Here is a 462137-nt window from a genome sequence, read left to right as displayed (position 1 = left end):
CCGGTCTGTGAGGAAGATGCAGGCGGACATGTTAGGTTGCCTTGATCCAAAGGTGGTGCTATCGATGTCAGACAGCGCTCAACACCAGCTGGTGTTACCACCTCCAAAGAAAATGATGACCTGCCAATCACGCTGGCTGTTGCGGGTAAAGAGGTGGCAGGTCTGCGCCCCAAAACAGGTGTGACTGCTGTCCCCCCAGTCACAGAGGATGAAGAGGCCGCGGATGCACAAGATATGGCAGACGGTGGTTGGCCCGGCCGGCTAGGCCGCATTGTAGCACACTGAGCTTCCCACTGCAACTTATGCTTCATGTCCATGTGCCGGTTCATGCATGAAGTACTCAAACTATGTATTTTTTGGCCTCTACTTAGCTTTTGCTGACAAATGTTACAGATAACACGAGTTGGGTCATCTTTATCGATCTGAAAAAATGCCCAGGCTATGCAAGGCTTAGCACCCATGCGACCTGAAGAGCCACCACGACTTGTGGTGAGAGGCAGAGTTGTGTTTGAGGATGCAGTTGTTGACGTGCTTCCAGTACTACGTCTCTGTCCAGGAAGGCGCAACCTGACCTCGTCGTCACTAGCATCTTCCTCCACCTCCTCTGCTGACCTCATCTCTTGGCTGACTGTGGGTTGACAGTAAGTGGGATCTCCAACCTCATCATCATCACCCTGTGTGTTATCACACCCGTCGTCCTCAGAGCCAACCTGTTCCTGCCCTGACAAAAAACTAAAGTTGTCGCTCCAATCAGGTATTTGAGTCTTATCATCGTCTTCCTCATTGTCTCCACCAACAGGAGTTACAGTTTGGGAATGAGGGTCTACATTATGGTCAGAACCTTCTGCGTCTGGTCCTGGATCCGACTCATAAAGATTCTGGGCATCAGTGCAGATCATTTCCTCGTCTGGATTCACAGAAGCGCTGGAGTCGACCTCTGATTCCCATGCTATAGTATGAGTAAACAGCTCTGCAGACTCAACCATCTGTTCTACCTCATACTCAGACGGGCAGCTGGAGATTTGGGAGCTGTGAGGAAGCAAGTGCGATTTGGGTGACACCTTTGAGGACTGGAGTATTTGTGATGTTGAAGTTGATGTGGAGGAGAGCCCACTTGAAGGAGCACTTGATATCCGTTGAAGCACCTGCTGTTTTTGTGCCTCATCTGGAATTTGTAGCGATTGGCGTGGCCGTAAGAAAGGGATCTTATCACATTGTCCGCTAAAAGAAGTAGACATTTTAGTTTGGCTGGAAGATGGTCTTTCTTCTGCAGATGTTACTGTTGCTTTAACACCTACCCCACGGACACAACCTTTTTTCCCCTTCCCAACATGCCTATTCCCCTTTCCACCAGCAGCAGGCCTTTTTCCACTCATTTTGGTGGTTAACTAATTCACAACTCTGGAGTTGTTTGCACAAAAAAACAATGGATGGTAACCGAGCAGAGCTGAGTGGCCAAACTGTGGTATTAGGCCAAAACTATTGGCTGGGTTAGATGCAGAAAAAAATTATATTCAATTTGCAACCTGATGGAGGTCAGTATAGATGGACTAATACAACAAGACCCACACACAGCTAGAAGCCCAATATTTTTTCAGAGGTAGATGCAGAAAAAAATATATTCAGTTTGCAACCTGATGGAGGTCAGTATAGATGGACTAATACAACAAGTCCCACACACAGCTAGAAGCCCAAATATTTTTTCAGAGGTACTGTAGATGCAGATAAAAATTATTTTGAATTTGCAACCTGATGGAGGTCAGTATAGATGGACTAATAGAGAAAGTCCGACACACTACTAGAAGGCCAAATATTTTTTCAGAGCTAGATGCAGAAAAAAATTATATTCAGTTTGCAACCTGATGGAGGTCAGTATAGATGGACTAATACAACAAGTCCCACACACAGCTAGAAGCCCAATATTTTTTCAGAGGTAGATGCAGAAAAAAATATATTCAGTTTGCAACCTGATGGAGGTCAGTATAGATGGACTAATACAACAAGTCCCACACACAGCTAGAAGCCCAAATATTTTTTCAGAGGTAGATGCAGAAAAAAATATATTCAGTTTGCAACCTGATGGAGGTCAGTATAGATGGACTAATACAACAAGTCCCACACACAGCTAGAAGCCCAAATATTTTGTCAGAGGTACTGTAGATGCAGATAAAAATTATTTTGAATTTGCAACCTGATGGAGGTCAGTATAGATGGACTAATAGAGAAAGTCCGACACACTGCTAGAAGGCCAAATATTTTTTCAGAGCTAGATGCAGAAATAAATTATATTCAGTTTGCAACCTGATGGAGGTCTGTATAGATGGATTAATAGAACAAGACCCACACACATCTAGAAGCCCAATATTTTTTCAGAGGTAGATGCAGAAAAAAATATATTCAGTTTGCAACCTGATGGAGGTCAGTATAGATGGACTAATACAACAAGTCCCACACACAGCTAGAAGCCCAAATATTTTTTCAGAGGTAGATGCAGAAAAAAATATATTCAGTTTGCAACCTGATGGAGGTCAGTATAGATGGACTAATACAACAAGTCCCACACACAGCTAGAAGCCCAAATATTTTTTCAGAGGTACTGTAGATGCAGATAAAAATTATTTTGAATTTGCAACCTGATGGAGGTCAGTATAGATGGACTAATAGAGAAAGTCCGACACACTGCTAGAAGGCCAAATATTTTTTCAGAGGTACTGTAGATGCAGATAAAAATTATTTTTAATTTGCAACCTGATGGAGGTCAGTATAGATGGACTAATAGAGAAAGTCCGACACACTACTAGAAGGCCAAATATTTTTTCAGAGCTAGATGCAGAAAATAATTATATTCAGTTTGCAACCTGATGGAGGTCAGTATAGATGGACTAATACAACAAGTCCCACACACAGCTAGAAGCCCAATATTTTTTCAGAGGTAGATGCAGAAAAAAATATATTCAGTTTGCAACCTGATGGAGGTCAGTATAGATGGACTAATACAACAAGTCCCACACACAGCTAGAAGCCCAATATTTTTTCAGAGGTAGATGCAGAAAAAAATATATTCAGTTTGCAACCTGATGGAGGTCAGTATAGATGGACTAATAGACCAAGTCCCACACACTGCTAGAAGCCCAAATATTTTTTCAGAGGTACTGTAGATGCAGATAAAAATTATTTTGAATTTGCAACCTGATGGAGGTCAGTATAGATGGACTAATAGAGAAAGTCCGACACACTGCTAGAAGGCCAAATATTTTTTCAGAGCTAGATGCAGAAAAAAATTAGATTCAGTTTGCAACCTGATGGAGGTCAGTATAGATGGACTAATAGAATGATGCTATGCCCAAAAGATTTTACTTCACTAGGTGCAGTAAAAAAATTGGTATTCTATACACAGGTGGTATATCTTGCAACACAGATAGGCTACTCCACTGACTAACACACTCTGCAATAGGCCAAAAAGGGTTAGCTTTGCTAGATTCAGCCAAATGCTGTGAAAAAAACTTGCACAGCACTGGCACAGACCTGCCTGGCAAAAACTGATAGGAACTGATGTAACCTAGTCCTGAAAAGGACTCCAATTACAATTAGTCTTTACTCCCGCAACCTATCTATTTAAGAGCACAGACCTGCCTGATAAAAGTCGTAGGAAATGCTGTAACCTAGTCCTTAAAAGGACTGCAATCACAACTATTCCCTACTCCCAAGCTATCTGTATATTTGTGCGAAAATTGGCTTGAAATTAACAAGGTATAGCGCACACAGCAACAGCGGTGCCGTCTAACACGCAGCTGCAGCAGTGAGAAAATGGTGGCGACGGGGAAAATGGCTTGGTCTTATAGGGCAAGGACATGTGACATACACTGCCAATGACACATGCCCTTGCTTGTGTGAAAAAAAGCACTTCGCTCCGTGTGTGCGCTGCTGATAGGCTGACAGATTGCACCTCCCCACTGTAAATGCGGGAAAGAGAAAAAAAAATGGAGATCTTCATTGTTCCTGCAGAGATCCATCCCCTGCCCCTCCCCCCACCCCGCTGTACACTCAAACTGCGTATTAACATTAATTTTCATCATTACTGAGAAAAAATCCAGTTATGATTTTGGTGCACGAACAGTTATCGAACATAACCTCGAACAGCCGAATTTTTCTCAAATTGTTCGTGTTCGCCGAACGGCTCGAACACCGCCCAAAACAGCTCGAATTTGAGATTGGCGAACAGTTCGAGTAGAACAACGCTCATCTCTATCTGCAACCTACCCCAGCCAACATAGCGCTCCTTTCTCTTCCGAACCCTGCCGTACACCAAAGCAGTGGTTTTCCCCCACATATGGGGTATCGGCATACTCAGGAGACATTGCACAACAAATTTCATGGTGCAATTTATCCTGTTACCCTTATGATAATGCAAAATTAGGGGATGAAAAACATTTTTTGTGGGAAAAATGTGAAAATTTTATTTTTACGGCTCAATATTATAAACTTCTGTGAAGCACCTGGGGGTGCAAGGTGCTCACCACACATCTAGATAAGTTCCCTTAGGGGTCTAGTTTCCAAAATGGTGTCACTTGTGGGGGGTTTCCACTGTTTACGCACATTAGGGGCTGCCCAAATGCGACATGGCGTCCGCTAATTATTCAAACAAATTTTACATTCAAAAAGTCAAATGGCGCTCCTTCCCTTCCAAACCCTGCAGTGTACCAAAATAGTGGTTTTCCCCCACATATGGGGTATCGGCATACTCAGGAGAAATTGCACAGCAAATTTCATGGTGCAATTTATCCTGTTACCCTTATGATAATGCAAAATTAGGGGATGAATACATTTTTTGTGGGAAAAATGTGAAAATTTTATTTTTACGGCTCAATATTATAAACTTCTGTGAAGCACCTGGGGGTGCAAGGTGCTCACCACACATCTATATAAGTTCCCTAAGGGGTCTAATTTCCAAAATGGTGTCACTTGTGGGGGGTTTCCACTGTTTAGGCACATCAGGGGCTCCCCAAATGCAACATGGCGTCCGATAATTATTTAAGCAAATTTTACTTCAAAAAGTCAAATGGCGCTCCTTCCCTTCCAAACCCTGCCGTGCGCCCAAACAGTGGTTTGCCTCCACATATGGGATATCAACGTGTTCAGGAGAAATTGCACAACAAATTTCATGGTGCAATTTCTCCTATTACCCTTATGATAATGCAAAATTAAGGGTCTAGTTTCCAAAATGGTGTCACTTCTGGGGGGTTTCCACTGTTTAGGCACATCAGGAGCTCTCCAAACGCAACATGGCGTCCGATAGTTATTCAAACAAATTTTACATTCAAAAAGTCTAATGGCGCTCCTTCCCTTCCGAACCCTGCAGTGCGCCCAAACAGTGGTTTTCCCTCACATATGGGGTATCAACGCGCTCATGAGAAATTGCACTACAAATTGTATATTCCATTTTTTCCTGTTACCCTTGTGAAAATAAAAAAATTGGGTCTAAAGTAATATTTTTGTGAAAAAAAAGTTAAATGTTCATTGTTTTCTTCCACATTCCAAAAATTCCCGTGAAACACCTGAAGGGTTAATAAACTTCTTGAATGTGTTTTTGAGCACCTTGATGGGTGCAGTTTTTAGAATGGTTTCACTTTTGGGTATTTTCTGTCATAAAGGACCCTCAAAGTCACTTCAAATAAGATGTGGTCCCTAAAAAATGTTTTTGTAAATTTTGTTGGAAAAATGAGAAATCGCTGGTCAACTTTTAACCCTTATAGCTTCCTAACAAAAAAAAATTGGGATTCCAAAATTGTGCTGATGTAAAGTAGACATGTGGGAAATGTTATTTATTAACTATTTTGTGTGACATATCTCTCTGATTTAAGGGCATGAAAATTAAAATTTTGAAAACTGCAAAATTTTTTAAATTTTCATCAAATTTCCGATTTTTTCACAAATAAACGCAAGTGATATTGAAGAAATTTTACCACAATCACGAAGTACAATATGTCACGAAAAAACAATCTCAGAATCAGGGGAATCCGTTGAAGCATTCCAGAGTAATTACTTCATAAAGTGACAGTGGTCAGAATTGAAAAAATTGGCCCGATCACGAAGGCAAAAACAGGCTCTGGCGCGAAGTGGTTAAGACAATCACTAGAATGCGATGCTGAATTTCTGAAAAGTACCGGTCAGGGATATATAGCAGATCTCTTGTATGACAAGTTGTCAGTTAATTTGCCTGAAAATTTTCATTCTTCACACTTCATTAAGAAGAACTGGAAATTTCTTCATGTGCTTTTTTTTATATGGAAAGAACTATAATAACTAAGAAGACTATCAACTGAGAATAAGGCAGAACTAACCAGCAGTGATCACATCCAACAACACTAATAGCAAAACACTGTAAACTGTGTGCAATGCCTGTACAATGAATAATCTTTACTACTTTGACACTGTATATTCATTCAGCAGATATAAAACCATACGTGCCATAGCTGCATAGTGATCTCTAGTGACCATTTGTCTACTAATGGTACAATTTGACGATTGCCTCTGTCTTCCACTAATAATTATGGCTGCTCCGTTGTGAGTGCAGTTTACTGTTATAGTCGCAGTAATAAAACTCTCATCCATTATTTCTAAATGACTGAATGTCTCTATTAAAGCACCCCAGATATACACAGCCCCAATGTGCTAAATCATGACGGTTGCCACATTCTAATGTTTGGAGAAGATCTCTTCTTAAAATACTGCTTATTAAAAGCTGCAGAAATTGCAGATACCTTCAGATGACTGACAGCGGGCTGCATTACACATTCAGTAACATGCACAACAAATAACATGCGGCGAGGAGCAATTGTGCTGTGAGCGGATCGTCATACTCATTTGTAGAAATAATTATCCGTTCAATTAAAATGTAAATTTTTTCAATTTTTCCGAATTACCGCCATACCGAGAAGTTGATCTCATAGTTTTATGTCTTAAAACGAGGCTGAAAAGTTAAAGGAGTTCTCTTCTTTCAGCCATTTAAAGTCGTTACCTCAATAGAGGAAACCCAAATCCACCTTAAGAAAAATAGTATCATCATCTGTTATCACCGAGGCAAGCTCAATCTGGCCATAGGCAGGTGAGTAGAGAGAAGCAAAGGAAACCAGCACTATAAAGATCGCATACCTGAATGCAATTCATTGAACATCAGTCCACAGGTGGCCATGGATCGCAATCAGCAGGTGCTCAGCTCGAAACAGAGAAATTCTGTGAAGCCTTGTGGGTAGATGAAGGCAGCACTCCAGCAAGCGGTATTAGAAGAAAAACTTTTATTCTTTTTTGCACACTATTAAACATGGAGCCAGGGAAGTGGGGATCCTTTAGGACGACGGTCATGACCATGTACGGCCAACCCGCGTACCTCCCTTGTAAAATCCCGTTACCATCTTCCAGCACTCACCTTTTCCCACTAAATAAAAACACTGTACCTATATTTCTTTTGGATAAATTTGGCCATTTTATTGACAAACAACATTAACATTTTAAAACAGTGTTATAAAATAAATAACAGGGGAGGGTTCTTGGAGTTAAATAGATCTGGCATAAATTAAACTAAACTCGAACCGCCATGTTACCCTCAGCCATTCACCACCAGCTAAAAGGCACCAAAAGCTCCCAGGGTCAAACCCCATCCAGAGCCCAAAACCAAATGCCAGATCATCCCCACTCAAATTAACAAACTGCCTGTAATTTTTACCAAATTCTTTCCACCGACACTTCTGTACCAACTCAAAGAACCCCACCCCCCGCCAAACACAAACAGCCCTGAAAACCTCAGGTTCGTGAGTGCCCAACACCGCCAAAGCCCTCTCAATCCCCTCCTGTATAGCTAATGCCCACAAATCAATACCAATGGCGTTCAAGTGCACGCCATCCTCCAACCAAAAATTTCCAACCCCTGCCTCGAGTTCAAAATGTCTAAAGCTCGCTCCCCCGTTCCTGAACACAAAACTTGATATGGCTCTGTTCAACTTTACTCGTGCCCTATTAATCCCCTTCAACGATCTAGCCTCCCTCCATGAAATTCGGGCACCTTATGAAATTCGGGCAGCACCCTTCTGCACACCATTCCCCTAAAGCCCAGCCGCCGAATCACCACCTGCTCTCTACGAAATCCCAATTGCCTACCGTCTGGCCTCACGTCAGCATGCAGCACCCCCCAGTGGATGAAGGAGTGTCCAAGAATCCATGCTAACAGTGGAGAGCCACCTGCCACAAACAACCACATGATATTCAACACTTACCAAATAAAAACAAATCTCGCCCCCCTTACCTAATGCTGTACATAAGACAAATACCAATCAGAATTCCACCTCCCGATACATTTTATCACATCCTTGCCTAAACCCAAACTGTCAGTTTCTCACGCAGCGCAAATCCTGAAAGAATGTGAACCTTTTTTTAAATACCGCTACAAATTGAAAAGGTGACAAAACCTCGCCATTTTCATGACATAATAGAGGACCCGCTCTCCCAAACCATGCCTGCCAATATGTCACTAAACATTTTGGGCGCATCAAAGCCCCATTTACCTCACTCAATACCACCCACCTGTCTCTGCCCAATTGGTCTGTCTTCCCACGCCTGATCCAAAATTCAATGCCCTCAGCCCAACAGCTCACGTCCTCAACAACAAACCCCCAGCTCTATTCTTGCTCGGTGCCACCAACTCACCTAATCTCAGTGCCCCAAAAAAACGCTAATGAAAAAGCTAACCTAAACAGTGTAGCTTCAAAACCGGAACAGCATATCCGGTCTAACACTAAACCCAACCTTTCCAAAATACTAAAAGACACAGGTCTCCGTTTATCTAAAATCTTACCTCCTCTCTTAAAACCCCTTAGTGCTTGCTTCACCAAAAAATACTTTGTAACGTCCTTCACCCCCTGTAACTTAAAACTGAACGCAAGTCCTGCAATGAATTTGCCAACTTTTGACAAAGACCACCCAATCTCCGCTGCCCTACCGACAAGAAACAACAACACTAGCATTCTATCACCATCATTCTCCACCACGCCCCGCTGCAATATCCAACTGAGCCATACTCGCAACGATGCCTCATATGATGACCAGGTCTGCCTTGTAATGGACTCTCGTATTAACAGTCCCGCTCTTCCATAACCAGCTGTCACAGATGCGAAGGGCATTCCTGTCCCACGTCCTCTGCCTCTGGTGCCAATGTCCGGAAACGATCCCACGGGAAACAAGACAAGGCAGCCGCAATAGAATTTTGTACACCTGGAACGTGGACTGCTGTAATCCAAGCGTTCAATTCGAGACAACAGAGAACTAGTTCCCTCAGCAGCCTAATCACTGGAGGAGACGAGGCCGAAAAACTGTTAATTACAGACACCACACTCATATTATCGCAATGAAACCGTATTCTCCTGTTCGCAAAACATTTCCCCCAAATTGAAACTGCAACAACAATAGGAAATAGCTCCAAAAGTGCCAGATTCTTCGTAAAACCCCTTTCCTTCCACAAACTCGGCCATTCTCCAACACTCCAACGACCCTTCCAATAGGCCCCGTAACCAGCACCTCCTGCCGCATCTGTAAAAATCTCACAATCAAAACTGCTCAAAAACTCATGCTGAATTAACGACCTGCCGTTGTAATTTTTCAAAAACAACTTCCAAACCCTCAAATCCTCCTTGTGATCCTTATTTAAACAAATGAAATGAAGCGGCGCGCGCACTCCTGCTGTCGCCCCTGACAACCTGCGAAAAAAATCCTGCCCATCGGTATAATCCTGCATGCGAAATTCAATTGACCTAACAGTGATTGCAACTCCTTCAGCGTCACCTTATGCAATTTCCTAACTCTGTCCACCTCCTGCTTGAGAAGACTCAATTTATCCTCTTGCAGACAACACTTCATCCTCTCCGAGTCAATTAATATACCCTAAAAACTTAAAACACTGCAAGGTCCTTCTGTTTTCTCTTTCGCCAATGGTACACCAAAATGCTCCACTACCCACACCATGGTTCCTAACAAATTCCTACATACCAACGATTCAGGAGGACCTATAAACAAAAAATCATCCAAATAATGAATGACCGACTGCAATGATGCCAATTACCTCACCACCAATTCCAAAAAGGTACTAAACGTTTCAAACAAGGAGCACGAAATTGCACAACCCATTGTCAAACACCTATCCAAGTAATACTTGCCTTTCCAAAAACAATCTAACAACGGGATACTATCTAGGTGCACTGGCAGCAACCTAAATGCAGACTCAATATCAGTCTTAGCTAACAATGACCCAGGCCCGTATCTCTGCACCCATTGCACGGCCGCATCGAATGATGTATATTCAACCGAACACAATTCTTGCGAAATGCCATCATTCACAGAAAGCCCCTTTGGGTACGACAAATGCTGAATCAAAAGAAACTCATTCGGCTCCTTCTTAGGCACTACTCCCAACGGAGAAATAATCACATCCCTGCTCGGTAAACTCTGAAACGGCCCGGCCATCCTACCCAACTTTACCTCCTTCGCCAACTTTACACTAACCACGTCCGGATGAAGGGAAGCCGACCTTAAATTTTAACTGAAAAAGGAACGTCAAGACTAAGTGGAGGAATTCTGAAACCTTCCCAAAAAACATCTGAAATAACCTTAGCTTTCATCTAATCCGGATATCTACTTAGAAAGGAGGCCATCATGAGAGGTCTCACCGGAGTAACCCCCTTGACCGGTACCCACTGGAAGCTTTCCCTTTCACTTTTTAAAGCATTTTGATGCCCCGTGTGAACTTCCATTACAATGGGAGCACACATGTTTGAATTTACATGTGTTCCAGTACTTACACTGGCCATCGTTAAATTGCCAGCACGTTCCTGTTTCCTTCTTTGTGCTCCCTGGCTAACCCCCCCGTGTCCTGTTGATTGCTTCCCACTACTTCCCCTCCCGTGAAAGGACTGCCCATACCTCGCCGGGGCCATAAACTTTAGCCACAGCCCTATGTCCTTCTAATCCCATCTAATCTCCGGCCGCACCGCCTTCCTCTGCCGGAATGCTCATCGTATCTTAACCATGTCTAGTCCCCATAAGTACGATGTGCCTCCCCAATAGAATGTAGGTAACAAAATTACCCTGAGCAATTATCCGGAGCTTTCTCTCCAATGTCGCTGGTCATTATGGCAAACGCTTGCAACCAATTCACAAACATCTGGGGAATCAACCTCCACCTACACTTCTCTTCCTCCTCTTTTTTTACTGTCATCCTTTTTCCCCTTGTCCAAATTAAACTTTTCAAGGGGAAGAAGGGAGAAACTTTCCACATATTTGTCCCGCCAGATTTTTTCCGCCAGACGCCCCCAATGGCGTCTCAAAGCACACATATATCTCCCCTTTCGCCCTATCATCAAGCTTTATGGCGTCTGCTTTGTCCTTTTCTGTCTGCACCGACACAGATACGCCCGAATGTGCCCCCTCCACACACACCATCGACCTTGCCGATTCACTGCTAACCTGCGGCACTACAGGCTGACCAGGTAACCAAGCCCCCACCGGTGATAACCCTGTCCCACTGGCTCCACCACAGTCTAACCTTGACAAAAATTGTGACATGCTTGCTAAAATATCCCTGAGCCCCAGTACATCTGCCCCACTCCTCCCCCTAAAATTTTCCAAGCTGGGCCCTGCCAACTGCCTACCCCCCACCCCTTCTGCCAACAACCCATCGGGCGACAAACTGTACATAGACGCATACTCACTGAGCTGTGCAAGTGCTGTGTCCCCACCAGTCGCACGTCCCGAATCCTGCTGATTCCTTAAGTCATCCCGATCCTCCCCGTAGTCTGATCCTCCAGACTCTTGCAGCTGCTCAAGGCCCGCGCCGCTGGCCTCCTCATCACCAGGGGGTGATGCTCCCTCCGCTTCCGAGGATCGTCTGCTACCCTTTGCTGCGCCACTCCTCCCTGCAGCCATTGACCCTGCACGATCTCTAGACCCGGACTCTCCAGCCCGGTCCGTGCTGTCCCGTGTAGTACTGCCAGGCAGCTCTATGTTGCTGCCCGCTGCTCCGCTCCCTGGAGTTTGATGACTCAAGCCAGGCAGTAGGTCTTCAAACTGCTGCTGCCTGCCCGTAGCATCCCTGTGCAGTGCTAGTCTGCTGTTTTGTCTAACAAACAGCCTTACTGGATCACTGCCGGGTGTGCCTGCCGTGCTGCTGCTTCATCTGGCCCTGCTCCTCTGTGACACCCGCCGCCATGCCCCCCTGCCAGCTCCTCTCGAGGGGGACTGCATTGGTGATGTGCCGCCTGCTTCCGGTGCCGGCCCGTCCCCTGACCGATGACGCGCCCTTGACGTGGGCCTGACTTCTGGTGCGGCCCTGGCTCTCGTACTGCGCTGCACCCTTGATGTAGGCCGCACCTCTGGCGAGGCCCTCTCTTTGGTCGCGGACCGCGACCCGCTCGCTGCAACGCCCACAGGCCGGCTAGGCAAATTTCTGCCGTGGCGGGCGCGGCGGCGGGGGATTCCAATGCCACACTCACCTGACGCATGGTCCCCGGAGGTGCTCCGCAGGCTGCGCCTGCTGCACATGGACACCTCGGGCGAAAGTCTCTCAGGGGGGCGCGTTCTCCTGGCTCTCCTTCCTGACCCCGATGGCAAATTTTCGGTCCGGGCACTCCCCAGCAATTCGGATAACTGGGACTCCAACCACCTCCCACATCTGGATCGAGCTGCGTCCCGCAGTCTGCTGATCAAGGAGTACACTATCTCCATCAGGACTGGTCAGTGATCAATAATGATTGATTGGGCACTTCCTCTGTGACTGCACTGCAGGACTGGCGATTTTCCTGCACATTTTCCCTAATATACCCCACCTTTTCCAACGGCCGCCTTCTTAAAACCTACCCAATCCCGATCAACTAATTTTAAAAAATTGCACCCTCCTGGCCAATCCCGGTCATGTGAGGCTTTCTACTAGCTGTGCTTGCCTCCAGCCCCCTCCTTTTCGCACCGAGCTGGTGCTTTAACAGGTTCAGATACGTTCTGTGCCTCTTCCACCTACCCCGCCATGTCTACCTGCTCCTCAACCTCCACTTGGACCTCCACCTACTGGTTCAAGATTCTTCTTATTTTTTTTATTTTTTATTCTATGTTATTTTAAGTAATTTCCCTATCCAAATTTATTTGCAGGGCACTCATCCTGCTCTTACCCCCATTTTGCTTCCTTTTGCAGCTGCCTAGCCCTTACTATAACCATTTTACAACCATTTTAAAGCACCAAAGTTTGGATCGCCATTGACTTCTATTGGGTTTGAGTTCAGGGTCAAGTTTGGGTCCCAAACCAAACTTTTAACTCTAGTTCGACCGAACCCGACAAACCCGAATGGGTCCACTCATCCCTAATCCTGAGTAAAGAGAGAGAATAAAAGAGAAAAGTGACTGAAGTTCCCCGAAGAGCAGCTGCGGGGAGCTGGAGATGGACCCTGAGAGGGCAAGTAGCAACTGATTGCTACTTTTCTTAAGGGCTCATCTAAATCTCTTTGCATTCCAGTTTCTGTACTCAGCTTTGTCCTGTACTTCTCATTAATAAACTTTTGCAGTCAGAGCCACATCCATTGCAAATGTGTTTCCAATACTTTTTTAAGAAAATATTTTCCAGAGCTGTTAGTAAGATGAATTATAATAATCTTCTGTTTCCTCCAGAGGGTCCTCATGACTGAGTGCAGAAATGCCTTCCTATATTTATTCACTATGATGAAGCATCAAATCCACGAAGTAACACCTGAATAATGATTTATCACACTGGTTTTCCAACCAAAGATATTATTAATTTATCTACAAGATAGGTGATAAATGCATAATCGCTGGGAGACCCATCAATCACTAAAGTCGGTGGTGACACTTGCGCCAATCTCTATGGGAATGATAGATATATTCAAGCATCGTAGAGATGGGCATCCATGACCACTGTTTCAATCAAAATACTTATGAATTGCGGTCTTGGGTCCTAATTTTAATGATTTGTGGGGCCACCAGCGATTATACATTTATAACCTGCCCTTTGACTATGTGACAAGTGTTTTTGTGGCAAAGACTTTAGATTAGACTTTGCATTTTTCTGTAATTTTCAGTCTTTGCTTTTTCTAGCATCAATGCGAGTACTATGTTCAACCGGTCAGTGTCCTCTAACGCGCATTCAGCTAAAACGTATTGCAGAGCAGAGAGCACCTGGCTCCCTGCCCTGCTATATATACACAAGCCACTGGACTATCAGAGGCAAACAGTTGACAATGGCGTGCCCGTCGCAAGCTGTGCATGATGTCACTGTATGGCTGCTGACTATGGAAGAGGAAGATGAAGCTGCTCATCATGGGAGCAGGGACTAGTGATGAGCGAGCATGCTCTTTACTCGAGATTTACGAGCATGCTCGGGTGCTCACCGAGTATCTTCGGTGTGCACGGGTGTTATGTTTGATTCACTCCGTGCGAATGATTTGCGACTGTTTGACCGCTTTAATACATGTGAGGAAAGCCTGTTTCTTAGGCATTACTCACATGTACACAAACAGCAAAGCCACACTAACAAGAATTAAAATTCCCCCAAAAATTCAAGAAAAAACACAGCAAAAAAGGGCAGCAGATTTTCAAAACCATATGCACTACTAGGGTGCAGGAAACACACATAAAGATGGCGGCTACACAAGTGCAAAATACTGATGAGACAACCACTCACAACCTACCATTTCATGGAGGAGGTGACTGCTTAGGATTTGAATTGCACACAAAAAGGCTTGTATAGGGTGCTGTTCACTCCTGGGAAGTGCACAGTATCCGGCTTACAGCCTATTAGTTACGTCCATACTATTATTGGTTCAACTAAATGCAAACCGGATGGAATAGCATGCCGCTGCAAGATGCTGTGGTAGCCATGCTGGTTCAGTATGCCTTCAATTTTGAATAAATCCCCAACAGTGTCACCAGCAAAGCACCCCCACACCATCACACCTCCTCCTCCATGCTTCATGGTGGGAACCAGGCATGTAGAGTCCATCCGTTCACCTTTTCTGCGTCGCACAAAGACATGGTGGTTGGAACCAAAGATCTCAAATTTGGACTCATCAGACCAAAGCACAGATTTCCACTGGTCTAATGTCCATTCCTTGTGTTCTTTAGCCCAAACAAGACTCTTCTGCTTGTTGCCTGTCCTTAGCAGTGGTTTCCTAGCAGCTATTTTACCATGAAGGCCTGCTGCGCAAAGTCTCCCTTTAATAGTTTTTGAAGAGATGTGTCTGCTGCTAGAACTCTGTGTGGCATTGACCTGGTCTCTAATCTGAGCTGCTGTTAACCTGCGATTTCTGAGGCTGGTGACTCGGATAAACTTATCCTCTGAAGCAGAGGTGACTCTTGGTCTTGCTTTACTGGGGCGGTCCTCATGTGAGCCAGTTTCTTTGTAGCGATTGATGGTTTTTGCATCTGCACTTGGGGACACTTTCAAAGTTTTCCCAATTTTTCGGACTGACTGACCTTCATTTCTTAAAGTAATGATGGCAACTCGTTTTTCTTTACTTAGCTGCTTTTTTCTTGCCGTAATACAAATTTTAACAGCCTATTCAGTAGGACTATCAGCTGTGTATCCACCAGAGTTCTGCACAACACAACTAATGGTCCCAACCCCATTTATAAGGCAAGAAATCCCACTTATTAAACCTGACAGGGCACACCTGTGAAGTGAAAACCATTTCCGGTGACTACCTCTTGAAGCTCATCAAGAGAATGCCAAGAGTGTGCAAAGCAGTCATCAAACCAAAAGGTGACCACTTTGAAGAACCTAGAATATAAGACATATTTTCAGTTATTTCACACTTTTTTGTTAAGTATATAATTCCACATGTGTTAATTCATAGTTTTGATGCCTTCAGTGTGAATGTATAATTGTCACAGTCATGAAAATACAGAAAAATCTTTAAATGAGAAGGTGTGTCCAAACTTTTGGTCTGTATATATACAGTACAGACCAAAAGTTTGGACATACCTTATCATTTAAAGATTTTTCTGTATTTTCATGACTATGAAAATTGTACATTCAAGCTGAAGGCATCAAAACTATGAATTAACACATGTGGAACTATATACTTAACAAAAAAGTGTAAAACAACTGAAAATATGTCTTATATTCTAGGTTCTTCAAAGTAGCCACCTTTTGCTTTGATGACTGCGTTGCACACTCTTGGCATTCTCTTGATGAGCTTCAAGAGGTAGTCACCGGAAATGGTTTTCACTTCACACATGTGCCCTGTCAGGTTTAATAAGTGGGATTTCTTGCCTTATAAATGGGGTTGGGACCATCAGTTGTGTTGTGCAGAAGTCAGGTGGATACACAGCTGATAGTCCTACTGAATAGACTGTTAGAATTTGTATTACGGCAAGAAAAAAGCAGCTAAGTAAAGAAAAACGAGTGGCCATCATTACTTTAAGAAATGAAGGTCAGTCAGTGCGAAAAGTTAGGAAAACTTTGAAAGTGTCCCCAAGTGCAGTTGCAAAAACCATCAAGCGCTACAAAGAAACTGGCTCACATGAGGACCACCCCAGGAAAGGAAGACCAAGAGTCACCTCTGCTTCTGAGGATAAGTTTATCCGAGTCACCAGCCTCAGAAATCGCAGGTTAACAGCAGCTCAGATTAGAGACAAGGTCAATGCCACACAGAGTTCTAGCAGCAGACACATCTCTTCAAAAATTGTTAAGAGGAGACTTTGTGCAGCAGGCCTTCATGGTAAAATAGCTGCTAGGAAACCACTGCTAAGGACAGGCAACAATCAGAAGAGACTTATTTGGGCTAAAGAACACAAGGAATGGACATTAGACCAGTTTAAATCTGTGCTTTGGTCTGATGAGTCCAAATTTGAGATCTTTGGTTACAACCACCGTGTCTTTGTGTGACGCAAAAAAGGTGAACGGATGGACTCTACATGCCTGGTTCCCACCGTGAAGCATGGAGGAGGAGGTGTGATGGTGTGGGGGTGCTTTGCTGGTGACACTGTTGGGGATTTATTCAAAATTGAAGGCATACTGAATCAGCATGGCTACCACAGCATCTTGCAGCGGCATGCTATTCCATCCGGTTTGCGTTTAGTTGGACCATCATTTATTTTTCAACAGGACAATGACCCCAAACACACCTCCAGGCTGTGTAAGGGCTATTTGATCAAGAAGGAGAGTCATGGGGTGCTACGCCAGATGACCCGTCCTCCACAGTCACCAGACCTGAAGCCAATTGAGATGGTTTGGGTTGAGCTGGACGGCAGAGTGAAGGCAAAAGGGCCAACAAGTGCTAAGCATCTCTGGGAACTCCTTCAAGATTGTTGGAAGACCATTTCCGGTGACTACCTCTTGAAGCTCATCAAGAGAATGCCAAGAGTGTGCAAAGCAGTCATCAAAGCAAAAGGTGGCTACTTTGAAGAACCTAGAATATAAGACATATTTTCAGTTGTTTCACACTTTTTTGTTAAGTATATAATTCCACATGTGATAATTCATAGTTTTGATGCCTTCAGTGTGAATGTACAATTTTCATAGTCATGAAAATACAGAAAAATCTTTAAATGAGAAGGTGTGTCCAAACTTTTGGTCTGTACTGTATATATATATATATATATATATATATATATATATATATATATATATATATATACATTTAATATATGAGGTATTAGTTGATATTTTGTCCAAAATACGTAAGCTCGTAATCCACGACAAGGGTCCTCATGCTTACGAGTCCTACTCTAAACATTAACAGCTAAGCCACATTAAGAATTAAAATTCCCCCCAAAATTCAAGAAAAAAACACAGCAAAAAAGGGCAGCAGTATTTACCTGCCCAGATCTTCAAAACCAAATGCACTACCAGGGTGCAGCAAACCCACATAAAGATGGCCGCTACACAGGTGCAAAATACTGATAAACTGGTGTGTCTGTTCCCATGGGGTGCACTCGGATGGTACCGGGCAGCCCGCCTAGTCTAATAGTATGGGCGTAACTAATAGGCTGTAAGCTGGATACTGTGCACAACCCTAGTGTGAACAGCACCCTATACAAGCCTTTTTGCGTGCAATTAAAATGCTAAGCAGTCACCCCCTCCATGAAATGGTAGGTTGTGAGTGGTTGTCTCATCAGTATTTTGCACCTGTGTAGCCGCCATCTTTATATGGGTTTGCTGCACCCTGCTAGTGCAGTTGGATTTGATGATCTGGGCAGGTAAACACTGCTGCCCTTTTTTGCTGTGTTATTACTCACATGTATTAAAGCTGTCAAACAGTCGCAAATCATGCACAAACAGTGACTCAAACATAACACCCTAGCATGCTGAAGATACTCAGCGAGCACCCGAGCATGCTCGCCGAAAGGGTTAACAGAACATGCTTGCTCATCACTAGCAGGGACAAGTGAAAATAATTGTTTTCTTAAATGTTTATGGGAAGAGTGCCAGGATGGGGGACATTATTACAGTACTGGGGCCAGGACAGGAGACATCTCATTACCCTATTTAGGACAGTATGGGGATATTATTACAGTATTAAGTCCAGGACAGGGGACACTATTGTAGTATTGGGGCCATGACAGGGAACATTGTTAAGAGTACTGGGACAAAGAAAAAGGACATTATTACAGTACAAGATGGAGGCCCGATGCTATTGCATCGGGAGGGCAGTAATGTCACGATGGGGGCAGGCCTTGCAGCGTTGAGAATCTCTCCCCCCATGTGCTCACCCACCTATCCATTCTCTCTTTACCCCATGTGCTGACTTCTCCTGTCTGTGCTCTCTTCTTTGACCTGTCTACCACATGTGCTCTCCCCCTTGTCTGCTCTCTCTCTCCACCCCTGTGCCGTCTTCTTCCCTCATGTGTTCTCTCGTTTGAGCTGTCTCCCCGCTCAGTAAATCAGACCGCCGCCATCTTTGTGCAGGCAGATAGCGGCGGTCACATTAAAACTGTGCATGCGCTCCTCCTGTACAAAGATGGCGGCGGTCAGTGAATCATTCGGCTGATCCGGGCGGTGGCGTGTTTGTGACGGTGTTCCGCTGGTGGTACCGCTCAAGAGGCTGATACCACCAGCAGTTTCCATAATGAGACACCCATAACTTGGGTGTCCCAATATGGCGGTCGACGAACTTCCGCCGATGGAATTCTGGGATCCAAACACATCTGGACGGAACAGGATGTGAAGACATTACAAGGTAAGTATATTATAGATAAGGGCCAGATTGATGAACATTATTAGTGGATAGGGGTTATGTGGAGATATTATTACTGTGTAAGGCCAATTAAGGGGAATTTTACTATAGTGCAGGGGTCACAAAAGGGGACAGGCATTAACACTTTGAGAGTCACAGTGGCACACATTTCTACTATGAAGGTGGACATCACTACTGTAACACTATAATATATTTTTGTAGATACTGTTATTGTGGGGGGGGGAGGGAGATACTGTTATTGTGTATGGCACCAGGTCACTTTTCTTCTTCATCTGGTGCAATGTATATAAGTGAAGCTAGAAAGTGTGAAGGGTGCATTAGAAGTGATCAGCTATGGATGTCTGTGTGTTACTTTCTGCAGGGATGAGTCCTGGCTGAAAGAACTCACTGTGGTCTGTGCTGGATGAAGAAGAAAAGCAAAACTGAATGACTTCAGAGACATCACTGGTGGGTTTCTGGATTAACCTGCAAATTGCCCCTTCAGATTTACCTGTATATTTATATGCTATCTACAAATCTCCTCTGTGTAACTACACTGGTGAGTACTGTATTATGTGTAGCCTTGCACTATATACGGAGCTCTTGTGTATAATGTCACGGGTGATCACTGTATTACCTGTACATTTACACTATATACAGAGTACCTGTGTGTAATGTCTCTGGAGATCCCTATGTTACCTGTACACTTACACTATATAGAGAGCTCCTGTTTATAATGTCACTGGTGATCCCTGTATTACCTGTACACTATATACTATATACAGAGCGCCTGTGTATAATGTCACTGATGATCCCTGTATTACCTGTACACTGACACTATATACAGAGCTCCTGTTTATAATGTCAATGGTGATCCCTGTATTACCTGTACACTGACACTATATACAGAGCTCCTGTTTATAATGTCACTGGTGATCCCTGTATTACCTGTACACTGACACTATATATAGAGCTCCTGTTTATAATGTCACTGGTGATCCCTGTATTACCTGTACACTGACACTATATACAGAGCTCCTGTGTATAATGTCACTGGTGATCCCTGTATTACCTGTACACTGACACTATATACAGAGCTCCTGTGTATAATGTCACTGGTGATCACTGTATTACCTGTACACTATATATACAGAGCTCCTGTGTATAATGTCACTGGTGATCCCTATATTACCTGTACATTGACACTATATACAGAGCTCCTGTGTATAATGTCACTGGTGATCCCTGTATTACCAGTACACTGACACTATGTACAGAGCTCCTGTGTATAATGTCACTGGTAATCCCTGTATTACCTGTACACTGACACTATATACAGAGCTCCTGTTTATAATGTCACTGGTGATCCCTGTATTACCTGTACTCTATATATACAGAGCTCCTGTGTATAATGTCACTGGTGATCACTGTATTACCTGTACATTGACACTATATACAGAGCTCCTGTGTATAATGTCACTGGTGATCACTGTATTACCTGTACACTATACAATGCCTACAAGTAGTATTCAACCCCCTGCAGATTTAGCTGGTTTGATAAGATGCAAATAAGTTAGAGCCTTCAAACTGCAAACGAGAGTAGGTTTTATGAACAGAAGCATAAATCTTACAAACCAAAAAGTTATGTTGCTCAGTTAAATTTTATTAAATTTTAAACATAAAAGTGTGGGTCAATTATTATACAACCCCTATGTTTAATATTTTGTGGAATAACCCTTGTTTGCAATTACAGCTAATAATCGTCGTTTATAAGACCTGATCAGGCCGGCACAGGTCTGTGGAGTTATCTTGGCCCACTCCTCCATGCAGATCTTCTCCAAGTTATCTAGGTTCTTTGGGTGTCTCATGTGGACTTTATTCTTGAGCTCCTTCCACAAGTTTTCAATTGGGTTAAGGTCAGGAGACTGACTAGGCCACTCCAACACCTTGACTTTTTCCCTATTGAACCAGGCCTTGGTTTTCCTGGCTGTGTGCTTTGGGTCGTTGTCTTGTTGGAAGATGAAATTACGACCCATCTTAAGATCCTTGATGGAGGAGCGGAGGTTCTTGGCCAAAATCTCCAGGTAGGCCGTGCTATCCATCTTCCCATGGATGCGGACCAGATGGCCAGGCCCCTTGGCAGAGAAACAGCCCCACAGCATGATGCTGCCACCACCATGCTTGACTGTAGGGATGGTATTCTTGGGGTCGTATGCAGTGCCATCCAGTCTCCAAACGTCACGTGTGTGGTTGGCACCAAAGATCTCGATCTTGGTCTCATCAGACCATAGAACCTTGAACCAGTCTGTCTCAGAGTCCTCCAAGTGATCATGAGCAAACTGTAGATGAGCCTTGACATGACGCTTTGAAAGTAAAGGTACCTTACGGGCTCGTCTGGAACGGAGACCATTGCGGTGGAGTACGTTACTTATGGTATTGACTGAAACCAATGTCCCCACTGCCATGAGATCTTCCTGGAGCTCCTTCCTTGTTGTCCTTGGGTTAGCCTTGACTCTTCGGACAAGCCTGGCCTCGGCACGGGAGGACACTTTCAAAGGCTGTCCTGGCCGTGGAAGGCTAACAGTAGTTCCATAAGCCTTCCACTTACGGATGATGCTCCCAACAGTGGAGACAGGTAGGCCCAACTCCTTGGAAAGGGTTTTGTACCCCTTGCCAGCCATGTGACCCTCCACAATCTTGTCTCTGATGGCCTTGGAATGCTCCTTTGTCTTTCCCATGTTGACCATGTCTGAGTGCTGTTCACAAGTTTGGGGAGGGTCTTAAATAGTCAGAAAAGGCTGGCAAAAGAGATCTTTAATCCACACATGTGAAGCTCATTATTCTTGGTGCCTGAACTACTTCTTAATACTTTAGGGGGACCAAACAGAATTCTTGTGGTTTGAGGGGTTGAATAATAAATGACACTCTGAATTAACTTTTTACGTTTTAAAAAAAAAAAAAAAAAAAAAAAAAATTTGCTGCAGTGCATTCCCCACTTCCAGGCTGATCTACAGTACAAATGTCACAATGCCAAGTTAATTCCGCATGTGTCAACCAGCTAAATCTGCAGGGGGTTGAATACTACTTGTAGGCACTGTATATACAGAGCTCCTGTGTATAATGTCACTGGTGATCCCTGTATTACCAGTACACTGACACTATGTACAGAGCTCCTATGTATAATGTCACTGGTAATCCCTGTATTACCTGTACACTGACACTATATACAGAGCTCCTGTTTATAATGTCACTGGTGATCCCTGTATTACCTGTACACTGACACTATATACAGAGCTCCTGTGTATATTGTCACTGGTGATCCCTGTATTACCTGTACACTTACATTATATACATAGCTCCTGTGAATACTGTCACTGGTGATCACTGTATTACCTGTACACTGTACAATATATACAGACCTCCTGTGTATAGTGTCACTGGTGATCCCTGTATTACCTGTACACTTACACTGTATACTGTCTACAGAGCTCCTGTATATATTGTCACTGGTGATCCCTGTATTACCTGTACACTTACACTAAATACAGAGCTCCTATGAATACTGTCACCAGTGATCACTGTATTACCTGTACACTATACACTATATACAGAGCTCCTGTGTATACAGTCACTGATTATCACTGTATTATATGTATACTTACATTATACACTATATACTATCTACAGAGCTCATGTGTATAATATTACTGTTGATCACTGTATTACTTGTACACTATATACCGAGCTCTTGTGTATAATATTACTCGTGATCAATGTATTACAAGTACACTGACACTATATACAGAGCTCCTGTGTATAATGTCACTGGTGATCCCTGTATTACCTGTACACTGACACTATATACAGAGCACCTGTGTATAATGTCACTGGTGATCACTGTATTACCTGTACACTATATATACAGAGCTCCTGTGTATAATGTCACTGATGATCGCTGAATTACCTGTACACTGACACTATATACAGAGCACCTGTGTATAATGTCACTGAGGATCACTGCATTACCTTTACACTGACACTATATACAGAGCTCCTGTGTATAATGCCACTGGTGATCACTGTATTACTTGTACACTGATACTATATACAGAGCTCCTGTGTATAATGTCACCGGTGATCCCTGTATTACCTGTACACTATACACTATATGCAGAGCACCTGTGTATAATGTCACCGGTGATACCTGTATTACCAGTACACTGACACTATATGCAGAGCTCCTGTGTATGATGTCACTGGTGATCCCTGTATTACCTGTACACTTACATTATATACAGAGCACCTGTGTATAATGTCACTGGCGATCACTGAATTACCTATACAATGACACTATACACAGAGCTCCTGTGTATAATGTCACTGGTGATTCCTGTAATACCTGTACAATATACACAATATACAGAGCTCCAGTGTATAATCTTACCTGTGATCACTGTATTACCTGTACACTGACACTATATACTATCTGCAGAACTTTTGCATATTATATCACTTGTCACTGTACTATTTGTACATTTACACATGACAGAGCTCTTCTGTATATTTTCAATGGTGATCACTATATGACCTGTACACTTACACTATATACAGAGCTCCTGTGAACAGTATAATATCACCAGTGATTACTCTATTACTGGAGGTAATATTTGTGATTTTTGTTAATGATCAGAATGAATCAGAATACGCTCACTATGTGGTGGTAATATGGGGAGCCCAGGTCCAAATTTGGACTCAGTCTTTTAGAACTGTTTTATATAGTCCACATGTACTAAAAGACCACAAAGGGTCCTGAACTAAACTTGTGAATTTAATAAATGACTATTTATCCAATGCCATTGATGCGCCCCCTGGGCCAGTGCTGTAGTGCGGCGCGCGTGCGCGCGGGGAATACCCGGAGCCGGATCCGATGGGGGTAGTAGTCTTCGTGTGGCGGTGACCCGGTCCGTGCCCAGGGTGGTCAAACTAAGTGGTAGTTATTGGTATGATGGTATTAGTGTCCGACTACGCCACCCGTTGAATGCGGCTATGAAGCCGCCGCTGCAGGGCAGTCCGCTGAGGCCGGTGGTACGGATGTGCAGCGTGGATGGTATAACCCCCAACGGGAGGGGTATGGCCTCAGGGCAGAGGATGAGGTTGATGTTGGGAGTGATGGTGTGGATGTCCCAGCACTAATGGTGCGACAAGGAAGCACGGAGACGCGAGGGTACAGTTCAGGGTCTTTACTAATGGTACAAGGCAAATTCCCCCGGGAGTACTGGCTAGTAGTTGGGGCCTGGTTAGTCTGCGAGTAAGCCGGAGTTCCCCTGGCCAGGTGGAGTTGTAGGCCTTCCCGTTAGTCTGTACCCTTCCTGGCTACCCTGCTTTCGGCGGTTACAAGTAGCCCACGTCCCTGGGTATACCGTGTGGTGCTCACCCATATGGCTGGTGACCTGGGGCCTCCTGTTAGCCTCCGCTCCGGGATGGCGGTGCTGGTCCCTTCGTTGTGACTGAGCCTCCGGGCTTTTATGGCCAGAGGACCTGGAATCCCCTGCCGGATGGATTCTGCTGCTCGGTATATCTTAGTCCCCACAGCCTCGGACTCCTGTGTCCGGTTTTAGTACCTTCTCCCAGGGCGAGCTCTGCACAGCTCCAGCCCCTGGCGCTTCTCCTTGGCTCCTACAGAGCTCCTGATGTTTATCTGTCCCTGTTTCTGCGTGTCCAGACCAGACTCCGTCTCTGTCTGGAACTCCTCTCCTCTAACCCTGCCTCAGCCCCAGTTTATGTAGGGGAAGTCCTTCCCCTCCCAGGACTGGGCAGGAGGTGTGGCATGCTTAGGATTCCTGCCCAGGAGACCTCCCACCTGCTCACAGACGTAATATTGCTATTACTGTGGAAACCAGACCCCTGGGGTGCCACACCATTATCCTATATAAACTGGTATGCACTCAGTAGTCAGTATACTATACAAAAGACAGGTACAGGTTTGCTAGATGACAGGAATATGCTTTAATTTGTATACATGGATGTAGGAACTTCTTGGGATATTATATTCATTTACATAGTAAAGCCAAACAAGATTGGACCTTGTGTGAGTACATTTTCAGTATTTGCTACAAAGTTTTTAATCCCTGCGAGTTTGAGGTTTAATAAATAATTTTCATCTTTAGCTTGTTCTTACGTAAACAGCATTCCTTCCAGCTGTCACATATGTAGCACCCTGAGGATTCGGCTGCTACAGGGGTATTGCACCTCAACCCAGAGGTGTGATATTCCACTCCCGGGTAAGGATGGAGTGTGGAACTGAGCTCGGTAGGCTGCATGCACTACACACATCCCATTTCCGAGGAGCAGACCGACGGTACTCCCACTTAGAAATGTGCAGGTACGACCGAGTCTGTTCCTGGCTGGAGTGGGAGGGGGGTGGAACATCCCAAGTAGTGTAGGGGCAGATAGGGGGAGCAGCCTGGGTAAAGATAGGAGCTCATTGGGTGCTGGTCACCTGAGCTCACACATAGAGGGTGTATATAAGGTGGGCACCAACTAAGAACAGGGTCAGATGCAGAGAGAAAGTCAGGAGCAGAGGAGAAGAAAGACCCAGAGTGAGAGAGGAGAAGAGAGAGACCCAGAGAGGGAAACAGCAGAAAAGGACTCCAAGATCCCAACTTAAATCCCCGGGTGAAGAGTCGGCATCAGGGTACCGGAACCCAAGCTGGTGGGGGCAAAAACACTCCCCAGCCAGAGACCGGAGACCGTGGGCAGCGTTTGCCACGGTCACCCACCACATCCACCCCGAAGGCACACCACATGAAGGGTCAGGGAACCCAAGGCCAAGGGTGTCCCAACAGAAGGCCCGAGGGAGCTGGACCTAGGTGGATCACTGGTGGGGACGGCCAGAGAACGGGACAGAAGGAGAGCTCAGGGTCACGCTCCGGACTTATTTGGGAGTTGGCTGGATCCAGAACCTGGTGGACGCAGCACGGCTCGGGTGGTCACTCGAAGCTGGAGTGACCAGTACAACATCTGCAGTAAGTAAACACCCTTAACTGCACAACCCGACTCTGTCTTCACTGCCGTCTGCACTGCACCACCACAACCCCCATCCTCTGCACCTGTCCCCCCTGAGGCTATACCCCACCCGTTGGGGGTTATATCACCAAAGCTGCACCTACACCAACAGCCTCAGCGGACCCTGCTGCAGCGGCGGCCACAGTGACCGCAACACAACGGGTGGCGTAGTCGACAAATAAAGAACTTATAACATCAGTAGGACTGCCACATACAACTGAGTTTGACACCCTGGGCACGGACCGGGTCACAGCCACTCGGAAGACTACAACTCCCATCTGATCCGGCTCCGGATATTCCCCCTAAAGAATATGGCCCAGGGGGCGCGTCAACTTTGGCGTAGTCGGCAGGATTACGTGCCCGCAACACCCGGGTACTGCGTGCCTGAAGAAAAGTGCAAGTTTACCTCAGAAAGAAGTCTCCCGCCGGTTCCGGAGGGTCCACGCCATCGGACCCCATCACAGGTCGTTTCCCGCCGATTGTCCGCCATTTCCAGCTTGTTCCCGCCATCTGCAGAGTTTCCCGCCACTGGGCGACGCTTCCCGCCAAATCCGAAGATTTCCCGCCTTGGAAGAGCAGCGGACGCCATTATGGGCGTGCCAAAGGAGGGCAAGAGGCCGCCTCCCATCGTGGGCCGGGACAGAAAATGGCGCCAAAAGTGGAAACCGCCCCCACCAACAGAGACTGTGATGCTAGAGGTGTCTGTCAGCGTGAAAGAACTACCCCTGGAGCTGACAGTCACCGAGTTGCCCCGGGACCGCCCTCGAAGTGGGAGGAGACGAAAGAAAAGAACGAAGATGGGTGCCGCCTGGAGCAGTCTGGAGCGAGCGCACCCGGAGGCAAGAAGCCTGGAGAGGAGTAGCAGAGAAGCTCACCCGGAGATGTCCAGAGAGCAGAGCAGCACCGGCCCGCTGGCCAGGAGCCTGCTGGAAGAAGAGCAGAGCAGCACCGACCCGTTGGTCAGGAGCCTGCTGGAAACCACGACCCCACTAGGCTTAGTGGAGGTCCTCGCACAGCTCCCCCGAGACCGGGAGTGTGCACAGACTGCCCTGGAGGGCCTCGCAAGGAGGATGGCCCGGGTACAGCGAGAGACATTGGCGGAGTGGAGCCGAGAGATGGCCCAGCAAACCAAGACCCGGAGCACGCCAGCCAAGATGAGGAGACCGACCGCCTCTGAGGATGGCGCGGGAGGACCCAAGGCCGGAGACGGCGCCGAGAAGGGAGCCGGACGCAAGGAGGCAGGTAAAGGGGACGCCTATACCCCAAGCCGGGACACCGCTTACCTGCCCCAGCTCCCCGTCGCAGAGCCCGAAAGTCCCCCTGCTGTGCCCGAAAACGCCATGTCACCGACGCAGACTAGGCCCCAACCGGAAGCCGCCGCCGCGACCCCTGTGACGTCACGCGCCTCGACCCGGAGCGTGACAAAGCAGGAAATACCACCAGCCTGGTCGCAAGGCCTAGTACCCCCGGGCGCCGCATCACCAACAGCGCCCCCTACCTCCGCGGAGCCTCCGGCCTGGTCGCAAGGCCAGGTAGCCCAGGGTGCCGCCGTATTAACGGTGCCCTTCACCTTCCAGGTGCCCCAGGCCTGGCCGCAAGGCCTGGGCAATCCGGGCGCCACCACCACCGCGCCCGCGCCCGTAAAACCAAGGGTGCCACACCTGGGGGAGGACTTGTTCAGCCAGCTCACATGGCCGGACGGGCGGCCCTTCATCTGGCCCGAAGAATTCCATGAGCTGGAACGGCAGCGGAGACTAGGGCCCTTGTGTGAGCCCCTGATTCCGGCTCCGAAGCCCGTGGCACGGGTCTCGCCTCCTCTGGAAGAAGCCCAATTTGAGTGGGACCCCACCGGAGAAGACCTAATGGGGTTCACTCAGGAAACCAGGGCAGCTGCAGCGGAGTGTGCTGAGTGTTGCCGACAGCAGCTCGAAGAGTTTGCGAGGGAGCGGAGAGAGAGGCGGGTCCGGGAGCAACAGGCCCAAGTACGGAGCGCCGAGCAGAAGAGCCGGACCAGGAGAAACCCCCGTGCAGCGCACAGTCCCCGCACCACCGGGACTGTAATTAAGTTCAATATGCAGCATGGGTGGGGCTTCATCAGAGACCACAACACCCCCGGCGACGTCTTTGTCACGCGCAGAGATGTGGAGTCCCATCTGCCGGAGGGGCACAGAGGTCGTGACCTTTATATCGGGGACGAGGTCACCTTTACCCGGCACAAGTGTGCCAAAGGACCTTACGCCCTCCATGTGCATCGTCTGACAGAGGAGGAGCTGCGATGTGAGGAGGAAGAGCAAGAGGATCCGGACGGGTCTGAAGCTGAGATCCCCAAAGAAAGAGCAGGAGGAAGACGTTGTTGAGTACAGCGGAGTAGGTGCTGTAAATAGTTACCCGATCGGGGTATAAAGAAACTGTTACTACAAATATAGTCCCCGTTGGGACCAGCTGAGTGAACTGTTTACCCGTTAACCCCTTAATCCCACAGGCTGAGGACTGTGAGCAGCCATTCCCTTTCCCTCCTTACCTGGCCGAGGACTGAGAGCGGCCATATCCCTTGTAAATAGTTGCGCGTCCTAAAGCGCCCCCTACCGGTTTTATAGGAAAACCAGTTTTTCTAAGAGACTGTCGCACTTTTCCCGGACACACGTTGCACAGTGACCGGAGGAGGAGCCAGAGGCGACGAGAATGTTTTATATATATATAATGTTTTTATATGTTTTATATGTTTATGAAAAATTTTGTATGTTTTGGTGTTTTGTCTTACAGCCCGAGGACGTGCTGTGATTTACCAGGGGGGAATGTAGCACCCTGAGGATTCGGCTGCTACAGGGGTATTGCACCTCAACCCAGAGGTGTGATATTCCACTCCCGGGTAAGGATGGAGTGTGGAACTGAGCTCGGTAGGCTGCATGCACTACACACATCCCATTTCCGAGGAGCAGACCGACGGTACTCCCACTTAGAAATGTGCAGGTACGACCGAGTCTGTTCCTGGCTGGAGTGGGAGGGGGGTGGAACATCCCAAGTAGTGTAGGGGCAGATAGGGGGAGCAGCCTGGGTAAAGATAGGAGCTCATTGGGTGCTGGTCACCTGAGCTCACACATAGAGGGTGTATATAAGGTGGGCACCAACTAAGAACAGGGTCAGATGCAGAGAGAAAGTCAGGAGCAGAGGAGAAGAAAGACCCAGAGTGAGAGAGGAGAAGAGAGAGACCCAGAGAGGGAAACAGCAGAAAAGGACTCCAAGATCCCAACTTAAATCCCCGGGTGAAGAGTCGGCATCAGGGTACCGGAACCCAAGCTGGTGGGGGCAAAAACACTCCCCAGCCAGAGACCGGAGACCGTGGGCAGCGTTTGCCACGGTCACCCACCACATCCACCCCGAAGGCACACCACATGAAGGGTCAGGGAACCCAAGGCCAAGGGTGTCCCAACAGAAGGCCCGAGGGAGCTGGACCTAGGTGGATCACTGGTGGGGACGGCCAGAGAACGGGACAGAAGGAGAGCTCAGGGTCACGCTCCGGACTTATTTGGGAGTTGGCTGGATCCAGAACCTGGTGGACGCAGCACGGCTCGGGTGGTCACTCGAAGCTGGAGTGACCAGTACAACATCTGCAGTAAGTAAACACCCTTAACTGCACAACCCGACTCTGTCTTCACTGCCGTCTGCACTGCACCACCACAACCCCCATCCTCTGCACCTGTCCCCCCTGAGGCTATACCCCACCCGTTGGGGGTTATATCACCAAAGCTGCACCTACACCAACAGCCTCAGCGGACCCTGCTGCAGCGGCGGCCACAGTGACCGCAACACAACGGGTGGCGTAGTCGACAAATAAAGAACTTATAACATCAGTAGGACTGCCACATACAACTGAGTTTGACACCCTGGGCACGGACCGGGTCACAGCCACTCGGAAGACTACAACTCCCATCTGATCCGGCTCTGGATATTCCCCCTAAAGAATATGGCCCAGGGGGCGCGTCACATACATTGTAGTAAACTCCACAATGTTGTATGTCAAATCCTCATCCTAATTGAAACTGTCTATCAATCTGTCAAGCAACCAATACAATGGAAGAATTATGACTATGGATAATTCCAGGTCTGAGGTTTAGGCCACAATAATATGCAGGTAGCCAGTGATCTATCTTCCTCCTCTACTTTACTCAGTTTATCAGACATATGCAAAGTAAATCACCTACCTACCATTATTAATAATAAACCCGCAAGCACTAAGGAAAAGCTAGCACTATGAGATCATTGTAAAGCTGCAAAGGACAAGGTACCATTGAAGACTATAGCTGGAGCTTCATTCCTTACTGTATGTTTCTAAATGAAACACACGATCTGTCCGGGCATTGCTGTTTGTAAACGGACCATGAAATATGCTTGTGTGAACCCAGCTTTAGTTGCATAAATCCCTATAACCTGCTTTTCATCCAGCAAAGCAATTAAAGAGAACCTGTCACCAGGTTTTCCCAATATAAAGTATGGCCACCTCCATTAAGGCTTCTGTTACAGCCTTCTAGTAAGCTGTATGTAAGTCCTCAATCTCCTCTGCATAGAACAAAAAAGACCTTTTCTTATACCCCCATACAATGCTGTCCGGTCTGATGAGCGTCGCTGGTCTTGATCCGGAGTTTCCTCTCTCATTGCAATTGCTGTCCTGCTTCTCTTCTTCATGTGGATGATGCATCTTATGTCATCCACACATTGCGCTATTACACATACTTTTCGCTACTCTGCAGAGGTCAGAGCAAAGTACTGTAGTGCGCATGCGCCGGGAGTGGCCAAACTGCACCGATGACCAAGAAAAAAGCTGACGCATGCGCTTTACAGTGCTTTGCTATGCCCTCAGCAGACCAGAGCAAAGTGCGCCTGCGGGGGAGCGTGATTGGGGGTGCTGTGTGGATGACACATGAAACAAACAGAAGCATGGCGAGAAGAGAGTGGAGGCGCCGGATAAAGACCAGTGATGTCCATCGGACCAGACAGCACTGTATGGGGGGGATATAAAATGATATTTCTTGTGCTCTCCTGACGGGATTGGGAATTTACATACGGCTTACCAGAATACTGCAAAATAGGGCTTAAAGGTGGTGGCTGTAATTTATATTGTTATATTGGGAAAATCTGGTGACAGGTTCCCTCTGATGTCTGCTTGTAACAATCAATGTTCTTATATGAATTCTATATGCAGCCATGTTTTTCATATTTAACATGTATCTATCTTTTACATAAGGTTGAAATATTTGTCAAAGATTATAATCTTTACTGTTTCATTTAGCAATTGAATGAACAAATGTAACATGACTTCCCCTGTCACTTCACACTCCCTTTCCTGCGTAGAAAGAGGTCATGTGAAGACATTTATGTAGTTCTGTGAACAAGAAAGCAAAAAAAGTCTTCATTAGGAAACTATTACTTGTAAAAAGGCCTCTTTATATTGCAGCCACAAAAAGGCAACATATTATAATTAGTTGGTCGGAGCTGTTTTTTCTTGTCTCCTGTATTGATATTGACTTAAAGGGGTCGTCCAGTTTCATCAAAAATGCTTCTAATCTTTTAAAGGACAAATCAAATATTACTGAAATACTGAAGCCCCTGCCACCCCAGCATTGCCTACTCCTGCTGGTTTTCATTTGGCAGCAGTAACGTCTTGTCTGCAACATGTAACCACTGCAGCCAGTGATTGGCTGCAGTGGTCACGTGAAATTATAATGTCACCGTTGCAACCCTATCAAGAAAGACCATTGCGAAGGAGCACAGAGATGGTGCTAAAGAGGCAGTGTCTTTAGTAAGGCTTTGGTATTTTATAGCATACTTAAAGGGAACTTGTCAGGTCCGATAATGCTATTAACTTGTATATATAGGATAAATCTGCAGGTTAACCACTTCGCGCCAGAGCCTGTTTTTGCCTTCGTGACCGGGCCAATTTTTTCAATTCTGACCACTGTCACTTTATGAAGTAATTACTCTGGAACGCTTCAACGTATTCCCCTGATTCTGAGACTGTTTTTTCGTGACATATTGTACTTCATGATAGTGGTAAAATTTCTTCGATATAACTTGTGTTTATTTGTGAAAAAATCGGAAATTTGGCGAAAATTTTGAAAATTTTGCAATTTTCAAACTTTGAATTTTCATGCCCTTAAATCAGAGAGATATGTCACACAAAATAGTTAATAAATAACATTTCCCACATGTCTACTTTACATCAGCACAATTTTGGAACCAAAATTTTTTTTTGTTAGGGAGCTATAAGGGTTAAAAGTTGACCAGCGATTTCTCATTTTTCCAACAAAATTTACAAAAACATTTTTTTAGGGACCACATCATATTTGAAGTCACTTTGAGAGGTCTTTATGACAGAAAATACCCAAAAGTGACACCATTCTAAAAACTGCACCCCTCAAGGTGCTCAAAACCACATTCAAGAACATTATTAACCCTTCAGGTGCTTCACAGGAATTTTTGGAATGTGGAAGAAAAAAATTAACATTTAACTTTTTTCACAAAAATGTTACTTTAGACCCAATTTTTTTTATTTTCACAGGGGTGACATGAAAAAATGGACCCCAATTTTTTTTGTGCAATTTCTCTTGAGCATGCTGATACCCCATATGTGAGGGAAAACCACTGTTTGGGCGCACGGCAGGGTTCGGAAGGGAAGGAGCGCCATTAGACTTTTTGAATGTAAAATTTGTCTGAATAATTAGCAGACGCTATGTTGCGTTTGGAGAGCTCCTGATGTGCCTAAACAGTGGAAACCCCCCACAAGTGACACCATTTTGGAAACTAGACCCCTTAGGGAACTTACCTAGATGTGTGGTGAGCACCTTGAACCCCAAGGTGCTTCACAGAAGTTTATAATATTGAGCTGTAAAAATAAAATTTTCACATTTTTCCCACAAAACCGTTTTTCATCCCTTAATTTTCCATTATCATAAGGGTAATAGGATAAATTGCACCATGAAATTTGTTATGCAATTTCTCCTGAACACGCTGATACCCCATATGTGGAGGCAAATTACTGTTTGGGCACATGGCAGGGTTTGAAAGGGAAGGAGCGCCATTTGACTTTTTGAATGTAAAATTTGTTTGAATAATTAGCGGACGCCATGTCACATTTGGGGAGCCCCTAATGTGCCTAAACAGTGGAAACCCCCCACAAGTGCCACCATTTTGGAAACTATACCCCTTAGGGAACTTATCTAGATGTGTGGTGAGCACCTTGCACCCCCAGCTGCTTCACAGAAGTTTATAATATTGAGCCGTAAAAATAAAATTTTCACATTTTTCCCATAAAAAATTTTTTTCATTCCCTAATTTTGCATTATCATAAGGGTAACAGGATAAATTGCACCATGAAATTTGTTGTACAATTTCTCCTGAGTACGCCGATACCCCATATGTGGGGGAAAACCACTGCTTTGGTGTACGGCAGGGTTCGGAAGAGAAAGAAGCGCTATGTTGGCTGGGATAGGCAGCAGACACCATGTCACATTTGAAGAGTCGCTGACATGCCAAAACAGCAGAAACCCCCACAAGTGACCCCATTTTGTAAACTACACCTCTCAAGGAATTTATCTAGGGAAGTAGTGAGCATTTTTTAATTTTTAAATTTATACCATTGGGCAGTGAAAAAAGCATAATTATATTTTTACCACAAAAAAATGTTTTACCCTCAGATTTTACATTTTCACACAGGGCAATGGGTAAAAATGGTGCCGAAATGTGTCACACAATTTCTTCTAAAAGTGTTAATACCCCATATGTGGCTGTATCGTACCACTCAGCCATACGGCGAGATCTGGGGGGGACGGAGTGCTATTTGACAATTGGAGAACAAATTATTGTAGAATAGGCATTTGGATTTGGGAGCACAAAATTTTCTGAATTTCTTTTGGGGGGCAAGGACCATTTTGATTTTCCAGAGCCTTTCTGCTACCAGTAACTTGGAAGTCCCTTATATTTTTAACAGATGATGGACCTGAGTGGGGACTAGCTTTTTTTTGAGGACTGAGTTGAAGCTTTTATTGGGAACATTTTACGTAACATTTATCCGGCGCTCTAGGCTGAGCACTTACATCGGGGTTTCCATCTAAATTTCCAAGTGATGTAATTCAGATGAAACCCCTGCAGGATCCATTCACTATAATGAGGCAGCAGAGTTACTCTGGACTCCGTCTAGCCTCTGTTTAGCGGTGTCCTTTTTTTCAGAAGTGCACAAAACTGTGGCCAACCGCACTTTTATGCACGCCTAAAACAAATGACACCGTGGGATCCCAGGCTAGACGGCGTCCACAGTGGCCTATATCTGCCTCATTACAGGGAATCTTCCATCATGGGTTCTGGCTGAATCACGTATTTCAGAGATTTACACGGAAACTCTGGTGTAAGTGCTCAGCGCAGAGCACAGGATAAATGTGAGCAGAGCCTTACTGGGATCTTTGGGAGACATAATAAGCAAATCAGTAGCAGGTGAATAATATTTGTTTTATTTATTTTTTATGCCGTTCCTAGTGTGATATAACTGATTAGATTACTTTATTCTTCGGGTCGGTTTGATTACAGAGATACCAGATTTATATCGGGTTTTTATGACTGACAGCTGTCACACACTAAAATACGCTTTTTTTGCAAAATCTAGTTTTTGCATCACCATATTTTGAGAGCTATAATTTTTCCATATTTCGGCCGATAGAGTCATGTGACGGCTTGTTTTTTGCGGGACGAGTTGACATTTTTATTGGAACCATTTTTGGGTACGTGACATTTTTTGATCGCTTTCTATTCCGTTTTTTGGGAGGTAAAGTTAACAAAAACAAACACTTCAGGAATTGTTTTTTGAGTTTTTTTTTATGCCGTTCTGCGTGTGGTAAAAGTGATCAGGCAGCATTATTCTTCGGGTCAGTACGTTTACAGCGATACTACACTTACTGTATTTTTTTTATGTTTTGGCGCTTTTACACAATAAAACAATTTTATAGAAAAAAAAATATTTTTTTTGCATTGCTTTATTCTGAGCGCTATAAATTTTTTATTTTTCGGCTGATGGAGCTGTATGGCGGCTTTTTTTTGCGGAACAAGATGAAGTTTTCAGTGGTACCATTTTTATTTCTATTCTGCTTTTTGATCGCATTTTTTTCCACTTTTTGCTTGGCGATATGATGAAAAAGCATATTTTTTTGCTCCGTTTTTTATTTATTTTTATTACGGTGTGCACAGAAGGAGTTAATTAGTGTGACAGTTTTATAGCTCGGGTTGTTTCGGACGCGGTCATACCAAATATGTGTACTTTTTTTGGTTTTGTAATAATATACGGATTTATTGGTTTAATATTTTATTTATTTATTTTTATTTATTTTGTGATTTTTTTTTTAATAGTTTAAAAACTTTTTTTTTACTTTTTTTACATTTTTACTTAGTCCCTGTATGGGACATTAATTTTTATTTTTCTGATCACTGATCTCATGTAATGTAATAGACATATATTACATTACATGAGATCTTCACTGACTGTTTCAGTCAGTTTCCTGTCTGGCATCAGCTACATACAGGCTGAAGCCAGACAGGAAGGACACCATATATGGCAGAGCTGGAGGCGGTCATGTGACCTCCAGCTGCCATAGCAACCCCAGGTCCTCAAACGAAACGGAGGTCTTCGGAGGTAAGTAAGACGACCCCCTCTCTTCCTGCTGTCTCCTATATGCCGCGATCACTATAGATCACAGCATATAGAAGACAGCAAAGGGTTAACATCACTGGGACCTGATCTAATCAAGTCCCGATGATGTACCCTGTCAGAGCTAACGCTCTGCACCGGAATCGCAGTGCTTGCAGGACCCTGGGGGTCCTGAGCACTGCGAGACCACCCACCGTTTTTAAACGTCGGCGCTGCACAGAGCCCAGGCAGTGCGGACGTTTATCTACAGTGGGCGGTCGGGAACCGGTTAATAGCATTATGTGCCCAGCTGCTGTGCTGAAAGTGCGAAACCTGGGAGAAAATGAACTTAATTTCAACCTGGAGCCACCGGTATTGAGTCATACAGGTGTGCCCATGAGCAGTTACAGTCACCGCGCGCAGCACTGAGAGCGGAGGCAGTGAGCACACCTTGGTAGTGACTGAGAGCTCTATGTGCCAGGACCCCACAACCCAGAAGTTTGGACTCAACTTTTGCTAGAAAGTCGATTCTTTTAACCTGCCATTAGGTACTTGTCAACATTTTTGAAAGCCCACTGCTTTCTTGAATAAAAATGGCAGCAACGGCCTGGTGATAGGTATACCAGTTATAGTCACCAGCCCTTGATCAGCAGCCACCTTAGTCACGTTAATTATAATGAATTAGATGGGCATTCTTGATCACGACCCGTACCACCCCAGCTTTGCCCACTTTTCTAAGAGTTTGTCTGGAGTAACGTAAAGACGCCAAAAGCTGCAACATTTTTGCATAACTTTAAGGTAACAAAACTTTTGCAACATTCCAAGGTCTCAAAAACTCCTTGTTGAGTCAGGGGCCAGGGCCAATTACTTATTTTTTATTTATTTTTTTTTTAAAAGGGGGAAAAAACAATGAAAAAAAGGAATAAAGACATTTTTGAGATGTATTTACATTTAATTGCATCAAAACAGAGTTTAAAAAAAGTACAAATTGAGATAAAAAGAGCTTCTGAATATACAACCTTTCTAGTTATGTTTTAAATGCATTTTTGCACATAAATACATTTGAATTTGTCATCTCTTATTAGAACAATAAATGTAGGGTAGAATCTTTATAGTCTTATTAGTTACTTCTAGTAAGTAGTGTTGAGCCACCCCCGTAGTGTTCGGGTTCGGTTCGGTTCGTTGAACACCGGCATGTTCGTGGAACTGTTCGTCGAACACCATCGAACACCGTTAAAACCAATGGCAGGCAAACAAAAACACATAGAAACACATAGAAAACACCTTCAAAGGTGTCCAAAAGCTGACAAACTGGAAAGGTAAGGATGAGGTTGGTTTATTATTTTACTTTTATTGCAGAAGACATTGGCTTCAGCTGGAATGGGCGTGATGGTAAGTAGGGTTTAATTTTGAACATTAAAGAATTGTGTCTTTATTTCAATTAAAGGACTTTATTCTGGGTGTTGTGTTTTTTTTAAATAGTTTACTAGAAATTCATGGCGGTCATGTCTAATATTGGCGTGACCCCATGAATTTCGGGCTTAGGGCCAGCTGATAATACCAAGCTGGCCCTAACCCCTTTATTACCCAGTGAGCCACCGCACCAGGGCCCTGGATGAGTAGGGTACAGCGCCAGAAGATGGCGCTTCTATGAATGTGCCATTTTCTGGGGTGGCTGTGGACTGCAATTCGCAGCGGGGGAGGGGGGGCAGAAAGCTTGGGCCTCCCTGCGCTGCGGATTCCAGCCCCCAGCTGCCTAGTTGTACCTGGCTGGACACAAAAATAGGGTGAAGCCCCACGTCAATTTTTTTTTAATTATTTCATGAATTCATGAAATAATTAAAAAAAGGGCTTCCCTGTATTTTTGCTTCCAGCCAGGTACAAATAGGCATCTGGGGGTTGGGGGCAGCCCGTTCCTGCCTGCTGTACCTGGCTGGACACAAAAATATGGCAAAGGCCACGTCAAATTTTTGGTGAAAAATTCATTAAAAAATAAAAAAAAAAACACATTTAGGGACTGCATCTTTATTAACCCCTCCACAAGAGGGGTTAATAAAGATGCAGTCCCTAAATTATTATTATTTTTTAATTAATTTTTCCCTATTACCCCACTTCCACCGCTACAGGGCAGTGGGAAGAGCGAGGCTAAGTGTCAGAATTGGCGCATCCTATGGATGCGCCATTTCTGAGGTGGCTGACAGCTGGTGTTTCTAACCTGGGAGGGGGCCAATATTCATGGCACCCTTCCTGGGCTATTAATATCAGCCCCCAGCTGTCTGCCTAGCCTTTGCTAGCTATTAAAATAGGGGGGACCCCACGTCATTTTTTTTTTGGGTCCCCCATTTTAATAGCTAGTAAAGGCTAGATATTCAGCTGGGGGCTGATATTAGTAGCCTGGGAAGTTCCGTGGGTATTACCCCCTTCCCAGGCTTCAAACATCTGCCCCAGCCGTCTGTTTAACCTCCGCTAGAGACTAAAATTACGGGGAACCCCACGCCAATTTTTTTTTCAATAAATCCTTTTTTTTAACACTAAATGACAAGTACAGAAATCAACACTATCATTGTACTTATTATATATGTGACTGACATGTTTCTATCTAATCTATGTGTGATGCTCTATTCTTTCTGTTCTAAATTGTCGGGTACCGATGCTGAATTGCCCGCCGGCTTTTTTAAAGAGACAGGTGCATGAAAACACTATTATTTTTTTTAAATAAATCCTTTAACACTAAATGACAAGTACAGTAACCAACACTGTCACTGTACTTCTTATATATGTGACTGACATGTTTCTATCTATCTAATCTATGTGTGATGCTCTATTCTTTATGTTCTAAAATGTCGGGTATCGGTGTATGCCGCTGCTGAATTGCCGGCTTTTCATGTTTCACTGTGAGCACTGTTCCCATCGATTTGGGCAACTACCATGGCTGTGACATTACAGTGAGTGGCAGACAATCCCTGCATGATGTGAAAAAATCCAGTTATGCTTTTGTTGCACGAACAGTTATCGAACATAACCTCGAACAGCCGAATTTTTTGCAAATCGTTCGCGTTCGTCGAACGACTCGAACACCGCCCAAAACAGCTCGAATTTGAGATTGGCGATCAGTTCTAGTCGAACACCGCTCATCTCTACTAGTAAGTGATGTCTCTTAACCCTGTAGACTTGGTGGTGAAACTTTCTCAAGCTCTGACCATTAGACCTTCAACATGGTGTGATTATTCTTTCTGAGCATGTCAGCTTTCTAAACCTAATAATAATACAAGGATGAATATTAATAATACTGCTTTTGACAAATTCAAGGATTTTCAATTGGGATCATATAAGGAAACCAAAACCTTCAGCATTACACAATATTTATTGCCGAAGGTCAAAAAACATTGCTCCCCTTTTGACTTTTAAATGCACAAATGTAGCCTGTTGTACAAGTTTACAAATGACAATGTCAGAAATATGAGTCAGTTTATAAAAAATTAAATATGTGTGCTTTTAAGAAACATCACTAAGACGTTATAACATTATTAACACACCTTTAAAAACAAACATCACTCATGGATGTGTAGTGACTTTCCAAAATACACAACTGGTGTCTTAGATATATGACATCATATGCTTGTACAACAAGACACATCAACCATTGCATTGTGGCATTGTATATATTTACCACACATTGTCCTTTAAGGTGGCTTTTCAAATGTTTTTACTAGGTTACTGACATTGGGTGCATTACCCTTTCTGTGTCTGTAGCTGACAATGTTTCCCAACTTTGTTACATCATGTTTCCATCCAAGAAAGTTCATTTTGATTTTCTTTTTTTTTCATCACTTTGCGTTATTCACAACATAATCAAACTGTAGTTCTATATGTTCATGATTAGTTGTAAATATTTATATAAACTAGCAATTCTGCATAAAACTTCAAAATTAAACCTGAGGTCCTTAGTGCACAATATAATGAAATTGTGTGAGCCCATCTGCCTTGTTAACACTTTAATTGAAATAGAATCTGTAACTAGATTTTTGCTACCCCATCTGAGAGCTAAATGAACTGGACTATGAGTTGGTATTGTTATAGCAGAAGATGAGGTCCCCAAGTTCAAAGACCCCATCTATGCTATATAAGTCTGACGGTTACCTTAGGTCAAAAACAACAACTAAATGTTCCTTCTTTGTATCAATAGAAACTAACGTGTCCTTGCTAGTCATCAGAATGTGTCTGATTAAATGTTTCAACACAAGCATAGGCATCACAAGAACAGAAACCAGTTTTTGTTTGCACAGCTAAATTGTATGATCGGACCATATATGGTAAATCCGTTTCTGCCTTCAGGGTGTATATAAACCCTATGCTTTGTAATAAAGTTAGAGTCTGTTGACGCATGCTACCTGTCTTGTGTCTTATTCTCTCTGGGCCTGTATACTAAAGGATAGAAGAACCAGAAAAGCAATGACGACAAGCTGGCGCCCGAACAGGGACCTGAGTTAATCTGCCCAGGGGTGCTCGACCGGTCCGAGATGTGGGACGAGCGAAGCACTCTGTTGGTGATATATACAGCGCTGAGGTAAGAATAACTGTTATATTCTACCTAAATTATATCACTACATAGAAGAGACTCCCTCACCCCCGAGCGGTCGGCTCCCAGGTAATTCATAGATTGTTGTCTGGCTCAGGTCCCTTTGAACCAGTAGAATCCTTACAGATAAATTGTCAGTCCTGCCTTCTATCCTTAGGAAAAACTTAAGAATGACAGCATGGATCCGATGATTGTGTTGTGGGTGAGTCTCGGGATCGGTGTTTTTGGTCTGTTTTTCTGGTTGGCGTATAAGTCCTGGAGGGCAAGTAGTGGTGTGGTTCAGAAATCTTTGTGGCTCATTGTCTAAGTGATTGAGGAGTCTACTCTGAGTGAGGAGAACTGAAAGAATGGGGAACCAAAATGCCAAAGAAGGCGTTACAGCCAAAGACTTAGTAGTACGCAGAGAAGGGAAACAGGCACTGATTGGAATTGACAAAATATTGTGTAAGGCGGGAATGAATGAAAATGGAGAGATGAACGGAGAGAAATGGAAATCCTTCTTTAATTCCTATCATGGATGGCTGAAAGATAAGGGTCTGTTGGAGACAGTGGATGTATGGATGAATGCATGCGCTCATTTTAAAGGAAGAATTGAAGAATTAGGAAACGGATGTTACAGACTGACAAAAACCGGAATGACAGATTTTCCTCCCTATCTGCCCCCGACGTCACCCCCACCCCAGTACCAGAATGCCCAGGAACCCAATTGCTGGGTTTGCCCCAGATGTGGACAGCAGAATCCCTTGACTGTAGATATCTGTGTGGCATGCGGAGGACCAAGACCCCACCCAGCTAGACTATTCCCAATGAGGACGGTAGTTGTGCCAGGAGCACCGGGAGCAGCAGCAGCAGCAGTAGGGGACGCAGTTGTTCCAGGTCAAGAAGCCCGTACAATGTTAATGTATAGACCATGGAGTCCCTCAGAACAATTGGCGTTGATTTCCCTGTTGCCAGATCCATCCCAGTCCCCGATGGGTTTTGCCAGAATGATAAGAACCATACAGGATACGTACAATGCAACTAGGTTGGATTTACAAGGGGTAATTAAGGGAAAATTGGCAGATGAAGCCCACTATGATAGGTTGACAGACGAAACGTACAAGCAGTATAACAATAGGACCGGACCCGAAGACGCAGAACCCAATAATGCAGCGGCCGGAGTCCTGTTCACAACAGCATTGGTAAAAGCATGTAAAGACAGGCAGGGAGAAAGGCAGGTTACACTAGAAGACCGAGTTCAGGGTAAGGAAGAGGACCCCAAAGACTACTTTTGGGCTCTAAGGAAGACTTGGTCGGAAATGGGGTTCATTCCTGAAAATAAGACTAGTGAGAGGTTATTAGCAAGTGCTTTCATGAACGGACTAAAGAAAGAGATTGCAGAAAAGGTAAAAGCAAGTAGACCAGAGTGGAGATCAGTGAAGGCAGAGGATTTGGCCAGGATAGCTCAGGGGGCACAGCATGACATAATACAGGCAAAGAGAGCTGCCAGAATACATAGAGTAGAGACGACCCCCAGAAACAACAGAGGCAGAGGACGGACTGCAGGAGGGGGACAGAGACTATGTTACGGATGTAGAAAGCCAGGACATTTTAGAAAGGACTGTAGGACCAACCCGTATCCAGATGCTCAGAGTACGGGTCCTCCAGCCAACCAAACAACGCCCCCATAGGATGAGGGTAGCTTGCAGATGAACCTCCTCATCTCCTTACCCCCAACTCCCAGTTGTATAGTGCAGGTGAACCTACCAGGGGGACATTAAATCGATTTCCAAGTAGATACGGGGGCCGACAATTCAGTAATTACGCAAGGTGATTGGCCATACACTGACACTGATTTTTCACATCATGTCATTGCCACCCCTTTCAATTCCCCGTCTGTCCTGCTCCCTGTCACTGAAAAAATTCCCCTGCAAATTCAAGGAGCTACTGTACATAGCCAGCTCATGGTATCGCCCCGAGGCCAATGTAACCTTTTGGGAAACGATGTATTGTCTCAATTACAAGCACATATCGAATATCATCCTGATGGCACCGTCACCATGACCCCAGGTTTAAACCAAGCACCCTTTGCAAAATAATGTCACTAGATATTGCCAGCATAGAAGAGACAAACGATTTTCCCCTGATATTGGAGCAGGCTGTACCCTACGACTTTTGGGCCTCAGATAACACAGATGTTGGTAGGTTAAGAGTTCAACCAGTAATGGTGAATCTAAAACCAGGAGCCATCTTGCCTCAACAGAAGCAGTATCCCCTTAGCTTGGCTCAGGAGAATGCCATAGGCCAGCAAGTCCAAAAATTGCTACACAGGGGAGTCCTAGTCAAAACCCAGTCCCCTTGCAACACTCCCCTGTTCCCAGTAAAGAAAAAGAGCGTGCCAGGACAACCAGCCGCATATAGAATGGTCCATGACCTCCGGTTGGTTAACAAAGCCACAGAACTTCTAACACCAGTTGTGCCCAACCCGCATACTCTTCTGTCACAGATACCTTCTAACTCTCTTTGTTTTTCAGTGGTCAATTTGGCAAATGCATTTTTCAGTGTACCATTACATCCTGACTGCCAGTACCTGTTTGCTTTCACGTTCCAGGGCAGTCAATATACATGGACAGTGTTGCCACAGGGTGCCCAGAATTCACCCACAATGTACACTGCAAGTCTACAGGAAATACTGGAGGGATGGTCTGAACCACATATCGTTGTTCTGCAATATGTTGATGACCTGCTCATTTGTGCCCCCTCCAGGAAACAATGTCATAATGCAACTATATCACTTATGTTGTTTCTCTATCACGCTGGCTGCAAGGCGTCAAAAGATAAGCTTCAGTTTTGTAAATCTTCAGTCACCTTTTTGGGTCATTGCATTACACCAGGAGCCCGCCATTTGACAAATGCACGTAAACTAGCAGTACAGGCATTCACCGTCCCCATTAATGTTGCAGCCCTCAGAACTTTTCTTGGACTTGTTTCCTATTGCAGACAGTGGATTCATGCCGTCTCTGTTTTAATGGAGCCCCTCTATGACTGTCGTACCTCAACACCTTTTGTACTAACACCAGAGGCAATAGACTGTTTTTATTCTCTCAAAAACCATATTTTGGCCACTCCAGCTTTGGGTACACCTAATTATGAGCTCCCATTTACTCTGTACCTTCACGAGCAAGCAGGACATGCAGCAGGAGTTTTAACTCAATCACATGGTGACAATCAGAGACCTGTTGCCTATTTTAGTGGCAGATTGGATGCGGTAGCCAGAGGTGCACCATCCTGTGTACGTGCTCTGCATGCTGTTGGACTGCTACTCCACAAATCTGCAGACATTGTTCTAGATCATCCGCTCACCGTGCTAACACCTCATGATGTCTATACTATATTGAATCAAGTGCAACCCGCTCACCTCTCAGCAGCACGTCATCTCAGGTTACAATGTGCACTGTTAATGCCTCCCAATGTTTCTTTACAGAGGTGTACTACTTTGAACCCAGCAACTTTGTTACCTCTCTCGGATCTGAAGGAGGGGTCAGGTACTGTGCTTTTAAAGGAAGATCCAAGAGAGGATGTTCCTCATGACTGTTTACAAATGATGGCACAAGAAACGGCAGGTTTACCTACTGTATTTGAACATGAATTAGAAAATGCAGATTTTGAATTTTTTTTGTAGATGGATCCCGTCATCAGGACGATTCAGGTACTTTCCATACTGGATATGCAGTTGTCTCCCTCAATGCAGTAATCAAGGCAGAACCAATGCTCCCACACCAATCGGCTCAAGAGGTCGAACTTAGGGCCCTAACCGAGGCCTGTAAATTAGCAGAAGGTAGTGTTGTTAACATTTACACGGATTCTAGGTACGCATTCGGTATAGCGCATGATTTTGGTCCAATATCGAAATCAAGAGGTTTCTTGATGGCAGCAGGACACCCCATAAAGAATGCTGATGCGGTCCAGCAGTTAATTGATGCGCTACAATTACCCAAACAAGTAGCTGTCATAAAGGTAAGAGCACATACCAGACGCACCGACAAGGCAGCAGAGGTAATGCGATGGCAGATGCAGCAGGAAAAACAGCAGCCTGCAAGCCGCAACAAGGGTCAACATTACGTCAGATAAGTGCCCCTAAAAACCTCTTTGTGTCGGAGGACATCTTATCCCAAATGCAGGCTCAGGCTCTGAAGGAGGAGGTTGATAAGTGGTTGAAGGAAGGTGCATGCCTGAATGAAGCAAATGGGGTATGGGGGAAAGGGACACGACGATGCCTTCCAAGGGCACTGTACCCAGCGGCTGCCCAGATGCTACATGGGCCGGTACACCAATCTAAAACGGCTGTGATGAATGTGATGCAGAAACATTGGGTGGCACCAGGATTCTCCACCTGTATTGAGCGACTGATAAAAGGGTGCATGATATGTGCTACACATAATCAGGGTAGAGTAGTTAAAACACCACCCAAACACCCCCCCGGCCCCTCTATCCATTCCAGAGACTGCAAATTGATTATATTCAGCTGCCGAAGTCAGGATCATGGGAATATGTGTTGGTCTGTATTGGTTTGTTCTTAGGATGGCCAGAGGCTTTCCCGATTGCCAAAGCCACGGCTGCGGCAACCGCAAAGAAACTGCTTGCGGAGGTGGTCTGCAGGTATGGGGTACCAGAGGTAATTGAGAGTGACAGAGGTACACACTTCACGGGTGAAATAATGAATGAAGTCATGTCAGCTCTAGGAATTCAACAAGCATTCCATACCCCATATCACCCACAAAGTAGTGGTAAATTGGAAAGACTGAATGGGACATTGAAATTAAAAATTCAGAAAGCCATGGCTGAGACAGGAAAACCATGGCCGGATTGTTTACCGCTTGCTCTGTTTTCAGTAAGATACACGCCCAATAAAAAGACTGGACTCTTTCCATATGAGATATTGTTTGGCAACGTACCCAGCCTAGGGTGTTTCTATCCACAAGCATTAGAAATGAACAACCATGTGCTAAGTTCCTACGTAAGGGCTTTACACAAAAAGATCAAGCAAATACATGATAATGTTTTCAGTTCTCTTCCAGCTCCAGATCAAGACTCTAGCAGCCATACGCTGCAACCTGGAGACTGGGTGGTTATAAAAAGACACGTGAGGAAAAGCCTAGATCCACGGTTTGACGGACCCTTTCAAGTTCTGCTGACCACAAGCACAGCCGTTAAGCTAGTGGGAAAAGAGGCCTGGATCCATGCGTCCCATTGCAAAAAGATACTAGGAGACCCAGCGGACAAAGAATGAAGACATTGTTTATACTTACCTGCATCCTTGCGACCACAGGTGCATGGACTACGTTAGGCACTACAGATGGAGATGACAATAGATTCATTAAACACCATTGTAACGGGTGTGGGAGGTGGAACCACAGAACAACTATACAAAGGGACAGTCCTTGTAAGGAAGCGGGTGACACCCAGGGAAGGCAGGCAGGCAGTCACGGCTAGTGACGGGGACAGTCTCTGGGTAAGAGGGCAGGAGGTCACGGCAAGTGACGGGGACAGTCTCTGGGTAAGAGGGCAGGAGGTCACGGCAAGTGATGGCTAAGCCTCCAGGTAGGCTAACAGGCAGGTAACAGGTGGACGCTCCCAGGTGAGCGGGTAAGAGTCTCTGGACGGGCAGGTGGTCACAGCACATGACGGCAGAGCCTCCAGGTAGGCTAGCAGGCAGGTGGACGTTCCCAGGTGAGCGGGCAAGATTCTCTGGACGGGCAGGTGGTCACAGCACGTGACGGCAGAGCCTCCAGGTAGGCTAGCAGGCAGGTAGCAGGTGAGCGCTCCCAGGTGAGCGGGCAAGAGACACTGGACGGGCAGGTGGTCACAGCACGTGACGGCAGAGCCTCCAGGTAGGCTAGCAGGCAGGTAGCAGGTGAGCGCTCCCAGGTGAGCAGGCAGACGGATCCATAGACAGACTGGCAGGGCTGGTAGGCAGACTGTCGGACCGCAGGAATAACAGCAGATAGACACGAGTCAGGCAGGTATCAGACAGGAAACTGGCAGGTAGCTGGCAGGTAACTGGCAGGTAACTGCAAACGGGACCTGAGGGCTGAAGCAGAGTGATGAACTATGCTACAACATTGCTCGGGCACCTCCAATTTGGAGGAGGTGCCTTATATATGGAGAGGTCCTCCAGCCATTGGCCGGGGACTCCTTAGGACGGCGCGCGCGGCCCCTTTAAGAGAGGGGGAGCGCGCGCCCTAAGCACAGTGACTGGGGAGGAGCATGCGCTGCCAGCAGAGCGGAAGGAAGACGCCGGGCACGGAGCGGAGAGGTGAGGGGAACAGCGTCCCTGCCTAGCAGGGACGCCGACGCTACAACCATCTTGCTCTAATCGATGGACTAAAGGAGCAAAACCAGACTACTGCTAATTGTTGGATATGTACACATGGCCCTGTGATGTCCACTAGCATACCCTTTCTCGCTGTCCCAGTCTCATGGGAAGAGATAAACTTTTGGGTGAACTGCTCAGATACTTTGGCCAATAATTCCACACAGAGATTAAGCTTTATGATGAGGCCAACCTCAAGAACCAGGATTCCTGGTGGGCAAACACCTTTTCCTTTCTGAATCCCGCCAATTGGTTTAAAGGTATCGGTGGGTGGTTGGCTGGTATAGTGCAAGCTATTTTTCAGGTTTTGCTAATGTGTCTTGCGGTTTATTTGGTTTTTAAGCTTTTTCTAATGTGTATTCAGCGTTGTACTAAAAGAAAAAGAAAATATAGAGATTCATATTGATAAATGAAGGAACAAAAGGACGGAATGTTATAGCAGAAGATGAGGTCCCCCAAGTTCAAAGACCCCATCTATGCTATATAAGTCTGACGGTTACCTTAGGACAAAAACAACAACTAAATGTTCCTTCCTTGTATCAATAGAAACTAACGTGTCCTTGCTAGTCATCAGAATGTGTCTGATTAAATGTTTCAACACAAGCATAGGCATCACGAGAACAGAAACCAGTTTTTGTTTGCACAGCTAAATTGTATGATCGGACCATATATGGTAAATCCGTTTCTGCCTCCAGGGTGTATAAAAACCCTATGCTTTGTAATAAAGTTAGAGTCTGTTGACGCATACTACCTGTCTTGTGTCTTATTCTCTCCGGGCCTGTATACTAAAGGATAGAAGAACCAGAAATCAGTGACGACAGTATGCATGCAAATTACAGGAGGCTGATCACAATGGACATTAAACAGACAAAATCTAAGATAGAAACAAATGAACATATACCCTGCTGTAAGTAAGTAAAAACGATAGTAGTAAACATCGTTTTTGATTTTAAAAAAAGCATAAAAGCCATCCGACCAGCGACAAGGTGTACCCAAATCTGTATGGTTCTAACCTCTAGTATTAAAACTTTACCATGTGTCAAAGTGACGTCAATGTGAATAAGGGCCGAGCACACTGGCCATTAAACATGCTCCTATAATTTGCATGCATACCAGTTCATTTATTTTGGTTACGTTTCAGGTTTCTGTGTTTAGTGCAGGTAAGGGCATGGCCTCCCTTTCTTTGAGCTGGATATTACGTTTTATATAGCTTTCCATTGCTGGGTATCCATATTTGTGACCAAGTCCTGCCCTTATTCACATTGAAGTTAGTTTGACACATGGTAAGGTTTTAATACTAGAGATTAGGACTATCCCGATTTTGGGTACACCTTGACGCTGGTGGGATGGCTTTTTTTGATCAAAAATGGTGTTTACTAAGTGCCCTCTGTTATTTATATGCACTACTGCTATTACTTATTTATTTACCGTAGCGTATATCTTCATTTTGTTTCAATCTTAAGTCCCATCTGAGAGCAGCATGATGTAGTGGCAGAGATCCTGATACAAGTGATGTGTCACTTACTGGGCTGCTTGCTACAGTTTTCATAAAATCACTTTTCCCTGCTGCAGATCTACTAGCTCTCTGAATGCTGAGCTCTGGGTAACCCCACCCACACCACTGATTGGCAGCTATCTGTGTACACTGTGCATAATCAGTGGTGTGGGTGGGGCTATCCAGAGCTGGGCATTCAGAGAGCTGGTAGATCTGCAACAGCTCATGAATATGGAGGACTACATGGCAGCAGGTCTACCAGTCCTCTAGTGATAATCTCCTGCTGATAAAACAGTGATTTTTTCAAAACCACAGCAAGTAGCCCAGTAAGTGACACATTGCTGATATCAGGGTCTCTGTGTCACGGGTGTGTCAGAGGTGACAAACAGTCGCCCTGCAGTTGGTTGCAGGAGATCTCTACTTTCGGCATTACAGACATTTTCTTAGAGTCTATCTCTAGGACCCAGCGGCTATCTCCCTCTGGCTAATTAACTGGCTGGCCTGGGTATATAAATACCTGGTGTGTTCTAGAGGGAGGTGAAGGCGAAATTCATTATTCCTTGTGAAGTCTTAGCAAAAGCAGTACCTTTTCCTCTCTGGAGCTTGAGGAAGTGTTTGTGCATTTGTCTGGATTCGTCTAAAGCTAAGCACTTTTCCCCTGTTTGTCCTTCCTTGTTGTTTATAGTGTTTAGTGGGGATCGACTAGTGCTCATCTCCTCCCTTCCCTAGCTTGAGCCGAATGCCAGGGAAAGACAGCGCGAGGTATGCGTGCGGCGATTGGTTAAGAGCCAATACAGGGACGTTAGGGAGACAGGGTGACGCCAGTTCAACCTAGGAGGTCTCCACTTTCCCCCCTTTCCCTAGAGTCTGGGCTCCCTTTCCCACTTCCTTCTGTTTTGCACTAAGTCTTTCCCACACCTTGCGTGACACTCTGTCCCTACATCATGCTGCTCTCAGATTAGGTGGCAAACATCTTGTGTCAGATTTCCTTTAAGGATAACTGTATATTTTGCATATATGATACATTCAACTAGTACCAGCTATGCATTCATGCAATATAGATTTTATTGGGTCTGGGGTGAAAATATGCCCACAGAAGTTCCCCGTAAGACTTCTTGTTATAAAAGTGTTAGTTTAGGGACTCATCAGAATAAGGATGCCATACGTTTTAGCAGATGGGATCACACAATTTAACATAATGTGTAATGATGGGTAGAGGCTTTCATTAGTTTGGCAGGAGGGCCATTGAATGAATGAACAATCATTCATCTGACAGCCAGCTCTCTCTCGAGTCATTCAAATAAACATGTAATTTCTTTGGCAGTCTGACACCTCTAAAGGCTAAAAAGGTTTTTCATCCTATTAAAATTGATGGCCTGTCTTTAGCATGGTCATACTTGCCTGTCTGGGACTTTTCATAGCAGCAATGTAAGGTATTGCAGTATTATCTTATTCAAGTGAATGGGACAGAGCAGCAGTATTTTTCCATGGTAAGAAGAGTACAGCACAGGCAGCTACAAACTGGCCTGCCTGCAAGCCGATGTGAACATTGAAGAGGCTGCAGCTCTCTCACAGGTATTGTGGCCCCTTCAACCTTTTGCTGAGGTGCCAAGAGTCAACCACTCCGTCAATCTAATACTCATGTCCAATTATAAGGATAAGCTATTAATTTTAAAAGGCTGAATAAACACATTAATTTGGGTGACCACAGACATGACATTCATGGCCGTTCCTGCCAAAATCACAAGTTTCCACCAGGTTCCATGGCCAGATTTAGAGACATCAAAAGGTGTAAATATTATAATTAACAAAACATTGTTTCAATAGCTTTCTGGACTGTCCAGATGATCTTAGCAAGCAGCTGATGATCAGCAATGTTCTTTGTGGAGAGCAGTGGCTTTCTCCTTGCAATTCTGCTATGCAAAACATTGTTGTTCAGTGCTCTCCTGATGATGGACTCACAAACATTAGCTAATTTGAGAGAGACCTTTAGTTGTTTAGAAGCTACCTTTGGTTCCTTTGTAACTTTGTAGACTATTCTGTCATGCTCGTTGTTTGTCTACCACTGGATAGGGAGGATAATAATGGTCTTGAATAGTGAAGTACAGCTAATATTGGCAGACCACATAACTGCTATGGGTACCAACTCAAATTAAACAGTATCTGCATTCTCAGGTGGAACAAAGAGCCATTGGCTCCCTGATCAACCACTGAATCCGAGGCATCTGGGCCAAGGCAGCAGACATGATGATATGACTAGATCGTATCTGCTGTGGACAACCTCAGTACACACACAGCACATAGCAGGGCAGTGCATCAAAAGAAATTGGCTAGGTGATTTTTTTTACATTATTTTGTCAGTTACTACTTGTGGGGGGATTATAGAGGCAATCATTCTCTGTGGAAGGAAACTCTGGGAGACGCATACTGTGGGGGCATTGTGCTGTGTGTGAAGTGACTGTGGGGGTGTTGTTATGTTCTGCAACTAAGAACTAAGGAATAGGAGGGAAAAGCTGTCCCTGCACTGAGACTCTGCTTAAACCCTAGGCTGGGGTGGGTGCCCTATTCCTTGTGAATAGCCCTACCGACGATCCTGCACTAAACTCAAATGATGACTTGAAGGAAGGGGACAGGGTGTCCCTAAAAGATCTAAGGACTGGGAGCAAAATCAGGAGACCTCCTAAACGAAAAGTTAGTTGCAGAAATGAAGATTAAAGGAAACAAAACTGGTGGAACAAGAAGTCCCAGGATACCAATTGTACTAAGCACAAAGAACTAACAAGGCAACTTAGCCAGAGCACAAGCGTAACAACACTGATGTCCAGCAAGGAAATGGAGACAGGTGCTGAGTAATAAAGAGTGAGGAGATCACGTGACCAAGACACCCACCACCAGAGGAAAAGACTAGAAGCCAGCAAACCACAAAAAGATGGCCCAAATGTAAAACAACATAGATTCTAACAGTACCTCCCCTTTTACGAGGATCCTCTGGATCCTCTAGGCCGAGCCTTACCAGGAAATCTCCCTTGAAAAGCCTTAATTAGCCTTGAGGCCGCGACGTCCTCGGCCTTCACCCAGGAATTATCCTGGGGGCCGAAACCTCTCCAGGACACAAGATACTGTAATCTCCCTCTATGCCACCTGGAATCCAAAATGCGAGAAATCTCAAATTCACCGTCCTCATCAACAGGAGGAACAGTAGGCTTCGCCTGCTTATCAGGCGTGTCCGCCTTCTTAAGTAACGACACATGAAACACAGAATTAATACTCCATGACGAGGGAATGCCCAACCTCACCGCTGACGAGTTGACAATCTGAACCACTTTGAAAGGACACACAAATTTAGGCCCCAGTTTTTTAGAAGGAATTTTCAAACGAAGATTCCTAGAGGACAACCAAACCATGTCCCCAACAGCAAACAAGGACTCGTTTCTTTTTTTGTCAAAATACCTTTTTGATCTCCTGTTAGCCTCTTTAAGATTTAGGCATACACTGGTCCAAACCTTCTCCAAATCACTAGAAAAATTATCCTCCTCCAGTACAGCAGCCCCAACTTTGGAAAATGGACCAAAAGATGGATACCTGCCAGTACAACAAAGAAGGAAGAGGAAAAAGTATGATTATTAAGGGCAAACTCCGCAAGTGAAAGAAATTCCGACCACATTTCCTGATTGTCTGCCACAAAACATCTCAAAAACTGCTCGACATCCTGATTCTTCCTTTCAGTCTGTCCATTGGACTCTGGATGATAACCCGACGAGAATGACAAATGAATTTTCAATCTGTCACAAAAAGCATGCCAAAAGCGAGCCACAAACTGTGGTCCTCTATCTGAAAAAATGTCCGTGGGAACACCATGAAGCCTGACAATCTCCTTCACAAAAGCCTTAGCAAGAGTCTTGGCGCAAGGTAACTTGTTGAAAGGAACCAGATGACACATTTTACTAAACCGGTCCACAACAGCCCAGATGACAGAAAAACCCTCCAATACAGGCAGATCGGTGATAAAATCCATGGCAAGGTGCGTCCATGGCGAACTAGGAACTTCCAAGGGGCACAGGGATGCACCCCATCCTCTCCCTTCTGGGACAGAACTGCTCCTACGCCTATAGATGAGGCATCCACCTCAACCAAAAATGGCTTGGTCTCATCCGTCTGGATAAGAACAGGAGCAGAGCTGAACCTCTCCTTGAGATACTCAAAAGCTTCAATAGCCCCAGTGGACTATTGGACTGTATTAGCACCCTTCTTGGTGAGATCAGTAATGGGTTTAGCGATGACAGAGAAATTCTTTATGAATTTCCTGTAATAATTGACAAACCCCAAAAACCTCTGTACGGACTTCAAACCCTCAGGCCTCGGCCACTCCAGCACAGCCTGAACTTTCACAGAGTCCATCTCAAAACCATCACAAGAGACAAAGTAACCCAAAAAACTAATTTTCTGGACAGCAAACTGACACTTCTCCAATTTAGCAAAAAGTGTGTTATCTCTCAGTATCTGAAGAATTTTGCGGACTCTCTGCCAATGAGACTCAAGATCCCATGAATAAATCAAAATATCATCCAGATAAACAATAACACTCCTAGCGATCAAGGGTCTCAGAATGTCATTGATGAAATTTTTAAAAAATGCAGGAGCGTTAGTAAGCCCTAAAGGCAACACCAAACACTCAAAATGACCTTCCGGGGTCTTCAAAGCTGTCTTCCATTCATCTCTGTCCTTCACCCGCAGAAAATTATATGCCCCACGAAGGTCAATCTTATAAAACCATTTAGCTCCGGTCAATTGGTTAAACAAATCTGGAATAAGTGGTAACTGGTAAGGATTGCGCACCGTGATCTTATTAATCTCCCAAAATCCAGACATGGCCTAAGACCCCCATCCTTCTTTTTGACAAAAAAGAACCCAACCACCACAGGAGACTTAGAGGGTCTTATGTGACCTGCAGCTAAACTAGTCTGAAGGTATTCTTTCAAAACCTCCCTCTCGGGAATTGTCAAATTAAACAACCGACTCTTTGGGAGCTTAGCATCAGGGATGAACTCAATAGCGCAATCGTAATCTCTATGAGGTGGTAGAGGTTTCGACTACACCTCCGATAAAAACGTCCAAAAATCCTGAATGGGTTCAGGTAACTCCCCCTTCACAACAGCAGCAATGTGAACATTACAACACTTACCATAACACCCCTGACCCCAGGATCTTATGGAACCAGACGACCAGTCCAGCAAAGGATTATGCCCTTTTAACCAGGGCAACCCCAGGACGACCGGGGAAGGCAATTTAGCAAGTACAAATAAGTCAATCTGCTCCTGATGTTCCATATTCATAGTAAGTGGAAACCCAGTGACCTTTCAAAGAATGATCCCATGCTCCAGGGGAGTATTGTCAATCGCCACCACAGGAAAAGGAGGCGACAAAGGTTCAGAACCGAACTTATACTTTTCAAGAAATTGTTGATCAATCAAATTAAGTGCAGAACCACAATCCACCATTACCTGAAACTCAATCGAACGACCCTAACAGGTGGTATTACCAGGAAAAACACCCCAGCAAAACGTAAAAACTTAATGCGAACAGGAGTGTTATTTCTACTGACCATTTTTTTTTCCTTCCTTAAGCGAATCTCGCATTGCTTTAAAAAATGATTAGCCTTGCCGCAATACAAGCAAAGTCCCTCAGAGAACCTTCTGTCCCTCTTCTTGAGACGGGATGACATTGCCCCCACCTGCATAGGTTCCCCAGTGTTAGCAGGATTATCGTGAGAAACAGAATCCAGCAATATAGGAAACTTCTCATTCTGTCTGGACCTCAACCTTCTATCCACACGGTTAGCTAATTGCATGGCAACTTGCAAAGTATCAGGTGCCGGGAATGCAAGAGAAAATCTTTAACCCTTTCACTCAAGCCTGCCAGAAACTGAAACTTGACTGCAGGGTCGTTCCACCTGACCTCTGCAGACCATCATCTGAACAGGGTGCAACATAGATTCTAACAGGTGTCATACTGTTTGTGAGGGCAATCATACTGTGTGAAAAGCATCATGTGTGGGGGTACAATGGGGACATCATACTGAATTGGGGCACTGTGACAAACTCCTAATGCTTGGATGGCAATGTGGGGGCATAATACTGTTTTGGGGCAACTGTGGCAGCGTCATAATGTGTGGGAGGCATTGAGGGGACATCATACTGTGTTGAGTGGACTGTAGCAGCATCATCACTGTTTTTAAATGAAATACATCACCCTCTCACACTTGATTGCCATCCCATTAATTAAAAACTCCAGACTCTAATTTCACCTCCAAATTATCTGCTAATCCTAAGAGTTCATATACTTTTGCCAAGCACAGACATGTGATATAGGATCACTTTTCTAATTTAAAATATAATAAATTATATGATTTTTGATTAATTTCTTTTATTTGGTTCGTTTTCTCTACTTTTATGACTTGTGTGAAGATCTGAAGTAGTTTTAGGTCACATTTATGCAGAAATATGGAAAATTCGAAAGGCTTCACAAACTTTCAAGAACATATATACCATACAATATATGACATATTGCATGGTGGGTGCTTTTCTCAGGCAACCCATGGCTGCAGAATATGCCTTTTTGTCCTTAAGTTTTTATATCCTTTATTTGATACAGGTTGGAAACTCTATGCAGAAGTTGAACTCCAATAGTGCTTATCTGTCCTTTGGTGGACAACTAATGGGCTGTTGTGTCCTAATCATTGATCAATTTTTAAGGCACCTTCTTTGTCCTGTGGATAACCGCAGTGAGCATCTCTCTTCTTGTTGATCTACAGAATGCTCTGCTGTCTTATCACCAAACTCTGCTGAGCTTTGAATTGACTTTTTAGTTCTCTGACCAACTCTGGTCACTATGCCCTATATTTTTCCCTCAGCAGGTTTTCCGGTGGTGAAGCTATGGTGAGACTCTTCTACTTGAAATGTTGCAAAATTTGTAAGCAACTCGGAATTGCACAAATATTTTGTGACTTTTGGTATTTACGCCAGTCCCGGCCATCTTCATCAATTTCTTGAAAAGTGGGCAGAGCTTATCCAAGAGGAGGCATTGTGGAGCGGGTCTGACAAATTCATCAAGTTATTCCAGTCCACTCTTCATCAAGATTTAAGTGCAAAATGCCAGTCCTGGTGAACTGGGCCAAAATTTGTTAACACTGCCTTAAGAGGGTTGTCCAATATGGACAACCCCTTCCTTAAATGTGGACTCACTGAAAATCAGCAGCTAAAACCATCAGGAATCAGCTGTTTTTGCTGGGGACATATGCAGTAATACATAGCCCTCTATAATAGAATGGGTGACTATGTAATACATGGTTGTTCTCAGTCTTCCTGAAACTTGAGATGCTCTTTTTGTTGGCTCACCACTGTGGCTAATAGATGGAGGTCTTCGTTGGAGCTCTCCCTCTGTTAAATCCATATGCTCTAATACAGACAGGGATGGTCCAGTTGGGAGTCCATGAGTCTCTTTTGTTAGGTAGTTTTGCCATTAACATCAGCCAAACCCATCAATTTTTACAGGAACAAATGACTAACTAATGGGTATCCGACTTGGCTGCCAAGATATAGGGCTAAAAAGCATGGAGAGAAGTTGCTACCTGGGGGTCTGGCAGCCCCTTATTCCCATTGGCCCATTGAAAACACATGCACACTGGCCAAGCTTGCACGTGTCTGGAGGAAAAGCTGTCGGCTGAAGGAGTGCTCCGCTGACAGCCATTTGGACATTGTTCACGTTACAGAAGTCTATGTGTGAGGTGCATGTCTATAGCATGCATATCTCAGATGTAAGGTGGCAACAGGATCATCTATGCAGTCATACAGTGAGTTACGCTTCTAATTGAGTAAAAGAAAAAAAAAAACATATACGCCCGTTAACCGTTTTTTATTATATATTTTATGGAATAGTGTAGTCTACTGCTCCATTTCATACTGCAAGGTACATTACTGTATACCTGTCCGATAGAGGCCGAAAGGACACTGATTTTGCCATCATTGGGTGAACAGAACCATAGGGATATGATTGGGGTATAAGCCACATGACGGCTCTTCTTGTGATGAGAGCAGTGTATGGACGGCCTCAGCAGTAGAATATCTGCTGTACGTTACATTGTACATCTGGCCACATTAGATTGCTGTCAGCTAAACCTCCACTCGGCCGACAGCTGTCTCTCCTGACTCCTCAGCTTGGTTGACCGCTCATGTGTTCTCTATGAGAGTTGCTACCAGACTCCTCTGACTACTCTATCTCTGCACCAAAACAAAGGTTCAGCCATTTAATTATAACATGCCGGATTCTTCTCTCTCCCGACATTATCTGTTGGGGGAAAGATGAGAGGCCTCCATAAACATTAGGTGGTCCCACCAGAATCAGTGTGTTCAGCCGACTTTTATCTAATACATATGGGGGCCTTAAGTTTGCAGGGTGTATATTAGTCTGTAAACTCGAAAGAGCAGAGGATCCATTGTGCTAGATTGTAATCTCTTAGGAGCAGCTCACTTGTCTTTTTCTTTCCAGGGTTGGCGCTTCTGAGCTTATAATGTTATACAGATATACAGCAATATGCAGCAGGACAGAAGTGATCCAGGGAGATGTCCTATTGCCACAACTGGGGTCAGGAAGGAATTTTTTCCCCTCCTGAGGCAGAACTCCCCGGGGATTTTATTCTCCTTCTTTTGGATCTTGGCGTTCAGTGGTTCTGTCCGCAGCAAGTTCTGTGGTCTCCATCGGGTCTGAGCTGAGGGTCACTTTGACCATTCTTCAATTTATTAAAGGACTGGTAATATTTTCATTACAATGTTACTTATTGCTATTGCAATAACAAATATAGATTGTGTTGTGTTTTATATGTCTGCATTGATGAGAGTGATCGCTGATGCTCGTTATTCCAGAACTAGAACCAGACTTGGCAGCTAATCCTGCATATAATAAAGTGTCTCATCTGCTATATACAGTACAGACCAAAAGTTTGGACACACCTTCTCATTTAAAGATTTTTCTGTATTTTCATGACTATGAAAATTGTATATTCACACTGAAGGCATCAAAACTTTGAATTAACACATGTGGAATTATATACTTAACAAAAAAGTGTGAAACAACTGAAAATATGTCTTATATTCTAGGTTCTTCAAAGTAGCCACATTTTGCTTTGATGACTGCTTTGCACACTCTTGGCATTCTCTTCATGAGTTTCAAGAGGTAGTCACCGGAAATGGTCTTCCAACAATGTTGAAGGAGATGCTTAGCACTTGTTGCCCGTTTTGCCTTCACGCTGCGGTCCAGCTCACCCCAAACCATCTTGATTGGGTTCAGGTCTGGTGACTGTGGAGGCCAGGTCATCTGGCGTAGCACCCCATCACTCTCCCTCTTGGTCAAATAGCCCTTACACAGCCTGGAGGTGTGTTTGGGGTCATTGTCCTGTTGAAAAATAAATGATGGTCCAACTAAACGCAAACCGGATGGAATAGCATGCCGCTGCAAGATGCTGTGGTAGCCATGCTGGTTCAGTATGCCTTCAATTTTGAATAAATCCCCAACAGTGTCACCAGCAAAGCACCCCTACACCATCACACCTCCTCCTCCATGCTTCACGGTGGGAACCAGGCATGTAGAGTCCATCCGTTCACCTTTTCTGCGTCGCACAAAGACACGGTGGTTGGAACCAAAGATCTCAAATTTGGACTCATCAGACCAAAGCACAGATTTCCACTGGTCTAATGTCCATTTCTTGTGTTCTTTAGCCCAAACTTGTCTCTTCTGCTTGTTGCCTGTACTTGGCAGTGGTTTCCTAGCAGCTATTTTACCATGAAGACCTGCTGCACAAAGTCTCCTCTTAACAGTTGTTGAAGAGATGTGTCTGCTGCTAGAACTCTGTGTGACATTGACCTGGTCTCTAATCTGAGCTGCTGTTAACCTGCGATTTCTGAGGCTGGTGACTCGGATAACTTATCCTCAGAAGCAGAGGTGACTCTTGGTCTTCCTTTCCTGGGGCGGTCCTCATGTCAGCCAGTTTCTTTGTAGCGCTTGATGGTTTTTTCAACTGCACTTGGGGACACTTTCAAAGTTTGCCCAATTTTTCGGACTGACTTACCTTCATTTCTTAAAGTAATGATGGCCACTCATTTTTCTTTACTTAGCTGCTTTTTTCTTGCCATAATACAAATTCTAACAGTCTATTCAGTAGGACTATGAGCCGTGTATCCACCAGACTTCTGCACAATAAAACTTATGGTCCCAACCCCATTTATAAGGCAAGAAATCCCACTAATTAAACCTGACAGGGCACACCTGTGAAGTGAAAACCATTTCCGGTGACTACCTCTTGAAGCTCATCAGGAGAATGCCAAGAGTGTGCAAAGCAGTCATCAAAGCAAAAGGTGGCTACTTTGAAGAACCTAGAATATAAGACATATTTTCAGTTGTTTCACACTTTTTTTGTTAGTATATAATTCCACATGTGTTAGTTCATAGTTTTGATGCCTTCAGTGTGAATGTACAATTTTCAAAGTCATGAAAATACAGAAAAATCTTTAAATGAGAAGGTGTGTCCAAACTTTTGGTCTTTACTGTACATGCTGGCAGCTGCTGCAGGACCTATAGGGGGCGCCGTATAAGGAGAACAGGTCACATAACTCCAGGTATGATAATGTCATCTCCTGACTCAAGTTATATCACAAGTTATGGGGTCAGTCTCTGATGGCGGCACTCACATTGTACTGGTCAAATGTAACATACTACCTGAAAGAAGACTGATGACCGGATCACAGGGACGCAGAATACAGGAGACGCAGAAAAAGTAGGAAGATGGAGAAAAAGGTGTCACAGGGTGCAGCACGTAGCCATGGAGTCCAGGAACAAAACTTTGGTCTCACTCAGAAATGGACACAATGGTACTAGTGATGAGCGAGCATGCTCATTACTTGAGATTTACAAGCATGCTCGGGTGTTTTCCGAGTATTTTCAGCGTGCTCGGGAGTTATGTTTTAGTCACTTCTGCTCATGATTTGCGGCTGTTTGACAGCTTTAATACATGTGAGGAATGCCTGTTTCTTAGGCATTCTCACATATATTAAAGCTGTCAAACAGTCGCAAATCATAAGCACGAAGTGACTAAAACATAACACCCGAGCACTCTGAAGATACTCGGCGAGCACCCAAGCATGCTCGCCGAAAGGGTTAACAGAACATACTCGCTCATCACTAAATGGCACATTTACTACAACTGCTTGTAGGAATTAAAGAAGGTACTTAGAGGTATTCATGCCGCATTTTCTACGTATTTATTAGAATAGGATAGATACACGATAGCTGTAGATCAGGCTTGTGTCCTGGCCAGTATTTCCTAGAGCAATGTCACCAGGGTTGCTCACTACCCAATCGGGAAGTGAGCGGCGCTGGACAACCCGTTTATGTCTAACAATTCCATGCATAGCCGACCTCAATCAGAGAAGATGTACACGCATGTATCCCACAGGTTGGGGTTGGAGGAGATGGAAATGAGCTGATATATCCCTGATAATCTCAGCCCACTTGGCTAGAAAGACTGAATTTACATAGAAGGAAGAGGGGCCATATCTCAGGAATGGAGAGGAGCAGAAACAAGAGAGAAACAGCACCAGATTCAGGAGAACAGTGACATTTACACCAGGTAAGAAAAATTCCAGAATTATGGCAGTAGTAGGTCCTCTTTGAAGGGATTTATGACCACTGACAACATATCTCCCGAGTGGGTTTTCCCCAGGAAATGCTCACCGACCGGGGGACCCAGTTCATGTCACAGCTGATGGAGTCCCTCTGTAAGCAAATACAGGTGCAACATCTGGTGACCAGCCCGTATCACCCACAGACCAACAGCCTGTGTGAACGGTTCAATGGCACCCTGAAGCAGATGCTTAAGATGTTGATCGACTCCCATGGGCGTGACTGGGAGCGGTACCTCCCACACCTACCGGTTGGTTCCACAGGCCTCAAAGGGGTTCTCCCCCTTTGAGCTCCTGTACGGCCAGCGTGCATGGGGCCCTCTGGCACTGGTGAAGGAGGTCTGGGAAGGGGACTTAGCCACCTCTGGAGTGTTGGTCATCGAAGGCCTTGGCGCAGCTGGTGCACAACAATATGACACGAGACCAGGGCGACCATGAAGCGATGGTATAACCAGAATGTTTGTAATAGGAACTACCAGGTGGATCAAAAGGTACTGGTCCCCATACCCCAGGACAAGCTTCAGGCAGCCTGGGATGGCCCATACCTCATGCACCAGCAGCTCAATTCCGTGACGTACCTGATCACCGTGGACCACGCCCGGGGAAGGCGGAAGGCCTTCCATGTGAACATGATGAAGTCACATCATGAACGGGAGACCTGCGCCCTTCCCTTGTGCAACCTGCCAGAGGAAGGAGAGGCGGAGACCCTCCCGGACATGCTCGCCCAGGCTAGGGTGGGTGGAACCATTGAGAACGTGGAGGTTTTGCCACCAGCTGTTGTCGGACCAACGGTCCCAGCTGTGGGCAACCATACACCCCTTCCGGTATTTGTTCAGCAGCAAGCCCGGTAGGACAGAGTCGGCTGTCCATCACGTGGACACGGGGGATCCCTCCCCAATCCGGCGTTCAGCATATCGGGTCTTGCTGGAAGTACAGCAGGACATTGACAAGATGTTGAACTGGGGGTCATCCAACCCTCCAGCAGTGCTTGGGCCTCGCCTGTGGTCCTCGTCCCAAAGAAGGACCAAACAACCCAATTCTGCGTGGACTACAGGGGGCTCAATGCTGTCGCCGTCACCGATGAATACCCAATGCCGCTCATCGATGACCTGCTCAATCAGTTGGCCGGGGCTAATTACCTGACCATCATGGATCTGAGCCGGGGATATTGGCAGATTCCCCTGACACCCGAGGCACGGGAACGCTCTGCATTTATCACCCCATTCAGACTGTATGAGTCCACGGTGATGCCATTAGGTATGAAGAATGCCCCTGCCACTTTTCAGCGGATGGTTAACACACTGCTCAAGGGACTCGAAGGGTACACGGACCCATACCTGGAGGACATTGCCATCTTCAGTCCCACCTGGGAGGATCACCTAGAGCATCTGGTGCAGGTGCTCAGGCGGATCCAACGGGTAGGCATGACCATTAAGCTGGAAAAGTGCCTGCTGGGTCCACTACCTGGGACACCAGGTAGGTGGGGGAGCTCTAAAGCCAGAGCCCGGGAAGGTGGATGCCATCGCATCCTGGCCCACTCACAGGACCAAGAAGCTGCCCCCCACATTCGATTGGACAAACAACTGTGAGACGGCCATCCAGGCTCTGAAGACCGCCCTTTCTAGCTCCCCGGTACTACAGGCAGCCTACTTCACGCGCCATTTGTAGTGCAGACCGACGCCAGTGACTTTGGCCTCGGTGCTGTGCTCAGCCAGGTCGACACTACAGGCCAGGAACACCCCGTTTTGTACCTGATCCGGAAGTCCCTGCCGAGGGAGGTGGCCTATTCCACGATGGAGAAGGAATGTCTGGCAATTGTGTGCGCCCTGCAGCCATACTTGAATGGACGCCAATTCACCGTGGAAACAGACCACAACACCCTCAGCTGGTTACCCACCATATCCAGGACGAATAGGAGGCTGCTACGTTGGAGCCTCGCGCTCCAACAGTACCACTTCGCCATTCGCCACAAAAAGGGCCTCGAGCATGGCAATGCCGACGGCTTATCTCGACAAGGGGAAATTGAGGATGGGCGCGTGGGGAACATCGAGTGGTGCTGCCCACTAGCACCCTCTAAAGGGGAAGGTGTGAAGAATATTGAAGACCAACCCATGTCAATCACTGTGACCAGTTTGGCAGGTTCTAGAGAAATCTTCAGTGTAATCCGACTCTTTTGAATACACTGCAGCTTGCAAAGGAGGGGGCTGAGAAGCGAAGAGTGAGATCTCTCACAGCAGCTGCACAGGATTTGTCCCTCCCTCCCCCGACGCCATGTGCTTCTTTGTTCAAGAAACATAATTCAACCATGAGTTATGGGAAAACGATTCATCTCAGTGACACACAAAATAGATTGTGGGAAACCTGAGGGCATGGGAATGTAACCCTAGTTTTAAACAAAGTCCAGCACGTAAGGAAAAGGAGATACCCAGCACAGCCTTGCAGGGGCCCCTAGGATCCCGGTGTTTAGTATCCACGTGTAGCAGGGGCCCGGCTGGATCCGATGACACCAGAAACTGCTTCCTACGACCATCTAGTAAGGCGCAATGGCCCATTTTGGTTTTGGGAGCTCTAAGCTAGGAAAAACAGGGGTGGAGACTTGGGCACGACCAGGGGGGCAGTAGGGGGAATGACCCAGATAGTTGGAAGGTCTCTGTAGCTAGAGCCTATTGTCTTTCTGGTGGCAGCTCTACCAGGCCGACTAGGCTCTGCTTCACTGGAGCTAGTGAACGGAGCCTCTCAGTAAGTCAGGGTTGTGGGCGAGTGTGGTGCCACGTCAGTGACTGAGTGGGCCTACTCTACTTACCCCCTGGTGCTTTCCTGTACCTGTGTGGACAGGGACTGTCTGTGCATATGACTCGCCCCCTGGGCCATGGGGCACTCGGAACCGGGCAATAGGAAGACGATGGGGGTAGTAGTGGCGACCCGGTCCCGTGGCTCAGGGTGGTCAGACCAGTGGCAGTCTTTTAGATGTTTGAGATAATGTCCGACTACGCCACCCGTGGATTGCGGTTATTAGGAACCGCCGCTGCAGGGCAGACCGCTGGGGCCGATTATGTGTGCAGCTGGGATGGTATGACTCCCCACGGGAGGAGTACGACCCCAGGGCAGTGTAGTGGATGGTGGGAGTGATGGTGGTGAGAGTCCCAGTACCGGTAATACCGGAGGAGCGAAAAAGCACACAGACAACGTACTGCAGTCCAGGGTCTTTACTCACGGTTAATATCCAAGTCACTTCTGCAGGGAATGACTGCCCGAGCCGTGCTGCGTCCACCAGGTGAGGGGTTCGGTCAACTCCCAGACAGCTCAGGAGTATGGCTCAAGACCCCCTTTTGTCCTTTCTCTGGCCTGCCTCACCAGTGACCCACTTTTGTCCAGCTGCCGTGGACTTGTGCGGTTAAACGTGGGCCCCGTCCTCCGCTGTCCTATATGGTGCCTTCCTAGCAGGTTTGATGAAGTGCTGCACCAATAAATAGTCACAGCCTTCGGTCTTTGGCTGAGGGTTGTTTCTCCTCCACCAACTTGGGATCCGATACCCTTAATCTGCTTGACCCTTCACCCTGGATTCTCGTGGGTTCTTAGGGTCCCTTCCACCTTCTTGTTCCTGAGCCCTTCTGTTTCTTCCTCTCTTTCTTTGCTGTTCCTTTCTGTTTCTGTTCCTTTCTGTTCTTGTTCCTTTCTGTTCCTGGCCCTCTCCTCAGGCCTGCCTCATGGAGCTGGGCCCAGACTGAGCCACAGCTCCCTGTCAGCCCTCTCTGGCCGAACTCCTCTCTCTTCTCCTCCTGCTTGAACTGACCCAGAACTAAGATGGTGCCCACCTTTTATACCTCCCTCTAGAAACATGAGCCCAGGTGACCAGCAACCAATGGGCTCCTACCTATGCTCAGGAACCAACCCCTATCTGCCCCTACAGCACTGGGTGTTCCACCCCCCCTCCCCACTCCAGACAGGGACATAGTCGGTCGTGCCTGCACTTCTGTCTAGTGGGAGCACCGTTGAGCTGTCCCTCGGAAATGGAGTGTGTGTGCTGTATGCAGCTAACTGAGCCCTGGTCCATACTCCATCCTTACCCGGGAGTGGAATACCACACCTCTGGCAGAGGTGCAATACCCCTGTAGCGGCCGAACCCTCGGGGCGCTACATTCCCCCCTGGTAAACCACAGCACGTCCTCGGGCTGGAAAAGAGCAAAAACAGTTAATTACAGGACATGCAAAAACTTTTTCAATAACTTTTTACATTTAGAAGCGGATGACACAGATGAATTCCCTTTATGGGACACACTTTTCTTTCACTAGGCATTATAAAATATTTTCAATACTTCCGGAACTCTTTTGTATAAAACACCTTATAAAACTCTTGCATTATTACCTAGCAGCATATAAAACTTTCTTATGTCAAACATTTTTAAGTAAAGCACATTCGTAGATTCTTGGGTCATGGCCGCGGTGCAACTTGCGACCAGGTGTTCTTTCTTCTTAAAGGTGCAACAGTCCAGTAATCTTGTCTTGAGGTAGACGTTGTGGTTTTTATATAAAACCAGTAGGGGGCGCTTTAGGAAGCGCAACTATATACAAGGGGTTGGCCGTTCCCTGTCCTCGGCCGGTTGAAAAGGGGGAATGGCTGCTCACAGTCCTCAGCCTGTTAAAGGGAAGAGGGATGGCTGCTCTCAGTCCTCAGCCAGGTTATCTAGGGGATAGGGCAACAGTCAAACAGTCCTATATCAGTCCCAACGGGGACCACACTTTATTTGAAACAGTCCCAAACAGTTCCTTTGTACCCTGACGGGTAACTATTTACACTGGTATGCTACTGTTTACTGGTAGCGATACCCTCCAGCAACTCCTTGCTCCTCATAATCAACTTCGGGCCCATCCGGGTCCTCTTGGTACTCAGAGTCCGAGTAGTGCTGTTCCTCCTCCTCTACTACTCTGTGGACGTGGAGGGCGTACCATCACTTCACGCCTTGGTGCCGGGTGTAAGACACCACATCCCTTGGAAATAGGTCCCGCCCTCGATGACCTTCCGGCAGGTGGCTCTCCACATCCCTCCTCGTCACGAACACGTCGCTGATGGTCTCAGGGTCTCAGATGAAACCCCAGCCGCGCTCCATCTGGAACTTCACAACAGTTCCGGTGACTCGGGGACTGCGGGCAGTTCGGGGATCTCGCCGGGCCTTCATTTTCTGCTCCGCGCTCCGGACCTGCAGCTTCTCTTGTTTCACGCGCCGCTCTCGCTGCTCCCTCTCAAACATCTCCAGCTGTTGGCGGCAGGCCTCCCGCCGTTCGGCTGCGTCCGCCCGTGTTTCCTTTGTGAACCCCATTAGGTCCTCCCCAGTGGGGTCCCATTCAAACTGGGCGTCTTCCAACGGTAGCCGGGGGGTTTCCTGAGGCGCCGGAGCGGGTATGAGGGGCTCAGATGGTACTCCAACCTCCGCGGGCGGGCTCCTCCGAAGGAGGGGGTTGACATACTCGGGGGGCCAGATGAAAGGAAGCCCATCCGGACAGGTATGTTGGGCGAAGAGATCTGCGCCCACTGGTAGTACTGCAGAGTCAGGGGGCGCGAGCGGGTTGGCGGCGCCTGGGGGCACGTGGCCTTGCGACCAGGCCCGCGCTGGTCGTTTCCTAGTTGCTCCCAGGGGTGGTACAGCAGGTGCAGGGGGTTCCGTCGGGGCAGTGGCGCCCAGGGGGCGCTGGGCCTTGCGGCCGGCCTGCGGTGGTGGTTTGCTGAGCACACCCGGGGTCAGAGGGCACGGCGTGGGGCAGGGCTCACAGGCAGCGTCGACGGCCTGGGGGTCGGTTGATGGCGGTGGAGGCACGGTGTCGACGGCGGGTCCAGGTGCGTTGGGCTCCGCAACAGGGTGCAGGGGCAGGTCGGCGGCCCCATGGTTCGGGGTAGGGGGCGTCTCCGTTACCTGCCTCTGCTGTCGCTCGCGGCCTCCTCTGCGGCATCGTCTTCAGCCTCCGCTCTGTCTTCACTGCCCTCGGTGGCTGGTGTGCTGCTGGACGTCGACGGCGCCTCCTGCTGCAGGGTCACAGCCCGCCGAGCCACTTCTTCTTTCCACCCGGCGATCACGTCCTGCTGCGCCCGGACCATCCTCCGGTCCAGCTCCTCCAGCGCCGCCCACGCATACTCGGGGTCCTCCTTGGGGAGATGGGCTAGCAACTCTGTGAGGCTGCATGGTGGTGTGGCTTGCAGCAGGCCCCTTGCTAAAGTGCTGGAGCTGGTTCCTTTCTTCATCTCCGGGTGCGGCCTGGCCAGACTGATCCAGACCACCCCCTGCCCCGCAGTTTTCTTCTCTTTCCGCCCCCATGGGGGGTGGTCCTGGGGCATTCTGCTGACAATCACTCTCAGGGGCAGCCCCCCCACGTTGACGGACATTTCTACAGCCGTGCTCATGATTGTTGGGGGCGGGCTTCCTCTTTGGCGCCATTCTGGGACCCGGCCCACGATGGGAGGCGGCCTCCTGTGGTCTTTTGGCGCGCACATTATGGCGCTCGTTCTTCTGGGGCGGGCGCCATCTTTAGTACAATGAAACAGTCTCTTTTCAGGTGCGCAGTACCCGTTGTTAGCGGGCACGAAATCCTGCAGACTACGCCAAAGCTGACTCGCCCCCTGGGCCGTGGGGCACTCGGAACCGGGCAATAGGGAGACGATTGGGGTAGTAGTGGCGACCCGGTCCCGTGGCTCAGGGTGGTCAGACCAGTGGCAGTCTTTTAGATGTTTGAGATAATGTCCGACTACGCCACCCGTGGATTGCGGTTATTAGGAACCGCCGCTGCAGGGCAGACCGCTGGGGCCGATGATGTGTGCAGCTGGGATGGTATGACTCCCCACGGGAGGAGTACGGCCCCAGGGCAGTGTAGTGGATGGTGGGAGTGATGGTGGTGAGAGTCCCAGTACCGGTAATGCCGGAGGAGCGAAAAAGCACACAGACAACGTACTGCAGTCCAGGGTCTTTACTCACGGTTAATATCCAAGTCACTTCTGCAGGGAATGACTGCCCGAGCCGTGCTGCGTCCACCAGGTGAGGGGTTCGGTCAACTCCCAGACGGCTCAGGAGTATGGCTCAAGACCCCCTTTTGTCCTTTCTCTGGCCTGCCTCACCAGTGACCCACTTTTGTCCAGCTGCCGCGGACTTGTGCGGTTAAACGTGGGCCCCGTCCTCCGCTGTCCTATATGGTGCCTTCCTAGCAGGTTTGATGAAGTGCTGCACCAATAAATAGTCACAGCCTCCGGTCTTTGGCTGAGGGTTGTTTCTCCTCCACCAACTTGGGATCCGGTACCCTTAATCTGCCTGACCCTTCACCCTGGATTCTCGTGGGTACTTAGGGTCCCTTCCACCTTATTGTTCCTGAGCCCTTCTGTTTCTTGCTCTCTTTCTTTGCTGTTCCTTTCTGTTTCTGTTCCTTTCTGTTCTTGTTCCTTTCTGTTCCTGGCCCTCTCCTCAGGCCTGCCTCATGGAGCTGGGCCCAGACTGAGCCACAGCTCCCTGTCAGCCCTCTCTGGCCAAACTCCTCTCTCTTCTCCTCCTGCTTGAACTGACCCAGAACTAAGATGGTGCCCACCTTTTATACCTCCCTCTAGAAACATGAGCCCAGGTGACCAGCAACCAATGGGCTCCTACCTATGCTCAGGAACCAACCCCTATCTGCCCCTACAGCACTGGGTGTTCCACCCCCCCTTCCCCACTCCAGACAGGGACATAGTCGGTCGTGCCTGCATTTCTGTCTAGTGGGAGCACCGTTGAGCTGTCTCTCGGAAATGGGGTGTGTGTGATGTATGCAGCTAACTGAGCCCTGGTCCATACTCCATCCTTACCCGGGAGGGGAATACCACACCTCTGGCAGAGGTGCAATACCCCTGTAGCGGCCGAACCCTCGGGGCGCAACACATACTGTACCAATCTGACCTTATGCGTCCTTGAGGTGGTGCGGAACGTCACTTTGGTGCAAAGGATGGATCCATATCACATTCTCCATCTGGAATAGTGTGATGCCAGGTGGGTGGCGGGGTGTGGATCCATCACAAGCAGTGGCAACAGAGAGGTTCTGTGGGGTCCCCCTGTTGCCGTTTCTCCACAATATCTAACACCTGAACTGGATCAGCCACATCTCTGGTTTCCTCTATTAGGACTGTAAGTTAATACAAAAAGTATGGAGATGTGACCTGTCATATGCATAGTCTCCACATACAAAAGATGCAAACAGCTGAGAGGATTGCTATCTACTATAGATTTTCATGTTCTGTCATAGACTGTAAGCTTGCGAGCAGGGCCCTCACTCCTTTCGATATGAGATATGCTTATTCCGTATTGTCTGTACAAGTCCCCCCTAAAATTGTAAAGTGCTGCGGAATATGTTGGCGCTATAAAAATAAAAAATATTATTATCATTATTATTATTATGGGGCTGCACAACAACCAATCCATAAACCTCCTACAATCAGCAGCAGACCAAAAACAAGTAAGAAGCATTGTTGTCCGTGTGCATTACCTACAACCTCATTAGTTATTCATTTGTGGTGATAGTTTGGGATATGAGAGGAACTGCCGATTCTAGTGCCTTTTAGACACAAAAGGGCTAAAGGTAACCCTGAATAGTTTAGAAATGGGCATGCACTATCTTTACTGGACACATGAAGTATTCCACAGCCTTAGTCAGCACAAGAGACATACCGTATCTCTTTCTTAAAATACCCATAGACAGTACCCAACATTGAAAAGTGGAAAGCACTTGACTTGAGGCCACGACCTCTTAATTTCCCTTTTTTTTTCTTCTCTAGGGTTCTTACCAGATATTCATTACACCAGAGCCTGAGAATACCATTGCTCGCATGAATAACAGATCCCCTGTGATGGTGGTGATAACTGTGGCAGTCCAGGAAAGATCACTACATTCGTGTCTTTATGGAAGGCTCCAACTGGGTCTCTGAAAAACTGGATCGATCCATCTGAAATTATGGACACCACTGAAAAGGAGGGCAAATGGATCCCAAAGATTCATACTTTGAATTCCGTTTGCCTTGTTCAATTCAACGACTTTAGACAGAACGGGGACATGAATGCACTGCAAAAGGCAGTGTGAACAGGCCCTTACATCTGGAGTTTTGATATTGACAAGTCTTGAATATTACTAGTTTTTAACTTTTTTTTATATAAAAAAAATAATTAAGGGTTCCTCAGGATAAGAGTTTTTCTTCAAGGGGTTAAAAAATGCTGAAAATTTTGGAAATGTCTGCCACGGACTGCCTATGGTCAATAATAATGCAATTTCTGGAGGAAAGTAGCCATAGTTTTCTACTGTCCTCCCTTATGAACTATAACTTGCACGCTGTCCTTTTCTTATGAACTATGGAGCTATAAAGAGAAGAAAAAGGCCGGGTGCTCCATAGTGTTACAAACTCTCAATGTAAGTCTATGAGAGCCTTGTTCAGGCCTGGTTCTGGCTCTCATAGACTTACAATGAGTTGTGACTTCCGTCTTGCTCAGCAAACGGTGGAGCGATCCAGCAGGTCACAACCTGCAGAAGACAGACTGGAGCAGAGCCGATAACAGATGAAGACAGCAACTGGTAATTATGATACTAGATGCAGGGAACTTAGGTTTGTGGCACCATTCCAATGGTAAAATAAAAAATAAAACACTGAAGTGGTGCTTTGATTGAAATTTTGCTTTTCTAAAGTCCAAATTACAACATGTATTTGCATTCCATACTGAGTCTATTTTATTACACAAGGAGTATTATACTGGTGTCCTTATTTATCTCAGGTTTTGATATGATTGGTTAATCTGTTCTTCATATTTGCTAGGTGGGCGGTCCTAGGGCAATGACTATGGGTTATGTGCACACTTTGAGTATTTGCAGCAAAAATTTTTGCACCAAAAACGCTGGCCATAAATAGACTAATTTTTTAAGCGTTTTTTTATTTCATTTATCGCCCATTCATAAAGCTATGTGCACACATGGAGTATTTGCTGCAGAATTTTCTGCAGAAAAAACGAGAGTGTTTGCAGGAAAAACACTGCGTTAGATACATGTGTTTTTACTTGCTTTAGATTCCCATATAGTGTGTATATACAGTATATATACAGTACAGACCAAAAGTTTGGACACACCTTCTCATTTAAAGATTTTTCTGTATTTTCATGACTATGAAAATTGTACATTCACACTGAAGGCATCAAAACTATGAATTAACACATGTGGAATTATAATCTTTAGCAAGATCTGACCTGCAGTACCTGGCAGCAGCCACTGAACAGTGTATGGAGCTGTGCTGTTCTGCTCTGCACATTGTATACCTCCTGCCGCCACCGGAGTTGTTAATAACTGATTGCTGGGGGGCTAAGTGTCAGACCATCAACTTAAGTGTCCTAAGAATAGGTCAAATATGCAAAACTATTGGAAAATCTCTTAAAGGAAACTCTGTCCACACAGAATGGCTGTTCAAACAAAGTTCAGGCACTCGGTGCATCAAAACATTTACCTGCACCTTCCATCTGCTTGTTTTCCCTCAATCTCCACCCTTCTCTGGCTGTATGAAGCCAAAGCTGTCAATGAAAGAAGAGGAGGGTGTGGAGATGGAGGGAAAACAAGCAGGTGGGAAGGTGCAATTACATTTTTTGTTTTGCCATGATGCACCATACTTAGATTGAACAATCAATTTGTGTTGACAAAGACTCTTTAAGAAAAGGGTCAGGGACTGTATGGGTTAGAGGTTAGGGTAGGGCCCAGGGGAACTACTTTGCCCAGAGAGAGGTTTATTTTGGGATGTGACGCTAAGTGTTGGTACACATACAGGTGCATCTCACTAAATTAGAATATCATCCAAAAGTTAATTTATTTCACTTCTTCAATACAAAAAGTGAAACTCCTATATTATATAGAGTCATTACAAACAGAGTGATCTATTTCAAGTGTTTATTTCTGTTAATGTTGATGATTATGGCTTACAGCCAATGAAAACACAAGTCATTATCTCAGTAACTTAGAATACTTTATAACAGCTTGAAAAATGTTTTTAAAATCCAAAATGTTGACCTACTGAAATGTATGTTCAGTAAATGCAGTCAATACTTGGTCGGGGATCCTTTTGCATCAATTACTGCATCAATGTGGCGTGGCATGGAGGCGATCAGCCTGTGGCACTGCTGAGGTGTTATGGAAGCCCAGGTTGCTTTGATAGCATTGTTGGGTCTGGTGTCTCTCATCTTCCTCTTGACAATACCCCATAGATTCTCTATGGGGTTAAGGTCAGGCGAGTTTGCTGGCCAATCAAGCACAGTGATATTGTTGTTTTTAAACCAGGTATTGGTACTTTTGGCAGTGTGGACAGGTGCCAAGTCCTGCTGGAGAATGACATTTCCATCTCCAAAAAGCTTGTCGGCAGAGGGAAGCATGAAGTGCTCTAAAATCTCCTGGTAGTCTATTGGTCATGAGTGGCTTGACACAAGGAATGCGACACTTGTAGTCCATGTCCTGGATACATCTGTGTGTGGTGGCTCTTGAAGCAATGACTCCAGCAGCAGTCCACTCCTTGTGAATCTCCCCCAAATGTTTGAATGGCCTTTTCTTAACAATCCTTTCAAGGCTGCGGTTATCCCGGTTGCTTGTGCACCTTTTTCTACCACACTTTTTCCTTCCACTCAACTTTCCATTAATATGCTTGGATACAGCACTCTGTGAACAGCCAGCTTCTTTAGCAATGACCTTTTGTGGCTTACCCTCCTTGTGGAGTGTGTCAATGACTGCCTTCTGGATATCTGTCAAGTCCGCAGTCTTCCCCATGATTGTGGAGCCTATTGAGACAGACTAAGGGACCTTTTTAAATGCATCAGAAGCCTTTGCAGGTGTTTTTGTTAATAATTCTAATTTACTGAGATAATGACTTTTGTGTTTTCATTGGCTGTAAGCCATAATCATCAACATTAACAGAAATAAACACTTGCAATAGATCACTCTGTTTGTAATGACTCTATAGAGTATATGAGTTTCACTTTTTGTATTGAAGAACTGAAATAAATTAACTTTTTGATGATATTCTAATTTAGTGAGAAGCACTTGTATTTTCTTAATTTGAACACCGCATGACAGTGGTTTTTCCTTGCCATATAAGACGGCTTGATGCAGTATGGTGCAAACATGACTTCTACCTTGAAGCAGAAGGGATATCAGGTACTTAGATATTATGGGAAAGTTTAGTCTGTCTAAATGGATTAAATGTTTCAATACCCTTATAAATACTGTATGTGGCTGATCTTTTCCACCCAATTTCAAGTCTTTGTATTGTGTACTTCGGTGGCGGGTAGTTCGGAATATGTAGCTACAGTATGTTTGGAAAGTATTTAATCAGAATTCGACAGCCAAAGCCAGGACTGGCACCGAACACTCATGATTTTGGCTTTCAAATACTGATGTATAATACTGACCAAATACTGAACGTATGAATAAGGCCAAGTTCACATTGCATCGGGGCCACACATCAGTGGCCTCATCAGAGCTTCTATATCTGAAACCTTAAAAAAGGGATTCAGGCAGAATTCCTTATGGGGCCATTGACTTTGTGGAGGCGGAAGGAGTCATTTTGTGCTGTCTCGTCTCTGTTTTGGTAATGTGCACCTATAAGCATGGTTCACCACGAGTGACCTCAAGAAGAGGAAAGCTGACAAAACAGAGGCCGGGAATAGAGATGAGCGTTGTTCTACTCGAACTGTTCGCCAATCTCAAATTCGAGCTGTTTTGGGCGGTGTTCGAGCCGTTCGGCGAACACGAACAATTTGAGAAAAATTCGGCTGTTCGAGGTTATGTTCGATAACTGTTCGTGCACCAAAATCATAACTGGATTTTTTCTCAGTAATGATGAAAATTAATGTTAATACGCAGTTTGAGTGTACAGCGGGGTGGGGGGAGGGGCAGGGGATTGATCTCTGCAGGAACAATGAAGATCTCCATTTTTTTTTCTCTTTCCCGCATTTACAGTGGGGAGGTGCAATCTGTCAGCCTATCAGCAGCGCACACACGGAGCGAAGTGCTTTTTTTCACACAAGCAAGGGCATGTGTCATTGGCAGTGTATGTCACATGTCCTTGCCCTATAAGACCAAGCCATTTTCCCCGTCGCCACCATTTTCTCACTGCTGCAGCTGCGTGTTAGACGGCACCGCTGTTGCTGTGTGCGCTATACCTTGTTAATTTCAAGCCAATTTTCGCACAAATATACAGATAGCTTGGGAGTAGGGAGTAGTTGTGATTGCAGTCCTTTTAAGGACTAGGTTACAGCATTTCCTACGACTTTTATCAGGCAGGTCTGTGCTCTTAAATAGATAGGTTGTGGGAGTAAAGACTAATTGTAATTGGAGTCCTTTTCAGGACTAGGTTACATCAGTTCCTATCAGTTTTTGCCAGGCAGGTCTGTGCCAGTGCTGTGCAAGTTTTTTTCACAGCATTTGGCTGAATCTAGCAAAGCTAATCCTTTTTGGCCTATTGCAGAGTGTGTTAGTCAGTGGAGTAGGCTATCTGTGTTGCAAGATATACCACCTATGTATAGAATACCAATTTTTTTACTGCACCTAGTGAAGTAAAATCTTTTGGGCATAGCATCATTCTATTAGTCCATCTATACTGACCTCCATCAGGTTGCAAACTGAATCTAATTTTTTTCTGCATCTAGCTCTGAAAGAATATTGGGCTTCTAGCTGTGTGTGGGTCTTGTTCTATTAATCCATCTATACTGACCTCCATCAGGTTGCAAACTGAATCTAATTTTTTTCTGCATCTAGCTCTGAAAAAATATTGGGCTTCTAGCTGTGTGTGGGTCTTGTTCCATTAATCCATCTATACTGACCTCCATCAGGTTGCAAACTGAATATAATTTTTTTCTGCATCTAGCTCTGAAAAAATATTTGGCCTTCTAGCAGTGTGTGGGACTTGTTCTATTAGTCCACCTATACTGACCTCCATCAGGTTGCAAACTGAATATATTTTTTTCTGCATCTACCTCTGAAAAAATATTGGGCTTCTAGCTGTGTGTGGGACTTGTTGTATTAGTCCATCTATACTGACCTCCATCAGGTTGCAAACTGAATATATTTTTTTCTGCATCTACCTCTGAAAAAATATTTGGGCTTCTAGCAGTGTGTGGGACTTGTTGTATTAGTCCATCTATACTGACCTCCATCAGGTTGCAAATTGAATATAATTTTTTTCTGCATCTAACCCAGCCAATAGTTTTGGCCTAATACCACAGTTTGGCCACTCAGCTCTGCTCGGTTACCATCCATTGTTTTTTTGTGCAAACAACTCCAGAGTTGTGAATTAGTTAACCACCAAAATGAGTGGAAAAAGGCCTGCTGCTGGTGGAAAGGGGAATAGGCGTGTTGGGAAGGGGAAAAAAGGTTGTGTCCGTGGGGTAGGTGTTAAAGCAACAGTAACATCTGCAGAAGAAAGACCATCTTCCAGCCAAACTAAAATGTCTACTTCTTTTAGCGGACAATGTGATAAGATCCCTTTCTTACGGCCACGCCAATCGCTACAAATTCCAGATGAGGCACAAAAACAGCAGGTGCTTCAACGGATATCAAGTGCTCCTTTAAGTGGGCTCTCCTCCACATCAACTTCAACATCACAAATACTCCAGTCCTCAAAGGTGTCACCCAAATCGCACTTGCTTCCTCACAGCTCCCAAATCTCCAGCTGCCCGTCTGAGTATGAGGTAGAACAGATGGTTGAGTCTGCAGAGCTGTTTACTCATACTATAGCCTGGGAATCAGAGGTCGACTCCAGCGCTTCTGTGAATCCAGACGAGGAAATGATCTGCACTGATGCCCAGAATCTTTATGAGTCGGATCCAGGACCAGATGCAGAAGGTTCTGACCATAATGTAGACCCTCATTCCCAAACTGTAACTCCTGTTGGTGGAGACAATGAGGAAGACGATGATAAGACTCAAATACCTGATTGGAGCAACAACTTTAGTTTTTTGTCAGGGCAGGAACAGGTTGGCTCTGAGGACGACGGGTGTGATAACACACAGGGTGATGATGATGAGGTTGGAGATCCCACTTACTGTCAACCCACAGTCAGCCAAGAGATGAGGTCAGCAGAGGAGGTGGAGGAAGATGCTAGTGACGACGAGGTCAGGTTGCGCCTTCCTGGACAGAGACGTAGTACTGGAAGCACGTCAACAACTGCATCCTCAAACACAACTCTGCCTCTCACCACAAGTCGTGGTGGCTCTTCAGGTCGCATGGGTGCTAAGCCTTGCATAGCCTGGGCATTTTTTCAGATCGATAAAGATGACCCAACTCGTGTTATCTGTAACATTTGTCAGCAAAAGCTAAGTAGAGGCCAAAAAATACATAGTTTGAGTACTTCATGCATGAACCGGCACATGGACATGAAGCATAAGTTGCAGTGGGAAGCTCAGTGTGCTACAATGCGGCCTAGCCGGCCGGGCCAACCACCGTCTGCCATATCTTGTGCATCCGCGGCCTCTTCATCCTCTGTGACTGGGGGGACAGCAGTCACACCTGTTTTGGGGCGCAGACCTGCCACCTCTTTACCCGCAACAGCCAGCGTGATTGGCAGGTCATCATTTTCTTTGGAGGTGGGAACACCAGCTGGTGTTGAGCGCTGTCCGACATCGATAGCACCACCTTTGGATCAAGGCAACCTAACATGTCCGCCTGCATCTTCCTCACAGACCGGCAGTTTGCCGGGGACACCCTTATCAACCCCGTCTAAGCACAATAGCCAGCCCTCGGTCCCTCAGATGTGGACAAGTAAAAGACCATTTCCTCCTAGCCATGAGAAAGCTAAGAGGTTGAATTTCACCATCTGCAAGCTCTTGGCTACAGAAATGCTGCCTTTCCGCCTGGTGGACACAGAGGATTTTCGAGACCTTATGTCCGTCGCAGTGCCCCAGTACCAGATGCCCAGTCGGCACTACTTCTCAAAGAAAGGTGTGCCTGCGCTCCACCAGCATGTCGCACACAACATCACCGCTTCTTTGAGAAACTCTGTGTGTGACAGGGTGCATTTCACCACAGACACTTGGACGAGTAGGCATGGACAGGGGCGTTACATGTCGCTGACTGGGCACTGGGTAACTATGGTGACAGCAGGACAAGGGGCTGCTGTCCAAGTCTTGCCGTCCCCACGAGTTGTGCGTCAATCCTCTTTATGTCAAAGTTCCTCCACTGCTTCTGCCTCCTCAACCTCCTCTCGGTCTTCCACCTGCACCCAAAGCCTGTCTGGTCATGCCACAAGCTTTCTAACTGTGCAGAAGGGATCCTGCACACCTCCTTACTATGCTGGCAGTAGGGCTCAACGTCATCAGGCGGTTTTTAAATTGAAATGTCTGGGAAATGTGAGTCACACAGCTGAGGAGTTGTGGTCAGCTCTGGAGAACCAATTTCATGAATGGTTGTCTCCACTGGACCTGAAACCAGGGAAGGCCGTGTGCGACAATGCTGCAAACCTGGGTGCGGCCCTTCGCCGGGGCAATGTCACACACGTGCCTTGTATGGCTCACGTGTTGAACCTGGTTGTCCAGCAATTTTTAGCCCACTATCCCAGACTAGATGGCCTTCTGCAGAGGGCACGGTCGCTGTGTGCTCACTTCCGCCGTTCGCATCCCGCAGCTCAGCGACTTACATCTCTACAGAAGTCGTTGGGCCTGCCACTTCACCGGCTAAAATGCGATGTGCCTACCCGGTGGAATTCAACTCTGCACATGTTGCAGCGACTGTGGCAGCACCGACAAGCCCTGGTGCAATACGTTCTGACGTATAGCCTGGGCCAACGAGATTCAGAGGTGGGGCAAATCACGCTGGAGGAGTGGTCTCAGATCAGGGACCTATGCACCCTTCTGCACAGTTTTGAAATGGCGACGAAGATGTTTAGTGCTGACGATGCCATTATCAGCATGACTATTCCGGTGATTTACATGCTGGAGCACATGTTAAACAGAATTCGGAGTCAGGTGGTGGCACAAGAGGAGGTGGAGGAAGTAGAGGAGGAGGAGTTGTATGCGGAAGGGCTAACATCTGCAAGGTCCAGACGGTCGGCAGCACCAAGGCGGCAGGCATGTGAGGGTGGGGGAGATGGTTTTACCAGGGCGCATGGTAGCAGCCAAACTAGTGAGGAAGGTGCAGGAGCCCAGGAAGAAGTGGAGGACGAACTGATGGAAGACTCATCAGATGAGGGAGACCTTGATCACATTTCTGTTGTGCGAGGTTGGGGGGAGAGGAAAGAGGAAGGAAGCATGATTGTTACTGACGCGCCCCCTGGGCCATGTTCAAGGGATACCCGGAGCCGGATCTGTATTGGGGTAGTAGTCCTTGTGGCGGTGACCCGGTCCGTGCCCAGGGTGTCAAACTAAGTGTGTGGCAGTCTTTGTAGATGTTGTTTAAGTGTCGACTACGCCACCCGTTGAGTGCAGCTTTGAAGCCGCCGCTGCAGAGCAGTCCGCTGAGGCCGGTGGTATATGTGCAGCAGTGATGGTATAACCCCCAACGGGAGGGGTATGGCCTCAGATCAGCAGGTGTGGATGATGGGGGTTGTGATGATGCAGGAAGGAGAGGCAGAGTCAGGAGATGCAGTTTCAGGGTTTTTTACTCACTGATGTTGCTTTAGTCACTCTGGCCTTGAGTGACCACCCGAGCCGTGCTGCGTCCACCAGGTGCGGGACTCGGCTAACCCCCAGGCAGTTCCGGAGCGTGGTCCTGAGCTTCCCTCTCACTCTCTTTCTCCTGGCCGTCCCCACCAGGGATCCACCTCTGTCCAGCTCCCTCGGGCCTCTTAGTGGTTGAACCTTCTCTGGCTTCCCTGGCCCTACTCGTGGTGTGCCTTCCTGGTGGATATGGTGAGGGTCGTGGCAAAACTTGCCCACGACCTCCGGTTCCTGGTTAAGGGTTACTTCTGCCTCCGCCAGCTTGGGATCCGGTGCCCTCTTCTGCCAACCCTTCACCCTTTCTGGTCTGATTCTGGGATCTTAGGGTTCCCTCTGTCTCTGCTTCTCTGGGCCTTTCTTCCTCCTCTCTCTCTTCACTGCAGGCTTTGCTCTGGAGCTGGGCCCAGCCGGAGCCACAGCTCCCTGTCAGCCCTCCTGGCTGAGCTCCTCTGCTCTGCTCCTCCTCTCTCTGACTAAAGACCCTATTCTAAGATGGTGCCCACCTTATATACTCCCTCTATGTGTGAACCCAGGTGACCAGCACCCAATGGGCTCCTAGCTTTACCCAGACTACTCCCCCTATCTGCCCCTACACTACTGGGATGTTCCACCCCCCTCCCACTCCAGCCAGGGACAGACGCTGTCGTACCTGCACATATACTGGTGGGAGTACCGTTGTTCTGTCCCCCGGAAATGGGATGTATGTAGTGCATGCAGCCTACTAAGCTCAGTTCCACACTCCATCCTTACCCGGGAGTGGAATACCACACCTCTGGGTCGAGGTGCAATACCCCTGTAGCAGCCGAATCCTCAGGGTGCTACATTCCCCCCTGGTAAATCACAGCACGTCCTCGGGCTGTAAAAGAATAAACATTCCAAAAACATACAATTTTTTTCAAAACATCATAAACATATAAAACACTATATATATTATCAGCAGCATAAAACTCTTCATATAAAACTTTTCATTATTAACATTCTTGTTCCTCCGGCCACGGTGCAACTTGTGACCGGGTAAAGTGCAACAGTCTCTTCTGGGAAAAACACAGTTCCTTATAAAACCAGTAGGGGGCGCTTTAAGAAGCGCAACTATTTACAAGGTATATGGCCGCTCTCAGTCCTCGGCCAGTGGGGAAAAGGGATGGCTGCTCACAGTCCTCAGCCTGTGGGGAGATGGGACACAATGGAACAGTTCACTGGTCCCAACGGGGACTATATCTTACTGGCAACAGTTATTGTACCTTCACGGGTAACTATTTACAGTGCTCCTACTGTACATCAGTGGCGACGTCCTCCTGCTCCTGCCTGAGGGTAATCTTCAGACCCGTCCGGGTCCTCTTGTTCCTCCTCACACCGCAGCTCCTCCTCAGTCAGGCGATGTACATGAAGGGCATAGGGTCCTTTGGCACACTGGTGCCGGGTGAAGGTGACCTCATCACCCAGGTAAAGGTCACGGCCTCTGTGTCCCTCCGGCAGATGGCTTTCTACGTCTCTGCGGGTGACAAAGACGTCGCCGGGGGTTCTGTGGTCCCGTATAAAACCCCACCCGTGCTCCATTTGGAATTTTATTACAGTCCCGCTGGCACGGGGACCGTGGGCAGTACGGGGGTTTCTGCGGGCCCGGCGCTTTTGCTCGGCGCTCTGGACTTGGAGCCGCTCCTCGCGGACCCGCCTCTCTCGTCGCTCCTTAGCAAAAACCTCCAATTGTTGCCGGCAGCGCTCCGTACGCTGGGCTGCGGCTGCCCGGGTCTCCTCGGTGAATCCCATCAGGTCCTCACCGGTAGGGTCCCACTCAAATTGGGCGTCCTCCAACGGAAGCGGATCGAGTTTGGCGGGCGCAGGAGCCGGAATTAGAGGCTCATCCAGAGGCCGTTCCCTCTGGAATCGAGGGTGAATATATTCAGGTGGCCACACGAAGAGCAGCCCGTCCTGGGTGGTGTTTTGTGCGGAGCGGTCTTCGCCCAGATGGGGTGCTGTGGAGGCAGAGGGCGCTGTGGTGTTTGCGGCGCCCAGGGGCTCCTGGCCTTGCGTCCAGGCCGAAGGTAGCTTGAACACAAAGGGCGCTTTAAAGGCTGCGGCGCCCGGGTCTACCAGGCCTTGCGACCAGGCCGGTGGCATGATGGAGGTAGAGGGCGCTGTGAAGACGGCGGCGCCCGGGGGTACTTGGCCTTGCGACCAGGCCGGGGGCGCTTCTTGCTTGGCCGCGCTCTGCGTCGAGGCGCATGACGTAGCAGGGGGCGTGGCCGCGGCTCCTGCCGCTTGAGGCCTAGCTCGGAGCGGTGACGATGCAGCAACGTGAGTGGTGAGTGGGGTCTCGGGCTCTGCGACGGGGAGCTGGGGCAGGCTTGCGACCATCGGGCACGGGGTGTTGTCGTCCCCATTACCTGCTCCCTTTTCTTCAACTCCCTCCGCGGCGTCGTCTCCGGCCGTCGTCCCTCCTGCACCTTCCTCAGAGGCGGACATGCTCCTTGTCGTGGGTGGCGGGCCTCGCTGGCGGGTTCCAGCCTGCTGGGCCATCTCCTTGCTCCACTCCGCCAGCGCTTCCTGCTGTACCCGGGCCATCTTCCGTGCGAGGCCCTCCAGCGCGGTCTGTGCACGCTCCCGATCTCCGGGGAGCTGCGCCAGGATCTCCAGCAGGCCTTCTGGAGTGGCGGCCTGCAACAGGCTCCTGACCACAGGGTCGGTGCTGCCTGACTCTCCCTCCATCTCCGGGTGTGTTCTCTCTAGACTCCTCCAAGCTGCTCCCATCTTCTCTGTTTTGTTCTGTATACGCCCATACTGAGGGCGGTCCTGGGGTAACTTGGTGATTGTCAGTTCCAGGGGCAGACCCCCCACGCTGACGGACATCTCAATCATTGCAGTCTCTGCTGGTGGGGGCGGTCTTCGTTTTTGGCGCCATTCTTGGTCCTGGCCCACGATGGGAGGTGGCCTCTTGTCACCCTCTGGCACGCCCATAATGGCGTCCGCTCTGCCAGGGCGGGAAATCTTCTTAGATGGCGGGAATCGCTTCCCAGTGGCGGGAAACACTGCAGATGGCGGGAAAAGACAGCCTATGACGGGCAAATGGCGGGAACCGATCCGAGATGGCGTCCGATGGCGGGGACCCTCCGGAACCGGCGGGAGACTTCTTTTTGAGGTAAATGCAAACTTTTCTTCAGGCACGCAGTACCCGGTGGTTGCGGGCACGTAATCCTGCCGACTACGCCAAAGTTGACGCGCCCCCTGGGCCATGTTCAAGGGATACCCGGAGCCGGATCTGTATGGGGGTAGTAGTCCTTGTGGCGGTGACCCGGTCCGTGCCCAGGGTGTCAAACTAAGTGTGTGGCAGTCTTTGTAGATGTTGTTTAAGTGTCGACTACGCCACCCGTTGAGTGCGGCTTTGAAGCCGCCGCTGCAGAGCAGTCCGCTGAGGCCGGTGGTATATGTGCAGCAGTGATGGTATAACCCCCAACGGGAGGGGTATGGCCTCAGGGCAGCAGGTGTGGATGATGGGGGTTGTGATGATGCAGGAAGGAGAGGCAGAGTCAGGAGATGCAGTTTCAGGGTTTTTTTTACTCACTGATGTTGCTTTAGTCACTCTGGCCTTGAGTGACCACCCGAGCAGTGCTGCGTCCACCAGGTGCGGGACTCGGCTAACCCCCAGGCAGTTCCGGAGCGTGGTCCTGAGCTTCCCTCTCACTCTCTTTCTCCTGGCCGTCCCCACCAGGGATCCACCTCTGTCCAGCTCCCTCGGGCCTCTTAGTGGTTGAACCTTCTCTGGCTTCCCTGGCCCTACTCGTGGTGTGCCTTCCTGGTGGATATGGTGAGGGTCGTGGCATAACTTGCCCACGACCTCCGGTTCCTGGTTAATGGTTACTTCTGCCTCCGCCAGCTTGGGATCCGGTGCCCTCTTCTGCCAACCCTTCACCCTTTCTGGTCTGATTCTGGGATCTTAGGGTTCCCTCTGTCTCTGCTTCTCTGGGCCTTTCTTCCTCCTCTCTCTCTTCACTGCAGGCTTTGCTCTGGAGCTGGGCCCAGCCGGAGCCACAGCTCCCTGTCAGCCCTCCTGGCTGAGCTCCTCTGCTCTGCTCCTCCTCTCTCTGACTAAAGACTCTATTCTAAGATGGTGCCCACCTTATATACTCCCTCTATGTGTGAACCCAGGTGACCAGCACCCAATGGGCTCCTAGCTTTACCCACACTACTCCCCCTATCTGCCCCTACACTACTGGGATGTTCCACCGCCCTCCCACTCCAGCCAGGGACAGACGCTGTCGTTCCTGCACATATACTGGTGGGAGTACCGTTGTTCTGTCCCCCGGAAATGGGATGTATGTAGTGCATGCAGCCTACTAAGCTCAGTTCCACACTCCATCCTTACCCGGGAGTGGAATACCACACCTCTGGGTCGAGGTGCAATACCCCTGTAGCAGCCGAATCCTCAGGGTGCTACATTACCTCGCCACCAACACAACAGGGACTTGGTGCTCCTGGATGCGCAACACACATGAGTGCCTTCTTGCTGCACTACCTGCAACATGACCCTCGAATTGTGAGAATTAGAAATAATCCTGACTACTGGGTTGCCACACTGTTAGATCCCCGGTACAAAAGTAAATTTGCAGAAATTATTCCTGCCATAGAAAGGGATGCACGCATGCAGGAGTATCAGCAGAGTCTGTTGCAGAATCTTACATGTGCTTTTCCACAAAATACCAGTGGTGCACGTAGTGAATCTCACAGTTCCAACTTGCCAACCGTGGGACCGTCAAGTGTTCAGCACTCAAACCGTAACAGAACCACAGTATCTGCTGGTAACATCAATTTTGCGGAATCATTTCACCACTTTTTTAGCCCATCCTTTGCAAGGCCACAGGAGACAAGAAGTCTGACACATAGTCAACGCCTAGAGACGATGGTACAGGAGTATCTCCAAGTAAACATTGAAGCCACGACTGTGTCACTGGACCCTTGCTCTTTTTGGACTTCCAATCTGGATAAATGGCCGGAGCTAGCCACTTACGCCTTGGAGATCTTGTCATGCCCCGCAGCCAGCGTTCTGTCTGAACGTGTGTTCAGCGCTGCTGGTGGTGTGCTGACAGATAAGCGCACGCGGCTCTCCAATGATAATGTAGACAGACTCACGTTCATAAAGATGAACAAATCATGGATCCGAAACGACTTTTCTACCCCTGTGTCATCCTGGGGAGAGTAAAAGCTTGATGATTGGTTAAAATCACCCTACCAACCGTTTTAAGCTTTCAAATTACTAATCATGTTTATCTGTATCTTGACTGGAAAATAATTTGGGCTTTGTAGCAGTGTGCAGCACTGATCCTATTAGGCCATCTATACTAAAGCTTCACCAGATTTAAAATTAAAAATAATTTTTAGCTGCATCTAGCCCGGAAAATAATTTTGGGGCTCCGAGATGCGCAAGACACATAAGTGCCTTCTTGCTGCACTACCTGCAGCATGACCCTCATATTGTCAGAATTCGAAGTAATCATGACTACTGGGTTGCCACACTCTTAGATCCCCCAAACTTTTCGATCAACCTTTTCATTTTAATAAAGACCAAAAAAATGGTCATTTTTGAAATTATAAGCATTAGCAGGTTGTTAGAAACTGAAATCAAACAGTTTTCAACTCAAAACTTTATTCTAGGTGATGTTACATTTTCACATAGGACCCCTTGTTCGAAAGGAGCTTCTGAACTCTCTCGTCCATTGAATTTGTCAGGTTTTGGATGGTTTCTGCTTCAATTGTTTTGCATGAGGACAGAATACCCTCCCAGAGCTGTTGCTTAGATGTGAACTGCCTCCCGCCATCATAGACACTGCTTTTAATGATGCTCCAAAGGTTCTGAATGGGGTAGAGGTCAGGGGAGCATGGGGGTCACACCATAAGTTTGTCCCCTTTTATGCCCATATCAGCCAGAGATGCAGATGTTTTATGTGCAGCATGAGATGGTGCATTATCATGCAGAAAAATGATCTTGCTGTGAAATACACGGTTCTTCTTCTTGAACCATGGCAGGAAGTGCTGTTTGAGAAAATCCACATACATTATGGAGTTCATCTTTAGCGCCTTCAGGGATCCTAAAGGGGCCGACAATCTCTCTCCCCATGATTCCAGCCCAAAACATTACTCCACCTCCTCCTTGTTGGCGCTGTAGCCGTGTTTGCGTGGGGTGTCCATCAACCAGCCATCCTCCACTCCATCCATCTGGACCCTCGAGCGCTGCACGGCACTCATCCGTGAACAAAACTGTTTTGAAATCAGTCTTCATGTAATGTTTGGCCCACTGGAGCCGTTTCTGCTTGTGTGAAGTGGATAGAGGAGGTCGACAGGATGGCGTATGCACAGCTGCAAACCTCTGAAGGACCCTGCATCTTGTTGTTCGGGGGACGTTGGAGGCACAAGCAGCTTCAAAAACTTGTCTGCTGCTATGACAAGGCTTTTTTGCCGCTGCTCTTTCAACCTGACGTAATTGCCTGTAGGAAAGAGTCCTCAATTTGCCCTTATCAGCACGCACACGTGTGTACTGTGAATCAGCTACATACTTCTTGATTGCCAAGACACTTCATCCTGATCATCGCACAATGTTGATTGTAGTCATGCCTTGACCTAAACACTCCACAATTTGTTGCTTCTCAGCAGCCGACACATCCTTTTTCTTTCCCATTTTGGCAGAAAATGTAGGCTGCTTAATAATGTGAGACAGCCTTCTTAAGTAGTCTTGCCTTTCATTGGACACACCTGCCAAACTAATTAGCACAGGTGTCTGCAATTGCTTACAGTGATATAAAGAGCCCTGACACACATCACCATCAATGAGTTTAACTGACAAACAAACAAATTCTTCCCTTATCACTCCTAAACACTTTTTGCATAATAATTTGGAACGCAGTGTACATGTGCTTTTCCACAAAACACCAGCGGTTCACGTAGTAAATCTTACAGTTCTAACTTGCCAACCGTGGTCTGTATGGAGTTGTTCAATAAAGGGCCCAAAATTAAGATAACATAGATGGGAGAGGTCTCTATGAATAGGAATTCCTAAGTATTTGATACCCTGTGAGGGCCAGGCAAAGGGAAAGTTGGACTGGATGGAATCCTATATGGATTTGGGGAGGGAGACATCGAGGGCCTCAGACTTCGCTGCATTGATTTTAAAATTTGACCATGTAACAAAGTGATCTATTTCAGCCATAACAGCAGGGATGGATATATGTGATTGAGTGATATATACTAGGACATCATCAGCAAATAGAGAGCACTTGTACTTGGTGCCTCCCACCTCAATCCACCTAATATTGGGGTTATGGCGAATTGATGAGAGCAGGTGCTCCGTCACTAGGTGTGATGAAAGCCGGCCGGTGGGTGCAGCTCTCTGGCGCCCCCTTTCCTCTCAGGTCAGTCAAGGTACTGCACCTAGAGAAAGTAGTGCCAGGAAGCTGCAACCAGCGCAGGGAACACGGTAGTGTGTTATCCCTTCAACGTCACTAAACCGTAACGTCACTATACAGCACAACTCGCTAGCGCCCTCTTAGCCTCAGGTCAGTCAAGGAACTGCACCTAGGATAAGCGGTCGCCAGGGAGACTGTCCTGTAACCTACTGGGTATCGGGGCCCTCTGTAGTGAGGGCGGTATATATATCTTCCTTGGCCGCGCCAGGAATATATATATCTGAACCTCCGACCGTCACTACCAGCCTTCCCCAATCCCCAGTTGGTATGCTGCCACCAGTCCCTATTTTAGATATACGCCCAGTCCGTGAATGGGCCTATATCGGGTCAGGAACCAACCCTGGGTAGCGTTTTTGGCTTGAGCCGAGCTCACACGGACGTGCGTTCGTTATGCAGAATAAAAGGCAGGCCCACAATTACTTGAGGTAATTGATTATAATAATACACTAGATACACGATATACAACTAAATATACACAGGTATAAGGTCAGGCTAAACTATACAACAATGGAATACAACACACAGAATCACCACAGCATATCAGTTACCGGTTTCTTGATTTTCTTGTGACGCAGGGAGAGGATTCTGCGGTCGCAGGCACGGTTCTTTGTTACAGGCTGAGGCCTACCACCGCATGGTCAAACTGCTCCTCCCCTTGGTGGCCTCAGCTGGTGCTCAGATGTTCAGCACACCACTCTTGGGTCAAGACTGACTTGTCTCTTGTCTGTCCTGCTATCTTACCTGCCCTGTCCCGCCCACTGCTGGTGAGGTCAGCTGACTCAGTCTCCACCCTCAGGTCTAACTTCGATCAGAAGCCCAAATTCTAAGGAACCCAATAACTTCTTCTGGGATGGTCTCATGATACCCCCAGGGGTTCCCATGGATTCGGGCCGCCGTAACCGACCTTTTGATATCAATTATGATACCATACGGTCCTCAGGAATGGCTCCGCGCTATATCTTGGCTTCCAGAGCACGTACAAACGTCTACCGCGGAGGCTTGTGTGCGCAATGGCTCCGGGACGCCGTGATATTTTTTTATTGGCCCATCCCATGCAACATGCGTGTACTTTTCATGTTTCTATATCTTATGCCTCCATGCTTGTGACAGACAAAGAAACTAGTCCTATGGGACAAATGGTCAGTTACAGATGGACGAAGCACCCCCCCCTGCTGGCTGTGTTTCCTCTCGAAGTCTTTGAAGCTCCTAGCATTCAAGTGTTAAGTAGGCTTCTTATCTTACAGGAGCCTGGATGGGGGGAAACTATCTAGTTGACGTTTTAACAGAAGGTCCCAAGGGTGGGGGCTGCTGAAGTGTGGCCATCCCTGGATATGATTTATCATTACCAAGATGGCGGCTACAGGTTCATCACACCTCCCCCTATACGAGGGCGCGAGGGGGTAGCACATTCCTGTGTTCCCCCGTGCGTCCTTCTGCACCCTCCCCTTGCCGGGATAACCCGTCAGCGTTACCGTGGTCACGGCCTCTTCTGTGGCGAATGGAGAAGTGGTACTGCTGGAGAGCGAGGCTCCAGCGTAGCAACCTGCCATTCGACCCAGAGACCGTGTGTAACCAGCTGAGGGGGTTGTGGTCCGTCTCCACGGTGAAATGGCTCCCGTACAAGTAGGGCTGCAGACGCTGCAGGGCCCATACAATTGCCAGGCATTCTTTTTCCACCGTGGAGTAAGCCACCTCCCGGGGCAGTAGCTTCCTGCTCAGGTACAAGACAGGATGTTCCTGGCCTGTCGTGTTGACCTGACTTAGCACAGCACCGAGGCCAAAGTCACTGGCGTCGGTCTGTACCACAAACGGCCGGTCGAAGTCGGCAGCTTGCAGTACAGGGGAGCTACTTAGGGCGGCCTTGAGTGCCCCGAAAGCTGTCTCGCAGGCGACTGTCCAGTCGACTGCGACGGGCAGCTTCTTCTTGGTGAGGTCCGTCAGGGGCTTGGCCAGGGTGCTATAGTGTGGGACGAACCTCCTATAGTACCCTGCGGTCCCCAAGAAGGACATCACCTGCTTTTTGGTCCTAGGAGTGGGCCAGGATGCGATGGCATCCACTTTCCCCGGTTCTGGCTTCAGAACCCCCCCGCCTACCCGGTGACCCAGGTAGAGGACCTCACTCATGCCCAGCTGGCACTTTTCCGGCTTGATGGTCAAGCCTGCCCGGTGGATCCGACCGAGCACCTGCCGCAGGTGCTCTAGGTGATCCTCCCAAGTGGGACTGAAGACTGCAATATCGTCCAAGTACGCAGCCGCGTACCCTTCAAGTCCCTCAAGCAGCGTATTGACCATCCGCTGAAAAGTGGCAGGGGCATTCTTCATGCCGAATGGCATCACTGTGGACTCGTACAGTCCAAAAGGGGTGATAAAGGCAGAGCGTTCCCTTGCCGCGGGGGTCAGAGGAATCTGCCAGTACCCCCGGCTCAGATCCATGATGGTCAGGTACTTAGCCCCGGCCATCCGATCGAGCAGGTCATCGATGCGTGGTATGGGGAACGCATCGGTGGCCGTTACAGCGTTGAGCCCCCGGTAGTCCACGCAGAACCGTGTAGTTCGGTCCTTCTTTGGTACGAGGACTACAGGCGAGGCCCACGCGCTGCTGGATGCCTGGATCACCCCCAGCTTCAGCATCTCGTCTATCTCTTGGCGCATGTTTCCCTGCACCTCGAAAGAGACCCGATATGCTGAACGCCGAATCGGCGGGTGATCGCCAGTGTCCACGTCGTGGACAGCCATCTCAGTCCTTCCGGGCAGGCTGCTGAACAGCCCCCGGAAGGGGTGCAGGGTGGTCCCCAGCTGGGACCGTTGGTCCTCCGTGAGCTGGTGGCCAACCCCCACATCCTCGATGGACCCACCCGCCTTGGCTTGGGTGAGCAGATCCAGGAGGGTTTCTACCTCTCCTTCCTCGGGAAGGTTGCACACTGGGTGGGCAGTCGCTTCCCGCTCATGATGAGCCTTCATCATGTTCACGTGGAAGGCCTTCCTCCTTCCACGGGCGTGATCCAGGGTGACCAGATAGGTGACGGCATTGAGTTTCTGGTGCACGAAGTAGGGACCTTCCCAGGCTGCCTGAAGCTTGTTCTGTGGTACGGGGACCAGTACCCACACCTTTTGACCCACCTGGTAGGTCCTCTCACAAGCATTCTGGTCGTACCACCGCTTCTGGTCGGCCTGGGCCTGGGCCATATTGTCCTGCACCAGCTTTGCCAAGGCCATCATCCTGTCCCGGTGGCGCACGACATACTCGATGACCGACACCTCGGGGGTGGCCAAATCCCCTTCCCATGCTTCCTTCACCAGAGCCAGGGGGCCCCGTACCCGTCGCCCGTACAGGAGCTCAAAGGGGGAGAACCCCGTTGAGGCCTGCGGAACCTCCCGGTAAGCAAATAGGAGGTGTGGGAGGTAACGCTCCCAGTCTCTCCCGTGGGAGTCGACCAACATCTTAAGCATCTGCTTTAAGGTGCCATTGAACCGCTCACACAGGCCATTAGTCTGTGGGTGATACGGGCTGGCCACCAGATGTTGCACCTGCATTTGCTTACAGAGGGACTCCATCAGCCGCGACATGAACTGGGTCCCTCGGTCGGTGAGCATTTCTTGGGGGAAACCCACTCTGGAGAAGATCTCCAGTAAGGCGGTAGCCACCTTGTCGGCCCGAATGGACGACAAAGCTACCGCTTCCGGGTACCGGGTGGCATAGTCCACTACCGTGAGTATGAAGCATTTCCCGGAGTGGCTGGGAGTGGACAGAGGTCCAATAAGATCCACAGCGACCCTCGAGAAAGGCTCTTCGATGATTGGCAGAGTTACCAGTGGGGCTTTGGGGCGCGGCCCCGCCTTCCCCACCCTCTGACAGGTGTCACACGAACGGCAGTAGGCACCCACCGCGGCTCCCATCCCAGGCCAGTAGAAATGCTGAGCTATCCTGGCCTTGGTTTTAGCGATCCCTAGGTGTCCGGCCATCGGAATCTCGTGTGCGATCCGCAACAATTCCGCCCTGAACGGATAGGGTACCACTAACTGTCGGTCCCTGGGCCACGCCTCCGGTGAACCCTGCTGGACCGTTACCCGGTACAGCCGTCCCTGGTCCCAGACCACACGCTCGCAGTCTGACTCCATGGGAGGCTGTGCCGCCTGTTCCTTGAGAGCTTTCAGGCTGTCGTCTGCTTCCAACGCAGCCTGAAATTCCTGACTTGATGTGGCCAGAATCGACGAAACTGCCACATCCTCCGTCAGCCCCTCCGGGCATGTCACCTGGCCGCTGTCTGACCCGGCAGACACTTGGTCAGAAGTGGGGAAGCCGTCGGACCTCTGCAAGGCTCCTTGGGCTCCGACGCTCCCACTCCTGGTGACAGCGGCTATGACCGCTGTGACCGTGGGTAGTGCCTGCTTCCCCTCTGTTTCTGACCAAGCCGCCCGATCAGGCAGGCTTCCTAGGCCTTTGGACATCTCGGATGTGGGGAACTCCTGCCCTGGGGTCTTACCTGGCGGCTCCTCTCTTGGGACACCCCCACCTCCCATGGCCTGTTCCTCCCCCTGCAGTGGGCCTATACTCAGCAGCCTGGATACCCCTGGGAGCCCTACACTGCCGGTAGCTGCCCCCCTCTCCATCCCTGAGCTTCCCTCTACAGAATCCTGCCCGCCCCCTCCCTCACCGGAGGACAAGAGGTCACGGCACGCCGGCTGAGCACCTCTGCGGGCATCCCCACACTCCCCACCTGCTTTCACTAACCCTGTTTGTGTTGTGTCTGTGCAGGTGTTACCCTCAGGTTTCACTCCCTCCTCCTCAGCAGGACACACACTACATACAACATGGTTGGCATTAGCAGCAGACAAATCAATACACTCTTGGGGGGCCGAACTTGGGGGTTCAGAGGGTACATACTGCGATACTAGACGCCCCAAGTCGGTCCCTAATAAAACATTTGCGGGAATATTTGGCGTTACTCCCACCTCCCGCATCCCCCTTCCGGCACCCCAGTCCAAATACACCATGGCAACGGGAAGTGCCGGCTCCACGCCTCCAACCCCGGAGACGGAAAGAGTCTTTCCTGGTACCAAGTCCTGGGGGGACACCACCTCAGGCCGTACCAGTGTTCGTTCAGCGCCCGTGTCCCGCAGTCCCATGACCGCAGAACGGCCTATGGTGACGGGTTGGATGTTGTCCAGGGACCTACCACCACCCCCTCCCACACACAAAACATTGGGCGCTCTCTGGGACTGGGATGGGGTCTTTTGGCGCTGGGGACACTCAGCCCTAAAGTGTCCTGGTTTGTTGCATAGATGACAACGTCTTACGTCTGGTCCTTGCCTGGAGAGGGCAACAGGGGGATACACCCCTTGTGTTCTAGGGGCCGGGGAAACAGGGGCATGACTGGGCTTACCCCCTCTCCAGGTGCTGCTGGCAGACTTCTTCAGCTCAGGCGCCCTGTTATTGGCATACTCGTCTGCCAGGGCGGCTGTAGCAGAAGCCCCTGTTGGTTTTCGGTCACGGAGGAACTGTCGGAGGTCCTCTGGGCAGTTCCACAAGAACTGCTCCGTGACGAACAGTTCCTGGACCTCCTGGCGGGTAGTAAGCGCTAGACCCGAGGTCCAGTGCTCTGCGGCTCTCAACAGCGCCCGCATATGATCGGTCCAGGTGTCCTTGGGGCCACGCAGCAGGCTCCGGAACTTCTGGCGGTACGACTCGGGAGTGAGGTTGTACTGCCGGATCAGGGCCCGCTTGATGCAGTCGTAGTTCTGTACCTCCCCGGCAGGTAAGTCCCCCAAGGCATCCAGGGACTTACCCCTCAAACGGGGGGTCAGGTATCTGGCCCACTGATCCCGGGCCAGATGGTGCTGAAGACAGGTCCGTTCAAATGCCACCAGAAAGGAGTCCAGGTCCCCATCCTTCTCCAGTAGAGGGAAGTCCTCAGCTCGGACTTTGGACGACTTGGTCTCCTGATGGGTTGGTTGCTCTAGCGGAAGCCCCCGCTGGGCCAGGTCCAGTTGGTGCTGGCGCTCCGCAGCTCGCTCTGCACGCTCCGCAACCTCCCGGCGCTCTGCAGCTTCACGCTCCGCAGCCCGCTCCGCAGCCCGCTCCGCAGCCCGCTCTGCACGCTCCTCCTCCGCTGCCTTCTCTGATGCTGCCAGGAGGGTTTTGTAGACGGCATCGCCATGAGACTGGAGACTTGCCATAGCCGCTTGTAAAAGGGCTTGTGATCTGGACAGGCTGGGCTGGGTAGGTGGTGGGCAGCCCACTGCGGGACCGTATACTGGGGACTGGCTCCCTGAGGTGCCCGGGCTGGACTCCTCCTCGCCATGAGTAACAATGTCCTCCCCTCCTGCCACACGGACCGTAGCATTAGCCTCTTGCAGGGTCTTGCTCCTGGTGCCGTCTGCCATCTTGGTAACCGACACCGCTGCAACCCTGAGTTTGCACACACCTTGTTATACTTTTAGCCTGACCGTCTAACGTTGGGCTGACCTTAAGACTCCAGCAGTGGAAGTTACCACTGGCAGTCTTTAGTGCCTGGGAGTAGGGGTCCCACAACACTATTATTCTGCAATCCCACCGCTCTGCCACCAATGTGATGAAAGCCGGCCGGTGGGTGCAGCTCTCTGGCGCCCCCTTTCCTCTCAGGTCAGTCAAGGTACTGCACCTAGAGAAAGTAGTGCCAGGAAGCTGCAACCAGCGCAGGGAACACGGTAGTGTGTTATCCCTTCAACGTCACTAAACCGTAACGTCACTATACCGCACAACTCGCTAGCGCCCTCTTAGCCTCAGGTCAGTCAAGGAACTGCACCTAGGATAAGCGGTCGCCAGGGAGACTGTCCTGTAACCTACTGGGTATCGGGGCCCTCTGTAGTGAGGGCGGTATATATATCTTCCTTGGCCGCGCCAGGAATATATATATCTGAACCTCCGACCGTCACTACCAGCCTTCCCCAATCCCCAGTTGGTATGCTGCCACCAGTCCCTATTTTAGATATACGCCCAGTCCGTGAATGGGCCTATATCGGGTCAGGAACCAACCCTGGGTAGCGTTTTTGGCTTGAGCCGAGCTCACACGGACGTGCGTTCGTTATGCAGAATAAAAGGCAGGCCCACAATTACTTGAGGTAATTGATTATAATAATACACTAGATACACGATATACAACTAAATATACACAGGTATAAGGTCAGGCTAAACTATACAACAATGGAATACAACACACAGAATCACCACAGCATATCAGTTACCGGTTTCTTGATTTTCTTGTGACGCAGGGAGAGGATTCTGCGGTCGCAGGCACGGTTCTTTGTTACAGGCTGAGGCCTACCACCGCATGGTCAAACTGCTCCTCCCCTTGGTGGCCTCAGCTGGTGCTCAGATGTTCAGCACACCACTCTTGGGTCAAGACTGACTTGTCTCTTGTCTGTCCTGCTATCTTACCTGCCCTGTCCCGCCCACTGCTGGTGAGGTCAGCTGACTCAGTCTCCACCCTCAGGTCTAACTTCGATCAGAAGCCCAAATTCTAAGGAACCCAATAACTTCTTCTGGGATGGTCTCATGATACCCCCAGGGGTTCCCATGGATTCGGGCCGCCGTAACCGACCTTTTGATATCAATTATGATACCATACGGTCCTCAGGAATGGCTCCGCGCTATATCTTGGCTTCCAGAGCACGTACAAACGTCTACCGCGGAGGCTTGTGTGCGCAATGGCTCCGGGACGCCGTGATATTTTTTTATTGGCCCATCCCATGCAACATGCGTGTACTTTTCATGTTTCTATATCTTATGCCTCCATGCTTGTGACAGACAAAGAAACTAGTCCTATGGGACAAATGGTCAGTTACAGATGGACGAAGCACCCCCCCCTGCTGGCTGTGTTTCCTCTCGAAGTCTTTGAAGCTCCTAGCATTCAAGTGTTAAGTAGGCTTCTTATCTTACAGGAGCCTGGATGGGGGGAAACTATCTAGTTGACGTTTTAACAGAAGGTCCCAAGGGTGGGGGCTGCTGAAGTGTGGCCATCCCTGGATATGATTTATCATTACCAAGATGGCGGCTACAGGTTCATCACACTAGGATGTATAAGAGAGGGGACAGAGGACATCCCTGCCTTGTCCCATTGGTGATTGTGAAAGGTGATGAAAATGTTCTGACGCACCCCCTGGGCCTTGGGACACCCGGAGCCGGACCCTTTTTGGTGGATGCTGGTGGTTGTAGTCTTCGTGGCGGCGACCCGGTTCCGTGGCTCAGGGCGGTCAAACCAGTGGCGGAACTATTTATGTGGTTTTGATGTTTAAATGTCCGACTACGCCACCCGTGGATTGCGGTCAGAGTGAACCGCTGCTACAGGGCAGACCGCTGAGGCTGGTGTTGTGGGTGCAGCAGAGCGTAGCATAACTCCCCACGGGAGGAGTATAGCCTCAGGGCAGTGTATGCGGAGGATGGGGGTGATGGTGCAGGGCAGCAGCAGTAGCGACACGGAGTCAGTGATGCAGTCCAGGGCCTTTACTCACAGTTCTTATTATCCAGACCACGTCTGCAGGTAACGGCTGCCCACGTCGTACTGTGCTCACCAGGTGAGGGGCTCAGACAACTCCCAGATAACTTTGGAGCACTTCACAGGACCCCCTTTGTGTGTCCTTTGTCTGGCCTTTCTTACCAACACTTCTGTCCGGCTGCCTCGGGCCTCCTCTTGGTAAACTTGGCGCCAGTTTCCCTGACCCTATGTGGTGCCTTCCTAGCGGGTGTAGCGAGGGGCTGCGCCACATAAAATGTCAGAGCCTCCGGTTTCTAGCTGAGGGTCGTTTCCTGCCTCCACTAGTTCGGGGACCGGTCTCCCCCTTTGGCCTGACCCCTCCACGCAGGTGGATTCGGGCGTGCGGTGGCGACTCGCCCGTCCGCACCCCTGGGATCCCTTCATTCCTCGTTCCTGGAGCCTTCTCCGCTCCTCTTCCTTCCTTCTCCCTCTTCCAGGCCTGGGCCTCTGTTACTAGGCCCGCCTCCGGAGCAGAGCTCATGCAGAGCCCCTGCTCCCTGCCACTTCTGCTCAGACTTCTCTGCACTGAACTAAGATGGTGCCCACCTTTTATACTCCCTTATCAATGCACCCAGGAACTGCTTCCTCCCTGCTCCTGCACTACAGGGTTCCCCTTCCTCAGTGTTCCCTCCCCCCACTCCAGCCAGGGACAGGGACTGTCGTGCCCATCTCAGGGGCATATTGGTCGCCCTGCCCCACGGCAATGTGGTGTAATGCATGCAGGTGTCGGGTCCTGATCCACACTCCATCCTTACCTGAGAGTGAGATATCACACCTCTGGGTGAGGTGCAATACGTCTGTAGCAACCGAGCCCTCAGGGTGCTACAGTTCCATTTATCTTCAGCCTAGGTGACGTATTGCGATACAGGGCCGTGATTTTGGCTATAAAAGGGTCCCCTAGACCCCTACCCCAAGCTTTTTAAGAGAATCATATATGGCGTGCCAGGAGACTCTATGGAATGCTTTCTCAGCATCCAACGAGAGTATCTAATTACAAATTTTTAACTGCATCTAGCCCAGGAAATACTTTGTGCCTAGTAGCAGTGTCTGCTAGTCAGCGGATTATCCCGGCTGTTAAGCAAGCTATACCACCTGTAGTTTAGACACTTAATTTTTTCAAAGGAAATGATTCGGGACCATGGGATACTTAGTGAAGAGCATCAGGAGGCACCCCAAGGCATAGGGGCTGGGACTGGCAGTAGGATGCCTTGCGGTGGACAGCCGAGCTCGATCCTTATAAAAGCTTTTTAACTGCAGCAGCTTTAGTGGACGCTACTGGAGCTGGAATTACGCGGCTGCTGGCATGAGACTTGCCCTCCAATAGATCCTTGTAAATGGATTTAAAGTGTATTCATTCAAATTAGAGAGACAATTTAAATTAAAAAGCTTAGAGCTGCCTCCACCACAGGGGGGCTCGCTCGACCCACCAGCGGACAGGCACCAGTATTGGGAGAGGGGGGCTGGCCGTCAGGGTTCACCGCGGCTCTGGCACAAACCCGGCGACACGGAGGTGGCACGGGCAGGAGCGGACTGGCCGTGTCGTCTTCTCACTTTTTGGATTTTAGAAGGGCATGACATGCCTATATCTGTGTCTCCCCCTCCTTTTACTCCTCCACCTCTTTTATTTTCGCATGACTATATGTACTTGTCACTTTTCCATGTGTTAGTTATGTCTTCTGAGCAGTTTGTCAGCTTTTGGACACCTTTGAAGGTGTTTTCTATGTGTTTCTATGTGTTTTTGTTTGCCTGCCATTGGTTTTAACGGTGTTCGAAGGTGTTCGACGAACAGTTCGGCGAACACACGGGTGTTCGACGAACCGAACCGAACTCGAACACTACGGGGGTGGCTCAACACTAGCCGGGAAGCCTATAAATGACTCTGTCAGCCTTGTTAAAGTGACCATCGAGGGTTCTGCCCAAATTCTGTTTTTTAGGGCCTCAGATGGAAGCCCTGATAGAGCCATTGACATGTGGCTCAATCACAATATAAGCATAGCTTAGGCCTGATACACATAGTAAATCTGCAGCAAACTCTGCAACATCCATAAATTCTTAATTTTACATAATTTTTTCTTTCTATTCTATGTTTTTGGCAAATATCTATATATATTTTTATAGTATGAAGTTACGAAAGAAAGAACAATATAATCTACTAATTATATCCTAATTAACAACATTTCATTTATGCATATTAGTATTTTGTCATGAACACTGACACCTTTCCCTTTGTCACAGCAGTGAGAAGACTGCAGCGTCCCATCACTGCTAGTGTCAGCCGCTGTCTGGATGACATTGGTGGGGTGTCCTGAGGCGCCGCGTATTGATCGCGCTGTTCTCTAGCGGTACAGCAGTCACTTACAATAACACACAGCTAGTTCACTCCATTCTTTAGATGTCTTATACTTTTGTTAAAGTTCCAGGACAGTTAATCTTGGCAGGAAACATGAAGCAAAAATATGTGTAGATTTTTTTCTTGTTTTATAATTTTAATTCTTGTAATTCTGTCTGTTCACACTGATAAGCAGAACTTCTGCTCCTCTATCCGGTATGGGGCATACCTTTTCTTTGGATGATGCGTAGCTGTGATATACTGATTATTCGGAAATATCATACTGTATTACAGTAGGTTTCGTGCTAAAGGTTTACAATGTGTAATTTATACTGAAACTCTCCTCTCAAAGTTGACTAAAGGCAATTATGGCTACACATTTCTGTCCATTTTTACGACTGTGTAATTCTACATTCACACATTCTTGTGACAAGTCCAAGTGTTGCTCGATTTTTTTTTTTAGCAGACAGCACTCGGACCCATAGAGTAGAATGGATGTATTTACACATTCATTAAAATCATGGACTCTAGTGTGAGATCTGTGTGACTCAGAGCAGATCCTATTCTGATCCGAAATTGTGTAATAGATTTGGATATTAAAGTCTATGGGTATCCGCGAGACATGGATGCAAATCAGAAGCCTTCAATATCTCATGGATCACTTGCCCGGTGAAAATCTGTAACATAACTGGCCAAGCGTCCCTGTGTCTGAAGCCTCTATAGACTGCGCATGCGCGACTCGCAGTCTGGCTCCAGACAGAAGAGCGCATGGAGCCGTTACAGGTAAGAGGAGTGTATGGCACCGGAAATCGCGGTATGCATAGACACTGAACGCATACCGCAATCTCCGGCGCCATACTTACATAGTTACCTGACCAGGAGGAGCGTTGCCGCTTCGCCTCTCTTCTCGTCGGAGACCGGGGATGGAGTGAAGGCGTCAGATTGGCTCATGCGCATAGCGCTATCCGGCGCCATTTTACTGAAGACACATTTACAGTGTGTCTTCAACAAAATGACGCCAGACAGCGCAGTGCTCTGGCGCCGCACTCCTCCCCTGGCCTCCTGCAGAAGAGGACACAGCAGCGCTGGAGCACAGGGAAGAAAGGTGAGTATAAGTGTTTATTTTTTTTTATGTGTGCAGAGGATACCATGCATACCAGGATTAGGGGGATGAGGGGTACCATGCATACCAGGATTGGTGGGTGAGGGGACCATGCATACTAGGTTTGGGGGATGAGGGGTACCATGCATACCAAGATTGAGGGATGAGGGGGCCACGTATATCAGGATAGGGATGAGGGGTACCATACATTCCAGGATTGGGGGATGAGGGGGCTATACATACCAGGATTGGGGGATAAGGGGTACCATGCATACCAGGATTGGGGAATGAGGGGACCATACATACCAGAATTGGGGGTGAGGGGACCATGCATACCAGCATTGGGGGATGAGGGGTACCATGCATACCAGGATTGGGGGATGAGGGGTACCATGCATACCAGGATTGGGGGATGAGGGGTACCATGCATACCAGGATTGGAGGATTAGGGGTACCATGCATACCAGGATTGGGGGGTGAGGGGACCATGCATACCAGGATTGGTGGGTGAGGGGACCATGCATACCAGGATTGAGGGATGAAGGGGCTACGTATACCAGGATTGGGAAATGAGGGGTACCATACATATCAGGATTGGGGGAAGAGGGGGGGCATGCATACCAGGATTGGAAGTGAGGGGACCACACATACCAGGATTGGGGGATGACGGGTGCCATGCATAGCTGGATTGGGGATGAGGGGACCATGCATACCAGCATTGGGGGTGAGGGTACCATGCATACCAGGATTGGGGGATGAGGGGTACCATGCATACCAGGATTGGGGGATGAGGGGTACCCTGCATACCAGGATTGGGGGATGAAGGGGCCACACATACCAGGATTGGGGGATGAGGGGGCCACACATACCAGGATTGGGGGATGAGGGGGCCACACATACCAGGATTGGAGGATGAGAGGGCCACACATACCAGGATTGGGGGATGAGGGTATCATACATACCAGGATTGGGGGATAAGGGGTACCATGCATACCAGGATTGGGGAATGAGGGGTACCATGCATACCAGGATTGGGGGATGAGGAGTGCCATGCATACCAGGATTGGGGATGAGGGGTGCCATGCATACCAGGATTGGGGGAAGAGGGGTGCCATGCCTACCAGGATTGAGGGGTGAGGGGTACCATGCATACCAGGATTGGGGGATGAGGGGTACCATGCATACCAGGATTGGTGGATGAGTGGTACCATGCATACCAGGATAGGAATCTGGGGGGGCCATGCATTCCAGGATTCAGATGAGCCATGCATACCAGGATAGGGATGAGGGGTACCATGAATACTAGGTTGAGGGATGAGGGGTACCATGCATACGAGGATGAGGCATGAGGGAGCCATGCACACCAGGATGAGGGGCGCCATACATTCCAAGATTGGGGATGAGGGGTGCCATGCATACCAGGATAGGCATGAGGGCAGCACTTAACAGGATAGGGGAACAGGATTGGATAGCACAAATACCAGAATGGGAGACCATATACCAATAAAAATGCTCACCACCCGGGCATAGAATGGGCTCAATAGCTAGTTTTTAATATAATTTAAATAATGATAAAAAAGACAACATCTGGACATCTGGTGAGAATTTCATGTCAATAGCACCTTATAAAATTAGTGATATGTTCAGTACTTACTTCACCCACTGTACATCACATAGGAGACATTGGGGCTGGAGCATATACATCACAGGAGACATTGGGGCTGGAGCATATACATCATAGGAAACTCTGAGTTTGGAATATATACATCACAAGAGAAACTGGGGCTGGAGTATATAGAATAGGAGACACTGAGGCTGGAGTATATACATTGGGGCTGAAGTATATACAACACATAAGACATTGGAGATTGCGTATATACATCACATAAGAGACATTGGGGCTGTATTATATACATCACAGGAGAGGGCTGGAGTATATATTTCAAAGGAGACATTGGGGCTGGAGTATATACTTCACAGGAGACATTGAGGCTGGAGTATATACATCACAGGAGACATTGTGGCTGGAGTATATACTTCACAGGAGAGATTGGGGCTGGAGTATATACATCACAGGAGACATTTGGGTTAGAGTGTATACTTCACTGGAGACATTGGAGCTGGAGCAAATACATCACAGTAGACATTGGGGTTAGAGTATATACTTCACAGGAGACATTGGGGCTGGAGTGTATACTTCACAGGAGACATTGGGGCTGGAGTGTTTACTTCACAGGAGATATTGAGGCTGGAGTATATACATCACAGGAGATATTGAGGCTGGAGTATATACATCACAGGAGACATTGGGGCTGGAGTATATACTTCACAGGAGACATTGGGGCTGGAGTATATACTTCACAGGAGACATTGGGTCTGGAGTATAAAATTCAGAGGGGACATTGAGGCAGGAGCACATACATCACAGGAGACACTGGGTCTGGAGCATATACATGAGAGGAGAAGCTGGAGCCGCCATTAATGTCTTTATCTGTGGGATGGGAGCGCATCACACATTAGCCCCACCAACAGAGTTCGTCTAGATGCTGGGAGGTAATCCTTCACTGCATGCGCCACAGTGTTCAGTAGTGAATGCTGAGTGCGTGAGCTCACAGTGCAAGAAGAAATTAAAGGGCCGTCAGCTGGTAGAACAGGGCTCTGGGCAACCTACTATAGAAAAGGTCATCATGGGCCGTAAAGGACCTGTGGGCCAGACGTTCCCCACCCCTGCTCTAGGAGTTGTGCTGCCTGCACATGTATATACAGTACAGTTGATGTGTGTATAATCATACAATGAAAAATATAGTCTAATGGATCTCATTGTAAAAAAAAAATTATTTATGCACATTATACTTATTTTGTGTTGGGCCTCTGCTTTTTTGCACCTTTCTTTTAAAAATGCAATCTTAAATATATTGTACTTCCACCAAAAAGGTTAACTGATCATCATTTTTAAGAAATTCTTCCATTTTTGGCATGTGTACTAAGAAAGTGTACAATAAATACTGCGGTTTTGCAGCATTTTTTTCTCAAGTTTTCGTCAGTGAGTGTTTGGCACCAAAAATGTAAATGAATTGTAAAATATGAAATACACTACTGTACAACCAGTGTAGGCCTCATTTATCAAAACAGTATCTGTTACCCATAGCAACCAATCAGAGCTTAGCTTTCATTTTTTGAAACAGCTGTGGTAAAATGAAAGCTGCTCTGTGATTGGTCGCTGTTTTGCATATGTGAAAAACTGATGAAATACCCATGGTAAAAAACTGACATACTGACCAAACTCTGATCCAAAATAAAAATCGGTGCAATGCAAAAAACGGATCTGAATGAGGCCGAAATGAGTGTATTTTTTTGGGGACATTTTTTTTTGACAAATGCAACTTGCTCTAGGTTTGTCATTTTTAGAATGTGTGTCCTATAGGCTTAGCTATAAAAAAGAAAAATACAAGAAAAATAAACATATGTATACCAACATATACCAACAAGATAAACATATACCAATAAAAAATGACAAAAAAATTAATCTGTGACAATGGCATTTTGAGAGTGCGGACTGGGGGACGCACCACTCCATGCACCCATCAGCCCACCTGCAACAAGACTGTGGGTTGCCACTGGGCTTCTATGGCAGCCGGAGGCCTGCCGAAGACCCCCTTGCCTGCCAGTCTGTGGCTGGACACCAAATGAGACTCTAATTTTTCTTTTATACAACGATATGTTGGGGCAATCCCAGGTTCAAACCTCCTAAGGGGATTAACAAAGTAACAAATAAGTTTATAAAAATTGCAATCACTCCCCATTAAAAAAGGGATATTAAAAACATAAAAAATACACTTATGTGGTATTGCTGCCTCCATAAAAGTGTGACCCATTTAAAATGTAGAATTATCTGATTTGATCAGAAAACACCATAAACAGAAAAATCAAAAAGCCAAAATTACGTTGTTTGGTCACTGAAACACTGCAAGAAATTCAAAAAGTTGTATCTATCCCAAAATAGTATCATTAACACCTTAATAACCAGGCCATTTTCCGTTTTTGCGTTTTCGTTTTTTTGCTCCCCTTCTTCCCAGAGCCAAAACTTTTTAATTTTTTATTTTTCCGTCAATATGGCCATGTGAGGGCTTATTTTTTGCGGGACAAGTTGTACTTTTGAATGACACCATTGGTTTTACCATATCGTGTACTGGAAAACAGTAAAAAATATTCCAAAGACGGTGAAATTGCAAAAAAAGTGCAATTCCACAGTTGTTTTTTTTACCACGTTCACTGAATGCTAAAACTGACATATGATTATGATTCTCCAGGTCATTACAAGTTCGTAGATACCAAACATGTATAGGTTCTTTTATAATTAAGTGGTGAAAAAAAATCTAAAGTTTGTAAAAAAAAAAAAATGGCGCCATTTTCCGAGACACGTAGAGTCTCCATTTTTCAGGATCTGGGGCCGGGTGAGGGCTTATTTTTTGTGCACCGAGCTGATGTTTTTATTGCTACCATTTTGGGGTAGATCTGATGTTTTGATCGCCCGTTTTTGCATTTTATTGCAATGTAGCAGCGACCAAAAAACCGCAATTCTGTGTTTAGAATTATTTTATCATAGCGCCATTTACCAATCAGATTAATTCTTTTTTTTATATGGATAGATCGGGAGATTCTGAACTCGGCGATACCAAATATGTGATTTTTTTATTGTTTTATTTTGAATGGAGCAAAAGAGGGGTGATTTAAACTTTCATATATTTTTTTATTTCTTTAATATTTTTAAAAACTCTTTCTTTTTTACTTTTTGTATGCTTCAATAGTCTCCATGGGAGCCTAGAAGCAGCACTTGTCTGATTGCCTGTGCTACACATAGGCGATCTGATGAATCGCCTAGCAGAATTGTTTACTTGCTATGAGTGCCAACCACTTTCATTGCAATCTGGCAATGACAACCGCAGGGGTCTCCTGAAAACCCCGGGTTGTCATGCCAACGATTCGGTGACCTGCGATCATGTGACGGGGTCGCCGATGGGCAGAGTCAGTGACACATTTCCGGGAAGTGAGAGTTAAATGCCACGGTTTTTAGGGTTCTATGTCAGCTCTATATATCAGCTGTCATGCGCACGGAAAGGTGCGGGCTCAGTGCCGGAGCCTGCACCAAACAGTGGGATCCGACGCGTGTCGTACTATTATTGCACACATCATAAAGGGGTTAAAAACATCAGCTCACGGCGTAAATTACAAGCACTCACAGTGTGGAATCTACAGAGACATAAAAAAAAGTTGCAGGTCCCAAAAAAATAGCAATAAAAACATAATTTTTCTTTACAAAATTTTTTTTTTTTTTCACCAAATAAATAAAAACCTGGACAAGTTTGGTATTGTCGTAATCATACTGACATGGAGAATAATTTTACTACGCCGTAAAAGCGAAATCCATAAAACAAACAATGTGGGAATGCAGTTTTTTTTTTGCAATTTCACCGCACTTGGCAACTTTTTCTTTTTTTTCTAGTACGTTATATGATAAAAATGAACTGTGTTCATTCAAAAGTACAACTCGTCCTGCAAAAAACAAGCCCTGTGATGTGTGAATGGATGTATATGGTGATGGGCCGCATTTCTCTGTGGTCTCCACCACTGTGGTGAGGATCATGCAGCAGAAGTAAGATGAAACCACAGGTTCCTTCCCAGGCCTGACTTCCCTGGTTACCCTCATTGTTAGTGTGGTAACGTGATGCTGCCGGCTATAGGACACAGACTTTCACTGACGAGCGGCTTCCTGGAAACCGTCCGTCACCAACAACAATGAGCCTGTGTGAGAAATACTAAGCGGAGAACTACTGCTGCCAGCACTGAGGACATCACAAGCCCAGCGTTCTCCACAGCTCCCCGCACTATCTGCAGATACAGGTAGACGCTACTCACTTATACCCATGTCTGATACCAGTCCTGGGGGCGAGTAATCACTTATCATCCTACACTTTAAGTATTTGCAGTCGCTGCAAAGTTATCAGCATAACAATAATCCTAAAATAAGAGTAAAAGAAGCAGCAGTCACAATGCAGGTGTGCACTGTTACCAAAGAGGTCTGCAAAAATAGTGAGGGTCTGAGAACTGAATTCTTTTATTAAATTGAGTCGCTTTGTGTAATGATTGGTGCAGTGTCTGACTGGAGGGCCACGCACTGATAGAAGAATGCCCCTGTGCAAGAACATGGGCCCTTTGTGGTCCAATAATGTGTTTGTGCTTTGGAGTTACCTATTGGTCCCCTGTCCAAAAAAGCAATTTTTGGTATAGTTTTATGTATTCTTTTTCTTTGTTGTTCATTGTAGCAGTTTGCTGGGGTAAAAAAAAGTTCCAAATTATGTCGCACACCATTTTTGTGGGAAAAAAAAAGCAACTTTTTTGGCTATTTTAGGATTTGGACCTGGTTAGTCATGCAAATAAACTGCAACAATGGGTGATCTGGACACTAGTTTTTTAACTAGAAACTGTGTTGTTAATACTAAAATGGGGTCAGATTATATTTTCAATTTTTATTTATTTTTAATTATATTTTATTTATTCTAGTGTGTATCACAAATCAAAGTAATACAAAAGAAACATTGAATAATACGTGCAACTAGTGCGTTAATAAATGAAAGCACTTATTCTAAATGGTGGATATACTATAAACATTAAAGCTGATATATATATCCACTAAGTGCAGGCGGAAGGGACGGACATATCATTGGTGCAACCTGTGCAGCTGCACAGGGGCCCAAGAGTAGTTCGGGTTCTGGTACCCGACCTGAGTTGGGTCGGGTTCAGTTTAGGCACTAGAACTTTACCAGAACCCGAACCCCACTGAAAACAATGGAGACCTGAACTTTGGATCAGGAAAATCTCTCTCAATCTCACTCTCTCTTGACTTCCCCCAAAACTTCAAACATTAAATTGGACTTTCAGGAGAAGTCTGTGTTTAGCGTTTAGCACAGGACTCTGTGTCCGTACGAACACCAAAATTTTAAGTTCGCTCATCTCTACCCAAGAGGTTATGGGGCAAATTTCCACGTCCAAAGCGGATGGTTTGCAAAAGGCCCATATGCTGTTCTTGCCCTACTTTCTGTGTCCACCACTGGCAGGCGGAAACTACAGGAAATGGATGTGGATTGGATTTTCAGCATTAAAAACAAGTATACGTGATGTTTTTGTACCATTTTAGTTTAAAGAAACAGCTAGATTAATTGCATTCCTTATTTTTCTGTATTATTGTTAGAAATGCCTCATAGAAGATCTGCTTCCAGCATCCGGTCTGATAACAGCGACATGGACCTGGAAGGAATGGGTATTACTCTTCTTTCATGTTTTATTTTTGGATAGCATTGTGTGATAATATTTGTCACTTATTATACTGAATAAATTACATAATTATGAGATATCAAAAGGGCAGAACTGAGGGTAGCCCACACTTGGTCAGAAATAAGGCTCATTCAGACGTCTGTTTTTTCATGTACAAGAAAAACAGTTTAATCAGTGATTTTCATCAGAGTTTGGTCTTGTACCTGTTTTTCTCGGATCAGAAACCCCCCCCAAAAATTCTCTACCTTCTCTTTTCTAGTAGTAAAAAACAGACAAGCACATGTATGGCATCTGAGTGCTGTCCAATTGTTTTCACAGACCCATCACTGTGTTTTAGTGTGGACCATTCGGTGTCCAGAAATACATGGTCATGTAGACACTCCCAGGGCTTCTACCTGGAATTTCAGGGCCCCATACTGGCAACATTTTCAGGCCCCCTTGAGACTTCACCCAGGCTCCACCCCAGCTCCACCTTCACCCCTCGAACCTTCCACAGTCCCACCGCACACTCTTGGAAAAACTCCACTTCTGCACCACGTCCTCACCAATCACACATTAACAGTTCCCATCGAACACAATATCACATACATCGCCAACAGCTTTTGTTTTGGCCAAAAGATTTTTTAAGCCGCCACCACGACAAGGAAACTCTTTTGGCCGGACCCTACTCTACTCTAACCTATTAAACATTTCTCATAATTCCCAATACTCTTTTTAGATATATTTTTATTTATTTTTCTTTAAGGGAATGTGTCACATATATTTTTTAAAATGACCAATAATATCACATACAAGGGACAAATACTGTCACATCATGACCGGACGACACATTACCACCACATAGTGGCCGAATAATACCACATACAAGGAACAAATAGCACCACACAATGACCAGACCACATATTACCACCACATAGCAACTAAATAATATCACATACAAGGAACAAATACTGCCACACCATGACCTGACCAAATATTACCACCACATAGTGACTGAATACTACAATACTGATCTTTAATAAAAAATACACAATACTAATATTACCATAAGTGCCATTATACATAGGATCTCTGTACATAGTATACAGTGTATAGTGTCCGTGTAACGGTAATGCAGTGATCATCAGTGACATTATACACAGGAGCTCTGTATATAGTGTCATTGTACAGGTAATACAGGGATCAACTGTGACATTATACACAGGAGCTCTGTATATAGTGTATAGTGTTCAGGTAATACATGGATCACCAGTGACTTTATACAAAGGAGCTCTGTATATAGTGTACAGAGCGACGTGCGACACGCAACACACGTTCAGTAACTGAACTGACAGAATTATGTCTCTGGGGCCAGGGGAGCAGAAGAGGGGGACCCGGTCTTGGCCCCCCTGCTCACCGGGCCCCATATGCCAGTATGGGAAATAATGCCCTGATGGCGGCCCCAAACCCCCCTATAGACTATAATGGGTGTGAGTTGTATCCTTGGAAAAATATTGGTAGAACTTATACGTGAAAATCTCATGTCAAAACTCATCAAAAACTCATTGTGGGAATTCTTGTATTTGTACCTGTTTTTTGTCTACTTTTTGGTGTTTTTCAATGTTTTTGATTTTCGCCTATTTCTTATTTTAATTTGCACCTTTTCTTAAAGTCTGTTTGATGGGAGTTTAGAATTTTCAATTTTTTTGTGGTTTGTATTCATGATCAGTATTGTAGTATTTGGTCACTATGTGGTGGTAATATGTAATATGGTCATGGTGTGGTGGTATTTGTTCCTTGTATGTGGTATTATTCGGTCACTATGTGGTGGTAATATGTGGTCTGATGATGATGTGGGGGTATTTGTTTCTTGTATGTGGTATTATTCGGTCACTATGTGGTGGTAATATGTGGTCCAGCCATGGTGTGGGGGTATTTGTTTCTTGTATGTGGTATTGTTCAGTCACTGTGTGGTGATAATATATGATCTGGTCACGGTGTAGGGGTATTTGTCCCTTGTATGTTGTATTATTTGGTCACTATGTGGTGGTAATATGTGGTCTGGTCATGGTGTGGTGGTATTTCTCCCTTTTGTATGCGGTATTATTTGTCTTGGTATAGGTGATTGTGTTGTGTATGGCGGTCATTTGTTCTCTCTGATATTAGTTAGGAGAAGATTCTTTATTTCCATTAGAGATTAACTACTTGGAACAGAATGGCAGAGATGCACTTACAGGGGTTGGCTTTAGACTAGATCTCATGTGTGACTCGATCACTGATCCATTCATTCCATCAGTGGCTGTTCTTGTTTTTTTCTGGAAGCCCCCAAGAGAATGAATGAGGCTGCGGTCAGACTTCCCACCTGCCGCTCCATTTTAAAATGGGGATAAGTGTCATATCAGGGAAAAAACTTCCCCATTCTTCCAATCAGTGCAGTTTCCAAAGGTCGGACCCAAACGATCAATAAGTGATCACCTATATTGTGGAGCCCATTGATCGGTAATAACTTGTTTTAACCATGCAAACTACCGTAATTGTACATCCCAGTTATAGCATGTGCACATTACATGTGCAGGAGCCACCTGTGTCTTACAGTCGACGCTCAACTATAACGGGGATATCGGCTAACAGGTATTTGTATATAGCAGCAAGGTGGGCCCCTAGGGTCAATTCCCCTTGTGGGCTCCAGACACCTCAGTCCGACCCTGATTACAGGTATTTTATTTTTGCTCCTGAAGAGTCTTTTCTTGCTGGTGTTTTCGGTTGTTTGTTGAGCTCTTTTTTGTTGTTTTTTGTCTGTTGCTAGGATCGAACCCGTCCCATTGCCTTGTACTTTCAAGTATAAAGCGCCTTCAGAGCGGATGATGCCTGAAGAATGGTCAGCTCACTTCTTTTAACCATTTGGCGTCTTTGGAAACGTGAAGCAGTTATATGAACAGCAAGTCGTGTTTACGTAGAAATCCATGTGTTCATTCTTTTGAGTGCTTACTGGGTGCATGTCAGGCGGGCTTTCGGAGTGGACCCTTACAGTGCACATACCTTTACAGTGTACTGGATTATTCACTTCTGCTATGCCAAAAGATTCCATTACTAAGTTGGCATCGCTATGAAAATCCTATTTTTAATGCGAGCAGATAATTGAATTGGAAGACTTACAAATCTTGGAATTAGTAAAATTATAATGTGACAGGTTGTTTAGTTTTTACACTGGACATGCTCCTTCTAATATTCCCTAAAAGGAACCAAACATTCTATCAAAAATTATAAACAACACACGATGTAGGTTTTCCATCAGAAGACTTGGCTCCAGGCCCAGGTAAGTTGCTGTCCTCGCCTCCTAAAATAAATAAAACCTCTATAAAAATATTCCAGGAAAACCAGCTTGCAGTTTTAGATAATGGTACTATGCAAACAATTCACTGCTTCATTGTTCTGGGACCTTTAACCCAAAGATAAATATGGGAACGGATGTGCAGAAAACACTGATTTGTATATAATGCAATCACTATAGCTACGGAATGTATAGAATACGTATTACGGAGTATTTAGCAATAAATTCTCATACACATAATTTCTCCCACGTGGTACATGTAGTCATACAGCATTTAAATGGAGCAGCTACCCATGCCGCCACCTTGGTCCTCTTGTGAAGCTCGGCCACCTGCTAGGGTTCATAGTAGACAGTGATTAGCCCTATATACTATAGTACTGCGGTATCCCAGTATACAGAATAGGCAGAGAATCTCAGGTTCAAGTCCCCTAAGGGGACTAAAAAATAAAGTAAAAAATTAAAAATATAAAAAAATAACAATTCAAATCACACCCTGATTCTCCCCCATTAAAAATAAGGGAATTAAAATATATATACAGTATATAATTTCAATCGCCGCATCTGTAAAAGTCTGGTCTATCAAAATGATCAAAATCTAAAATTAATTAACTCTAACACCAAATGCCAGATTTGTACTTATTATTTTTCTTGGTCTCCCTAAAAAATACGGTATTGGTATTAATGAAAACATTAGTTCTCCTCCCAAAAAACAAGACCTTATTCAGCTCCATAGAGAGAGAAATAAAAACGTTACGGGTGTAAGAAAATATCTTCATAAACAAAAACAGTTTTTATTTGTTCATTTTTTTGGTCTACAAATTTCTGAATTTTTTTCACCACTAAAATAAAAAAAAAATCGATTTAAATCTGTTATCGTCATAATTGTGCTGACAAGGAGAATGATATTGACAGGTAACTATGCAGTGAATACCGTAAAAGCAACTCCCCAAAAACAATGACGTAAGGGGATAAAGATCCACACCCCTGAGGAAGCGACATTTACGTATGCGAAACGTATATTGGGGTACCATACTTCTGTAGCATTTTGTTAGTAATGTCCATATTTACGATTGGTAATAATGATCCTTAAAAAAATCCTTTTCATTGCAGTAGCCCAGGTATCTTTTAGGGCTAGCTAAACGAGGTAAGACTTAGTATTTAGTCCTAAAAATGATCCTTCCATCTGTATATCGGTCCATTGACCTTTGTACTGAATTTGGTCTATGATAGTCATAAGCATAATATAATATTATGTATATATACCATAGCAATATAGTGCTGCAGGGAGGTATTATTCACTAGTGTGATCACAGCAAGGAGAAAAGTACAGATTCACTTCTATCTTGTCTGTTTTTGTAGCGGACAGTGAGCTGGCCAAACTGCAACGTATGTTTCGCCTGAAGGAAGGACAGCGCCAGGCTACAACCATTGGGAAGCAGGAGCAAATCAGAAGGCAACTGTATGTATGCTTTACTTAAGACTTGTTCAGCTGATCTCCTGCAGAATGACATCTCCATAACTGGCAGATTACTGCCTCCGGGAGTCTTCTCTTAATGTCATGTCATTAGTGCAGCATGGTGGTAAGGCATGTGCTGTCTGCTAGCATGATCTGCTGCGAGACACCTGCCACTTCTGATATACTGTGCATCTTATTTAAAGTCAGCTTTCTGCAGTGAATAATGAATGTCATCTGAGGATTTACGTTTTAAAGGGAACCTGTTAGCAAGCTTTTAGATCCTAAACTAATGCCAGCTATGTAAAGCATCTGAAATGTTGATTATGCTTGTGACTCGCCCCCTGGGCCGTGGGGCACGCGGATCCTGGCGATAGGGAGACGTTGGGGGTAGTAGTGGTGGCGGCCCGGTCCCGCAGCTCAGGGTGGTCAGGCCAATGGTAGTCTGCTACGTGCTTTAGATAATGTCCGACTACGCCACCCGTGGATTGCGGTTATTAGGAACCGCCGCTGCAAGGCAGTCCGCTGGGGCTGATGATGGGTGCAGCTGAGGTGATGTGACTCCCCACGGGAAGAGTGCAGCCCCAGGGCAGTGTAGTGGATGCTGGGAGTGATGGTAGTGAGAGTCCCAGTGCCGGTAGTGCCGGAGGAGCGAAAAAGCACACAGACAACGTACTGCAGTCCAGCGTCTTTACTCACGGTTAATATCCAAGTCACTTCAGCTGGCAATGACTGCCCGAGCCGTGCTGCGTCCACCAGGTGTGGGGCTCGGTCAACTCCCAGGCAGTTCAGGAGCATGGCACAGGACCCCCTTTAATCCTTTCTCTGGCCTGCCTCACCAGTGACCCACTTTTGTCCAGCTGCCGCGGACCTGTGCGGTTAAACGTGGGCCCCGTCCTCCGCTGTCCTGTATGGTGCCTTCCTAGCAGGTTTGATGAGGTGTCGCACCAATATATGATCACGACGACCGGTCTTTGGCTGAGGGTTGTTTCTCCTCCACCAACTTGGGATCCGGTACCCTTAATCTGCCTGACCCTGCACCCTGGATTCTCGTGGGTTCTTAGGGTCCCTTCCACCTTCTTGTTCCTGAGCCCTTCTGTTTCTCTGTCTCTCCTTCTTTGCAGTTCCTTTCTGCTCCTGTTCCTTTCTCTTGGAGCTGAGATGAGCTAGAATCTCAGCTCCCCTTCACCTCCTCCTCAGCCTCTTCTCTAGGCCCACTTCTCCTTCTCCTCTCGGGCCCCGGCCTCTTCCCTAGGCCTGCCTCTGGAGCAGCACTCAGCCTGAGCTGCTGCTCCCTGTCAGCTCTCCTCTCCTCACAGACTGAACCTAGATCTAAGATGGTGCCCACCTTTTATACCTCCCTCTGACCATGAGCCCAGGTGACCAGCAACCAATGGGCTCCTACCTACGCTCAGGAACCGCCCCCTATCTGCCCCTACAGCACTGGGTGTTCCACCCCTCCCTCCCCACTCCAGCAGGGACATGGTCGGTCGTGCCTGCACTTCTGTCTAGTGGGAGCACCGTTGAGCTGTCCCTGGGAAATGGGGTGTGTGTGCTGCATGCAGCTAACTGAGCCCTGGTCCATACTCCATCCTTACCTGGGAGTGGAATATCACACCTCTGGTCTGAGGTGCAATATCCCTGTAGCGGCCGAGCCCTCGGGGCGCTACACTTGTACCTCCATCAGCGAAAGGAAATGCAGGGGCTTGTCATGCACTTAAACCTAAGATAGAAGCAAAAAGCATATACCCTGCTCTAAGTTAGTAAGTAAATAGTAATAGTGCATATAAGTGACATAGGGGACTTTGGAAATATTGTTTTTGATTAAATAAAAAATAGCATTGCGTGGATACCTACTTATGCTCTGGCTCATTTCTTTGGTTTTGCCGTATTTTCTTGTACTTTGTATTTTCTTTTACCCAAACAGGGCAAGTACACCTTTCTGAGCTAGGCATTTCATCTATATAGCTTCTCATGGTTGGGTGCCTGAATATTCATGTCTCTGTCCTGCTCTGCCCCATCTACATTGATGCCTTCTGACACAAGGTGAGGTACTAGAAGAGATGACTATCCCAATTAGGGTACACCTTGTCGTGGTGGGAAGGCTTTTATGCTTTTTTGATCAAAAACAGTGTTTATATGTTATTTATATGTACTATTACTATTTACTTATTTTCTACAGGGTATTTTCTCATTTTGTTTCTATCTAAGGTTTTGTCAGTTAAATGACCACAGTGTGAACATGCTTCTATATGTTGCATGTATACCAACTTATTTGGATTTTTACCAACTTATTTGGCTCATTTCTTTGGTTTTGCTTGGCATGCACTTATAGTTCTCCGGACTCTATTCCTCTTTATCCTCCTGCCACCGGCCTCCTGTTAGTGACTGACAGGTTACTCTTCTTTGTGACCTCCTCCCCTGCCCAATATCTTACGTAGGAGGTGTCATTCCAGGGGGTGGCGCATGCACTGTAAGGTTCTGACAACGTTGCGAGAACCATACTATCGATCTGCGCATGTGCCACCCATGGGAATGACAGCATTTGCATGAGATCTTGGGTAGGGGAACAGGTCACAGAGAAGAGTGATCTGTCAGTCACTGACAGGAGGTCGGCGGCAGAAGGAGAAAGAGGGGAGAAGCCAGAAACCTGTAAGTGCAGGCTAATCCTCCTGCTCTTGCGAGGTCATTTGCAGAACTATTTGGTGATGGATTTCTACAAAATGGAGAGATTGATTTATAGTACACATTTATAGACGTAATCAACATTTCAGATGCTTTACATAAATTACGTTAGTTTAGGCTCTAAAATCCTGCTGACAGGTTCCCTTTAATTCCTTAAATCTCACATTTAGTAATCAGCAAGGTTTGATAACCCCGCATCAATTTTAGCCATAAAATTGCAATGTGGTATGTCCACAGACTTGAGATGATAACCAACCTGAAATTCCCTCAATTAAATCATTCTAGCATCATTTTGGTGTTAACATTTTAATTGTACTTTCTTCCCTCTGATTCTCTATACTCCCAAGCAATTTTTATCCATAACCATCTGATAATCAGAAAAATTGATAATTGTGCACCTATCTGATCCTATTGATGTAGAATCAAACAAATCTTACTAACCACACAGCTATTCTATAATGTTATAAATATGTGCTAAAGAGAATCTGTTACCAAGATTTTGCTACCTAACCTGAGAGCAACATAATGTAGAGACGGAGACCCTGATTCCAGCACTGTGTCACTTACTGGTCTCCTCGCTGTAGTTTTGATACATTTACAGTTTTATCAGCAGGAGATTATCACTAGAAGACTAGTAAACATGCTGCCAGGTAGTCTTATATATTCATGAGCTCTGTAAAACCATGCCTACACCACTGATTGGAGACTTTCTGCTTATGCACAGAGTATACCGAAAGCAGCCAATCAGTGATGTGGGTGGGGTTATACAGAGCTCAGCATTCAGAGAACTTGATGTTCAGCAACAGATAAAACAGGAATTTTATCAAAACTGCAGCTAGCAGCTCAGTAAGTAATACATCGCTGGAATCAGGGTCTCTGCTCCTACATCATGCTGCTCTCAGATGGGGTATCAAAAACACATTTCTTTTAAAGGAGTTAAAACAAAGACTAGTCTCCAGAAATCTGCAGTGTGTGCAGAGCGAGCACAATCTGAGTGCCAGGAGTGGTTACAGATGCCGCTCACAGTATAGTTAGTGGTGACTGTAACCGCTCCGTGTACACCCCCATGACTGAAAGCATGCAGATCAAATAGTGTTACATGGCTGGAATCAGGGTCACTGTCTCTACATCATGCTGCTCTCAGATTAGCTGGCAAAAACCTGGTGACTTATTCCCTTTACAACACTCTCTTGTACCCCAAATGCAGAGCTTCAGGGAAACATGGATTCTTGCACACCCGTCAGCAGCATACAGGCCGTCTGCTGATGGGATAGCCGGGAAGACTCTGGGAATTCTGGAATAACCACAGCCCTGTGTTTATATTACAGGAATAATCTCATTGCTTTTTTTTAATATTTATTACTATATAATATACAGTATATATACCACATTAGCAATCTCCAAAAGCATTATGTAAATGGGTCGCCCTAGCAAAAGGAATATACATTGCCTTGAAAACGTATTCATACCCCATGAACTTTTCCACATTTTTTTCACGTTACACCCACAAACTTAAAGCATTTTATGTGATATACCAACACTAAGTAACTAGTAATTGTGAAGCATACAGGAAATGATACAGGGTTTTCTAATTTTTAAAAAAATATAAATCTGAAAATTGTGACGTGCATTTGTATTCAGCCCCCCTGAGTCAATACTTTCGCTGCAATTACTGCTGCAAGTCTTTTGAGGTTTGTCTCCACCTGCTTTGTACATCTAGAATCTGAAATTTTTGTTCATTCTTCTTTACAAACTACCTCAGTGAGATTGGATGGAGACGTCTGTGAACAGCAATTTTCAAGTCTTTTCACAGATTCTTAATGGGATTTAGGTCTGAACTGTGACTGGGCCGTTCACACACATGAATGTGCTTTGATCTATACCATCCATTTTAGCTCTGGCAGTATGTTTAGGGTCACTGTCCTGCTAGAACGTGAACCCACGCCCCAGTCTCAAGTCTTTTTCAGCCTCTAACAGATTTTCTTCCAGGATTGCTCTGTATTTAGCTCCATTCATCTTTCCATCATCTCTGACTGGCTTCCCTATCCCTGCTAAAGAAAAACCTCCCCACAGCATGATGCAGCCACCACCATTTTTGACAGTGTGGATGGTGTTTTCAGGGTGATGTGGCAGAAAAATAACACTGCACACATGATGTTTTGCATTTAGCCCCAAAAGTTCTACATTGGTCAGTTATGACCAGAGCACCTTCTTCCACATGCTAGTTGTGTTCTCTACATGGCATGTGGAAGAACGTGCTCTGGTCAGATGAGACCAAAGTAGAATTTTTTGGATTAAATGCCAAACATCATGCAAATCATGCAACAAAAGTATGCCTTTTTTTGCATTTTTTCCTTTACACTTCACAAATACTTGCTTCTTTTTGTCGGTATATCCCATAAAATGCAAAACATTTACTAACTCCCCTCTCCCGCTCTCGGACCACAACCTTCTTTCCTTCTCTGTCAAGAGCTGTCTCCTCACCCGGGAAGTTACTCAGCTCCTCACTTCTTCTCGGCCTACAACCTGCAACAGCGACCCCATTCCCTCACATCTCCTGCAGTCTCTCTCACCGGTGGTCACCACTCACCTGACTAAAATATTTAACCTCTCTCTTTCTTCAGGTATCTTTCCCTCCTTATTTAAACATGCCATCATAACCCCTTTACTTAAAAAGCCACCCCTGTACCAGAACTGCACTGATAACTACAGACCTGTCTCTAATCTGCCATTCATCTCTAAACTCCTGGAACACTTGGTCCAATCCCGTCTAATACGCTATCTCTCAGATAACTCTCTCCTCGACCCTCTACAATCTGGTTTCCGCTCCTTACACTCCACTGAAACTGCCCAAACTAAAGTCTCTAATGATCTACTAACAGCTAAATCGAAAGGTCATTGCTCCCTACTGATTCTCCTGGATCTCTCTGCAGCATTTGACACTGTGGATCACCAGCTCCTCCTCACTATGCTCTGCTCAATAGGCCTCAAGGAAACCGTTCTCTCCTTGTTCTCCCTATATCTCTCTGACCTCTCCTTCACTATCTTTTGCCAGCTCCCCTTCCTCTCCTTGTCCCCTTACTATCGGGGTTCTGCAGGGCTCAGTCCTAGGCCCCCTCTTCTTCTCTCTATACACTGCCCCTATTGGACAAACAATCAGCAGATTTGGGTTCCAGTATCATTTCTATGCTGATGACACCCAATTATTCACTTCTTCTCCTGACATCACCCCTACCCTAATATAAAATACCAAAGATTGTCTGTATGCTGTCTCTAACATCATGTCCTCCCTCTATTTTAAACTGAATCTCTCCAAAACTGAACTTCTTGTGTTTCTCCCCTCTACTAACCTAACTCTACCTAACATTGAAATTACCTTGGAGGGTTCAACCATAACTCCCAAGCAGCATGCCCGCTGCCTTGGGGTCATATTTGACACTAAACTTTCCTTTACTCCCTATATCCGATCACTCACCCGCTCTTGTCACCTGCATCTTAAAAATATCTCCAGAATCCGACCTTTTCTCACCTTTGAAACTGCTAAAACTCTTATTGTCGCTCTTATTCACTCTCAACTGGACTACTGCAACTCTCTTCTGATCGGTCTCCCTCCTGCCAAACTTTCTCCTCTCCAATCCGTCCTGAATGCGGCAGTCATGGTCGTATTTCTGTCTAGCCGCTTCACCGATGCCTCCATCTTGTGCCAGTCATTACACTGGTTGCCCATTCGCTACAGGGTCCAATATAAACTCATCGCTCATACCCACAAAGCTCTCCACAGTTCTGCACCGCCTTATATCTCCTCTCTTGTCTCTGCCTATCGCCCTACAAGTGCCCTCTGTTCTACAAATGACCTAACACTAATGTAGCACCCTGAGGATTTGGCTGCTACAGGGGTATTGCACCTCAACCCAGAGGTGTGATATTCCACTCCCGGGTAAGGATGGAGTGTGGACCTGAGCTCGGTAGGCTGCATGCACTACACACATCCCATTTCCGAGGAACAGACCAACGGTACTCCCACTTAGAAATGTGCAGGTACGACCGAGTCTGTTCCTGGCTGGAGTGGGAGGGGGGGTGGAACATCCCAAGTAGTGTAGGGGCAGATAGGGGGAGCAGCCTGGGTAAAGTTAGGAGCTCATTGGGTGCTGGTCACCTGAGCTCACACATAGAGGGAGTATATAAGGTGGGCACCATCTTAGATCAGGGTCAGTCTGTCAGAGTCAGTAAGGAGAGCAGAGGAGCAGAGCGGCCTGAGCCAGAGTGAGAGAGGAGAAGAAAGAGAGACCCAGAAGGGGTGAAAAGAAAGGACTCTGAGAACCCAAATTCAATCCCCGGGTGAAGAGTCGGCAATAGGGTACCGGATCCCAAACTGGTGGGGGCAAAAGCACACCCTAGCCAGAGACCGGAGGCCATGGGCAGCGTCTGCCACGGCCACCCACCACATCCACCCCGAAGGCAAACCACGTGGAGGGTCAGGGAACCCAAGGCCAAGGGTCTCCCAACAGAAGGCCCGAGGGAGCTGGACCTAGGTGGATCACTAGTGGGGACGGCCAGAGGAAAGGACAGAAGGAGAGCTCAGGGTCACGCTCCGGACTTGCTTGGGGGTTGGCTGAATCCAGGACCTGGTGGACGCAGCACGGCTCGGGTGGTCACTTGAAGCTGGAGTGACCGGAACATCAGCAGTGAGTAAATACCCTAAACTGCACAACCCGACTCTGTCTTCACTTAACATCTACGCTGCACCACCACAACCCCCATCCTCTGCACCTGACCCCCTGAGGCTATACCCCACCCGTTGGGGGTTATACTACCAAAAGCTGCACCAACACCATCAGCCTCAGCGGACCCTGCTGCAGCGGCGGCCGTAGTGACCGCAATACAACGGGTGGCGTAGTCGACATAAAGAACTTTATAACATCTGTAGGACTGCCACATACTCTGAGCTTGACACCCTGGGCACGGACCGGGTCACAGCCACTCGGAGACTACAACCCCCATCTGATCCGGCTCCGGGTATTCCCCTAAAGAATATGGCCCAGGGGGCGCGTCAACTTTGGCGTAGTCGGCAGGATACCGTGCCCGCAACACCCGGGTACTGCGTGCCTGAAGAAAAGAACGAGTTTACCTCAAAAAGAAGTCTCCTGCCGGTTCCGGAGGGTCCCCGCCATCGGACTCCATCACAGGTCGATTCCCGCCGGTTGTCCGCCATTAACAGCTTTTTCCCGCCATCCGCAGAGTTTCCCGCCACTGGGAAGCGATTCCCGCCATTTCCAAAGGTTTCCCGCCTTGGAAGAGCGGACGCCATTATGGGCGTGCCAGAGGGTGGCAAGAGGCCACCTCCCATCGTGGGCCAGGACCGAAAATGGCGCCAAAAGTGGAAACCGCCCCCACCAACAGAGACTGTGATGCTAGAGGTGTCTGTCAGCGTGAAAGAACTGCCCCTGGAGCTGACAATCACCAAGTTGCCCCGGGACCGCCCTCGAAGGGGGAGGAGACGAAAGAAGAGAGAAAAGATGGGTGTCGCTTGGAGCAGTCTGGAGCGAGCGCACCCGGAGGCAAGAAGCCTGGAGAAGAGTATCGGAGGAGCTTACCCGGAGATGGCGAGAAAGCAGAGCAGCACCGGCCCGTTGGCCAGGAGCCTGCTAGAAACAGAGGAGGGAGAGCAGAGCAGCACCGGCCCGCTGGCCAGGAGCCTGCTGGAGACAACAGAAGGAGAGCAGAGCAGCACCGACCCATTGGTCAGGAGCCTGCTGGAAGCAACGACCCCACTAGGCCTAGTGGAGGTCCTAGCACAGCTCCCCCGAGACCGGGAGTGTGCGCAGACCGCTCTGGGGGGCCTCGCAAGGAGGATGGCCCGGGTGCAGTGAGAGACGTTGGCGGAGTGGAGCCGTGAGATGGCCCAGCAGACCGAGACCTGTCAGCGGAGCACGCCACCCAAGACGAGGAGACAGACCGCCTCTGAGGATGGCGCAGGAGGACTGAAGGCCGGAGACGGCGCCGAGAAGGGAGCCGAACGAGTGGAGGCAGGTAAAGGGGACGTCTCTACCCCAAACCGGGAAACCGTGTACCTGCCCCAGCTCCCCGTCGCAGAGCCCGAAGTACCCCCTGCCGTGCCCGTAACCGCAACGTCACCGCCACAGACTAGGCCTCAACCGGAAGCCGCAGCCGCGACCCCTGTGACGTCACACGCCTCGACCCCGAGCGTGACCAAGCAGGAAGTACCACCAGCCTGGTCGCAAGGCCTAGTACCCCCGGGCGCCGCAATACCAACAGCGCCCCCTACCTCCGCGGAGCCCCCGGCCTGGTCGCAGGGCCAAGTAGCCCAGGGTGCCGCCGTCCTTACGGTGCCCTTCACTTTCCAGATACCCCAGGCCTGGCCGCAAGGCCCGGGCAACCCGGGCGCTAACACCACCGCGCCCATAAGACCAAGAGTGCCGCATCTGGGAGAGGACCTGTTTACCCAACACACGTGCCCGGATGGGCAGCCTTTCATCTGGCCCCAGGAATATCATGAACTGGAACGGCAGAGGAAGGCTGGGGCCATGTGTGCACCCCTGATCCCGGCTCCAAAGCCCGTAAAGAGGATCTCGCCCCCGCTAGAAGAGGCCCAATTTGAGTGGGACCCCACCGGAGAAGATCTCATGGGGTTCACTCAGGAGACTCGGGCAGCTGCAGCGGAGCGTGCTGAGTGCTGCTGCCAACAACTCGAGGTCTTTGAGAGGGAGCGGAGAGAGAGGCGGGTCCGGGAACAGCAAGCTCAAGTAAGGAGCGCGGAGCAGAAGAGCCGGGCCAGGAGAGACCCCCGTGCAGCGCATAGTCCCCGCACCACCGGGACTGTGATCAAGTTTAACATGCAGCATGGGTGGGGCTTCATCCGAGACCACCGCACCCCAGGCGACGTCTTCGTGACCAGGAGAGACGTTGAGTCCCACCTACCGGAGGGACACAGAGGTCGTGACCTTTACATCGGGGACGAGGTCACCTTTACCCGGCACAAGTGTGCCAAAGGACCCTACGCCCTCCATGTGCATCGCCTGACGGAGGAAGAGCTGCGGTGTGAGGAGGAAGAACAAGAGGACCCGGACGGGTCTGAATCAGAAGTTAAAGGAAACCGTAAAGAAAGAGCAGGAGGACGTCGTCGTTAAGTACAGCGAAGCAGAAGCTGTATATAGTTGCCCGTCGGGGCACAGTGAACTGTTACTGCTGCTATCATAGTCCCCGTTGGGACCAGCAAGTGTGAACTGTTTACCCGTTTAACCCTTAAATCCCACTGACCGAGGACTGAGAGCGGTCATCCCCTTCCTTATACCTGGCCGAGGACTGAGAGCGGCCATATCCCCTGTATATAGTTGCGCGTCCTAAAGCGCTCCCTACTGGTTTTACAGGAAAGCCACGAGTTCTAGAGACTGTCGCACTTTACCCGGTCACGCGTTGCACAGTGACCGGAGGAGGAGGATATGAAAAGTTTTATTGATATATATATATATAATGTTTTGTATGATGTTTTATATGTTTATGCAAAAATTTGTAAGTTTTGTGGTGTTTTGTTCTTACAGCCCGAGGACGTGCTGTGATTTACCAGGGGGGAATGTAGCACCCTGAGGATTCGGCTGCTACAGGGGTATTGCACCTCAACCCAGAGGTGTGATATTCCACTCCCGGGTAAGGATGGAGTGTGGACCTGAGCTCGGTAGGCTGCATGCACTACACACATCCCATTTCCGAGGAACAGACCAACGGTACTCCCACTTAGAAATGTGCAGGTACGACCGAGTCTGTTCCTGGCTGGAGTGGGAGGGGGGGTGGAACATCCCAAGTAGTGTAGGGGCAGATAGGGGGAGCAGCCTGGGTAAAGTTAGGAGCTCATTGGGTGCTGGTCACCTGAGCTCACACATAGAGGGAGTATATAAGGTGGGCACCATCTTAGATCAGGGTCAGTCTGTCAGAGTCAGTAAGGAGAGCAGAGGAGCAGAGCGGCCTGAGCCAGAGTGAGAGAGGAGAAGAAAGAGAGACCCAGAGGGGGTGAAAAGAAAGGACTCTGAGAACCCAAATTCAATCCCCGGGTGAAGAGTCGGCAATAGGGTACCGGATCCCAAACTGGTGGGGGCAAAAGCACACCCTAGCCAGAGACCGGAGGCCGTGGGCAGCGTCTGCCACGGCCACCCACCACATCCACCCCGAAGGCAAACCACGTGGAGGGTCAGGGAACCCAAGGCCAAGGGTCTCCCAACAGAAGGCCCGAGGGAGCTGGACCTAGGTGGATCACTAGTGGGGACGGCCAGAGGAAAGGACAGAAGGAGAGCTCAGGGTCACGCTCCGGACTTGCTTGGGGGTTGGCTGAATCCAGGACCTGGTGGACGCAGCACGGCTCGGGTGGTCACTTGAAGCTGGAGTGACCGGAACATCAGCAGTGAGTAAATACCCTAAACTGCACAACCCGACTCTGTCTTCACTTAACATCTACGCTGCACCACCACAACCCCCATCCTCTGCACCTGACCCCCTGAGGCTATACCCCACCCGTTGGGGGTTATACTACCAAAAGCTGCACCAACACCATCAGCCTCAGCGGACCCTGCTGCAGCGGCGGCCGTAGTGACCGCAATACAACGGGTGGCGTAGTCGACATAAAGAACTTTATAACATCTGTAGGACTGCCACATACTCTGAGCTTGACACCCTGGGCACGGACCGGGTCACAGCCACTCGGAGACTACAACCCCCATCTGATCCGGCTCCGGGTATTCCCCTAAAGAATATGGCCCAGGGGGCGCGTCACTAACATCCCCCATAATCCGAACCTCACACCTCCGTCTCCAAGACTTCTCTCGTGCTGCGCCAGTTATCTGGAATGCTCTACCCCTGCAGGGACCTCACTCCTAATGTAACTGTTTAAACTGTCTTACCTTGTGTTGAATTTATTGTATGTACATGTCCCCGCTTAATTGTAAAGTGCTGCGGAATATGTTGGTGCCATATAAATAAAAATTATTATTATTATTATTATTATTAAAAATACATTTAAGTTTGTGGTTGTAATGTGAAAAAATGGGGAAAAGTTCACAGGATATGAATACGTTTTCAATGCACTGTATATGTCCTTTGAAGTCACACACATTTACTTTATTGTTTAATTGTTCACTTTAAAGAAGTTGTCCACTACTTTATTTACCCCCCCCAATGTTTCCACCCCCCTAAGACTTCTTGTAAATACCTTGTGTTGCTCATAATGCCTGTGAGCGGCGCTATCCTTGGCCATTCACAGGCATCACATGACCCCGCGCTGATGTCAGGACAAGTGAGGCGTGACTCAGTGCTGGGGTCCCCGCGGTGGCTGCTGGGTTGTGGGCGGGATACCCCCTCATGTCACACCCGGCATCCACCGCGCTCTTTCCCAATAAATGGGGAGAGTCAGAGCGCGCGGTGGGTGCCGGGTGTGATGTGGGGGGTAACCCCGCCCACAGCCTGGCATCCACTGTGGAACTCGGAAGACAGAGACCCCCCGGCTGCTGCCAACACTTGTTGTGATGTCAGCGGATGTCAGAGTTGACTGCAGCCGGGGGTCACGTGATGCCTGAGAGCGGCCAGTGATAGTGCCACTCACAGACATTATCAGCAACAGAAGGTATTTACAAGAAGTCTTAGGGGCCCCGGGGGGATACATGGGGGTGGAATATAAAGTAGTGGACAACCCCTTTAAGATCTTGATGGGATTTTAATACATAAATGTATATTTTAGGGTATTATCCAATCACTTTGTGCAATATATATTCTAAATGCAGTTCATGTATGTACTGTATATTTTTATAACCAGTCCCCTGGAAACCTCTCACTCTTAATACTGTATCTGGAATGACATTGTTAGGGTTATTAATGTTTTTTTTTGTTCTTGTATGTTTTTTTTAAGGATCTCCCTTTTTGCCCACATTTCCCTCTGCGAGAGCACTTTTTGATTTTCTTCATTTTTAGCTACTTTTTAAGGGAAGAATCATATGTTTGTAGCTAGAAAGCAATTCTTCTATTTTACACCGCCAATGGCCCAGCTTTTCTATGCAATCCTTCCTTCTTCCTTTTCAGAGGATGACAGGATGCAGCAGACATCACAGTCAATACCAGCCATTAGCATCCATATATCAGGGTTATGTTTACAGCTCTGCAGTCTGAACATTGTTCTTTTTTCTTACAATGTTTTTTATAGCAGGAGTAGTGTGCGAAGACATCGCCTAAATTGCTACTTTCCGTGTAAAAGGATTCCTTAGACAGATCATAGACTGTGCAAACAATTTCACGTAATCTTTCATTTTGTTGCTGAATGTGTTTAGGAAAGTAGATGGTGGTACACAGTATTCAGTCTGACCTATAAAGTAAAGTAGACTGGTTATCTTCGTGAAAATAGTAAAAAGAACGTACTCCATAGTTTATGTATAAAATATTGAACCATATGAATGATGTTTCGATTAAGCCAGAATTTCCCCAGCATTACCTATTTTTTATGACCTTGAATTTCACCAGAGCCTAAATCCCGACAAGTTTAAGTGGTGGATAGCTAGTCACTTAACCAGAGCTCAACAGTTTGTACGGGATAACTGTAACATGGCACAGGGCGGTAGCCGGGGGCAAGGTACTCATCTGTGGCAACCTGGCACGTTACATAAAAATTAAGATCCTGGCAGGCTGCGTGGAATTGTGCTGTGAGGGCATTACGTCCGTGCAGACAGCATGTAACCAATGGTGCTGGTTTGCCAGGACCAGATGTTTCACAGTTCAATGAGAGAGACCACCATTCAAAAATTAACACTTTATTGAACAACAATTTGATGAGGGTAATATACAAGGGATAGCGGGTACAAAGTCTTATGAACGTTTTTTTGCAACTCTATGCATTTTTCCACACAATATCCTTCCTTAGTAGTCTACTTCAGGGCCTTCTATGTCCACTGCTTCTCCTTACTTCTCCACAACCCAGCTTTAATGCTACAGTCCTGATCAACAAGTTTCTTTTACTTGCTCTTTGGTTCCTTATCCTCTTTCCACTAATGGTGCCTTGGAACTCCTGCTCAGGACCCTTCAGTAGTCCCATGCACTCAGTTCTGTTAAGGCCCGTTACCTTCCAGCATTGCAAGCATGGAGTCTCATGTCTAGACATCCTCCCCTAGGACCCATCTCCGGAAGGCCACTCTGTCTCTCTGTCACTTATACTCAGGATCTCGCTATCCCTCCTCTTCGGTCTCCTCTCGTTTAGGATCACCCTCAAATGCGACATTGTTCACCTTGGACCACTAGGTCTGCTCACTCAGTACTAGTGTCCCTATATTTCTTACTAGCAGGAAGCAGTCACTTTCCCTTACATTACCCCTCCCAATGTGGGCTAGTCCCAACTCTTAACTCTAACTATTCCTACGGTCACCTACACACATTACCGACATTATTAACACATATTACATTGCACAGTATTTACAAAAGATGCAAGACACTATTCACATGATGTATAATAAGCCATTTGAACAATAAAACTTGTTTCTTCAAGAGGGAAATGTGGGGAGCATGTTATATCCTTACATAACGAACAAATTAATATCCATGAAAAAAGAGAAAGTGTTCCAGACAGCCAGAAAAGTTGTCAAATCTCCCTTGTACATCAGGAAGCTTCCTGCAGTGCAGCAACATCGGTATGATTTTTTTGTATGGCCCTAGGTTTAGACTCAGCCACGTGGGTTTATACATCAACCAAACACAGGGTTGGAAAGGGATTCCATTTTAAAAAAAAATTAGGACCACATATTTGCAATTCTCATGCAACAATGTTACAGAGATTTGGCAAGTATGATATACAGTGTTGCTCACCATTATTGACACCCATTCATTTTTTTCATAGATTGTACAATATCTTCAGAAATAAAGGGAAATGTACCAAAGTTATATCCTCAGGATTTTTTTAATCAGTGGTCCAAAGTAATACAGCAATAAAACATTGCTTTTCAACTTCCATGTTGCAATTTCAAAGAAAAAACTGAATAAACAGCATGTGCAGCAATAAAAGCACCCCTAATTAATACTTGGTTGCACACCCTTTGGCATTGCTGACAGCCTCCAAACGTTTCTTGTAGCCATCTATAAGCTTCTTGTGCTTCTCAGCTGGATTTTTCTCCCACTCTTCCATTGCAGTTTGTTCAAACTCTTGAATGTTTGCAGGGTTCTTTTTCCCAATGGCAGATTTCTGCTCACCCCAAAGATTTTCAATGGGATTGAGGTCAAGACTCATTGCTGGCCATTTTAAAACAGTCCATCTGGATCCTCTGGAGCTGACGATGATGCAGCAGAGTTGGGACAGCTTTTCACAGGCAAAGCTTAGCTCCAGGGCAGGAAATGGTGATGTTATAGATGTTGCTGTGTAGTGTAGTGCAGGGGATGGCGCAGATAATAACCAGTCCACAACTTAATGGCGGTTTCCTCTTATCTTTACTTGCGGTGGTTAGGCAGACTGGGGCACGGGTACTAGCTTGTAGTAGAGGTCCGGGCGGCCTGGAAGCAAGTTGGGAATCCACCTCACCAGGTGAAGTTGGAGGCCTTCCTTTTGCGCTAATCTCTTTGGCCCTACTGCTTATAGCTGTGCTGTGGCCCTCGTCCCTGAGTAAAACGTCTTTGTGCTCACCCATATGGCAGGCAGCTCGGGCCTTCCTGGAGTGTCGCTCCCACGTGGCGGTGCTGGGCCCTATGTGCTGCTGAGCCTCCGGGCGTCTGATGGGGCCAGGAGACCTGCAGTCTTCTGCCCTCCGGCTTGTGCTGCTGGGCCTTCAGTGCCCCACAACCTCGGACTCCGGTGACCGGTTCTTCTACGCTCCTCTCTGGGGTGAGCTCCACTCCCCAGGTCTTTCCTCTTCGCTGTCCTGTCTTCACAAACTCTAACTAACCCCGCCTCCAGATCCTAGATGCTAAAGGGAGGAGCTCCCCTTGCTGGTCTGGAGCCAGGAAAGTGTTGCATGCTAGTATACCTGACTAGGGGACCCCTGGTTGCTTCCAGGCATGGCATCACATCTTGTGAGGGAGGCAATGCCACTGTGGCAACCGGACCCCTGGGGTGCCACATTCCCCCGTAGTTAAATTCAGTTCTCCTGGACTGAGGATACCTTTTTGAATTAACAATCAACAATAATAACAATTCACATTACAAATAGTTTACAAAGTCAAAAATTACAAAAAACCCAACCAAAAATGTATAGCAGTTACTGCGGCGCTTAGTCTTTACGCCACAATCCGGGGATTGTCTTTTTCCAGATAATTGAAATTTGGCTGGTGGGAACCACATCGAAGTAGTTAAAATATAACGTTTAATAGATATATATTAAAATTTATTCGACAAGACCAAAAAGCCGTATACTGAACTCTGGGTCTTCTGAATACCATCACCAGCTAATAGTCGTGCATGCATGCATACCACACCTCAAAAATGCCAAGTCACAAGTATATAGGGCTCAAATAATCAGCCTCAGTAAGTCCAGAACACAGAGAATTATATAATTAGGTATTAACCCTTATTGACCCTGGTTGACATTTGTAGTAACAATTCTAAAGAGATACCGTAAATATGCTCAAAGGGGTATATAATATGTCATAATTATATTCAACAACCGAGCACATATAATTCATGCAGCTAATCTCACAGGAGTGTATATAATATGTTCAAAAACCTTAGGTATGTAAAGAAATCCCACATGCCCTTTATACAAAAAGGTACTGTGGACTACGTCAGGGAAAATTATCAACGCCTCATTGCGACATTCTTAGGTTAATTGCTGTTAAAGACATAATGAAACAGTCTCACCCAGTCCTATAGTGTATCATGGCTTGATTCATCCTGGTGTAACGTCATCCTTCTGTATTTCAACACCAAGGAATAATGGAGGTATCCTGCTCCCATTTCAACACCAAGGAATAATGGAGGTATCCTGCTCCCAACGCATTTCCTCCCAAATAGATTCATCAGGGTAGACTAAAAAGGGGCTGAGGGTCTACACCATTAGTATCAGCCCTTATCCTCCGGTTACATTCAGAAGACCCAGAGTTCCAACCCAGAGTTCCAACCAAGGCTACAGGCTACGTTCTTCAAGGGGCAACGTCTTCAACAGGTCTATTACCATCTGGTTCATTTTCTCGCACAACCCGTTGGTCTGGGGATGATATGGCGTCATCCTTATTTTCTTGCAGCCGTACAAGTTACAGAATTGTTGAAACACTTCTGCTTCAAAGGCTGGACCTTGGTCGGTCAGCACTCGTTCAGGGTGATCGTGCGGGCGACAAAAGTGTTGTTGAAACGCTTTGGCTGCCATCTGAGCCGTCTGATCTTTCACTGGCACTACCACCAGGAATCGGGAGTAGTGATCTACTATGGTGAGAGCGTAGACATAGCCTGACCGGCTTGGAGCTAGCTTCACGTGGTCCAAGGCTACCAGTTCAAGTGGTTGTTTGGTGATTATGGGCTGCAGGGGAGCCCTCTGGCTATCACAGTCTTTCCGTCTCAGGTTGCATGGACCACATTCTCGACACCATCTCTCAATTGCTTTCCTCGTGCCAGCCCAGAAGAATCGCTCGCGTAGCAGGGCTTCCAACTTCTTCCACCCGAAGTGACCTGCTCCATCGTGGTACGCTTCTAAGATGTAGCATCAGCGTCTCTGTCCCCTGACAGGCAGAGACACCGTCCCCCTTACCGCCGCGCTCCTGACCCGGCGTCTTCCGGCTCTCCTGCTGCTGCTGCCGGCGCGTGCAACTTCCCAGGCACTGTGCTTAGGGCGCGCGTGCGCTCCCTCACTCTTAAAGGGGCCACGCGCACCGTCCTGAGGAGTCTCCGGCCAATGGCCGGAGGACTTCTCATATAAAAGGCACCTCCTCCAAAATGGAGGTGCCCATGCAAGGTTGTAGCTCTGTGTACTTACTCTGCTTCAGCCCTCAGGTCCCACTGCCAGCCTGACTACCAGTCTAGCCCGCCAGCCTGACTACCTGTCCAGCCCGCCAGCCTGACTACCTGTCCAGTCCGCCAGCCTGACTACCAGTCCAGCCCGCCAGCCTGACTACCTGTCCAGTCTGCCAGCCTGACTATCAATCTAGTCCGCCAGCCTGACTACCAGTCCAGCCCGAAAGTCTGCTCACAGCCCAGCCCGCCAGTCTGTCTATGGGCTTGGCCAGTCCGCTTATCCGGAGCATTTACCTGCCGTGCCTACCAGCCATGCCTACCTGGAGGCTCCTGCTTGTTACCTGCCGTGCCTACCAGCCTGCCTATCAGGAGGCTCCTGCCAGTTACCCGTGGTGTCTGCCAGTCCATCTACTTGCCTGCTGTGCTCATCTGCTTTACCGGTTAGTCCCTGCCTTCTGACCCATGGAGTCACCTGCTCTCATACAAGGACTGGCCCAGAGTAGCACCTGGTCCCTCTGCTCGGTCCTTCCCTGGTTCACGATGTCGATTGAGCCGCCATGCCACCTTGGTCAGTCCGAGTTGATACTTAGTTACGCCCCTCTGGTCCCTCCTTGCACCGTAGCACAGAGGTTCCACCACCCAGCCTCCGTAACATAAGACCATTGGCGCATCCCGCCTCGGGACTACCACCTGCCAGACCAGTTCGTGTGTCCGGGAGTTGATACTTCTTCGACGCAGCTTTCCCTCGTAGATGAACAGTTTGCCCTTCTCCTTCCACAACTGTTGGACCTCCTGTGGAGCATCTGGATCGGGGTGCGAGTCAGCTTGTGTCAGCAACTCCTTTACCAGGCGGACAGCTGGGTCGCTATCCTGCGTCTCTGCCCATCCATGGTGGGGCATTGGGTTGAACGTGGCCTCTTTGTTGGTGGAGCTCTTGTCCCTCACACAGTGGGAGCACTGGGTCACCCCGTGATGATGGAAAGTGGGTAGCTCTATCTCCTCCAGATCTTCTGGGTCTTCTCCCCCATCTGGCAAGTTGGGCATCCTGGACAGCGCATCAGCATTGGTGTTTTTATGCCCCGCCCGATACTTGATGGTAAACTCGTAGTTAGACAGTTGAGCCATCCATCGTTGTTCCAGGGCACCAAGCTTCGCAGTCTCCAGGTGCGTCAGTGGGTTGTTTTCTGTGAAGACTGTAAATCTGGAGGAGGCGAGGTAGTGTTTGAAGCACTCTGTTACAGCCCAGACTATGGCTAAAAACTCCAACTTGAAGGAACTATAGTTGTCGGGGTTCCTTTCCGTAGGACAGAGCTTCCTGCTGGCGTAGGCAATCACTCTGTCTCTGCCCTACTGTACCTGGGACAGCACCCCTCCCAATCCCACGTTGCTGGCATCCATATGGAGTATAAAGGGTTGGCCATAGTCGGGGTAGGCCAGGACTTCGTCTCCAGTAAGAGCCATTTTCAGTCGAGCGAAAGATTCGTCGTCTGGTTTACCCCACTTGAACGGAGGTTTCGGGTTATTGGCTTTCTTGGACTGGCCCACTAAGAGGTCCTGCATGGGTGCCGCTATCTTGGTGAAACCCTTGATGAATCTCCTGTAGTAGCCTACCAGCCCGAGGAATTGCTGTGCTTCCTTGATAGTGGAGGGTCTTGACCAGTCCTTGATCACAGTGACTTTTTCAGGGTCTGGTGCTACACCTTTGGCGCTTACCACATGACCTAGATACTGCACCTTGGGCTTTAACAGGTGGCACTTGGATGGCTTTACTTTCAGGCCATAACCAGATAGGGCTTCGAACACCTCCGCCAGGTGCTCCAGGTGGTCTTCATATGTCTTTGAGTAGACGATTACGTCGTCTAGGTACAGCAGGACGGTTTCGAAGTTTTTGTGTCCTAGGCAACCTGGAAGGTTCCTGGGGCGTTGCAGAGCCCAAATGGCATGTAGTTGAACTTGCTGAGGCCCATTGGTGTTGTAAACGCAGTCTTTTCTCTGTCCGCCTCTGCCACAGGTACCTGCCAGTACCCACTGGTGAGGTCCAAAGTGGAGAAATAGTTAGCTGATCTCAATGCTGATAATGATTCCTCAATTCTGGGTAATGGGTAGGCGTTCTTATGTGTAATGTGGTTAATCTGCCAGTAATCAACACACATCCTCATTGTACCATGTACCATGGAGCTGTCCAGGGGCTACAACTATCTCTGATCACCCAAGCCTCCTTCATCTACCGTAACGTTCCTTTGGCGCAATGATAGTGAGCGGGGGGTACAGGCCGGTACCTCTCTTTAATAGGTGGATGATCTCCCATGGGGATATGATGTTGGACCCCTTTTACCTGCCCAAAATTTAGTGGGTGTTTGCTGAAGACTCGCTCATATTCTTGGACCACCCGGCATACTCCATGCTTTTGGTGCAAAGGGGTGGAGTCAGTGCCCACTTGTAGCTTCTGAGACCAATCTTCCATCTGCCCCTTGGAGCCATTATCCTCCGCCGGTTTGGATGGAGGCAAGGGTTCCACTGTATTTATTGTGTTGTTACTAACAGTGAATAGCTTAGCAAGGGTAGCATACCGGGGTAAATGGACCTCTTTCTCCCCACAATTCAGGATGCATATCGGTACTCTCCCCTTGCGGACATTGACTAATCCCCTGGCTGTCAAGATGGTGGGCCTACTATCAGAGTACACGGGTTCTACCAGGGCCTGATAATCTTGACCCCTGAGACCGATTGCTGTCCGACACCATATTAACATTTCACTACTAGGGGGCATTGCAATGGGGAATGGATCACTCATTGTGACACTGCCAACTTCTCCTCCAGACAGCTCTACCTGTTGTCTTTTCATCAGGTCTCTGATTTCCTTCTACAGAACTCTCTGCTGACTGGAACTGGCAGTCTCTGCCACCTGTTGCAACAAAAGAATAATTTCCCCAAGGCAATTCTCTATCACATTGGTGCCTATAGTTATCATAGGATGACTTTCTCGGCGATCAATATCAACAATAATCATTCCTTGTGATGGCAATTCTACTCGGCCAACTTTTATGGTCACCTCTTTATACCCCACCTGAGGCAAGGGCTGACCATTGCTGGCATAGATGCTAAGATGTTCATCTGGAAGGCGAGTAATGTCTGAATCAGTCCAGTATCGTTTATAAAGGATATATGGCATCGTTGTCACCTGGGACCCAGTGTCCAGCAGTGCGTTCATCAGAATGCCATCAAGCACGACAGGTAGGACCGGTCGTCCTCCCACGTACTTGTCTCGCCAGCTTTGTGGGCCTAGTCGTCTTACTCCTGGGTGTTGGCCCTCTGCCCCAGGGGTTGCTCGTTTAATTTACAGAATCTTGCGTAGTGCCCCGCCTTTTTACAGCGGCGGCAGATGGGTTGTCTGTCCTGGTCGTAGCGATTGCTGTTCCTTCCTCTGGTCGGTGGAATTCTTCTCTGTCGTCGCCACGGGACATCATCTGGACTAGAAGCCAGCTGAATCCTTTCCTTTGAAGACTCTTGCATGGCCTGCACGGTTTTGGTTAACGCAGCCACACTTTTGGTCAGCTCCTGGAACAGAAGGCGTAGGTCCACAGATGGATCATTATCTAGGGTCTGCGTGTCAGCCTCCCCAGGTGGTAGGTGATAGCTGGGCGCCGGAGGGATGCAGTGCCACCTGGGAATGGTTCTCATTGCACCCGGATGGCTCGGTCTTTAAATTTTGCAAAGTCCAGATCAGGGTTTTGCAGAGCCATAATGCGCAGCTGTGTCCGGTGAGCGTTAGACAGGAGCCCCTCAATAAACTGCTCAGTTAACAATCTGTCCTCGTCTCGCACACTGTCGGAGTCCACCTGTTTAATGGTCCGCAGCGCCTCCTGCAGGTTTAGAGCATAGTCCCGTACACTGTCCTGCACCCTTTGTTTGCACCCATAGAACTTCATTTTAATTTCTGCTGCGGTGCGGGTGTCAAAGGTTTCTTTCAACCGGGCCAGTATTTCCTTAACAGTGCCTTTCTCCCTGCCCGGCCAGGACTTCACCTCTCTCTGGGCTGCACCGATTAGCTGGCCTATGAGGATGCTGACTTTTTGCTCCTCAGACAGGGGGTACACTTAAAACAAACTGCGCAGTCTCTCCTCAAAGTCGCTCAGGGTGTGCGACTCCCCTGAGTACTGGGGCAACCACGCCGCCCCTGGTATATACTGCATTGATAACGGCATTACAGTGACAGCGGTCGCGCCTACGGCTGAATCCTCTCCCAGGTTGGGCATCTTCCTCCCCCCTAGTGAAACTCAGCCAGATCCTGGGTTTCTGCTGACGTACCAGTATGCTGCTCTACAGGCGGGAGGGATCACTTACCTGGCGGTTCCGGATCGGGGCCTCTTGCTTCCCCTCGGCGGACAGCAAATGACGTGATCACACCGTTCAGTGAAGTCTATGGCACACAGTACCAGGTTATACCGGGCTTCGTTAATCCTGTTCGTGACGTCAAGTTGACGTGCCCCCTGGGCTACTCGGTGCCGGGCCGGTCGGTGCAGGGGATGTCACAGTGGCAGTGACCGGGTCCGTGATCCAGGGTGTTGAATAAAAGGGGATTATAGTTTTTATAGTTTAATGTTTGTGACGCCACCTGTGGTATGTGGCTATATGGAGCTGCCGCTGTGGTGCAGATCCTCTGGAGCTGATGGTGAAGCAGCAGAGTTGGGACAGCTCTCCACAGGCAGAGCTTAGCTCCAGGGCAGGAAATGGTGATGTTATAGATATTGCTGTGCAGTGTAGTGCAGGGGATGGTGCAGATAATAACCAGTCCACAACTTAATGGCGGTTTCCTCTTATCTTTACTTGCGATGGTTAGGAAGACCGGGGCACGGGTACTAGCTTGTAGTAGAGGTCCGGGCGGCCTGGAAGCAAGTTGGGAATCCACCTCGCCAGGTGAAGTTGGAGGCCTTCCTTTTGCGCTAATCTCTTTGGCCCTACTGCTTATAGCTGTGCTGTGGCCCTCGTCCCTGAGTAAAACGTCTTTGTGCTCACCCGTATGGCAGGCAGCTTGGGCCTACCTGAAATGTCGCTCCCATGTGGCGGTGCTGGGCCCTATGTGCTGCTGAGCCTCCGGGCGTCTGATGGGGCCAGGAGACCTGCAGTCTTCTGCCCTCCGGTCTCTGCTGCTGGGCCTTCAGTGCCCCACAACCTCGGACTCCGGTGTCCGGTTCTTCTACTCTCCTCTCTGGGGTGAGCTGCTGTGCAGCTCCACTCCCCAGGTCTTTCCTCTTCACTGTCCTGTCTTCAACTCCTCTCACTAACTCTAACTAACCTCGCCTCCAGATCCCAGGAGCTCCCCTTGCTGGTCTGGAGCCAGGAAAGTGTTGCATGCTAGTATACCTGACTAGGGAACCCCTGCTTGCTTCCAGGCATGGCATCACCCCTTGTGAGGGAGGCAATGCCACTGTGGCAACCAGACTCCTGGGGTGCCACACTTGCAATAACCCTCGCTCCACCACACCCCTGCTTGACCAGCTGTACCCTCACCTACTGTATCCTCACCCATCCCTTGTAGATTGTGAGCCCTCGCGAGATGGGTCCTCACTCCTCCTGTACCAGTCACTGATTCGTTTTTGTTCAAATTATTGTACTTGTTGTTTGCTATGTATACCCCTTTTAAACATGTAAAGCGTCATGGAATTACTGGCGCTATAATAATAAATAATAATAATATAGAAGAGGTGATGAGAAACCTCCGTGCCTCATCCCATTTTTAATAGAATGTCAGATAGAAGGTCGTTTACCCTAACTCTTGCTTTAGGATCAGTGTATAAGGATAGAATTTTAGATAGCAAGAAATTTGCCCTAGGTGCTCTTCAATAAACTCCAATGTACTCTGTCGAACGCTTTTTCAGCATCGACACAAACAATTCACAGTTCTCTGCTATCTTGATTCCTTTTTCCCTTTCCCCTCTGATATATAGTACTGTGTAAAACTTTTAGGCAGGTACGGAAAAATTATTGCAAAATAAGAATGCTTTCAAAAATATAGATGAGGCAGTTAAAGACAGTTTCATGTGACAGGTCATGCACCATTGCAAGACTCACCACAGCAGCAAGACACAAGATAGTTATACTGCATCAGCAAAGTTTCTCCCAGGCAAATATTTCAAAGTAGACTGAAGTTCCAAGATGTGCTGTTCAAACTCTTTTGAAGAAGCACCAAGAAATGGACAACGTTGTGGACCATAGAAGCAGTGGTCAGCCAAGCAAACTTAGTGCAGCAGATGAAACACATGATGCTTAATTTCCTCTGAATTCAGAATATGTCTAGCAGTACCATCAGCTAAGAACTGGCAGCAATCAGTGGGATCCAGTCACATCCATTTACTGTTTGGAGAAGTCTGACCAGAAATGGTTTTCATGGGAGAATTGTGGACAAAAAACCCCCCATACCTTTGACATGGAAGCTAGGCCAAGTGACTCAACTATGCACAAAGACATGTGAACTGGGGTTCAAAAAATGGCAGCAGGAGCTTTGGCCTGATGAGTCAAAATGTGAAATATTTGGCTGTATCAGAAAGCAGTTTGTTCATCAAAGGTCTGGATAATGGTATAATAATGAGTGTCTGCAGGCAACAGTGAAGCATGGTGGAGATTTCTTGCATGTTTGAGGCTGCATTTTAGCAAATGTGATGCACCCCCGGGGCAATGGGGTACTCGGCAGCCAGGCCTATGGATGCTGGGGGGATATGTCACAGTGGCTGGCCCACCCCGTGGCCCAGGGCTGTCAACCAAAAAGGGGGATTGTAACTTGGATAAAAAATAAAAATAAAGTAAATAGTTCGTGACGCCACCTGTGGTACCTGGTAAGGTTTACCAGCGCTGCTGCCGACCTCCGGGGGGTGATGGGATGGCAGCTGAGGTGTTTCTGCTCCCCACAGGTGGAGCGCGCCCCCAGGGCAGTATGGAGTTTGATGGTGGTGATGCTGGGACTTATAGTGCAGGCGGATGGCGCAGCAGGAGTAACTGACAGAGACAGGGGATTCGCTTCAATACCTTTACTGGTGCGGATGTCAGGTACGGTCCAGGGTACTCAATAGGATGGGTGCACTTCAGGACTTCTCCCCAGTGAGCGGGTATAAGGCCTCCTGGTCCATGTCTGCCTCTCTGTATGCTCCTGGCCAGCCTGCAACTGGGCCTAGCTTCTGTGTCGTGCTGTTCCTTCACCTGTCGCTCGGTAGTAGGACCTTCTGCTAGTAACCACTCTCCCTGGACGCTGGGGCCTTGTGGTTCCTGGTCCTGTAATGGGTCTAGCTTCAGGTCGTCCAGGGACTTGTAGTCCTCCTGGAATACTGGTGATCCCTACTGGGTATAAAGGGACCCTGTAGACGCGGACCCAGTGTCCGGTTTGTATACTGGGATGAGCCTATGATGCTTCTCTGCCCCCTCAACTCCTCTCTCCTTTCTCCTCTTGCCTTCGGCCACACTCGGGGCCCTAAGAACTCAGCAGCAGACGCGCTGCGTCTTCGCTGCTCTCAGCGTCAGCACGCTCTCAGACTCTCTCTGTCTGACTCTAAAACTGAGCTGCCTGGCTCAACCCTCCATATATACAGTACAGACCAAAAGTTTGGACACATCTTCTCATTTAAAGATTTTTCTGCATTTTCATGACTATGAAAGCAGTCATCCAAGCAAAAGGTGGCTACTTTGAAGAACCTAGAATATAAGACATATTTTCAGTTGTTTCACACTTTTTTGTTAAGTATATAATTCCACATGTGTTAATTCATAATTTTGATGCCTTCAGTGTAAATGTACAATTTTCATAGTCATTAAAATACAGAAAAATCTTTAAATGAGAAGGTGTGTCCAAACTTTTGGTCTGTACTATATATCCCTAACGTGCTCCCTCTGGTGGTATGAGGTGGAAGGGTGGAGGTGTTTGTATGTAATGAGGGCCTCTTGTGGAGAAGTCCGTCCATGCACCCTGGGTCCTGTGTTACCTGTGCACAGCAGGGTGCCACAAATGTAGTTGGAGATTTGGTCAAGATTAATAGTGTCCTCAATGCTGAGAAATACAGCAGATGCTTATCTATCATGCAATACCATCAGGGAGGCATCTAATTGGCTCAAAATTCATTTTGCAGCAGAACAACCCCAGACATACAGCCAATGTCATTAAGATCTATCTTCAGGGTAAAGAAAAACAAGGAGTCCTGAAAGTGATGATGGCCCCAACGAGCCCTGATCTCAACATCATCAAATCTGAGATTACATAAAGAGACCAAAGGATTTGCAGAAGCGACATCTACAGAAGATCTGTGGTTAGTTCTCCAAGATGATTGAAAAAAACTTCCCTGCCGAGTTCTTTCACAAACTTTGTACAAGTACAAGTGTACATGGGAGAATTGAAGCTGTTTTAAAGAAAAAGGGCGGTCACCAAATATTGATATGATTTACATTTCTCTTTTGTTCATTCACTTTGCATTTTGTTAATTGATAAAAATAAACTTACAACAAATACTTTGCAGCATTTTTTCCACACCTGCTGAGAACTTTTGCACGGTATCATAGTTCCCCTAATGCAGACTACGTTTTCCATGATGCCAGTATCTGAGTGTATTAATGTGATGCTTCTTCACTCTGTCTCACATACTAGATAAACTCTCTTATATTAAATAGAAAAGATATCAATACATTCATGAAATGTTCTAACTGAAAAACTTTCATTTTTTGAAGTGCAGAATACAAAATCACTGATCGAGGACCTTCAGTCTCAATACAAAATGAAAGCTACTCTATGATTTGTTACTATGGGCAACACAGAGTTTTTCTTTTATACACTGCTCAAAAAAATAAAGGGAACACTCAAATAACACATTCTAGATCTGAATGAATGAAATATTCTCATTGAATATCACACAAAAATCATCAATGGAAATCAAATTCATTAACCATTGGAGGCCTGGATTTGGAGTCACCCCCAAAATTAAAGTGGAAAAACACACTACAGGCTGATCCAACTTTGAAATAATCTCCTTAAAACAAGTCAAAATGAGGCTCAGTATTGTGTGTGGCCTCCACGTGCCTGTATGACCTCCCTACAATGCCTGGGCATGCTCCTGATGAGGTTGTGGATGGTCTCCTGTGGGATCTCCTCCCAAACCTGGACTAAAGCATCCGCCAACTCCTGGACAGTCTGTGGTGCAATGTGACGTTGGTGGATGGAGCGAGACATGATGTCCCAGATGTGCTCAATCGGATTCAGGTCCGGGGAACGGGAGGGCCAGTCCATAGCTTCAATGCCTTCATCTTGCAGGAACTGCCGACACACTCCAGCCACATGAGGTCTGGCATTGTCCTGCATTAGGAGGAACCCAGGGCCAACCGCACCAGCATATGGTCTCACAAGGGGTCTGAGGATCTCATCTCGGTACCTAATGACAGTCTGGCAAGCAAATGGAGAGCTGTGCGGCCCTCCAAAGAAATGCCACCCCATACCATTACTGACCCACTGCCAAACCGGTCATGCTGAAGGATGTTGCAGGCAGCAGATCACTCTCCATGGCGTCTCCAGACTCTGTCACGTCTGACACACGTGCTCAGTGTGAACTTTGCCAATCCTGGTGTTCTGTAGCGAATGCCAAACATCCTGCACGGTGTTTGGCTGTGAGCACAAGCCCCATCTGTGGATGTCGGGCCCTCATACCACCCTCATGGAGTCGGTTTCTGTTTGTACAGACACATGCACATTTGTGGCCTGGTGGAGGTCATTTTGCAGGGCTCTGGCAGTGCTCCTCCCGTTCCTCCTTGCACAAAGATGGAGGTAGCGGTCCTGCTGCTGGGTTGTTGCCCTCCTACGGCCCCCTCCACGTCTCCTATTGTACTGGCCTGTCTCCTGGTAGCTCCTCCAGCCTCTGGACACTACACTGACAGACACAGCAAACCTTCTTGCCACAGCTCGCATTGATGTGCCATCCTGGATGAGCTGCACTACCTGAGCAACTTCTGTGGGTTGTAGAGCCCGTCTCATGCTACCATGAGTGTGAAAGCACAACCAACATTCAAAAGTGACCAAAACATCAGCCAGAAAGCATATGTACTGAGATGTGGTCTGTGGTCCCCACCTGCAGAACCACTCCTTTATTGAGGGTGTCTTGAGAATTACAATAATTTCCATCTATTGTCTATTTCATTTGCACAACAGCATGTAAAATTAGTGTTGCTTCCTAAGTGGACAGTTTGATTTCACAGAAGTTTGATTTACTTGGAGTTATATTCTGTTGTTTAAGTGTTCCCTTTAGTTTTTTGAGCAGTGTATATTAAATGCATGGGAGGGTATACAGTAGGACAAGGAGGGCACAGCTGGGAAAGAAAGGGAGCAGTCTGATAGCTGCAATGAGGGATCTACAAGTGATGTCATCCGGTACTTTATAGGAAGTCAGAGACTGACATCCTGTCTACACATTAGCACATGTATTGGACTAGTTTTAAGACTTTGGATCACATGACCCAACTTCCTATAATGAAGGGGGGCATTATAATCTTCATGGAAGCACATAGGGGGACTTCTATAATTTATTCACAGAGCATGTAGTTTGCCACCATCTCTCAGAGTTAAATGTTGCTCTCAAGGTAAAAATGGCTAGAGATCTTTGCTTTACGCAGTAGTAGCCTGTATCAACAAAATAATAATTCTCGAGAATCTAAAAGGTGTTGTCCATTTTATTTTCATTTTACCGAATGTGTTGGGACCTGATTCTATGGCACTTATTAATATATACTGTAGGTATTATAGGTTCAGTGCCAATCTCCTACCATAACCTGTACATGTGACCAGACCTGTCCATGAGCCTCCATCAACTAAAAAACACTGCTCATAGGAAAGATGTTTTAAAATTGGAGGGAGCTGATGGACAGGTCTGGTCACAGGCTCTGCCATTGACTTCCATTTTCATAAAACAAATCCAGTCTGTAGGAAAGTCTGCACTAAGTTACGAGTGGATTTCACATCACCTGGTTTGAACCCAATAGAAAATATTTATGGAATTTGAAGAAGATGGTTGCAGCATATAAACCCATGAATATTAGTAAACTGGAGGCTATTGCCAATGAAGGAGCAATGCCAGAAGCTGGTATCTGGCTTTGCTCTACTAAGTGCTAAAAACAGTTGTAAAGAGGGTGACTAATTTAAAATTGACACTAGTCAGTAAAATATGCATTTTATGTTGAATTTGGAGAAAACATGATGGGCCCCCTGGGCCGTGGGGTACTCGGTAGCCAGTCCGGTTGATGCTGGGGGATGTCACGGTGGCAGTGACCCGGTCCGTGTCCCAGGGCGGTCAATTAAAGGGGAAAAGTAAAAGGGAATAAAGTTTTTATAGAGATAATGTTCATGACTCCACCTGTGGTATGCGGCTATATGGGGCCGCCGCTGCGGTGCAGATCCTCTGGAGCTGATGGTGATGCAGCAGAGTTGGTTCAGCTCTCCACAGGCAGAGCTTAGCTCCAGGGCAGGATATAGTGATGTTATGAGGTAGATGTTGCTGGTGCTGTGTAGTGCAGGGGATGATGGCGCAGCAATAATTCTAGGGACACAGTGGGGTGCAGTCTTCAGGTTTTACTCACAGTTATCACGCTGCTCCAGGTTACAGCTGCCAGATTATAACCGCCCACGTCGTCCTGTGTTCACCAAGGAAGGGGTTCAGCAGCTCTCAGGTATTTCAGGAGTACTTGAACTGAACCCCGCTCTATGTTCCTTTCTCGGTCGTCTTCTCTGCGCTGGCTCTCACCCTCCTGCCCTGCGCCTCACAATCAGTGTCCCAAGCCAGTAGCCTCAGGTCTTGTTGGGCGACTTCCAGTCCCCTGGACCCTATGCGGCCACCTTTTCAGCGATGTAATTGTGGTAGTTGGCAGCTGCACCTTGCAAGTACAGTAGCCTCCGGTTATCTAGCTGAGCCTGATTATTCTCCACTAGTTTAGGGGCCGGTCCCCTCTGCGGCCTGATCCCTCCACGTCCGTGTAGGTTCGGGCGCATGGGTGGCATACGCACTCGCCGTGCCCCTGGGATCCCCTCTGTCTCTAGAGCCTTCCCTCTGCTCCCATCCTCTCCTCTCAGTCTTTCCTCTCAGGCCTCTCAGACTAGGCCTCTTGCCTCTCTCCACTCCTCTGAGCCGAGTTCCTCCAGAGCTCTTGCTTCCAACTCTCTCTCCTCTGACTGATCTGACTGAACTCTTTCTAGATGGTTCCTTTCGTTCTTATACTCCTACTGAAGGTGCTCCCCTGATCTACTTCCTCCACCCACACCCACTACATGGTTCCCCCTCTCTTGGTCTCCCCCTTCCAACCAGGGACAGGGCTCAGCACTGTACACATGCATCTTGCCCCTCCTGCTGGTCTGGAATAGTGTAGTGTTGGATGCAGGTGGGTGGGTCCCGGGTAGTACCCCATCCTTACCTGAGAGTTGGGTACCACACCTCTGGGTGAGATGCAGTACCTCTGTGGCGACTGCACCCGCAGGGGCACCACAAACATATGTTGTATCCATCATGTATCAGTCATGTTGAGCTATTTAGATTGTTCTTTTTTAATTTATTTCAAAGGTTGTAAATTTTGCCAATTAACTTAATTTGAAATGTGGGTTCAATCATTGTACAGAACTAATCTACGGGCTACACTATCAGAGATATCACACACATATAAGGTATAGTGCTGAGCAAGCATGCTCTCTACTGCTCGGTGCTCGCCCAAGCATCTCACTGCTCGAGATGCTCGGCGCTCGCTGAGTATTTCCGGGTTTGCTCGGCGGGAGCTCGGGTCCCCTCCCTGCATGTTTGGCGCTCTTTAGAGAGCCAATGAACATGCAGGGATTGCCTGCCATGCACTCTAATGCCGTAGCCATGTTGGTTGTGGGCATTACAGTGATTGGCTGGCCGCACAGCGCCATCAGGTCTATATCAGACCTGGCGCCGCCATGCTCGTCACAGTCACTCCGGATCAGACAGTGTAGGGAGAGCTGCTGCTGCGTTAGGGAGAGATTTGATTGTGTATTAGGTAGTGTAGGGAGAAAAACCATAAATTACATATATCCATCTTAACAAATAGTCCTTCTGAGGACTAATCCATCTGCAGAGATATCAGGCAGGCAGGGTGTATAGGCAGGCGGTGTATATAGCAGACTGCAGTGCATATAGAACAAGAGGCCCCATTCCAATTCTGCCTTCTGCTGCTGTTAGATATTTCTATACAAAGGCCCAGGTCTCAGGGGCCAGGAATACTTTTCTTTGGATCTTAATCCTCATTATTTGCTTAAAAAGCAATCGTGAGAACACAGTTTTTCTGCGCCATTTGCTTGTTTTGGGAGAGGTGCTGCTGCGTCAGGGACAGATTTGCTTGTGTATTAGGTAGTGTAGGGAGAAAAACCATACATTACACATATCCATCTTAACAAACAGTCCTTCTGAGGACTAATCTATCTGCAGAGATATCAGGCAGGCAGGGTGTATAGGCAGGCAGTGTACAGTCATGGCCAAAAGTATTGAGAATGAGACAAATAGTAATTTTTCCAAAGTTTACTGCTTCATTTTTTGTAATGGCAATTTGCATATACTCCTGAATGTCAAAGAGTGATCAGCTTAACAGCAATTACTGTACTTGCAAAGTCAATATTTGCCCAGAAAATGAACTTTAACCCCCAAAACACATTTCAACATCATTGCAGTCCTGTCTTAAAAGGAGCAGCTAACATCGTTTTAGTGATTGATCCATTAACACAGGTGTGGGTGTTGATGAGGACAGGGCTGGCAATCAATCAGTCATGATTAAGTAAGAATGACATCACTGGACACTTTAAAAGGAGGCTGGTTCTTGGTATCATTGTTTCTCTTCAGTTGTTCATGGTTATCTCTAAAGAAACACGTGCAGCCATCATTGCACTGCACAAAAATGGCCTAACAGGGAAGAGTATCGCAGCTACAAAGATTGCACCTCAGTCAACAATCTATTGCATCATCAAGAACTTCAAGGAGAGAGCTTCCATTGTTGTCAAAAAGGCTCCAGGGCGCCCAAGAAAGACCAGCAAGTGCCAGGACCGTATCTTAAAACTGTTTCAGCTGCGGGATCGGACTACCAGCAGTGCCGAGCTTGCTCAGGAATGGCAGCAGGCTGGTGTGAGTGCTTCTGCACGCACTGTGAGGCAGAGACTCTTTGAGCAAGGGCTGGTTTCAAGGAGGGCAGCAAAGAAGCCACTTCTCTCCAGAAAAAACATCAGGGACCGACTGATATTCTGCAAAAGGTACAGGGAGTGGACTGCTGAGGACTGGGGCAAAGTCATTTTCTCTGATGAATCCCCTTTTCGATTGTTTGGGACATCTGGAAAACAGCTTATTCGGAGAAGAAGAGGTGAGCGCTACCACCAGTCTTGTCTCATGCCAACTGTAAAGCATCCTGAAACCATTCATGTATGGGGTTGCTTCTCAGCCAAGGGAATCGGCTCACGCACAGTCTTGCCTAAAAACACAGCCATGAATAAAGAATGGTACCAGAATGTCCTCCAAGAGCAACTTCTCCCAACCGTCCAAGAGCAGTTTGGCGCCCAACAATGCCTTTTCCAGCATGATGGAGCACCTTGCCATAAAGCAAAGGTGATAACTAAGTGGCTCATGGGACAAAACATAGAGATTTTGGGTCCATGGCCTGGAAACTCCCCAGATCTTAATCCCATTGAGAACTTGTGGTCAATCATCAAGAGACGGGTGGACAAACAAAAACCAACAAATTCTGGCAAAATGCAAGCATTGATTATGCAAGAATGGACTGCTATCAGTCAGGATTTGGTCCAAAAGTTGATTGAGAGCATGCCAGGGAGAATTACAGAGGTCTTGAAGAAGAAGGGGCAACACTGCAAATATTGACTTTCTGCATTAACTCATTCTAGCTGTCAATATAACCTATTGGTACTCATAATATGATTGCAATTATATTTCAGTATGTGATATAAACATCAGACAAACACTAATAAGAAACAGAGGCCAGCAGATCATATGAAAATATAATTTTGGTGTCATTCTCAAAACTTTTGGCCATGACTGTATATAGCAGACTGCAGTGCATATAGCAAAAGAGGCTCCATTCCAATTCTGCCTTCTGCTACTGTTAGATATTTCTATACAAAGGCCCAGGTCTCAGGGGCCAGGAATACTTTTCTTTGGATCTTAATCCTTATTATTTGCTTAAAAAGCAATCCAGAGAACACCATTTTTTCTGCGCCATTTGCTTGTTGGCACTGCAGAATACAGCAAGGTCCTTTCCATATTAGAGCGCTAGAAATCCAGCTATTTAAAACTGTATTTTCTCCGTCAAACGGATCACATATACGTTGTCACAAAATACTGCCATTTCTGGCCAACATTACAAATTTCCTTTAGTGTGTCATTGAAGCAATTCACCGCAGTTTGCTGTTCAAACTACTTACCTACAGGCCAGGTATTTAAAACTCTGTTTTCTCTATCACTCACACGGATCACATATAAGTTCGCTCCAAACTCAAGTCATTTGTAGTGAGCGTGGAAGATATTGTCCTTCATTTAAAATGGCAAGGCACGTGGCAAGGGACGGGGACCTCGACGTGATGGTAATGGTGCATGCAGAGGCCGAGGACAGCCGAAATTGTGCCACAACAAACACCCACAATCTTCTCGCCTGACCTTCCTGTCCCAATTTCTAGGGGACCGCAGCACACCACTATTGAACCCAGAGCAGTGTCAAAAGGTTGTTGGTTGGATAGCGGATAATGCTTCCAGTTACTTAGCCACCACCACCACCACCCTGTCTTCCACACATTCATGTCTTAGTAGCCGTGAGTCTGGACCGCATATTCCTCACCCTGATCCTCCCACCATGCCGAGTACCCAGAGACAACTGATCCCACACTTGGACACTCTGAAGAGCTGTTCACTTTTCGATTTATAGATTCGGGCCTCTCGCCCGGTCCACTTGAAGCGGGGCAAGAGGAGATCGCGTGTAGCGATGCCCAAATATTTGAGCAGCCACGGTCACATGAAAGCGACAGTGGGAAAGTGTCACAAGAGGTGGACGATGATGAGACACAATTGCCAGAAAGTCAGGAGGAGGACCAGGGTGCAGAAGTGGAAGACGAGGTGGTGGATGATATAGTAACTGACCCAACCTGGCAGAAGGACTTGCAGAGCGAGGACAGCAGCACACAGAGGGAGGGAGGCAGAGCACCCTAACAGGCAGGAAGAAGCAGTGTGGTGGCCGCAGACAGAAGGCAGGCAACCATTCCCCGTAACACCAACACAAAGGAAGTGGACAGTACAACTGTTAGGTCTTCCCGAGTCTGGTTGTTTTTAAAGACTCTGCCGATAACCCCAAAAAGGCCATTTGCACCACCTGCCAGGCCAGCATCAGCAGGGGTGGCAAAACGACCAGCCTGACCACCACCAGCATGATCAGGCACATGGCAGCAAAGCACCCGACTTTGTGGGCCGAACCCCAGGGTCCAGGAACAGTGTCTGCGGGAGCCACTATTGCTTCTTCCGCTGTTGTGGATGCAAGCCAATCCCCTGTCCATGGTGCATACGAAGACGCCTCCTGCCTTGCACCTGTCGTTGCACACTCTCAAGTAGCAGCATCTGGAAGCACGTCCATGTCCTTGTCCCAGCACACCGTTCAGTTGTCCATACCCCAGTTCATGGAATGCAAGCTCAAATGTGCAGCCAATGCCCCCAGGCCACACTACTAAATTCCCACATTTCACGACTGCTTGCGCTCGAAATGTTGCCTTTTAGGCTCGTGGAGATGGAAGCATTCCGCAACCTGATGGCGGCAGCCGTCCCTCGGTACTCGGTCCCCAGCCGCCACTATTTCTCCCGGTGTGCCGTCCCCGAATTACACAAGCACGTGTCCCAAAACATTAGCCGTGCTCTCAACAACGCAGTTACCGGTAAAGTCCACCTAACCACGGACACGTGGACAAGTGCTTGTGGGCAGGGATGGTACATCTCGCTGACGGCACACTGGGTTAACATAGTGGAAGCCGGGACCCAGTCGGACCTTGGGACGGAACACGTCCTCCCGACGCCAAGGATTATGGGCCCTAGGTTAATCAGGGTTGCCCCCATGGTCTACAGCTCCTGCACCTCATCCTCCTCAGCCTCCTCCTCTTCAGCCCCCATCTCCGAAATGACCACATCAGTCACAAGCTGGAGGCACTGCAGCACTGCCTCGGCCAAGCGGCAACAGGCTGTGCTGAAGCTAATATGCTTAGGTGAAAAACAGCACAATGCTGAAGAGTTGTGGACAGCTCTGAAAGAGCAGGCAGATCTGTGGCTCACACCGCTGAACCTACAGCCAGGCATGGTCGTGTGTGACAATGGCCAGAACCTGGTGGCGGCTCTGAGGCGAGGCGAGCTCACACACGTACCATGCCTGGCCCATGTGCTTAACCTCGTGGTTCAGCGGTTTCTCAAATCCTACCCGGAGCTGCCGGATCTGCTTGTTAAAGTACGCCGCCTGTGTGCCCATTTTAGAAAGTCAGCTACAGCTTCCGCCGCCCTTAAAGTGTTTCAGCAGCGTTTGCAGCTTCCGGCTCACAGACTGGTGTGTGATGTCCCCACGCATTGGAACTCTACACTGCAGATGTTGGGAAGGATTTGTGAGCAGAAGAGGGCAGTTGTTGAGTACCAGCATCAACAAGGTCGTCGGTATTCAGTTCAGACTCCACACATAAGACCTCAGGAGTGGACATGGTGTCAGACATATGTATCATCCTCCAAAACTTTGAGGACTCCACCAAAATGGTGAGCGGCGATGACGCCATAATTAGCGTCACCATCCCGCTTCTCTGTCTTCTGAAACGCTCTCTGCTCAAAATCAAAGAGGATGCATTGCAGGCGGAGCACGATGAGATGGAGCAAGGAACCATACAGGGTGATTACAGACAGCCAAGCCTCATCTCATCCCAACGTGGATTGGGTGACAATGAGGAAGAGGAGGAGGAGGAGGAAAGACAGGAGCTAGTTTCATACACTATAGACGGTACTACCTGCACAGCTGTCATACCGTCTATTCAGCATGGATGACCAGAGGACAGAGAGGAGGAGGAGGAGGAGAGCATGGTCAGTCATCCTCTTGGTGAGGAAACTGAAGTCTTGCCTGTTAGTAGTCTGGCACGCATTGCTGAGTTTATGTTATGCTGCCTTTCCCATGACCCTCGCGTTCTCAAAATTTTGGGTGACAGTCATTACTGGTTGGTGACACTTCTAGACCCAAGCTACAAGGAAAACTTTATATCTCTTATTCCTGAGTGGACAGGTTTACAAAAATGGGGCAGTACCAGAAGGCCCTTGCTGCGGAACTATTAAAAAAATTCCCATCTGAAAACGCTGGTGGCAGAGGGCACACTTTGTTGGACAACCAAGGAGTACAGGCGAGAGAGACACAACTTCAATCCAGCAGAAGCAGGGGAACACTGTCAAAGTTCTGGGAGAGTTTTCTCAGACCCTCCCATCGCACAGGCCCTGAGGCGCCGGGTACTCTCACAACGAGTGCAAAGTATGGGAAGATGCTGAGGGAGTACCTTGCCGACCGTACCAATGATTCCTCTGTGCCTTATAATTATTGGGTATCCAAGCTGGATACGTGGAATGAACTGGCTCTCTATGCCTTGGAGGTCCTGGCCTGCCCTGCCGCCAGCGTTTTATCAGAGCGGATTTTTAGTGCCGCTGGTGGATTTATAACTGATAAGCGCATCCGCCTGTCAACTGAAAATGCTGACAGGCTGCCTCTTATAAAAATGAACAAGGGCTGGATTGGGTCAGACTTCTCAACACCACCGAATGATAGCAGCGTAACATAAACTCAAATCCAGTGTCCTTTCTTGGGACATGCCCATGCACCTTTTCACACCCACACATGGGTATACGCTTCCTGATTTTGTCTATTTGCTCTTGTCCTCCTCCTTCTCCTCATCCACCACCACCATATCACCAGGGTGACCGTGGTCCGTGATGCAACACAAACATAATTTTTTTAAAGGCTGTTTATGATGCCCGTGAAATTTTTTTTTATACAGTATGTTCATGTATACCCCCCAGGGGTAAATGTTTGTCAGCCCATACACTTAGTGCATGGGCATTACAAGTATAGGAGGCCCGCTCCTTTCTATTGGGAACATTTTTTTATGAGACCCTCCTCCACGTCTGTTCCAAGGGGCATTGAAGTGCCTCCAAATATTTGGCAGCCCTTGCATTCAATGCATAGGCCAACACTATGGGAGACTCTGTCCTTTCTAATGGGAATTTGTCGTTACTGTGGCCCTGCTCTGTGTGTCTTTAAATTCTTAGTGGGGTTTTTCATAAAATTGGTCAGCCGTTGGACTCACTGCATACCCTTTAACTGCATAGCAGTCCCTTTCCTGTCTAATGGGAACATGTCGTACCTTGTTACTGTGGCCCTGCTCCGTGTGTCTTTAAATTCTTAGTGGGGTTTTTCCTAAAATTGGTCAGCCGTTGGACTCACTGCATACCCTATAACTGTATAGCAGACCCTCTCCTTTCTAATGGGAACATGTCGTACCTTGTTACTGTGGCCTTGCTCTACGTGTCTTTAAATTCTTAGTGGGGTTTTTCCTAAAATTGGTCAGCCGTTGGACTCACTGCATACCCTATAACTGTATAGCAGACCCTCTCCTTTCTAAGGGGAACATGTCGTACCTTGTTACTGTGGCCCTGCTCTATGTGTCTTCAAATTCTTAGTGGTGTTTTTCCCAAATTTTGGGAGCCCTTGCAGTCACAGCATGGGCATTACCACTATAGGAGACCCGCTGCTTTATAATGGCAACATTTTTTACTGAGACCCTCCTCTATGTCTCTTCAAAGGGGTATTGGGTTGCGTCCAAATGTTTGGCAGCCCTTGCAGTCACTGGATATGCAATGACAGTATAGGAGACCCACTTGTTAATAATGGGAACAACAAAGCATAGCCGACTGATGGCTCTCTAACAATAGCTAGGGCCAACTGCTGGCCTTTTAAGAATAGTAAGGGCCGTGTGATGTCCCTGTAAAAATAGGCTTTATGACTTTCAGAGTCCCTCCATCATAAATAAAAAAGGATGTGTCTGATGATGTGTCACACACCACATTGCTAGCTAAGGTTGTAAAATGTTAAAATGACATTTCCCGGTGAATGCATTTGTCTTTAAAATTAACGTAAAAAAACAAAACAATAGGATCTTTCTTTAGTATAAAAAACAGCGTCACAAATTAAACCTCAATGTAATCACATTGTTCAGCTCATGCACCTCCTCCTCCATCTCCGAAATGATCACATCAGTCACAAGCTGACAGTGTGGCGCCCCTGAGGGTTCGGTCGCCACAGAGGTACTGCACCTCACCCAGAGGTGTGGTGTCTCCCTTCTCTCAGGTAAGAAGGGAGTGCTACACGGAACCCCAACACCTACATCCAACACTACCCAAGGCCAGCAGGAGGGGCAAGACCCAATGTAGTCTTCTGCTGAGCCCTGACCCTGGCTGGGGTGGGGGGTACCCAAAGGTAGGGGGAACCAGTAGTGGGAGTGGGTGGAGGAAGTAGTTTAGGGGAGCACTCATATAGTGGATATATAAAAGGTAGACATCTTAAGATAGCGGGGAGAGTTGAGTAGTGTGGTTCAGAGGAACCGTCTGGGAGCAGAGTCTCTGTAGGAGCTCTGCTCCACTACAAGGGCCCAGGACAGAGGCCCAGGAGGGGAGCAGGGAGTAGGCTCCGTTCGACAGAAGGAATCCTAGGGGAGTATGGCGAGTGCAGGTGGCACCCGTACACCCCGAACCTGCCAAGTGTCAGGAGGATCTAGGCCGCAAGAAGGTGACCGGCCCCTGGCCCAGTCGTGCAGCTTCAAGCCTCGGCTGGAAAAACCGGAGGCTTCTGACTTCTATAGCCAGGAGCCAAACCCCCACTTCAATCCAAGTAAGGTCAAGCAGGTCTATGCAACTCCGACGGACAGGGGGGACCTCGCAGCACCCGAATAGGATTCACAGTGGGAAGCGCAGGGCAGGAGGGAGTAAGACCCAGCGTGAAGTCGGTCTAGAGAGGTACATAAGAAAGTGGGGTTCCGCCAGGTACACCCGAACGGCCTGAGGAAGGACTGAACTCCTGCCCGGTGAACGCAGTGTGACGCGGGACGCTTGCACCAATACAGTGCACCTGTGGACTGTCTAAGAACTGTGAGTAAATCTTGGATGAGTGCACTGAGCTGCCTCCGCTCCTTTATTTCGCCGGTGCCATTTCTCTCCCTGCACTACAATGCCCAGCGCACCTCCGTTTGTCTACACTGCCCTGAGGCCTGCTCCACCTGTGGGGAGCCATTCCATCTCAAGCTGCCCTAACACCTGCCTCAGAGGACTGTCGCAGCGCTGGTGATCCTCACCAGACACCACAGGTGGCGTCACGACAAAACCCCTATAAATATCCCCCCCTTTTGAGTGACCGCCCTGGGCCATGGACCGGGCCAGCCACCGTGATATCCCCTATACAGGCAACCAGAGGCCCGGCTGCCGAGTACCCCACGGCCCTGGGGGTGCGTCAACAGCACTGCAGCACTGCCTTGGCCAAGCGGCAACAGGCTGTGCTGAAGATAACATGCTTAATGCTTAATTGACAAACCGCCCAGCGCTGCAGAGTTGTTGAAAGCTGAAACACAGCAGCCTGATCTGTGGCTCTCACCGCTGAACATACAGCCAGGCATGGTCGTGTGTGACAATGGGTGGAACCTGGTGACGGAGAAATGACAGCCGGGGTAGATACGGTTTCCCTCTATGCCAGTCCTTTCACCGAACTAAAGAATATGGCTGTGGTGAAATACAACTCCCACTGAGAAGCTGTTTCAGATTGAAAAACATTGTGCCCACCAGAGGATTTGATTCTGAGTGCTAACCTTTCTCCCCCGCTCAAGAGCCCCATAGCAGCTGCAAAGTTAGCGCTATCATGAACTCTCCTGAGGTAGAAGCCAAGGCACACCAGAGGATTCTCTGGTGGGACCGTCCAACCCTGCCGTGAAGCAGTCCTGGCTAAGAAAAGTGTGTGGGAAGGTTCCCGGACACTCTATGGCTGCTTTTTTACTAAGGAGGAAACACACGCAAACACGGGGAGAACATACAAAGTCCTTGCAGATGTTGTCCTTGCTGGGATTTGAACCCAGGATCCCAGCGCTGCAAGGCTTCAGTGCTAACCACTGATCCAATGTGCTGCCGTTCACCCTCTAATATCTAACAGGCTGGAGAAACTTGCACCTACTGCCACTCTATCTTCAACTCCTTTGTGAGAAAATGTATTTGTGCACCCACTCAGTCTACCAAATAAAATTCCTGAGAAGGAAATTGGGGATGGCTTTGCTACTTGTACTGGGGGCAGTGCTAATACCATGGCGTCGTACCATAGTTTGTTGGAAATATTCCAGGCTGGTAGGAGGCAAGCAAATTTCCACAGAAAAGTACCAGCAGTAATGTTCAGGCCACATTTCAAGTTCAAGCAGCTTTAGAGGACTTCGTGGGAGAAATGACACGCAGGGTAGATACGGTTTCTCTCTATGCCAGTCCTTTCACCGAGCTAAATACAACTCTCAGTAAAAAAGTTGTGGACTGGCTCCGTACCATCCCTGGCCCCATTCACCTGTCCACGTGTTTGTGGTTAGGCGGTACTTCCCAATAAGTGTACTGGGCAGGGCACGGGTAATTTTGTGGGACCCATGCTTGTGGAAGGCGGAGGCGATACCGGGAAATATAGTGGCGGCTGTGGACCGAGTATGGACACCCGGCCGCCGCCGGCATGAGGTTATGAAAAGCTTCCGCCTTCACCAGCTTAAAAGGCCATATTTCAAGTGCAAAGAGCTGCCCAGAAATCTGTCAGTTTAGTGTTGCGGCCTGTGGTGGGTAGGTGGCTGGCTGCATACTTGCACTTGCATTCCAAGTAACAGAAAACTAAGCAGATGGTGGCCTCTATCATCATCATGGCCTCACCTCGGCACTATGAACTCTCCTGAAGGAGAAGCCAGGGCCCGCCGGAGGAGTCTCCAGTTCTCTGGTGGGCCCAACCCTGCCGAAAAGCAGCCCTGGCTAAGAAAAGTGTAGGGGAAGGTTCCCGGACACTCTATGGCTGCTTTTTAAATGTGGATCAGCCATGCTTATGCATGTTATTTCTCAAAACACCGTACAGATCAGGCCATTGTCCAACTCTGTATTGAAGATATTAAATGCGCAAAGAAAGATGTGTGTGTGTGTCTAAGCACCACCAACAAGTGCGAGTTGCTGTTGGATGGGCTGTCATTGCTTCTGCAACAAGCTCAATTACAGAACTTACTGGGAGAAATGACACGCAGAGTACATACAGTTTCCCTCTATGCCAGTCCTTTCACCGAGCTAAATACAACTCTTAGCAAAAAAAGTTGTGGACTGGCTCCGTACCGTCCCTGGCCAGATTCACCTGTCCACGTGTTTGTGGTTAGGTGGTCCTTCCCAGTAAGTGCACTGGGGAGGGCACGGGTAATGTTGTGGGACCCGTGCTTGTGGAAGGCGGAGGCGATACCGGAAAATATAGTGGCGGCTGTGGACCGAGTATGGACACCCGGCCGCCGCCGGCATGAGGTTGTGAAAAGCTTCCGCCTCCACAAGCCTAAAAGGCCACTTTTCAAGTGCAAGCAGCTGTCAAAAATTTGGCAGTATAGTATTGCAGCCTATGGGTGAGTGGTTGGCTGCATACTTGCGCTTGCATTCCAAGGAATGGGGTAGGGACAACTGAATGCTGCAGTGAGACAAGGACGTGGACGGTGATTGTTGCAAGTCTGCAACGACAGGTGCATGGCGGGAGGCATCTTCGCATGCGCCAAGGATCACTTATGATGGACACACTTTTAGGCAGTGACCTGGGAGTCAGAGATGCTTCCAGAGGTCTTCCCCATGCTGTTCCCATGTCTTTTCAGCACTGTATGCATGTGTCTGATGATGTGTCACACACCACATGGCCAGATAAGGTTGTAAAATGTTAAAATGACATTTCCCAGTGAATGTATTTGTCTTGGATGAAAGCAATTCAAAAGTGCAAAAACGCATCAAAAACGCTACGTGTGAACATAGCCCAAGTTATGGAGGAGTAGTTTTGTTTTTGGTAATTTATTTTGCCTTATATACAAGTCATTACTAGTGTTGAGCCACCCCCGTAGTGTTCGAGTTCGGTTCGGTTCGTCGAACACCCGTGTGTTCGCCGAACTGTTCGTCGAACTGTTCGTCGAACACCTTCGAACACCGTTAAAACCAATGGCAGGTAAACAAAAACACATAGAAACACATAGAAAACACCTTCAAAGGTGTCCAAAAGCTGACAAACTGCTCAGAAGACACAACTAACACATGGAAAAGTGACAAGTACATATAGTGATGCGAAAAGAAAAGAGGTGGAGGAGTAAAAGGAGGGGGAGACACAGATATAGGCATGTCATGCCCTTCTAAAATCCAAAAAGTGAGAAGCCGAGACGGCCAGTCCGCTCCTGCCCGTGCCACCTCCGTGTCGCCGGGTTTGTGCCAGAGCCGCGGTGAACCCTGACGGCCAGCCCCCCTCTCCCAATACTGGTGCCTGTCCGCTGGTGGGTCGAGAGAGCCCCCCTGTGGTGGAGGCAGCTCTAAGCTTTTTAATTTAAATTGTCCCTCTAATTTGAATGAATACACTTTAAATCCATTTACAAGGATCTATTGGAGGGCAAGTCTCATGCCAGCAGCCGCGTAATTCCAGCTCCAGTAGCGTCCACTAAAGCTGCTGCAGTTAAAAAGCTTTTATAAGGATCGAGCTCGGCTGTCCACCGCAAGGCATCCTAGTGCCAGTCCCAGCCCCTATGCCTTGGGGTGCCTCCTGATGCTCTTCACTAAGTATCCCGTGGTCCCGAAGCATTTCCTTTGAAAAAATTAAGTGTCCAAACTACAGGTGGTGTAGCTTGCTTAACAGCCGGGATAATCCGCTGACTAGCAGACACTGCTACTAGGCACAAAGTATTTCCTGGGCTAGATGCAGTTAAAAATTTGTAAGTAGATACTCTCGTTGGATGCTGAGAAAGCATTCCATAGAGTCTCCTGGCACGCCATATATGATTCTCTTAAAAAGCTTGGGGTAGGGGTCTAGGGGACCCTTTTATAGCCAAAATCACGGCCCTGTATCACAATACGTCACCTAGGCTGAAGATAAATGGAACTGTAGCACCGAGGGCTCGGTTGCTACAGACGTATTGCACCTCACCCAGAGGTGTGATATCTCACTCTCAGATAAGGATGGAGTGTGGATCAGGACCCGACACCTGCATGCATTACACCACATTGCCGTGGGGCAGGGCGACCAATATGCCCCTGAGATGGGCACGACAGTCCCTGTCCCTGGCTGGAGTGGGGGGAGGGAACACTGAGGAAGGGGAACCCTGCAGTGCAGGAGCAGGGAGGAAGCAGTTCCTGGGTGCATTGAGAAGGGAGTATAAAAGGTGGGCACCATCTTAGTTCAGTGCAGAGAAGTCTGAGCAGAAGTGGCAGGGAGCAGGGGCTCTGCATGAGCTCTGCTCCGGAGGCGGGCCTAGTAACAGAGGCCCAGGCCTGCAAGAGGGAGAAGGAAGGAAGAGGAGCGGAGAAGGCTCCAGGAACGAGGAATGAAGGGATCCCAGGGGTGTGGACGGGCGAGTCGCCACCGCACGCCCGAATCCACCTGCGTGGAGTGGTCAGGCCAAAGGGGGAGACCGGTCCCCGAACTAGTGGAGGCAGGAAACGACCCTCAGCTAGAAACCGGAGGCTCTGACATTTTATGTGGCGCAGCCCCTTGCTCCACCCGCTAGGAAGGCACCACATAGGGTCAGGGAAACTGGCGCCAAGTTTACCAAGAGGAGGCCCGAGGCAGCCGGACAGAAGTGTTGGTAAGAAAGGCCAGACAAAGGACACACAAAGGGGGTCCTGTGAAGCGCTCCAAAGTTATCTGGGAGTTGTCTGAGCCCCTCACCTGGTGAGCACAGTACGACGTGGGCAGCCGTTACCTGCAGACGTGGTCTGGATAATAAGAACTGTGAGTAAAGGCCCTGAACTGCATCACTGACTCCGTGTCGTTACTGCTGCTGCCCTGCACCATCACCCCCATCCTCCGCATACACTGCCCTGAGGCTATACTCCTCCCTTGGGGAGTTATGCTACGCTCTGCTGCACCCACAACACCAGCCTTAGCGGTCTGCCCTGTAGCGGCGGTTCACTCTGACCGCAATCCACGGGTGGCGTAGTCGGACATTTAAACATCAAAACCACATAAATAGTTCCGCCACTGGTTTGACCGCCCTGAGCCACGGAACCGGATCGCCGCCACGAAGACTACAACCACCAGCATCCACCAAAAAAGGGTCCGGCTCCGGGTGTCCCAAGGCCCAGGGGGTGCGTCAGAACATTTTCATCACCTTTCACAATCACCAATGGGACAAGGCAGGGATGTCCTCTGTCCCCTCTCTTATACATCCTAGTGACGGAGCACCTGCTCTCATCAATTCGCCATAACCCCAATATTAGGTGGATTGAGGTGGGAGGCACCGAGTACAAGTGCTCTCTATTTGCTGATGATGTCCTAGTATATATCACTCAATCACATATATCCATCCCTGCTGTTATGGCTGAAATAGATCACTTTGTTACATGGTAAAATTTTAAAATCAATGCAGCGAAGTCTGAGGCCCTCGATGTCTCCCTCCCTAAATCCATATAGGATTCCATCCAGTCCAACTTTCCCTTTGCCTGGCCCTCACAGGGTATCAAATACTTAGGAATTCCTATTCATAGAGACCTCTCTCATCTATGTTATCTTAATTTTGGGCCCTTTATTGAACAATTCCATACAGACCACGGTTGGCAAGTTAGAACTGTAAGATTCACTACGTGAACCACTGGTGTTTTGTGGAAAAGCACATGTACACCGCGTTCCAAATTATTATGCAAAAAGTGTTTAGGAGTGATAAGGGAAGAATTTGTTTGTTTGTCAGTTAAACTCATTGATGGTGATGTGTGTCAGGGCTCTTTATATCACTGTAAGCAATTGCAGACACCTGTGCTAATTAGTTTGGCAGGTGTGTCCAATGAAAGGCAAGACTACTTAAGAAGGCTCTCTCACATTATTAAGCAGCCTACATTTTCTGCCAAAATGGGAAAGAAAAAGGATGTGTCGGCTGCTGAGAAGCAACAAATTGTGGAGTGTTTAGGTCAAGGCATGACTACAATCAACATTGTGCGATGATCAGGATGAAGTGTCTTGGCAATCAAGAAGTATGTAGCTGATTCACAGCACACACGTGTGCGTGCTGATAAGGGCAAATTGAGGACTCTTTCCTACAGGCAATTACGTCAGGTTGAAAGAGCAGCGGCAAAAAAGCCTTGTCATAGCAGCAGACAAGTTTTTGAAGCTGCTTGTGTCTCCAACGTCCCCCGAACAACAAGATGCAGGGTCCTTCAGAGGTTTGCAGCTGTGCATACGCCATCCTGTCGACCTCCTCTATCCACTTCACACAAGCAGAAACGGCTCCAGTGGGCCAAACATTACATGAAGACTGATTTCAAAACTGTTTTGTTCACGGATGAGTGCCGTGCAGCGCTCGATGGTCCAGATGAATGGAGTGGAGGATGGCTGGTTGATGGACACCCCACGCAAACACGGCTACAGCGCCAACAAGGAGGAGGTGGAGTAATGTTTTGGGCTGGAATCATGGGGAGAGAGATTGTCGGCCCCTTTAGGATCCCTGAAGGCGCTAAAGATGAACTCCATAATGTATGTGGATTTTCTCAAACAGCACTTCCTGCCATGGTTCAAGAAGAAGAACCGTGTATTTCACAGCAAGATCATTTTTCTGCATGATAATGCACCATCTCATGCTGCACATAAAACATCTGCATCTCTGGCTGATATGGGCATAAAAGGGGACAAACTTATGGTGTGACCCCCATGCTCCCCTGACCTCTACCCCATTCAGAACCTTTGGAGCATCATTAAAAGGAGTGTCTATGATGGCGGGAGGCAGTTCACATCTAAGCAACAGCTCTGGGAGGGTATTCTGTCCTCATGCAAAACAATTGAAGCAGAAACCATCCAAAACCTGACAAATTCAATGGACGAGAGAGTTCAGAAGCTCCTTTCGAACAAGGGGTCCTATGTGAAAATGTAACATCACCTAGAATAAAGTTTTGAGTTGAAAACTGTTTGATTTCAGTTTCTAACAACCTGCTAATGCTTATAATTTCAAAAATGACCATTTTTTTGGTCTTTATTAAAATGAAAAGGTTGATCGAAAAGTTTGGGGGATCTAAGAGTGTGGCAACCCAGTAGTCATGATTACTTCGAATTCTGACAATATGAGGGTCATGCTGCAGGTAGTGCAGCAAGAAGGCACTTATGTGTCTTGCGCATCTCGGAGCCCCAAAATTATTTTCCGGGCTAGATGCAGCTAAAAATTATTTTTAATTTTAAATCTGGTGAAGCTTATTATAGATGGCCTAATAGGATCAGTGCTGCACACTGCTACAAAGCCCAAATTATTTTCCAGTCAAGATACAGATAAACATGATTAGTAATTTGAAAGCTTAAAACGGTTGGTAGGGTGATTTTAACCAATCATCAAGCTTTTACTCTCCCCAGGATGACACAGGGGTAGAAAAGTCGTTTCGGATCCATGATTTGTTCATCTTTATGAACGTGAGTCTGTCTACATTATCAGTGGAGAGCCGCGTGCGCTTATCTGTCAGCACACCACCAGCAGCGCTGAACACACGTTCAGACAGAACGCTGGCTGCGGGGCATGACAAGATCTCCAAGGCGTAAGTGGCTAGCTCCGGCCATTTATCCAGATTGGAAGCCCAAAAAGAGCAAGGGTCCAGTGACACAGTCGTGGCTTCAATGTTTACTTGGAGATACTCCAAAAACCATCGTCTCTAGGCGTTGACTATGTGTCAGACTTCTTGTCTCCTGTGGCCTTGCAAAGGATGGGCTAAAAAAGTGGTGAAATGATTCCGCAAAATTGATGTTACCAGCAGATACTGTGGTTCTGTTACGGTTTGAGTGCTGAACACTTGACGGTCCCACGGTTGGCAAGTTGGAACTGTGAGATTCACTACGTGCACCACTGGTATTTTGTGGAAAAGCACATGTAAGATTCTGCAACAGTCTCTGCTGATACTCCTGCATGCGTGCATCCCTTTCTATGGCAGGAATAATTTCTGCAAATTTACTTTTGTACCGGGGATCTAACAGTGTGGCAACCCAGTAGTCAGGATTATTTCTAATTCTCACAATTCGAGGGTCATGTTGCAGGTAGTGCAGCAAGAAGGCACTCATGTGTGTTGCGCATCCAGGAGCACCAAGTCCCTGTTGTGTTGGTGGCGAGGTAACAATCATGCTTCCTTCCTCTGTCCTCTCCCCCCAACCTCGCACAACAGAAATGTGATCAAGGTCTCCCTCATCTGATGAGTCTTCCATCAGTTCGTCCTCCACTTCTTCCTGGGCTCCTGCACCTTCCTCACTAGTTTGGCTGCTACCATGCGCCCTGGTAAAATCATCTCCCCCACCCTCACATGCCTGCCGCCCTGGTGCTGCCGACCGTCTGGACCTTGCAGATGTTAGCCCTTCCGCATACAACTCCTCCTCCTCTACTTCCTCCACCTCCTCTTGTGCCACCACCTGACTTCGAATTCTGTTTAACATGTGCTCCAGCATGTAAATCACCGGAATAGTCATGCTGATAATGGTATCGTCAGCACTAAACATCTTCGTCGCCATTTCAAAACTGTGCAGAAGGGTGCATAGGTCCCTGATCTGAGACCACTCCTCCAGCGTGATTTGCCCCACCTCTGAATCTCGTTGGCCCAGGCTATACGTCAGAACGTATTGCACCAGGGCTTGTCGGTGCTGCCACAGTCGCTGCAACATGTGCAGAGTTGAATTCCACCGGGTAGGCACATCGCATTTTAGCCGGTGAAGTGGCAGGCCCAACGACTTCTGTAGAGATGTAAGTCGCTGAGCTGCGGGATGCGAACGGCGGAAGTGAGCACACAGCGACCGTGCCCTCTGCAGAAGGCCATCTAGTCTGGGATAGTGGGCTAAAAATTGCTGGACAACCAGGTTCAACACGTGAGCCATACAAGGCACGTGTGTGACATTGCCCCGGCGAAGGGCCGCACCCAGGTTTGCAGCATTGTCGCACACGGCCTTCCCTGGTTTCAGGTCCAGTGGAGACAACCATTCATGAAATTGGTTCTCCAGAGCTGACCACAACTCCTCAGCTGTGTGACTCACATTTCCCAGACATTTCAATGTAAAAACCGCCTGATGACGTTGAGCCCTACTGCCAGCATAGTAAGGAGGTGTGCAAGATCCCATCTGCGCAGTTAGAAAGCTTGTGGCATGACCAGACAGGCTTTGGGTGCAGGTGGAAGACCGAGAGGAGGTTGAGGAGGCAGAAGCAGTGGAGGAAAAATGACATAAAGAGGATTGACGCACAACTCGTGGGGACGGCAAGACTTGGACAGCAGCCCCTTGTCCTGCTGTCACCATAGTTACCCAGTGCCCAGTCAGCGACATGTAACGCCCCTGTCCATGCCTACTCGTCCAAGTGTCTGTGGTGAAATGCACCCTGTCACACACAGAGTTTCTCAAAGAAGCGGTGATGTTGTGTGCGACATGCTGGTGGAGCGCAGGCACACCTTTCTTTGAGAAGTAGTGCCGACTGGGCATCTGGTACTGGGGCACTGCGACGGACATAAGGTCTCGAAAATCCTCTGTGTCCACCAGGCGGAAAGGCAGCATTTCTGTAGCCAAGAGCTTGCAGATGGTGAAATTCAACCTCTTAGCTTTCTCATGGCTAGGAGGAAATGGTCTTTTACTTGTCCACATCTGAGGGACCGAGGGCTGGCTATTGTGCTTAGACGGGGTTGATAAGGGTGTCCCCGGCAAACTGCCGGTCTGTGAGGAAGATGCAGGCGGACATGTTAGGTTGCCTTGATCCAAAGGTGGTGCTATCGATGTCGGACAGCGCTCAAGACCAGCTGGTGTTACCACCTCCAAAGAAAATGATGACCTGCCAATCACGCTGGCTGTTGCGGGTAAAGAGGTGGCAGGTCTGCGCCCCAAAACAGGTGTGACTGCTGTCCCCCCAGTCACAGAGGATGAAGAGGCCGCGGATGCACAAGATATGGCAGACGGTGGTTGGCCCGGCCGGCTAGACCGCATTGTAGCACACTGAGCTTCCCACTGCAACTTATGCTTCATGTCCATGTGCCGGTTCATGCATGAAGTACTCAAACTATGTATTTTTTGGCCTCTACTTAGCTTTTGCTGACAAATGTTACAGATAACACGAGTTGGGTCATCTTTATCGATCTGAAAAAATGCCCAGGCTATGCAAGGCTTAGCACCCATGCGACCTGAAGAGCCACCACGACTTGTGGTGAGAGGCAGAGTTGTGTTTGAGGATGCAGTTGTTGACGTGCTTCCAGTACTACGTCTCTGTCCAGGAAGGCGCAACCTGACCTCGTCGTCACTAGCATCTTCCTCCACCTCCTCTGCTGACCTCATCTCTTGGCTGACTGTGGGTTGACAGTAAGTGGGATCTCCGACCTCATCATCATCACCCTGTGCGTTATCACACCCGTCGTCCTCAGAGCCAACCTGTTCCTGCCCTGACAAAAAACTAAAGTTGTCGCTCCAATCAGGTATTTGAGTCTTATCATCGTCTTCCTCATTGTCTCCACCAACAGGAGTTACAGTTTGGGAATGAGGGTCTACATTATGGTCAGAACCTTCTGCGTCTGGTCCTGGATCCGACTCATAAAGATTCTGGGCATCAGTGCAGATCATTTCCTCGTCTGGATTCACAGAAGCGCTGGAGTCGACCTCTGATTCCCAGGCTATAGTATGAGTAAACAGCTCTGCAGACTCAACCATCTGTTCTACCTCATACTCAGACGGGCAGCTGGAGATTTGGGAGCTGTGAGGAAGCAAGTGCGATTTGGGTGACACCTTTGAGGACTGGAGTATTTGTGATGTTGAAGTTGATGTGGAGGAGAGCCCACTTAAAGGAGCACTTGATATCCGTTGAAGCACCTGCTGTTTTTGTGCCTCATCTGGAATTTGTAGCGATTGGCGTGGCCGTAAGAAAGGGATCTTATCACATTGTCCGCTAAAAGAAGTAGACATTTTAGTTTGGCTGGAAGATGGTCTTTCTTCTGCACCTACCCCACGGACACAACCTTTTTTCCCCTTCCCAACACGCCTATTCCCCTTTCCACCAGCAGCAGGCCTTTTTCCACTCATTTTGGTGGTTAACTAATTCACAACTCTGGAGTTGTTTGCACAAAAAAACAATGGATGGTAACCGAGCAGAGCTGAGTGGCTAAACTGTGGTATTAGGCCAAAACTATTGGCTGGGTTAGATGCAGAAAAAAATTATTTTTAATTTGCAACCTGATGGAGGTCAGTATAGATGGACTAATAGACCAAGTCCCACACACCGCTAGAAGCCCAAATATTTTTCAGAGCTAGATGCAGAAAATTTTTTTATTCAATTTGCAACCTGATGGAGGTCAGTATAGATGGACTAATAGACCAAGTCCCACACACTGCTAGAAGCCCAAATATTTTTTCAGAGCTAGATGCAGAAAAAAATTATTTTTAATTTGCAACCTGATGGAGGTCAGTATAGATGGACTAATAGACCAAGTCCCACACACCGCTAGAAGCCCAAATATTTTTTCAGAGCTAGATGCAGAAAAAAATTATTTTTAATTTGCAACCTGATGGAGGTCAGTATAGATGGACTAATAGACCAAGTCCCACACACCGCTAGAAGCCCAAATATTTTTTCAGAGCTAGATGCAGAAAAAAATTATATTCAATTTGCAACCTGCTGGAGGTCAGTATAGAAGGACTAATAGAACAAGTCCCACACACTGCTAGAAGCCCAAATATTTTTTCAGAGCTAAATGAAGAAAAAAATTATTTTTAATTTGCAACCTGATGGAGGTCAGTATAGATGGACTAATAGACCAAGTCCCACACACTGCTAGAAGCCCAAATATTTTTTCAGAGCTAGATGCAGAAAAAAATTATATTCAGTTTGCAACCTGATGGAGGTCAGTATAGATGGACTAATAGAATGATGCTATGCCCAAAAGATTTTACTTCACTAGGTGCAGTAAAAAAATTGGTATTCTATACACAGGTGGTATATCTTGCAACACAGATAGGCTACTCCACTGACTAACACACTCTGCAATAGGCCAAAAAGGATTAGCTTTGCTAGATTCAGCCAAATGCTGTGAAAAAAACTTGCACAGCACTGCCACAGACCTGCCTGGCAAAAACTGATAGGAACTGATGTAACCTAGTCCTGAAAAGGACTCCAATTACAATTAGTCTTTACTCCCACAATCTATCTATTTAAGAGCACAGACCTGCCTGATAAAAGTCGTAGGAAATGCTGTAACCTAGTCCTTAAAAGGACTGCAATCACAACTATTCCCTACTCCCAAGCTATCTGTAGATTTGTGCGAAAATTGGCTTGAAATTAACAAGGTATAGCGCACACAGCAACAGCGGTGCCGTCTAACACGCAGCTGCAGCAGTGAGAAAATGGTGGCGACGGGGAAAATGGCTTGGTCTTATAGGGCAAGGACATGTGACATACACTGCCAATCACACATGCCCTTGCTTGTGTGAAAAAAAGCACTTCGCTCCGTGTGTGCGCTGCTGATAGGCTGACAGATTGCACCTCCCCACTGCAAATGCGGGAAAGAGAAAAAAAAATGGAGATCTTCATTGTTCCTGCAGAGATCCATCCCCTGCCCCTCCCCCCGCCCCGCTGTACACTCAAACTGCGTATTTACATTAATTTTCATCATTACTGAGAAAAAATCCAGTTATGATTTTGGTGCACGAACAGTTATCGAACATAACCTCGAACAGCCGAATTTTTCTCAAATTGTTCGTGTTCGCCGACCGGCTCGAACACCGCCCAAAACAGCTCGAATTTGAGATTGGCGAACAGTTCGAGTAGAACAACGCTCATCTCTAGTCATTATCCTGGAAAGGATGTTCCTTAACATATTTCCCAGGAAAATCCATTTTGGTTTCATTTTTGTATGTTTTATTGTGAGTCCGTAAAAATGGCTTAATACTCTGATACGTTGCTGACAGCAGTGATCTGGGAGTCAGAGATGCTTCCAGGGGTCTTCCCCATGCTGTTCCCATGTCATTTGAGCACTGTTCCCATCGATTTGGGCAACTTTCAGGCCCTCTGCAGACCGCTGGGGGGATCCGCCTGAAAAATGCTCGAGTTTCCCATAGACTTACATTGGGCTCGTTGCTCGGGTCGAGCACCCTAGTATTCCAATTTGCTTGACCCGAGCAACGAGCACCCGAGCATTTTAGTGCTCGCTCATCACTAATAAGGTATAACCCCTTAGTACAGTATGACGTATATGTCCCTGAGGGTTGGTGTCACCTAGTGTGGAGGGAGCTCAGATTGATGATGGCCACATTGCCGACATCTGTCTCTAAAAGCAATGGACAAAGCTGCTCTAATAGCTGCTGTTAACGATTCAAATGCTGCAATAAATTCCCTGCAATGCAAATGTAGCACCCCGAGGACTCGGCTGCTACAGGGGTATTGCACCTCGAACCAGAGGTGTGGTATTCCACTCCCGGGTAAGGATGGAGTGTGGACCAGGACTCAGTAGGCTGCATGCACCACACACACCCCATTTCCGAGGAACAGACCAACGGTGCTCCCACTAGACAGAGTGCAGGCACGACAGCTTCTGTTCCTGGCTGGAGTGGGGAGGGGGGTGGAAAACCCAGTGGTGTAGGAGCAGATAGGGGTGGGTTTCTGGGCATAGGTAGGAGCCCATTGGTTGCTAGTCACCTGGGCTCGGGTGTCAGAAGGAGGTATATAAGGTGGGCACCATCTTAGAACAGGGTCGAGTTCAGTCCGGTCAGTTCAGAGAGGAGCTCAGCCAGAGAGGGCTGACAGGGAGCTGTGGCTCAGTCTGGGCCCAGCTCCAGAGCCAGGCCTGGAGTAGAGGCCTGAGACAGCAGAGAGGGAGAGAAGAGAAGGAACAGCAAGGAGAGTAAGAAAGGAACTGAAACAGAAAGAGAAAGGAGGCGAGGAACACAGAGGAAGGCCCAGAGACACGAAGGCAGAAGGAACCCCATATTCCCAGAGGAGATACTGGGTGAAGGGTTGGCAGAGCAGGGTACCGGAACCCGAATTGGTGGAGGCGACTAATCCTCAGCCAAAACCGGAGGTTGTCACCACATCTTGGTGCGACCCCTCACAACATCCACCAGAAAGGCATACCGCATAGGGTCAGGGAAACCGGAGAGAGGTTTCACCAACAGAAGGCCCGAGGAAGCTGGACAAAGGTGGGTCACTGGTGAGGACGGCCAGTAGAAAGGAAGAGAGGGGAGCTCTGAACCGCACTCTGGAATTGCCTGGGAGTTGACCGAGTCCCTCACCTGGTGGACGCAGCACGGCTCGGGCGGTCACTGCTGGCCGAAGTGATCTGAACAACAACAGTGAGTAAAGCTTTGGAAACTGCACCACAAGTCTATGTGTTTCATCGCCGCACCAGCACCATCAGTACTGGGACACTCACACCATCACTCCCATCATCTTCCACATTAGCTGCCCTGAGGCAATACTTCTCCCGTGGGGAGTCATCCCATACTCAGCTGCGCAAACAACATCAGCCTCAGCGGTCTGCAGCGCAGCGGCGGTCCCCACTGACCGCAATCCACGGGTGGCGTAGTCGGACACTTATTACCATACAAATAGACTGCCACTGGTTTGACCACCCTGGGCATGGACCGGGTCACTGCCACGGAGAACTACAACCCCCAGCGATCCGGCTCCGGGTATTCCCCCTGCACAGCAGCAGCACAACACAGGCCCAGGGGGCGCGTCAACTTTGGCGTAGTCGGCAGGATCATTACCAACCCGCCACAAACGGGTATTGCGTGCCTGAAGAAAATTGCACATGTACCTTAAAAAGAAGTTTCCCGCCGTCCTTAGTCGTTTCCCGCCATCCGGATCCGATTCCCGCCATCGGACGCCATCTTGGACTGTTTCCCGCCATCTTCATCCGTTTTTCCCGCCCTGGCAGAGCGGACGCCATTATGTGCGCACCAAAGGACAACAAGAAGCCACCTCCCATCGTGGGCCAGGTCCCAGAGTGGCGCCAAAGAAGGAGCCCGCCCCCACCAGCCATGAATGCAGCAATGGAGATGTCCATCAACGTGGGGGGGCTGCCCCTGAAGGTGATTGTCAGCAGATGACCCCAAGACCAAACCCCATGGGGGCGGATAGGAAAGAAAACTGTGGGGTAGGGTGCGCTCTGGATCAGTCTGGACCTGCTGCACCCGGAGATGGAGGGAGCAGAAAACTCCACCAGCACCCTGGCCCGCAGCCTGCTGCAAGCTGAACCACCCTGCAGCCTGACGGAACTGCTGGCCCAGCTGCCTAGAAACCCGGACCGTGCGCGCGCAGCGCTGGAAGATCTGAACAGGAGAATGGTCCGGGCGCAGGGGGATGTGTTTGCCGGGTGGAGAGAGGAGATGGCCCAGCAGCACGGAGGTGACCAACAGAGGACTCCGCCGGGACCGGGCAACGCGCTGACTGCTGGGCGCGGAGAAGAGGGACCGGCAGCTGCAGTTGACGCCGCGGAGGAGGCCACGGAGACTGAGGCAAGTAATGGGGACGCCACCACCCCAAGCCCGGGGAACACCAGCCTGCCCTCACTCTCCGTTGCGGGACCCGAAGCCCCGGGGACCGTACCTGACACCACGCCTCCACCGCCACCAGCTAGGCCTCAGACAGCAAGCACCATCGTCACGCCCCGCCCCGCGCTGTGCCCTCTGAACCCTGGCGCAGTACAGCGTGAAACGTCACAGGCCAGGACGCAAGGCCCAGCACACCCGGGCGCCGCTGCCTCACCAGCGCCCCCTACCTTGGCGGTGCCACCCCCGGGCACGACCGACAAGCGACCGCCGGCCTGGTCGCAAGGCCGAGTGCCCCCGGGCGCTGCCACCCGTCCGAAGCCCATAGTGCCACCCTTGGGCGCGGACCTGTATGCCCAGCATACCAGCCCGGACGGGCTACCCTTTGAATGGCCGCCGGAGTTCGCCAACCCCTGTCTCCGGAAAGAGCGACCCCTGAGTGAGCCTTTGATCCCGGCCCCGGAGCCCGACAACATCGCTCCACCCCTGCCGGAGGATGCCCAGTTTGCATGGGACCCCACTGGTGAGAACCTCATGGGCTTCACCCAGGAGACCCGGGCAGAAGAAGCCCAGCGCCTGGAGTGCTGCCGTCAGCAGCTAGCTACGTATGAGAGAGAGCGGCGGCAGAGGCGCATCAGGGAGCAGCGACTCCAGGCCAGGACCGCGGAGCAGAAGCGCAGGGCCCGACAAGACACCCACGCCATCCGCGGACCCAGAGCCACCGGGACCGTAGTCAAGTTCCAGCTGGAGCATGGCTGGGGCTTCAGCAGAGACCCGGAGGCTGACACCGACGTCTTCGTCACTAGAAGGGACGCTGAAAGCCACCTGCCAGAGGGACATCACGGACGTGACCTGTACCCCGGCGACGTGGTCACCTACACCCGGCACAAGGGCGCAAAGGGACTGTATGCTCTCCATGTCCACCGTCTAACTGAGGAGGAGCTGCGGTACCGCCCAGACATGGACTACCCTGAGGATCCGGACGGGTCTGAAGAGTACAAGGAAGAAGCATCAGGAGGACACCATTATTAGAAAATGGTAAAGTGGAACTGTACATAGTTACCCGTCAGGGTACAAGAACTGTTGCTAATTGAAGTGTGGTCCCCGTTGGGACTAATGTGGAACTGTTTCTTGATAAAAAAAAAAAAGTTTCCTGTGTGCGTGTTACCCCAATATCCTTTACCAGGCTGAGGACTGTGAGCAGCCATTCCCTTATCCCCACTGGCCGAGGACTGAGAGCGGCCAATCCCTTGTAAATAGTTGCGCTTCTTAAAGCGCCCCCTACTGGTTTTATACAGAAACCGCAACGTCTACCTCAGGATTAAATGGACTGTTGCACCTTTTCCTGGTCGCAAGTTGCACAGCGGCCAGAACTCAAGAATGTTCTACTTGAAAAAGTTTTATATTGAAAAGTTTTATATGCTGCTAGAATAATAATACAAATGTTTTATGTGATGTTTTATATGCTAAAAGAGTTCCAGTGGCATTAGCAAGATGTTTTATGAAAAGGAGTACCAGTAACGTTAAAAAGAGAAGAATACCTCCCATAAAGGGATGAGTGAAAAGTTATTGTCTTATATACGAATGCATTCTAAAAACTTGTATGTTTAAATTGTCTTTGCTTTTTTCCAGCCCGAGGATGTGCTGTGATTTACCAGGGGGGAATGTAGCACCCCGAGGACTCGGCTGCTACAGGGGTATTGCACCTCGAACCAGAGGTGTGGTATTCCACTCCCGGGTAAGGATGGAGTGTGGACCAGGACTCAGTAGGCTGCATGCACCACACACACCCCATTTCCGAGGAACAGACCAACGGTGCTCCCACTAGACAGAGTGCAGGCACGACAGCTTCTGTTCTTGGCTGGAGTGGGGAGGGGGGTGGAAAACCCAGTGGTGTAGGAGCAGATAGGGGTGGGTTTCTGGGCATAGGTAGGAGCCCATTGGTTGCTAGTCACTTGGGCTCGGGTGTCAGAAGGAGGTATATAAGGTGGGCACCATCTTAGAACAGGGTCGAGTTCAGTCCGGTCAGTTCAGAGAGGAGCTCAGTCAGAGAGGGCTGACAGGGAGCTGTGGCTCAGTCTGGGCCCAGCTCCAGAGCCAGGCCTGGAGTAGAGGCCTGAGACAGCAGAGAGGGAGAGAAGAGAAGGAACAGCAAGGAGAGTAAGAAAGGAACTGAAACAGAAAGAGAAAGGAGGCGAGGAACACAGAGGAAGGCCCAGAGACACGAAGGCAGAAGGAACCCCATATTCCCAGAGGAGATACTGGGTGAAGGGTTGGCAGAGCAGGGTACCGGAACCCGAATTGGTGGAGGCGACTAATCCTCAGCCAAAACCGGAGGTTGTCACCACATCTTGGTGCGACCCCTCACAACATCCACCAGAAAGGCATACCGCATAGGGTCAGGGAAACCGGAGAGAGGTTTCACCAACAGAAGGCCCGAGGAAGCTGGACAAAGGTGGGTCACTGGTGAGGACGGCCAGTAGAAAGGAAGAGAGGGGAGCTCTGAACCGCACTCTGGAATTGCCTGGGAGTTGACCGAGTCCCTCACCTGGTGGACGCAGCACGGCTCGGGCGGTCACTGCTGGCCGAAGTGATCTGAACAACAACAGTGAGTAAAGCTTTGGAAACTGCACCACAAGTCTATGTGTTTCATCGCCGCACCAGCACCATCAGTACTGGGACACTCACACCATCACTCCCATCATCTTCCACATTAGCTGCCCTGAGGCAATACTTCTCCCGTGGAGAGTCATCCCATACTCAGCTGCGCAAACAACATCAGCCTCAGCGGTCTGCAGCGCAGCGGCGGTCCCCACTGACCGCAATCCACGGGTGGCGTAGTCGGACACTTATTACCATACAAATAGACTGCCACTGGTTTGACCACCCTGGGCACGGACCGGGTCACCGCCACGGAGAACTACAACCCCCAGCGATCCGGCTCCGGGTATTCCCCCTGCACAGCAGCAGCACAACACAGGCCCAGGGGGCGCGTCACAAACAGCTGGGAACCTTCAGCATCCTATCACTGCCATGTTGTTACAAGTTGAGCTTCATAAGCAAACGTAATTTTCACTACTAACTGCAGTACTTTGATTTTACAGTATATAGTATAAGTGATCAGACAATCACAGGTTCAAGTTCCCCAAAAGGGCTAAAAAATAAAGTAAAACTTAAATAAAAAGAAGCTTGTTATAACCCGTGGCAGCGTGTGCTATTATACAAGGCTGACACTTCACCCGTGCAGTGACCATGTGGTGTGAAATGATGTCAAACATATGTGCAGCTGTGATTTACAACACAATATCACATCACATTAACGCAGACCAACTTTGAAACCCCAAAAAAACTATTTTAACTGTATAGATTACCTTATGTAATGCATATAATGTTTTTTGCATAAAAGATACACATAGAGTTCATACATATTATCTTTTATTGAAGTTTAAAGCATAACTCATTCAATTCAATTGTCTGGATAGACAGACTTCTGTTAAGTCGTTTCTCAAATTTGTTATTGGAAAACCTGGTGACAACTGTATTAATAAGTAAGTTGTCAGCACTTTCTCAGACTTTGGAAAGGCAAATATTCATCATTTTCTCAGGTACATCCCAGAATTCAGAGACTTGGTGGTAATTCTATGTGGGTACTGGCTGCCATAATAAATTGTATTTAGGTTACTCAGAGGCATTATTTTTTTTATTTTATGGTAAATTTGAAAAAAGTTGATATTTTGTTCGACAGTGTAGCAAATACCTACTGTAGTATGTCATAAAATCCCCAGGAACATGTTAATTTTCCTAGTCGCTCTCCTAGTGCCAATTATCGCCAAGTGTACTTTGTACGGCCTGTCATCACTCCTGTCTGTCTTCTCAGGAGATACTTTTATGGTGACATAATGGCATCTAGCCCTCAGCAGAACAATGATATTTCATATTACACCTTCTGTAATACTCTTCCTGTTCTTCATATGAGTTCTGCAGATCTTACCGCTGACAGAATGAAAAACTTGAGGCTTTGTCAGGTACCTGCTAAATCTGAATGTCTTGTCATAGATGAAAAAAGGAAGGACACTTAGCTAAAAAAATAAGGAAGCCTCATCCCTGAAGTTTTGCAGCTTAAAGTGTTATAATTGTCTATCTATCTTATCTAGAAAAACAAATCTAGTCAGCACTTCCTATAGAATTAAATGAATACGCCAGATGACGAATGCCGTGGCGTCAATACAGTACTATATACTTTATAGTGAATATAGTCTTAAGCTGGGAAGTTCAGCTCACAGAAATCTCTCCTGGCTTCCCCAAAAATCAGCGCTTATGTATATTCAATGGAACGATATGAGAGAGCCGCTGGTATCTTCCCTGGATACAAAGGTACCGCTTTTTAAAATTCCACTAGACAGATCCTTCTCTCTCCCGACATTACCAGACATGGTGGGAGAGTCAAAATGTCCCCATGCACATCAGATGGTTGGCTGGTTTGGCCGACTTTCATTTAATGTGTTTTCGGGGGTAAAAGAAAACCTTTGACTATGTCAAAAGTGGCCATTTTTGCCCTTATTTTATTCTCACTCCTCCCCTGAGCATGCCTTTTGCTTTGCTTGTTTAATATGGGTCCAGCTATAAGGATCTTTTCATTTAGTGCTAATTATTATGGTCTTTACAAGAGGGCATTGTTCACAGGGTTCTTTGGGGGTGCTTGTTTAGGTTGCTTTGCGTTATTACCCTGTGAGCAATGTCCTCTTGGTAAAGAACAAAAAATTAGTGCTAAACAAAATGGCCCATGTCTCTGGGACTTGAGGGCGGGTTTGAAAAAAGAAAAAAGATTATTCAGGAGAGGAGTGGGAATAAAATAAGAGCAAAAACACTTTCGACCTGGTGACAAGTTTTCTTTAAAGCCTATAAAATGGAAATTGGAAATGGGATACAGCTATTTTTTTATGTGTAGTTTAGTGGATAAGAACCTCCTCACTGGGACGAGCACATTTTAGATTGGTGAGTAGAGTGTTACACTGGTGACTTGCACGGTTAGTGGGCGCTGTCCTACTCACTGCGTTCGCTGCTCCGCTCCTCCCCATGTCTAGCCATCTCGCTGTGTTGCCTCTTGCAGCACTCCTAGCACTGCTGTGTCTTCCTGCTGTCTCCACTTGGCTAAAGGGAGGTGCAGCCAGACTATGCAGGAATTTAACCTGCTGTGTCTTGCAGGGTTTTCCTTTCCTGGCCTATCCCCTGCCAGCAGGAGATATATTAGGAAGCTCCTCCTTCCACTCCTTGTCTGAACTTAGGTTACTAGTTCCAGACCATTTCTAGTTACCTGTCTGGGTGCATTCCTGTTTGACTCTCCTGTTACTGACCCAGCTTGTGTACTTGTTTTGTCTGACCTGTCTGCTCCTGACTTCAGCTTCATTTTCTGAACCTGTGCTGCCCACCACAACCTTGGATTTCCTGACCTCATCTCGGTTTATTCCCTCTGTGCTTTGCATCTGTGCCTCTGACTCTTCAGTGACTGCCCTGGAGTTGCACCTGGTGGCTACCCTAACAGCCCAAGTCTATCCTCTCTATCAGAGGCTCTAGTGAAGACCAGGTTGCCTGTTAGTTACACCCCTCCAGGGTAAGCCCAGCCAGTGGAACAGTGGGTCCACACTCACCTTCACCACATAGTACTAGAGTTAATTATGTGGAATGAAAAAACAACCTTTCCTAATGTACTTAGCTTAGAATTCCACAACCCAAAATGCTACTATACCATGGAGCACAGGTTAGGAAAAAAGCCCTGCTGTTCTACCTAAGGTTCAATTCTGATTTCTGAGACAAACTTTTGAGAAAATGGTGATTTAAAGGGAATCTGTCAGCAGGTTTTTGCCATGTAATCTGAGAACACCATGATGTAGGGACAGAGACCCTGAATTTAGTGATGTGTTACTTACTAGGCTGTATTTTGCTGATTCAATTAGTGTTTTATCAGCAGGAGATTATCACTGCAGGACTAGGTGTCTCACGCCTCTTGGTTCAACCATGCCCACCACCACTGATTAGAAGCTTTTTCTCAATATACATTGTACACAGACAGGTGCCAATCAGTGGTGTGGAAGGGGTTATACACAGCTCAGCATTCTGAGCTCTGCAACATCTGCATCAGAGAAAACTGTTACTGTATCACAACTCCTGCAAAGAGTAAACTAAGTGATACATCTTCTACCTATACATGACACCACCTAAAACTGAGTTTTTTATCAGAAGGAATTTTTTTTTTGCATGTAAACACCACCTCCATTACATTGAAATATGATGTATTTGTTCTCAGTTTTTCGTTCACAAAGAAATTTATAATTTAGTGCCCCAGCAATAGTAACAAGGTATAAATATGGTAATTTAAATTCAACCTAATGTAACATGGTAAGACAGTGATAACTTCCACCAAAGTAGCAGATGTTCTCTAAACATTTCCTTCTCATCACTGATAGATCATGCTTGTCTTCCTGTGCCATACCGAATGCAAAAAACGTTATTTGTTTTGTCTCATCTTTATTCTTTTATTTATTATTACATGTATTTTTGTAAGGTGACCATAGTATCAAATACATAATAATATCAAATACAATCATATTGCATTGTATGCACAGCAAATCTCTACCAGACCTCCATCATGTATTGTCTCACTATGTAAAAATTAATAAATAGTTGTGAGGCTTTACACAACTATATATCTCAAAGTGTCAAAGTCGGGGTATATTGCTACCATAATGATAGTAAAATGAATAACTTTGATGTTTGTAGAGCAGAGATGCATACTCTGGAAAGAGAAAGGGATGAACTGCTGAAGGATTTGAGGATCTCGGAGAGTCGAAGCAACCAGTCCCGTGACCAGGACCATCAGGGAAAGTTGCATTCTTTACTAGAACAAAAGAATGACCTGGATGAGCAGTTGGCCTCTGAGAAGCAAACGATTGCTGATTTGGATCAAGAGGTATGAAAAGATGCTTATAGTCCAGTCTATTTTCCTGCAGGGTTGCTTCAGGCCTCTTTAAAAACTTTTTAGTAAAGTCACCACATTGTCTTTAGTCTCACTGCTCTTCCAGTAAAAAATGCCTTTTTGCTGGTGTTGGTTTTAAAATATTGTTCCTCTAAACATAGAGAATAACTCTTGTTATAATCACAGTCCTGGATCTATATAAGACTTATTTCTTTGCTGACCTTATGCATAGTTATTAGAGGTCACCACTCAGCCTTTTTCTTGCCATCTTATTAAAAAGAACCTGTCATGAGGATTTAATACCCCAAACTAATGGCATGTGTACAAAGGTGCTTTAATGCTGATTGTGTGGCACCCCAGGAGTCCGGATGCCACATTGGCATTGCCTCCCTCACAGGGGGTGATGCCATGCCTAGAAGCAAGGAGGGGTCCCCTTATTAGGTAACAACAGCATCCAACACTTTTCACAGCTCCAGACCAGAAGGGGGAGCTCCTCTCCTTTAAATTGGAGCCTGGAGGCGAGGTTTAGAAATGTCAGTTGGAGTGAGAAAAGTTAGTTGGAGACAGGAGAGTGACGAGGGAGAACCTGGGGAGGGGAGCTGTGACCAAGCTCGCCCCAGAGAAAAGCGCAAGAAACAGGACACCAGAGTCCGTGGTTGTTCGGGTACTAAAGTCCCGACAGCTAAATCTGGAGGGCAGGAGACTGCAGGTCTCCTCGCCCCACCAAACGCCCAGTGGCTCAGCAGCATCCTAGGGCCCAGCGCCGCCACGAAGGAACCACACCTGAAAAGCGCTCGAGCTACCTTCCATACAGGCGAGGAATAGATGTTTGCTGAGGAATGAGGGCCGGAGCATAGCTTTAAGCAGCAGGGCCAAAGAGGATCACGCAGAGGGAAGGCCTACAACTCCACCTGGCGAGGTGGATCCCCAAATTGCTTCTAGGCCGCCTGGATCTCCATCACCAGCTATTACCAGTGCCCCGGTCTGCACCATCAAACCTCAAGTAAAGGTAGAGGAAACCGCCATTCTTGTGTTGTCTGGTCATTATCTGCGCCCTCAGCCCTGCACTACACTGTCCCTGCCGACAACATCTACCTTTTCAAATCACCATATACTGCCCTGGAGCTTAGCTCTGCCCGTGGAGAGCTGAACCAACTCCGCTGCGTCACCATCAGCCCCAGAGGATCTGCACCGCAGCGGCGGCCCTACATAGCCGCATACCACGGGTGACGTCACGAACATTACCCCCAAAACTTTATTTCCCCAAATTGGCTTTTCATTGATTGACCACCCTGGGCCACGGACCGGGCCACTGCCGCCGTGACTACCCCAATACCGGACCTTCTACATTGCCTCTTATATAATAATATTTATAATGAAATAACATAGAAACACAGATCTCCCCCTTGTTTGAATGCTGCACACTGTCTTACACATTTTAGTTGTATCTCCCAGCTATGAAGCAAGAAGTCTCACAAAACTGTCAAAATAGTGAGATATTGGAGAGTAGAGATGAGCGTTGTTCTACTCGAACTGTTCGCCAATCTCAAATTCGAGCTGTTTTGGGCGGTGTTCGAGCCGTTCGGCGAACACGAACAATTTGAGAAAAATTCGGCTGTTCGAGGTTATGTTCGATAACTGTTCGTGCACCAAAATCATAACAGGATTTTTTATCAGTAATGATGAAAATTAATGTTAATACGCAGTTTGAGTGTACAGCGGGGTGGGGGGAGGGGCAGGGGATGGATCTCTGCAGGAATAATGAAGATCTCCATTTTTTTTTTCTCTTTCCCGCATTTACAGTGGGGAGGTGCAATCTGTCAGCCTATCAGCAGCGCACACACGGAGCGAAGTGCTTTTTTTCACACAAGCAAGGGCATGTGTCATTGGCAGTGTATGTCACATGTCCTTGCCCTATAAGACCAAGCCATTTTCCCCGTCGCCACCATTTTCTCACTGCTGCAGCTGCGTGTTAGACGGCACCGCTGTTGCTGTGTGCGCTATACCTTGTTAATTTCAAGCCAATTTTCGCACAAATCTACAGATAGCTTGGGAGTAGGGAATAGTTGTGATTGCAGTCCTTTTAAGGACTAGGTTACAGCATTTCCTACGACTTTTATCAGGCAGGTCTGTGCTCTTAAATAGATAGATTGTGGGAGTAAAGACTAATTGTAATTGGAGTCCTTTTCAGGACTAGGTTACATCAGTTCCTATCAGTTTTTGCCAGGCAGGTCTGTGCCAGTGCTGAGCAAGTTTTTTTCACAGCATTTGGCTAAATCTAGCAAAGCTAATCCTTTTTGGCCTATTGCAGAGTGTGTTAGTCAGTGGAGTAGCCTATCTGTGTTGCAAGATATACCACCTGTGTATAGAATACCAATTTTTTTACTGCACCTAGTGAAGTAAAATCTTTTGGGCATAGCATCATTCTATTAGTCCATCTATACTGACCTCCATCAGGTTGCAAATTGAATATAATTTTTTTCTGCATCTAGCTCTGAAAAAATATTGGGCTTCAAGCTGTGTGTGGGACTTGTTGTATTAGTCCATCTATACTGACCTCCATCAGGTTGCAAACTGCATATATTTTTTTCTTCATCTACCTCTGAAAAAATATTGGGCTTCTAGCTGTGTGTGGGACTTGTTCTATTAATCCATCTATACTGACCTCCATCAGGTTGCAAACTGAATATATTTTTTTCTGCATCTACCTCTGAAAAAATATTGGGCTTCTAGCTGTGTGTGGGACTTGTTCTATTAATCCATCTATACAGACCTCCATCAGGTTGCAAACTGAATATATTTTTTTATGCATCTACCTCTGAAAAAATATTGGGCTTCTAGCTGTGTGTGGGACTTGTTGTATTAGTCCATCTATACTGACCTCCATCAGGTTGCAAACTGAATATATTTTTTTCTGCATCTACCTCTGAAAAAATATTGGGCTTCTAGCTGTGTGTGGGACTTGTTCTATTAATCCATCTATACAGACCTCCATCAGGTTGCAAACTGAATATATTTTTTTCTGCATCTACCTCTGAAAAAATATTGGGCTTCTAGCTGTGTGTGGGACTTGTTGTATTAGTCCATCTATACTGACCTCCATCAGGTTGCAAACTGAATATATTTTTTTCTGCATCTACCTCTGAAAAAATATTGGGCTTCTAGCAGTGTGTGGGACTTTCTCTATTAGTCCATCTATACTGACCTCCATCAGGTTGCAAATTGAATATAATTTTTTTCTGCATCTAGCTCTGAAAAAATATTGGGCTTCAAGCTGTGTGTGGGACTTGTTGTATTAGTCCATCTATACTGACCTCCATCAGGTTGCAAACTGCATATATTTTTTTCTTCATCTACCTCTGAAAAAATATTGGGCTTCTAGCTGTGTGTGGGACTTGTTCTATTAATCCATCTATACTGACCTCCATCAGGTTGCAAACTGAATATATTTTTTTCTGCATCTACCTCTGAAAAAATATTGGGCTTCTAGCTGTGTGTGGGACTTGTTCTATTAATCCATCTATACAGACCTCCATCAGGTTGCAAACTGAATATATTTTTTTATGCATCTACCTCTGAAAAAATATTGGGCTTCTAGCTGTGTGTGGGACTTGTTGTATTAGTCCATCTATACTGACCTCCATCAGGTTGCAAACTGAATATATTTTTTTCTGCATCTACCTCTGAAAAAATATTGGGCTTCTAGCTGTGTGTGGGACTTGTTCTATTAATCCATCTATACAGACCTCCATCAGGTTGCAAACTGAATATATTTTTTTCTGCATCTACCTCTGAAAAAATATTGGGCTTCTAGCTGTGTGTGGGACTTGTTGTATTAGTCCATCTATACTGACCTCCATCAGGTTGCAAACTGAATATATTTTTTTCTGCATCTACCTCTGAAAAAATATTGGGCTTCTAGCAGTGTGTGGGACTTTCTCTATTAGTCCATCTATACTGACCTCCATCAGGTTGCAAATTAAAAATAATTTTTATCTGCATCTAGCTCTGAAAAAATATTTGGCCTTCTAGCAGTGTGTGGGACTTTCTCTATTAGTCCATCTATACTGACCTCCATCAGGTTGCAAATTAAAAATAATTTTTATCTGCATCTAGCTCTGAAAAAATATTTGGCCTTCTAGCAGTGTGTGGGACTTTCTCTATTAGTCCATCTATACTGACCTCCATCAGGTTGCAAATTGAATATAATTTTTTTCTGCATCTAACCCAGCCAATAGTTTTGGCCTAATACCACAGTTTGGCCACTCAGCTCTGCTCGGTTCCCATCCATTGTTTTTTTGTGCAAACAACTCCAGAGTTGTTAATTAGTTAACCACCAAAATGAGTGGAAAAAGGCCTGCTGCTGGTGGATAGGAGAATAGGCGTGTTGGGAAGGGGAAAAAAGGTTGTGTCCGTGGGGTAGGTGTTAAAGCAACAGTAACATCTGCAGAAGAAAGACCATCTTCCAGCCAAACTAAAATGTCTACTTCTTTTAGCGGACAATGTGATAAGATCCCTTTCTTATGGCCACGCCAATCGCTACAAATTCCAGATGAGGCACAAAAACAGCAGGTGCTTCAACGGATATCAAGTGCTCCTTTAAGTGGGCTCTCCTCCACATCAACTTCAACATCACAAATACTCCAGTCCTCAAAGGTGTCACCCCAATCGCACTTGCTTCCTCACAGCTCCCAAATCTCCAGCTGCCCGTCTGAGTATGAGGTAGAACAGATGGTTGAGTCTGCAGAGCTGTTTACTCATACTATAGCTTGGGAATCAGAGGTCGACTCCAGCGCTTCTGTGAATCCAGACGAGGAAATGATCTGCACTGATGCCCAGAATCTTTATGAGTCGGATCCAGGACCAGACGCAGAAGGTTCTGACCATAATGTAGACCCTCATTCCCAAACTGTAACTCCTGTTGGTGGAGACAATGAGGAAGACGATGATAAGACTCAAATACCTGATTGGAGCGACAACTTTAGTTTTTTGTCAGGGCAGGAACAGGTTGGCTCTGAGGACGACGGGTGTGATAACGCACAGGGTGATGATGATGAGGTTGGAGATCCCACTTACTGTCAACCCACAGTCAGCCAAGAGATGAGGTCAGCAGAGGAGGTGGAGGAAGATGCTAGTGACGACGAGGTCAGGTTGCGCCTTCCTGGACAGAGACGTAGTACTGGAAGCACATCAACAACTGCATCCTCAAACACAACTCTGCCTCTCACCACAAGTCGTGGTGGCTCTTCAGGTCGCATGGGTGCTAAGCCTTGCATAGCCTGGGCATTTTTTCAGATCTATAAAGATGACCCAACTCGTGTTATCTGTAACATTTGTCAGCAAAAGCTAAGTAGAGGCCAAAAAATACATAGTTTGAGTACTTCATGCATGAACCGGCACATGGACATGAAGCATAAGTTGCAGTGGGAAGCTCAGTGTGCTACAATGCGGCCTAGCCGGCCGGGCCAACCACCGTCTGCCATATCTTGTGCATCCGCGGCCTCTTCATCCTCTGTGACTGGGGGGACAGCAGTCACACCTGTTTTGGGGCGCAGACCTGCCACCTCTTTACCCGCAACACCCAGCGTGATTGGCAGGTCATCATTTTCTTTGGAGGTGGTAACACCAGCTGGTGTTGAGCGCTGTCCGACATCGATAGCACCACCTTTGGATCAAGGCAACCTAACATGTCCGCCTGCATCTTCCTCACAGACCGGCAGTTTGCCGGGGACACCCTTATCAACCCCGTCTAAGCACAATAGCCAGCCCTCGGTCCCTCAGATGTGGACAAGTAAAAGACCATTTCCTCCTAGCCATGAGAAAGCTAAGAGGTTGAATTTCACCATCTGCAAGTTCTTGGCTACAGAAATGCTGCCTTTCCGCCTGGTGGACACAGAGGATTTTCGAGACCTTTTGTCCGTCGCAGTGCCCCAGTACCAGATGCCCAGTCGGCACTACTTCTCAAAGAAAGGTGTGCCTGCGCTCCACCAGCATGTCGCACACAACATCACCGCTTCTTTGAGAAACTCTGTGTGTGACAGGGTGCATTTCACCACAGACACTTGGACGAGTAGGCATGGACAGGGGCGTTACATGTCGCTGACTGGGCACTGGGTAACTATGGTGACAGCAGGACAAGGGGCTGCTGTCCAAGTCTTGCCGTCCCCACGAGTTGTGCGTCAATCCTCTTTATGTCAAAGTTCCTCCACTGCTTCTGCCTCCTCAACCTCCTCTCGGTCTTCCACCTGCACCCAAAGCCTGTCTGGTCATGCCACAAGCTTTCTAACTGCGCAGAAGGGATCCTGCACACCTCCTTACTATGCTGGCAGTAGGGCTCAATGTCATCAGGCGGTTTTTACATTGAAATGTCTGGGAAATGTGAGTCACACAGCTGAGGAGTTGTGGTCAGCTCTGGAGAACCAATTTCATGAATGGTTGTCTCCACTGGACCTGAAACCAGGGAAGGCCGTGTGCGACAATGCTGCAAACCTGGGTGCGGCCCTTCGCCGGGGCAATGTCACACACGTGCCTTGTATGGCTCACGTGTTGAAACTGGTTGTCCAGCAATTTTTAGCCCACTATCCCAGACTAGATGGCCTTCTGCAGAGGGCACGGTCGCTGTGTGCTCACTTTCGCCGTTCGCATCCCGCAGCTCAGCGACTTACATCTCTACAGAAGTCGTTGGGCCTGCCACTTCACCGGCTAAAATGCGATGTGCCTACCCGGTGGAATTCAACTCTGCACATGTTGCAGCGACTGTGGCAGCACCGACAAGCCCTGGTGCAATACGTTCTGACGTATAGCCTGGGCCAACGAGATCCAGAGGTGGGGCAAATCACGCTGGAGGAGTGGTCTCAGATCAGGGACCTATGCACCCTTCTGCACAGTTTTGAAATGGCGACGAAGATGTTTAGTGCTGACGATGCCATTATCAGCATGACTATTCCGGTGATTTACATGCTGGAGCACATGTTAAACAGAATTCGGAGTCAGGTGGTGGCACAAGAGGAGGTGGAGGAAGTAGAGGAGGAGGAGTTGTATGCTGAAGGGCTAACATCTGCAAGGTCCAGACGGTCGGCAGCACCAAGGCGGCAGGCATGTGAGGGTGGGGGAGATGGTTTTACCAGGGCGCATGGTAGCAGCCAAACTAGTGAGGAAGGTGCAGGAGCCCAGGAAGAAGTGGAGGACGAACTGATGGAAGACTCATCAGATGAGGGAGACCTTGATCACATTTCTGTTGTGCGAGGTTGGGGGGAGAGGACAGAGGAAGGAAGCATGATTGTTACCTCGCCACCAACACAACAGGGACTTGGTGCTCCTGGATGCGCAACACACATGAGTGCCTTCTTGCTGCACTACCTGCAACATGACCCTCGAATTGTGAGAATTAGAAATAATCCTGACTACTGGGTTGCCACACTGTTAGATCCCCGGTACAAAAGTAAATTTGCAGAAATTATTCCTGCCATAGAAAGGGATGCACGCATGCAGGAGTATCAGCAGAGACTGTTGCAGAATCTTACATGTGCTTTTCCACAAAATACCAGTGGTGCACATAGTGAATCTCACAGTTCCAACTTGCCAACCGTGGGACCGTCAAGTGTTCAGCACTCAAACCGTAACAGAACCACAGTATCTGCTGGTAACATCAATTTTGCGGTATCATTTCACCACTTTTTTAGCCCATCCTTTGCAAGGCCACAGGAGACAAGAAGTCTGACACATAGTCAACGCCTAGAGACGATGGTACAGGAGTATCTCCAAGTAAACATTGAAGCCACGACTGTGTCCCTCGACCCTTGCTCTTTTTGGGCTTCCAATCTGGATAAATGGCCGGAGCTAGCCACTTACGCCTTGGAGATCTTGTCATGCCCCGCAGCCAGCGTTCTGTCTGAACGTGTGTTCAGCGCTGCTGGTGGTGTGCTGACAGATAAGCGCACGCGGCTCTCCACTGATAATGTAGACAGACTCACGTTCATAAAGATGAACAAATCATGGATCCGAAACGACTTTTCTACCCCTGTGTCATCCTGGGGAGAGTAAAAGCTTGATGATTGGTTAAAATCACCCTACCAACCGTTTTAAGCTTTCAAATTACTAATCATGTTTATCTGTATCTTGGCTGGAAAATAATTTGGGCTTTGTAGCAGTGTGCAGCACTGATTCTATTAGGCCATCTATAATAAGCTCCACCAGATTTAAAATTACTAATCATGTTTATCTGTATCTTGACTGGAAAATAATTTGGGCTTTGTAGCAGTGTGCAGCACTGATCCTATTAGGCCATCTATACTAAAGCTTCACCAGATTTAAAATTAATAATAATTTTTAGCTGCATCTAGCCCGGAAAATAATTTTGGGGCTCTGAGATGCGCAAGACACATAAGTGCCTTCTTGCTGCACTACCTGCAGCATGACCCTCATATTGTCAGAATTCGAAGTAATCATGACTACTGGGTTGCCACACTCTTAGATCCCCCAAACTTTTCGATCAACCTTTTCATTTTAATAAAGACCAAAAAAATGGTCATTTTTGAAATTATAAGCATTAGCAGGTTGTTAGAAACTGAAATCAAACAGTTTTCAACTCAAAACTTTATTCTAGGTGATGTTACATTTTCACATAGGACCCCTTGTTCGAAAGGAGCTTCTGAACTCTCTCGTCCATTGAATTTGTCAGGTTTTGGATGGTTTCTGCTTCAATTATTTTGCATGAGGACAGAATACCCTCCCAGAGCTGTTGCTTAGATGTGAACTGCCTCCCGCCATCATAGACACTCCTTTTAATGATGCTCCAAAGGTTCTGAATGGGGTACAGGTCAGGGGAGCATGGGGGTCACACCATAAGTTTGTCCCCTTTTATGCCCATATCAGCCAGAGATGCAGATGTTTTATGTGCAGCATGAGATGGTGCATTATCATGCAGAAAAATGATCTTGCTGTGAAATACACGGTTCTTCTTCTTGAACCATGGCAGGAAGTGCTGTTTGAGAAAATCCACATACATTATGGAGTTCATCTTTAGCGCCTTCAGGGATCCTAAAGGGGCCGACAATCTCTCTCCCCATGATTCCAGCCCAAAACATTACTCCACCTCCTCCTTGTTGGCGCTGTAGCCGTGTTTGCGTGTGGTGTCCATCAACCAGCCATCCTCCACTCCATCCATCTGGACCATCGAGCGCTGCACGGCACTCATCCGTGAACAAAACAGTTTTGAAATCAGTCTTCATGTAATGTTTGGCCCACTGGAGCCGTTTCTGCTTGTGTGAAGTGGATAGAGGAGGTCGACAGGATGGCGTATGCACAGCTGCAAACCTCTGAAGGACCCTGCATCTTGTTGTTCGGGGGACGTTGGAGGCACCAGCAGCTTCAAAAACTTGTCTGCTGCTATGACAAGGCTTTTTTGCCGCTGCTCTTTCAACCTGACGTAATTGCCTGTAGGAAAGAGTCCTCAATTTGCCCTTATCAGCACGCACACGTGTGTACTGTGAATCAGCTACATACTTCTTGATTGCCAAGACACTTCATCCTGATCATCGCATAATGTTGATTGTAGTCATGCCTTGACCTAAACACTCCACAATTTGTTGCTTCTCAGCAGCCGACACATCCTTTTTCTTTCCCATTTTGGCAGAAAATGTAGGCTGCTTAATAATGTGAGACAGCCTTCTTAAGTAGTCTTGCCTTTCATTGGACACACCTGCCAAACTAATTAGCACATGTGTCTGCAATTGCTTACAGTGATATAAAGAGCCCTGACACACATCACCATCAATGAGTTTAACTGACAAACAAACAAATTCTTCCCTTATCACTCCTAAACACTTTTTGCATAATAATTTGGAACACAGTGTACATGTGCTTTTCCACAAAACACCAGTGGTTCACGTAGTGAATCTTACAGTTCTAACTTGCCAACCGTGGTCTGTATGGAGTTGTTCAATAAAGGGCCCAAAATTAAGATAACATAGATGGGAGAGGTCTCTATGAATAGGAATTCCTAAGTATTTGATACCCTGTGAGGGCCAGGCAAAGGGAAAGTTGGACTGGATGGAATCCTATATGGATTTGGGGAGGGAGACATCGAGGGCCTCAGACTTCGCTGCATTGATTTTAAAATTTGACCATGTAACAAAGTGATCTATTTCAGCCATAACAGCATGGATGGATATATGTGATTGAGTGATATATACTAGGACATCATCAGCAAATAGAGAGCACTTGTACTCGGTGCCTCCCACCTCAATCCACCTAATATTGGGGTTATGGCGAATTGATGAGAGCAGGTGCTCCGTCACTAGGATGTATAAGAGAGGGGACAGAGAACATCCCTGCCTTGTCCCATTGGTGATTGTGAAAGGTGATGAAAATGTTCTGACGCGCCCCCTGGGCCTTGGGACACCCGGAGCCGGACCCTTTTTGGTGGATGCTGGTGGTTGTAGTCTCCGTGGCGGCGACCCGGTTCCGTGGCTCAGGGCGGTCAAACCAGTGGCGGAACTATTTATGTGGTTTTGATGTTTAAATGTCCGACTACGCCACCCGTGGATTGCGGTCAGAGTGAACCGCCTCTCCAGGGCAGACCGCTGAGGCTGGTGTTGTGGGTGCAGCAGAGCGTAGCATAACTCCCCACGGGAGGAGTATAGCCTCAGGGCAGTGTATGCGGAGGATGGGGGTGATGGTGCAGGGCAGCAGCAGTAATGACACGGAGTCAGTGATGCAGTCCAGGGCCTTTACTCACAGTTCTTATTATCCAGACCACGTCTGCAGGTAACGGCTGCCCACGTCGTACTGTGCTCACCAGGTGAGGGGCTCAGACAACTCCCAGATAACTTTGGAGTGCTTCACAGGACCCCCTTTGTGTGTCCTTTGTCTGGCCTTTCTTACCAACCCTTCTGTCCGGCTGCCTCGGGCCTCCTCCTGGTAAACTTGGCGCCAGTTTCCCTGACCCTATGTGGTGCCTTCCTAGCGGGTGTAGCGAGGGGCTGCGCCACATAAAATGTCACAGCCTCCTGTTTCTAGCTGAGGGTCGTTTCCTGCCTCCACTAGTTTCGGGGACCGGTCTCCCCCTTTGGCCTGACCCCTCCACGCAGGTGGATTCGGGCGTGCGGTGGCGACTTGCCCGTCCGCACCCCTGAGATCCCTTCGTTCCTCGTTCCTGGAGCCTTCTCCGCTCCTCATCCTTCCTTCTCCCTCTTCCAGGCCTGGGCCTCTGTTACTAGGCCCGCCTCCGGAGCAGAGCTCATGCAGAGCCCCTGCTCCCTGCCACTTCTGCTCAGACTTCTCTGCACTGAACTAAGATGGTGCCCACCTTTTATACTCCCTTCTCAATGCACCCAGGAACTGCTTCCTCCCTGCTCCTGCACTACAGGGTTCCCCTTCCTCAGTGTTCCCTCCCCCCACTCCAGCCAGGGACAGGGACTGTCGTGCCCATCTCAGGGGCATATTGGTCGCCCTGCCCCACGGCAATGTGGTGTAATGCATGCAGGTGTCGGGTCCTGATCCACACTACATCCTTACCTGAGAGTGAGATATCACACCTCTGGGTGAGGTGCAATACCTCTGTAGCAACCGAGCCCTCAGGGTGCTACAGTTCCATTTATCTTCAGCCTAGGTGACGTATTGCGATACAGGGCCGTGATTTTGGCTATAAAAGGGTCCCCTAGACCCCTACCTCAAGCTTTTTAAGAGAATCATATATGGCGTGCCAGGAGACTCTATGGAATGCTTTCTCAGCATTCAACGAGAGTATCTAATTACAAATTTTTAACTGCATCTAGCCCAGGAAATACTTTGTGCCTAGTAGCAGGGTCTGCTAGTCAGCGGATTATCCCGGCTGTTAAGCAAGCTACACCACCTGTAGTTTGGACACTTCATTTTTTCAAAGGAAATGCTTCGGGACCACGGGATACTCAGTGAAGAGCATCAGGAGGCACCCCAAGGCATAGGGGCTCGGACTGGCAGTAGGATGCCTTGTGGTGGACAGCCGAGCTCGATCCTTATAAAAGCTTTTTAACTGCAGCAGCTTTAGTGGACGCTACTGGAGCTGGAATTACGCGGCTGCTGGCATGAGACTTGCCCTCCAATAGATCCTTGTAAATGGATTTAAAGTGTATTTATTCAAATTAGAGAGACAATTTAAATTAAAAAGCTTAGAGCTGCCTCCACCACAGGGGGGCTCGCTCGACCCACCAGCGGACAGGCACCAGTATTGGGAGAGGGGGGCTGGCCGTCAGGGTTCACCGCGGCTCTGGCACAAACCCGGCGACACGGAGGTGGCACGGGCAGGAGCGGACTGAACGTGTCGGCTTCTCACTTTTTGGATTTTAGAAGGGCATGACATGCCTATATCTGTGTCTCCCCCTCCCTTTACTCCTCCACCTCTTTTCTTTTCGCATGACTATATGTACTTGCCACTTTTCCATGTGTTAGTTGTGTCTTCTGAGCAGTTTGTCAGCTTTTGGACACCTTTGAAGGTGTTTTCTATGTGTTTCTATGTGTTTTTGTTTGCCTGCCATTGGTTTTAACGGTGTTCGACGAACCGAACCGAACTCGAACACTACGGGGGTGGCTCAACACTATTGGAGAGCCTGAGTTCAGCCAACTTCAGCCTTTCTCTCTTAAAGGGCAAGAGCTTTTATTCCTAAGTTGACAAGAATGTTGTACTTTTCCTAATATGACTAAAAAAGGTTTTATATTGTAGTTTTCCTCTTACTCGGTTTCCCTGGAGGAGGTAGGTGCTTTTAAGTTTCATGTCAACTAATGTCATTACCAAGTTTTGACCATTTATTATATGATATTGGTTTATATTTTCCTTTCCAAAGTTCACAAACTTTGTCAAAGTGAAACTTGACTTGCCATTTCTCTTTTTAGTCACCCATTCATTTAAGCCCATTTGCAACATAATGTTTTCTAGATAAAATCTTGGGAAAAGAAACTTTATAATCAGAGGAAACAAGTAAGAGGATCTTCAGGATCTGCAAAGCTGAACACTCACACTCAGAAAAATGTTAAGGTGATGGAGAATCGCTTGGATCGGGTATGTAATATGTAGTGTAGAATTGTCTTTGACATAAGAGCATCAAAGGAGCTGTTATTTGAAAATGTTCAAATAACACTTTAAAAGGAATTTAAAGGGGTTGTCCATTACCTGGACAACCCTTTCTCAATCTCCATGTTTCCCCCATGTAAAATAATAACACTTAAACACACCTCCTATGCGGCTCTCTCATTTCCTTTTGATGTATGTGTTTCACCCAAAGGCAGGGAGAGTTAAGCCAGCACTTATTGGCAGCAGGGATCTAGTGACATAACAATGTCATGCCAACCCTGAGAGCGCCAGTGCCATCACCACTGGAATTTTGCCATCACTGGAAGTGAGTATAAGTGTTATTATTTTACAAGGGGGCAACATACGGATTAAGAAGAGGTTGTTCGAGTAGTAGACAACCTCTTTAAGGAAGTGATCCAAGATATATTAGAAATTACCTGCAAGGGCATACAGCTACCTTAGAAGAACATACAACACCATATAAGAATTATAATTCTATTTTGGAACACATATACGTCATTTTGAAAAATAAATTAACGCTTATAAAATTAAATTGCTTGGAGAGCAGATTGTGCCGAAGGTGGACATTTGTGGGATCCCTGGAATGGTTTGAGATAACCAGTTGGTAACATTTTTTATAGAACCACATGTTGGTAAACCATCCAGAATCAAATTGCATCTATATATTTATTGGGTCAACAAACCCACTCAATCGCTAAGAGAAATTTTTGTGAGAATATATTTTTTTTACAAATTTATGAGGTCCGTTCATACATCCATGCCTTTGCCTAGTCTTGGAAATTGGAAGTACTATACGATTTATAAGATACCTCTCATATGACATTATTAAAGGAAAGGTGCCATCAAAAAAATTTTTTTTCAACAATTGAAAAAATGTTAAGTATTAATGTTTTAATTAAAAAAAAATAATATCATTTGTTTTTAATGAAGTAAAATATGAAAAATAATTTAAAAAGGTTTAGTATTTCCAATTTTAAGCACTATGAGGAGCAGCTGCTGAAATTTGCCATGAAAATCTAGTGTACAACTACCTCACGTTACGACTGCAGTAAATGTGGGCTGGATCTGCTCTCATGGGTGTGATGTCACTCCTCTCCTCCCCTTCTGGGTGTTTGTAAAAAGATACAGGGAAAATATATATTTTTGAACCGTGCTAGCAAGTAGATAGAAAAATATTAATATTTGAGAGTCCTCAGTGGTTGATACCTTTTAATGGCAAATTGAAAAGATGGTAACAAATTGCAAGCTTTCAAGACTACTCAGGCCTCTTCATCAGGCATAGTATAACATGAAATCTGAAGAGTGTGTCAAAGGATGTAATAAGTTTATATTCCCAGACTTTTCTGTGTCTCTGAGATTTGAAATTACCTTTTAATACCAGTAATTTCATGTCCGTGGTGTTGTGATCAGGGAGAAAGATATATTCTTTCTTTTTTTATTGTGTGGCCATGAGAATTCATCCTTGTTCTAAGTTTTTGCCCGGTCTCCCCTACATACAGACCCCCAGCTGGACATTTGGTCCATATAATTAAATACATTACATTAGATGTGATGCAGGTGAAAGTACCTGGGATCTTGTAATCCTGATGTGAATTGGGGATCTTTATCTTGTCTGTGGTCATTATAAACGGACAGGTTTTACATTTTTTCTGGTTGCAAGGAAAGGTTCCAGTAGCTGGTGGAGATGACAGGGAGCTTCTGACAATGATGTGACGCGCCCCCTGGGCCGTGTGTGTAGGGGAATACCTGGAGTCGGGTCTCTGTGTAATGCTAGGGGTTGTAGTCTCCGTGGCGGCGACCCGGTCCCGTGGCTCAGGGTGGTCAAACCAGTGGCGGATCTGTTTCTTTGGTTTTGTAATGTTTAAATGTCCGACTACGCCACCCGTGGATTGCGGTCACTGAGAACCGCCGCTGCGGGCAGACCGCTGAGGCTGATGTTGTGTGCGTAGCAGGGGGTAGTATAACTCCCCACGGGAGGAGTATAGCCTCAGGGCAGTGAGTGCAGATGGTGGGGGTGATGGTGCGCGGGAGCAACAGTAATGACTCAGAGTCCAGTGATGCAGTCCAGGATCTTTACTCACAGTTTTATACTCCAAGCCACTTCTGCAGGTAATGGCTGCCCACGTCGTACTGTGCTCACCAGGTGAGGAGCTCGGCCAATTCCCAGGTACCTTTGGAATGCTTTTCTGGACCCCCTTCGTGTGTCCTTTCTCTGGCCTGTCGTACCCCACAATTGACCACGTTTCTGTCCAGCTGCCTTGGGCCTTGGCGGGCAAACGTATGTTCCGTTTCCCTGGGTCCTATATGGTGCCTTCCTAACAGGTGTAGTGAGGGGCCGTGCACTTGCAATGCCACGGCCTCTGGTTACTAGCTTAGGGTAGTTGCTCTCCTCCACTAGATGAGGGATCCGGTTCCCTTTCTTGGCCTGACCCCCCTACTCTGGTAGCGGCGGGCGTGCGGTGGCGGCTGGCCTGTCCGCACCCAAGGGGTCCCTTCACTCCACTCCTGGAGTCTCCTCCATTCCTCTCCTCTCCTTTCTTCTCCTTCCAGGCCCAGGCCTTGAGACTTGGCCTGCCTGCGGAGCAGAGCCCATACAGAGCCCCTGCTCCCTGCCTCCTTCTCTCTCTGCTCTCTCCCACTTTCTACTCTGACTCTAAGATGGTGCCCACCATATATACTCCCCTATACAGTGCACCTGGGATCTACTCTCCCCACCCACACACTACCGGGTTCCCCCTTTCTAGGTGTTCCGTACCCCCACTCCAGCCAGGGACAGGGGCAGTTGTGCTCACTCTTGGGAGCATTGTCGCCCTGTCCCCTGGAAATGTGGTGTAGTGCATGTGGGTGCTATGGTCCTGAGCCACACTCCATCCTTACCTGGAAGTGAGATATCACACCTCTGGGTGAGATGCGATACCTCTGTAGCGACCGAACCCTCGGGGCGCTACAGATGCTTCTTAAATTTGGGGGCTGCCTGAAACACAGAAGATGGGGGTCTGGAAATATGGATTGTAATCGGGCATCTTTTTGTAGTAAAGGTAGTTTCTGTGCAGCTCTCCTTAGCACCTCCAGATTTGGATTGTAGGTGACTACTAGAGGCACCCGGTTGCTTTCTTGTTTAGTTTTGTAATGTAGGAAATGATTCCTTGATATTCTGGTGGCTCTTGTAATCTGATTCTCAATTGGTCTTGGATGGTAGCCCAGATTCAAAAAGGTCTATCTGAGGCCATCAAGGTGTTTGTCTCTATCCATAGGGTTGGAACATATCCAATTGTATCTGATGGCTTGGCTCAGGAGAGAAAGGCCATACAATCTTTGAAAACCAACAGAGAAATCATCATCAAACCTGCTGACAAGAGTGGTGCAATAGTCACGATAAACATATCAGACTACATGAAGGAAGCAAACTGACAACTGATGGACACGCGCTACTACAAAAAATTGGAGTCTGACCCTACACAGGACTATTACAAGGAACTAAACAAGTTGGTATCTTGTCTGCCTGATGAATCCATAAGAGCCGATGACCTGATACCAGAGCGTCCAAGAATAGGGACATTCTATATGCTTCCCAAAATCCACAAATCTGGAAATCCAGGAAGACCAATTATTTTATGTGTGGGCACCCTTACTGAGAAAGTTTCTGGATGGATAGAATGTGTTCTTAAACCACTGGTAAAGAATACACCCAGCTACATTCAGGACACGACAGACCTACTGAATAAACTAGCAGCAGTAGGTCCTCTACCAGAAGCAACCATCCTGGCCACCATGGATGTGGAATCTTTGTATTCTAATATCCCACATAAGGATGGATTAAATGCCTGCAAAATCTTCATAGAAAATACAGGAATTGATGCTGATTCTGTGGTGAAACTTACAAAATTCATCCTCACCCAAAATTACTTTGAATTATCTACAGGAGACTGGTACAGTGATGGGAAGTAAAATGGCTCTACAGTATGGAAATGTTTTCATGGCCAAGCTTGAAAGTGACTTTTTGTCCTCATCTCCCATCAGGCCTCTGGCCTACTATCACTACATTGACGATATTTTAATCATCTGGACGGAGTCTGAGCAACAGCTGAAGATGTTCCATAAACACTTTAATCAACTTCATCCCACCATCAACCTAACACTCAACTACTCCTGTACTGAAATTAACTTTTTGGACACCATCATCAAGCTACAGAACAATGAAATAGAGACATCCCTGTACCGGAAGCCAATCGACCGTCCAACATACCTTAAATGGGACAGTTTCCATCCAAAACACATAAAAAACTCTATTGTCTACAGCCAAGTCATCAGATACAATAGGATATGTTCCAACCCTATGGATAGAGACAAACACCTTGGTGGCCTCAGAAAGACCCTTTTGAATCAGGGCTACCATCCAAGAACAATTGAGAATCAGATTACAAGAGCCACCAGAATATCAAGGAATCATCTCCTACATTACAAAACTAAACAAGAAAGCAACCGGGTGCCTCTAGTAGTCACCTACAATCCAAATCTGGAGGCGCTAAGGAGAGCTGCACGGAAACTACAACCCTTACTACAAAAAGATGCCCGATTACAGTCCATATTTCCAGACCCCCCACTTCTGTGTTTCAGGCAGCCCCCAGATTTAAGAAGCATCATTGTCAGAAGCTCCCTGTCATCTCCACCAGCTACAGGAACCCTTCCTTGCAACCAGAAAAGATGTAAAACCTGTGCAGTTATAATGACCACAGACAAGATAAAGATCCCCAATTCACATCAGGATAACAAGATCCCAGGTACTTTCAGCTGCATCACATCGAATGTAATGTATTTAATTTTATGTACCAAATGTCCAGCTGGGGGTCTGTATGTAGGGGAGACAGGGAAAAAACTTAGGACAAGGGTGAATCATCAACGCCACACAATAAAAGAAGAAAAAAGAATAGATCTACCGGTGGCAAAAACATTTATGTCTCCCTGATCACAACAACACCACGGACATGAAATTACTGGTATTAAAAGGTAATTTCACATCTCGGAGAGACAGAAATGTTTGGGAATATAAACTTATGTAGCATCGGCGTCTCTGCCTCCTGCCGGGCAGAGACGCCATTCCCCTCACCGCCGCAGTCCCGGTCCGGCGTCTTCCTGCTCCCCTCCTGCTGCTGTGGCGCGCACCGCGCACAGCTTCCCGGGCACTGTGCTTAGAGCGCGCTCCCTCCCTCTTAAAGGGGCCGCGCGCGCCGTCCTAAAGAGTCCCCAGCCAATGGCCGGAGGACTTCCCCTTTATAAGGCACCTCCTCCAAAATGGAGGTGCCTGTGCAAGGTTGTTGTTTTGTGTGCTAACACTTTCCTCAGCCCTCAGGTCCCACTGCCTGTCAGCCTTTGCCTGCCAGTCTGTCTAACAGTCCTGCCCGCCAGTCTGTCTAACAGTCCAGCCCGCCAGTCTGTCTAACAGTCCTACCCGCCTGTCTGTTTACCTACTGTGCCCGCCAGCTTGCCTACCTGGAGCACCTACCAGTTACCTGTCATGCCCGCCAGCCTGCCTACCCAGCGCATCTGCCAGTTACCTGCCGTGCCCACCAGCCTGCCTACCTGGAGCACCAGCCAGTTATCTGCCGTGCCCGCCAGCCGGCCAACCCGGGGCACCTGCCTGTTACCTGCCGTGCCCGCCAGCTCGCCTACCTGGAGCACCTGTCTGGCTATCTGCCGTACCCGCTTGCTTGCCTACCTGGAGCACCTGTCTGGCTATCCGCCTTACCCGCCTGCTTGCTACCCGGAGTACTTGTCTGGCTAACAGTCCAGCCCGCCAGTCTGTCTAACAATCCTGCCCACCTGTCTGTTTACCTGCCGTGCCTGCCAGCCTGCCTACCTGGAGCACCTGCCGTACCGGCCGTGCCCGCCAGCCTGCTTACCGGGCGCATCTGCCAGTTACCTAACGTGCCCGCCTGCCTGCCTACCTGGAGCACCAGTCAGTTACCTGCCGTGTCCGCCAGCCTGCCTACCAGGAGCACCTGCCTGTTACCTGCTGTGCCCGCCAGCTCGCCTACCCGGAGCACCTTTCTGGCTCTCCGCCGTACCCGCCTGCTTGCCTACCCGGAGCACCTGTCTGGCTATCCACCTTACCCGCCTGCTTGCCTACCTGGAGTACCTGTTTGGCTATCTGCCGTACCAGCCTGCTTATCTACCCGGTCCACCCGTCAGCCATCCTGCCGTGCTCATCCGCTGTACCGGTCAGCTCCTGTCATCTAACCCGTGGGAGTCACCTGCTCTCACACAAGGTCGGTCCCAGAGTGGCACCTGGTTCACCTGCCAGGTCCCTCCCTGGTTCACGGAGTCGGCAAAGCCACCGTGTGACCTGGGTTGGTCCGAGTAGGCACTTAGTTACGCCCCTCTGGTTCCTCCTTGCACCGAAGCACAGAGGTTCCACCACCCGGACCCGTAACAACTTATTACATCCTTTGACACACTTAATACTGGCATGAATGTGTCGCATGGATTTATGTCATTCTACATCAACTAAAGAATGTGCATTTCAGACCTATGGGGTCATCACAAAACTCGACCAGACCTTAATCACCGATCAGTAAAACTTTCACAGTCCTTATCTATGATCTGCTCCAATATTTACGGCCTCAGCTGTTTATGCCCTCTCCTATACTCAAAGTTCTTCTTCACGTCACTTGTCTCATCTATTGCATTATTTCTGTGTCCTTTGTGTATAAATATGTGACTCTTCAGATTTCATGTTATACTATGCCTGATGATGAGACCTGAGTAGCCTCGAAAGCTTGCAATTTGTTACCATCTTTTCAGTTAGCCATTAAAAGATATCAACCACTGAGGACTCTCAAATCTTAATAATTTTGTAAGTGTAAGATCACAGCGTGGAGCCATTTTGTTGGTGACTGCCAGTGATACTGACAAGTACATTGTCACTGAGGATGGCCGGCAGCGCTGATTCTGCTAGATGGTGCTGCTAGCTGTATAATAAGCTGGGGTTAGATCCACGGAGTGTGATTAGATACGCTTAGAGTAACATGCTGGGAATAAATACAGGCCTTAATGTAGTGTATCATATGCGGCCGATGTGGGGCCCGTGAGCCGGGGGAGGGGCCCAGCTCCGGGTCCCCCGCCAGTCCTTACAAATTCAACTGTGTCGACTGGTTGCCAATACAGTTGAAAGCGATGTTGAGTGAGGGAGCGTGACGCTCCCATAAATTCCCCTGTGCATCTGACGTCACTGATGCAGACACTGACAGCGCGCGCAATGACTTCACTAGATAGAGCCTACTGTGCTGAGATGTGCGGGCACTCACTACAGAGACCGGAGCAACGTACGAACAAGGAGGAGTGCATTCTATTCTGTGGAGGCCGATGGGGAGTGCATTCTACTCTGTGGAGGCCGATGGGGAGTGCATTCTACTCTGTGGAGGCCGATGGGGAGTACATCCTACTCTGTGGAGGCCGATGGGGAGTGCATCCTACTCTGTGGAGGCTGATGGGGAGTGCATCCTACTCTGTGGAGGCCGATGGAGAGTGCATTCTACTCTGTGGAGGCCGATGGGGAGTGCATTCTACTCTGTGGAGGCCAATTGGGAGTTCATTTTACTCTGTGGAGGCCGATGGGGAGTGCATTCTACTCTACGGATGCCAATGGGGAGTGCATTCTTCTCTGAGGAGGCCAATGGGGAGTGCATCCTACTCTGTGGAGGCTGATGGGGAGTGAATACTACTCTGTAGAGGCTTATAGGGAGTGAATTCTACTCTGTGGAGGCTGATGGGGAGTGCATTCTACTCTGTGGAGGCCGATGGGGAGTGCATTCTACTCTGTGGAGGCCGATGGGGAGTGCATCCTACTCTGTGGAGGCTGATGGGGAGTGCATTTTACTCTGTGGAGGCCGATGGGAAGTGCATTCTACTCTATGGAGGCCGATGGGGAGTGCATTCTACTCTATGGAGGCCGATGGGGAGTGCATCCTACTCTGTGGAGGCTGATGGGGAGTGCATTCTACTCTGTGGAGACTGATAGGGAGTGCATTCTACTCTGTGAAGGCTGATGGGGAGTGCATTCTACTCTGTGGAGGCCGATGGGGAGTGCATTCTACTCTGTGGAGGCCGATGGGGAGTGCATTCTACTCTATGGAGGCCGATGGGGAGTGCATCCTACTCTATGGAGGCCGATGGGGAGTACATCCTACTCTGTGGAGGCCGATGGGGAGTGCATCCTACTCTGTGGAGGCTGATGGGGAGTGCATCCTACTCTGTGGAGGCTGATGGGGAGTGCATTATACTCTGTGAGAGGCCGGTGGGGAGTGCATTCTACTCTGTGGAGGCCGATGGGGAGTGTATTCTACTCTACGGATGCCGATGGGGAGTGCATTCTACTCTGAGGAGGCCAATGGGGAGTGCATCCTACTCTGTGGGGGCTGATGGGGAGTGCATTCTACTCTGTGGAGGCTGATAGGGAGTGCATTCTACTCTGTGGAGGCTGATGGGGAGTGCATTCTATTCTGTGGAGGCCGATGGGGAGTGCATTCTACTCTGTGGAGGCCGAAGGGGAGTGCATTCTACTCTATGGAGGCCGATGGGGAGTGCATCCTACTCTATGGAGGCTGATGGGGAGTGCATTTTACTCTGTGGAGGCCGATGGGAAGTACATTCTACTCTATGGAGGCCGATGGGGAGTGCATTCTACTCTATGGAGGCCGATGGGGAGTATCGCGCATGATGAATGGATTAGATACACTAGTCTGGGGAACATCGCACATGATGATGGAATTAGATACACCGGTCTGGGGAGTATCGCATGTGATGATGGGATTAGATACACCTGTCCGGGGAGTATCGCGTATGATGATGTGATTAGATACACCGATCTGGGGAGTATCACACATGCAGGCAGGGATTAGATATTTTTTCACTTTATGCTGTATTTCTTACTTGAAGCTGCTATCATCCGATCTCTTCTACTATACATAGCAAAATACGCATGCGCTCATACACACAGGAAAATACACAAGCAAGCTCACACAGAAAAATGCACACGCACACTCACACACAAAGAAAAATGCACAAGCACGCTCACATCCACAGAAAAATGCACACGCACACTCACACAGAAGAATGCACACGCACGCTCACACACAGAAAAATGCACAAGCACGCTCATACACAGAAAAATGCCCACGCATGCTCACACACACAGGAAAATGCATACAAATGCTCACACACACAGAAAAATACATGTGTATGCTCACACGCACAGAAAAATGCACACGCACGCTTCCAAAGAAAAATGCACACGCACGCTCACACATACAGAAAAATATACACGCACGCTCACACACACAGGAAAATGCATGCTCACACTCATAGAAAAATACACATGCATGCTCACACGCACGCTTACACACAGAAAAATGCACAAGCACGCTCACACAGAAAAATGCACAAGCACGCTCACATGCACAAAAAAATGTACACGCACGCTCACACATACAGAAAAATGCCCACGCACGCTCACACACAGAGGAAAATGCATATGCACGCTCACAGACACAGAAAAATACACATGCATGCTCACACACACAGAAAAATGCACACGCACGTTTACACACAAGCACACTCACACAGAAAAATGCACATGCACATTTACACACAGAAAAATGCTTACGCACGCTCACACACACAGGAAAATGCATACGCACTCTCACACACACAGAAAAATACACATGCATGCTGACACACAGAAAAATGCACAAGCACGCTTTCACAGAAAAATGCACACGCATGCTCATACACACAGAAAAATGTACACGCACACTCACACACACTGAAAAATGCCCACGCACGCTCACACACAGAAAAATACACATGCATGCTCACACACACAGGAAAATGCACAAGCACTCTCACACAGAAAAATGCACAAGCACGCTCACACAGAAAAATGCATAAGCACGCTCACACACACAGAAAAATGCCCACGCACGCTCACACACACAGAAAAATGTCCACGCATGCTCTCACACACAGGAAAATGCATACGCACGCTCACACACACAGAAAAATACACATGCATGCTCACACACACAGAAAAATGCCCACGCACGCTCACACACATAGTAAAATGCATATGCATGCTCAAATACACAGAAAAATACGCATGCATGCTCACACACACAGAAAAATGCCCACGCACGCTCACACACACAGGAAAATGCACATGCACGCTCACACACAGAAAAATACACATGCATGCTCACACACACAGGAAAATGCACACGCACCCTTACACACAGAAAAATGCACAAGCACGCTCACACAGAAAAATGCACAAGCACACTCACACAAAAAAATGCACAAGCACACTCACACAGAAAAATGCCGCGGTATAATAGAATAAATGTCCTGTAGATATATAATTTCACAAGCCCCTACATATAATAAACATGCACTCTTTAGTGTCTTTCATGTGTCACTAAAGGGCGTTTACCCTAATAAATGAAAAAAATAACAGCGTGGGGCCCCCCCCTCGCTTATTTTGGGTAACCAGCCAAGGTAAACCAGACAGCTGCAGGTTTATATTATCAGGCTGGAAAGGTGCCTGGTTATTGGGCCCTTCCCAGCCTAAAAATAACAGCCCGCATCCGCACTAGAAGTGTCGTATCACATTGGATGTGACAATTCTGGCGCTTTGTCCGCCTCTTCCCGATTTCCCTGGCGCGGTGACAATCGGGGTAATGGTAGTTGGGGTTGATGACAGCTGTGATTTGTCAAAAATCACAGCTGCCATTAACCCCTGTGGTTGGTTAGGCATCTATTAGACACCCCCACTACTAACCCACTAATGGAAAAAAAAACGGAAAAATAAATGTTATTTGTATTAAGACTCCCCGACACTTTCCTAGTTCGCCAATTTATTTTTGAAAAAAAAAAACGAGCAGGTCTGACGTAGTCCATGGCGCTCCCACGACGATCCCCGAATCTGACGTCCAAAGGCCACGGAGCCTTGTTAAGAGAACGATGCTCCATAGTCAGTAGCAGCAGCCACTCAGGGGCCCACTGCTCTCTGGGAGACCCAGCGGCTTGTTATGAGCAGTGACGTCAGTAACTACACCGCTCATCAGAGTCGCTGAGCCCTCTGTATAATGGCCCCATATAGTGCACCACAGTATAATGGCCACTTATAGTGCCCCATAGTCTACTGGCCCCATATAACCTCCATACAGTATAATGTCCCCATATAGTCCTCCATACAGTATAATAGCCCCATATAGTCCTCCATGCAGTATAATGGTCCCATATAGTCCTCCATACAGTACAATAGTCCCATATAGTGCTCTACAGCATAAATGCCCCATATAGTGACCTACAGTATAATGGCCCCATATAGGGTCATACAGTATAATGGCCCCATATAGTGATCCAACCCTGCGTGTATGGCCCCCATCATTCACCTCCCTGTGTGTATGGCCCCCATCATCCACCTCCCTGCGTGTATGGCCCCCATCATCCTCCCAGCATGTATGGCCCTTATCATCCTCCTACCTGCGTGTATGGCCCCCATAATCCTCCTCCTGGCATGTAACATAGTAACATAGTAACATAGTTTTTAAGATTGAAGGAAGACTAAGTCCATCTAGTTCAACCCATAGCCTAACATGTTGATCCAGAGGAAGGCATAAAAACCCATGTGGCAAACACTAAGCTCCACATTGGGGAAAAAAATTCCTTCCCGACTCCATACGACAATCAGACTAGTTCCCTGGATCAACGTCCTAGCAAGGAATCTAATGTATATAACCTGTAATATTATACTTTTCAAGAAAGGCATCCATGCCCTTCTTAAATTTTAGTCGTGAATCACTCATTACAACATCATGCGGCAGAGAGTTCCATAGTCTCACTGCTCTTACAGTAAAGAATCCCCGTCTGTGATTATGATTAAACCTTCTTTCCTCCAGACGTAGAAGATGGCTGGATTGATGGATCTGACGCGCCCCCTGGGCCAGTGTTGTTTGGGGGATACCCGGAGCCGGATCAGATGGGGGTTGTAGTCTCCGAGTGGCGGTGACCCGGTCCGTGCCCAGGGTGTCAAGCTCAGTGTGTGGCAGTCCTACAGATGTTATTGGATGTTCTTTAGTGTCGACTACGCCACCCGTTGATTTGCGGTCACTACGGCCGCCGCTGCAGCAGGGTCCGCTGAGGCTGGTGGTGTGTGTGCAGCTCAGGTAGTATAACCCCCAACGGGAGGGGTATAGCCTCAGGGGGTCAGTTGCAGAGGATGGTGGTTGTGGAGGTGCAGTGAGGATGGTAATGAAACTCAGAGTCGGGCTGTGCAGTTCAGGGTTTTTACTTACTGCTTTTGTATTGGTCACTCCGGCCTTGAGGGACCACCCGAGCCGTGCTGCGTCCACCAGGTCCTGGACTCGGCCAACCCCCAGGTGATTCTGGAGCGTGTTCCTGAGCTCCCTTTCTGACTTGTCCTTCTCTCTGGCCTTCCCCACCAGGGATCCACCTAAGTCCGGCTCCCTCGGGCCTCTTGTTGGTAAAACCCTTGTCTCTGGGTTCCCTGACCCTATTCTTGGTTTGCCTTCCGGGTGGATTTAGTGGGTGGTCGTGGCAGATCCTGCCCACGACCTCCGGTCTCTGGCTAAGGATTAGTGCCCTCCACCAGCTTGGGATCCGGTACCCTTGTGCCAACTCTTCACCCTCTGGTCTAATTTTGGGTTCTTGGAGTTCCCTCTTCTCCCCCTCTGGGTCCTTCTTTTCTCCTCTCTCTCACTCTCTTGGCCTTGGAGCTGGCTGAGCTGCTCTGCTTGTCTGACCAAACCTCTACAAAAGACCCTGTTCTAAGATGGTTCCCACCTTATATACCCCCTCTATGTGTGAGCTCAGGTGACCAGCACCCAATGAGCTCCTAGCATTACCCAGACTGCTCCCCCTATCTGCCCCTACACTACTGGGATGTTCCACCCCCCTCCCACTCCAGCCAGGGACAGACGCTGTCGTACCTGCACATTTCTCTAGTGGGAGTACCATTGGTCAGTCCCCCGGAAATGGGATGTATGTAGTGCATGCAGCCTACTGAGCTCAGTTCCACACTCCATCCTTACCCGGGAGTGGAATACCACACCTCTGGCTTGAGGTGTAATACCCCTGTAGCAGCCGAATCCTCAGGGTGCTACATTCCCCCCTGGTAAATCACAGCACGTCCTCGGGCTGCAAGATATAAAAAACATCCAAAACATACAATTTTTTTTTTCATAAACATAAACATATAAAACATCACATATATTATCAGCAATAAAACTTTTCATATAAAACTTTTCATAAATAACACTCTTGTTCTTCCGGCCACGGTGCAACTTGTGACCGGGAAAAGTGCGACAGTCTCCTTTAGAAACACGGTTTTCCTATAAAACCTGTAGAGGGCGCCTTAGAAAGCGCAACTATATACAGGGGGAATATGGCCGCTCTCAGTCCTCGGCCAGGTAATGGGAATAGGGACACACGGGTTAACAGTTCACTCTTGTCCCAACGGGGACATATTTAAAGCAGCAACAGTTCACTGTACCCCGATGGGTAACTATTTACAGTCTCTTTACCGTACTTTAACGACGGCGTCCTCCTGCTCCTTCTTTGGATTCAGACCCGTCCGGGTCCTCCTGCTCCTCCTCACACCGCAGCTCCTCCTCCGTCAGGCGATGTACATGGAGGGCGTAGGGTCCTTTGGCACATTTGTGCTGGGTGAAGGTGACCTCGTCCCCTACATACAGGTCACGACCTCTGTGTCCCTCCGGCAGATGGCTTTCTACGTCTCTGCGGGTGACAAAGACGTCGCCGGGGGTATGATGGTCTTTTATGAAGCCCCACCCATGCTGCAGGTTGAATTTAATCACAGTCCCGGTGGTACGGGGACCATGAGCTGCACGGGGGTTCCTCCTGGTCCGGCTCTTCTGCTCCGCGCTCCTTATCTGTGCTTGCTGTTCCCGGACCCGCCTCTCTCTCCGCTCCTTCTCGAAGACCTCGAGCTGCTGGCGGCAGCACTCTGCACGCTCCGCTGCGGCCACCCGAGTCTCCTGAGTGAACCCCATGAGGTCTCCTCCGGTGGGGTCCCATTCAAACTGTGCCTCCTCTAGCGGGGGCTGGGTCCTCCTGACGGGCTTCGGAGCCGGAATCAGGGGCTCACACAGGGGCCTCGCCCTTTGGAGTTCCAGTTGGTAGTACTCCTGGGGCCATATGAAGGGCTGCCCATCCGGGCACGTATGCTGGGCGAACAGGTCCTCACCCAGGTGCGGTACTTTAGGTGTTATGGGCGCTGTGGTGGTAGCGGCGCCCGGGTTGACCAGGCCTTGCGACCAGGCTTGGGGCACGCTAAAGGAAAAGGGCACCGTAAGAACGGCGGCGCCCGTGGTTACTCGGCCCTGCGACCAGGCTGGTGGCTCCGCGGAGGTAGGGGGCACTGTTGGAATGGCGGCGCCCGGGTGTACTAGGCCTTGCGACCAGGCCGATGGTATTTCCTGCTTTGCCGCGCTCAGGGTCGAAGCGCGTGACGTCACAGGGGTCGCGGCCGCGGTTTCCGGTTGAGGCCTAGTCTGCGGCGGTGACGATGCAGCGACGGGCACGGCAGGGGGAATTTTGGGCTCTGCGACGGGGAGCTGGGGCAGGCACGCGGTTTCCCGGCTCGGGGTAGAGACGTCCCCTTTACCTGCCTCCATTCGTTCAGCTCCCTTCTCGGCGCCGTCTCCGGCCTTGAGTCCTCCTGCACCATCCTCAGAGGCGGTCTGTCTCCTCGTCTCGGGTGGCGTGCTCCGCTGACGGGTTTCGGTCCGCTGGGCCATCTCTCGGCTCCACTCCGCCAACGTCTCTCGCTGCACCCGGGCCATCCTCCGTGCGAGGCCCTCCAGCGCAGTCTGTGCACACTCCCGGTCTCGGGGGAGCTGTGCCAGGACCTCCACAAAGCCTAGTGGGGTTGTTGCTTGCAGCAGGCTCCTGACCACTGGGTCGGTGCTGCCTGTCTCTCCCTCCATCTCCGGGTAGGCTTTCTCTGGACTCCTCTCTAGACTTCTTGTCTCCGGGTGCGCTCTCTCCAGACTCCTCCAGGCGACACCCATCTTTGTTCTCTTGTTCTGTCTCCGCCCACATTGAGGGTGGTCCCGGGGCAACTTTGTGATTGTCAGTTCCAGGGGCAGTTCTCTCACGCTGATGGACACTTCCAGCATCACAGTCTCTGTTGGTGGGCGCGGTTTCCGCTTCTGGCGCCATTCTTCAACCTGGCCCACGATGGGAGGTGACCTCTTGCCACCCTCTGGCACGCCCATAATGGCGTCCGCTCTTCCAAGGCGGGAAATCTTTGGAAATGGCGGGAATCGTCTCCCAGTGGCGGGAAACTCCATGGATGGCGGGAAAAAGCTGCAAATGGCGGACAACCGGCGGGAAACGACCTGTGATGGGGTCCGTTGGCGGGGACCCTCCGGAACCGGCGGGAGACTACTTTTTGAGGTAACGATGAACTTTTCTTCAGGCACGCAGTACCCGGTTGTTGCGGGCACGTTATCCTGCCGACTACGCCAAAGTTGACGCGCCCCCTGGGCCAGTGTTGTTTGGGGGATACCCGGAGCCGGATCAGATGGGGGTTGTAGTCTCCGAGTGGCGGTGACCCGGTCCGTGCCCAGGGTGTCAAGCTCAGTGTGTGGCAGTCCTACAGATGTTACTGGATGTTCTTTAGTGTCGACTACGCCACCCGTTGATTTGCGGTCACTACGGCCGCCGCTGCAGCAGGGTCCGCTGAGGCTGGTGGTGTGTGTGCAGCTCAGGTAGTATAACCCCCAACGGGAGGGGTATAGCCTCAGGGGGTCAGTTGCAGAGGATGGTGGTTGTGGAGGTGCAGTGAGGATGGTAATGAAACTCAGAGTCGGGCTGTGCAGTTCAGGGTTTTTACTTACTGCTTTTGTATTGGTCACTCCGGCCTTGAGTGACCACCCGAGCCGTGCTGCGTCCACCAGGTCCTGGACTCGGCCAACCCCCAGGTGATTCTGGAGCGTGTTCCTGAGCTCCCTTTCTGACTTGTCCTTCTCTCTGGCCTTCCCCACCAGGGATCCACCTAAGTCCGGCTCCCTTGGGCCTCTTGTTGGTAAAACCCTTGTCTCTGGGTTCCCTGACCCTATTCTTGGTTTGCCTTCCGGGTGGATTTAGTGGGTGGTCGTGGCAGATCCTGCCCACGACCTCCGGTCTCTGGCTAAGGATTAGTGCCCTCCACCAGCTTGGGATCCGGTACCCTTGTGCCAACTCTTCACCCTCTGGTCTAATTTTGGGTTCTTGGAGTTCCCTCTTCTCCCCCTCTGGGTCCTTCTTTTCTCCTCTCTCTCACTCTCTTGGCCTTGGAGCTGGCTGAGCTGCTCTGCTTGTCTGACCAAACCTCTACAAAAGACCCTGTTCTAAGATGGTTCCCACCTTATATACTCCCTCTATGTGTGAGCTCAGGTGACCAGCACCCAATGAGCTCCTAGCATTACCCAGACTGCTCCCCCTATCTGCCCCTACACTACTGGGATGTTCCACCCCCTTCCCACTCCAGCCAGGGACAGACGCTGTCGTACCTGCACATTTCTCTAGTGGGAGTACCATTGGTCTGTCCCCCGGAAATGGGATGTATGTAGTGCATGCAGCCTACTGAGCTCAGTTCCACACTCCATCCTTACCCGGGAGTGGAATACCACACCTCTGGCTTGAGGTGTAATACCCCTGTAGCAGCCGAATCCTCAGGGTGCTACAGATCCATTGATGCCTTTGCTAGCAGAACAGAAAAGCACTAGGACTGTACCACTAGCCGAAATTGTCAATCTTCAGGAGTTCACTGGCAGGGATTAGCTCTGCAGGGAGAATAGTAGGGAATTTTAAAACAAAGCAAATTACAACAGTGGTTAGGGATCAAAGATAGGTAGATATTAAAAATAGATGGATAGATATATCAGACAACCCCTTTAATGTCCACCAAAGCAAAATCATGTTCTGGCTAACAGCTGACTTTTAGAAAATTTCATAAATCACTTGCTCCATAAAGATGACTTTTCGGTATATGTTTTAAATTTTGTTTATTTGTCATATTTGCAATTATTTTGTGGGGTCTAATTCTCAATCAATTATAATCAAGTGGGCTCTGCTGATGTTAAGTTCTCTACTTGGTGTTAACACTCTGCATTTCTAAAAAAAAATATTTAACAATGTCAATTTCCCCTGAAAGAGCGTAATAGACCGCAAAATTAGACTTTAATATTGCCTTCAGTTAGGAAACTCACCTCTTGAAAAAAAGACAAGTTTAGATTTACTCATAGGCAATATTTATTATGCAACTGGAGGAGCAGGAAAGGCGCAAGTGGTGATTGCCTCCAAGCAGGTATTTCAGTTCACTTGTCAAGATCGTCTCCTAGATCCACAGGGTAGATTTATCCTTCTTAAATGTGTTATTGACAGTCAAGCTTATTCGCTTGTTAACATTTATGCCCCAAACAAAGGTCAGCTGAAGTTCTCCAGAATGATAATTAAAATCATGAGATGTAATGCCACAATCCATCTTACTATGGCCAGAGACTCTAACACTACTGTAGCTGCAGATTTCAAACTCCTAAACTTGACATTAATTTAAAAGGTCAGAATCTTCCTGATATGTGGTGTTATGTGCACGACTCCAAAAAATATTCCACCTTTTTTTTTTTTTACATTTCACAATACGTGTTATTACAAAAAAAAGTTTGATACATTCACTTTGTACTTCTGGACACATTCAGCACTAATACATGCACCACACACAAGTTAAATACAGATTGGTTAGATCACTCCCCTGTAACTCTTGAATGGGGACATAGTACCCCATAGTCACAGTCTACATGTCAAAACAGATTAAAAGTAGTAGTATTTCGCTACCTCCATCAGTCTGCCATGCCGTTGACTTGCACGGTTTGTAAGCGCCGTCCTTCTCACTACGTGCACCGCTCTGCTCCTCCCAGTGTCAAAACATATTGCTGAGCTGCTTTGTGGAACACTTCCAGCACTGCTACATTCCAGCACTGCTACACTGCTACACTCCAGCACTGCTGGAGAGTCTCCACCCGGCTATACGGAGGCACGGCCAGACTCTGCAGAAATTTAAAAGCACTGTTTCTTGCAAAGTTTTGCTTCCCTAGCCTATCCCCTGCTAACACTGGATATATTAGGCAGCTCCTCCTTCCACACCTTGCCTGAGCTTAGGTCCTAGTTGCAATTCATCATTAGTTCCCTGTCAAGATGCTTTATTGTTTAGACTCTCCTGTTACTGACCCTGCTTATTTACTAATTTTGTCTCTCTGCTCCTGACTCTGTCTTTGTATTTTGAACCTGTGCCACCAGCCCGGACCTCAGACTTTCTGACCACATCTATGTCTTCACCCTCTGTGCCTCGTATTTTGCCTTTGACCCATTGGTCAGCTGCTACAGGTCCGGGGATTGCCCTTGAATGGCACCTGGTAACAAGTCTAATGGCCCAAGCCTATCCTCACCATCAGAGGCTCTAGGGAAGACCAGGAAGTCAATTAGTTACGCCCCTTCAGAGTGAGCCCAGCCAGTAGTGTGGTGGGTCCACACTCACTGCCTTTGCACAGTCCCATAGGCAGTAAATGGATTGGTAGCCTTGTAAGGTGACTGAGCGAGGTAGTCGTGGGCGAGGTGCTGTGGTGTCACACTGTCACAGAATACTGGAGGTAGGGGGCCTAAGCTGACCCTAAGCTGGGGCCCTGACTAATCCCTCAACCTGGAGGTACTGTTAAAGGTACAGAGGTCCAGGCCGCCAGCGTAACCCCTACCTCCTGAGGATCCCTGCACCTCAGTAATCTAGTCCTGAGAAGGACCCCGATCACAACAATTGGGAACCAGAAATAATATGCCCACACACAGTATTTAGACGAACGAGACAGTACAAGGGAAAAACCAAAACCACCTTGCATACAACTTCTACACAACTACAACAGAGGGAACACCAACGGGAAAGGAGATAAATGATAAAGCGAGGAAAGGGAAAAAACACTTCCAAATACACTTATCTCAGCAACTCCAAACACCACGATCCGCTCTGTAAGTCTGAATGAAAAGCTTTCACCGACACCTCCCAAACAGACCTGCAGGAATATGAAGGAGTCTCACTAAAGAAGCATTGATTGCAGCTGGGCGAGGCTGGACCTCAGCTAGCCCAGAGAGAGAGAATTAACTCCTTCACTGCCGAAAAAACACAAAGCACCAACAAGTCAGCTGCGAGAAGTCAGGCTGTGTACTCGTGACGATCTTCGTGGCAACACACCCGTGACAGTACCCCCCCTTCTACGAGGGGCCTCCGGACCCTCAGGGCCAGGTTTATTCGGGTGAGTCGTGTGGAAGGCCCGAACTAATCGGTCTGCGTTAATATCCGACGCAGGAACCCACATCCTCTCCTCAGGACCATACCCCTTCCAATGAACCAAGTACTGAAGGGACCGGCGATTAAAGCGTGAATCAATGACCCTCGATACCTGGAACTCCAAGTTACCATTGACAACCACAGGAGGGGGAGGTAAAAGTGACGGTACCACCGGCGCCACATACCTCTTAAGCAATGATCTGTGAAACACGTTGTGAATTTTAAACGTAGGGGGGAGGTCAAGACGGAATGCCACCGGATTAATAATAGAACTGATTCTGTACGGCCCGATGAACCTGGGACCCAGTTTCCAGGAGGGAACCTTAAGTTTAATATTCCTGGTAGACAACCATACCTGATCGTTCACACTTAGGTCCGGACCAGACACTCTCCTCCTATCAGCCATACGTTTGTATCGGTTCCCCATAGTATTCAGATTCTTCAGCACCCCTCTCCATACTGAAGCGAGAGATGAGGAAAATCGTTCCTCCTCCGGAACCCCCGAAGAGCCCCCCCTACTGAAAGTACAAAACTGGGGGTGAAAACCATATGCCCCAAAAAACGGGGACTTACCAGTGGACTCGCTCCGCCTATTATTGAGAGCAAACTCTGCCAGAGGTAGGAAAGAAGCCCAGTCCTCCTGGTTCTCTGACACAAAACACCGAAGATATGTCTCCAAGCTCTGGTTCATACGTTCCGTCTGACCATTGGTCTGAGGATGAAAAGCCGACGAGAATGACAAATGCATCCCCCGCCGTGCACAAAACGCCTTCCAGAACTTGGACACAAACTGAGACCCCCGATCAGACACCACCTCGGAGGGTACCCCGTGAAGCCTCACAATCTCCCCAATGAACACCTGCGCAAGAGTTTTAGCATTAGGGAGAGCCGGAAGAGCGATAAAATGTGCCATCTTGCTGAACCTGTCCACTACAACGAGTATGACCGTTTTACCCGAAGACGGAGGGAGGTCCGTAATAAAGTCCATAGACAGATGAGTCCAAGGACGCTCCGGGATTTTCAAAGGTAAAAGGGCCCCAGACGGACGGGTATGTGAGGTCTTAGAGCGCGCACAAACCCCACAGGACGCGACAAAAGTTACCACCTCTTTATGCAAGTTAGGCCACCAAAACCGACGCGAGAGGAGATCCACAGTTGCTTTACTCCCCGGGTGTCCTGCAAAAACTGAGTTATGGTGTGCCTCGATCACCTTTTGTCGCAACTGATCTGGAACGAACAGTCTCCCCGGAGGTCCAACAGGGGCGTCCCCCTGAGCCTCCAATATCTCCTCCTCCAGCTCAGAGCATACTGCCTTAAGATTCTCCGGACGATCCCACTCAAGAACTGCCCGCACTTTCCCAGGGTCCATACGAAAACCGGACGCTGAAACCAGGAAGCCTAAAAACTGGAGTTCCTGTACGGCGAACACACACTTTTCCCACTTGGCATACAGTTTATTATCCCGCAAGATCTGTAACACCTGTCTAACGTGCTCCTGATGAGACACCAGATCCGGCGAGTAAATTAAGATATCATCCAGATATATGACAACAAACTGTCCCACCAGGTGGCGAAAAATATCATTAACAAAGTGTTGAAACACCGCCGGGGCATTAGTCAGACCGAATGGCATGACAAGGTTCTCATAATGCCCCTCCGGAGTGTTAAAAGCCGTCTTCCACTCATCCCCCTCCTTCATCCTAATCAGATTGTACGCCCCCCTGAGATCCAACTTAGAGAACCATTTGGCGCCCACGATCTGATTAAAGAGATCGGGAATAAGTGGGAGCGGATACGGATCTCGGACCGTAATCCGATTAAGTTCACGGAAATCCAGGCAAGGGCGTAGGCCTCCATCTTTCTTCTTAACAAAGAAGAACCCCGCGGCCACCGGTGAAGATGAAGGTCTAATATGCCCCTTAGCCAGACTTTCAGAAATATAATCCTTCATGGCCTGCCTCTCAGGACCAGAAAGGTTATACAACCTAGCTTTAGGTAACTTGGCCTCAGGGAGCAGTTTTACAGAACAGTCATACTCGCGATGAGGAGGTAGTTCCTGACACCCATTCTCCGAGAATACATCCTCAAAGTCCGCCAGAAATGGAGGTAAGACCCAAGGAGTAACCGCACCGATGACCGTGTTCATGCAGTTTTTATTACAGAATTTACTCCATTGGCTTATCTCTCTGGTTTGCCAATTAATAACCGGGTTATGCTTAGCTAACCAAGGAAGGCCCAACACTATAGGAGTGGGAAGACCCTCCAACACGTAGCAAGACAACAGTTCTTTATGTATTGCCCCCACTTGAAGTTTTACGCCATGCACAGCTTGCAAAAAACTTCCCTGACCGAGAGGCCTGGCATCGATCGAGAATATGGGGATGGGTTTAGCCAACTCACTCAATCGCATACCTTGAACCCGGGCAAACCGAGCATCAACCAGATTAGCCCCGGCCCCACTATCCAGAAGAACAGATATCCTCTCAGTTCTCGCACCCACCACCACCTCCGCCGGTACGAGAAACTGAGACGAACCTAGGGACGAAATACCTACTCCCAGATTGCCGTCCACCACACAACCTGGGATCAACAGTTTTTTCGACGACTCTTTACTCTGCAAGGGACGGGATGGACACCCCCCAATAAAATGTCCCTTTTTCCCGCAGAGGAAACACCTTCCTGTCTTATGGCGCTCCACCGGTCCCCTTCCCCGAAATGATGTCCCTCCTAATTGAATAGGCTCCTCCGGACTGACCAGGGGAACCACCATATGAGGGGACCTTGTAGGAGGTGGAGACATTACAGGGGGTAGAGTTATCCCGCACCTCTCCCGAAGCCGTCTGTCAACGCGAATGGCAAGGGCCATAGCGGCTTCCAGTGACGCGGGAGAGTCATACTGTGCCAACACATCCTGTAATTTGTCGGATAAACCATGACAAAACTGGCTCCTAAGAGCCGGGTCATTCCACTGGGTGTCCGTGGCCCACCTACGGAACTCCGAACAGAATTCCTCCGCCGGACGATCTCCCTGCTGAATCCTACGTAACTTAAACTCAGCAAGGGAGATCCGATCTGGGTCATCATATACGAGTCCCAGAGCAGCGAAAAACCTATCCACTGACTGGAGAACCGGGGAGCTTGGGGGAAGAGAGAACGCCCAAGATTGTGGGTCCCCTTGTAGGAGCGAGATGACAATTCCCACCCTTTGTTCTTCGCTGCCCGATAACCGAGGCCGCAGCCGAAAGTACAATTTGCATGCCTCCCGGAAAACAAAAAACTTGTCCCGCCCCCCAGTGAACCTGTCAGGGAGAGCTACTTTAGGTTCTGGTCCGGCTTGCTCCAGAGGATGCAAAACCTTGGACCTAACGTCCGCCAGCCCCATGGACAAACTCTGCAACTGCCGAGCTAGACCGGCTACTGGATCCATGGTAGCTGGAGAAAAACTAAGTTGGTCGGTGAAAATGTCACACTGTCACAGAATACTGGAGGTAGGGGGCCTAAGCTGACCCTAAGCTGGGGCCCTGACTAATCCCTCAACCTGGAGGTACTGTTAAAGGTACAGAGGTCCAGGCCGCCAGCGTAACCCCTACCTCCTGAGGATCCCTGCACCTCAGTAATCTAGTCCTGAGAAGGACCCCGATCACAACAATTGGGAACCAGAAATAATATGCCCACACACAGTATTTAGACGAACGAGACAGTACAAGGGAAAAACCAAAACCACCTTGCATACAACTTCTACACAACTACAACAGAGGGAACACCAATGGGAAAGGAGATAAATGATAAAGCGAGGAAAGGGAAAAAACACTTCCAAATACACTTATCTCAGCAACTCCAAACACCACGATCCGCTCTGTAAGTCTGAATGAAAAGCTTTCACCGACACCTCCCAAACAGACCTGCAGGAATATGAAGGAGTCTCACTAAAGAAGCATTGATTGCAGCTGGGCGAGGCTGGACCTCAGCTAGCCCAGAGAGAGAGAATTAACTCCTTCACTGCCGAAAAAACACAAAGCACCAACAAGTCAGCTGCGAGAAGTCAGGCTGTGTACTCGTGACGATCTTCGTGGCAACACACCCGTGACATGTGGCTCCTGCATGCTCTGGCATCCTACAAGAAAATTGTGTCCCTTTCCCTGTGTGCTGTTAGGTGTGGGGTGCATCACAATCACTTGTGGGCCATAGGCATCCACTGACTCTAGACTTCCATCTTCTGGAACTGCTGCACACAATATAGGAAACACCAAGTACTTTTCAACAGTCAAACTTGTACTAAACAATTCACAGTCATTAACTTTGAAGCATGTGGGATAGGCCATAACAGGTTACAGTCTTTCCCTTAGGTATCAGACATAACTTCCCGGGCGCGACGAATGGATCCGCATGTTTTGTTATAATATGTTTATTTCCTTTGTGTGTATTGGAACAACTGAAAAAAAACAGAAAAAAAAAGCAAATTTGACATAATTTCACACAAAACCCCCAAAATGGGCTTGACAAGGTTGTTGGCACCCTCAACTTAATAGTTGGCTGAACACCCTTTGGAATAAATAACTGCAATCAATCGCTTCAGATAGCCATCAACAAGTTTCTTACAACTCTCAACCGGACTTTTGGATGACTCTTCCCTTTTGCAAACAGCTCCAGTTCTCTCAGGTTTGAAGGGTGCATTCTCCCAACAGCACTTTTAAGATCTCTCCGTAGGTGTTCAATGGAATTTAGATCCGGACTCATTGCTGGCCTCTTCAGAACTCTCCAGCGCTTTGTTTCCATCCATTTCTGGGTGCTTCATGAAGTATGTTTGGGGTCATTGTTCTGTTGGAAGAACCATGATCTAGGACTCAAACCCAGCTTTCTGACACTGGGCACTACAATGTGACCCAAAATCTTTTGGCAGTCTTCAGATTTCATGATGCCTTGAACACAGTAAAGGCGCCCATTGCCAGAGGCAGCAAAGCAACCACAAATCATCTGTGCACCTCCTCCATATTTGACTGTAGATACCGTGTTCTTTTCTATGTAGAATGATGTGCTTTACCAAAAAACTCTATCTTAGTCTCATCTGTTCACAAGATGCTTTTCCAGAAGGATTTTGGCTTAAGGCCCATCACACTAAAGCCCCGGACACACTAAGCGAGATCGCTAGCGAGATCGCTGCTGAGTCACAAGTTTTGTGACGCAACAGCGACCTCAGCAGCGATCTCGTTACGTTTGACACTTAGCAGCGACCAGGCCCCTGCTGTGAGATCGCTGGTCGTGTTGGAATGGTCTGGACATTTCTTTGATCGTTGAGGCCCCGCTGGGTAGCATGCATCGGTGTGTTTGACACCTTACCAACGACCTTGTTGATGACTCAGACACAGAAACACATAGGCGTGCATCGTTATACAGATCGTTACGGGTCGCCGCATCGCTGCTGCGTCGTTGGGAAGATCTGACTGTTTGACATCTCACCAGCGACCACACAGCGACGCAGCAACGATCCCTGACAGGTCGTATCGTTGTCAGGATCGCTGTAGCGTCGCTTAGTGTGACGGGGCCTTAAGCGACGCTACAGCGATCCCGACAACGGTACGACCTGTCAGGGACCGTTGCAGCGTCGCTGTGTGGTCGCTGGTGAGATGTCAAACAGTCAGATCTTCCCAACGACGCAGCAGCGATGCGGCGACCCGTAACGATCTGTATAACGATGCACGCCTATGTGTTTCTGTGTCTGAGTCGTCAACAAGGTCGTTGGTAAGGTGTCAAACACACCGATGCATGCTACCCAGCGGGGCCTCAACGATCAAAGAAATGTCCAGACCATTCCGACACGACCAGCGATCTCACAGCAGGGGCCTGGTCGCTGCTAAGTGTCAAACGTAACGAGATCACTGCTGAGGTCGCTGTTGCATCACAAAACTTGTGACTCAGCAGCGATCTCGCTAGCGATCTCGCTTAGTGTGATGGGGGCTTTACTCACGTACATTTTGGCAAACAACAGTCTAGCTTTTATATGTTTGTGTCAGCAGTACGGTCCTCCTCCTGTCATAGCGTTTCATTTCATTCAAATGTTGACGGATAGTTCGCTCTGACACTGATGCACCCTGAGTCTGCAGGACAGCTTGAATTTCTTTGGAACTTGATTGGGGTTGCTAATCTTCCATCTTTACTATCCTGCGTTGCAACCTTTCATCAATTTTTCTCTGCCGTCCACGTCTAGGGAGATTATCTACAGTGACATGAGTTGTAAACTTCTTGATAATGTTGTGCACCATGGACAAAGGAAAATCAAGATCTCTGGAGATGACCTTGTAACTTTGAGATTGTTGATATTTTTCAACAATTTTGGTTCTCCAATTCTCAGACAATTCTCTTCTCCTCTTTCCGTTCTCCATGCTTATTGTGGCAACCACAGACACACAATGCAAAGATTGAGTAAACTTCTCCCCTTTTTATTTGGTTTCAGGTGTGATTTTTATATTGCCCACACCTGTTACTTGCCACAGGTGAGTTTGAACAAGCATTACATGCTTGAAACAAAGTTGTTTACCCACAATTTCGGAAAGGTGCCAATAATTTTTTCCGGACCATTTTTGGGGTTTAGTGTGAAATTACGTATTTGCCTTTTTTTCATTTTTTTTGTGTTGTTCCAATACTGACAAAGGAAATAAACATGTGTATAATAAAACATGTGTAATTGCAATAATTTTCTGGTAGAAATACTTCATTTTCTGGAACAATTTCAAGGGTGCCAACACATCCGGCCATCATTGTAAGAACTAAAGCAATATGATGAAACTCCCTATGGTGGCATCATGGGAAATGTAACTTGCATTAAGGGAACCATGTCTGCAGAGAAATTGCAGTGAAGAAGACAGAAAACACAGAAATACATAGTTAAATAGTAACATAGTTTTTAAGGTTGAAGGAAGACTAAGTCCATCTAATTCAACCCATAGCCTAACATGTTGATCCAGAGGAAGGCAAAAAAAACCATGTGGCAAACACTAAGCTCCACATTGGGGAAAAAAATTCCTTCCCGACTCCATGCGACAATCAGACTAGTTCCCTGGATCAACGTCCTATCAAGGAATCTAGTATTTATAACCTGTAATATTATACTTTTCAAGAAAGGCATCCATGCCCTTCTTAAATTTTAACAGTGAATCACTCATTACAACATCATGCGGCAGAGAGTTCCATAGTCTCACTGCTCTTACAGTAAAGAATCCCCGTCTGTGATTATGATTAAACCTTCTTTCCTCCAGACGTAGAAGATGCCCCCTTGTCCCCGTCTCAGGCCTCAGAGTAAAAAGATCAGTAGAAAGGTCTTTGTAATGTCCCCTCATATACTTGTACATAGTAATAAGATCACCCCTAAGCCTTCTTTTTTCCACAGTAAATAACCCCAAGTATAATAACCTGTCTTGGTATTGCAGACCCCCCAGTCCTCTAATAACCTTGGTCGCTCTTCTCTGCACCCTCTCTAGTTCAGCTATGTCTTTCTTATACACCGGAGACCAAAACTGTACACAGTATTCTAAGTGTGGTCGCACTAATGACTTGTATAGAGGTAAAATGATGTTCTCCTCATGAGCATCTATGCCTCTTTTAATGCATCCCATTATTTTATTTGCCTTTGCAGCAGCAGCCTGACACTGGCCACTAAACGTGAGCTTGTCGTCCACCAATACACCCAGGTCTTTTTCAGTTACAGTTTTGCCCAGTGTTTTACAATTAAGCATATAATTATACATTTTATTTCCTCTGCCCAAGTGCATTACCTTACATTTATCCCCATTAAAGCTCATTTGCCATATATCAGCCCAAGCTTCTAGTTTACATAGATCCTCCTGTAATATAAAATTGTCCTCCTCTGTATTGATTACCCTGCAGAGTTTAGTGTCATCTGCAAATATTCAAATATTACTCTGTATGCCCCTACAAGGTCATTAATAAATATGTTAAAAAGAAGGGGGCCCAATACTGACCCCTGTGGTACCCCACTGTTAACTGAGACCCAGTCTGAGTGTTTTCCATTAATAACCACCCTTTGTTTCCTATCACTGAGCCAATTCTTAACCCACATACATATATTTTCCCCTATCCCCATTGTTCTCATTTTATGTATTAACCTTTTGTGTGGAACCGTATCAAAAGCTTTTGAAAAGTCCATATACACAACATCCACTGCATTTCCTTTGTCCAGTCCAGAACTTGCCTCCTCATAAAAGCTGATCAGATTAGTTTGACAGGAACAGTCCCTTGTAAACCCTTGTTGATATTGGGTCATGAGGTTATTCTTCTTCAGATACTCTAGTATAGCATCTCTTAGGAAACCCTCCAGGATTTTACCCACAGTAGAGGTTAAGCTTACCGGCCTATAATTTCCAAGTTCAGTTTTTGTCCCCTTTTTGAATATTGGCACCACATTTGCTATACGCCAGTCCTGTGGTACAGACCCTGTTATTATGGAATCTTTAAAGATTAAAAAGAATGGTCTATCTATGACATTACTTAATTCCTGCAGTACTCGCGGGTGTATCCCATCCGGGCCCGGGGACTTGTCAACTTTAGTGGTTTTTAGACGCCGCCGTACTTCCTGCTGGGTTAAGCAAGTGACATTTAATGGAGAATTTTTGTTATCACTAATCATGTTTTCTGTCATGCGATTTTCTTGTGTAAATACGGTTGAAAAAAAATCATTTAGCATATTGGCTTTTTCCTCATCCTCATCCACCATTTCACCCAGACTATTTTTAAGGGGGCCAACACTATCATTTATTAGATTTTTACTATTTATGTAGTTAAAGAATATTTTGGGGTTATTTTTACTTTCTCTGGCAATGATTCTCTCTGCCTCAATCTTTGCTGCCTTGATTTGTTTTTTACATAATTTATTTAATTTTCTATATTTATTTAATGCCTCATCACTACCTACTTGCTTTAGTTCTCTAAATGCTTTCTTTTTGTCACTTATTGCGCCCCTTACAGCTCTATTTAGCCATAGTGGTTTCCTCCTATTTCTAGCATGTTTATTCCCAAAGGGTATATATTGTGCACAGGTCCTATTCAGGATGTTAATAAATGTCTCCCATTTGCTTTGTGTAGCTTTATGTCTCAGGATATCGTCCCAGTTTATTGCACTAAGATCATCTCTTAACCGTTGGAAATTTGCCTTCCTGAAGTTTAGTGTCCTTGTAACCCCTCTACTACACATCTTATTAAAGGTTACATGAAAACGTATTATTTTGTGATCACTATTACCCAAATGACCCCCAACTCGTATATTTGATATGCGGTCTGGCCTATTGGTTAATATTAGGTCTAGCAGTGCCCCCTTCTTGTTGGGTCCTGAACCAGTTGTGAAAAGTAATTGTCTCTCATAGTTGTCAAAAACCTATTACCTTTGCTTGAACTACATGTTTCTGTCCCCCAATGTATTTCAGGGTAGTTGAAGTCTCCCATAATAATGACTTCTCCTTTAGTCGCTGCTTCATCTATTTGCTTTACGAGGATATTCTCCGCTACTCCCATTATTTTTGGAGACTTATAACAAACCCCTATCAGTAATTTATTATTTTTTCCCCCTCCCCTTATCTCCACCCACAGGGACTCTACATTTTCATTAGATTCACATATATCCTCCCGCAAGACAGGTTTTAAGGAAGATTTTACATATAAACACACACCCCCCTCGCTTGTTTGTACAGTCATTTCTGAACAGACTATAGCCCTGTAAATTAACTGCCCAGTCATGGCTCTCGTCCAGCCACGTCTCAGATATCCCTACCATGTCATAATTATTTTCCAACAAAATTAATTCTAATTCCTCCATTTTGTTGGTGAGGCTTCTGGCATTAGTGTACATGCATTTTATGTATCTCTCTGTACCTCTATTCCTTCTTACTTTATTGACTGTTCTAACCCCACCCCCAATTTCTTTATTTGTGCCCAGGTCACTATCTGCACTATCTTACCCACCTATAAAATGAATACCCTCCCCCCCAATCCCTAGTTTAAACACTCCTCCAACCTTCTAGCCATTTTCTCCCCCAGCACAGCTGCACCCTCCCCATTAAGGTGCAGCCGGTCCCTAGCGTAGAGTCTGTAGCCAACTGATAAGTCGGCCCAGTTCTCCAGGAACCCAAATCCCTCCTTCCTACACCAGTTCTTGAGCCACTTATTTATCTCCCTAATCTCCCGTTGCCTCTCTGGCATGGCACGTAGTACTGGTAGAATTTCAGAGAATACCACCTTGGAGGTCCTTGCTTTCAGCTTGCAGCCTAATTCCCTGAAATCATCTTTAAGGACCTTCCACCTACCTCTAACTTTGTCATTTGTGCCAATGTGCACCATGACCGCTGGGTCCTCACCAGCCCCTCCCAGTAATCTGTCAACCCGATCAGCGATGTGCCGGACTCGAGCGCCAGGTAGGCAGCACACTGTTCGACGATCCCTGTCTTTGTGACAGATTGCCCTATCTGTTCCCCTAATAATTGAGTCCCCCACTACCAGCACCTGCCTGGCCTGCCCTACTCTCCTATTTCCCTCTTTACTGGAGCTGACACTCCTCCGGCTTTCAAGGGACATGCCTTGCTGCAGTAGTGCTACCCCTGTACCGTCACTCCCCTCATCTGCCAACTTTGCAAACTTATTGGGGTGTACCAGATCAGGACTAGCCTCCCTGGCACTCTTCCCTCTACCACCCCTTCTAACTGTCACCCAACTAGCGACCTCACTGTTCTGCAGCTCCCGACTACCACCCTCCCCCACATCTACCCCAGTGAGCTGCTGCTCAGTGAGCAGCAGACTCCTTTCCATATTGTCAATGGATCTCAGTGTTGCTGACGCGCCCCTGGGCCTGCTGTGTCGTGCGGCATCGCGCGCACGGGGGCTTACCCGGAGCCGGATCAGATGGGGGTAGTAGTCTCGTGGCGGTGACCCGGTCCGTGCCCAGGGAGTCAAACTGAGCGGCTTAGTATAGCAGTAGATGTTAGAATGTTCGACTACGCCACCCGTTGAATGCGGCTATGAAGCCGCCGCTGCAGGACAGTCCGCTGAGGCCGGTGGTACGGATGTGCAGCGTGGATAGTATAACCCCCAACGGGAGGGGTATGGCCTCAGGGCAGCAGATGTGGATGATAGTGGTAGTGATGGTGCAGCAAGGAAGCTCAGAGACGTGTGGTGCAGATTCAAGGCTTTTACTCCCAGGTGTTGCTCCGGTCACTTTGGCCAGCAGTGACCACCCGAGCCGTGCTGCGTCCACCAGGTGCGGGACTCGGCCAACCCCCAGGCAGTTCCAGAGCGTGGTCCCGAGCTCCCCTCTATTCCTTCCTACGGGCCGTCCTCACCAGGGACCCACCTTTGTCTGGCTCCCTCGGGTCTTTTGGTGGCGAAACCTTTCCCGGCTTCCCTGACCCTATGCGTGGTTTGCCTTCCTGGTGGATATGGTGAGGGGTCGCGCCAAAACTTGTCCACGACCTCCGGTTCCTGGCTAAAGATGTTTTGCCTCTACCAGTTTGGGATCCGGTACCCTCTTCTGCCAACCCTTCACCCGTCTTAGTTCACTTGTGGGATCTCAGGGTTCCCTCTGCTTGTGTCTCTGGGCCTTTCACTGGGTTTTTCCTCTTCTTCCTCTTTCTCTGCGCTTCAGGCCTGGCCCTGGAGCTGGGCCCAGCCGGAGCCACAGCTCCCTGTCAGCCCTCTCTGGCTGAACTCTCCCTCAGAACAGACCCTGTCTAAAGATGGTGCCCACCTCTTATACTCCCTCTGACACCCGAGCCCAGGTGACTAGCACCCAATGGGCTCCTTCCTATGCCCAGAGTCCCTCCCCTGTCTGCTCCTACACTACTGGGATGTTCCTCCCCCCCTCCCACTCCAGCCAGGGACAGACGCTGTCGTACCTGCACATCTACCTAGTGGGAGTACCGTTGTTCTGTCCCCCGGAAATGGGATGAGTGTAGTGCATGCAGCTACTGAGCTCGGTCCCACACTCCATCCTTACCCGGGAGTGGAATACCACACCTCTGGTTTGAGGTGCAATACCCCTGTAGCAGCCAAGTCCTCGGGGTGCTACATTCCCCCCTGGTAAACCACAGCACGTCCTCGGGCTGGAAAAGAGTAAAGACATTTAGACATACAAAATTTTTAAAGTACACACTAACATATAAAACATTATAAAAAACATTATCAGAAAATATAACGTTACGGGTAACTTCTTATATTATATAAAACTCTTTTATATAAAATGTTCTTGTTCTTCCGGCCACGGTGCAACTTGTGACCGGGTAAAGTGCAACAGTCACTAGAGAAAATCAGTTCTTTATAAAACCAAAAGGGGGCGCTTTTAGGAAGCGCAACTATTTACAGGGTATGGCCGCTCTCAGTCCTCGGCCAGTGGGGAATAGGGGAATGGCTGCTCACAGTCCTCAGCCTGGTAAGGGATAGGGGCACACAGGAAACAGTCCCTTTAAACAGTTCCACACTAGTCCCAACGGGGACCATACTCTGATTAGCAGCATGTCAAGTACCCTTACGGGTAACTATTTACAGTACTTTATTTGGGCTACTTCCCTTCAGTAGCGGTGTCTTCTCCTTGGCTCCTCCTGAGGATAGTCTTCAGACCCGTCCGGGTCCTCTTGATCTTCCCCATACTGCAACTCCTCCTCCGTCAACCGGTGCACGTGAAGGGCGTATGGTCCTTTGGCACACTGATGCCGGGTGAAGGTGACCTCATCACTCGGGTAGAGGTCACGTCCTCGGTGTCCCTCCGGCAGGTGGCTCTCAACATCCCTGCGGGTAACAAAGACATCACCGGGGGTTCTGTGATCCCGGATAAAGCCCCAGCCGTGCTCCATTTGAAACTTTATTACAGTCCCGGTGGCGCGGGGACCGTGGGCCGCACGGCGGTTTCGTCGGGTCCGGCTTTTCTGCTCCGCGCTTTGGACCTGCAGCAGCTCCTCGCGGACCCGCCTCTCTTGCCGTTCCCTCTGAAAGACCTCTAGCTGTTGACGACAGCACTCCTCACGTTGGGCTGCGGCCGCCCGGGTCTCTTGGGTGAACCCCATGAGATCTTCGCCGGTGGGGTCCCACGCAAATTGGGCCTCTTCCAATGGGAGCGGGACAATGTTGGCGGGCGCCGGAGCCGGGATCAGAGGCTCACACTGGGGCCACTCCTTCCGGAGTCGGGGGTTGACGTACTCCGGTGGCCACACGAAGGACTGCCCATCCGGGCAAGTGTGCTGCGTGAATAGGTCTTCACTCAGGGGCAGCACTGTAGAGGTTGAGGGCGCGGTGGGGGCAGCGGCGCCCGGATTCACCAGGCCTTGCGACCAGGCCGGTGGCACTCTGAAGGTGAAGGGTACGGTGGAGACGGCGGCGCCCTGGGGTACTCGGCCTTGCGACCAGGACGGTGGCGCTGTGGAGGTAGAGGGCGCTGTGGAGACTGCGGCGCCCGGGGGTACTCGGCCCTGCGACCAGGACGGTGGCGCTGTGGAGGTAGAGGGCGCTGTGGAGACTGCGGCGCCCAGGGGTACTCGGCCCTGCGACCAGGCCGGGGGCACTTCCTCTTTTGCCGCGCTCAGGGTCAAGGGGCGTGGCGTAACAGAGGGCACGACCGCGGCTCCTGCCGCTTGAGGCCTAGTTGGAAGCAGTGGCGGTGCGGCAACGGGCGCGGTAAGTGGAACTTCGGGCTCTGCGACGGGGAGCTGGGGCAGGCTTGCGGCTACTGGGCACGGGGTGATGACGTCCCCTTTACCTGCTTCCATCTCTGCGGCTCCCTCCGCGGCGTCGTCTCCGGCCTCCGTTCCTCCTGCACCATCCTCAGGGGCAGACTTGCTCCACGTTGCGGGTGGTGTCCTCTGCTGGCTGGTTCCAGCCTGCTGGACCATCTCTCTCCTCCACTCGGCCAGCGCTTCTTGCTGTACCCGGGCCATCTTCCGGGCCAAGGCCTCCAGCGCGGTCTGTGCACGCTCCCGATTTCTGGGGAGCTGTGCCAGGATCTGCACCAGGCCTTCCGGGGTGGCAGCCTGCAACATGTTCCGGACCACAGGGTCGGTGCTGATCGACTCTCCCTCCATCTCCGGGTGCGATCTGTCCAGACTCCTCCAGGCCGCACCCATCTTCTTGGTTTGGTTCTGTATCCGCCCCCATTGAGGGTGGTCCCGGGGCAACTTAGTGATTGTCAGTTCCAGGGGCAGCCCTCTCACACTGATGGACATTTCTATCATTGCAGTCTCTGCTGGTGGGGGCGGTTTCCACTTTTGGCGCCATTCCTGGACCTGGCCCACGATGGGAGGTGGCCTCTTGCCACCCTCTGGCACGCCCACAATGGCGTCCGCTCTGCCAGGGCGGGAAATCGTCTCAGATGGCGGGAATCGTCTCTTTATGGCGGGAAACTCCGTGGATGGCGGGAAAAGGCTGCAGATGGCGGGCAAACGGCGGGAAACGATCCGAGATGGCGTCCGATGGCGGGGACCCTCCGGAATTGGCGGGAGACTCCTTTTTACGGTAAATGTGAACTTTTCTTCAGGCACGCAGTACCCGTCGGTTGCGGGCACGTGATCCTGCCGACTACGCCAATGTTGACGCGCCCCTGGGCCTGCTGTGTTGTGCGGCATCGCGCGCACGGGGGCTTACCCGGAGCCGGATCAGATGGGGGTAGTAGTCTCGTGGCGGTGACCCGGTCCGTGCCCAGGGAGTCAAACTGAGCGGCTTAGTATAGCAGTAGATGTTAGAATGTTCGACTACGCCACCCGTTGAATGCGGCTATGAAGCCGCCGCTGCAGGACAGTCCGCTGAGGCCGGTGGTACGGATGTGCAGCGTGGATGGTATAACCCCCAACGGGAGGGGTATGGCCTCAGGGCAGCAGATGTGGATGATAGTGGTAGTGATGGTGCAGCAAGGAAGCTCAGAGACGTGTGGTGCAGTTTCAAGGCTTTTACTCCCAGGTGTTGCTCCGGTCACTTTGGCCAGCAGTGACCACCCGAGCCGTGCTGCGTCCACCAGGTGCGGGACTCGGCCAACCCCCAGGCAGTTCCAGAGCATGGTCCCGAGCTCCCCTCTATTCCTTCCTACGGGCCGTCCTCACCAGGGACCCACCTTTGTCCGGCTCCCTCGGGTCTTTTGGTGGCGAAACCTTTCCCGGCTTCCCTGACCCTATGCGTGGTTTGCCTTCCTGGTGGATATGGTGAGGGGTCGCGCCAAAACTTGTTCACGACCTCCGATTCCTGGCTAAGGATGTTTTGCCTCTACCAGTTTGGGATCCGGTACCCTCTTCTGCCAACCCTTCACCCGTCTTAGTTCACTTGTGGGATCTCAGGGTTCCCTCTGCTTGTGTCTCTGGGCCTTTCACTGGGTTTTTCCTCTTCTTCCTCTTTCTCTGCGCTTCAGGCCTGGCCCTGGAGCTGGGCCCAGCCGGAGCCACAGCTCCCTGTCAGCCCTCTCTGGCTGAACTCTCCCTCAGAACAGACCCTGTCTAAAGATGGTGCCCACCTCTTATACTCCCTCTGACACCCGAGCCCAGGTGACTAGCACCCAATGGGCTCCTTCCTATGCCCAGAGTCCCTCCCCTGTCTGCTCCTACACTACTGGGATGTTCCTCCCCCCCTCCCACTCCAGCCAGGGACAGACGCTGTCGTACCTGCACATCTACCTAGTGGGAGTACCGTTGTTCTGTCCCCCGGAAATGGGATGAGTGTAGTGCATGCAGCTACTGATCTCGGTCCCACACTCCATCCTTACCCGGGAGTGGAATACCACACCTCTGGTTTGAGGTGCAATACCCCTGTAGCAGCCGAGTCCTCGGGGTGCTACATTGCCAGCTGCTCATTTAAATCCAGTATCTGGGCTTCCAAACGCACAACGTGCACACATCTCGCTCAGCAGTAAGCAACCCCGACCGACTGTTCAAGGAATACATACATGTGGCAAGATGTTCACTGGATAGCATTGTCAATAATGGAGCTCATTTCCTAATGGGGATTGCAATAGACAGAATGTTAAGTAAAAAGAAAAGTAAAGAATTAATGAAATACAGACAGCAATTCAGTCCAAAGTCCTCCCTTCCAAACTCCCTAAATCCAAAGTCACTGAAAAACAAGTCACACACTTACTTTCGTTCGCACTTACGCTCCGGACACACTCAGCTCGTTCACACTTGCAAACTAAGAGATTTAAAGAGTTTTTTTTTTTTTTTCCCTTTTCCAGCAATGCACCCTTCACCTCAATGCACTTCCAATGCATAAAGCAGGCATACTCAAGTGCCTTTACATTATCCTGTAATTCCTGTAATATTGGCTGAACTTTAAATGCAAAAAAAATGTTTGTGTGTTGCTTTAAAAGACTAATAATGTTCTAATCGAGCTGTTATAGATCACAGCATAAACCATGGAGGGAAGCTGGGCGTGACAGATCTGACACCGAGAGCCACCTGCAGCTTTATAGTGTTTCTGAATATGCACCTGCCATAGCAGAAGAAAACAAGTAATTTCTACCCTTAATGTAAAAGACACAGAAAGTGCAAAATAACTATGCAGTAATTACAGACTTTATAACATGTGCAATAAGCGCAAGCTGAGAAGTATAAATATTTCCCCGAGACTGAAAAATGCCATCCGTTTTCAGAGAATAATTACTTGCATCATATTTTTGACACTTCAAGTTAATGATTCATGAGATAATTATATTGCTTTGAATATAGATTTGATCACAGCCTCACTGAGCGTAATTAGCATCTAACTTATTTGTGATGCTTGCAACTAAAACTTCCTAGCTTTGTAATATACATAGGCCATGCTGGAGAAGTCTTATTTGTCGTTTGTAAGTTATCTCTCTACTCAAAACCTGAACATTCAGCTTGGACTGCACTCAACCGGAGTCACATTCACCATCCAAATCATACAAATGAGTCCATTAGGTGGAAATTTGGGAAGTTTAGGAGCTAATTGCATACTGTTAATCCCTTTACGCCTATTTGACATGATCCCGGGCTGCCGATGAGTTGTTCCCACAGCCAGTGGCTTGCCAAAGGCCTCCATGACTGCCATCTTGGTGCCCTTGTGAAACTCAGCCACAGGCTGGTCTTCATGGGAGAGCATAATTTTTGCTAGGTCCAGAAAGTAAAATGTTAGCATTTGAACAATATACATTGTCATTTATATGTGACAGCCACATCTACACATAATGGTATCCTATACAACATAGAACCGGGCACTCTCACAGTATATAGAACAAGTGATGAAGCCATTGCAGGTTCAAGTCCTCCCTTTTTCCCAGTATCAAAATAAATAAAAAAAAAGAAAATTTTAGGTATCGCCATATCTCTAAAAGCACGATTTATCAAAATTTGAAATGTTTGAACCTGTATGTTAAACGGCATAAAGCAAAAAAAAAGGAAATGCCAGAATTGCAGGGTTTTTAAGTGCTATAAATCTACAAAAAAAAAACTGAAAAAAAAAGAATGAAAAATGCAAAATGTGTCACAACTAGAGATGAGTTGATCAAGGAAAATTAGTATTTGCTTGTTCGCACAGATTTTTTGGGGAAATTTGATTTTCAGAGACGTTATTCTCTGCTAATTTAATGTCCTTTATTAAGTTCTGGGCTCACTCCAGACCCCAGAGCATAATAAACATAAGTTGTAAAAACGAAAAAAAAATCCTTCTACTCACCTTACCGATCACCTCTCCGCTCTGCACCGTCCTCGCTCCATCTTCTAATCACTGCTGCTCATGCTGAAATCCCCAGGTCTCTCATGTTAGTCCGGGACTTTTGATTCTGATGAGGCCTGGAGGGTTCTGCACAAGCGTGCAAAAGGTCACAACATCATAACGTCATGACATCCACCGTGACCTTAGACCTGCATGTGCAGAACTGCCCTGGGCCTCATCAGATCTGGAAGTCCTATCCTAGCTGAGAGACCTGGAGATATCAGCACGAGTGGCGGTGATCAGAAGATGCCGCGAGGTCCAGACAGGTGACGGTTAGGAGTGGAGGGGCCGAAGAGGTGAGTAGAAGGATTTTTTTTTATTTTCAATCTTTTGATGGCACTTTACGGTTCAGAAAAATGGTGGCCAGCAGCAGCCATTTTGCTGGTTCCATGTGGAAGGAAATTACTTAAAAAAAATCTGTATTTTGGTGAATGTGTATTTTTGCAAAAATTGAGTAGAATACAATTCCACTCGGATTCGCTCGCTCATCTCTAGTGGCAACCCTTCAACATGTGACTGCTGATATTATTTTAATGACCATTTTGACATGTCTAGATACAGTATATTATTTGCTCAGCATTTTGCTTCTCTTGATTTTTGTTTTCTTTCTGCTTTCTAGGCTTCGACAAAATTTAATTTGCAACTGTCAAAAAATTCCAAGATGAGGGAAGAGATTGACATATTGAGAATTGAACGGTCTCGTTTTGACCAACTATATAAAAGACTTGAAAAGGTAAGCACAAAAACGAAACAAGATAAAAGCTTGAGTGCTAGCGTTTTCTGAAAAGCTGCCTGTCCTCCAGAAAATGCTAATTGACAGTATTAGGATAATACAGAAGAAAACAGATTAGATCTGTGCCGTGTAACACTCATTTCTTGTTTATTTAGGAACTGCTTCAGACCCGAAAGGAAATTGGTTTTGTGATTGATGAGTCATCTGCAGCGCACGACGCAAGGTACTGTACACGGCCACCAGAAGTTTTAATCTTTCTTATTTATTTTCCTAATGTATTAGGAAGCACTTTGTGTAAATCTACATTACGATCATTATTGCTGCATAAAGCTGGAGGGATAGAGCAACAGAAATTCTCCTAAATCAATATATTTTAACACTATTAAAGGTGACCGTACGTAATAGTCTAAGGTTGATCAAAATGGGCAAATTCAACCAAAATTAAAACATTCATTTTAGCCTATCTATGACACACTGTCATTTTCTGGAAAGAAGTCAGTGATGCCGATCGCCTTCACCCTGGGGTGGATTAAGAGTAGCAAGGGCCCCGGGCAGTTTAGAAGGCGCACCCCCCCCCCCACACCTGATTTATCACGTGACATGTCACATGATCCCCTGTGATAGATCATGTGATAGTTCACGGGAAATTAATTTGGCACAATATTAATTGTGCTGCCCCATCTGAGAGCAGCGATGTGTCACTTTTTCAGCTGCTTGTTGTCATTTTGAGAAAATCACCGTTTTATCTGCTGCAGATCTAGCAGCTCTCTGAATGCTGCGCTCTGTATAGCCCCGCCCACACCACTGATTGGCAGCTTTCTGCCCATGCTCAGTGTACACAGAAATCTACTGATCAGTGATGGGGGTGGGGTCCTACAGAACTTACTAGTCAATTACCTTCTGACAAATCAATGATTTTATCAAAACAACACTAAGCAGCCCAGAAAGTGACACATTACTGGAATCAGTGCCTCTAACCCTACATTATGCTGCTCTCAGATTAGGTGGCAAAACTTGATGACAGATTCCCTTTAAAGGAGCTGTAAAGACAAAAAAGTTTGTATTAAAAAAAATACAAGCCATTTGTGAAATTAACTTTTTTTCATTGTTAATTCACATTAGACTGTATCTTCAACACTTTTGTCAGCAGGTCTTATTACAGACTCTGAATAGGGCAGCTCTCTCCCTCTCCCTCAGCAGAAAGTCACAGCATGGTTAAAAAACGGGATCTTTTATGATTTTCTCATAATAAATAAAAAAGGACATGCAAGTCCTCCAAACTATTTTCCGTTTCTGTATAGGGGAGGTCCTAAATCTTTCTTGTTCTTTAGTTGATCACATGTCAAAAAGGCAAAGCATTTACTATGAACTCGCCTAAAAAAATATACACTTGGAGAGTAATATCATCATCTGCATGTAAATATTCCTTGACTCTAAGGGCTCACTCACACTGTCGTATAACACGGCCGAATGCTATGTGATGTTTTATCAGATAGGACTCGGCCCTATGTTATACTATGGGACAGTGCAGATCTGCGATTATTGGCATGAGAAAATAATCTCATTCGATATTCGGACCATGTGCACCCATACAAGTCTACGGGTGCACGTAAAACATTGGACTGCACTCGGATGTCATCCAAGTGCAGTCCGATGAACACTCACAGAGACTATGGAGAAGATGGAGAAATTAAGTTCTCCATCTTCTCCATATCTGTGCTGCGAGAGAATCGGATCACACTCAGTTGAAGCTCTGACAGAGTTTGAGCCGAGTGTCATTAGCATAATTGGCCCTATTCTCTTGCATGAGAGAATATATGGCTTAGTGAGTGGACCCTAAAACTGAATAGTAGTGACGGACAGGCACCTCACAAGCGGGATCCATGTAGCTCTCAGATGTCATGTAGGTAGGGCTTCATTCCATGGGGTAGGGCTTAATTTCAAGGTATATAAAAAAAATGGACTTCAAATAAAAATTAAATGAACACAAAAAGCACTAATTGAATTATGTTTTTCGTATTTATGTTTGCAGCCCCTTTAAAAACCCTTTGAGGACCAAGGCACATATATGTCCCATAGTTTTAAACTGGAAAAAAATTTGATTGAATAAAATTTAAGGTCCTCCAAGGTTTAAGTAGGTCATAAATTCATATGAATACTTGCTCATACAATTGCACATGCCAAAAGATGAAGAACAGAATCAAAAATATGACATTAAGTGGAGCACTTACAGGTATTCAAGGTGAAAGAGACCAGCAAAGGCATTGTCTCGAATGACAGTAAATGAGTTAGAATTCAGCAAGCTGAAAATGAAGACAGCAGGTTAGAAGTGAACCAGACTTTATGGTGCTCAGAATTAGTCAAGCAGAATTTATTGACTGCTGTTGCAAAGCACTGAGACTCCCGCTGTGTATAGATGGCGCCGTGCGGCCTCCCGCTGTGTATAGATGGCGCCGTGCGGCCTCCCGCTGTGTATAGATGGCGCCATATAGATGGCTACGTGCGGCCTCCTGCTGAGTATACGTGTATAGATGGCTACGTGCGGCCTCCTGCTGAGTATAGATGCCGCACAGCGCTCCCCCCAGAGACAGCAGGAGGCCGCACAGCGCCATCTATACTCAGCGGGAGACCGCACATAGCCATCTATACACAGCAGGAGGCCACACGGCGACATCTATACTCAGCGGGGGGCCGCACGTAGCCATCTATACACAGCGGGGGGCGCACGTAGCCATCTATACACAGCGTGTGGCTGCACGGCGCCGTCTATACACAGCGGGGGGGCGCACGTAGCCATATATACACAGCCGGAGGCCGCACGGCGCCCCCCCAGAGGCATCAGGAGGGCGCACGGCGCCAACTATACTCAGCAGGAGGCCGCATGCAGTCATACACACACACAAACATATACAGACACGCATAAACACATTTGAAACACAAAAATACATACAAACAGACATCACACAATGACATCTGCCCACACACACACACACACAAACAGACAGACATCACACACACACACACCTGCCCACACACACACACCCGCCCACACACACACACCTGCCCACACACACATCTGTGTGTGTGTATGTATAGTGTGTGTGTGTGTGTGTGTGTGTGTATAATGTGTGTGTATGTATAGTGTGTGTGTGTGTGTATAATGTGTGTGTGTATAATGTGTGTGTATGTATAGTGAGTGTGTATGTATAGTGTGTGTGTATGTATAGTGTGTGTGTATGTATAGTGTGTGTATGTATGTATAGTGTGTGTATGTATAGTGTGTGTGTATAATTTGTGTGTGTGTATTTTTTTTTTAAGTTAAAAACAAGTAAAATGCATGTGGCATCAATATCAAGACTCCAGATATAAGGGCCTATTCACACTGAATTTTGCAATGCATTCATCTCCTCTTTCCAGGCTTCTATCTAAATCCCTGAAAAATGGCATTCAGATGGGCCTTGACATAGCCATTGATTTGAACAAAGGCAAACCGAGGCTAAAGTCTGAATCTTTAGGCTCCATTTGCTCTGCTTTCAGATGTCTCATTTCAGACAGCACAATCCTGAATTTCAGTGATTCAGTTGTAAGCCTTGTGTAAAGACCTGAATGCAGCGCTGAATGTAGTGTGAATAGGCCCTTACTAGAGATGAGCGTTGTTCTACTCGAACTGTTCGCCAATCTCAAATTCGAGCTGTTTTGGGCGGTGTTCGAGCCGTTCGGCGAACACGAACAATTTGAGAAAAATTCGGCTGTTCGATAACTGTTCGTGCACCAAAATCATAACTGGATTTTTTCTCAGTAATGATGAAAATTAATGTTAATACGCAGTTTGAGTGTACAGCGGGGTGGGGGGAGGGGCAGGGGATGGATCTCTGCAGGAACAATGAAGATCTCCATTTTTTTTTCTCTTTCCCGCATTTGCAGTGGGGAGGTGCAATCTGTCAGCCTATCAGCAGAGCACACAGAGCGAAGTGCTTTTTTTCACACAAGCAAGGGCATGTGTCATTGGCAGTGTATGTCACATGTCCTTGCCCTATAAGACCAAGACATTTTCCCCGTCGCCACCATTTTCTCACTGCTGCAGCTGCGTGTTAGACGGCACCGCTGTTGCTGTGTGCGCTATAACTTGTTAATTTCAAGCCAATTTTCGCACAAATCTACAGATAGCTTGGGAGTAGGGAATAGTTGTGATTGCAGTCCTTTTAAGGACTAGGTTACAGCATTTCCTACGACTTTTATCAGGCAGGTCTGTGCTCTTAAATAGATAGATTGTGGGAGTAAAGACTAATTGTAATTGGAGTCCTTTTCAGGAATAGGTTACATCAGTTCCTATCAGTTTTTGCCAGGCAGGTCTGTGCCAGTGCTGTGCAAGTTTTTTTCACAGCATTTGGCTGAATCTAGCAAAGCTAATCCTTTTTGGCCTATTGCAGAGTGTGTTAGTCAGTGGAGTAGCCTATCTGTGTTGCAAGATATACCACCTGTGTATAGAATACCAATTTTTTTACTGCACCTAGTGAAGTAAAATCTTTTGGGCATAGCATCATTCTATTAGTCCATCTATACTGACCTCCATCAGGTTGCAAATTGAATATAATTTTTTTCTGCATCTAGCTCTGAAAAAATATTGGGCTTCTAGCTGTGTGTGGGACTTGTTGTACTAGTCCATCTATACTGACCTCCATCAGGTTGCAAACTGCATATATTTTTTTCTTCATCTACCTCTGAAAAAATTTTGGGCTTCTAGCTGTGTGTGGGACTTGTTCTATTAATCCATCTATACAGACCTCCATCAGGTTGCAAACTGAATATATTTTTTTCTGCATCTACCTCTGAAAAAATATTTGGCCTTCTAGCTGTGTGTGGGACTTGTTCTATTAGTCCATCTATACTGACCTCCATAAGGTTGCAAACTGAATATAATTTTTTTCTGCATCTACCTCTGAAAAAATATTTGGCCTTCTAGCTGTGTGTGGGACTTGTTCTATTAGTCCATCTATACTGACCTCCATAAGGTTGCAAACTGAATATAATTTTTTTCTGCATCTACCTCTGAAAAAATATTTGGCCTTCTAGCTGTGTGTGGGACTTGTTCTATTAGTCCATCTATACTGACCTCCATAAGGTTGCAAACTGAATATAATTTTTTTCTGCATCTACCTCTGAAAAAAATAATTGGCCTTCTAGCTGTGTGTGGGACTTGTTCTATTAGTCCATCTATACTGACCTCCATCAGGTTGCAAATTGAATATAATTTTTTTCTGCATCTACCTCTGAAAAAATATTGGGCTTCTAGCTGTGTGTGGGACTTGTTGTACTAGTCCATCTATACTGACCTCCATCAGGTTGCAAACTGCATATATTTTTTTCTTCATCTACCTCTGAAAAAATATTGGGCTTCTAGCTGTGTGTGGGACTTGTTCTATTAATCCATCTATACAGACCTCCATCAGGTTGCAAACTGAATATATTTTTTTCTGCATCTACCTCTGAAAAAATATTGGGCTTCTAGCTGTGTGTGGGACTTGTTCTATTAATCCATCTATACAGACCTCCATCAGGTTGCAAACTGAATATATTTTTTTCTGCATCTACCTGTGAAAAAATATTGGGCTTCTAGCTGTGTGTAGGACTTGTTGTATTAGTCCATCTATACTGACCTCCATAAGGTTGCAAACTGAATATAATTTTTTTCTGCATCTACCTCTGACAAAATATTTGGCCTTCTAGCTGTGTGTGGGACTTGTTCTATTAGTCCATCTATACTGAACTCCATAAGGTTGCAAACTGAATATAATTTTTTTCTGCATCTACCTCTGAAAAAATATTTGGCCTTCTAGCTGTGTGTGGGACTTGTTCTATCAGTCCATCTATACTGACCTCCATAAGGTTGCAAACTGAATATAATTTTTTTCTGCATCTACCTCTGAAAAAATATTTGGCCTTCTAGCTGTGTGTGGGACTTGTTCTATTAGTCCATCTATACTGACCTCCATAAGGTTGCAAACTGAATATAATTTTTTTCTGCATCTACCTCTGAAAAAATATTTGGCCTTCTAGCTGTGTGTGGGACTTGTTCTATTAGTCCATCTATACTGACCTCCATAAGGTTGCAAACTGAATATAATTTTTTTCTGCATCTACCTCTGAAAAAATATTTGGCCTTCTAGCTGTGTGTGGGACTTGTTCTATTAGTCCATCTATACTGACCTCCATAAGGTTGCAAACTGAATATAATTTTTTTCTGCATCTACCTCTGAAAAAAATAATTGGCCTTCTAGCTGTGTGTGGGACTTGTTCTATTAGTCCATCTATACTGACCTCCATAAGGTTGCAAACTGAATATAATTTTTTTCTGTATCTACCTCTGAAAAAATATTTGGCCTTCTAGCTGTGTGTGGGACTTGTTCTATTAGTCCATCTATACTGACCTCCATAAGGTTGCAAACTGAATATAATTTTTTTCTGCATCTACCTCTGAAAAAATATTTGGTCTTCTAGCTGTGTGTGGGACTTGTTCTATTAGTCCATCTATACTGACCTCCATAAGGTTGCAAACTGAATATAATTTTTTTCTGCATCTACCTCTGAAAAAATATTTGGCCTTCTAGCTGTGTGTGGGACTTGTTCTATTAGTCCATCTATACTGACCTCCATAAGGTTGCAAACTGAATATAATTTTTTTCTGCATCTACCTCTGAAAAAATATTTGGCCTTCTAGCTGTGTGTGGGACTTGTTCTATTAGTCCATCTATACTGACCTCCATAAGGTTGCAAACTGAATATAATTTTTTTCTGCATCTACCTCTGAAAAAATATTTGGCCTTCTAGCTGTGTGTGGGACTTGTTCTATTAGTCCATCTATACTGACCTCCATAAGGTTGCAAACTGAATATAATTTTTTTCTGCATCTACCTCTGAAAAAATATTATGCTTCTAGCTGTGTGTGGGACTTGTTCTATTAATCCATCTATACAGACCTCCATCAGGTTGCAAACTGAATATATTTTTTTCTGCATCTACCTCTGAAAAAATATTGGGCTTCTAGCTGTGTGTGGGACTTGTTGTATTAGTCCATCTATACAGACCTCCATCAGGTTGCAAATTGAATATAATTTTTTTCTGCATCTAACCCAGCCAATAGTTTTGGCCTAATACCACAGTTTGGCCACTCAGCTCTGCTCGGTTCCCATCCATTGTTTTTTTGTGCAAACAACTCCAGAGTTGTGAATTAGTTAACCACCAAAATGAGTGGAAAAAGGCCTGCTGCTGGTGGAAAGGGGAATAGGCGTGTTGGGAAGGGGAAATAAGGTTGTGTCCGTGGGGTAGGTGTTAAAGCAACAGTAACATCTGCAGAAGAAAGACCATCTTCCAGCCAAACTAAAATGTCTACTTCTTTTAGCGGACAATGTGATAAGATCCCTTTCTTACGGCCACGCCAATCGCTACAAATTCCAGATGAGGCACAAAAACAGCAGGTGCTTCAACGGATATCAAGTGCTCCTTTAAGTGGGCTCTCCTCCACATCAACTTCAACATCACAAATACTCCAGTCCTCAAAGGTGTCCCCCCAATCGCACTTGCTTCCTCACAGCTCCCAAATCTCCAGCTGCCCGTCTGAGTATGAGGTAGAACAGATGGTTGAGTCTGCAGAGCTGTTTACTCATACTATAGCCTGGGAATCAGAGGTCGACTCCAGCGCTTCTGTGAATCCAGACGAGGAAATGATCTGCACTGATGCCCAGAATCTTTATGAGTCGGATCCAGGACCAGACGCAGAAGGTTCTGACCATAATGTAGACCCTCATTCCCAAACTGTAACTCCTGTTGTTGGAGACAAAGACGATGATAAGACTCAAATACCTGATTGGAGCGACAACTTTAGTTTTTTGTCAGGGCAGGAACAGGTTGGCTCTGAGGACGACGGGTGTGATAACGCACAGGGTGATTATGATGAGGTTGGAGATCCCACTTACTGTCAACCCACAGTCAGCCAAGAGATGAGGTCAGCAGAGGAGGTGGAGGAAGATGCTAGTGACGACGAGGTCAGGTTGCGCCTTCCTGGACAGAGACGTAGTACTGGAAGCACGTCAACAACTGCATCCTCAAACACAACTCTGCCTCTCACCACAAGTCGTGGTGGCTCTTCAGGTCGCATGGGTGCTAAGCCTTGCATAGCCTGGGCATTTTTTCAGATCGATAAAGATGATCCAACTCGTGTTATCTGTAACATTTGTCAGCAAAAGCTAAGTAGAGGCCAAAAAATACATAGTTTGAGTACTTCATGCATGAACCGGCACATGGACATGAAGCATAAGTTGCAGTGGGAAGCTCAGTGTGCTACAATGCGGCCTAGCCGGCCGGGCCAACCACCGTCTGCCATATCTTGTGCATCCGCGGCCTCTTCATCCTCTGTGACTGGGGGGACAGCAGTCACACCTGTTTTGGGGCGCAGACCTGCCACCTCTTTACCCGCAACAGCCAGCGTGATTGACAGGTCATCATTTTCTTTGGAGGTGGTAACACCAGCTGGTGTTGAGCGCTGTCCGACATCGATAGCACCACCTTTGGATCAAGGCAACCTAACATGTCCGCCTGCATCTTCCTCACAGACCGGCAGTTTGCCGGGGACACCCTTATCAACCCCGTCTAAGCACAATAGCCAGCCCTCGGTCCCTCAGATGTGGACAAGTAAAAGACCATTTCCTCCTAGCCATGAGAAAGCTAAGAGGTTGAATTTCACCATCTGCAAGCTCTTGGCTACAGAAATGCTGCCTTTCCGCCTGGTGGACACAGAGGATTTTCGAGACCTTATGTCCGTCGCAGTGCCCCAGTACCAGATGCCCAGTCGGCACTACTTCTCAAAGAAAGGTGTGCCTGCGCTCCACCAGCATGTCGCACACAACATCACCGCTTCTTTGAGAAACTCTGTGTGTGACAGGGTGCATTTCACCACAGACACTTGGACGAGTAGGCATGGACAGGGGCGTTACATGTCGCTGACTGGGCACTGGGTAACTATGGTGACAGCAGGACAAGGGGCTGCTGTCCAAGTCTTGCCGTCCCCATGAGTTGTGCGTCAATCCTCTTTATGTCAAAGTTCCTCCACTGCTTCTGCCTCCTCAACCTCCTCTCGGTCTTCCACCTGCACCCAAAGCCTGTCTGGTCATGCCACAAGCTTTCTAACTGCGCAGAAGGGATCCTGCACACCTCCTTACTATGCTGGCAGTAGGGCTCAACGTCATCAGGCGGTTTTTACATTGAAATGTCTGGGAAATGTGAGTCACACAGCTGAGGAGTTGTGGTCAGCTCTGGAGAACCAATTTCATGAATGGTTGTCTCCACTGGACCTGAAACCAGGGAAGGCCGTGTGCGACAATGGTGCAAACCTGGGTGCGGCCCTTCGCCGGGGCAATGTCACACACGTACCTTGTATGGCTCACGTGTTGAACCTGGTTGTCCAGCAATTTTTAGCCTACTATCCCAGACTAGATGGCCTTCTGCAGAGGGCACGGTCGCTGTGTGCTCACTTCCGCCGTTCGCATCCCGCAGCTCAGCGACTTACATCTCTACAGAAGTCGTTGGGCCTGCCACTTCACCGGCTAAAATGCGTTGTGCCTACCCGGTGGAATTCAACTCTGCACATTTTGCAGTGACTGTGGCAGCACCGACAAGCCCTGGTGCAATACGTTCTGACATATAGCCTGGGCCAACGAGATTCAGAGGTGGGGCAAATCACGCTGGAGGAGTGGTCTCAGATCAGGGACCTATGCACCCTTCTGCACAGTTTTGAAATGGCGACGAAGATGTTTAGTGCTGACGATGCCATTATCAGCATGACTATTCCGGTGATTTACATGCTGGAGCACATGTTAAACAGAATTCGGAGTCAGGTGGTGGCACAAGAGGAGGTGGAGGAAGTAGAGGAGGAGGAGTTGTATGCTGAAGGGCTAACATCTGCAAGGTCCAGACGGTCGGCAGCACCAAGGCGGCAGGCATGTGAGGGTGGGGGAGATGGTTTTACCAGGGCGCATGGTAGCAGCCAAACTAGTGAGGAAGGTGCAGGAGCCCAGGAAGAAGTGGAGGACGAACTGATGGAAGACTCATCAGATGAGGGAGACCTTGATCATATTTCTGTTGTGCGAGGTTGGGGGGAGAGGACAGAGGAAGGAAGCATGATTGTTACCTCGCCACCAACACAACAGGGACTTGGTGCTCCTGGATGCGCAACACACATGAGTGCCTTCTTGCTGCACTACCTGCAACATGACCCTCGAATTGTGAGAATTAGAAATAATCCTGACTACTGGGTTGCCACACTTTTAGATCCCCGGTACAAAAGTAAATTTGCAGAAATTATTCCTGCCATAGAAAGGGATGCACGCATGCAGGAGTATCAGCAGAGACTGTTGCAGAATCTTACATGTGCTTTTCCACAAAATACCAGTGGTGCACGTAGTGAATCTCACAGTTCCAACTTGCCAACCGTGGGACCGTCAAGTGTTCAGCACTCAAACCGTAACAGAACCACAGTATCTGCTGGTAACATCAATTTTGCGGAATCATTTCACCACTTTTTTAGCCCATCCTTTGCAAGGCCACAGGAGACAAGAAGTCTGACACATAGTCAACGCCTAGAGACGATGGTACAGGAGTATCTCCATTAAACATTGAAGCCACGACTGTGTCACTGGACCCTTGCTCTTTTTGGGCTTCCAATCTGGATAAATGGCCGGAGCTAGCCACTTACGCCTTGGAGATCTTGTCATGCCCCGCAGCCAGCGTTCTGTCTGAACGTGTGTTCAGCGCTGCTGGTGGTGTGCTGACAGATAAGCGCACGCGGCTCTCCACTGATAATATAGACAGACTCACGTTCATAAAGATGAACAAATCATGGATCCGAAACGACTTTTCTACCCCTGTGTCATCCTGGGGAGAGTAAAAGCTTGATGATTGGTTAAAATCACCCTACCAACCGTTTTAAGCTTTCAAATTACTAATCATGTTTATCTGTATCTTGGCTGGAAAATAATTTGGGCTTTGTAGCAGTGTGCAGCACTGATTCTATTAGGCCATCTATAATAAGCTCCACCACATTTAAAATTACTAATCATGTTTATCTGTATCTTGACTGGAAAATAATTTGGGCTTTGTAGCAGTGTGCAGCACTGATCCTATTAGGCCATCTATACTAAAGCTTCACCAGATTTAAAATTAATAATAATTTTTAGCTGCATCTAGCCCGGAAAATAATTTTGGGGCTCCGAGATGTGCAAGACACATAAGTGCCTTCTTGCTGCACTACCTGCAGCATGACCCTCATATTGTCAGAATTCGAAGTAATCATGACTACTGGGTTGCCACACTCTTAGATCCCCCAAACTTTTCGATCAACCTTTTCATTTTAATAAAGACCAAAAAAATGGTCATTTTTGAAATTATAAGCATTAGCAGGTTGTTAGAAACTGAAATCAAACAGTTTTCAACTCAAAACTTTATTCTAGGTGATGTTACATTTTCACATAGGACCCCTTGTTCGAAAGGAGCTTCTGAACTCTCTCGTCCATTGAATTTGTCAGGTTTTGGATGGTTTCTGCTTCAATTGTTTTGCATGAGGACAGAATACCCTCCCAGAGCTGTTGCTTAGATGTGAACTGCCTCCCGCCATCATAGACACTCATTTTAATGATGCTCCAAAGGTTCTGAATGGGGTAGAGGTCAGGGGAGCATGGGGGTCACACCATAAGTTTGTCCCCTTTTATGCCCATATCAGCCAGAGATGCAGATGTTTTATGTGCAGCATGAGATGGTGCATTATCATGCAGAAAAATGATCTTGCTGTGAAATACACGGTTCTTCTTCTTGAACCATGGCAGGAAGTGCTGTTTGAGAAAATCCACATACATTATGGAGTTCATCTTTAGCGCCTTCAGGGATCCTAAAGGGGCCGACAATCTCTCTCCCCATGATTCCAGCCCAAAACATTACTCCACCTCCTCCTTGTTGGCGCTGTAGCCGTGTTTGCGTGGGGTGTCCATCAACCAGCCATCCTCCACTCCATCCATCTGGACCATCGAGCGCTGCACGGCACTCATCCGTGAACAAAACAGTTTTGAAATCAGTCTTCATGTAATGTTTGGCCCACTGGAGCCGTTTCTGCTTGTGTGAAGTGGATAGAGGAGGTCGACAGGATGGCGTATGCACAGCTGCAAACCTCTGAAGGACCCTGCATCTTGTTGTTCGGGGGACGTTGGAGGCACAAGCAGCTTCAAAAACTTGTCTGCTGCTATGACAAGGCTTTTTTGCCGCTGCTCTTTCAACCTGACGTAATTGCCTGTAGGAAAGAGTCCTCAATTTGCCCTTATCAGCACGCACACGTGTGTACTGTGAATCAGCTACATACTTCTTGATTGCCAAGACACTTCATCCTGATCATCGCACAATGTTGATTGTAGTCATGCCTTGACCTAAACACTCCACAATTTGTTGCTTCTCAGCAGCCGACACATCCTTTTTCATTCCCATTTTGGCAGAAAATGTAGGCTGCTTAATAATGTGAGACAGCCTTCTTAAGTAGTCTTGCCTTTCATTGGACACAGCTGCCAAACTAATTAGCACAGGTGTCTGCAATTGCTTACAGTGATATAAAGAGCCCTGACACACATCACCATCAATGAGTTTAACTGACAAACAAACAAATTCTTCCCTTATCACTCCTAAACACTTTTTGCATAATAATTTGGAACGCAGTGTACATGTGCTTTTCCACAAAACACCAGTGGTTCACGTAGTGAATCTTACAGTTCTAACTTGCCAACCGTGGTCTGTATGGAGTTGTTCAATAAAGGGCCCAAAATTAAGATAACACAGATGGGAGAGGTCTCTATGAATAGGAATTCCTAAGTATTTGATACCCTGTGAGGGCCAGGCAAAGGGAAAGTTGGACTGGATGGAATCCTATATGGATTTGGGGAGGGAGACATCGAGGGCCTCAGACTTCGCTGCATTGATTTTAAAATTTGACCATGTAACAAAGTGATCTATTTCAGCCATAACAGCATGGATGGATATATGTGATTGAGTGATATATACTAGGACATCATCAGCAAATAGAGAGCACTTGTACTCGGTGCCTCCCACCTCAATCCACCTAATATTGGGGTTATGGCGAATTGATGAGAGCAGGTGCTCCATCACTAGGATGTATAAGAGAGGGGACAGAGGACATCCCTGCCTTGTCCCATTGGTGATTGTGAAAGGTGATGAAAATGTTCTGACGCACCCCCTGGGCCTTGGGACACCCGGAGCCGGACCCTTTTTGGTGGATACTGGTGGTTGTAGTCTTCGTGGCGGCGACCCGGTTCCGTGGCTCAGGGTGGTCAAACCAGTGGCGGAACTATTTATGTGGTTTTGATGTTTAAATGTCCGACTACGCCACCAGTGGATTGCGGTCAGAGTGAACCGCCGCTACAGGGCAGACCGCTGAGGCTGGTGTTGTGGGTGCAGCAGAGCGTAGCATAACTCCCCACGGGAGGAGTATAGCCTCAGGGCAGTGTATGCGGAGGATGGGGGTGATGGTGCAGGGCAGCAGCAGTAACGACACGGAGTCAGTGATGCAGTTCAGGGCCTTTACTCACAGTTCTTATTATCCAGACCACGTCTGCAGGTAACGGCTGCCCACGTCGTACTGTGCTCACCAGGTGAGGGGCTCAGACAACTCCCAGATAACTTTGGAGCGCTTCACAGGACCCCCTTTGTGTGTCCTTTGTCTGGCCTTTCTTACCAACACTTCTGTCCGGCTGCCTCGGGCCTCCTCTTGGTAAACTTGGCGCCAGTTTCCCTGACCCTATGTGGTGCCTTCCTAGCGGGTGTAGCGAGCGGCTGCGCCACATAAAATGTCAGAGCCTCCGGTTTCTAGCTGAGGGTCGTTTCCTGCCTCCACTAGTTCGGGGACCGGTCTCCCCCTTTGGCCTGACCCCTCCACGCAGGTGGATTCGGGCGTGCGGTGGCGACTCGCCCGTCCGCACCCCTGGGATCCCTTCATTCCTCGTTCCTGGAGCCTTCTCCGCTCCTCTTCCTTCCTTCTCCCTCTTGCAGGCCTGGGCCTCTGTTACTAGGCCCGCCTCCGGAGCAGAGCTCATGCAGAGCCCCTGCTCCCTGCCACTTCTGCTCAGACTTCTCTGCACTGAACTAAGATGGTGCCCACCTTTTATACTCCCTTCTCAATGCACCCAGGAACTGCTTCCTCCCTGCTCCTGCACTACATGGTTCCCCTTCCTCAGTGTTCCCTCCCCCCACTCCAGCCAGGGACAGGGACTGTCGTGCCCATCTCAGGGGCATATTGGTCGCCCTGCCCCACGGCAATGTGGTGTAATGCATGCAGGTGTCGGGTCCTGATTCACACTCCATCCTTACCTGAGAGTGAGATATCACACCTCTGGGTGAGGTGCAATACGTCTGTAGCAACTAGAGATGAGCGGTGTTCGACTAGAACTGTTCGCCAATCTCAAATTCGAGCTGTTTTGGGCGGTGTTCGAGTTGTTCGACGAACCCGAACGATTTGCAAAAAATTCGGCTGTTCGAGGTTATGTTCGATAACTGTTCGTGCACCAAAAGCGTGTCCTGCATGTCTGGCGCTATTTAGAGCACCAATCATGCAGGGATTGTCTGCCACTCACTGTAATGCCACAGCCATGGTGGTTGTGGCATTACAGTGATTGCCCAAATCGATGGGAACAGTGCCAACAGTGAAACATGAAAAGCCGGCAATTCAGCAGCGGCATACACCGGTACCCGACAATTTATAACAGACAGAATAGAGCTTCACACATAGATTAGATAGATAGAAACATGTCAGCCACATATATACGAAGTACAGTGACAGTGTTGCTTACTGTACTTGTCATTTAGCGTAAAGGATTTATCAAAAAAAATAATAGTGTTTTCATGCACCGTCTCTTTAAAAAAGCCGGCCGGCAATTCAGCAGCGGTACCCGACAATTTATAACAGAAAGAATAGAGCTTCACACATAGATTAGATAGATAGAAACATGTCAGTCACATATATATGAAGTACAGTGATAGTGTTGGTTACTGTACTTGTCATTTAGTATTAAAATAAAGGATTTATTATTAAAAAAATTGGCGTGGGGTTCCCCTTAATTTTAGGCTCTAGCGGAGGTTAAGCAGACGGCTGGGGCAGATGTTTGAAGCCTGGGAAGGGGGTAATACCCACGGAGCTTCCCAGGCTACTAATATCAGCCCCCAGCTGAATACATAGCCTTTACTAGCTATTAAAATGGGGGACACCCCAAAAAAAATGACGTGGGGTCCCCCCTAATTTAATAGCTAGCAAAGGCTAGGCAGACAGCTGGGGGCTGATATTAATAGCCCAGGAAGGGAGCCATGAATATTGGCACCCTCCCAGGCTAGAAACACCAGCCATCAGCCGCCCCAGAAATGGCGCATTCATAGGATGCGCCAATTCTGGCACTTAGCCTCGCTCTTCCACGCTGCCCTGGTGCGGTGGCAGGGGGTAATAGGGTTGGGGTTGATGTCAGCTTATAATGCCAGCTGACATCAAGCCCAGGTTAGTAATGGAGAGGCGTCTATAAGACACCCCCATTACTAACCCCATAGTCAAAGTTAAAAAAAACACAAACACCCAGAATAAAGTCCTTTAATTGAAATAAAGACACATTCCTTTATTGTTCTAAATTAAACCATACTTACCGTCACGCCCATTCCAGCTGAAGCCAACAATCTCCTGCAATAAAAGAAAAATAATAAAGCAACCTCATCCTTACCTTTCCATGGTTCCCACGACAGCTTCAGCTCTGCTACATCGAGATGACAGGCTGGACCGCAGCAGAACGCTGCCATCCAGCCTCTCATCCCGCAGACACTGAGAAGCGCAGGCTTGCTTGCGCTGCTCAGCGTCTCTCTGTGACGACATCCAGATGAGCCGAGTTCATGTCCAATGAACTCGGCTCACCTCATGCACGTCACTGACAGCGTGGGAAAATTCTCACGCTGAAGCGGTGAGTGCAGGAGAATTCTCCCACGCTGTCAGTGACGTGCATAAGGTGAGCTCATGTCCAATGAACTCAGCTCACCTCCTGCACGTCACTGACAGCGTGGGAGAATTCTCCTGCACTCAGCGCTTCAGCGTGAGAATTCTCCCACGCTGAAGCGCTGAGTGCAGGAGAATTTTCCCACGCTGTCAGTGACGTGCATAAGGTGAGCTCATGTCCAATGAACTCAGCTCACCTCCTGCACGTCACTGACAGCGTGGGAGAATTCTCCTGCACTCAGCGCTTCAGTGTGAGAATTCTCCCACGCTGAAGCGCTGAGTGCAGGAGAATTTTCCCACGCTGTCAGTGACGTGCATGAGGTGAGCCGAGTTCATTGGACATTAACTCGGCTCATCTGGATGCCCTCACAGAGAGACACTGTGGAGCGCAAGCAAGCCTGCGCTTCTCAGTGTCTGCGGGATGAGAGGCTGGATGGCAGCGTTCTGCTGCGGTCCAGCCTTTCATCTCGATGTAGCAGAGCTGAAGCTGTCATGGGAACCATGGAAAGGTAAGGATGATGTTGCTTTATTATTTTTCTTTTATTTCAGGAGATCGTTGGCTTCAGCTGGAATGGGCGTGATGGTAAGTATGGTTTAATTTAGAACAATAAAGAATTGTGTGTTTATTTCAATTAAAGGACTTTTTTCTGGGTGTTGTGTTTTTTTTAAATACTTTACTAGAAATTCATGGTGGTCATGTCTAATATTGGCGTGACCCCATGAATTTCGGGCTTAGGGCCAGCTGATAATGCCAAGCTGGCCCTAACCCCTTTATTACCCAGTGAGCCACCGCATCAGGGCCCTGGATGAGTTGGGTACAGCGCCAGAAGATGGCGCTTCTATGAACGCGCCATTTTCCGGGGTGGCTGCGGACTGCAATTTGCAGCGGGGGTGGCCCAGAAAGCTTGGGCCTCCCTGCGCTGCGGATTCCAGCCCCCAGCTGCCTAGTTGTACCTGGCTGGACACAAAAACAGGGCGAAGCCCCACGTCAATTTTCTTTAAATTATTTCATGAAATAATTAAGAAAAAAAGGGCTTCCCTATATTGTTGTGTCCGGCCAGGTACAAATAGGCAGCTGGTGGTTGGGGGCAGCCCGTTCCTGCCTGCTGTACCTGGCTGGACACAAATATAGTGCGAAGCCCCACGTCAATTTTTTTTAAATTATTTCATGAATTTCCTGAAATAATTTAAAAAAATTGAAGTGGGGCTTCGCACTATATTTGTGTCCAGCCAGGTACAGCAGGCAGGAACGGGCTGCCCCCATCCACCAGCTGCCTATTTGTACCTGGCCGGACACAACAATATAGGGAAGCCCTTTTTTTCTTAATTATTTCATGAATTTCATGAAATAATTAAAAAAAATTGAAGTGGGGCTTCGCACTATATTTGTGTCCAGCCAGGTACAGCAGGCAGGAACGGGCTGCCCCCAACCACCAGCTGCCTATTTGTACCTGGCCGGACACAACAATATAGGGAAGGCCTTTTTTTCTTAATTATTTCATGAATTTCATGAAATAATTTAAAAAAAAGTACGTGGGGCTTCGCCCTATTTTTGTGTCCAGCCAGGTACAACTAGGCAGCTGGGGGCTGGAATCTGCAGCGCAGGGAGGCCCAAGCTTTCTGGGCCCCCCCCCGCTACAAATTGCAGTCCGCAGCCACCCCGGAAAATGGCGCGTTCATAGAAGCGCCATCTTCTGGCGCTGTACCCAACTCATCCAGGGCCCTGGTGCGGTGGCTCACTGGGTAATAAAGGGGTTAGGGCCAGCTTGGTATTATCAGCTGGCCCCAAGCCCAAAATTCATGGGGTCACGCCAGTATTAGACATGACCGCCATGAATTTCTAGTAAAGTATTTAAAAAAAACACAACACCAAGAATAAAGTCCTTTAATTGAAATAAAGACACAATTCTTTATTGTTCTAAATTAAACCATACTTACCATCACACCCATTCCAGCTGAAGCCAACGATCTCCTGCAATAAAAGAAAAATAATAAACCAACCTCATCCTTACCTTTCCATGGTTCCCACGACAGCTTCAGCTCTGCTACATCGAGATGACTGGCTGGACCGCAGCAGAACGCTGCCATCCAGTCTGTCATCCCGCAGACACTGAGAAGCGCAGGCATGCTTGCGCTCCTCACTGTCTCACTGTGACGGCATCCAGATGAGCCGAGGTCATGTCCAATGAACTCGGCTCACCTCATGCACGTCACTGACAGCGTGGGAAAATTCTCCTGCACTCAGCGCTTCAGCGTGAGAATTCTCCCACGCTGTCAGTGATGTGCATGAGGTGAGCTCATGTCCAATGAACTCAGCTCACCTCCTGCACGTCACTGACAGCGTGGGAAAATTCTCCTGCAATCAGCACTTCAGCGTGAGAATTTTCCCACGCTGTCAGTGACGTGCATGAGGTGAGCCGAGTTCATTGGACATGAACTCGGCTCATCTGGATGTCGTCACAGAGAGACGCTGAGCAGCGCAAGCAAGCCTGCGCTTCTCAGTGTCTGCGGGATGAGAGGCTGGATGGCAGCGTTCTGCTGCGGTCCAGCCTGTCATCTCGATGTAGCAGAGCTGAAGCTGTCGTGGGAACCATGGAAAGGTAAGGATGAGGTTGCTTTATTATTTTTCTTTTATTGCAGGAGATCGTTGGCTTCAGCTGGAATGGGCGTGATGGTAAGTATGGTTTAATTTAGAACAATAAAGGATTGTGTCTTTATTTCAATTAAAGGACTTTATTCTGGGTGTTTGTGTTTTTTTAACTTTGACTATGGGGTTAGTAATGGGGGTGTCTTATAGACGCCTCTCCATTACTAACCTGGGCTTGATGTCAGCTGGCATTATAAGCTGACATCAACCCCAACCCTATTACCCCCTGCCACCGCACCAGGGCAGCGTGGAAGAGCGAGGCTAAGTGCCAGAATTGGCGCATCCTATGAATGCGCCATTTCTGGGGCGGCTGACGGCTGGTGTTTCTAGCCTGGGAGGGGGCCAATATTCATGGCTCCCTTCCTGGGCTATTAATATCAGCCCCCAGCTGTCTGCCTAGCCTTTGCTAGCTATTAAATTAGGGGGGACCCCACGTCATTTTTTTGGGGGGGGTCCCCCATTTTAATAGCTAGTAAAGGCTATGTATTCAGCTGGGAGCTGATATTAGTAGCCTGGGAAGCTCCGTGGGTATTACCCCCTTCCCAGGCTTCAAACATCTGCCCCAGCCGTCTGCTTAACCTCCGCTAGAGCCTAAAATTAAGGGGAACCCCACGCCAATTTTTTTAATAATAAATCCTTTATTTTAATACTAAATGACAAGTACAGTAACCAACACTATCACTGTACTTCATATATATGTGACTGACATGTTTCTATCTATCTAATCTATGTGTGATGCTCTATCTTTCTGTTCTAAATTGTCGGGTACCGCTGCTGAATTGCCGGCCGGCTTTTTTAAAGAGACAGTGCATGAAAACACTATTATTTTTTTAAATAAATCCTTTACACTAAATGACAAGTACAGTAAGCAACACTATCACTGTACTTATTATATATGTGACTGACATGTTTCCATCTATCTAATCTATGTGTGAAGCTCTATTCTTTCTGTTCTAAATTGTCGGGTACAGATGCTGAATTGCCGGCCGGCTTTTTTAAAGAGACAGTGCATGAAAACACTAATATTTTTTTTAATAAATCCTTTACACTAAATGACAAGTGCAGTAACCAACACTGTCACTGTGCTTCTTATATGTGTGACTGACATGTTTCTATCTATCTAATCTATGTGTGATGCTCTATTCCTTCTTGTCTAAATTGTCGGGTACCGGTGTATGCCGCTGCTGAATTTGCCGGCCGGCTTTTTTAAAGAGAGTGTCTTCTGAGCAGTTTGTCAGCTTTTGGACACCTTTGCAGGTGTTTTCTATGTGTTTCTATGTGTTTTTGTTTGCCTGCCATTGGTTTTAACGGTGTTCGACGGTGTTCTAAGGTGTTCGACGAACAGTTCGACGAACAGTTCCTCGAACATCCCGGTGTTCGACGAACCGAACCGAACCCGAACACTACGGGGGTGGCTCAACACTAGTAGCAACCGAGCCCTCAGGGTGCTACAGTTCCATTTATCTTCAGCCTAGGTGACGTATTGTGATACAGGGCCGTGATTTTGGCTATAAAAGGGTCCCCTAGACCCCTACCCCCAGCTTTTTAAGAGAATCATATATGGCGTGCCAGGAGACTCTATGGAATGCTTTCTCAGCATCCAACGAGAGTATCTACTTACAAATTTTTAACTGCATCTAGCCCAGGAAATACTTTGTGCCTAGTAGCAGTGTCTGCTAGTCAGCGGATTATCCCGGCTGTTAAGCAAGCTACACCACCTGTAGTTTGGACACTTAATTTTTTCAAAGGAAATGTTTCGGGACCACGGGATACTCAGTGAAGAGCATCAGGAGGCACCCCAAGGCATAGGGGCTGGGACTGGCAGTAGGATGCCTTGCGGTGGACAGCCGAGCTCGATCCTTATAAAAGCTTTTTAACTGCAGCAGCTTTAGTGGACGCTACTGGAGCTGGAATTACGCGGCTGCTGGCATGAGACTTGCCCTCCAATAGATCCTTGTAAATGGATTTAAAGTGTATTCATTCAAATTAGAGAGACAATTTAAATTAAAAAACTTAGAGCTGCCTCCACCACAGGGGGGCTCGCTCGACCCACCAGCGGACAGGCACCAGTATTGGGAGAGGGGGGCTGGCCGTCAGGGTTCACCGCGGCTCTGGCACAAACCCGGCGACATGGAGGTGGCACGGGCAGGAGCGGACTGAACGTGTCGGCTTCTCACTTTTTGGATTTTAGAAGGGCATGACATGCCTATATCTGTGTCTCCCCCTCCTTTTACTCCTCCACCTCTTTTCTTTTCTCATGACTATATGTACTTGTCACTTTTCCATGTGTTAGTTGTGTCTTCTGAGCAGTTTGTCAGCTTTTGGACACCTTTGAAGGTGTTTTCTATGTGTTTCTATGTGTTTTTGTTTGCCTGCCATTGGTTTTAATGGTGTTCGAAGGTGTTCGACGAACAGTTCGACGAACACACGGGTGTTCGACGAACCGAACCTAACTCGAACACTACGGGGGTGGCTCAACACTAGTCCTTACATCCTACACCACCTCAGGGGATTGTTGTTATGGAGTATTGCCCCTGGGTGGCCGCAGTTATGACCACCACCAGAGCTCGCGGTCACCCACCCTAGCTTTGGTATTCTGGGGAGCTGGTATAATGAATATCTGAGAAGAGCCCTAGAGAAGCAAGAACATTGGACAACCAAGAGGTGGTGGCCTCAAGTCAGGTGTAGTGTTCAACAGGGCAAGACTTTCTAACCTGCCCACACACACACACGAACACACACACACACACACACACATATACACACACCTGCCCACACAGACACACACACACACACCTGCCCACACAGACACCTGCCCACAAACACACACACAGCTGCCCACACACACACACACACACACACACCTGCCCACAAACACACACACATAAACACACACACACATATACACACACACCTACCCACAAACGCACTCACACCTGCCCACACAGACACACACACACCTGCCCACACAGACACACACACACCTGCCCACACAGACACCTGCCCACAAACACACACACACATATACACACACACACCTGCCCACAAACACACACACCTGCCCACACACATATACACACACACATATACACACACACAAACATCTGCCCACACAGACACCTGCCCACAAACACACACACACCTGCCCACACACACACCTGCCCACACACACACACATATACACACACACATATACACACACACCTGCCCACAAACACACACACACATATACACACACACACCTGCCCACACACACCTGCCCACACACACACACACCTGCCCACAAACACACACACACATATACACACACACACCTGCCCACACACACACCTGCCCACAAACACACCTGCCCACAAACACACACACACACACATATACACACACACCTGCCCACAAACACACACACCTGCCCACACACACACACACCTGCCCACACAGACACACACACACCTGCCCACACACACACCTGCCCACAAACACACACACACCTGCCCACACACACACACATATACACACACACACACACCTGCCCACACAGACACCTGCCCACAAACACACACACACCTGCCCACACACACACCTGCCCACACACACACCTGCCCACACACACACACATACACACACATATACACACACACCTGCCCACAAACACACACACCTGCCCACACACACACCTGCCCACACAGACACACACACACCTGCCCACACACACACCTGCCCACAAACACACACACACCTGCCCACACACACACACATATACACACACACACCTGCCCACACAGACACCTGCCCACAAACACACACACACCTGCCCACACACACACACCTGCCCACACACACACACCTGCCCACAAACACACACACACACACATATACACACACACACATATACACACATACACACACCTGCCCACACACACACCTGCCCACAAACACACCTGCCCACAAACACACACACACACACCTGCCCACACACACACACACCTGCCCACACACACACACACATATACACACACACACCTGCCCACACACACGCACACACACTTGCCCACACAGACACCTGCCCACAAACACACACACACACACACAAACACACACACACACACACACATACATACATACATACAGTACAGACCAAATGTTTGGACACACCATCTCATTTAAAGATTTTTCTGTATTTTCATTACTTTGAAAATTGTACATTCACACTGAAGGCATCAAAACTATGAATTAACACATGTGGAATTATATACGTAACAAAAAAGTGTGAAACAGCTGAAAATATGTCTTATATTCTAGGTTCTTCGAAGTTGCCACCTTTTTGCTTTGATGACTGCTTTGCACACTCTTGGCATTCTCTTGATGAGCTTCAAGAGGTAGTCACCGGAAATGGTCTTCCAACAATCTTGAAGGAGTTCCCAGAGATGCTTAGCACTTGTTGGCCCTTATGCCTTCACTCTGCGGTCCAGCTCACCCCAAACCATCTCGATTGGATTCAGGTCTGGTGACTGTGGAGGCCAGGTCATCTGGTGTAGAACCCCATCGCTCTCCGTCTTGGTCAAATAGCCCTTACACAGCCTGGAGGTGTGTTTGGGGTCATTTTCCTGTTGAAAAATAAATGATGGTCCAACTAAACGCAAACCGGATGGAATAGCATGCCGCTGCAAGATGCTGTGGTAGCCATGCTGGTTCAGTATACCTTCAATTTTGAATAAATCCCCAACAGTGTCACCAGCAAAGCACCCCTACACCATAACACCTCCTCCTCCATGCTTCACGGTGGGAACCAGGCATGTAGAGTCCATCCGTTCACCTTTTCTTCGTCGCACAAAGACACGATGGTTGGAACCAAAGATCTCAAATTTGGACACATCAGACCAAAGCACAGATTTCCACTGGTCTAATGTCTTTAGCAGTGGTTTCCTAGCAGCTATTTTACCATGAAGGCCTGCTGCACAAAGTCTCCTCTTAACAGTTGTTGAAGAGATGTGTCTGCTGCTAGAACTCTGTGTGGCATTGACCTGGTCTCTAATCTGAGCTGCTTTTAACCTGCGATTTCTGAGGCTGGTGACTCGGATAAACATCCTCAGAAGCAGAGGTGACTCATGGTCTTCCTTTCCTGGGGCGGTCCTCATGTGAGCCAGTTTCTTTGTAGCGCTTGATGGTTTTTGCAACTGCACTTGGGGACACATTCAAAGTTTTCCCGATTTTTCGGACTGACTGACCTTCATTTCTTAAAGTAATGATGGCCACTCGTTTTTCTTTACTTAGCTGATTTTTTCTTGCCATAATACAAATTCTAACAGTCTATTCAGTAGGACTATCAGCTGTGTATCCACCTGACATCTGCACAACACAACTGATGGTCCCAACCCCATTTATAAGGCAAGAAATCCCACTTATTAAACCTGACAGGGCACACCTGTGAAGTGAAAACCATTTCCGGTGACTACCTCTTGAAGCTCATCAAGAGAATGCCAAGAGTGTGCAAAGCAGTCATCAAAGCAAAAGGTGGCTACTTTGAAGAACCTAGAATATAAGACATATTTTCAGTTGTTTCACACTTTTTTGTTAACTATATAATTCCACATGTGTTAATTCATAGTTTTGATGCCTTCAGTGTGAATGTACAATTTTCATAGTCATGAAAATACAGAAAAATCTTTAAATGAGAAGGTGTGTCCAAACTTTTGGTCTGTACTGTACATACATACATACATATATACACACACACTCACCATCCCCCGGCTCCATTCCTCCTGCCTGCTCTGTCTCTTTTCCGGTGCAGCACTGCAGGCCGGGGCGCACTGCGTGACGTCACAGCTAGGAGACACAGCCGCGCACAGGGCCGTGTCTCCTAGCAGTGACGCGGCCGGGCCAGCACAGGGAAGTTAACTGCTGCAGTGCTGGCCCGACCGATGAAGAAGTAGCGGCGGCCGCTGCTGGGGGAACGGTCCGGGCCCCCCCCCTCCCGCCACTGCTACCACTATGTGCCGCAGCGGCCCGCACATATAATGAGGGCAATCTGGCATTAGACACCCCGCCTGGAGCCGCGGGCCCCCTGCCGGCTCGGGGCCCCGGGCGGTCGCCCGGATTGCCCTCATTATAATCCGCCTATGCCTTCACCTGATGACATTCTGCTGTACTTTGACAATCATTTCTTAACTAGAAAATTCTAGGCACCACATTTTAAAAAAAGACCAAAAAACTGGAAGAAGCTCAGAGAAGAGCTACCATGATAGTGAACGGAATGCAAACTATGTCCTACGAGGAATGGTTAAAGGATCTGGGAATGTTTAACTTGCAAAAAAATAAGGCTAAGAGGAGACTTAATAGCTGTCTACAAATATCTGAAGGGATGTCACAGTGTAGAAGGATCAGCTTTATTCTCATTTGCACATGGAAACACAAGAGGCAATGGGATGAAACTGAATGGGAGGAGACACAGATTAGATATTAGAAAAAACTTTTTGACAGTGCGAGTGATCAATGAGTGGAACAGGCTGCCACGAGAGGTGGTGAGTTCTCCTTCAATGGACGTCTTCACACAGCGGCTGGACAGATATCTGTCTGAGATGGTTAGTGAACCTTCACTGAGCTGGGGTTGGATCAGATGACCCTGAAGGTCCCTTCCAATGCTAACATTCTAAAATTCTATGATTCTAACCCCTTTATGACCAGGAAATTTGTCATTTTGAGTTTTCATTTTTTTAACTCCCCTTCTTCCAGGAGTCAACTTTTGTTATTTGTCATTTGTCCACCAACATAGTCATACGACGGCTTGTTTTTTTTCTTTTTTCTGGACAAGCAGTTTTGAATGACACCTTTAACTTTACCATGTAATGTACTAAAAAATGGGAAAAAATTGCAAGTGTGGTAAAATGATAAGAAAAAGCAACACGCAATTCTGCCATGGTTTATTAGGTTTTGCTTTTATAGCATTCCTTATGTGGTAGAAATTAAATAACAGTATAAATACAGACGAGAAAAAAATCAGCACTTTTTAAAAAATTTTTTTTAAAAGAAACGTTTTTGTGTTTTGACTGTGTTAATATATTAAGGTTATATCTTGAGAGATCAGACTTTTGCAGATGCGGTGGTGCCGAATATCTTTATTGCTACATCTTCTTATATTTTTTTTTAAGATAGGAAAGAAGAGATGATTTAACCCCTTTACAGCCTGTGCCGTATTTGTACGCACAAGGCTGTAACCCCCGGTTCAGTGAGGGCTCCGGCGCTGAGCCCGCACTGAACCGAGCACATGTCAGCTGATTCTTACAGCTGACATGGGCCCGCAACAGTCGCGGGTAGAATTGAGATCCACCCGCGGCTGTTAGCATGTTAAATCCTGTTGGCAATCTCTGACAGCGGCATTTAACAGCGCCGTGCCGGAAGCGCATCACTTATCCCGTCCATTGGTGACCGTGATCGCGGGTCACCGATGCATGGGCATGACAACCCTGGGTCTGCAGCAGACCTCAGTGGTTGTCATGAACTGATCGCTATGATCGCCACCTAGTGGTCGGCGCTCATAGCACCGGAGCATTTCTGCTACACAGAGGTGATCTGCTGATCACCTCTATGTAGTAGAGGCGATCAGACAGTTGCTGCTTCTAATCTCCTATGGAGACTATAGAAGCATGCAAAAAGTGAGAAAAAAATGTTTTTAAAAATATAAAAAAAAAATAAAAAATATAAAAGTTTAAATCACCCCCCTTTCGCCCCATTCAAAATAAAATAATAATAAAAAAAACACATACACATATTTGGTATCACCGCGTTCAGAATCGCCCGATCTATCAATATAAAAAAAGAATTAATCCGATCGGTAAACGGCATAACGAGAAAAAAATTCTAAACGCCAGAATTACGTTTTTTGGTCGCCGCAACATTACAATAAAATGCAATAACGAGCGATCAAAACATCGGATCTACCCCAAAATAGTATCAATGAAAACTTCAGCTCGGCGCACAAAAAATAAGGACTCACCTGGCCCCAGATCACGAAAAATGGAGACGCTACGGGTCTTGGATAATGACGCCATTTTTTTTTTCACCACTTAAATAAAAATGAACCTATACATGTTTGGTGTCTATGAACTCGTAATGACCTGGAGAATAAGAATGGCAGGTCAGCTTTAGCAATCAGTGAACGTGGTAAAAAAAATAAAAAAAAAACATCTGTGGTATTGCACTTTTTTGCAATTTCACCGCAATTGGAATTTTTTTTCCAGTTTTCCTGTACACGATATGGTAAAACTAGTAATGGCGTTGAAAGTACAACTTGTCCGCAAAAATTAAGCCCCCACACAGCCATATTGACCAAAAAAATAAAAACGCTATGGCTCTGGGAACAAGGGGAGCAAAAAACGAAAATGCAAAAACGGAAAATCCCAGGGTTGCGAAGGGGTTAAACACACACACATATACAGTACAGACCAAAAGTTTGGACACACCTTCTCATTTAAAGATTTTTCTGTATTTTCATGACTATGAAAATTGTACATTCACACTGAAGGCATCAAAACTATGAATTAACACATGTGGAATTATATACTTAACAAAAAAGTGTGAAACAACTGAAAATATGTCTTATATTCTGGGTTCTTCAAAGTAGCCACCTTTTGCTTTGATGACTGCTTTGCACATTCCTGGCATTCTCTTGATGAGCTTCAAGAGATAGTCACCGGAAATGGTCTTCCAACAATCTTGAAGGAGTTCCCAGAGATGCTTAGCACTTGTTGGCCCTTTTGCCTTCAGTTCGCGGTCCAGCTCACCCCAAACCATCTCGATTGGGGTGACTGTGGAGGCCAGGTCATCTGGCGGAGCACCCCATCACTCTCCTTCTTGGTCAAATAGCCCTTACACAGCCTGGAGGTGTGTTTGGGGTCATTGCCCTGTTGAAAAATAAATGATGGTCCAACTAAACGCAAACCGGATGGAATAGCATGCCGCTGCAAAATGCTGTGGTAGCCATGCTGGTTCAGTATGCCTTCAATTTTAAATAAATCCCCAACAGTGTCACCAGCAAAGCACCCCCACACCATCACACCTCCTCCTCCATGCTTCATGATGGGAACCAGGCATGTAGAGTCCATCAGTTCACCTTTTCTGCGTCGCACAAAGACACAGTGGTTGGAACCAAAGATCTCAAATTTGGACTCATCAGACAAAAGCACAGATTTCCACTGGTCTAATGTCCATTCCTTGTGTTCTTTAGCCCAAACAAGTCTCTTCTGCTTGTGCCTGTCCTTAGCAGTGGTTTCCTAGCAGTTATTTTACCATGAAGGCCTGCTGCACAAAGTCTCCTCTTAACAGTTGTTGAAGAGATGTGTCTGCTGCTAGAACTCTGTGTGGCATTGACTTGGTCTCTAACCTGAGCTGCTGTTAACCTGCGATTTCTGAGGCTGGTGACTTGGATAAACTTATCCTCAGAAGCAGAGGTTTTGGTCTTCCTTTCCTGGGGCGGTCCTCATGTGAGCCAGTTTCTTTGTAGCGCTTGATGATTTTTGCAACTGCACTTGGGGACACTTTCAAAGTTTTCCCAATTTTTTGCACTGACTGACCTTCATTTCTTAAAGTATTGATGGCCACTCGTTTTTCTTTACTTAGCTGCTTTTTTCTTGCCATAATACAAATTCTAGCAGTCTATTCAGTTGGACTATTAGCTGTGTATCCACCTGACTTCTGCACAACACAACTGATGGTCCCAACCCCATTTATAAGGCAAGAAATCCCACTTATTAAACCCGACAGGGCACACCTGTGAAGTGAAAACCATTTCCGGTGACTACCTCTTGAAGCTCATCAGGAGAATGCCAAGAGTGTGCAAAGCAGTCATCAAAGCAAAAGGTGGCTACTTTGAAGAACCAAGAATATAAGACATATCAATTAAGCATGTCAATTAATTTTGCGTTTCCGCAAGCGGAATTGCCTTTTCAATGCATTAAAAAACGCAAGCCAATTCCGCATGGCGAAAACGCATGAAAAACGCGCTATAAACGCTTGCGTTTTTCCGGGAAAGGACATGTGGAAATGAAGCACAAATTTTCCGCTTCATTTCCGCAACGTGGGCACATAGCCTTATAGGGGCCTTCAGCAGGCCACCAGCTGCTATGGCCACCCATCAGTTCACCGCGATGGCATGATGGGAGGGGGCAGTGCGATGCTATTTAAATTCTGCTATCAAAGTTTGACAACAGCCTTTAAATAGTTAAATAGCAGCGGGCGTAGCTTACTCTGATCACTGGCATCTGCCTGACATGGTGCTGGCTTAGTTCCTGTGCCCGCTCTGTACTCTCCTCGTGACCACATACCGTAAATTTACTTTATATGGTTGCTACTGGGTAAACATAAGTAAAATTATGTCCTTTTTTCCTAATATTTTCTGTGTAGGGATGAAGCCCAGACCAAAATGCTGCAGATGAAGGAAAAAGCTGAAAAGGATCTGAACCAGCACACGGCAGAGATTAAGGAGCTTCAACGTGTTATTGATCACGATCGCAGGCTGAAGGAGTTTATGGGAACTAAGACTCAGGAGCGCTCAATCAGTGAAGAAGTGCTTGATGCTCGCCGCAGGAGAGGTACTTGTAAAAGCTCCTAATGGTAATTCACTTATATTCTTTCAATAGAGAAGAACCTGTTTGCTGATAGTAAAGTACACCAGATGCACTGACATGTTCCATCACTTATTGACCTGGCGGAGAATGGTCTCCACCGCTTGCTTTATTAGCTGGGAGGCTCTACGTGGCAAGTTCACGGCACGATGTGTTAAGCAAAGAGTTGATGTCATACAGAATTACTGTTTTTTAGGCTATTCTAGTATAATATATTAATAATCAAGGCAAACTGATGGCAAAGTACTTCATTGTTAGATGCACATGCGAATAGCATTTATGCTGGTTTATGATGTGCCTGGCTGAAGTTTTCCTTATAACTGAATGTTCAGTCAATGATCAGGCGATTGCATGGACTTTTTTTTTTTAGAATATTTTGCTTATATCACCTAAGTGTATTATCGATTACTTATAATATAGAAAAAGAAGAGCAAGAAAGAAAAAAGAAAGACCCAACTGAGGACACCATTGAGACCTTTGAACAAGCTTTCCAGCAAATCCAGTCCGTCACTGGGGAAGACAACCTTGACATTCTGGTCAACAGGTTCATTGAAGGTAGAGTTTTATGTTTTTTTTGGTCTGTTTTAATTAGTAAATTATAAAGAGAGACCACGTTTATGACAATATATTGGGTTGCCAAAACAAAAATCTAAAATGAGGTTATTCGTCTAAAATCTAGGTGGAAACTGGGAACGGTGTTGGTGCTGCCAGCCTTTTGTTCTCATTTTCAGCTCCGTTTTATTCTGCCAGTCCATACTCAAGATGAGTATTATAGGACAGATTAGTTGTCAGGGATACACAACCTAAGGCCGGATAGACTCTGCGCATTTCACGGTATATGGACCACAATGTCCGGACTGACCATGGGTCTCCTGACCCAAACTTACAGCTTCCTATGTGTCTATAAGGCTGTAAGTTTGGGTCGTGAGACTCGCGGTCCGTATATGGACCTTCAAATACACTCATGTGAACCAGGCCTTACAGCTACAACCTTTTAGACTCTAAGAGGCAGAGAAGTACTCCAACATTGTGTTAATAGATGGAAAATAGCTTTGAACATTTTATTATTATGAGGGATAGGAACCTAAATATATCTGTAAAAAAAAATTATTAAAACCATGTCAGAATGGTAATACCCTGAAGGGTTAATTTGTGTCTAATTATTAGTAAGCTTGCTAGTTTTTGTGTCTATCTAAAATCCCGAGAAAATGGGAGACTATATTTTTACTCCCTTAAATGTGCAAAAAAGAAATGAGCCGGTGCATACGTTGGTATACGTGCAATGTATACGAGCACGTTCACACTGTGGCCACTTCACAGACAAAACCCAATAAAAAAACCCAAAAATGAGCATATACCAAGTAGTAAGTAAATAGTAATAGTACATATAAATAACATAGGGGACTTAGTTAACACTATTTTGATAAAAAAAAAGTGTACAAGCCATCCCACCACGACAAGGTGTACCCAGTCGGGACGGTCGTATCCTGCCTCTAGTATTAAAAGCTTACGTTGTGTCAGCCAGCCTCATGTAGATAAGGGCAGAGCAGGACAGGGGCCTGACTGTTCGGACACATGCCCATGAGAAGCTATACAGATGGAATGCCTGGCTCAAAAAGGGAGGTGGGATACGCTCCCCTTTGTACAAAATACCTGAAACTACAGCAATACCAAAGAAATGAGCCGGAGCATAAGTTGGTATACATGCAGTGTGTAAGAGAACGTTCACACTGTGGTCATTTCACAAACAAAACCCAAGAAAAAAAATCAAAATGAGCAAATACCCTGCAGTAAGTAAATAAGTAAATAGTAATAGTACATGTGAATAACATAGGGGACTTAGTTAACATTATTTTGGTCAGAGTCCCTGTCCTGCCCTTATCTACAGTGAGGTTGGTTGACACAAGGTGAGGTTTTAATACTAGAGACAGGATAGGACCGTCCTGGTTGGGTACACCTTGTCGCAGTGGGATGGCTTTTATGATCAAAATAGCGCTAATAAGCACCCCATGATATTCACGTGTACTATTACTATTTACCTTTAAATGTGCATTAAAAATTTATAAAAACATAAAACAAGATCTATGTGGGCTCATATTCCTTATTCCAACTTTCTCTGAGTTTGTGTCACGCAAGATGAGTGAAAGACTAAGTGCACAACGACGGGAAGAAGGGAAGGAAGCCCAAACACTAGGGAAAGGGGGAGTGGAGACCCCTAGGCAGATCTGACAATCACCCTGACTCCCCTAATGTCCCTAAATAGGTTCCGCACCTATCGCCGAGCAGGAAACCTAATCCCTGACTGCCCCTAGCGATAGGCCCTAGATAGGGAGGGGACAGAGTGAGCACTAGCCAGCCCCCACTGCAACTAAAGACAAACAGGTAAACAGACAAGGGAATACACTTAGCTTGAGAAAACACCAGAAAGCATGCCAACTATCCTCCAAGAAGACACAAGCTGACTACTAGCACTTCAAGCCTGGACTGAGGGAAATAGAGCTATCACTGGTGACTCTCTGGAGAGACTGAAGGTATTTAAACATCCAGCAAGGGTGTTTCAATTAGCAGCAGAAGGTGGAGGTCACTACTAGGTCCTAGAGGGAGAAGGATATAACTACACTACAGAGAAGAGAAGATCAAGAAGGTGCCTGCTGAGCCAAGTGCAATGACCTTCTATAGCTAAATACAGGACGACTGTCTGTTACACCTGACACACCTGTGATAGTTTGGCAGCAATGTAGAGATTCAAAGTGTTGGGTCTCATGCTCATGGTTAAGTTACAGAACTATCACTTTAATGGGGCATAAGCAGTTTCCTGGGAGAACCATTCTGCAAGGAAATCTTAGAAACGCTGTGGCCTCTTCTTTCTCGGAATCGGTATGGGTCCCAGAGATCAGACCCCCTCTGATCGAAAAGTCACTTTACAAGATAGAAATAACCAGGGATGTGTATTGCTGTATTGTAGACCCACGTAATATTCATGGCACAGTCTTAGATCATGCAGTTTCCAATTTTCTAGTTTAATCTCTCCTTTGGAAACCATAGGCACACTTTTTTGGCAGGGGGTTATATAAGGCCATGAATGTCACATACATATAATGAAGAAGCAATACGGCGCTGCCATCATACTCCGCGGTGGGCTGCCGAGATGCGACTTACTGTTTGTAGGTCTCATGTTACGCACTGCAGGAATATAACGTTATCAGCTGTGTTTGGTAAATGTGTTACAAGCTGCTAAAATGGAGGAAGAAAACAAGGTTAAAATATGTTTACTTGTCCTTATAATTTAAAGTGGCAGATTCCTCTTCTTGGGTTCAGATGCCCCAGGCTGACTGTAATGTTTTTCTCTCTACTTTAAAGGTAGCCTTGGAAAAAAAAATAAACTAAAGCTGTCTTAGAAGATTTAGATGATCACACTTTGGGGGAAAATATAGTTTTACAAATAAAGTGCTCTACAATAATGACCTCCTTTGTACTCAGCAGAATACATAGAGGACTCGTTTGGCAACAAAAATACAACTGTATAATTGGTTTTATGCCTTGCAAAAACAAGGGAATTATGTACTCTTTTTCTTAGGAAATAAATGTGTTTTTTTTGTATAAAGCAGGTCCACCATTCTTAAAGTGTTTTTTTTCCAAATATGACATTCATCTCCCATCTATAGAATGCACCCACAGCGACTAAAACATTGCACCTCCATTTTTTCTCACTGAACTTGTTGCAGTACTTGTTGCAGTCCGATAGACAATGATTGGTACAAGAGGGCACATGCTCAATTGCCACTTGCTTCAAAAGTTCTCACTGCAGTCTTTGGACTTGGGACCCCTGTTCTAACGATTGGTCAGAGTACTAACATAGGGTTTCACAGCGATCATTCATTTATCATTTGTGAGAAAAATAATTAAATGGAATCTGTCAGCAGGTATTTGCTATGCAATCTGAGAGCAGCTTGATGTAGTTGCAGAGACCCTGATTCCAGTGATGTGTCACTTACTAGGCTGTGTGTTTTGTTTAAATGCAATCAGTGTTTTATCAGCAGGAGATTATCACTACAGGACTAGGTGCCTCGTGCCTCCTGGTCCAACCACGCCCCCATCTGTCATTAGCAGATTTCTGCTAACAGTGTACACAGAAAGCAGCCAATCAGTAGTGTGGGCGGGGTTATACAGAGCTCAGCATTGTGAGCTCTGCTAGATCTGCAGCAGAGAAAACTGTGATTGTATCACAACTGCTGCACCCAGTAAACTAAGTGATACATTACTGGATCCCCTACATCATGCTGCTGTTAGATTACATAGCAAAAACCCTGCTGACAGATTCCCTTTAAAGGCATTTATTAACATTATGTATCATTTTATCAACAGCTATTTATCCCAACAAGCCTACGACATCCATACTCAGCTACGCCTGGCGCATTATGTCAGTAGAGTAGGGGCATTAGCAGATGCAATCTTCACAGGCACCAAGAGTGTTAAGACAGTTAAAACCAACTTGTGCCAGCAATGTTCCTCCCATGTAATTCCCAACAGCAACAAAAATCAAATAACCTTCCACCAAAAGTTTTCAATAAAAAATCATATGTCAAGTTAATAGCCCACATTCATTATTAATAGTTGTCATTTTTACAGTAATTCTTTATGTAAGCAGTTTACATGAAACTTGTCATCTCGGAAAATGCTATTTATCTATTTATTGTAGATATATGGTTAATCTGCAGGCAAATAGCATTACAGTGCTGCCTGGCCGCTTTACTGGAAGTGCGGCTATCAGGAAAAAGTGAATTTATTTCCTCCCAGGAGCTGCCAGCTTTCAGTCATAGCTGCTCCTAAGTAAGCACCTGTTCACACCTATTTCTTGTTTTGGAAGTGTCGGCCAGTTTTTTCTGTTTCTATGTATAAGCTTTGACTGAGCATTCCGCCTCTATGCCACAGGCGATTTTAATTACAGCAGGATCTTATTGTCCCACACACAAACAGACATAGTCTCTCAGAGAGCAGTTCACATTGATAGGGTCCTAGTATTTTGAGAGACGCCTTATCGTGGCTACCAGGTACACATGAATTGGCCAATTTATGCGCTAAGATTTTTCATTTATTTCTATTTTCTAGAGCAGTAATGCTATTCATATTTCATATATTTCATGTTCGCATACGACGCGCCCCCTGGGCCGTGGGGTACTCGGCGGCCAGGCCTCTGGTTGCCGGTATGGGGGATATCACGGTGGCTGGCCCGGTCCGTGACCCAGGGCGGTCAGTAAAAAGGGGGGTTTATATTTGTATGGGGTTTTTGGAATAGTGTTCGTGACGCCACCTGTGGAATGCAGCTAAAGGGTGCCGCCACTGTGGAGCAGTCCTCTGGAGCTGGTGTTACGGCAGCAGGGATGGTGTGGCTCTCCACAGGTAGAGCTGGCTCCAGGGCAGTGTAGGAAGTGTAGGTTGCGCTGGGAGTTGTAGTGCTGGGAGGGAGAGATGGCGCAAATGAAAGAAGGGACAGAGGCAGTGCGGTGCAGTCATCCGAGATTTTTTTACTCACAGTTCTTATGAGGGTTCCACTGGTGCACTGTACAGTTGTCTTCCTCCCACATTGCGCTGTGTTCACCAGGCAGGGGTTCAGCACTTCCTCAGGCAGATCAGAAGTACCTGGCAGAACCCCACTTTCTTGTGTTCCTAGCTAGACCGTCTTCACGCTGGGTCTTTCTCCCTCCTGCCCTGCGCTGCCCACTCTCAATCCCGCTCGGGTGCTCTGAAGTCCCTCCTGTCTCGTTGGAGTTCCCGGACCTGCTTGACCCTCACGGGGATTAGAATGAGGCTTCGGCAACTGACTATATAAGCCAAAAGCCTCCGGTTTTCCCAGCCGAGACGTAGAGTAGCACGGCTGGACTAGGGGCCGGTCCTCTTCCTGCGGCCTACGATCCCCCTGTCTTCTGACAGATGCGGGGCGTATGGGTGCCGTCCTGCACTCGCCATACCCCCTAGGATCCCTTCTTAGATCGGAGCCGACTCCTCTGCTCCCCACCTGGGCCTCTAGGACTATGCCCTACTTGTGGAGCAGAGCTCCTAAAGAGACTCTGCTCCCTGACTGACTTCAGTCACTGACTGTCCTTACTCAACTGCCACCCTAAGATGGCTTCCCCTTTTATATCTCCTTCTTTGGTGCTCCCCTAAAACTGCTTCCTCCACCCACACCCACTACTGGTTCCCCCTACCTCTGGGTTCCCCCCACTCCAGCCAGGGACAGGGCTCAGCAGGAAAACACATTGCATCTTGCCCTTCCAGCCGGCCTGGAGCAGTGTAGTGTTGGATGTAGGTGTGTGGGTCCCGGGTAGCACTCCCTCATTACCTGAGAGTGGGGTACCACACCTCTGGGTGAGGTGCAGTACCTCTGTGGCGATTGAACCCTCAGGGGCGCCACACATACCTAGTGTTACAGTGTGCTGCCTTGTTTGTTAGGTGAAAACATAGCTTGTCAGTACTCAGACACATATGTGTCTAACTCAATCTTAAAAACCAACTAAATACCCTGCTTTTTATCACCTTTTTATTAGCACTTGCTGCTTACTGTTACTTTTTTGCAACAGAGTATTTTTATACTTTTGTTTTACTGTGTCCTTGTGTTTTTCAATCTTAAAAAGGCCTCGAGTTATGATGTCACTGAAGTTCATAGGTCAACTTGTGAAACATGATGTGGAGCACAGCAAAGGGTGATGGCCATAGGGAAAGGGAGTAAAGCCTAGTCCCAGAGTTCAAACACTTGCATATCAGCATAAAGACATGGTTAGGTGACTTGACTGGCCCACGAGGAGCCCTCATTTTGGTTTAACTAGAACAAAGGTTCTGAACCAAGCCCTCTCATCCAAACATCAGTGTCTGACCTCACAAATGCTCTTCTGGATGTCTGGGCAAAAATTCCTACATGTACACACCTAAATCTGGTAGAAATCCTTCCCACAGTAGAAGAGTGGAAACTGATTTAAAGAAGTTGTCCGCTACTTTTTTTTAATTGCCCAATGTATTCAGCATGTGGGCAAAAGTATATTTGTAAGTACCTTCTGTTGCTGATAATGCCTGTGAGTGGCGCTATCCTTGGCCACTCACAGGCATCACATGACCCCGGCTGATTTCACGACAAGTGAGGCGTGACTCAGCGCTGGGGTCCCGGCGGTGGCTGCTGGGTTATGGGCGGGGTTATTCCCCACATCACACCCAGCATCCTCCACGCGCTTTCCCAATGAATGGGGAGAGGGAGTTAACGCGGTGGATGCCGGGTGTGACGCAGGGAAATAACCCCGCCCACAACCCAGCAGCCACCGGTGGAACACGGAAGAGGGACCCCCGGCTGCAGCCTGGACGTGTCGTGATGTCAGAGCCGGCTGCAGCCGGGGTCACGTGATACCTGTGAGCGGCCACGATAGCGCCACTCACAGGCATTATCTGCAACACAAGGTATACATTGAAAAAAGTGCCGGACAACCCCTTTAACTGCAAAGGAGGGTCCATCTCCATATTAATACCTATGGATTTAGGTCATAAAAGTTCCTGTAGGTGTAATGTTTGGGTATCCCTATACTTTTATCCATATAATGTAGGTTATCCCATCAGGACCTCCTTCATCCATATGTTTTCTTAGGGCATATAGTAGTTATAATGGGTGATTTGCTAATCAGAACCCCACTCGTTAAAATGAAACAGATCCTCAAGCAGCTCTTCTCTCTGCCCACCTTGACTTGATTGACAGGTCTCTCCTTATTAGATTATGAAAAGAAGCCTGCCATTCATCTTCAGGCTTGTATTGTAAGTTTTTTTTTACTTATATGTGTATTTTAAAGACTTTGTGAAGTTTGATATGGTGAATACACATGCAATTGGAAACTCTAAGTGTGTATAACCTCATATCAAGGAAATCAACCTTGAGATATGGGGTCGTCTCATCTGTGACTTGGGCTGATCATTCAATTTACCCATAATGTGTTTAAAAATATCCATGCGCTTAGACTGAAGAAATATTGTCGTCTTGAGTTAGCTCTCTCGGAAAAGCCCCCAAGCCTTATCATGTCATCTGTGAATATAGAGAAAAACAGCAGCGTCAATATCTTTTTAAGGCCAGCTGTCAATTAGCGCTGGGTTTTCTTTCTTTTTCTTTTTTTTTTAGACATTAGTGCAGTGTCACACACAATGACTGTCATTTAATTTCCTGACAAATGAATACAAAGGAGTCAAACACATATTGCTGCTGACCTGCAAATTTGATCAAGGAAGAAAAACAATGTCCTAGCTGAGATTTGTTTCACTGACGTTTCCTACTTGCTTAATATGGAATAAATGTGAAGTCAGGCATGAAGGGGTTAAGGTAAAAATTCAAGAGGGGGGGGGGGGATTCATTTTTCATCCTGTCATGTAACATGATGTTTCTCCTAGTTTAACGGCAATTTGCTACTGTGCAGAACTATTGGAAATGTAACAAATGTGTAAGGATTTTGCTGAATGTGGTACATTTTATTTCTTTAAGAGGAAGCAGCCGCTCTGTATTTAATATGATATCTTCTTGGTGTATTGCAGTGGAGGATCGCAACTTTGCCTTATTTAATTATGTCAATGAGCAGAACAATGAAATTGAGAGGCTAACAGAACAGATAACAGAGGTAGGAGCATGTAATTTATTAATATCTTACATACTGAAAGAGTACATTTTTTTGTAATTATTGATCAGCCTTTGAAATGTTATCAATCTTTGTAGTTTACCCCATGATTATAGTTTACTTCTTTCTCTCTCAAAAAAACATGCTAAAACTGCTGTTTAAACTTTCTAGCTCATATTCTTTTACAAGCTGCTTTGAACTGCAGCTGTAGAAAAAAATCTATGCTCAAAAACTATTTACAAACACTTTCTCCATGTGTAAGCGTCTCTGCTTCCCTCACCTATGCTCAGACAGTGAGAGTGTCTGTAAATAGTGTTTGATTATGGATTCTTGCTAGAGCTGCAGCTCAAAGCCACTTGTAAAAGAGCAATGACAAGGCAGTTAAAACAGAATTTTCAGCTCAAAGAAGCTTGTAAAAAAAGCATGAACAAGGCAGTTAAAACAGAAATTCCAGCAGTATTTGGTAGAGAAGGAAGCAAAATAAGCTAAAGTTATATATTACACAGACCCATAACTTTGGAAAGCGTGACCAATAATGAAATTAAAAAAATGTAGTTAGTCTTTATTGTTTTAAAACTAATACAACTATTTACAAGGGGAGATACATACTTAGTAAAACTTATTATGGTTTTCTTTGGATCCATATTAGTATTCTTCCAAAATTAAATATAATATTAATTTTACAGATCATGAAAAAGATACCATTTGCATGTTATTAAAAATAATCCAGTAAATAGTGTATGTCAATGTGCAGTCCACCTAATGAGCTGAGTGCTGGTGGACATGCCGACTCAGTCACTTTCCTCACAGTTGGGTGTATGCATACTGATCCTTTTTTCATCTCAGGACAACCCATAGAAATTGATTATTTTTCTTACACAGGATAGATAGATAGATAGATAGATAGATAAAGTTACATATGTGAGATAGATAGATAGATAGATAGATAGATAGGGCTGGAATCCCACTGTGACCAGTCTGTGTATGGGGCCCTCACATATTCCCAGACTGGTCAAGGGGGGATTCCAGCCCAACAGAAATATTTCACCTGGAATTCTGTAAGCACCTTCTCCAGGTCCATCGGAGCACCACCAACAGTGCCTGTCGGGCTGAGCTGGGCAGATTCCCTCTACATCTAGCAGTTCTGAAGAGGAGGCTGTCCTTCCAGGTTCATCTACATAGTAGCAATCCAAGCTCCCAGCACCATAAAGCATATTGGTGGTCCACACAAACCAGGACCCCAGGTACAGCTCACCCAAACCCAACCGGACCAAAACACCAATCACAGCAGCCTGACAAAAGTCAGAATCAAGAAGATAGTAGACGACGGCCAGGTGAGGTATGTCAGTGACTGGAGGAAGATATCATCACCTCACAGAAATAGAATGTGACCGTTCTGTTCATGGGATCATCGTGGGACCCTCAATATTTGGACTGCAGTGGACAGGTGAGGATGAGGTTAGTTTATTATTTTTCCTTTATTACAGGTGGTCATGGACTTCGGGGATGAGGTGCTAGGTGAATATATGGTGTTTTTTTTATTTTTTGCTGGTGCAGAAAACATCGGGGACAAGATGTAGGTGAGTATAATGTGTTTTATTTTTATTTGCATATTTTTTTATTAATTTTAAAAAATTTTTTTACTTTGAGCACAGGCACCGCTGGTGAGAGACTACTGCTCCCATCCAGCGGTACCTGCACTCACTGTTTCCTATGGCAGCAGGCGTCAGCTGATGGTGGTAGTAGTACATCAGCCGGCGCCTATTACCCGCGGTAAGCTTTTTACAGCTGGTCACTGTCACAGCTGTGGCATCATGCTGACACCTGTCAGCATGATCTCACAGCGCTCTGACCGCGATAATGCTATTACCGCCAATCAGAGCCTGTGTTTCCTGCGCTGTCACGCAAATGGCAGCAGGGAAACCGGGTATATTCAGCTCCCCCATTCCCATGAATGGGGTCCATGTTCGGGGTTCGGGTACTGTTCTGGTACCCGAACCCAAACTTTTAATAAACTGTTAGGCTCAATTAGCCGAACCCGAACAGTCACGGGTTCAACCATCACTAGTTGTTACAGCAGACAAAAAAAAACCGCAATTCTGGAGTTTTGATTTTTTTTTCTCGCTATGCCGTTTACCGATAGGATTCATTTATTTTATATTTTGATACATCGGACTTTTGCAATGTCAAATATGTGTTGTTTTTATTTCTTAATTTTTAATGGGGAAAAGGGGGGGTGATTTGAACTTTTATATTTTTTTTTCATATTTTTTTTTAAACTTTTTCTTACTGTTCAGTTTTTTTTACTTGAACCTGCGATCGTCTGATCGCTTGTGCTATATACAGCAATGCCACAAGGGGTTAAAGGGCTTTTCTAGGAAGACACATTGAGAGCCTGTAAGGATTCTTCAGAATTATTATTTTATGGGGAAAGCAATTGTTAAGTAATACAGCCATGTCAAGGAAAGCTTACAAATTACAGATAAGAATGTTGAGAAATCATCAATTCTAGCAAGCGCAGATTCAAGATAACTACGCTGAAAAATGATCTATCATTTACAACTCCAATATTTTGTATCTGTATGTATATAGGTGAATATGACATAGATGCACCGAGCTGGTCAGATTCTTTTATGTCTACTTATTCTTTTTTTAGTTACTCTTCTTGCTTTAATTTTATTTTCCATTCTGACAACTTTAGCTGCTAATACATATTCTCTGTTTTATTATAATTCATGTATTTGATGTAGGAATCTGTAGATATGCAGTAGGACAAAAATTGAGATAAAAGACAAGGTGTCATAACACAGATATCACTAAAACATGATTTTGTCTGAGAAGTCATCCACTTTCCCCAGGATGCAGCTTTGAGCAGACCTCTTGGTTTAGATGTGAAGATGTGACGGGGATGTGAAGAGTGTCTGTATTTTACAGATCAAAAGAGAAATTGAAGAATTCAAAGCCCAGGGAGTACGACTTGAGCAAGAGCACCGGTCAATTCTCAAGAACATTGAAGGCAAACAAGAGGAGGCTGTAAAACAAGCAGATGACTACCAACTGCAACTCAAAGGGGTTATGAAAATTTTAGATCAGCTGAAATCAGGTACGCATTGTGTTTGTGCTGAGCCCTACAATCCAAGGTTATCTTGTCAGACAACATATTAATAAGCTTCCAAACACATAAAAACAAAAAAAGTCCCTAAAAACAGTCACTTTACAAACAATTAGAAGAGAAATAGAATTCTCAACTTGGTGTGTTTCTTCTGTCCACTTAAAAGGAACCTATCAAGTCCCATAATATTTTTAATATAGCTGCATTAAATTTTCTTTCTCTAAAACCAATTGAGAGTCTCCTTGGTTGTGTGTTTGGGATCATTGTCTTGCTGAAATGTCCACCCTCGTTTTATCTTCATCATCCTGGTAGATGGCAACAGATTTTTATCAAGAATGTCTTGGTATATTTGTCCATTCATTCTTCCCTCAACCATATGAAGTTTGTTTGTGCCCTGGTGCTCTGCTTACATATTCATCTGTATGTTCTTATGACGGCTCACTGTGCCTTCACTGACCTGCCTCCTATTTTACCTAGCCCCATACTACTAGATGCATTATGTAAAATAGGAAGCAGGTTAGTGAAGGATCAGTGACCACAGTGACTGAGCACAATCCTGCTGACAGGTGCGCTTTAAGAAAACCAGCTGTGTATAAATTTTTATTAACAAGGCCCCATGTAGGGGAAGATTAAGGATAGCCAAGGCCGTGCAATGGCAATGTTTTTCCCTTTATGGACAGCACTATACATAACAAAAGAGGATGCTATGTAATAAAGGGACGTGCTATACATAATAGGGGAGTACACTATGTAGTAAGGGACAGTGCTATACATAACTAGGGAGGATGCCATGTAATAAGGAATGACAATAATACATAAAAATGGGATGGCGCTATACATAACAAGAGAGGACACTATGTACTAACGGGACAGGGTTATTCATAACAAGTGAGGATGCAGTGTAATAAGTGGCATTGCTATACATAATAAAAGAGGTCACTATATAATAAAAGATGGCAATATACAAAAGGGAGGACACCATGAAATAATATGATGGTATATGTAGCAAGAGAGGGTGCTATGTAATAATGCTTGATACTATACATAATGAGGGAGAATGTTATGTAATAATGGACAGCACTGTACTTAAGGAAGAATGCTATGCAATAAGGGACAGAATTATACAGTACATAACAAGAAAGAACACTATATTATAAGGAACATCATTAATAAGAGAGTGCACTATATATTATGGGACAGTGCTTACTAATTAGAAATGACATTAGGTAATAATGTATACATAGTAAGAGAGTACACTATGTAATAAGGGATGGTGCTGTACATAAGAGAGGAGGAAGTACAGCATGCTGCACAATAAGAGAGGACACTATGTAATAACAGGACAGCACTATACATAAGGGAAGGTTCTATGTAATAAGGAACGGTGTTGTACATAACAAGAGGACATGCCATGTAATAAGAGACAGAAAAATATGATAATAAGGTTGGAAATTATGTAATAACGGGCCAGTGCTATGCATAACAAACAGGACAAAATGTAATAATGGTACACAAGTATACATAACAAGAAACGACACTATGTAACAAGAGATGGCATTATAAGTAATAAGAAAGAACACTTTGTAATAAGGGATGGAGCTATGCATAATAAAATATTGCACTATGTAATAACAGAATGTCACGATACATAATAAGAGAGAGAGTTTTACAAACTCACTAAAGAAAATATAAATTGATAAGCAAGCATTGTGCCCCCTCATTAACTATAATTAGCCACTTTTCTCTGCCCAATAAAAATAATTAATTAATTAGAAACTATAAATCTTCCCCAATTCATTACCAATCACTGTCCTGTGTCATAACCAACCCACTGTACTCCTTCCCTCAGTTAATTAAAACTACCTATCCTCTGTCCTCCCCCCAAGTCATTACAAGTCCCTGTTCTATGTCCACTCTCCCTCTAAGTCATTACAAGTTCCTGTCCTGTGTCCTCCACCCCAATTCATCACAAGTCTCTGTCCTATTTCCCCTCTTCCCACAGTTCATTACAGGTCCTTGTCCTGTGTCCTCTCCTCCCCAATTCATTACAATTCCCTGACCTATGTCCTCCCCCAATTCATTACAAGTCCCTGTCATATGTACTCCCTCTCCCAGTTCATTACAAGTTCTTATTCATGGTTTGCATAGATTTTTTTTGTAAGTCAGTTTTGAGTTTCATAACATTTTCATTTACCAGACCATGGAGCTGTGTGAGGGCTTCTTTTTTTGCTTGACAAGCTGACTCTTTTATTGATATCAGTTTGGGGTATATATGACATTTTGATAGCTTTTTATTGTGCATTTATTTTAGGGAGGTGACAAAAAAATGCAACTCTAGCATTTCTATTTCCTTTCCATATCTCCTTTCTCTATTGGTTAATTAAATTTATATTTTCATAATTTTCATAGACTGGGCTTTTACAGATGCGCCGATACAAAATATGCGTATTTTTTTTAACATTCTTTATTTTTAATGAGTAGAAGGGGATGATTTGAATCTTTACTAGGGTTGAGCGAGTATGTTCTGTCTGAGTATGCTCGGGCCGAGCTCCGAGTATTTATAGCTGCTCGGTGATAAGGTTAAATCGCTCCCGTGTGCATGATTTGCAACTGTTTGACAGTTTTATTACATGTGAGGTATGCGTAAGAAATAGACATTCCTCACATGTAATAAAACTGTCAAACAATCGCAAATCATGCACATGGGAGCGATTTAACCTTATCACCGAGCAGCTATAAATACACGGAGCTCGCCCGAGCAACTGTTTGACAGCTTTATTACATGTGAGGAATGTGTAAGAAATAGACATTCCTCACATGTAATAAAGCTGTCAAACAGTTGCAAATCATGCACATGGGAGCGATTTAACCATATCACCGAGCAGCTATAAATACACGGAGCTCGCCCGAGCAACTGTTTGACAGCTTTATTACATGTGAGGAATGTGTAAGAAATAGACATTCCTCACATGTAATAAAGCTGTCAAACAGTTGCAAATCATGCACACGGGAGCGATTTAACCTTATCACCGAGCAGCTATAAATACTCGGAGCTCGGCCCGAGCATACTCGGCGAAAGGGTTAATAGAACATACTCTCTCAACACTAATAGTCTCTTATGAAGCTCATTGTTCAAGCTGCAATGAAACAATAAATAACACACACAGTGAACTTCTGAAAGTATTAATAATGTAGTAGATTAGATTTTATATAAGTACTACAAAAGATTAAATAATCTATATAGATTACACACCAAATTATTCTAAGCTCAAGCACTCCATAAAATCGATTCTTTTATTGAGACAAGGTGAAATAGATAATTATTAGTGTTTTACATTTTGATCATTTCTGCTCTTAACTATAGACCACACACCCATTTTGTTGCTCCCATCAAATACGAACCCATTTTTCTGCCCCACACCAAATACAAAGATTTATTGCTTCTAACATAAATACAGATGTGGTAATCCTCAAGTTGTAAGATGGCATTTTACTTTATTAAAATAACCATGTAGAAATGTAGAATGTTGTCTGACAAGTTTTACACTGCCCCATGTATACAGGATCAGATCCAGAACCAACATTAATACAAGCATACAGCACAAGAAATATCATCAGTACATGAATAGATCACCATAACCACAATCAGGACATGAATACAGGAACAGAACCAACATCAATATATGAATACAGCTTCATAGCCATCAACAATACAGGAACACAGCATCAGTAAATAAATACAGCACCAGAACCACCATAAATATATGAATATAGCACAGGAACCAATATCAGTACATGGATACATAACGATAACAATCATTAGTACATGAATACGGCACAAGAACTACCATTAGTACACCACTACAGCACCAGAACCACCATCAGTATATGAATGCAGTACCAAGCTTAGTACAGTGATCTACAGCAATGTCAGGTCAACCATATGCATTTGTATATTATGAACCTACAACACCCGGTATGTCCTTAAAAAGAACCTGTCAGCAGCATTTTACTAAGTAAAGTACAGCCAGGGCCATATTGGCGCTGTCATACTAATTAAAATGATACCTGATTTGAAGAAATCAGTTTTGTAAATTTTTTTAATCCTTGTTTGAAGTTTTCTTGTATTCATACCTTCGTGCATCCGGGAAGGTATGTCGGCGGGACTGTGGGTAAGGTTCACTTTAAAAGGTTTGTCAGGACCTAGGTATTTGATGCTGTACCAACAGGATAAGCCATTAATATCAAATTAGTGGGGGTCCAGCTGACTTTTGCTCTGACCGGCACAGGCCCCTAAATAAAAATATCTGCTTATGCTATGTCTTTGAATAAATTATTACCCCTCACAGTACTCCCTGCACAAAATATGTCCCCCACAATGTATCTCTTCTGCACTGTGTGCCCTTATGAACTATAACATCCACGATGTCCCCACTTAAGAACTATCTCACCTTTGAAACTGCTAAAACTCTTACTGTCGCTCTTATTCACTCTTGTCTGGACTACTGCCACTCTCTTCTGATCGGTCTCCCTCTTACCAAACTTTCTCCTCTCCAATCCGTCCTGAATGTGGCAGCCAGGGTCGTATTTCTGTCCAGCTTCACCGATGCCTCCATCTTGTGCCAGTCATTACACTGGTTGCCCATTCGCTACAGGATCCAATATAAACTCATCGCTCTCACCCACAAAGCTCTCCACAGTTCTGCACCCCCTTATATCTCCTCTCACATCCCTGCCTATCACCCTACACGTACCCTCCCTTCTTCAAATGACCCAAGACTAGCATCCCCCATAATCCGAACCTCGCACCTCCATCTCCCAAGACTTCTCTCATGCTGCGCCAGTTCTCTGGAATGTTCTACCCCAGACGATCCGACTGATACCTAGCCCCCACATCTTCAGGCATGCTTTAAAAGCCAATCTCTGTAAACAAGCCTACCACCTCAACTACTCAGTAAACTAACTTTCCCCTGTTCCCTCCTAAATATTATTCTGAATCTGCACTCTACTATTCATCTGTCTCCACACCCTCCATGCACACGATAACTGCACCCGATACTTGATTATTGCACTTAAACATACGGGCTGATGACCGGATCAAGCAGCTTTATGTGAAAATCCCAATTTATTATAATTGCTAGACCTGAAATAACAAGCACTTTTCACCTATTGTGTCCCCCCCATTTCCTTGTAGATTGTAAGCTTGCGAGCAGGGACCTCACTCCTAATGTAACTGTTTAAACTGTCTTAAATTGTATTGAATTTATTGTATGTACATGTCCCTGCTTAACTGTAAAGTGCTGCGGAATATGTTGGTGCTATATAAATAAATATTATTATTATTATTGTTATTATGGTACCACCCGATCCCTCCTTATGACCTGTCTCCCCTTATGAACTATAGCTGCCATACTGTCCCCTTATGCGCTATAACTGGCACACTGTCCTTTATGAACTATAGTCTCTGCTTTGTCCCCATTATAAACTATAACCTCTACACTATTTCCTTATAAACTATAACCACAACACTGTGCCCCTCATGAACTTCAACCTCTACACCATCCTCCATTATAAACTATGGCCTCCACGCAACCCCCTCTTATAGAGAAAAAAATTAATTGCTTTTTTCATTTAAAGCAAATTTGCTGTAGTTGATTGAGGCAGATAGTTGATTACATTTTGTGATTTACCACATGTCTGTTTGTGAAACTGTCGTACTATTAGTATTCCAAGTATAGTACATAACAAACAAAATCTGGTCATCCATATTGTCAGTTTAAACAACAGGTTTATCATGTGCGGAAATAGCTTTACGACCAACTGTATACACTCCAAGTGAGAACTCTGGTGACCAATTTACAGTCCAATCAATGTTGGCTTTGCTAACAGCTTGTAAAGGAGGCACATGGCTGATAAGTATGGCTCTAAACATAATTAATCTCCACCTCCACAGATTACTTTGCCTTGCCATACATTCATTTTCCCTAACTAATTCACTGCTGGAGTGATCTTCAAAAGGCCTTGATGCACTCTTAATAGGAGTGTTTGAATAAAGGTTTACTGGAACAAGGCTATAGTGAAGTGGACAAAAAGATACCAAGTACCCTCCAATATACCGTACATAACTCTGTAAGAGCCTTCAACACTACCGTTCAAAAGTTTGAGGTCACCCAGACAATTTTGTGTTTTCCATGAAAACTCATACTTTTATTTATCAAATGAGTTGTAAAATTAATAGAAATTATAGTCCAGACATTGACAAGGTTAGAAATAATGATTTTTATTTGAAAGAATAATTTTCTCCTTCAAACTTCACTTTCGTCAAAGAATGCTCCCTTTGCAGCAATTACAGCATTGCAGACCTTTGGCATTCTAGCTGTTAATTTGCTGAGGTAATCTTGAGAAATTTCCCCCCATGCTTCCTGATCCCCTCCCATAAGTTGGATTGGCTTGATGGGCACTTTTTGCGTACCATACGGTCAAGCTGCTCCCACAACAGCTCAGTGGGGTTGAGATCTGGTGACTGCGCTGGCCACTCCATTACAGATAGAATACCAGCTGCCTGCTTCTTCCCTAAATAGTTCATGCATAATTTGGAGGTGTGCTTTGGGTCATTGTCCTGTTGTAGGATGAAATTGGCTCCAATCAAGCGCTGTCCACAGGGTATGGCATGGCATTGCAAAATGGAGTGATAGCCTTCCTTATTCAAAATCCCATTTACCTTGTACAAATCTCCCACTTTACCAGCAACAAAGCAACCCCAGACCATCACATTACCTCCACCATGCTTGACGGATGGCATCAGGCACTCTTCCAGCATCTTTTCAGTTGTTCTGTGTCTCACAAATGTTCTTCTGTGTGATCCAAACACCTCAAACTTTGATTCGTCTGTCCATAAAACTTTTTTCCAATCTTCCTCTGTCCAATGTCTGTGTTCTTTTGCCCATATTAATCTTTTCCTTTTATTAGTCAGTCTCAGATATGGCTTTTTCTTTGCCACTTTGCCCTGAAGACCGGCATTCCGGAGTCGCCTCTTCACTGTAGACGTTGACACTGGCGTTTTGAGTGTACTATTTATTGAAGCTGCCAGTTGAGGAGCTGTGAGGCGTCGATTTCTCAAACTAAAGACTCTAATGTACTTGTCTTGTAGCTCAGTTGTGCAGCGGGGCCTCCCACTTCTCTTTCTACTCTGGTTAGAGCCTGTTTGTGCTCTCCTCTGAAGGGAGTAGTACACACCATTGTAGGAAATCTTCAGTTTCTTGGCAATTTCTCGCATTGAATAGCCTTCATTTCTAAGAACAAGAATAGACTATCGAGTTTCACATGAAAGTTCTCTTTTTATGGCCATTTTGAGAGTTTCATAGAACAAACAAATATAATGCTCCAGATTCTCAACTAGCTCAAAGGAAAGTCCATTTTATAGCTTCTCAAATCAGCCAAACCGTTTTCAGCTGGGCTAACATACTTGTGCAAGGGTTTTCTAGGGTTTTCTAAACATCCATTAGCCTTCTTACACAGTTAGCAAATGCAATGTACCATTAAAACACTGGAGTGGTGGTTGTTGGAAATGGGCCTCTATACATCTATGTAGATATTGCAATAAAAACAAGACGTTTGCAGCTAGAATAGTCATTTACCACATTAACAATGTATAGAGTGTATTTCTGATTCATTTAATGTTAGCTTCATTGAAAAAAATGTGCTTTTCTTTCAAAAATAATGAAATTTCTAAATGACCCCAAACTTTTGAACGGTAGTGTATACATGGCCAGACAAAGGATATAAATTATAGTTCTAACTCCCAGAGTAAAAAGCCAAAATTTCATTTTTGAATATTATTCAAATATTTTGATAATTACCGTATTTTTCGGACTATAAGCCGCACTTTTTTTCTCCAAAATTTTGGAGGAAAGTGGGGGGTGCGTCTTATAGTCCGAATACTATATATTATTACATGGCCGCATGGTGGTGGGTGTGGCGGAGCGGCAGCGGGGGATCAGCGGGGCACAGGAAGCAGCAGCCGCCTGCTGCAGCCTACGCTGTGCCCGCTACTAATGAAAATGAATATTACCTGCTCCCCACGCCCATGGGCATGGAGAGCAATGAATATTCATTTCTTTTAGTAGCCGGCACACTGGAGCCGCAGCACGGCTCCTGCTGCCGCTCTGCGGTCTGTGTGCCCGCTATTAAAACTCATGAATATTCGCTACAACCCACTCCCATGGGTTGTAGTGACTATCCATGGTCTTTAATAGCAGGCACACTGACCACAGAGTGGCAGCAGGAGCCACGCTGTGGTACAGTGTGCCGGCTATTGAACAGACTGAATGGTCACTGCTCCCCATGCACAGAGTCCCGGCGTGGGGAGCAGTGATTATTCCAGCACAGTGTCTCACACTGTGTGAGGGCGCATGGCAGGGACGCCATGCGCCCCCTGAAATGCGCGGCTCACACAGTGAGAGTGTCGGCAGCAGAGTGGGACAGCACTGGAGGAGAGAGGAGGTGAGTATGAGTGTTTATTTATTTTTTTTGTAGTCAGCGTGATGGGGGCTCAGAGGGTGCCATATATACCAGGATGGGGGCTCAGAGGGGTGCCATGCATACCAGGATAAGGGCTCAGAAGGTGCCATACATACCAGGATGGGGGCTCAGAAGGTGCCATACATACCAGGGTGGGGGCTCAGAAGGTGCCATGCATACCAGGATGGGGGCTCAGAAGGTGCCATGCATACCAGGATGGGGGCTCAGAGGGTGCCATGCATGCCAGGATGGGGGCTCAGAGGGTGCCATGCATACCAGGATGGGGGCTCAGAGGGTGCCATGCATACCAGGATGGGGGCTCAAGGTGTGCCATGCATACCAGGATGGGGGCTCAGAGGGTGCCATGCATACCAGGATGGGGGCTCAGAGGGTGCCATGCATGCCAGGATGGGGGCTCAAGGGGTGCCATGCATGCCAGGATGGGGGCTCAAGGGGTGCCATGCATACCAGGATGGGGGATAAAGGGATGCCATGCATACCAAGATGGGGTATAAAGGGGTGCCATGCATACCAGGATGGGGGATAAAGGGTTGCCATGCATACCAGGATGGGATGGGGGCCACTTATACCAGGAAGGAGGGCCATACATACCAGGATAGATTATATTAACAGAATTGGGGGACATTACCCCAATACTAGTGTCAGCAGCAGACCCCCTCCCCCATAACAGGGCATTATGACCACATTTTTTGCTTAAATTTTTTTCCCCATTTTCCTCCTTTAAAACCTAGGTGCGTCTTATGGTCCGGTGCTTCTTATAGTCCGAAAAATACGGTATATATTTTCTATATAAATTATTTCCTATTTATTTGCAATTATCATCTTAAATATCCTATTGAACAAGAGGTTCCTGTTACTAGCCAGACTAAAGATACAGAAAATGTCTCTCACTGTACAGGATCTGAAACGTCTATGCATTACATACAGCGCCTTGAAAAAGCTTTCATAACCCGTGAACTTTTCAACATTTTTTACGTTACACTCACAAACTTAAATTTATTTTATTGGGATTTTATGTGACATACCAACACAAAGCAGCAAGTATTTGTGAAGTGTAAAGGAAATAATTCATGGTTTTATAATTATTTTAAAAATATAAATCTGAAAATTGTGATGTACATTCTAAGTGACCAATTGCCTCCAGAAGTCACATAATTAGGAAATTGAGTCCACCTGTGTGTAATTTATTCTCAGTATAACTACAGCTGTTCTGTGAATCACTCAGATTTGTTTCAGAACATTAGGCATCAAACATCATCATGAAAATCAAGAAACACACCAAACAGGTCAGGGATAAAGTTGGAAGCAGTATGGCAAAACTGCAAACCTACCAAGACATGGCCGTCCACCTAAACTGACATCCCAGGCAAGGAGAGCACTGCCAAGAAGTCCATGGTCACTCTGGAGGAGCTACAGAGATCCATAGCTCAGATGGGAGAATCTGTCCTTATAAATATGCCCCTGCTCTGTATTGGGTAAAAATAAGTTCCACAATTGAATGTGTTAAAAAAAATGTCCCTGTGCTTAGATAATCATATAAATGTGCCCCTGCTGTGTACTGTGTAATGGCTGTGAGTGACCGTGCAGGAACATGGTCTGATCATACCACAGCTCCTGGGCAGGGGAGGACGCAAAAGAGTATACAGACATTACAGCAGGGGATGGCAAATAATTCTTTCTTTGAGGAAAAACGTTGCTTAAAAACAGGCAGTGAAATCTTTTACTTCAAATAAAGAATCAGCTGTGATCCCGCACTGTTTTGTCTGTATACTCTCTTTTGCGTCCTCCCCTGTCCAGAAGTTGTGATCCCATGCTGTAATATTTGTATACTCTCTTTGATTCCTCCCCTGCCCAGAAGCTGTGATCCTGTGCTGAAATGTCTGTATACTCTCTTTTGCTTCCTCCTCTGCTCAGCAGCTGCGATCCCTTGCAGTAATGTCTGTATACTCTTTTGCGTCCCCCCCTGCCCAGGAGATGTGGTATGATCAGACACTGCATGGTAAGACACAGCCATTACACAGTACATAGCAGGGACACATTTGTAAGATTATCTCAGCACAGGGACATTTTTTTTAACACATTCAATTGTGGAACTTATTTTTATTCCAAGATTTTTTGATTCAAATGTACTTTGTTCGTGGGAAAACCCCATTAAGTTATTGAGGGACATCACCTTCTTATAGCTCCTGATTGGGCACACTCTCATTCTGTCCGATGATGGACACCATATCATCGCAACTGCTGATGGGCAGAATCTCAGTCTGCTTGATGATGCACACCGTCAGACTGTAGCTGCTAATGGACATCACGTCATTGGAGCTGCCAATTGACACCTTATCTAGCTGATAAGGAACAAAATCTCATTGTACCTGCTGATGGACATCATTTCATTGTAGCTGCTAATGAACTCCATCTCATTGTGACTGCTGATGGACTCCAACTCGTTGTAACTGCCGGTGGATATTATCTCATTGTAGCTGCTGATAGACGCCATCTCATTGTAGTTGTTGATGGACTCGATCTCATTGTAGCTGCTGATAGATATCATCTCATGATGGATATCATCTCATTGTAGCTGCTGATGGACTCCATATCAATGTAGCTGCTGATGGACACCATCTCATTGTAGTTGTTGATGCACTCGATCTCATTGTAGCTGCTGATGGACTCAATCTCATTGTAGCTGCTGATGGATATCATCTCATGATGGATATCATCTCATTGTAGCTGCTAATGAACTCTATCTCACTGTAGCTGCTGATGGATATTATCTCATTGTAGCTGCTAATGGGCACCATCTGAATGTAGCTGCTTAGATTCCAATGGACACCATCTCTTATAGCTGCTAATTGACAACCATCTCATCTTAGATTCTAATAGTCACCATCTCTTTATAGCTGCTAATTGACATCATCTCATTGTAGGTGCTAACTGACACCATCTCACTATAGCTGCTGATGGACCCTAACTCATTGTCCTAATGGACAAAATGTAATGAGCTACTGATGGACACTTTCATTTCTAACTGCTGATGGACACCATCTCATGAAAGGTTATGATGGAGTCGTAACTCTCAATTTCTCAATATCCCCTAGATGAATAGCAATGGAAGGACATAAACTGCATTCTTAGATTTTACTTACGGGCTTTTGTACCCATCACTTATAGACCTATAGTAAATCCTTATGTCTTAAGTTTCATATTTTTTTTCATTGACACAAAATCGAACATGTGCCATTGAATATAGTATTATTGTCCTGTAGGATCATTGCTTCTTGGGGAGAATATCTCTAACATATGGAGTCACAAGAAGCACCTATGGTGCTTTGTAGTATGGAACAATGAAAGTCTCAGTGCGCTCTACCTGTTTGTAGTGTTCAGTTACATAGAAAGTATATTTAGCTTTAAAAGTATCAGTTATACATTTTTGCTTCTATGTTTAAATCAAGTTTACTGTAATATCACAACCCATAGTGGCATCATACCTTTCCATATTACTCTCCATGGTATTTTTTTCCTACCACTCTGATGCCTGTATGCATTTACATGTAAATAACGAAACTGGACTTCTACTTTCTGTTAAAGTAATGGTTCTTATTTCTTAGGAATTGATTCCTTGTTCAAGAAGATAAATTGCGACCGCTCTGTCCTGGACGAAATGTTGGGCTCTTCATCTAGCATTCGTGAAGCAAACATAATGCAGTACCTTGGCCTCATCGAGCAGAAAACTAACGAGCTCCTGGCCGCTCAGTCCTTCCTCGACTCTAAGGTAGATAGAATAGCCTCATCACTACATGTAGGAACATCACTAAGTACAAGGCATGGTTAGAATGGGTAATCTGCTATCAAGGACGAAGCATGTTTTACAAGATGTACTCAGTCTAATATATTCCCTTGTGAGAACACACAAGCTGCCGGCTCGGAGTGTGACCATCCTATAAGGATGCAATCTCACTTCAATTCTAGAAGCAATATTATGAAGTAGCTTCACTTTCTACCATTTTTTGCCAAGTTTAAAATGAACTTTCATTGCATTCAATCTGCTTGTATAGAACGCATTTGGTTATGTTAACAAGAGTCTCAATAATATGTATTCATTGATTGGTAAAGCCTGGTATATACAACATGGGCTTAGAAATATGTGCTCCGAGAGCCTCAACCTTCCTTTATCTCTGATGTTCTCAAAGTCCATGAAAACCACCTGATTATTGCTACTAACTAAGAAAAATTATATTCATGAAGGGTCTTGTTAGATTCGGAATCATTGTTTTATCAAAAGTATAACTGGGTTGCAATGAATAAAATGATTCGATTTACACGCTCCGAGGATACAATGCAAAAGAAGAATAAAGTCTAAGGGAAAGTTTAGTGATTGAGATTTGTCAGTTTTGTTAAAGTTGTACATTTTGAGAGAACATTTTTTTAAGAAAAAAAAAATAGTATTTTCTACATTACACTCCCCCTTTTGTGATTTCAGGTGTAAAATCCTAATTGCTGCTGTTCTTTCAAATTATCAATTTATGTAAAAATTACATAAAAACCAGCAAAGGAATTTTCTAGGACCTATCACCAGGTCTTAAGTGACCAGTTTTTGCTCTTATTTTATTCCCAGTGTTCCCATGAGTATTCCACTTTAAAAAAAAAACACGTGGCTCCAGAGATGTGAACTTTTTTATTTAGTGCTAATTTTTATGTTCTTCACCAAGAACATAAAAATTATGCTTACAGGGGTAATTATGCAAATAAGCCTAAAGAAAGGCCCCCAGAAAATCTATGAGCCACACACTCTTGGTAAAGACCATAAAAATTAACACTACATAAAAAGGCCCATATCTCTGGAATTGTGTCTCGGATTTAAAAAATAAATAAATAATGCAAAAAACAGAATACTCAGCTGGAATAAAAAAGATCAAAAACTGTCCAATTTTCACCTGGTGACAGTTCCTCTTTAAAGGGAAATGTGAGGTTTTAAAAACCAAGCAAAGACTAAAAGTGCTTAAAAATAACCTGATAAAGTATTACTTACCTGTTTAAGCATCTTCCATTGCAACGCTACCTTTCAGGTGCTCCCCTGTGGTCTTTTTTCATAGGGCAGCAGTGGTGATATCTCCTCTATAACACATGATAACTGCAGCCAATCACTTGTCTCAGCAGTCTGGTGTTTTCTACTCAGCATCACTGAAGAAGCCAGTGATTGGCAGCAGTGGTCATGTGGTGTAGATGGAATGTCACCACTGCAGTCTTGTCAACAAAGAACTTGTTCGCAATGGTTGGATTGTTTTGGCTGCACTCATTGCATCACCGGTGCAGAAACACAACATTACCCTATGTAGTCGGTGTTGTGTTTGGAGCCATTGAGGAACAATCGTTCGTTGGCTCATTTATATCTAATGAGTAATCCTTAGGTCATCCTAAGAACAGATCATATGTATTTAAATCACTAAAACCCTCTTCAGACATTTCTATATAACAAATATATCAGATAGATCGTTAATTTTAATGTTTTTGCTCTTTCAGAACTACGACAAACCATATGACCCACAAGAAACAGCTCGAGTTCTTCTTGGACACTTGGTTGACTTGCACCCACCAGTCTATGAGATACAGCCACCCGGCACAGGGTGAGTTCTAGGCTTTATCTTAAAAGGATTTTAGAAATACTTCACGAAAGGTACTGATTCTCTTTGACGATATCTAGCTGGTTGGGACTCTTTAGAGCAGTGTTTCCCAAACTCCAGTCCTCACGGCCCCCCACACATCATGTTTTCAGGATTTTCTTAGTATTGCCCAGGTGATAGAATTATTATTAAGGCATCAGAAACTGCCACAGGCTCTCTCACCTGTGCAATACTAAGGAGATCCTGAAAACATGATGCGTTGGGGTCCGTGAGGACGGGGTTTGGGAAACACTGCTTTAGAGCAATGATTTCTAGGAAAAAATATCGTAAGAGCTCTCCCCCAGAAGGAAAAAAACACTGTAGTGCCACCTTCATGTAAACCAGTATCATTTTAGAGACTTAAAGGGATTGTCCACTTTCATGAAAGTGCGTCTCAAACTCAACTCTCCTAGGTCCAGCACAGTAAGGGACTCAGACAAAATGACACCCTCTGGCCAGGATGCTAATGTGCTAAATACAACCCAACAAAATGAATAAACCTTAAATCAATGAAAGTGATTAATAGAAGTGAGAAGAGAGCTAAGCACCAGCAAAACCTTCAGCACAGACCCCCAGCAGCTACCAAGTAACCCACCTAGTGGCACTCGGGATACGGACACCAGACAACAAGCGACCTTGACGTCACAATGTCCTTATTAGAGATGAGCGTTGTTCTACTCGAACTGTTCGCCAATCTCAAATTCGAGCTGTTTTGGGCGGTGTTCGAGCCGTTCGGCGAACACGAACAATTTGAGAAAAATTCGGCTGTTCGAGGTTATGTTCGATAACTGTTCGTGCACCAAAATCATAACTGGATTTTTTCTCAGTAATGATGAAAATTAATGTTAATACGCAGTTTGAGTGTACAGCGGGGTGGGGGGAGGGGCAGGGGATGGATCTCTGCAGGAACAATGAAGATCTCCATTTTTTTTTTCTCTTTCCCGCATTTACAGTGGGGTGGTGCAATCTGTCAGCCTATCAGCAGCGCACACACGGAGCGAAGTGCTTTTTTTCACACAAGCAAGGGCATGTGTCATTGGCAGTGTATGTCACATGTCCTTGCCCTATAAGACCAAGCCATTTTCCCCGTCGCCACCATTTTCTCACTGCTGCAGCTGCGTGTTAGACGGCACCGCTGTTGCTGTGTGCGCTATACCTTGTTAATTTCAAGCCAATTTTCGCACAAATCTACAGATAGCTTGGGAGTAGGGAATAGTTGTGATTGCAGTCCTTTTAAGGACTAGGTTACAGCATTTCCTATGACTTTTATCAGGCTGGTCTGTGCTCTTAAATAGATAGGTTGTGGGAGTAAAGACTAATTGTAATAGGAGTCCTTTACAGGACTAGGTTACATCAGTTCCTATCAGTTTTTGCCAGGCAGGTCTGTGCCAGTGCTGTGCAAGTTTTTTTCACAGCATTTGGCTGAATCTAGCAAAGCTAATCCTTTTTGGCCTATTGCAGAGTGTGTTAGTCAGTGGAGTAGCCTATCTGTGTTGCAAGATATACCACCTGTGTATAGAATACCAATTTTTTTACTGCACCTAGTGAAGTAAAATCTTTTGGGCATAGCATCATTCTATTAGTCCATCTATACTGACCTCCATCAGGTTGCAAATTGAATATAATTTTTTTCTGCATCTAGCTCTGAAAAAATATTGGGCTTCTAGCTGTGTGTGGGACTTGTTGTATTGGTCCATCTATACTGACCTCCATCAGGTTGCAAACTGAATATATTTTTTTCTGCATCTACCTCTGAAAAAATATTGGGCTTCTAGCTGTGTGTGGGACTTGTTCTATTAATCCATCTATACAGACCTCCATCAGGTTGCAAACTGAATATATTTTTTTCTGCATCTACCTCTGAAAAAATATTGGGCTTCTAGCTGTGTGTGGGAATTGTTGTATTAGTCCATCTATACTGACCTCCATCAGGTTGCAAATTAAAAATAATTTTTATCTGCATCTACAGTACCTCTGAAAAAATATTTGGGCTTCTAGCTGTGTGTGGGACTTGTTCTATTAGTACATCTATACTGACCTCCATCAGGTTGCAAATTGAATATAATTTTTATCAGCATCTAGCTCTGAAAAAATATTTGGCCTTCTAGCAGTGTGTGGGACTTTCTCTATTAGTCCATCTATACTGACCTCCATCAGGTTGCAAATTAAAAATATTTTTTATCTGCATCTACCTCTGAAAAAATATTTGGGCTTCTAGCTGTGTGTGGGACTTGTTCTATTAATCCATCTATACAGACCTCCATCAGGTTGCAAACTGAATATATTTTTTTCTGCATCTACCTCTGAAAAAATATTGGGCTTCTAGCTGTGTGTGGGACTTGTTGTATTAGTCCATCTATACTGACCTCCATCAGGTTGCAAACTGAATATATTTTTTTCTGCATCTACCTCTGAAAAAATATTGGGCTTCTAGCTGTGTGTGGGACTTGTTCTATTAATCCATCTATACAGACCTCCATCAGGTTGCAAACTGAATATATTTTTTCTGCATCTACCTCTGAAAAAATATGTGGCCTTCTAGCAGTGTGTGGGACTTTCTCTATTAGTCCATCTATACTGACCTCCATCAGGTTGCAAACTGAATATAATTTTTTTCTGCATCTAGCTCTGAAAAAATATTTGGCCTTCTAGCAGTGTGTGGGACTTTCTCTATTAGTCCATCTATACTGACCTCCATCAGGTTGCAAATTCAAAATAATTTTTTGTCTGCATCTAGCTCTGAAAAAATATTGGGCTTCTAGCTGTGTGTGGGACTTGTTGTATTAGCCCATCTATACTGACCTCCATCAGGTTGCAAACTGAATATATTTTTTTCTGCATCTACCTCTGAAAACATATTGGGCTTCTAGCTGTGTGTGGGACTTGTTGTATTAGTCCATCTATACTGACCTCCATCAGGTTGCAAGCTGAATATATTTTTTTCTGCATCTACCTCTGAAAAAATATTGGGCTTCTAGCTGTGTGTGGGACTTGTTCTATTAATCCATCTATACAGACCTCCATCAGGTTGCAAACTGAATATATTTTTTTCTGCATCTACCTCTGAAAAAATATGTGGCCTTCTAGCAGTGTGTGGGACTTTCTCTATTAGTCCATCTATACTGACCTCCATCAGGTTGCAAATTCAAAATAATTTTTTGTCTGCATCTAGCTCTGAAAAAATATTGGGCTTCTAGCTGTGTGTGGGACTTGTTGTATTAGTCCATCTATACAGACCTCCATCAGGTTGCAAACTGAATATATTTTTTTCTGCATCTACCTCTGAAAAAATATTGGCCTTCTAGCAGTGTGTGGGACTTGTTCTATTAATCCATCTATACAGACCTCCATCAGGTTGCAAACTGAATATATTTTTTTCTGCATCTACCTCTGAAAAAATATTGGGCTTCTAGCTGTGTGTGGGACTTGTTGTATTAGTCCATCTATACTGACCTCCATTAGGTTGCAAACTGAATATATTTTTTTCTGCATCTACCTCTGAAAAAATATTGGGCTTCTAGCTGTGTGTGGGACTTGTTCTATTAATCCATCTATACAGACCTCCATCAGGTTGCAAACTGAATATATTTTTTTCTGCATCTACCTCTGAAAAAATATGTGGCCTTCTAGCAGTGTGTGGGACTTTCTCTATTAGTCCATCTATACTGACCTCCATCAGGTTGCAAATTCAAAATAATTTTTTGTCTGCATCTAGCTCTGAAAAAATATTGGGCTTCTAGCTGTGTGTGGGACTTGTTGTATTAGTCCATCTATACTGACCTCCATCAGGTTGCAAACTGAATATATTTTTTTCTGCATCTACCTCTGAAAAAATATTGGGCTTCTAGCTGTGTGTGGGACTTGTTCTATTAATCCATCTATACAGACCTCCATCAGGTTGCAAACTGAATATATTTTTTTCTGCATCTACCTCTGAAAAAATATTGGCCTTCTAGCAGTGTGTGGGACTTGTTCTATTAATCCATCTATACAGACCTCCATCAGGTTGCAAACTGAATATATTTTTTTCTGCATCTACCTCTGAAAAAATATTGGGCTTCTAGCTGTGTGTGGGACTTGTTGTATTAGTCCATCTATACTGACCTCCATCAGGTTGCAAACTGAATATATTTTTTTCTGCATCTACCTCTGAAAAAATATTGGGCCTTCTAGCAATGTGTGGGACTTTCTCTATTAGTCCATCTATACTGACCTCCATCAGGTTGCAAATTCAAAATAATTTTTTTTCTGCATCTAGCTCTGAAAAAATATTGGGCTTCTAGCTGTGTGTGGGACTTTTTGTATTAGTCCATCTATACTGACCTCCATCAGGTTGCAAATTAAAAATATTTTTTATCTGCATCTACAGTACCTCTGAAAAAATATTTGGGCTTCTAGCTGTGTGTGGGACTTGTTCTATTAGTCCATCTATACTGACCTCCATCAGGTTGCAAATTGAATATAATTTTTATCTGCATCTAGCTCTGAAAAAATATTTGGCCTTCTAGCAGTGTGTGGGACTTTCTCTATTAGTCCATCTATACTGACCTCCATCAGGTTGCAAATTAAAAATAATTTTTATCTGCATCTACCTCTGAAAAAATATTTGGGCTTCTAGCTGTGTGTGGGACTTGTTCTATTAATCCATCTATACAGACCTCCATCAGGTTGCAAACTGAATATATTTTTTTCTGCATCTACCTCTGAAAAAATATTGGGCTTCTAGCTGTGTGTGGGACTTGTTGTATTAGTCCATCTATACTGACCTCCATCAGGTTGCAAACTGAATATATTTTTTTCTGCATCTACCTCTGAAAAAATATTGGGTTTCTAGCTGTGTGTGGGACTTGTTCTATTTATCCATCTATACAGACCTCCATCAGGTTGCAAACTGAATATATTTTTTTCTGCATCTACCTCTGAAAAAATATGTGGCCTTCTAGCAGTGTGTGGGACTTTCTCTATTAGTCCATCTATACTGACCTCCATCAGGTTGCAAATTCAAAATAATTTTTTGTCTGCATCTAGCTCTGAAAAAATATTGGGCTTCTAGCTGTGTGTGGGACTTGTTGTATTAGTCCATCTATACTGACCTCCATCAGGTTGCAAACTGAATATATTTTTTTCTGCATCTACCTCTGAAAAAATATTGGGCTTCTAGCTGTGTGTGGGACTTGTTCTATTAATCCATCTATACAGACTTCCATCAGGTTGCAAACTGAATATATTTTTTTCTGCATCTACCTCTGAAAAAATATTGGGCTTCTAGCTGTGTGTGGGACTTGTTCTATTAATCAATCTATACAGACCTCCATCAGGTTGCAAACTGAATATATTTTTTTCTGCATCTACCTCTGAAAAAATATTGGGCTTCTAGCTGTGTGTGGGACTTGTTCTATTAATCCATCTATACAGACCTCCATCAGGTTGCAAACTGAATATATTTTTTTCTGCATCTACCTCTGAAAAAATATTGGGCTTCTAGCTGTGTGTGGGACTTGTTCTATTAATCCATCTATACAGACCTCCATCAGGTTGCAAACTGAATATATTTTTTTCTGCATCTAACTCTGAATAAATATTGGGCTTCTAGCTGTGTGTGGGACTTGTTGTATTAGTCCATCTATACTGACCTCCATCAGGTTGCAAACTGAATATATTTTTTTCTGCATCTACCTCTGAAAAAATATTGGGCTACTAGCTGTGTGTGGGACTTGTTGTATTAGTCCATCTATACTGACCTCCATCAGGTTGCAAATTAAAAATAATTTTTATCTGCATCTACAGTACCTCTGAAAATATATTTGGGCTTCTAGCTGTGTGTGGGACTTGTTCTATTAGTCCATCTATACTGACCTCCATCAGGTTGCAAATTGAATATAATTTTTATCTGCATCTAGCTCTGAAAAAATATTTGGCCTTCTAGCAGTGTGTGGGACTTTCTCTATTAATCCATCTATACAGACCTCCATCAGGTTGCAAACTGAATATATTTTTTTCTGCATCTACCTCTGAAAAAATATGTGGCCTTCTAGCAGTGTGTGGGACTTTCTCTATTAGTCCATCTATACTGACCTCCATCAGGTTGCAAATTCAAAATAATTTTTTGTCTGCATCTAGCTCTGAAAAAATATTGGGCTTCTAGCTGTGTGTGGGACTTGTTGTATTAGTCCATCTATACTGACCTCCATCAGGTTGCAAACTGAATATATTTTTTTCTGCATCTACCTCTGAAAAAATATTGGGCTTCTAGCTGTGTGTGGGACTTGTTCTATTAATCCATCTATACAGACTTCCATCAGGTTGCAAACTGAATATATTTTTTTCTGCATCTACCTCTGAAAAAATATTGGGCTTCTAGCTGTGTGTGGGACTTTCTCTATTAATCCATCTATACAGACCTCCATCAGGTTGCAAACTGAATATATTTTTTTCTGCATGTACCTCTGAAAAAATATTGGGCTTCTAGCTGTGTGTGGGACTTCTTCTATTAATCCATCTATACAGACTAGTGTTGAGCCACCCCCGTAGTGTTCGAGTTCGGTTCGGTTCGTCGAACACCCGTGTGTTCGCCGAACTGTTCGTCGAACTGTTCGTCGAACACCTTCGAACACCGTTAAAACCAATGGCAGGCAAACAAAAACACATAGAAACACATAGAAAACACCTTCAAAGGTGTCCAAAAGCTGACAAACTGCTCAGAAGACATAACTAACACATGGAAAAGTGACAAGTACATATAGTCATGCGAAAATAAAAGAGGTGGAGGAGTAAAAGGAGGGGGAGACACAGATATAGGCATGTCATGCCCTTCTAAAATCCAAAAAGTGAGAAGCCGACACGGCCAGTCCGCTCCTGCCCGTGCCACCTCCGTGTCGCCGGGTTTGTGCCAGAGCCGCGGTGAACCCTGACGGCCAGCCCCCCTCTCCCAATACTGGTGCCTGTCCGCTGGTGGGTCGAGCGAGCCCCCCTGTGGTGGAGGCAGCTCTAAGCTTTTTAATTTAAATTGTCTCTCTAATTTGAATGAATACACTTTAAATCCATTTACAAGGATCTATTGGAGGGCAAGTCTCATGCCAGCAGCCGCGGTAATTCCAGCTCCAGTAGCGTCCACTAAAGCTGCTGCAGTTAAAAAGCTTTTATAAGGATCGAGCTCGGCTGTCCACCGCAATTCATCCTACTGCCAGTCCCAGCCCCTATGCCTTGGGGTGCCTCCTGATGCTCTTCACTAAGTATCCCATGGTCCCGAAGCATTTCCTTTGAAAAAATTAAGTGTCTAAACTACAGGTGGTGCAGCTTGCTTAACAGCCGGGATAATCCGCTGACTAGCAGACACTGCTACTAGGCACAAAGTATTTCCTGGGCTAGATGCAGTTAAAAATTTGTAATTAGATACTCTCGTTGGATGCTGAGAAAGCATTCCATAGAGTCTCCTGGCACGCCATATATGATTCTCTTAAAAAGCTTGGGGTAGGGGTCTAGGGGACCCTTTTATAGCCAAAATCACGGCCCTGTATCGCAATACGTCACCTAGGCTGAAGATAAATGGAACTGTAGCACCCTGAGGGCTCGGTTGCTACAGACGTATTGCACCTCACCCAGAGGTGTGATATCTCACTCTCAGGTAAGGATGGAGTGTGGATCAGGACCCGACACCTGCATGCATTACACCACATTGCCGTGGGGCAGGGCGACCAATATGCCCCTGAGATGGGCACGACAGTCCCTGTCCCTGGCTTGAGTGGGGGGAGGGAACACTGAGGAAGGGGAACCCTGTAGTGCAGGAGCAGGGAGGAAGCAGTTCCTGGGTGCATTGAGAAGGGAGTATAAAAGGTGGGCACCATCTTAGTTCAGTGCAGAGAAGTCTGAGCAGAAGTGGCAGGTAGCAGGGGCTCTGCATGAGCTCTGCTCCGGAGGCGGGCCTAGTAACAGAGGCCCAGGCCTGGAAGAGGGAGAAGGAAGGAAGAGGAGCGGAGAAGGCTCCAGGAACGAGGAATGAAGGGATCCCAGGGGTGCGGACGGGCGAGTCGCCACCGCACGCCCGAATCCACCTGCGTGGAGGGGTCAGGCCAAAGGGGGAGACCGGTCCCCGAACTAGTGGAGGCAGGAAACGACCCTCAGCTAGAAACCGGAGGCTCTGACATTTTATGTGGCGCACCCCCTCGCTACACCCGCTAGGAAGGCACCACATAGGGTCAGGGAAACTGGCGCCAAGTTTACCAAGAGGAGGCCCGAGGCAGCCGGACAGAAGTGTTGGTAAGAAAGGCCAGACAAAGGACACACAAAGGGGGTCCTGTGAAGTGCTCCAAAGTTATCTGGGAGTTGTCTGAGCCCCTCACCTGGTGAGCACAGTACGACGTGGGCAGCCGTTACCTGCAGACGTAGTCTGGATAATAAGAACTGTGAGTAAAGGCCCTGAACTGCATCACTGACTCCGTGTCGTTACTGCTGCTGCCCTGCACCATCACCCCCATCCTCCGCATACACTGCCCTGAGGCTATACTCCTCCCGTGGGGAGTTATGCTACGCTCTGCTGCACCCACAACACCAGCCTCAGCGGTCTGCCCTGTAGCGGCGGTTCACTCTGACCGCAATCCACGGGTGGCGTAGTCGGACATTTAAACATCAAAACCACATAAATAGTTCCGCCACTGGTTTGACCGCCCTGAGCCACGGAACCGGATCGCCGCCACGAAGACTACAACCACCAGCATCCACCAAAAAGGGTCCGGCTCCGGGTGTCCCAAGGCCCAGGGGGTGCGTCAGAACATTTTCATCACCTTTCACAATCACCAATGGGACAAGGCAGTGATGTCCTCTGTCCCCTCTCTTATACATCCTAGTGACGGAGCACCTGCTCTCATCAATTCGCCATAACCCCAATATTAGGTGGATTGAGGTGGGAGGCACCGAGTACAAGTGCTCTCTATTTGCTGATGATGTCCTAGTATATATCACTCAATCACATATATCCATCCATGCTGTTATGGCTGAAATAGAACACTTTGTTACATGGTAAAATTTTAAAATCAATGCAGCGAAGTCTGAGGCCCTCGATGTCTCCCTCCCCAAATCCATATAGGATTCCATCCAGTCCAACTTTCCCTTTGCCTGGCCCTCACAGGGTATCAAATACTTAGGAATTCCTATTCATAGAGACCTCTCCCATCTATGTTATCTTAATTTTGGGCCCTTTATTGAACAACTCCATACAGACCACGGTTGGCAAGTTAGAACTGTAAGATTCACTACGTGAACCACTGGTGTTTTGTGGAAAAGCACATGTACACTGCGTTCCAAATTATTATGCAAAAAGTGTTTAGGAGTGATAAGGGAAGAATTTGTTTGTTTGTCAGTTAAACTCATTGATGGTGATGTGTGTCAGGGCTCTTTATATCACTGTAAGCAATTGCAGGCACCTGTGCTAATTAGTTTGGCAGGTGTGTCCAATGAAAGGCAAGACTACTTAAGAAGGCTCTCTCACATTATTAAGCAGCCTACATTTTCTGCCAAAATGGGAAAGAAAAAGGATGTGTCGGCTGCTGAGAAGCAACAAATTGTGGAGTGTTTAGGTCAAGGCATGACTACAATCAACATTGTGCGATGATCAGGATGAAGTGTCTTGGCAATCAAGAAGTATGTAGCTGATTCACAGTACACACGTGTGCGTGCTGATAAGGGCAAATTGAGGACTCTTTCCTACAGGCAATTACGTCAGGTTGAAAGAGCAGCGGCAAAAAAGCCTTGTCATAGCAGCAGACAAGTTTTTGAAGCTGCTTGTGCCTCCAACGTCCCCCGAACAACAAGATGCAGGGTCCTTCAGAGGTTTGCAGCTGTGCATGCGCCATCCTGTCGACCTCCTCTATCCACTTCACACAAGCAGAAACGGCTCCAGTGGGCCAAACATTACATGAAGACTGATTTCAAAACTGTTTTGTTCACGGATGAGTGCCGTGCAGCGCTCGATGGTCCAGATGGATGGAGTGGAGGATGGCTGGTTGATGGACACCCCACGCAAACACGGCTACAGCGCCAACAAGGAGGAGGTGGAGTAATGTTTTGGGCTGGAATCATGGGGAGAGAGATTGTCGGCCCCTTTAGGATCCCTGAAGGCGCTAAAGATGAACTCCATAATGTATGTGGATTTTCTCAAACAGCACTTCCTGCCATGGTTCAAGAAGAAGAACCGTGTATTTCACAGCAAGATCATTTTTCTGCATGATAATGCACCATCTCATGCTGCACATAAAACATCTGCATCTCTGGCTGATATGGGCATAAAAGGGGACAAACTTATGGTGTGACCCCCATGCTCCCCTGACCTCTACCCCATTCAGAACCTTTGGAGCATCATTAAAAGGAGTGTCTATGATGGCGGGAGGCAGTTCACATCTAAGCAACAGCTCTGGGAGGGTATTCTGTCCTCATGCAAAACAATTGAAGCAGAAACCATCCAAAACCTGACAAATTCAATGGACGAGAGAGTTCAGAAGCTCCTTTCGAACAAGGGGTCCTATGTGAAAATGTAACATCACCTAGAATAAAGTTTTGAGTTGAAAACTGTTTGATTTCAGTTTCTAACAACCTGCTAATGCTTATAATTTCAAAAATGACCATTTTTTGGTCTTTATTAAAATGAAAAGGTTGATCGAAAAGTTTGGGGGATCTAAGAGTGTGGCAACCCAGTAGTCATGATTACTTCGAATTCTGACAATATGAGGGTCATGCTGCAGGTAGTGCAGCAAGAAGGCACTTATGTGCCTTGCGCATCTCGGAGCCCCAAAATTATTTTCCGGGCTAGATGCAGCTAAAAATTATTTTTAATTTTAAATCTGGTGAAGCTTTAGTATAGATGGCCTAATAGGATCAGTGCTGCACACTGCTACAAAGCCCAAATTATTTTCCAGTCAAGATACAGATAAACATGATTAGTAATTTGAAAGCTTAAAACGGTTGGTAGGGTGATTTTAACCAATCATCAAGCTTTTACTCTCCCCAGGATGACACAGGGGTAGAAAAGTCGTTTCGGATCCATGATTTGTTCATCTTTATGAACGTGAGTCTGTCTACATTATCAGTGGAGAGCCGCGTGCGCTTATCTGTCAGCACACCACCAGCAGCGCTGAACACACGTTCAGACAGAACGCTGGCTGCGGGGCATGACAAGATCTCCAAGGCTTAAGTGGCTAGCTCCGGCCATTTATCCAGATTGGAAGCCCAAAAAGAGCAAGGGTCCAGTGACACAGTCGTGGCTTCAATGTTTACTTGGAGATACTCCTGTACCATCGTCTCTAGGCGTTGACTATGTGTCAGACTTCTTGTCTCCTGTGGCCTTGCAAAGGATGGGCTAAAAAAGTGGTGAAATGATTCCGCAAAATTGATGTTACCAGCAGATACTGTGGTTCTGTTACGGTTTGAGTGCTGAACACTTGACGGTCCCACGGTTGGCAAGTTGGAACTGTGAGATTCACTACGTGCACCACTGGTATTTTGTGGAAAAGCACATGTAAGATTCTGCAACAGTCTCTGCTGATACTCCTGCATGCGTGCATCCCTTTCTATGGCAGGAATAATTTCTGCAAATTTACTTTTGTACCGGGGATCTAACAGTGTGGCAACCCAGTAGTCAGGATTATTTCTAATTCTCACAATTCGAGGGTCATGTTGCAGGTAGTGCAGCAAGAAGGCACTCATGTGTGTTGCGCATCCAGGAGCACCAAGTCCCTGTTGTGTTGGTGGCGAGGTAACAATCATGCTTCCTTCCTCTGTCCTCTCCCCCCAACCTCGCACAACAGAAATGTGATCAAGGTCTCCCTCATCTGATGAGTCTTCCATCAGTTCGTCCTCCACTTCTTCCTGGGCTCCTGCACCTTCCTCACTAGTTTGGCTGCTACCATGCGCCCTGGTAAAACCATATCCCCCACCCTCACATGCCTGCCGCCTTGGTGCTGCCGACCGTCTGGACCTTGCAGATGTTAGCCCTTCCGCATACAACTCCTCCTCCTCTACTTCCTCCACCTCCTCTTGTGCCACCACCTGACTCCGAATTCTGTTTAACATATGCTCCAGCATGTAAATCACCGGAATAGTCATGCTGATAATGGCATCGTCAGCACTAAACATCTTCGTCGCCATTTCAAAACTGTGCAGAAGGGTGCATAGGTCCCTGATCTGAGACCATTCCTCCAGCGTGATTTGCCCCACCTCTGAATCTCGTTGGCCCAGGCTATACGTCAGAACGTATTGCACCAGGGCTTGTCGGTGCTGCCACAGTCGCTGCAACATGTGCAGAGTTGAATTCCACCGGGTAGGTACATCGCATTTTAGCCGGTGAAGTGGCAGGCCCAACGACTTCTGTAGAGATGTAAGTCGCTGAGCTGCGGGATGCGAACGGAGGAAGTGAGCACACAGCGACCGTGCCCTCTGCAGAAGGCCATCTAGTCTGGGATAGTGGGCTAAAAATTGCTGGACAACCAGGTTCAACACGTGAGCCATACAAGGCACGTGTATGACATTGCCCCGGCGAAGGGCCGCACCCAGGTTTGCAGCATTGTCGCACACGGCCTTCCCTGGTTTCAGGTCCAGTGGAGACAACCATTCATGAAATTGGTTCTCCAGAGCTGACCACAACTCCTCAGCTGTGTGACTCACATTTCCCAGACATTTCAATGTATAAACCGCCTGATGACGTTGAGCCCTACTGCCAGCATAGTAAGGAGATGTGCAGGATCCCTTCTGCGCAGTTAGAAAGCTTGTGGCATGACCAGACAGGCTTTGGGTGCAGGTGGAAGACCGAGAGGAGGTGGAGGAGGCAGAAGCAGTGGAGGAACTTTGACATAAAGAGGATTGACGCACAACTCGTGGGGACGGCAAGACTTGGACAGCAGCCCCTTGTCCTGCTGTCACCATAGTTACCCAGTGCCCAGTCAGCGACATGTAACGCCCCTGTCCATGCCTACTCGTCCAAGTGTCTGTGGTGAAATGCACCCTGTCACACACAGAGTTTCTCAAAGAAGCGGTGATGTTATGTGCGACATGCTGGTGGAGCGCAGGCACACCTTTCTTTGAGAAGTAGTGCCGACTGGGCATCTGGTACTGGGGCACTGCGACGGACATAAGGTCTCGAAAATCCTCTGTGTCCACCAGGCGGAAAGGCAGCATTTCTGTAGCCAAGAGCTTGCAGATGGTGAAATTCAACCTCTTAGCTTTCTCATGGCTAGGAGGAAATGGTCTTTTACTTGTCCACATCTGAGGGACCGAGGGCTAGCTATTGTGCTTAGACAGGGTTGATAAGGGTGTCCCCGGCAAACTGCCGGTCTGTGAGGAAGATGCAGGCGGACATGTTAGGTTGCCTTGATCCAAAGGTGGTGCTATCGATGTCGGACAGCGCTCAACACCAGCTGGTGTTACCACCTCCAAAGAAAATGATGACCTGCCAATCACGCTGGCTGTTGCGGGTAAAGGGGTGGCAGGTATGCGCCCCAAAACAGGTGTGACTGCTGTCCCCCCAGTCACAGAGGATGAAGAGGCCGCGGATGCACAAGATATGGCAGACGGTGGTTGGCCCGGCCGGCTAGGCCGCATTGTAGCACACTGAGCTTCCCACTGCAACTTATGCTTCATGTCCATGTGCCGGTTCATGCATGAAGTACTCAAACTATGTATTTTTTGGCCTCTACTTAGCTTTTGCTGACAAATGTTACAGATAACACGAGTTGGGTCATCTTTATCGATCTGAAAAAATGCCCAGGCTATGCAAGGCTTAGCACCCATGCGACCTGAAGAGCCACCACGACTTGTGGTGAGAGGCAGAGTTGTGTTTGAGGATGCAGTTGTTGACGTGCTTCCAGTACTACGTCTCTGTCCAGGAAGGCGCAACCTGACCTCGTCGTCACTAGCATCTTCCTCCACCTCCTCTGCTGACCTCATCTCTTGGCTGACTGTGGGTTGACAGTAAGTGGGATCTCCGACCTCATCATCATCACCCTGTGCGTTATCACACCCGTCGTCCTCAGAGCCAACCTGTTCCTGCCCTGACAAAAAACTAAAGTTGTCGCTCCAATCAGGTATTTGAGTCTTATCATCGTCTTCCTCATTGTCTCCACCAACAGGAGTTACAGTTTGGGAATGAGGGTCTACATTATGGTCAGAACCTTCTGCGTCTGGTCCTGGATCCGACTCATAAAGATTCTGGGCATCAGTGCAGATCATTTCCTCGTCTGGATTCACAGAAGCGCTGGAGTCGACCTCTGATTCCCAGGCTATAGTATGAGTAAACAGCTCTGCAGACTCAACCATCTGTTCTACCTCATACTCAGACGGGCAGCTGGAGATTTGGGAGCTGTGATGAAGCAAGTGCGATTTGGGTGACACCTTTGAGGACTGGAGTATTTGTGATGTTGAAGTTGATGTGGAGGAGAGCCCACTTAAAGGAGCACTTGATATCCGTTGAAGCACCTGCTGTTTTTGTGCCTCATCTGGAATTTGTAGCGATTGGCGTGGCCGTAAGAAAGGGATCTTATCACATTGTCTGCTAAAAGAAGTAGACATTTTAGTTTGGCTGGAAGATGGTCTTTCTTCTGCAGATGTTACTGTTGCTTTAACACCTACCCCACGGACACAACCTTTTTTCCCCTTCCCAACACGCCTATTCCCCTTTCCACCAGCAGCAGGCCTTTTTCCACTCATTTTGGTGGTTAACTAATTCACAACTCTGGAGTTGTTTGCACAAAAAAACAATGGATGGTAACCGAGCAGAGCTGAGTGGCCAAACTGTGGTATTAGGCCAAAACTATTGGCTGGGTTAGATGCAGAAAAAAATTATTTTGAATTTGCAACCTGATGGAGGTCAGTATAGATGGATTAATAGAACAAGACCCACACACAGCTAGAAGCCCAATATTTTTTCAGAGGTAGATGCAAGAAAAAAATATATTCAGTTTGCAACCTGATGGAGGTCAGTATAGATGGACTAATACAACAAGTCCCACACACAGCTAGAAGCCCAAATATTTTTTCAGAGGTACTGTAGATGCAGATAAAAATTAGTTTTAATTTGCAACCTGATGGAGGTCAGTATAGATGGACTAATAGAGAAAGTCCGACACACTACTAGAAGGCCAAATATTTTTTCAGAGCTAGATGCAGAAAAAAATTATATTCAGTTTGCAACCTGATGGAGGTCAGTATAGATGGATTAATAGAACAAGACCCACACACAGCTAGAAGCCCAATATTTTTTCAGAGGTAGATGCAGAAAAAAATATATTCAGTTTGCAACCTGATGGAGGTTAGTATAGATGGACTAATACAACAAGTCCCACACACAGCTAGAAGCCCAATATTTTTTCAGAGGTAGATGCAGAAAAAAATATATTCAGTTTGCAACCTGATGGAGGTCAGTATAGATGGACTAATACAACAAGTCCCACACACAGCTAGAAGCCCAAATATTTTTTCAGAGGTACTGTAGATGCAGATAAAAATTAGTTTTAATTTGCAACCTGATGGAGGTCAGTATAGATGGACTAATAGAGAAAGTCCGACACACTACTAGAAGGCCAAATATTTTTTCAGAGCTAGATGCAGAAAAAAATTATATTCAGTTTGCAACCTGATGGAGGTCAGTATAGATGGATTAATAGAACAAGACCCACACACAGCTAGAAGCCCAATATTTTTTCAGAGGTAGATGCAGTAAAAAATATATTCAGTTTGCAACCTGATGGAGGTCAGTATAGATGGACTAATACAACAAGTCCCACACACAGCTAGAAGCCCAAATATTTTTTCAGAGGTACTGTAGATGCAGATAAAAATTAGTTTTAATTTGCAACCTGATGGAGGTCAGTATAGATGGACTAATAGAGAAAGTCCGACACACTACTAGAAGGCCAAATATTTTTTCAGAGCTAGATGCAGAAAAAAATTATATTCAGTTTGCAACCTGATGGAGGTCAGTATAGATGGATTAATAGAACAAGACCCACACACAGCTAGAAGCCCAATATTTTTTCAGAGGTAGATGCAGAAAAAAATATATTCAGTTTGCAACCTGATGGAGGTCAGTATAGATGGACTAATACAACAAGTCCCACACACAGCTAGAAGCCCAATATTTTTTCAGAGGTAGATGCAGAAAAAAATATATTCAGTTTGCAACCTGATGGAGGTCAGTATAGATGGACTAATACAACAAGCCCCACACACAGCTAGAAGCCCAAATATTTTTTCAGAGGTACTGTAGATGCAGATAAAAATTAGTTTTAATTTGCAACCTGATGGAGGTCAGTATAGATGGACTAATAGAGAAAGTCCGACACACTACTAGAAGGCCAAATATTTTTTCAGAGCTAGATGCAGAAAAAAATTATATTCAGTTTGCAACCTGATGGAGGTCAGTATAGATGGACTAATAGAGAAAGTCCGACACACTACTAGAAGGCCAAATATTTTTTCAGAGCTAGATGCAGAAAAAAATTATATTCAGTTTGCAACCTGATGGAGGTCAGTATAGATGGATTAATAGAACAAGACCCACACACAGCTAGAAGCCCAATATTTTTTCAGAGGTAGATGCAGGAAAAAAATATATTCAGTTTGCAACCTGATGGAGGTCAGTATAGATGGACTAATACAACAAGTCCCACACACAGGTAGAGGCCCAAATATTTTTTCAGAGGTACTGTAGATGCAGATAAAAATTAGTTTTAATTTGCAACCTGATGGAGGTCAGTATAGATGGACTAATAGAATGATGCTATGCCCAAAAGATTTTACTTCACTAGGAGCAGTAAAAAAATTGGTATTCTATACACAGGTGGTATATCTTGCAACACAGATAGGCTACTCCACTGACTAACACACTCTGCAATAGGCCAAAAAGGATTAGCTTTGCTAGATTCAGCCAAATGCTGTGAAAAAAACTTGCACAGCACTGGCACAGACCTGCCTGGCAAAAACTGATAGGAACTGATGTAACCTAGTCCTGAAAAGGACTCCAATTACAATTAGTCTTTACTCCCACAACCTATCTATTTAAGAGCACAGACCTCCCTGATAAAAGTCGTAGGAAATGCTGTAACCTAGTCCTTAAAAATACTGCAATCACAACTATTCCCTACTCCCAAGCTATCTGTATATTTGTGCGAAAATTGGCTTGAAATTAACAAGGTATAGCGCACACAGCAACAGCGGTGCCGTCTAACACGCAGCTGCAGCAGTGAGAAAATGGTGGCGACGGGGAAAATGGCTTGGTCTTATAGGGCAAGGACATGTGACATACACTGCCAATGACACATGCCCTTGCTTGTGTGAAAAAAAGCACTTCGCTCCATGTGTGCGCTGCTGATAGGCTGACAGATTGCACCTCCCCACTGCAAATGCGGGAAAGAGAAAAAAAAATGGAGATCTTCATTGTTCCTGCAGAGATCCATCCCCTGCCCCTCCCCCCACCCCGCTGTACACTCAAACTGCGTATTAACATTAATTTTCATCATTACTGAGAAAAAATCCAGTTATGATTTTGGCGCACGAACAGTTATCGAACATAACCTCGAACAGCCGAATTTTTCTCAAATTGTTCGTGTTCGCCGAACGGCTCGAACACCGCCCAAAACAGCTCGAATTTGAGATTGGCGAACAGTTCGAGTAGAACAACGCTCATCTCTAATACAGACCTCCATCAGGTTGCAAACTGAATATATTTTTTTCTGCATCTACCTCTGAAAAAATATTGGGCTTCTAGCTGTGTGTGGGACTTGTTGTATTAGTCCATCTATACTGACCTCCATCAGGTTGCAAACTGAATATATTTTTTTCTGCATCTACCTCTGAAAAAAATATTGGGCCTTCTAGCAGTGTGTGGGACTTTCTCTATTAGTCCATCTATACTGACCTCCATCAGGTTGCAAATTCAAAATAATTTTTTGTCTGCATCTAGCTCTGAAAAAATATTGGGCTTCTAGCTGTGTGTGGGACTTGTTGTATTAGTCCATCTATACTGACCTCCATCAGGTTGCAAATTAAAAATAATTTTTATCTGCATCTACAGTACCTCTGAAAAAATATTTGGGCTTCTAGCTGTGTGTGGGACTTGTTCTATTAGTCCATCTATACTGACCTCCATCAGGTTGCAAATTGAATATAATTTTTATCTGCATCTAGCTCTGAAAAAATATTTGGCCTTCTAGCAGTGTGTGGGACTCATTGTATTAGGCCATCTATACCAAGCTCCACCAGCTTTGAAATTAATAATAATTTTTAGCTGCATCTAGCCCTGAAAATAATTTTTCCCAATAGTGGTAGCAATAGAAATATGGGGCGCGCGCCTGGCTAACAAAAATATACGCTTCATAACACAAAACACCAGCCTAGCGCACTGCATTAATAAGATGGCATCATCGTCTCTCCCAGTGGTAGGCCTACTACGCAGGCTAGTATTCCTGTGCCTAAAACACAATGTATGGGTCCGCGCTAGCCACTATGCTGAGGGGTATAAAGCTGCTGCTAACGCTTTATAACAATTCAGTTGGCAGATTTTCACAGAGCTCTTCCACAACGCCCACCCATCGGGCAACAGTTGCACACCCTCCCTATGGGATCTAGTGGCGAATAGTTGATGCCATTAATCAGAGCGTCAGTTGCCCCGTCAACGTGGCAAGCATACGGTAAGGCATGGGAAGAGTGGACACGACTAGTAGCAGGCAGACGGGTTGACCAATGTGAACAAGCCAGATCACAAGTCACCATAGAATTTCTCCACCAGCTAATGATGAGGGGCATATCAGGGGCGTCAGCGCAGCGGTGTCTGACCGGAGTAGCATTTCACTTCCAACTACTGAATTGGGGAGATGTGACAAAGATTCATCATCAGACAATCCATAAAAGGGTGGAAAAGGGGTCAGCCAAGTCAGGAATGTAGACGTCCCGGCCCGTGTCACTAAAACTGATTTCTCACATCTTATCCCTAACACCATTAACATGACACTCACAATTTGAAGCAACACTAATGTCTACTGCAATTGTGATCGCCTTCTTCGGGGCGCTATGTATAAGCGAATTAGTCCCTCAATCCAAAATTACCACCAGTGGACGCTTATTACACCAGGAAGTAGTCATAGCCAATAATGCAATACGTGTACGCATACACCAATCGAAAACGGTTCCAGTGGGCAGGGGTACTTGGGTACTTCTACAACCCACAAATGGTACACTGAGTCGGGTAACAATAGTAAAAACATATCTAACCATCAGATCACAAAGTAATTTCTTCGTATCACACATTGATGGAACGCCATTATCAAGATACCTGTTCCAAGCTATATTTAATAAATGCATAACATCGGCACGGAACCACCCCAAAGATTACGGGACACACTCATTCCGCATAGGTGCGGCCACGAAAGCAGCAAGAGCAGGACTGTCAGAAACGGAAGTTCAGAGGATAGGGAGATGGCGATCCACGTGTTTGGCGAGATATATAAGACCGGACTTGTTATCCTAACGTGGTTTGTTTCTTTTACAGGTGACGCTAAGCCAACAGTGTGAGTGATAGGCCACTCGTATATATATTGGGCACAAAAAAGGGCGAAAGTCCGCCCAGGCGGGAGGAAATTAGAGTTTCATAACACATATTTCAACTGGAGAGGTATTAGAGGCCTGCTATGGCCACAGGTACTAATGGAGGTAATCAAGGTAGGGAGAGAGGCAAGAGGTCCGGTCATCTTAGTTATACAGGCCGGGGGAAACAACCTAGGTCATCACAAGAGCGCATAACTAATGGCAATAATGAAACTAGACACTGAGCGCTTCAGAGAATTTTTCACAAAATTAGCTATAGTATGGTCAGAGATTGTGCCGATAGCGGTATGGCAAGGTGCGCGAGACATCACGGCCATCGAATGGACAAGGCGGGTAATAAATATTCGGATGGCAAAATTTAGAAGAGACAGAGGCGGTGTAGTGATACGACACCGACAACTGGAAGGAGATAAAGCAGGCCTCATACGGCCCGACGGTGTTCACTTAATAGATATTGGACTGGACATATTCCTGTCAGGACTCCAGGACGGAGTGGAACAAGCGTTAAGAGTGATGGGTGGGGGTCAGAGTCCTGCATACGAGTACGCTGGATCCTCCGTGGCCTGGAAATAGAAAGGACATGTTGGAGAGTTACACTTGTTGGCCAACTTGCCGGAGTGGGGACCCAGGCATGCTGCAACAAGCTGAATTATTTTAGAAATAAAATGCCTTTCTAATGGAATGAGTATAAAGAGGTAATAAAGCTGTGACCAATCCTCACCTATCCAGTTGTAAGAGTTACATTATTGGGTTGTCCATGAAAGGGGGGCGGTAGGGGGGCTGAGCATCTGGGTTTGGTTGGGGGTCCCCACAGTCTGCCTAGGCTAGATTAATTTAAAAATTCTTATTAGATACACAGGCGGTGCAGCTTGCTTCGCAGCTGGGCTACTACGCCCAAAGTATTGCCTAGGCTAGATGCAGTTAAAAATTCTACGCTGACTAGCAGACACTGAAGATTTGGAGCAGACCTCTGAGTAAACAGCTCTTCAGACTCAACCATCTGTGTTACCCCAAGCCATAGTGTATGTAGTTTCTTACAGTTAAAAGGGGGGGGTGCGACCCAACCCACCTGGAATTGACGATGCCAACGTCACGTAAGACACAGCAAGGGGACTCCCAAAATTGTTGCACAGACACCACTTAACCCTAGAACGCATACCTGTGGCCTTGCAGGCCCGCCCAGTTAATTGTTTTCTATTTTCTGCAAGATTGCTTTAGTTAGAATTTTGAAACTCTAGGTATTCTTCATGTATATAGTTGTTTGTCATTTGAGTTTGAGTTATTCCATGTTATTTGCACACGGGCCTAAAGGGCCCCAGGTATGTGAAAGTGTAGATTTTTATGGTCATGCGTTCTAGGGTTAAGTGGCATCAATTGCCCCACTGTTGCTTAAAACGGTTGGTGAGGGGATTTTACCAAATCCCCAAGCTTTTAGTCTCCCAAGGATGACACAGGGGTAGAAATGTCCTTGCGAATCCATGATTTGATCATCTTTATGAACGTGAGTCTGTCTACATTCTCAGTGGACAGCCGCGTGCGCTTATCTGTCAGCACACCACCAGCAGCGCTGAACACACGTTCAGAGAGAACGCTGGCTGCATGGCATGACAAGATCTCCAAGGCGTGAGTGGCGAGCTCCGGCGATTTTTCAAGATTGGAATACCAAAATGAGCAAGGGTCCAGTGACACAGTCATGGCTTCGATGTTCACTTGGAGATTCTCCTGTACCATCCTCTCTAGGCATTGACTATGTGTCAGACTTCTTGTCTCCTGTGGCCTTGCAAAGGATGGTCTAAAAAAGTGGTGAAACGATTCCACAAAATTGCTGTTACCAGCAGATACTGTGTTACTGTTACTGTTTGAGTGATGAAGACTCGACAGTCCCACCGTTGGCAAGTTAGAACTGTGAGATTCACTATGTGCACCACTGGTGTTTTGTGGAAAAGCACATGTAAGATTCTGCAACAGATACTCCTGCATTCGTCAATACCTTTTTATGGCAGGAATTATTTCGGCAAATATACTTTTGTACCGGGGATCTAAGAGTGTGGCAACCCAGTAGTCGGGATTACTTCGAATTCTGACAATCCGGGGGTCATGTTGCAGGTAGTGCAGCAAGAAGGCACTCATGTGTCTTGCGCATCCAGAAGGACCAAGTCCTTGTTGTGTTGGTAGCGAGGTAAGAATCATGCTTCCTTCCTCTGCCCTCTCCCTCCAACCTCGCACAACAGAAATGTGATCAAGGTCTCCCTCATCTGATGAGTCTTCCATGCCCATTGCCAGTTCATCCTCCACTTCTTCCTCAGCTCCTGCACCTTCCTCAACAGTTTGGCTGCTACCATGCGCCCTGGTTAATCCCTCTCCCCCACCCTCCCATGCCTGCCGCCTTGGTGCTGCCAACCGTCTGGACCTTGGAGATGTTATCCCTTCCGCATACGACTCCTCCTCTACTTCCTCCACCTCCTCTTGTCCCACCACCTGACTCCGAATTCTGTTTAAGATGTGCTCCAGCATGTAAATCACCATAATAGTCATGCTGATAATGGCATCGTCAGCACTAAACATCTTCGTCGCCATTTCAAGACTGTGCAGAAGGGTGCATAGGTCCCTGATCTGAGACCACTCCTCCAGCGTGATTTGCCCCACCTCTGGATCTCGTTGGCCCAGGCTATACGTCAGAACGTATTGCACCAGGGCTTGTCGGTGCTGCCACAGTCGCTGCAACATGTGCAGAGTTGAATTCCACCATGTCGGCACATCGCATTTCAGCCGGTGAACTGGCAGGCCCAACGACTTCTGTAGAGATGTAAGTCGTTGAACTGCGGGATGCGATCGGCGGAAGTGAGCACACAGCGACCGTGCACTCTGCAGAAGGCCATCTAGTCCGGGATAGTGGGCTAAAAATTGCTGGACAACCAGGTTCAACACGTGAGCCATACAAGGCACGTGTGTGACATTGCCCCGGCGAAGTGCCGCACCCAGGTTTGCAGCATTGTCGCACATGGCCTTCCCTGGTTGCAGGTCCAGTGGAGACAACCTTTTATGAAACTGGGTCTCCAGAGCTGACCAAAACTCCTCAGCTGTGTGACTCACATTTCCCAGACATTTCAAAGTAAACACTGATGCGTTGAGCCCTGCTGCCAGCATAGTAAGGAGGTGTGCAGGATTCCTTCTGCGCAGTTAGAAAGCAGGTGGCATTACCAGACAGGCTTTGGGTGCAGGTGGAGGACCGAGAGGAGGTTGAGGAGGCAGAAGCCGTGGAGGAAGTTCGAGATAAAGAGGATTAACACACAACTCGTGGGGACGGTAAGACTTGGACAGCAGCCCCTTGTCCTGCTGTCACCATAGTTACCCAGTGCCCAGTCAGCGACATGTAACGCCCCTGTCCATGCCTTCTCGTCCAAGTGTCTGTGGTGAAGTGCACCCTGTCACACACAGAGTTTCTCAAAGAAGCGGTGATGTTGTGTGCGACATGCTAGTAGAGCGCAGGCACACCTTTCTTTGAGAAGTAGTGCCGACTGGGCATCTGGTACTGGGGCACTGTGACGGACATAATGTCTTAAAAATCCTCTGTGTCCTCCAGGTGGAAAGGCAGCATTTCTGTAGCCAACAGCTTGCAGATGGTGAAATTCAACCTCTTAGCTTTCTCATGGCTAGGAGGAAATGGTCTTTTACTTTTCCACATCTGAGGGACCGAGGGCTGGCTGTTGTGCTTAGACGGTGTTGAGTAGGGTGTCCCCGGCAACTGCCGGTCTGTGAGGAAGATGCAGGCGGACATGTTAGGTTGCCTTGATCCAAAGGTGGTGCTCTCGATGTCGGAGAGCGCTCAACACTAGCAGGTGTTTCCACTTCCCAATGAACTGACGACCTGCCAATCACACTGGCTGTTGCGGGTAAAGAGGTGGCAGGTCTGCGTCCAAAAACATGTGTGACTGCTGTCCCCCCAGTCACAGAGGATGAAGAGGCTGCGGATGCACAAGATGGGGCAGACGGTGGTTGGCCCAGCCGGCTAGGCCGCATTGTAGCACAGTGAGCTTCCCACTGCAACTTATGCTTCATATCCATGTGACGGTACATGCATGAAGTACTCAAACTATGTATTTTTTGGCCTCTACTTAACTTTTGCTGACAAATATTACAGATAACACGAGTTGGGTCATCCTTATCGATCTGAATAAATGCCCAGGCTATGCAAGGCTTAGAGCCCATGTGACCTGAAGAGCCACTACGACTTGTGGTCAGAGGCAGAGTTGTGGTTGAGGATGCAGTTGTTGACGTGCTTCCAGTACTCCGTCTCTGTTCAGGAAGGCGCAACCTAACCTCGTCGTCAATAGCATCTGTGATGCCCCGCTGCGCTTGGTATCACAGATCCTACAAGAGTGCATTGATGGAATCCTCCACAAGAGGCCCCCATAAACATTCACACATCTCCACCTTCCACCTCAGACCAGCAGAGGGAGCCCGTTAGGGATATAAATAGGGAAGGTGGAGCTAGGCAGTTCAGTTCCTCTGAAGAGTTCCTGCAGTAGAGAAGCCTAAGAGAGGTCAGTCTGCAGTGGAGCTCAGTCTAGTCTAGAGAACGCAGTTAATAGTTCAGCAGTGGAGCACGAGGCTCCTGCTTGCTAGATTCAGGGAGCCCAGATAGAGCTTAAGGTGTGCCGCTGCCGTAAGATCAGTGAAGCGCGCCAAGTTGCCGTTAGTGTGTATAGCCTAGTGAGGGCCCGAGTAGGCCGAAGGCGAGTGGCGAGTTAGTACATAAGGGGCAGAGGAGCTTAACCAGCTCACCCCGAAGCATTTACCGGACACAGGATCCAAGCTTACTGGTATCTCTATGACCCAGTAAGGCATAACCGGAATCCCTGGAGAACTACAAGTCCCAGGATCGCTAAGGTGCTGATATGTAACAGAGCCAGGAGACGCTTAGGCCCCGCATACTGGGAGCGTGAACTTCAAGAGAAGGCCCTACCACAAGGTCAGCCAGCGCAGGACAGAGACAAAGTTAGGCCTAGCTCCAGGCAGGTCAGAAACTTACTACGCAGAGGCAAGAAACAGGAGGCCCTACACCCGCTCATTGGGGAGGATCCTGATATGCACCCTTCACCCTACAGTGCTCCGGGATGTGCCTGAATTTCCACCAGTAAAAGGTACTGAAGTGACTACCGTGTCCGTTCCCGTTCTTGCTCTGACCCAGCTGGGTCTCGCCTGTCCTGCATTCCCCCTGCATACGCTGCCCTGAGACCTAGCTCCACCTGTGGGGAGCTATACCATCGAGCTGCCTTATCACCGGCCTCAGTGGACTGCTGCAGCGCTGGTGCTTGTCACCAGATACCACAGGTGGCGTCATGAACTCTTATAAAATTAACAATTATCCACCCTTTTAAAGAGAGACCCCAGGGTACGGGCCAGGGAGCCGACCACCGCGACATCCCCAAGGCCAGGCAAATGCCCGGGTACCGAGTCATCCCCATCCCCAGGGCTAGTCACATCCTCCTCCACCTCCTCTGCTGACCTCATCGACTGTCTGACTGTGGGTTGACAGTAAGTGGGATCTCCAACCTCGTCATCATCACCCTGTGTGTTATCACACCCGTCGCCCTCAGAGCCAACCTCTTCCTGCCCTGACCGAAAAGTCAAGTTGTCGCTCCAATCAGGTATTTGAGTCTCATCGTCGTCTTCATCATTGTCTCCACCAACAGGAGTTACAGTTTGGGAACAAGGGTCTACATTATGCTCAGAACCTTCTTCATCTGGTCCTGGATCCAACTTATAAAGATTCTGGGCATCGGATCAGATCATTTCCTCATCTGGATTAACAGAAGCTCTGGAGCAGACCTCTGTTTCCCAGGCTATAGTATGAGTAAACAGCTGGGCAGACTCAGCCATCTGTGTTACCCCATACTCAGACGGGCAGCTGGAGACTTGGGAGCTGTGAGGAAGCAAGTGCGATTGGGGTGACACCTCTGAGGACTGGAGTATTTGTGATGTTGAAATTGAGGTGATGGAGAGCCCACTTGAAGGAGCACTTGATATCCGTTGAAGCACCTGCTGTTTTTGTGCCTCATCTAGAATTTGTAGCGATGGGCGTGTCCGTAAGAATGGGATTGTATCACATTGTCCACGAAAAGAAGTCGACATCTTAGTTTGGCTGGAAGATGGTCTTTCTTCTGCAGATGTTACTCCCCCCCCACCGTGGGGGGCCTCGACCCACCGGCAGACAGGCACCAGTATTGGGATAGGGGGGCTGGCCGTCAGGGTCCACCGCGGCTCTGGCACAAACCCGGCGACACAGAGGTGGCACAGGCAGGAACGGACTGGCCGTGTCGGCTTCTCACTTTTTGGATTTTAGAAGGGCATGACATGCCTATATCTGTGTCTCCCCCTCCTTTTACTCCTCCACCTCTTTTCTTTTCGCATGACTATATGAACTTGTCACTTTTCCATGTGTTAGTTGTGTCTTCTGAGCAGTTTGTCAGCTTTTGGACACCTTTGAAGGTGTTTTCTATGTGTTTCTATGTGATTTTGTTTGCCTGCCATTGGTTTTAACGGTGTTCGAAGGTGTTCGACGAACAGTTCGACGAACAGTTCGGCGAACACACGGGTGTTCGACGAACCGAACCGAACTCGAACACTACGGGGGTGGCTCAACACTAGTCCTTATACCATCCTAATAATAGACTCAAATGGCAAGCACCTGAATACATGGTGGCTCCTCCAAGGAAAAAGGGTCAGGAAAATTCACTGTGCAACTATTGAAAAAGTAACAATAATCATCAATAATCCACATTTACCAACCCAAACCATATTACTATACACACGGGTACAAACAACCTGCAAGACCAGCAGCAGCAGATCGCAGGACAACCGACCCAATTAACAAAGAAGTAAAAGGTAACTTTTCCTGGGCTGCAAATGATTCTATCATCTCTGCTCCCAAGAAAGGATATACTGTACCCTACCAAACTTTTCTGGACCACAGTACTCAGGCCGGCAGCTGCATTTTGCTGGCCACCGACCCTTTAAAACCCTCTTGCACTGTATGTTCATGCATTCAAGGATTACGTACTGAAGCTGGCCAGCGCCAGCATCAGAACGTACTTTGTGGACGGAGCTAGCATGTGATGTGCTCTTGTCCCACAGGTGAAGATAGAAGCAGCTGCCCCAATGTTTCCTAACATACATGCTCCAGTCAAATGTCTCCTGTGATGTGCTCCAGCCCTAGCCCCAAGTCTCCTGTGGTGTGCTGCAGCCCCAGCTCCAATGTCTTCTGTGATGTGCTCCAGTCCCAGCCCCATATCTCTTGTGATGTGCTCCAACCTGATGTTTTTTGTGATGTGCTCCAGCCCCACCCCAATGTCTCCTGTAATGTGCTCCAGCCCTAGCCCCAATGTCTCCTGTGATATGCTCCAGCCCAATGCCTCCTGTGATGTGCTACAGCCCCAGCTCCAATGTCTCCTGTGATGTGCTCCAGCCCCATGTCTCTTGTGATGTGCTCCAGTCTAATATCTCCTGTGATGTACTCCTGTCCCATGTTTCTTGTGATGTGCTCCAGTTTAATGTCTCCTGTAATGTGCTCCAGCCCCATGTCTCCTGTGATGTGCTCCAGCCCCATGTCTCTTGTGATGTGCTCCAGTCCCATGTCTCTTGTGATGTGCTCCTGCCCCAATGTCTCCTATGATGTGCCCCACCATAAATCACTATTACCTGAATGACAGGAAACACCTCTGCAAGCAAAGGGTCAGCCTTCTGGCCAAAGAGCCAAAGAACATTATATTAAATGGAAAATTCCAGGCTCAAGTCCACCATGAATCAAAACCATGAGAAACATGATATACAGTTACATCATATACCGGCTCCCTGGCTTTGACGCAGGCTCTCAATCTGAGCCCGAGTCTTTCTCGGCAGATGATGACTGTGATATTAATCTCTGACAGCAGCGTTTAATGCAGGGGGGGCATGTCATTCTATGAGCCCATCGGAACGCCCGTGATGAGATGGCAAGGTGCCGATGGGTTGTCATGGCAGTTGGGGGTCTGTGGAAGATCCCTGTGCCTGTCATTACAATATTCCTATGAAGGTCAGCCTGTAGCTGGCATTCATAGGAGACTGTGATTTTCACTATACATAGCAATACTATATTATTGCTGTGTATAGTACAAGTGATCAGATGATTGCAGGGTCAAGTCCTTCAAGGTGACTAACAAGTACAGCAGAAAGTGAAAAAAAAAGTTTTTAAAAAATATAAAAAAATATATAAAAGTTCAAATCGCCCCCCTTTTCCCCCACTCAAATTAAAGAAATTAAAAAAAGATAAAATACACATGTCAAAATATGAAATAAATTATCCGGATTAATAAACTGCGTAATGAGAAAAAAATGGAAACACCATCCATCTATCTTGTATATCTATCTATTCATCTATCTATTATCTATATATCGATCTATCTATCAATTTATCTATCTATCCATCCATGGGCGTACCCACCATGGGGTGGGGGGGGCAGCTGCCCCCCCCCTAGAAGCAGGGACGCTCGCCGCCATAGGCGGATTATAATGAGGGCAATCTGGGCTACCGCCCGGGGCTCTGGGGTGTCTATGGCCAGATTGCCCTCATTATATGTGCGGCGCCGCGGCACCGCGGCACATACCGGCAGACAGTGGCGGGGGGGCCCCCAGACCGCTCCCCCAGCAGTGGCGCACGGCCGCTACTTCTTCTTCGGCCAGGCCAGCACTGCAGCTGTTAACTTCCCTGTGCTGGCCCGGCCGCATCACAGCTAGGAGACACGGCCCTGTGCACTGTGTGTGTGAGTGTGTGTGAGTGTGTGTGTGATTGAGTGAGTGAGTGTGTGTGTGTGTGCAGGCAGATATCATTGTGTGATGTCTGTTTATATGTATTTTTGTGTTTCAAATGTGTTTATGCATGTATGTATATGTCTGTATATGTTTGTGTGTGCGTGACTGCGTGCGGCCTCCCACTGTCTCTGGGGGGGCGCCGTGCTGCCTCCCGCTGTGTATAGAGGGCTACGTGTGGCCTCCCGCTGTTTGTAGATGGCTACGTGCGGCCTCCTGCTGTGTATCGATGGCTAGGTGCGGCCTCCCACTGTGTATAGATGGCTACGTGCAGCCTCCTGTGTATAGATGGCTACGTGCGGTCTCCCGCTGTGTATAGATGGCTACGTGCGGCCTCCTGCTGTGTATTGATGGCTACGTGTGGCCTCCTGCTGTGTATAGATGGCTATGTGCAGCCTCCCGCTGTGTATAGATGGCTACGTGCGGCCTCCTGCTGTGTATTGATGGCTACGTATGGCCTCCTGATGTGTATAGATGGCTAAGTTGCAGCCTCCTGCTGTGTATAGATGGCTACGTGCGGCCTCCTACTGTCTATAGATGGCTACGTGCGGCCTCCTGCTGTGTATTGATGGCACCGTGCGGCCTCCCGCTGTGTATAGATGGCACCGTGCGGCCTCCCGCTGTGTATAGATGGCTACGTGTGGCCTCCCGCTGTGTATAGATGGCTACGTGCGGCCTCCTGCTGTGTATTGATGGCACCATGCGGCCTACCACTGTGTATAGATGGCTACGTGCCGCCTCCCACTGTGTATAGATGGCGCCATGCGGCCACCCGCTGTGTATAGATGGCACCGTGAGGCCTCCTGCTGTGTATAGATCGCTACGTGCGCCCTCCTGCTTTGTATAGATGGCTACGTTCGGCCTCCTGCTGTGTATAGATGGCTACATGCGGTCTCCTGCTGTGTATAGATGGCGCCGTGCGGCCTCCCGCTGTGTATTGATGTCACCGTGCGGCCTCCCGCTGTGTATAGATGGCACCTTGCGGCCTCCCGCTGTGTATAGATGGCTACGTGCGGCCTCCTGCTGTGTATAGATGGCTATGTGTGCTCAATATTGAGTCATACAATTAATGTAAGGCTATGTGCCCACGATGCGGAAATGCTTTGGATTTTTCCTGAGCGTTTCTGCATCTACCTGGCAGAAAAAACGCATGCGGATTGTACATGTGTTTTTCCTGCCAGGGACATGCGGATGTGAAGCGTTCTTCACATGCATTTTTGCATGCGGGTTGACAAGCGCTTTCCAAGCACTTTTAGCATCACTTGGAAAGTGCTTGACAACTTGGTCACACTATATAAATCCATGCAACCAGCATGGATTTATATAGTGTGACCCTAAAAGAATGGTAAAAAATAAAAAATAAATATATACTTACCTTCTGATGGCCTGCCGACGTCAGCGGTCACGTGACCCGTCATATGACTAAATGACATCATGGCAGGTCCTTTTCAGACCATCGCAAGCTGCCGGCAAGCCAGGACGCATCGGATAAAGACACCGGGGGCCATCAGAAGGTAAGTATAATATTTATTTTTTATTTTATTCTTTTTTCACAGGTTCTATGGTACCCGGGTCCGGAGGAGAGTCTCCTCTCCTTCACACCCGGGTACCATCCACACATTGAAACGCATGGAATCCGCATGTACAGATGCAGTGATGCGGATTTCATGCGTTCCAATGCAAGTCAATGGCGGCGAAAACGTCGCGCTTCTGCAAAATAATTGGTAATGCTGCAGATTTTTCCGCAATGATAATCCGCAGCGGAAATTTCCGCAGCATGTGCACAGCACATGCAGATTATCATTGGGGAACATGGCAGACCTTCTACCAAGCGTTTTTTAAGCGTTTCTGCCGCGGAATTGCCGCTGCAGAAACGCTTAAATAACGCATAGTGGGCACACAGCCTAAAAAAAATTATTATAATTAATATTGTGCGAAATTAATTTCACGTGAACTATCACATGATCTATTACAGGGGATCATGTGATATGTGATACATCAGGTGTGTGTGTGTGTGGGGGGGGCGCGCCTTCTAAACTGCCCAGGGCCCTTGCTACTCTTAATCCACCCCTGCACGCTGCACACACACTTAGATCACCGGCGGTCGCGGCCAGCGAAAGTTCCCTCTGCGGCCAGCCGCAGGTGACTGCTCTGCTCTGCACCCGGCGGCCGGAACTGTGCTGTGTCACTGCATGGGGTCCGGCCGGGATTACCTTTAACGCATGCTGAGTGACACAGCACGCCGCATTGCCGCATGTCACCTGATCAGGGTCCTGACTCCTGAGGCGTGCTGACGTAGCACTCTGCCTGCCTCCCCTGTTTCCTGTCTCTGAGAATCCTGCCGGAGCGGAGCGCTTGTCCTGTTACTGTGGGCCGGCTGCCAGTGACTGTGGCAGCAAGCCAGTGTAAATTACACAATACACTCACTCACTGTGTAATTATTGAAATTTGGAAGGGCCTGGGGCCTGGGCCTTGGGAGTAGGAACCGGACCTGGAGAAAGGACAGGTGGTTAATGCTGGGCCAGCTGGGGGGGACGTTAATTATTATAGCAATAGCACTATTATATATAAATAAAATATAAATAAAATCCCGTACCCCGAGTGTCAGCGCCATTATCCCGCACCCCGAGTGTCAGCACCATTATCCCGTACCCCGAGTGTCAGCGCCATTATCCTGCACCCCCAGTGTCGGCGCCATTATCCTGCACCCCCAGTGTCGGCGCCATTATCCTGCACCCCCAGTGTCGGCGTCTTTATCCTGTACCCCCAATGACGGCGCCATTACCCTGTACCCCCAGTGTCGGTGTCATCCTGTACCCCCAGTGTCGGTGTCATTATCCTGTACCCCGAGTGTCAGCGCCATTATCCTGTACCCCGAGTGTCAGCGCCATTAATCCGTACCCCGAATGTCAGCGCCATTAATCCATACCCCGAGTGTTGGTGTCATTATCCTGTACCCCCAGTGTCGGTGTCATCCTGTACCCCCAGTGTCGGTATCATCATCCTGTACCCCGAGTGTCAGCGCCATTAATTCGTACCCCGAGTCTCAGCGCCATTATCCTGTACCCCGAGTGTCAGCGCCATTAATCCGTACCCCGAGTGTCAGCGCCATTAATCCGTACCCCCAGTGTCGGTGTCATTATCCTGTTCCCCCAGTGTCGGTGTCATCCTGTACCCCCAGTGTCGGTGTCATTATCCTGTACCCCGAGTGTCAGCGCCATTAATCCTGTACCCCGAGTGTCAGCGCCATAATCCTGTACCCCGAGTGTCAGCGCCATTAATCCGTACCCCGAGTGTCAGCGCCATTAATCCGTACCCCGAGTGTTGGTGTCATTATCCTGTACCCCCAGTGTCGGTGTCATCCTGTACCCCCAATGTCAGTGTCATTATCCTGTACCCCGAATGCCAGTGTCATTATTCTAGGCTATATGTAATCACACTACGGGGAGGCCTCTATATGTGATGACCGGGATTGGTGCTCTAAATGTAATCCTCCTGCTCCATCTTATACTCACCCTCCGGTGTCTTATCTGTTTCCAGTGTTGCACCTTTTTCGTTTGAAAATTTTACAACCTGAACGACCATGGCTTGCCCTCCCCCTAGTTTTGATCCTGGGTACGCCCATGTATTTGACGCGCCCCCTGGGCCGTGGGGTACCCGGAGCCGGGCCGGTAGATGCTGGGGGTTATAGTCACAGTGGCTGTGACCCGGTCCGTGACCCAGGTGGTCAAACCAAAGGGGTAGTATTTGGGTATAAGTGTTAATTAGAGATGAGCGTTGTTCTACTCGAACTGTTCGCCAATCTCAAATTCGAGCTGTTTTGGGCGGTGTTCGAGCCGGTCGGCGAACACGAACAATTTGAGAAAAATTCGGCTGTTCGAGGTTATGTTCGATAACTGTTCGTGCACCAAAATCATAACTGGATTTTTTCTCAGTAATGATGAAAATTAATGTTAATACGCAGTTTGAGTGTACAGCGGGGCGGGGGGAGGGGCAGGGGATGGATCTCTGCAGGAACAATGAAGATCTCCATTTTTTTTTCTCTTTCCCGCATTTGCAGTGGGGAGGTGCAATCTGTCAGCCTATCAGCAGCGCACACACGGAGCGAAGTGCTTTTTTTCACACAAGCAAGGGCATGTGTGATTGGCAGTGTATGTCACATGTCCTTGCCCTATAAGACCAAGCCATTTTCCCCGTCGCCACCATTTTCTCACTGCTGCAGCTGCGTGTTAGACGGCACCGCTGTTGCTGTGTGCGCTATACCTTGTTAATTTCAAGCCAATTTTCGCACAAATATACAGATAGCTTGGGAGTAGGGAATAGTTGTGATTGCAGTCCTTTTAAGGACTAGGTTACAGCATTTCCTACGACTTTTATCAGGCAGGTCTGTGCTCTTAAATAGATAGATTGTGGGAGTAAAGACTAATTGTAATTGGAGTCCTTTTCAGGACTAGGTTACATCAGTTCCTATCAGTTTTTGCCAGGCAGGTCTGTGCCAGTGCTGTGCAAGTTTTTTTCACAGCATTTGGCTGAATCTAGCAAAGCTAATCCTTTTTGGCCTATTGCAGAGTGTGTTAGTCAGTGGAGTAGCCTATCTGTGTTGCAAGATATACCACCTGTGTATAGAATACCAATTTTTTTAACTGCACCTAGTGAAGTAAAATCTTTTGGGCATAGCATCATTCTATTAGTCCATCTATACTGACCTCCATCAGGTTGCAAACTGAATATAATTTTTTTCTGCATCTAGCTCTGAAAAAATATTTGGGCTTCTAGCAGTGTGTGGGACTTGGTCTATTAGTCCATCTATACTGACCTCCATCAGGTTGCAAATTAAAAATAATTTTTTTCTTCATTTAGCTCTGAAAAAATATTTGGGCTTCTAGCAGTGTGTGGGACTTGTTCTATTAGTCCTTCTATACTGACCTCCAGCAGGTTGCAAATTGAATATAATTTTTTTCTGCATCTAGCTCTGAAAAAATATCTGGGCTTCTAGCGGTGTGTGGGACTTGGTCTATTAGTCCATCTATACTGACCTCCATCAGGTTGCAAATTAAAAATAATTTTTTTCTGCATCTAGCTCTGAAAAAATATTTGGGCTTCTAGCAGTGTGTGGGACTTGGTCTATTAGTCCATCTATACTGACCTCCATCAGGTTGCAAATTAAAAATAATTTTTTTCTTCATTTATCTCTGAAAAAATATTTGGGCTTCTAGCAGCGTGTGGGACTTGTTCTATTAGTCCATCTATACTGACCTCCATCAGGTTGCAAATTAAAAATAATTTTTTTCTGCATCTAGCTCTGAAAAAATATTTGGGCTTCTAGCAGTGTGTGGGACTTGGTCTATTAGTCCATCTATACTGACCTCCATCAGGTTGCAAATTAAAAATATTTTTTTTCTGCATCTAGCTCTGAAAAAATATTTGGGCTTCTAGCAGTGTGTGGGACTTGGTCTATTAGTCCATCTATACTGACCTCCATCAGGTTGCAAATTGAATAAAAAAATTTTCTGCATCTAGCTCTGAAAAAATATTTGGGCTTCTAGCGGTGTGTGGGACTTGGTCTATTAGTCCATCTATACTGACCTCCATCAGGTTGCAAATTAAAAATAATTTTTTTCTGCATCTAGCTCTGAAAAAATATTTGGGCTTCTAGCAGTGTGTGGGACTTGGTCTATTAGTCCATCTATACTGACCTCCATCAAGTTGCAAATTGAATAAAAAAATTTTCTGCATCTAGCTCTGAAAAAATATTTGGGCTTCTAGCGGTGTGTGGGACTTGGTCTATTAGTCCATCTATACTGACCTCCATCAGGTTGCAAATTAAAAATAATTTTTTTCTGCATCTAGCTCTGAAAAAATATTTGGGCTTCTAGCAGTGTGTGGGACTTGGTCTATTAGTCCATCTATACTGACCTCCATCAGGTTGCAAATTAAAAATAATTTTTTTCTGCATCTAGCTCTGAAAAAATATTTGGGCTTCTAGCAGTGTGTGGGACTTGGTCTATTAGTCCATCTATACTGACCTCCATCAGGTTGCAAATTAAAAATAATTTTTTTCTGCATCTAGCTCTGAAAAAATATTTGGGCTTCTAGCAGTGTGTGGGACTTGGTCTATTAGTCCATCTATACTGACCTCCATCAGGTTGCAAATTAAAAATAATTTTTTTCTTCATTTAGCTCTGAAAAAATATTTGGGCTTCTAGCAGTGTGTGGGACTTGTTCTATTAGTCCTTCTATACTGACCTCCATCAGGTTGCAAATTGAATATAATTTTTTTCTTCATTTAGCTCTGAAAAAATATTTGGGCTTCTAGCAGTGTGTGGGACTTGGTCTATTAGTCCATCTATACTGACCTCCAGCAGGTTGCAAATTGAATATAATTTTTTTCTGCATCTAGCTCTGAAAAAATATTTGGGCTTCTAGCGGTGTGTGGGACTTGGTCTATTAGTCCATCTATACTGACCTCCATCAGGTTGCAAATTAAAAATAATTTTTTTCTGCATCTAGCTCTGAAAAAATATTTGGGCTTCTAGCGGTGTGTGGGACTTGGTCTATTAGTCCATCTATACTGACCTCCATCAGGTTGCAAATTAAAAATAATTTTTTTCTGCATCTAGCTCTGAAAAAATATTTGGGCTTCTAGCAGTGTGTGGGACTTGGTCTATTAGTCCATCTATACTGACCTCCATCAGGTTGCAAATTGAATAAAAAAAATTTCTGCATCTAGCTCTGAAAAAATATTTGGGCTTCTAGCGGTGTGTGGGACTTGGTCTATTAGTCCATCTATACTGACCTCCATCAGGTTGCAAATTAAAAATAATTTTTTTCTGCATCTAACCCAGCCAATAGTTTTGGCCTAATACCACAGTTTGGCCACTCAGCTCTGCTCGGTTACCATCCATTGTTTTTTGTGCAAACAACTCCAGAGTTGTGAATTAGTTAACCACCAAAATGAGTGGAAAAAGGCCTGCTGCTGGTGGAAAGGGGAATAGGCGTGTTGGGAAGGGGAAAAAAGGTTGTGTCCGTGGGGTAGGTGCAGAAGAAAGACCATCTTCCAGCCAAACTAAAATGTCTACTTCTTTTAGCGGACAATGTGATAAGATCCCTTTCTTACGGCCACGCCAATCGCTACAAATTCCAGATGAGGCACAAAAACAGCAGGTGCTTCAACGGATATCAAGTGCTCCTTTAAGTGGGCTCTCCTCCACATCAACTTCAACATCACAAATACTCCAGTCCTCAAAGGTGTCACCCAAATCGCACTTGCTTCCTCACAGCTCCCAAATCTCCAGCTGCCCGTCTGAGTATGAGGTAGAACAGATGGTTGAGTCTGCAGAGCTGTTTACTCATACTATAGCCTGGGAATCAGAGGTCGACTCCAGCGCTTCTGTGAATCCAGACGAGGAAATGATCTGCACTGATGCCCAGAATCTTTATGAGTCGGATCCAGGACCAGACGCAGAAGGTTCTGACCATAATGTAGACCCTCATTCCCAAACTGTAACTCCTGTTGGTGGAGACAATGAGGAAGACGATGATAAGACTCAAATACCTGATTGGAGCGACAACTTTAGTTTTTTGTCAGGGCAGGAACAGGTTGGCTCTGAGGACGACGGGTGTGATAACGCACAGGGTGATGATGATGAGGTCGGAGATCCCACTTACTGTCAACCCACAGTCAGCCAAGAGATGAGGTCAGCAGAGGAGGTGGAGGAAGATGCTAGTGACGACGAGGTCAGGTTGCGCCTTCCTGGACAGAGACGTAGTACTGGAAGCACGTCAACAACTGCATCCTCAAACACAACTCTGCCTCTCACCACAAGTCGTGGTGGCTCTTCAGGTCGCATGGGTGCTAAGCCTTGCATAGCCTGGGCATTTTTTCAGATCGATAAAGATGACCCAACTCGTGTTATCTGTAACATTTGTCAGCAAAAGCTAAGTAGAGGCCAAAAAATACATAGTTTGAGTACTTCATGCATGAACCGGCACATGGACATGAAGCATAAGTTGCAGTGGGAAGCTCAGTGTGCTACAATGCGGTCTAGCCGACCGGGCCAACCACCGTCTGCCATATCTTGTGCATCCGCGGCCTCTTCATCCTCTGTGACTGGGGGGACAGCAGTCACACCTGTTTTGGGGCGCAGACCTGCCACCTCTTTACCCGCAACAGCCAGCGTGATTGGCAGGTCATCATTTTCTTTGGAGGTGGTAACACCAGCTGGTCTTGAACGCTGTCCGACATCGATAGCACCACCTTTGGATCAAGGCAACCTAACATGTCCGCCTGCATCTTCCTCACAGACCGGCAGTTTGCCGGGGACACCCTTATCAACCCCGTCTAAGCACAATAGCCAGCCCTCGGTCCCTCAGATGTGGACAAGTAAAAGACCATTTCCTCCTAGCCATGAGAAAGCTAAGAGGTTGAATTTCACCATCTGCAAGCTCTTGGCTACAGAAATGCTGCCTTTCCGCCTGGTGGACACAGAGGATTTTCGAGACCTTATGTCCGTCGCAGTGCCCCAGTACCAGATGCCCAGTCGGCACTACTTCTCAAAGAAAGGTGTGCCTGCGCTCCACCAGCATGTCGCACACAACATCACCGCTTCTTTGAGAAACTCTGTGTGTGACAGGGTGCATTTCACCACAGACACTTGGACGAGTAGGCATGGACAGGGGCGTTACATGTCGCTGACTGGGCACTGGGTAACTATGGTGACAGCAGGACAAGGGGCTGCTGTCCAAGTCTTGCCGTCCCCACGAGTTGTGCGTCAATCCTCTTTATGTCATTTTTCCTCCACTGCTTCTGCCTCCTCAACCTCCTCTCGGTCTTCCACCTGCACCCAAAGCCTGTCTGGTCATGCCACAAGCTTTCTAACTGCGCAGAAGGGATCCTGCACACCTCCTTACTATGCTGGCAGTAGGGCTCAACGTCATCAGGCGGTTTTTACATTGAAATGTCTGGGAAATGTGAGTCACACAGCTGAGGAGTTGTGGTCAGCTCTGGAGAACCAATTTCATGAATGGTTGTCTCCACTGGACCTGAAACCAGGGAAGGCCGTGTGCGACAATGCTGCAAACCTGGGTGCGGCCCTTCGCCGGGGCAATGTCACACACGTGCCTTGTATGGCTCACGTGTTGAACCTGGTTGTCCAGCAATTTTTAGCCCACTATCCCAGACTAGATGGCCTTCTGCAGAGGGCACGGTCGCTGTGTGCTCACTTCCGCCGTTCGCATCCCGCAGCTCAGCGACTTACATCTCTACAGAAGTCGTTGGGCCTGCCACTTCACCGGCTAAAATGCGATGTGCCTACCCGGTGGAATTCAACTCTGCACATGTTGCAGCGACTGTGGCAGCACCGACAAGCCCTGGTGCAATACGTTCTGACGTATAGCCTGGGCCAACGAGATTCAGAGGTGGGGCAAATCACGCTGGAGGAGTGGTCTCAGATCAGGGACCTATGCACCCTTCTGCACAGTTTTGAAATGGCGACGAAGATGTTTAGTGCTGACGATGCCATTATCAGCATGACTATTCCGGTGATTTACATGCTGGAGCACATGTTAAACAGAATTCGGAGTCAGGTGGTGGCACAAGAGGAGGTGGAGGAAGTAGAGGAGGAGGAGTTGTATGCGGAAGGGCTAACATCTGCAAGGTCCAGACGGTCGGCAGCACCAAGGCGGCAGGCATGTGAGGGTGGGGGAGATGGTTTTACCAGGGCGCATGGTAGCAGCCAAACTAGTGAGGAAGGTGCAGGAGCCCAGGAAGAAGTGGAGGACGAACTGATGGAAGACTCATCAGATGAGGGAGACCTTGATCACATTTCTGTTGTGCGAGGTTGGGGGGAGAGGACAGAGGAAGGAAGCATGATTGTTACCTCGCCACCAACACAACAGGGACTTGGTGCTCCTGGATGCGCAACACACATGAGTGCCTTCTTGCTGCACTACCTGCAACATGACCCTCGAATTGTGAGAATTAGAAATAATCCTGACTACTGGGTTGCCACACTGTTAGATCCCCGGTACAAAAGTAAATTTGCAGAAATTATTCCTGTCATAGAAAGGGATGCACGCATGCAGGAGTATCAGCAGAGACTGTTGCAGAATCTTACATGTGCTTTTCCACAAAATACCAGTGGTGCACGTAGTGAATCTCACAGTTCCAACTTGCCAACCGTGGGACCGTCAAGTGTTCAGCACTCAAACCGTAACAGAACCACAGTATCTGGTGGTAACATCAATTTTGCGGAATCATTTCACCACTTTTTTAGCCCATCCTTTGCAAGGCCACAGGAGACAAGAAGTCTGACACATAGTCAACGCCTAGAGACGATGGTACAGGAGTATCTCCAAGTAAACATTGAAGCCACGACTGTGTCACTGGACCCTTGCTCTTTTTGGGCTTCCAATCTGGATAAATGGCCGGAGCTAGCCACTTACGCCTTGGAGATCTTGTCATGCCCCGCAGCCAGCGTTCTGTCTGAACGTGTGTTCAGCGCTGCTGGTGGTGTGCTGACAGATAAGCGCACGTGGCTCTCCACTGATAATGTAGACAGACTCACGTTCATAAAGATGAACAAATCATGGATCCGAAACGACTTTTCTACCCCTGTGTCATCCTGGGGAGAGTAAAAGCTTGATGATTGTTTAAAATCACCCTACCAACCGTTTTAAGCTTTCAAATTACTAATCATGTTTATCTGTATCTTGACTGGAAAATAATTTGGGCTTTGTAGCAGTGTGCAGCACTGATCCTATTAGGCCATCTATAATAAGCTCCACCAGATTTAAAATTAAAAATAATTTTTAGCTGCATCTAGCCCGGAAAATAATTTTGGGGCTCCGAGATGCGCAAGACACATAAGTGCCTTCTTGCTGCACTACCTGCAGCATGACCCTCATATTGTCAGAATTCGAAGTAATCATGACTACTGGGTTGCCACACTCTTAGATCCCCCAAACTTTTCGATCAACCTTTTCATTTTAATAAAGACCAAAAAAATGGTCATTTTTGAAATTATAAGCATTAGCAGGTTGTTAGAAACTGAAATCAAACAGTTTTCAACTCAAAACTTTATTCTAGGTGATGTTACATTTTCACATAGGACCCCTTGTTCGAAAGGAGCTTCTGAACTCTCTCGTCCATTGAATTTGTCAGGTTTTGGATGGTTTCTGCTTCAATTGTTTTGCATGAGGACAGAATACCCTCCCAGAGCTGTTGCTTAGATGTGAACTGCCTCCCGCCATCATAGACACTCCTTTTAATGATGCTCCAAAGGTTCTGAATGGGGTAGAGGTCAGGGGAGCATGGGGGTCACACCATAAGTTTGTCCCCTTTTATGCCCATATCAGCCAGAGATGCAGATGTTTTATGTGCAGCATGAGATGGTGCATTATCATGCAGAAAAATGATCTTGCTGTGAAATACACGGTTCTTCTTCTTGAACCATGGCAGGAAGTGCTGTTTGAGAAAATCCACATACATTATGGAGTTCATCTTTAGTGCCTTCAGGGATCCTAAAGGGGCTGACAATCTCTCTCCCCATGATTCCAGCCCAAAACATTACTCCACCTCCTCCTTGTTGGCGCTGTAGCCGTGTTTGCGTGGGGTGTCCATCAACCAGCCATCCTCCACTCCATCCATCTGGACCATCGAGCGCTGCACGGCACTCATCCGTGAACAAAACAGTTTTGAAATCAGTCTTCATGTAATGTTTGGCCCACTGGAGCCGTTTCTGCTTGTGTGAAGTGGATAGAGGAGGTCGACAGGATGGCGTATGCACAGCTGCAAACCTCTGAAGGACCCTGCATCTTGTTGTTCGGGGGACGTTGGAGGCACAAGCAGCTTCAAAAACTTGTCTGCTGCTATGACAAGGCTTTTTTGCCGCTGCTCTTTCAACCTGACGTAATTGCCTGTAGGAAAGAGTCCTCAATTTGCCCTTATCAGCACGCACACGTGTGTACTGTGAATCAGCTACATACTTCTTGATTGCCAAGACACTTCATCCTGATCATCGCACAATGTTGATTGTAGTCATGCCTTGACCTAAACACTCCACAATTTGTTGCTTCTCAGCAGCCGACACATCCTTTTTCTTTCCCATTTTGGCAGAAAATGTAGGCTGCTGAATAATGTGAGAGAGCCTTCTTAAGTAGTCTTGCCTTTCATTGGACACACCTGACAAACTAATTAGCACTGGTGTCTGCAATTGCTTACAGTGATATAAAGAGCCCTGACACACATCACCATCAATGAGTTTAACTGACAAACAAACAAATTCTTCCCTTATCACTCCTAAACACTTTTTGCATAATAATTTGGAACACAGTGTACATGTGCTTTTCCACAAAACACCAGTGGTTCACGTAGTGAATCTTACAGTTCTAACTTGCCAACCGTGGTCTGTATGGAGTTGTTCAATAAAGGGCCCAAAATTAAGATAACATAGATGGGAGAGGTCTCTATGAATAGGAATTCCTAAGTATTTGATACCCTGTGAGGGCCAGGCAAAGGGAAAGTTGGACTGGATGGAATCCTATATGTATTTGGGGAGGGAGACATCGAGGGCCTCAGACTTCGCTGCATTGATTTTAAAATTTGACCATGTAACAAAGTGATCTATTTCAGCCATAACAGCATGGATGGATATATGTGATTGAGTGATATATACTAGGACATCATCAGCAAATAGAGAGCACTTGTACTCGGTGCCTCCCACCTCAATCCACCTAATATTGGGGTTATGGCGAATTGATGAGAGCAGGTGCTCCGTCACTAGGATGTATAAGAGAGGGGACAGAGAACATCCCTGCCTTGTCCCATTGGTGATTGTGAAAGGTGATGAAAATGTTCTGACGCGCCCCCTGGGCCTTGGGACACCCGGAGCCGGACCCTTTTTGGTGGATGCTGGTGGTTGTAGTCTTCGTGGCGGTGATCCGGTTCCGTGGCTCAGGGCGGTCAAACCAGTGGCGGAACTATTTATGTGGTTTTGATGTTTAAATGTCCGACTACGCCACCCGTGGATTGCGGTCAGAGTGAACCGCCGCTACAGGGCAGACCGCTAAGGCTGGTGTTGTGGGTGCAGCAGAGCGTAGCATAACTCCCCACGGGAGGAGTATAGCCTCAGGGCAGTGTATGCGGAGGATGGGGGTGATGGTGCAGGGCAGCAGCAGTAACGACACGGAGTCAGTGATGCAGTTCAGGGCCTTTACTCACAGTTCTTATTATCCAGACCACGTCTGCAGGTAACGGCTGCCCACGTCGTACTGTGCTCACCAGGTGAGGGGCTCAGACAACTCCCAGATAACTTTGGAGCGCTTCACAGGACCCCCTTTGTGTGTCCTTTGTCTGGCCTTTCTTACCAACACTTCTGTCCGGCTGCCTCGGGCCTCCTCTTGGTAAACTTGGCGCCAGTTTCCCTGACCCTATGTGGTGCCTTCCTAGCGGGTGGAGCAAGGGGCTGCGCCACATAAAATGTCAGAGCCTCCGGTTTCTAGCTGAGGGTCGTTTCCTGCCTCCACTAGTTCGGGGACCGGTCTCCCCCTTTGGCCTGACCCCTCCACGCAGGTGGATTCGGGCGTGCGGTGGCGACTCGCCCGTCCGCACCCCTGGGATCCCTTCATTCCTCGTTCCTGGAGCCTTCTCCGCTCCTCTTCCTTCCTTCTCCCTCTTGCAGGCCTGGGCCTCTGTTACTAGGCCCGCCTCCGGAGCAGAGCTCATGCAGAGCCCCTGCTCCCTGCCACTTCTGCTCAGACTTCTCTGCACTGAACTAAGATGGTGCCCACCTTTTATACTCCCTTCTCAATGCACCCAGGAACTGCTTCCTCCCTGCTCCTGCACTGCAGGGTTCCCCTTCCTCAGTGTTCCCTCCCCCCACTCCAGCCAGGGACAGGGACTGTCGTGCCCATCTCAGGGGCATATTGGTCGCCCTGCCCCACGGCAATGTGGTGTAATGCATGCAGGTGTCGGGTCCTGATCCACACTCCATCCTTATCTGAGAGTGAGATATCACACCTCTGGGTGAGGTGCAATACGTCTGTAGCAACCGAGCCCTCGGTGCTACAGTTCCATTTATCTTCAGCCTAGGTGACGTATTGTGATACAGGGCCGTGATTTTGGCTATAAAAGGGTCCCCTAGACCCCTACCCCAAGCTTTTTAAGAGAATCATATATGGCGTGCCAGGAGACTCTATGGAATGCTTTCTCAGCATCCAACGAGAGTATCTACTTACAAATTTTTAACTGCATCTAGCCCAGGAAATACTTTGTGCCTAGTAGCAGTGTCTGCTAGTCCGCGGATTATCCCGGCTGTTAAGCAAGCTACACCACCTGTAGTTTGGACACTTAATTTTTTCAAAGGAAATGCTTCGGGACCACGGGATACTTAGTGAAGAGCATCAGGAGGCACCCCAAGGCATAGGGGCTGGGACTGGCACTAGGATGCCTTGCGGTGGACAGCCGAGCTCGATCCTTATAAAAGCTTTTTAACTGCAGCAGCTTTAGTGGACGCTACTGGAGCTGGAATTACGCGGCTGCTGGCATGAGACTTGCCCTCCAATAGATCCTTGTAAATGGATTTAAAGTGTATTCATTCAAATTAGAGGGACAATTTAAATTAAAAAGCTTAGAGCTGCCTCCACCACAGGGGGGCTCTCTCGACCCACCAGCGGACAGGCACCAGTATTGGGAGAGGGGGGCTGGCCGTCAGGGTTCACCGCGGCTCTGGCACAAACCCGGCGACACGGAGGTGGCACGGGCAGGAGCGGACTGGCCGTCTCGGCTTCTCACTTTTTGGATTTTAGAAGGGCATGACATGCCTATATCTGTGTCTCCCCCTCCTTTTACTCCTCCACCTCTTTTCTTTTCTCATGACTATATGTACTTGTCACTTTTCCATGTGTTAGTTGTGTCTTCTGAGCAGTTTGTCAGCTTTTGGACACCTTTGAAGGTTTTTTTCTATGTGTTTCTATGTGTTTTTGTTTGCCTGCCATTGGTTTTAACGGTGTTCGAAGGTGTTCGACGAACAGTTCGACGAACAGTTCGGCGAACACACTGGTGTTCTACGAACCGAACCGAACTCGAACACTACGGGGGTGGCTCAACACTAGTGTTAATGTCCGACTACGCCACCTGTGGAATGCGGTCAATAGGAACCGCCGCTGCGGAACAGTCCTCTGAAGCTGGTGGTATAGCAGCTAAGGTAGTGTAACTCCCCACAGGAAGAGTGTAGCTTCAGGGCAGTGTGCGTGGATGTTGGTGGTTATAGTGCAGGGAGTCAGTAATGAACACAGAGTCCGTATGATGCAGTCTCAGGTCTTTTACTCACAATTGTAGCAGTTCCAGATACAGGCGCCAGAGCAAGGCCCACGGCATCCTGTGTTAACGCAGTGAGGGGTTCAGCCGACCCTCAGGTAACTCCGGAGCTTTTAACAGGACCCCCTTCTGTGTGTCCTCTCTCTGGCCTGCTCCCTGCACCTCACACCCAGTGGCACTTCTATCCGGTATCCTTGGGCCTTGGCGGGCGAAGTATGTTCCGTCCCCTGGGTCCTATGTGGCTACCTTCTTAGTGTACTGGTGTGGACTTGTGGCCTGCGGTACTTGAAGTGCTGCAGCCTCCAGTTTCCTAGTTGGGCCTTGTAGCTCCGTGCTAGTTGAGGGACCGGTTCCCTTTATCTGGCCTGACCCCCCTACTTTCTAGTAGCGGCGGGCGTACGGGTGGCTTGCTGCACGGCCCCTACCCCTGGGGTCCCTTCTCCCCTCGTTCCTGGAGCCTTTCCTGCTCCCTCTCCTCTCAGGCTCAGGCCTCCTGGCTAGGCCCGCCTCTGGAGCAGAGCTCGTGCAGAGTCTCTGCTCCTGTCACTTCTCCTCAGACTGAACTCACTGTTCTAAGATGTTTCCCGTACTTATACTCCTACTCCAGTGCTCCCAGGATCTACGTCCTCCACCCATCCACTACATAGTTCCCCCTCTCTAAGTGGTTCCTCCCCACTCCAGCCAGGGATCAGGGACTGTGCTCTCCCGTAGGAGCAATCTCGCCCTGTCCCCCGGAAATGTGGTGTAGTGGATGTAGTGTTAGGGTCCTGAGCCACACTCCATCCTTACCTGAGAGTGAGGTACCACATCTCTGGGTGAGATGCAATACCTCTGTGGCGACCGAACCCTCAGGGGCGCCACATATCCATCTAGCTATGTATCTATCTATCCATCTATAGGATAGATAGATTAGATAGATTGAAACAAACTCAAAAAGGTTTGTTTCTAGCTCGTGAAGCGTTCATTATCATGTAGCACATGAAGGTCTGGCAGTAATGATTTATGAAGCCTAAAAGTTATTGCTGTGTAGACACAACATAATTATAGTTTATGTTTAAGCCTTGCACATTCATGGATCATAGCTGTCTATGAAATTAACTACATTAATTTTGTACATCGCTGCCTCTTTATATGCAAGTAAAAATATATTGGGAGTAATTTGCACATGGCTGTCACAAATTAAGTATTCCATATGTTTAATGGTAATTTATATTCATGGGTTGGTGGATCTCAATCCCATTTTCTGAGTTTTATGCAAAATGCGAAGAATTGCTCACCTATAGAATTAAAAAACATGCACACTTGTCATTTATTTATGCTGCTTTTGAAATGTTTAAAGCTTAGGTAATAAGATCCAAAGTACTCAGACACGTATAAAGGTTACATAGAAAGTAAATGAAAAAAAAAATGAAATACCCTTGGTAATTCTAAATGATATTACAATCTCCATTGCTACCTCTTTTCTCGTCCCTTTACTCTGATGCTACTTTAGGTATTTTCATTATCTTCTTCCTATTGTCACTTCTGATCTGTTGCAGAAGTCTTCCCTCTATTCATGTCTTATCTATGGGAAGACTTTTATGTTGTGTTGCATTATAGCATTTGTTTGTTTTTATTATTTTTGCGCAATGTATATAATGTATCAAAGTGGAAAGCTCATATAGGAACATTTCTCACTGTATTTAATTTACAGCAACCAATTTTTGCAGCAAAAGTAAAAAGCAATTTATATCACCAAAGGAAATTTTCCCACATGATGGATTTTCCCCTATAAGAAAAGTGATCCTTGCCTTTGGTTTAAAAAAATAACAACAACAAAAAATAGAACAGAAAGATTTTTGAGAAGAGAAGGAGCCTGTGGACCATAGCTATCAATGAGAAAATATGGTTCGTTTTGGAAAAATTTGATGGCATTATCATAAGGATCATAGGTCTCCTGAAACTGCCAGATTAAAATGGGCAGCACTGTCAGGCTTTATGGTGGTAACTTTGTTTAGCAGAGTCTTAAGAGCCCCTTTACTCAACCGTTTGCAAGGATCTTGACTTTGTTGTAATGGCTTTCAGCTTGTGCCAAAGAAGTTGACACCAACTGGTGGAGCGAAGGGAGGGAAAAACTAAACATGTCTGGGTTAGAACCAAAGACTTAATAAACAAGGACAGAATCAAAACCAAGAACCAAAGTCATGGATAACTGGGTCAGAGTCCAGGAGAGTCAGGCAGAGTACACAGACAAAGTGTCAAACGTTCTGAGGTCATAGCAGAATGGACATCTAGACGTTAATCCAGAGGAGTAGTCAAGAAATAGCTGGGTCAGAACACCAGAAAATCACACAAGATAGTAATAAATACATTTGCACACAGAATTATTACCCCCCCTTGCAAATTAGGTTTGAGAGCAAAATTTACAAGCTTTCTGTTATTTGCGATAAACCAATGAAGCGAGTTATTTAAATCGCTCGACATACCTAATATAACAAGTGGTTTCTCCAAATTCAACTCAAAATGTCATTTTTACTGACTACCGCAGTCTCAGAATTATTAAATCCCCTCATGACAAGTTTCCTTAGTATTTAGTAGAGCCTCTTTGGCTGTTATAACCTGATCCAAACATGATGCCTAGCCAGACCCCAGCTTCTGGCATTGTTCATCCTGGGGAATCTTAGCCCGTTTCTTATGGACAATGGCCTCCAGGTCTATTCTTGTCTTTGTACGTGACCCGCCCCCTGGGCCGTGGGGTACTCGGCCGGCAGGCCTCTTGTTGCTGGGGAATATCACGGTAGCTGGCCCAGTCCGTGACCCAGGGCGGTCAGTAAAAGGGGGAATTAATTATAAGGGATTTGTCGTGACGCCACCTGTGGTGTCTGGTGAGGATCACCAGCGCTGCAACAGTCCTCTGAGGCTGGTGGTAGGGCAGCTTGTGATGGAACTTCTCCCCACAGGTGGAGCAGGCCTCAGGGCAGTGTAGGAGAAGATGGAGGAGGTGCGCTGGGCTTTGGAGTGCAGGGAGGGAAAAGGTTTCTTCTGAAACCAAGCTGCGATGGACTGTGAGGTATGCTTGTGATCACTGACCCATTAGGAGATCCAATGATGCCTGTCTGCAGCTTCACCGCTGGAGGCATTATGTTTGATTCTACAATTTTCTAATACTTGATTTAATCCATCTTGGGCTCCACACGCCACAGGTTTCCAATACTAAAGGATGCAAAGCAGCCCACAGCTTCACCGAGCCACCACCATGCCTCACTGCAAGAATCAGTGAGCCATTGCCACCAAGGTCATCATAGGCAGGATGTTCTTTTCAGCGTACACTTCATTTTTCCTCTTCTGAAGATATTGCTTATCCATAGGCCCAAAAATATACAGTTTTGCTTCATTGCTCCACAGAACAGAATGCCAAAATTCATGTGGCTTATTTATATGCTTCAGAGTATATTGAAGCCAACTTTTTTTGTGTTTTTGTGTCAGTAGATGCTTTCATCATGTTATTTTGGCATGGAGACCTTCAGCATTTTGTATGTGTCTCCGTGTGCAAACTGAATCCTCAGTAACTGTTGCCACCAAATATTGCTGCAGATCTTTTAGCAGTTACTCAAATTTTTTGACTATCTGCCTCCTAAGGAATTTGGGAAACAGCCAGTAATGGCTTTCTCTTTCTGCTATGGTCAAGTAGTGCAGCCAGTGTCCTTTAACATTGAACGTGGGAACTCTGCTTTCATCTATATTTCTAGAAACATCCAGTACCTTTTTTACATTTTTTGTTTTTTTCATTGTTTGTGCAAGGCAGAGAATTCTTCTCTTAGTGAACTGGAAGTCATTGCTGCCCGACGCTGGAGGCCAATGCTACCAGATGCTGTAGGCCAATGTCGTCTAGTTATGCCTCGTGCTTGCAGCAGGTCATAACAGCCAGAGAGGCTCTACTAAGTATTAAAGATGCTTTACATGAAGGAGTTGAATAATTCTGAGACTGCAGTAGTCAGTAGAATTGACAATTTGTTATGGATTTGGAAAAACCACTTGATGTATTAGTTGTGTTGAGCTTTTTAAATTGTTCTTGCTTGATTGGTTTCTTGCAAACAGAAGAAAGTTTGTAACTTTTGCTACTGAACTTACTTTGCAATGGGTGTTGAATAATTTTGATTGCATCTGTATAATACAATAGGTGGCACAGGACACAACAAAAAAATGTAAATATGGTGCTGCTTATTGGTCACGAAACCCATCCTGTGATTGGTCCACAGCCCAGTCCCCATGGTATGTGGTTAGATGGAAACCTTGGCTGGTGAGAGCCATGATTGTGCAGCCATGATTGTGCATGCCTCAAAGAAGGACCGAGGAACATGCTGCAAACACGTTTTCTCCAGCGGTGCTCCAGGTGCGCCGAATGTCTGTGGAGAAAATCCAATTTGGCCAAAGATTTCATCAATTATAAGTTTATGCTTAAAACTTACAACTCTGCCCTTCACCTCTCCAAACAAACCTATTTCAACACCGTTGTCACCTCACTTTTCAACAATCCTAAACATCTGTTTGACACTTTTCATTCTTTCCTCAGTCCAAGAGTGCAGACCCCCATCACCGACCTCAGCGCTGACAATCTGGCCAATTATTTCAAAGAAAAAATTGATCATATCCGACAGGAAAGTTTATCCCAATCCCGTAATATCATGCACTGTCCTCCATTTCCCATTGCATCTATCTCACTCTCTGTGTTTGAACCAGTCACGGAAGAAGAAGTGACTAGGTTCCTTGCATCTTCTCGCATCTTCTCGCCTTACTTACTACGCCAGTGACCCTATTCCCTCACATCTCTTACAGTTCCTTTCTCCGGCTGTCACCAGTCACCTAACTAAAATATTTAATCTCTCTCTCATCTGGTATCTTTCCTTCCTCATTTAAACACTCCAGCATACATCCATTACTTAAAAAACCATCCCTCGACCAGAACTGCGCTGCTAACTACAGACCTGTATCTAATCTTCCTTTCATCTCTAAACCGTGCAACGCTTGGTCCTCTTTCCTCTAATCCGCTGTCTCTCAGATAATGCTTTTCTTGACCCTCTACAATCTGGTTTCCAATCTTTACACTCCACTGAAACTGCCCTCACTAAATTCTCAAATAATCTACTAACTGCTAAATCTAAAGGTCACTACTCTCTGCTGATTCTCCTGGATCTCTCTGCAGCGTTCGACCCTGTGGATCACCAGCTCCTCCTCATTATGCTCCGCTCTATCGGGCTCAAGGACACCTTTCTCTCCTTGTTCTCCTCCTACCTCTCTGACCACTCCTTCACTGTATCTTTTGCTGGCTCCTCTTCCTCCCCTTTTCCCCTTACTGTTGGGGTTCATCAAGGATCAGTAATAGGTCCCCTGCTCTTTTCCTTGTACACAGCCCCCATTGGACAAACCATCTGTAGATTTGGTTTTCAGTACCACCTCTATGCTGATGACACCCACTTATATACCTCGTCTCCTGCATTACTACAGAACACCAGTGATTGTCTGTCTGCTGTTTCTAACATTATGTCCTCCATCTATCTGAAACTGAACCTGTCAAAAACTGAACTCCTTGTGTTTCCCCCCTCCACTAGCCTACCTACCGTGCCTGCTGTCTTGAGGTCATACTTGATTCAGATCTTCCATTCACTCCCTACATCCGATCGCTTGCTCGCTCATGTCATCTACACCTCAAAAACATTTCAACAATTCGACCTTTTCTTACCTTTGACTCTGCAAAAACTCTTCCTGTTGCTCTTATTCATTCTTGTTTGGACTACTTCAACTCTTTACTGATCGGTCTCCATCTTACTAAACTCTCACCTCTCCAATCCATCCTGAATGTAGCTGCCAGGATCATATTCCTCGCCAACAACTACACCGTTGCCTCTACCCTCTGCCAGTCATTGCACTGGTTACCCATCTGCTACAGAGTTCAATGTGAACTCGTCACCCTCACGCACATGCTTCAGCACTACCCTACATCTCTTCCCTCATCTCAGTCTACCACCCTAACCATGCCCTCCGTTCTGCTAATGACCTAAGATTAACATCCTCAATAATCCGAACCTCCCACTCCCGTCTCCAAGACTTATCACGAGCTGCGTCAATTCTTTGGAATGCACTACCCAGGACACTTTGTTTAATCCCCCATAGCCATAGTATTAAGCGTGTCCTAAAAACGCCTTCTTTAGACTGGCCTATCGCCTCATCAAACTTGTCTAACTATCCCTGTTTTTCCCATACAAAATTGTCTTCATATTCAGGACCCTCATATCATCTGTTCACACTCCCCCATGCACTTATTAGCTCTCTGTGTCTGTACTTGTACGCTTACTGCTTGACAGCTGGTTCATTCAGCATTATGTAAATACCTTATTTATTACATTGACGGTTGGACCATACAATACAAGCAATTTTTACCATCCACCTTTCGTGTTTCCCCTATTTCTTCATAGATTGTAAGCTTGCGAGCAGGGCCCTCACTCCTCTTGGTATCTGTTAATTTATGTGATTATTATTATTCTGTAATGTCATTATTGTCTGTACAAGTCCCCTCTAAAATGTAAAGTGCTGTGAAATATGTTGGCGCTAGAAAAATAATGTAAGAAAAAATTAAATTAATTCTCATTAGTGACTGAAGAAGAGCATGTAGAAGTAAGTTACAATAGGGACATTATTATGGGGACTAATAAGACATCCAGATCACTACTGTAATTGCACATCTTGAGTTATTTTTGACACCGAACAGAGTGTCAGGATATCTATTGGGCGTATAGTGCGGTTAGTGTACACAGGTAAATATTAGCAAGGGTTTCCCCACAACCAATCTAGAGAAAATTTGATTAGCAGCAGCTATAGATAGAATTACTAAACTCTATACATCACAGATGAGACTAATGTTTGCCGTTCTCATGTTTTCTACAGGGATGAGTATGACAGCGACAATGACTCCGCTATGGCAGATGAAGAAGAGAGACCCCTGACTCAGGCAGAACTGCGGGAAAGAATTATGAGAGGGGTAAGATACATGATTCTCCGTATCACATGCTGGTGAATGACAATGTGATGTATATTCAGATTTAGTCTCCAGTAAGTTAAGGGGAAAGAAAGAATTTAAAGCAGACTTGCAATACATAATTCTTTTTCAGATTAGTCCTGGGTTATCATGTGCCGCCTCTTAACACCTATATTCCCTATGACTGATGACAGCTATCATTTTTTTTTTCATGAAAATCAAGTTATCACAGCCGCAGGCTTGCTTCTATAATAGATGAGAAATAATATGATCCTGATAAAGGTACAGGGTGTCTGATTCTAAACAAAAGTGAATGGGAACGGCTTTCTATAAGGCCTTATACACAGGACAGAGCACAAGGAGCTGTCATTACATATGGTAGAGCGTTAGGCACTTCCCACTGTATGGTGCCCCTGTCTGATGACGTTAGTGGGCTTCTCCCACTGAAATACTACTGTTCGTCATAATCATATATGATAGGATGTTGTATGGAGCTCAAATAGGTTTCTTTGCATAAGACCTTATATTCATTTAGGTCTTAAGTTTTTAAGTCAAGGAATGCATGAGAACAAAACATTAGTGTTTGACAGACCGAGTATGATTTTATTCCTTATTATTATACAGCTACTAAGCTGAATTCTTTAAAGTGCTAATTTTCATACCAAGGATGAATATTTTCAAAAAGAAATTAACAACCATTTTGATGGATTTTCAAAGTAACTACACCAGCCTCATCAGTGCTCTATTTAATAATGTGCTTGGTTTGTATTGCAAACTCTGGTGACAGATACACTTTCAAAATGGGACCAACTATAGTTTTACAACCACACATTTCACAATTTTCTTCAACCAATGAAGCATTAGCATTCCCCCAAATCTTTCCACAAGGACAGTATTGAACCCCTTATACTCCAAGTACAAGTGTAGCAACCGACACGGACCGGATCACAAGTATTGTAATTTAAGAAAATTACTGATGTAATTATAGTTTGACCACTTAGTTTTTTTCTAATTTTTGGTCAAATCAAAGTAAGATATTAAATACAAGGTTATGCATTGTTATATTTATTTTGAGTTTTATTTTTGTATTACTTTTTTATATAATAATTTTGTTACCCTAACCCTATCCCTATCCATAATCCTATCACAAAGCTTATTTCTAATTCTATCCCTAAACCTAACCCTAACCCTATCCATAACCCTATCACAAAGCTTATTTCTAATTCTATCCCTAAACCTAACCCTAACCCTATCCATAACCCTATCACAAAGCTTATTTCTAATTCTATCCCTAAACCTAACCCTAACCCTATCCCTATCCATAACCCTATCACAAAGCTTATTTCTAATTCTGTCCCTAAACCTAACCCTAAGCCAATCCCTAGCCCTGTGCAAGCATCTTTTAATAATGAATGAAGACATTGTTGGGTCATTTTCACTGCACATACAGTGGTGGCCAAAAGTATTGGCACCCCTGCAATTCTGTCAGATAATACTCAGTTTCTTCCTGAAAATGATTGCAATCACAAATTATTTGGTATTATTATCTTCATTTAATTTTTCTTCAATGAAAAAACACAAAAAGAATTGTCCTAAAGCCAAATTGGATACAATTCCACACCAAACCTAAAAAAGGGGGTGGACAAAAGTATTGGCACTGTTTGAAAAATCATGTGATGCTTTTCTAATTCGTGTAATTAACTGCACCTGTAACTTACCTGTGGCACCTAACAGGTGTTGGCAATAACTAAATCACACTTGCAGCCAGTTAACATGAATTAAAGTTGACTCAACCTCTGTCCTGTGTCCTTGTGTGTACCACATTGAGCATGGAGAAAAGAAAGAAGACCAAAGAACTGTCTGAGGACTTGAGAAACCAAATTGTGAGGAAGCATGAGCAATCTCAAGGCTACAAGTCCATCTCCAAAGACCTGAATGTTCCTGTGTCTTCCGTGCGCAGTGTCATCAAGAAGTTTAAAGCCCATGGCACTGTGGCTAACTTCCCTAGATGTGGACGGAAAAGAAAAATTGACGAGAGATTTCAAAGCAAGATTGTGCGGATGGTGGATAAAGAACCTCGACTAACATCCAAACAAGTTCAAGCTGCCCTGCAGTCCGAGGGTACAACAGTGTCAACCCGTACTATCCGTCGGCATCTGAATGAAAAGGGACTGTATGGTAGGATACCCAGGAAGACCCCACTTCTTACACCGAGACATAAAAATGCCAGGCTGGAGTTTGCCAAAACTTACCTGAGAAAGCCTAAAACATTTTGTAAGCATGTTCTCTGGTCAGATGAGACAAAAGTAGAGCTGTTTGGCAAAAAGCATCAACATAGAGTGTACAGGAAAAAAAAGAGGCATTCAAAGAAAAGAACACGGTCCCTACAGTCAAACATGGCAGAGATTCCCTGATGTTTTGGGGTTGCTTTGCTGCCTCTGGCACTGGACTGCTTGACCGTGTACATGGCATTATGAAGTCTGAAGACTACCAACAAATTTTGCAGCATAATGTAGGGCCCAGTGTGAGAAAGCTGTGTCTCCCTCAGAGGTCATGGGTCTTCCAACAGGACAATGACCCAAAACACACTTCCAAAAGCACTATAAAATGGTTTGAGAGAAAGCACTGGAGACTTCTAAGGTGGCCAGCAATGAGTCCAGACCTGAATCCCATAGAACACCTGTGGAGAGATCTCACATGGCAGTTTGGAGAAGGCACCCTTCAAATATCAGGGACCTGGAGCAGTTTGCCAAAGAAGAATGGTCTACAATTCCAGCAGAGCATTGTAAGAAACTCATTGATGGTTACCGGAAGCGGTTGTTTGCAGCTATTTTGGCTAAAGGTTGTGCAACCAAGTATTAGGCTGAGGGTGCCAATACTTTTGTCTGGCCCATTTTTGGAATTTTGTGTGAAATGATCAATGATTTGATTTTTGCTTCATTCTCTTTTGTGTTTTTTCTTTGCAAGCAAATTAAATGAAGATAATAAGACCAGAGAATTTGTGATTGCAATCATTTTCAGGAAGAAACTGAGTATTATCTGACAGAATTGGAGGGGTGCCAATACTTTTGGCCACCACTGTAAATCAATACAGTCTGGATTTGTAGACTGCTCATCTTTTGTTATATAGGTCGCTGCTTATGCAGAGTGCAGCAGTTCAGATGAGTTAATCACAGGCCGCTGCACTCTGCATGTGCATAGACTAAGATGATAAAACTTCCTTTATTATACTGAGCTTAGTCATCTCTGTCCCTGCCTATGCAGAGCACAGCAGCTGATGACAAGCTTAGCTTGACTGCTACATTGAGCATTGGCAGCGCTAGGTGAGCACTTGCTGCACTCTGAGAAGAAGCGGCGCTTACAGGTGTCAATTATTTGATAGTGGGGGCTGGCAACATTTTGTGTTACCATAGACTTTGGCACCTGGGCAACGGTCCCTGTCCTCACACTCCCCCACACTACAACTCTGCTTCTACGGGAGAACATTTCTTAAAATGATATTTGATGGAGTATGCTATGATTTTTTTTTATCCTCTTGGAAGACATGTAAAAAGTGTAAAATCAGAAGAATATAAAGTACACTATAGGCAGCTTTTTCATTTTACTGTAGAAATGTGGAGCCATGATATGACCATGAAGCTGAATGTATAAAAACTTGTATAAAACTTATACAAAACGCTCCAAAGACATACTGATAAGGAATTTACATTGCGAGCCCCAATGGGGACAGTGGTTATGAAGTCTGTAAAGCGCTGTGGAAATAATGGTGCTATATAAGTGAGTAAAATAGTAATAATAATTAACCCCTTAATGACCGGGCCATTTTCCGTTTTTGCGTTTTCGTTTTTTGCTCCCCTTCTTCCCAGAGCCATTTATTTTTTATTTTTCGGTCAATATGGCCATGCGAGGGTTTATTTTTTGCTGGACAAGTACTTTTGAATGTTACCATTGGTTTTAACATATCATGTACTGGAAAACAGGAAAAAAAATCCAAAAAAATGCAAAAAAGTGCAATTCCACAGTTGTTTTTTTTTACCATGTTCACTAAATGCTAAAACTGTCATTATGATTCTACATACGAGTTCGTAGATACCAAACATGTATAGGTTCTTTTTTATTTATCTTTTTCAGCATTTCTTCGGTTGTTTCATTAGTACTTTTTCAACATTTTCAACCATCGATGTTTGTATTTTTTTGCTTTTCCAATTTTTTTGTGACAACTTTTTTGCTGGTGTCTTTCGGGTGTCTTTTGAGCCTCTCCATTGACTTGTAAAGTATAGACCTTCTTCAGAGCGGAAAATTACTGAAAAATTGGTGTCAGTTCTTTTAATTGCTTTGCATCTTTGGAAATCTGAAACTGTTAAGACGTTCAAAAGACTGAACATATGCAAAACAAGTCATTTTTTCCTTAGAAAGTCATATGTTTGTTCTTTTGAATGTTTTCTGCGTGAACCCATGTGAAAAAGGTGTTGTGTGAGGAGAACCAAGAGAGAGTAGTGTCCTTTATGCCGATTGAGTGGAGCATAGAGAGTAGGAGGTGGTGGTCAACGGTATCAAAAGCTGCAGAAAGGTCAAGAAGAATGAGCAGAGAGTAGTCAGCTGTAGAAAGGTCAAGAAGAATGAGCAGAGAGTAGTCAGCTGCAGAAAGGTCAAGAAGAATGAGCAGATAGTAGTCACCGTTACATTTTGCTGTCAAAAGATCATTGGTCACTTTGATGAGTGCAGTTTCTATAGAATGTAGGGGGCAGAAGCAGGACAGTGATAGGTCTAGAAGAGAGTGAGTGGAGAGGTAACAGGTAAGGCGGGAGTAGACCAGGCGCTCCAAGAGTTTAGAGATGAAGGGGAGATTGATCTGGCTGTATATCACTACAATGACACTCTTCGAAGCACCCTCGACCAAGTAGCGTCCCTCACCCTCAGAACCTCCAAACACAGAGTAAAACAGCCCTGGCTCACACCACAAGCTCGATTTCTCCATCGATGCTCTAGGAGTGCCGAATGTCTATGAAGGAAAACTTGCAAACCAGAAACGTTGTGTTGTGTGCACATACCCTAAAACCTGCCAGAAAACTCTCCACGTCTCACACAAAAGTAGCGCCCCGAGGGCTCCGCCGCTACAGGGGTATTGCACCTCTGCCAGAGGTGTGATATTCCACTCCCGGGTAAGGATGGAGTATGGACCAGGGCTCAGTTAGCTGCATACAGCACACTCACCCCATTTCCGAGGGACAGTTCAACGGTGCTCCCATTAGACAGAAATGCAGGCACGACAGACCATGTCCCTGGCTGGAGTGGGGAGGGGGGAGGAAAACCCGGTGATGTAGGAGCAGGAGGGGACGGTTCCTGAGCGTAGGTAGGAGCCCATTGGTTGCTGGTCACCTGGGCTCATGTTCTAGAGGAAGGTATAAAAGGTGGGCACCATCTTAGAACAGTGTTCAGTCTGTGAAGTCCAGTCAGAGAAGACAGGGAGCAGAGGCTCTGTAGGAGCTCTGCTCAGAGGCAGGCCTAGAGAAAAGGCAGGAGCCTGAGAGGAGAAGGAGAAGTGGGCCTGGAGAAGAGGCCAAAGGAAGGAGGAGAAGAAGGAACAGGAAAGAAGGAGAAGAGAGAGAGAAACAGAGGGGCTCAGGAACAAGGAGGTGGAAGGGACCCTAAGAACCCACGAGAATACCTGGTGAAGGGTCAGGCAGATTAAGGGTACCGGATCCCAAGTTGGTGGAGGAGAAACTACCCTCAGCCAAAGACCGGAGGTCGTGATCATTTATTGGTGCGACATCTCATCAAACCTGCTAGGAAGGCACCATATAGGACAGCGGGGAACGGGGCCCACGTTTACCCGCGCAGATCCGCGGCAGCTGGACAAAAGTGGGTAACTGGTGAGGCAGGCCAGAGAAAGGACAAAAGGGGGTCCTGAGCCATACTTCTGAACTGCCTGCGAGTTGACCGAGCCCCACACCTGGTGGACGCAACACGGCTCGGGCGGTCACCACTGGTGCCGAAGTGACCCGGAGCACATGAACTGTGAGTAAAAGACATTGGATTGCAGTATGTTGTCTGTGTACTTTCTCGCTCCTCCTGCACTACCGGTACTGGGACTCCCTGCACCATCACCCCCACCATCCACTGCACTGCCCTGGGGTTACACTCTTCCCGTGGGGAGTTATCCAATCTCAGCTGCAGACACCATCAGCCTCAGGGGATTACCTTGCAGCGGCGGTTCATAATAACCGCAATCCACGGGTGACGTAGTCGGACATTATCAACAGTACATAGCAGACTACCATTGGTCTGACCACCCTGAGCCACGGAACCGGGTTGCCACCACTACCCCCATCGTTTCCCTATCGCCCGGATCCGAGTGCCCCACGGCCCAGGGGGCGAGTCACAAATAGTGGCAGACTTTGTTTCTGGTGTCTAGGAGATATTTTAACAAAACCAGTAAAGAATCAGGAAAAAGAAAATCGTGGGGCTGGACTCACACATGCAGTTTTTCAGCTTTATGTTTTGTCCTTTCGACTGTTCTGTGTTGGAGTCAATCCTAGTTTTGACTACAAAATCAATATATAAAAAAAATCGCCATCAAATCTGCCCTGAGTCACTGAGTCATGCTGGAAGCCCCAAATAACTACGATTAGAGGAACCTCTAAACTTAAAAAAGAGGAAGACAGCAAATCCTTTCTGATGTGATGTCTTGTAGTGGAAGCCTAGGGCTCTGCAACTGCTGTCATTTCCAATAAGGGACTCCTTTGTGTGTCCTGTTTACCTTTCTGTCTCAATTTCTTTGGGGCTTTTTATCTGGAGTGTCCCATAGAAATGTAAAGGGATTTGGGAACTTTACAAATAAAACAAATCAGTCCTTCCACAGCTGTGATTAGCCTGGGGCTGTAAAAGAAGCCTTGAGGCTGTCCTACTTGCAGTCATGCAAGATTTATTAACAGATATCAAGCAGAAGAATTGTACCAATCCACAACACATTAAAGTGTGCCAACAGTATGAGGTGCAGGCAGCACTACTGGTGAGATCAGCTCTGAAATCCCTTTACCACTTATTATACCAGTGACCTATATGAAATTAATTACTTATGGAGACCAAACTGAGAACTTGAGCTTAAAATGGCAATGAAATTGTATTAAATAACACATGTATAGTATATACTGAGATTGGGAATATGATCATGTGTTCAAATCAAGGGGATCATGGACACATATATGCAGATAAATCAATAAATCAAAACAAAGTAATACTTATCCAAAATAGGCTGATTGTCAGGAGCGATGAACCTTATCGATCTCTCTGCTAGACATTGATAGGATTGGTTAAATTACTCAATTACCTATACTGACTGGGGTCGCACAAAGGGGTGAGTGTGCGTTTTTTCCCCCTGGGCTATCCAGGTCACAGCTATGGGAGAAGATGGGCACCATTTTTTTGAAGCCTGCAGCTATGCTGCGAGCAACACTTTCCCCTGTCACCGCTCACAGGGTTCAGGTGCAGGGATGCGGCGAGCAGAGGTCTAGGATGAGGTGAGTATCGGCGGTGAGAGAGTGGTGATCGGCAGCCTGAGATTAGCAGTACAGTACCAGGCTGCTGATCATCACTCACCGCAGCTGTACCTGCAGTGTTCAGAGCACAGCAGTGTAACCATAATGCTTCTGTGCTGTGAACACTGTCTCAGCTCTCAGTGTAAGCCTCTGATGGAGGCAGAGCCGAGTCATAACAGAGCCGTGTATCTAACGCCCATCATGCATGTTACAACCCAAAGCCATGTATATAATGTCCATCATGAGTGATACAACTCAGAGCTGGAAATCTAATGTCCATCATGCATGATACAACCCAGAGTCGTGTATCTAATATCCATCATGCGTGATACAACCCAGAGCTGTGTATCTAATATCCATTATACGCGATACAACCCAGAGCCATGTATCTAATGTCCATCATGTGATACAACCCAGAGTTGTGTATCTAATATCCATCATACGTGATACAACTCAGAGCTGTGAATCTAATGCCCATATGTATGATACAACCCAGAGCTATGTATCTAATGCCCATTATGTGTGATACAACCTAGAGCTATGTATCTAATGTACATCATGTGATACAACCCAGAGTCATGTATCTAATGTCCATCATGAGTGATACAACCCAGAGTTATATATCTAATGCCCATCATGCATGATACAACCCAGAGCCATGTATCTAATGCCCATCATGTGCAATGTAACCCAGAGCTGTGTATATAATGCAATGCTCTGCAGCCTTTCACTGGTATATATTTCTCACTCCTATGTGTGATCTATCCTGAAAACTGCCTTGTACCTCCATGCAATGCTCTGCAGCCTTTCACTGGTATATATTTCTCACTCCTATGTGTGATCTATCCTGAAAACTGCCTTGTATCTCCATGCAATGCTCTGCAGCCTTTCACTGGTATATATTTCTCACTCCTCTATGTTGTTTAATCCATGATACTTTAAGGTCATCACACTTACTTTAAAATTTTATGATCCATGTAGAGTTGCCAGTCTGTTTTTTTTTTCCTGCAGTTTATGGTCTCCTGTTGTCTTAAGCTAGTGATTGATTGCTAACGAGTTAAATCTGTGTAGATCTAAGCAGATACATCCCTATATATTGAGACATAGTCAAGGGGCAGCAATTATGTGGGGGCATTTATGCATATAGCATTTATGCATACTTTATCGAAGTGCCATAATTTATCAAAGTGCCGCGGCAGTTAGAAGATGGCAGTTGGACAGGGCAGGAGACAGGTAAGACATGCAAGACAATTAAACAAACTTGCTTCCAGGTCATCTTTTTGGCAAACAGTATTCACCATTTGTATCTGTGCCATTTATATTCTGGCTGCTACAATCATCCACATTCACCGTTCTCCCACAAATTCGGCACACTTCATCCATATTAACCCCTCACTCCTCTCTTCTCCAATGTACAGTTGTCATGCTCTCTTCACAATGTTATACCACGCAGATCCATTCATTCTCACCATACAACACAGGAAACGCTCTCACAAATCACTCAACCATCTGCTCACTCTCTGTATCTTCCTTCTATTAGTCGCAGGCGATATTTCTCCCAACCCAGGAGCCTCCAGTAATAATAACACTAACTCTTTCCCTGTTACATTCAGAAACCCTGCTAATCTCATTAATATTCCCTGCATATCTTCTGTCTCATTCAACTGTGCCCTTTGGAATGCGCGCTCAGCTTGTAATAAACTCTCTTACATCCATGACTTTTTCCTCTCTAATTCCCTCAACCTTCTGGCTCTCACTGAAACCTGGATCCAGCAGTCGGACACCACCGCTGCGGCAGCTCTCTCCTATGGTGGCCTACATTTCTCTCATACCCCGCGACCTAACAACAGATCAGGGGGAGGTGTTGGTCTGCTTCTTTCAACAAAATGTACTTTTCAGGTTATCCCCCCCTGTACCCTCCCTTATCTTCCCGTCTTTTGAGGCCCACACAGTCAGACTCTACCGGCCCTTCTCCCTGCGAGTGGCGGTTGTCTATCGCCCTCCAGGTCCCCTCTGTCAATTCCTGGATCACTTTGCTGCCTGGCTTCCAAATTTTCTATCCTGCGACATCCCCACGATAATCATGGGAGATTTTAACATCTCAATTGGCGATTCTCTTTCCCCATCTGCCACGCATCTTTTATCACTAACCTCCTCCTTTGGCCTTTCACAGCTTGCTAATTCTCCTACACATGGAGACGGGAACACGGGAACACATTGGACCTGATCTTCTCCCGGCTTTGCTCAGTACATGACTTTACTAACTCTCCCCTTCCACTCTCTGACCATAATCTTCTTTCATTCTCTGTCAAGAACTGTGACTCTACTCAAGACACTTCCACCATCCACACTTATAGAAATTTACGCGCCATTAACACCCAGAAATTTATAAAATGGTTGCAATCATCATTGGCTCCAATCTCCTCCCTCTCATGTCCCGACTCTGCATTGAAGCATTATAACAAAATAATGCTATGCGCCCTGGATGAAGCCGCACCTCCTACACAAAGAAAAATTCAGCATAGATGGCGACAACCCTGGCACACGCCTCAAACACGTCTTCTCCAGAGGTACTCCAGGTGCGCTGAACGGCTGTGGAGAAAATCAAATCTGCCCGAAGATTTCCTCCATTATAAATTTAAGCTGAAAACATATAACTCTGCCCTTCACCTCTCCAAACAAACCTACTTTAACAACCTCATCATCTCACTTTCCAATAATCCTAAACGACTATTTGACACATTTCATTCACTCCTCAATCAAACAACACAGGCCTCGACCACCGACCTCAGCGCTGACGATCTGGCCAATTATTTCAAAGAAAAAATTGACCATATCCGACAGGAAATTTTCTCCCAATCCCCAAATGTTATGCATGCTCTCCCCCACCACATTGTATCCTGCTCACTTTCTGACTTCGAACCAGTCACGGAAGATGAAGTGATCAGGCTCCTTGCATCTTCTCGCCCTACCACCTGCACCAGTGACCCTATTCCCTCACATCTCCTTCAGTCCTTTGCTCCAGCTGTCATCACTCACCTAACTAAAATTTTCAACCTTTCCCTCTCATCTGGTATCTTTCCCTCTTCTTTTAAACATGCCAGCATACAACCATTACTTAAAAAAACATCCCTTGACCAGAACTGCACGGCCAACTACAGACCTGTTTCCAATCTTCCCTTTATCTCTAAACTCCTGGAACGCCTGGTCCACTCCCGTCTCATCCGCTATCTCTCAGACAACTCTCTTCTTGACCCTTTACAATCTGGTTTCCGCTCTTTACATTCTACTGAAACTGCCCTCACTAAAGTCTCTAATGATCTACTAACAGCTAAATCTAATGGTCACTACTCCCTGCTGATTCTCCTGGATCTCTCTGCAGCATTCGACACTGTGGATCACCAGCTCCTCCTCACTATGCTCTGCACTATTGGCCTCAAGGACACTGTTCTCTCCTGGTTCTCCTCCTATCTCTCTGACCGCTCCTTCTCTGTGTCTTTTGCCAGCTCCTCCTCCTCCCTACTTCCCCTTACTGTCAGGGTTCCTCAAGGATCAGTCCTAGGCCCCCTTCTTTTCTCCTTATACACCGCTCCTATTGGACAAACAATCAGCAGATTCAGTTTTCAGTACCATCTCTATGCTGATGACACCCAATTATACACCTCTGCTCCGGACATCACCCCTGCATTACTACAAAAGACCAGTGATTGTCTTTCTGCTGTGTCTAACATTATGTCCTCCCTCTACCTAAAACTGAATCTGTCAAAAACGGAACTACTCGTCTTTCCTCCCTCCACTAACCTACCTGTGCCCGATATTGCCATTTCTGTTTGTGGCTCAACCATTACTCCCCAGCAACAAACTCGCTCGTTCATGTCATCTACACCTCAAAAACATCTCAAGAATCAGGACTTTTCTCACCTTTGACTCGGCAAAAACTCTTACTGTAGCTCTTATTCATTCTCATCTTGACTATTGCAATGCTCTACTAATCGGTCTCCCTCTTACTAAACTCTCCCCTCTCCAATCCGTCCTTAACGCAGCAGCCAGGATCATATTCCTCGCCAACCGCTACACCGATGCCTCTTCCCTGTGCCAGTCATTGCATTGGTTGCCCATCCAATATAGAGTGCAATTTAAATTTATCACGCTTACCCACAAAGCGCTCCATGCTTCAGTACCCCCCTACATCTCCTCTCTTGTCTCAGTCTACCACCCTACACGTGCCTTCCGTTCTGCAAATGACTTAAAACTAAAATCCATCATAATCCGAACTTCCCACTCCCGTCTCCAAGATTTCTCGCGTGCTGCGCCAATTCTTTGGAATGCACTACCCAGGACAGTTTGATCAATTCCCAATACCCACAGTTTCAAGCGAACCCTAAAAACACATTTCTTTAGACTGGCGTGTCGCCTAAACACACTCTGTCCGTCCCAGTTTTCCCCCATATTAAAATCTTCTTCAACTTCAGGTTCATACCAACCATGCACTTAATAGCCTCTGTCAGGACTGTACACATACTGGCTGGCGACCAGTCCATGTATTATTATTATTTATCCTATTTAGTATATCAAGGTTGCATTATGCAATATATGTACTTTTTACCTTTTGTGTCTCCCCCATTTCCTCATAGACTGTAAGCTTGCGAGCAGTGCCCTCACTCCTTTTGATATGAGATATGCTTATTCTGTATTGTCTGTATATGTCCCCCCTAAAATTTGTAAAGTGCTGCGGAATATGTTGGCGCTATAAAAATAAAAACTATTATTATTATTATTATTATTATTATAATGCCCATAATGTGTGATACAATCCAGAGTTGTGTATCTAATCCCATCATGTGTGATACAACCCAGAGCTGTGTATCTAATGCCCATCATGCATGATACAACCTAGAGGTGTGTATCTAATGCCCTTAATGCGTGATACAACCCAGAGCTGTGTATCTAATGCTCAATATGTGTGGTATAGCCCGCAGAGATGCACATCCAATCCCAGCATGTGATACACATTACACCACTGCTCCCATTCAAGTGAACAGAGCGGTGTCACACATTTCACCACTGCTCCCATAGAAGTGGATGGAGCGGGGTCACACGTTTCACCACTGCTCCCATAGAAGTGGATGGAGCGGGGTCACCCATTACACCACTGCTCCCATAGAAGTGAACAGACTGGTGTCACACATTACACCACTGCTACCATAGAAGTGTATAGAAATAGAGATCATATCTCATTAGACTTCCATTCACTGGTGTACACCACCATCATTACATCAAGTATAAAATGGGAAGGGAAAAGAGGAAAAGTTGTGAATGGAAAATAAAATATAACGTTTATTGAAAATTGCTCTTAAAATGAATACATTTGTGCAAAACGTGCATTAATAAATGCATACAGGGTCACCATCTATTAAATAGTGACCCACAAAACCCAGTCCTTAGTAAGGTGGAAAGAAGTATTAGTGGGAATGCCTAACCCAGTCCCTTATTTATTGGGTTGTGGCTGTATATTATACACATAAATTAGCCCAATGAAAGTTCATTGCCAGTTTTCTTTTAAATAACGGACATAGATTGCTCATATAAATATGAGCTATGTTCTCCACCTGATATCCAATCCGTATGGTCTGACAATGCCTATTGTAAGGCTCATATATGAGTCATACTATATGCATATGTGTGCTCATAATTTTAAGTGTTAGAATATGTAAATAGCTGGTTAGTACTATAACACTTCACACCATATGGGTCACATCAGACCGTAAATTGATATTAGCGCAGATTGAATAGGCTGACAGATTAGTAGTGTAGAGAGTGGTCTCGGGATGGTATTCCCTAGCCACAACATCTATCTTTAGTCCCTCTCCTAAGTTTGCGATCGGTAGCTGGGCTGGGCTGGTAACTTCTTACTCATAAATCTCCAGGATGGCTCTCACATGAAATTGCGGTCAGCGTGCTGTGCTATGCCGAGACCACAGAGCAGTCGGTCACTGCACATTACTGCAATGATCGGGAGTTAGCTGAATACTACAGTCTCTGAGGTACCGCACAAATGAGACTGCGGTCAGCATGCATGCCACGCTAAGACCAAAGAGTACCTGATCGCTGCACATGTGCTGTATAGATCACAAGCTAGCCAGAGGATCTTAAATCAATGTTGCTTAAGATGTGATTCACATAGGAGCCTATATTAATTCATTGGTATTATCTTCCCTATCCACCTATACTATCAGAACACGGGACTCAGTCCCTGACGCGCGTTTTGCCGGTATGCCGGCTTTTTCTAAGAGCAAGGTCGGCCCCTTGTCCCGGATATTTATACAATCCATAAGGATTGACAAGTGGGTCAACCAATCTAATTCTAACTATAAAAAAATCCAATTTCTGATGAATTTCAGCATAAAATCAGAGATACTACGTATCAAACATATATTACTAAATCTTATATATCCATAAATTGATTGTATGCCAGCATTAATGCCAACAATTAATTATATACCACATTTCTGATGAATTTCAGCATCAGATCAAAGATACTACATATAAGGCATGTATCACCAATGTTATTTATCCCTAAATTAATTATATGCCGACAGTCCATAATCAGTTGAATTTATACCGTATCAATCATGGCCACATCATAATCAATCCACATCATACTGTATGTTTATTCTTACATATCATGTAGAAGGAGAAAGGGATTTTGTATTGATCAGATTGTCTATAATGGTCATATCCCAAATATAGACAATTGTCAGATATAAAATTTATTCCAAAAATTCCCTACTCAATATAGATCGATGGAAAAAATTCATCATTTATCCTATTAACCCACTATTAGCATATTAAATTACCAGGAAGGGTGGAGAATCCATCATCTGATACCCCCAGGGGTTCAAGAAAGAAATAATATCCACAAGGGTAAAAGATTTTAAGTGTACTTGTTCTTGTTCAGGTGTTATGGGATTTCACAGAAAACAACCAAAATTGAAGTTTTCATTCATCCCATGTGGATTTACCGAATTGCACCTAAAAATCCACTCACTCTCCTTCTTTAAAAGTATGGAGTCAAGATTACCACCCCTAACATCCCGTTTGAGTTGACAGATTACCCAGCCCTTGAGGTCCTTCCACCGTAATTCATGCTTATTTTTGAAATGCCTTGCTATTGGTGTAGGTGTAAATGTTTTGTTTTGTTCTTGGCATTTTCGTTCTTCCTTTTCATAATTAATGATACTCTGGATATGTTCTCGTATACGGATCTTGAGGTCCCTGGTGGTTTTGCCAATATACCTCAGTCCGCATGTACATTCCAGGCAATATACCACTCCACTTTTGGAGCAATTAAGGAGTTGGGAGATCTGATATATTTTCCCAAACACATCCACAAATGATTTTTTAGGAATCAAAATCTGACAGACTCTGCACATTTTACACGGGAAAAATCCAGGGTCTCGTGTCTTTGTCAGCATATTACTGCTTCTTAAGTGACTGGACATTAGCAGATTTGAGACAGAGGTGGTTTTCCTATAACCAGAAGACGCTCGAGGGGTCACATAGTCCTTAAGATCTACATCAGATCTAATAATGTCCCAATGTTTATTTAAAACATTGAGCATAATTTGCCAATCCTCATGGTACTCTGTTAAAAACCTCACATAGTCATCCTGATTTCTATTCCTCTTTTGGGGGACTAAAAGTTCATCCCTGTTGGTCCTTAATGCATAATTGTATGCCCTTTTTAATTATTTTTCCTGAATAATTTCTTTCAAGGAGTCTTGATTTAAGTTCTTGGGCTCTTTGTTTAAAGCATTCAAAGGATGAACAATTCCGACGTAGACGTAGGAATTCCCCTTTGGGAATCGCTCGGATGGTAGCAGCTGCATGTGCACTCCGGGCATCTAGAATGCTATTGGATGATGTTTCCTTTCTATATACATCAGTTTGTACCGCATTATTTGCATCCCTCTGTATCATTATATCTAGCGATGAGATTTTATCTTTATGGAATGAGAGTGTAAGTTTCAAATTGAAGCAGTTATTATTGAGAATGTCAATAAAGTCCACTAGATCTTTTTCTGTGCCCCGCCACACCATAAGAACATCATCAATGTAATGTTTCCATGTTACTATGTGGTTCACATATGATGACATATTTTCAGCGAAGACCACTTCCTCCCACCATCCTAGATATAAATTTGCAAAGGTGGGTGCTATGGCCGCACCCATCGCGGTACCCCACGTTTGAAGGTAGATGCGGCCATCAAATAGAAAGAAGTTATGCCTCAAAATGAACCTCAAAAGGTCCAACATGAATTGTCTACGTGATGGATTATATTTTTATGGAGAAAGAATTCCACAGCCTTACAGCCCCTTTCCTGGTCAATGCTGGCGTAAAGACTTTCTACATCACAGGTAACAAGCAGCTCCTGTTCTTCGAGTCAGTACCCTTGCAATTCCTTTAGCACCTGCATTGAGCCTCTGGTATAGGAGGGAAGATCGTACACATATCTGACGCGCCCAGGGGAGGAGGACGACTCGGTACCCGGGCCTTTGCCTGGTTTGGGGATGTCGCGGTGGTCGGCTCCCGGGCCCGTACCCTGGGGTCACTCTTGAAAAAGGGGATTGGAACTTGGATAGAAGTAAAAATAAAGTAAATAGTTTGTGACGCCACCTGTTGTACCTGGTAAAGATTACCAGCGCTGCTGCAGACCTCCGGGGGGTGATGGGATGGCAGCTGGGATGTTTCTGCTCCCCCCAGGCGGAGCGGGCCCCCGGGGCAGTGTGGAGTGAAGGGATGCAGGAGAGAGGGGACCCAGCCGGGTCAGAAGAAGAACAGACACACACACCTGGGCTAGTTTCAGTACCTTTACTGCAGATGGTAGTCAGGTACGGTTCGGGGTACTTGTAGGTGGTGTGCACTTCTGGATTTGCTCCCCAGTGAGCAGGTGTAAGGCCTCCTTTCTGTATCCTCCTGTCTCTCTCCCTGGAGCTTCTGACCTGCCTGGAACAGGGACTAGCTTCCTTGATGTTTCTCTCACCCGTATGCTTGGCAGCGAGGGCTTTCCCCTGGTTACCACTATCCCTGGACGCCGGGGCCTTCGTGGTACCTAGTCCTCTAAATGTGCGGTATTCACGGGTGGACCGAGGGATATGAAATCCTCCTCAGTATGCCGGATTCCCTACTGGGCATGGAGGTCCCAATAGGCTCGGGCCCGGTGCCCGGCTTGCATCAGGGGACGAACCCTCTGTGGTTCCTCTGTCCCTCATTGCTCTTCTCAAGATTTTTTCCCCTGATGAAGCCACAGCGTTAGTGGCGATACGCATGTGGTAATGGCCCTCTATTGATCCTCCCACCCTCTGCAAACTGCGACAGCCCCACTTCTAACCCACAGGCTGGATTTTTGGAGGTACCTATTCCTAATTCCAGGGATTTACATTCCCTTCATTTTTGGGTTTATTTCTTTAGATGCCTCCCCTCTGTGGGTTTTTCTATTGAATTTAATAGAACCAGGATAGACTGGTAGCTTATTTTGAGAGCATAGAGGCTGACACGGGTTAATTTGCATTGATAGATGCACTTTAATGTTTCAGACACCCATTTATGGTATCTTTGCTTTGGGATAGGAGGTTTTACTATTATCACTTTTTGGCTACTGTTGGTACATATTGATATGTGATACTTTTTTGTGGTTTCTACTGAAGCATCATGCTTTTTTAAATGCTTTTAAATTTCTATGTTGTGTCTAGTTCTGTATTCACTCAATAAAAATCATAATATTTTTTATCCATATGCTCCCTTGTCTAATTATACATACCACTTTTTCTTGCTGTATGTCAGTGGACCGAGCAAAGTCACACATTACACCACTGCTCATATAGAAGTGGATGGAGCAAAGTCACACATTACACCACTGCTCCTATAGAGGTGGATGGAGCAAAGTCACACATTACACTACTGCTCATATAGAAGTGGATGGAGCAAAGTCACACATTACACTACTGCTCATATAGAAGTGGATGGAGCAAAGTCACACATTACACCACTGCTCATATAGAAGTGGATGGAGCAAAGTCACACATTACACTACTGCTCATATAGAAGTGGATGGAGCAAAGTCACACATTACACCACTGCTCCTATAGAGGTGGATGGAGCAAAGTCACACATTACACTACTGCTCATATAGAAGTGGATGGAGCAAAGTCACATATTACACTACTGCTCATATAGAAGTGGATGGAGCAAAGTCACACATTACACCACTGCTCCTATAGAGGTGGATGGAGCAAAGTCACACATTACACTACTGCTCATATAGAAGTGGATGGAGCAAAGTCACACATTACACCACTGCTCATATAGAAGTGGATGGAGCAAAGTCACACATTACACTACTGCTCATATAGAAGTGGATGGAGCAAAGTCACACATTACTCCACTGCTCCTATAGAAGTGGACAGAGAAAAGTCACACATTACACCACTGCTCATATAGAAGTGGATGGAGCAAAGTCACACTTAACACCACTGCTTCTATAGAAGTGGATGAAGCGAAGTCACATTTTACACCACTGCTCCTATAGAAGTGGACGGAGCAAAGTCACACTTTACACCACTGCTTCTATAGAAGTAGATGGAGCAAAGTCACACTTTACACCACTGCTCCTATAGAAGTGGACGGAGCAAAGTCACACATTACACCACTGCTCCTATAGAAGTGGATGGAGCAAAGTCACACATTACACCACTGCTCCTATAGAAGTGGATGGAGCAAAGTCACACATTACACCACTGCTCCTATAGAAGTGGAAGGAGTAAAGTCACACATTACACCACTGCTCCTATAGAAGTGGACAGAGCAAAGGCACAAATTACTCCACTGCTCCTATAGAAGTGGATGGAGCAAAGTCACACTTTACACCACTGATCCTATAGAAGTGGACGGAGCAAAGTCACACATTACACCACTGCTCCTATAGAAGTGGACGGAGCAAAGTCACACATTACACCACTGATCCTATAGAAGTGGACAGAACAAAGTCACACATTACACCACTGATCCTATAGAAGTGGATGGAGCAAAGTCACACTTTACACTACTGCTCCTATAGAAGTGGATGGAGCACAGTCACACTTTACACCACTGCTTCTATAGAAGTGGATGGAGCAAAGTCACACATTACACCACTGCTCCCATAGAAGTGGATGGAGCAAAGTCACACATTACACCACTGCTCATATAGAAGTGGACGGAGCAAAGTCACACATTACACCACTGCTCCTATAGAAGTGGCCTGAGCGGGGTCACACATTACACCACTGCTCATATAGAAGTGGACAGAGCGGTGTCGCACATTACACCACTGCTCCCAAAGAGGTGGACATATTCATGTGCTCTGTATAACCCCACCTCTACCATTGATAAGTAGTTTTCTGCCTATGCACAGTGTAGACAGAAAGCTGTCAATCAGTGGTGTGGGTGGGGTTATACAGAGATCAGCATTCAGAGAACTGCTAGACCTGCAGCAGATAAGCCAGGGATTACATCAAAACAACAGCAAGCAGCCCAGTAAATAACACATCACTGAATCAGGGTATGTTCCCCTACATCATGTTGCTTTCAAAATGGGTAGCAAAAACCTAATGACAGATTCCCTTTAAATTTTAGAAATTCTGTCATTATTTATCTCAGTAAAATTCAGCTATTGGTATCCAGGACTTAAAGGACCTGCCGATGTGTTGTTTTTTTTGTGACTTCTGCTTAATTTATTAAAGAAGGTGAATTAATGGATAACCCTGATGTAATGAGAATGCATCAGGGTACATCATGCAAGACTGGGAGTCCATCTCCTAACATTGCAAGAAAGGAAAAGTGACAAATCGGTGATATGACTTCATGCTAACTTGTCTCATTAGCAACTGATGACCTCAGTCAGTCGGAGCTCAGTCTGACACATCTCATCCTAAATAAATCTTAATTGGAGGGTTACATCACCACCTACAAATTGAACATATAATATAAAAAATGCTATAAATCTCATTTTACATTTTTAAAAGAAGATAAAGTGAGAATTTCAGTCTGTCACAGGTATTTTAATCTTCCACCCTGATTTCTTTATTTTGGAATTATAAAGAAGGCAATAAGGCATGACTGTAGGAATAACTTACAGTCCTCCTTAGTGCTTACAGTAGGAAGAGCAGCTCTGGAGCACAAACTACAGCTGCTATAACGTTTATGAGTGACATAAGGTGTATCATTCTGTTATAACATTATTACAACTATAGATTTTTCATCCAAAACAGACCTGAAGGCTTGTTCGGATGAGTGTATAATGTGTCCTTGTGTAGGACGGGTAGCATATAGACATCATAAGGACCAATGCTAGTCAATGTGGTACGTTTTTATGCACAGTACCAACGCTCTGCGTGTTAAAATATATGTAAAAATTGTAGCATTCACTACTTTGATCCGTTTTGTGGGACAGATGCAAATGACGCGCCCCCTGGGCCTGTGTTGTGCAGGGAATACCCGGAGCCGGATCGCTGGGGTTTTAGTCTCCGTGGCGCTGACCCGGTCCGTGCCCAGGGTGGTCAATTCAGTGGCAGTCTTATTAGTGAGATGATAGTCCGACTACGCGACCCGTGGATCGCGGTCAGTGGGGACCGCCGCTGCAAGGCAGACCGCTGAGGCCAGTGTTGTGTGTGCAGCTAAGAACGGGATGACTCCCCACGGGAGGAGTATAGCCTCAGGGCAGTTAGTGTGGATGATGGGAGTGATGGTGCACGAGCACAGCAGGAATAACTCAGAGTCCGTGCAGTGCAGTTCAGGGTCTTTACTGATGTTATAAAGCAGACCCTCCCGGGAGTACTGGCTAGCAGTAGAGGCCTGGTCAGTCTGAGAGCTAGCAGGATCTCCCCTGGCCAGGTGGAGTTGTAGACCTCCCCGTCTATCTGCACTCTTTCCTGGCTACCTTGCTGTGTGCGGGTAGAAGTAGCCCACTTCCCTGAGTATACCGTGTGGTGCTCACCCGTACGGCCGGTGACTTGGGGCCTTCTGTTAGCCTCCGCTTCACGATGGCGGTGCTAGTCCCTTGCTTGTGACCGTGCCTCCGGGCTTCTCTGGCAAGAGGACATGGAATCCCCTGCCGGTTGGATTCTGCTGCTGGACCTGGATGTCCCCACAGCCTCATACTCCGTGTCCGGTCTTAATGGCTTCAGCCAGGGCGAGCTATCTAGCTTCCAGCCCCTGGCACTCGCTCCTGCTCCTACAGAGCTCCTTGCTGACACTTTTCCTATGTCTGGAACTGTCTCCGGGCTCTGACTCACCTAATCCCGCCCCAGACCCAGTTTATAAGGGCAGATTCCTCCCCTCCCTGGTCTGGGCGGGCGGTGTTGCATGTTTAGGGCTCCTGACCAGAGAAACCTCCCACTTGCTCTCAGACGTAATATTTCTATTACTGTGGTAACCAGACCCCTGGGGTGCCACATTCCCCCCTAGTAAAATTTAGTACTCCGGGACTAAACATATTTTTAAAGAAACATAAATGCAGGGTATAACAATAACAAGACAACATGAAAAAGTACATTTTGTGGTCACGGCGTTTCCGTAACCGGGTGTCCATATCACCCAAGGTGAAGTTTTAAGCGAGGTAGGGGGCCTGTCCAAAGAAAACCCCTTGCATTGGCCTTGGGCGTGGCTGAAAGGCTGAAGCTAGCTACTTTGGGCCGCAAGGAGGCCACGCCAGACAGGTTTTCTCTTCCGCGGCCGTCTTCGCAAGAGGCACAATGTGCAACTATCTACAAGATTGTTCCGGTTATCCAGCGTCCATAACCTGTTAGTCCATAGAAATCTGCAGGGTAACTGAGAAACATAATTAATAACAGGCAACAACAAAAACCGTAAACATCTTCAAGAAACAGGTAAATTTACAGTGCATTACTTTATATTCTCCAGCGAGCGGGCATCTGACCTTTAGTGACTCTAGTGGACCTACGGATCTCACTAACTGGTCCTGCACTACAGGGTGTAGGAGGTGTTATGGGTAAGCTGGGCAGCTGTCTGTGTACTCTTTGGCTCACTAGGGGCACGGCAGGCTCACTACTAGCAGAGGGTTGATCCTCCTGCGCTGCTGGTGTGGACTCTTCTGCCTCCTGGGCCGGCTGCTCTTCCAGCTCTACCTGGTATTCTGTAGGCACTTGAGGGGCTGGCTGGAGAAATGTGAGGACGGGCACCACGATAGCGTTGTTTACTTGTGTCCAGGACCGGGGAAGGTCTCCGAGTACGGTGCTGATCATTTCCTCCTTTTCCTCTACGGGTTGAGGGTCTTCCTGATCTTCATCCGTGCTTTGCAACTTCTCGGGGCACTTTTTTAGGTGGTCTCTGGAGACAGTGGCTGTGGTCTCTCCTCCATCCTTGCTGATGACGTACACCTTTGGATTATTGTGGCTTGAGGGCAGTACGGTGTACGAGTCCTTTTCCAACTGGTCGTCCAACTTATGGAGCCGCCTTTTTCTTTTCAAGACCTACTCTCCAGGTACCAGGGGAACAGCGGGAGCATGTTGGTTATAAGTCCTCTCCTGCCTTTCTCTTGATTGACAGAGACTTTGCTCGACGCTCTCCTGTACTTTCCGGTACTGCTGCTGCCGTTCTGTATCCCAGTCTGCCTCTGGCGAGGTGTCCTCGGGTGTCAGGACTCCCATATCCAGGTCAACAGGCAGCTTACCAGGTCTTGCTCGCATTAGGTAAGCCGGGGTACAGTTGGTGGAACCTACCGGGATGTGGTTATACAGGTCCACAAGATCGGGCAGTTTCTCAGGCCACAGACTGCGTTCTTCCAGGGGCACTGTTTTTAGCAGATCTATCACCACCTGGTTCATCTTCTCGCAGAGTCCATTGGTTTGGGGGTGATAGGGCGTTGTTCTTATCTTCTTGCAGCCATACAGGTTGCAGAACTCCTGGAAGACCTCCGCTTCGAAGGCTGGTCCTTGGTCCGTCAGCACTTGGTCCGGGTACCCGTGTGGGCGGCAGAAGTGCAGCTGGAAGGCTCTGGCTGCTGTCTGAGCCGTCAAGTCTTTGACAGGGACCACTACCAGGAATCGGGAGTAGTGATCCACGATGGTTAGGGCGTAGACATACCCGCTTCTGCTTGGAGCCAGTTTAACATGGTCCAGAGCGACCAGTTCCAGCGGCTGCCTGGTGAGGATGGGCTGCAGGGGAGTCCTCTGGCTGGCACTGTCCCTCCTTCTTAGATTGCACCTGCCACAGTCTCTACACCATCTCTCAATGGCTCCTCTCATGCCTATCCAGTAGAACCGTTCACGCAGCAGGAACTCCAGCTTCTTCCATCCGAAGTGCCCTGCCCCATTGTGGTAGGCCTCCGGCACCATAGCTGCGTCCCGTCTCAGTACCACAACCTGCCAGATCAGTTCATGTGTCCGGGAATTGACCATTCTGCGGCACAACTTCTCCTTGTAGAGAAACAGTCTGCTTTTTTCCGTCCACAGTTGCTTGATCTCTTCCGGAGCGTCTGGGTCCAGGCGGGCGTCAGCCTGGGTCAGCATCTCCTTCACCAGACGGACTGCGGGGTCACTGTCTTGCATCTCCGCCCGGTTGTAGTGGGGTAAGGGGTTGAACGTAGCGGATCGCTGGCCCCTCACACGGTGGGAATACTGGGTAATCCCATGACGGTGGAACGCAGGGAGTTCGACCTCTTCCAGTTCTTCTGGATCTTCCCCTCCGTCCGGTAGGTTTGGCATCCAGGACAGGGCGTCCACGTTGGTATTGGAGCGTCCTGCCCGGTATTTGATCGTGAACTCATAATTGGACAGGCGGGCCATCCATCTCTGCTCCAGGGCACCCATTCTTGCAGTGTCCAGGTGTGTCAACGGGTTGTTGTCCGTGTACACGGTGAACCTGGAAGAGGCAAGGTAATGCTTAAAACGTTCGGTTACCGCCCACACTACTGCCAGGAACTCTAGCTTGAACGAGCTGTAATTCTCAGGGTTTCTTTCCGTGGGTCGCAGTTTTCGGCTGGCGTAAGCAATTACCCGTTCTCTCCCCTGCTGGATCTGGGACAGTATGGCTCCTAGCCCGATGTTGCTTGCGTCCGTGTGGAGGATAAAGGGCTGGCTGTAATCAGGGTACGCCAGGATTTCTTCCCCCGTGAGGGCCATCTTCAGCTGGCGGAATGACTCCTCTTCCAGCTTTTCCCATCTGAAGGGTGGCTTCTGTTTTTTTGCCTTCCTGGACTGGCCTATCAGGAGGTCCTGCATAGGAGCTGCCTTCTTGGTAAAACCGGGAATGAATCTACGGTAGTAGCCTACCAACCCGAGGAACTGCCGCACTTCCTTTATGCTGGATGGTCTTGGCCAGTCCTTAATCACGGTGATCTTGTCAGGGTCGGGGGCTACTCCGTCAGTACTCACCACGTGTCCCAGGTACTGTACCTTTGGCTTTAGTAGATGACACTTCGAGGGTTTTACCTTTAGGCCATAGTTTGCCAGGGCTTCAAACACTTCTGCCAGGTGTTCCAGATGGTCCTCATAGGTCTTGGAATAGACGATGACATCGTCCAGGTATAATAGGACCGTCTCGAAGTTCCGGTGTCCCAGACAGCATTCCATCAACCGTTGGAAGGTTCCTGGTGCGTTGCAGAGCATGAACGGCATACAGTTAAATTCGCTGAGTCCCATCGGGGTGGTGAATGCGGTCTTCTCCCGGTCCGCCTCTGCTACAGGAACCTGCCAGTACCCGCTAGTGAGATCCAAAGTAGAGAAGAAGTTAGCAGATTTTAATGCAGCTAAGGACTCTTCTATCCTTGGTAACGGGTACGCATCTTTGTGTGTGATACGGTTGACCTTCCTGTAGTCTACACGCATTCTCATGGTGTTGTCTTTCTTTTTCACTAGGACTAGTGGAGCTGCCCAGGGGCTACAGCTGTCCCTAATTACCCCAGCCTCCTTCATGTCTTTTAGCATCCCCTTGGCGTGTTGATAGTGTGCAGGGGGTACGGGTCGGTATCTCTCCTTTATGGGAGGATGGGCTCCCGTGGGGATGTGATGTTCTACCCCCTTTACTCGCCCGAAGTCCAGCGGGTGTTTACTAAACACTCTCTCGTACTCTTGAACCACCCGATAGACTCCCTGTTTTTGATGTGAGGGAGTGGAGTCAGTACCCAAATGCAGTTGCTGACACCAGTCCTCCATTGGTTTCTTAGAGCCGTTACCTTCCTCTTGTTGAGATGGAGGCAAGGGTTCCACGGCCTGTACAGAGTTCTGGTTGATGGTGAACAATTTGGCTAGCGTGGCATACCGGGGCAGGTATACTTCTCTCTCCCCGATATTTATGATGCGGACGGGCACCCTCCCATGGCGTACATCGACCACCCCCCGTGCTGTCAAAATGGTGGGCCTACTGTCTGAGTAGACGGGTTCTACCATTGCTTGGTAGTCTCTACCTCTTAGACCAATAGCTGCCCGGCACCAAATCATCATCTCACTTTTCGGGGGCATGGCAATAGGGAACGGGTCACACATTCTCACGCTACCTATCTCACCACCAGATAGTTCCACCTGTTGCCGCTTCATCAGTGCCCGGATCTCTTTTTGGAGGACACGCTGCTGGCTGGAACTGGCGTTCTTGGCAACCTGTTGCAAAATAAGAATCACCTCTGCAAGACAGTTTTCAATTACGTTAGTACCTAGGGTCATTTTTGGGTGACTCTCGCGACGGTCAATGTCCACAATGATCAGTCTTTGTGCCGGCAGTTCAACTTTACCGACCTTGATGGTCACCTCTTTAAATCCTATCTGTGGCATGGGCTGACCATTGCTGGTGATAATGCTCAGGTCGTCATCTGGGTAGCGGGTTATGTCCGAGTCATTCCAGTAGCGCTTGAAGAGCACGTATGGGATGGTAGTCACTAGTGTTGAGCCACCCCCGTAGTGTTCGAGTTCGGTTCGGTTCGTCGAACACCCGAGTGTTCGCCGAACTGTTCGTCGAACACCTTCGAACACCGTTAAAACCAATGGCAGGCAAACAAAAACACATAGAAACACATAGAAAACACCTTCAAAGGTGTCCAAAAGCTGACAAACTGCTCAGAAGACACAACTAACACATGGAAAAGTGACAAGTACATATAGTCATGCGAAAAGAAAAGAGGTGGAGGAGTAAAAGGAGGGGGAGACACAGATATAGGCATGTCATGCCCTTCTAAAATCCAAAAAGTGAGAAGCCGAGACGGCCAGTCCGCTCCTGCCCGTGCCACCTCCGTGTCGCCGGGTTTGTGCCAGAGCCGCGGTGAACCCTGACGGCCAGCCCCCCTCTCCCAATACTGGTGCCTGTCCGCTGGTGGGTCGAGAGAGCCCCCCTGTGGTGGAGGCAGCTCTAAGCTTTTTAATTTAAATTGTCCCTCTAATTTGAATGAATACACTTTAAATCCATTTACAAGGATCTATTGGAGGGCAAGTCTCATGCCAGCAGCCGCGTAATTCCAGCTCCAGTAGCGTCCACTAAAGCTGCTGCAGTTAAAAAGCTTTTATAAGGATCGAGCTCGGCTGTCCACCGCAAGGCATCCTAGTGCCAGTCCCAGCCCCTATGCCTTGGGGTGCCTCCTGATGCTCTTCACTAAGTATCCCGTGGTCCCGAAGCATTTCCTTTGAAAAAATTAAGTGTCCAAACTACAGGTGGTGTAGCTTGCTTAACAGCCGGGATAATCCGCTGACTAGCAGACACTGCTACTAGGCACAAAGTATTTCCTGGGCTAGATGCAGTTAAAAATTTGTAAGTAGATACTCTCGTTGGATGCTGAGAAAGCATTCCATAGAGTCTCCTGGCACGCCATATATGATTCTCTTAAAAAGCTTGGGGTAGGGGTCTAGGGGACCCTTTTATAGCCAAAATCACGGCCCTGTATCACAATACGTCACCTAGGCTGAAGATAAATGGAACTGTAGCACCGAGGGCTCGGTTGCTACAGACGTATTGCACCTCACCCAGAGGTGTGATATCTCACTCTCAGATAAGGATGGAGTGTGGATCAGGACCCGACACCTGCATGCATTACACCACATTGCCGTGGGGCAGGGCGACCAATATGCCCCTGAGATGGGCACGACAGTCCCTGTCTCTGGCTGGAGTGGGGGGAGGGAACACTGAGGAAGGGGAACCCTGCAGTGCAGGAGCAGGGAGGAAGCAGTTCCTGGGTGCATTGAGAAGGGAGTATAAAAGGTGGGCACCATCTTAGTTCAGTGCAGAGAAGTCTGAGCAGAAGTGGCAGGGAGCAGGGGCTCTGCATGAGCTCTGCTCCGGAGGCGGGCCTAGTAACAGAGGCCCAGGCCTGCAAGAGGGAGAAGGAAGGAAGAGGAGCGGAGAAGGCTCCAGGAACGAGGAATGAAGGGATCCCAGGGGTGCGGACGGGCGAGTCGCCACCGCACGCCCGAATCCACCTGCGTGGAGGGGTCAGGCCAAAGGGGGAGACCGGTCCCCGAACTAGTGGAGGCAGGAAACGGCCCTCAGCTAGAAACCGGAGGCTCTGACATTTTATGTGGCGCAGCCCCTTGCTCCACCCGCTAGGAAGGCACCACATAGGGTCAGGGAAACTGGCGCCAAGTTTACCAAGAGGAGGCCCGAGGCAGCCGGACAGAAGTGTTGGTAAGAAAGGCCAGACAAAGGACACACAAAGGGGGTCCTGTGAAGCGCTCCAAAGTTATCTGGGAGTTGTCTGAGCCCCTCACCTGGTGAGCACAGTACGACGTGGGCAGCCGTTACCTGCAGACGTGGTCTGGATAATAAGAACTGTGAGTAAAGGCCCTGAACTGCATCACTGACTCCGTGTCATTACTGCTGCTGCCCTGCACCATCACCCCCATCCTCCGCATACACTGCCCTGAGGCTATACTCCTCCCGTGGGGAGTTATGCTACGCTCTGCTGCACCCACAACACCAGCCTTAACGGTCTGCCCTGTAGCGGCGGTTCACTCTGACCGCAATCCACGGGTGGCGTAGTCGGACATTTAAACATCAAAACCACATAAATAGTTCCGCCACTGGTTTGACCGCCCTGAGCCACGGAACCGGATCGCCGCCACGAAGACTACAACCACCAGCATCCACCAAAAAGGGTCCGGCTCCGGGTGTCCCAAGGCCCAGGGGGTGCGTCAGAACATTTTCATCACCTTTCACAATCACCAATGGGACAAGGCAGGGATGTCCTCTGTCCCCTCTCTTATACATCCTAGTGACGGAGCACCTGCTCTCATCAGTTCGCCATAACCCCAATATTAGGTGGATTGAGGTGGGAGGCACCGAGTACAAGTGCTCTCTATTTGCTGATGATGTCCTAGTATATATCACTCAATCACATATATCCATCCCTGCTGTTATGGCTGAAATAGATCACTTTGTTACATGGTAAAATTTTAAAATCAATGCAGCGAAGTCTGAGGCCCTCGATGTCTCCCTCCCTAAATCCATATAGGATTCCATCCAGTCCAACTTTCCCTTTGCCTGGCCCTCACAGGGTATCAAATACTTAGGAATTCCTATTCATAGAGACCTCTCCCATCTATGTTATCTTAATTTTGGGCCCTTTATTGAACAATTCCATACAGACCACGGTTGGCAAGTTAGAACTGTAAGATTCACTACGTGAACCACTGGTGTTTTGTGGAAAAGCACATGTACACCGCGTTCCAAATTATTATGCAAAAAGTGTTTAGGAGTGATAAGGGAAGAATTTGTTTGTTTGTCAGTTAAACTCATTGATGGTGATGTGTGTCAGGGCTCTTTATATCACTGTAAGCAATTGCAGACACCTGTGCTAATTAGTTTGGCAGGTGTGTCCAATGAAAGGCAAGACTACTTAAGAAGGCTCTCTCACATTATTAAGCAGCCTACATTTTCTGCCAAAATGGGAAAGAAAAAGGATGTGTCGGCTGCTGAGAAGCAACAAATTGTGGAGTGTTTAGGTCAAGGCATGACTACAATCAACATTGTGCGATGATCAGGATGAAGTGTCTTGGCAATCAAGAAGTATGTAGCTGATTCACAGTACACACGTGTGCGTGCTGATAAGGGCAAATTGAGGACTCTTTCCTACAGGCAATTACGTCAGGTTGAAACAGCAGCGGCAAAAAAGCCTTGTCATAGCAGCAGACAAGTTTTTGAAGCTGCTTGTGCCTCCAACGTCCCCCGAACAACAAGATGCAGGGTCCTTCAGAGGTTTGCAGCTGTGCATACGCCATCCTGTCGACCTCCTCTATCCACTTCACACAAGCAGAAACGGCTCCAGTGGGCCAAACATTACATGAAGACTGATTTCAAAACTGTTTTGTTCACGGATGAGTGCCGTGCAGCGCTCGATGGTCCAGATGAATGGAGTGGAGGATGGCTGGTTGATGGACACCCCACGCAAACACGGCTACAGCGCCAACAAGGAGGAGGTGGAGTAATGTTTTGGGCTGGAATCATGGGGAGAGAGATTGTCGGCCCCTTTAGGATCCCTGAAGGCGCTAAAGATGAACTCCATAATGTATGTGGATTTTCTCAAACAGCACTTCCTGCCATGGTTCAAGAAGAAGAACCGTGTATTTCACAGCAAGATCATTTTTCTGCATGATAATGCACCATCTCATGCTGCACATAAAACATCTGCATCTCTGGCTGATATGGGCATAAAAGGGGACAAACTTATGGTGTGACCCCCATGCTCCCCTGACCTCTACCCCATTCAGAACCTTTGGAGCATCATTAAAAGGAGTGTCTATGATGGCGGGAGGCAGTTCACATCTAAGCAACAGCTCTGGGAGGGTATTCTGTCCTCATGCAAAACAATTGAAGCAGAAACCATCCAAAACCTGACAAATTCAATGGACGAGAGAGTTCAGAAGCTCCTTTCGAACAAGGGGTCCTATGTGAAAATGTAACATCACCTAGAATAAAGTTTTGAGTTGAAAACTGTTTGATTTCAGTTCCTAACAACCTGCTAATGCTTATAATTTCAAAAATGACCATTTTTTTGGTCTTTATTAAAATGAAAAGGTTGATCGAAAAGTTTGGGGGATCTAAGAGTGTGGCAACCCAGTAGTCATGATTACTTCGAATTCTGACAATATGAGGGTCATGCTGCAGGTAGTGCAGCAAGAAGGCACTTATGTGTCTTGCGCATCTCGGAGCCCCAAAATTATTTTCCGGGCTAGATGCAGCTAAAAATTATTTTTAATTTTAAATCTGGTGAAGCTTATTATAGATGGCCTAATAGGATCAGTGCTGCACACTGCTACAAAGCCCAAATTATTTTCCAGTCAAGATACAGATAAACATGATTAGTAATTTGAAAGCTTAAAACGGTTGGTAGGGTGATTTTAACCAATCATCAAGCTTTTACTCTCCCCAGGATGACACAGGGGTAGAAAAGTCGTTTCGGATCCATGATTTGTTCATCTTTATGAACGTGAGTCTGTCTACATTATCAGTGGAGAGCCGCGTGCGCTTATCTGTCAGCACACCACCAGCAGCGCTGAACACACGTTCAGACAGAACGCTGGCTGCGGGGCATGACAAGATCTCCAAGGCGTAAGTGGCTAGCTCCGGCCATTTATCCAGATTGGAAGCCCAAAAAGAGCAAGGGTCCAGTGACACAGTTGTGGCTTCAATGTTTACTTGGAGATACTCCTGTACCATCGTCTCTAGGCGTTGACTATGTGTCAGACTTCTTGTCTCCTGTGGCCTTGCAAAGGATGGGCTAAAAAAGTGGTGAAATGATTCCGCAAAATTGATGTTACCAGCAGATACTGTGGTTCTGTTACGGTTTGAGTGCTGAACACTTGACGGTCCCACGGTTGGCAAGTTGGAACTGTGAGATTCACTACGTGCACCACTGGTATTTTGTGGAAAAGCACATGTAAGATTCTGCAACAGTCTCTGCTGATACTCCTGCATGCGTGCATCCCTTTCTATGGCAGGAATAATTTCTGCAAATTTACTTTTGTACCGGGGATCTAACAGTGTGGCAACCCAGTAGTCAGGATTATTTCTAATTCTCACAATTCGAGGGTCATGTTGCAGGTAGTGCAGCAAGAAGGCACTCATGTGTGTTGCGCATCCAGGAGCACCAAGTCCCTGTTGTGTTGATGGCGAGGTAACAATCATGCTTCCTTCCTCTGTCCTCTCCCCCCAACCTCGCACAACAGAAATGTGATCAAGGTCTCCCTCATCTGATGAGTCTTCCATCAGTTCGTCCTCCACTTCTTCCTGGGCTCCTGCACCTTCCTCACTAGTTTGGCTGCTACCATGCGCCCTGGTAAAACCATCTCCCCCACCCTCACATGCCTGCCGCCTTGGTGCTGCCGACCGTCTGGACCTTGCAGATGTTAGCCCTTCCGCATACAACTCCTCCTCCTCTACTTCCTTCACCTCCTCTTGTGCCACCACCTGACTCCGAATTCTGTTTAACATGTGCTCCAGCATGTAAATCACCGGAATAGTCATGCTGATAATGGCATCGTCAGCACTAAACATCTTCGTCGCCATTTCAAAACTGTGCAGAAGGGTGCATAGGTTCCTGATCTGAGACCACTCCTCCAGCGTGATTTGCCCCACCTCTGAATCCCGTTGGCCCAGGCTATACGTCAGAACGTATTGCACCAGGGCTTGTCGGTGCTGCCACAGTCGCTGCAACATGTGCAGAGTTGAATTCCACCGGGTAGGCACATCGCATTTTAGCCGGTGAAGTGGCAGGCCCAACGACTTCTGTAGAGATGTAAGTCGCTGAGCTGCGGGATGCGAACGGCGGAAGTGAGCACACAGCGACCGTGCCCTCTGCAGAAGGCCATCTAGTCTGGGATAGTGGGCTAAAAATTGCTGGACAACCAGGTTCAACACGTGAGCCATACAAGGCACGTGTGTGACATTGCCCCGGCGAAGGGCCGCACCCAGGTTTGCAGCATTGTCGCACACGGCCTTCCCTGGTTTCAGGTCCAGTGGAGACAACCATTCATGAAATTGGTTCTCCAGAGCTGACCACAACTCCTCAGCTGTGTGACTCACATTTCCCAGACATTTCAATGTAAAAACCGCCTGATGACGTTGAGCCCTACTGCCAGCATAGTAAGGAGGTGTGCAGGATCCCTTCTGCGCAGTTAGAAAGCTTGTGGCATGACCAGACAGGCTTTGGGTGCAGGTGGAAGACCGAGAGGAGGTTGAGGAGGCAGAAGCAGTGGAGGAACTTTGACATAAAGAGGATTGACGCACAACTCGTGGGGACGGCAAGACTTGGACAGCAGCCCCTTGTCCTGCTGTCACCATAGTTACCCAGTGCCCAGTCAGCGACATGTAACGCCCCTGTCCATGCCTACTCGTCCAAGTGTCTGTGGTGAAATGCACCCTGTCACACACAGAGTTTCTCAAAGAAGCGGTGATGTTGTGTGCGACATGCTGGTGGAGCGCAGGCACACCTTTCTTTGAGAAGTAGTGCCGACTGGGCATCTGGTACTGGGGCACTGCGACGGACATAAGGTCTCGAAAATCCTCTGTGTCCACCAGGCGGAAAGGCAGCATTTCTGTAGCCAAGAGCTTGCAGATGGTGAAATTCAACCTCTTAGCTTTCTCATGGCTAGGAGGAAATGGTCTTTTACTTGTCCACATCTGAGGGACCGAGGGCTGGCTATTGTGCTTAGACGGGGTTGATAAGGGTGTCCCCGGCAAACTGCCGGTCTGTGAGGAAGATGCAGGCGGACATGTTAGGTTGCCTTGATCCAAAGGTGGTGCTATCGATGTCGGACAGCGCTCAACACCAGCTGGTGTTACCACCTCCAAAGAAAATGATGACCTGCCAATCACGCTGGCTGTTGCGGGTAAAGAGGTGGCAGGTCTGCGCCCCAAAACAGGTGTGACTGCTGTCCCCCCAGTCACAGAGGATGAAGAGGCCGCGGATGCACAAGATATGGCAGACGGTGATTGGCCCGGCCGGCTAGGCCGCATTGTAGCACACTGAGCTTCCCACTGCAACTTATGCTTCATGTCCATGTGCCGGTTCATGCATGAAGTACTCAAACTATGTATTTTTTGGCCTCTACTTAGCTTTTGCTGACAAATGTTACAGATAACACGAGTTGGGTCATCTTTATCGATCTGAAAAAATGCCCAGGCTATGCAAGGCTTAGCACCCATGCGACCTGAAGAGCCACCACGACTTGTGGTGAGAGGCAGAGTTGTGTTTGAGGATGCAGTTGTTGACGTGCTTCCAGTACTACGTCTCTGTCCAGGAAGGCGCAACCTGACCTCGTCGTCACTAGCATCTTCCTCCACCTCCTCTGCTGACCTCATCTCTTGGCTGACTGTGGGTTGACAGTAAGTGGGATCTCCGACCTCATCATCATCACCCTGTGCGTTATCACACCCGTCGTCCTCAGAGCCAACCTGTTCCTGCCCTGACAAAAAACTAAAGTTGTCGCTCCAATCAGGTATTTGAGTCTTATCATCGTCTTCCTCATTGTCTCCACCAACAGGAGTTACAGTTTGGGAATGAGGGTCTACATTATGGTCAGAACCTTCTGCGTCTGGTCCTGGATCCGACTCATAAAGATTCTGGGCATCAGTGCAGATCATTTCCTCGTCTGGATTCACAGAAGCGCTGGAGTCGACCTCTGATTCCCAGGCTATAGTATGAGTAAACAGCTCTGCAGACTCAACCATCTGTTCTACCTCATACTCAGACGGGCAGCTGGAGATTTGGGAGCTGTGAGGAAGCAAGTGCGATTTGGGTGACACCTTTGAGGACTGGAGTATTTGTGATGTTGAAGTTGATGTGGAGGAGAGCCCACTTAAAGGAGCACTTGATATCCGTTGAAGCACCTGCTGTTTTTGTGCCTCATCTGGAATTTGTAGCGATTGGCGTGGCCGTAAGAAAGGGATCTTATCACATTGTCCGCTAAAAGAAGTAGACATTTTAGTTTGGCTGGAAGATGGTCTTTCTTCTGCACCTACCCCACGGACACAACCTTTTTTCCCCTTCCCAACACGCCTATTCCCCTTTCCACCAGCAGCAGGCCTTTTTCCACTCATTTTGGTGGTTAACTAATTCACAACTCTGGAGTTGTTTGCACAAAAAAACAATGGATGGTAACCGAGCAGAGCTGAGTGGCCAAACTGTGGTATTAGGCCAAAACTATTGGCTGGGCTAGATGCAGAAAAAAATTATTTTTAATTTGCAACCTGATGGAGGTCAGTATAGATGGACTAATAGAACAAGTCCCACACGCTGCTAGAAGCCCAAATATTTTTTCAGAGATAAATGAAGAAAAAAATTATTTTTAATTTGCAACCTGATGGAGGTCAGTATAGATGGACTAATAGACCAAGTCCCACACACCGCTAGAAGCCCAAATATTTTTTCAGAGCTAGATGCAGAAATTTTTTTTATTCAATTTGCAACCTGATGGAGGTCAGTATAGATGGACTAATAGACCAAGTCCCACACACTGCTAGAAGCCCAAATATTTTTTCAGAGCTAGATGCAGAAAAAAATTATTTTTAATTTGCAACCTGATGGAGGTCAGTATAGATGGACTAATAGACCAAGTCCCACACACTGCTAGAAGCCCAAATATTTTTTCAGAGCTAGATGCAGAACATTGTTTTATTCAATTTGCAACCTGATGGAGGTCAGTATAGATGGACTAATAGACCAAGTCCCACACACTGCTAGAAGCCCAAATATTTTTTCAGAGCTAGATGCAGAAAAAAATTATTTTTAATTTGCAACCTGATGGAGGTCAGTATAGATGGACTAATAGACCAAGTCCCACACACTGCTAGAAGCCCAAATATTTTTTCAGAGCTACATGCAGAAAAAAATTATTTTTAATTTGCAACCTGATGGAGGTCAGTATAGATGGACTAATAGAACAAGTCCCACACGCTGCTAGAAGCCCAAATATTTTTTCAGAGATAAATGAAGAAAAAAATTATTTTTAATTTGCAACCTGATGGAGGTCAGTATAGATGGACTAATAGACCAAGTCCCACACACTGCTAGAAGCCCAAATATTTTTTCAGAGCTAGATGCAGAAAAAAATTATTTTTAATTTGCAACCTGATGGAGGTCAGTATAGATGGACTAATAGACCAAGTCCCACACACTGCTAGAAGCCCAAATATTTTTTCAGAGCTAGATGCAGAAAAAAATTATTTTTAATTTGCAACCTGATGGAGGTCAGTATAGATGGACTAATAGAACAAGTCCCACACGCTGCTAGAAGCCCAAATATTTTTTCAGAGATAAATGAAGAAAAAAAATATTTTTAATTTGCAACCTGATGGAGGTCAGTATAGATGGACTAATAGACCAAGTCCCACACACTGCTAGAAGCCCAAATATTTTTTCAGAGCTAGATGCAGAAAAAAAATATTTTTAATTTGCAACCTGATGGAGGTCAGTATAGATGGACTAATAGAACAAGTCCCACACACTGCTAGAAGCCCAAATATTTTTTCAGAGCTAGATGCAGAAAAAAATTATTTTTAATTTGCAACCTGATGGAGGTCAGTATAGATGGACTAATAGACCAAGTCCCACACACCGCTAGAAGCCCAAATATTTTTTCAGAGCTAGATGCAGAAAAAAATTATATTCAGTTTGCAACCTGATGGAGGTCAGTATAGATGGACTAATAGAATGATGCTATGCCCAAAAGATTTTACTTCACTAGGTGCAGTAAAAAAATTGGTATTCTATACACAGGTGGTATATCTTGCAACACAGATAGGCTACTCCACTGACTAACACACTCTGCAATAGGCCAAAAAGGATTAGCTTTGCTAGATTCAGCCAAATGCTGTGAAAAAAACTTGCACAGCACTGGCACAGACCTGCCTGGCAAAAACTGATAGGAACTGATGTAACCTAGTCCTGAAAAGGACTCCAATTACAATTAGTCTTTACTCCCACAATCTATCTATTTAAGAGCACAGACCTGCCTGATAAAAGTCGTAGGAAATGCTGTAACCTAGTCCTTAAAAGGACTGCAATCACAACTATTCCCTACTCCCAAGCTATCTGTATATTTGTGCGAAAATTGGCTTGAAATTAACAAGGTATAGCGCACACAGCAACAGCGGTGCCGTCTAACACGCAGCTGCAGCAGTGAGAAAATGGTGGCGACGGGGAAAATGGCTTGGTCTTATAGGGCAAGGACATGTGACATACACTGCCAATCACACATGCCCTTGCTTGTGTGAAAAAAAGCACTTCGCTCCGTGTGTGCGCTGCTGATAGGCTGACAGATTGCACCTCCCCACTGCAAATGCGGGAAAGAGAAAAAAAAATGGAGATCTTCATTGTTCCTGCAGAGATCCATCCCCTGCCCCTCCCCCCGCCTCGCTGTACACTCAAACTGCGTATTAACATTAATTTTCATCATTACTGAGAAAAAAATCCAGTTATGATTTTGGTGCACGAACAGTTATCGAACATAACCTCGAACAGCCGAATTTTTCTCAAATTGTTCGTGTTCGCCGACCGGCTCGAACACCGCCCAAAACAGCTCGAATTTGAGATTGGCGAACAGTTCGAGTAGAACAACGCTCATCTCTAGTAGTCACCTGTGACCCAGTGTCTAGTAGGGCACTCATAGGAATGCCATCCAGTCCCACAGGCAAGACCGGACGTCCCCCTACGTATTTGTCACGCCAGCTCGATGGGCCTGATGATCTTATGCTTGGGGGTTGGCCCTCTACCCCAGGTTGTGCCCGTTTAAATGACAGTACCTTGCCATATGTCCGGGTTGATTGCAGCGGTGGCTGATGGGTTGTCCGTCCTCGTTGTATTGGTCGCTGGGTCTTCCTCTGGCTGGTGGGGTCCTCCTCAGTCGGCGCCACGGGACGTCCTCCGGTCCGGATGCCAGCTGGATCTTTCCTGGAGAAGAGACCTGTAAAGACTGCACAGTTCTGGTTAGCGCGGCAACGCTCTTAGTCAGCTCTTGGACCTGATGGTGCAGGTCTGTAGCCGGGTTATTGTTCAAAGCCTGCGCACCAGCTCCCACAGGCCCTGCAGACAAGGGCGCCGCGTCCTGGTGATAAGTGATAGCAGGGCACCTGTGGGTCACAGCACCACCTGGTGCCGGTTCTCGAAGCACCCGGATGGCTCTGTCCTTGAACTGTGCAAAGTCCAGGTCAGGGTCCTGTAAGGCCATTGCCCGCAACTGGGTTCGGTGGGCATTGCACAGTAGACCCTCAATGAATTGTTCAGTCAACAGCTTATCTTCATTCCCCACGCTGTCAGGGTCTGCCTGCTTAATGGCTCTCAGGGCCTCTTGTAGGTTTAGAGCATAGTCTCTTACACTTTCATGTGCCCGTTGTTTGCACCCGTAAAATCTGAGCTTTATTTCGGCTGAGGTTCGGGTATCAAATGTGTCTTTCAGCCGGGCTAGTATTTCTCTGACAGTTCTCTTCTTCCTAGGTGGCCAGGACTTTACCTCCCTTTGGGCTGCCCCGATTAACTGGGCCACCAGGATGCTCAATTTTTGCTCTTCTATGAGGGGGTATACCTGGAAGAGGCTATCCAGTCTTTCCCTAAAGTCATTTAGGGTATGTGACTCCCCTGAGTACTGGGGTAGCCAGGTTGCCCCCAAGATATAGGGCATGGTAAATGGCATGACCGCAGTAGCGGTTGCGCTGGCGGCAGCTGTGGCGGTGGAGCTTCCCTCTGTATCCGACATCCTCCTTTCCCCCTAGTGGACCGTGGCCTACCTTGCGATGATCCTCTTCCGTAGGCCGCCGCTCCGCAGTCGATCGTCGGGGTTGAGGACCTTGCGTCGCGCTCCTGTGACGTCAGCGTCGCTCCCTCTCCCTTCCAGGACCTTGCGCAGCGTCAGCGCGTGGGGCGGAGCTTCGGATCTCGCGCGCTTTCGGCATCCACACCCCTCTTCTTCCCGTGCGGCGTCCCGAAGATGGCGTCCGATGGCGGGAAGCGGCTGCGAATGGCGGGAAGACGGCAGAAGATGCCGGGAAACGACCCAAGATGGCGTCCGATGGCGGGAAACGACTCCGGACGGCGGGAAACTTCTCTCAGGTAAGTGCAAAAGTCTATTTTTTTTTTTTTTCCAGGCACGCAATACCCGTTGGGGCGGGTTGGTTTGAATCCTGCCGACTACGCCAAAGTTGACGAGCCCCCTGGGCCTGTGTTGTGCAGGGAATACCCGGAGCCGGATCGCTGGGGGTTGTAGTCTCCGTGGCGCTGACCCGCTCCATGCCCAGGGTGGTCAATTCAGTGGCAGTCTTATTAGTGAGATGATAGTCCGACTACACCGCCCGTGGATTGCGGTCAGTGGGGACCGCCGCTGCAAGGCAGACCGCTGAGGCCGGTGTTGTGTGTGCAGCTAAGAACGGGATGACTCCCCACGGGAGGAGTATAGCCTCAGGGCAGTTAGTGTGGATGATGGGAGTGATGGTGCACGAGCACAGCAGGAATAACTCAGAGTCCGTGCAGTGCAGTTCAGGGACTTTACTGATGTTATAAAGCAGACCCTCCCGGGAGTACTGGCTAGCAGTAGAGGCCTGGTCAGTCTGAGAGCTAGCAGGATCTCCCCTGGCCAGGTGGAGTTGTAGGCCTCCCCGTCTATCTGTACTCTTTCCTGGCTACCTTGCTGTGTGCGGGTAGAAGTAGCCCACGTCCCTGAGTATACCGTGTGGTGCTCACCCGTACGGCCGGTGACTTGGGACCTTCTGTTAGCCTCCGCTTCACGATGGCGGTGCTAGTCCCTTGCTTGTGACCGTGCCTCCGGTCTTCTCTGGCCAGAGGACATGGAATCCCCTGCCGGTTGGATTCTGCTGCTGGACCTGGATGTCCCCACAGCCTCGGACTCCGTGTCCGGTCTTAATGGCTTCAGCCCGGGCGAGCTATCTAGCTTCCAGCCCCTGGCACTCGCTCCTGCTCCTACAGAGCTCCTTGCTGACACTTTCCCTATGTGTGGAACTGTCTCCAGGCTCTGACTCACCTAATCCCGCCCCAGACCCAGTTTATAAGGGCAGATTCCTCCCCTCCCAGGTCTGGGCGGGCAGTGTTGCATGCTTAGGGCTCCTGACCAGAGAAACCTCCCACTTGCTCTCAGACGTAATATTTCTATTGCTGTGGTAACCAGACCCCTGGGGTGCCACACAAACATTATAAGTTAATGGGTACGCATAAAACGGATCACATCTCGGTTATCATCCATATGTCATGCATTTGTCACGGAATACCGCCACAGAGTGGGGTCAGACGATCGCAGCATCTGGTGACACATACACCCGCAGTAGTATTAGCAGTTCTGGCTTTCTTTGCTCTGGTGCTGCAAGGGTTAAACTGCTTAGTTGTGGACTCCTGGAGTTCTCTGTCTTGGGTTGTATCAGCTGCTCTGAATTAGTTACTCCCTGCAGGTATAGGAAACCCTCCTCATTGCTTCTGATCTTGCCAGTGATAGTTACCACTACCTGGTTTCCAGTTGAATGAGAGAGTTCAGTGTTTGAAGTAGGCGGTTGGAGAGTTTTTCAGGAGATTGCTGAGTGAAGTTGTTTTGCATGTTTATCTTTATCTTCTCCCATTTGGTTTCATCCTTCCTATTCCTTCCCTGTTTCCCACTCTGTTGTTTTGTGAGTGTATTTGTATGATTGTAGTTTTCTTTTATCCCTGCCTGTTTACCCGTCTGTCTGGTTAGTGTTATCCTATACACTTCAGCCTCATACCTCCCTGGGTGGGGGAAGGAACAGACAAGGATAAGATAGGAGCATAGCAAGGTACGAGACCCCAGCATCTCCACCATCTGGGTTAATCCGGGGGACAGGGATAGCCTAGGGTGCACATAGTTCATGGGATCGGGTAGGTGTCCACAGTGCCTAGTCACTACGTGACAGCATTTTTTAAGGATCCATTACAATTATTAACATAGCCTTTTATTACTTATTACATTTTTCATGCAAATACTGGATGCCATATGGATTTACAAAAAAGGACATCCGGTTGCATACAGATGACAATACGGATGAAATATCATTTTTTTCTGCATGAAAAACGAATCGTCATACGCTTGTCTGAACCCGGCCTAAAGGAAATAAACTGATTTTTAAGTTTTGTTGGTTTTTTTAAATGTAAAGAATTAATGATAAATCACCTTCCCTTCTGTGTATAAACCCACAAATTAGAGGCAGGGTGGAAGCTGCACATCTTTTCAGATCTTCTTTGTCAAGCTCCAAATTCCCAGGGATTATCTAGCATAACATTTTTAGCCTTGTAGCTCATTTTATCCCTTTTAACAATTCACCCTGTCATAGGATATTAATGTGACAATGACACAGATGAGCTGGCTGATAAGCGTTATCTATCCGTTGCCTTGTAGCCTTAGGAAAGCCCCTAGCATAATTCTTTCACAGCTTGATTATGTGATCCTGGCAATGCCGCAACTGAATTTAGATTGTTCGCCATTTTGTCATGTAATGTAAAGTAATTTCAAAGCATGACTCAGAAGCCATGTACTAAAAAAATCATATTATAGTATTAGAATTATCTTTACAGACCACTGCGGAGAGCGCATCAAAGTAAAACTGTATTTCAAGTCGGCAATGGCCCTCGCTGTGTCTGAAATGATTTTTTCTATGATCTCTCTGTAGGACTTTGTAGCAAAATTATAATTTTGCAATTTACTTTTTGTATCACACAAACTTGAAGAAATTTCTCAATAACAGTTTTACCATTTATTCTATTGTTCCTTAATTTTTATTTTAATTAAATGGTTATGGACAGAAAAATAATAAGGCCAGGATAGAAATTGTGAGGCTGGCTAAAATAAATATTCTTAAATAGGATCAGTCACCTCTCCGGACTTGTTTGTTTTAGTAAATGCATGTGTTCCTCATGACACGGAGCATCTTTTCACAGAACTCTGTGTTGTGCCGTTCCTCTGTTATTCCTCTTGTAAATTCATCAATAAATTGATAACAAGGTGTTACCAGTTCGGGGTGCGTCCTTCACACTCTGACTCTGTCCAATGAGTGCTAACAATGTCAGACTTTATAGAGATACGCCCCTTTGACAAGGGGTATGTTAACGTCCAGTCTCCACCCAGGAAGAGCAGATGAGCAGCACAATGCAGACTCATGACAAAAGATGCCGCAGAATTGTGATTTTAGGGAAAATATAAGTGGTGAGTAAATTGACATGTCAGGTCCTCTTCAACTAACAATCTTGGTAGCATCCTCCATTACAATTTTAAAAGGGTGGTCCGAAACGAAAGTTTAATTTAATTCTAAATGTTTATATAATTAATATAATAATATAATTAATAATTTCCTATTATTTCCTCTGTACTCTATTTTCCTTCTTTTTTTTTTACTTCAGTTTTCATGTCGACTCGTTTTAGAATCCCCAGTGCATGTTGGGATACTCAAGCGGATGTAATGTGGGGACAGTGGATGCGGCACCTGCCGAAGCTTCTCTCCACACCCTGAAACAAATAGTCATCAGTAATGTCCATTTCAGAGGCTGGGCTTGTTCCTGCTCTACTGAGCATGTGTTGGTTGTCAATTCTGACACATGGTCAGTATGAGCTCCCTGATCACAGTGTTATATTTCCTTTGAATGCGCAGTGACAGTGCCCTCTTTTGCTAGGTCTAATGAGAAGTAATGAGCCGGCAAAAGAGTGCCCTGTTAGTGTGCACTGAAAAAGAAAGAACACGGCAAGCAGAGAGAACAAAGACCAGTGCAGCCCCCGAAAAGGACATCACTGATGATGTTTCATTTTAGGGTGATGAAAGTAGGTTTGACAGTGACCTCAGCGCCGGTCGTCTGATGACATCCCGTTTGAGTATTCCAGCAGGCATTGGGGATTCTCAAATGAAATGTAATCAAAATGGAAGTAAAAAAAAAAAGCAGGAAGATAGATTAGAGGGGGAGTCTCCATTCAAGGAGGAGACTTATGAACCCCTTTGTCGTGATTAGAGATGAGCGTTGTTCTACTCGAACTGTTCGCCAATCTCAAATTCGAGCTGTTTTGGGCGGTGTTCGAGCCGTTCGGCGAACACGAACAATTTGAGAAAAATTCGGCTGTTCGAGGTTATGTTCGATAACTGTTCGTGCACCAAAATCATAACTGGATTTTTTCTCAGTAATGATGAAAATTAATGTTAATACGCAGTTTGAGTGTACAGCGGGGCGGGGGGAGGGGCAGGTGATGGATCTCTGCAGGAATAATGAAGATCTCCATTTTTTTTTCTCTTTCCCGCATTTACAGTGGGGAGGTGCAATCTGTCAGCCTATCAGCAGCGCACACACGGACTAGGTTACATCAGTTCCTATCAGTTTTTGCCAGACAGGTCTGTGCCAGTGCTGTGCAAGTTTTTTTCACAGCATTTGGCTGAATCTAGCAAAGCTAATCCTTTTTGGCCTATTGCAGAGTGTGTTAGTCAGTGGAGTAGCCTATCTGTGTTGCAAGATATACCACCTGTGTATAGAATACCAATTTTTTTACTGCACCTAGTGAAGTAAAATCTTTTGGGCATAGCATCATTCTATTAGTCCATCTATACTGACCTCCATCAGGTTGCAAATTGAATATAATTTTTTTCTGCATCTAGCTCTGAAAAAATATTGGGCTTCTAGCTGTGTGTGGGACTTGTTGTATTAGTCCATCTATACTGACCTCTATCAGGTTGCAAACTGAATATATTTTTTTCTGCATCTACCTCTGAAAAAATATTGGGCTTCTAGCTGTGTGTGGGACTTGTTCTATTAATCCATCTATACAGACCTCCATCAGGTTGCAAACTGAATATATTTTTTTCTGCATCAACCTCTGAAAAAATATTGGGCTTCTAGCAGTGTGTGGGACTTGTTGTATTAGTCCATCTATACTGACCTCCATCAGGTTGCAAATTAAAAATAATTTTTATCTGCATCTACAGTACCTCTGAAAAAATATTTGGGCTTCTAGCTGTGTGTGGGACTTGTTCTATTAGTCCATCTATACTGACCTCCATCAGGTTGCAAATTGAATATAATTTTTATCTGCATCTAGCTCTGAAAAAATATTTGGCCTTCTAGCAGTGTGTGGGACTTTCTCTATTAGTCGATCTATACTGACCTCCATCAGGTTGCAAATTAAAAATAATTTTTATCTGCATCTACCTCTGAAAAAATATTTGGGCTTCTAGCTGTGTGTGGGACTTGTTCTATTAATCCATCTATACAGACCTCCATCAGGTTGCAAACTGAATATATTTTTTTCTGCATCTACCTCTGAAAAAATATTGGGCTTCTAGCTGTGTGTGGGACTTGTTGTATTAGTCCATCTATACTGACCTCCATCAGGTTGCAAACTGAATATATTTTTTTCTGCATCTACCTCTGAAAAAATATTGGGCTTCTAGCTGTGTGTGGGACTTGTTCTATTAATCCATCTATACAGACCTCCATCAGGTTGCAAACTGAATATATTTTTTTCTGCATCTACCTCTGAAAAAGTATGTGGCCTTCTAGCAGTGTGTGGGACTTGTTCTATTAGTCCATCTATACTGACCTCCATCAGGTTGCAAACTGAATATAATTTTTTTCTGCATCTAGCTCTGAAAAAATATTTGGCCTTCTAGCAGTGTGTTGGACTTTCTCTATTAGTCCATCTATACTGACCTCCATCAGGTTGCAAATTCAAAATAATTTTTTGTCTGCATCTAGCTCTGAAAAAATATTGGGCTTCTAGCTGTGTGTGGGACTTGTTCTATTAATCCATCTATACAGACCTCCATCAGGTTGCAAACTGAATATATTTTTTTCTGCATCTACCTCTGAAAAAATATTGGGCTTCTAGCTGTGTGTGGGACTTGTTCTATTAATCCATCTATACAGACCTCCATCAGGTTGCAAACTGAATATATTTTTTTCTGCATCTACCTCTGAAAAAATATTGGGCTTCTAGCTGTGTGTGGGACTTGTTCTATTAATCCATCTATACAGACCTCCATCCGGTTGCAAACTGAATATATTTTTTTCTGCATCTACCTCTGAAAAAATATTGGGCTTCTAGCTGTGTGTGGGACTTGTTCTATTAATCCATCTATACAGACCTCCATCAGGTTGCAAACTGAATATATTTTTTTCTGCATCTACCTCTGAAAAAATATTGGGCTTCTAGCTGTGTGTGGGACTTGTTGTATTAGTCCATCTATACTGACCTCCATCAGGTTGCAAACTGAATATATTTTTTTCTGCATCTACCTCTGAAAAAATATTGGGCCTTCTAGCAGTGTGTGGGACTTTCTCTATTAGTCCATCTATACTGACCTCCATCAGGTTGCAAATTCAAAATAATTTTTTGTCTGCATCTAGCTCTGAAAAAATATTGGGCTTCTAGCTGTGTGTGGGACTTGTTGTATTAGTCCATCTATACTGACCTCCATCAGGTTGCAAATTAAAAATAATTTTTATCTGCATCTACAGTACCTCTGAAAAAATATTTGGGCTTCTAGCTGTGTGTGGGACTTGTTCTATTAGTCCATCTATACTGACCTCCATCAGGTTGCAAATTGAATATAATTTTTATCTGCATCTAGCTCTGAAAAAATATTTGGCCTTCTAGCAGTGTGTGGGACTTTCTCTATTAGTCCATCTATACTGACCTCCATCAGGTTGCAAATTGAATATAATTTTTATCTGCATCTAGCTCTGAAAAAATATTTGGCCTTCTAGCAGTGTGTGGGACTCATTGTATTAGGCCATCTATACCAAGCTCCACCAGCTTTGAAATTAATAATAATTTTTAGCTGCATATAGCCCTGAAAATAATTTTTCCCAATAGTGGTAGCAATAGAAATATGGGGCGCGCGCCTGGCTAACAAAAATATACGCTTCATAACACAAAACACCAGCCTAGCGCACTGCATTAATAAGATGGCATCATCGTCTCTCCCAGTGGTAGGCCTACTACGCAGGCTAGTATTCCTGTGCCTAAAACACAATGTATGGGTCCGCGCTAGCCACTATGCTGAGGGGTATAAAGCTGCTGCTAACGCTTTATAACAATTCAATTGGCAGATTTTCACAGAGCTCTTCCACAACGCCCACCCATCGGGCAACAGTTGCCCACCCTCCCTATGGGATCTAGTGGCGAATAGTTGATGCCATTAATCAGAGCGTCAGTTGCCCCGTCAACGTGGCAAGCATACGGTAAGGCATGGGAAGAGTGGACACGACTAGTAGCAGGCAGACGGGTTGACCAATGTGAACAAGCCAGATCACAAGTCACCATAGAATTTCTCCACCAGCTAATGATGAGGGGCATATCAGGGGCGTCAGCGCAGCGGTGTCTGACCGGAGTAGCATTTCACTTCCAACTACTGAATTGGGGAGATGTGACAAAGATTCATCATCAGACAATCCATAAAAGGGTGGAAAAGGGGTCAGCCAAGTCAGGAATGTAGACGTCCCGTCCCGTGTCACTAAAACTGATTTCTCACATCTTATCCCTAACACCATTAACATGACACTCACAATTTGAAGCAACACTAATGTCTACTGCATTTGTGATCGCCTTCTTCGGGGCGCTATGTATAAGCGAATTAGTCCCTCAATCCAAAATTACCACCAGTGGACGCTTATTACACCAGGAAGTAGTCATAGCCAATAATGCAATACGTGTACGCATACACCAATCGAAAACGGTTCCAGCGGGCAGGGGTACTTGGGTACTTCTACAACCCACAAACGGTACACTGAGTCGGGTAACAATAGTAAAAACATATCTAACCATCAGATCACAAAGTAATTTCTTCGTATCACACATTGATGGAACGCCATTATCAAGATACCTGTTCCAAGCTATATTTAATAAATGCATAACATCGGCAGGGAACCACCCCAAAGATTACGGGACACACTCATTCCGCATAGGTGCGGCCACGGAAGCAGCAAGAGCAGGACTGTCAGAAACGGAAGTTCAGAGGATAGGGAGATGGCGATCCACGTGTTTGGCGAGATACATAAGACCGGACTTGTTATCCTAACGTGGTTTGTTTCTTTTACAGGTGACGCTAAGCCAACAGTGTGAGTGATAGGCCACTCGTATATATATTGGGCACAAAAAAGGGCGAAAGTCCGCCCAGGCGGGAGGAAATTAGAGTTTCATAACACATATTTCAACTGGAGAGGTATTAGAGGCCTGCTATGGCCACAGGTACTAATGGAGGTAATCAAGGTAGGGAGAGAGGCAAGAGGTCCGGTCATCTTAGTTATACAGGCCGGGGGAAACAACCTAGGTCATCACAAGAGCGCATAACTAATGGCAATAATGAAACTAGACACTGAGCGCTTCAGAGAATTAGCTATAGTATGGTCAGAGATTGTGCCGATAGCGGTATGGCAAGGTGCGCGAGACATCACGGCCATCGAATGGACAAGGCGGGTAATAAATATTCGGATGGCAAAATTTAGAAGAGACAGAGGCGGTGTAGTGATACGACACCGACAACTGGAAGGAGATAAAGCAGGCCTCATACGGCCCGACGGTGTTCACTTAATAGATATTGGACTGGACATATTCCTGTCAGGACTCTAGGACGGAGTGGAACAAGCGTTAAGAGTGATGGGTGGGGGTCAGAGTCCTGCATATGAGTACGCTGGATCCTCCGTGGCCTGGAAATAGAAAGGACATGTTGGAGAGTTACACTTGTTGGCCAACTTGCCGGAGTGGGGACCCAGGGCATGCTGCAACAAGCTGAATTATTTTAGAAATAAAATGCCTTTCTAATGGAATGAGTATAAAGAGTTAATAAAGCTGTGACCGATCCTCACCCATCCAGTTGTAAGAGTTACATTATTGGGTTGTCCATGAAAGGGGGGCGGTAGGGGGGCTGAGCATCTGGGTTTGGTTGGGGGTCCCCACAGTCTGCCTAGGCTAGATTAATTTAAAAATTCTTATTAGATACACAGGCGGTGCAGCTTGCTTCGCAGCTGGGCTACTACGCCCAAAGTATTGCCTAGGCTAGATGCAGTTAAAAATTCTACGCTGACTAGCAGACACTGAAGATTTGGAGCAGACCTCTGAGTAAACAGCTCTTCAGACTCAACCATCTGTGTTACCCCAAGCCATAGTGTATGTAGTTTCTTACAGTTAAAAGGGGGGGGTGCGACCCAACCCACCTGGAATTGACGATGCCAACGTCACGTAAGACACAGCAAGGGGACTCCCAAAATTGTGGCTCAGACACCACTTAACCCTAGAACGCATACCTGTGGCCTTGCAGGCCCGCCCAGTTAATTGTTTTCTATTTTCTGCAAGATTGCTTTAGTTAGAATTTTGAAACTCTAGGTATTCTTCATGCATATAGTTGTTTGTCATTTGAGTTTGAGTTATTCCATGTTATTTGCACACGGGCCTAAAGGGCCCCAGGTATGTGAAAGTGTAGATTTTTATGGTCATGTGTTCTAGGGTTAAGTGGCATCAATTGCCCCACTGTTGCTTAAAACGGTTGGTGAGGTGATTTTACCAAATCCCCAAGCTTTTAGTCTCCCAAGGATGACACAGGGGTAGAAATGTCCTTGCGAATCCATGATTTGATCATCTTTATGAACGTGAGTCTGTCTACATTCTCAGTGGACAGCCGCGTGCGCTTATCTGTCAGCACACTACCAGCAGCGCTGAACACACGTTCAGAGATAACGCTGGCTGCATGGCATGACAAGATCTCCAAGGCGTGAGTGGCGAGCTCCGGCAATTTTTCAAGATTGGAATACCAAAATGAGCAAGGGTCCAGTGACACAGTCATGGCTTCGATGTTCACTTGGAGATTCTCCTGTACCATCCTCTCTAGGCATTGACTATGTGTCAGACTTCTTGTCTCCTGTGGCCTTGCAAAGGATGGTCTAAAAAAGTGGTGAAACGATTCCACAAAATTGCTGTTACCAGCAGATACTGTGTTACTGTTACTGTTTGAGTGATGAAGACTCGACAGTCCCACCGTTGGCAAGTTAGAACTGTGAGATTCACTACGTGCACCACTGGTGTTTTGTGGAAAAGCACATGTAAGATTCTGCAACAGATACTCCTGCATTCGTCAATACCTTTTTATGGCAGGAATTATTTCGGCAAATATACTTTTGTACCGGGGATCTAAGAGTGTGGCAACCCAGTAGTCGGGATTACTTCGAATTCTGACAATCCGGGGGTCATGTTGCAGGTAGTGCAGCAAGAAGGCACTCATGTGTCTTGCGCATCCAGAAGGACCAAGTTCTTGTTGTGTTGGTAGCGAGGTAAGAATCATGCTTCCTTCCTCTGCCCTCTCCCTCCAACCTCGCACAACAGAAATGTGATCAAGGTCTCCCTCATCTGATGAGTCTTCCATGCCCATTGCCAGTTCGTCCTCCACTTCTTCCTCGGCTCCTGCACCTTCCTCAACAGTTTGGCTGCTACCATGCGCCCTGGTTAATCCCTCTCCCCCACCCTCCCATGCCTGCCGCCTTGGTGCTGCCAACCGTCTGGACCTTGGAGATGTTATCCCTTCCGCATACGACTCCTCCTCTACTTCCTCCACCTCCTCTTGTCCCACCACCTGACTCCGAATTCTGTTTAACATGTGCTCCAGCATGTAAATCACCGTAATAGTCATGCTGATAATGGCATCGTCAGCACTAAACATCTTCGTCGCCATTTCAAGACTGTGCAGAAGGGTGCATAGGTCCCTGATCTGAGACCACTCCTCCAGCGTGATTTGCCCCACCTCTGGATCTCGTTGGCCCAGGCTATACGTCAGAACGTATTGCACCAGGGCTTGTCGGTGCTGCCACAGTCGCTGCAACATGTGCAGAGTTGAATTCCACCGTGTCGGCACATCGCATTTCAGCCGGTGAACTGGCAGGCCCAACGACTTCTGTAGAGATGTAAGTCGTTGAACTGCGGGATGCGAACGGCGGAAGTGAGCACACAGCGACCGTGCACTCTGCAGAAGGCCATCTAGTCCGGGATAGTGGGCTAAAAATTGCTGGACAACCAGGTTCAACACGTGAGCCATACAAGGCACGTGTGTGACATTGCCCCGGCGAAGTGCCGCACCCAGGTTTGCAGCATTGTCGCACATGGCCTTCCCTGGTTGCAGGTCCAGTGGAGACAACCTTTCATGAAACTGGGTCTCCAGAGCTGACCAAAACTCCTCAGCTGTGTGACTCACATTTCCCAGACATTTCAAAGTAAACACTGATGCGTTGAGCCCTGCTGCCAGCATAGTAAGGAGGTGTGCAGGATTCCTTCTGCGCAGTTAGAAAGCAGGTGGCATTACCAGACAGGCTTTGGGTGCAGGTGGAGGACCGAGAGGAGGTTGAGGAGGCAGAAGCAGTGGAGGAAGTTCGAGATAAAGAGGATTAACACACAACTCGTGGGGACGGCAAGACTTGGACAGCAGCCCCTTGTCCTGCTGTCACCATAGTTACCCAGTGCCCAGTCAGCGACATGTAACGCCCCTGTCCATGCCTTCTCGTCCAAGTGTCTGTGGTGAAGTGCACCCTGTCACACACAGAGTTTCTCAAAGAAGTGGTGATGTTGTGTGCGACATGCTATTGGAGCGCAGGCACACCTTTCTTTGAGAAGTAGTGCCGACTGGGCATCTGGTACTGGGGCACTGTGACGGACATAAGGTCTTGAAAATCCTCTGTGTCTTCCAGGTGGAAAGGCAGCATTTCTGAAGCCAACAGCTTGCAGATGGTGAAATTCAACCTCTTAGCTTTCTCATGGCTAGGAGGAAATGGTCTTTTACTTTTCCACATCTGAGGGACCGAGGGCTGGCTGTTGTGCTTAGACGGTGTTGAGTAGGGTGTCCCCGGCAACTGCCGGTCTGTGAGGAAGATGCAGGCGGACATGTTAGGTTGCCTTGATCCAAAGGTGGTGCTCTCGATGTCGGAGAGCGCTCAACACTAGCAGGTGTTTCCACTTCCCAATGAACTGACGACCTGCCAATCACACTGGCTGTTGCGGGTAAAGAGGTGGCAGGTCTGCGTCCAAAAACATGTGTGACTGCTGTCCCCCCAGTCACAGAGGATGAAGAGGCTGCGGATGCACAAGATGGGGCAGACGGTGGGTGGCCCAGCCGGCTAGGCCGCATTGTAGCACAGTGAGCTTCCCACTGCAACTTATGCTTCATATCCATGTGACGGTACATGCATGAAGTACTCAAACTATGTATTTTTTGGCCTCTACTTAGCTTTTGCTGACAAATATTACAGATAACACGAGTTGGGTCATCCTTATCGATCTGAATAAATGCCCAGGCTATGCAAGGCTTAGAGCCCATGTGACCTGAAGAGCCACTACGACTTGTGGTCAGAGGCAGAGTTGTGGTTGAGGATGCAGTTGTTGACGTGCTTCCAGTACTCCGTCTCTGTTCAGGAAGGCGCAACCTAACCTCATCGTCTATAGCATCTGTGATGCCCCGCTGCGCTTGGTATCACAGATCCTACAAGAGTGCATTGATGGAATCCTCCACAAGAGGCCCCCATAAACATTCACACATCTCCACCTTCCACCTCAGACCAGCAGAGGGAGCCCGTTAGGGATATAAATAGGGAAGGTGGAGCTAGGCAGTTCAGTTCCTCTGAAGAGTTCCTGCAGTAGAGAAGCCTAAGAGAGGTCAGTCTGCAGTGGAGCTCAGTCTAGTCTAGAGAACGCAGTTAATAGTTCAGCAGTGGAGCACGAGGCTCCTGCTTGCTAGATTCAGGGAGCCCAGATAGAGCTTAAGGTGTGCCGATGCCGTAAGATCAGTGAAGCGCGGCAAGCTGCCGTTAGTGTGTATAGCCTAGTGAGGGCCCGAGTAGGCCGAAGGCGAGTGGTGAGTTAGTACATAAGGGGCAGAGGAGCTTAACCAGCTCACCCCGAAGCATTTACCGGACACAGGATCCGAGCTTACCGGTATCTCTATGACCCAGTAAGGCATAACCGGAATCCCTGGAGAACTACAAGTCCCAGGATCGCTAAGGTGCTGATATGTAACAGAGCCAGGAGACGCTTAGGCCCCGCATACTGGGAGCGTGAACTCCAAGAGAAGGCCCTACCACAAGGTCAGCCAGCGCAGGACAGAGACAAAGTTAGGCCTAGCTCCAGGCAGGTCAGAAACTTACTACACAGAGGCAAGAAACAGGAGGCCCTACACCCGCTCATTGGGGAGGATCCTGATATGCACCCTTCACCCTACAGTGCTCCGGGATGTGCCTGAATTTCCACCAGTAAAAGGTACTGAAGTGACTACCGTGTCCGTTCCCGTTCTTGCTCTGACCCAGCTGGGTCTCGCCTGTCCTGCATTCCTCCTGCATACGCTGCCCTGAGACCTAGCTCCACCTGTGGGGAGCTATACCATCGAGTTGCCTTATCACCGGCCTCAGTGGACTGCTGCAGCGCTGGTGCTTGTCACCAGATACCACAGGTGGCGTCATGAACTCTTATAAAATTAACAATTATCCACCCTTTTAAAGAGAGACCCCAGGGTACGGGCCAGGGAGCCGACCACCGCGACATCCCCAAGGCCAGGCAAATACCCGGGTACCGAGTCATCCCCAACCCCAGGGCTAGTCACATCCTCCTCCACCTCCTCTGCTGACCTCATCTCTTGGCTGACTGTGGGTTGACAGTAAGTGGGATCTCCAACCTCGTCATCATCACCCTGTGTGTTATCACACCCGTCGCCCTCAGAGCCAACCTCTTCCTGCCCTGACCGAAAAGTCAAGTTGTCGCTCCAATCAGGTATTTGAGTCTCATCATCGTCTTCATCATTGTCTCCACCAACAGGAGTTACAGTTTGTGAACAAGGGTCTACATTATGCTCAGAACCTTCTTCATCCAACTTATAAAGATTCTGGGCATCGGATCAGATCATTTCCTCATCTGGATTAACAGAAGCTCTGGAGCAGACCTCCGTTTCCCAGGCTATAGTATGAGTAAACAGCTGGGCAGACTCAGCCATCTGTGTTACCCCATACTCAGACGGGCAGCTGGAGACTTGGGAGCTGTGAGGAAGCAAGTGCGATTGGGGTGACACCTCTGAGGACTGGAGTATTTGTGATGTTCAAATTTGAGGTGATGGAGAGCTCACTTGAAGAGCACTTGATATCCGTTGAAGCACCTGCTGTTTTTGTGCCTCATCTAGAATTTGTAGCGATGGGCGTGTCTGTAAGAATGGGATCGTATCACATTGTCCACGAAAAGAAGTCGACATCTTAGTTTGGCTGGAAGATGGTCTTTCTTCTGCAGATGTTACTCCCCCCCCCCCACCGTGGGGGGCCTCGACCCACCGGCGGACAGGCACCAGTATTGGGATAGGGGGGCTGGCCGTCAGGGTCCACCGCGGCTCTGGCACAAACCCGGCGACACAGAGGTGGCACAGGCAGGAACGGACTGGCCGTGTCGGCTTCTCACTTTTTGGATTTTAGAAGGGCATGACATGCCTATATCTGTGTCTCCCCCTCCTTTTACTCCTCCACCTCTTTTCTTTTCGCATGACTATATGTACTTGTCACTTTTCCATGTGTTAGTTGTGTCTTCTGAGCAGTTTGTCAGCTTTTGGACACCTTTGAAGGTGTTTTCTATGTGTTTCTATGTGTTTTTGTTTGCCTGCCATTGGTTTTAACGGTGTTCGAAGGTGTTCGACGAACCGAACCGAACTCGAACACTACGGGGGTGGCTCAACACTAGACATAACTGCTTAAGGGATAACAAGAGAATGTTAACCTCTAATGTGGCAGATATGGAACTATTGGTTCAACATTCTGTGCTTTCCAAAATCCATTAATCTTTTGTATATTATTTCAAAATTGCATATATAAAAAAATATAAGAATAAAATCGTAACATGCACGATTTGCATCCAATATTCCAATTGCACTCGGCCATGCAAGTCAAAGAGTCCGTGAAAAAAATCGGACTGCCCATGGATGACATCTGAGTGCAGCCCGATTTTCCCCGATTGACAGAATGGAGAATTTTTTTTTTACAATCTTCTGCTCATCTGAGAATATCAGATCACACTATGATCACACACTGCTCAATCTCTGATTAGAGTGTGATTAGCATAATCGGCTCGATTCCCCCGCATGAGAGAAAATACGGTGTGACCCCTGCCTGATAGTAAAGATCAGTCGCCTCTTTATGAGATATTCATATAAACCTCCTTTTTGGACTAAAACATTTTATGTACAGTACATCTCTGTATATTGTAGCTTGTAATCTACCTGTTACAAAATAACCGCAAGTAGGAAATATGGACACATCTGACATTACTTATTCAACGTGCTCAACCTTCTTCTTTTTAGCATTGGAAAGCACTTAGAAAATGTACAGCCATATTTCTTCTCATTTTGTCTTATTGATTCTCTTGGTGTCCTATCTGTTTTCCAGGTTTACGTGTTCGGTTCAGCTGCTGTTATTTCAGATATTATTTTGCAGTATTACTTGCTTGGATATAAAAGTTTCTTGGTCGGGAATGTACCTACTATGAGATTCACCTTTCTCCACTCCTAGCTTTCCTCCTTCGCTGCTTCCGTGAGCTTTCCTTATGTGCATGCTTTATAAATTCGATGCTATGGTAAAAGGAATAAATGTTTTATGATTAGGCGTTACGTGCTTGGACTGAACAATTTGAACAATTGTAGATTTTTTTATGGGAACGTTGGCCCACATAGACTCCTGTTCAAGTCGTAGATATTGTGGATCTGAGAGTACTGTAGATTTCAGGCCTTGCATTTTTTTTTCCAGCCCAAATGTTATTGGGACCTGGTAACTGTGTGCACTTTATTTTGTTATTAATTATCTAACAATCAATGACTTTGGTTCTGAACTGGAAGGCAACAAATTTTGCAATATTTTACATTTACCTTAGTAAATACTGATTCTTGCTCATGGGTCTCCCACTACTTACAGTTGCGCTCAAAAGTTTACATACCCCTGCAGAATTTTTGCTTTCTTGGCCTTGTTTCAGAGAATATGAATGATAACAAAAAAACTTTTTCTCCACTCATGGTTATTGGTTGGGTGAAGCCATTTATTGTCAAACTACTGTGTTTTCTCTTTTGTTAATCTTAATGACAACCAAAAACATCCAAATGACCATGATCAAAAGTTCACACACTCCAGTTCTTAATACCGTGTATTGCCCCCTCTAACATCAATGGCAGCTTGAAGTCTTTTTGTGGTAGTTGTGGATGAGGTTCTTTATTTTCTCAGATAGTAAAGCTGCCCATTCTTCTTGGCAAAAAGCCTCCAGTTCCTGTAAATTCCTGGGCTGTCTAGCATGAACTGTGCTTGAGATCTCCCCAGAGTGGCCTTATTTGACAGCGATGTGTTGAGGAAGAGAATTTAGAGATTCCCTAATTACAGGGAACTGTAGTGCCTGAGATTTTGGAGTGGAAGAGTGGTTTACCTTCGGGAACAGTACAGAGCCACTTTTTTCTGGTATTGCAGCTGAACGTCACTTATTACATGTTGGATGAGCTACAGACATGACTTGTCTATAAGAAAAAAAATATCCTTTTTTTCTAATCCGTAACAACCTGTTTACTACCGACAGTAAATTGTTCCATCTACAAATTTGGCAAATTTTTGAGGATTCTTATGGTAGATGGGTTGAAGTAGCGGGTTGTTTATGCGTCCCGTCTTGTCCATAATTCATTCTGTAGCACTGCTCACTTGTCTGGTTTCTAAATAATTTTTGCATCAATCCCATCTCAATACAGTTTTGCTTCGCAATCATTAATTTTCTATTTCCATGTGAAGATGGATTTGCATTTTTTCTGTATTTCATCAACACATTCATTACCATAATGTTTTCTTCTCGGTATTTCCCTTTTCCTTGGTCTATGCCATTCTGATAAGTGTTGCTTTGCGAAGGGTAGAAGGCGGATAGTTTTCTATTTGCAAAGTGAATCAAGCGGTGCTGGTTTCTGTTTATATTCAGAGAGTAACAGTAAGAAAAGAAACCCAGCGCCGTGACCGCAGTCACCTGGGTTCTGAACCGGGCTCCATTACTGCCAGAAGGAATGAGTGGATTGATAATGTATGCATCCATTAGACTGGAATTTGTAATGATTGATGTGCATTGTTTCTGCCTCTTCACCAACATTTACTTGCGGCTTGTAACTTAGAAATTGATTTAGCGGAAATATAATGTATATGACGTTAATTAATAAGAATGGCTACTTGACTGAAAGATCCTATCATCCTGCACTGTCCTCCTTCATTTCTCATGACATTGATGTATTCTGTGCACTGCACTATTGTGTTTTTTTTCTCTATTCTGTTCCTTTTCTTGGAACTCCTCCAGGAAATGGCCAAGGAGCGGCCGGGGCATTAGGTTGTGTTCATATCTCATTGTATGAACAAACTCTGCATAAATATAGGAAAAATATTCAATGCGAAATGTATGTATTGGACCCCATGTACCCAAAGTCTAAGTGTCCATTTTACATATACTGGACTTTTATGTTTTACCATACAGGAAATCAAAAGCGTTTTCCATTACAGAGGGGTTGAATAAAATCCATACACAGAGTGGCATATGTTTTTTTTACAACGTGAGTCCATTGTTACCAAATGTAGAAGCAGAAAGGAGGCTAGGAAGAGGGGATGCACAGTGACGCTGCCTGTTGTGAAAAGTATAGTATTAGGCACGCTCCTGTTTTAATTTGTTGAGGCAGTGATCGTCAGCTGCTCATGTTTCCCCTCTTGTGGGTAGTCGCTGATACCACCATTTAATCAATGAACTTAAAAGAAAATACATTTCGGGAATTCTCTAAAAACGTTGTTGCGCTGAAATTTTGATAAGGGCGCAGACAGGTGGCCGTTTATCTCGTGCGATGATGGCATCGCGATGCACGGACTGGCTCGGCACCTCTCCAGAGCTTGACAGCAAGATGTATTTCTATGCAACTGTCAAACTCAGGTCAGGACAGCAGGCAGCTAGTACGAGGATTGCGATGCAAGTTATACGGCCATCTGCCTGCACCTTTAGGGAGATGAAAATGTAAGAGGAGGTGACAGTGCTCCTGAGGAACCCAGGCGCTGTGAATCATTGGTGCGAGAAGGCTGCCACCTACTGTTCAGATAGGACCATGCGGAACTAACCAGAACAGGAAGAGTTGCAGTGAAGACGAGTTTAGATGCAACACCAAGTCAGGTGCCTTTGATGACACAGTTCCTGGATATAAAGGGTCTTTACACAAAACTGGATCGGTTTTGGCATCAAGAGCGAGAGAGGTACTGATGTGTACAGGAGAAGACGCCCGCAGCTGGAGTGACAGGTCGCAGAAGGAAGTGTGTGCCAGCAGGGTGCTGGCTGCTTTCAGACAGGACCCAGGTGACATAAAATAAGATCCAGAGCCCCACTACACTGGTCAAGATTAAAGGACCAGATCGGTCGGTCAAGACTCAGAGTCCAGACTGCATCTGTCAAGGCCCGAATCTCAGACCTGAGTCTATCAAGATACTGAACCCTGACGACACCAGTCAAGATCCGGAGCAAATGAAAAAGAAAAGGGAAATCCACCGGCACATCCAACAGGAAATAATTAAAAATTATTCTTTATTGAAAAAAAAAACTAAAACATGCTAAAATGAAACCTCAGAAACCTGACGCGTTTCTTGTGTATACAACACCGTTATTCATAGGACGACCTAAAAAGAATAATTTTTAATTATTTCCTGTTGGATGTGCGGGTGGATTTCCCTTTTCTTTTTCATTTGCTTGTGATCACCAATGGGTGCGGCACCGTCAGGATGGATTCCGGCTGACATATGGTTTTGAAATCAACAACGTGCTAAGCTTTCTACATTTCCTCTTCCCTTCTACGCCAAGATCCGGAGCTCAGCCCTCTTCTCCCCAGGTGCAGGAGAAAGCCGCCATTGGTCAAGCACCCAAGAACCGCGAGGACACTCTGCCCAGAAGAGGACGCCTGCAATGGTGAAGGAAGACACGAGTGAGCTGGGCCGTCGCTTCCAGCACTGACATACAGTACGGGGGTTGGCCTGGGCTATAACAAAGACAGGGTGGGGGTCAGTTGGAGCGAAGGAGGCTCAACATGCATTGGTAGACTTTGTCAGGACTTACGGCCTATCAGGCCTATCAATGACCCCACTAGGGTCATTGTTTCAGGAAGAGGCAACTGTAGTAGCTCCCCCAGGGACGAGTGTGTCACCCCTGTCAGAGGGACCCTAGCATAACCCAGAGAGACTACTCTGTAGTTCTAATTGTACTTTAAAACTCATTATATACTGTATTGTATAATCTACTTGTGATTACCCTGTTTTATACTGCTGAACTGTTTTCTAAGTACTGCAAGTTCCCGCCATAGCGGAGGAAATAAACAGTTCATTGGTTGCTCATGCTTTGTGTCCATCTGCGCGTTGCATTCGGTTACCTGAATTTGATTTGGCGTAGTCGGCAGGATGCAACATTCTACAGCTGAGATGGTGGATCAGTCAGTGACCGAGCCCTCCAGAGGAAATATAACCCTGGTGGCCATGCTCGGCAACCACTATGCCCGAAGAGTACTTCCAGAGCCATTTTCCCCAAGTCGCCCGCTCCAAGAAAGAGACAACCATTTGACTACTGGCAACCAACCAATTGCCCATTCCAGTGGCCGGAGTAGTGTGGATGATTTTACAGGTGTGCAGAAAAGAGCCAGGCCAGAAAGGTATTGTTTAGGTAAAAAGCTCTGGAGGAGGGTGAGCCATCATGACTATGGGGATGAATGTGTTGAAGGAAGTAGGGTAGTTCCTGGCTGATGGCCCAGACAGAAACAGTTGGACTCACGCCACTGAAGACCAAGCCAGCAAGGGAGTATTCCAGTAGCTCGTACGGGGTGGGCCAGTTAAATTCAGAAGTTACCCGCTGCCTCCTAGTGCCTCGGCAAATTGCACAAATTACAGTGACTTTTACCTGCAGGGCAAACTGTTCTAACCATGTCGGTACTGGCTCGTGTGTTATTAGAAGGAGTGGATGTCCAAATTGAACCTATAGAGGGGGGCGAATCAATCTCCGGACTATTGGTTGCTCACATCCTGGCCACTGTTCGGCAAGGATGTTTAACCGTGTGTTGCATAAACTTGAGCGGAGCAAGCCTGCAGTTGATGTCCTGGCAAGAAGTGGCACAAGTTTATGTGATGCCAGAAAAAGTTACCAGGGCCCATGCTATAATATTAAAGCCTGTAGAAGGAAACCCGTGGACCTTGTCAGCATCTCTTGAACGTCAAACGGATAGAGACAAACCACGGGCCAGCCAATCTCATGGAATTTTCCCCAAAACAAGTAGGGCAGGTTGAACAGCGATACTGAGGAGTGTGTCAGAATTCCTCTTGTCCTTCTACAGTTTGACCACTAGTGGCTGCTATTTTTCACCTTAATAATCGTGCTGCAATTCCACTCCTTACCACTGGAGGCTGCTGTTGTTTTCTGCAATTTCCCTTTACTAATATGGCAGATTCTGAACCTGCGGAATCCATCTGGTTTCCTGTTTGGGCATACTTAAAGCCACATGGATCTCTCACTCATTGCTTGAGTATTGTGTCTAGCTGTTAGTCTAGTGTCAGTCTCCAGGTCCTGAACATTCAGACTGTTCTAATTCATCTACGGATTGTCTCCTACAACTCTTTTGCTTTATCCAAGAACTTCTACTACCGCTTGCCGTTCCTGCTTGTGCTCCTTCGGCCGCTGGTTTCCAGCAATACTATGCTAGTATAGTAACAGAGTATTTGCACAATACAAACATTTCTTTGGATGCACACAGACCATACAGCACAAAATCCCCACGGAGACCACTGCCCCCATTCGAGAGAGGTATCGGGAAATCCCACCTCAGATGTACCAAGAAGTGAAGGAACTACTGTCGAACATGCTTTGTAATGGAGTGATATGCAAAAGCCAAAGCCCCTGGGCCATTGAGTTAGTCTATAATAAAGATGGTACACTGAGGTTCTGTGTAGACTACCGCTTGCACTGTGCAGGACTTCTACCCCTTACCCCGGATCGAGGAATTCCTGTCCACTTTGAAATAGGCCAAGTACTTCTCCTCTCTCGACCTATCCAGTGGCTACTGACTGATTCCGGTGGCTGCTGAAGACCGCCCGAAGATGGTCTTCATCCTGACTATGGGCCTAATCGAATTTAAGCAGATGCCTTTATGGTTAAAAAATGTACCAGGGACGTTTCAGTGCCTGATGGAAAGATACTTGGGAGATCTGAATTTTGAGGCGATCTTGATATATCTTGACAACATCATCATCTAGTCGCCCAAGTTCGAAGATCATCTTATCTGGCTAGAATAGGTATTGGAGCAGCTACAGAGGCACGGGCTAAAACCAAAGCTCCAGAAGTATTACCTGTTTAAAAGGGTAATTGAATATTTGGGGCACACTGTTTTCAACGCTGGAGTCTACTCCATCACGGAGAAGGTGGCTGCAGTGCAAAAATGGCCCATTCCTACCAACTAGAGGGAACTAAGAGCATTCCTGGGGCTGGCTGGATACTATCGCAGGTTTATCCAAAACGTCACTAAAATTGCAGCACTGCTTAATGAGTTGCTAAGAGTAACTGAAGAGGGAACCAATCGTTAGCTAATCCAGTGGGGTCCTAGGCAAGATGAAGCCTTTCAGACATTGCAGATGATGTTGATGGATGCTCCCATTTTAGCCTATGCTGATTTCTTCCAACCCTTTGTGCTGTATACCAATGGAAGCCTGTATGGACTAGGAGCGGTGCTGGCGTAAGTGCAGGAAGTGAGTGAGGGTGATCTTCTACGCCAGCTGGTCACTGAAGGAATCTGAAAATAACTCAGATAACTACTGTTCATTCAAGCTGGAGTTACTGGCGCTGGTGTGGGCTATGACCGAAAAGATTGCAGAATACTTGTCAGGGTAAGAGAATGCGAAACTGGGCGCCCTGGAGCAAAGATAGGTCTCTAGAATGTCTAAATATCAATATAATATTTCTTACTAATCCAAGTCCCAGAACACGCATGAGGATGCTCTGTTCCGAGTCACTCAAGTAGGTTCAAGGAGAGATGTGGATGAGGAACTGGAGGGTGATGAAATTCCAGACTTCAAGCAGTTTGCCGCAGCTGTAATCGCTGCCCAAGAGGCTGGAGGAGAGTGCAGACCCACCCAGATACTGGGCCATCCCAGAAATGAGTGGATACATCTGCAGCAGACTAACCCTGAATTAGCAGAGCTGAGGAAATGGGTCACCCTGGGACAGCGACCAGACCAGGAGGCAAGGATCACGCTACCAGCAAGCACCCTGCAAATCTTATCCCAATGGGAAAGACTCTTCATGAGAGATGGATTATTGTGCCAAAGAGTCCAGCTCCCTCAAGAATTTGACATCACCTGTCAAGCACTGGCTCCAGAGGGGTTGGTGGTGCAGTTAGCCAAAGAAGCCCATGAGAAAGGTGCCCACTTCTGAAAAGATGGTTGCAGTGACTGGAGTATTGGCCTCAACTGTGACAAGTAGTCAAAGAGGCCGCCAAAGATGACACTGATGCGAGATGATCAAATCGTTGGAACAGGGGGCTTCTATCCAAGCTATCCAAACCTCTGCTCTCTTGGAGGTGTTGATGATTGACTACCTGCTGATTGGGTGCTGCTCAGTGATGACAGACCATTTCACCAAATTCGCAGTAGTGACTCTGACCCGGGACCAGATAGCAGAAGTGGCGACCAGAGGCATCTGCCGAGAGTTAATTTGCGTATTCATTCAGACCAAGGTGTCTGCTTCCAAGGAAAAATAATGGAGGAGCTACGTCGTCTATACGGAATTGATAAGTCCTGAACCACACTCTATCACTTGCAGGGGAATGGAGACTGTGAACGCTTCAATCGAACCTTGCTACAGATGTTACGAACCTTAAAGGAAGACAAGATGAAGTGGCCCAAGTTCATCTCAGAGTTGGTGTGGGTCTACAATAATCGGGTTCACACGACTACTGGCTATACGCCATATAAGCTGCTGTGTGGGTGAAATGGAAGAGAGATTACTGAGCTAGAGCTTGATTTGGAAGATCCATGTCTGGGGAGCAGTCCGCGCACTTGCATCCGAGAGCACTGACACTGACTCTAGACAGTAAGGGAGGTGGAACATTTGGGACGGCCCCCGACACAGGGTGAACAGATCCAGTCAGGAGACTGTGTGTTAGTGCGCACCAAGCGGCCCAAGAATAAGCTGGATCAGTGCTGGGAAGCAGTGCATTACCGACTAGTGAGGAAGATTCACCAGGATAATCCGGTCTACAAGAACTGACCTGAGGGTGATGAGGAAGTGCCACTTCGGGTGATGCAACGGAATATGCTCCGGCCCTGTTCTCCTGAAACAGAGGGGACTACCAAAACGAGGTCCCCGGGAGAGTTGTTTGAAACAACCCAAAGGGGAGTCTTCGGAGATGAGGAGGGCTGGATCACTGTGCCTTTGGGAGTTGCCGATATCGCTCTCGAAGGGGACAGAGAATGAACCAGGAGACAATCTACAGCCCCAGTTGACAAGACCTCCGGATTCTCCAGAAACACCTTCGCAGGAGGAGCCCCTAAGGACTGAACATGCCAACGCTGGCATTTCCTCCAACTGATACGCACAAGATGAATTTGTTTGGAAACAGACACAGCAGAAAACCAGGGAGAGAACTCAACTGCTGGCTGAAACTGGGCTGGTAGACTCCAGGCTCCTCTGGTAGACTCCAGGCCCTCACATATCCTAATCACCAGAGGACTGGCGAGCTAAAATGGAGGAGGAGGTGATAATGCTCCTGAGTAACCCCAGCGCTGTGCATCATTGGTGCGAGAAGGCTGCCACCCACTGTTCAGACGGCACCATGTGAAACTAACCAAAACAAGAATTGCAGGGGGGACGAGTTTAGATGCAATACTGAGTCAGGTGCTTTTGATGATGGAGTTCCTGGATATAAAGGGTCTATTCGCCAACCAGAGTGGGTTTTGGCGCCAAGAGAGAAAGGTGAAGGAGAAGACACTGCAGCCTGAGTGACAGGCCGCAGCAGGAAGCATGTGCCAGCAGGGATCCAGAGCCCCCACTCTGCCGGTTAAGACCCGAGGACCTGACTGTGCAGTTCAAGGCCAGAATACCAGACCTGCGCCAGTCAAGATATCGAACCTTGACGACGCCAGTCAAGATCCGGAGCCCAGCCCTCTTCTCCCCAGATCCAGGAGACAGCTGTCTTTAGTCAAGCACCGAAGACCCGCAAGGATACTCTGCCCAAGAGAGGATGTCTACGGTGGTGGAAGGAAGACACGAGTGAGTTGGGCTGTCGCCTCCAGCACTGACATACGGTACAGGGGTCGGCCTGGGTTAGGATAATACACAGGGTGGGGGTCAGTTGGAGCAAAAGAGGCTCAACGTGCATTTGTAGACTTTGTTAGTACTTATAGCCTAGCAGGAAAACCTGGTGACCCCCACTAGGGCCATTGATTCAGGAGGAGCCAGCTTAGTAGGGGTTGAGGTTGTCACCCCTGTCAGAGGGGCACTAGCATAATCCCTGAGAGACATCTCTGTAGTTCTAATTGTACTTAAACTCATTATATGTCCTGTACTGTATAATCTACTTGTGATTACCCTGTTTTATACTGTTTAACTGTCTCCTAACTATTGCAAGTTCCCACCATAGCGGAGGAAATAAATAGTTCATTGGCTGCTCCTGCCTCGTGTCTATCTGTGCATTGCATCTGGATACCTGCATTACAAATAAATCCAAAGAAAAAGTTTAACTAAAAAAATCAAAGGACTATGCATTTCAGGATTCAATAAGCCCCTTCCTCAGGCTTGATCAATACTGAAACGCGTAGCCCTATGCATTTTTTTTTAAAGAAACTTTTTATTTAAATATATTCATCTCCCTTACCATCATTTCTAAGCAGCAATGCTCTTAAAGATTTCCCCCAATTTTTTTTCTTTATTATTTGTATGGTGGTGTCAGTGGCTAGCCAGAAAGGGTGAAACAGGATCGCCCACTAAACATGAAAACAGGAGCAAGCCTAATATCACAATCTTCATTTTTCACAACAAGTAGGGTAGCCGTGCATCTAATCTTTCTAGACTTCTTTCAGGTTCTACATTCAGGAAAGGCAATCGCCCTGCATTTACTGCATCAGCAGCAGCTGACTAATGACACGCCTGAATAGATGTGTCCTTAATATAACACTCCAGTGAGCATGCTTATACCAAAGGGAGGGATTGATCTCTTCTACCATTCTCATTTTCCATATGTTATTATTCTTCTGGTGTCTTATTTTCTTACAAATCTCTTCATCCATTGGTGCCAAATGACATTAGTTCTCTACAATGACAAAGGTTGCAGTCTATGGTGAAAGGTATATGTTGGAGAATATTTTAGAAGTAAACCTTCAATGGCAGGAAAAATTCTACGTGATCAGAGCTTTATTGGTATATATGTAATATCATCTTCCTATCCAGTCTTATCAAGGTCTCCAGCAGTGCAATATTGCTGTCATTCAGTCCTCTGCTGACTCTGCCCCAGTATACACAGCAAAGCTGTCTCAATCTGATGTGATAACTAAAAATAAAAAATATTAATAATATGTACTTTTCTGATGACTTCTAATGACATCTTCCCACATTTATGATTATGGGGTTGTGTTTGTGATTGCCTCCTTTTAAATAATTCGCTTGTTTATAGCCTTATAGTGTATACAGTAATACATGTGTGATCATACGTACAAATATCCCTAAGGTTGATATTTATTGCTGAACTCTAAATTGTGCCAAGACCCTGACTTTTACCTTTCGGCTACTTATTATCTGCTCTACCGTAGGCTTTGCCTTAATGTAAGATATAGTTTTAGCAGTTAATGTAGCATCATGTACAGTACATAGCCTGGGGGCAACCCAAGTACTGGGGAATATTGTCATACATAAAGTCATACTATTCCTATACGTGATTGTTAAGGAGACTTAGAAGACATCACATTTACCTTTTATAATGTGTGAATTCTGCAATGAGCATATTTGTTCCGACGTATTCTATTATTCGTTTTGTTTTTTTACAGGTTTTGAAAAAAGAAGTGAAAGCCAACAAAAAAGGCTTTACAAGTGAAAGTTCCCTTGCCAAGATGACAACAACAAAGAAATGAGAGCAACTGATATAAAACAACTGGAAAACTGCATATAGAACATATATAGATGTCGGGAGAACGTGTATTTATGTGGGAAAATAAAAGCAATGGGAGACACGGAGAGAAAGCTGTTCTTCTTTTATATTATCTATGTGCTTTTATGGATTGTTAAAAAAAAAGTAATTACGGAATCTAAAAGAAAAGCAAAATACTGTAAAGGTACACACAATTTTATAAACCGTACTACTAAAACAACATCATGTCCTGAGCATTTTTTCCGTAACTCTTACTTGAGAACATTCCAAACAAATCGAAGAAAAAAACATTTCTTTGGACGCAAATCGACCAGAGCCATAACTTTAGGCACCTTGGTCCCTATGTAAAATTCCTCCCCACCTTTGATGAGTGTTGCTAAGATAGGCATGTTTAGTTCCACAGCTCTCGAATGTGAAAGCCCACTTTTGGGTAGGGCTTATAGGAAACCTGCCACAGCCCTAATTTAGCAGGATTGTTTCCAAAAATTAGGGACATTCCTGGGAAAGGTTGACAAGTATCTGATCGCTCCCAAAGTGTATATGTCAGTTATTCTGGAAGACAGGATGCGCTCCAGTCGTTTAGGTTTTACTCTGAAACGCTATGGTGCTTCAAAGGAAACATACTCCGGGAAGTTGGTCAGGGGCCATGCATCTTGGATGACTCGTCTGAGACAGGCCGTGGAAGCTTCTCCCTGCACTGCTCCTCTAGTTCTCCTCTGTCTAGGTAAGCAGGGCATGAAGAAGGCACCGGGGACCTGCCATAGGCTTATCATCCATGATGGCTAGCTCCCCCGAAGCTTTTTAAAGTATGTTTTCTCTGAAAAGTTGCTTTTTAGAGTTAAAAATACATGTCTGAAATAATGCTGCCAGGCTCTAATTCATGCAGCCTGTTGTTTTGGCAGAATTTATTTGCTGATAGGTTCCTCTCAAAGGGCAATAATCTACAAACCTGGTATATCACACAGCTCATCTGTCTTGTTTTATCATAGGCTCCAATTGGTATAATGTTTCTAACCCCTATAGGCCCACTATGTGTGGCAAGTGATTTGGGGGCTGCATAAAGAACATATTATTCACCTTGATTTAAAGGGAATCTGTCACCAGGTTTTGATACATTATCTGAGAGCAGCATGATGTAGGTGGCTGACACACTGATTCCAGCAGTGTATCACTTACTGAGCTGCCTGCTGCAGTTTTGATAAAATCCGTATTTTATCTGCTGCTGATCTCCAAGTTCTCTTAATGCTGATCTCTGTATAACCCCGCCCATACCACTGATTGGCTGATTTCCGTGTATAGTCAGAAAGCTGCCAATCAGTGAAGGGGACGGAGTTATACAGAGCTCATGAATAAGGAGGACTTCATGGCAGAAGCTTTACTAGTCCTCTAGTGATAATCTTCTGCTGATAAAACTGTAATTTTATCAAAACTAAAGCAAGCCGCCCTGTAAGTGATACTATGCTGGAATCAGAGTCTCTTTCCCTACATTTGCTGCTCTCAGATTAGGTGGTAAAAACCTGGTGGCTGATTCCCTTTAAGATTCAGTTGGTCACCGTGCTTGAGAAGAAATATACTAGTACTCCTTAGGTAACCATGAGATGTTTGCAGTAGGGTACATGACGCGCCCCCTGGGCCTGTGCTGTGCAGGGGGATACCCGGAGCCGGATCGCTGGGGGGTTGTAGTCTTCCGTGGCGGTGACCCGGTCCGTGCCCAGGGCGGTCAAACCAGTGGCAGTCTATTTGTGTTGTAATAAGTGTCCGACTACGCCACCCGTGGATTGCGGTCAGTGGGGACCGCCGCTGCGCTGCAGACCGCTGAGGCTGATGTTATATGCGCAGCCAAGAATAGGATAACTCCCCACGGGAGAAGTATTGCCTCAGGGCAGCTAGAGTAGATGATGGTAGTGATGGTGTGAGCGTCCCAGTACTAATGGTGCTGGTGCGGCGATGAAACACAGAGACGTGTGGTTGCAGTTTCCAATGCTTTACTCACAGTTCTTTACTGGTCCTAGTCACCTTGGTACCGGCGGTGACTGCCCAAGCCGTGCTGCGTCCACCAGGCAAGGGGCTCGACCAACTCCCAGGCAATTCCAGAGCGTGGCACAGGACTCCCTTCCTTTCCTTTCTCTGGCCGTCCCCACCAGTGACCCACCTTTGTCCAGCTTCCTCGGGCCTTCTGTCGGCGAAACCTCTCTCCGGTTTCCCTGACCCTATGTGGTATGCTTTCCTGGTGGATGTAGTGAGGGGTCGCACCAAGATGTGGTCACAACCTCCGGTTTTGGCTGAGGATTAGTCGCCTCCACCAATTTGGGTTCCGGTACCCTGCTCTGCCAACCCTTCACCCGTTATCTCGTGGGTTCTTAGGGTTCCTTCTTCACTCGTGTCTCTGGGCCTTTCTCTGTGTTCCTGTTCCTTGCTTCCTTACTTACTGTCCTTTCTGTTCCTTCTCCTTTCTCTCTCTCTCAGGCTCCGGCCTCCTGACAAGGCCTGCCTGCGGAGCAGAGCCCATGCAGGGGCTCTGCTTCCTGTCTTCTTCTCTCACTCTTGACTTCTTCTCTGCACTGCACACTGTTCTAAGATGGTGCCCACCTTATATACCTCCTTCTAACCCCCGAGCCCAGGTGACTAGCAACCAATGGGCTCCTGCCTATGCCCAGAGACCCACCCCTATCTGCTCCTACACCACTGGGTGTACTTTCCCCTCCCCACTCCAGTCAGGGACAGATGCTGTCGTGCCTGCACTTCTATCTTGTGGGAGCACCGTTGAGCTGTCCCTCGGAAATGGGGTGTGTGTGGTGCATGCAGCTACTGAGTCCTGGTCCACACTCCATCCTTACCCGGGAGTGGAATACCACACCTCTGGTCTGAGGTGCAATACCCCTGTAGCAGCCGAGCCCTCGGGGTGCTACATTCCCCCCTGGTAAATCACAACACGTCCTCGGGCTGGAAAAGAGCAAAACAAATTTAAACATACAAATTTTTAAAATGCATTCGCATATAACACATTTAACCAAAAACTCATCCCTTTATGGGAGGTACTCTTTTCTTTCCAACGTTACTGGTATAAACATTATAAGACTTTCTTCACACACACATAAAATACCATAAACTCTTTTAGCAGCATATGAAACTTTTTCAGTATAAGACATTCTTAAGTAAAACATTCTTGAGCTCTGGCCGCCGTGCAACTTGCGACCAGCAAAAGGTGCAACAGTCCAGTTAATCCGCCTTGAGGTAGACGTTGCAGTTCTTTTATAAAACCAGTAGGGGGCGCCTTAAGAAGCTCAACTATTTACAGGGATGGCCGCTCTCAGTCCTCGGCCAGTGGGGATAAGGGAGTGGCTGCTCACAGTCCTCAGCCTGGTTAGGGATATAGGGGCAATTTTTAAACAGTCAACAGCTCACTATTTGTCCCAACGGGGACCACACTTTCACAAACGGGAACAGTTCCATTTTACCGTTTACTGGTAACGGTGTCCTCCTCATGCTTCCTCCCTGTACTCTTCAGACCCGTCCGGGCCCTCTTGGTACTCGGCCTTGCGACCAGGCCGGTGGTCGCTTGTTGGTCGCGCCCGGGGGTGGCACTGCCAAGGTAGGGGGCGCTGGTGAGACAGCGGCGCCCGGGTGTGCTGGGCCTTGCGTCCCGGTCTGTGACGTCTCCCGCTTTACGGCGCCCGGGTTCAGAGGGCACAGCGCGGGGCGGGGCGTGACGGTGATGTTTGCAGCCTGAGGCCTAGCTGGCGGCAGTGGAGGCATGATGTCAGGTACGGTCCCCGGGGCTTCGGGTCCCGCAGTGGAGGGTGAGGGCAGGCTGGTGTTCCCAGGGCTTGGGGTGGTGGCGTCCCCATTACCTGCCTCAGTCTCCGTGGCCTCCTCCGCGGCGTCGTCTGCAGCTGCCGGTTCCTCTTCACCACGCCCAGCGGTAAGCGCGCTGCCCGGTCCCGGCGGAGTCCTCCGCTGGCTGCCTTCGTGCTGCCGGGCCATCTCCTCTCTCCACCCGGCAAACACATCCCGCTGCGCCCGGACCATCCTCCTGTTCAGGTCTTCCAGCGCTGTGCGGGCACTGTCCGGGTCCCTGGGCAGCTGGGCTAGCAACTCTGTCAAGCTGCAGGGTGGCTCAGCTTGCAGCAGGCTGCAGGCCAGGGTGCTGGTGGAGTTCTCTGCTCCCTCCATCTCCGGGTGCAGCAGGTCCAGACTGATCCAGGCCGCGCCCGGCCCCACAGTTTTCTTTCCTATCCGTCCCCATGGGGGTTGGTCTTGGGGGCATCTGCTGACAATCACCCTCAGGGGCAGCCCCCCCACGTTGATGGACATCTCCACTCCTGCACTCATGGCTGGTGGGGGCGGGCTCCTTCTTTGGCGCCATTCTGGGACCTAGCCCACGATGGGAGGTGGCTTCCTGCTGTCCTTTGGTGCGCACATAATGGCGTCCGCTCTGCCAGGGCGGGAAAAACGGATGAAGACGGCGGGAAACGGTCCAAGATGGCGTCCGATGGCGGGAATCGGCTCCGGATGGCGGGAAACGACTCCGGACGGCGGGAAACTTCTGGAAATGGCGGGAGACTTCTTTTTAAGGTACATGTGCAGTTTTCTCCAGGCACGCAATACCCGCTTGTGGCGGGTTGGTAATGATCCTGCCGACTACGCCAAAGTTGACGCGCCCCCTGGGCCTTTGCTGTGCAGGGGGATACCCGGAGCCGGATCGCTGGGGAGTTGTAGTCTTCCGTGGCGGTGACCCGGTCCGTGCCCAGGGCGGTCAAACCAGTGGCAGTCTATTTGTGTTGTAATAAGTGTCCGACTACGCCACCCGTGGATTGCGGTCAGTGGGGACCGCCGCTGCGCTGCAGACCGCTGAGGCTGATGTTATATGTGCAGCCAAGAATGGGATAACTCCCCACGGGAGAAGTATTGCCTCAGGGCAGCTAGAGTAGATGATGGTAGTGATGGTGTGAGCGTCCCAGTACTAATGGTGCTGGTGCGGCGATGAAACACAGAGACGTGTGGTTGCAGTTTCCAATGCTTTACTCACAGTTCTTTACTGGTCCTAGTCACCTCGGTACCGGCGGTGACTGCCCAAGCCGTGCTGCGTCCACAAGGCAAGGGGCTCGACCAACTCCCAGGCAATTCCAGAGCGTGGCACAGGACTCCCTTCCTTTCCTTTCTCTGGCCGTCCCCACCAGTGACCTACCTTTGTCCAGCTTCCTCAGGCCTTCTGTCGGCGAAACCTCTCTCCGGTTTCCCTGACCCTATGTGGTATGCTTTCCTGGTGGATGTAGTGAGGGGTCGCACCAAGATGTGGTCACAACCTCCGGTTTTGGCTGAGGTTTAGTCACCTCCACCAATTTGGGTTCCGGTACCCTGCTCTGCCAACCCTTCACCCGTTATCTCGTGGGTTCTTAGGGTTCCTTTTTCACTCGTGTCTCTGGGCCTTTCTCTGTGTTCCTGTTCCTTGCTTCCTTTCTTACTGTCCTTTCTGTTCCTTCTCCTTTCTCTCTCTCTCAGGCTCCGGCCTCCTGACAAGGCCTGCCTGCGGAGCAGAGCCCATGCAGGGGCTCTGCTTCCTGTCTTCTTCTCTCACTCTTGACTTCTTCTCTGCACTGCACACTGTTCTAAGATGGTGCCCACCTTATATACCTCCTTCTAACTCCCGAGCCCAGGTGACTAGCAACCAATGGGCTCCTGCCTATGCGCAGAGACCCACCCCTATCTGCTCCTACACCACTGGGTGTACTTTCCCCTCCCCACTCCAGTCAGGGACAGATGCTGTCGTGCCTGCACTTCTATCTTGTAGGAGCACCGTTGAGCTGTCCCTCGGAAATGGGGTGTGTGTGGTGCATGCAGCTACTGAGTCCTGGTCCACACTCCATCCTTACCTGGGAGTGGAATACCACACCTCTGGTCTGAGGTACAATACCCCTGTAGCAGTCGAGCCCGCGGGGTGCTACATTCCCCCCTGGTAAATCACAGCACGTCCTCGGGCTGGAAAAGAGCAAAACAATTTAAACATACAAATTTTTAAAATGCATTCGCATATAACACATTTAACCAAAAACTCATCCCTTTATGGGAGGTACTCTTTTCTTTCCAATGTTACTGGTATAAACATTATAAGACTTTCTTCACACACACATAAAATACCATAAACTCTTTTAGCAGCATATGAAACTTTTTCAGTATAAGACATTCTTAAGTAAAACATTCTTGAGCTCTGGCCGCCGTGCAACTTGCGACCAGCAAAAGGTGCAACAGTCCAGTTAATCCGCCTTGAGGTAGACGTTGCAGTTCTTTTATAAAACCAGTAGGGGGCGCCTTAAGAAGCGCAACTATTTACAGGGACGGCCGTTCTCAGTCCTCGGCCAGTGGGGATAAGGGAGTGGCTGCTCACAGTCCTCAGCCTGGTTAGGAATATAGGGGCAATTTTTAAACAGTCAACAGTTCACTATTTGTCCCAACGGGGACCACACTTTCACAAACGGGAACAGTTCCATTTTACCGTTTACTGGTAACGGTGTCCTCCTCATGCTTCCTCCTTGTACTCTTCAGACCCGTCCGGGCCCTCTTGGTACTCGGCCTTGCGACCAGGCCGGTTGTCGCTTGTTGGTCACGCCCGGGGGTGGCACCGCCAAGGTAGGGGGCGCTGGTGAGGCAGCGGCGCCCGGGTGTGCTGGGCCTTGCGTCCCGGCCTATGATGTCTCCTGCTTTACGGCGCCCGGGTTCAGAGGGCACAGCGCGGGGCGGGGCGTGACGGTGACGTTTGCAGCCTGAGGCCTAGCTGGCGGCGGTGGAGGCATGATGTCAGGTACGGTCCCCGGGGCTTCGGGTCCCGCAGTGGAGGGTGAGGGCAGGCTGGTGTTCCCAGGGCTTGGGGTGGTGGCGTCCCCATTACCTGCCTCAGTCTCCGTGGCCTCCTCCGCGGCGTCGTCTGCAGCTGCCGGTCCCTCTTCACCGCGCCCAGCGGTAAGCGCGCTGCCCGGTCCCGGCGGAGTCCTCCGCTGGCTGCCTTCGTGCTGCCGGGCCATCTCCTCTCTCCACCCGGCAAACACATCCCGCTGCGCCCGGACCATCCTCCTGTTCAGGTCTTCCAGCGCTGTGCGGGCACTGTCCGGGTCCCTGGGCAGCTGGGCTAGCAACTCTGTCAAGCTGCAGGGTGGCTCAGCTTGCAGCAGGCTGCGAAGCCAGGGTGCTGGTGGAGTTCTCTGCTCCCTCCATCTCCAGGTGCAGCAGGTCCAGACTGATCCAGGCCGCGCCCGGCCCCACAGTTTTCTTTCCTATCCGCCCCCATGGCGGTTGGTCTTGGGGGCATCTGCTGACAATCACCCTCAGGGGCAGCCCCCCCACGTTGATGGACATCTCCACTGCTGCACTCATAGCTGGTGGGGGCGGGCTCCTTCTTTGGTGCCATTCTGGGACCTGGCCCACGATGGGAGGTGGCTTCCTGCTGTCCTTTGGTGCGCACATAATGGCGTCCGCTCTGCCAGGGCGGGAAAAACGGATGAAGACGGCGGGAAACGGTCCAAGATGGCTTCCGATGGCGGGAATCGGCTCCGGATGGCGGGAAACGACTCCGGACGGCAGGAAACTTCTGGAAATGGCGGGAGACTTCTTTTTAAGGTACATGTGCAATTTTCTCCAGGCACGCAATCCCCGCTTGTGGTGAGTTGGTAATGATCCTGCCGACTACGCCAAAGTTGACGCGCCCCCTGGGCCTGTGCTGTGCAGGGGGATACCCGGAGCCGGATCGCTGGGGGGTTGTAGTCTTCCGTGGCGGTGACCCGGTCCGTGCCCAGGGCGGTCAAACCAGTGGCAGTCTATTTGTGTTGTAATAAGTGTCCGACTACGCCACCCGTGGATTGCAGTCAGAGGGGACCGCCGCTGCGCTGCAGACCGCTGAGGCTGATGTTATATGCGCAGCCAAGAATGGGATAACTCCCCATGGGAGAAGTATTGCCTCAGGGCAGCTAGAGTAGATGATGGTAGTGATGGTGCGAGCGTCCCAGTACTAATGGTGCTGGTGCGGCGATGAAACACAGAGACGTGTGGTTGCAGTTTCCAATGCTTTACTCACAGTTCTTTACTGGTCCTAGTCACCTCGGTACCGGCGGTGACTGCCCAAGCCGTGCTGCGTCCACCAGGCAAGGGGCTCGACCAACTCCCAGGCAATTCCAGAGCGTGGCACAGGACTCCCTTCCTTTCCTTTCTCTGGCCGTCCCCACCAGTGACCCACCTTTGTCCAGCTTCCTCGGGCCTTCTGTCGGCGAAACCTCTCTCCGGTTTCCCTGACCCTATGTGGTATGCTTTCCTGGTGGATGTAGTGAGGGGTCGCACCAAGATGTGGTCACAACCTCCGGTTTTGGCTGAGGATTAGTCGCCTCCACCAATTTGGGTTCCGGTACCCTGCTCTGCCAACCCTTCACCCGTTATCTCGTGGGTTCTTAGGGTTCCTTCTGTCCTCGTGTCTCTGGGCCTTTCTCTGTGTTCCTGTTCCTTGTTTCCTTTCTTACTGTCCTTTCTGTTCCTTCTTCTCTCTCTCTCTCTCAGGCTCCGGCCTCCTGACAAGGCCTGCCTGCGGAGCAGAGCCCATGCAGGGGCTCTGCTTCCTGTCTTCTTCTCTCACTCTTGACTTCTTCTCTGCACTGCACACTGTTCTAAGATGGTGCCCACCTTATATACCTCCTTCTAACCCCCGAGCCCAGGTGACTAGCAACCAATGGGCTCCTGCCTATGCCCAGAGACCCACCCCTATCTGCTCCTACACCACTGGGTGTACTTTCCCCTCCCCACTCCAGTCAGGGACAGATGCTGTCGTGCCTGCACTTCTATCTTGTGGGAGCACCGTTGAGCTGTCCCTCGGAAATGGGGTGTGTGTGGTGCATGCAACTACTGAGTCCTGGTCCACACTCCATCCTTACCCGAGAGTGGAATACCACACCTCTGGACTGAGGTACAATACCCCTGTAGCAGCCGAGCCCTCGGGGTGCTACATACACATTGGACATGATGGACATATTGGCCTAACCAATTGCCCATCAGGGCTCCAATATTTCCGATAGAGGTGGATTCTCACTGCTGAATTTAGGTCATCTCATGATTTGAAAAACATAGACTGAGGAACAGTGTAAATATGTGATGACGATTTTCTCTTCTGTCATTTACATGAGCAAAACATTTAAAAAACCAACATATTCAGATATTTAGAGCTTATGCATCCAATGAATCAAGCAATCCAGAAGATCAAGCAACTCGTTTACCACAAATTAATAAAATGTTGATGCACTGTTAGAACTTGATTTATTCTGGAAATATAATCCCTGTTGTATATTTTGGGACCAGAAGCACAATTTTAATTTTCGTGATTTGAAATAAAAGGAAGGAGAAAAGTTTATTTCTGCTTTTATTACATCTGATGCAACAGTGACCCCCAGTGGTCACATAGAGATGTCACTGGCCGGCAGTATCGAATGTGGAAATAACATCCAGATTATAGTGAATAAGCACAAAATCATTTATTGGTCTTAGTTTTTTGCACTAAAACCTTTCAGTTGTCTTGGAAACATTCCTGACCTTACTATTCACTTTTATGTTTTTTCTCCATATTTTTTAACGCACGGTATATTTAATAAGATTTATTTAAGGACTCCATCATATACAGTACAGACCAAAAGTTTGGACACACCTTCTCATTTAAAGATTTTTCTGTATTTTCATGACTATGAAAATTGTACATTCACACTGAAGGCATCAAAACTATGAATTAACACATGTGGAATTATATACTTAACAAAAAAGTGTGAAACCACTGAAAATATGTCTTATATTCTAGGTTCTTCAAAGTCTTCCAACAATCTTGAAGGAGTTCCCAGAGATGCTTAGCACTTGTTGGCCCTTTTGTCTTCACTCTGCGGTCCAGCTCACCCCAAACCATCTCGATTCGGTTCAGGTCTGGTGACTGTGGAGGCCAGGTCATCTGGCGTAGCACCCCATCACTCTCCCTCTTGGTCAAATAGCCCTTACACAGCCTGGAGGTGTGTTTGGGGTCATTGTCCTGTTGAAAAATAAATAATGGTCCAACTAAACGCAAATCGGATGGAATAGCATGCCGCTGCAAGATGCGGTGGTAGCCATGCTGGCTCAGTATGCCTTCAATTTTGACTAAATCCCCAACGGTGTCACCAGCAAAGCACCCCCCACCATCACACCTCCTCCTCCATGCTTCACGGTGGGAACCAGGCATGTAGAGTCCATCCGTTCACCTTTTCTGCATCGCACAAAGACACTGTGGTTGGAACCAAAGATCTCAAATTTGGACTCATCAGACCAAAGCACAGATTTCCACTGGTCTAATGTCCATTGCTTGTGTTCTTTAGCCCAAACAAGTCTCTTCTGCTTGTTGCCTGTCCTTAGCAGTGGTTTCCTAGCAGCTATTTTACTATGAAGGCCTGCTGCACAAAGTCTCCTCTTAACAGTTGTTGTAGAGATGTATCTGCTGCTAGAACTCTGTGTGGCATTGACCTGGTCTCTAATCTGAGCTGCTGTTAACCTGCGATTTCTGAGGCTGGTGACTCGGATAAACTTATCCTCAGAAGCAGAGGTGACTCTTGGTCTTCCTTTCCTGGGGCGGTCCTCATGTGAGCCAGTTTCTTTGTAGCGCTTGATGGTTTTTGCAACTGCACTTGGGGACACTTTCAAAGTTTGCCCAATTTTTTGGACTGACTGACCTTCATTTCTTAAAGTAATGATGGCCACTCGTTTTTTTTTACTTAGCTGCTTTTTTCTTGCCATAATACAAATTCTAACCGTCTATTCAGTAGGACTATCAGCTGTGTATCCACCAGACTTCTGCACAACACAACTGATGGTCCCAACCCCATTTATAAAGCAAGAAATTCCACTTATTAAACCTGACAGGGCACACCTGTGAAGTGAAAACCATTTCCGGTGACTACCACTTGAAGTTCATCAAGAGAATGCCAAGAGTGTGCAAAGCAGTCATCAAAGCAAAAGTTGGCTACTTTGAAGAACCTAGAATATAAGACATATTTTCAGTTGTTTCACACTTTTTTGTTAAGTATATAATTCCACATGTGTTAATTCATAGTTTTGACGCCTTCAGTGTGAATGTACAATTTTCATAGTCATGAAAATACAGAAAAATCTTTAAATGAGAAGGTGTGTCCAAACTTGTGGTCTGTACTGTATATATATATATATATATATATATATATATATATATATATATATATATACACACACACACACACACACACACACACACACCACTTTAAAATTGTTGAAAAATATAAGCAATCCCCTACACCTGTGAAGCACACGCCACCATTTCTGCAGTGATGAAATCACTGAAGGTAGTATTTTATCAGAGAAAAAGTTTGGGTGAAACAAACAGGCTCAAAGATCGTTATCAACAATTATTTTAATATTACTAACTCAACAAATTTGATATATTTTACATAAAAAACTATAAACAGCCTCTTTTTAAAAAAGAAAATTAGCACAAAATTCAAACAAACAATATACACTGCTCAAAAAAATAAAGGGAACACTCAAATAACACATCCTAGATCTGAATGAATGAAATATTCTCATTAAATACTTTGTTCTGTATAAAGTTGAATGTGCTGACAACAAAATCATACAAAAATCATCAATGGAAATCAAATTTATTAACCAATGGAGGCCTGGATTTGGAGTCACCCCCAAAATTAAAGTGGAAAAACACACTACAGGCTGATCTAACTTTGATGTAATGTCCATAAAACAAGTCCAAATGAGGCTCAGTATTGTGTGTGGCCTCCACGTGCCTGTATGCCCTTCCTACAACGCCAGGGCATGCTCCTGATGAGGTTGTGGATGGTCTCCTGTGGCATCTCCTCCCAGACCTGGACTAAAGTATTTGACTAGATGGAGCATGGTCACCACATTTAGTCAATCTAGGGTTACCATCCATAATATTTTGGATAAATTCTGGTTTATCTTGAAGTGTGACCCCATTTTAGGACCCTTTATACCTAACAAGCCGAGCAGTATTTATAGGAAGAACAGAAATTTGCGAAACTTAATAGCACCAAGTAATACATCCCTGAAATCTAGAATACAACCCTCACAAGAGGGCATCTGTTCGGGGTGTCTTCCATGTAATATGCCTAAATGGTTATGTTGTAGAGTCATTCAAAATGGTAATCAAAAAAATTTTTCATCATATACCACAGGAAAAAAATTCTCTATCAAACACAATGTGAATTGTCAGTCGACATATGTGAACTATTTACTTGAGTTGACTTGCAACCTCCAGTACGTGGGTCGAACGATACAAACTATGCACGCACGTCTAAATAAACATAGACATAACATTCGGATAGGTTATCAATTACACAGCGTATCCAAACATTTTAGCATTGTTCATCAAAAAGATTCAGGAGATATGAGGCTTACTATTATAGACCACATACCTGATACTGTCCCAGACCGATTAGTGAGTTTGATTAATAAAGAAAGTTTTTGGATCTTCAAGTTGGGCACGTTGGCCCCTGAGGGTCTGAATTTGGCCCTTGGAAATGTAACCAGCTCTTAAGGTCATTTCCTTCTCCTTTCTAATGGAATTATTATTCCTATGTTTTAAATGTGTTTTTTTTTTCTTTTCTCTTTTTTATGATGCAGTTTTGAATAACTGTTTTTTAACATGTATCACTTCATTCTATATCTCACTTAATATGTTTAAATTTTTTTGTATTTATGTGTAGGTGATGTCTATGAAATTGATGTAGGCACTACAGATGTATTTTTGTATAACTGTTTATCAACATGTATTGCCATATTCTATACCTTATCCAATGTGTTTTTGATACTTTGTATTCATGTGAAGGTGGCTTATGTGAAACCAATGTGGACACTTCGCACCAGCACATGAAGGGTTTCCTTTGTTTGGACCCAGGTTAACTAATTAGTATCAACCAATCACTGTGAATCTTTGCCTATATATATTTTATGTTTGTGCTCATACCCTTGTACCACCTGTGGAAGATAGTTTACTATCAAAACGCATTGTGGAAAGGGCTCATTAAATGTATTTTTTAGCCCTAAAAAAATTTTCACTTCCAGTGTTCATTCTTTAAGCGCCCTATAGACCGCTTTTTTATTTTATTCAATTTGGACCACTTAATTAAAATAAAGACAGACTCCTTTATTGAAATTAAAATAAAAAAACACATTATACTCACTTTACGCATAATCCACTGAAGTCCATGTCCCCTGGAAAAAAATAAAAATAATAAATCATAACAATTGTTTCACTAAGCAGCAGTAGACCAGGTACTGTGATACCACAAACTTCCCCTCTTAAGAAAACCCATCCTCGGCATATAATTGGAGGGTGGAGCATTGCAAAAATGACAAAGTTCGGAGTACAGAGGAAAAAAATGCTATACACAAGGGCAAAACAAATTATAGTATATCAACAGGAGTAATTACTAGTAGAAAAAAATCAGGGCACTGTTGAGATAAAGTCCCTAGGCATTTTAGGCAAATGTCCATACTTAGGAAAAAGTTGCTACAGAAGATAAACATTAGCATAACTAGCAACTTTAGCAATAACCATAATAATGCCACATGTAGATGGGAGAAATTAAGTTTAAGAGTTCTTGACCTGTTACATTTTACTAGAAAAAGAACACTTGTTAAATTGGTAAATCTGAGTACATACATACCAAAAGGGCATATCATTTATAGACGAAACATTTATAAGGTACTTGGTCCCTGTACTTAGCAGGCGTGATACCTTTTGTACTCTGCTCAGAGCGTCTCAATGATACTGTCCATTAACTGGAGATGTGGCGCCCAGCTGCGCTTGGTACCACAGATCCTAGAAGGGTGAATTAATGGAATCCTCCACAAGAGGCCCCCATAAACATTCACACATCTCCACCTTCCACCTCAGACCAGCAGAGGGAGCCCGTTAGGGATATAAATAGGGAAGGTGGAGCTAGGCAGTGAGGGGTTCCTCTGGAGAGTTCAGCAAGTACAGACCTGAATACAGAGTTGAGCTCAGTCTAGTTTAGAGAACTCAGTTGTAGCTCAGTTAGAGCTGAGGGTGTGCCGGCGCCATAAGATCGGTGAAGAGCGGCAAGCTGCCGTTAGTGTGAGTAGCCAAGTGAGGGCCCGAGCATGGCCGAAGGCAAGTGGAAAGTGAGTAGCAGTGGGGGCAGAGGAGCTTACCCAGCTCACCCTGAAACATATACCGGACACCGGGTCCGAGCTTATCGGGATTTCTACGACCCAGTAAGGCATAACCGGAATCCCTGGAGAACTACAGGTCCCAGGTTCACCAGAGAGCTGATACGTAACAGAGCCAGGAGACACATAGACCCCGTAAGCTGGGAGCATGCACACCAAGAGAAGGCCCTACCACAACATCAGCCGGTGCAGGACAGAAATAAAGTTAGGCCTAGCTTCAGGCAGGTCAGAAACTTACTACGCAGAGGCAAGAAACAGGAGGCCCTACACCCGCTCATTGGGGAGGATCCTGATATGCACCCTTCACCCTTCAGTGCTCCGGGATGTGCCTGAACTACCACCAGTAAAAGTTACTGAAGTGACTACTGTGTCCGTCCCCGTTCTTGCTCTGACCCGGCTGGGTCTCGCCTGTCCTGCATCCCCCTCTCCGTACGCTGCCCTGAGGCCTAGCTCCACCACGAAATTGCATAGAGTTAACAAATAATCCCCTTTTAAAAGCTGACCCCAGGGTACGAGCCCGGGATCCGACCACCGCGACATCCCCAAGGCCAGGCAAAGGCCCGGGTACCGAGTCGTCCCCCTCCCCCTGGGGGAGTCATCTTTCCTGGTGTCACGAACAGGATTGCGTGCCCGCTGCAACGACGGAGTGTTATGCCCGTTGCCACCAGGTACTGTGCGCCTTTAATTAAAAGCTGTGTACGTTAAACTGTGGTGAAGATTGCCGCCATTGTTGGGCCGCCGGGCGAGAAGAAGGGCGTAACCGCGGGAAACTGAGGGGCGTACCTGAAAAAGCGCGCGAAGCCCCGGACACGCCCCACGCCTCGACGTCATACCAGGAAGCGCCAGGTCCTGGAAGAAGCATCGCTGAACGCTCTGATGTAGGATGCAAGTGATGCAAGGTCCTGAAGAAGACCGTCACCTGCAGAGCTGCGGCCTACCGGAAGAAAAGAAAAAGAAGGTAGGCCACGGTTCGCTAGGGGGGCGTCAGAATGTCTGAGGAAACGAACGACGCCGGAATACCGGTTAACGGCCCTGATGTTCAACCCGTGCCCGACACCGGGCAGGCAGAGGCGGCCGCTTCACCAGCAGCGCCTGTAACTCCTGTCATCCCCATAACTCTACAGTACATTCCTGGAGCAAAGTGGCTCCCCCAGTACAACGGCAAACCAGATACCCTGTCTGGATTCAAACGGAAGATATGCAGTGTCTTGGACATGTACTCTATGACAGGCAAGCAAAGGGCCGCTGTTGTATTAGGACAACTGACTGGTGCTGCGGAACGGGAAGTGGAAACATGGTCAGCCGCAGATGAGGAGTCAGTGTCCGCAATCTTTAAAAAGCTACAGACTGTTTTTGAGGATCATACTGAGGCGGACCTCCGGATGACTTTCTACAACTGTTCCCAACAGCCGGAGGACAATGTTCGGGACTATGCCTGGCGTCTACAAGGGGCCCTGCGGGCTCTGAAACAGGTTAGTCCAACCAGCATCGAAAATGAAAACAAAATGCTGAAGGAACAGTTTGTCCAGGGACTGAGGTCTCCAGAGGAGAGCAGGACTGTGCGTTGGTGGTCCTTAGATCATCCAGATGCTACCTTTGACAATCTTAAGGACATGGCTATAAAAGGACTGCAGCCGCTGGAAACAAATGCCATCCAATGTTGCCAGGGTGGGGCTACCCCAGTGCCTGCTACACCCACCTTTTCCCCAGTGGCTGCTGAAGCCAAGGTTCCAGCAACGTCCCCTAGAGAGCTGGACAGTCTGGGCTCTGAAGTGCACCAGTTGAGCAAAACCCTGACCACTGTGCTGAGTGCTCTGCAGCTGCAGGCGGAGCCCGAGGAAGGAGGGAAAATCCTGTTAGCCGATAGCCCTGATGATGTCCCCTGGATGCGAAGGAGGAGGAGGAGGACAACACCACCCTCTACGAGGATCAGTAACCAGCGCCGTCCACAGAAGGACCCTACCTGCTACCACTGCCGCAAGACCAGACACACCGCCCAGAATTGTCCTTTAAACGAGAAAACCCTGGGGCCGAGGGCCGACACCCAGGAGTATCTCAGCCAGGCCCATCAGACTGGTACAACAGGTTCGTCGGAGGAAGACCTTTCCTGTCCATTGTGCTGGACGGCATCCCGACGCACGCTCTGCTGGACACAGGATCTCAGGTAACCATAATGCCTAACGTCCTCTACAAGAGGTTCTGGTCCATGGACGACCTACGTCCGCCAGCTCCAAATCTTTCTGTTTATGCCTCAAATGGACTCCCCCCTTAACCTAATCGGGGTTAAGAATGTGACAGTAAAAGTGGGGAGAGTGGAGCTGAAGGACCAGGGACTAATTGTAGTAGAGACTAATCCTGATGATACCAATCCGTATATGGTACTAGGCACTAACATTGTTGGTAACTGTTTGGGAGAAGTTGTGTTCTTGCTCCAACAGATAGCTGACACTGCCAGACCAGGACAGAGGAGGGCGCTGCAGAAGGAGATCCGAGTCCTGATGTACAAACAGCAAGTAAGGTTAACAGATGGTGAAATCGGTAATGTGCGGGTGACGGACCCCATACCCATTATGATCCCCCCAATGAGTGAAATGCTTATCTGGTGTAGAGCCACCATAGGTCTTAGAGGACAGAGCTACCAGGTGGTAGTAGAACCCCTTTGCTCCGAGCACAGACCCACGCTCTTAACCGCCAAGGAGTGGTAGATGTACGCAATGGGAGGGTGCCCGACCGTCTTCTCAACTGTGGGGAAGATAAGGTCAGATGGCCACGTTATGCCACTGTTGCCAAATTACATGCTGTAAATAACAACTGCATTCACAAGGCGGAGTCATTAACCTCACCAGACGAAGTGGAGGATGATGACCCTGCAACCCAGGTGGAGGATTGGTGTCAACAGCTCCATGTTGGGACAGACACCACTCCTGCCCATCAGAAACAGGGTGTACTCCGGGTGGTTCAAGAATACACGCAGGTGTTCAGTAAACATCTACTTGACTTCGGGAGGATTAAGGGGGTTCAACATCATATCCCCACAGGTGACCATCCACCCATCAAAGAACTTTACAGGCCTATACCACCAGCACACTACCAGAAGGCTAAGGAAATGTTGCACGACATGAAGAAGGCAGAGGTAGTAAGGGATAGTTGTAGTCCCTGGGCAGCTCCCCTAGTTCTAGCCAGGAAAAAGGATGGAAGCATGAGAATGTGTGTAGATTACCGACAAGTAAATCGCATTACACATAAAGATGCATATCCTTTACCACGCATAGAGGAGTCCCTAGCTGCCTTAAAGTCTGCAAATTACTTTTCCACCCTTGACCTCACTAGTGGGTACTGGCAAGTAGCTGTGGCAGAGGAGGATCGGGAGAAGACGGCCTTCACTACCCCGATGGGACTCTGCGAGTTCAACAGTATGCCGTTTGGACTCTGCAATGCCCCTGGAACGTTCCAGAGATTGATGGAGTGCTGCCTGGGACACCGCAACTTCGAGACTGTGTTACTATACCTGGATGACGTGATAGTGTACTCCAAAACGTATGAGGACCACTTGAAGCACCTGGCAGAGGTCTTTGAGTCACTGTCCCAATACGGGATGAAGCTGAAGCCCTCAAAATGCCACCTGCTCAAGAGAAAGGTACAGTACCTGGGGCAAATAGTTAGTCCAGAGGGAGTAGCACCAGACCTGGAGAAAGTCACTGCGATCCAGAAGTGGCCGGAGCCGAAGAACCTCAAAGAGGTGCGTCAGTTCTTGGGACTAGTAGGATACTACCGGAGGTTTGTAAAAGACTACACCAAGAAAGCAGCTCCTCTGCAAGACCTCCTGGTAGGGCAGTCCCCCAAAGGCAGAAACCCCCCATTCCACTGGGGTAAGGAGCAAGCCGAGTCGTTTCAGGAGATCCTGACAGGCGATGAGATCCTAGCCTACCCTGACTACAGCCAACCGTTCCTGCTGTATACTGATGCCAGTGTAGCGCCCCGAGGGTTCGGCCGCTACAGGGGTATTGCACCTCAGCCCAGAGGTGTGATATTCCACTTCCGGGTAAGGATGGAGTATGGACCAGGGCTCAGTTAGCTGCATACAGCACACACACCCCATTTCCGAGGGACAGCTCAACGGTGCTCCCACTAGACAGAAGTGCAGGCACGACCGACTATGTCCCTGCCTGGAGTGGGGAGGGGGGTGGAACACCCAGTGCTGTAGGGGCAGATAGGGGTTGGTTCCTGAGCGTAGATAGGAGCTCATTGGTTGCTGGTCACCTGGGCTCATGGTCAGAGGGAGGTATAAAAGGTGGGCACGATCTTAGAACAGTGTTCAGTCTGTGAGGAGAGGAGAGCTGACAGGGAGCAGCAGCTCAGGCTGAGTGCTGCTCCAGAGGCAGGCCTAGAGAAGAGGCCGGAGCCTGAGAGGAGAAGGAGAAGTGGGCCTGGAGAAGAGGCCAAGGGAAGGAGGAGAAGACAGAACAGGAAAGAAGGAGCAGAGAGAGAGAAACAGAAGGGCTCAGGAACAAGAAGGTGGAAGGGACCCTAAGAACCCACGAGAATCCAGGGTGAAGGGTCAGGCAGATTAAGGGTACCGGATCCCAAGTTGGTGGAGGAGAAACTACCCTCAGCCAAAGACCGGTCGTCGTGATCATTTATTGGTGCGACACCTCATCAAACCTGCTAGGAAGGCACCATATAGGACAGGGGAGGACGGGGCCCACGTTTACCCGCACAAGTCCGCGGCAGCTGGACAAAAGTGGGTCACTGGTGAGGCAGGCCAAGGCCAGAGAAAGGATTAAAGGGGGTCCTGTGCCATGCTCCTGAACTGCCTGGGAGTTGACCGAGCCCCTCACCTGGTGGACGCAGCACGGCTCGGGCTGTCATTCCCTGCAGAAGTGACTTGGATATTAACCGTGAGTAAAGACCCTGGACTGCAGTACGTTGTCTGTGTGCTTTTTCGCTCCTCCGGCACTACCGGTACTGGGACTCTCACCACCATCACTCCCACCATCCACTACACTGCCCTGGGGCCGCACTCTTCCCGTGGGGAGTCACATCATCCCAGCTGCATACATCATCAGCCCCAGTGGTCTGCCCTGCAGCGGCGGTTCCTAACAACCGCAATCCACGGGTGGCGTAGTCGGACATAATCAATAGCACATAACGGACTACCACTGGCCTGACCACCCTGAGCCACGGAACCGGGTTGCCACTACTACTCCCATCGTTCCCTATTGCCCGGATCCGAGTGCCCCACGGCCCAGGGGGCGAGTCAGCTTTGGCGTAGTTGGCAGGATCGTTACCCACCCGCCACAAGCGGGTATTGCGCGCCTGAAAAAAGACTGTTTTATTGTACGAAAGATGGCGCCCGCCCCAGAAGAACGAGCGCCATAATGTGCACGCCAAAAGACAACAGGAAGCCACCTCCCATCGTGGGCCAGGTCCCAGAATGGCGCCAAAGAAAGAGCCCGCTCCCAACAGCCCTGAGCACGGCTGTGGAGATGTCCATCAAGGTGGGGGCGCTGCCCCTGAAAGTGATTGTCACCAAGTTGCCCCAGGACCACCCCCAATGGGGGTGGGAAGAGAAGAAAACTGTGGAGCAGGGTGCGGTCTGGATCAGTCTGGCCAGGCCACACCCAAAGATAGAGACAGGAACCAGCTCCAGCGCCCTGGCGCGTGGCCTGCTGCAGGCCGAATCCCCATGCAGCTTCACGGAGCTGCTAGCACACCTCCCCAAGGAAGACCCCGAGTATGTGCGGGCTGCGCTGGAGGAGCTGGACCGGAGGATGGTCCAGGCGCAGCGGGACGTGATTGCCGGGTGGAAAGAAGAAATGGCCCGGCGGGCCGTGATCCTGCAGCAGGAGGCGCCGTCGACATCCAGCGGCACACCAGCCACCGAGGGCAGTGAAAGCAGAGCGGAGGCCGAGGATGACGCCGCGGAGGAGGCCGCGACAGCAGAGGCAGGTAACGGAGACGCCCCTACCCCGAACCCTGGGGCCGCCAACCTGCCCCTGCACCCTGTTGCGGAGCCCAACGTACCTGAACCCGCCATCGACACCGTGCCTCCACCGCTACCAACTGGTTCCCAGGCCATCGACACCACCAGCGAGCCCCGCCCCACGCCGTGCCCTCTGACCCCGGGCATGATCAGCAGACCACAATCGCAGGCCCGGTCGCAAGGCCTAGCGCCCCCGTATGCCGTCCGTCGACGGGAGTACTGCTGCCAACAGCTGGAGGTGTTCGAGAGGGAGCAGCGGGAGCGGCGCATGAAACAGGAGAAGCTGCAGGCCCAAAGTGCGGAGCAGAAGATGAAGGCCCGACGAGATCCCCGAGCTGCCCGCGGTCCCCGAGTCACCGGGACTGTCGTGAAATTTCACATGGAACATGGCTGTGGTTTCATCCGACACCCTGAGACCATCAGCGATGTGTTCGTGACGAGGAGAGATGTGGAGAGCCACCTGCCGGAGGGTCATCGAGGGTGAGATCTGTTTCCAGGGGATGTGGTGTCTTACACCCGACACCAAGGCATGAAGGGATGGTACGCCCTCCACGTCCACAGAGTAGTAGAGGAGGAGGAGCAGCACTACTCTGACTCTGAGTACCAGGAGGGCCCGGACGGGCATGAAGATCATGAGGAAGAAGGAGCATCAGGAGGACACCGTTACCAGTGAACGGTAAAGTGGAATTGTACATAGTTACCCGTCAGGGTACAGAGAACTGTGTGGGACTGTTTCAAATTGAGTGTGGTCCCCGTTGGGACTGATATAGGACTGTGTGAAAGTTATCCCCTACATCCCCTACCAGGCTGAGGACTGTGAGCAGCCATTTCCCTTCCCAAAACTGGCCGAGGACTGAGAGCGGCCACCCCTTTGTATATAGTTGCGCTTCTTAAAGCGCCCCCTACTGGTTTTATAAAAAAGACTGCAACTTCTACCTCAAGGCAAATTTGCTGGACTGTTGCACTTAGAAGAAGAAAGAACACCTGGTCGCAAGTTGCACCGCGGCCATGATCCAAGGATACAAGAATGTGTCTTATTTAAAAAATGTTTTATATGAAGAGTTTAATATGCTGCTAGAAAATGTTTTACATAATTTTGAGACCGTTTTATATGATAAGTGACAAAAGAGTTCCAGAAGTATTAGTATGTGTTTTATAATAGTGTGACAAGAAAAGAAAAGTGTGTCCCATAAAGGGAGTAGAACAATGTCGTCCGTTTCTAAATGTAAAAAGTTTTAAAAAGTTTTGCATGTCCTGTAATCGACTGTTTTTGCTCTTTTCCAGCCCGAGGACGTGCTGTGCTTTACCAGGGGGGAATGTAGCGCCCCGAGGGTTCGGCCGCTACAGGGGTATTGCACCTCAGCCCAGAGGTGTGATATTCCACTCCCGGGTAAGGATGGAGTATGGACCAGGGCTCAGTTAGCTGCATACAGCACACACACCCCATTTCCGAGGGACAGCTCAACGGTGCTCCCACTAGACAGAAGTGCAGGCACGACCGACTATGTCCCTGCCTGGAGTGGGGAGGGGGGTGAAACACCCAGTGCTGTAGGGGCAGATAGGGGTTGGTTCCTGAGCGTAGATAGGAGCTCATTGGTTGCTGGTCACCTGGGCTCATGGTCAGAGGGAGGTATAAAAGGTGGGCACGATCTTAGAACAGTGTTCAGTCTGTGAGGAGAGGAGAGCTGACAGGGAGCAGCAGCTCAGGCTGAGTGCTGCTCCAGAGGCAGGCCTAGAGAAGAGGCCGGAGCCTGAGAGGAGAAGGAGAAGTGGGCCTGGAGAAGAGGCCAAGGGAAGGAGGAGAAGACAGAACAGGAAAGAAGGAGAAGAGAGAGAGAAACAGAAGGGCTCAGGAACAAGAAGGTGGAAGGGACCCTAAGAACCCACGAGAATCCAGGGTGAAGGGTCAGGCAGATTAAGGGTACCGGATCCCAAGTTGGTGGAGGAGAAACTACCCTCAGCCAAAGACCGGTCGTCGTGATCATTTATTGGTGCGACACCTCATCAAACCTGCTAGGAAGGCACCATATAGGACAGGGGAGGACAGGGCCCACGTTTACCCGCACAAGTCCGCGGCAGCTGGACAAAAGTGGGTCACTGGTGAGGCAGGCCAGAGAAAGGATTAAAGGGGGTCCTGTGCCATGCTCCTGAACTGCCTGGGAGTTGACCGAGCCCCTCACCTGGTGGACGCAGCACGGCTCGGGCTGTCATTCCCTGCAGAAGTGACTTGGATATTAACCGTGAGTAAAGACCCTGGACTGCAGTACGTTGTCTGTGTGCTTTTTCGCTCCTCCGGCACTACCGGTACTGGGACTCTCACCACCATCACTCCCACCATCCACTACACTGCCCTGGGGCCGCACTCTTCCCGTGGGGAGTCACATCATCCCAGCTGCATACATCATCAGCCCCAGCGGTCTGCCCTGCAGCGGCGGTTCCTAACAACCACAATCCACGGGTGGCGTAGTCGGACATAATCAATAGCACATAACGGACTACCACTGGCCTGACCACCCTGAGCCACGGAACCGGGTTGCCACTACTACTCCCATCGTTCCCTATTGCCCGGATCCGAGTGCCCCACGGCCCAGGGGGCGAGTCACCAGCAACGAAGGACTGGGAGCTGTCTTAAGTCAGAAGCAGAATGGCCAAGAGAAAGTGATCGCATATGCAAGCAGGAAGCTCCGCCCGACCGAGAGGAACCCAGAGAACTATAGCAGCTTTAAGTTGGAGTTCCTGGCCTTGGTCTGGGCCATCACTGAAAGGTTTAAGCACTATTTAGCCTCCAGTAAGTTCACTGCCTTCACTGATAACAACCCCCTGACCCATCTTGAAACAGCTAAGCTAGGAGCACTGGAACAAAGATGGATGGCTCGGCTGTCAAATTATCAATTCACAATTAAATACCGGGCGGGCCGCAAGAACGCCAACGCCGATGCCCTGTCTAGGATGCCTCACCAGTCAGACACGGAAGAAGAAGTGGATGACCTGGAAGAGATCGAGCTACCTGCCTTTTACCGGAATGGGATGATCCATGAGCAACGAGCCTCCAGGAGGCAGCGTGGAAAGACGTTAAACCCCCTGCCTCACCACAGCTGGAAAGAGACCCAGGACAGTGACCCGGTTGTAAGCCACATTAAGGAGCTGTTAACCCAAGAAGGTTCCTCCCTGGAAAAAGAAGCGTCTCTGCAAGCAAAGCAGCTGTGGAATGAGAGAAGCCGGCTGTTTATCTACCGTGACAAGCTGTGCCGGAAGTACGTCAATTCAAAAACCCATGAGATGGTATGGCAGATAGTTGTCCCCAAGACAGACATCCAAATGGTGTTGTAGGCCTACCACGATCAGGCGGGGCACTTTGGCTGGAAAAAGCTAGAGACCCTGCTGAAGTGTCGATTCAACTGGGTAGGAATGCGCAGCTCCATTGAGTGGTGGTGCCGGGACTGTGGACCCTGTGGCCTCAGAAGGAAAAACTACAGCAGCCAGAAGGCACCCCTGCAACCCATCAAGGCGACTCGACCCCTGGAGATCGTGGCCCTGGATCATGTCAAGCTGTCCCCCAGCAGGTCAGGGTTTCTCTTATGCTCTGACCATGGTGGATCACTACTCACGTTTCCTGGTGGTCGCCCCCGTCAATGACCTGATGTCAGAGACAGCAGCAAAGACATTCCAAGCGTATTTCTGTAGACCCCATGGTTATCCTGAGCAGGTGCTGACGGACCAAGGCCTGGCCTTTGAGGCTGAGTTGTTCAAGGAGTTCTGCCATCTCTACGGGTGTAAGACGATAATAACTACACCATACCACCCACAAACCAATGGTCTCTGTGAGAAGATGAATAACATCATCATCGACCTGCTAAAGACCATACCACTTGAGGAGAGAAATCAGTGGCCAGACCTACTACCTGACCTAGTAGATCTGTACAATCACATATCAGTAAGATCCACCAACTGTACTCCGGCATATCTCATGCGAGCAAGGCCAGGAAAGCTGCCCATGGACCTGGAGATTGGTGTTGTAGAACCAGAAGCGAATGTGATCACTGAGGACTGGGACACGGCCAGACAGAAGCAGTACAGAAGAGTACAAGCCTGTGTTGAAGATAATCTCACTCGGGTGAGGGACAAGCAGGAAGCTCAATACAACAGAGGTGCCCAAGCAGAACCCTTCACACCTGGTGAAGTAGTACTAAAAAGGAAAAGAAGAAACAACAAACTTGATGACCAGTGGGAGAGGGAACCCTACACTGTGTTGAATTCAAGATTTGATAATAAGAAGACGTGCATAATTAGTAGGGACGGAGGAAGGACGACTGCAACAGTATCCAGGGATCACCTAAAGTTGTGTCCAGATCTGCTAAAACCCCAAGAGGAAGTGCCTCTCGTTATCCCGGAGGAGCCTAAAGAAGCAGTAATACACACTGACTTAGGAGATTTCCCGGCAGATTGGCCCCAACTAGGAGGAGCAGTAATCATCCCTGTAATTACCTTCTACCCACAGCAGGAAGAACCTGTAAGTGCTGAAGAGGAGCCAGCTCAAGAAGAATCCCCGGACGAAGGATCCCCGGTAGGAGCAGAGCAAGAAGGTCCAGCCTATGGTATACTTGCCAGTCCTGTAGAGAGATCAATGCAGCCTTGTAGCCCCTCCACACCTAGTACTGACACATTGGGAGGTAGAGCACCTATTAGTGCCTCACGCATTCCAGTACCACGCAGGTCCACGCGTAGTACTAAAGGTCAACCCCCTGTCAGGTATAATCAGTAAGATAGCTAAACTCTGACAAGTGTAGATAGTTACCCCTGGGGTATTGAAATGTATTTCTGTGTGTTTTCATGCATATGTATATTATTTTGTGCTTTGTTTTATTACTGAACAGTTCAAGTTATATGGACACTTTGCCTAATGACTTCCTTATTTAACTAAGAACTCCGTGGCTGAGGACTGTGTGCAGCCCAAAAACTATTTATTGTATATAATTGCGCTCCCTGGAGTGCCCCTTTAGGTGACCTCAGAAGAAAAACCTGTCTGGAGTGGCTCTACTGGAGGTCAAACTCGGGATCTTCATGCCCTGCAGCCACCCCAGGGCCTACGTTGAGGGTTTGGGACAGGTCCCTCAAACCACCAAGTACCCTGTGAGATGGACATTCTGTCTGGGAACCTCACCATAAGAGACTTGAATTCTGCGGACGCTTTGTACCTGTTTATATTATACAACGTTTAAAAAATGTGCCTCCCATAAATGGAAGAGTTATTGCATTGTTAATGTTTAATATTGTTGTTTTAAAATGTACTTCAGCCCGGGAGTGCTGAGCTTTGCTAGGGGGGAATGTGGCGCCCAGCAGCGCTTGGTACCACAGATCCTAGAAGGGTGAATTAATGGAATCCTCCACAAGAGGCCCCCATAAACATTCACACATCTCCACCTTCCACCTCAGACCAGCAGAGGGAGCCCGTTAGGGATATAAATAGGGAAGGTGGAGCTAGGCAGTGAGGGGTTCCTCTGGAGAGTTCAGCAAGTACAGACCTGAATACAGAGTCGAGCTCAGTCTAGTTTAGAGAACTCAGTTGTAGCTCAGTTAGAGCTGAGGGTGTGCCGGCGCCATAAGATCGGTGAAGAGCGGCAAGCTGCCGTTAGTGTGAGTAGCCTAGTGAGTGCCCGGGCGTGGCCAAAGGCGAGTGGTAAGTGAGTAGCAGTGGGGGCAGAGGAGCTTACCCAGCTCACCCCGAAACATATACTGGACACCGGGTCCGAGCTTACCGGGATCTCTACGACCCAGTAAGGCATAACCGGAATCCCTGGAGAACTACAAGACCCAGGTTCACCAGAGAGCTGATACGTAACAGTGCCAGGAGACACATAGGCCCCGTAAGCTGGGAGCATGCACTCCAAGAGAAGGCCCTACCACAACGTCAGCCGGTGCAGGACTGAGATAAAGTTAGGCCTAGCTTCAGGCAGGTCAGAAACTTACTACGCAGAGGCAAGAAACAGGAGGCCCTACACCCACTCATTGGGGAGGATCCTGATATGCACCCTTCACCCTACAGTGCTCCGGGATGTGCCTGAACTACCACCAGTAAAAGGTACTGAAGTGACTACCGTGTCCGTCCCCGTTCTTGCTCTGACCCGGCTGAGTCTCGCCTGTCCTGCATCCCCCTCTCCGTACGCTGCCCTGAGGCCTAGCTCCACCTGTGGGGAGCTGTGGGGAGCTATAGCATCGAGCTGCCTTATCACCGGCCTCAGTGGACTGCCGCAGCGCTGGTGATTCTCACCAGAAACTTCAGGTGGCGTCACGAACTTGCATAGAGTTAACAAATAATCCCCTTTTAAAAGCTGACCCCAGGGTACGGGCCCGGGAGCCGACCACCGCGACAGACCCAAGGCCAGGCAAAGGCCCGGGTACCGAGTCGTCCCCATCCCCCTGGGCGAGTCAGAGACAGTACAGGTTCTGCAATATCTTCAGTTGGGGTAGGACTGAACTGGTGATAGCTAGAAAACAAATTGTGGAGTCAAGATAAGTTCACTGAGGCTCTGATTAACCTAGAGGATTTTGTGTTCCAATCAATGGTAACTCAGGTAGTGGTGACTTTCTCAGGAATTGTTCCTTTAGGCTGTGTGCCCACGATGCGTTTTTTAAGCGTTTCCGCAGTGGCAAAAACGCTACAGAAATGCTTAAAAAACGCATGGTAGAAGGCCTGCCATGTCCCCCAATGATAATCCACATGTGCTGTGCACATGCTGCGGAAATTTCCGCTGCGGATTATCATTGCGGAAAAAAACGCAGCACTACCAATTATTTTGCGGAAGCCCTGCGTTTTCGCCGCCATTAACTTGCATTAGAACGCGCCAATTCCGCAAGACTGCATCTGTACTTGCGTAATTGGCGCGCTCTAATGTGCGGATGGTACCCGAGTGTAGATGAGAGGAGAGTCTCATCCACACCCAGGTACCATTAAAAAAGCTGTAAATAAAGAATAAAATAAAAAATAAATATATACTTACCTTCTGGCGGCCTGCGCTGCGCTCCTCCTTGCCTCCCGGCACTTCCCGATGGAATGAAGGACCTGCGCTGACGTCAGAGTCATGTGACAGGTCACGCGACGCTGACGTCGGCAGGTCCTTCACTCTACCGCTGCCGGCAGCCAGGACCGAGCGAAGCAAGACAGCACGGGCCATCGGAGGGTAAATACATATTTATTTTTTAATTTTTTGACATTCTCTCAGGTCACAGTATATAAATCCATGCTGTTTGCATGGATTTATATAGTGTGACCAAGTTGTCAAGCACTTTCCAAGTGATGCTAAAATCGCTTGGAAAGCGCTTGTCAACCCGCATGCGGAAATGCAAGTGAAGAACGTTTCACATCCGCATGTCCCTGGCAGGAAAATGCATGTACAATCCGCATGCGTTTTTTTCTGCCAGGGAGATGCAGAAACGCTCAGGAAAAAATCCTGAGCATTTCTGCATCGTGGGCACATCACCTGAAACAAAGTTTTAGTCGGTTTCTGTGTACCGTCTAAGGTTTCCAACCAATCTTGGATATCTCGTACACGTCAGTCATTGTGTAGGGTTCATCCTCCCAAAGTTCATTTAATTTTCCAATCTGATGGTTGCTTCGGAGCCAAACTCAATCAACAATTTGTAAGGGCTTGGCATAGGCACACTGTTTATAGTCTCCTTATTGTCTTCTTCATACTTCTTCCATGTGTGAATTAATAATCCCCTTGCCTTCTGCCATGCATCTGTGATGGTCGATCACCCAGTCCATTTTTGGACCAGGATTAATGGTGTCAGCTTCTTGTATACCTAGAGCCAAGTCTGATAGCAACTGGCCTTGTTGGTAGAACATCAAATATAATGAAGTATGACCAGTTGAGCAATGGTTGGTGTTATCGTAGATGTGGACAAGATCTTTCAGAAGTACAGGCCACTCAGTTCCCTTAGTGGCAGAAGCAGTGCGCAGCATACCAATGATGACTTGTTCACTGTCTCACAACGTCTATTACCTTGTGAATGGTAAGCAGTGGTACGCAGTTTCTTGCAATTTCTATACTTGCACAGCTTATGAAAATGTTGAGATTCAAATGCAGATCCACGATCAGTGAGTATGTGGTCCAAATATCTATAGTGTTGGACAAACTCTGTATAGAAGACTTCAGCTGCAGTTTTGGCTGTAAGATATTTGACAGGAGTAATAGCGGAAAACTTTGTGTAATGGTCGATCATTGTGAGGGCATATGTATAGCCAGAGCGAGTTCGACCCACTTTCACATTATCAAGAGCAACAATTTCTCCTGGTTTTTGTGACTTGATAGGGTGTAGAGGCGCTTTTTGATCTCTGCGCCCATATTTTGAGAGGTTGACTCGCCCAGGGGAATATGGGGGACTCGGTACCCAGGCCTTTACCTTCTTGGGATGTCACGGCAGTCGGCTCCCGGGCCCGTACCCCGGGGTCACTCTTTAAAAGGGGTTTGTTACTTGATGGGATGAATAACAGTTTTGTCTCATGACGCCACCTGTGGTTCCTGGTAATGAGTACCAGCGCTGCTGCAGACCTCCGGAGCAGATGTTAGGGCAGCTGGGTTGGTGCGGCTCTCCACAGGCAGAGCTCAGCTCCAGGGCAGTGTAGGTGCAGATGGTGATGCTGGGCGTTGTAGTGCAGGAGCGATAGTGTGGTAGAAATAACTGACAAACAGTGGGGTGCAGTCATCCGAGTTTACTCACAGTTATTCAGGTTCCTCAGGTAGCACTATATAGCTGACAGTCTCCCACGTTGCGCTGCGTTCACCAGGCAGGGGTTCAGCACTCCCTCAAGTATCTCAAGAGCACTTAACGGGACCCCTCTCTGTATGTTCCTTTCTTAGCTGACTTCCCGCGCTGGGTCTCTCCCTCCTGTCCTGCGCCCCGCCACACAAAGTCCCGATCGGGTACCTTGAGATCCCTCTGGGCAACTTGAAGTTCCCGGACCTTGCTTGGTGCCTGTTATGGATCCGGGTGGTGGAACCTCTGTGCTGCGATGCAAGGAGGGACCCAGAGGGGCATAACTAAGTATCAACTCGGACCGACCTAGGTCGTACGGCGACTATCGACTCCGTGACCAGGGAGGGACCGAGCAGAGGGACCAGGTGCTACTCTGGGGTCGACCTTGTAAGAGAGCAGGTGACTCCCACGGGTCAGATGGCTGGGACTGACCGATACAGCAGATGGGCACAGCAGGCAACAGGCGGGAGCCTCTAGGTAGGCTGTCAGGTGGTCACGGCAAGTGACAGGAAGTAGCCTCCAGGTAGGCTGACAGGTGGTCACGGCAAGTGACAGGCAGGAGCCTCTAGGTAGGCTGACAGGTGGTCACGGCAAGTGACAGGCAGGAGCCTCTATGTAGGCTGTCAGGTGGTCACGGCAACTGATGGGAAGATGCTTCCAGGTAAGCAGGCGGGCAAAGCCCATAGACAGACTGGCGGACTGAACGGAAGACAGACTGGCGGGCTGGAGAGTAGTCAGGCTGGCGGACTGGACTGATAGTCAGGCTGGCGGGCAGGACTAGTAGTCAGGCTAGCAGTGGGACCTGAGGGCTGAAGCAGAGGTAAGTACACTGTGCATCAACTATTGCTCGGGCACCTCCATATTGGAGGAGGTGCTTTATATATGGGAGGAACTCCGGTAATTGGCTGGGGACTCCTTATGGCGGCGCGCGCGGCCCCTTTAAGCACAGTGCCCGGGAAGCTGAGCGCCCCAACAGAAGCAGGAAGAGGAGCGCTGGAGGACGCCGGGCGGGGAGCGCGGCGGTGAGAGAGATGGCGTCTCTGCCTGGCAGGGCGCAGAGACGCCGATGCTACAGTGCCCTTTTTGGTGGCTTAGGTGCGGATGTGGCAACTGCACCTTGAAAGTGCAGAAGCCTCCGGTTTTCTAGCTGAGACCTAAAGTAACTCGGTTAGTCCAGGGCCGGTTCCCTTATTGCGGCCTGATCCCTCCATTGCCTGGTAGATTCTGGCGTACGGGTGCCGTCCTGCACTCACTGTACCCCCTGGGATCCCTTCTGTTCCTGGAGCCTTCCTCCCTTCCTCCCACTCCTCTCTTAGTCTTGGGCATGACAGGCTGACCTGCCTCCCTAGCAGAGCTCCTGCAGAGCCCCTGCTCCTTTCACTTCTCCTCCTCTGACTCACTCTTCAACTCCCTAAAAAGATGGCTTCCCTATATATACAGTACAGACCAATAGTTTGGACACACCTTCTCATTTAAAGATTTTTCTGTATGGTCTCTTTTTGCAACTGCACTTAGGGACACTTTCAAAGTTTTCCCAATTTTTCGCAAAGACTGACCTTCATTTCTTAAAGTAATGATGGCCACTCGTTTTTCTTTACTTAGCTGCTTTTTTCTTGCCATAATACAAATTCTAACAGTCTATTCAGTAGGACTATCAGCTGTGTAACCACCAGACTTCTGCACAACACAACTGATGGTCCCAACCCCATTTATAAGGCAAGAAATCCCACTCTTTAAACCTGACAGGGCACACCTGTGAAGTGAAAACCATTTCCGGTGACTACCTCTTGAAGCTTATCAAGAGAATGCTAAGAGTGTGCAAAGCAGTCATCAAAGCAAAAGGTGGCTACTTTGAAGAACCTAGAATATAAGAAATATTTTCAGTTGTTTCACACTTTTTGTTAAGTATATAAGTCCACATGTGTTAATTCATAGTTTTGATGCCTTCAGTGTGAATGTACAATTTTCATAGTCATGAAAATACAGAAAAATCTTTAAATGAGAAGGTGTGTCCAAACTTTTGGTCTGTACTGTATGTATCTTCTTCAAGTGCTCCCCTGTTCTGCGTCCTCCACCCACACCCACTACTTGGTTCCCCCTCACTTTGGTTCCCCCCACTCCAGCCAGGGACGGGGCAGCAGAAGAAGTGCATAATGCCCTTCCAGCCGGCCTGGAGTAGTGTAGTGTTGAATGCGGGTGTTGGGGTCCCGGGCAGTACTCCATCCTTACCCGAGAGAAGGAGATGCCACACCTCTGGGTGAGGTGCAGTACCTCTGTGGCGACTGAACCCTCAAGGGCGCCACACCTGTCCTTAGCAGTGGTTTCCTAGCAGCTATTTTACCATGAAGGCCTGCTGCACAAAGTCTCCTCTTAACAGTTGTTGTAGAGATGTGTCTGCTGCTAGAACTCTGTGTGGCATTGATCTGGTCTCTAATCTGAGCTGCTGTTAACCTGAAGTTCACAGTTATTCCAGGGCTCCTAGCCGAACAGTATCCAGATACGCTAGTGGATTATTGTCTATGTAGACATTGAAGTGTGTGGCAGCCAGATAATCCTTTAATTTTTCCGTAACAGCACAAACAAGAGCAAGCAATTCAAGATTGAACAAATTGTAATTGCGGTCATTGTTCTCAGTTTCTCTGAGGAAGCGGCTGGCTTAAGTGATCACACGCTCCTTGTTGGCCTGGACCTGAGACAAGACAGCACCTAGAACTTTGAGAATACCATCTGTATACAAAAGGAATGACTGAGTGTAATCAGGATAGGCGGTTGGATGAGAAGGGCCTTCAACGTCTGGAATGCTTGTTATTAACAATCAGTCTACTGGTAGCTTTCGGTGGTAATTTTCCTTGAGACATCCTTGTAGCAACTCTGTAAGTGGTTCAGCTACTTGAGCAAAGTGAAGAATAAAGTGGAGATAGTAGCCTGCGAATCCTTAGAAGCTTCGGACTTATTTGATGGTAGTTAGCATTCTCTAGTTTTGGACTGCAGCAAGTTTATCAGGGTCAGGTTGCATGCCTTCTGCGCTTACCACTTGACCAAGGTAGTTGACTCATGGCTTCAGAAAGTGGCATTTGGAGGGCTTGATTTGAAAACCATGTTAGATCAGTACCTTGAAGACTTCAGGCAGATCATGAATGTGGTCTTCATATGTCCAGGAATAGACAATAACATCATCAAGATAAAGGAGAACACTCTGGAAATTTCCATGGCCTAGACATCTCTCCATTAGCTGCTGAAACATGGCAGGGGCATTGCAAAGCCCAAAAGGCTTACTGTTGAATTCAAAGAACCAAACTGGTGTAGTAAAGGCAGCCTTCTCTCTGTCCTCTGGCACTATGGGAACTTGCCAGTATACACTAATTAAGTCTAGGGTAGAGAAATAGGAGGCAGATTCGAAAGCAGTCAGGGACTCTTCAGTGCGTGGCAAATTGTGTGATGCTCAATGTGCGGTAACCCACATGGAACTGGATGGAGCCGTCTTTTTTTCTCACAAGGACCAACGGTGAAGCCCAAGGGCTTTGACTTTCCTGGATGACATCAGCCTCTTTCATGTCTTGAAGCAATTTCTTTGGAAAAATGCAAGAGCGCAATAGGGTCTTATCCAATTAATAAATGTTACATAAAAGTATTAAAAACTGCTCACCTAGTAGAGTTGTGTGGGACACAACACCTATAAAGCCTGGAATCTAAATGCTGCAGCTTACTATGGATATTTCAGAGGTAGATGCTGGGAAAGGAAGTTGTTTCTGCACTCTCTGGAGTCACGACAAACCATGTATGGTTGTCCTGAGGAAGGAGTCGGTGGACTCTGAAACGCGTAGACAATAAACCTACATTTTTATACATACTAATGGTTTGTCGTGACTCCAGAGAGCACAGAAACAACTTCCTTTCCCAGCATCTATCTTTGAAGCAATTTCTTGACAGGCTGGTACCTTGGAGGTGGCACGGGCAATGTTGCTTCTTGATGGAAGGATGGTCACCTGTGAGGATATGATGCCGATGCAGAGTAGTCTTGCCGAAATCCAATGGGTGGTTACTGAATGCTTGATAATGACGCTTGGCAATGTTAAGAACTCCTTTGATTCTCTCTACTGGAGTAGTGGCATCTGCCATATTCAGCTCAGTCCACCAGGGGTTTGGAGCACCCTCCTTACTGGCTTGGATGGAATGTTGATAAGCTGTTCTCTCACCTGAGATGATGTCTTCTGGTGATAGCGGAAACAACTTTTGTGGGTTGTTTTACCTCTGATCTTGCCATATCAGATATGTTGTAACATTTCAAATAAAACCCTGTTTTTACAGAAGTGATGGATCACCTGCCATCTTTAGTTTGCATTTGGATTGCCAGCAAGCATGCAGAGTTGGCTCTGCAACAATTCAGGACCCGTCCCCTCTCTGAAGCGGTCTATCAGGATTTTCATGGAGTGTCAGCCTGTAGCACAGTGGAGAAAGCCTCTTGGAGGTATAAAACATAGTCCCATAGGGTCTCATCAGGCTGCTATTGTCTGGCGAAGAATTTCATCTTGACCTTGGAGATGGATGTAACTGTGGCACCCCAGGGGGTCTGGTTGCCACAGTGGTAGTAATACCATGTCTGGGAGCAAAATAGGAGTTTCCTGGTCAGGGAACACACTACATGCAACACCTCCTGCCCCAGGCCAGAAAGGGGAGGATCCTGCCCTATATAACTGGATCTGGAGGCAGGGTTAGGGGGTCTAGACAGTGTCAGGAGTCAAGCAGGATGAGGAGTAAGAAGCCAGGGACTGGAGCTGGAGTTTGCTCATCCTGGCCAGTGTACACAGAGGACCTGACACCGGAGTCCGAGGCTGTGGGACACTTCAGGCCCAGCAGCAGATACCGCAGGGCAAGGGATTTCAGGTCTCCTGGCCCAACAGAAGCCCGGAGGCTCAGCCACACGAAAGGACCAGTACCGCCACAGAGGAGCGAGGAATACACGGGATCCGAGTTGCCAGCCATACGGGTGAGCACAGCACGTCACACTTAGGGACGTGGGCTACAACACGACTATAAGCGGGATAGCCAAAGAGTACAGTCAGAACGGCAGGCCTACAACTCTACCTGGCCAGGGGAATTCTAGGATTATTCTAGGATTGCTCCCAGACTGACCAGGCCTTCATCCCTAGCAAGTACTCCCATTGGGGCCTATATAATTACCACTAGTAAAGACCCTAGGACTGCACTGCAAAGACTCCGTGTTATCATTACTGATCCAGGCACTATCACCACCATCATCTATACACGCTACCCTGAAGCTACACTCTTCCTGTGGGGAGTTACACTACCTTGCTGCACATACCACCAGCTTCAGCGGACTGCTCCGCAGCGGCGGTTCCCAATAACCGCAATCCACAGGTGGCGTAGTCGGACATTATAAATACTATATATAAACTACCCTGGTTTGACCGCCCTGGGTCTCGGACCGGGTCACCGCCACGGTGACTACTACCCCCAGCATCTACAAGGCCCGGCTCTGGGTACCCCCACGGCCCAGGGGGCGTGTCAACTTTGGCGTAGTCGGCAGGATTGCGTGCCCGCTACCTCCGGGTACTGCGTGCCTTCACAGACTGTGTCGCATGCCGTGGTGAAGATTTCCCGCCATCTGTCACTGTTTTCCCGCCATCGTCCGCCATTTTCAAGTCGCCGCGCGGGAAAAAGAGGGGCGTGATCGCTGAAATCGCGCGAAGTCCAAAGCCCCGCCCCACGCACTAACGCAGCGCCAGGTCCTGGAAGGAGCCACAGCGAGCGCTGACGTCAGACGCGTGCGACGCTAGGTCCTCGACGGAGACCATCGCCTGCGGAACTGCGGCCTACGGAAGGAAAGAGAAGGAAGGTAGGCCACGGTTCACTAGGGGGAAGGAAGACGCCCGATATGGAGGGAACTTCAATCACCGGCGCGGCCGCTGCCGCAGTAATGCCATGCACCATGCCTTATATACTGGGTGCAGCGTGGTTGCCCCAGTACTCAGGAGAGTCGCACACCCTGAGTGACTTCAAGGAGAGACTAAGCAGTTTATTTAAAGTATACCCCCTGTCCGAGGAGCAGAAAGTGAGCATCCTCGTAGGCCAGTTGATTGGTGCAGCCCAGAGAGAAGTAAAATCCTTGTCAGCCAGAGAAAAAGGGACTGTAAAAGAGATACTGGCCCGCCTAAAGGACACTTTTGACACCCGTACTACAGCAGAGATAAAGATGAAGTTTTATGGGTGCAAACAACGGGCACAGGACAGTGTACGGGACTATGCTTTAAACCTGCAGGAGGCACTGAGGGCCATCAAACAGGTAGACCCTGACAGTGTGCGTGATGAAAACAGACTGTTAACTGAGCAATTTATTGAGGGTTTACTGTCCAGCGCCCACCGAACCCAGCTGCGCATAATGGCTCTGCAAAACCCTGACTTGGACTTTGCTCAATTCAAGGACAGGGCCATCCGGGTGCTACGGGAACCAGCACCAGGCGGCTCTACAGCTCACCGGCGCCTAGCTATCACCTACCACCAGGAGGTGACAGCCTTTTCCCCGGAGCCTGTAGGAGCTGATGCACAGACTCTGGACAATGCCCCGTCTACAGACCTGCACCATCAGGTCCAAGAGTTAACTAAAAGTGTAGCTGCGCTAACCAAAACTGTGCAGTCTTTGCAGGTGTCTCCCAAAGGAAAGATCCAGCTGGCTTCCAGTCCGGAGGACGTCCCGTGGTGCCGACAGAAGAGGATTCCACCATCCAGAGGGAGGAACAGCGACTGTTGCGACCAGGACGGACAACCCATCTGCCGCCGCTGCAACCAGCCAGGACATTATGCAAGGTACTGTCATTTAAACGAGCAAAACCCGGGGCAGAGTGCCAACCCCCAGGCATAAGACCACCAGGCCCATCAAGCTGGCGAGACAAATATGTGGGAGGACGACCAGTCCTACCTGTAGTGCTGGACGACTTTCCAATGAGCGCGTTGCTGGACACTGGATCCCAGGTGACCACCATCCCCTACATTCTCTTCAAATGGTACTGGACTGACTCTGACATCACCCGCCGTCCAGATGAGCATTTGAGCATTTATGCCAGCAATGGTCAACCCGTACCTCAGGTGGGGTTCAAAGAAGTGACCATAAAGGCTGGCAAGGTCGAACTGCAAGCACAAGGACTGATTATTGTCGACATTGATCGCCGAGAAAGTCATCCCATGATAACCTTGGGCACTAATGTCATTGAAAATTGTCTTGCAGAAATAATTGTCTTGTTACAGCAGGTTGCGGAGACCGCCAGTTCCAGCCAGCAGCGGGTTCTACAAAGAGAAATCAAAGCCCTGATGAAAAGACAACAGGTAGAACTGTCTGGTGGTGAGATTGGCAGTGTTAGGATGAGTGACCCATTCCCTATTGCCATGCCCCCAAGAAGTGAAATGCTGATATGGTGCCGGGCAGCCATCGGTCTAAGGGGTAGAGATTACCAGGCCCTAGTAGAGCCCATCTACTCTGACAGTAGGCTCACCATTTTGACAGCCAGGGGGGTGGTTGATGTCCGCCATGGGAGAGTGCCAGTCCGCATCCTGAACATTGGGGGAAAAGAAGTCTGTCCCAAGCAAGAGAAAGGCAAGAGAGGACTTACAATCAACATGCACCTGCTGCCCCCTTGTCACCTGGAGAGCAAGTCATAAAGAGAAAAAGGCTCCATAAATTAGATGATCAGTGGGAAAAAGAGCCATACACCATTCTACCATCAAGTCATGATAACACCAAGGTGTGCCTCATAAGTAAGGACGGAGGTGATACAACAGCAACGGTTTCCAGAGACCACCTGAAGAATTGTCCCGAGCTGCTACAGCACGCTGAAGAAGGCCAAGATATCCCTCAACCCGCAGAGGAAGTGGAAGAAATGGTCAGCACAGTACTCTGAGAATTTCCACGGTGGTGGACACAAGTAAATAATGCAATAGTTGTGCCAGTCCTTACATTTCTCCAACCAGCCCCTCAAGAAGCTGTAGAAGTCCCAGTAGAGTTGGAAGAACCATTGGCCCAGGAGACAGAAGATTCCTCATCAGCAGACCAGGAATATCTACCCTCTGCTAATAGCGAGCCTGTCGTACCCACGGTAAGCCAAAGCGTCCGTAGGAAGCTGACCAACTTACCAGAGACACCTCCAAACACCTGTAGTGAGGTGAACATTGAGCCCACCACACCAGGGGTAAATACAGGAGACCAAGGTAGAACACTGACAGAAAGTGTACTCCGTAGATCTACCAGAATCACCAGAGGTCAGATCCCTGCTCGTTGGAGAATTTTAAGTGTAATGCATACCTGTATTATTGCAAATGTTGTATATGTGTGTATTAAATATGTTTTCCCAGTTACCCGACAGGGTCCAAAAAGACTTTCAGGTTATGAACAGTGAATAACCAAAAACTTTACCTTGTAAATAGTTGCACCTATAAAGTGCCCCTTTTGTGCCAGACCACAGAACAAAAACCCGTGGAGGTGGCTGAAGACGTGGTCCAACATCCGGATCATCAATGCCCTGTAGCCACCCCAGGGCCTCTGTGGAGGGTTTGGGACGGGTCCCTCAAACTACAACTTCAGTGGAATGGACACCTAGTTACGGATGATACCGTGACCTATAAAGACTGTAATGTTTGTACTATTTTAATGTACCTTGTATATTGTTATCTGTTCTATTTTTGCAAAATATGTTCAGTCCCGGAGTACTGAAATTTACTAGGGGGGAATGTGGCACCCCAGGGGGTCTGGTTGCCACAGTGGTAGTAATACCATGTCTGGGAGCAAAACAGGAGTTTCCTGGTCAGGGAACACACTACATGCAACACCTCCTGCCCCAGGCCAGAAAGGGGAGGATCCTGCCCTATATAACTGGATCTGGAGGCGGGGTTAGGGAGTCTAGACAGTGTCAGGAGTCAAGCAGGATGAAGAGTAAGAAGCCAGGGACTGGAGCTGGAGTTAGCTGGCCAGTGTACACAGAGGACCGGACACCGGAGTCCGAGGCTGTGGGACCCTTCAGGCCCAGCAGCAGATACCGCAGAGCAAGGGATTTCAGGTCTCCTGGCCCAACAGAAGCCCGGAGGCTCAGCCACACGAAAGGACCAGTACCGCCACAGAGGAGCGAGGAATACACGGGATCCGAGTCGCCAGCCATACGGGTGAGCACAGCACGTCACACTCAGGGACGTGAGCTACAACACGACTATAAGCGGGATAGCCAAATAGTACAGTCAGAACAGCAGGCCTACAACTCCACCTGGCCAGGGGAATTCTAGGATTGCTCCCAGCCTGACCAGGCCCTCATCCCTAGCAAGTACTCCCGTTGGGGCCTATATAATTACCACCAGTAAAGACCCTAGGACTGCACTGCAAAGACTCCGTTTTATCATTACTGATCCAGGCACTATCACCACCATCATCTATACACGCTTCCCTGAAGCTACACTCTTCCTGTGGGGAGTTACACTACCTTGCTGCACATACCACCAGCTTCAGCGGACTGCTCCGCAGTGGCGGTTCCCAATAACCCCAATCCACAGGTGGCGTAGTCGGACATTATAAATACTATACATAAACTACCCTGGTTTGACCGCCCTGGGTCATGGACCGGATCACCGACACGGTGACTACTACCCCCAGCATCTACAAGGCCCGGCTCCAGGCACCCCCACGGCCTAGGGGGCGCTTCATAACATCAAAGGCATCCTTCAGTTTCGCAAGGATTTGCTCATGTGTTTTCTTCTCTGATGGGGGCCAGGATCGGACTTCCCTGGCGGTAGCACTCTCAAGCTGACCCAGCAGGATATTCACTTGCTGTTCTGGAGATTGGGGATAAAACAGAAAGAAAGCCAGCAATTTTTCACGGAAGTCCCTAAGGTGTGTGCACCCCCTTGTAGTGTGGCAATTAGGGTGCCCCAGGATAAAATGGGACAGAGATGGGCATGTTGCATGTTATGGGCACAGAAGGGCTGCTAGCACCAGCTTGGCTGTTGTCGCTGGGCTCACTCATGATGTAGATACAGGGATGACTACTTATAATCGTACAGAGTCTCTCATATAGGCACACAATATGTTGGCATATGCAATAGATCAGGACTTATTATAAGTGAAAGGAGGACTTTATGCTAACCAGACAGCAGATGGCGATAGTGTGTAAAGTTATATGCTTGCTGTAATAAGGGAGGAAAGCTCTCAATTGTTGGTTGTTTTTACTTCCTGTGTGTTTTCTTTTTTTCTTTCCTGAATGTGTTATGTAAGCAGCACACTGACTGTGTGACACTGAATTGTATCTCATGTTTAACCAGTATGAAGTAAATACTGTTTACTCAAGATATCTTGCTGATTGAAGCTCTCATAAGTACAGCGGTGACTGTATGAAGATGCACTCAGCGACAGGTTATGGGCCGAGGCCGGAACCCAGACACTAAAGCCCAGACACTACAGGCCCTCACTACAAGAGGATCCTGGTTTACAACCTTAGATAACGGAGCACACAGATAAGCTCTGTAAACAGAAGGAAATAAATCCAGACACAGAGTGACAAAGGAATTCATGATCCCAGGAGCTGGATATAATTACAGAGAATTCAACACAGGCAGGGCATACAGGACATACAGGAACTATCAGCAAGAAAAACAGGAGCATAGCTTCAGTACAACTCTCTAAACAAGTAAGACTATATAAAGATGATGAGTAACACAGAACTGAAATTCACAGTAGCTAAACTGAATAGTAAAAATTATCAGTTATGGAAATTCAAAGTAGAGATGTTGTTATCTAAGGATGATTTATGGGAAGTAATTGTTACAGAAATACAAGATCAAGATAATCAGACATGGGATAAGAAGAATAGACAAGCGAGAGCCACAATTAGCTTATTAGTGGATGATGCTCAATTAATACATATAAGAAATGAAGAAACAGCTAAAGGAATGTGGGAAGAATTAAGAAAACTTATGAAAGACCTAGCTTGAATCACAAGTTATTTTTATTAAGAAAGCTTTACAGTATGAGATTGAGTGCAAATGTCGACATGCAGAAGCACATATTCTCAATGATGGAAGTGATATCACAGCTAAGATCTATTGGTGAAGACATTAAAGATAGTCATGTAGCAGCTATATTATTGTGCAGTTTACCAGATTTGTATACAGCCTTGATAAATTCCCGTGAGACAAGACCAGAAACTGACATTACATTAGATTTTGTAAAAACAAGATTAATAGATGAATATCAGAGAAGAAAAGAACAAAGAAATGATTCTTCTACTGAAAAGGACAGTGAAAACGCTCTTAAAGTTACAGAATTTAAAAAACCCTATAATAAAGAGACAAGAGAATGCTTCAGATGTAAGAAAAAAGGTCATTTAAAGAAAGACTGTACCATATGGAAAGCAGAACAACAAAAATTACAACAAAAATTACAACATAAAAAGCATACACAGAAAGTAAAAAACAATTTCCGGTTCATGTGAGAATAATTGGAATGGCACATTTAAAGTAACAGACAAGAAATCATCACTTGGTTGGTTTATTGATTCAGGAGCAACGAGTCATATGACAAGTGACAAGAATTTCTTTACTGATCTTGATTTAGATAAGAAAGAAGCCATTTATCTTGCAGATGGAAGCAAAATAACCGCAGAAGGTATTGGACAAGGTATGCTAAATTGTTCAAACAAGTTCGGACAAGATTCAAAGATACTTGTACAGGATGTGTTGTATGTTCCAAAATTGGAAGGCGGATTATCTGTGAAACGTTTAACAGCAAAAGGACTTACAGTAAAATTCAAAGACAATGAGTGTGCAATTATTGCAGGAAACAAGGTGATCACCAAAGTCAGGGCAGATGAACAATTATATCATTTTGACACACCAAAGGAACAGATGAAGGTATGTACATATGATCACAAAAACTGTATTCACATGTGGCATAGACGTCTAGGACATAGACACCCTGACAGTATAAGGGAACTACAGAGAAAAGAATTGACAAAAGATTTAAAGATATCAGATTGCTCAATTACCGTAAGATGTGAATGTTGTATAAAATCCAAAGCCACAAGGATATCTATTCCAAAAGAAAGTGAGATGAAAAGTGAAAGACCATTTAATTTGGTGCATACTGACGTATGTGGACCCATGAAAGTGACTACATCAGGAGGCAATAGATACATGTTGACTTTTATAGACGACTACTCAAGATACACAGTCACATACTTAATTAAGAACAAAAGTGAAGTTTTTGATAAACTTGTAGACTATATAACAAGATCAAGTAACAAATTTCAAAGGAAGCCAATTGTGATCAGAAGTGATAATGGAGGTGAATTTACAGGTCACAGAATAGAAGAATACTTAAGACAAAATGGAATAGAACACCAGAAAACTGTTCCATACACACCTGAACAAAATGGAGTAGCAGAAAGGAAAAACAGAACTCTAACAGAAATGATAAGATGTATGCTGACGGATTCCAAACTACCAGAGAAATATTGGGGTGAGGCAGCAATGACAGCTAGATATCTACAGAACCGACTTTTTTCCAGAAAACTGATGAAAACTCCATATGAACTGTGGCAAGGTATGAAACCAAGTGTCAATCATTTAAAAGTTTTTGGATGTAAAGTTTTTATATTCATTCCAACAGAAAAATGTTCCAAACTTCAAAACAGATCCATGGAAGGAATATTCGTTGGATATAGTGAAAATTGCAAAGGATATAGAATCCTAGATCCCAAAACAGAGTTACAGTGAGTAACAGTGTGACATTCATTGAAGATTTAAATGAAGACATTATGATTTCAGTTAAAACAAAAAATGAGAAAAACAATAGTGACATAACTGAAGAAATAACTGATGAGAAAGAAGTAGAAATTAATGAAGAACAAAATACTGAAAGTGAAGAATCACAACTACAAACAGACACAGAAACAAGAAGTTCAATGAGAGAGAACAAAGGAAAACCACCAAAACGTCTCTCATACAAGACAAGCATAAGAAAAATCTATGAGCCTACCTCTTGGGAAGACATATCTAAACTTCCTGAAGAAGAAGCTAATAAATGGATAGAAGCAACAGAAAAAGAAATTAAATTCATGCATGATTCAAATACATGGACACTAACAGATTTGCCAGAAAGAAGAAAAGCCATAGGATGCAAATGGATTTTTAAAGTAAAATACCAAACAGATGGCACAGCTGAAAGATACCGAGCAAGACTCGTAGCTAAAGGGTATTCTCAAAAATATGGAGAAGACTATGATGAGACATTTGCTCCAGTTGTCAAACACACTCCAATAAGAACTTTACTTATAGTTGCAGCAATGAAACAGATGGAACTGAGACATCTGGATGTAAAGACAGCTTTTTTGAATGGAGATTTAACAGAAGACATTTACATGGAACAACCTCCAGGATTCAAAGATGAAAGAAATCCAAACAAAGTTTGCAAACTACAGAAAAGCATATATGGTTTAAAGCAAGCAGCTAAAGCGTGGAATGACAAAATCACGGAAGTACTTACAAATAAAAAATTTCAAAGAAGCAAAGCTGATCGATGCTTGTACACAAAAAGGCTGATTAATAGATGGATTTATGTACTCATATATGTAGACGACATTTTGATTTGTTTTAAACAAGAAAGGGATAAAGAAAAAATTCTAAAAATCCTGCAGCAACATTTCGAAATCAAAGACTTGGGAAATGTAAAACAGTACCTAGGAATAGAGGTAGAAAGAGAAGAAGACGGAAGTTTCCTACTGAATCAAAATCACATGATTCAAGACATAACAGAAAAATTTGGATTAAAAGGATGCAAAAACAGTAAAGTCTCCAATGGAAACTAATTATCTCAAAGAGATGAACAGTGAAAAAAATATTCTACCAAATAATGAAGAATACAGAACAGCAATAGGAAACTACTGTATCTAGCCACCGTTACAAGACCAGACATCGCAGCAGCAGTAGGAATCCTGAGTAGAAAGGTATCAAAACTAGAGATGAGCGTTGTTTGACTCGAACTGTTCGCCAATCTCAAATTCGAGCTGTTTTGGGCGGTGTTCAAGCCGTTCGGCGAACACGAACGATTTGAAAAAAATTCGGCTGTTCGAGGTTATGTTCGATAACTGTTCGTGCACCAAAATCATAACTGGATTTTTTCTCAGTAATGATGAAAATTAATGTTAATACGCAGTTTGAGTGTACAGCGGGGCGGGGGGAGGGGCAGGGGATGGATCTCTGCAGGAATAATGAAGATCTCCATTTTTTTTTCTCTTTCCCGCATTTACAGCGCAATCTGTCAGCCTATCAGCAGCGCACACACGGAGCGAAGTGCTTTTTTTAACACAAGCAAGGGCATGTGTCATTGGCAGTGTATGTCACATGTCCTTGCCCTATAAGACCCAGCCATTTTCCCCGTCGCCACCATTTTCTCACTGCTGCAGCTGCGTGTTAGACGGCACCGCTGTTGCTGTGTGCGCTATACCTTGTTAATTTCAAGCCAATTTTCGCACAAATCTACAGATAGCTTGGGAGTAGGGAATAGTTGTGATTGCAGTCCTTTTAAGGACTAGGTCACAGCATTTCCTACGACTTTTATCAGGCAGGTCTGTGCTCTTAAATAGATAGGTTGTGGGAGTAAAGACTAATTGTAATTGCAGTCCTTTTCAGGACTAAGTTACATCAGTTCCTATCAGTTTTTGCCAGGCAGGTCTGTGCAAGTTTTTTTCACAGCATTTGGCTAAATCTAGCAAAGCTAATCCTTTTTGGCCTATTGCAGAGTGTGTTAGTCAGTGGAGTAGCCTATCTGTGTTGCAAGCTACACCACCTGTGTATAGAATACCAATTTTTTTACTGCACCTAGTGAAGTAAAACCTTTTGGGCATAGCATCATTCTATTAGTCCATCTATACTGACCTCCATAAGGTTGCAAATTGAATATAATTTTTTTCTGCATCTAGCTCTGAAAAAATATTTGGCCTTCTAGCTGTGTGTGGGACTTGTTCTATTAGTCCATCTATACTGACCTCCATCAGGTTGCAAACTGAATATAATTTTTTTCTGCATCTACCTCTGAAAAAATATTTGGGCTTCTAGCTGGGTGTGGGACTTGTTCTTTTAGTCCATCTATACTGACCTCCATCACGTTGCAAATTGAATATAATTTTTTTCTGCATCTACCTCTGAAAAAATATTTGGGCTTCTAGCAGTGTGTGGGACTTGTTCTATTAGTGCATCTATACTGATCTCCATCAGGTTGCAAACTGAATATAATTTTTTTCTGCATCTACCTCTGAAAAAATATAGGCATCTAGCTCTGTGTGGGACTTGTTCTATTAGTCCATCTATACTGACCTCCAACAGGTGGCAAATTGAATATAATATTTTTCTGCATCTAGCTCTGAAAAAATATTTGGCCTTCTAGCAGTGTGTGGGACTTGTTCTATTAGTCCATCTGTACTGACCTCCATCAGGTTGCAAACTGAATATAATTTTTTTCTGCATCTACCTCTGAAAAAATATTTGGGCTTCTAGCAGTGTGTGGGACTTGTTCTATTAGTCCATCTATACTGACCTCCATCAGGTTGCAAACTGAATATTATTTTTTTCTGCATCTAGCTCTGAAAAAATATTTGGCCTTCTAGCAGTGTGTGGGACTTGTTCTATTAGTCCATCTATACTGACCTCCATCAGGTTGCAAACTGAATATATTTTTTTTCTGCATCTACCTCTGAAAAAATATTTGGGCTTCTAGCTGTGTGTGGGACTTGTTCTATTAGTCCATCTATACTGACCTCCATCAGGTTGCAAACTGAATATAATTTTTTTCTGCATCTAACCCAGACAATAGTTTGGGCCTAATACCAGTTTGGCCACTCAGCTCTGCTCGGTTCCCATCCATTGTTTTTTTGTGCAAACAACTCCAGAGTTGTGAATTAGTTAACCACCAAAATGAGTGGAAAAAGGCCTGCTGCTGGTGGAAAGGGGAATAGGCGTGTTGGGAAGGGGAAAAAAGGTTGTGTCCGTGGAGTAGGTGTTAAAGCAACAGTAACATCTGCAGAAGAAAGACCATCTTCCAGCAAAACTAAAATGTCTACTTCTTTTAGCGGACAATGTGATAAGATCCCTTTCTTACGGCCACGCCAATCGCTACAAATTCCAGATGAGGCACAAAAACAGCAGGTGCTATATTATCAAGTGCTCCTTTAAGTGGGCTCTCCTCCACAACAACTTCAACATCACAAATACTCCAGTCCTCAGAGGTGTCAACCCAATCGCACTTGCTTCCTCACAGCTCCCAAATCTCCAAACCGCCCGTCTGAGTATGAGGTAGAACAGATGGTGAGTCTGCAGAGCTGTTTACTCATACTATAGCCTGGGAATCAGAGGTCGGCTCCAGCGCTTCTGTGAATCCAGACAAGGAAATGATCTGCACTGATGCCCAGAATTTTTATGAGTCGGATCCAGGACCAGACGCAGAAGGTTCTGACCATAATGTAGACACTCATTCCCAAACTGTAACTCCTGTTGGTGGAGACAATGAGGAAGACGATAATGAGACTCAAATACCTGAATGGAGCGACAACTTTAGTTTTTTGTCAGGGCAGGAACAGGTTGGCTCTGAGGACGATGGGTGTGATAACACACAGGGTGATGATGATGAGGTTGGAGATCCCACTTATTGTCAACCCACAGTCAGCCAAGAGATGAGGTCAGCAGAGGAGGTGGAGGAGGATGCTAGTGACGACGAGGTCAGGTTGCGCCTTCCTGGACAGAGATGTAGTACTGGAGGCACGTCAACTACTGCATCCTCAAACACAACTCTGCCTCTGACCACAAGTCGTGGTGGCTCTTCAGGTCGCATGGGTGCTAAGGCTTGCATAGCCTGGGCTATTTTTTAGATCGATAAAGATGACCCAACTCGTGTTATCTGTAACATTTGTCAACAAAAGCTAAGTAGAGGCCAAAAAATACATAGTTTGAGTACTTCATGCATGAACCGGCACATGGACATGAAGCATAAGTTGCAGTGGGAAGCTCACTGTGCTACAATGCGGCCTAGCCGGCCGGGCCAACCACCGTCTGCCCCATCTTGTGCATCTGCGGCCTCTTCATCCTCTGTGACTGGGGGGACAGCAGTCACACCTGTTTTGGGATGCAGACCTGCCACCTCTTTACCCGCAACAGCCAGCGTGATTGGCAGGTCATCATTTTCTTTGGAGGTGGTAACACCAGCTGGTGTTGAGCGCTGTCCGACATCGATAGCACCACCTTTGGATCAAGGCAACCTAACATGTCCGCCTGCATCTTCCTCACAGACCGGCAGTTTGCCGGGGACACCCTTATCAACCCCGTCTAAGCACAACAGCCAGCCCTCAGTCCCTCAGATGTGGACAAGTAAAAGACCATTTCCTCCTAGCCATGAGAAAGCTAAGAGGTTGAATTTCACCATCTGCAAGCTCTTGGCTACAGAAATGCTGCCTTTCCGCCTGGTGGACACAGAGGATTTTCGAGACCTTATGTCCGTCGCAGTGCCCCAGTACCAGATGCCCAGTCGGCACTACTTCTCAAAGAAAGGTGTGCCTGCGCTCCACCAGCATGTCGCACACAACATCACCGCTTCTTTGAGAAACTCTGTGTGTGACAGGGTGCATTTCACCACAGACACTTGGACGAGTAGGCATGGACAGGGGCGTTACATGTCGCTGACTGGGCACTGGGTAACTATGGTGACAGCAGGACAAGGGGCTGCTGTCCAAGACTTGCCGTCCCCACGAGTTGTGCGTCAATCCTCTTTATGTCAAAGTTCCTCCACTGCTTCTGCCTCCTCAACCTCCTCTTGGTCCTCCACCTGCACCCAAAGCCTGTCTGGTCATGTCACAAGCTTTCTAACTGCGCAGAAGGGATCCTCCACATCTCTTTACTATGCTGGCAGTAGGGCTCAACGTCATCAGGCGGTTTTTACTTTGAAATGTCTGGGAAATGTGAGTCACACAGCTGAGGAGTTGTGGTCAGCTCTGGAGAACCAATTTCATGAATGGTTGTCTCCACTGGACCTGAAACCAGGAAAGGCCGTGTGCGACAATGCTGCAAACCTGGGTGCGGCCCTTCGCCGGGGCAATGTCACACACGTGCCTTGTATGGCTCACGTGTTGAACCTGGTTGTCGAGCAATTTTTAGCCCACTATCCCGGACTAGATGGCCTTCTGCAGAGGGCACGGTCGCTGTGTGCTCACTTCCGCCGTTCGCATCCCGCAGCTCAGCGACTTACATCTCTACAGAAGTCATTGGGCCTGCCACTTCACCGGCTAAAATGCGATGTGCCTACCCGGTGGAATTCAACTCTGCACATGTTGCAGCGACTGTGGCAGCACCGACAAGCCCTGGTGCAATATGTTCTGACGTATAGCTGGGGCCAACGGGACCAGAGGTGGGGCAAATCACGCTGGAGGAGTGGTCTCAGATCAGGGACCTATGCACCCTTCTGCACAGTTTTGAAATGGCGACGAAGATGTTTAGTGCTGACGATGCCATTATCAGCATGACTATTCCGGTGATTTACATGCTGGAGCACATGTTAAACAGAATTCGGAGTCAGGTGGTGGCACAAGAGGAGGTGGAGGAAGTAGAGGAGGAGGAGTTGTATGCGGAAGGGCTAACATCTGCAAGGTCCAGACGGTCGGCAGCACCAAGGCGGCAGGCATGTGAGGGTGGGTGAGATGGTTTTTCCAGGGCGCATGGTAGCAGCCAAACTAGTGAGGAAGGTGCAGGAGCCCAGGAAGAAGTGGAGGACGAACTGATGGAAGACTCATCAGATGAGGGAGACCTTGATCACATTTCTGTTGTGCGAGGTTTGGGGGAGAGGGCAGAGGAAGGAAGCATGATTGTTAGCTCACCACCAACACAACAGGGACATGGTGCTCCTGGATGCGCAAGACACATGAGTGCCTTCTTGCTGCACTACCTGCAACATGACCCTCGAATTGTGAGAATTAGAAATAATCCTGACTACGGGGTTGCCACACTGTTAGATCCCCGGTACAAAAGTAAATTTGCAGAAATAATTCCTGCCATAGAAACGGATGCACGCATGCAGGAGTATCAGCAGAGACTGTTGCAGAATCTTACATGTGCTTTTCCACAAAACACCAGTGGTGCACGTAGTGAATCTCACAGTTTCAACTTGCCAACCGTGGGACCGTCGAGTTTTCAGCACTCAAACTGTAACAGAAACACAGTATCTGCTGGTAACTAGTGTTGAGCGAACATGCTCGACAATGCTCGGTACTCGCCCGAGCATCACGCTACTCGGGATGTTCGGCGAGCACCGAGCATTTCCGGGTTACTCGGGCGGGAGCTCGGGTCTCCGCCCTGCATGTTTGGTGCTCTTTACAGAGCCAATGAACATGCAGGGATTGCCAGCCAGTCACTGTAATGCCGCAGCCATGCTCTTTGTGGGCATTACAGTGATTGGCTGGCCGCACAGCGTCACCTCCCAGACGATCAGCCCGTCATGATTGGTGTGTGTGGGTGTCGGTGCGTGTGTCTGCGAGTGTGTGCAGGTGTGCGCGGTGTCTGTGCGATGTCTGCGAGTGTGTGCGGTGTCTGTGCGATGTCTGCGAGTGTGTGCGGTGTCTGTGCGATGTCTACGAGTGTGTGCGGTGTCTGTGCGATGTCTGCGAGTGTGTGCGATGTGTGCGGGATGTCTGCGGGTGTGTGCGTGCAGGCAGACATAGGCCGATGTGACACTACTACTCCCATCGGCCTATGTCTGTCCCCGGTCCACTCGTGCCAGCAGGATCAGCTCGATGGGAGCAGTAGTTCCCATCAGCCTGATCCTGCTATTCAAATTGCCCTACTGTGTCCCCAATAAATTTTAAATACATGTCATTGGTGGCCAGTGGTTGCCTACAATAAATTAGTTCATACATTACCTGTCCCCGCCGATAGCCACCTAAAATAAAGTAAAAAATAAAAAACTACACCTATACTCACCTAGACACCTAATTCCCCGAAGCCATCGATCTCCTGTTATAAAATATAAAATAATAAACCACAACCTTATCCTTACCCCTCCGTAGTAGTCCACGAGTGTCCCACGATGATCTCCAGTTTAGAGCAGCCACATAGAATGTGACCGCTCTGAACCGCTGTCGCCGCTTGAATGATGGGGCCGTAAGAGTTCGCCGGAGTTCAGGCAGCGCTGCTCCGGTTAGCTCCTTTACGGCCCTGCTGTACCGTGAGAAATTCCCACGGTAAAGCAGTGCCGTAAAGGAGGTCTCCGGAGCTGCGCTGACTGAATGCACTCCGGTGACCTCAGTCAGTGGCTCCCGCTGCCGGGAGCGGACGTGTTCCCGGCAGCGTGAGCTTACAGCAGCCATGCACAGCTGTCACCATCTCCAGATGTGACAGCTGTGCATGGGAGATCAGCGCAGGAACGTGGACAGGTAACTATTTTTTTTTAGTAAACTAAGAATTAAATAAAATTGTGTGTTTTATATCAAATAAATTATTTTTTTCTGGGTGTAGTGTGTGTTTTTTCTTTTTAACACTTTGTAGGTTAGTAATGGGGGTGTCTTATAGACGCCCATCATTACTAACCTGGGCTTCATAGCAGCTGGCGCTGACATGAACCCCAACCCTATTACCCCCTGCCACCGCACCAGGGCAGCGTGGAAGAGCGAGGCTAAGTGCCAGAGTTGGCGCATCCTATGGATGCGCCATTTCTGGGCCGGCTGACGGCTGGTGTTTCTAGCCTGGGAGGGGGCCAATATTCATGGCACCCTTCCTGGGCTATTAATATCTGCCCCCAGCTGTCTGCCTAGCCTTTGCTAGCTATTAAATAGGGGGTACCCCACGTCATTTTTTTGGGGGGGGTCCCCCATTTTAATAGCTAGTAAAGGCTAGGTATTCAGCTGGGGGCTCATATTAGTAGTCTGGGAAGCTCCGTGGGTACTACCCACTTCCCAGGCTTCAAACATCTGCCCCAGCCGTCTGCTTAACCTCCGCTAGAGCCTAAAATTATGGGGATCCCCACGTCAATTTTTTTTTAAATAAATCCTTTATTTTAACACTAAATGACATTTGAGGAGTTAATAAAGATGCAGTCCCTAAATTATTATGTATTTTTTAGTTAATTTTTCCCAAAAATTTTGACGAGAGCTTTGCCATATTTTTGTATGCCAGCCAGGTACATCATCCAGCTTCTATTAACGCGCCATTTTCCGGGGTGGCTGCGGACTTCAATTTGCACCGGGGGTGGGGCAGAAAGCTTGGGCCTCCCTGCGCTGCAGATTCCATCGCCCAGCTGCCTAGTTGTACCTGGCTGGACACACAAATAGGGAGAAGCCCCACGTATTTTTTTTTTTTAATTATTTCATGAAATTCATGAAATAATAAAGAAAAAAAGGGCTTCCCTATATTGTTGTGTCCGGCCAGGTACAAATAGTAGCAAAGAGAATGACGGCACTTCCACTACAAAAACTAGGTGTGAACAGGTGCTTACTAAGAGTAGCTACCTCCATGTATAATGAACAAATAAAGTAGCACACTGTAACACTGAGTATATAGATGTGAAATATGAAATATGAATAGCATAACTGCTGTAAAAAATAGAAATAAATGAAAAATTTTTGAAAAATTTTTTTAGCGCATGAAATATGAAGTATGGAAAATGAATAGCATTACTGCTGTAAATAAATGAGAAATCTTAGCGCATAAATTGGCCAATTCATGTGTACCTGACAGCCGCGGTAAGGCGTTTCTCGATGTCAGGACCTACCAATGTGAATACCTCTCTAAGAGACCTCCGTCTGCTTATGTGTGGGAAAGACAGATCCTGATGCATTTAAAACCACCTGCGGCATGGGGGTGGGGGTGGAGTGCTCAGTCAACGCTAAATCTAGTAACAAAGAGAATGACGGCACTTCCACTACAAAAACTAGGTGTGAACAGGTGCTTACTAAGAGCAGCTACCTCCATGTATAATGAACAAATAAAGTAGCACACTGTAACACTGAGTATATAGATGTGAAATATGAATAGCATAACTGCTGTAAAAAATAGAAATAAATGAAAAATTTTTGAAAAATTTTTTTAGCGCATGAAATATGAAGTATGGAAAATGAATAGCATTACTGCTGTAAATAAATGAGAAATCTTAGCGCATAAATTGGCCAATTCATGTGTACCTGACAGCCGCGGTAAGGCGTTTCTCGATGTCAGGACCTACCAATGTGAATACCTCTCTAAGAGACCTCCGTCTGCTTATGTGTGGGAAAGACAGATCCTGATGCATTTAAAACCACCTGCGGCATGGGGGTGGGGGTGGAGTGCTCAGTCAACGCTAAATCTAGTAACAAAGAGAATGACGGCACTTCCACTACAAAAACTAGGTGTGAACAGGTGCTTACTAAGAGCAGCTACCTCCATGTATAATGAACAAATAAAGTAGCACACTGTAACACTGAGTATATAGATGTGAAATATGAAATATGAATAGCATAACTGCTGTAAAAAATAGAAATAAATGAAAAATTTTTGAAAAAATTTTTTAGCGCATGAAATATGAAGTATGGAAAATGAATAGCATTACTGCTGTAAATAAATGAGAAATCTTAGCGCATAAATTGGCCAATTCATGTGTACCTGACAGCCGCGGTAAGGCGTTTCTCGATGTCAGGACCTACCAATGTGAATACCTCTCTAAGAGACCTCCGTCTGCTTATGTGTGGGAAAGAGAGATCCTGATGCATTTAAAACCACCTGTGGCATGGGGGTGGGGGTGGAGTGCTCAGTCAACGATAAATCTAGTAACAAAGAGAATGACGGCACTTCCACTACAAAAACTAGGTGTGAACAGGTGCTTACTAAGAGCAGCTACCTCCATGTATAATGAACAAATAAAGTAGCACACTGTAACACTGAGTATATAGATGTGAAATATGAAATATGAATAGCATAACTGCTGTAAAAAATAGAAATAAATGAAAAATTTTTGAAAAATTTTTTTAGCGCATGAAATATGTAGTATTGAAAATGAATAGCATTACTGCTGTAAATAAATGAGAAATCTTAGCGCATAAATTGGCCAATTCATGTGTACCTGACAGCCGCGGTAAGGCGTTTCTCGATGTCAGGACCTACCAATGTGAATACCTCTCTAAGAGACCTCCGTCTGCTTATGTGTGGGAAAGACAGATCCTGATGCATTTAAAACCACCTGTGGCATGGGGGTGGGGGTGGAGTGCTCAGTCAACGCTAAATCTAGTAACAAAGAGAATGACGGCACTTCCACTACAAAAACTAGGTGTGAACAGGTGCTTACTAAGAGCAGCTACCTCCATGTATAATGAACAAATAAAGTAGCACACTGTAACACTGAGTATATAGATGTGAAATATGAAATATGAATAGCATAACTGCTGTAAAAAATAGAAATAAATGAAAAATTTTTGAAAAATTTTTTTAGTGCATGAAATATGAAGTATGGAAAATGAATAGCATTACTGCTGTAAATAAATGAGAAATCTTAGTGCATAAATTGGCCAATTCATGTGTACCTGACAGCCGCGGTAAGGCGTTTTTCGATGTCAGGACCTACCAATGTGAATACCTCTCTAAGAGACCTCCGTCTGCTTATGTGTGGGAAAGACAGATCCTGATGCATTTAAAACCACCTGCGGCATGGGGGTGGGGGTGGAGTGCTCAGTCAACGCTAAATCTAGTAACAAAGAGAATGACGGCACTTCCACTACAAAAACTAGGTGTGAACAGGTGCTTACTAAGAGCAGCTACCTCCATGTATAATGAACAAATAAAGTAGCACACTGTAACACTGAGTATATAGATGTGAAATATGAAATATGAATAGCATAACTGCTGTAAAAAATAGAAATAAATGAAAAATTTTTGAAAATTTTTTTTAGCGCATGAAATATGAAGTATGGAAACTGAATAGCATTACTGCTGTAAATAAATGAGAAATCTTAGCGCATAAATTGGCCAATTCATGTGTACCTGACAGCCGCGGTAAGGCGTTTCTCGATGTCAGGACCTACCAATGTGAATACCTCTCTAAGAGACCTCCGTCTGCTTATGTGTGGGAAAGACAGATCCTGATGCATTTAAAACCACCTGCGGCATGGGGGTGGGGGTGGAGTGCTCAGTCAACGCTAAATCTAGTAACAAAGAGAATGACGGCACTTCCACTACAAAAACTAGGTGTGAACAGGTGCTTACTAAGAGCAGCTACCTCCATGTATAATGAACAAATAAAGTAGCACACTGTAACACTGAGTATATAGATGTGAAATATGAATAGCATAACTGCTGTAAAAAATAGAAATAAATGAAAAATTTTTGAAAAATTTTTTTAGCGCATGAAATATGAAGTATGGAAAATGAATAGCATTACTGCTGTAAATAAATGAGAAATCTTAGTGCATAAATTGGCCAATTCATGTGTACCTGACAGCCGCGGTAAGGCGTTTCTCGATGTCAGGACCTACCAATGTGAATACCTCTGTAAGAGACCTCCGTCTGCTTATGTGTGGGAAAGACAGATCCTGATGCATTTAAAACCACCTGCGGCATGGGGGTGGGGGTGGAGTGCTCAGTCAACGCTAAATCTAGTAACAAAGAGAATGACGGCACTTCCACTACAAAAACTAGGTGTGAACAGGTGCTTACTAAGAGCAGCTACCTCCATGTATAATGAACAAATAAAGTAGCACACTGTAACACTGAGTATATAGATGTGAAATATGAAATATGAATACCATAACTGCTGTAAAAAATAGAAATAAATGAAAAATTTTTGAAAATTTTTTTTAGCGCATGAAATATGAAGTAAGGAAAATGAATAGCATTACTGCTGTAAATAAATGAGAAATCTTAGCGCATAAATTGGCCAATTCATGTGTACCTGACAGCCGCGGTAAGGCGTTTCTCGATGTCAGGACCTACCAATGTGAATACCTTTCTAAGAGACCTCCGTCTGCTTATGTGTGGGAAAGACAGATCCTGATGCATTTAAAACCACCTGCGGCATGGGGGTGGGGGTGGAGTGCTCAGTCAACGCTAAATCTAGTAACAAAGAGAATGACGGCACTTCCACTACAAAAACTAGGTGTGAACAGGTGCTTACTAAGAGCAGCTACCTCCATGTATAATGAACAAATAAAGTAGCACACTGTAACACTGAGTCTATAGATGTGAAATATGAATAGCATAACTGCTGTAAAAAATAGAAATAAATGAAAAATTTTTGAAAAATTTTTTTAGCGCATGAAATATGAAGTATGGAAAATGAATAGCATTACTGCTGTAAATAAATGAGAAATCTTAGTGCATAAATTGGCCAATTCATGTGTACCTGACAGCCGCGGTAAGGCGTTTCTCGATGTCAGGACCTACCAATGTGAATACCTCTCTAAGAGACCTCCGTCTGCTTATGTGTGGGAAAGACAGATCCTGATGCATTTAAAACCACCTGCGGCATGGGGGTGGGGGTGGAGTGCTCAGTCAACGCTAAATCTAGTAACAAAGAGAATGACGGCACTTCCACTACAAAAACTAGGTGTGAACAGGTGCTTACTAAGAGCAGCTACCTCCATGTATAATGAACAAATAAAGTAGCACACTGTAACACTGAGTATATAGATGTGAAATATGAAATATGAATACCATAACTGCTGTAAAAAATAGAAATAAATGAAAAATTTTTGAAAATTTTTTTTAGCGCATGAAATATGAAGTATGGAAAATGAATAGCATTACTGCTGTAAATAAATGAGAAATCTTAGCGCATAAATTGGCCAATTCATGTGTACCTGACAGCCGCGGTAAGGCGTTTCTCGATGTCAGGACCTACCAATGTGAATACCTTTCTAAGAGACCTCCGTCTGCTTATGTGTGGGAAAGACAGATCCTGATGCATTTAAAACCACCTGCGGCATGGGGGTGGGGGTGGAGTGCTCAGTTAACGCTAAATCTAGTAACAAAGAGAATGACGGCACTTCCACTACAAAAACTAGGTGTGAACAGGTGCTTACTAAGAGCAGCTACCTCCATGTATAATGAACAAATAAAGTAGCACACTGTAACACTGAGTATATAGATGTGAAATATGAAATATGAATAGCATAACTGCTGTAAAAAATAGAAATAAATGAAAAATTTTTGAAAAATTTTTTTAGCGCATGAAATATGAAGTATGGAAAATGAATAGCATTACTGCTGTAAATAAATGAGAAATCTTAGCGCATAAATTGGCCAATTCATGTGTACCTGACAGCCGCGGTAAGGCGTTTCTCGATGTCAGGACCTACCAATGTGAATACCTTTCTAAAAGACCTCCGTCTGCTTATGTGTGGGAAAGACAGATCCTGATGCATTTAAAACCACCTGCGGCATGGGGGTGGGGGTGGAGTGCTCAGTCAACGCTAAATCTAGTAACAAAGAGAATGACGGCACTTCCACTACAAAAACTAGGTGTGAACAGGTGCTTACTAAGAGCAGCTACCTCCATGTATAATGAACAAATAAAGTAGCACACTGTAACACTGAGTATATAGATGTGAAATATGAAATATGAATAGCATAACTGCTGTAAAAAATAGAAATAAATGAAAAATTTTTGAAAAAATTTTTTAGCGCATGAAATATGAAGTATGGAAAATGAATAGCATTACTGCTGTAAATAAATGAGAAATCTTAGTGCATAAATTGGCCAATTCATGTGTACCTGACAGCCGCGGTAAGGCGTTTCTCGATGTCAGGACCTACCAATGTGAATACCTCTCTAAGAGACCTCCGTCTGCTTATGTGTGGGAAAGACAGATCCTGATGCATTTAAAACCACCTGCGGCATGGGGGTGGGGGTGGAGTGCTCAGTCAACGCTAAATCTAGTAACAAAGAGAATGACGGCACTTCCACTACAAAAACTAGGTGTGAACAGGTGCTTACTAAGAGCAGCTACCTCCATGTATAATGAACAAATAAAGTAGCACACTGTAACACTGAGTATATAGATGTGAAATATGAAATATGAATAGCATAACTGCTGTAAAAAATAGAAATAAATGAAAAATTTTTGAAAATTTTTTTTAGTGCATGAAATATGAAGTATGGAAAATGAATAGCATTACTGCTGTAAATAAATGAGAAATCTTAGTGCATAAATTGGCCAATTCATGTGTACCTGACAGCCGCGGTAAGGCGTTTTTCGATGTCAGGACCTACCAATGTGAATACCTCTCTAAGAGACCTCCGTCTGCTTATGTGTGGGAAAGACAGATCCTGATGCATTTAAAACCACCTGCGGCATGGGGGTGGGGGTGGAGTGCTCAGTCAACGCTAAATCTAGTAACAAAGAGAATGACGGCACTTCCACTACAAAAACTAGGTGTGAACAGGTGCTTACTAAGAGCAGCTACCTCCATGTATAATGAACAAATAAAGTAGCACACTGTAACACTGAGTATATAGATGTGAAATATGAAATATGAATAGCATAACTGCTGTAAAAAATAGAAATAAATGAAAAATTTTTGAAAAATTTTTTTAGTGCATGAAATATGAAGTATGGAAAATGAATAGCATTACTGCTGTAAATAAATGAGAAATCTTAGTGCATAAATTGGCCAATTCATGTGTACCTGACAGCCGCGGTAAGGCGTTTTTCGATGTCAGGACCTACCAATGTGAATACCTCTCTAAGAGACCTCCGTCTGCTTATGTGTGGGAAAGACAGATCCTGATGCATTTAAAACCACCTGCGGCATGGGGGTGGGGGTGGAGTGCTCAGTCAACGCTAAATCTAGTAACAAAGAGAATGACGGCACTTCCACTACAAAAACTAGGTGTGAACAGGTGCTTACTAAGAGCAGCTACCTCCATGTATAATGAACAAATAAAGTAGCACACTGTAACACTGAGTATATAGATGTGAAATATGAAATATGAATAGCATAACTGCTGTAAAAAATAGAAATAAATGAAAAATTTTTGAAAATTTTTTTTAGCGCATGAAATATGAAGTATGGAAAATGAATAGCATTACTGCTGTAAATAAATGAGAAATCTTAGCGCATAAATTGGCCAATTCATGTGTACCTGACAGCCGCGGTAAGGCGTTTCTCGATGTCAGGACTAGTGTTGAGCCACCCCCGTAGTGTTCGAGTTCGGTTCGGTTCGTCGAACACCCGTGTGTTCGCCGAACTGTTCGTCGAACACCTTCGAACACCGTTAAAACCAATGGCAGGCAAACAAAGACACATAGAAACACATAGAAAACACCTTCAAAGGTGTCCAAAAGCTGACAAACTGCTCAGAAGACACAACTAACACATGGAAAAGTGACAAGTACATATAGTCATGCGAAAAGAAAAGAGGTGGAGGAGTAAAAGGAGGGGGAGACACAGATATAGGCATGTCATGCCCTTCTAAAATCCAAAAAGTGAGAAGCCGACACATTCAGTCCGCTCCTGCCCGTGCCACCTCCGTGTCGCCGGGTTTGTGCCAGAGCCGCGGTGAACCCTGACGGCCAGCCCCCCTCTCCCAATACTGGTGCCTGTCCGCTGGTGGGTCGAGAGAGCCCCCCTGTGGTGGAGGCAGCTCTAAGCTTTTTAATTTAAATTGTCCCTCTAATTTGAATGAATACACTTTAAATCCATTTACAAGGATCTATTGGAGGGCAAGTCTCATGCCAGCAGCCACGTAATTCCAGCTCCAGTAGCGTCCACTAAAGCTGCTGCAGTTAAAAAGCTTTTATAAGGATCGAGCTCGGCTGTCCACCGCAAGGCATCCTAGTGCCAGTCCCAGCCCCTATGCCTTGGGGTGCCTCCTGATGCTCTTCACTAAGTAATCCGTGGTCCCGAAGCATTTCCTTTGAAAAAATTAAGTGTCCAAACTACAGGTGGTGTAGCTTGCTTAACAGCCGGGATAATCCGCTGACTAGCAGACACTGCTACTAGGCACAAAGTATTTCCTGGGCTAGATGCAGTTAAAAATTTGTAAGTAGATACTCTCGTTGGATGCTGAGAAAGCATTCCATAGAGTCTCCTGGCACGCCATATATGATTCTCTTAAAAAGCTTGGGGTAGGGGTCTAGGGGACCCTTTTATAGCCAAAATCACGGCCCTGTATCACAATACGTCACCTAGGCTGAAGATAAATGGAACTGTAGCACCGAGGGCTCGGTTGCTACAGACGTATTGCACCTCACCCAGAGGTGTGATATCTCACTCTCAGATAAGGATGGAGTGTGGATCAGGACCCGACACCTGCATGCATTACACCACATTGCTGTGGGGCAGGGCGACCAATATGCCCCTGAGATGGGCACGACAGTCCCTGTCCCTGGCTGGAGTGGGGGGAGGGAACACTGAGGAAGGGGAACCCTGCAGTGCAGGAGCAGGGAGGAAGCAGTTCCTGGGTGCATTGAGAAGGGAGTATAAAAGGTGGGCACCATCTTAGTTCAGTGCAGAGAAGTCTGAGCAGAAGTGGCAGGGAGCAGGGGCTCTGCATGAGCTCTGCTCCGGAGGCGGGCCTAGTAACAGAGGCCCAGGCCTGCAAGAGGGAGAAGGAAGGAAGAGGAGCGGAGAAGGCTCCAGTAACGAGGAATGAAGGGATCCCAGGGGTGCGGACGGGCGAGTCGCCACCGCACACCCGAATTCACCTGCGTGGAGGGGTCAGGCCAAAGGGGGAGACCGGTCCCCGAACTAGTGGAGGCAGGAAACGACCCTCAGCTAGAAACCGGAGGCTCTGACATTTTATGTGGCGCAGCCCCTTGCTCCACCCGCTAGGAAGGCACCACATAGGGTCAGGGAAACTGGCGCCAAGTTTACCAAGAGGAGGCCCGAGGCAGCCGGACAGAAGTGTTGGTAAGAAAGGCCAGACAAAGGACACACAAAGGGGGTCCTGTGAAGCGCTCCAAAGTTATCTGGGAGTTGTCTGAGCCCCTCACCTGGTGAGCACAGTACGACGTGGGCAGCCGTTACCTGCAGACGTGGTCTGGATAATAAGAACTGTGAGTAAAGGCCCTGAACTGCATCACTGACTCCGTGTCGTTACTGCTGCTGCCCTGCACCATCACCCCCATCCTCCGCATACACTGCCCTGAGGCTATACTCCTCCCGTGGGGAGTTATGCTACGCTCTGCTGCACCCACAACACCAGCCTTAGCGGTCTGCCCTGTAGCGGCGGTTCACTCTGACCGCAATCCACGGGTGGCGTAGTCGGACATTTAAACATCAAAACCACATAAATAGTTCCGCCACTGGTTTGACCGCCCTGAGCCACGGAACCGGATCGCCGCCACAAAGACTACAACCACCAGCATCCACCAAAAAGGGTCCGGCTCCGGTGTCCCAAGGCCCAGGGGGTGCGTCAGAACATTTTCATCACCTTTCACAATCACCAATGGGACAAGGCAGGGATGTCCTCTGTCCCCTCTCTTATACATCCTAGTGACGGAGCACCTGCTCTCATCAATTCGCCATAACCCCAATATTAGGTGGATTGAGGTGGGAGGCACCGAGTACAAGTGCTCTCTATTTGCTGATGATGTCCTAGTATATATCACTCAATCACATATATCCATCCCTGCTGTTATGGCTGAAATAGATCACTTTGTTACATGGTAAAATTTTAAAATCAATGCAGCGAAGTCTGAGGCCCTCGATGTGTCCCTCCCTAAATCCATATAGGATTCCATCCAGTCCAACTTTCCCTTTGCCTGGCCCTCACAGGGTATCAAATACTTAGGAATTCCTATTCATAGAGACCTCTCCCATCTATGTTATCTTAATTTTGGGCCCTTTATTGAACAATTCCATACAGACCACGGTTGGCAAGTTAGAACTGTAAGATTCACTACGTGAACCACTGGTGTTTTGTGGAAAAGCACATGCACACCGCGTTCCAAATTATTATGCAAAAAGTGTTTAGGAGTGATAAGGGAAGAATTTGTTTGTTTGTCAGTTAAACTCATTGATGGTGATGTGTGTCAGGGCTCTTTATATCACTGTAAGCAATTGCAGACACCTGTGCTAATTAGTTTGGCAGGTGTGTCCAATGAAAGGCAAGACTACTTAAGAAGGCTCTCTCACATTATTAAGCAGCCTACATTTTCTGCCAAAATGGGAAAGAAAAAGGATGTGTCGGCTGCTGAGAAGCAACAAATTGTGGAGTGTTTAGGTCAAGGCATGACTACAATCAACATTGTGCGATGATCAGGATGAAGTGTCTTGGCAATCAAGAAGTATGTAGCTGATTCACAGTACACACGTGTGCGTGCTGATAAGGGCAAATTGAGGACTCTTTCCTACAGACAATTACGTCAGGTTGAAACAGCAGCGGCAAAAAAGCCTTGTCATAGCAGCAGACAAGTTTTTGAAGCTGCTTGTGCCTCCAACGTCCCCCGAACAACAAGATGCAGGGTCCTTCAGAGGTTTGCAGCGGTGCATACGCCATCCTGTTGACCTCCTCTATCCACTTCACACAAGCAGAAATGGCTCCAGTGGGCCAAACATTACATGAAGACTGATTTCAAAACTGTTTTGTTCACGGATGAGTGCTGTGCAGCGCTCGATGGTCCAGATGAATGGAGTGGAGGATGGCTGGTTGATGGACACCCCACGCAAACACGGCTACAGCGCCAACAAGGAGGAGGTGGAGTAATGTTTTGGGCTGGAATCATGGGGAGAGAGATTGTCGGCCCCTTTAGGATCCCTGAAGGCGCTAAAGATGAACTCCATAATGTATGTGGATTTTCTCAAACAGCACTTCCTGCCATGGTTCAAGAAGAAGAACCGTGTATTTCACAGCAAGATCATTTTTCTGCATGATAATGCACCATCTCATGCTGCACATAAAACATCTGCATCTCTGGCTGATATGGGCATAAAAGGGGACAAACTTATGGTGTGACCCCCATGCTCCCCTGACCTGTACCCCATTCAGAACCTTTGGAGCATCATTAAAAGGAGTGTCTATGATGGCGGGAGGCAGTTCACATCTAAGCAACAGCTCTGGGAGGGTATTCTGTCCTCATGCAAAACAATTGAAGCAGAAACCATCCAAAACCTGACAAATTCAATGGACGAGAGAGTTCAGAAGCTCCTTTCGAACAAGGGGTCCTATGTGAAAATGTAACATCACCTAGAATAAAGTTTTGAGTTGAAAACTGTTTGATTTCAGTTTCTAACAACCTGCTAATGCTTATAATTTCAAAAATGACCATTTTTTTGGTCTTTATTAAAATGAAAAGGTTGATCGAAAAGTTTGGGGGATCTAAGAGTGTGGCAACCCAGTAGTCATGATTACTTCGAATTCTGACAATATGAGGGTCATGCTGCAGGTAGTGCAGCAAGAAGGCACTTATGTGTCTTGCGCATCTCGGAGCCCCAAAATTATTTTCCGGGCTAGATGCAGCTAAAAATTATTTTTAATTTTAAATCTGGTGAAGCTTATTATAGATGGCCTAATAGGATCAGTGCTGCACACTGCTACAAAGCCCAAATTATTTTCCAGTCAAGATACAGATAAACATGATTAGTAATTTGAAAGCTTAAAACGGTTGGTAGGGTGATTTTAACCAATCATCAAGCTTTTACTCTCCCCAGGATGACACAGGGGTAGAAAAGTCGTTTCGGATCCATGATTTGTTCATCTTTATGAACGTGAGTCTGTCTACATTATCAGTGGAGAGCCGCGTGCGCTTATCTGTCAGCACACCACCAGCAGCGCTGAACACACGTTCAGACAGAACGCTGGCTGCGGGGCATGACAAGATCTCCAAGGCGTAAGTGGCTAGCTCCGGCCATTTATCCAGATTGGAAGCCCAAAAAGAGCAAGGGTCCAGTGACACAGTCGTGGCTTCAATGTTTACTTGGAGATACTCCTGTACCATCGTCTCTAGGCGTTGACTATGTGTCAGACTTCTTGTCTCCTGTGGCCTTGCAAAGGATGGGTTAAAAAAGTGGTGAAATGATTCCGCAAAATTGATGTTACCAGCAGATACTGTGGTTCTGTTACGGTTTGAGTGCTGAACACTTGACGGTCCCACGGTTGGCAAGTTGGAACTGTGAGATTCACTACGTGCACCACTGGTATTTTGTGGAAAAGCACATGTAAGATTCTGCAACAGTCTCTGCTGATACTCCTGCATGCGTGCATCCCTTTCTATGGCAGGAATAATTTCTGCAAATTTACTTTTGTACCGGGGATCTAACAGTGTGGCAACCCAGTAGTCAGGATTATTTCTAATTCTCACAATTCGAGGGTCATGTTGCAGGTAGTGCAGCAAGAAGGCACTCATGTGTGTTGCGCATCCAGGAGCACCAAGTCCCTGTTGTGTTGGTGGCGAGGTAGCAATCATGCTTCCTTCCTCTGTCCTCTCCCCCCAACCTCGCACAACAGAACAGCCGCCTTGGTGCTGCCGACCGTCTGGACCTTGCAGATGTTAGCCCTTCCGCATACAACTCCTCCTCCTCTACTTCCTCCATCTCCTCTTGTGCCACCACCTGACTCCGAATTCTGTTTAACATGTGCTCCAGCATGTAAATCACCGGAATAGTCATGCTGATAATGGCATCGTCAGCACTAAACATCTTCGTCGCCATTTCAAAACTGTGCAGAAGGGTGCATAGGTCCCTGATCTGAGACCACTCCTCCAGCGTGATTTGCCCCACCTCTGAATCTCGTTGGCCCAGGCTATACGTCAGAACGTATTGCACCAGGGCTTGTCGGTGCTGCCACAGTCGCTGCAACATGTGCAGAGTTGAATTCCACCGGGTAGGCACATCGCATTTTAGCCGGTGAAGTGGCAGGCCCAACGACTTCTGTAGAGATGTAAGTCGCTGAGCTGCGGGATGCGAACGGCAGAAGTGAGCACACAGCGACCGTGCCCTCTGCAGAAGGCCATCTAGTCTGGGATAGTGGGCTAAAAATTGCTGGACAACCAGGTTCAACACGTGAGCCATACAAGGCACGTGTGTGACATTGCCCCGGCGAAGGGCCGCACCCAGGTTTGCAGCATTGTCGCACACGGCCTTCCCTGGTTTCAGGTCCAGTGGAGACAACCATTCATGAAATTGGTTCTCCAGAGCTGACCACAACTCCTCAGCTGTGTGACTCACATTTCCCAGACATTTCAATGTAAAAACTGCCTGATGACGTTGAGCCCTACTGCCAGCATAGTAAGGAGGTGTGCAGGATCCCTTCTGCGCAGTTAGAAAGCTTGTGGCATGACCAGACAGCCTTTGGGTGCAGGTGGAAGACCGAGAGGAGGTTGAGGAGGCAGAAGCAGTGGAGGAAAAATGACATAAAGAGGATTGACGCACAACTCGTGGGGACGGCAAGACTTGGACAGCAGCCCCTTGTCCTGCTGTCACCATAGTTACCCAGTGCCCAGTCAGCGACATGTAACGCCCCTGTCCATGCCTACTCGTCCAAGTGTCTGTGGTGAAATGCACCCTGTCACACACAGAGTTTCTCAAAGAAGCGGTGATGTTGTGTGCGACATGCTGGTGGAGCGCAGGCACACCTTTCTTTGAGAAGTAGTGCCGACTGGGCATCTGGTACTGGGGCACTGCGACGGACATAAGGTCTCGAAAATCCTCTGTGTCCACCAGGCGGAAAGGCAGCATTTCTGTAGCCAAGAGCTTGCAGATGGTGAAATTCAACCTCTTAGCTTTCTCATGGCTAGGAGGAAATGGTCTTTTACTTGTCCACATCTGAGGGACCGAGGGCTGGCTATTGTGCTTAGACGGGGTTGATAAGGGTGTCCCCGGCAAACTGCCGGTCTGTGAGGAAGATGCAGGCGGACATGTTAGGTTGCCTTGATCCAAAGGTGGTGCTATCGATGTCGGACAGCGCTCAACACCAGCTGGTGTTACCACCTCCAAAGAAAATGATGACCTGCCAATCACGCTGGCTGTTGGGGGTAAAGAGTTGGCAGGTCTGCGCCCCAAAACAGGTGTGACTGCTGTCCCCCCAGTCACAGAGGATGAAGAGGCCGCGGATGCACAAGATATGGCAGACGGTGGTTGGCCCGGCCGGCTAGACCGCATTGTAGCACACTGAGCTTCCCACTGCAACTTATGCTTCATGTCCATGTGCCGGTTCATGCATGAAGTACTCAAACTATGTATTTTTTGGCCTCTACTTAGCTTTTGCTGACAAATGTTACAGATAACACGAGTTGGGTCATCTTTATCGATCTGAAAAAATGCCCAGGCTATGCAAGGCTTAGCACCCATGCGACCTGAAGAGCCACCACGACTTGTGGTGAGAGGCAGAGTTGTGTTTGAGGATGCAGTTGTTGACGTGCTTCCAGTACTACGTCTCTGTCCAGGAAGGCGCAACCTGACCTCGTCGTCACTAGCATCTTCCTCCACCTCCTCTGCTGACCTCATCTCTTGGCTGACTGTGGGTTGACAGTAAGTGGGATCTCCGACCTCATCATCATCACCCTGTGCGTTATCACACCCGTCGTCCTCAGAGCCAACCTGTTCCTGCCCTGACAAAAAACTAAAGTTGTCGCTCCAATCAGGTATTTGAGTCTTATCATCGTCTTCCTCATTGTCTCCACCAACAGGAGTTACAGTTTGGGAATGAGGGTCTACATTATGGTCAGAACCTTCTGCGTCTGGTCCTGGATCCGACTCATAAAGATTCTGGGCATCAGTGCAGATCATTTCCTCGTCTGGATTCACAGAAGCGCTGGAGTCGACCTCTGATTCCCAGGCTATAGTATGAGTAAACAGCTCTGCAGACTCAACCATCTGTTCTACCTCATACTCAGACGGGCAGCTGGAGATTTGGGAGCTGTGAGGAAGCAAGTGCTATTTGGGTGACACCTTTGAGGACTGGAGTATTTGTGATGTTGAAGTTGATGTGGAGGAGAGCCCACTTAAAGGAGCACTTGATATCCGTTGAAGCACCTGCTGTTTTTGTGCCTCATCTGGAATTTGTAGCGATTGGCGTGGCCGTAAGAAAGGGATCTTATCACATTGTCCGCTAAAAGAAGTAGACATTTTAGTTTGGCTGGAAGATGGTCTTTCTTCTGCAGATGTTACTGTTGCTTTAACACCTACCCCACGGACACAACCTTTTTTCCCCTTCCCAACACGCCTATTCCCCTTTCCACCAGCAGCAGGCCTTTTTCCACTCATTTTGGTGGTTAACTAATTCACAACTCTGGAGTTGTTTGCACAAAAAAACAATGGATGGTAACCGAGCAGAGCTGAGTGGCCAAACTGTGGTATTAGGCCAAAACTATTGGCTGGGTTAGATGCAGAAAAAAATTATTTTTAATTTGCAACCTGATGGAGGTCAGTATAGATGGACTAATAGACCAAGTCCCACACACCGCTAGAAGCCCAAATATTTTTCAGAGCTAGATGCAGAAAATTTTTTTATTCAATTTGCAACCTGATGGAGGTCAGTATAGATGGACTAATAGACCAAGTCCCACACACTGCTAGAAGCCCAAATATTTTTTCAGAGCTAGATGCAGAAAAAAATTATTTTTAATTTGCAACCTGATGGAGGTCAGTATAGATGGACTAATAGACCAAGTCCCACACACTGCTAGAAGCCCAAATATTTTTTCAGAGCTAGATGCAGAAAAAAATTATTTTTAATTTGCAACCTGATGGAGGTCAGTATAGATGGACTAATAGACCAAGTCCCACACACCGCTAGAAGCCCAAATATTTTTTCAGAGCTAGATGCAGAAAAAAATTATATTCAATTTGCAACCTGCTGGACGTCAGTATAGAAGGACTAATAGAACAAGTCCCACACACCGCTTGAAGCCCAAATATTTTTTCAGAGCTAGATGCAGAAAAAAATTATATTCAATTTGCAACCTGCTGGAGGTCAGTATAGAAGGACTAATAGAACAAGTCCCACACACTGCTAGAAGCCCAAATATTTTTTCAGAGCTAAATGAAGAAAAAAATTATTTTTAATTTGCAACCTGATGGAGGTCAGTATAGATGGACTAATAGACCAAGTCCCACACACTGCTAGAAGCCCAAATATTTTTTCAGAGCTAGATGCAGAAAAAAATTATTTTTAATTTGCAACCTGATGGAGGTCAGTATAGATGGACTAATAGACCAAGTCCCACACACTGCTAGAAGCCCAAATATTTTTTCAGAGCTAGATGCAGAAAAAAAATATTTTTAATTTGCAACCTGATGGAGGTCAGTATAGATGGACTAATAGACCAAGTCCCACACACCGCTAGAAGCCCAAATATTTTTTCAGAGCTAGATGCAGAAAAAAATTATTTTTAATTTGCAACCTGATGGAGGTCAGTATAGATGGACTAATAGACCAAGTCCCACACACTGCTAGAAGCCCAAATATTTTTTCAGAGCTAGATGCAGAAAAAAAAAATTTTTAATTTGCAACCTGATGGAGGTCAGTATAGATGGACTAATAGAATGATGCTATGCCCAAAAGATTTTACTTCACTAGGTGCAGTAAAAAAATTGGTATTCTATACACAGGTGGTATATCTTGCAACACAGATAGGCTACTCCACTGACTAACACACTCTGCAATAGGCCAAAAAGGATTAGCTTTGCTAGATTCAGCCAAATGCTGTGAAAAAAACTTGCACAGCACTGGCACAGACCTGCCTGGCAAAAACTGATAGGAACTGATGTAACCTAGTCCTGAAAAGGACTCCAATTACAATTAGTCTTTACTCCCACAATCTATCTATTTAAGAGCACAGACCTGCCTGATAAAAGTCGTAGGAAATGCTGTAACCTAGTCCTTAAAAGGACTGCAATCACAACTATTCCCTACTCCCAAGCTATCTGTATATTTGTGCGAAAATTGGCTTGAAATTAACAAGGTATAGCGCACAAGGCAACAGCGGTGCCGTCTAACACGCAGCTGCAGCAGTGAGAAAATGGTGGCGACGGGGAAAATGGCTTGGTCTTATAGGGCAAGGACATGTGACATACACTGCCAATGACATATGCCCTTGCTTGTGTGAAAAAAAGCACTTCGCTCCGTGTGTGCGCTGCTGATAGGCTGACAGATTGCACCTCCCCACTGTAAATGCGGGAAAGAGAAAAAAAAATGGAGATCTTCATTGTTCCTGCAGAGATCCATCCCCTGCCCCTCCCCCCGCCCCGCTGTACACTCAAACTGCGTATTAACATTAATTTTCATCATTACTGAGAAAAAATCCAGTTATGATTTTGGTGCACGAACAGTTATCGAACATAACCTCGAGCAGCCGAATTTTTTTCAAATTGTTCGTGTTCGCCGACCGGCTCGAACACCGCCCAAAACAGCTCGAATTTGAGATTGGCGAACAGTTCGAGTAGAACAACGCTCATCTCTAGTCAGGACCTACCAATGTGAATACCTCTCTAACAGACCTCCGTCTGCTTATGTGTGGGAAAGACAGATCCTGATGCATTTAAAACCACCTGCGGCATGGGGGTGGGGGTGGAGTGCTCAGTCAACGCTAAATCTAGTAACAAAGAGAATGACGGCACTTCCACTACAAAAACTAGGTGTGAACAGGTGCTTACTAAGAGCAGCTACCTCCATGTATAATGAACAAATAAAGTAGCACACTGTAACACTGAGTATATAGATGTGAAATATGAAATATGAATAGCATAACTGCTGTAAAAAATAGAAATAAATGAAAAATTTTTGAAAATTTTTTTTAGCGCATGAAATATGAAGTATGGAAAATGAATAGCATTACTGCTGTAAATAAATGAGAAATCTTAGCGCATAAATTGGCCAATTCATGTGTACCTGACAGCCGCGGTAAGGCGTTTCTCGATGTCAGGACCTACCAATGTGAATACCTCTCTAAGAGACCTCCGTCTGCTTATGTGTGGGAAAGACAGATCCTGATGCATTTAAAACCACCTGCGGCATGGGGGTGGGGGTGGAGTGCTCAGTCAACGCTAAATCTAGTAACAAAGAGAATGACGGCACTTCCACTACAAAAACTAGGTGTGAACAGGTGCTTACTAAGAGCAGCTACCTCCATGTATAATGAACAAATAAAGTAGCACACTGTAACACTGAGTATATAGATGTGAAATATGAAATATGAATAGCATAACTGCTGTAAAAAATAGAAATAAATGAAAAATTTTTGAAAAATTTTTTAGCGCATGAAATATGAAGTATGGAAAATGAATAGCATTACTGCTGTAAATAAATGAGAAATCTTAGCGCATAAATTGGCCAATTCATGTGTACCTGACAGCCGCGGTAAGGCGTTTCTCGATGTCAGGACCTACCAATGTGAATACCTCTCTAAGAGACCTCCGTCTGCTTATGTGTGGGAAAGACAGATCCTGATGCATTTAAAACCACCTGCGGCATGGGGGTGGGGTGGAGTGCTCAGTCAACGCTAAATCTAGTAACAAAGAGAATGACGGCACTTCCACTACAAAAACTAGGTGTGAACAGGTGCTTACTAAGAGCAGCTACCTCCATGTATAATGAACAAATAAAGTAGCACACTGTAACACTGAGTATATAGATGTGAAATATGAAATATGAATAGCATAACTGCTGTAAAAAATAGAAATAAATGAAAAATTTTTGAAAAATTTTTTTAGCGCATGAAATATGAAGTATGGAAAATGAATAGCATTACTGCTGTAAATAAATGAGAAATCTTAGCGCATAAATTGGCCAATTCATGTGTACCTGACAGCCGCGGTAAGGCGTTTCTCGATGTCAGGACCTACCAATGTGAATACCTCTCTAAGAGACCTCCGTCTGCTTATGTGTGGGAAAGACAGATCCTGATGCATTTAAAACCACCTGCGGCATGGGGGTGGGGGTGGAGTGCTCAGTCAACGCTAAATCTAGTAACAAAGAGAATGACGGCACTTCCACTACAAAAACTAGGTGTGAACAGGTGCTTACTAAGAGCAGCTACCTCCATGTATAATGAACAAATAAAGTAGCACACTGTAACACTGAGTATATAGATGTGAAATATGAAATATGAATAGCATAACTGCTGTAAAAAATAGAAATAAATGAAAAATTTTTGAAACATTTTTTTAGCGCATGAAATATGAAGTATGGAAAATGAATAGCATTACTGCTGTAAATAAATGAGAAATCTTAGCGCATAAATTGGCCAATTCATGTGTACCTGACAGCCGCGGTAAGGCGTTTCTCGATGTCAGGACCTACCAATGTGAATACCTCTCTAAGAGACCTCCGTCTGCTTATGTGTGGGAAAGACAGATCCTGATGCTTTTAAAACCACCTGCGGCATGGGGGTGGGGTGGAGTGCTCAGTCAACGCTAAATCTAGTAACAAAGAGAATGACGGCACTTCCACTACAAAAACTAGGTGTGAACAGGTGCTTACTAAGAGCAGCTACCTCCATGTATAATGAACAAATAAAGTAGCACACTGTAACACTGAGTATATAGATGTGAAATATGAAATATGAATAGCATAACTGCTGTAAAAAATAGAAATAAATGAAAAATTTTGGAAAATTTTTTTTAGCGCATGAAATATGAAGTATGGAAAATGAATAGCATTACTGCTGTAAATAAATGAGAAATCTTAGCGCATAAATTGGCCAATTCATGTGTACCTGACAGCCGCGGTAAGGCGTTTCTCGATGTCAGGACCTACCAATGTGAATACCTCTCTAAGAGACCTCCGTCTGCTTATGTGTGGGAAAGACAGATCCTGATGCATTTAAAACAACCTGCGGCATGGGGCTGGGGGTGGAGTGCTCAGTCAACGCTAAATCTAGTAACAAAGAGAATGACGGCACTTCCACTACAAAAACTAGGTGTGAACAGGTGCTTACTAAGAGCAGCTACCTCCATGTATAATGAACAAATAAAGTAGCACACTGTAACACTGAGTATATAGATGTGAAATATGAAATATGAATAGCATAACTGCTGTAAAAAATAGAAATAAATGAAAAATTTTTGAAAATTTTTTTTAGCGCATGAAATATGAAGTATGGAAAATGAATAGCATTACTGCTGTAAATAAATGAGAAATCTTAGCGCATAAATTGGCCAATTCATGTGTACCTGACAGCCGCGGTAAGGCGTTTCTCGATGTCAGGACCTACCAATGTGAATACCTCTCTAAGAGACCTCCGCCTGCTTATGTGTGGGAAAGACAGATCCTGATGCATTTAAAACCACCTGCGGCATGGGGGTGGGGGTGGAGTGCTCAGTCAACGCTAAATCTAGTAACAAAGAGAATGACGGCACTTCCACTACAAAAACTAGGTGTGAACAGGTGCTTACTAAGAGCAGCTACCTCCATGTATAATGAACAAATAAAGTAGCACACTGTAACACTGAGTATATAGATGTGAAATATGAAATATGAATAGCATAACTGCTGTAAAAAATAGAAATAAATGAAAAATTTTTGAAAATTTTTTTTAGCGCATGAAATATGAAGTATGGAAAATGAATAGCATTACTGCTGTAAATAAATGAGAAATCTTAGCGCATAAATTGGCCAATTCATGTGTACCTGACAGCCGCGGTAAGGCGTTTCTCGATGTCAGGACCTACCAATGTGAATACCTCTCTAAGAGACCTCCGCCTGCTTATGTGTGGGAAAGACAGATCCTGATGCATTTAAAACCACCTGCGGCATGGGGGTGGGGGTGGAGTGCTCAGTCAACGCTAAATCTAGTAACAAAGAGAATGACGGCACTTCCACTACAAAAACTAGGTGTGAACAGGTGCTTACTAAGAGCAGCTACCTCCATGTATAATGAACAAATAAAGTAGCACACTGTAACACTGAGTATATAGATGTGAAATATGAAATATGAATAGCATAACTGCTGTAAAAAA

General features: G+C 46.8%; 2 protein-coding genes across 3 annotated transcripts; both read left to right on the top strand.

Annotated features, from left to right (window-relative positions):
- Nucleotides 1–19599: 19599 nt before the first annotated feature.
- On the top strand, nucleotides 19600–42315 carry LOC141173130 (uncharacterized). Its single transcript, XM_073657771.1, has 2 exons — nucleotides 19600–19688; nucleotides 40384–42315. The coding sequence occupies exon 2, from the start codon at nucleotides 40879–40881 to the stop codon at nucleotides 42199–42201; it is 1323 nt and encodes a 440-aa protein (XP_073513872.1). The 5' UTR covers nucleotides 19600–19688; nucleotides 40384–40878; the 3' UTR covers nucleotides 42202–42315.
- Nucleotides 42316–102911: 60596 nt separating this feature from the next.
- ODAD1 (outer dynein arm docking complex subunit 1) lies at nucleotides 102912–391490 on the top strand. Of its 2 annotated transcripts, XM_073657769.1 has the most exons (15): nucleotides 102912–103069; nucleotides 104418–104486; nucleotides 109170–109269; nucleotides 170429–170618; nucleotides 183538–183660; nucleotides 221427–221540; nucleotides 221696–221763; nucleotides 250652–250839; nucleotides 251293–251427; nucleotides 259429–259511; nucleotides 262443–262611; nucleotides 274767–274930; nucleotides 276679–276782; nucleotides 327484–327577; nucleotides 391170–391490. In XM_073657769.1, the coding sequence occupies exons 2-15, from the start codon at nucleotides 104420–104422 to the stop codon at nucleotides 391251–391253; spliced, it is 1683 nt and encodes a 560-aa protein (XP_073513870.1). In that variant the 5' UTR covers nucleotides 102912–103069; nucleotides 104418–104419; the 3' UTR covers nucleotides 391254–391490. The 2 variants fall into 2 exon arrangements, with proteins under 2 accessions (XP_073513870.1, XP_073513871.1); XM_073657770.1 differs by lacking the exon at nucleotides 183538–183660.
- The last annotated feature ends 70647 nt before the right edge of the window (nucleotides 391491–462137 follow it).

The sequence above is a fragment of the Phyllobates terribilis genome, unplaced genomic scaffold (assembly GCF_046119375.1).
Source record: "Phyllobates terribilis strain yellow unplaced genomic scaffold, ASM4611937v1 Scaffold_12__6_contigs__length_324123572, whole genome shotgun sequence".
Taxonomy (NCBI): Eukaryota; Metazoa; Chordata; class Amphibia; order Anura; family Dendrobatidae; genus Phyllobates; species Phyllobates terribilis.
This window is presented reverse-complemented; position numbering and strand designations above follow the sequence as displayed.

Bases quoted from the DNA above. Each gene is read 5' to 3' on its own strand.
- ODAD1 (XM_073657769.1), top strand. From the start codon at position 104,420: ATGCCTCATAGAAGATCTGCTTCCAGCATCCGGTCTGATAACAGCGAC. The intron at 109,270-170,428 runs GTATGTATGCTT...TGATGTTTGTAG, and splicing joins GAGCAAATCAGAAGGCAACT to AGCAGAGATGCATACTCTGG. The intron at 274,931-276,678 runs GTAGATAGAATA...TTGCTCTTTCAG, and splicing joins AGTCCTTCCTCGACTCTAAG to AACTACGACAAACCATATGA.
- LOC141173130 (XM_073657771.1), top strand. From the start codon at position 40,879: ATGGGGAACCAAAATGCCAAAGAAGGCGTTACAGCCAAAGACTTAGTA.